At 44.3% G+C, this 521,234-nt stretch overlaps 2 protein-coding genes and 1 long non-coding RNA gene across 6 annotated transcripts; 2 read left to right on the forward strand and 1 right to left on the reverse strand.

Annotated features, from left to right (window-relative positions):
• The first annotated feature begins 23,094 nt into the window (after positions 1-23,094).
• On the forward strand, positions 23,095-210,979 carry F9 (coagulation factor IX). The gene is made up of 8 exons (XM_073543575.1): positions 23,095-23,232; positions 46,068-46,231; positions 98,523-98,547; positions 118,332-118,445; positions 120,895-121,029; positions 121,587-121,813; positions 200,738-200,855; positions 210,030-210,979. The coding sequence occupies exons 1-8, from the start codon at positions 23,166-23,168 to the stop codon at positions 210,578-210,580; spliced, it is 1,401 nt and encodes a 466-aa protein (XP_073399676.1). The 5' UTR covers positions 23,095-23,165; the 3' UTR covers positions 210,581-210,979.
• Positions 30,326-32,040, forward strand: LOC141048214 (uncharacterized). Its single transcript, XR_012219988.1, has 2 exons — positions 30,326-30,925; positions 31,132-32,040. It is a non-coding gene; the product is annotated as an uncharacterized lncRNA (long non-coding RNA).
• Positions 210,980-220,821: 9,842 nt separating the features above from the next.
• MCF2 (MCF.2 cell line derived transforming sequence) lies at positions 220,822-472,584 on the reverse strand. 4 transcript variants are annotated; one of them, XM_073543572.1, is made up of 30 exons: positions 472,016-472,584; positions 398,688-398,756; positions 396,331-396,445; positions 390,128-390,218; positions 337,751-337,870; positions 333,150-333,266; positions 318,154-318,303; positions 314,409-314,533; positions 294,859-294,973; positions 290,366-290,485; positions 289,857-290,048; positions 286,769-286,960; positions 284,477-284,648; positions 275,471-275,559; positions 270,643-270,731; positions 269,911-269,977; positions 268,255-268,370; positions 264,211-264,280; positions 258,913-259,005; positions 257,253-257,345; positions 256,433-256,558; positions 248,294-248,515; positions 248,107-248,199; positions 244,681-244,759; positions 244,524-244,557; positions 243,044-243,147; positions 240,395-240,507; positions 239,999-240,111; positions 235,720-235,820; positions 220,822-221,415 (listed from the first exon to the last, which is right to left on the reverse strand). In XM_073543572.1, the coding sequence occupies exons 1-30, from the start codon at positions 472,116-472,118 to the stop codon at positions 221,375-221,377; spliced, it is 3,324 nt and encodes a 1,107-aa protein (XP_073399673.1). In that variant the 5' UTR covers positions 472,119-472,584; the 3' UTR covers positions 220,822-221,374. The 4 variants fall into 4 exon arrangements, with proteins under 4 accessions (XP_073399673.1, XP_073399672.1, XP_073399675.1 ...); XM_073543571.1 differs by having other exon boundaries at positions 244,524-244,587; positions 472,016-472,583; XM_073543574.1 differs by lacking the exons at positions 390,128-390,218; positions 396,331-396,445; positions 398,688-398,756; positions 472,016-472,584 and adding an exon at positions 371,804-371,889 and having other exon boundaries at positions 244,524-244,587.
• Positions 472,585-521,234: the final 48,650 nt, after the last annotated feature.

Genomic DNA, 521,234 nt, shown 5'->3' on the forward strand with positions numbered 1-521,234 from the left:
CCCCTGCAGCGCCCCTGCCGGTAGCTCCGCCCACCGGCGCATGATGCTGCATGCGCCCTGCGTCCCCTATCTTTATCACAGGGGGCGCAGGCCGTGCGCAGTATGCGTTTGGCGGCGCATGCGTCCTTTTGACGGTGCGCCGACCTGCGCCAAACGCAACCTGCTGCAGTTTGGTTGCGTCGGCGCACCGTCAAAAAGGCGCATGCGCCCGCCAAACGCATACTGCGCATGGCCTGCGCCCCCTGTGACAAAGATAGGGGACGCAGGGCGCATGCAGCGTCATGCGCCGGTGGGCGGAGCTACCGGCGGGGCACGGCAGGGGCGGGGCTTAGCGGTGGCCGTGCGCAGGCCGTCGCTGCGCTCATAAACGCTAGTGTGAAACTAGCCTTACACTCTCCTAATCATGGCATAGCATGGTACAGTGCAGCATCTTCTACTCAGTTTCCCAGCATGCCATCTACATAGTATCACCTGTGCTGGATCTTGCACCATTTTCCCAATGGTTTATAACCCAACAGAATCACTACTATTCCGACATTGTGCAGCTGTCTCCCTGCTGCCTAAATGCAGCGAGTCGTCTGTCAATCTGTATGATGTCAGCAGTCAGGATCCGTCAACAGAGAAGCCTGGAAGAAGAAGAGCTACTCTGTCAACTGTGGAGTTAAACAATTTCTGCGTCCCCTTAAAATAGCTGATCGGTGGGATAGGGTGAGAAGATTCAGGCTTCCACCGATTTAATTTAAATGACCTATTCTTTGAATAGATCATCAATATTCTGATCCTTGAAAATGATAATCTCTTTTAATGATTGACAATGTGTCATACTGAACTACAGGGAGCAAGGGGCATAAGAAGAGGCACATACGGTATCGGACTAGATTGACAAAGGTTCACCACTAAGAGTGTTTCTTGTGCAGCTATATGCAAAAATATAACCTGACCCTAGCAGACAAATTTATTTTTGCAACTATGTAATATTAATTTGGCTTGCTTGATACTTTTTTCTGCACTACTCATTAGCACTAGGGATGGGTGAACCTGAACTGTAAAGTTCTGGACCTGTACCGGTCACAAGGTTCCGAACACAGGTTTCCATGGGAAACCCGTGTTACAATTCGGGTTCAGGGTCTGTAAAAGCATAAACTTAATAAAATTAATAAACATTATAATTATGCTTTCCTGTCCAGCGACGCTTCCTCCCGTCCCGCTGTCTCCCGGCCGCATCTGCTTCGGGGCTGCTCAATAACTTCCAACGGTATTCACTGCACTCGGTAGTCTTCAACTTTTTCCTGCAGTGTTCGTGCGGTGACATCAGGGTTCACCCAACTTTTTCCTGCAGTGTTCATGCGGTAACATCAGGGTTCACCCGCGTTCATGACTCGGGCCATGATCTGGGGTGAACCCTGACATCACCACACGAACACTGCCGATGCCAGCCAAAAATTGCCGAACGCCGAGCAGTGGAGTGAATAACCCAGAAGTTAATGAGCGGCCCCGGAAGTAGATGTGGCCAGGAGACAGCGAGACAGGAGGATGTGTCGCTGGACAGGTAAATATAATCATAATGTTTATTATTAATTTTATGCTTTTACAGTCCCTGGACCCGAACTGTAACACGGTGTAACACTATGTGTTCGGTATGGGTCCAGAACTTAACAGTTCGGGTTAGCTCATCCCTAGTGCTTTTTTTACAGCCCCCCCCCCCCGCCCCATCCCATATCTGTAAAGTCCAAACTCGGGTTTCGGACGCAAATTCGCGTCATCTCAGGGATCGAGCTCGAACTTTACAAAAAATCTTGGGCGAACCCACCAATCCCGAACATCGGGGGGTTCGCCCATCACTAAATGGCGCTTCTTCAGAGACCTATCAGAGGATTCTCCTGTTCTCCTGTGGGCCAGTCCTAGCCTGGACACATATGAAACCTCTCAATTGGGCACCAAGAGAGCTTGGTCACTCTTTGCCTCCAGGTAACAGTTTCTTCTCTTTCAGGGAATAAGGTTTTCTTGCGTTTTAGCTCTACATGCTTTTATGACCAAGATGAATATGCTAATACAATTGCTGGTATGAGTCAACAAAGCTTCTATTAAACCAGGTAAGTCATTTCAAAGACTGTGACTACTTTTTTTTCTGCTATTTACACAGCACTTTGTAGCACACTTGTATTCAACTCACAGCCATTGTTAGTAAGATTACCAATCCTAGGAAGAACGGGCTGCATTTTCTCTTATAATTATGGGAGGACAATCACAGGTCATAAACATGTTTTACGAATACGCCGCCACAAAGAAGGTGCGCACATATTATCATTGATTGCTTTAGAGATAGGGATACGGAGGGCAAAGAAGAATTACTGTTTAAAGTACTTGATAGGAGAAATAAAAAATAAAATGTAGTTTTTATAGCTCGTACATCTTCCATGTCAGCCTTTCAATTGGCAATATATTGTAAATTAAAACATGATAACACAGAAAGGCCAGAATGTGAAAAATTACTTTGACTCATCCTAATAATGTGAAAGTGATTACGAAGCATTAGCCAATGTCTATTTCTTGTAAAAAAACAGAAAGAATCTAGGATTTGGCTGATTGTCCCTGAAGGCTTTTTTTTCCCCTGATGCATCTTACAATAGTGCTGATATGGAAGATAGGCTTTTGTAAAAGTGGAAAATGCAATACAAAGTTCACTGAAATTTAATTTAGAGTTGGTGTTTAATATTATTCTGCAATGTGCATTGTTTCATATTGAAATTGTTAAAGCCTTGTAATTATAGCCCTAAGCCTTTTAACAAACACAACTTATGAAGCACGGGATCTGTATTGCTGAATTAATCTCGCTTTCTTCATTTACCTGTAGTATGGGGTAATGTAGTGACATACATATATAGAAAAAAGATTAAACTAAATTACTAAACATAATATACAAATAAGAATGACCGAAGATAAAGTGGATCGGTCTCGTTTATATTTATTAGAATTAGGAGCCTTATTTTTGTTAATTAATATGTAGTATGTGCCCCATAAAGGTAACAATAAACACAACAACTTGTCATGCAAAAAAAGTGCTTAAAAAGCTACAAGGGTTAAAAAAGAACATTAAAAAAGTACTTTAAATGTGACCACACTAAATCTAATTATTAAAGCTCCACTCCAGCATTGTTTACCCCTTAAGTGATATAACTAATCCATGTTCCTTTCCCCAAGTAAAACATTAAAGTGATCTTGCATATTACAACCAGGGGAAGATGACCGAAGCGGTGCCGACTACAGAAGACTATGCCGCAGCTCCGGTCATCTTCCGCTAGTTGTAACCTGCCAGATCACTCCACTGTTTGCTAGGCGAGCTGGAGGTCACTTCTCAGTGTAAGTGTATGAGAGCCAGAACAAGGCGAGAATGAGTTCATAGACTTACAGTAAGAGATTGTGATGGTTACCTCTGACTTCTGGTCATTCAAAAGCTGTGGTCACAAAATGGCAGTGTGGGATTGGAATGCTGCCAATCAGAGCAAAAGGTGGTGACTGGTATGCATGCTACTGGGAGAAGAAACATGCATTAGTGACACCATTTCAGCAGTGAAATTTGAAAAAAAAGCCGAAGTGGTTCTCTAACAAAAATTGTTTTTAATCATAAAGAACTTTGGGAATTTGATATCGCCATAAATGTAAAAACCCGTGCTAAATACGTTTCCAAATCCACAAAGTGTGAGTGCTCAATTAGTTTATAGTTCTGGATGCAATGAAGACAATTATATAAACTTTAGATAGTTTCGTGGGTTTTTTAAAGACTTTAAGCATTGCACATTAATAGTTTATTTGCATTTAATTGATCTTTTCTTTGGCCAAGAAAGTAAAAATCTTCTACTTCAGGAGCTTCTCTTTATAACCCAGAAAGTGAACCTGTCAGCAGGATTTTGCTAAGTAAACTACAGGCATTGTCAGGTTAGCAGTGTTAAACTGATTAAAATATCACCTGAGGTGAAGAAATCCATCTTGTGGTTCTTGTTTAGTCAATGTTAGTAGTTGTCAGTTAATCATATATCCATGCTCCAGGTTGGGACTGTAGGCAGGGTCTTATCTTACTGCACTAAACCGGAGAAACCAAGGAAAGAAATACACACAGGCCGCCCTGAAGCGCAAACATGTTCCTCATCATAGAGACACACTGTTTGTGTTTCGGGGCGGCCTCTGGGCAGGTCTTTCCTTGGTTCTCTGGCTTAGAGCAGGAAGATGAGACTCTGCCTACAGTCCCACATCAGAGCACATGCATATCATTAACTGAACACTTTTGACAGTGATTACACAAGAGCCACAAGATGGATTTTTTCACCCTAGGTATCATTTTAATCAGTGTAACAGCAGAAACATGATAAACCCTGCAGATTACTTAGCAAAATCCTGCTGACAGGTTCACTTTAATGATCAGCAACAACTTTCATGCTTCCATTTTCTTCCATATCTAACAACTGCAAATTCATCGGTGCATGTTGTTGTATCCAGTGTTTTGGTATTGCCTAGGAATATCAGCATGGAACTCTAAAACAAGAAATGCTATTTATTAAGGCTGGGTTCACATTGTGTTAATGGTGTACGCTTAACGCATCCGTTACATAGCGGCATTAACGCTATGTAATGGATGCGTTAATGCACCCATAGACTTCTATTGACGAGCACATCGCTAACGCATGCCATAATCGGCATGCGTTAGCGATGTGTCGTCATTCTGTGACTGACCCTCGGACGCGGGCTGCAGAGTTCTGGGGTCCGTCACTGCTAGCGCAGATAGGGAAGCTGCGCTAGCGTGATCGCTAAACGCGATAACAATATGACAGTTGCATTAATGCAGCCCGTCAACGCTATGCGTTGAACGGACTGCATTAACGCAATGTGAATCTAGCCTAACTTTTTTATATGCATTTATTTGCAATATTATCGTATCCTTTTTTCATAGTTTATTTATATGCACCTTGAATTTATTGGATTTAATATATAATGTTAGACACAAAAACAAATTTGAAACTTATCTCAGAAGTAGCAATTTCTGAAGGTACAGTAATAGTAAGTGGATTTGTCCTTCACATTAAATCACTGAAAGGTAAATCTCAGGTCTTTACTTTGTCTGGAGCTAATAGATCGATTCTTATTTGTGCACTGAAAAATAGAACAAATGCAAAAAGGGTGATCCACATTAGTGAAGATCCACTGTATCAGATTAAAAGCAAATGATTTATTTCTACATACAAACTGGCATAGGTGAAACAGCATATAAAATTTCATCAGCTTGACTCGTTTCACCTTTTAGCTTTTTCTGGTGCAAACATTTATTGTATTGCATGCATTATTTTTCAGATGAGCTTTATGGGTGTAGATTTATTCGGCTTTGCATCTGTCCTGAATATAGTCTCTAACCTGAAGAAGGATTGCTATAGCCTTGAAAAGTGTAATTTTTGGGGACTTGAAGAAAAAGTTCCTACACTATAACCTTGATTAATGACTTGGTGATCTTTTGTGGTATCCGAGTATCAGCACTTGGAGAGCAAGATATTGGCTGTCATTTATTCCTCCACTTATTCCTTTAGTATTGGATAAATGAAAATGGGTTTTCTGAACAGAGCAGCCCATTTTTAAGATGATCGTACTTTTTCTCCAAACTTTGATAATCAGCAGAAAATGTAATTTGTAGAATTTTTTCTAAGCCTGTATAGACATGCATCATGCTTCTATAGAGTCTGCTACACCATTTCTATGTGTCATAGTTTAAAGCAAGCAATTACAAGTCAATAGAACCGTCTTAAACCTTCAACTGAGACCATGCTGTGACTCTCCTACTGCTTAATATGACTCATATGTACCCGACCAAAATATTTCACGTGAAACTATTCATATAAGATGCCTTCACTCCAAGATAAGTGATTCATCCTGTGCTGAGAGCATGGATTGCTCAGTAGTGTAGGCTGAATGCTTTCGCTATTAAGAATGTTTCTGATGTCACTTTTGTCTCATGATTGCCCATTATTGTAATATGTAGCTTATACTTTCTTGACACATAATATTATATTGAGATTCTGTCAACATACTAATGATTTCCATTCTACCCAGTAATTTGCTAGCATCTGTCAAAAGAATCCACTTTTTCTTGTAACAGTAAGTTGTTTTTCAATGGAGATTGGTCAGTTTCCTTCCCCATTGACAAGGCGTTGCCAAGCTAGGGAGGAAAATATGTCAATAAACATATGCAAAGTTTTAACTCCTTTATGATGGAGCTATTTTCCGTTTTTTCGTTTCTGTTTTTCCTCTCCTTCTTCCAAGAGTCCTCACTCTTTTTTTTTCGATCCCCATAGCCATTTGAGGTTTGTTTTTTGCGAGACAAGATGTATTTTTTATTTTTTTCATTATTTTTTTGAAATTTCTATTTCTATTTATCATGTTCACTATATGGTAAAACTGACCTAGGAATATGATTCTCAAGGTCAGTAAAATTAGGCAAATAACAACCATGTATTTTTATTTTAAGTAAGTGTTGAAAAATTTGGAAAATTGGAAAAAAAAATTTGCTTGTGTCGCCGCTTTCCAAGACCCGCAACATTTTCATTTTTTTGGACATGGGTCTGAGGGCAGGCTAATTTTTTGCATCCTGAACTGACGTTTTTACTAATACCATTTTGGGGTATATGTGATGTTTTGATTGCCTCTTATTGCAATTTTATGGTGGCTGAAAAAAAAAATTCTGACTTTCTGATAACTTTTCTCATTACGCTGTTTGCTGATTAGATAAATTTATTCCACATTTTGATAGTTTGGACTTTTACGAACGCAGCGATGACAAATGTGTGTATTTTTTTGTAATTGTTTCATTTTGAATGGGGCAAAAACAGGGTGATTTGCAGCAACAATAGATTTTTCCTATTGATACCCTATCACAGTGATCAAAATAAAAAAAATATAGTAAATCAAACCCCCCTTTATCACCTTCTTAGTTAGGGAAAAATTATAAAATAAAAAAATATATTTATTTCCATTTTCCCATTAGGGTTACAGTTAGTCTAAAGTGAGTTGTGCTAAGGTTAGGGTTGGGGTTAAAGTTAGAGTTTGAGTTGGGGCTAAAGTTAGGATTTGAGTTGGGGCTAAAGTTAGGGTTAGGGTTGGGGCTAAAGTTAAGGTTAGGGTTGGGGCTAGAGTTGGGGTTAGGGTTTGGATTAGGGTTAGGGTTTTGATTAGGGTTAGGGTTGGGATTAGGATTAAGGTTGGGATTAGGGTTAGGGGTGTATTAGGGTTAGGCTTGTGGTTAGAGTTATGGTTATGGTTGGGATTAGGGGTGTGTTGGGGTTAGGGTTGGAGTTAGAATTGGGGGCTTTCCACTGTTTAGGCACATTAGGGGCTCTCCAAATGCGACATGGCATCCGATCTCAATTCCAGCCAATTCTGCGTTGAAAAAGTCAAACGGTGCTCCTTCCCTTCTGAGCTCTGCTGTGGGCCCAAACAGCGATTTACCCCCACACATGGGGTATTGGCGTACTCAGGACAAATTGGACAACAACTTTTGCAGTCCAATTTCTCCTTTTACCCTTGTGAAAATAAAAAATTGTTGGTAAAAAGATCATTTTTGTGAAAAAAATATGACTTTTTTAATTTTACTGCTCTACGTTATAAACTTCTGTGAAGCACATGGGGGTTTAAAGTGCTCACCACACATCTAGATAAGTTCCTTAGGGGGTCTAGTTTAAAAAATGAGGTCACTTGTGGGGGCTTTCCAGTGTTTAGGCAAATCAGGGGCTCACCAAACGCGACATGGCGTCCAATCTCAATTCCAGCCAATTTTGCATTGGAAACAGCGCTCCTTCCCTTCCGAGCTCTCCCATGCACCCAAACAGTGGTTTTCCTGCATTTAAGGAGTATCCGCATACTCAGAACAAATTGTATAACAACTGTCAGGAACACCGCACTGAACTTGCTCATTGAGCCAGTGCGCGTGTCCTGAGTAAAGCGAACAGTGCTCAAAGATACCTGTGGAGTGGGCAGCAGCGGAGTAGATGCGTACTTCAGAGCCGCAGGACCTGAAGCATGTGACTGCTAGGGGCGTGGCCTAAACTCCACAGAGCTAGGAGCTGCAAGATAACTCCTAGCAGGGTAACTACGAGACAAAGTTACCAGGGGGCATAGACAGGGAGAATAGTCAAGACGTAGCCAATGAGGCACACACAGAGATAGCTGCAAAGGTACAAGAGGGGCGAGCAGAGAGTAGTCAGGTCACAGGCAATGAGTCATACACAGAGATAATAACGCAGTACAAAATCAACAGGCAAACTCACAACGGGAAACAGAACCGGGTCAGAACCATATAAACAAGTTATAGCAACAAACAGGCACACAGGGGTCAGCACACTAGGCCAAAGGCAAAAGTATAACTGGCAGGGATTGAAGCTTCCCAGGGGTTTAAGAAGCTCTCCCAGAACCAGAAAGAGAATATATTAATGAAACCAAGGATGGCACCACCACATATAGATTGGGGATCCTCCTGCAATCAGTAAGAACAAACACTGGAAAAAAGTAGAAAAGCTACTGACCAAAAGAAGCAGGGATCACCAGAAAATATTATAAATTTTTTTGGACAGCCATGAACATCACCATATGAAAACACTTAAAAGTCATACAACATGACAAGGCATACACAAGGCTCACAATAAAGCCTACAAGTGACATCCCCCACATACTGAAAAAAAGAGCTAAACAAATTGATGTAGTGTATAAACTAATGATGGGTAATAGACACAGATTATAAATTCATATGGTACACTAATGAAGGTTCAAAGAACAAAGTGTGGATAATATCACCATCCCCTATCAGTGGCAACAATGATAATAACTGTTTGCCAATAAAGGTAATACATCATGATATTAATACGGTGTAAAAAAGCATCTGGGATATTCACCAAAACGGATAGTTGGCAATGGAAAATAACACACAATTTGAAAAAAATGCCCTAAAGAGTGACCACAGAATTAATTAAAATACTCACAATATAAGGAAATACCCTAAAGTTTAGTCCATAATAGTAAATGAACCATGGCTCTAATAAATGCTGACCATATCAAACAATACAGCAATAGTGCGGAAAGCAATTAAAGACAGGCTGAAGGAATCTTAAATAAATAGAGACCATACCCCGCATCACCTAGAGATAAAGAGATGCAATGAACTCCTGCCTGCACTAACCTAGTGACCTACATATATGGGGGAGCTTGTGGAGTGCTCGACGCGTGTCGCCACCGCTAGGTGTTATCAATGTAGGCTTGTCCATGTTGGATGCTGTAATCTTTCTAAAAAAATGCAAATTCCTGTTGAAACCATTGCCCGATACAATTTACCATTTATGTCCAGGCTCAGACTGGCCCACAGGGGAACAGGTAAATCCTCCAGTGGGCCCCTGTGCAGAAGTAAGCCATTTACTCCCCAACGAGCAGTAGTTGGCCCAATACATCTGATTCACTATGTACAGACAACAGCAGTATCTCATCATTCATTCAACAAACTACTCAGTTTATTAATACATAAGATCATAGCTAAATTTGTGAAAGAGAGTAATGTAATATTTGCAAGTAGTTGAAAAGTGGGTCCCCAATGTTACTGGTGGTCCCTTGCCACCCCAATTCAACAATGTTCATATCTTTTTATTGAGAACTTATTATGTGACTTACTGAAGTTGAAGCTAGATTTCATATTCTTTTACATTGTGCTTATATCATAATTCTGTATTAATGTATATTTAGAAGTTGCCTCTACCATTATCTCTGTATAACTGATTCCTACATATATTAGTGGATAACCTACAATGAATTTGCTTCCTTTGTCACATATTACTTTCTTCTACAGACAGCCATAGCAGAAAGATCTAGTTCTCGATAAAAAAAACTATTGGGGGTCCAGATACCGAAGAAAAGACTACCCTACTTCACTTCAATTTGCCAATCATTTTAAAAAGGCTTGAGGTTTAGTATATAAAATAAGTATATAAAACTATATATATAGCTTCCATTTATTACCAGTGCTATAAACCTCGCCTGGAGGCTGTGCATCGTACTGAAAACCGAACACGCTATAGTTCGGCTTCTTATTGCCAAACCACAGAGGAGGTTATGAACTGCAGCCAATTACATCTTCTGAACAACCAGCCAGCTGCAATTTTACACAGTTGATCTCTATGGCCTTTTACGGTTATAATGTTATAATAAAACAAGAATAAAAAAAAAGCTGTTTGTAGTATTTAGTTTGAGATTTTTACATGGTCAATGTCCTGATTCAATTTTTTTTTCATTTTTTTTTCATTTTATCTGCTACTGTAGTATTGAAGAAAAAGCCTTAACCCACCAGATTTATATTTAGAAATGTATCAGCTATTGGCCTCACAGCTGACACTTGCTATCTCTGGATTCTGTCATCATCTGAATAAAATTCATAGTGAAATACAGTATATTGCTTCTTCAATAACAGAGAACACGGTGGTGATGTTGACATGACATGACATGAAATGAGATTCTAGACATCATCAAGAAGTGAAGTTGGCACTGGCTTTAAAGTCTACTTATTAGAGTTGAGTGGATTGATCCTTGGAGGGCTTCCCCATATTGTTCTGCAGCTATGACATTACGGATTATCATACCTTGTACAGTACTGGTCAGTACCTGGGACATCACAAATCGGCAGTTCCAAGGGGAGCACAGTTTGTCTGACAGAGATGTTTATCATCTCCAGAGTCACTGGGTAAGCCTCTCTCTCTCCTGTAGAGTAAGCTCATATGGTCAGCGTTGTCCTCTCCTGTATAGTGTAAGCTCTTATGGTCAGCGTTGTCCTCTCTCTCCTGTATAGTGTAAGCTCTTATGGTCAGCGTTTTCCTCTCTCTCCTGTATAGTGTAAGCTCTTATGGTAAGCAGGGTCCACTCTCTCTCTCTCCTGTAGAGTGTAAACTGAAGCTCTTATGATCAGTAGGGTTCTCTCTCCCACCTGTAAAGTGTAAGCTCTTATGGTCAGCAGGGTCCTATCTCTCTTCTGTAGAGTGTAAGCTCTTATGGTCAGCAGGGTCCTCTCTCTCTTCTGTAGAGTGTAAGCTCTTACGGTAAGCAGGGTCCACTCTCTCTACTGTAGAGTGTAAGCTCTTATGATCAGCAGGGTCCTCTCTCTCCTGTAGAGTGTATGCTCTTATGGTCAGTGGTGTCCTTTTTCTCCTGTAGAGTATAAGGTCTTATGGCCAGCAGGGTTCTCTCTCTTTCTCGCTCCCTCCTGTTGGGTGTAAGCTGTTATGGTCAGCAGGGATATCTTTCTCTCTCTCCTCTCCCCATATGAGTTTTCAGACCAATTATAAGATTTCCAGTATTGAGATTCATGCAAATTTATTCTTGGCAAATACATATTTTTGGACGGCCGCGTCACTAGACGGGGCAAGGCCTCGTTTAAAACAAGTTTATGGAGAAAGGCTATGCCCACTACATGAGTTCTGCCTGGGATTAAGCATAATGCATACATCACCGTTCTCAGCTCAGAAACCAGCAAATCGCAACAGTTCACTTAGCGTGCACTAGGGGAATCCATAAGTCTGCAGTCACACAGAGTGACTATAGACTTATCAATTTAGACCAAACAACCCATTTAACTCTGTCCCACTGAGACGAGCACTATCGTCCATTCTCTTTTTAGGGGGAAGAAGGAGGCAGTTTTGCCCATGCACTTTTAAGCACAGAGGATGGAAAAAAGTGATCCAGTTTTTGGGAGGCTGCAGTTCGAGCAAACAAAGATTTCTACTTTCTGCTTGTTAGCTTACTGCTGAGTGATATTCAAGAGTATTAGGGTAGAGTGGGTCAATAGATAAAGCACCCAATGAAACCCTATAATAGAGGCTCAATTCATCAGCATTTCTTGCACAACTATGGTCTTGACAAGGGAGCATGCTGGATTCAGACTCTCCTGATTCACGTAGTGGTGGCACTATTGGAGTGAGATTTCAGAATACAGCAAAAATGCCAATAATGATGAGAAAATGACAATTAATTCTCACCCAAATATGTATAATGTATAACAGCAAGTGAGATAAAATATAACTTTTAATGCATAGCTTAAAAATTACCAGACCTAGTGAGATTTCAGGCATAGGGAACACCACAGCTCTTTATAAATTAGACGAGCTACAGTGTCCCACTCCCGCTACACCCCCGTCTTGCCCCAGCTCCGCCCATTTCAGTGGAGCCAAAATTTTGCAACTTCTCAAAGCTTTTATGCAAGAAATCTGAAGTGAAAGCTTTGATGAATCATTTCCACAAAGTCCTAAATCAGAGGTTAAGATGCTAAGCAACATGTTAAATAGCTTGATGAGTAATTTACTGCTATTACTCTTACTGCAGTTAGGTCATTAGTTCATTAGTGATGTGTAAATCAGTAAGAAGCGTAAAGTGGCAAGTCAGGAGAAAACAGTGTTATTCTTGGTACTTTTTGTAACCATCCACCTTATATTACAGGGTTAGCCATTTATATGCATACATCTAAATAAAATGGGAATGGTTGGTGATATCAACTTCCTGTTTGTGTCACATTAGTAAATGGGAGGCGGAAAACTTTTCAAGATGGGTGGTGACTAAAGATGAGCGACTTTTCCTCCGGGAGGGTCGAGTCAGGTTTCGGACCACCTGACTTTACCAAAAGTAGAGTTGAACGAAATCAGCCGACTATCGGAAAAAGTCGGAGTTTCGACCGAAACCCGACCCCAATGCAAGTCAATGGGGAATAAAAGTAGGCAGTGAGTAGAGGATAGTAAACACACCTACAGTGCCCATTTCAATGGCAACAACTTCAATTCTTATTACTTAAGCTTGTCAACCTTAATTTACTTTATAATAATAGTAACGCATTGAAAACTGGGGGTTATTTGGCTAAAGTTGTGGGGGGGTACAGCCCAGTTAGGGAGGTGGAAAAACTGGCATATGTTGAGGTGTAGGCTGGATGTTCAGCAGCTGCAAATGGAGAAATTGGAGAAGTCGGAGGAAGAGGAGGACAAAGCGAGCCATTTTGCTGGCAACCTATGTGTCATCAGGGGAAGGTGGTACAAAATCTTTTGAAACCCAGGCATGGTTCATTTTAATTAAGGTGAGATCACCTACATTTTGGGTTGACAGCTGGATCATTCTTTCTGTCAGGATTGATCCAGCAGCACTGAAGACTCTTTCTGATAGCACACTAGCAGGGCAAGCGAGCTCCGGTAAGGCATACTGTGCCAATTCAGGCCAGGTGTCCAGTTTACCGGCCCAGTTGTCAAAGGGGAATGAACTGTGAGGGAGAACATCGATAGGGGAGGAGAGGTAATTTTGAACCATAGTTGACAACTGCTGTCTCCTGTCTGTTCCAATCGATTCAGTATTACCAGTCGTGTGAGCGGTACTCGAGAAATCAGTCCACAACCTGGTCATGAAACCCCTGTCTCCAATACCACTTTGGCTGTGTGCACCACAAACACCTCTTCCATGTTGCCCTGAATGGCTCGTGGTTAGTGTTGAGCATTCCGATACCGCAAGTATCGGGTATCGGCCGATACTTGCTGTATCGGAATTCCGATACCGACTTCCGATATTTTTTCAATATCGGAAGTCGGCATCGGAATCGGAAGTTCAAAGTTGATTGACAGCCTGACGTCATCATGATGCGCGGTGTGTGCGCATCATGATGCGCCGTCATTTCGGGCCTTCCGGGGGTCTCTGCCGGCCTGCCGGGGGGCTGTGTGGACTGCCCGGGGTCTGTACCGGCCTGCCGGGGGGCTGTGCCGGCCTGCCGGTGGTCTGTGCACCCTGTGGGGGTCTGTACCGGCCTGCCGGGGGGCTGTGCCGGCCTGCCGGTGGTCTGTGCACCCTGTGGGGGTCTGTACCGGCCTGCCGGGGGGCTGTGCCGGCCTGCCGGGGGGCTGTGCTGATGTTCGGGGGTCTGTGCAAGCATCGTCCGATGGGACTACAAGTCCCATCTGGCGATGCCTGCTACCATGACAGTGATTGACACATTAGCCAATGATGGGACAGTAGTAGTCCCATCATCCGGCTAATGTGTTAAATGTTAAAAAAAAAAAAAAATACTACATACATACTACATGCATGCTACATACATACTACATGCTACATACATACTACATACATACCACATACATACTACATACATACCACATACATACCACATATATACATACATACTACATACATACATACTACATATATACTACATGCATGCTACATACATACTACATGCTACATACATACTACATATATACTACATGCATACTACATACATACTACATGCTACATACATACCACATACATACTACATACATACTACATACATACTACATGCATGCTACATACATACTACATGCTACATGCATACTACATATATACTACATGCATGCTACATACATACTACATGCTACATGCATGCTACATACATACTACATGCTACATACATACTACATATATACTACATGCATGCTACATACATACTACATGCTACATACATACTACATATATACTACATACATACTACATACATACTACATGCATGCTACATACATACTACATGCTACATACATACCACATACATACTACATGCTACATACATACTACATATATACTACATGTATGCTACATACATACTGCATGCTACATGCATGCTACATACATACTACATACATACTACATGCTACATACATACCACATATATACTACATACATACTACATACAATACATTCATACAATACATACATAGACATACAGTACATATAACATAGAGTAACATACTTACCAATACTTGTCACATTGTTCCCCGAAGCCATTGTCTTTTACGGAATAAATATTAACATAACAAACCACAAAAATACTCACCCACGATCCGAAGCAGTCCACGAGTGTGTCCCACGACGATCCTGGGTAGAGAACTGCAGCATCAGCTGTTGCTGCCGTTCTCTACGGGCTGCAGGAATCCAATGACGGAAGGTAGGTATCCTTCCGCACTGTATTCCTCCGCCACTTAAAAAAAAAAAGTCCCTAGTCTCACTTTATGCCATTGCTGCGTGGGAAATTCCCACACAGCAATGGCATAAAGTGAGACTAGGGACTTTTTTTTTTTAAGTGGCGGAGGAATACAGTGCGGAAGGATACCTACCTTCCGTCATTGGATTCCTGCAGCCCGTAGAGAACGGCAGCAACAGCTGATGCTGCAGTTCTCTACCCAAGATCGTCATGGGACACACTCGTGGACTGCTTCGGATCGTGGGTGAGTATTTTTGTGGTTTGTTATGTTAATATTTATTCCGTAAAAGACAATGGCTTCGGGGAATAATGTGACAAGTATTGGTAAGTATGTTACTCTATGTTATATGTACTGTATGTCTATGTATGTATTGTATGAATGTATTGTATGTAGTATGTATGTAGTATATATGTGGTATGTATGTAGCATGTAGTATGTATGTAGTATGTATGTAGCATGCATGTAGCATGCAGTATGTATGTAGCATGCATGTAGTATATATGTAGTATGTATGTAGCATGTAGTATGTATGTAGTATGTATGTGGTATGTATGTAGCATGTAGTATGTATGTAGCATGTATGTAGTATATATGTAGTATGTATGTAGCATGTAGTATGTATGTAGCATGCATGTAGTATATATGTAGTATGTATGTAGCATGTAGTATGTATGTAGCATGCATGTAGTATATATGTAGTATGCATGTAGCATGTAGTATGTATGTAGCATGCATGTAGTATATATGTAGTATGCATGTAGCATGCAGTATGTATGTAGTATATATGTAGTATGTATGTAGCATGTAGTATATATGTAGTATGCATGTTGCATGCATGTAGTATATATGTAGTATGCATGTTGCATGCATGTAGTATATATGTAGTATGTATGTTGCATGTAGTATATATGTAGTATGCATGTTGCATGCATGTAGTATATATGTAGTATGTATGTTGCATGTAGTATATATGTAGTATGAATGTAGCATGTATGTAGTATGTAGTATGAATGTAGCATGTATGTAGTATGCATGTTGTATGTATGTAGCATGTATGTAGCATGTAATTTTTTTTTTTTTTACATTCAACACATTAGCCGGATGATGGGACTACTACTGTCCCATCATTGGCTAATGTGTCAATCACTGTCATGGTAGCAGGCATCGCCCGATGGGACTTGTAGTCCCATCGGACGATGCCTGCACAGACCCCCGAAGCCTGCACAGCCCCCCGGCAGGCCGGCACAGCCCCCCGGCAGGCCGGCACAGCCCCCCGGAGCCTGCACAGCCCCCCGGCAGGCCGGCACAGCCCCCCGGCAGGCCGGCACAGCCCACCGGAGCCTGCACAGCCCCCCGGCAGGCCGGCACAGACCACCGGAGCCTGCACAGACCCCCTGGCAGGCCGGCACAGCCCCCCCGAAAGGCCCGTACAGACCCCAGAGAGGCTGTACAAGGGAAAAACAGGATTTTTCTTATTCCGATACCGGAAGTCCCATAGACTTGAATGGGACTTCCGGTATCGGAATCGGCGATACCGATACTTTTTTTTAAGATCGGCCGATCCATTTCGATCCGATACTTTGAAGTATCGGACGGTATCGCTCAACTCTACTCGTGGTAGAACCTACACCGCTGCTGTATGCTGGGTATGACTCTAACAAAGTTTACCAGAGTTGCTTGTTTATTCGCCAATATTAGCTCTAGGTTCTCCTGTGGCATGATGTTGTGTAATTTGCCTTTATAGTGTGGATCGAGGATGCTGGCCAACCAGTAGTCCTCATCCTTCATAATTTTGGCAATGCGGGGGTCCCTTTTTAGGATCTGCAAGAGATAATCACACATGTGGGCCAATGTTCCAGGTGTCAATGATGCACTGGCAGTGGTGGGTGGAGGAGCACTTTCTGCCAAATCCACATCCCTCCAGTCATGCACAAACCCTGTACCTGACCTTGGAAAGTCAACATTTTATCTTGCCCCTGAGAAGCATCCTCCTCCCAAAAATAATCATCCCCCTCATCCTCCTCCTCTTCCTCTTCTTCCTCCACCTCATCCAAGACAGTTCCCTGACCAGACAATGCCTGACTGTCATCAAGCTTCCCTCCTCCTCGGCAGCAGATGCCTGATCCTTAATGTGCGTCAAAGTTTGCATGAGCAGACGCATAAGTGGGATGCTCATGCTTATGATGGCGTCGTCTGTGCTTACCAGCCATGTGCATTCCTCAAAACACCGAAGGACTTTACAGAGGTCTTTCAGCTTTGACCACTGCACACCAGACAACTCGATGTCTGCCCTCAAACTGCCTGCCCGTGTATCCTGACACAAATGCATTACAGCCTGCCTCTGTTCGCACAGTCTCTCAACCATGTGCATGGTGGAGTTCCACCTTGTTGCAATATCTATGATTAGGCGGTGCTTGGGAGCTGGAGCGATCGCTGCAGCCTCTGCATATAATTGGAGTCTACGGGTGAGCGACGGATGTGCGAGCATAGTCTTCGCACATTATGGAGCAGGGCTGGTAACTCCAGATAATTATTTATGAAGCACTGCACCACCAGGTTCAAGGTGTGAGCCAGGCAAGGTATGTGTTTGAGTTTTGCCAAGGCTATGGCCACCACAAAATTACCTCCATTATCACTGACTACCTTGCCTGGCTCAAGATGTAGACTGCCCAGCCATGACTCAGTTTCTCACTGCAAGTAGTCGGCCAGTACCTCCGTGGTGTGTCTGTTGTCGCCCAAAGACATCATCTTTAAAACAGCCTGCTGACGCTTAGCACTAGTTGTTCGACAGTGGGACACCTCGTGTGCAACACTGGCAGCTGTGGATGGAGTGCTCGTGCGACTGCGCTCTGTCAACGTGCTTTCGTTTCTGGAGGAGGAGGAGGCGGAGGATCAAACGTCAACAGCCAACTGTTGCCTATACCATGGGCTAGGCAGCACTGTCTCACCACCGCTATCCCCTGTGGACCCTGCATCCACCACATTCACCCAATGTGCAGTGATGGACACGTAACGGCCCTGGCCATGCCTACTGGCCCATGCATCTGTTGTAAGGTGCACCTTTCCACTCACTGATTGTTTGAGTGCATGGACAATGCGGTCTTTCACATGCAGGTGGAGGGCAGGGATGGCTTTTCTAGAAAAGAAATGCTGACTGGGTAGGTCATAGCGTGGGACAGCATAGGCCATGAGCTCTCGGAAAGCTGCGCTTTCAACCAAACGGAAGGGCATCATCTCTAATGACATCAGTTTGGCAATATAGGCGTTCAAAGCCAGTGTATGCGGATGAGAGGATGAATACTTTCTTGTCCTATTCAGAGTCTCTGCTAGGGTGAGCTGGACTTGAGAGCTGCATATGATGGAACTAGCGGTTGACATGGCGGACTGAGAGGTGGTTGGTGATGGTGGTGGTGATGGCCACGATGCAGTCTTTTGTTAGAAAAACATTGTGATTCCCTGACTGCTTTGGCCTCACGACGACACCTCAGCATTTCTTGCTGGTGGTGTCCTAACCAGTGGGCTTACAGTGGGGGAAGCGATGTAGCGTTACTGACTACCTTCAGTCGGAGCAGGTGCACGTATGCTACGTGAGGTTTTGCAGTCCGTCCACGCTTGCAAGTGCATGGTGTTTACATGTCTAAGCATGCAACTGGTATTCAAATTTCAGAGATTTTTACTTCGGCTAAAGGTCCTTCCGCACTTCTTACAGATAACCTTTGCCTCATCAATAGGGTTTTGGTTAAAAAAGTGCCACACTGCACTCTTCCTACTATGGTAAAAATTTTCAGGCCTTGCACGCTGTGCTAATTTGACCATCTGACCAAGCTGTCCTGCAACTCTTGTTGTTTTTTTAACACGTTTTTGGACTGCTACGGGTCTGCCAGATAACCGCAGCTGCGATGTCGATGCCTGTTGAGGATCCTCCTCCTCTTCTGAGCTATTGCCAGTGGCACCCTCTTCCCCCAATGGATGCCAATCCCGGTCAACAACTGGGTCATCCTTCACCTCCTCTTCAATTTCAGCTGCACCTTCCTCTGTGTCACCGTGTAAGGTGGTATAGTATGCGGGAAGGGGCACCTGAGTTTCATCAGGGTCATAATCTGGCTCAGTAGACTGCAAGGGCAATGCAGTGCTCTGGGTGAATGTACCAGCAGAATCATATAGCACTGGCTGTGCATCAGTGCACTCCATGTCATATTCATCTTTGACTGGGGAATTCAGGATTTCACTTCATAACACAGGCATGGTATGTGAAAAGAACCCCATGGAGTAATCTGAAGTGTGGCCTGCCACATCCTTCACTTTTGGTGGGGGTGAAGGACACAAGGAAAGGTGTTGTTCCTGACCAGGAGCCTGCTCTGACGACTCAGTGCTTTCCAGTTTTTGAAACTTCAGAAGAGGAGGCGATAGAGCTGGAGGCTATTTCAGCAATGTAAGCCAAAAGCTGTTCCTGATGCTCTGGCTTTAAAAGCGGTTTACCTACTCCCAGAAAAGGTAGCCTTCCAGGCCATAACTCAAGCCATGGTCGGGTGCCGGTCGGCAAAACCAGACTTTGGCAAAAGTCGGCGACTTAAAAATCTGGCCAATCTGTTTCGCTCAACTCTAGTGGTGACCATGGCGGCCATTTTGAAGTCGGCCATTTTGGATCCAACTTTATTTTTTTCAATGGGAAGAGGGTCATGTCTCACATCAAACTTATTGAGAATTTCACAAGAAAAACAATGGTGAGCGTGGTTTTAACATAACTTTATTCTTTCATGAGTTATTTATAAGTTTCTCTTTGTTTGCAGCCATTGACATGTCGCAGAGGTTAACATGTGAGGAGCGGATAGAAATTGTGTTGCTGTCTGGTGAACGCAGTACCTGGGTCATTGCAGCAGATTTCAATTCAAGACACCCTATGCAAGAAAATTGTCACCATTCCCATTTTATTTAGGTGTATCCATATAAATGGCCCACCCAAAAAAGTTTGCCTCATCACTGAACATAATGTTCAGTGCAAACTGACGGTCATGTTCCAATTTTTGTTTTGCCCAATCTGCAAATTCAGCGCGCCGATCTGGGTCACCAACCAATCTCATTTTATTTAGGTGTATCCATATAAATGGCCCACCCTGTATACTAATGATGTCACAGAACCATGTCTTTGAATAAATGGACTATCCTGAGTCACGTAGACCATACCATATAAACATACTAGAATTCTCTTTTGTTTGCCCCAGGAAATCTCTGTTAAAAATTAAACATGCCGTCTCTGGGAAAACTCAAATTTTCCATTAACAGAACATCAAACAAGGACAACAAATAAGGAAACATCATTCTATGCAATAATACAATAAATGAACACATATCATAATTTAATATATAGCAAGCCCATTCAGAAGCAGAAGAAAGAATATGCTTAAACATTTTATTTCCTGGACAGTAGATTGGTCAGAAGTATTCTGGAACTTGTCACAGATATCTTAATGGAAGAAGGGTTTCACAAGACTGATCATTAAAGTATAATGTAAGATGAGGTTTTCAGGGACTTGGAAAGCAAAAATAGTTTCAGAATCATGACAAGGTTTGTACAGTGTAAAGGACAACAGTAATTTAAAGTGGAAGTTTAAATAATAAAAGACAGTATAATTACCATACTGATCCTGAGCAGTGAAGAGGAGCAGCAGGAATCCATAAGGTAAGCATACTTTCCTTTATTCAGTTAAAGTAGGAAGATGGTTTAAAAAAATCAGGAGTAGACACCCCCTTTAAGACAATTACCAACACTTGCAATGAGCTTAATGGTGACAGAGTCTTGAACAAGACAAAATGCTTGATGAGTTCAACAGGCTAGAAAATAGCTGAGGTAGGCAACAGCCAGATATAGTGATGGACTGACACTTGTGACAGGTTGCTGTCAATTTCTTCAGCAGCACTTCCTCCACTTTCTCTGTGTCACACTCATGGCAGCTCAGCAAATACACACAGTGCTTGTCAGAGCCCCTCTCTTGTAGCAGCAATGTCCTGTAGTCCCTTGTTTAACAGTTTGCAGTCTTACATCCTACTCAGTCATTGATTCACAGTTCTTCACACTATGACACCAGTCTCCTAGTCTATCTGGTGTGGAAATAGCTCTTCATACGCAGGTTTGCTATCATCCTCAGATATGTCTATCTCCTGGCCCTGTCAACAGACAATTTTCACAACATCTGTCTGCTATCTCTTTTCCTTTTCAATTTGTCACTCCTCACCCACAGAGTTGTAGCTAAACTTCCCTCTACTTCTACTCCCAGTGCAGAGCAGTGACATCAAAACTTCATAACATGGCAATACCTGGAGATACACAAAAAAAATATTATTCTTTGACTGCACCTCTCTGTTGGCACACTCTCTCATGCCTTGTCCTCTTTCTCATGCAGGTAAGCTGGTATTTTCTACCTGGGGCAAGCTGCAACTCGAGCTACAGATTTTGTCATGCTTCTCTGCTGCTCTCTCTAAGTCCTGAAGTAGTGAATCTGAATAGTAAGCGTCACTCACCCTCACTTGATAGCTAGCTGTTTCACAGCTGTTTCTGTTTGCTGCAATTTATTTGGCTGCTTCACATCTACAGTTATCTATTATCAAATCTAACATCCATAGAATTTGATTATCAATAGCAAACCTGGATCCTTTAGCAATGGAAGCAAATTTATAGTATTAAAATAAAACAATTTTAAAACTGTCATTATATCCACACCAGAGCTAAAAGAAAAGCAATGCCCCTTCCATACCAATGCTTGCATTTTTTTTCCAGAATTTTATCCTACGGAATATATTTTGATGCAATGGTTGCATATGTAGCCCACATAGTTCAATATTTTTTCATTTTCTTTTTAGGATTCTCTCCTCATTGGTCCTGTGGGGAACATGAGCTCCAGGAAATTGGCGAGTTTCTTCAGTCATGAAACTTAAAGGGAACCTGTCAGCAGGATTGTGCACAGTAACCTACAGACAGTGTCAATTCTGCACTGTTATACTGATTAAAATGATACCTGGGAGATGAAATCTGTCTTGTGGTTGTTGGGTAATCTTTATTTTCAGTTTTCAGTTAATGATATGCTCGTGCCCCGGGGCGGGCCTGGAGTGAGGTTCTTTACATTGTGCTCTGATTAGGTATTCATAACACAGCCTGCTGATAGGTCACTGACCCCTCATTGACCTGCCCCCTAGTTTACATAAAGAATATATATACATACTGAAAATAATAGAAAAACCTTCTGCAGGCAGGTGCCAGTGCTGCAGCATAATCGCATGTTTACTACGCTGTTAATAAATGTTCTTGAGGTTATCCTGATAGTATGAAAAAAATCAATTTTAAAATGGTGCCTGCCGTGCCTGCGCAGTAGCAGCTTGCAGTGTATATAGAAGTGATCAGATAGCTGCTGTTGCACATGCGCCAGTGGCGCCATCTTGCTAGAGATGAAAAAAAAGTCCTCCTCTAAGATGGCACCGCTCCTGCGCAGTAGCAGAGCACCACATGAAGCCCCCCGCCCAGAGTCCGCCCCGAAACACGAAAATCTCATAACTGAATCTCATAACTCAAAACTGAAAATAAAGATTAAACAACAACCACAAGACAGATTTCATCAACCAAGATATCATTTTAATCAGTATAACTGCACTGACCTGACACTGTGTGTAGGTTACTGTGCACAATCAACATGACAGGTTCCCTTTAATTATATAGCTTTAATAGAGAAACAGATAAAATAAATGCAGAAAGAAGCTTTACTTACACATTTCATATTTGCATGTAAATATTAGTCACACAGTGATATCATATGAAGCAATTTGTAGGATTTTCAATTACAACGAAAAACCCTCTAGTTTCCTTGATATGATGAATAGCAATGTTCTTGTTTGCTATCAAGATGCAATATTTTCGATGTTGCAGATATTTCTAATGAACATTACCTGTCTAATGCTTTCCTAAAAATAAGGAAGGTACAACCAATGTGGTTTTATAAACCTGTTTCACCTTCAAAATTGAAATTTCAGCTGTAAAACTAAGGTAAATAGTGGGAGAGCGTGGACTTCGGAATCATTGATCCTGTGCTGGCTCCAGACTAATTTGCCAGTCAGTTCCTTCAAAGTAACAAGATGGCATCTATTCCAAACCTTCTCATTATTTTTCTCCTGGGTTATCTCTGCAAGGCGGAAAAAGCAGGTTGGTTACTTTTCATTATATCCCAATGTGTCCTTTTTTCCCATGATCAAACATATGCGTTAAAATGATGATATCCGGACAAACTATAATATGATCTATCTTGCAGAGAAGTGAGCATTATGATGATTTAACATGGTCAAAATCTCGTAAATATTTAATTCCCGGAAAAGCATAATTTCCATTTCCACATAATGTTCTGTTCTAAAATAAGCGCAAGTCAATCTAACCTTGCTCCAAGCATCTATTACAGTTCTATACATGTGTGTGACTGAGCAGGTCTGTGTGTGACGGAGAGAGAAGACATAGCAATAGTCAATAATGTGGAACAAGTCTAGTGACAGTTATAACTATATAATGATTGTGAATGACCAAAAAGTAGATTCTTTAACCAATCAGAATAAAGTAAATCATGAAAAATTCCAGTAATAAAAAAAATCATAACCTTGACTAATTGATTGTAAGCAGTGGAGGACCATTGCTCGTCCTGCTGATGTTTAAAGTGTCTTGCATTTCTTCATGTTTCATATTGGTAGTTGTTTTTTATTGTTATATGAACACCATAAAGATGTGTTTGCACAGTGATGACTTTCAGGATCGGCCTTTTGAATAGCCACGGTCAAGAATTTAGTTCCACCTCTATGTCCAGCCAAGGGGTAGAGCCAATAAGGTCATATACGAGGGAGTGGCCCTGATATAAAATAGGGTACTGTTTTTGTGCTACAGAAGTCATGGTGTAAATGACAACAAGTAGACAGTGTGAAGTTTCCTGTAGGAGTTGTCTGCCTATGAATGTTCTAAGGCTAAGAAGCCTTGGTTTCTTGAACAGAAGAACACATATAGGAGATTAGGTCTCCACCCTGCATGAGTCTGTAATAGAGCGGCAAGCTGTGACCAGACCATTCACTCCTAAACTATACATCTGAGGTACATCCCAATAGTTTGATACGCGCTTTTAATATTTTGCACCTGTACTATCATGTTTTAGTACTTTTAAAGAATTATTTATTGACATTATAATCCATAGCTCTTTGAATAAATATAGGTTCCACAATCATAATTTCCACAATTGGATGTGTTATAAATAAAATGTTCCTGTGCTGAGATAATCTTGTAAATGTGCCCCTCCTGTGTACTGTGTAATGGCCATGTCTGAATGTACAGGAACATGGTCTGATCATATCACAGCTCTTGGTCAGGGGAGGAAGCAAAAGAGAGTAGACAGACAGGACAGCATAGGATCGCAAGTGCTTCTTTGTGTGGCATGTGCAGACCATGTTCCTGCACGTTAAGGCACAGACATTACACAGTACACAGCAGGGGCACATTTATAAGATTATCTCTAGGGATGAGCGAGTACTGCAGTATTCGGACTCGATATACTCGTACCGAGTATACCTTAATACTCAGGTATTCAGTACAAATAGCGAGTCCAATGATAGTCAATGGAAAATGTGAGTAATTGTCTGCTCGACCCTACAAAGTGGTCTGGGGGCTGAGGAAAAGGCTAAAAAATGTGTAAGTGTTAAAGAATGTATGCTTTAAACAAATGTATATAACATGGGGGCACCTGGTCAGCGGCTGCACGAGTTGTTTTACACCACTGCTTCACTAGAAATTACAAACACTATTTGAAGTCCTGTGGTTTTTTGACGGAAGAGCGGGACTCGTACGCCACTTACGCAGTGCCAGTGATATATCAGAAGTGCCGTAAGAGCGAGTGATGATGGAGGCAATCTTCTGACAGCTAAGTGTGTAAGTGGTGTAAGGAGAGCAATCTGCCCTAGGGGCTGTGTTATGGTTAACGCAGGAAGAAGCCACCCATCATCATCATTATCACAAGGGATTCACAATTATAAAGCTTGGACTACTGTCCTTTTTGTGCCACTGCCCAATGTGTAGGCATAGATATAGTGTCTTCAAAACATTAGCCCTAGGGGCTGTATCATGGTTGATAAAGGATGCAAGGCAGATCTGAAGGGCCAAACAATTATGATAAAGCCAGGACTACTAGCATAGAGGTGGCAGTGCCCAGGCATAGCCATAATGTCTACAAAAATTAGCCCAAGGTGCTGTATCATAGTTGATGAAGGAAGCAAGACAGGTCTGAAGGACCAAACAATTATGATGAAGCTAGGACTACTAGCTTAGAGGTGGCAGTGCCCAGTGTCCAGGCATTGCCATAGTGTCTCCAAAAATTAGCCCAAGGGGCTCTATCATAGTTGATGAAGGAAACAAGACAGGTCTGAAGGGCCAAACAAGTATGATGAAGCTAGGACTAATAGCATAGAGGTGGCAGTGCCCAGTGTCCAGGCATAGCCATAGTGTCTCCAAAAATTAGCCCAAGGGGCTTGATACCATGGTTGATGAAGGAAGAAGGGTCTCACTCTCATCACAAGTGCCTCCGATGGGAACTATTAATTAACGTAACATTGTTTTTAGCTTATTGACCATGAGGTACATGTGTCTGAAGCAGGTTTTGAAAACATAAGAAGAAGAAAAGGGGCTTGTATGGGAAGGGATGGATGTGATCACCAATTTAAAAAAAAAAAAAAACATGTTGGGTGACTTTAGGTTGGGATACTGTCATCTGGAGAGCTTAAATACTATTGTGAAATCCAGTCCTTGCTAAATTGTATCAGAGTCAGCCTGTCTGCATTCTCTGTTGTCAACCGTGTACGTGTATCTGTGATGATAGCCCCAGCGGCACTGAAAACACGCTCTGACATCACACTAGCAGCAGGGCAGGCCAGCACCTCCAAGGCATAGAAGGAGATGTCGGACCAATTATGCAGCTTGGATACCCAGTAATTAAATGGTACAGAAGCATCAGGAAGGACGCAGGTATGGTCACTTAGATAGTCATAGACCATCTTGTTCAACTTCTCCCTCCTTGACATTGCTACTGTTCCAGCTAGTGCTTGGTGATGAGCTGGTTTATTGAAGATGGCCCAGTTTGTGGACATTTTACCACCACCTCTTTTGGACCTGCTTGGCATATCTCTCCCCATTAATGCATGCTGTTGCACAGAGCTGGTATCTCTGCTAGCAGTGGTGTCTGAGGGTGCTGTTGCCATCAAATGATCGACAAAGGCCTTCTTGAAGGATTCCATTGTGAAACCCCTTGGTGACTGCAACAGTAGCAAAGGAAATTTGTCCTTGTGCCATGGGTCTAGAAAGGTGGTCAATCAGTATAGGTTGCTATTCAAAATGTGGATTACGCGAGGGTCTTGGCACAGACAGTCAGATATGAAGTGTGCCATGTGTGCCAAGCTGCAAAGAAGCAAATGTTCTGTGACCCCTGATGGAGGAACAATACCCATCCTCTCCTCACACTGACCCTCCTCCTCCACCTCCTCCTCTTCAGCCCACCCATGCTGGACAGATATGAAGCTGGGGTTGGGATTACACCCTGTAGCATGAGGTGTCCCCTCGGTACCACTGAAAAAGAAGTCCTCTCTCTCCTCATTTTCATCATAATCTTCATCCCCCAATGTTACCTGATGATATTGGCTGGGCTGGGTATGATCACCCATTGTGAAATCTTGCTCCATACCCAGCTGCTGGGCACGCAAAGATTCCATTTTTTGATTTTGCAGCGATTTTTGCAGCAGACATAGCATAGGGATGATTATGCTAATAATAGCCTGATCACCGCTCACAAGCTTGGTGCAGTACGCAAAGTTATCAAGCACCTCACAAATATCAGTGATACACACCCAGTCGACAGTTGTGATGTGTCTTGGCTGAGTCTCAGTGTAACGTGCATGTTTAAGCTGGTATTCAGAAAATGCCCTCTGCTGCTCACTTACCCTTGCCAACATATGATATGTTGAGTTCCACCGTGTTGGCAGATCGCAAATGAGTCTGTGGTTTGGCAAATTAAATTGCTTTTGAAGCGCTGCAAGACTGGCAACAGCGGTTGAGGAGTGGCGGAAATGGGCGCAAATATGGCGCACCTTCTTAAGTACAGTAGGTACGGCAAGTCAGGGTATGTTTTTATAAATTTCTGCACCACCAGGTTCAGCACGTGAGCCATGCATGGCACGTGTTCCAGCTTCCCGAGCTTTAAAGCCGCTATCAGGTTACGCCCATTGTCGCAGACAACCAGACCAGGTTGGAGTTGCAGTGGGGAGAGCCACTGATCAGTCTGTTTTATTCCTTGCCACAGCTCTGCTGCAGTGTGTGGTGTTTCACCTAAGCAGATCAGCTTCAGCAGAGTGTTTTGCCGCTTTGCCGATGAGCTGATGCACAGCTCCCAACTTGGGAGTGATGTGGAGTGTAATTCAGCATAGGATGACAAGGCGGAGGAGGAGGAAGAGGGAAGACTTGACTTACAGTATATGATGAGGAGGAAACCCTGATTGAGGTTGGGCCCGCTATTCGTGGCGTAGGTAGGATATGTGTTGATGGTCCAGATTGAGACTTTGTCCCACCCTCCACCAGGTTGAGCCAGTGTGCCGTGACAGAGATGTATCGTCCCTGGCCACAAGTACTTGTCCACGTGTCTGTTGTAAGATGGACCTTCCTGGTTATGGCATTGGTGAGAGCACGCTTTAGATTGTTTAAGACGTGCTGGTGTAACGTGTGGACGGCACAGCGGGAAAAATATTGCAGGCTGGGAACCGAGTATCGTGGGGCCGCCACAGCCAAAAGATCACGGAAAAACTGTACTTTCCTGGTACAAACAAGTGGACGAGCTTGTTGTGGCCTGTGTCTGTGCAACCGCAGCTTGTGAGCAAGAGGTATGATGATCACCTGCTTCCTGCCCAGCAGATTGGAAAGGACGTATCACAGGCGACATGGCAGTGGTTTGACACACAGTCGCAGACACTGATTTGGCACCCTGTTGTTCAGCCCACCGACTAGGGTGCTTGGCTGTCAAGTGTTTCCGCATACTGGTGGTGCTTTGGTTGCCTTTGCCCTGGCCTCTTCCCAGCTTCCTATGGCAGATGCTACAGATGACAACATTTGGTTCAGAAGGACTATCGGAAAAAAATTTCCAGACAGCGGCTGAACGCACCCTTGCCTTGACTTAGGGCACAGAGAGATTGCTCTTGGCAACAGTTGACACAGTTTGCACTCTGCTCAAACCAGTAGCCCTTGGTGCCTTTGTTGGTGCTACGTATCCAGCTACATCCTCTGTGCTGCTGTGCTGGCTATGCGTGCCAACGGTCCAGGTTGGATCAGTGGTCTCATCATCGACCACCTTGTCGTCCTTGTCATCCTCCTTCCGTGTTGATATTGGCGACTGGCCAGATGGCAACTGTGTGTCATCACCATCAGCCTCCACCTCTTCACCCGGTATATCACGTGGATGAAAGTGGCTTTCTTCTGGACGTGGGGTTTCAAATATTTTGCCATCTTCAACAGACAATACCCCCTCACGTTCCTCTTCAATGTCGTGCGGTGAGAGGCCAGAGGCAATGCAAGGAAATGGATCAAACAGATCCTCGGAGTGACCAAGGTTGGGGTCAAATGTTTCCTGTCATTCCTGACCGGGTGGTGAACTAGGAACAGGTTGAGAATAGGATGACCCAATGTTATCTGTATGGACAATAGACTATTTTGTCATGGACGATTGGGTGCTGCTAGAACTTTTCGTTGAGGCCTTATCAAACATCCAAGACAGTATCTGCTCTTGTTCTTCTGGCTTCCAGGCTCATTTATGTTCCAGCCCGGGATTTTGGCCAGGAACCTAGATGCATTATCCTTCTTCGATCTCCCAGACTCTGTGCCTTGTTGGGCACCAACGACCCCACGTCCACGTCCCTGTCCCTTCACAACAGCCTTTTTAGGAATTTGGGATTTTTCTGCCATAGTTGCAGATGTTCAGATGCAGATATTGGGGAACAAGGAGCAGTTAGTGCTTTGTGGAAGGTAGCACTACAGCCTAGTACTGCTTTGTGTTTTACAAACAGCACCGCAGCAGCAGAAAAAAATTGCCCTGAGGTTTAAGATGAGATTACGCACCCCAGATACTACACAAGACAGCGGTGCTGGCTGCGTGTCAGTTGTGCATTACTGTGAGTGCGTACTATTCGCTGTGAACACAGCACCGCAGCAGCACAAAAAAACTGCCCTAAGGTTTAAGGCAAGAATACGCAGCCCAGACACCGCACAAGACAGCGGTGCTGGCCGCGTGTCAGTTGTGCAGTACTGTGCGTGCATACTATTCGCTGTGATTCTGTGAACACAGCACCGCAGCAGCACAAAAAAACTGCTCTGGAAGGGTAACTGTGACCTCAAAAAAAGCTGGGAAAACAGTCACTACTCAGTCCCTGACCTTATACTTTCAGCTCTCAAAAGAGCTTTTGGGTTTCACAGAGGATTTCTGGATGATTTGCACCAAAAAACATAACTCTCCCTAGCAGTTGCTCACACTCTCCCTACACTAGCTGTGTTCTGCATGCAATGTGCAGAAAATTGCGGCGGCAGGGATTAGTGCCAGGCTATGATGACTCATAGGATGCTGGGCGACCAGCCATTCATAGTAATGCCGCCCACAACCAAGAAGGGTGCGGCATTACTGTGATTGGCAACTGCTGGGCGGGAGAAACGAATAGTGCGAGGCGAGCAGTGAAATACTCACGATGTACCGAGTACCGCGAGTACCGCATTACTCACCGAGTACCGAATACCCACGAATATGCTCACTCATCCCTAATTATCTCAGCACAGGAAGATTTTTTTAAACTATCCAGTTGTGATTGTGAAACTTATTTTTATTTAGAAATCTATTAATTAAAATGTTCTTACTTTGTGGGAAAATTGCTTTAAAGTGTTGATGTCTGTTGTGATAGAGTGTTTGGTAAACATTGTCTCAGTTAATCCATTGTTTAATTTCAAGCCATTTATAACTCAAACCGTTTTAACAATCGGAATGGGCTCTCATGTGTTTGTTTCCCCTCCACACCTTTTCCATGCACCTTAGAAAAGTTCCTCAATTCTTTTCACAGGTTGTTCCTGCCATAAAGTAATACTGGGGATAACATCAACCAGGACATTGGCTAAGTTCAAATTTGCGCTGTTTTGCGTAGCGTTCCGAGTGCAAATAAAACGCATGCAAAATCCGCTTGTTAACGCTGCGATATTTTGTCACATCAGCGTGCGCATGACGACAAAAAAACACAGCGTTTATATGCCATTGCAAGCGTTTTTCCATGCGTTTACGTTTTTTATGCGCTTGGGTTGTCCTAGGTGTCACATTTCACAGGAGGAAAATCCTTGAAAAATTCTTGCAACAAACTCCACCCATGGGACTTCATTGGGCGTGTGTTATGGGAATTCTTTATATAGACCCTGTTTACAGCCGAATTCTTCACATTTGCTTGCTTTTTCTCTTGTCAACATGGATCTGCGCTGGAAGAATTTTCACTTCAACTTGGATCTGGACATCGTGATGGCTCAGGCTTATGCAGTTGCTTGCCATCAACAAAGGGAGAGAGAGACAGCGAAGACGGCAGCGGGGTTGTTTGTGGATACATCCGATTATTGAACTCCGGGAGAGCCGTGGAGCGTACCACACCCTCCACAGCGAGCTCCAGGCAAGCCCCGAGAAATTTAATGACTATACCCAGATGTCCCAACAAAGCTTCAGGGATTTACTTGATCGTGTTCAACAATCCATACGCAGACAGGACACACAGCTCCATCGTGCGATTCCTCCGGAGGAACAGCTCCTAGTCACATTACGGTACATATTGCAAAACCAATGCCTGCATAATTTTCTTTGTTCTGCCATGTACTATTCCAAAGCTGGCAGAAATATTGTTCTTCCATGTAGTAAACAAAAGGCTGCAGAATTATTTGTATCCCATGTACTAATTTTTATTTTTTATTTTATTGTTTTAAAAAACCATATACATAAATATTAATTTTTGTTCTTTCTCTGTTTCACAGATTCCTGGCTACTGGAGAGAGCCTCTCTTCACTCCACTTCCAGTACCTTATTGGAATATCCACCTTGTCGGGAATTGTTGCGGACACTTGCCGGGCTTTGTGGAACGTTCTCTGACCAGAATTTATGCCCCTGCCCACCACTGAAAAGTGGATGGAAATAGCAGAAAAATTCTGGACAGTCTGCAATTTCCCCAACTGTTTGGGAGCGGTTGATGGGAAACACATCTGGATAATCAAGCCCAAAAGAACTGACTCTGAGTACTATAACTACAAAAAGTACTTTTCTACAGTATTCATGGCCATTGCGGATGCAGACTGTATGTTTGTTGCAGTGGACATTGGGGCATTTGGCCGTAGGAATGACTCCCAGGCTTTTAAGAACTCGGATATGGGCCGGATGTTGTATGGCAACCATTTCAATTTCCCCATGCCATGGCCTCTTCCCCACCCATTTGTAATGGTTGGGGATGAGGCCTTTCCAATGTGCGCCAACCTGCTGAAACGCTACTCCAGCCAGGACTTGGACCACACAAAAAAATCTTTAATTGCAGACTGACCAGGGCCAGAAGAACTGTAGAGTGTGCCTTTGGTATACTTGTCTCCAGATGGCGCATTCTCGGCACAGCCATTAATCTGAAACTGGAAACCATGGAAGAGGTGGTGAAGGCATGTGTGGTTCTTCATAATTTTGTGATGGCTAAAGAGCACCCGACCTTTGAACTCGATGATGCAGCTCCTAACCCATTGCCTGAATTCAATCAGCACCCTCTCCAGTCATCCGTTGAAGTTGTCCAAATGAGGGACCAATTTGCGGCCTACTTCATCTCAGATGTAGGACGGGTGGAATGGCAAGATGAAATGTTGTAAAAAATTTTCCTTGTGTGTATGTTAATAAAAAACCTGTTTTGATACCTGTACCGAGTGCACTCTGTCTTTTTACACTCCAATACAATAATCAACTGGCCAGGTGTACCAGTGAATTCATGATGCTGTGTTTTGTGCATCATGAATTTACTAGTACTCCTGACCAGGTGACTATACATACACACACACAAGTTGTATGACCTTTATCATCTCTACAATTTGTGTTCAATTTACAGCGACGGTGGAGATAATACAACTAATATTTGTGTCACCTGGCCTAATGTTACAAATAGTGATTTGGGGATTCACTAGCACCCGTCACTCTTTATGACACCTGACCATGTGACTATAAATATCATTTGTAGGATCACCACTGTGTTTAGAGCTTTAATGCAGACTGGAGAGATAATAAAGGTTATACAACTTCTACAATCCCCAGGCCTGGTGTCATGCTGAAGTGAGGACACCCAAAATAACGCATCCTAACTTCAGAATATTATCACACATGGGCAGGTGAGTACATATATGAGTTAAACTGCAGCATCGCTCCAGTCTGCATGAAATAGATCATGCAGACTGAAGTGACGCTGCAGGTTAACTTATATGTGTATTCACCTGGCCAGGTGTGATAAATAGTTATGATACGAGGCCAGAGTATTGTAGCTATGATGTGTATTTAACCCATTATCTCCTCAGTTTTTTAACCACACACTGAATAGAGGATGTGGTTAATTACAAGGTATATCTAGAATCCCCTGGCCTTGTGTCACAAATAGTTAAACGATGATAGTAAAAACACACCATCCTCAATTAACTTTTTATGATACCTGGCAAGGTAACAATAGATGTGCCTTGCACTCAACACCATCCTCTATACAGTCTGTGCAATATTAGCAGAATGAAGAGACTGGTGGTGAAAATACAAGTCACATATTTGTGTTTTTGAGTACATATATCTCCAGGACTGACACAAGAAACATGTGTCAGTAATGGAGCTATGTGGTGGCAAAAATGCAAAGTGTATGGCGCAGTGTGTGTACGGCGCAGTGTATGTAGGCGGCGAAAGACACATTAATCAAACAGTATTTTAGGGGAAACCAGATATTCACATTTATTAAAAAAAAAAAAAACACAAGTTTTATTGGGAACGACATTTGAGGGAAGATGGTGGAATTTGGGGGAGTGGAGAGACGAGGAATGGCAGGAAGGCAAGGAGGAGGTTCTAGGGGAAGGGGCAATGAAAGTTGTGGGGGAAGGAAGCTCAGGGATGGAACTGAAGGCAGGTTGAGACACAGTAGGAGGAGATGGGGGAAGGACAGACAAAGTTTTTGTTTTTTTCTTCTTTCTTTGTCCTGGAGTCTCCTGCCTGGACCTTTTGGCACTGTGTGACCTTTTTGACCTTGTTGACCAGCTGAACCGGGTTGAACTTGGATGACTTTGCACAAAGAGGGAATGGGGATCACCCCTCTGCTGCTGATGCTCGGTGGTGATGGGGGTGATGCTTCTACCAGGAGGAGCGCTGGCGGTGCTCCTAGAAGGAGTGGTGGCGGTGCTCCTAGGATGAGTGGTGGTGGTGCTCCAAGGAGGAGGAGCGCTGGTAGTGCTGCTAGCAGGATTGATGTCGGTGCTTCAAGCAGGTGGAGCGGTGGCAGTGGTGGTGCTCCTAGGAGTAGTGTCGGCGGTGCTCCAGCAGGATTGTTGTCTGTGCTCCAAGCAGGTGGAGCAGTGGCGGTGGTGGTGCTCCTAGGAGGAGTGTTGGCAGAGCTCCTAGCAGGAGGTTTGTTGGTGGTGCTCCTAGGAGGATTGTTGTCGGTACTCCAAGCAGGTGAAGCGGTGGTGGTGCTCCTATGTGTGGTGACGGTGCTCCTAGCAGGAGGATTGTTGTCGGTGGTCCAAGCAGGTGGAGCGGTGGTGGTGGTCCAGTCAGGTTGTGCGGTGGCGGTGGTCCAAGCAGGTGGAGCAGGTGGAGCGGTGGTGGTGCTACAAGCAGGTGGAGCAGGTGGAGCGGTGGCGGCGGTGGTGCTCCAGACAGGAGCAGCACTTGCCATGGTGGTGGCGGCGGTGGAGTGTCCAGCAGCACTCGGCATTGGTGTGGTGTAGTGGTGCCCGGCTTGGCTTGGAATGCAGGTGGCCATGTAGTGGTATGCAGCAGAAGTTGGTAGTGTGGTGAAGAGAGTCAGTGGTGGCATATTTGGAAATAACACCACTGACTGCTGCACATACTGATTCTGCTGCATACCCTGCAAGTAAGCAGTGTTGCAGGCCTGCATCACATGCAGCTGTTGTTAGGGCTGGCGGAACGCACCAAATAATAAAGATGGTAATAAGGTGCATTCGCAGCCCGGGGTCCACCGTGCAGGGGTGGTAACCTGCTGCTCAGTAATGGCGGATACTATATGGCGGTATACTATAAGAACACACATGGGTTAACGTCACCCGGTGTGTACAGGGGCAGACTCTGTTGCTTCACAGAGTCGCACTACCGCTGAACAGAAGCGCTGGAGCCTGTTTGTGCTCACAGAGCTCGGCTAAAAGAGCGCACAGTGTACGGCCACAGAACTCTACCCCAAGGACATGTGGTTAGAGTCCTTCTAGGCCCACTGAACGCGCGGCGTCTCTGCCACGAGCGCCGCTATAGACGCTGGCTATGGAGCACCTGCACTGAGGCGTGCTGAGTCCCTGGTGAGGCCTGATGCCTGACTCAACCTCAGACCTACCTACGCCTAAGCCTGGGCGCTAGCAGGTTAGGCTGCACAACACATGCATACCAAGGGTAGGGGTTTCTTAATGAGTCATTCACCAGAGACATTCATACGTGCATACATCACTCACTCCACGTAGTCTGTAAATACAGTCTATCCTAGCGAACTCTGCCCACGGCAGCAAGGATGCCCAGGCGTCCTGCCTGGCCAAGACAAAATGTCAAAGATATGTGATCAGGGTCTGGTTGGCTCTCTCTACCAACCAGTTCGTCTCAGATAGGCCGAGGAGAGATTCAGCTCAATGCTGAGCAGGGAACAAAGCTCTCTCCAAAACCGGGACGCAAACTGAGGACCCCGGTCACTGACAATCTTGTCCGGCATGCCATGCAAGCGGAAAACGTGCTTATTGAACAACACTGCCAGGCCCCGCGCAGAAGGTAACCGGGATTGAGGTACCAAGTGCACCATCTTAGAGAAATGGTCGGTGACAACCCAAATGACCGTGCTGCCTCTGGACTTGGGTAGCCCCACCACAAAGTCCATACCGACCATCTCCCAGGGCCTGTCCGCTACCAGCAGAGGAAAAAGAAGCCCAGCGGGCCGCTGCCGAGAGGACCTATTCTGGGCGCAAGAGACGTACGCCTGAATATAGTCCCTGATGTCACGGGCCATATGCGGCCACCAGTACGTCCTCGCCAAAAGCTCAGAGGTCCGTTTTATCCCGAAATGTCCACCCACCCTGGACGAATGAGCTCAATAGAGGACCTCCGGTCGCAGACGGGCAGGGACAAATGTCTTGCCCGGAGGTACTGACTCAATGGCAACCGTAGCCACAGTCCTCAGGCTCTCAGATGGGAAGATCAACCGAGGCTCCTCCTCTTCCTCCGATGACACCACAGAGCGGGAGAGAGCATCGGCCCGGACGTTCTTCTCCCCGGAGAGAAAATGGAGGGTGAAGTGGAACCGGGAAAAGAGCAAAGACCATCTGGCATGGCGAGAGTTTAGCCACTGGGCTGTTTGCAAATGCACCAAGTTTTTGTGGTCGGTGAACACCTGGAAAGGGTGGTGAGCCCCCTCCAGGAGGTGTCTCCACTCCGAGAAGGCCAACTTCATCGCTAACAACTCCCTGTCCCCGATGGCATAATTCCTCTCCGCCGGTGTGAAGGTCTTGGAGAAAAAGAAGCATGGGTGCTTCCGACCTTGCGTGTCTCTGAAACAGGACCGCTCCAGCACAGACAGAAGAGACATCCACTTCCAGAATGAAGGGCTTATCTACATCGGGGCGATGTAGAATGGGAGCGCTAGCGAAATGGGACTTAATGGAGAAGGCCTTGGAGACCGATTCCGACCACAACTTGGGATTTGCACCCTTCTTGGTGAGGGCTACCAAGGGTGCTACCAAAGTCGAGAAGTGAGGGATGAATTGGCGCTAATAATTTATGAACCCCATAAAGCGCTGCACTGCTTTGAGAGAATGAGGTTCCTGCCAATCCATCACCGCCTGTAGCTTGGCAGGATCCATGGCCAATCCCCGGGTGGAGATGATATAGCCCAGGAAAGGCAAGGACTCCTGCTCAAACACACACTTCTCCAACTTGGCATAGAGGGAGTTTGCCCGCAGGCGATTGAAAACTTTGCAAACATTTCTCCGGTGGGAGCCAATATCTGGAGAGTAGATGAGAATATCATCCAGATAGACTACAACCGAGGTGGTAAGCATATCCCAGAAGATATCATTCACAAAGTCTTGGAAGACGGCCGGGGCATTACAGAGGCCGAAGGGCATCACCAGGTATTCATAGGGCTCATCCCTGGTGTTAAATGCCGTTTTCCATTCGTCCCCATCACGGATGCGCATCAGGTTGCAAGTCCCCCGCAGATCAAGTTTGGAAAACACCCTCGCTCCCTGTAGCCTATCAAACAGCTCTGATATCAGGGGCAGAGGATACTTATTCTTAACGGTGATGGCGTTAAGACCCCTGTAATCAATACAAGGATGTAGTTCTCCACTCTTCTTCTGGACGAAGAAGAATCCCGCCCCCGCTGGTGACACTGACTTCCTAATCAATCCTCTTGCCAGATTCTCCCTGATGTATTGAGAAATGGCCTCTGTCTCCGGGAGAGATAGGGAATAGACTCGACCCCGGGGAGGCTCAGCACCAGGCAAGAGGTCAATAGGACAGTCATAGGGGCGATGCGGTGGAAGGGTCCCCGCCGCCTTTTTGGAGAACACGTCCGCATACTGTTGATAGTGTTTGGGGAGTGAGGAGAGATCAGCGGGAACCTCGGTGGAGGCAACCTGAACGCACTCCCTCAGACATCTACCCTCACATGATTTACTCCACCCAATAATCCTCCCTGAGGACCACTCTATATGGGGGGAGTGGTACCGCAGCTAGGGGACCCCTAGAAGTACCTGGTCAATACCCTCAGGCATGACAAGGAGGGATATCGTCTCCTGATGAGATGGAGCCACTGAGAGTAACAAGGGGACGGTCTGGTGGGTTATCTGTGAGGGTAGAGTGGCGCCGTTCACCACTGTGACGGTGACTGGTGTAGACATCATAACCAGGGGTATAGCGTGCCGTTGAGCGAAGGCTGACGATATAAAATTGCCCTCTGCCTCGGAATCCACGCAAACCTCCACCGACAGAGTGGAAGAATCCAACTCAAGTGTCCCCTTAAAGGACAGCTTGGAGGAAAACGTAGCTGATTCTAGTGCACCGCCTCCTACGGTCACTAGGCGCGAGCGTTCTCCCAGCTGCTGTGGGCACCGGTTGGCAAGGTGACCGGACTGACGGCAAACATGACAGCTCACAGGAGCTCAAGCGGTCCGGGCCTGGATCCCTCACGGGAAGCCCCCTGACGCTCGGACGCCCAATCGGAAGATTCCAGAGGTTTAGCAAAACTAGGTGCCAACCTAAACCTCTGCCTACACTGGTCCCGCTCCAACCTTCGCTCGGCGAAGCGAAGATCTATACGGGTGGAGACAGAGCTAAGCTCCTCCAGTGTAGCTGGAATCTCCCTGGTGGCCAGAGCGTCCTTCACATGGCCAGCCAAACCTCTCCAGAATGCCGGAATGAGGACCTTATCTGGCCACTCTAACTCAGAGGCCAGCATCCGGAACTGGATGGCAAAGTGGCTGACCATGGACGAGCCCTGTGACAATGCCAGCAGCCGGAGCGCGATGTCATGTGTGACTCTTGGTCCCTGGAAGACCTGCTTCAGAGTGTCCAAGAACCGCGAGACACTCTGCACCACATGATCACCACGCTCCCACAGCGGTGTGGCCCACTCCAAAGCCCTGCCCGACAAGAGGGAAATAAAAAATCACACTTTAGCCCGCTCAGAGGGGAATCGTGCGGCCAGCAGCGCCAGTTGTATAAAGCACTGCCTTGCGAAACCCCTACAAGAAGCACTATCTCCCGAGAACTTCTCGGGCAGCGGGAGGCGGGACAAAGTCGGGGCAGGGATGGCTGTGGTCACACAGGAGACAGCCTCTGTGGCTGCCTGAACAGCGACCGCAGTAACATCCGCAGCTGAGGCTGAACACTCGAGAGCCGCCAACCTGCCCTGCAGCTGCCGGATGTACTGCATTAGTCGCTGTTCGTCCGCCATTACTAGCCAGACCCTGGCGCTAGGATAATGTTAGGGCTGGCGAAACGCACCAAATAATAAAGATGGTAATAAGGTGCGTTCGCAGCCCGGGTCCACCGTGCAGGGATCGTAACCCCTGTACGTAGCTGCTCAGTAATGGCGGATGCTATATGGCGGTATACTATAAGAACACACGAGGGTTAACGTCACCCGGTGTGTACAGGGGCGGACTCTGTTGCTTCACAGAACCGCACTACCGCTGAACATAAACGCCGGAGCCTGTTTGTGCTCACAGAGATCGGCTAAAAGAGCGCACAGTGTATGGCCACAGAACTCTACCCCAAGGACACAGGGTTAGAGTCCGTCTAGGCCCACTGAATGCGCGGCGTCGCTGCCGCGAGCACCGCTATAGACGCTGGCTATGGAGCACGTGCACTGAGGCGTGCCGAGTCTCTGGTGAGGCTTGATGCCTGACTCAACCTCAGACCTATCTACGCCTAAGCCTGGGCGCTAGCAGGCTAGGCTGCACAACACATGCGTACCAAGGGTAGGGGTTTCTTAGTGAGTCATTCACCAGAGACATTCATACGTGCATACATCACTCACTCCACATAGTCTGTAAATACAGTCTATCCTAGCGCATGGACGAGTGGCCATGCGAACCTTTTATAGCCACGGGCGTCCGGGACCTTCCTGGCTTCTCGGATGGGCCAATCCGAACATGAGCAGGACCTGAGCACGTAACCCTCGATCTCAAATGGGAGATCACTCCACGGGCATGCTCATGCTCAGGGGCCCGACATGAGGACTTAGTCCCTGGAGAATCTCGCTGCTGAGCAGCATGCATTGTCATAACTGTGCCAGAGGTGGCAGCAGCAGCAAGCAAACCCACAGAGTTGGCCTGGGCAGAGCGCCAGGGCTGACGAATCTGCTGAGCAGGCTCCACTGCGGCTGAAGAAGAATGGGAGACCACTGGGTGCAAGGCTCTGGATTCATGCTGTGCAGTGGCAGGAACCCGACGCCTAACAGCTGTTGATCAGGACTAAGGTGTTCCGCCATGGCCCATTCAATTTTGTTGAAAAAATGGTGCTCTGGTCTGTTGAGATCGGCCTCCAGACGGTCAAGGCGACTGTCGACAGAGTGGAAGCGGTGCTCAATGTGGGTAAAACCATGTTGCATTAGGGCAAAACCGCTTTCCACTCTGTATGACAGCACCATGAGGCTCGTCTGAAAGACCGACCCCAAGTGCATGAACTCGGGCATGACATTCCTGTCCGAGGCCCTCTGCCGCTGGTGGGAAGTGCCCGCATAACCAGTAGCAGAAACCTGGGATAGGGGAACACCTGATTGACTAGTTTCCTGGTCACCAGCTGTCTGTGTTGCTGATCTGCAAGCTGCTTCCTGGCTGTCGGATGGCTGGGACAGGTCTGAGGTCGTTCAATGAAGGACCACTCCAGGGACACGTTGCAGGGTGCTGATCCAGGTGCTGTGGAAAGAAAAGAAAAACATTACTATCATGCATTTACAAGCACCAACTGCTGTGGAATAGAAAAGCACAGATTAAAAAAAAAAGGTAAAAAAAAAAATACTTACGCTCTGGTGGCAAGGACCGGTCTTAGGAATGCCAGCTCCCGATGAGAGTGGTATTTTCTTTTGGTCCTTGCCGCTGATCCACTGGGAACCTGTCCCTCAGCACGAACATCACTGTTGAAGCGGTCCTTCATCGAGCGCCAACGTGTTCGGACTTTGTTCACTGTTGGAAAAAAAAGGAAAAACATTATACAAATCACTGATGGCAAAATCTGTATCATCACACACACACGTGAGTGAACATGGTAAACAGTCAATTCGGCATCACAAAACAATTCAATGGACAATGCACTGATTGTTTGCCATGATAACACAATTGTGTTTCATGCTAGATATGTTATAGCAGGAAACACAACAGTGGACAATAGTCAATGCGGCACAATACAGCAATCCAATACACAATGCAGTCACTGTTGACCATGATAACACTGTTGTGTTTCATGCTAGAATATACAGTTAGGTCCATATATATTTGGACAGAGACAACATTTTTCTAATTTTGGTTCTAGACATTACCACAATGAATTTTAAACAAAACAATTCAGATGCAGTTGAAGTTCAGACTTTCAGCTTTCATTTGAGGGTATCCACATTAAAATTGGATGAAGGGTTTAGGAGTCTTCTTAACATGTGCCACCCTGTTTTTAAAGGGACCAAAAGTAATTGGACAATTGACTCCAAGGCTATTTCATGGACAGGTGTGGGCAATCACTTCGTTATGTCATTCTCAATTAAGCAGATAAAAGGCCTGAAGTTGATTTGAGGTGTGGTGCTTGCATTTGGAAGGTTTTGCTGTGAAGGAAACAAGTGGTCAAAGGAGCTCTCCATGCAGTTCAAACAAGACATCCTTAAGCTGCAAAAACAGAAGAAACTCATCCGAGAAATTGCTACAACATTAGGAGTGGCAAAATCTACAGTTTGGTACATCCTGAGAAAAAAAGAAAGCACTGATGAACTCGTCAATGCAAAAAGACCTGGGCGCCCACGGAAGACAACTGTGGTGGATGATCGCAGAATAATCTCCATAGTGAAGAGAAACCCCTTCACAACAGCCAACCAAGTGAACAACACTCTCCAGAAGGTAGGCGTATCAATATCCAAATCTACCATAAAGAGAAGACAGCATGAAAGTAAATACAGAGGGTTCACTGCACGGTGCAAGCCACTCATAAGCTTCAAGAATAAAATGGCTAGACTGGATTTTGCTAAAAAACATCTAAAAAAGCCAGCACAGTTCTGGAAGAACATTCTTTGGACTGATGAAACCAAAATCAACCTCTACCAGAAAGATGGAAAGAGAAAAGTATGGCGAAGGCGTGGTACAGCTCATGATCCAAAGCATACCACATCATCTGTAAAACACGGCAGTGTGATGGCTTGGGCATGCATGGCTGCCAGTGGCACTGGGTCATTAGTGTTTATTGATGAGGTGACACAGGACAGAAGCAGCTGAATGAATTCTGAAGTATTCAGAGCCATACTGTGTGCTCAGATCCAGACAAATACAGCCAAACTGATTGGTCGTCATTTCATGCTACAGATGGACAATGACCCAAAACATAAAGCCAAAGCAACCCAGGAGTTTATTAAAGCAAAGAAGTGGAATATTCTTGAATGGCCAAGTCAGTCACCTGATCTCAACCCAATTGAGCATACATTTCACTTGTTAAAGACTAAACTTCAGACAGAAAGGCCCACAAACAAACAGCAACTGAAAACCACCGCAGTGAAGGCCTGGCAGAGCATCAAAAAGGAGGAAACACAACGTCTGGTGATGTCCATGAGTTCATGACTTAAGGCAGTCATTGCCAACAAAGGGTTTTCAACCAAGCACTAGAAATGAAGATTTTATTTACAATTATTTAATCTGTCCAATTACTTTTGGTCCCTTTAAAAACAGAGTGGCACATGTTAAGGAGCTGAAACTCCTAAACCCTTCATCCAATTTTAATGTGGATACCCTCAAATGAAAGCTGAAAGTCTGAACTTCGACTGCATCTGAATTGTTTTGTTTAAAATTCATTGTGGTAATGTCTAGAACCAAAATTAGAAAAATGTTGTCTCTGTCCAAGTATATATGGACCTAAGTGTATCTAGCAGGAAACACAACAGTGTCATCAGGGACAATAGTCAATGCGGCACAATATAGCAATACAATACACAATGCAGTCACAGTTGACCATGATAACACTGTTGTGTTTTATATAAAGAGAGCACGGCACTCAGGAATAGTTTGGTTGCTGGTGCTCAAGTCAGGTATCTACTTTGTCCTTCTTTTGGCTACCATTGCAAGGATTTATTTATTTCAGGTATTGGTGTGACTTCTATTCCTAGCTATCTTGGAAGCACTAGATTGCACATGTATGAGATATCGCTATACCTGTATCCTTCAAAGCACAAGGGCGCACCATACTATCACGAGTAATTATCTGTGGTAGTTCCTTCTATGCTCAACAATACTCACTTATAGGCTCCCTCATCCTTAACGACCAGCACAGCACTTTTGGAGTTACCATCGCCTGACTCAGCAAAGCACCCTTGGATAGTACCTCTACTAGCCGACTCTCTCTCCTTTGAATCTTTGATGAAGTTGGAACATATATTATTGTCATGTCTTTTGTTAGTATGTATTTCTGTGATGATGCGGACAGCAATTAACGCCTTGTTTTTGTTCTTCTTTTGTATGTATATTTCAGTAAACAATATTTTTCTGATGAAGGTCCTATGCTGGACAGAAAACGTTTAAACCTTTCTGTCTGGATGCACAAAATAAAAGTGTCTGAATATTTCACATATTGAGTGCCAAGATTTTTGTCATTTTTTTCTGTTGTTTCATGCTAGAATATATTTAGCAGGAAACACAAAAGTGTCATCAGGGACAATAGTCAATGCGGCACAATACAACAATACAATACACAATACAGTCACTGTTGACCAGGATAATACTGTTGTGTTTCCTGCTAGAATATATCTAGCAGGAAACACAACAGTGTCATCAAGGACAATAGTCAATGCGGCACAATACAGCAATACAATACACAATGCAGTCACTGTTGACCATGATAACACTGTTGTGTTTCATGCTAGAATATATCTAGCAGGAAACACAACAGTGTCATCAAAGACAATAGTCAATGCTGCACAATACAGCAATACAATACACAATACAGTCACTGTTGACCATGATAACACTGTTGTGTTTCATGCATATATCTAGCAGGAAACACAACAATGTCATCAAGGACAATAGTCAATGCAGCACAATACAGCAATACAATGAACAATGCAGTCACTGTTGACCATGATAACACTGTTGTGTTTCATGCTAGAATATATCTAGCAGGAAACACAACAGTGTCCTCAAGGACAATAGTCAATGCCGCACAATACAGCAATACAATACACAATGAAGTCACTGTTGACCATGATAACACTGTTGTGTTTCATGCTAGAATATATCTAGCAGGAAACACAACAGTGTCATCAAGGACAATAGTCAATGCAGCAAAATACAGCAATACAGCAATACAATACACAGTGCAGTCACTGTTGAACATGATAACACTGTTGTGTTTCATGCTAGAATATATCAAGCAGGAAATACAACAGTGTCATCAAGGACAATACTCAATGCAGCACAAAACAGAAATCCAATACACAATGCAGACACTGTTGACCATGATAACACTGTTGTGTTTAATGCTAGAATATATATAGCAGGAAAAACAACAGTGTCATTAAGGACAATAGTGACTGCGGCATCACAGAGCATGGAAATACTTACAAAATGCCTTTTTGACACTTGGAGAGGCGCTGTCCCAGACATCCGTCATCGCTGCGGCCACCTCATTCCAGAGCCTCGGGGTCACCGCAATGTCCTTGTGCTGCTGGTCACGGCTGTCCCCCAACGGGACATGCTCCTGGACCAGGTGGATAATGTATAAATACATTATAATCTTGGAAATATTTGTGAGTGAAAAAGATAGAAAAAGCTACAGAAAAGAAGAAAGATAGAAGAAGAAAATCAGGACAGAAAAAAAGGAAGAGAAAAAATAAATTAAAAAAAGGGACATTCAAAGTCAGTCTATACTTACATTATGTCTCCATCCCGGGACTTGGCTTGGCTGCTCCTGCTGTTCTGCCTCTGACACCGTGTCTGATGATGACTGAAAAAGAACAAAAATTATTACACATTTGTAGATGCAGCAGCTATATTTACCCAAAGGCAGGAAGATACTCACCTCACACTCTGCTTGGGCCAATTCTTGCCGGGATGGTGTGTATTCTGATCCAGAAGACATGCTGCAATTAAAAAAAAAACATTAGTACATAATACATTTGAAAGGACAGGCAGACATTAGAAAACTTACCTTCTTGGTGATGCTGCTTTTATCCAAATGGCTTTGTTCTTTTGCAGGCTGACTGGTCTCTTCCAGATGGCTATACAGTAGTGGTCTGACAGTGCAGACACCTTCTTTTATCTACACCTCCCAAACAATGTTTCTTTGTGTAGGGGGTGGTTTAAACAAGTGTCTAGACATTGTTTACTCAAAAATCGCATGCACTCAAAAGCGCAGACGTGCGCACGTCCATGCGCACGCCAGCGACCCCATAGACTGTAATGGGGTTTTTTTGCACGTTCCATGCACACGCGTGTGCATGTGTTTTTTGACGAGGTTGGGCGGAGCAAAAAATGCAACATGTAGCGTCTAGCGCACACCTGGAAAAAGCGCAGCGCACGAAAACACTGATGAACGCGTGCAAGCGCTAGACCATGCGCCTGCCATGTTAAAGATAAGGGAGCATTGCGCATGCGTCTGATAGCGCACGATGCGCAGCGCGATAAAACGCTAATGTGAAACCAGCCTTAACCCCTCATCGCAGCCATATGGTCTTATGTGTGATTTGTCAATGACTATATAGAAATGTCCTTATAAATCCAATTTTTCCAGCCTCGGTTTTTCGGTTGCTAGCTTTTCATGTCAACACTCACTAGTTCAATGTTAGCAAATAAAATATCTGTTGATGTATATGTCTGTAGGGGATGCAGAGGTTGCAATCAGATGCAAGCCTTGGAGTTTAGGGGGACCAAAAATGGTAACTTTGGCTTACTAGTAAAGATCTGTGATAGTTGGGGGTTCTCAGAGATTTTTTACATTGGGGCCTTCAAGCTTCCAGTTAGACAAGATTCCTTTCCTCACTAGCAATGACATATAAAGAGCTCAACCATCACTATAACCATTCCAGTAATCTTCATGGAACTCATAGTAACTGCATAGACACTGTTGTGTTGACAATTCTCTAGCTAGATAGAGTTATGGAGGAATAGTGGCATTTTCCAAACAAGTCTATAGCAGATACAAATATGGGCATCTGAAGCAGAAGTTAGAAAAGGAGAGTTTGTTTGGTTCCTCATAGAGAATTGATTACCCCAATAAAGGTAACAAACGACAGCCATCTGAAAGATAGGCTAGATCTATATTGAGGATTATCACTATACAATGACTTTACATGTAGCCTTCACCATTTAAGAAGTTACAGTTTTTAGAAACTAGTGTTTTAGATTTACTAAACTTTATTAATTAGAGATCATCTGAAGAGACGTGACTTAATTCCAAAATGTTGGAACTAGGGTGCAACAGTTGCAGCTATGGTCACCACCACATTTAAAGTGGACTTTGAAGACCACCATTTTCTGAATTGGTGAGGTTTAGCCCACACCAATGAAGATGTTATCTTGTGGACAGGTAAAGACCTGGAATGCTGGGAGTAGTTACTGAAGGAACTTCTGAAGCTACAAGCTGCAAATTTTTGCATTGAGGTTGTATACTGTGGGTCACACGGACCCATCACACGACCAGAGTTGCTGGCTTTGAGACAAGAATGGATCCTGACAGTCCATGCAAATATAGGACTAAATGTAGATGACTTTCAAGAAAGTCATTTGTCATTAAGTAAGAGTAAATAAAAAATAACCTTCAGGAAACTGAAGAAACTGAAGGAGAAGCTCGGCACGACCATCGGATAAAATAGAGAATTAAGTGCATGGGAATAATGTTAGAACTGACGCATTTCTGCCATATCAAACACTTTTAATCATAGTATAGGTGATGCACATGTTCTGTACAGTTGGAAGAAAAGTCCTCACATCAGATATTTAAATGTCTAATTTTTTCTTAACAGTGTTCCTGTCCAATAAATCTGCAAGCAGTGTTCTGGCGAGACAAAAGAGATATAATACTGGACGCTTGGAAGAATTTATTGCAGGGAATCTTGAGCGAGAATGTATAGAGGAAACGTGCGTTTATGAAGAAGCAAGAGAAGTCTTTGAAAACGATGAGAAAACTGTAAGATATTGGTCATCATTATTGCAACGAATGCACTCTAATTGTAAAGAAATATCAATATGCCCTCTGGGTTTGGTAGTGATTGATGTTGGCTTTTGAGGTAACTGAGGAAATCTTCCTGGTGGTTGAACTGATGGCGTTGTAATCCACGCACTTTAGGCTGGGACTGCACAGTAATGTGGTGCAACAGCAATTCTTAGACAAGTCGCCCAACCAAAAACATTTGTGCAAAATTTCTGCAACTTGCTCTCTTCATGAGACTACTTTAGAGGTGAGATTTTTCTGTAAAATGAAACAGTCGAATTTCAAACAAGTTTTATATAAGTCACAGTCATATTTCTGCATGGTAAAATATTGGGTAGGATGTAGAATAGGAATAATCGAGGAATGCAATCGAGTGAGAAGTACAATTTTCATGTCCTTGTGTATTGCTTCTTGTCATCTGATGTAAGACTATCAACACCCAATGAATGACACCATAATTATAGGAAAAAAGACCATGGACCGCGCATCCATAAATCAGACATTGGTCTAATGCAGCAAGGCAAAATTTTATCAAACCGAACATGAGGTTCTTAGTTTAACATTCTGATCAGACTGCGTGAAAGGAGTGGGGGATAGATAGAGATAGTGAATGGGCTACACACACACACACTTTCACATAAAATAACTTCAATTAGGGAAAGTGATAGGCCGCTCTGAACAAATGTGTTTTGAGAGAGCACCTAAAACTGTGCAAGTTGTGGATGGTCTTAATTTCTTGGGGTAGAGCATTCCAGAGGATTGGCGTAGCGTGGGAGAAGTCTTGGAGTGAGTGGGGGGTACTGATTAGTGCAGAGGTTAGTCAAAAGTCGCTTGCAGAGCTCAGCGATCAGCCAGGCTGATAGACAGAAATGAGGGAGGAGATGTAAGGAGGTGCCACACTGTGTAGAGCTTTGTCGATGAAAACAAGTACTTTGACTTGGATTCTGAAGTGAATGGGCACCCAGTGTAATGACTGCTGAAGAGTGGACACGTCTGAGTACCGATTAACCAGATGGACAACCCTGGCTGCTGAATTAAAGATGGACTGGAGAGGGGAAAGTCGAGTAAGGGGGAGGCCAATTAGTAGAGCGTTACAGTAGTCCAGACGGGAGTGGATTAAGGCGACAGTTAGGGTTTTTGTTGTTTCCATGGTGATAAAGGGGTGGATTCTAGAGATGTTCTTTAGGTGTAAGCGGCAAGAGAGGGCAAGAGATTGTATATGGGAGGTGAAGGAGAGATTGGTGTCAAACGTAACACCCAGACAAGCGCGCCTGCTGCCGTGGTGTTATTATGATGCCACCCACGGAGAGAACAATGTCAGATTTAGGGAGGTTAGTAGATGGCGGGAGCAGGAGAAGTTCCGTTTTGGAGAGGTTGAATTTCAGACAGAGGACGGACATGATGTTGGAGACTGCGGACAGACAGTCACTGGCGTTCTGTAGTACAGCGGGGGTAATGTCAGGGGATGACATGTATATTTGAGTGTCATCAGCATAAAGATGGTACTGAAAGTCAAATCTGCTGATGGTCTGTCCAATTGAGGCCATGTAGAGAGAAAAGAGAAGGGGACGAAGGACTGAGCCCTGAGGTACCCCAACAGTGAGAAGAAGAGGGGATGAAGTGGAGCCAGTGAACAAAACACTGAAGGAGCAGTCAGAAAGATAGGAAGAGAAGCAGGAGAGAGCAGTGTCCTTAATGCCTAGTGACTGGAGCCTAGAGAGTAGGAGATGGTGGTCAACATTGTCGTAAGCTGCAAAAAGGTCAAGAAGAATGAGCAGAGAGTGGTCTCCATTACATTTTGCTGTCAGAAGGTCATTGGTCACTTTGATGAGTGCAGTTTCTGTCAAATGTAGGGGGCAGAAGCTGGACTGTGAAGAGTCTAGGAGAGAAGCAGTGGAGAGGTAATGGGTAAGGCGGGAGTAGACGAGGCACTCCAAGAGTTTAGAGATGAAGGGGAGACTGGTCTGTAGTTGTTTGTGCAGGATGGCTTGAGGGCAGGTTTCTTTAATAATGGAGTAATGATAGCCTGTTTGAAGGAGGATTGGAAAATGCCCAAGGAGAGGGAGAGATTAAAGAATATAGTTAGGTGAGTAGTGGCGACTGGAGAGAGAGACTGGAGGAGATGTGAGGGAATGGAAACTTCTTCTTCTGTAATGGGATCAAATGTGGAGAGTGAGCCAGGGGAAATGCTGGGAGAGATGGGAGTCACTGCACTTGGTGGCTGGGAGCGGATTTCCTGATGGATATTATCTATTTTCTCTATAAAGTGGGAGGCCAGGTCATCGGCATAAATGTCTGTGATAAGGGATTGTACGTTCGGCCTGAGGAGGGAGTGAAAGGTGTCAAAAAGTTTCTTGGGGTTGTTGGATAGTGAGGAGATCAGGGTGGTCTAGTAGGTCTGTTTGGAGAGGTGAAGGACAGAGTTATAGGTTCTTTACATAAATTTGAAGTGGATGAAGTCTTATGGTGTGCAAGTTTTCCTCCATAAGCGTTCAGCACTCCTAGAGCATCGCTTGAGAAATCGAGTTTGTGATGTGAGCCAGGGCTGTTTTATTCTGTGGTTGGAGGTTCTGAGGGTGAGGAGAGCTACTTGGTCAAGTGTGCTTCTGAGAGTACCATTGTAGTAGTGTACAGCCAGACCAGGACAGGAAAAAAGAGATTAGGGACAGTGATGAGTGTAGGGAGTCTGAAAGTGTATGAGGGTTAATGGCATGTAGATTTCTGAATGCGTGGTATGTAGGTGTGTGCTGGGGTGGGTGAGGAATTGTGAGCGTGAAGGATAGAATATTGTGGTCAGAGAGGGGAAGCAGTGAGTTATTTAGGTAGGAGATTGAACAGAGCCAGACAAAGACCAGGTCAAGGGTGTTACCGTCTTTGTGTGTTTCAGAGGTTGAGAGCTGTGAGAGGCCTAGACAACTGGTTTGTGATAGAAGCTGGGATGCAGATGTGGAAGTGGGGCTGTTAATGGGGATGTTGAAGTCTCCCAGGATAAGGGTTGGTAGTTCTGAGGACATGAAATGTGGCAGTTAGGCTGAGAAATGGTCAAGGAATTGGGAGGGTGAGCCTGGGGGCCGATATATGACCACTACTCTGAGGGAGAGGGGACGGACAAGCCTGATGGTGTGGACCTTAAAAGAAGGGTATGAGAGGGATGGAACTGGGGGGATGACCTGGAGGGTGCATTGTGGGGACAGGAGTATGCCGAATCCACCACTAGGTCTGTTTGTGGGTCTCGGGGAATGGGAGAATTGTAAGCCACCATGGGAAATGGCAGCGGGGAGACAGTGTCAGAATCCTGAATCCAGGTTTCAGTGAGGACCAACAGATTAAGAGAGTTGTTCAGAAAGTAGTTGTGCAGGAAAGGAAGTTTGTTACATACAGACCGTGGATTCCAGAGGGCACAATTAAAAGAAGGAGATGAAGGAGTGCAACAAATGTTAATAATGTTAGTAAGATTTCGATGTGAGGTAGGGTAGGAGTAGGAAGATAAAGAGCAAGTAGCTATTCGAATTGTAAGAAGTTTTTTGTGCAATGTTTTTGGGCAAGATGGGCTGAGGTTTTTCAGGAAGGTGAGAGCTGTACATGGGAGAGGGAATTATAGAGGGGCTGATGTGTATGAGTCGTGATGGAGGGGGGATGGGGCGGTGAATGTAGATGGCAAGGGAACACAGGAGGATAGAAATAAAGAACATGGCTAAAAGTGAGAGCAAAGTGTGGGTTACCTGTCTCCTGCCCTGACTAACTGCCATGGATTAACTGCTTTTTCTTGATACTTAGCTTCTGTGATGCTCTTTTTATGGGATGCGTGCACACCACACTGCGTGCACCCCTTAGAATACTTGTAAATTTATAGGCCACAGTACAAGGTTAAGAGAGAGGTATTGTGGGTGCTGGTTTGGGAAATATTAGCAGCATTTGCACTATACACCAGGGCAGGGGCGGACCTACCGCCCGTGCAGCCCGTGCATTGCACAGGGGCCCCTCCAGCCTCCAGCACCACATTGAAGGAGGCAATGATGGAGCCTGGAGGAGAGAGTGTCAGCTGACACTCCCTCTCCTATCATTCCCCACTCTGCTTCTGACACAGTGGGTGTGCGATGATGTCATCGCGCTCTCACTGTGTACCAGGCAGTGCAGGAGAGGAGACAGGAGCAGACAGCAGCGCAGGCACGAGGAGAAGGTGAGGAGTGTGTTGCTTTTTTTTTGTTTAAATCAGTGTGAGCACTGGACTGTGGGACCATGCTAGGGGGGCTATATACCATGCTGGGCTGTATTATACAATGCTTTGGGGGGCTATATACCATGCTGGGCTGTATCATACCATGCTGGGCTGTATTATACCATGCTGGGGGGGCTATATACCATGCTGGGGGGGCTATATACCATGCTGGGCCGTATCATACCATGCTGCGGGGGCTATATACCATGCTTGGCAGTATCATACCATGCTGGGGGGCTATATACCATGCTGGGCTGTATTATACCATGCTGGGGGGCTATATACCATGCTGGGCTGTATCATACCATGCGGGGGGGCTATTTACCATGCTGGGCTGTATCATACCATGCTGGGGGGCTATATACCATGCTGGGCTGTATCATACCATGCTGGTGGGGCTATATACCATGCTGGGCTGTATTATACCATGCTGGAGGAGGGGCTATATACCATGCTGGGCTGTATCATACCATGCTGGGGGGCTATATACCATGCTGGGCTGTATCATACCATGCTGGAGGAGGGGCTATATACCATGCTGGGCTGTATTATACCATGCTGGGGGGGCTATATACCATGCTGGGCTGTATTATGCCATGCTGGGGAGGGATATACCATGCTGGGCTGTATCATACCATGCTGGGGGGGCTATATACCATGCTGGGCAGTATCATACCATGCTGGCGGGGTTTTTTTCCATGCTGGGCTGTATCATACCATGCTGGGGGGCTATATACCATTCTGGGCTGTATTATACCGTGCTGTGCTGTATTATATCATGCTGGGGGGGCTATATACCATGCTGGGCTGTATCATACCATGCTGGGGGGGCTATATACCTTGCTGAGCTGTATTATACCATGCTGGGGGGGCTATATACCATGCTGGGCTGTATCATACCATGCTGGGGGGGCTATATACCATGCTGGGCTGTATTATACCATGCTGGGGGGCTATATACCATGCTGGGCTGTATCATACCATGCTGGGGGGGCTATATACCATGCTGGGCTGTATCACACCATGCTGGGGGGGCTATATACCATGCTGGGCTGTATTATACCATGCTGGGCTGTATTATACCATTCTGGGGGGCTATATACCATGCTGGGCTGTATTATACTATGGTGGGCTATATACCATGGTGGGCTGTATACCATGGTGGGTTGGGCTATATACCATGTGGTGCAGGGCTATATACTATGCAGCTGTGTTATATACCATGGGGGGTACATTTTACATTATATTCTATAAGGGAAGGCTGTGTTATATAATATGGGGGGCTACATTATATTCTATGGGGAGGTGGGCTGTATTATATTCTATTTGGGGCTACATTATATTCTATAGGGGACTGTATTATATTTATTATATTCTATGGGGGCTGCATTATACTATATGAGGAGGGCTACATTGTATTCTATGGAGGGGCTACATTATACTATATAAGGGGCTACATTATATCCTATGAGGAGGTTGCCATATATTCTATGGAGGGGCTGCATTATACATTATGGGGGAACTGCATTATATTCTATGGGGGGTTACATTATATTCTATACAGATATTATATCCAGCGCTGCATAGCCTCAATATTAGATAACAACAAATAACAATTAACTTTGTTGCCCTATGAAGGGGGGGCCGAAAAATTTATTGCGCAGGGGTCCCCTACAGTCTGTGTCCGCCCCTGCACCAGGGTGTTGATAGATGATCAAAGACAATAGTCTTGCCTAGGTCTCTATGCTATGACACCTTTCGCAAGATAGTATCTACAGTGACCCCCATTCTATGGATATACTACAGTAAGTACTGAGTACAATGCTACAGATGAATTATAGCAAATATTCAATAAGCATATTTCATTAGAAAATATCGCAGCAGATGAGGCAGCAAGCAGAAGTGGGGAGTTGTACCTATAGAATATATTGTAGCAGATGAGACAGCAAGCAGAGGTGTGGACTTGTACCATTAGAATATATTGCAGCAGATGAGACAGCAAGCAGAGGTGGGGAGTTGTACCTATAGAATATATTGTAGCAGATGAGACAGCAAGCAGAGGTGGGGAGCTGTACCATTAGAATATATTGCAGCACATGAGACAGCAAGCAGAGGTGGGGAGTTGTACCTATAGAATACATTGTAGCAGATGAGATAGCAAGCAGAGGTGGGGAGTTGTACCATTAGAATATATTGCGGCAGATGAGACAGCAAGCAGAGGTGGAGAGTCGTACCATTAGAATATATTTCAGCAGACGAGACAGCAAGCAGAGGTAGGGAGTTGTACCTTTAGAATATATTGCAGCAGACGAGACAGCAAGCAGAGGTGGGGAGTTGTACCATTAGAATATATTTCAGCAGACGAGACAGCAAGCAGAGGTAGGGAGTTGTACCTTTAGAATATATTGCAGCAGACGAGACAGCAAGCAGAGGTAGGGAGTTGTACCATTAGAATATATTTCAGCAGATGAGACAGCAAACAGAGGTGGGGAGTTGTACCATTAGAATATATTGTAGCAGATGAGACAGCAAGCAGAGGTAGGGAGTTGTACCATTAGAATATATTGCAGCAGATGAGACAGCAAGCAGAGGTGGGGAGTTGTACCTATAGAATATATTGTAGCAGATGAGACAGCAAGCAGAGGTAGGGAGTTGTACCTTTAGAATATATTTCAGCAGACGAGACAACAAGCAGAGGTAGGGAGTTGTACCTTTAGAATATATTGCAGCAGACGAGACAGCAAGCAGAGGTAGGGAATTGTACCATTAGAATATATTTCAGCAGATGAGACAGCAAACAGAGGTGGGGAGTTGTACCATTAGAATATATTGCAGCAGATGAGACAGCAAGCAGAGGTAGGGAGTTGTACCATTAGAATATATTTCAGCAGATGAGACAGCAAGCAGAGGTGGGGAGTTGTACCTATAGAATATATTGTACCAGATGAGACAGCAAGCAGAGGTGGGGAGTTGTACCATTTGAATATATTTCAGCAGATGAGACAGCAAGCAGAGGTAGGGAGTTGTACCTATAGAATATATTTCAACAGATGAGACAGCAAGCAGAGGTGGGGAGTTGTACCTATAGAATATATTGTAGCAGATGAGACAGCAAGCAGAGGTAGGGAGTTGTACCTTTAGAATATATTTCAGCAGACGAGACAGCAAGCAGAGGTAGGGAGTTGTACCTTTAGAATATATTGCAGCAGACGAGACAGCAAGTAGAGGTAGGGAGTTGTACCATTAGAATATATTTCAGCAGATGAGACAGCAAGCAGAGGTGGGGAGTTGTACCATTAGAATATATTGTAGCAGATGAGACAGCAAGCAGAGGTAGGGAGTTGTACCATTAGAATATATTTCAGCAGATGAGACAGCAAGCAGAGGTGGGGAGTTGTACCTATAGAATATATTGTAGCAGATGAGACAGCAAGCAGAGGTGGGGAGTTGTACCTATAGAATATATTGTAGCAGATGAGACAGCAAGCAGAGGTAGGGAGTTGTACCTTTAGAATATATTTCAGCAGATGAGACAGCAAGCAGAGGTAGGGAGTTGTACCTTTAGAATATATTTCAGCAGACGAGACAGCAAGCAGAGGTAGGGAGTTGTACCATTAGAATATATTGCAGCAGACGAGACAGCAAGTAGAGGTAGGGAGTTGTACCATTAGAATATATTTCAGCAGATGAGACTGCAAGCAGAGGTGGGGAGTTGTACCTATAGAATATATTGTAGCAGATGAGACAGCAAGCAGAGGTGGGGAGTTGTGCCATTAGAATATATTGCAGCAGATGAGACAGCAAGCAGAGGTGGGAAGTTGTACCTATAGAATATATTGCAGCAGACGAGACAGCAAGTAGAGGTAGGGAGTTGTACCATTAGAATATATTTCAGCAGATGAGACAGCAAGCAGAGGTGGGGAGTTGTACCATTAGAATATATTGTAGCAGATGAGACAGCAAGCAGAGGTAGGGAGTTGTACCATTAGAATATATTTCAGCAGATGAGACAGCAAGCAGAGGTGGGGAGTTGTACCTATAGAATATATTGTAGCAGATGAGACAGCAAGCAGAGGTGGGGAGTTGTACCATTAGAATATATTTCAGCAGATGAGACAGCAAGCAGAGGTGGGGAGTTTTACCTATAGAATATATTGTAGCAGATGAGACAGCAAGCAGAGGTGGGGAGTTGTACCATTAGAATATATTTCAGCAGACGAGACAGCAAGCAGAGGTAGGGAGTTGTACCATTTGAATATATTTCAGCAGATGAGACAGCAAGCAGAGGTAGGGAGTTGTACCTATAGAATATATTTCAGCAGATGAGACAGCAAGCAGAGGTGGGGAGTTGTACCTATAGAATATATTGTAGCAGATGAGACAGCAAGCAGAGGTAGGGAGTTGTACCTTTAGAATATATTTCAGCAGACGAGACAGCAAGCAGAGGTAGGGAGTTGTACCTTTAGAATATATTGCAGCAGACGAGACAGCAAGTAGAGGTAGGGAGTTGTACCATTAGAATATATTTCAGCAGATGAGACTGCAAGCAGAGGTGGGGAGTTGTACCTATAGAATATATTGTAGCAGATGAGACAGCAAGCAGAGGTGGGGAGTTGTGCCATTAGAATATATTGCAGCAGATGAGACAGCAAGCAGAGGTGGGAAGTTGTACCTATAGAATATATTGCAGCAGACGAGACAGCAAGTAGAGGTAGGGAGTTGTACCATTAGAATATATTTCAGCAGATGAGACAGCAAGCAGAGGTGGGGAGTTGTACCATTAGAATATATTGTAGCAGATGAGACAGCAAGCAGAGGTAGGGAGTTGTACCATTAGAATATATTTCAGCAGATGAGACAGCAAGCAGAGGTGGGGAGTTGTACCTATAGAATATATTGTAGCAGATGAGACAGCAAGCAGAGGTGGGGAGTTGTACCATTAGAATATATTTCAGCAGATGAGACAGCAAGCAGAGGTGGGGAGTTTTACCTATAGAATATATTGTAACAGATGAGACAGCAAGCAGAGGTGGGGAGTTGTACCATTAGAATATATTTCAGCAGACGAGACAGCAAGCAGAGGTAGGGAGTTGTACCATTTGAATATATTTCAGCAGATGAGACAGCAAGCAGAGGTAGGGAGTTGTACCTATAGAATATATTTCAGCAGATGAGACAGCAAGCAGAGGTGGGGAGTTGTACCTATAGAATATATTGTAGCAGATGAGACAGCAAGCAGAGGTAGGGAGTTGTACCTTTAGAATATATTTCAGCAGACGAGACAGCAAGCAGAGGTAGGGAGTTGTACCTTTAGAATATATTGCAGCAGACGAGACAGCAAGTAGAGGTAGGGAGTTGTACCATTAGAATATATTTCAGCAGATGAGACAGCAAGCAGAGGTGGGGAGTTGTACCTATAGAATATATTGTAGCAGATGAGACAGCAAGCAGAAGTAGGGAGTTGTACCTTTAGAATATATTTCAGCAGACGAGACAGCAAGCAGAGGTAGGGAGTTGTACCTTTAGAATATATTTCAGCAGACGAGACAGCAAGCAGAGGTAGGGAGTTGTACCATTAGAATATATTGCAGCAGACGAGACAGCAAGTAGAGGTAGGGAGTTGTACCATTAGAATATATTTCAGCAGATGAGACTGCAAGCAGAGGTGGGGAGTTGTACCTATAAAATATATTGTAGCAGATGAGACAGCAAGCAGAGGTGGGGAGTTGTGCCATTAGAATATATTGCAGCAGATGAGACAGCAAGCAGAGGTGGGAAGTTGCACCTATAGAATATATTGCAGCAGACGAGACAGAAAGTAGAGGTAGGGAGTTGTACCATTAGAATATATTTCAGCAGATGAGACAGCAAGCAGAGGTGGGGAGTTGTACCATTAGAATATATTGTAGCAGATGAGACAGCAAGCAGAGGTAGGGAGTTGTACCATTAGAATATATTTCAGCAGATGAGACAGCAAGCAGAGGTGGGGAGTTGTACCTATAGAATATATTGTAGCAGATGAGACAGCAAGCAGAGGTGGGGAGTTGTACCATTAGAATATATTTCAGCAGATGAGACAGCAAGCAGAGGTGGGGAGTTTTACCTATAGAATATATTGTAGCAGATGAGACAGCAAGCAGAGGTGGGGAGTTGTACCATTTGAATATATTTCAGCAGACGAGACAGCAAGCAGAGGTAGGGAGTTGTACCTTTAGAATATATTGCAGCAGACGAGACAGCAAGCAGAGGTAGGGAGTTGTACCATTAGAATATATTTCACAGATGAGACAGCAAACAGAGGTGAGGAGTTGTACCATTAGAATATATTGCAGCAGATGAGACAGCAAGCAGAGGTGGGGAGTTGTACCATTAGAATATATTGCAGCAGATGAGACAGCAAGCAGAGGTGGGGAGTTGTACCATTAGAATATATTTCACAGATGAGACAGCAAACAGAGGTGAGGAGTTGTACCATTAGAATATATTTCAGCAGATGAGACAGCAAGCAGAGGTGGGGAGTTGTACCTATAGAATATATTGTAGCAGATGAGACAGCAAGCAGAGGTGGGGAGTTGTACCATTAGAATATATTTCAGCAGATGAGACAGCAAGCAGAGGTGGGGAGTTTTACCTATAGAATATATTGTAGCAGATGAGACAGCAAGCAGAGGTGGGGAGTTGTACCATTTGAATATATTTCAGCAGACGAGACAGCAAGCAGAGGTGGGGAGTTGTACCATTTGAATATATTTCAGCAGACGAGACAGCAAGCAGAGGTAGGGAGTTGTACCTTTAGAATATATTGCAGCAGACGAGACAGCAAGCAGAGGTAGGGAGTTGTACCATTAGAATATATTTCACAGATGAGACAGCAAACAGAGGTGAGGAGTTGTACCATTAGAATATATTGCAGCAGATGAGACAGCAAGCAGAGGTGGGGAGTTGTACCATTAGAATATATTGCAGCAGATGAGACAGCAAGCAGAGGTGGGGAGTTGTACCATTAGAATATATTTCACAGATGAGACAGCAAACAGAGGTGAGGAGTTGTACCATTAGAATATATTGCAGCAGATGAGACAGCAAGCAGAGGTGGGGAGTTGTACCATTAGAATATATTTCACAGATGAGACAGCAAACAGAGGTGAGGAGTTGTACCATTAGAATATATTGCAGCAGATGAGACAGCAAGCAGAGGTGGCGAGTTGTACCATTAGAATATATTGCAGCAGATGAGACAGCAAGCAGAGGTGGGGAGTTGTACCATTAGAATATATTGCAGCAGATGAGACAGCAAGCAGAGGTGGGGAGTTGCACGTGTGTGAAGAGAGAAGAGGGATGTTAATTCTTTGCCAAGGATTAACTGCTTTTTCTTGAACCTTAGCTTCTGGGATGCTTTGCTGAGGGGATGTGTGCATGCACCCCACTACTGCACCCACGTTGCAACGCAAAGCCCCCATTAGTCCTAGTCGCATCAATCTTCAGGCACATCACCAACACTAAGTGACTAAATCTAAAGGTCTCACCTTCCACATCACCTTTCTCAGGCTGTGAGCTAAGAGCAAAAATCCTCATTTTTGTCACAAAACCTGAAGGATTTCTATGTACAAGCAAAGTGAATGAGATTCCTGAAGTCTCATGCACACATTGTTGTCTTGCAGATTTTCAGCAGATACAAATCTTCAACATGTCAATTCATTTTTGCTGCAGATTTCACCCATAAAATGAGCGGGGGGAAATCTGCAACAAAAATGCATGTTAAAAAACATAACAAAAACGCACGTATTTTACACAGCTTTTTTTCCTGCCAAGGGTTGCAGAAATGGTGCAGAAATTTCTGCTGCAAATACTTAACATGTGCACAAACCCAAACATTGCTGCTGTTCACATGGACTATTAAAACTTGGATAAACATATTGAAGGTTATTGGTAGAGTTGAGCGACTTTTGGTTTTTTAGGGTCGAGTTTCGTTTCGTGAAACCCGACTTTTCCAAAAGTCGGGTCGAGCAAGATCGTCCGATTATAGGGAAAAGTCGGGGTCGTCCCGAAACACGAAACCCAATGTAAGTCAATGGGGAATAAAAGTCGGCAGTGAGAGGAGGACAGGAAACACACCTACAGTGCCCATTTGAATGCCAAAAGCATCAATTCTTCTTACTTAAGCTTGTCAACCTTAATTAACTTCATAATACAAGTTACGCACTGAAAAATGGGGGTTATTTGGCTAAAGTTGTGGGGGGGGAGGGCTGGCTGCAGGTTTTCATGTGCCCTGGGCGAAAGAGCGCCCCTTTAACACATACCACAACTCATCATGCTCCGATACGGCAGAGAAATAGCGGTATAGTACAATGAAAAATACTTCACTTTTTACATCTCATGACGAGGCCCATCTATTTCTCCACACAGAATCATTGGTCCCATATAATGTTTGAAACAGTATATGATGAGCTCCACATAATGCTACAGTATATGTTGGTCCCCATGGATGAAGCTCCACTGTCTTATGGGCCCAAATAATGCTCCAAACATAATGGGCCCCATTTCTAATGCTCTAGTGTATAATGGGCCCTGTAAATGCTGCTCCAGTGTCTGATGTCCACCTTTGGAATGTTCCAGTGTATGGTGGGCCCCATCTATCATTCTCCAGAGTATAGTGCTCCCCAAAAATTGCTGTCCCAACATTGAAAACAATCAAATAAGTCTCCTTGCTAGGGAATCCCTGTACTAGTCTGGACTCCTCATCGTCCCCATCTTCCATCTCACTGCACAGTATTTCAACCTTGCAAGTGCTGTGATCCTGAGCAAGCAGGGGGGGCCCACTCGTTGGCGACGGCACTGGCACAGGGCCCCTGATAGTACGGTGGTGTGTCTGATGGCGGGTGGGCCGAACCTGCACTTTCATCTGCAGCTTCCTCTTTGTCACCGTGTAAGATGGAACTGTATATGGGAAGGGTAACCTGAGTTTCATCAGGGTCAGATTCAGGCCGTGTAGCGTGCGAGGGGAATGTAGTGGTCTGGGTCAATGTACCAGCAGATTCATCGAGCAGTGGCTGGGCATCAGTGCACTTGTGTCGCCCCCAGGAGTACGGTCGCCACAGTGGCATTTCCTTCCTCCTAGGGAGTGTGATGTCATGCTTGGGAGCAACGAAGGATCTCTCTAGCAGGTTAACTGATTGGGCGGCGTTATTCCCACGAGTCATGACCCTCCAAACAGCGTTCATGAAGGCAAAGTGTTTGTTTTATGTGGGCAGTATGGTTGCAAAGCTGAACCTTAAAGGAATGTCAAGAAGGGCACCACCAGGAGTGGAGCCTACGGTTAAATTCGACTCCACCTGGGAAACCTCAACCATGCCAGCTACAGAAAAGATGCACACATTGCAAGCTTAATTCCGTTAACGAACGAGACTCCGTCATGCCCCGTGGTCCGAGTCCGGCTTACTAGAGGGACACGTGAGGCTCTGGCACATGAGATTGGCCAATAACTGGTGTGTCATGCCCTTACATGTCCGTGGCTGCATGTGCGCTACACTGAAAAGGCCAGCGTTTGTCGCTTACAGGTGCAGATAACCCGCTGAACAACGTTAGTTATGGGGATCACTGATTACAATTATTACCCCCGAACGATGATTTCCCAGTAAGTGCAGGTCAACCGCAGTTCCGGAATTAGGCCTAACCGTCATTCCTGAAAAAATGAAAAACTTACGTGTGCAAACCACAGGTGCTGTAGCTTGCTTAACAGCTCGCCAGCCGTTCTCACGCCCAGTATGGATTACACGTGATTGCACAAAGGTGAGAAAGGGTACCGTATCCCCGGATAACATGTATGGATAGCATACACATTCAAAATATATGTCTCAGGAGGCAGGCTCAGACGGTGTTAGGCCTAGTATGGCTTGCACGTGATTGCACAAAGGTGAGAAAGGGTACCGTATCCCTGGATAACATGTATGGATAGCGTACACATTCAAAATATATGTCTATACATCAGGAGGCAGGCTCAGACGGTGTTAGGCCCAGTATGGATTGCACGTGATTGCACAAAGGTGAGAAAGGGTACCGTATCCCCGGATAACATGTATGGATAGCGTACACATTCGAAATATATGTCTATACATCAGGAGGCAGGCTCAGACGGTGTTAGGCCCAGTATGGATTGCACGTGATTGCACAAAGGTTAGAAAGGGTACCGTATCTCCGGATAACATGTATGGATAGCGTACACATTCAAAATATATGTCAATACATCAGGAGGCAGGCTCAGACGGTGTTAGGCCCAGTATGGATTGCACGTGATTGCACAAAGGTGAGAAAGGGTACCGTATCCCCGGATAACATGTATGGATAGCGTACACATTCAAAATATATGTCTATACATCAGGAAGCAGGCTCAGACGGTGTTAGGCCCAGCATGGATTGCACGTGATTGCACAAAGGTGAGAAAGGGTACCTTATCCCCGGATAACATGTATGGATAGCGTACACATTCAAAATATATGTCTATACATCAGGAGGCAGGCTCAGACGGTGTCAGGCACAATATGGATTTGACGGCCCAGACTACACAGCGGAGGAGCAGGGAGAGGTAAAGATTGCAAATGCTGGGGCCCTGCCCAAGCAAGGGGGGCCCACTCGTGGGCGTCGGTACTGGCACTGGGCCCCTCATAGTACGGCAGTGTGTCTGACGGCGGGTGTGCACCACCACCATCAGAGACACTTGATTGCACTATGAGGGACCCTGTGCCAGTGCCCGCGCCCAAGAGTCGGCCTACCCACCTGTCCAGGGCAACGGCACTCGCACGGTGTCGTGTGCTAGGTGGTGACCCCGGCCATGGGGGGGGGGAGGCAGCACAGTTAGGGAGTTTTAGAAAGTGGCATATGTTGATGTTGGACATTCAGCTGATGCAAAAGGCGAAATAGGTCAAGTCCCAGAAAGAGGTGGACCAAAGCAAGCCATTTTTCTGTCACCCTATGTGTCATCAGGGGAAGGTGGGACAAAATCCTTGGAAACCCATGCATGGTTCATTTTAATGAAGGTTAGATCATCCACATTTTGGGTTGACAGATGGGTCCTTTTTTCTGTCAGGATTGATCCAGCTGCACTGAAGACTCTTTCGATAGCACACTTGCAGCTGGGCAAGCGAGCTCCTGTAAGGCATATTGTGCCAATTCAGGCCAGGTGTCCAGTTTAGCGGCCCAATAGTCAAAGGGGAATGACCTGTGTGGGAGAACATCGATATGGGAGGAAAAGTAGTTTGTAACCATAGTTGACAACTGCTGTCTCCTGTCACTTTCCATCGATGCAGTATTACCAGTTGTGTGAGCGGTACTTGAAAAATCAGTCCACAACATTGTCATGAAACCCCTGTCTCCAACGCCACTTCTGCTGTGTGGACCATGAACACCTCTGCCAAGCTGCCCCCGGCCCGTACGGCTCGTGTGAGAATCATCACCGCTGCTGTGTGCTGGGAATGCCTCAAGCAACCGATTTACCAGAGTTGCTTGTTTATTAGCCAATATTAGGTCAAGGTTCTCCTGTGGCATGATGTTTTGTAATTTGCCTTTATAGCGTGGATCCAGGATGCTGGCCAACCAGTAGTCGTCATCGTTCATCATTTTGGCAATGCGGGGGTCCCTTTTTAGGATCTGCAAGGCATAATCTGACATGTGGGCCAATGTTCCCGGTGTCAATGATGCACTGCGAGTGCTGGTTGGAGGAGCACTTTCTGGCAAATCCACATCCCTCCAGTCACGCACAAACCCTGTACCAGACCTTGCCATGCCAACATTTTCACTTGCCCCACGAGATGCATCCTCCTCCCCTAAGTAATCATCCCCATCATCATCCTCCTCCTCCTCTTCTTCCTCCATCTCGTCCAGGAGAGGTCCCTGAGCAGACAATGGCTGAATGTCATCAAGGATTCCCTCCTGCTTCCTCCTCATCAGCATTGGCTGCAGACGCCTGCTCCTTAAGGTGCGTCAAAGTTTGCATGAGCAGACGCATAAGTGGGATGCTCATGCTTAGGATGGCGTCGTCTGCGCTTACCAGCCGTGTGCATTCCTCAAAACACTGAAGGACTTTACAGAGGTCTTTCAGCTTCGACCACTGCACACCTGTCTACTCCATGTCTGCTCTCAAGGTGCCTGGCCGTGTATCCTCCCACAAATGCATTATGGCCTGCCTCTGCTCGCACAGCCGCTCCACCATGTGCAGGGTGGAGTTCCACCTTGTTGCAATGTCGATAATGAGGCGGTGGTTGGGAAGGTGGAGCAATCGCTGCAGCTTCTGCATACGAACGGAGTGTACAGGCGACCGGCGGATGTGCGCGCACAGTCTTCGCACCTTCTGGAGCAGGGCTGTTAACTCCGGATAATTTTTGAGGAAGCACTGCACCACCAGGTTCAAGGTGTGAGCCAAGCAAGGTATGTGGCTGAGTTTTGAAAGGGCTATGGCTGCCACAAAATTACGGCCGTTATCACTAACTACCTTGCCTGCCTCAAGATGTACACTGCCCAGCCATGACTCAGTTTGTCGCTTCAAGTACTCGGCCAGCACCTCGGCGGTGTGTCTGTTGCCCAAACACATCATCTGCAACACAGCCTGCTGACGCTTTCCACTAGCTGCTCGATAGGGGGACACCTTGTGTGCAACAGTGGCAGCTGCAGATGGAGTGCTCGTACGACTGCACTCTGTGGACGAGCTTTCGCTTCTGGAGAAGGAGGAGGAGGAGGGTCGAACGCCTACAGCCAACTGTTTCCTATACCGTGGGCTAGGCAGCACTGTCCCACCACCGCTGTCCCCTGTGGACCCTGCATCCACCACATTAACCCAGTGCGCAGTGATGGACACGTAACGGCCCTGGCCATGCCGACTGGACCATGCATCAGTTGTGAGGTGCACCTTTCCACTCACTGACTGCTTGAGTGCATGGACAATGCGGTCTTTTACATGATGGTGGAGGGCTGGGATGGCTTTGCGAGAGAAGAAGTGGCGACTGGGTAGGTCATAGCGTGGTACTGCATAGGCCATGAGTTTGCGGAAAGCTGCGCTTTCCACCAACCGATAGGGCATCATCTCAAACGAGATTAGTTTGGCAATGTGGGCGTTCAAACCCAGTGTACGCGGATGAGAGACTGAGTACTTTCTTGACCTACTCATAGTGTCTGGGAGGGTGAGCTGGACTTGAGAGCTGCATATGGTGGAAGTAGCGGTGGACAGGGCGGACTGAGAGAGGGTTGATGATGGTGATGGAGTTGGTGTTCTTTCTGATGGCCTAGATTCAGTATTTCGTTGATATAACAGTGGGATTCCCTGACTGCTGTGGCCTTGCAACGACACCTCAACATTTGCTGCTGTGCTAACCGGTGGGCTTACAGTGGGGGAAACAATGTAGCGTTGCTGACTACCTTCTTTGTGGTCAGTTGCACATGTGGCACTTGAGGTTTGGTGTTGTGTCCACGCTTGCAAGTGCATGGTGGTTAAATGTCTAAGCATGCAACTGGTATTCAAATTTTTCAGATTTTTCCCTCGGCTAAAGGTCTTTGCGCACTTCTTACAGATAACCTTGGCCTGATCATGAGGATTTTGTTCAAAAAAGTGCCACACTGCACTCTTCCTACTTTGGCAGACATTTTGCGGCCTAGCACGCTGTGATCTTTTGACCCTCTGGACAAGCTGTCCAGCAACTCTTTTGATTTTTGGAACCTGTCTTTGGAGTGCTCCGGGCCTGCCAGATAACAGCTGTTGCGATGTCGATGTCTGCTGTGGATGCTCCTCATCTGAGCTATTGGAAGCAGCACCCTCTTAACCCAATGGATGCCAATCTGGGTCAACAACTGGGTCATCCATCACCTCCTCTTCAATGTCATGTGCACCTTCCTCTGTGTCACCGTGTATGGTGGTATAGTGTGCGGGAAGGGGCACCTGAGTCTCATCAGGGTCAGGATCTGGCTCTGTACACTGCGAGGACAATGTAGTGCTCTGAGTGAATGTACCAGCAGAATCATCTATCAGCGGCTGTGCATCAGTGCACTCCATGTCTGATTCATCTTGGCCTGGGTAATTCACCATTTCACTTGATAATCCAGGCATGGTATGTGAAAACAGCTCCATGGAGTAATCAGTAGTATGGCCTGCGTCATCCTTCAATCTTGGTTGGGGTGAAGGACACAAGGAAAGGTGTGGTTCATGAACATGAGCCTCCAATGACGACTCAGTGCTTTTACTTTTTACAACTTCAGAAGAGGAGGCGATAGAGCTGGAGGCTGAGTCAGCAATGTAAGACAAAACTTTTTCCTGATGCTCTGGCTTTAAAAGCGGTTTGCCAACTCCTAGAAAACTAAGCCTTCGAAGCCTTATGGAGCCAGACGATGACGCAGGCTCAACACCTCCTGCATTCGGTCCTATTTTGCTCTTGCCACTACCATCAGATCCACCACCAACACCATCATTACCAGCTGCCAACCCCCGCCCAATTCCACGGCCTCTTCCACCAGCCTTTCTCATTTTTGGTAGAAATGTAGACAAAATCCAACAAACTATATAGTAATGTAAAACAAGGTACAAGGTGTCTATAGGACAGGGGAGATTTTGAATTTCTGCACACACTTGTGGACACTGGACACTTATGGATTGTGTGAGGCCCACTGAATATCACAGCGCTATGTCACAGGCTCGATGGCACAGGTGTGAAAAAAGTGACTACAGGATAAGGGAGATTTTGAATTTCTGCACACACTAGTGGACACTGGACACTTTTGGATTGTGTGAGGCCCACTGAATATCAGAGCGCTATGTCACAGGCTCGATGGCACAGGTGTGAAAAAAGTGACTACAGGATAAGGGAGATTTTGAATTTCTGCACACACTAGTGGACACTGGACACTTTTGGATTGTGTGAGGCCCACTGAATATCAGAGTGCTATGTCACAGGCTCGATGGCACAGGTGTGAAAAAAGTGACTACAGGATAAGGGAGATTTTGAATTTCTGCACACACTAGTGGACACTGGACACTTTTGGATTGTGTGAGGCCCACTGAATATCAGAGCGCTATGTCACAGGCTCGATGGCACAGGTGTGAAAAAAGTGACTACAGGATAAGGGAGATTTTGAATTTCTGCACACACTAGTGGACACTGGACACTTTTGGATTGTGTGAGGCCCACTGAATATCAGAGTGCTATGTCACAGGCTCGATGGCACAGGTGTGAAAAAAGTGACTACAGGATCAGAGAGATTTTGAATTTCTGCACACACTTGTGGACACTGGACACTTATGGATTGTGTGAGGCCCACTGAATATCACAGCGCTATGTCACAGGCTCGATGGCACAGGTGTGAAAAAAGTGACTACAGGATAAGGGAGATTTTGAATTTCTGCACACACTAGTGGACACTGGACACTTTTGGATTGTGTGAGGCCCACTGAATATCAGAGCGCTATGTCACAGGCTCGATGGCACAGGTGTGAAAAAAGTGACTACAGGATCAGAGAGATTTTGAATTTCTGCACACACTAGTGGACACTGGACACTTTTGGATTGTGTGAGGCCCACTGAATATCAGAGCGCTATGTCACAGGCTCGATGGCACAGGTGTGAAAAAAATGACTACAGGATAAGGGAGATTTTGAATTTCTGCACACACTAGTGGACACTGGACACTTTTGGATTGTGTGAGGCCCACTGAATATCAGAGCGCTATGTCACAGGCTCAATGGCACAGGTGTGAAAAAAGTGACTACAGGATAAGGGAGATTTTGAATTTCTGCACACACTAGTGGACACTGGACACTTTTGGATTGTGTGAGGCCCACTGAATATCAGAGCGCTATGTCACAGGCAGAAATTGGCTAGTGTATCACAAACTACAAGGTGTATGTAGAATTGGGCAGAATAGGAATCTCCCTAGAGTGTAGGTCTGTAAGAACGGAACAAGTCCTCCACTTATCCTTCCACAGTGACACACAGATAGCTTCACTGTGGCCTTGATAACAGCCGTTACACGGTACTGAGAGGAGCGTGCACGTACACGGCTGTCCGGTGTACGTAAAATTGTCAAGCTCCGTCTTTTTTAAGTATACGGACTGACACACGCTGTCTCTCTATAGTTTTGAATGTGATCAAACAGCAAATATATTTAACTGTTTGAAAGCTAGACAAAACTAGTAGGTGCAGGTCTGTAAGAACGGAACATGTCCTCGACTTATTCTCACAGAGTGACACACAGATAGCTTCACTGTGGCTGTGATAACAGCCGTTACACGGTACTGTGTGAGGAGCGTACACCGCTGTATGGTGTGAAAAAATGCACGCTCAGTACCTCAGCAGGACAAAAAAAAAATTGTGATTGCTTTTAAAAAAGCAGTTTGCAGAGCAGTGGGTAAACAGCAATGCAGCTGTCAGGAAGCCTTAGAAGGCAGCCTAACAACCAACACCGCTGATCCACCACAATATAGCCTCCCCTTGCACTGCACACACAGTGACTGGTGTGTTGTACAGGCAAAATCGCTAGCAGCAGAAGCAGTTTTTTTTTCTTCTTCCCTGCCTAACGCTCTCCCTACAGAATCAGCAGCAGCAACCTCTCCCTATGCTAAGATCGGCAGAAGTAAGATGGCGGTCGGCGTGCACGCCCTTTTATAACCCCTGTGATGCCCACCAAAGCAAGCCAATCACTTGCATGCCCTTCTGAAAGATGGTGGTGACCCCTGCCTATGTCATCACGTTGCCCACAGTGTCCGTGGATCCTGATTGGCTGAAAAAGAGCGCAAAACAAACTTTTGAAACGCGACTTTGGCGCGTAAGTCGCCGACCTCGTGGCCGACCTCATCCTAGGGTCGGGTTTCGTTTCATGAAACCCGACTTTGCCAAAAGTCGGCGACTTTTGAAATTTTTCGACCCGTTTCGCTCAACTCTAGTTATTGGAGCTCTGCTTTTTTAAATTATTTTTTGGATCTCTATACGGATGGATTCTGGTCATGGCTTGAGGTTTTGCACCCACAGGAATTTAAGAACTAATGCTTCTTTCATTCATCAGTGTGATAGATAATGGATGGACAGAACCCCTTGCCATAAGCCTTTTATGGTTTTTGGACATATGTTACATTGATGGTTACTCATTTGAATGGTCGCTTGTGGTGCTATCCTTTCACTGTAAACGTTGCATGAAAAACCTTGTTTGTCCAGTGGTTTTCCTGTGTGAGATGGCAAGGGTTGTAGTCTTTGCGAGGGGTTGTTGTTCTGGCACACCCTGGCACCCCACAAAGGAATTAAAAAGTCCCAACTGCGGTGTGATGTGCTTGCAGTGCATTTCACTCACTTTTAGGTTAAAATTCTCCTCAGTTTGCTGGGTCTCGTTTCCAGACATCTCGCAGTGATTAGCAGAGTCCAAGTCCTTTTTTATTAAAATAACTTTACTTAACACAGTCCATTCACTGACAGGCATTGCACAGTGATCCTATTTCCTTTCTTCTGTGCTGTCCTTTGCTCCCCTCTCAGGAAAAACCGGTACCCGAGATATCCGTGGCCGTGTGCATACGGAGGTCATCCGTGTGCTATCTGTATGTCCGTGTGTACCATCCGTGTGCTGTCCGTGTGTCCGTGTCCGTGTTTTTGAAAAATTATTTTCAATGTTAACCCTTTGACTTTTAAAAACGCACATGGACAGCACACGGACAGCATCTTTGTGCGGTACATGTTTACACAAACCCATTGACTTGTATGGGTCCGTGTGATCCATACTGTTGCAGAAAAACGGACATGTCAGCGTGTTTTGCACACGGACACACGGTCCGTGAAAACACGCTGACATCTGCATGGACACATTCATGAGAATATTTCATTGTGAAGAGAAAGAAAAAATAGGATGGCACTCACCGTTCATGTGAATCAAATCACTTTATTTCATATACACAAGGCATTGGCATAGGCACGGGAGCAATGGGCTGGAAGACGGACAACAGCACATTGCTCCCGTGCCTATGCCGATGCCTTGTGTATGTGAAATAAAGTGATTTGATTCACATGAACGGTGAGTGCCATCCTATTTTTTCTTTCTCTTCACAATGAAATGTTCTGTTTTTTCAACATGGGATTGAGCACCCGTTCCAAGTGGGATTAAGGTGTTTTTTTATTAATGTGAAAAATATATGTGCAGACATTCAGGGTATTTTTCCACACAACGGTGCCAGATATCTATTTTCTCAAATTGTGGACATTCATGAGAATGTGTCTACTGTACGTGTGTCAGTGTCTCCGGTATGTGAGAAAGCTGTCACTACACGTACCGGAGAAACTGACGTGTGAAACTGCCCTTAGTTTGTATACCATATCCTCCAGTAACCACAGCATCTCGTATAGCTACACTATATCGTGCCTGAGGTTCCCCGCCCGTTTTCCCCTCTGGGGGCAAAATCAAGGATGGTGCTTTCCAGCCTTTACAGACCGTAGCAAATAGTAACTTGGCACTCAACTTGAATGATCCTTTTGGAAAGAAAATTTTATTATGTGCCCACAACAGGCCTTCGTCGGTCTGCTGCTATCAAGGTTGGTGCAGGTGTGCACTGTGCACTCACTTGATACTGTTTGCGTATGGACTGGTAAACTAGCCAGACTCAATATATATTGATTTTGGTGCGGTATCTAACTCCTTGGATTCAATTTAGGATGATGCACATTGTGAGATGCTTGGCCATATAAGACAGGAGTTTGATATGAAAAACTAAGTGCTCTTGAACCATAGGTCCATCCAGGACTGTAGCTGAGAGGGAGCACAAGATAAGCGGTGTAATCAATGTAGTGGTATCCCCTAAAGCTTGTGAAGGTCGGTTTGGGGTGTGTAGATCAAAACGCGGTATCCACCACTTGTATGGAAACCAGTTCTCATCCTAACCTTATCTTATCTTCTAATTTACAGTGCCCCCTACTGTACTAAACCGTATATTACCCGCGACTATTGCTAAACCTTACTCTAATACTCTATTTCCCTATCTCAAACCCTAACCCATAAAGATATATAACTTACACAGTACACAAACATCATTACATTGTTTAACATATTAATACACAATAAAACAGTACCACATAACACATCATTTTACACATAAAACGTACTCACTTTATTAGGAAGGCACGTGAAGGGATGCAGGGCATAACTTAGCCCCCAGCACACCCCTTACACCTGTGTAACATTAGTTGGTCTCCAGGGTTTCTAGAAGCAGGACCCACTTCAATCAGCCAATCGTTGTGCTGTTTTTTATTATTAATAAAAGGGGTTGTATTCATGAGACAGCCCCTTTAAGTATTTGAAGCTGCAGGATACACATATAAATGGATACACAGAAATTAAATCTGACGCTGGATAATCGTATTTACTATAGATGTCAGAAAGGAATGGTCAGTAAAGTCTCACATTTTAGAGGCTCCTATCAGTTTCATTGCTAATAGCTGCACTTTTTCTTCATTTCTATGGTCAATTAAGCCCTGGGTCTAATTCTCTGTAAAGCATATCTAATTAAGACGGCTGCGTCAAACCTAATGAAAATGCTCTTTTACATCTGACACAAAAGCAACACAAGAGAAACACATTAGTACTTAGTATAAATAGTTTACTTATGCAGGGCATTTATTCTCTTACGTAATATACATTTTAATCTACGATACAATTTTCTGCCAGATTCTCCTATTTTTTTTGGTACATGAGTAGTAAAGTTCTTCATTTAAAGGGGGAGTATAAGCATCCTCACCACAACTAAGCAGTGAGGAGTCAACTGGGGGGAATTCGTCACTTCACTTCGCAGCAAAATGTGAGCGAATGGGGTCACATTGGGACCCACAGGGTACCCTAGACAAGCAGATGGATTATTTGAGATTTGCTTGCACATGGTCGTGGTACCTTGCGGGTCACAATACACCCCTGTTTTCTTGCGTTATGTTTCATTGCAGTAGCAGCATAAAGCATTCTTTTGCAATGTGACCTGTGAGAATATATGGTACTCAGAATTAATTTGTGCTTGAAAAATTCACAGTTGTTAATTTCCTCAAACTCATCAGTGTGAACGTAGCCTTGGAAGATTTTTTTTTTTCCCTTAACTGATCTTTGAAGATTTTGAATGGACAGTTCCAGCGTCAGACTGGGTTACCAAGGGTCCACCAGTAACATGATCTCTGGGTTCCAACTGTTTAATTAGTTTACTAACAAATTTTACATTAGTTTCATTCACAAATTTACCTTACTCCTATATAATAAATGAAGAGATACTGTTTTTTTTCTGGACATAGTGAATTAAACGTATTATTAAAACTACTGGTCATTTAGGGAATCTCATCCTGCACAGGGGCACCCTGGGGGAATCACCTGATAACCGTCGAGCCAGTCCAAGCCTTGATAGTGCCTAGTTGGAGAAGTTTCCTTCAGGAATAAAAAAAAACCTCCTCATATGAACGGCAAAGTGGACTTACCGTAGAAATGTTTTGGGAGGATTTTCAAGTGTTTTTAAAGCAGTTTTTGAGGGTGATTTTGGAAAGAATCCAAGAAGATGAAAGAGAAGAAAACTTTATGTGAACATAGTCTTACATTCTTTTCACATCGGTATTAGGAATTCTATTTTCTTTCATAAGAATAGAAAATGCGATTCCATGCAAGGAGATAGATTTGTCACATGATGGACAAAAAGAGTATTTTTATACACTCTTGTGAACCTACTCTTAGAAGACAGTCTGCTGACAATATGAATTAGACACAGATTAGAACGCAGTGCACAGACTGGCCGGCGGCTTTCCTGACCCAAGATTGAGAGCTGAATAGAAATAAATGAAGCCACTACACTCATGTAAGGAGAGCCACCGGCCAGTCCCTTAATGCTGTTTTCTGATCTCGATCTGATTTATATGGCTGACTGTGCCCTTAGGCCCGGATCACACATGCGAGAAATGGACGAGTCTCGCATCTTAATACCCGGCACTGCCGCCGGCACTTGGGAGCGGATTGTGCGGCTGCATAGAAACACATGCAGCCGCATGCTCCGATCCGAGTGCAGGCAGCAGTGTCGGGTATTAATATGCAAGACTTGTTCGAGTTTCTCGCATGTGTGATCCCGGCTTAAGGGTAGAGACAAACTGCCGTATTTCTCGTGCGATAATCGCATCCCACTGCACAGACTGACCTGGCACCTCTCCTGACCTGAGCATGACAACGTGATGGATTACAATGCAGCTGTCAAGCTCAGGTCAGGAGAGCCGACAGCCAGTGTGAGTTTTACGATGCGATTCTCGCACGAGAAATACGGCAGTGTGTCTCTACCCTAAGGGAGAGAATCTAATGGGATACAATTTAGCAAGCACAACCACCGCTAACTTTCATTAGGGACTTGTAAATTTGGACTGTTATTCTACAATTTATCTGAAATTTTGGTTAATTATGTTCATTTTTGTAATTTTTTAGAGAGTCTCTCAAAGTAAAAAGCCTTTTTTATATCACTCTTTGCTTTTATAAGGATCAAGTAAAGTCCAGAGCCAAGATATTAAAATTATCCATTTCACATCAGAATATGCTTTTATAGCATCATTATAGCGCAATTTTCCTGGGGATTTGGCACTTTTTTCTGATGCCTTAAGATAAGATACCTCCCTGTGTCATTGTAGAAGCATAGGTGGCTGGGTGATTAGAGACTGACTCATCCTACATGACATTACCATTATCACAAGATTACAAAGGTTCCTCTTCTAAATGTACTACTGCAAATGTCTGATTACTATGGAAGTAACAGTTAGTAGAAAACCATTTTTGCTAAAAAAAAAAAAAAATCCAAATATATGCTCATTAACCCATTCAGGACTAAGTCATTTTAGTTTTTGTGCTTTGCTTTTTTTTCCTCGCCTTCTTCCAAGAGACATAACTTTTTTTGTATTAATATAGCAATTTGAGTTGAGTTGTTGTTTTGTATGGCACCATGCACTTTCCCACATAATGTGGGAAAGTATGGTTAAAAGGTTAAAAAAAAGCTGCATTTACTTTTTGGATTTCCTTTTTATGATGTTCATTGTCTTGTAAAATTGACCTGGCACCATGATTCTGAACAACACAATGATATGACAATATGTAACATGTATAGGTGTTTGTTTTTTGTAAATTATTATTATTATTATTATTATTATTATTATGCATTTATAAAGCGCCATTTATTCCATGGCGCTTTACATGTGAAAAGGGGAAATATAGACAAGTGTAATATATACAAGAGTAATATACAAGTGTAACACAAGGGACAAGGGACACACAGGTACATAAGGAGAGGGGACCCTGCCCGTGAGGGCTCACAGTCTACAGGGATGGGTGAAGATACAGTAGGAGAGGGTAGAGCAGGTCATGCGGTGGTTCAGTAGACCGAGGATCATTGCAGGCTGTAGGCTTGTCGGAACAGGTGGGTCATCAGGTTCTTCTTGAAGGTTTCCGTTGATGGTGAGAGTCTGATGTGTTGCGGTAGGGAGTTCCAGAGTATGGGGGAAGCATGGGAGAAGTCTTGTATGCGGTTGTGGGAAGAAGAGATAAGAGGGGAGTAGAGAGGCAGTTCTTGGGACGATCGAAGGTTGAGTGCGGGTAGGTACCTAGAGACCATGTCACAGATGTATGGAGGAGACAGGTTGTGGATGGCTTTGTATGTCATGGTTAGGGTTTTGAATTGGATCCTCTGGGCAATAGGAAGCCAGTGAAGGGCCTGGCATAGGGGGGAGGCTGGGGAATAGCGGGGAGACAGGTGGATTAGTCGGGCAGCAGAGTGTAGGATGGACTGGAGCGGTGCTAGAGTGCTAGAGGGGAGACCAGAGAGTAGGAGGTTGCAGTAGTCGAGGCGGGAGATGATAAGAGCGTGCACTAGTGTTTTTGTGTTTTCGTGGTTGAGGAATGAGCGGATTCGGGAAATATTTTTGAGTTTGAGGCGGTAGGAGGAGGTGAGGGCTTGGATATGTGGTTTGAAAGAGAGCGCAGAGTTGAGGATCACCCCAAGGCACTGGGCATGCGGCACTGGGGAAAGAGAGCAGCCGTTGACATTGATGGATAGGTCTGGTGGAGGAGTAGAGTGAGATGGGGGAAAGATGATGAATTCTGTTTTGTCCATGTTCAGTTTGAGAAAGCGAGCAGAGAAGAAGGCTGAGATAGCAGACAGACATTGTGGGATGTCAGATAGTAAGGAGGCGAGGTCGGGTCCAGATAGGTAGATCTGCATGTCATTGGCTTAGAGGTGATACTGAAAACTGTGGGATTCTATGAGCTATCCCAAGCCGAAGGTATAGATGGAGAATAGTAGGGGTCCTAGGACAGAGCTTTAGGGAACACCGACAGACAGGGGGCGAGGTGAGGAGGTGGTGTGTGAGAGGAAGACAGTGAATGTACGGTCCGTTAGGTATGATGAGATCCAGGATAGGGCCAAGTCTGTGATGCCAAGAGATGAGAGAATCTGTATCAGGAGGGAATGGTCTATGGTGTCGAAGGCAGAGAACAGGTCCAGGAGAAGGAGGACAGAGTAGTGTCACTTGCTCTTGGCGGTTAGTAAGTCGCTAGTGACTTTAGTTAGGGCAGTTTCAGTTGAGTGATGCAGTCAGAAGCCAGATTGTAATCTGTCAAAGAGGGAACAGGAGGAGAGGTGGGAGGACAGTTCAAGATATACATGCTGTTCCAGTAGTTTTGAGGCGGAAGGGAGAAGAGATATCAGGCGATAGTTAGACACAGAGGATGGGTCAAGGGAGGGCTTTTTGAGGATGGGTGTGATCGAGGCATGTTTGAAGGATGAGGGAAAGACACCATTTGTACGTGAAAGGTTGAATAGGTGTGTTAGAGATGGGATGAGGACTGTGGCCAAGTTAGGGATGAGGTGGGACGGGAGTGGGTCGAGGGCACAAGTGGTGAGGTGTGATCTTGACAGAAGGGTGGAGAGCTGATCTTCTGTCATGGTGGAGAAGCTGGCTTTTTCAGAACATGGCTGAGCAGTTAAGAGGGGCATTGGGGGCTGCGGGCCAAAGTTTTGTCTGATCGTGTCGATCATCTGCTTAAAGAAGGAGGCAAAGTCTTCAGCAGAGATGAGAGGAGGGGGAAGAGGTGCTGTGGCGTGGAGTAGAGAATTGAAAGTGTTGAAGAGCTGTTTAGGTTTATGAGACAGGGAGGATATGAGAGATGCGAAGTAAATTTGCTTTGCGGCGGACAGCGTGGACTTAAAGCTGGCAAGGGACTGCTTGTATGCGTTGAAGTGCTCAGTAGAATGGGTTCTCTTCCATCTCTGCTCAGCGGCCCTGGAAACCCGTCTCAGTTCTTTTGTCAGGCTGGTCAGCCAGGACTGCCTGTTGATTGTTTGAGTTTTGCTCTGCGTGAGGGGGGCAGCCGAATCAAGTGTTGCTGTTATTGTGGTGTTTTAAAAAGTGGCAGCAGCATCTGTGTCATGAAGGGAAGCTATGTCTGTAAGGGGGAGAAGGGATTCAGAGAGTGATTGTAAATTGAGGTGTTTGAGATTCCTGCGAGCGTGAGCGAGTTTATGGAGCGGGGGTTGCTCAGTGGGAGAGGAGAGGGAAGAGAATGTCAGTAGGTTGTGGTCAGACAGGGGGAGGGGTGAGTTATTGAGATTAGTGAGGGAACAGAGACGGGTGAAGATAAGGTCCAGCGTGTGACCATCTTTGTGAGTGGCCGCAGAGGACCATTGAGTGAGCCCAAGGGAAGCCGTGAGCGATAGAAGTTTAGAGGCAGCCGGGGTGGAAGTATCAATGGGAATGTTGAAGTCACCCATGATGATGGTGGGGATGTCAGCAGAAAGGAAATGGAGTAGCCAGGTGGTGAAGTGGTCGAGAAAGGTGGAGATGGCTAGTTCTGGGGGGCGGTAGATGACAGCCAGCTGGAGGTTGGAGGGGGAGTAGATGCGGACGGAGTGCACCTTAAATGAGCGAAGAGTAGAGGAGGGTGGCAGAGGAATTGGGGTTAAAGAGCAGGAATCAGACAGGAGCAAGCCAACTCCTCCACCACATTTATTGCTGGGGCGAGGGGTGTGAGAGAGATGGAATCCGCCATAGGAAAGTGCAGCTGGAGAGGCTGTGTCAAAGGGAGTGAGCCAGGTTTCAGTGATGGCGAGGAAAGAGATGCTGCTCCAGTGTCTGATGTCCACCTATGGAATGCTCCAGTGTATGGTGGGCCCCATATATCATTCTCCAGAGTATAGTGCTCCCCAAAAATTGCTCCCAACTTTTAAAACAATTAAATAAGTCTCCTCGCTAGGGAATCCCGGTACTAGTCTGGACTCCTCGTCATCCCCATCTTCCATCTCTCTGCACTTGGACTGTTTAGGCAGAGGGCGTACAGACGTGATGTCATCACGCTATCTGACCAGAATGTTACTGTCAGGAAACGCGGCAGACGTCACAGCGGTGGAGCAGGGAGAGGTAAGTATTTCAACTTTGCAAGTGCTGTGATCCTGAGAAAGCAGGGGGGGCCCATTCGTTGGCGACGGCACTGGGACAGGGCCCCTCATAGTATGGCAGTGTGTCTGACGGCAGGTGGGGGTGGCCCCCCGGCCCTTCCCCCTCCCATCGGCAGAGACACCGTCAGAAACACTTCACCCTCCCACCGGCAGAGACACTTTTGCGTACTATGAGGGGCCCTGTGCCAGTGCAGTCGCCCATGAGTATGCCCGCCCACCTGCTCGAGGAACCTGCACTTTCATCTGCACCTTCCTCTTTGTCACTGTGTAAGGTGGTATAGTATGCGGGAAGGGGAACCTGAGTTTCATCAGGGTCAGATTCTGGCTGTGTAGAGTGTGAGGGGAATGTAGTGGTCTGGGTCAATGTACCAGCAGAATCATCTAGCAGTGGCTGGGCATAAGCGCACTTGTGGCGCCCCCAGGAGTATGGTCGCCACAGTGGCATTACCTTCCTCCTAGAGAGTATGATGTCATGCTTGGGAGCAATGAAGGATCTCTCTAGCAGTTAATCCAACACACAACACGGTTCCCACTCCAGGCCAGCAGGGAGAGCTCTGAACCTGACTGCTGAGGAGCTGCTCTCTGTGGTCAGGAGGAGGGAAGTTAGGGCAGTCTGTGAAGGGAAGCGGAAGTGTGTCGACGTGAGAAGGGGAGCTGGAGGATGAGCAGAGTTAAGGCTCACTCCTAGCTGGAGCGCATGGTCGGGATTCCAGTCTCCGAGTTTGTAGGGACACTGAGGGTCCTGCAGCAGAAACCGGAGGAAGTAGCAGCTGTAAATGCTCTGTTCCCAACTAAGGCTCGGAGGCCCCAGCAGCGACTTGTGTGAGCCAGAAGGAAAAGTGTTGTGAGTTCATTTTTCCCTTCATCGTTGAGGTCTGATGAACTCCCTCCTCTGGTGAAGGAAGGTAGTGAGGCTGATTACCAAACACCTGGGCAGCTAGATGATGACTGGGTGGCTGGAATTGAGGACTGGATATAAGGCAGCCGACGCCCTTCTGCCTTGCTGGTGATCCTGTTGGATTCTTGGATACCAGTCTGATTCCTGAGTTTCAAAGCTAAGTTTTTCTGCTCTGCTTTGTACACTTCAGTTTTGTTTTTGTTTTGCCTTGTTTTTTGGGAGTTCTGCCATCCCCGGCCGGGGGTGAGCTGAATTCCATTTTTGTCTCTGATCTGTTGATCTTTTGCTCTGTCTTCAGAATATATCTGAGTGCTGATTTAGTCTTTTGAAGCCTAGCGACTTCAGGGCCTGTTTTTCCTATCAGTCGGTTGGCACATTTTGGATAGGGTTTTTGCGGATGGCAGACAGCAGCTTTCCTATCCTGTCCTATTTTAGTTAGCTTGGGCCCCATCATTTGCTCAACCTATCTTTCTATCTGTGTTAGTGTTTTCATCTTGCTTCACCGTCATTATATGTTGGGGGCTGCCTATTGCTTTGGGGTCTGCTCTTGTGCAGTTTAGTTTTTCCCATTTCTGTCTTTAGGCTATGTAGTTCTCTGGCTGTGATCGAGGGGTCTAGGGCACCGTAGGAACCCCCCACGGCTACTGCTAGTTGTTGTGGATAGGTTCAGGGGTCTGCAATCCGATAGCTGCCAACCTCTCTGGTTTTTCTGGACTTAGCTAGTATTTTGTTTTTTCCTCCTTCGGTGACTCATCATAACAGAATCACCAGCCATACCGCAGATCCTAGGGTACTCAATAGCAGGAGAGAATTGTAAAAAACAAAAAAAGTGTGTCAGAATTTTTTTATTTTTTTTGTGCATATTTTTTCCTCTATATCTCTGAGGCCGTAGGGGGAATTTTTCTCTCAATGGAGATGAAGCAATTGTCTGATCGTGTGGAGCAGCTCGCTGTTGAAGTGCGGGGAATTTTCACCTATCTTGCTCATTCACATGCTGCTGAACCAAAGATTCCTACTCCTGATGTGTTTTTTGGGGATCGGTCTAAATTCTTGAATTTCAAGAATAATTGTAAATTATTTTTTGCCTTGAAGCCTAACTCGTCCGGGAACTCCGCGCAGCAGGCTAAAATTGTCATCTCTTTGCTGCTCGGCGATCTCCAGGATTGGGCGTTTTCTTTGAAACCAGATGATCCTATTCTGAATAATGTGAACGCATTTTTTCAAGCCTTGGGGTTGTTGTATGTTGAACCTAATGCTATTGATCAGGCTGAAAAGACCCTGTTGTACTGTCAAAAATTCTGAAAGTGGGTGGTCCTTACTACCTGGAATGATGGTGCCTTGGCAGCCCTCTTTCGGAAGGGTTTGTCAGAAACTGTAAAGGATACTATGGTGGAATTTCCTGTTCCCTCTGGTCTTGACGATTCTATGTCATTAGCCATTCAGGTGGATCGGCGTTTACGTGAACGCAAAACTACACGAGAGATGTTGCCACCTGTTGAACAAATGTCTGAACCTATGCAATGTGATAGAGTTTTGTCTAGGGCGCAACGTCAGGAGTTCAGAAGGCGTAATGAGCTGTGTTTTTTTTGTGGAAATGCCTCGCATATTATTTCTGTCTGCCCTAAACGAGAGAAACGTGGTGCACACACGTTTTCTGTGGGTGGTGTTCAACCTAAGTTTCTTCTGGCAATTACTCTGATCTGCTCCCTGTCCACATTTTCCGCCAAGGCTTTTGTGGATTCGGGAGCAGCTCTGTACCTGATGGACTTGGATTTTGCTAAACGTTGTGGATTTCCTATGACACCTCTGCGGACGCCTATCCCTTTGAGGGGTATTGATGCTACTCCTTTGGCGAAGAATAAACCTCAGTTTTGGACCCAGGTGGTAATGCGGGTCGCCCCAGACCATCAAGAAAATTGCAGATTTTTGGAGCTGCATACTTTGCATGATACCATTGTTCTGGGGTTTCCCTGGTTGCAAATCCATAATCCAGTTCTGGATAGGAAATCTTTGTCTGTTGTGAGTTGGGGTTGTCGTGTGCCCTTAGTGATGCTCCTGTTTTCTCCACCTCTCCCCAGTCGCATGATGTTCCTGACTATTTGGCTGACTTTTATCATGTATTTAGTGAGAATGAGTCTGCGTCTTTGCCTCCTCATAGGAGTTATGACTGTGCAATTGAGCTGAACCCGGGGTGTAAATTCCCCAAGGGTTGGCTTTTCAATTTATCTGTACCCGAGCACGAGGCTATGCGATTCTATATTAAGGAGTCGTTGGAGAAGGGTCACATTAGACCATCTTCTTCACCCTTAGGTGCTGGGTTTTTTTTCGTGGCTAAAAAGGATGGTTCATTAAGGCCTTGTATTGACTATTGTGCCCTCACCAAAATTACTGTTAAATATCAGTATCCGTTACCCCTGATTTCTGATCTATTCTCCAGAGTTAAAGGTGCTTGCTGGTTTACCAAGCTTGACATCAGGGGGGCGTATAATCTTATTCGCATTAAGCATGGGGATGAATGGAAGACGGCGTTTAATACTCTGGAGGGACATTTTGAATACCTGGTGATGCCTTTTGGGCTCACTAATGCCCCTTCTGTCTTCCACTGCTTCATGAACGATATATTCCGAGACTTTGTGGATACATTTTTCATTATCTATCTGGATGATATTTTGATATTCTCCAAGAATTGGGACTCTCATGTGGAACATGTTCGGACTGTGTTCCGGATTTTGAGGGAGAATTCCCTGTATGTCAAGGAATCGAAATGCCTTTTTGGGATACAGAGGATTTCATTTTTGGGATTTATTTTGTCTCCGTCAACTATTGAAATGGACCCGGCCAAGGTACAGGCCATTTATGATTGGGTTCAGCCCACTTCTTTGAAGGCCCTCCAGAAGTTTTTGGGTTTTGCTAATTTTTATCGGAAATTTATAGCTAATTTTTCTGGTATTGCCAAGCCATTGACTGATTTAACTAGGAAGGGTGCTGATGAGCTGAATTGGTCTCCGGAGGCTGTTTCTTCCTTTCAGGAGCTGAAGCGAAGATTCACTTCTGCTCCGGTTTTGCGGCAACCTGATGTCTCACTCCCGTTTCAGGTGGAGGTGGACGCTTCTGAGATTGGTGCAGGAGCGGTGTTGTACCAAAAAGATCCTGTGACATCTAAAATGAATCCTTGTGCTTTCTTTTCCCGAAAGTTCTCCCCATCCGAACGTAACTATGATGTGGGGAATCGGGAACTGTTGGCCATGAAATGGGCATTTGAGGAGTGGAGACATTGGTTGGAGGGAGCCAAATGCCAAGTCATGGTCCTTACTGACCACAAGAATTTGATTTACCTGGAGTCGGCCAAGCGCTTGAATCCTAGACAGGCTAGGTAGGCCTTGTTTTTCACACGTTTTGATTTTGCGGTCTCTTTTCTTCCGGGCACTAAGAATGTCAAGGCAGACGCCCTCTCTAGGAGTTTCCTTGCTGATTCTCCTGTTGTGACCAAGCCTGCTACCATCTTAGGTGAGGGGGTAGTTCTTTCTGCCTTCTCGCCCGATTTGAGACGTGCTCTGGAAGAGTTTCAGGAGGACAAACCTGAGCGTTGTCCCAGTGGAAAGTTGTATGTTCCTGACCAGTGGAGGAAGAGAGTGATCTCTGAAGTTCATTGCTCTGCATTGGCTGGTCATCCAGGTATTTTTGGTACTAGAGATCTGATGATTCGGTCTTTTTGGTGGCCCGCCTTGTCTCATGATGTCAGGAATTTTGTGCAGTCCTGTGGGACTTGCTCCCGGTCTAAACCTTGCTCTCGCTCTAGTGGCTTGTTGATGCCTTTGCCGGTGCCAAGGAGGCCATGGACCCATATTTCAATGGATTTTATCTCTGATATGCCTGTCTCTCAGAGAATGACTGTTATTTTTGTGATTTGTGATAGATTCTCTAAGATGGTCCATCTTGTACCTCTCCCTAAGTTGCCATCTTCCTCTGAGTTGGTGCCCTTGTTTTTGCAACAGGTGGTTCGCTTGCACGGGATTCCTGAGAACATTGTATCTGACAGAGGAGTTCAGTTTGTGTCTAGAATTTGGAGGACTTTCTGTTCCAAGCTGGGAATTCAGTTGTCCTTCTCCTCTGAGTTTCACCCTCAGACCAATGGGCAGACGGAGAGAACAAACCAGACTTTGGAGTCGTATTTGAGATGTTTTATTTCTGCCGATCAGGATGATTGGGTTTCATTTTTGCCCTTGGCCGAAATTGCTTTAAATAATAGAGCTAGTTCTGCCACTTTGATGTCACCTTTTTTTTGTAACTTTGGGTTTCACCCTCTATTTTCTTCAGGGCAGGTGGAGGCTTCTGCCTGCCCAGGTGTTGACACTGTGGTGGAGAGAATGCACCAGATCTGGGACCAAGTAGTGGATAAGTTGTCTCTCTCCCAGGAAAAGGCCCAGCGGTTTTCCAACCGGCGTAGGACCGTTGGTCCCCAGTTTAAGGTGGGTGATATGGTTTGGTTGTCATCAAAAAATATCGCTATGAAGGTGGCTTCTCCTAAGTTTAAGCCTAGATTTATTGGACCTTACAAGATTTTGGAGATTATTAATCCGGTCTCTTTTCGGTTGGCTCTTCCTGTCACATTTAAAATTCATAATGTGTTTCATAAGTCCTTGTTGAAGAGGTTTGTTGAACCAGTAGTTCCTGTGGTGGCACCTCCTGACCCTGTATTGGTTGAAGGTAACATGGAATATGAGGTAGAGAAGATACTGGATTTCCGTCTGGCTAGACGGAGACTCCAGTATTTGGTTAAGTGGAAGGGTTATGGTCAGGAGGATAATTCCTAGGTCTATGCCTCTGATATTCATGCCGAAAGATTGGTGCGTGCCTTTCATCGGGCTCACCCGGATCGCCCTGTTGGCATGGATGAGGGTTCGGTGACCCCTCCTCAAGGGGGAGGGACTGTTGTGAGTTCATTTTTCCCTTCACCGTTGAGGTCTGATGAACTCCCTCCTCTGGTGAAGGAAGGTAGTGAGGCTGATTACCAAACACCTGGGCAGCTAGATGATGACTGGGTGACTGGAATTGAGGACTGGATATAAGGCAGCTGACGCCCTTCTGCCTTGCTGGTGATCCTGCTGGATTCTTGGAGACCAGTCTGATTCCTGCATCTCAAAGCTAAGTTTTTCTGCTCTGCTTTGTACACTTCAGTTTTGTTTTTGTTTTGCCTTGTTTTTTGGGAGTTCTGCCATCCCCGGCCGGGGGTGAGCTGAATTCCATTTTTGTCTCTGATCTGTTGATCTTTTGTTCTGTCTTCAGAATATACCTGAGTGCTGATTTAGTCTTTTGAAGCCTAGCGACTTCAGGGCCTGTTTTTCCTATCAGTCGGTTGGCACATTTTGGATAGGGTTTTTGCGTGTGGCAGACAGCAGATTTCCTATCCTGTCCTATTTTAGTTAGCTTGGGCCCCATCATTTACTCAACCTATCTTTCTATCTGTGTTAGTGTTTTCATCTTGCTTCACCGTCATTATATGTTAGGGGCTGCCTATTGCTTTGGGGTCTGCTCTATGGCAGTTTAGTTTTTCCCCTTTCTGTCTTTAGGCTATGTAGTTCTCCGGCTGTGATCGAGGGGTCTAGGGCACCGTAGGAACCCCCCACGGCTACTGCTAGTTGTTGTGGATAGGTTCAGGGGTCTGCAATCCGATAGCTGCCAACCTCTCTGGTTTTTCTGGACTTAGCTAGTATTTTGTTTTTTCCTACTTCGGTGACTCATCATAACAGAAAAGGCTACGGCTGCCTACCATATGAGAAAGTTCCAAAAGAGAGTCAACAGGGGGAACTTCAGTGAACTCAGTACTGCGAGTACCTCAGATAAGCGCTAGAACGGAGGTCACACTACCTATCTGCAGAGAGAGAATTCCTAATTTGTTTCCAGGCTGACCAACTCCTCCATCTGTACTCTGGGTCGTGGACGGCACACAAGGAAAGGGGTTCTTCCTGACGAGGAGCCAGCACTTGATGACTCAGTGCTTGCATTTTTTGAAACTTCAGAAGAGGAGGGCATATTAGCTGGAGTCTGTTTCGACAATGTAAGCCAAAACCATTTCCTGATGCTTCGGCTTTAAAAGCGGTTAACCTACTCCCAGAAAAGGTAGCCTTCCAGGCGTTCCGGAGCCAAACCATGACGCAGGCTCAACTCCTCCTGCCTTAGCTGCTATTGTGCTTTTGCCACTACCAGCAGATGCACCACCACCATCAGTACCAGGTGGCCCCCCCATGCCCACGTCCGCGGCCTCTTCCACCATACTTCAAAATTCTGGAGAAAATGTACCCAAAATATCATCAGATATATGGTACTGTATCAGAAGTGTACAGCTCTATACAGTCAAAGGATAATTGTCAATCTCCCTATATATTTCATGAGTCACACAGAGACGCTCACAGGCTCAGTATGGATTAGACAAGAGTATAAAAAGTAGAAAAAGGGTACAGTGTCATCAGATAGCAGGTATATATAGTATAGTTTAAACATTCTAAATCTCCGTATATATTTCAGGAGGCAGACACAGACGCTCTCAGGCTCAGTATGGATTACAACACAATATAAAAAGCCGTAAAACGGTAATGGATCTGAAGCATACAGCTGTACACAGTGTAGGGGTCATTGTCAATCTCAGTATTTATTTACACAGTCAGAAACAGACTCTCACTTGGTCAGTTTGGATTAGATCAGAATATAAAAAGCAGTAAATGGGTAATGTATCACAAGCGTAGAGCTGTATACAGTGTTGGGGTAATTATTAAATCTACATATAAATTGCAGGAGTAACCCACAGACTCTCACACGCTCAGGATGGATCACACCACAATATAAAAAGAAGATCCACAAGAAATAATCACACATGTGGGCCAATGTTCCAGGTGTCAACGATACACTTAGAGTGGTGGGTGGAGGAGGACTTCCTGGCAGAAAGGGTACAGTATCACCAGATACCAGGTATATATAGCATAGTTTAAACATTAAAAAGCTTTGTCGATTCTGTGGGTGGTGGTGCATGGCCGTTTTTAGTTGTGCTAGTGATTTGTCAGCTTAATTCCGTTAACGAACGAGACTCCGGTGTGCCCCCGTGGTCCGCGTCCAGCTTACTAGAGGGACAAGCGAGGCTCTGACACGCGAGATCGAGCAATAACAGGTCTGTTATGCCCTTACATGTCCGGGGCTGCATGAGCGGTACACTGAAAGGACCAGCGTGTGTCGCTTACACGTGCGGATAACCTGCTGAACCCGTTAGTCATGGGGATCTGGGATTCCAATTCTTCCCCGTGAACGAGGATTTCCCAGTAAGTGCAGGTCAACCAGAATTCTGGAATTAGGCCTAACTGGCATTCCAGAAAAAATGTGAAAAAATTAAGTGTCCAAACCACAGGTGCTGTAGCTTGCTTAACAGCTGGGCTCCTCTGCCGAGTAGCACGCAGTTCTTACATAAACAGGCAGTATAGCTTGGTTTACGGGTGGGCAACTCTGCTGAGTAGCAGAAAGTGCTTACATAAACAGGCGGCATAGCTAGGTTCACGGGTGGGCTCCTCTGCTGAGCAGTAGACACAGGTACTAGGCCCAAAGTATTAACTGGGCTAAATGCAGTCAAAAACTGGTTCTTTCATAAACAGGTGGCATAGCTAGGTTCACGGGTGGGCTCCTTTGCTGAGTAGCAGACAGTGCTACAAGGCCCAAAAGGATTTTCTGGACAAGATGCAGTAAAAATTATTAGAAACACACACGGTGTAGCTCCTTAACAGGTGTACTACACCGCTGGCTACCAGACACTGCTACTATGCCATGAAACTGTGTATTAACATTGAAAACCATTATTAATGTGAAAAAAAGTTACGCTTTTGGTGAACGAACCATTCTCGAACGGAACCTCGAACAGCCGAATTTTAAGCAAAGTGTTCAAGTTCGAAGAACAGCTCGAACACCGCCCAAAACAGCTGGAATTTTAACTTGGCGAACAGGTCGACGTGAACACCGCTCATCTCTAATCAGGAGGCAGACTCAGACAGTCTCAGGCCCAGTATGGATTCGACAAGATTGTAGAAAGTTGAGAAAGGGTATAGTATCACCGGTTAACAGGTATATATGTAGCATAGTTTACACATTAAAAATCTATGTCTATATATCAGGAGGCAGACTCAGACGGTCTCAGGCCCAGTATGGATTCTACAAGATTGTAGAAAGTTGCGAAAGGGTACAGTATCACTGGATACCAGGTATATATAGCATAGTTTAAACATTAAAAATCTCCGTGTATATTTCCGGAGTCCGACAAAGACACTCACAGCCTCAGTATGGATTAGACAAGAATCTAAAAAGTAGAAAAAGGGTAATGTATTCGAAGCATACACCAGTATACACTGTTGGGGTGTTTTTCAATCTTCATATATATTTCAGTCTCAGTAAGACAGTCCAGACTCACCGCAAGAGGAAACGAGATGGATACAAGTACAGACGGAAAGTCGAGTGATTGCAGAAATTTTGGAATTACTAATCACAGGAAAAACTCCCGGGAGAGGCGATACTGACCCTCAATTACTTTGTCTGTGGAGACAGGGAAAACAGTTCTTGTGAAGAAAGGTTTGCTGTAATCGCAGTACCGTGGATCCCATCACCGTTACTCATCTCCATCAAATTGTGATCACAGGGAGAGATGTAGACATTGTCCTCACTGCCTATCATGATCTGTCAGGTAACTTTGGAGTGCAAAAGACAGAAGCCTCAGGCCGTAGGCGATTCTATTGGATTGGTATGAGAGGACACATTTAAAAATGTGGGCAGGAATGTCACACGTCTGTGAGTAGGAAAACAGTGAAAGCTGATGATAAATCACCACTGCATCTCATTGTGAGTCGACGTCCATAACAAATGGAAGCCATTGATCATCTGAAGATAGAGCCCAGCACGACAGGGCATAGCTACGTCTTAACCATCATCTATCAGTTCACCAAATTTGTATTGGCAGTCCCAGTGAAGGATTTAACAGCCCATACTACACAGCGGTGGAGCAGGGAGAGGTAAGTATTGCAAGTGCTGGGGCCCTGAGCAAGCAGGGGGGGCCCACTCGTGGACGGCGGTACTGGCACAGGGTCCCTCATAGTACAGCGGTGTGTCTGATGGCGGGTGTGCACCCCCACCATCAGAGACACTTGATTGTACTATGAGGAACCCTGTGCCAGTGCCGTCGGCCAAGATTGGGCCCACCCACCTGTCCAGGGCAACGGCACTCGCACGGTGGAGGAGGCAGCCCAGCTAGGGAGGTTGAAAAAATGGCATATGTTGATGTTGGACATTCAGCAGCTGCAAATGCAGGAACTGGAGAAGTCCGAGGAAGAGGAGGACAAAAGCGACCAATTTTTCTGGCAACCTACGTGTCAGCAGGGGAAGGTGGGACAAAATCCTTTGAAACCCATGCATGGTTCATTTTAATGAAGGTTAGATCATCAACATTTTGGGTCAACAGACGGGTCCTTTTTTCTGTCAGGATTGATCCAGCAGCACTGAAGACTCTTTCGGATAGCACACTAGCAACAGGGCAAGCGAGCTCCTGTAAGGCATATTGTGCCAATTCAGGCCAGGTGTCCAGTTTACAAGCCCAATAGTCAAAGGGGAATGACCTGTGAGGGAGAACATCGATATGGGAGGAGAAGTAGTTTGTAACCATAGTTGACAACTGCTGTCTCCTGTCACTTTCAATCGATGCAGTATTACCAGTCGTATGAGCGCTACTTGAAAGATCAGTCCACAACATGGTCATGAAACCCCTGTGTCCAATGCCACTTCGGCTGTGGGCACCACGAATACCTCTTCCATGTTGCCCCCCTGCGGCTCATGGGAGAACCATCACTGCCGCTGTGTGCTGGGAATGCCTCAAACAAATGGTTTACCAGAGTTGCTTGTTTGTTAGCCAATATTAGCTCTAGGTTCTCCTGTGGCATGATGTTTTGGAATTTGCCTTTATTGCATGGATCCAGGATGCTGGCCAACCAGTAGTCGTCATCGTTCATCATTTTGGCAATGCGGGGGTCCCTTTTTAGGATCTGCAAGGCATAATCACACATGTGGGCCAAAGTTCCAGGTGTCAATGATACACTGCGAGTGCTGGGTGGAGGAGCACTTTCAGGCAAATCAACATCCCTTCAGTCACGCACAAACCCTGTACCTGACCTTGCGATGCCAACATTTTCTCTTGCCCCTGAGAAGCATCCTCCTCCCCTAAATAATCATCCCCATCATCCTCCTTCTCTTCCTCTTCTTCCTCCACCACATCCAGGAGAGTTCCCTGAGCAGACAATGGCTGACTGTCATCAAGGCTTCCCTCCTCCTCTTCCTCCTTGGCTGCAGATGCCTGCTCCTTAATGTGCGTCAAAGTTTGCATGAGCAGACGCATAAGTGGGATGCTCATGCTTATGATGGCGTTGTCTGCGCTTACCAGCCGTGTGCATTCCTCAAAGCACTGAAGGACTGTACAGAGGTCTTTCAGCTTCGACCACTGCACACCAGATAACTCCACGTCTGCCCTCAAACTGTCTGCCCGTGTATCCTCCCACAAATGCATTACAGCCTGCCTCTGTTCGCACAGCCTCTGAACCATGTGCAGGGTGGAGTTCCACCTTGTTGCAACGTTGATAATTAGGCGGTGCTTGGGAAGGTGGAGCAATCGCTGTAGCTTCTGCATACGACTGGAGTGTACGGGCAACCGGCGGATGTGCGAGCACAGTCTTCGCACCTTATAGAGCAGGGCTGTTAACTCCGGATAATTATTGAGGAAGCACTGCACCACCAGGTTCAAGGTGTGAGCCAGGCAAGGTATGTGTCTGAGTTTTGAAAGGGCTATGGCTGCAACAAAATTCTGGCCGTTATCACTAACTACCTTGCCTGCCTCAAGATGTATGTACAAATATACTTGACACTCAAAAATGAAGAAGCAGTATATTCTTTATTTAGCATCCAGACAAAAATAGACTCATATCGTATGAACATTTTCGGTCCAACAACGGACCTTCATCAGAAAGGTTTTTTGGTTTCTTTTGGTAGAAAACTGCAAAAGATACCGATAGGGTAATAGATATCCTTAGGTGGTAGCAAAGTCTATGTGAAGCAAAAAAAGAAGAAATATGCAGCACTCACCAATGTAGCTGAAAAACTGTGAGTCTTTATTTCACATATTTTCCATCAAATGTGTGGACATGCAGGACGTAGAGGAATGCTAGGGGAGGGAGGTGCCGGACAACGGCCGTTTCACGATTACTCGCTTCTATGGGTCCAGGTTTCTGCTGGTAGCAAAGTCTATGCTGCTGGTATTATATAGAGGCTGGAACACGAGTCTATCTGGTTGGAATTAGATAAATGTGACTGGATAAAGCAGGGCTACAGGAATGGGTTAACAGTGCTAGGAGTGCAGGCTCTGCAAACAGATACAGCGCTTAGTGCCTGCAGGAGAAATCCAGGGTGCCGCCGTGTGAGGAGGACGGCGGCACCCTGGATTTCTCCTGCAAGCACTAAGCACTGTATCTGTTTGCAGAGCCTGCACTCCTAGCGCTGTTAACTAGAGTTGAGCATTCCGATACCGCAAGTATCGGGTATCGGCCGATACTTGCTGTATCGGAATTCCGATACCGACATCCGATATTTTTTCAATATCGGGCATCGGAATCGGAAGTTCAAAGTTGATTGACAGCTGAAATGACGTCATCATGATGCGCGGTGTGTGCGCATCATGATGCGCCGTCATTTCGGGCCTTCCGGCGGTCTCTGCTGGCCTGCCGGGGGGCTGTACCGGCCTGCCGGGGGGCTGTGTGGACTGCCCGGGGTCTGTACCGGCCTGCCGGGGGGCTGTGCCGGCCTACCGGTGGTCTGTGCACCCTGTGGAGGTCTGTACCGGCCTGCCGGGGGGCTGTGCCGGCCTGCCGGGGGGCTGTGCTGATGTCCGGGGGTCTGTGCAGGCATCGTCCGATGGGACTACAAGTCCCATCGGGCGATGCCTGCTACCATGACAGTGATTGACACATTAGCCAATGATGGGACAGTAGTAGTCCCATCATCCGGCTAATGTGTTAAATGTTAAAAAAAAAAAAAAAATACTACATACATACTACATACATACTACATGCATGCTACATACATACCACATATATACTACATGCATGCTACATACATACTACATGCTACATACATACTACATACATACTACATGCATGCTACATACATACTACATGCTACATACATACTACATATATACTACATGCATGCTACATACATACTACATGCTACATACATACTACATACATACTACATGCTACATACATACTACATACATACTACATGCATGCTACATACATACTACATGCTACATACATACTACATACATACTACATGCATGCTACATACATACTACATGCTACATACATACCACATATATACTACATGCATGATACATACATACTACATGCTACATGCATGCTACATACATAATACATACATACTACATGCATGCTACATACATACTACATGCTACATACATACTACATATATACTACATGCATGCTACATACATACTACATGCTACATACATACTACATACATACTACATGCTTCATACATACTACATACATACCACATGCATGCTACATACATACTACATGCTACATACATACTACATATATACTACATGCATGCTACATACATACTACATGCTACATGCATGCTACATACATACTACATGCTACATACATACTACATACATACTACATGCATGCTACATACATACTACATGCTACATACATACCACATATATACTACATGCATGCTACATACATACTACATGCTACATGCATGCTACATACATACTACATGCTACATACATACTACATACATACTACATGCATGCTACATACATACTACATGCTACATACATACTACATATATACTACATGCATGCTACATACATACTACATGCTACATACATACTACATGCATGCTACATACATACTACATGCTACATATATACTACATACATACTACATATATACTACATGCATGCTACATACATACTACATGCTACATACATACTACATGCTACATACATACTACATATATACTACATGCATGCTACATACATACTACATGCTACATACATACTACATGCATGCTACATACATACTACATGCTACATACATACCACATATATACTACATACATACTACATGCATGCTACATACATACTACATGCTACATACATACATACTACATATATACTACATACATACTACATGCTACATACATACTACATGCATGATACATGCTACATACATGCTACATACATACTACATACATACTACATGCATGCTACATACAATACATTCATACAATACATACATAGACATACAGTACATATAACATAGAGTAACATACTTACCAATACTTTTCACATTGTTCCCCGAAGCCATTGTCTTCTACGGAATAAATATTAACATAACAAACCACAAAAATACTCACCCATGATCCGAAGCAGTCCACGAGTGTGTCCCATGACGATCTTGGGTAGAGAACTGCAGCATCAGCTGATGCTGCCGCTCTCTACGGGCTGCAGGAATCCAATGACGGAAGGTAGGTATCCTTCCACACTGTATTCCTCCGCCACTTAAAAAAAAAAAGTCCCTAGTCTCACTTTATGGTAAAAGCTGTGTGGGTGGTACTTGAGGTTTGGTAGTCCGTCCACGCTTGCAGTGCATGGTGGTTAAATGTCTAAGCATGCAACTGGTATTCAAATTTCTCAGATTTTTCCCTCGGCTAAAGGTCTTTGCGCACTTCTTACAGATAACCTTTGCCTGATCATTAGGATTTTGTTCAAAAAAGTGCCACACTGCACTCTTCCAACTATGGAAGACATTTTGAGGCCTTGCACGCTGTGCTAATTTGACCATCTGGCCAAGCTTTCCTGCAACTCTTTTGGTTTTTGCAAACCGTTTTTGGACTGCTACGAGCTGCCAGATAACAGCTGTTGCGATGTCGATACCTGCTGCGGATCCTCCTCCTCCTCTTCTGAGCTATTGGCAGCAGCACCCTCTTCCCCCAATGGATGCCAATATGGGTCAACAACTGGGTCATCCATCACCTCCTCTTCAATTTCATGTGCACCTTCCTCTGTGTCACCGTGTAAGGTGGTATAGTATGCGGGAAGGGGCACCTGAGTTTCATCAGGGTCAGATTCTGGCTCAGTACACTGCGAGGACAATGTAGTGCTCTGAGTGAATGTACCAGCAGAAAAATCTAGGAGTGGCTGTGCATCAGTGCACTCCATGTCAGATTCATCTTGGACTGGGGAATTCACGATTTGACTTGATAACCCAGGCATGGTATGTGAAAACAGCTCCATGGAGTAATCTGTAGTGTGGCCTGCCACATCCTTCACTTTTGGTAGGGGTGAAGGACCCAAGGAAAGGTGTTGTTCCTGACCAGGAGCCTCCACTGACGACTCAGTGCTTTTATTTTTTGAAACTTCAGAAGAGGAGGTGATAGAGCTGGAGGCTGTGTCAGCAATGTAAGCTCCGGCCTTAAAAGCAGTTTACCTACTCCCAGAAAAGAGAGTCTTCGAGGCCTTGTGGAGCCAGACGATGACGCAGGCTCAACACCTCCTGCCTTAGGTGCTATTGTGCCTTTGCCACTACCAGCAGATGCACCACCACCATCAGTATCAGCTGGCAACCCCCGCCCACTTCCACGGCCTCTTCCACCATACTTCCTCATTTTTGGAAAAATGTACACAAAATGCCACCAGCTATATGGTACTGTAAAACAAGGTACAAGGTGTATATAGTATTGGGGAGAATTTGAATCTCCCTAGAGATTTTAGGAGGCTGAACTATTATCTCAGGCCCACTATAGATTACACCTCAATTTAACAGGCTGAAATAGGCAGGTGTATAACCAGGCACAAGGTGTGTATATAGTATTGGGGAGAATTGGAAGCTCGCTAGAGATTTTAGGAGGCTGAACTATTATCTCAGGCCTACTATAGATTACACCTCAATTTAACAGGCTGAAATTGGCTGGTGTATGACAAAGTACAAGGTGTATATAGTATTGGGGAGAATTGGAAGCTCCCTAGAGATTTTAGGAGGCTGACAATGATGCTCTCAGTCCAAGTATGGCAGCAGGCAGCCTAATAAGCAGGACTGCTGCACACAAAAGTGTGGAAAAATGAACGCTTGGTAACTGTGCAGAAAAGAGGAAGAAAAGTATTTTTGCTTTTAAAAAAGCAGTTTGGACAGCAGTGTGCAAACAGCAATGCAGCTATCAGGGAGCCTTAAAAGGCAGCCTAATAACCAACAGAGCTGATGCACAAAAATATAGCCTCCCCTGTCACTGCACACAAAGTGTTTTGTTGTAAGTGGAAATCGCTAACAGCAGAAGCAGTTTTTTTTTCTTCTTCCCTGCCTAACGCTCTCCCTTATTCAGTATCAGCAGCAGCAGCAACCTCTCCCTAATGCTAAGATCAGCAAAAGTATGATGGCGGTCGGCGTGTACGCCCTTTTATAGCCCCTGTGACGCCACACAAAGCCAGCCAATCACTTGCATGCCCTTCTCAAAGATGGTGGTAACCGCTGCCCATGTCATCGTGTTGCCCACAGTGTGCGTCCTCCATCATTGGCTGAAAAAGGGCGCTGGAAGCATCATTTGAAACGCGACTTTGGCGCTCTGGTCGCCGACCTCGTGGCCGACCTCACGCTATGGTCGGGTTTCGTTTCTTGAAACCCGACTTCAGCGAAAGTCAGCGACTTATGAATTTGACCGACCCGTTTCACTCAACTCTAATCATTATGTCTTCATCTGCGCTTTTTTTCCAGCTCGGATAAGCTGCGATTGTAAATCGGTATTCAGATCGCATCCCGCATTAGAAGTCAATGTGTGTGAGAAAAGAATTGCACAGCACTTACACCATGCGAGTGCTGTCCGATTTTTACGAACCGGTGTCCTTTGAAAAGCCGGCAATTCATGTGGGGCTACAGTAAAGATAGATAGATAGATAGATAGATAGATAGATAGATAGATAGATAGATAGATAGATAGAAGAAAAGCCGGTAATACATCTGCCTGGTTTACATACAGTAAAGACAAATAGAATAGGTAGATATACGGTATATATATATATATACTGCTCTAAAAAATAAAGGGAACACTTAAACAAAACAATGTAACTCCAAGTCAATCACACTTCATGGTATCTTAATTTTAATTTACAATAATCATTTTTATGTTCTATTGCTCTCAATGCATTACATGTGTAATGAATAAAGATTTGAAACTGGAATATTTCATTCAGTGATATCTAGGATGTGTTCCCTTTATTTTTTTGAGCAGTGTATATACCGTATAGATATATACAGCTCTGGAAAAAATTAAGAGACCATCACATCAAAACCCTGTCATGGGCAGTCCATTCTCCAGACCTGAACCCCATTGAAAACCTCTGGAATGTAATCAAGAGGAAGATGGATAGTCACAAGTCATCAAACAAAGTAGAACTGCTTCAATTTTTGCACCAGAAGCAGTGTAAAAGACTGGTGGAAAGCATGCCAAGACGCATGAAAGCTGTGATTAAAAATCATGCTTATTCCACAATATATTGATTTCTGAACTCTTCCTGAGTTAAAGCAATAGTATTGTTGTTTCTAAATGATTATGAACTTGTTTGCTTAGCATTATTTGAGGTCTGCAAGCACTGCATTTTTTGTTATTTTGACCATTTCCCATTTTCTGAAAATAAATACAAAATTTAGTGCTTGGAAATTCGAAGAAGTTGTCAGTAGTCTATATGATAAAATAATAAGTTCCATTTTACTCAAAAATATACCTATAAAGAGAAAAATCAGACAAAATGAAAATTTTTCAGTGGTCTTTTAATTTTTGCCAGAGCTGTGTATATATATATATATATATATATATATATATATATATATACAGGGGTTGGACAAAATAATGGAAACACCTGGAAACATCAACAAAAGGTAGTTTAATATGGTGTAGGTTCACCTTTTGCAGCGATTACAGCCTCAATTCTCCAAGGTATGGATTCATACAAGGTATGAATTCTTTCCAAAGGAATTTTAGCCCATTCTTCAGTTAAAACACCCTCCAGTTTTTGAGCGACGATGGCGGCGGAAATTGACGTCTAACTTGAATCTCTAAAATCGACCATAAATGCTCAATAATGTTGAGGCCTGGGGATTGTGGGGGCCAGATGAGATGCTCAACTTCATTACAATGTTCCTCGTGCCATGCTTTAATGATTCTAGCTGTATGAATTGGTGCATTATCATCCTGAAAGATGGTGTTCCCTTCCAGGAACAGTGCTCGAACCGTAGGATGCACTTGGTCACCCAAAATGCCTAAATAATCTCAGCTGTTAATTCTTCCATGAAGGGATATTATTGGCCCAGTGGATCTCCACGAAATTGCACCCCAGATCATCACAGAACCTCCGCCATGTTTTATGGTTGGGAGAAGGCAGTCTGGATGGAATGCTTCTTTTGGCTGTCTCCAAACGGACACTCGGCCGGAGGTCAGAAATAGGGTAAACGATGATTCATCTGAGAGTATCACGTTTCCACTGCTCGAGGGACCAATTCTGGAGGTTTCTACACCACTCTAAACGCTTGGAAACATTTGTCATTGAGAGCAGCGGTTTTCTAATTGCAGCTCTTCCATGGAATCCAGGTTTGTGCAGCTCCCGACGAACAGTTTTCATGGAAACTGAGTTCTGTAGGTGTTCATTGAGCTCAGCAGTGATTTTCGGAGCCATGGTCTTGCGATCCTCTCTCACAATTCGCTTTAGAGTCCGACGGTCTCTCTGTCAGCTTCGACTTTCGGCCGGACCTGTGCTTTGCTGCAGACGTTTTTTCTTCTCTTTCAAACGCAGTCATTACTTTGGTACCTTTTGACACGCCAAGCATTCGAGCACTTTCTGTTACACTAGCGCCTGCCATACGAGCACTAACAATTTGGTCTCTTTGAAAATCCGAGAGGTCTGCCATTGGTATCAGGTTCTCATCAATGTTCTTACAATTCTACAAAACAGTTAATTTACATACACATATCACATGCAAATAATCAACTACAAAACATTACCATATGTCACGGTTTGCATGTTTATAACATGTTCGAAGATTAAGATGCCAAAACGTTAGGTGTTTCCATTATTTTGTCCAACCCCTGTATATATACATATATATATATATATATATATACTGTATATACACACATAGATATATATACATACTGTATATAGCAATCAGAAAAAGGAACAGCACAATTACTTATCTTCAGGGGTAAAGCCCCCAGGCAAACTGTCCACTGATTGCCCCAAATACATACAGATTCAAAAACGAAGGTAGCACTCCATATTTTTAGTTGAAAAAGCGTGCAGGATTTATTTAACCCACATGTCTGGGCGATGTTTCAGCTCTGACTGAGCCTTTCTCAAGCAGTGGGTATCATAAAAGAGTGCATAATTATAGGTATCTTAAGTTAACAATCCTTAATTGCAACTAATCACATCATACATTCATAAAAGTGCATTACATCACATTATATTACAAAATCATTAAAGTGCGTTATTGCATAGTTCAATTTCATATAGTTCATACATCACATATAAGTGCATAAGTGCCAAAGTGCTCGGTGCTCATGTAAAAACAATACATTGATTACTTGTTATTACAATCGTTCAGTTACTGTCTAGCCCAGTGTTTCCCAAACTCCAGTCCTCACGGCCCCCAACATGTCACGTTTTTAGGATTTCCTTAGTATTTCACAGGTGATGGAAGTAACATCAAGACATCAGGAATTCTCTCACATGTGTAACACTATGGAAATCCTGAAAACATGACCTGTTGGTGTCTGTGAGGACTGGAGTTTGGGAACCATTGGTCTAGCCCATTAATCAATTTCATATTATATTTTATCTTACTACCCGGGGATCACATGTCTCCTCATGGAGGATGCCATTAACGCTATACAGCGTACCATTACACTCATTGCGCATGCCCAAGCGCATCATCACTGAGTAATAGACTCCTGGCCAATCGCATAACTTGTGTGGCATTTACCGGTCTGCGCATGCGCATTTAGTGCACTATATCGCCATATTGGTTGTGGCATATAAAAAAAATATTTCATAACGGCGATACATCAAATTCTTTAACATATTACAAGCGCTCATTGCACATAGCACATAATACTGCCAAATTATTTGGGATAAATTTTGAATACTCCACATTTTATACCAAATTCCAAGTACTCGCTAGCGTATTTTTAAAGGTCAATTCCATTATCCCTCTTACATCCTGACATTCATATAGAGACTTATTTAGAGATTTTGTGCAATATATTCAATGCCTCCCAAACTTCATAAGTGCTAAAATCTACCCTGATGCACCGGACGACACCTTACTCAGGCTGTCTCCAGGAGTTAAATAATGCCCAAATGTTACAGTTGATCCCTCCGGGTCAAAATGTCACAAATGTAACAACTAAAAGGTAGTTGCACCATTGTACCGGCAATCATATGCACTTCAAAGAAATAAAGGGAAAAAATATCTTTTACTTTTTATTTATTGTTTGTTCCCAAAGTCCCAATTCAATCCAAATATGTTCATTGGCCAACAATCTAGTATTTTAGTGACAAAAAATTAATTATTAAATTCTCAAAAAAATTGATTTTTTTTTAAATAAATTACATAACTAAAGAAAAAATTATATATCATCCATGCTGTTATGTTTTCCTAAGGTGAATATAACTCGTGTCAGATAGTGGCAAGTAGTGGTGCTTCTGGAAAAATAAGAAATATAAAATTAGGGACATCCACAGTCATAAATACCATATCATATCCCAATAAACAATACAAAATCATTACACATCATAAAAAATTATAAAAAATTATAAAACGGTTTGCAGTATCACCTCTATGCCGATGACACGCAGATCTACCTATCTGGACCCAACCTCGCCTCCTTACTGACTGAAATCCCACAATGTCTGTCTGCTATCTCAGCCTTCTTCTCTGCTCGCTTTCTCAAACTGAACATGGACAAAACAGAATTCATCATCTTTCCCCATCTCACTCTACCCCTCCACCAGATCTATCCATCAATGTCAATGGCTGCTTTCTTTACCCAGTCCCGCACGCTCGGTGCCTTGGGGTGATCCTCGACTCTGCGCTCTCTTTCAAACCACATATCCAAGCCCTCGCCTCCTCCTGCTGCCTCAAACTCAAAAATATTTCCCAGATCCGCTCATTCCTCAACCACGAAACCACAAAAACACTAGTGCATGCTCTTATCATCTCCCGCCTCGACTACTGCAACCTCCTACTCTCTGGCCTCCCCTCTAGCACTCTGGCTCCCCTCCAGTCCATCCTACACTCTGCTGCCCGACTAATCCACCTGTCTCCCTGCTATTCCCCAGCCTCCCTCCTATGCCAGGCCCTTCACTGGCTTCCTATTGCCCAGAGGATTCAATTTAAAACCCTAACCATGACATACAAAGCCATCCACAACCTGTCTCCTCCATACATCTGTTACATGGTCTCTAGGTACCTACCCGCACGCAACCTTCGATCATCTCAAGATCTCCTTCTCTACTCCCCCCTCATCTCTTCTTCCCACAACCACATACAAGACTTCTCCCATGCTTTTCCCATACTCTGGAACTCTCTGCCGTAACACATCAGACTCTCACCATCAACGGAAACCTTCAAGAAGAACCTGAAGACCCACCTGTTCCGACAAGCCTATAGCCTGCAATGATCCTCGGTCTACTGAACCACCGCACGACCTGCTCTACCCTCTCCTACTGTATCCTCACCCATCCCTGTAGACTGTGAGCCCTCGCGGGCACGGTCCCCTCTCCTTATGTACTTGTGTGTCCCTTGTCTTACACATGTTTATTATACTTGTCTATATTTCCCCTTTTCACAAGTAAAGCGCCATGGAATAAATGGCGCTATATAAATGCATAATAATAATAATAAAATATTTTTCTGGAGTCCTCAACTGGTTGGATAAGAATTACTAATTTTAAATAACAGTATGAACCTTAAAGTAAACATTTAGACATTTTGATCTGAGGGTGTTTAATATATGCCGCCAATGGAGGAGATGGAGAAATTCATTTCTCCACCTCCTCCGCAGCTGTACTCCCATCCTCTCTGTGTGAGAGGCTCGTAGAAAAGTAGCATGACACTCGGCTCCTGCTTGCATGACATGTTTGTCCAAAATTGTAGGCTGGTGGCCCAGAAGTGGCTTATAGTGTAGAGCAGGGACCCATGAGAGGGAGGTCACCTTGCCGTGGGTGATGGGCATACATGAATTGGCCAATTTGTGCACTAAGAACTTTCATTTTTCATCTATTACTGTAAGTTAAAAAAATTAAAAACATTTTTGAGAAGTTTAATCTAAATTGAGTGTTTTTAATGTTTTGATGTGTTTTCACATGGCCTAGATTCATGCACATGTGCTGCTGTGTTCTTTTTTGTCTATATATGAGTATATATATCTATATCTACTGTATGCATATGGACAAACATGAAAAAGTCCCCCAAGAAAGCAAAATTATATCATAAAATTACACCCAATGACATATTTTCATTAACAGAACATTTTTTTTTCTTCTCCTCAGATCGAATTTTGGAAGCAGTACATTGGTAAGATATATTTCCATTCACATTTACACAGCTTCTTTTATTTCTAGAAATTATAGAACATTACATTGCATTCATATTAATACTGGCTTATTTGTTTAATTATTTCCATGCAGAAAATACTGTAATTAAAATGTATATCTGCAGCAACAGCCCAGCTGCTGTAATGAGATAAAGGTTCTCACACACCACCAGTGAGGCGGACAACATGGCTGCATACTGATGTCTGAACTATCCTAAAAAGTAAATTATTGCATAGAATATATTAACCTCTTTGTAAGTTAATGGAGTTGTCGGGCCCAAAATGACTAATCTGCAGTCACTCTGTGTAACTGCAGACTTATGAATTCCCCCACAGCGCACTCACTGTGCACTGCGAGGATTCACCGGTTTCTGAGCAAAGACCGGTGGGTACGTAGGTGTTATACATAATCCCTGCCAGAACCTGACTAGTGGGTGCGGCCTGGCTCCATACACTTGCATAGAATGAGACCACGCCCATGGTATGACAGAATCACTAGACAGGTATACAAGTGTATGGAGTGAGGCCGCACCCACAGGTTGACCACGCCCATTGGATGACAAAATCACTAGATGGGTATACAAATGTATGGAGTGCGGCCGCACCCACTGGACAGCCATGTCCACAGGATAACAGAGTCACTAGACGGGTCTTCAAGTGTATGGAGTGAGGCCGTGCCCACAAGATGACAGAATCATTAGACGGGTATACAAGTGTATGGAGTGAGGCCGTGCCCACAAGATGACAGAATCACTATATGAGTATACAAGTGTATGGAGTGAGGCCGTGCCCACAGGATGGCCACGCCCACTGGACGACAGAATCACTAGGCAGATATACAAGTGTATGGAGTTAGGCCGCACCCACTGCACAGCCATGCAGTCTTATAATTTCAGACCAGACAGCCCCCTTAAGCACGCAAGCATCTTGTAAGAAACACTTTGGAAACTTCTTGAAATATGAAGGAAAGGAATAGTAAAGTGCTTCATATAGTACCACAGCTGACCTACCGCACTTGCAACATTCTCACTCTTTCCTACTTTTACCAGTCATATGGAGATTTTATAAAAGGTATAAACCCCCAACTTACAGTATTTTAATAATGAATAATACTGTATATACAGTTGTGGCCAAAAGTATTGACACCCCTGCAATTCTGACAGATAATACTCAGTTTCTTCCTGAAAATGATTGCAAACACAAATTCTTTGGTATTATTATCTTCATTTAATTTGTCTTAAATGAAAAAACACAAAAGAGAATGAAGCAAAAACCAAAACATTGATCATTTCACACAAAACTCCAAAAATGGGCCAGACAAAAGTATTGGCACCCTCAGCTTAATACTTGGTTGCACAACCTTTGGTCAAAATAACTGCGACCAACCGCTTCTGGTAACCATCAATGAGTTTCTTACAATGCTCTGCTGGAATTTTAGACCATTCTTCTTTGGCAAACTGCTCCAGGTCCCTGATATTTGAAGGGTGCCTTCTCCAAACTGCCATTTTTAGATCTCTCCACAGGTGTTCTATGGGATTCAGGACTGGACTCATTGCTGGCCTCCTTAGAAGTCTCCAGTGCTTTCTCTCAAACCATTTTCTAGTGCTTTTTGAAGTGTGTTTTGGGTCATTGTCCTGCTGGAAGACCCATGACCTCTGAGGGAGACCCAGCTTTCTCACACTGGGCCCTACATTATGCTGCAAAATTTGTTGGTAGTCTTCAGACTTCATAATGCCATGAACACGGTCAAGCAGTCCAGTGCCAGAGGCAGCAAAGCAACCCCAAAACATCAGGGAACCTCCGCCATGTTTGACTGTAGGGACCGGGTTCTTTTCTTTGAATGCCTCTTTTTTTATCCTGTAAACTCTATGTTGATGCCTTTGCCCAAAAAGCTCTACTTTTGTCTCATCTGACCAGAGATCATTCTTCCAAAACGTTTTAGGCTTTTTCAGGTAAGTTTTGACAAACTCCAGCCTGGCTTTTTTATGTCTCGGGGTAAGAAGTGGGGTCTTCCTGGGTCTCCTACCATACAGTCCCTTTTCATTCAGACGCCGACGGATAGTACGGGTTGACACTGTTGTACCCTCGGACTGCAGGGCAGCTTGAACTTGTTTGGATGTTAGTCAAGGTTCTTTATCCAACATCCGCACAATCTTGCGTTGAAATCTCTTGTCAATTTTTCTTTTCCGTCCACATCTAGGGAGGTTAGCCACAGTGCCATGGGCTTTAAACTTCTTGATGACACTGCGCACGGTAGACACAGGAACATTCAGGTCTTTGGAGATGGACTTGTAGCCTTGAGATTGCTCATGCTTCCTCACAATTTGGTTTCTCAAGTCCTCAGACAGTTCTTTGGTCTTCTTTCTTTTGTCCATGCTCAATGTGGTACACACAAGGACACAAGACAGAGGTTGAGTCAACTTTAATCCATGTCAACTGGCTGCAAGTGTGATTTAGTTATTGCCAACACCTGTTAGGTGCCACAGGTAAGTTACAGGTGCTGTTAATTACACAAATTAGAGAAGCATCACATGATTTTTCGAACAGTGCCAATACTTTTGTCCACCCTGTTTTTTATGTTTGGTGTGGAATTATAACCCATTTGGCTTTAGGACAATTCTTTTTGTGTTTTTTTCATTTAAGACAAATTAAATGAAGATAATAATACCAAAGAATTTGTGTTTGCAATCATTTTCAGGAAGAAACAGAGTATTATCTGACAGAATTGCAGGGGTGTCAATACTTTTGGCCACAACTGTATGACCCTCTTAATCACAGCCCAAATACCACAGAATTCTGTCGATTCAGGCCACACACTAGCCCCTTATAAATTCAGACTACGTTCCAGACCCTAAACCTAAACCAATACATACAAGAAATTTCCAAAATTTATATAAATCACTATTTCATAGTTTTAAGATTGAAATAAGATGCAAATTCATCAAGTTCAGCTTATACCTTAAAGGGAACCTGTTACCTTGTTTTTCAGCTATAAGCTGCGGCCACAGCCTTTCAGGGCTTATCTACAGCATTCTATAATTCTGTAGATAAGCCCCCAATCTAACCTGAAAGATAGGAAAAACAAGTTTTATTATACTCACCCGGTGGGCGGTCCAGTCCGATGGGCGTCGCAGGTCTGGGTCCGGCGCCTCCCATTGTCATGCAATGTTGTTATCTTCCTTGCTTCGTGTCGTGGCTCCTGCGCAGGCGTACTGATCTGCCCTTTTGAGGGTAGAGCCAAGTACTGCAGGGCGCAGGCACCGCGAAAGGTCAGAGAGGCCCAGTGGACCGGACCACCACCGGGTGAGTATAATAAAACTGTTTTTTTCTTATCTTTCAGGTTAGATCGGGGGCTTATCTAGAGCATTATAGAATGCTGTAGATCAGCCAAATACCCTGTTTTTTATCATCTTTTTTACTAGCACCTGCTCTTTACTGTTACTTCTTTACAACAGAGTATTTTTATATGTTTGCTTTACTGTGTTTTTCTGTGTTTCAGTGTCTTGGTGGTGTGAACACTGCACTACAGACTTGTTCACTGTGTGCATGGCCCATGTGTTTGTATTTAATTGTTTTTTTGTTTTTGCAAGATTAGGGAGGTTTTCCACTCCTCCCTTGTGGGCCATGCACACAAGGGCCATCTTCTGCAGCGTGTCCACATTGGACATTACCTGTCTGAATCCTGCTCATATAGGTACTATACACATGATCAGGTTTTTAAATACATCAGTTAGGGACTGCTCTCATATGGGTTACCTTGTCATTTGGTAGAGCAGCTTATTATACATTTTTTGCAAAAAACATATCAACCAAATACCCTTTTTATCATCTTTTTACTAGCACTTGCTGTCTACTGTTAGTTCTTTACAACAGTATTGTTATACCTTTGTTTGACTGTGTTTTTCTGTGTTTCAGCAATCTATAATTCTGTAGACAAGCCCCCTATCTAATCTGAAAGATAAGAAAAACAAGTTTTATTATACTCACGGGGGGGGGGGGGGGGGGGGCTGTCCGGTTCGATGGCTGTCGCAGGTCTGCATCCGACCCCTCCCATCTTCATGCGATGTTGTCATCTTCCTTGCTTTGTCTCATGGCTCCTGCACAGGTGTACTGATCTGCCCTTTTGAGGGCAGAGCCAAGTACTGCAGTGCACAGGCATCGGGAAAGGTCAGAGAGGCCCAGTGAACCGGACCTCCCCCGGGTGAGTATAATAAAACTTGTTTTTTCTTATCTTTCAATGCTGTAGATAAGCCCCGAAAGGCAGCGGCCGCAGCTTATAGCTGAAAAATGTAGTGACAGGTTCCCTTTAATGTGTTGATCCAGGGAAACATAAAAATCCCAAGAGTCAGATTCTAATTACCACTTCTTAAAGGGCGTCTGTTAGCTATTTAACCTGAGATCAGCATAAATGTAAGGGCAAAGACCTTGATTCTAGAGATGTGTCACTTACTGGACTGCTTGTTGTAGTTTGAATAAAATCAGTGTTTTATCAGCAGGAGATTATTAATACAGGACTAGTTGTTTTGTGCCGTGTAGTCAGCGCTGTGGGTGGGGTTATACAGAGCTCAGCATTCAGAGCACTGCCAAACCTGTAGCAGAGAAAACAGTGATTGTATCAAAACTGCATGTAGCAGACCAGTAAGTGACACATTGCTGGAATTGGGGTCTCTTTCCCTACAGCATGCTGCTCTTAGATTACACAGCTGCAATCCAGTGGCAGATTCCTTTTTGACTCCATATGTGGCAATCAGACTAGTTCCCTGGATCAACTCCCCATTTCCAGAATCTAATACTTAAAACCTATAAGCTTACATTTTTCAAGATTGACATCCACGCCAACATTGAACACCAGACCCTCTAATTAAATAAACCACACATAAGAACCCCCATAAATATTGATCCCATCTTTATAAATCCCATCATACAGAATCCAGTTATACAGACCTTAGACCAAGTCACACCCCAGACCCTATATAAGATTACCCCTTTATACAGATCTCAGAACAGGATACCTTAACTTTCTTCACAGTAGTCTCAACATCCGGGTATAGCCTGCAGGTGATGTTGTGGAGTCACAATGTAAAGGTACCGGAAGTGAAGTTCGTTGGATGCAGAGAAGGGGTTAACAAAGTTTACTTTGAACAGGTTATTAAGGTACAAGGGATACTCCACACAGGGAGATGAAATCAACAACAAAATGGCCCAGGAACACTGAGCGCAACAACAGAATTTGCACAAAAACACAATATTTGGGGGAAAGAGGGAATGTATGAAAGAGATAACTTATAGCTTGAGGTTCTTGTTGGAGTGAGGCTGGAATATCTCCTGCCGGCGTTATAAGTCGTGGACAATGTCTCTGGCTCTGTTGCGTAGGAATGAAATGCACTGTCTCCCGACCGTGCCGATGTATCCGGCCTTGCTTGGCTTGGGTGCGTTGGTAGGTAGAAACAGTCTCTTTTGCTGGTTCCTCTGGGATGTCACAGAACACAAGCAGCATACAGGCTCGCTGGCCATGGCAGCGTGCGAACCTGTAACGGGCTCTCTATGATCAGAGCGAGTAAAATTATTTTTCACTGCGAGCGATAATGAACGGACCAGTATGGATATGTCCAGGGGCAGCTCAGTCAGGACGGGCTCCAATGGTAGGTCAGTCTGCAGGGAAATAGCGCATGCGGCTTTCGCAGTCGGAGCAGTGGGGAAGGAGTCAACCTTCTCCTTGAACTCATGTTGCCTTCCCACGCTCCATTCTATTTATGTACGCAACGCCCCCAACTGTCCAGTGCAAAGGTCCACCCCACTCAGATAAATCGTACCCTGGCAACAGTGGTGGCAGTCCCAATAGTTCCGGCCCCAAAGTTCATAGAGAACCGAGGACTCTGTTCTGGCTCATCTTCTTACTCTCCCCTTCTCTTTTCACTCACCATTCCACGGGAAAGGCATCTTGAGAAACACTAGACCATTTCTTGTTTCTATTAGCAACTTGTTGCCAAATGAACTGATCCTGATTGTAACGATTGGGGGGTTGTCCAGCCATTGTGCGTTTGGAGCGATGCAGATCGGAAGGAATAGTGGAGTCTTCTCATATGACCACACCAGGTTGTCCTAGTGGAGGCAAAGTGGGGTCTCTTCCCGCCGTAGTGGTTTCTTCTGGGGTCTCAGGGCCCTGACTGGTGTATCCTCAGGCTGTTGCTCTGGACTTTCTTCCTTTTCATCTTCCTCTGTCATGGGAGGCACCACCTCAGAAATTTCAGGTGTTTCTTCCTCTTCTATGGGGTATTCTGAGAGGCATGGACAGAGCATACTTCGGTGTACTACCCAAGTGGAAGCATTCTCTTCTCCTTCTGGATAAATCTCATATACGGGTCCTTCTGTACCTACCTGACGCTTCACTCTGTAGGGCCTACTTTCCCACCGATTCTCCAGCTTGTCACATGGACATTTCTCAAGCACCAACACTCATTCACCAACCTGAAGATCTGTCCCCTGTAGCGGGAGCTTCTCAGGGTGCTCCAACTTCTGGAGCCGAGTCTGTACTAGACGATGTTAGGTCTGCAAATGGTGACAATGTTCTCGGACCCAGGTAGACCCCCCTGTTCGTGGGTAGTCCTCCCCCGGATCCAACTCTAGTTCCGTGACTTCTTTCCCTGTTTGGCCGAACAACAAGGAGTCGGGCGTGTAACTGGTGGTTTGGTGGACTCGATTATTGTAGATCCACACAAGCTTAGACACATACTCGGGGCACCGAGCCTTCCGATCCTCTTCCAAGGTCCTTAACATCTGGATCAGAGTACAGTTAAATCGTTCACAGGCTCCGTTTCCCTGAGGGTGGTACGGTGTGGTATGAGACCTGTCAAACTGATAGATCTGTTGTAGCTCATCCATTACTCTTCCCAAGAAACAGGCTCCTTGATCAGAATGGATCCGCAGAGGGCATCCATAGACCTGGATGAAATTTTTACAGATGGCATGTGCAGGAGACTCAGCCGTTCGATCCCATGTGGGCGATGCAACACCGAACTTCGTGAAATGATCTACCATCACTAGACAGTGGTCGTATCCTTGATGTGCCGGCCCGATGGTGAAGTAGTCAATGGTCAGTAATTCCAGGTGGGCTGATGTCACTATGGTTTGTGTAGGAGCCCTTTGTTCTGGGGATTTGGCCAACTCACATGCCCGACAGAGTCTACAAGCCTCTTCAGCCGCTGTTCTTAACCGAGGGAGGTAGACCATCCGCTATAGCCATTGGAATATTTTATTCAAGACCGAAGTTAGCCCCTTTTTCATGAGCCTCAGTGGCTACAGTAGATAGCACCATCTCCAGAATCACCGCCTGCCGTGAGGCTCCCAACTCTTTTTGCAGATGGACCTTCCGATATAAAAGCCCATTTCTCATCTGGAGGTGCTCCCCCTGCCGGAGTATATTCAGCGCTTCTAGAGTCAGAGTACTCCTCTGTGCTTGACTGGGCAGTTTCTTCAGTGTCACCCATTGTCTAAATAGAGCAAGTTCATGGTCTTCCTGCTGAAACCGTACCCACTCATCCCGAGACCTTCCCAACACTCCTTCATGGTGGGGGGTCCATATCTGGTCAGGTGTAACCACCACCATCCCAGCGGTCTTCCAGAATCAGGGAATCTCCTCCTCCAGAATCTCATTTTTACTCTTTCCCGGTGACGCATGTCTTGCTCTGGACAAGGCGCAGGCATGGGTATTCTCCGTCTCCCTCCTGTAGGCGATTCTATACCAAAACTTTGCCCTCTGGGCCACCCAGTGTTATTCCACGGCCCCTAACGTAGCGTTCTGCAGATACGCTAATGGATTGTTATCTGTGCGCACCAATACTTCCGAGCCAGACAGGTATTCTGTGAATTTCTCAGTCATAGCCCACACCAACGCCAGAAATTCCAACTTGAAGTAACTGTAGTTGTCCGTGTTGCGCTCATAATCGTGAAAGGACTGACTAGCATAAGCAATCACACACTCTTTCTTGTCCTGCACCTGTGACAACACAGCCCCAAGTCCGTGCAAGCTTCCGTCAGTGTGGAGAATGAACGGTATAGAGAAGTCCGCATAGGCCAGCATCAGGGCTTCGGTCAACGCCTTCTTCAAGTTACGAAAAGCTTTCTCCTGCCTCTCCTCCCAATGGATGGACCGGGCTTTTGCATTTGGGGGTACTCCTTTCAGAAGCTCGAGCAAAGGTTTCACCACACGGGCAAAGTTTTTCACGAAGCGACGATAGTAACCCATCAGTCCCAGGAACGCTCAGACATCTTTTACGGTCTCAGGAGTCAGCCAATCCTGAATCACTGTGATTTTTTCCCGTGACAGCTTCACTTCTTCAGCTGAAACAACATGGCCCAGATACTCGATCTGGGTCCGAAACAAGTGGCACTTCTGGGGTTTCACCTTCAGTCCATATTTCTGTAAACAGTTCAGCACTTGCTCTATTCTCTGCAGGTGATCTTCAAACGAGGCAGCATATACTATGATGTCTTCCAGGTAAATGAGTGTGGCCTCAAAGTTCAAATCACCTAAGCACCTCTCCATCAATCATTGGAACATACCTGGGGCATTGGCCAGGCTAAATGGCATCCTATTGAATTCAAGAGGCCCATAGGTAGTATAAAAGCCGTCTTCACCCGGTCCTTCTCCAACATAAGCACTTGCCAGTAGCCACTGGCAAGATCCAGCGTCGAGAAGAATTTGGCTTTCCCCAATGCAGACAAGGATTCTTCCATCCAGGGCAGAGGGTATGAGTCCCTCACAGTGCAGGCATTGAGTTTACGGTGCTCTACACAGACCCTCATTGTTCCGTCCATCTTTCGCACCAGCACAATGGGGGCTGCTCACGGACTTTGGCTCTCCTTCATGACGCCCACCTGTAGCAGCTGTCCATGCATCTCTCTTACTTCCTGATATAACTGAGGGGGAATTTGCCGATAACGTTCTGGAATGGGTGCTGTATCTCCCATTAGTATTTCATGAGTAATAGCCGTAGTACAGCCAAAGTCATCCTCATGATTCGCAAACACGGACTTGAATATCCACAGTAACGCTCCCATCTGTTGTACTTGGCCGGGCGTGAGTTCAGATAGTTCGACGTACATCTGAACTAGTATGCGTCGCCCCTAATGGATGTATTGAGGTTCTGTTGTCAGAGAAGTGGGGACCTCTACTGACCATGGGTCTTTTGGATTAACTTCCAACTGTATGGCCTGGGGCGGTATGATTTCTTCGGACATGCCAAGTATCCATGCCACTTCGCCCCTGTGTGGGACCACAACTTCCTGATCTGTCAAATTAGCCAAGCGTATGAGCACCATCCCTTCACGTACAACGGCCAGTGTCTGTGCCACCAAGAGTCCCGCAGGCAATTGTTCAGTTAAAGAGGGTTCCAGCTGTACTTCTACTCTCTCCAGCGAGGCATGTGCTTGAACTGGCAGTGTCAGTACGGTCTGTCTCGGTGGTAGGGTGAGCTTAGTGAAGGCACAACCACTTTGGCCAACATTTCCCCTTGGCTAGAGGCCTCCTGGACTCGAGCTGTATGAATTAGCAGTTGATACACTTGTAGCTGGGGGTATGTGGACTCCACTGATTCAGGGACAAATGAGAAGGTTCATTGATGAGCAGTTTTCCAAACTCTTTCAGGATGTTCATCCCCAGGGTGACAGTATGACCATGTCCAGCTTGCCCCAAGGTCAGCACTACACCCTTCCGTCTGACGTCTTTCCCGCACAGGGAGACCTGCATCCACACTACCCCTGCGACCGGGATGGGCTGTCAGCTTTACTACCAGGCTCCACTCAGGCCGCAGAGTCTCTGGGAAGTGTCGACGGAAATAAGCTTCAGGCATCGTGGTCACTTGGAACCCAGTATCCACCAGGCAACGCATGGCCCTGCCATCAAACTCAGCCCAAACCAGCGAGCACATAGACACCAGATTTGCGAGACTTTCACTACTTCTTCCTTTCCATCCTGGCTCCAGGCGACGTCCCCCAGGCTCGGAGCCCTCTAGTTTAGCGGACGACACGGCCGGGGCCCGTTCCGCCAAGGACATTCACTAGCCATATGGCCTATTTCCTCGCAGCTATAGCAAGCGAAGGGTCTCTGTCGGCGGAACCTTCTGGCATCGTTATGGGCATCTGCATCACTTTGGCCACCTGATGCGTACTGACTGGTTTCAACTTTCTCCTATCTGAGCCAATTCCCCTTGAATATTCACCAGCTCCTTTCTCATCTCTTCAACCCATTGTGGTTCAGCAACTGTCTCAACTGCTGCTTCACCACTCTGGACCTTCCCTACCGGGACCATCACCCTCTGCTCCTGTCCACGTAAGCGGGCCTTTTCCTATGTCAGCAAAAGTGATGCAAGGGTCCGCCTGCACCTGCTCTCTCAGGGTTTGCTTTGTCAGGGAGTCCCGCAGGTCAGTCACCAACAAGTCTCGCAACATGACATCTGCCAGTCCTATCCACAGTCCTTTCTAGCAATGGTGGTGTGTAACTCTTGCAGTGCATTCATATACTGCATAACCGTCTCCCCCTCCCTTTGCATGTAGCTAAACAGGCAAGTCATAAGTTCCCCTACGTCAGTGGGGTCCCCATGGGTCACCTCTAAGATCTGGAGTACTTTGGTAAAAGTATCATGGTCTCGGGGGGGTACGCAGCATCACTGAGTCTCTGACCTCTCTATCCAAAGCCATAATGGCCACCTCAGCCTCTAGCACGGGAGTCATAGGGTGTATTCTCATCATGCCCCTTATGCGCTCCGTCCAGTTTCACAGCATAGTGTTGAACCCAGTAAATTTAGGCAAGTTATTTAACATGGCCCCCAGGAAGATACTGGTTCTGGGCCCAGCTGCCTGTTCAGCCGCTTCCATGCTGTTATACTGCATCCTGCCGACTACGCCAAAATGTAAAGGTACCAGAAGTAAAGTTCGTTGGATGCAGTGAAGAGCAGGAGGCAGAGAAGGGGATGACAAAGTTTACTTTGAACAGGTTATTAAGGTACAAGGGATACGCCGCACAAGGAGATTAATTCAGCAACAAAGTGGCACAGGAACACTGAGTGCAACAACAGAATTTGTACAAAAACACAATATTTGGGGGGAAGAGGGAATGTACGAAAGAGGTAACTTATCGCTTGAAGTTCTTGTTGGGGTGAGGCTGGAATATCTCCCGCCGGTGTCGTAAGTCGTTGACAATGTCTCTGACTCTGTTGCGAAGGAATGAAATGCACTGTATCCCGACCGTGCCGATGTATCCGGGTTTGCTTGGCTTGGGTGCGTTGGTAGGTAGAAACAGTCTCTTTTGCTGGTTCCTCTGGGATAACGCAGAGCACGAGCAACATACAGGCTCGCAGGCCAAGGCAGCGTGCAAACCTCTAACGGGCTCTCTATGATCAGAGCGAGTAAAATTATCTTTCACTGCGAGCAATAATGAACGATCCGGTACTGGTACATCCAGGGGCAGCTCAGTCAGGATGGGCTCTGATGGTAAGTCAGTCTCCAGGGAAATAGTGCATGCGGCTTTCGAAGTTGGAGCAGTGGGGATGGAGTCAACCTTCTCCTTGTACTCGTGTCGCCTTCTCACTAAATCCACCCTGTTCCCACGCTCCGTCCTTTTTATCTCCCCCACGCCCCCTACTGTCCAGTGCAAAGGTCCACCCCACTCAGATAAATCATCCCCCAGCAACAGTGGTGACAGTCCTGATAGTTCTTGCTAGAGGCTGGCGGAACCCACCAAATAATAAAGATGGTATTTAGGTGCGTTTGCAGCCCGGGGTCCACCGTGCAGAGGTGTTAACTGCTGCTCGGTAATGGCGGATGTGATATGGTGGTATAATAAATGGACAAACGGGGTTAACCTCACCCAGTGTGTACAGAGGCGGACTCTGTTACCTCACAGAGCCGTACAACTGCCAAATAATAAATGCCGTAGCCTGTTTGTACTCACAGAGCTCGGCAGTGTGAGCGCTAACGTATAGTCACAGGACTCTGCCCCTGAGACACTGGGTTAGAGTTCCTCTAGACACGCTAGTGCTTGGCACCACGGCTGCGGTGCCAGCAGGACAATAGCTGGAGAAAACGTGAACTCAGTGTAGACTGCACCGCTCTGGCGGACGCCACTATCCTCCCTGACTAGGGCATGGAAAGCGCATGACTTGCACACGGCGCCGCACTGGCAGTTGCAGCTACTTACTGTGGTACTGTACTGAGTTGCCTTGTCCTGAAGGGCACAATATGGCGCTAAGAAGAGTGCTGTGACTTGGAGCACAGTGGCGTGAGCACAGCCACCTTTTGGCACTGACTCTAACTCCGAATCCCTAACAACAAGCACAACCAAGGGTAGGGGTTTCCAATGAGTCAGTCAGCAGATACATGCATCCATCATCATACACACCTTGAGTATTAGAGTCTATACTAGCGCATTGCCGTGCGGCCATGCGGCTCTTTTATAGCAGCGTCCTTCCGGGACCTTCCTGACCTTCCTGATGGTCCAGTCCAAGCTGGAGAAGGACCTGAGCATGTGACCTCTGATCTCCAATGAGAGATCATCCCAAGAGCATGCTCAATGGGCCGAAAGGAGGACTTAGTCCCTAGAGTAGCTTGCTGCTGACCAGCATGCGTTGCTATAGCTGGACCAGAGGTGGCAGCAGCAACCAAACCTACAGAGCTGGTCTGAGGAGAGCGCCTGGATCGACGAGTCTGCTGAGCAGCCTCCTCTGCGGCTGGAGAGGAATGGGAGACTGTCGAATGCAAGGCTCGGGATTTCTGCTTTGCAGCTACAGAAACCCGACGCCTAACAGTTCCGGCCCCAAGTGCATAGAGAACCGCGGACTCTGTTCTGGCTCATCTTCTTACAAAAACATGCAGAAAGTAACCATAATTTAATTATGCAGTGCCCATGGAATTTGCATGCTCTTTTGGAAATCCAAGAGATCTGTTCTTTTCCTATGAATCTACATTACAAATTACATTAGATTGGATTGTACTGGAACATAATGAATTGTAACTGTAGTGATCCATAAGAAATACACATGTTGCTAGTTTTCTTAAAAAGGTTGTCTTCCTAAATTATATATTTTAGGATCTAACCCTTTTGACAACCATAAATGCTAAGAAAAAGAGGCAGCGCTAGAAAAAGTACTTTATTGTCCAGTTTGGTAGTCCATTTGACCAACTGATGGTCCCAGCTCACAGACTCCCAGTTGTAAGAATTTGGTTAAAACGTACCTGTGATTTTATGTGAAATTTCAAAGCAAGCTGTCCTGTGTGTACATTAGGAATAACACCATTTATGGCTATTATATGACTTTTGTCCTGCATTAATAATAATCAATTTCTCCATCTGAAAGCTCTATCTTTAATATTCAGTTCTCTCTGTGCTTGTGGGTAGAGAATAGTTGGTATAATATCTCACATACAAAGTGTAGAAAAACTAAAAATGGTCAGAATGTGCACATAGGGTGTTATCCAGAAACAAGAGAACTATTTTTTTTCTGTGGTTCTCCTGAAAAAAAAAAGACAGTACACCTTTGAAACGTGTTGAGAATACGTGGTGTATTCTCAACACGTTTCAAAGGTGTACTGTCTTTTTTTTACACTATCTACACTTCAAAGGATCTAGGAATTCTTTATACCAACAGCATTTCCTATCCTGTTTCACATATAAAGTACACAGAGATATGAGTGATTCCTGCTTTCTGTATCTCTGTAGCCCATTTTCAAACGCACCAACAACATGGAGGACATTATATGGAAGCACTGAGAAGTGTAGTTGTGAATCTAGCTCTAAGGCTGGCTAAAACACTAGAAAGCTGCAGCACAATCTGTCATTCTGACTTTACCGCTCTGCTTCACCTTTTCTTAACTTTTTTCTACAGTAGATAAGCACACTACCCAAACCCATTTCGCTTACCAAGGGATGGGCCACACTTTAAATATCAATGAAACATACTGATCTTTGTAGACAATACGCTACATCTAGATAAAAAAAAAGTGTGATAGAAACACTCATTAAATAAAATTCCAATTTTTATTTCAACATATAAAATAAAAGTGCCTCATACCATACAAAAGATCAAAATTTAGCGAATACAAAAGTTCAAGGAACATGAAAGATAGACATATATTGTAAGCTGCATATCAAAATTGTGCATGTAATATTTTCTGCAATGTCAGTGGAATTATCTTAGAAAATATAAGACAAAACATATCATTGAAAACACACCATATAATTATTATACAGAGATAAATTATCCCCTTAAATTTAGTTTTATATTTCTCAGTAAAATCTAACTTTTTTCATAGATATTGCAACAAACCGCATGGCCTAATTGGTAGTAAATCATATGAAATAAATTCAAATTAACGTTTCACCACTAACAAAGTAGAATAGTGAAAACCGCATCAATTTGTAAATTGTGTGCTCCGCATATATGGAGATACTTCTCTTATACTCTAGAAAGAGTGCCACCAAAGTTTGACAACCTTCTATTTTATTTATATATTCATTGGAGAAATTCCTTATAGCGTATTCAATCTGCACAAAAAAGACAAAAGGCACACTAAGGCAGTTCCCGATACTGCTATGTGCTTTGCACAATGCAAAGTCCCATTAGAAATGCAGACTGAAGCAAATAGTTACAGCTACAGATACTGCCATTGCATTGCACATAACACTACATTATATCACGGCTCACAACCAGACGTATCAATCATACTATAAATGTCTCATAAATACATATTACCTGTTCCCAGCTCTTGCCACATAAAAGCCAAATGGCCCGCTAAAGATCCTTAAACCCCGACTCGCGTTTCGCTGTCAATGCTTCCTCCAGGGGGTGTGTGATTTATTTTATATGTTGAAATAAAAATTGGAATTTTATTTAATGAGTGTTTCTATCACACTTTTTTTGATCTAGATGTAGCGTATTGTCTACAAAGATTAGTATGTTTCTTTTTTATACAGTAGTCTAGGGATTTGTACTCACTCAGCTGTTCTTGAGGTAGGCACAGGAGATGGTTTTCCATGCAATAGTCCAGGCAAGTTTATTTTACTTCATAGACCGCTCCAGGAGGCAAAACAAAACAGAACCTTTCAGGCACTAAGTGAATACAAAACAGAAAACAAATAGTCCATATGGTATTGCGGGTCCTCCCGCTCAGATCAGTGCCTTTTGCAACACACACTGAAGGTAAACCCGAACTGCAGGTTAGTAGTCCATATAGCTCTGCGGGTACGCCCGCTCAGGTCAGTGTCTTTAGCAACACAAACATTGAAGGTCTCCACACCTCTAGCCACAGACACTGAATGAGAGACTCAGCCTCTATTTTATCTGCCAAACCTTGCCCCTGGGGTTGGGATATGTGAGCGGTCATTCCCAACCATCACTTATGACTGCTCGTAAAACCCAGCCCTGAAATGGCCCAAACAACTCTCTCAGCACTATAGGTGCTGGAGCATATATCCAAGCTCACATCACCACAGCTAACAGCCGTGATGGCACATATCTCCCCTCAAGGACTTGTCTGGCAGTCATCTTACAATAATCTTGAATAGGCTGCTGTAATTTGATCCTTTAGTGAGTGAGCAGTTTGTCTATTTGTCTTGTTTTGTCCAAAATGGTATTTATCTGTTTTTCATAGGAATGATAATATCAGGAGGCAATCGGGAGGAAGGAGAAGCAGATTTCTCAGATAAGAAATATGACATTTCTTCTATTTGCTCATACTTTTGATTTATGCAAAGTTTGCGGAAAGGACTGTAGCGCATCCTAATGGTGCACAGCTCCACCCATAATATTGGTCCTCAAATTGAATGAAAGGCTTCTTGATATTTGCCCATTCACTGCATAAGACTGTATGGACAGGGAACACATTTTATTATTGGAGAAGAATTATCCGTTCCGGCTTGCCCAGGAGACTGTCTAATCATTTAATTCATCACTGATAGGTTTTGCATACACAGAGGATTTGCCTACCGTCTTAGCATATACAGGCTATGCAGATGCACATGTGCTTCCTACTGGGAAACTAATACAAAAATCTCATATCACAAGAGGTCAGAGAGTTATTGCTTTGTTCACAAAAAGAACACACTCTATGCAATAAATCATTCTGATAGAAACATGAATTCCTGAAATAAGTACTCCACATGCAAAGCAGCCTCTAGAATAATTGAATTGCAAAGAGATAAAGAGCATTTGATTGAGATATCTGTGCAGAATGAAGAGTTTTGATCATGTAATTAACTGCAATTTGGCAAAGTCTGCCTTTATTATGATTATCAATGAATCCAGTCTCAGCGACACTGATTGCCCACTATAAATGTCCATGTGTATTAAAAGTTGGGTTGTATTATAAATAACTACAGATGAGAAACTTTTCAAATTGGAATTCTCTGAATTTTTACAAAAACGTCAAATCATGCCAAACTGATTACCTTCAAATCACAAATATGCCAAGTGCCCGGCAAAAACGTGTATGACACTCTGAGAACTATATCTGACCCGTTTCAAGTTCTTAAAGGAGTTGTCCAGCACTATTTATTATTTTTACAAGACGTAATAGGTAGATATTTGCTAACTACCTGCCTGTTCTGCCCAGTGCCGATATCTGCCGGTGATTCAGCAGCATTGGCTGACGCCATGTTAACAGTACAGTTCCTTCTCTTCCGCTCTGCTCTGTTGATGACAAAACCACAACAAACCTAAGTGTGCAGTGAAATAAAAAGCCTGCAACATTGTAATGAAACAAATTTACAAAAATATATCTAGCACCATCCAAACACATGCATTTTAGTTATGGACAAAACTAGTTTCAATTTTTTGTGACTTGCTTGTCATAGTACCTTGAAGGTCACAATGCGATTCCATTTACCCCATTCGACATTACAATGGTGCAATATAAAGCAATTTGGTTGTGCGACCTGTTTTGTTTCCTAAGTTGGAGTGTAGCCTCAGACTTAATTTAGCTTAGAAGAGATCAGAAAAAAAAGTGAAGAACTCTCTCATTAGATCATCAGAGTGAGATCACATAGTTTATTCTGCTGCTAGCAACATAAAATGGGAAGGTTGGAGGCTATAGAAGGCAAATGGTGCAAAATGCTAAATTTTAAATGAAACACCAATGAAAAAAAATGTTTTTTGAGCTCCAAGTGCATGAAATTAAGAAATAAAAAATGGTTCCCAAAGGTGGACAAATAAGATTTGTGTTTTTGTAATGGCAAAGTTAGAGTCCTAACCTGTTCCTTATTGAGATGCTTGTGGCATGACCTGAAGAGAGCAACGACCTCAAGAAATTCCAGAAATATTCAAAATCTGCAATGATTTTGCAAGAAGGAATGGTCCAAAATTTGTAGCCACAGGAAATTTTTTGCTCAAAGCGATTGCTGCTAAGGAATGATCTACAGGATATTAAATTCAAGGGTTTACTTACCTATGTGATAATTTAAAAAAATTGTTGAGTGACGACATACAGTAGCATTTAATCTTAATTATCCAGATGTCTATTTTCAGTAAGTCGGGAGGCATAGACTGTTATCCTAATGTTGACTTTTGAATTTATGTGTTTGTTCTTTGGCTGGTCAAGAAACACAGATTAATGTTGGTATGAACCTTTAACGTTGACGTTTGTTGTAACTTATGTCTGCTATCTTTACAAAGCAGGGATGCAGGGTCATTGAACACTCAGTGTTTGATAATATGTTGATTGACCATTGTGTGGGACCTGTGGCTTGTTGACTTGTAAAACAGATGAGAAAAAATCTATGCAGACTGATTAAGTACTCAATGTGAGTTAATCTCATCACACCTTCCTCTTGACCTCTGGATGATGGCTTGAAGGACAGTTGTGATTTATATAAAGTGGATATGCCTCTGTAACAAGACATTGAGAGATCCAAAGAATCAGAGACTCTTTAAAAAAACCACAGCCAGTAACACGCTACAAGAGAGCAGCCAGGACATCATGTCTACATCACGAAGGCCTCAGATTTGACTTTCTATAGGATGCCAACTTACGGGACCATGACCCCGACTGAAAGAATACAGATCTGCTCCACTGACCATCACTAAACCCATGGATACATTTAGGAAAGTCAAGGTTTGGGCCCACAGGTCACCTGAGCCCCATGGATATGTTTGGGAAAGCCAGGATAGGGATCCACCGCTCAGGTGACTGCAAGGAGATGTTTGGAGAAACCTGGCTGTGACCCTCTGGTCACCTGGCCTCATACCTCAATGGACTTTTAGCTTCCTAATATTGTTATTACTGTCTCTCTGTGCGTGCAGTAGGTGGGCTAAGTTGGCCCAGGAAGTCGCAGCTGCTTTAATCCAGGCAAGTCAGCAGAAGGGTGAGACTCTGTAATTTTGCACCATCTTGAGTATTTTGCTGGGACTGTTCTATGTGCTATTGTATGGTTTGCGGTTCAATAAATTTTTCTGTCTCAACCTGCACTGTCTGAGTAGTATTATGTCCATGGTAAAAGGAGAACAGGCATTCAGTGGGAAGAGCCCTGGTTCATGCGGTCTCGGGCCAGTGGACTAGAGCACCTGCTAACCCCCCATGTCTCCATAGATGTATTATTTAATTTATGCATTTTTGGTTGGTGTTATTTTGCATGATATTTGTTAGTCAGTCTTTGTCTAGAATGATACAAGTTTAACAGTCAGATCACATTTTGTTAGTAATCTGTGCAAAAATGTAAGCATTTCCAAAGGGTTCACTTACTTTCAACCAAAGTCTGTCTAGCATAGTAATTCAACCATATTTTTTTTCAAAATGCTATATACGGTAATCTTTCATTCTGCAATGACTAAGCTTTCTTTACATGAACCTGGAAGACTTGATGGAAATCATAAGTACTTGCACTAGAAATGAGTGAATATCTTCGAGTGGGATGAAATTCAAATCGAATTTGACAAAAATCCGCGTTTGCCAAAATGCAGATTTTTTGTAATTCGCTTCCGCTCAGATTCAGCAAACTGAAGGAAATAAAATGAAAAAATTTTTGTACTTACCTCACCACTCACCTCTCTGGATCCTCACCATCACCCAGCTAGTCCTCGCGCATCTTCTGATCAACGCCGCTTGCACTGAAATTTTGCGTCTGCATGCGCACAGAACTCTCCCAGGCTTCATCAGAGCCGAAAGTCCCAGCCTAGCGTGAGAATCAAGAAAATTCAATGCAAACGACGGTGATCAGAAGATGCTGTGAGGAGAGGACAAGTGACAGCGACTAGCGGAGGGTCTGGAGAGGTAAGCGGAAAGGTGAGTATAAGGATTTTTTTTTACATGTTATGTTTATCATGCTCTGATCCCAGAACATAATAGGGGACATAAACTTCTCTGAAATCAAATTTAATTAGAAAATCCGCATGAACAGGTGAGTTCAAATTTTGCATGATTCACTCATCTCTATCTAGCACCTAACAGTGGTGCTGGTGTCTACTAGAGATGAGCGAATTTGTTTGGATTTTGGCCCCGAATCTGATTATGACATAATCGGGCCATATTCGAACACTATTCGTGCCGAATGTATGTCTTATGATCGGTTCCAAGCATATTCGGAAATTTCAACTCCCGTTGACTCTAATGACGTTCAGCTGTATTCGACAAATATTGCAAAAACAAATTTCGATTCAAATTGTATTCGGAACTGAATCTGAACAAATTCGCTCATCTCTAGTGTCTATGAACATACATAATTTTGTGCAGGTCTGGACTTTCCCATTTTATTTCATCTACTTATTTCTTTTTTTCCTAGATGGAGATCAATGCGTATCCAACCCTTGTTTGCATGGAGGTGAATGTAAGGATGATGTGAGCTCCTACGTATGCTGGTGTCAGCACGGATACCGGGGAAAGAACTGTGAACTTGGTTTGTATCAGCCACCTGTGTTTACACGCAATTGCTGTCATTACCATAATGCAAATTGTGTAATTGAATTGACTTTCTAAGCGCTTTGCACAAAGAGAGGTACAAACACTGGAAAGAAGCTGAACTTGTGTAGATGACTAGAGGTTATGCACTGGTGAAGCCAGCAGGTTCGGCTGACGACCATCTCATGTGGATGGATCTCATTACAATATCCACAAACGTATTCAGTAGTTTATCAGGTCAATTTCATTATGATTTCTTTACAAAAGAATCGATTGCAAGTCATTCTAATGATTTTAATATTCTATTTATAACCACTTTGTCAATAAGGGAATGTGTCCAGATGGCAATGCTCATTACCCGCATGCATTATGGTATTTGACTGCTCATACAATCTCCCATCATTTCATCCATAGTGGATATCTACTTCTGGCCGAACAGCTGCAGTTACACTATATGAGTTTACATAGTCTGGTAATTACTGTTTGATGAGATGCTTGTTACTACCATGTCTGAGTAAGCAGCGATATGAGGGGTGATGGCACTGTTGCTTCTATAGTTCTATTATCCTAAATTGCACAAAGTCTATAACATACTGATAGTTGCTGTATAAAGGTGGCTTTAATATCTTCGGGTCCCAAAGTTATCTGAACAACCATAACTATAGGATGATGATGCCGTGACTTCTGCCGAAAACATAATTTTTCAATATGGAGCTACCATACAGATGAATATATTTAATAATGTGTGTAGTTTCTATGTAACATGTGATGTAAAGGGAACCTGTCATGTCCCCAAAGGCTATTAATCTGCTGGTTAACAGGGTACAACACTATCAGGCTGCTCTACTGAAACTGCGGTTACCGGGAGAAATTAAACTTTATTTTTCCTTGGGGTCGCCAGCTTTCAGTCAGAGATGCATGCCCGAAATGGTGACAGTCACCGCTCAGTACACAGAGTGAGGAGGCTGTAAGCACACCACAGAACTTAGCTTGACAGCTCTCTCCCCAGAGCAAATTGTGCAGAGCAAGTTGTCAATCAAAGTGCCCGAGCATGCTTACATCCGCTGCTAACTGTGTACCTAGCAATGACTGAAGCCACTCCGGGCACACCTCTGTGACTGAAAGCCGATGGCTCCCAGGAGGAATAACATTGATTAAGCAGATATCTGCACGTTAATATCACTTGAGGATATGACAGGTTCTCTTTAAGCGATGAGTTTAGGTGGAACTTTTGCACAATACTTTTATATAGTAAATTTTATATCGAGAGGATGTTTCAGTTTTAAAGGAGTGGATCAGGATGGAAATAAGCATACTTTTGTTTTTCAGATACATTGTCACTAGTTATGAGCGAGTATACTCATTGCTCGGGTTTTCCTGAGCATGCTCGGGTGATCCCCGAGTATTTTGGCGAACTCGGAGATTTCGTGTTTGTCGACGCAGCTGCATGATTTGCAGCTGCTAGACAGGCTGAATACATGTGTGAAATTACTAACAAACAGGCAATCCACAAATGTATTCAGCCTGTCTAGCAGCCGCAAATCATGGAGCTACGGCAACAGAAACTAAATCTCCGAGCACATCCAAATGTGAAAACCCATGCAACGAGTATACTCACTCATCACTAATCAATTCTGTCCATGGGATGTGTTTGGCACTGCAATTCATCATCTTCAAGTACACTATAATATTATCATAAAATGTATCACCTATTGCAGGACTTTATGGCGAGTGACAGACAGAGGGTTTCTCCCTCTCTAGTTTTGTGGTCCCCTGTTTCCTGCATCACTTCTATTCATAACTTGAAAAAAAAACTTTGCAAAATTAGTTAAACAAGTCCTTTAAGCAAAAGCTTCATATAGAGAACAGACAGACAGCAGATAGTTTGGTGATGTAGAATTTTCCATCTCGCTTTGTTACACGTCTTTCTACAAGACTGGTGAAACCGGGTGTATGTGTCCAAATCTGCGCTGCTGATAAAGAAGGATGGCAGACGATATTCTTCAAAGCTTTATTTAAAAACAGGTTACATAGTCAACGCGTTTCAAGGTCATGCAGGACCTCTTCCTCAGGACAAAACCTGGTAAAGTAAAGTAAGGTTTTATCCTGAGGAAGAGGTCCTGCATGACCTCGAAACGCGTTGACTATGTAACCTGTTTTTAAATAAAGCTTTGAAGAATATCGTCTGCCATTCATCTTTATCAGCAGCACAGATTTGGACACATACACCCGGTTTCACCATTATCCTCGGTCTCTGGACCCGTGTCCTGCAGCAGTTGATCCATGCTTTTTACATGTTGCTTAGTTGCAACAAAACAAGGCGAGCGTACCTCTCCCTGGTGCACCCCATGATTTTAACCAGTTAAGACCCTATTTGCAATTTTTTTCTCTCGAGATTTTCTACTTCTTTTCCACAAGATTGTTTGTAAACCTTTTTCCTCTTTCAGTGCTGCCTATCACTTGCACCATTAACAATGGCGCATGCCAACAAATGTGCAAGGAAGATTCAAGTAAAAGAGTTATCTGTTCCTGCGCCAGTGGATACAAGTTGGGAGAAGATGGCAAGTCATGCAAGGAAGCAGGTAATCAGATTTTAATATTTCTCATACCAATTGCACAGGATATATATCGTGGTAGATGAAAATTATTAGAATTGGAGCAATATCTCTAATATGATGTAATAAATGATCCGCCTTCAGATATTGAAAGGAAAAAATTGGGATTCTGTCTAATATAGGGCTCAACCCAACTTTTGCACAAAATAAACTGCTGGAACAGGGTCCACATCTATGGCCAGGTACTCACTGGCGGACACAGACAGTAAAGGCCCCCCGGGGAAAGAACAATATATGGGCCTTTTTCAGCCCAAGAGCTCCTAAAAATGCAATATTGCACTTGCTTTGAAGGTAGAAATGGGCCCACTTGCGTCTTGGGCCTCTGTGCGGCCGTACAGGTGGCACCTATGATTTGTCCGTCCTTGCAGGTACTGTAAGTGCATTCACTATATGCAGAAGATAATGTTGTTTAGGAAATTCAAGAACCTAGGTCCAAGATCTAAAAAACAGAAGGTGTGAGGAAGAATTAAACCTCTATCTACTGTACTTCATTTACTTTGAATTATCTTGGTTTGTTTGTACAGTACAATATCCATGTGGAAAGGTTTCTGCACCTGAAGCTTTACCAAAAGACGTTACCCGGTCAATCCTCGATTTCGATGACTATAATTTCACCTCTGTTATTAATCACAACTCGACAGAAAATCTCCAACCTGATGAAGGTTCAGATAACATTGTGCCAGTAACAGTCAATCCAAACGTGAGAATTGTTGGTGGGACAGACAGCTTGATTGGAGAATTTCCATGGCAGGTATGGTAATATATAATTAAAATGTGATTTTCTCTCTGTCCTTCAATAGGGTTTTACGGAGAGAAGCATATACTTACATGTATGTACAGTATATGGTATAATAGACATTGTTACTTTCCTGTCTCGTGTATGTCACCTGCAATACTATCACACTGAAAACTGAGAAAGGACACCCAGAGGCAGATGTTTTCTGATGCACTTGACTAGGTGGCACAGAACCTAGCGAGTCAAATGCATGCTAATGGATAGTAGCTAATTAAGGCCTAAGTGTTAAATTATCATTAGAAATATCTCTGTAGTGTCACCTCATAGTTGTACATTGTAATAAGATCACCTGTAAATCTTTGTTTTTTCCAAACTGAATAACCCCAAGTTACATAGTTAAGTAGGCTGTAAAAAGACCCCGGTCCATGAAGTTCAACATTTCTTCACCAAGTATACATTTTTTATCTAAATTAACTATAACCCACAATGTTATGTGTATTGAGGAAATCATCCAACCCTTTATTAAAAGCTGCTATAGTGTCTGCCATTACTACCTCTTGTGGTCGGCATTCCACAGCCTGACTGAATCGTCTTTCTTCCACCAGTAATGAGTGTCCCCTGGTCCTCAGTATGGTCGAGGAGTTGGGGCACAACAGGCCCTGAGGGAGTCCTTTGATGAGGTAACCCCTGTAGAAACAGCAGGGTTCCGCTAGTTAGCGAGTTCAATCAGACTCCAGTCCCCAAGCGGGGTTGTGTCGCATTTACCAGGAGTGGCAGTTGGCAGGCCACGTGCACGGCCTGGGCAAAGAGTTTCTCCGTAGGCAAGGAGTAGGCCCCAACTGCCAACTGCAGCGGGGTGATGTCAGCTGTGGGCGATGATGAACAGGCCGCAGCCGTAGGCTGAAGCGGGGCAGCAGCGGGCAGGCCACAGCCGCGGGCTGGAGTGAAGCGGCAGTGGCCGCGAGAGGTGGCGAACAGACCGCAACGGGCTGGAGCACAGCGGCAATGGCTGCAGACGACCGTGGGCAGGTCGGGACCCCGGATTGGAGTGAAGCGGCAGACTCTTGTCGGTAAGTTCGGCGCTTCCTCTCCGCAGGCCACTGTAAATCTCTCCTCTGCTGCTGGTCTTCTTTCTGGTCACCGTCTGTCACTCTTGCCCTCTCAAACTCCCACAGTCTCTTGCTTGGTGTCTGCCGTTCCGCCAACTGACTCCCCTGCGCGCTCCCTGTCCCTTTTATACTCTCCCCTCCCCTTGCTGTCCTGTCACTCCCAGCAGTCCACTCTCCTCCTCCGTTCCCCGGGTACAGTTCCCTTAGGAACCTAGATGGCGGTCCCTTTGGTTCCGTCCTGAACACTCTGCGGGGGCCCTCCTCCATACATAGGCACCGAGGCACAAGCGGTGCTTGATGTCCTCTGTCTCTGGGGTCCTAGGTATAGTCCAACTGGCTTATTGGGGGTTAACGTGGGAGCCCAAGGGGTATGCGGATGGCGGTATCCCCCTGTACTCAAGGTCCTTCCCTCTGCTGCGGCAGCAGCGTTCTCTCACCATGGTCAGGGGCTCTGCCTGAGATAGACTCTCTTGGCAGGTCAGTCTCACGTTACGGTACGTCCCTTTGTCACAGGGAAGCGTCTCAGGGTAAGGCAGGGTCTCACTGCAGGGGAGCGTCTTGTCAAGGTGCGCGGTCTGTCGGTGTGACAAAGTCTCTACCAGGAGGGGAGCGACCAGCCCTCCAAGCAGTGCAGTGACAGGCTTCTCGTACTCAGTCTCATGCTCAGTGCTCACCGCCTGTGTCTGCGGTACCTCAGTGTTCAGTCGCTGCACCTGTCTCCTCTCCCCTCCTGTGTCAGCGTCCTCTCTGCTCCCGTCCCTGCGCGGCTCTGCTGAAAGCTTGCGCAATTCTCCCGCTCCCAGTCCTGTCCTCTTCCTGTTCCTGGTTCTAGTTCAGTTCCCTAAAGCATCCCCCGGCGAACCTAATGCCCTGCTCTATGGTTCCGGGCACGGAGCTAGGAAGGCAACTCCCCCTCGGCTCCTTCGGTGCTTCACCCCCTTACATCCACGCTAATAACTTCTAAAGACGCAAAGCTATGTTCTTTTCATGAGCATCTATGCCTCTTTTAGTGCATCCCATGATTTATTTTGCCTTGGCAGCAGCTGCCTGACACTGGACACTAAAGTGGAGTTTGTTGTACATGTACACCCATACACCCAAGTCTTTTTCAGTGACAGTTTTACCCAGTGTGTTACCATTTTTACTACAAAATTGTACTTTTTATTTCCGAGGCCTAAGTGCATAAGCTTACATTTATCTACATTAAACTTCAATTGCTATTTCTCGCCCAAGCCTCCAGCCTCCTATTCCCTCTCTAATATTAAATTATCCTCCTTTGTGTTGATTACTCTGTAGTTTAGTATCATCTGACATAGATCCAATATCATACTGCTCCTGGCTGTGCCAGCTCTCTGAACTGTCCTCTCACCTTCTCTCGGGGCTCATTCAGACAATCGTGTTAGCAATACTTATGCGCTGTGTGTTCCAAATGGAGAGCAGACAACAAATAGGCCTAAGTAAATGAATGAACTAGTTCACAAGGACATTTGGACAAATAGATCGATAGTGTAAAGACAGGATAAACTATTCTGATCCTTCAGATTCAAGTTCAAAACTCAGTGGGTTAATTGAAAAATGGATACAACATCCATATAGCATCCAGATTTAACTGATCCATTGCAGTGATTACGTAGCAAACTGTATTTGGTCTTTTATTGTTTTTAAATTATGGATAAGATGTCAAAAACTGACATGTGAATGACAGACAGACATGAAAAATGACACAGGGATCACCATATGGATGAAAAATTATTCGTCTTTTTTCAGGATGAAAAATGGACATTTTTTTATACCACTCGTAGGCCAAATTCAATCATTAAGGGTTTTTTTTAACACAAAATTTGTCAAGTTTTCAACAGTGAGGTGGATCCTGTTATAATCTGTTTTTTTTTTTTCTGCGCATCCATTCATTGTATCCATTGAAAAACGAAATGGAGGGCACCATTCACAGATAATAATAAAGTATGAGGGATCTGCCTATAGCAAATAAATAGCAGGATACAACAAATGGCCGGTAAATCTAACTGTAGGCCTATTTAACTTCTTCAGACTAATGACATGGCACATCAGCTTTTCAGGCTCCTATATTTATTTACTGACTAGCTGAAGAGCCCGGCGTTGCCTGGGCATAGTAACCAACTGTGGTTAGTTATAACAAATTATAATGATTATATTGCACATAAAAACCGTGCATCTAATACTATCCTGTGTGATACTGACTGCTGAGCCGTGTATCTAATCCTATCCTGTGTGATACTGACTGCTGAGCCGTGTATCTAATCCTATTCTGTGTGATACTGTCTGCTGAGCCATGTATCTAATCCTATCCTGTGTGATACTGTGTGCTGAGCTGCGTATCTAATCCTATCCTGTGTGATATTGTCTGCTGAGCTGTGTATCTAATCCTATCCTGTGTGATACTGACTGCTGAGCCATGTATGTAATACTATTCTGTGTGATACTGTCTGCTGAGCCATGTATCTAATCCTATCCTGTGTGATACTGACTGCTGAGCCGTGTATCTAATCCTATTCTGTGTGATACTGTGTGCTGAGCCATGTATGTAATACTATTCTGTGTGATACTGTCTGCTGAGCCATGTATCTAATCCTATCCTGTGTGATACTGTCTGCTGAGCCATGTATCTAATCCTATCCTGTGTGATACTGTCTGCTCAGCTGTGTATCTAATCCTATCCTGTGTGATACTGTCTGCTCAGCTGTGTATCTAATCCTATTCTATGTGATACTGTCTGCTGAGTTGTGAATCTAATCCTATCCTGTGTGGTACTGACTGCTGAGCTGTGTATCTAATCCTATCCTGTGTGTTACTGACTGCTGAGCCGTGTATCTAATCCTATCCTGTGTGATACTGTCTTCTCAGCTGTGTATCTAATCCTATTCTATGTGATACTGTCTGCTGAGTTGTGTATCTAATCCTATCTTGTGTGATACTGTCTGCTGAGCTGTGTATCTAATCCTATCCTGTGTGATACTGACTGCTGAACCGTGTATCTATTCCTATCCTGTGTGGTACTGTCTGCTGAACCGTGTATCTAATTCTATTCTGTGTGACACTGACTGCTGATCTAACCCTATCCTGTGTGATACTGACTGCTGAGCTGTGTATCTAATCCTATCCTGTGTGATATCGTCTGCTGAGCTGTGTATCTAATCCTATCCTGTGTGATACTGTCTGCTGAGCCGTGTATCTAATCCTATCCTGTGTGATACTGACTGCTGAGCCATGTATCTAATCCTATCCTGTGTGATACTGCCTGCTAAGCCGTGTATCTAATCCTCTCCTGTGTGATACTGACTGCTGAGCTGTGAATCTATTCCTGTCCTGTGTGATACAGCAATGGCCGGAGCTGAGCCTCCCCCTCCCTCACAGAAGAGGCGTGGGCGGAGGCCAACATGACGGGGGGTTGGAAGGAGAGGGTGTGGGGAGCGTTTTGGGAAATGGGGGCGTTGCACATATAAAAAGGGGTGCAGTGGGCCTTCCTCCCTCTCTGTTCCCGCTCTTACCGGCAGCTTGTCACAAGCCTTCATGTTTGCTGTGGATCGGGCATTGGAATGCCTCCGGGCGGCGTCCTTGTCGCAGCCGCCGGGCTGGTTAGCGGCGCAGCTGGCCTCCATCACGCCGGGGACCACTGAGCAGGCGGCTCAGCCGGGGACGAGGGAGCGACGGACCAGAAGGGTGAGGCCTCTTGAGCGGCTCTCCCCTGAATCGGCTCCCCGGGCCTCGCAACGGCGCAGGAGCTCCTCCCGGGACCCTCCAAGCCGGGCGCCGCGCACTCCCCGTAATAGCGGGCCCCGGCTTGGGAGGAATCCGCAAGCCCGGCGAGGCCCTGCGGCGGTGTTCAGCCCGACGTCTCGCTCTCTTCAGGGGGGGGGGCTGACACGCGCCGGGCGGCGCAGCTCCACACAGGCATCGGGGGGCTGTGCTGACGGTGCTCTAGCTGCACAGCCTGCTTCCTGCTCCGGTTCACGGTCAGGCAGATCCAGGACAGCGGCCCAGCACTTCACCCCTCACCGGGAGGGGGACTTCGGGTGGGTCGGGGGCCTGCGGCGGGGGGGTTCCCGCACCGTAGTCTGCCTCTCACGCCGGGCGGTATGACAGGAGGTCCTGCAGCAGGGATCCAGCGGCCTGCAGAGCGGCAGGGCCTGTGGCTTCCACCCCCACGGACGGCGGCAGTGGGCGCGCTTCGGGGGCTCGTGCTTCATCACCGGGGGCCGTTTCAGCGGGGTCGGATGGTGGGGGATCCAGGGCCCACAACACGGCGACCCAGGCAGCGTGGTCGCCAGGAGATCAGCTAGCGGGATCCACCCTGGGTTTCGGGTCCTGCACCCCGGATCCTCAGGGAGAGAGTCATCAGTGTCAGCGTCAGTCCAGCGGTGCCAGCTTCACTACAAGAACAGGTGGACCTTCATCCGTGGATCCTGGTCGTTCGGCTGGAGGGCCCACAGCCCCCTCGCAGCCCGGTGAGTATGCCTCTGTGTCTACTGTTTTGTCTTCCTCTTCGGCGGGTGTGGGCTCCCCGGCGGATGGTACTGGGGTGGGTGGGGGCATAGTCGACATGTTAGGGGACGTGCGGAATTTGTTGTCGCGCTTAGAACAGGGTTTTCTTGCGTCATCTCTATTGGGGGCTTGAGTGGGGTCACAGGCCGGGGGGGCAGGTGTGGCCGAGCGGGTCGGAGTCGACCGGGCGTGTACGAGATCCGGTGTCGGTGTCTGTGCAGACGGAGAAGGAGCAGGAGTGTCGGGTGCACTTGGATGACAGGGCTCATGGGGAAGTATACGTTTGTCTTGAAGGCCCTCTGGGGGCTCATTTAAAGAAGGAGGTAAAGGAGCGTATTTGGAAGGACGAATACGTGGAAATTTTTTCATTATTACCTCTTGAGAAATTTAATTTGGACAAGGGTAAGAAAGAGGACAGCAAGAAGGAGGAGGAGGAGAAGCGTAGGTGGCGACTCATTCCCCAGACGTTCGTGAATTGGCAGCAGGAGTTTGCCATTTTTGCAAGCGTCATCGGAGAAAAGGCCCCAGACAATTGATCGGCATTGTTTTGTTACCTGGATGCGATCGGGGAAGCTTACAGAGTTTATGGGGGTCAGGCCTGGCTTCGGTATGATGAGCAATTTCGGCAGAGGAAGGCCGTTCGGCCAGCCATTCGTTGGGATCAGAAGGATATTGGGTTGTGGATGCGGGTCATAGCGCAAAACAAGTTTGGGAGCTCCTTTCATGGGGGGGCTGGCAGCACCAGCCAGAGTAGCGGAAACGCCAGTGCCACGAGCGGAAGCGGGCAGGGGCAGTCCGGAAATCACAAGGTGGGGGTTTGCTGGCAGTTCAACGACGGGTAGTGCAAGTTTGGGGCGAACTGCAAATTCAAACATCTCTGCTCCACCTGCAACGGGGCCTCACATGGAGCATCTAAGTGTTTTAAGAAAGGGAAGGGGGGAGCTGGGGGCGGTAATTCCAAAGGGGGTGACTCCGGTGAATCTGGAAAAGATGGTCCATTATCTAAATAGATACACGGACAGAGAGAAAGCGGCATTGTTACATGCAGGCTTTAAGGACGGGTTCATTATTCCTCAGCCCCCTTTCGTTATTCCGCTAGTTCTAAAAAATTTGCGTTCTGCGCTGGTTCATGCTTCAGTTGTTTCGGAAAAAATTGAAAAAGAGGTTTCTTTGGGCTGCATGGCGGGCCCTTTCGAGGCTCCCCCGTTTCCGGATTTGGTGGTTTCTCCTCTGGGTGTGGTTCCGAAGAAGGAGCCAAATAAATTCCGGCTTATTCAGCACTTGTCGTTTCCTCGAGGGAGGTCGGTCAACAATGGGATTGATCCGGAGATTTGTTCAGTGGTTTACTCGTCGTTTGATGAGGCTGCTCGGTGGGTGCGGAGCTGTGGTTGGGGGGCACTCCTGGCTAAGACCGACATTGAAGCTGCGTTTTGCTTATTACCGGTTCATCCAGACAGCATGAGGCTGCTGGGTTGTTTTTGGGACGGCAAGTTTTTCGTGGACAGGTGCTTACCAATGGGTTGCTCATTGTCCTGTGCGTATTTTGAGGCATTTAGTTCTTTCCTGGAGTGGGTCGTTCGGGAGGTTTCCGGTTGGGATTCAGTTATCCATTACTTGGATGATTTTTTTGTGCATCGGTCCTGCAGATTCGTTGCGTTTCGGAGAATTCTCCAGGCTATTGAATGGGTTTCTGAGCGATTTGGCGTGCCGTTGGCGCCCGGTAAAACGGAGGGCCCCAGTACGTGTCTGCGTTTTCTGGGGATTGTAATTGATACGGTTGCTTGGGAGTTCAGGCTACCTGAGGATAAGTTGGTGGATTTGCGGGCGGAAGTGGTTCGGGCGCGTCGTTTGAAGAAGATATCGTTGCGTGACCTCCAGTCAGTGTTGGGGAAGTTGAATTTTGCGTGTCGGGTGATGCCGATGGGGCGAGTCTTTTCACGTAGGCTGGCCAGCGCTACTGCAGGGATTCAGGCCCCCCATCACTTCATCAGATTGTCGTCGGATCTCAGGGCGGATTTGGTGGTTTGGGAGTCTTTTTTAGATGGCTACAATGGCCGCTCTTTGGTGATGTCGGACGTCATTGGCAATGATGTCTTGGAATTGTTCACGGATGCTGCTGGCGGTATAGGCTTCGGTGCTTATTTCAGAGGACAGTGGTGCACGTCTCGTTGGCCTGATGAGTGGATCGCAATCGGTTTGGTGCGTAACGTTACGTTGCTGGAGATTTTTCCGATCCTCGTGGCTGTCCATTTGTGGGGATCTGAGTTTCGGGACCGGCGTGTTCGTTTCAATTGTGACAGCATGGGCGTTGTGGGCGCGATTAACGGGCTTACCATGTCGTCCCCTCCAGTCGTTCGAGTGTTGCAACAGTTGGTTTTGCTATGTTTGTCCTTGAATGTACATGTGACTGCGTCTCATGTTCCCGGAGTCAAGAACGACATAGCTGACTCTCTCTCTCGTTTGCAGTGGGATCGTTTCCGCTCGTTGGTGCCAGAAGCGGAGGACGAGGGTTTAGCTTGTCCGGAGGAACTGTGGAACCTGGCCTACGGGCCGCAGAGTCGCTGATTGAAGCTTCCTTGGCTCCTAAGACTTGGGAGACTTACCGGGCAGTGTGGCAGATGTGGGAGGAAGTTGTTACAGCTGGCCTGGTCGATGGTTTTGGGCAGGATCAGGAAGGGATGTTGTTGGCCTGGTTGGGGCGCGGCTCCGTTGAGGGTTGGTCGTGTGCAAAAGTTTCTCGTATTTTGGCCGGCTTGTCCTTTGGCTTTCGCTTGCGTGGCAGTCGGGATTTGACAAAGTCGTTTCTAGTAAAACAAGCGGCGAAGGGTTTTCGTCGGTGCCGAAGCAAGGGGGATTTGAGGAGGCCGGTATCCTTTAATTTATTGGAGCAATTGGGCCTTACACTGGAGTCTGTGTGTTCTACGCGTTACGAGGTTTTGTTGTTTCCTTTGGCTTTCTCGTTCGCATTTTTTGGGGCTTTACGGGTTGGGGAACTTGTTTCTTCCAATAAAAGATTGGCTGGGGGGTTATTGGCCAGAGATGTTGCATTGACTTTGGGCGGGGTTGAATTTTGGTTGCGACGTTCCAAGACGGATCAGTCGGGAAGAGGTCGCCGGGTGGTGTTGGGCAAGGTGCCTGGTTCTGCATTGTGCCCTGCTCAGTGCTTGAGGAATTTTTGGGACTTGCATCCTAGCTTGACTGGGTCGCTGTTGTGTCATTTTGACGGCGGTAGTTTGTCCAGATATCAGTTTGGTGCCGTTTTTAAGAAGTCTGTTCGGTTGCTGGGCCTGGATGACTCTCGCTTTGCTCCTCATTCTTTCAGGATAGGGGCGGCGACGGAAGCGGCAGTGGGGGGTTTGGATCCGGCTTCTATATGGCACATTGGTGGTTGGAAGTCTAACCGATATCGGAGTTATGTTAGGCCTTAGTCGTTTATTTGTGATGTTAGCACTCATCCTTTTTGTTGCAGGTGTCGACCCTTTGCTGGTTTGGATTTTTGGGCACTCCTTCATTTATTGGGGAGCCTTGAGGGCCGATGTCCGACATGAAGGCAGACAACTGGGCTTCCCCAGGAACACGGTGGTGGTGCGGTGGCTCGGCTTCAGGGGTATGGAATGGCGGAGGGTTTTACAGGAAATTCATGTGTGTGCCCAGTTGGATCGCGCACCGGACATTCTTGTTCTTCACGTGGGGGGCAATGATTTGGTGGTCAGGCCTTTTCGGGAACTTATAAAGGACATCAAGCAGGATTGTTTGCGGTTATGGTTGTTGTATCGGGGGGTCACCATTGTTCCACGCAGGCGGTGGCATTCCATGCGGTCCCTGGTGAAGGTTAACAAGGCCAGGATTGAAGTTAACAGGGCGGTGTCTTCCTTTGTGGTAAGGAACGGGGCGTGGCTGTGCGTCATTTTGATCTGGAAAAGGGCGAAGGCGATTTTTGGTTGGCAGATGGGGTCCATTTGAACGGGGTTGGCTTCGATATTTGGACTCTCGGTCTTCAGGAAGGCATTGAGAAGGCCATTGCATGGCGTGTTCGGGGGGTCTCGGGCCCTTGAGGTGTTCAAGGTCCCTCGTTGTGGCGGTTTGGAAGGGGGGGGGAGTCCTTGGAGTCGGTTGGAAATTGGTTTTGGAGATTCACTGTATAGGGTCTCCGTTTATAAGTTGGTGGTGGTGATCTGGTGAAAGGTGGATGGGGAGTTTCCGTAAAGAGTGCGGATCCCCTAGTTGCATAGTGGACAGATGTGTCAGTGGTTGGTGCTCCCGAGCCTGTGGGGTAACGGCTGGGAGTAATATGTTGGGTTCTGTCCACAGCATTTTGGGGTCAATTCACCTAGATCTTGTGGCTTCAAGGACTCCTCCTCCGGGTTCAAGTTACTGTATTTATGTTATTTATAATGCTTTATTATTATTGTTGTTTTGTTGTTTTAATAAAAGGCTGCTGTGGCCTTATAAATTCCAAAAGAAACCTTTGGTCCTTGGTTTTATGATGCGGCGTATGGGGGTTAATATGAGTTGGGGGGTGCGGGTATTTGGGATGGTCCCGTCTCCCCTGCTCAGAGCAACTTGACAATACCAACATCAAGCAATGGCCGGAGCTAAGCCTCCCCCTCCCTCACAGAAGAGGCGTGGGTGGAGGCCAACATGACGGGGGGTTGGAAGGAGAGGGTGGGGGAGCGTTTTGGGAAATGGGGGCGTTGCACATATAAAAAGGGGTGCAGTGGGCCTTCCTCCCTCTCTGTTCCCGCTCTTACCGGCAGCTTGTCCCGCCCTCCCTCCCTTTAGCTGGTGGATAGTAGCGTTGGTGTCTACTTGGGTCATGGCGGTTTGGAAGGGGGGAGTCCTTGGAGACGGTTGGAAATTGGTTTTGGAGATTCACTGTATAGGGTCTCCTCCGTTTATAAGTTGGTGGTGGTGATCTGGTGAAAGGTGGATGGGGAGTTTCCGTAAAGAGTGCGGATCCCCTAGTTGCATAGTGGACAGATGTGTCGGTGGTTGGTGCTCCCGAGCCTGTGGGGTAACGGCTGGGAGTAATAGGTTGGGTTCTGTCCACAGCATTTTGGGGTCAATTCACCTAGATCTTGTGGCTTCAAGGACTCCTCCTCCGGGTTCAAGTTACTGTATTTATGTTATTTATAATGCTTTATTATTATTGTTGTTTTGTTGTTTTAATAAAAGGCTGCTGTGGCCATATAAATTCCAAAAGAAACCTTTGGTCCTTGGTTTTATGATGCGGCGTATGGGGGTTAATACGAGTTGGGGGGGTGCGGGTATTTGGGATGGTCCCGTCTCCCCTGCTCGGAGCAACTTGACAATACCAATGTCAAGCAATGGCCGGAGCTGAGCCTCCCCCTCCCTCACAGAAGAGGCGTGGGCGGAGGCCAACATGACGGGGGGGTTGGAAGGAGAGGGTGGGGAGAGCGTTTTGGGAAATGGGGGCGTTGCACATATAAAAAGGGGTGCAGTGGGCCTTCCTCCCTCTCTGTTCCCGCTCTTACCGGCAGCTTGTCCCACCCTCCCTCCCTTTAGCTGGTGGATAGTAGCGTTGGTGTCTACTTGGGTCATGGCGGTTTGGAAGGGGGGGAGTCTTTGGAGTCGGTTGGAAATTGGTTTTGGAGATTCACTGTATAGGGTCTCCTCCGTTTATAAGTTGGTGGTGGTGATCTGGTGAAAGGTGGATGGGGAGTTTCCGTAAAGAGTGCGGATCCCCTAGTTGCATAGTGGACAGATGTGTCGGTGGTTGGTGCTCCCGAGCCTGTGGGGTAACGGCTGGGAGTAATATGTTGGGTTCTGTCCACAGCATTTTGGGGTCAATTCACCTAGATCTTGTGGCTTCAAGGACTCCTCCTCTGGTTTCAAGTTACTGTATTTATGTTATTTATAATGCTTTATTATTATTGTTGTTTTGTTGTTTTAATAAAAGGCTGCTGTGGCCTTATAAATTCCAAAAGAAACCTTTGGTCCTTGGTTTTATGATGCGGCGTATGGAGGTTAATATGAGTTGGGGGGGTGCGGGTATTTGGGATGGTCCCGTCTCCCCTGCTCGGAGCAACTTGACAATACCAACGTCAAGCAATGGCCGGAGCTGAGCCTCCCCCTCCCTCACAGAAGAGGCATGGGCGGAGGCCAACATGACGGGGGGTTGGAAGGAGAGGGTGGGGGGAGCGTTTTGGGAAATGGGGACGTTGCACATATAAAAAGGGGTGCAGTGGGCCTTCCTCCCTCTCTGTTCCCGCTCTTACCGGCAGCTTGTCCCGCCCTCCCTCCCTTTAGCTGGTGGATAGTAGCGTTGGTGTCAACTTGGGTCATGGCGGTTTGGAAGGGGGGGAGTCCTTGGAGACGGTTGGAAATAGGTTTTGGAGATTCACTGTATAGGGTCTCCTCCGTTTATAAGTTGGTGGTGGTGATCTGGTAAAAGGTGGATGGGGAGTTTCCGTAAAGAGTGCGGATCCCCTAGTTGCATAGTGGACAGATGTGTCGGTGGTTGGTGCTCCCGAGCCTGTGGGGTAACGGCTGGGAGTAATATGTTGGGTTCTGTCCACAGCATTTTGGGGTCAATTCACCTAGATCTTGTGGCTTCAAGGCCTCCTCCTCCGGGTTCAAGTTAATGTATTTATGTTATTTATAATGCTTTATTATTGTTGTTGTTTTGTTGTTTTAATAAAAGGCTGCTGTGGCCATATAAATTCCAAAAGAAACCTTTGGTCCTTGGTTTTATGATGCGGCGTATGGGGGTTAATACGAGTTGGGGGGGGTGTGGGTATTTGGGATGGTCCCGTCTCCCCTGCTCGGAGCAACTTGACAATACCAACGTCATGACTGCTGAGCCGTGTATCTAATCCTATCCTGTGTGATACTGACTGCTGAGCTGTGTATCTAATCCTATCCTGTGTGATACTGACTGCTGAGCCGTGTATCTAATCCTCTCCTGTGTGATACTGTCTGCTGATTTGTGTATCTAATCCTATCTTGTGTGATACTGTCTGCTGAGCTGTGTATCTAATCCTATCCTGTGTGATACTGACTGCTAAGCTGTGTATCTAATCCTCTCCTGTGTGATACTGACTGCTGAGCTGTGTATCTAATCCTCTCCTGTGTGATACTGACTGCTGAGCTGTGTATCTAATCCTATCCTGTGTGATACTGACTGCTGAGCCGTGTATCTAATCCTATCCTGTGTGATACTGACTGCTGAGCCATGTATCTAATCCTATCCTGTGTGATACTGGGCTCCCCCTGCAGTCTGTGTCAGAGGGTGGTCTGTGTTGGCACGGTAATAAATTGTGTTATTTCCAGCTTTACAGAAGGACGATAACACCATAGAAATGATAAGAATAATAGGCCTCAGTTACCACAACTGTCTACAAAGAAAACTGTTGCTAATAGCAACCAATCACAGCTCATTTTTCATCTTTTAAACAGCTCTGGTACAGCGTGGCGAGTTTTGAGTGGCGACTTTTGTGTTTGGACTTTTATGTGGTGAGGTTGGTGTATGAGTGGTGAAATGTGTGCTGAGGGTGAAATATGTGTTGAAGCACGTGGTAGAGTGTGTGGCGCATTTTGTGTGTGTGTTCATATCCCCGTGTGTGGCGAGTATCCCATGTCAGGGCCCCACCTTGGCAACTGTACGGTATATACTCTTTGGCGCCATCGCTCTCATTCTTTAAGTCCCCCTTGTTCACATCTGGCAGCTGTCAATTTGCCTCCAACACTTTTCCTTTCACTTTTCCCCATTATGTAGATAGGGGCAAAATTGTTTGGTGAATTGGAACGCGCGTGGTTAAAATTTCGCCTCGCAACATAGCCTATGATGCTCTCGGGGTCCAGATGTGTGACTGTGCCAAATTTTGTGGCTGTAGCTGCGACGGTGCGGATGCCAATCTCGGACATACATATATACATACCGTACATACACACCCACATTAAGCTTTATATATTAGATAGTTCTATTTCTGTAATACGCTCGGATGGCTGCCTGATTGCAGCTCAATCTTTGCTGGTTAAATACCTGTTTTTTTTACTTTCTTATTTTTCATCAAGGGTCTTGTGGGGAGGCTCTCCTTTATACCCACCGTGAGGTTATTTTATCTGGCCTTTTATACATAGGGACTCAAACTATATAAGGACACAGCATTCAGCCTTTCAGGCACCTATATCTATCCACCAACACTGTCATCTTTTGTATGATACTCGGATGGCTGCCTGATTGCAGCTTAATCTTTAATGACTAATATACATGTAACATAGTAACATAGTTATTAAGGTTGAAGGGAGACTTTAAGTCCATCTAGTTCAACCCATATCCTATCCTAACTTGCCCTAACATGTTGATCCAGAGGAAGGCAAAAAAAACCCATGTGGCAAACAGTAAGCTTCACATTAGGGAAAAAAATTCCTTCCCGACTCCACATACAGCAATCAGACTAGCTCCCTGGATCAACGCAATATTAAGGCGACTAGTGTATATACCCTGTAATATTATACTTTTCAAGAAAGGCATCCAGTCCCTTCTTAAATTTTAGTAGGGAATCACTCATTACAACATCATATGGCAGAGAGTTCCATAGTCTCACTGCTCTTACAGTAAAGAATCCGCGTCTGTGAGTATGCTTAAACCTTCTTTCCTCCAGACGTAGAGGATGCCCCCTTGTCCCCATCACAGGTCTAAGAGTAAAAAGATCATTAGAAAGGTCTTGGTATTGTCCCCACATATATTTATACATTGTAATAAGATCACCGCTAAGCCTTCGATTCTCCAAACTAAATAACCCCAAGTGTAATAACCTGTCTTGGTATTGCAGACCCCCCAGTTCCCTAATAACCTTGGTCGCTCTTCTCTGCACCCGCTCCAGTTCAGCTATGTCTTTCTTATACACCGGAGACCAGAACTGTACACAGTATTCTAAGTGTGGTCGCACTAGTGACTTATATAGAGGTAAAATTATGTTCTCCTCATGAGCATCTAGGACTCTTTTAATGCATCCCATTATTTTATTTGCCTTTGCAGCAGCTGCCTGACACTGGCCGCTAAATGTGAGTTTGTCGTCCACCCATACACCCAGGTCTTTTTCAGTGACTGTGTTACCAGTGTTTTACAATTAAGCACATAATTATACATCTTGTTCGTTCTACCCAAGTGCATGACCTTACATTTATCCCCATTAAAGCTCATTTGCCATTTATCAGCCCAAGCTTCTAATTTACATAAATCCTCCTGTAATATAAAATTGTCCTCCTCTGTACTGATTACCCTGCAGAGTTTAGTGTCATCTGCAAATATTGAAATTCTACTCTCTATGCCCCCTACAAGGTCATTAATAAATATGTTAAAAAGAAGCGGGCCCAAAACTGACCCCTGTGGTACCCCACTGCTAACCGTGACCCAGTCCGAGTGTGCTCCATTAATAACCACTCTTTGTTTCCTATCCCTGAGCCAGCTCTTAACCCACCTACACATATTTTCCCTTATCCCCATTGTTCTCATTTTATGTATCAACCTTTTGTGTGGCACCGTGTCAAAAGCTTTTGAAAAGTCCATGTACACCACGTCCACTGCATTCCCTTGGTCCAGTCTGGAACTTACCTCTTCATAAAAGCTTATCGGATTAGTCTGACAGGAACGGTTCCTCGTAAACCCATGTTGATATTGGGTCATGAGGTTATTCTTCTCCAGATACTCCAGTATCTCTTAGAAAACCCTCCAGGATTTTAACCACAGTTGAAGTTAAACTTACTGGCCTATAATTTCTGAGTTCAGATTTTGTCCCCTTTTTGAATATTGGCACCACATTTGCTATACGCCAGTCCTGTGGTACAGACCCTGTTATTATGGAATCTTTAAAGATTAAAAATAATGGTCTATCTATGACTGTGCTTAATTCCTGCAGTACTCGGGGATGTATCCCATCCGGGCCCGGGGATTTGTCAATTTTAGTGATTTTTAGACGCCGCCGTACTTCCTGCTGGGTTAAGCAGGTGACATTTAATGGAGAATTTTTATCCCTGATCATGTTATCCGTCATGGGATTTTCTTGTGTAAATACTGATGAAAAAAAGTCATTTAGCTTATTGGCTTTTTCCTCATCCTCATCCACCATTTCACCCAGACTATTTTTAAGGGGGCCAACACTATAATTTCTTAGTTTCTTACTATTTATGTAGTTAAAGAATATTTTGGGATTATTTTTACTTTCTCTGGCAATGAGTCTCTCTGTCTCAATCTTTGCTGTCTTGATTTGCTTTTTACAGAATTTATTTAATCTTCTGTATTTATTTAATGCCTCATCACTACCTACTTGCTTTAATTCTTTAAATGCTTTATTTTTATCTCTTATTGCACCCCTTACAGCTCTATTTAGCCATAGTGGTTTCCTCCTATTTCTCGCATGTTTATTCCCATACGGTATATATTGTGCACAGGTCCTATTCAGGATGCTAATAAACGTCTCCCATTTTCTTTGTGTATTTTTATGTCTCAGGATATCGTCCCAGTTAATTGCACCAAGATCATCTCTCATCCGTTGGAAATTTGCCTTCCTGAAGTTTAGTGTCCTTGTAACCCCTCTTCTACACATCTTATTAAAGGATACATGAAAACTTATTAATTTGTGATCACTATTACCCAAGTGACCCTCAACCCTTATATTTGATATGTGGTCTGGCCTGTTGGTTAATATTAGGTCTAGCAGTGCCCCCCCTCTTGTTGGGTCCTGAACCAGTTGCGAAAGGATATTGTCTCTCATAGTAGTCAAAAACCTATTACCTTTGCTGGAACTGCAGGTTTCGGTTCCCCAATGTATTTCAGGGTAGTTGAAGTCCCCCATCATAATGACTTCTCCTTGAGTCGCTGCTTCATCTATTTGCTTTATGAGGATATTCTCTGTTGCTTCCATTATTTTTGGAGACTTATAACAAACCCCTATCAGTAATTTATTATTTTTCCCCCCTCCCCTTATCTCTACCCACAGGGACTCTACATTTTCATTAGATTCATTTATATTATCACGAAGGATGGGTTTTAAGGATGATTTTACATATAAACACACACCTCCCCCTCGTTTATTAGTACGGTCATTTCTGAACAGACTATAGCCCTGTAAATTAACCACCCAGTCGTGGCTCTCATCCAGCCATATCTCAGATATCCCCACCATGTTATACTTATGTTCCAATAACATTAACTCCAATTCCTCCATTTTGTTGGCAAGGCTTCTGGTATTACTATACATGCACTTTATGTACTGTATCTCTCTGTACCTCTATTCTTTCTTAAATTATTAACTGTTCTAAACCCACCCCCCATGCCACCCCCACCACCAATTTCATTATTTGTGCCCAAGTCTCTATCTGCACTGTCTTCCCCTCCTATAAAAGGAATACCCTCCCCCCCGTCCCTAGTTTAAACACTCCTCCAACCTTCTAGCCATTTTCTCCCCCAGCACAGCTGCACCCTCCCCATTGAGGTGCAGCCCATCCCTAGCGTAGAACCTGTAGCCAACTGAGAAGTCGGCCCAGTTCTGCAGGAACCCAAACCCCTCCTTCCTACATCAATTCCTGAGCCACTTATTAACCTCCCTAATCTCCCGTTGCCTCTCTGGCATGGCACGTGGTACAGGAAGTATTTCCGAAAATACCAACTTGGAGGTCCTTGCTTTAAGCTTGCAGCCTAATTCCCTGAAATCATCTTTAAGGACCTTCCACCTACCTCTAACTTTGTCATTTGTGCCAATGTGCACCATGACCGCTGGATCCTCTCCAGCCCCTCCCAGTAATCTGTCAACCCAATCAGCGATGTGTCGGACTCGAGCGCCAGGTAGGCAGCACACCGTTCGACGATCCCTGTCTTTGTGACAGATTGCCCTATCTGTTCCCCTAATAATTGAGTCTCCCACTACCAGAACCTGTCTGACCTGCCCTGCTCTCCTATTTCCCCCCTTACTGGAGCAGACACTCCTCCGGCTTTCAGAGGACATGCCTTCCTGCAGCAGTGCTACTCCTGCACTAATACTCCCCTCATCTCCCAACTTAGCAAACTTATTGGGGTGTGCCAGATCAGGACTAGCCTCCCTGGTGCTCTTCCCTCTACCCTGCCTTCTGTCATCCAGCTAGCTGCTTCATTGTCCTGCAGCTCCAACCTAGCATCCCCCCCTCATCTATCCCATTGAGCGTCTGCTCAGTGAGCAGAAGACTCCTTTCCATATTGTCTATGGATCACAGTGTTGCCAGCTGCACATTTAGATCCAGTATCTGGGCTTCCAAATGCACAACGTGCTCACATCTTGCACAGCAGTATGCACCCTCGACCGGCTGTTCAAGGATTTCATACATGCGGCAAGACGTGCACTGGATGGCATTGGCAATAGTGGAGCACATCCTAATGGGGATTGCACCAGACAATAAGATAAGCAAAAAAAAAAAATATTAATATAATGTAACAGCAATTCAGTAATACCTCCCTTGGAAACTCCCTGAATCCAAAGTCACTGAATCTCAAGTCACACACTTACCACAGTTCGCACTTACACTCAGGTCACACTCAGCTCGTTCACACTCGCTCAGGCAGAAGATTTAAAAGAGTTTTTTTTTTCCCCTTTTACCAGCACACCACCTTGCTGCTCAATGCACTTCCAAAAGGGAAGTTTTTTTTTCTTTTTTTGATTTCTTATTTAGGTTTTTTTGGGGAGACTCTCCTACATATTCGTTTTACGGTCATTGTATTTAACCACCCTTCAGTAGAGATAAGGGCTCAAATCATGTAAGGACATAACACTCTGTCTTTTGGATTCTTATACACCTTTTTTATTTTCAGGTGTTGTGTATTTGTATATACCACGTGGGAGAAATTTATATACTCGTTGATGTGTCTATGCCTTCAAGTTAGTTAGTATGCACCTATGCACACTATGTTGTATTGTCCTATGTGCGGTCATAGAATGGGAGACAATACGTTACGGTCACCCCTGCAAATGGACTATGGGGCATTTATCACTCGTCCAGTCTGAGCCTTGATGCGTGCTGGCCTCCATATTTGTGTATTGTGGGCGACGATCATAAGCTTGTGCAGCCTCACTGTTGCCAAATTATATCTATATAATAAGGCTCGCCTTGCTCTGTGTTTTTTCTTTCCTCGCACTCCACGGCAGCTGACATTGATATCTTGATTATAGGTGGTGTAATATCCACACGTTATGACGAATTCAAGGTATTAAACTTTAGATATGTTTTATTCTTCGTCCTCCAGCACACAGCATAACAGTTGCATTCCCATGCTACACAGAAGTGAAAACTGAAACTTCCCTTCTCATCCCTCTTGTCTCCACCCCCCAAGTCCCATAAGTCTGGCTTGCTTAAAGAGACAGATCTAATTATTATACATTACATCATCCCCTTTTTTTTTTTTTTTTACTATAAATAACCCATATTACTGATAAATGCAACAACATGAAAAATGTCCAAAGAAAATCATATGTCCGTTTTGTCTTATTTGTTCAATTCCAAAACCAGAGAAACAAACAAAAAAAAAACAAACAAAACTGTAGTTACACTTCTTCAATAAGCCTCGATGGAGCTCTTCTCTCTCGTGTAGGATAACGTCTGGGCTCATTGAGAGGGTTCATTATAGATGGACCAGCTACCTCTTGTTGGTCCTCTCCACCATCGGATACCAAATCTTCCACCAAAGAGAGTTCATTGTCATCATTCTGCGGTATGACTTTAAAATATGAAGAATTTTGCGTTATGGAGTGTCCATCTCGTTCAGCTGTGATCATGCTGCCTTTCCTTTTAGTAACATAATATTTTGCAGGACCATATACAGTCATGGCCAAAGGTTTTGAGAATGACACAAATATTATATTTTCACATGATCTGCTGCCCTCTGGTTTTTATGTGTGTTTGTCAGATGTTTTTATCACATACAGAAATATAATTGCAATCATATTATGAGTAACAAAAGGTTATATTGACAGTTAGAATGAGTTAATGCAGCAAGTCAATATTTGCAGTGTTGACCCTTCTTCTTCAGGACCTCAGCAATTCTCCCTGGCATGCTCTCAATCAACTTCTGGATCAAATCCTGACTGATAGCAGTCCATTCTTGCAAAATCAATGCTTTTATTTTGTCTGAATTTGAAGGTTTTTATTTGTCCACCCATCTCTTGATGATTGACCACAAGTTCTCAATGGGATTAAGATCTGGGGAGTTTCCAGGCCATGGTCCCAAAATCTCTATGTTTTGTTCCCTGAGCCATTTAGTTATCACCTTTGCTTTAAGGCAAGGTGCTCCATCATGTTGAAAAAGGCATTGTTGATCGCCAAACTGCTCTTGGACGGTTGGGAGAAGTTGCTCTTGGAGGACATTCTGGTACCATTCTTTATTCATGGCTGTGTTTTTAGGCAAGACTGAAAGAGAGCCCATTCCCTTGGCTGAGAAGCAACCCCACACATGAATGGCTTCAGGACAAGACTGGTGGTAGCGCTCACCTGGTCTCCAAATAAGCTGTTTTCCAGATGTCCCAAACAATCCTAAAGGGGATTCATCAGAGAAAATCACTTTACCCCAGTCCTCAGCAGTCCACTCCCTGTACCTCTTGCAGAATATCAGTCTATCCATGATGTTTTTTCTGGAGAGAAGTGGCTTCTTTGCTGCCCTCCTTGAGACCAGGCCTTGCTCCAAGAGTCTCCGCCTCACAGTGCGTGCAGATGCACTCACACCTGCCTGCTGCCATTCCTGAGCAAGCTCTGCACTGCTGGTAGCCCGATCCCACAGCTGAAACACTTAAGAGATGGTCCTGGCGCTTGCTGGTCTTTCTTGGGCGCCCTGGAGCCTTTTTGGCAACAAGGGAACCTCTCTCCTTGAAGTTTTTGATGATGCGATAGATTGTTGACTGAGGTGCAATCTTTCTAGCTGCAATACTCTTCCCTGTTAGGCCATTTTTGTGCAGTGCAATGATGACTGCACGTGTTTCTTTAGAGATAACCATGGTTAACAGAAGAGAAACAATGATGCCAAGCACCAGCCTCCTTTTAAAGTGTTCAGTGGTGTCATTCTTACTTAATCATGACAGATTGATCTCCAGCCCTGTCCTCATCAACACCCACACCTGTGTTAATGGAGCAATCACTGAAACGATGTTAGCTGGTCCTTTTAAGGCAGGGCTGCAATGATGTTGAAATGTGTTTTGGGGGATAGAGTTAATTTTCTAGGCAAATATTGACTTTGCAAGTAATTGCTGTTAAGCTGATCACTCTTGATAACATTCTGGAGTATATGCAAATTGCCATTAGAAAAAATGAAGCAGTAGACTTTGTAAAAATTAATATTTGTGTCATTCTCAAAACTTTTGGCCATGACTGTACAGGTGAGGTCTTATTGGTTGGTCTTTGACGTACCACCACGACATCCCCTCTTTCGATGGCACTTGACTGTGTCCTTCGCCTTCTGTCTGCATAACGTTTCATGGCTTGTTTGTTGGAGAAATCTGTGGATCTCACTGAGGAGTCACTCGGTCGGGGATGGCTGGTCACATCTGGGAGACGTATACGCAGGGTTCTGCTGAACATTAAATGAGCTGGAGCAGCATTAGTAGTGGAGTGTGGCATATTGTGGTAATTACACATGAATTTGTATAATGACTGTTTCAGTGGGATGTGCTCCAGACTCGCTGCCTTGATACGCTTCCTCATAGTGCGCATAAAACGTTCCACAATTCCATTGGCTTGCGGCCAGCAAGGTGTGATTTTCCTGTGATTGAATCCCAAGTATTCAGAAAATTGTGTAAACACATGTCCATTGAATGGAGGTCCATTGTCTGTATTGACCACTCTTGGAATACCATATGCCGAGAAAATGTCGTCCAGCTCTGGTATGACATTATTAGCAGATGTTGAAGAGATAAATGAAATGACAGGGTATCGAGAATATTCATCAATTGTTACGAGAATGTATTGGCCATTTGGCAATGGTCCATATATATCGACTGCCACTTCCTCCCAGACAGCAGTGGGTAACGGAGACATTTGTAATGGCTCTAAGTTTGATGATGGAGTGATTAATTGACAAGTAGAACAGCGTCTAATCTTTTCTTCCACCAAGTGATCCATATTTGGGAACCACACTTTTTCTCTGAGTAACTTCTTTGTGCCAACAATTCCTAAATGACCTTCATGTGCTATCTGTATGACTAAGTTACGCAAAGTCTTAGGTACAACTAGTTTGGTACCTCGAAGAATGAGGTGCTCTTCAGTGACTGATAATTCCTCACGTACGTTTGAGAATAGTTTCAACTCTTTCAGATCAATCTCAGAATCAGGAAATTTTTCCTTTTGAATTTCATGCCACCTTCGATTTTGGATGATTTGTATTAGGGCACAGAGTGTCTTGTCTTTTGTTGTTTCATTTATAAATTGATCAAGAGAAAGTGCTTTTGGCACGGCATGATCTGTAACAAAACGTAGGTATTCTTCAATGGAGGAATGCACAGGTATATCATCATTAGTAGGATGTCTTGAAAGATAATCAGCCGGATTGCTGTATTTTCCAGGTTTGTGAACAATTTTATAGTTGTAGTCCTGTAGACGTAGGCCCCATCGTTCAATTCGTGCAGGCATTTTAGCTCTGGGATTTCCAAAAATTGTAAGAAGTGCTTGATGATCTGTGACAATGGTGAAGGGAGCTCCATAGAGAAATAAGTGAAAGTGTTCACATCCCCAGACAACTGCCAAGCTTTCTTTTTCAGGTTGAGAATATTTTCTTTCAGTGTTTGTTAGGCTCTTACTTGCATAAGAAATGATGTGAGGATTTTGATTGTTATCCTTGTACTGCACTAGAATAGCACCCAGTCCCACGGGACTGGCGTCCACAATCAGTTCAGTTCGAAGAGCTGGATCAAAATAAGCCATAGTGGTTGTCGAGCAGAGTTCATTTTTAATTGTTTCAAAAGAGGCCTGACAGTCTTGAGACCATTGAAAAATACAACTTTGTTTTGTAAGTTCCCGTAGTGGATTGCTGATTGTTGAAAAATTCGGAATATATCTAGCACAGTAACTTGCCATTCCAAGGAAAGAACGCACTTCACTGGCATCCTGTGGAATTGAGGCTGTTCTGATAGCTTCCACTTTCTTGGGGTCTGGTTGTACTCCTTTTGCCGAGAAGATGTGACCATAGAATTCTAATGAACCCTTGTCAAACTCGCACTTCTCTTTGTTTAAAGTGAGTCCAGCAGAAAGCAGACATTCGAAGATAGCATATAGAGCACGATTATGCTCAGCTTGAGTTTTACCAAAAACCAATATGTCATCACTGTAATTAAAGGCATTTGGGATGTGTTGAATGACACTCCTTATTGCATCCTGAAAAATTTCTGCTGCTGAGCAGACTCCAAAAGTCAATCTTTTGTATCTTCTGAGGCCCACATGGGTGGAAAATGTGGTCAAGTATCGGGACTCTGGACTCAGTTCTAATTGATGATATCCCTTATTGAGGTCGAGCTTTGAGAAGACGGTGGCTCCATTTAATAAATGAATAATGTCATCAATCGTAGGTGAGATATGTCTTTCCCTCTGTATAGCGGTGTTGGGCAGGCGCATGTCAACACACAGTCTCACTTGATCAGGAGTCTTTGGTTTTGGAACTACCACAAGTGGAGAGACCCACGGAGTGGGACCAGTAACAGTTTCAATAACGTCCTCATCCATGAGCAATTGGAGTTCTTTTTCTACCTTCTGTCTCAGGTGAAATAGAATACGCCTGTGAGGCTGGGCTACTGGACGAACATTGTCATCCACATGAAGGTGTACTTGAGAGTCCTTTAGTTTTCCCAAACCACTAAATAGGGAGGGAAAGCTGTTCACCATAGTTTGTACATCCATATCCGCAGGGTCAGTTATGGTATGAATAATCTGGATGAGCCCTAGCTCCAAGGCAGTGTGATAGCTGAGAAGACAGCCTCCCAATCCTTGCAATGTGTGGAAAGTGGTTGTCTGCCTGTTTTCTTTATATCTAATTTCAGCATCAAATTGTCCCATTATAGCTAGAGGTGTTTTAGATCCATAAGGAAAGATTTTAGTCTGCACTTGTTGTAAGACTGGCCTTGTTTTCAATTGTTCATATGTAGTGCCATCTATGATATCCACTGAAGCTCCTGTATCTGTTGTAAAGGTAATGTCAGTGTTGCAGATTGAGAGTGTAACACAGGGAGACTGTACTGAACCAGTGACAGAGGTAGTGAACACATAGTTCTCAGTCGCAGACATGTCTTCTGTGTCCTGATTTATCACTTTTACATCTGCAGATTTTGTCATAGGCAGCGGAGGCTTGTAGTGCGCTGATTTGCAAACAGCTGCAAAATGATTCCCTTTTCCACATTTACTGCAGGTTTGTCCCATAGCTGGACATTTGTTCTGGAGGTGAGGGAAATCCTGTCCACATCTATAACATTTCTTCTGTTTCTGGGCTTGTTTGTCTGGTAAATTTTTCTGTTTGAGATTATGCACATGTAATTTATCCCCATTCTCCATTACGGTAGCATGATGATCTGCTATTTCTATAGCACGGGCCATTTTGAGCAAATCATGTAGAGAGATATCCTGCTGCAGAGCCTTACGCCTTAGGTTATTAGACGAGCAGGTGACAATTATTTGAGTTAGGATTTCATCATCTACATCTGTAAAGGCACATCCATGTGCTAACTCTTTCAGCCGTGTGACATAAGTGTCTATGGACTCTTCTGGAAGCTGCTTGGCAATCCTGAATTTATATCTTTCATATCTGATGTTCTGTTTGGGGTTGAAGTAGCCAGTGAGAGCTTTAGTGCAGTTGCTGTATGTGCCTGTTTCTGCTGCAGGTAACGTACTGTATATGTCATAGACTCCTGTGCCTGCACAATGCAGGAGCAAAGCTCTCTTTCTTTTCTCCTCCTTTATGTCCATGGCTTCTAGGAAATTCTCAAATCTGTTTAGCCATTTTCTCCAGTTATGGGAGAGATTAATGACATCAGTCATATCAAACTGTGGGAATGTGTGCAAGTAGTCAGCCATGATAGAGTCTCTCAGTGGTGCTGGCGTGTGAAGTGGTAAAATAGAGTCCGTACTCACAGCAGTAGGTGATTATATCCCATCCTCGTCGCCAGTTGTAATATCCACACGTTATGACGAATTCAATGTATTAAACTTTAGATATGTTTTATTCTTCGTCCTCCAGCACACAGCATAACACTTGCATTCCCATGCTACCAGAAGTGAAACTGAAACTTCCCTTCTCATCCCTCTTGTCTCCACCCCCCAAGTCCCATAAGTCTGGCTTGCTTAAAGAGACAGATCTAATTATTATACATTACAGGTGGGTCTATTTAACAGCAGGAACAAGCAGTCTCATTAATATTTGCCCCTGATGAAGCGACCTTGTGTGGCGACACGCGTTAGGCTCTTTATGCTTCATTTGGCAGTCCTCCTGGTCGTTCTCAAGGGATGCTGTGGAAGCCTTTCCCACTAGGATCATTTCCATTTGTGGCATCTAACTGCTGCTCATTTTCATTATTTCTTTGCGTCTCTTCATATGTACCCCCTTAATTGTTTGTGGGGCTGCTTTGGCAAGGACTTATTGTAATTCTGCCAGTCCACCTTTGCACTATTTAAAGCACTTAGTGACCTTCTTTGAATTGTTTTATGCCTTTCGGCTGCGATTGTCTAGCATTATGCACTGTATTTTTCTATTTAGGCTTTGCTACATCTAGCAAATAATTATTTCAGTACTTTGCTGTCCAGAAAATCGTTATTTGTATTGACTGTGATACTTTTCTTGGGTCTGTGGGGCTAAAACCCATGTCTTTTTTCTGGGCATTTGGTTTTTAATTGTTTTTAATGGATTTTTTTGTGTGTTTTCTGCTTTTGCCAACTAAAATTTGCATTTTGTACTATATATTTTACTTACATTTTTTCAGGTTAATCGACATTATAGCATGTCTTTTCTCTTTGTTGTATCCCTTTAATTATATCCATGTATCATCTGTTTTTTCTACACAAAAAAATTGATGGCTATTTACAAAGCTTCACCTTGCAGCAATCCAGTGAAGTTTTTTTTCAGACTATTTATTCCCCCCCAGAAAAAAATGAATTTGTGAAAGGAACCATAGATCATGTGTTTATGTGCTACTTACTATGGAAATGTAGAGTGCACATATGTGAAGACCTGAATACTTAATGGGCCCTTAGAGTCATCAGTAGAGAGGAGGAGAAGTAAGGAAGTGGCCACAGAAGCTCATCTTATTCTGTAGCTCTGACAGGTTCTCCTCCTCCTCTTCTTAGGGCAGCTTTCTATTGGGGAAGACTTTTGGATATAGCTGATCAAATGCTCTCCACCAGCAGCCATTGTATGGACCGGACAGCTGTGGATTCTGTGGGGAAGGAGGAGGAGGAGGAGAACCTGCCATATCTGTATGTCCCCACCACATCTTGGAATTCCCATTCTGCAGCCAGCAATATACAGTGTAATACAGCGGCTATATTAGGCAAATGGTGCAAAAGTTTTAATAAAACACCATTGCAAAAATGATTTTTAACCTTAATCGTATGCATTTAAGCAAAAAAAAAAAAAATTGTCCCCAAATGTGGACAACCCCTTTAACTCTAAGGCTAGATTCACACATCTGTATGAGTGTTACCATCCAAAATAAACAGCAATCTATTTCTTATTAATAATAATAATAATAATAATAATAATAATAATAATAATAATAAGAATTATTATTATTTTGATTTATATAGTGCTAACACATTCCAAATTTATAACTAAGCATCAGCCTGAGAGACCCGGATGCAAAATAGAAGCTTTACAGCAAAAGACAGCAAGGATAATGTGGATGCAGGCTCCAAGTTCATGAACCCAAATGAAGAAAAATATCCATAGAAAAGAAAGAGAGCAGCATTCAATCCGGGTGAAAAATCGTATCAAAGATTTATTCTGCCAGAAAGATACATTTCGGCCATATTGGGGCCTTTTTCAAGTATACTTGAAAAAGGCCCCAATATGGCTGAAATGTTATATCTTTCACTGGCAGAATAAGTCTTTGATACAATTTTTCACCCAGATTGAATGCTGCGCTCTTTCTTTTCTATGCAAAATAGAAGCTTATCATGAGCCTTCCGATTTGCACCCGTCTCCTTAGACTTGAACGGCCGAGCCTGATCTGCGATTCATATCAGAGTATCTCCTGTTCTGAGTCGCACGGATCTCACTTTTGGATACAGAATTTTAATAAATGTGTGATCACATCCATTCTAGTCTACGGGTCCACGTCCTGTCTGAGAAAAAAAAATCGGATGGCGCACGGACATGTCACACAAATGTGTGAATGCAGCCAAAAACTTGTTGGTGATATTATTTTTCTGTGAAGCTGGTATTTTTGTGAAGTTGTCACGATAAAGCTTTAATAATAATGGGAAACAAAATGTGCAATGATGAAAGAAAAGGGAAGAAAGGTCAGTCCGTCCTGAAAAAACCCCATCATGATCCATCTTGCTCAGGATGTTGAAAAAGAGGAACGAGTTCTGCCTTTTGTTGACACATTAAAGTACACAAAGCCGAGGATCTTGTTCGCAACGGTGTTTAAATAGGAAACTTGTACTGCCCTCTTCTGTATGAATGCCTGCACTACACAAACAGCAGTTTTACAATTGTCCTTTAAACTTTATACGACTTTTACCTAAATATGGGTTCCTCTCTTTATCCATCTGTTACTCATTCCTCCCATTATAGATTTAACAAGCAATGATGAAAAATATATCAATAATGTAACAATGATCTTCAAGTATATCCTAAGGCTACTTTCACACATCAGTTTTTTGCCGTCAGGCAGGATCCGGCTATTTTTAGAAAAAACGGATCCTGCATAAATTTTGGAGAACTGTAGAAACGGATCCGTTTTTCTGCCGGATCTGTCTAGCAGGTTATATCTGTTTCTTTGGGGCTGGCCAATTGGATCTGAGCATGCGCAGACTTAAAAAAACGGATCCGGTGGCTGGATCCGTCTTTTTCTGGATCCGGCGCATTCCAGCGCCCATAGACTTTCATTGTTGCAAAAAGCCAGAAGCGTCGGATCCGGCGCTTCCGGCTTTTTCGCCGGAGACAAAAAATGTTACAGTAGCCGTTTTTTCCAGACGCCGGAATGAGACAAGTAGCCGGATCCGGCAAAAAACGCATGAAACACGATGCCATCCGGCGCGATCCGGCGCTAATGCAAGTCAATGGGGAAAAACTGGATCCGGCATTGCATTTCGCCGGATCCGGTTTTACAAAAAAAAGCCGGATCGCGCCTGACGGTGAAAAACTGATGTGTGAAAGAGGCCTAAATGAACTTTCTACTAATAACTGAGATACAAATGTAAAAATAATGTTCTCTTATGCTTGTGTGCCTTGTCCTTTTTGGAGAGACTCCCTGAAGGGTTCGGCTGCTGTGTGCCGCAAGATAAACTACTATAAATAGGGGAACTATGTGTAGTCATAATGTCATGTAACTATAAGGGGGTGCACATTGTTTGCTGGCGATGCTAATAGCCCATTGAGAGTGACGCAAAACACAAACTTTAGTTTTTTTTAACTAAAAGATGGATTCAAACTGAATTATATTGGTACCAATTGAGAGTTAAAGTTTAAGCCATGGGGTCCATTATAGTAACATTTTTCATGTTGAACTGGACAAAGGATGTAATACTGGCTGCAGAGTAGAATAAAACATGTTTTTTTCTTTTTATTTCGCTTCTATATTGCATGGATATTAGCAATCAAAGAATTTGGCACTTAATGAGTTAACTTTAAGTCCAAGTGGGTGTTCCCAGACAGACTTCTCTAGGGGCGAGAACTTTTTCCCCATGTATGACACTGACCAATAATAAGCAGGCAGGATCACTGGAAAAAAAAACACACCCCCACCATACTTTACAGCAGGTTTCTCAGTGTTTGAAATGTAATGATACAGTTCTAATCTTCTGGTCTAACCTCCTGCGTGAGTCAGTGTGCAGCTGAGTATTGCTGTGTCACATTACATACGCTTCTATCAGCTCTTCTCTCCTAGCACTGTCAGCTCTGCCGTACTGACCCTTCACCCACATTGCTTGTCTTCAGATGAGTGCACCAAGTGTCTATTGTGCGTAACTTGTAATCAATTTGCCATGAGATTAGAGCAGGCCCATTACATCTCACACAGGAGTAATCCAGAACAGACATAATACTCCTGTGTGAGATGTAATGACAGCCCTGATCTCACTGCGGAGCGGTTACAAGTTGTATGAGCACAGCACACATAAGTGTGATTACTGGCACACTCCATAATCAGGAAAGCTGATAGAATGCTATGTACTATGACACAACCAAACTCGGCTGCACTGCCCCTCCCCCTCTTCTCCCTGCCAGGAACTTTTGCAGTGACTTATGACTCCTAGAGAGAAAATAGATCTTTTGTTTCAATTTAGAACTTAGAAGGATTCAGCTAATCAGTTATTAATCATGTGATTTCATAGACCTAATGGAAAAGAGAATAATTATCTGGGTAGAAAGGTAAAATGAGCAATTGTAGGTAGTGGTATATAATATGATGACTGCAATATATTAAAAGAATAAAATCTATTATGGAAGTGCTTATTTAAGAAGCGCATGCCTTTTAATGAATTTGGAGCGTCTGACAAGTGATGTGCACCTCCATACGCCTCACAAACAATCTTTCTCAAGTCCCTGCTGGAGTAATATTTCTGGCGTAGCCACTGCCGCTGCTCATTATGAATTTGACAAGTAGTGGTCATCATGTCTCCAATCACTTTGTCGCAGTTGAGCGAAAATGTCATGAAAACGCCAAAAGTCTGAACATTTTAGCACAGCTTTTACTTGTGCCAAAACTTTGTGACTTTTCAAACCTTTTTACACCAGAATTCTGGCGTAAAAGCTTTGGTTAATTGGGCCCCATGTATTCTAGTTTGATTAAATGCGATTTAGTTGATTGTTTCAGGTTAAATGTAGACTTAGTCACTTGGTAGCAAAATTTTTAAGAAAAATTTGCATTTTAATAAATATCATGTTCGTCCTAATCTTATACATGTAGGTAAACTTTCTTTGTATTTGCTCTACTAATATCCACAATCTGGCAGCAGTTTCCGAGCAGTACACATGACACATTGCAGCAGCTGGCACCGTTTCTGCTTCCTACATTTCAATATTTGGATTCAATCTTTGATTCATTTATTTCCCAAAATTCCTGAGAGGAAACCTTTCCTGCAGGAAGTTATCCTATCTGGGACATTTATTAAATATTTACAGGATGTTAATATTTATTTTTGGGACTCTGGGATTATGAAATCAAGGACTCAATGGTTAGGAATCCTTCCAAACAATATCACAGGCAATTAACCTCGGCACTTGAGTTACATATTAGGTTTTGCTTTGGAGATCAATAGTCCAGAGGATACAGTGTGCTGATACATTATGTAGCCAAAGAAAAGGAAACATAACCCTTGAGGCGATGTTTCACCCTCCTGGACCTTTGTCAGGATTCGAACCCAGCGGCTCCTGTGCATCAGTCGGCAGCTCTTCCTTCTGAGCTATCCAGCTCGCTGGACAGCTCCTTGCTTATCCAAATACTTGTACCTATGTTATTGACTACGATTCTTGCTTAGGCCGCGGTCACACTAGAGAGGAATACGGACGAGTGAGAGCACACGGACAAATGATTCTCTATGGGGCAGCTCCCAACAGCCGTATAATTCTTGCCCGTATTCTACGGTCCGTGCTAATCGCAGCATGCTGCGATTGTCAGCGTACTACGCCCGTAGTACGCCAATGCAAGTCTATGGGTGCGCAAAAAATACGGATTACACATGGACCACACGTTTGACTTGCGAGAAATACGCAGGTCTTTTGGCAGGTGACAGGAAATGGGCCAATCCATCATCAGGAAGCTTAGACATGCAAATGAGCTCAAAAAGCGTTCCAGACATCCAGGAAGTACACCTCCACTGTCCTGCAGCGTCATGGCGCCATATTTTCTCAATGTGGAGATGCTGATTGCCTTAGTGCAGGAACGGCCAGAAATCTGGGACCAACGTGATGCCCATTATGCCAACCGGGCAAGAAAGGAGGTGTCATGGAGGCACATATGTCGCCAGATGTTCCACGATTTTGGTGATCGGCCACGTGAGGAGGAGCAGCAGCAACTGAGTAAGTACAACCCAAAAACTGTTTAAAATTACCTAACTTCAAAAAATGCATATAGAATCAGCCCTCCCCCCCCCCTTCCTGTGCTTGTACTTTTTGCCTCATGAGGCTGGTAGATTTTGATGTGACCCATGGTTTTACACTGCCATAATTTGGCCCAGCCCACAAGCTCCTCATCCTCCTAGCCAACCAAGTTATTAAGTGTAGTTACTTGATACATGAACTATTGTGCCCCTGTGTATCTGGCCTGGATGCCCCAATTATATATGCCACCCTGGGTAGAAAGCACACCCCAGAAGGCCACATGCCTAGGCTACTGGTAGCAAATTTGACCTATCAAATATGTGAAACTGAGAATATTTCCTGTCACTTTGCAGTGGAAGATGTGATGAGACGCTGGCGCAGCATCCGCGACCAATACAGGCGGGAACGTCAGCAGCGGTCCAGGAGTGGTGATGCGGGCCACATAAAGAGGAAATACATCTATTATGACCGCCTCTCCTTCCTCGCTCCTATTCTGGATCTGAGACCGTAAGTAGATACCTAACACCACATTACACAGATACTTTACAGGGCCAAAAAAAATTGATTTATTTTTGGCTCTGTTCTATTTCATAACAGAACTCAGTCCAACCTTACGGAGAGGGGAACTGGCTCAGATACCGAGCCCATCATAGATCCTGGGTCTGTAGGGGATGAGGCGGCTGGCCCATCTTCTCCCCCTCCAAGAAGCATGGGTGAAGATTCCTCTCAGGAAAACCCAGTGCATGCGCCACAAACCCCACCACCAGGACCACATCCACAAGCAGGACCATCTGCTGCACCATCAGCCACACAGGAGGAGCAAGGCAACATGAGCAGCAGCCCAACTGGCCAGATCCGGGCTCCCCACAGCCTGCTGGAACATCCCGACGAGGAAGAAGAAGGCGCCATATCCCTGCCCAAGATACCCGTGCCAATGTGGACACAGGGGTACTGAACTATCTGGCTAGAGTCAATAATGATGATGGTGAGGAGGCATACTCACGCAGCCTTGCCCTTTATCTTCGTGCCCTTTCCCGTGAGGTGAGGCTCCGTTTTCGAGGATGTTTTCAGATCCTGCTTGATGCAAGCACACACCTCAATACCCCATATGAGTTATTTGAATATCTGGAGAGATGTGGCAGCTTTCACCAAGAAATCTAATGCGCCTTAGACACCGCACACACATGCTTGCTCAAGCAGGCTCTGAGGATCCTCAAATACTTGGGCCTACACCTCACCCCCTTCCTCCCCCTACCCAACCTTTCCAACAGCAGCCACATATGTCTGGCTCTAGCCAACCTCACCAATATGGCCACTTGTTCCCACCCAGTGTTGGAGGCTGGTCCCAACCTGGTTGGGGACGACATGGCTATATTGGTGGGTATGAGACACGGGCCTACCAGACCCAACAAGAGGCCCCTCTCCAGTATCACTCTGGTCAGTAACAAGCACAATCCCAGGAGGAAGTACACTACCCACATCATGGGCAACCGTATGCCCCCACACAGGGCATTGGGCAAAGTAGCCAGCAGCAAACACAGGCTGGTCTTCCGCCTTCTCCTTCCCCGACGTACCAAAATTTATAATATTGCCATTTTGTTATTGCCTAATGGTATTTTGCTTGTTTATATGTCCGAAAATGTTAATTGTACCCAATTTTCACATCTGCACAAAGGCCAATTTGGCCCATTGCCACATTTCTCATATGGCAATAATATGTTTTGCTTCAAAAAAAAAAAAAAGGCAAAAGTAAACACTTGTCTACTACATTTTACGTCTCTGTCTCAATTCAAAAAAACGGTGTCAGCATACTAACATACACTTACAATGCAATTAAACAGACATAGAATCATAAGGGGTTTAAATATATATATTTAGACAGACATAAACCAAAAAATTATAACATAGACACAGCATGCTCTTGCCAAGAAGTTTCCCCCTCTGTGACATAAAGTAATTTGTGTAAATATCACGCACTTTGAACCCAGAGAGCAGTCTACGTTGAGGGTTGATAGGTGGTCTCACCCTACGCACATTGTCCGACTCACGCACAACACCAGCAGAGGAGGAACAATCATGTATCCTGGTGAAGTTATGAAGAACCACACAGGCTTTAACTACTTCATTAACATTTTGTTCACTCAGCTGAATGGCAAACTGGAGTACCCGCCATTTGGCACAAAGAACGCCAAAGGAACACTTCACCAGTCGCCGAGCACACGATAGGCGCAAGTTAAAAATTCTGCGCCGGTGGTCCAGGTTGCACCGGGGATATGGCCTCATGACATTGTGCATTAACTGAAACGCCTCATCTGTCACAAGGACATAAGGGACTGATTCTTGAGTGGAGCCTGGTAGCTGGCGTGGTGGTGGTAGATCCAACTGGTTGATGCGTAGCCGCCGACCCATAATGGAAGTATTGATGACTCTAGAATCTCCCGTCCTTCCATAGGCCCCAATGTCAACAATTATAAACTTGTAATGAGGGTCTGCCAGAGCCAACAATACAACAGAAAAGTATTATTTATAATTGGAGAATTGGAAGCCAGAGTTTGGCGGCTTACGCACCCGGATATGTTTGCCATCAAGGGCTCTTGACCATATTTCACTACATGTCGACCTGACTATGCCAGAAATGGTAGATCTTCCAATGAGAAACTCATGGTGGAGGGCGGCATAAGACAGGCCAGTGGCCAGGAAGCTGAAGAACAACAGAAATGTAACATTTTAGAATGTACAAATTAACTAAAAACCAGGTACATACATACCAAACTTGTTAATAATTCAGATCTACTAACACACATATATTTGGTCGCACAATGAATAAGTGATATTCAGTACATATTACACATAACATTTTGGTCTGTAAGTTTAAATATATCTGGAATAAGATGAGGGCATTAAACTTAGTCCAAGAAGCAAAAAATACATACTTTGGGCAACACATCATGAACATATAGAATGTGGTTGTGCAGTACATACCGTAATGTGAGTAGAAGTCGCTCCTCTGCAGATATAGCTTTGCACATCCTTGTGTCCTGAAAGGTTATCCCAGGGCGCACTGTTTCCAAGAGTAGATCAAATGTTGCAAGGCTCATCCGGCAGTATTGGTAGAATTTTTCTGGATGCTCCCGCAGAGAAGAATAGAGGCGGTGAAAATTACCTCTTGTGAGTGGTTGCCTCAAAAGTGAATGGACCCACATGCGTCTCCTCCTCCGCGGATCCACTATCACTGGGTATGGTTGACCAAAGCACCATGACAAAAGCCAGTTGAAGAGAACCTGCTCAGTTGTGTTGAAACTCAGACTGTCTGCCATGTTGCACATACAACAGCAACACACCTAGTCAAGGCAAGGTCACAAATGGACAGAATGGAGGCAGCCACCTGTTACTGAGAAAACAAATAGGGTGCAGGCTAATGATTTAAATAGTTTGCAGGCCTCAAAACCGTTAAATGTCCATTTTGCAAGCCAGCGAGAAAATCTCGCCATACGGATGCGATACGGATTACATACGGATTACATACGGATGCTGACATGCGCAAAATACGCGACCACACCTTGCTTACGGATGGCATATGGAGCACTATTTAGGGGTCATTCATCCGTATTACGCATGTAAACTACAGACCGTATTTTGCGTCGGTTAGTGTGACCCAGCCTTATTCCTTCAAACAAAACTGCTGCTCCTGGTAAACGACCCCTGGCTTCCTTGAATACGATTTCTGCTTATTCCTTCAAACTACATTGCCGTTCCTGTGTATTGACTCCTTGGCTATTCCAGACTACAGTACACTACCTGCCCGGTGCTGCCCCTAGTGGTTGTTCACAAACAAATTCTGATTCACAGCGAAGCACAAAAGGACCCAAGACAAGTGATGTGATTAATTGCAAGTGATTTAAACAAACTATGCCATGGATATCTGATAGGTACATTGGACCATATTAGACCATATTAATTTCTAGAAAGTAGTCTCATTGCAGGTGTCATGAATGGAGAAATGTAAAATTGTCAGTTCTTGAGATAGATGCAGGTTCCCGTGTTTGTCCAACATTTATACATCATGGTAATATGATAGAAATGTCCCATATGGGACCGCTCCTCCAAAGGGAGCCTGCCAGCACATCAAAAAATATTGGGGTAGTTGTATGGCTGTGTAGGCACTTGACCTCCAATAAAAATAAAACCATTTTTTTGTAGAGATCTGCTGTGCCAGTCATGAGAACTCAGCATATTATAGTAGGAACTTGAATGAGATTTTACTAAATCTGATTTACGCATGTATTAAATCCATGCAGAATCCGTACTGAAACTGACATGTGAATAGGATGTTAGAACTTCAGTATGTGCATTTATGATGCAGATTTTTCTACAAATATCACCTTCTACAATGCATACGGTTAAATCAGCCACAAATGATCCACATGTGGGTCTGTGACTCATGCAACATTTACCTCAATTTTATTGCTGACTTTGCAGTGATTTTTGTACTGAAACTATGTCTCATGTGGACATAATCTTAGTCTCCCTCTTTCTCTTTCTCTAAGGCTGATTTCCTCATTTATTTCTTTAAATCAAAAATGTCTAAGTTATTTGTAAGAATTTGCACTTTTTTCTGTGATAGACAAATAGATAGATATAGTTGAAACCAGAAGTTTCCTTACACTATATAAAAAGACAAACATGCATGTTTGACTCAATATCTGACATGAAATCAGAATAATCCTTTCCCATTTTAGGTCATTAAGGATTACCATAATTATTAATATTTGTCAAATGCCAGAATAATGAGAGAGAGAGTGAGAGAGAATGTTTTAAGGCATTTTTATTACTTACTGCAAAGTCAAAAGTTTACATACACTAAGATAACTGTGCCTTTAAACAATTCTGAACGGCCCATATGATGATGTCATGTGTTTGGAAACTTTGGATAGGTTTTTTTTGGCAATATCTGAGTTAATTAGAGACACCCATGTAGATGTATTTTAATGCACACCTGAAGCACACTGTGTCTTCAAGAAATCAGCCAAGATATCATGAAGAGTATTGTGGACTTGCACAAGTCTGGCTCATCCTTGGGTACAATTTCAAGATACCTGAAGGTGCCTCGTTCATCTGTACAAACAATTATGCGCAAGTACAAACAAGATAGGAATGTCCAGCCATCATACCACTCAGGAAGGAGACGGGTTCTGTGTCTCAGAGATGAGCATGCTTTGGTCTGACATGTGCATATCAACCCAAGGATTAAAGGAAAAGACCTTGTGAAGATGATGGCAGAAGCTGGTAAGATTGTGCTAATATTCACAGTGAAACGAGTACTGTATCAAAATGGGCTGAAAGGCCACTCTGCCAGGAAGAAGCCATTACTCCAAAGGAATCATAAAAAAGCAAGATTCATGTTTGCAAATGCACACAGTAACACAGACATGTGTGGTCTGATTAAACTAAAATTGAACTTTTTGGGCATTATTATTATTATTCATTATTATTATAGCACCATTTATTCCATGATGCTTCACATGTGAGGAGGGGTATACATAATAAAAACAAGAACAGTAATCTTAAACAATACAAGTCACAACGGGTACAGGAGGCAGGGCCGGCGTTAGGGGCAGGCAGACCAGGCAGCTGCCTAGGGTGCCCGCTTCTCCAGGGGCCCCCAGCCAGCGGCACATCACACAGCCTCTTTGAGGCCCCTGTGAGGCAGGGGGGCCCACCTGCCCCCAGCGCCGACTCCACTGCCGCCGCATTGAAGGAGGCAGTGATGGAGGAGAGAGCATCAGCTGACGCTCCCTCTTCCATCATTCCCCGCTCTGCCTCTGACAAAATGGTGGCGCAATGACGTCATTGTGCTCTCACTGTGTGACAAACAGAGCAGGAGGAGACAGGAGCCGCCAGCAGTGCAGGCATGAGGAGAAGGTGAGGAGTGTTTTTTTTTTTAAATCAGCGTGAGTACTGGACTGTGGGGCCACTCTGGGGGGACTATATACCATGCTCGGCTGTATCATACCATGCTGGGGGGGCTATATACCATGCTGGGCCGTATTATACCATTCTGGGGGGCTATATACCATGCTAGGCTGTATTATACCATACTGGGCTGTATTATTCCATTCTGGGGGGCTATATACCTTGCTGGGCTGTATTATACCATTCTGGGGGGGCTATATACCATGCTGGGCTGTATTATACCATGCTGGGCTGTATTATACTATTCTGGGGGGGCTATATACCATGCTGGGCTGTATTATACCATGCTGGGCTGTATTATACCATGCTGGGCTGTATACCATGCTGGGCTGTATTATACCATGCTGGATTGTATAATACCATGGTGGGCTATATAAAATGGTGAGCTGGGCTGTATACCATGGTGGGCTGGGCTGTATACCATGTGGTGCTGGGGTATATACCATGTGGTGCTGGGCTATATACCATGTGGTGCTGGGCTATATACTCTGCGGCTGAGTTATATACCATGGGGGGTACATTTTACATTATATTCTATATGGGGAGGCTGTTATATTTATTATATTCGATGGGGGCTGCATTATACTATATGAGGAGGGCTACATTGTATTCTATGGACGGGCTACATTATACTATATAAGGGGCTGCATTATATCCTATGAGGGGGTTGCCATATATTCTATGGAGGGGCTGCATTATACTATATGAGGGGTGGGGCTGCATTATATTCTATGGGGTTACATTATACTCTGGGGTAGCTGCATTATTCTCTAAGGGGTGGCTGTATTATACTATAAGGGGGGCTGCATTATATTCTATGGGGGTTACATTATATTGTATGGTGGGGCTGCATTATACTTTGTGGGGTGGCTGCATTATGCTCTATGGGGTGGCTGCATTATACTATATGTGGGCTGCATTATACTGTATGGAGGACTATGGGGAATACATTATATGAAGAACTAAGGGGTGCATTATGCTTTGGGAAGTGAATTGTACTACATGGGTGACTATGGCGGTGCATTATACTATATGGAGAACTATGTGGAGTGTATTATACTATATGGAGGACTGAGCAGTGTATTTTAATATATGGAGGGCTATGAGGAGTGTATTATACTATATGGAGGACTGAGGAGTGTATTACACTATATGGAGGACTATGGAGCAGATTATATTATTTTGAGGACTATGGGGTGTAAACTGTAGATGTGCTGCTGATGACATGATACTGTATGGTGATTTGTTAGGGTGTGTGCACACGTTGCGGATTAGTCTGCGGCTTTTTCTGCAGAGAATCCATATCTCTTGACAGAAACCACAGGGTAAAACACATGCATTTTTCCTGCGGATTCCTAGCATGTGTACAGCGGATTTGATGCAGGTTCTAGTGCACTTTGGCAGTGCGGATGAGAGAGAAATATTGATTGATTTGTAAGTCCAGGAACGTACACTGCAGCTGCGGTTCCGCAAAAAAGAAGTAACATGCTGCGGAAAATAAACCACAGCAAATCTGCGCAGAATTTCCCGCAGCATGTGCACGGCGGATTTGGTTTTCCATAGGTTTACATGGTACTGTAAACCGCATGGAAACTGCGGCGGATCCGCAGGACCAAATCCGCTGCGGATCCACAGCAAAAACCGCAACGTGTGCACACACCCTTAGTGATCCATTAGTGATCGTTCTGTTCCCATCATTCTTTCTCAGATGGTGGAAAGAGGCCGGGAAACAAGTGTTGAACGACTTCTTCAATATTGTTGATCACACTCATTTAGCGGCCTGAACTCAGTGCATGTAAATACAATCGAAATGCTTCTGTGTGATGTGCAATATGTTAGCATTTGAGTCCCCATTTTAAACTTTGCTTTGCCTAGGGCCCCACTTTGCCTAAAACTGGCCCTGACAGGAGGAGAGAGGACACTGCCCATGAGGGCTCTCAATCTACAAGCATAATGTCCATCATTACATTTGGAGGAAAATGGAGAAGCTTGGAAGCCTAAGAACACCATCCCAACTGTGAAACACTGGGGTGGCAGCATCATGTTGTTGGGTTGTTTTGCTGCAGCAGGGACAGGTGCACTTCACAAAATAGATGGCATCATGAGAAAAGAAGATTATGTGGCAATACTGAAGCAACATCTCAAGATATCAGCCAGGAAGTTAACCGCTTTCTGCCATTAGACGTCCTATTCCGTTCATGTGCCCTGGGACTTAATTTCCATGGACGGGATAGTACATCATGAGCGATCAGCCGCGCTCACTGGGGGGAGCGTGGCTGATCGCGGCCGGATGTCAGCTAATTCTCACAGCTGACACCCGACACTAAGTGCCAGACCTCTCCCGGCACTTTAATCCCCGGAATACTGCGATCAAACGAGATTGCAGCGTTCCGGAGCCTTTGGATCGGAGACCCCACAGCATGACACGGGGCCCTTAACGCTGCCATGGAGACCCGATGTCATCATGATGACATCCGGGTTTCCAGAACTGAGAGACTTCCTGTCATGCGCAGTGATATAAATATAAAAAATAATAATAATAAATATGTATTTGATCATATAAATATTTGAATGAAAAAAATCTAAACAATAAAAGTACACATATTTGTTATCGCCGCGTCCGTAATGACCCCACTTATAAAACTGTCCCACTAGTTAACCGCTTTAGTGAACCCCATAAAAAAAGAGAAGGCAAAAAACAATGCTTTATCATCATACTACCGAACAAAAAGTGTAATAACATGCAATCAAAAAGACAGATATAAATAAACATAGTACCGCTGAAAACATCATCTTGTCCCGCAAAAAAAGCCGCCATACAGCATCATCAGCGAAAAACTAAAAAAGTTATAGCTGTCAGAATAAAGCGATGCAAAAACAATTATTTTTTCAATAAAATAGTTTTTATTATATAAAAGCATCAAAGCATAAAAAAAGATATACTGTATTTTTCGCTTTGTAAGACACACTATTTTTCCCCAAAATTTGGGTGAGAAATGGGGGTGCGTCTTACAATGCGGATATACCGGTAACCGCTTAGGCCTCTTTCACACTTCAGTCTTTCGACGTCCGTTCCAAACCATCAAAGTGTAAAAAAAAGCCGGATCCGTTGCAGATTGGCAAAAAACTGATGCACCAGATCCGTTTTCTGATGGATCCGTCGCAGCAGCCAGTGTATGAAATTTAAAGGAACAGAACTCTGGAAAAGGAGAGAGAGGTTTTTCTGTGCCAGAACGGCTTTTGGGGTTAAATTAAATGAACGGAAATTTTTCAGGGCATGCTCAGTTTAAAAAAACGGAATCAGTCACCGACAGATCCGCCGCCCATAGGAGGCCATTATAGCAGACAACGGACGGCGGACGTCACTATCCACCTTTTCAATGCAGACAAAAAAGTTACTATGTCCGTTGTATCCAGACGACGGACGCTGAAATTCTGACGGATCCGTCAAATGACGGATGCAATGGACAGCCATTAGTCGCAATCCATCACTAATGCAAGTCTATGAGAAAAAAACAGATTCCGGCTAAAAAAAATGGATCCGTTTTTTTCTAAAAACGGCGGATTTCGACTGACGTCAAAAGACTGAAGTGTGAAAGAGGCCTTACCGATTCCATTGCTGCAGGCCAGAATGAGGGGGTATCCGCTGCTGCCGCGCTGCTGCCCAACTCCGCTGCCTGGGATGTCCGCTGCTGCTGCCCAGGGTGTCCGCGTCTGCTGCCGCTGCCCGGGATGTCCGCCGCTGCGGGGGGGGCTCTGCTGACATTTCGTGAAAGGCCATTTCAGCGCTAAGATCTCATCTTCTGGAGTCCACTGCACAGGAGGAAACCAAGGAATTGCTGGGGGGCTCTGGCCTTTCACAAAAGGTCGGCAGAGCCCCCTGCAGCGGTGGACACCCTGGGCAGTGGCGGTGGGCAGCAGCAGTGGACACCCTGGGGGCAGCAGCGGCCACGGACACCCTGGGCAGCAGTGGCAGGCAGCAGCTGCGGACACCCCAGGCAGCAGCAGCAGATACCCCGGGCAGCAGCACCACCAGGGACAACGGCAGCACCAGACACCAACAGCGACGCACTGCACATTGGACATCCCCTCATCTCATCCTGCGGCCTGCAACATCACCCCACTCCTGCCTCCTCCAGAAGTGACCCTGGGACCCCACTTCACCCCAGCCACCACCCTTGGTAAACAATAAGAAGACACATGGATTATAAGAAGCACCATCATTTTATTAAAAAAAGTTTCCTTTTTTTCTCCTCAAAATTTGGGCTGGGTCTTATAATCTGGAACATATTATAATCCGAAAAACACGGTAAATGAAGTATCGCTGTAATTGTACTGACCCGAAGAATAAAACTGTCCTATCAATTTTACAACACGCGGAAAGGTGTAAACGCCCCCCAAAAAAAGAAATTCATGAATCACTTGTTTTTGCTCGTTCTGTCTCCCAAAAATTGAAATAAAAAGTGATCAAAATTGTCACATTCCCGAAAATGGTACCAATAAAAACGTCATCTTGGCCTGCAAAAAAACAAGACCTCAAATGACTCTGGGACAGAATATGGAAAAATTACAGCTCTCAAGATGTGGTGATGCAAAAACTATTTTTTGCAATAAAAAGTGTCTTTTAGTGTGACAGCTGCCAAACGTAGAAACCCGCTATAATAGTCCGATATAAATAGTAAGTCAAACCCCCCTTTATCACCCCATTAGTTAGGGAAAAATTATAAAATAAAAAAAGTACTTATTTCAATTTTCGCATTAGGGTTAGGGTTGGGGCTAAAGTTAGGATTACGGTTACAGTTGGGATTAGGGTTAGGGTTGGGATTAGGGTTTGGATTAGAGTTAGGGTTTGGATTAGGGTTAGCGTTGGGATTAGGGTTATGGGTGTGTTAGGGTTATGGTTGGGTTGGGATTACAGTTAGGGGTGTGTTGTGGTTAGGTTTGGAGTTAGAATTGGGGGGTTTTCATTGTTTAGGCACATCACGAGCTCTCCAAATGCAATATGGTGTCTGATCTCAATTTCAGCCAATTCTGCGTTGAAAAAGTCAAACGGTCATATTGGGTATCAGCGTACTCAGAACAAATTGCACAACAAATTTTGGGGTCTAATTTCTCCTGTTACCCTTGGGAAAATAAAAAAACTGGGGCAAAAAGATTGTTTTTGTGGAAAAAATATGATTTTTTATTTTCACGGCTCTACATTATAAACTTCTGTGAAGCACTTGGGGGTTCAAAGTGCTCACCACACTTCTAGATAAGTTCCTTAGGGGGTCTAGTTTCCAAAATGGTGTCAATTGTGGGGGGTTTCCACTGTTTAGGCACATCAGGGGCTCTCCAAATGCGACATGTTGTACGATCTCAATTCCAGCCAATTTTGCATTGAAAAGTCAAACGGCGCTCCTTCGCTTCCGAGCTCTGCCATGCTCACAAACAGTGGTTTACCTGCATATATGGGGTATCAGCATGCTCAGGACAAACTGTACAACAAATTTTGGGGTCCAATTTCTTCTGTTACCCTTGGTAAAATAAAACAAATTGGATCTGAAGTAATTTTTTTGTGAAAAAAAAGTTAAATGTTCATTTTTTTTAAACATTCCAAACATTCCTGTGAAGCACCTGAAGGCTTAATAAACTTCTTGAATGTGGTTTTGAGCACCTTGAGGGGTGAAGTTTTTAGAATGGTGTCACTTTTGCATGTTTTCTCTCAAATAGAACCCTCAAAGTGACTTCTAATGTGATGTGGTCCCTTAAAAAATGGTGTTGTAAAAATAAGAAATCACTGGTCAGCTTTTAACCCTTATAACTTCCTAACAAAAAAAAATTTGGTGCCCACATTGTGCTGATGTAAAGTAGACATGTGGGAAATGTTACTTATTATTTGTGTGACATATCTCTGTGATTTAAGGGCATGAAAATTCAAAGTTGGAAAATTGCGAAATTTTCACCAAATTTCCATTTTTTTTCACAAATAAACGCAAGTCATATCAAACAAATGTTACCACTGTCATGAAGTTCAATATGTCACGAGAAAACAATGTCAGAATCACCGGGATCCATAGAAGCATTCCAGAGTTATTACCTTATAAAGGGATAGTGGTCAGAATTGTAAAAATTGTCCTGGTCATTAACATGCAAACCACCCTTGGGGGTAAACGGGTAAAAGCTTGGATGGAGATGGGGCTTCCAAATGGACAATGACCCAAAGCATACTGCCAAAATGGTAACACAGTGGCTTAAAGATAAAGTGAATGATTTGGAGCGGTCATCACAAAGCCCTAGAATCATAGAATGGCATCTGGTCCAACCCCCTGATCAAAGCTGGATTCACTAAATCATCCCAGACAGATGTCTGTCCACCCTCTGTTTGAAGACTTTTATTGAAGAAAAACTCACCACCTCTCATGGCAGCCTGTTCCACTCATTGATAACCCTGTTAAAAACTTTTTTCTAATATCTAATCTGTGTCTCCTCCCATTCAGTTTCATCTCATTGCTTCTAGTCTTTCCTTGGGCAAATGAGAATAAAGATGATCCTTCTACAATGTGACAGCCCATGAGATATTTGTAGACAGCTATTAAGTCTCCTTCCAGTCTTCTCTTTTGCAAGCTAAACATTCCCAAATCCTGCAACCTTTCCTCATAGGACATGGTTTGCAGACCGGTCACCATTCTGGTCGCTCTTCTCTGAACTTGCTTCAGTTTGAAGATGTCTTTTTTAAAATGTGGTGCCCAAAACTGGACACAGTATTCCAGATGAGGTCTGACCAAAGAGGAGTAGAGGGCAATAATGACTTCACGTGATCTAGACTGTATGCTTCTGTTAATACATCCTAGAATTGCATTTGCCTTTTTTGCTGCTGCATCACACTGTTGACTCATGTTCAGTCTGTGATCTATTAGTATACTCGAGTCTTTTTCACATGTGCTGTTGCTTAGCCCTATTCCTCCCATTCTGTATATGCTTTTTTCATTGCCCAGATGTAGTACTTTGCATTTTTCCTTGTTAAAAACCATTCTGTTAGTTGCTGCCCACTGCTCCAGTTTATTTATATCTTTTTGAATCATATCTCTTTTCTCTAGTATTAGCTATCCCTCCTAGCTTTGTGTCATCAGCAAATTTAATCAGTTTATCTTCAATACCTTCATCTAAATCATTGATAAAGATGTTGAACAATACAGAGCCCAGGACAGAACCCTGTGTTACCCCACTTCAGACATTCTTCCGACTGGATGCACAGCCATTTATGACCACCCTTTGAGTCCAATCACTAAGCCAGTTATGAATCCACCTAGCAGTTGCCTTGTCCATTCCATGCTTAATCATTTTTTCAATAAGGATTGTGTGAGATACTTTGTCAAATGCTTTGCTGAAGTCAAGATATACTATATCTACAGCTTTCCCCTGATCCACCCAGTCAGTGATTCTGTCATATAAGGAAATTAAGTTAGTCTGACATGACTTATTAGTTACAAACCCATGCTGACTCTGTTTAATCACTTCATTCTTATCCAGGTACTTACATACATGCTGTTTAATAATTTGTTCAAAGATCTTTCCTGGTGTAGAAGTCAGACTCACTGGCCTATAGCTCCCTGGGTCCACTTTCTTCCCCTTTTTGAAGATTGCTCTTCTCCAGTCTTCTGGGAATTCTCCTATTCTCCAAGAATTTTCAAAGATTATGGAGAGTGGTTCAAATATTTCTTCTGCTATCTCCTTTAGTACTCTGGCATGCAATTCATCTGGACCTGGAGACTTGAATTCATTTAGGTTAGCTAAGTGTTTCCTCACTATCTTTCTGTTTATTGATATCCTGGATTCTTCTATTCCCTTAATAGGAAAGGGAAGATCAGTTGATGTTACATTTCCTTTCTGAGAGAAAACAGATGAAAAATAGGAATTTAAAAGTTTGGCCTTCTCAATAACCTGTCTTAGCATTTCATCATTTTCATCCTGTAAAAATCCTATAGACAGCTATGACTTTTCTTTTACTTTTTACATATCCCCAAAATCCTTTGTTATTGCTTTTGATGTCTCTTGCACGCCTTAATTCATTGTAAACTTCAATAATCTGATTTGTGCCCTGCAAGTTCTGCAGACAGCATAATATTCTTCTTTAGATATGCCTCCCTCTTTCCATTTGATAAACATTTCTTTTTCCTTTTTAGCATGTGTTTAAGTTCTGTGTTCATCCATCCTGGTTTCCTTACATGCATCCTATTCTTCCCTCTTTTTGGAATTGTTAACAATTGTGCTTTGAGAATCTCATTTCAAGATTTCCCATCCTTCCTAGACACTTTTGTCCTTAAGGATATCCAGCCATTGGATCCCTCCAATTCTCTTTCTGAGTCCCTTAAAATCTGCCTTTCTGAAACTTAACCTTCACAGGTCTTCCTCCTCTAGTTATCCAAAATTCTAAAATAGCATGGTCGATACCTCTTAGGGTCCCAGCCACTCTTACCTCCTCAACCATTTCCTCACTGTTTATAAGGATTAGATCCAAGGTAGCAGATCCCCTTGGTTTCTCCCTAATTTTTGGAAGATTAAGTTGTCAGCAAGAGAGGATAAGAATTTCCTTGATCTATTAGTTTTTCCTGAGAGAGATTCCCAACAAATATCTGGATAGTTGAAATCTCCCATGACAACTATGTCATATTTTTTGGAGAACTTGGCCATTTGATGCATAAAGAGTTCATCCATATCTTCAGCTTGAACAGGCAGTCCCCCCTGAGGAACCGACGATACAGCACGCGAAATGCACGTCGGAGAACGTGGTCACAGCACGGGCAGTTACCACAAACATTTATGGGTAATTAGCTCCTTTATTTTCTTTATTTATATAGCAGACTTTGCGTGTTTACTATTGATGTCTTGATGGTGCTTACTACTGAGGGACATTCATTCAGTTTATCATTATAGAGCCAGTTATGTGAGCCATTTATATTCAAATGGTCAGCTGTCTGATGTTTACTTTGAATTAACTATTTTGTCACCAATACCTTGAAATGATTAATCTATGCTCTGTCCTGCTAGTTTGTGTTGCTTATAGTCTGTGGCCACTTATCTTGTGGATCATTTATATCCATACATATTGATTGTGATATATACAACATTTTCATACATTTTAGTAATTATGTAATTGAGGAATTTTTTGTACTAATAAATACGTACTTTTCATGGTATATGGTAAACTCATTTTTCTCCGTTTTTTTGCTTTGAACAGGCAGCCTGTAGTAAATGCCTACAATGGTGTCCTTTCCGTTGTTCTCTCCTTGTATTCTTACCCAGTTTCCACAGAACTCCCAGTCTTTGAAGCTTCAATCTCTGTGCAGATATACACGTTTCTAACATACAATGGGACACCTCCTCCACGTTTATCAAGTCTATTTCTTGCAAATAAGTTGTATCCTTCTAGCCTTGTATTCCAATCATGAGCCTAAGCTCATAGGTTTTTAGTTCCATAGTATTTATCAGAGTCAAGCAGGTTTACAGATAAGACACAGCAGGGTAAAAGCAGACAAAGATAATAACACATGTGTATCATCCCACCAAGTTTCAGTGATTCCAATGACATCATGTTTCTTCTCCTGTGTTATTAGTTCCAATTCTCCTTGGTTGTTGCCCATGCTTTGTGCATTAATATAGAAACTTTTTAGTTTGTGAATGGTTTCTTTTTCTCCAATATTTTTATTATTTAGATTTTTTTGTCTTTGCTCTTTCCTTCTACTTCTAATAGCAGGATTCTCAATAGCTTTTGCCAGGTGTATGGCTTTTTCTGGCCTTTTGCTTCCCTTCCCACATTGTTTTAGTTTAAAGCTCTTCTTATAAGTGTAGCAAGGCGACTTCCAAATACATGTTTTCCAGTCTTCGTAAGGTGCACCCCATCTCTAGCAAGGAGTCCATCGTATAGGTAATTTACTCCATGATCCAGAAATCCAAATCCTTGCTGACGGCACCATCGACGTAGCCAGGTGTTCACCTGCAGAATGTTATTCCACCTCCTTGTTCCATGGCCATCCACTGGAAGGATGGAAGAGAAGACCACCTGCGCTGCCAGTTCTTTCACTTTCTTACCTAAGTTTTAAAAGTCTCTGCAGATGGTTTCCAGGTCATTTCTTGCTGTGTCATTTGTCCCCACATGTAGTAGCAGGAATGGGTAGTCATCTGTAGGTCTGAAGAGTCCTGATATCCTGTCAGATACATCTTTAATTTTTGCACCTGGAAGACAGCACATTTCTCTTGAGGTTACATCCGGTCTGCAGATAGCGGCCTCTGTTACTCTCAACAGGGAATCCCCCATGACGATAACTCTCCGTTTCTTCTTCACAACATTTTTCTTTCTCCATCCAGGACGACTCTGAAGGCATATACGGTTGTTGTTTGTGGACAAAGTCTTATCTTCTCCTGCATAAGAGCCTGGTACTGGTTCCTGAGCAGTATGGGCGCTGACTGCCTCTTGATCCTCCTGCGTCTCTGGGTCACATGTTTCCATTCCTCTGTTTCTTCAGGTGCACTTCAAATTTCTTCTCTTTCTGTAACATGAAGAGATAATTCTCCTCTGTCTAAGAATTCTTCACCTTCCTTAATTATTTTCAGTGTAGCTAACCTCTCTTCGAGATTTTGCAACTTTTCCTCCAACAGGGACACAAGCTTGCATTTCTGGCACGTGAAGTTTGGCTTTTCCACTGGTAAGTCTGTGAACATGTAGCAAGAAATGCAGCTCACTAAATGGATCCTGGCCTCTTCCATGTTCTTATTGTTAAAGAGACATCAAAGCGCTAAAAATTGTGCCAAAATTTGCACGCCTACCGGCATGCGGTTTATCATTGTCCTCCTTTCAGCTGCAATGGCCAAAATCCAGTGTTTTTTTGAGCTTGCGGAGACTCTTCACTTATCCCAGAAGGCACTGGGAATATTCAAATTCTCTCCTCAGAACTCTTCTCCTGGTTTACCAATATCCTCCTTTCAGCCAAAATCCAGTGTTCTTTGAGCTTGCAGAGACTCTTCACTTATCCCAGAAGGTACTGGGAATATGCAAATTCTCTCCTTATGACTCTTCCCTCTTCCTTAAATGGAACCTCTTATGTCCCCAAATGCTATTAACCTGCAGATATAAGATTAATCTGCAGGTTAACAGCATTCTAAAGCTGTGAGGCCGCCGCCCAGCTAGTGGGAGGAAATGTACTTTATCCCTTCCTTCAGCCCTGGCTTTCAGTCATAATGGTGTGGCGTCAGTCACCTCTCAGTACACAAGAAGTGATGGCTGTAAGCACTCCCTGGAATTTCGATTGACAACTTGCTTTCAGTTGATGTGCGAGGGAGTGAATACAGCCCTTGCTCACTGTGTACTGAAAAGTGACTAAAGCCTCGCCTCCATTACTGAAAGCATGGATAAGGTTTGTATTCTACTGGTATCCGAGCTTTTAGTGCGGCGGCTGCCCGGCTTTAGAACGCTATTAACTTGCATATTAATCCTATATCTGCAGGTTAATAGCATTACAGATTCCTTTTATGGGGTTTTCCACCCTAGGGCAAATATCCCAAACTGGCTAGGAAAGCCAAAACCTAACAAGGTGTATTTTGCACACTGATTCAATCAGTAAGTTGCACTGCTTTTTGAAAATTTTCCCTGGGATGGAAAGCCCCTTTAGCAATTGAGTTGGTGTGTGATTTTGTTGCAGTTATGAGTATTAAACTATTTTCACAAGACTAACATTCATGGTCTGAGTGTGGTCCCAGATGTCCAGACTGTCCTCGGGTGTCCTGATGGCCTAATACAGGCCGCTGAGTCTGCTGAGTTGAGATCAGGAGACCCAGGACCCTGCATCCTTCTGATAAATCAAAGATAAAGTGGATAACTCCTGGCTCCGGAGCCTAAAAGAGTCCTAATGTTACCCATCATTTAGATCTAACTCATTACTGTCATGGTCTGACAGTTTTAAATTGGACAAAGTGAATTTTTTTTACTTTGTCAAGTGCAATGTGTGACGTGATTGCCCCCCGTGGCCATTGGAATTATCACACGTGGTGTTTTTCATTCATAGTTGCCCGGTGGTGGGGAGTGGTATCGCACCTTAGTGGTAGGTTTAATTGTAATTATAAATCAGGTGTGGGGCTCTATAAATGAGTCTCAGGGTATTCAATCATTGTTGGTGATAGTTGTTCATTTGCAACCAACCTTGGTGGTGGAAGGAGCTGGAGAGATTGCTCAGCTCAATCTGAGTTCTGATGTGGAAGGAGTCACCGAAGGGAGTTCTTTGCAGTGCTTACTGAACTTGGTGGCAGCTATTCAGGAGGAAGGCTGCAGTCGGTTGCTGGACTCTGTGCTGGAGCATTTGCACAGAGAGAGCTAAGTTTTCTATTTCCCCTGTTTGTGACTTTCCTTATGTGTGATCTAGTGCAGTGGTGGGATTAGTTTCCGCACCGGCCAATGCTCTAGCGAGGGACTAGGTTCAGGGCGAGTCAGGGCATAAGGTTTGCGTGCGGCGACAGGTGCGGAGCCTGTTTAGGGAACGTAAGGAGTGCAGGGACGCTTCCTCAGGGGAGCTTAGGAGGTCTCCACTTCCCTATTTCCTATTACAGGGCCCACCACTGTAATTGTTCCTGTGTTTCCCCTTATTATTTAAATTCGCCAGCTGGAGGCGGGGTATCCAGTTTTACGTGTACTTTTTAAATTCGCCAGCTGGAGGCGGTGTATCCGGCTGCACGTTCCGGTATTATTTAAATTCGCCCCGCTGGAGGCGCTGTATCCAGGGTCACGTGTGTCATAAATTCGCCCTGCTGGAGGCGCTGTATCCAGGGTCACGTGTGTCATAAATTCGCCCTGCTGGAGGCGCTGTGTCCAGTCACACGTTGATCATTACAATTACATCAGAGTTAGGTTTTTTCCTTTAATATGATTAATCCTTTTTAAGACCCATCATTTCTTTCACTTTCAGCCTTGTTCATTAGCTGAGATTATCCTCTGCTTTTCTGTTCTTGCCGTGTTGCTATTTTAATGCATATTGATCTTTTTGGTATAGCACATTGCCTTCATTTTCCACTCGACCAATTATACTGGTTTTGTTTTATTATCTTGTTGATAATGGCGCATTTTTCTCTGATGGCACTAAGTGGATAAGACAGAAAATCTCATAATATTTCCCATCATTTCAACCATGACTATGGTTTAGCATTATCCTTTTTAGCATAAAGATTTTTTTCAGTCATTATATCCACTGTCCCAGACATGTTTTTACGTACAGTGTCCCAGCATGATTGCTTTCATTTGCTTTCTATAGAGGGTGACATGATAATTACCTCGGCAGAAATAGCCAGGAGTCTGTACATTACTAGCCTTAATGACTAGGCCATTCATACACATTGTATAGAAGTCAGCCAAATGTTGTTGGCAAGCAGATATCACTCCTGACCACCATACACATGTACAATCAGTTCAGATGAGCATGTAGGCTTTCTGTATTGGAAAAGGGGGAAAAAGCATTGCCAGATACTTTGTACAGAGGCTTATGTCTCATTCTACTAGTATTGGGCTAGTTCAAAGCCAACTAGCCCATCCTTATCTTTCCCGACATCTTCCATTGGGAGAAAGTTGGGAGACGTTTAACACAACATCAACAATGATTTTGATGTCCTATCTTTAGGAAACGTTATCAAGATACCCAATAGACGGAAACAGTGACCATCCATGACCATCCACTCCATCACACTGTTTAGTGGCTGCTCCCGATAACACAGATCTGGTGAAATGACTGTAATACTGACAAAAATTATCTGATTTGCCAATTATATGGCACCTGGATTATGAATGGGAGGACATTTCTCAGTATTCCCCTCAATATCAATAAGCCAAAGTGGAGAGACACTAAGTATCACCAGCTTCCTGTCTGACATATCAATAACTATGTGTATGACCCAGACGATTATTTTCTATGTAGTATTTCATTTACTCTGCTGACTTTCAGAGCCAATCTACATTTTTCATTTCACGAAGCTGTACATTGTCCAGACATTGCGCCTACTCCTTCTTATTTAGTCTCCTATATTTATTGTTACTATCAGCTTATTTGGCTTTATAGAAAAGACGCATGAATAACAGTGACCAGTCTGAATGTATTTTGAAATCAAGTCCAACATCCTAGTCCTGCGAAATTCAGGTTGTGTCATCCAGTGTTATAAGATGTCAGGGAGACAAGTCCGAAAATGAGAACAAGAACATCCATCTAATATATAAAGCTCAATGTGGGTGTGTATGTCCGAGATTGGCATCCGCACCGTCGCAGCTACAGCTACAAGATTTGGCACAGTCACACGTCTGGACCCCGAGAGCGTCATAGGCTATGTTGTGAGACAAAATCTTAACCCCGCACGTTCCAATTCACCAAACAATTTTCCCCCTATCTACATAATGGGGAAAAAGTGTATGTATTGGCATCTGCACCGTCGTAGCTACAGCCACAAAATTTTGCACAGTCACACGTCTGGACCCCGAGAGAGTCATAGGCTATGCTGTGAGGTGAAATTTTAACCCCGCGCCTTCCAATTCACCAAACAATTTTGCCCCTATCTACATAATGGGGAAAAAGTGAAAGGAAAAGTGTTGGAGGCAAATTGACAGCTGTCAGATGTGAACAAGGGGGACTTAAAGAATGAGATGGTGCCAAACAGTATATACCGTACAGTTGCTAAGGTGGGGCCCTGACATGGGATACTCATCACACACGGGGATATGAACACACACACAACATGCGCCACACACTACCACGTGCTTCAGCACATATACCACCCTCAGCACACATTTCACCACACATACACCAACCTCGCCACATAAAAGTCCAAACACAAAGTCGCCACTCAAAACTCGCCACGCTGTCCCAGAGCTGTTTAAAAGATGAAAAATGAGCTGTGATTGGTTGCTATTAGCAACAGTTTTCTTTATAGACAGTTGTGGTAACTGAGGCCTATTATTCTTATCATTTCTATGGTGTTATTGTCTATTAGATACATGGCTCAGCAGTCAGTATCACACAGGATAGGATTAGATACACGGCTCAGCAGTCAGTATCACACAGGATAGGAGTAGATACACGGCTCAGCAGTCAGTATCACACAGGATAGGAATAGATACATGGCTCAGCAGACAGTATCACACAGAATAAGATTAGATACACCGTTCAGCAGACAGTATCACACAGGATAGGAATAGATACATGGCTCAGCAGTCAGTATCGCACATGATAGGATTAGATACATGGCTCAGCAGTCAGTATCACACAGGATAGGATTAGATACACAGCTCAGCAGACAGTATCACACAGGATAGGATTAGATGCAGAGCTCAGCAGACAGTATCACACAGAATAGGAATAGATACACGGCTCAGCAGTCAGTAATAGACATGATAGGATTAGATACACGGCTCAGCAGTCAGTATCACACAGGATAGGAATAGACACATGGCTCAGCAGTCAGTATCACAGGATAGGATTAGATACACGGCTCAGCAGTCAGTATCACACAGGATAGGATTAGATACACGGTTCAGCAGTCAGTATCACACAGGATAGGATTAGATACACGGCTCAGCAGTCAGTATCACACAGGATAGTATTAGATACACAGCTCAGCAGTCAGTATCACACAGGATAGGATTAGATACACGGCTCAGCAGACGGTATCACACAGGATAGGATTAGATACATGGCTCAGCAGTCAGTATCACACAGGATAGGATTAGATACACGACTGAGCAGTCATTAATGCACAATAGGATTAGATACACAGCTCAGCAGAAAGTATCACATGTGGATACTTGGGTAATCGTTTAGTTAATTTGTGTTGCAAATCTGCAGTGTTGAATATATGATGTGAAATGTTTCTATGTGCAATATAATCATTATAATTTGCTATAACTAACCACAGTTGGTTACTATGCCCAGGCAACGCCGGGCTCTTCAGCTAGTAGTCTATATACAGTATGTAGATATATGCACATTTGGTGTAAGTGTGTATGTTTGTGTGTTATGTGTGTGGTGTGTGTTGCAGGAGTTTACACAAACAGTCCAATAGTGCATGATAATAAACATCTCCACATGCTTTAAAGGTAAAAGTGTAAAATAGTGGGTAAAATAATGGTGAAAATAGTCCCCTTTATCATTTACCAATGGTATTGTCACAGGTGTGTCAGATGGAACAGATAGTTGCTCTGCATCTGGTTGCAGAAGATCTCTGTATTTGGCATTGCAGATGCCTTCTTAATCCTTCAGACTTTTGGTCCCAGTGGCAACCTCCCTATGGCTTTAATTTACACACCTGGACCTGGGTGTTTATAAACTCTCAGTCTGCTTCAGGGAGTTGCTGGTGATACTCACATTTTCCCTTGTGAAGGCTTGGAGCTATAGCAGTTGGCTTACTTCCTCTCTGGGACTCTTGGGGGACATTTGGTGTTATCTTTTTGGAGTCTGCTCAAGTTAAATTTCTCATTCCTTGTTGTTCTCCCCTTTTGTCTTTAGTTTAATAATAAATAATAATAACAATAAATTTTATTTCTATAGCGCCGACGTATTCCGCAGCACTTTACATTTAGTTGGGGATTTGTACAGACAATAGACATTACAGCATAACAATAATCACATAGATTATATCACATATATTATATTATATTATAGATTATATCACATATATTATTATTATTAACAACAAGCCGTGGTTTACAAATAAAGTCAGGTTGATCCGTAAGAGAAAAGAGGAGGCTTATAAAGCAGGCGATATTACTGAATTCAAGAAACTTAGGAACTCGCTATCTAAAGAGATCAAGTTAGCCAAACACGAGTATGCAAAGATTCTGGAGGAAAGGTTCTCATCAAAAGATACTAGATCTGCATGGAGAGGATTAAGAGAGGTCACCAATTATAAAAGCCACCCCACTATAGTGAACCCCAGCAGAAGTCTGGCAGCAGAGTTAAATGAATTCTACTGCAGATTTGAGGCAAGCTCTACACACAGTGGCTATTCATCTCTAAGCTCCTCAGTCTGTTCATATAAAGATCAATCATTGTGCAACACCCAAGTAGTGATCTCTGAGGCAGAGGTGATACGCATCCTGAAGGGACTTAAGGTCAAAAAGGCACCTGGCCCTGATGGTGTATCTCCAATGTGTCTGAAAGTATGTGCTACCCAGCTTGCCCCTATACTGACAAATATATACAATGTGTCACTGAAAGAGTGCGTTGTACCTCAGTGTTGGAAAAATTCCACAATTATCCCTGTCACCAAGAAAGTGGGATCCTCTGTTTTCTCTCTATACGAATGATTGCATCTCTTCAGCAGACTCAGTAAAAATCTTGAAATTTGCCGATGATATGACACTGATTGGTCTCATCAGGGGAAATGCTGAAGACTTGTATCGGCGTGAGGTGGAAAGAATATGTGACTGGTGTAAAGCCAATAATCTTGTACTCAACACTAAAAAAACTGCTGAGATGGTTGTGGATTTTAGGAAAGATCAACATGAGATACTTCCAATCTACATCCATGACGAAGTGGTTCTTAGGGTCACAGAGACCAAATTCCTTGGTGTTAGCATCTCTCATGATCTTAAATGGGGGAAAAACATGGATGCTGTTATAAGAAAAGCACAACAGAGGATGTTCTTCCTGCATCAGCTGAAAAGATATGGTTTGTCTAAGAATCTGCTGATCTTATTCTTTAATGCTGTCATCAGATCTGTGATTTGTTCCTCTCTGATAGTCTGGTATGGGGGAGCCACTGCGCATGACAAACTCCGCTTACAAAGGACTTTCAGAACAGCAGAGAGAATTATAGGTTCCCCCTGCCTAAAATCCAGGATCTTTATGATAAGAGTATTCGATCCCACGCATTGAAAATTTCATCCAATCCCTCTCACCCGGGACACTCCTCATTCCAACTACTCCCTTCAGGACGTCGCTTTAGAGTCCCCAAATGCAGCACCAACCGCCATATGAACAGCTTCTATCCACTCTCTGTTCAACAATTAAATCGTCATGTGTAGACTATATACTGTATCTGTCTTGTTAGATGTTACTTGTTGTATCTGTTGTTATATATTATGTTGCCTCTTTGCCACAAAGAATTCCTTGTATATATGTAATATGTACTTGGCGATAATAAATTTGATTGATTAATTGATTGATTGATTATAACAAATACCAAGAGGAATGAGGGCCCTGCTCACAAACTTACAATCTATGAGGGAAAAAAAAAGGGAGACACGAAAGGTGGGTGGTAACATTCAAAAATAACCACAAAAAAGGGGTAAAGCTTACCAATTACAAGGTGGAAGGGACCCTAGGCCAGGTGAATTAACCCCGATGCATGTTTCGTGTGACTGATGCACCGCTTTCTCAAGGGGAGTATTGAGGCTATGTGCACATGCTGCGGTTTTTACAGTTTACAGTGGAGACTGACCAGTGCTCATCCCCCTCCCTATTCAAGGCCTAGCTCTAGTTATATACAGGGCTTAGGTTTCCTGCTCGGCGATTGGTGTGAAACCAATATTGGGATGATGCAGTAGGCAAGATGCTACTAGATCTGCCTAGGGGTCTCCACTGCCCCATTCATAAGTGTTTTGGCTTTCTTCTCCTCATCTCTTTGTGTTGCACTTAATCTTTCCCATACTGTGCGTGCCAGGTATGGCCTCATCTGGTGTGTTTTGTGTGGTCTGTATTGTCTCTGGTATGCATGTGTATGTTTGTGTTTTGTGTATTGTGTGTGTGTGGGTGTTTTTTGTGTGCTGTGTACAGATTGTGGTGTGTGTTGTGTTTTTCGTATGTGTGTATTATGTGTGGTGTGTGTGTGTGTGGTATGTATAGCGGTTTGTGTTTGTGGTGTTATTATTATTTATTTATATAGCACCACTGATTCCAATAAGTGTTGATTAGAGATGAGCAAATTTGTTCAGATTTTGGCCCCAAATTTGATTTTGACATATTCGGGCCATATTCGAAAACTATTTGTACTGAATGTATGTCTTATGATTGGTTTCAAACATATTTGGTAATTTCTACTCCCATTGACACTAATGACTTTCGGCTGTGTTCGACGAATATTGCAAAAACAATATTCGATTCTGATCGTATTCGGAACTGAATCCGAACAAATTCGCTCATCTCTAGTCTTGAGTACTTTTTTTTTTATTAAACTCCACTATAACATAATTTAGCTGTGGTGAAGGGTAAGGCTTGGTTAGTCTAAACTTTTCTTGTAATCCCTCGCCTCCTGTACTAGATAGTTTGTAGTGATCACATTTTACAAAAGTAATTCCCACTCAGAGGGTCCCTTAGAGATATAAGCAGATTTTTGACAGGGTTATACTGAAAACATGTGCCCCGATTCATCTAGATCAGCAATTTTCTCACCATTTTTAATGGGAGTGCAACGTGTAGTCAAATGCTCCTGATTGATGAAGAGGTGAAAGTCACTTCATGAACCTGGATGTCAGATGAGTGGCGTGCGCCATGCTAGAAATCTTGCTCCACTCTATAACTGGAGTGAGATTTCTGGGGTAAGAAATGCCATAGCTCGTCATGAATTAAACAAGCTGTGACATTACATCCCCGCTATATCTCCGTCCCACCTCAGCTCTGCCAATTTTTTCGGAACTGTGAGAAATTGGCATGAAAACGACAAAAGTTACACAATTTTTGTGAAAATTTGCAGCTGCGCCAAAATTTTGAGACTTTTCAAAGTTATTTACACCAGAGTTCTGGCTAAATTGCTTTGATGTATCAGGATCATGGTGTGTCTTAGTGTGTTCCATAGATCACCTTTGTTCAGTTTGGACTCCAGTATTATCATTGATGAGTGAGAATGTGGCAAATCTTTGGCCGCTTCATTTTTTTTTTTATACAAAAACATTATCATCTTCTAAAGTATAAAATTATTTGAGATGGATCTAAAGTTCCCCAAGTTAATTTAGCAATAAAACCCTGTAGGTAAATTTACTGTATTAAGGAAGACTCCCTTGGTTTAATCAATATCCAGTCTCTTAGGGAATCAACTCAAAACTAAAATCCACAGTAATTTTCACTCTACGAAAAGCTTAAATGAAATAGAAAAAAAATAGTGTAATTGCTTACTTCACTGTTTTTGCATGCACTCGAGTATTGTAAATCTGGCACTGCAATAGAAAGTCAATCAGGAATGATATTGTACTGCTTTACAAGAAGATATATAATATGCCAGAACCATAGATAAAAGTGAGGACCATAGTCTGTGGGGGAAGCTCCCAGTGGAATATGGATAATGTCAGAGAACAAAAATAGAGCCGAAAAGGTATAAATTTTGTTAGGCATATTAAAAGAGTTGACAAAAAATCAAACAAAATAAATACAATGCAAAATAGTACAAGTATCAGGAGAATGGTGACGACATAATGTGTGACAGTGCGCACAGGCAATCAACACTTCATGGTAATATACAGGCGCATATACAAGTGCTTCTCACTAAATTAGAATATCATCAAAAAGTTAATTTTTTTCAGTTCTTCAATACAAAAAGTGAAACTCATATATTATATAGAGTCATTACAAACAGAGTGATCTATTTCAAGTGTTTATTTCTGTTAATGTTGATGATTATGGTTTACAGCCAATGAAAACTCAAAGTCATTATCTCAGTAAATTAGAATACTTTATAACACCAGCTTGAAAAATGATTTTAATGTCTGAAATGTTGGCCTACTGAAATGTATGTTCAGTGAATGCACTCAATACTTGGTCGGAGCTCCTTTTGCATCAATTACTGCATCAGTGCAGCGTGGCATGGAGGCAATCAGCCTGTGGTACGGAAGAGGTGTTATGGAAGCCCAGGTTGCTTTGTTAAAAGCCTTCAGCTCGTCTGCATTGTTGGATCTGGTGTCTCTCATCTTCCTCTTGACCAATACCTCATAGATTCAGGAAAGTTCGCTGACCAAACAGGCAGAGTGATACTGTTGTTTTTAAACTAGGTATTGGTACTTTTGGCAGTGTGAACAGGTGCCAAGTCCTGCTGGAGAATGACATTTCCATCTCCAAAAAGCTTGTCGGCAGAGGGAAGCATGTGCTCTAAAATTTCCTGGTAGATGGCTGTGCTGACTTTGGTCTTGATAAAACACAGTGAACCTACACCAGCAGATGACATGGCTTCCCAAACCATCACTGATTGTGGAAACTTCACACTAGAACACAAGCAGTCTCTTCCTCCAGACTCTGGGACCTTGGTTTCCAAATGAAATACAAAATTTATATTCATCTGAAAACAGCACCTTGGACCACTGAGCAACAGTCCAGTTCTTTTTCTCCTTGGCCCAGGTAAGACGCATCTGGCGTTGTCTATTCGTCATGAGTGGCTTGACACAAGGAATGCAACACATGTAGCCCATGTCCTGGATATGTCTGTGTGTGGTGGCTCTTGAAGTAATGACTCCAGCAGCAGTCCACTCCTTGTGAATCTCCCCCAAATTTTTGATTGGCCTTTTCTTAACAATCATTTTAAGACTGCTGTTATCCCGGTTGCTTGTGCGCCTTTTTCTACTACACTTTTTCCTTCCACTCACCTTTCCATTAATATGCTTGGATACAGCACTCGGAACAGCCGGCATCTTTAGCAATGACCTTTTGTGGCTTACTCTTCTTTGGAGTGTGTCAATGACAGCATTCTGGACATCTGTCAAGTCAGCAGTCTTCCCCATGATTGTGGAGCCTACTGAAACATACTAAGGGACCTTTTTAAATGCTTAGGAAGCCTTTGCAGGTGTCTTTTGTTAATTGTTCTAATTTACAGAGATAATGACTTTTGCGTTTTCATTGGCTGTAAGCCATAATTAGTGTTGAGCGATACCATCCGATATTGAAAGATATCGGATCGGATTGGATCGGCCGATATCCAAAAAGTATCGGGCATCGCCGATTCCGATCCCGGAAGTCCCATTCAAGTCAATGGGACAGACATATCGGAATTAAAAAAGACCCTTTCTTTCCTTGTAGGTTAATTCTACATGAAGAAAAACAACTAATAATAATGTAGAATGTATTGTGGGAGGTGTAGGAGACATTAAAACCATAGAGGTTTAGCCCAATCAAATGGAATAGCAGGAATTATTTATTTTTTTTAAAGACGTTCAGAGTTACAAAGATATTGACTATGTTAACCTCTTTTACAGTATATTTTGTCAGATATGTATGTTTCACTACTTCCATGCTCTTCACCTTCTTTTTTACTTCTCCTACACTTTCTCCTTCATCATCCTCACCAGCAGCATCTTTTTCATAAACTTCTTCTTCACCTTATTCATCTTCTTCTTCTTCTTCTTCACCTTCTTCCTATTATTCTTTTTTTTTTACATTCTTCATATTCTTTTTATTCAACTATTCTTCTTCTTCATATTCTACTTCTTCATCTTCTTCCTATTCTTCTTCATCATCATATTCTTATTTGTGACAGGCATTCCTGTAGTTGTTATCTATAAAAGTTTGAAGATTACACCTTCCGTTCTGCCTGTCACAAAAGATTTACAACAGGATTTGTCCGCATTCAGTTTGGCCTGCAGCAGCAGGCATTTTCCAGGGGCACCACGAGGAGGAACGGACTCACCCCCATACACTGCTTAGTCTTCTTCTGCTTATAATTTAGATAATATCATTTGCTCTGATTTTTAGTCTTATGCTTAATGTTCTTCTGCTTTTGGTTTTTCTGCTTCTTGGTCTTCTGTCTCTTGTTGTTCTGCATCTTGGTGGTTGTCTTCATGTTCTTTGTCCTCTGGGTCATCTTCTTCAGGGTCATCTTTTTGGTCTTCTTCGGTGTGGTCTTCAGGGTCGTCGTCTTCAGGGTCACAGTCAGGGAGATCCAGAGTGAGAACCAAAAACCATTTCCACAAGCTCGAACTTGAAAAAGTAGCAGAAGGTACAAGAAGGCTGAGGAACTGCTGAGAACCAGCTGACGGTACTGGAACCCGGATGGTTAGCAGAAGGAACAAGAGCAAATGGAACTAACGAGGACCAGCTGACGGTGCTGGAACCCGGAGGGGCAGCATAAGGAACAAGAGCCAATGGCACAACCGTGGACCAGCTGACGTGCTGGAACACGGTTACTAAGCAGGAGGTACCTATGCTACAAAGCACTACCAAGGACCAGCAGACGTTGCTGGAACTCGGATACCGAGAAGGAGGCACCTAGGCCAAAGGCACTGCCGAGAACCAGCTGACGGTGCTGGAACCCGGATGTGTAGCAGAAGCTGCAAGAGCCAATGGAACTAGCGAGGACCAGCTGACGGTGCTGGAACCCGGAGGGGCAGCAGAAGGAACAAGAGCAAATGGCACAACCGTGGACCAGATGACGGTGCTGGAACATGGTTACTAAGCAGGAGGTACCAAGGACCAGCAGACGTTGCTGGAACTCGGATACCGAGAAGGAGGCACCTTGGCCAAAGGCACTACCGAGAAGCAGCTGTTGGTGCTGGAACCCGGAGGGGCAGCAGAAGGAACAAGAGCCAATGGCACAACCGTGGACCAGCTGATGGTGCTGGAACACGGTTACTAAGCAGGAGGTACCTGTGCTACAAAGCACTACAAAGGACCAGCAGACGTTGCTGGAACTCGGATACCGAGAAGGAGGCACCTCGTCCAAAGGCATTGCTGAGAACCAGCTGATGGTGCTGGAACCCGGATGAGTAGCAGAAGGTACCCATAATAAACAAAGTTGCAATGCCGCAAGCAGGCCGCAGTTACCGAAACCCACAGTCCTACAGGGAGTGCTTGTCCTATTGGCACTACAGAATCAGCCTTTATTACCAGAACCCGCAGCCCACATAGGAAGCACCTAAACTGCAGGCATCATAGACTCGGCTAACCCAACCGCAGCATGACCGGACAACGAGTCGGTGGCAGAGTGACGTTGACACTACCCGGAAACAGCAGGCGTGCTGGAACCAGGATGGGCATGAGGGAGTACCCGTGCCAAAGACACTTCTGAGAACCAGCTGACGGTGCTGGAACCCGGATGGGTAGCAGAAGCTACAAGAGTCAATGGAACTACTGAGAACCAGCTGACGGTGCAGGAACCCAGAGTGGCAGCTGAAGGAACAAGAGCCAATGGCACAACCGTGGACCAGCTGACGGTGCTGGAACACGGTTTCTAAGCACGAGGTACCTGTGCTACAAAGCACTGCCAAGGACCAGCAGATGTTGCTGGAACTCGGATACTGAAAAGGAGGCACCTCGGCCAAAGGCACTGCAGAGAACCAGCTGACGGTACTGGAATCCCGTATGGGTACCAGAAGGTGCCCATGAAAAAGACAAAGTTGCAAGGCCGCGAGCCGGCCGCAGTTACCGAAACCCACAGTCCTACAGGGGGTGCTTGTCCTATTGGCACTACGGAACCAGCCTTTATTACCAGAACCCGCAGCCCACATAGGAAGCACCTAAACTGCAGGCACCATAGACTCTGCTAACCCGACCGCAGCACGACCGGACAACGAGTCGGTGGCAGAGTGACGTTGACACTACCCGGAAACAGCAGGCGTGCTGGAACCAGGATGGGCAGGAGGGAGTACCCGTGCCAAAGACACTGCCGAGAACCAGCTGATGGTGCTGGAACCCAGATGGGTAGCAGAAGCTGCAAGAGCCAATGGAACTAGCGAGGAACAGCTGACGGTGCTGGAACCCGGAGGGGCAGCAGAAGGAACAAGAGCCAATGGCACAACCGTGGACCAGCTGACGGTGCTGGAACACGGTTACTAAGCAGGAGGTACCTGTGCTACAAAGCACTACCAAGAACCAGCAGACGTTGCTGGAATCCGGTTGGGTAGCAGAAGGTACCCATGATAAACAAAGTTGCAAGGCCACGAGCAGGCCGCAGTTACCGAAACCCACAGTCCTACAGGGGGTGCTTGTCCTATTGGCACTACGGAACCAGCCTTTATTACCAGAACCCGCAGCCCACATAGGAAGCACCTAAACTGCAGTCATCATAGACTCGGCTAACCCGACCGCAACACGACAGGACAACGTATTGGTGGCAAAGTGACGTTGACACTCCCCGGAAACAGCAGGCGTGCTGGAAGCAGGATGGGCAGGAGGGAGTACCCGTGCCAAAGACACTGCCGAGAACCAGCTGACGGTGCTAGAACCCGGATGGGTAGCAAAAGCTACAAGAGTCAATGGAACTACCGAGAACCAGCTGATGGTGCTGGAACCCAGAGTGGCAGCTGAAGGCACAAGAGCCAATGGCACAACTGTGGACCAGCTGACGGTGCTGGAACACGGATTCTAAGCAGGTGGTACCTGTGCTACAAAGCACTACCAAGAACCAGCAGACGTTGCTGGAACTCGGATACTGAAAAGGAGGCACCTCGGCCAAAGGCACTGCCGAGAACCAGCTGATGGTGCTGGAACCCAGATGGGTAGCAGAAGGTACGCATGATAAACAAAGTTGCAAGGCCGCGAGCAGATCGCAGTTACCGAAACTCACAGTCCTACAGGGGGTGCTTGTCCTATTGGCACTACGGAACCAGCCTTTATTACCAGAACCCGCAGCCCACATAGGAAGCACCTAAACTGCAGGCACCATAGACTCGGCTAACCCGACCGCAGCACGACCGGACAACGAGTCAGTGGCAAAGTGACGTTGACACTCCCCGGAAACAGCATGCGTGCTGGAACCAGGATGGGCAGGAGGGAGTACCCGTGCCAAAGACACCTCTGAGCAGCAACTGGCGATGTTGGAGCCCAGGGTCAATCAGGGTGTAGGCTGAGGCCTAATTTCATCAAGTTAAATATCTGTTGTAGACTACTACTGATTTTAAACGTGCTCCAACTAGGCCTCTGGCTCCACTCTGTCTCTAGTATTATCCCTGGCCTCCATCCTCGCCAGTTGCTGCTCAGAAGTGGCGTCTGCACAATCAACAGGGGAAATACTAGAGACAGAGTGGAGCCAGAGGCCTAGTTGGAGCACGTTTAAAATCAGTAGTAGTGTGAATGTGGAGGCAGCAGGAGATATTGCCGTCCACACAGCAGGGGAGCAGCTGGCATTACTGAACCCCACTAACACTGGAGCATGTGTTTCTCTCTGTGCAGACGGCACTTCCAAGCAACAACTGGCTGTGTTGAAGCCCAGGATCAGTCATGGAGCAGGCTGAGGCCTAATTGCAGCAAGTTTTATAGGTGATGTAGTTTGAATGTGGAGGCAGCAGGAGATATTGCCGTCCACACAGCAGGGGAGCAGCTGACGTTACTGAACCCCACTAACACAGGAGCTAGTGTTTTTCTCTGGGCGGACGGCACTTCCGAGCGACAACAGGCTGTGTTGAAGCCCAGCAACAATCATGCAGCAGGCAGAGGCCTACTTGCAAGCAAGTTTTATATAGGTTGTAGACTACTACTGATTGTAACCGTGCTCCACTTAGGCCTCTGGCTCCACTGTCTCTAGTATTTCCCCCATCCTCCAACCCCGCCAGTTTCTGCTCAGAAGTGGTGTCTGCACAATCCACACTTGTTCCTGTGTTACTGGGTCTCAGTCACGTCAGTTGATCCCCTGATGTGTGTCCGGCAATGTCTCCTGCTCTGTCCACATTCCCGCTACTAGTAATGGGAATGTGGACAGAGCAGGAGACATTGCCGGACACACATCAGGGGATCAACTGACATGACTGAGCCCCAGTAACACAGGAACAAGTGTGGATTGTGCAGATGCCACTTCAGAGCAGCAACTGGCGGGGTTGGAGGCCAGGGGAAATACTAGAGACAGTGGAGCCAGAGGCCTAAGTGGAGCATGGTTAAAAATCAGCAGTAGTTTGATTGTGGAGGGAGCAGGAGACTTTGCCGTCCGCACAGCAGGGGAGCAGCTGGCGTTACTGAACCCCACTAACACAGGAGCTAGTGTTTTTCTCTGTGCGGACAGCACTTCCGAGCGACAACTGGCTGTGTTGAAGCCCAGGATCAATCATGCAGCAGGCTGAGGCCTACTTGGAACAAGTAGAAAATCGGATGTTGTGTCAATGTGGAGGGAGCAGGAGACTTTGCCGTCCACACAGCAGGGGAGCAGCTGGCGTTACTGAACCCCACTAACACAGGAGCTAGTGTTTTTCTCTGTGCGGACAGCACTTCCAAGCGACAACTGGCTGTGTTGAAGCCCAGGATCAATCATGCAGCAGGCGGAGGCCAACTTGCAGCAAGTTTTATATAGGCTGTAGACTACTACTGATTGTAACCGTGCTCCACTTAGGCCTCTGGCTCCACTGTCTCTAGTATTTCTCCTGGCCTCCAACCCTGCCAATTTCTGCTCAGAAGTGGCGTCTGCACAATCCACACTTGTTCCTGTGTTACTGGGTCTCAGTCACGTCAGTTGATCCCCTGATGTGTGTCCGGCAATGTCTCCTGCTCTGTCCACATTCCCGCTACTAGTAATGGGAATGTGGACAGAGCAGGAGACATTGCCGGACACACATCAGGGGATCAACTGACATGACTGAGCCCCAGTAACACAGGAACAAGTGTGGATTGTGCAGATGCCACTTCAGAGCAGCAACTGGCGGGGTTGGAGGCCAGGGGAAATACTAGAGACAGTGGAGCCAGAGGCCTAAGTGGAGCATGGTTAAAAATCAGTAGTAGTTTGATTGTGGAGGGAGCAGGAGACTTTGCCGTCCGCACAGCAGGGGAGCAGCTGGCGTTACTGAACCCCACTAACACAGGAGGTAGTGTTTTTCTCTGTGCGGACAGCACTTCCGAGCGACAACTGGCTGTGTTGAAGCCCAGGGATTACAGTTCAGGTGGTAGAAACATGAACACAACAGGAGACCTGGATACTGTTGCTAACCAATTATTTATTCTGGAAGAGGACTGGCAAATTCTGGCGAGATCCAGGCCTTGTTCATTTTTAGAAAAGTGAGCCGATCAACGTTATTGGAGGATAATCGCGTGCGACGGTCTGTTAGTACGCCACCTGCGGCACTAAAGACGCATTCCGATAATACACTGGCAGCAGGGCAAGGCAGCACCTCCAATGCATACTGGCTAAGCTCTGGCCATGTATCCAGCTTAGAGACCCAAAACTTGAAGGGGGAAGAGCCGTCTGGGAGTACACTGAGAGGGCAAGACATGTAGTCTGTCACCATCTGACGGAAACGTTGCCTCCTGCTGACTGGAGCCATCTGTGATGGTGTAGACATTTGTGGCGGACACACAAAACTTTGCCACATTTGGGCCATACTGGTCTTGCCTTGTGCTGAGGCGCTGCCTCTGCTCCCTCTTTGTGCAGAGCTTCCTCCACTGCCTCGACGCACAGAGCTGCTTTGTAAAGCACTAGCAGCACTGCTGTTGGATGGAATGGAGAGCATGATGGACTGTACCAGTGTGTCTTGGTACTCCTGCATTTTACGCTCTCGGTTCAACGGTGGTATGAGGCTTTGTAAGTTGTCCCGGTAGCGAGGATCTTGGAGGGTGTACACCCAATAATCAGCCGTGTTGAGAATGTGAGCAATGCGGCGGTCGTTTCTCAGGCACTGCAGCATGAAATCAACCATGTGCTGCAGACTCCCAACTGCCAAAGAAACACTGTCCCCTGCTTGAGGCATCATCTCTGCCTGCTCTGCATCACCCCACCCTCGCTCTACATACTGACTAGAGCATTGTGTACCTCCCTCCTCTGGAGAGATGTCTTCCTCCATTGACTTCTCCTCATCCTCCTCACAAAGTGTCCCCTGCCTAGGCCTTTGTGAGGAACCACGTAGCGCAAACTGTCCAGAAGCAGATGGCATTTGTGACTCCTCATCCTCCACCTCTTCCAAAACCTCCTCCCTTAGTGCTTGCAGTGTTTTTTGAAGCAGGCAGATAAGGGGGACAGTCATGCTGACTAGTGCATCATCTGCACTCGCCATCCGCGTGGAATCATCGAAGGCACGCAAAACGAGGCAGATGTCCTTCATAGAGGCCCACTCAGTGGTGCTGAAGTGTGACCGGCGCACAGTGCGACTTGTTTGCGCCTGATGCAGCTGGTACTCCATTACTGCTGCCTGCTGCTCACACAACCGCTCCAACATATGTAACATTGAATTCCACCTGGTGGGTAGGTCACATATGATGCGATGTTCCGGAAGGCGTAATCGACGCTGCAGAGCAGCAAGGCACGATCTTGCCATACTGGAATGCCGCAAGTGAGCGCACTCTATGCGGACCTTGTGCAGCAGTGCATCAAGATCTGGATAGTCCCTCAGAAATCTCTGAATGACCAAGTTCAGCACATGTACCAGACATGGGATGTGAGTGAGGTTGCCTACGCCCAGAGCTGCCACCAGAATTCGGCCATTGTCACACACTACCAAGCCTGGCTGGAGATTCGCTGGCAGAAACCACACGTCGCTCTCCTGCTTGATGGCATTCCAGAGCTCCTGCGCTGTGTGGCTTTGATTCCCCAAAGAAATTAATTTCAGTACAGCCTGTTGACGTTTGGCCACGGCTGTGCTCATATCGGTCGTAACAGGCTCCTGCAGCGCTGTTTCTGAGGAACTTGAGTAGGAGGAGGAGTCAGTGTGTACAGACTGGATTCTTGCAATCCGTGGAGTTGGCAGCACACGTTCAGTGCCACTCTCCAGATCTGTACCCGGCTCCACAACATTGACCTAATGGGCAGTGAGGAAAAGGTATCGTCCCTGTCCATGGTTACTGGTCCACGCATCGGTGGTCAGGTGGACCTTGTTACTGACGGCGTTTAGTAGCACATGTTTTATTTTTCCCTCCACATGCTTTTGCAGGGCAGGGACGGCTTGCCTGCTGAAATAAAAGCGGCTGGGCACGGTGTATTGTGGGACTGCCAATGCCATGAAGTTCCGGAAGGTGTCAGTCTCCACCAGCCTGAATGAGAGCATTTCAAGGGCCAGTAGTTTGGCAATGCCAGCATTCAGAGCCTGTGCTCGGGAATGCTTTACCGAGTAAGCCGCCTTTTATCCCATGCCTGTGCTACCGATGGCTGTAGAGTGGCCTGGAAGTGTGAGCATGACTGGGAACGTGGTGCTGTGGGTGGAATGTCACTGGGTCTCCGGACAACAGTGCCAGAGGTTCTTCCTTGGCGATCCTGTGAGGAAGCCGAACCAGCTGTGTGTGAGCTGGAGGAAGAGGCCCCAACACGAGCTGAAGAGGTGGTAGGTGGTGCTGTACATTGGCCTACGTCTTCAGTGTGTCTGTGTAACTCCAGCTTGTGCTTGGTCCGCACATGTTTCCACATATTTGTGGTATTGAGGTTGCTGACATTTTTCCCTCTTTTGACTTTCTGATGACACAGATTGCATTTGACAAAGCAAATGTCATCTGCAACTGTGTCAAGAAAGGACCACGCACTGCAAGTCTTGGGAGCGCCCGTTTTGGCTTTTGGAAGAGGAATGCTCCTAACGGGTGCCGAAGTGGAGGCTACAGGCAACCAATTCTGCCCCCTCCCTCTCCCTCCTGTTTTGGCCGTTCGGGGAATCTCCTCCTCAGAGCTGCTCCCACCACCTTCCTGTTCCTCAAGGACCTCATCATCTACACTCCCCTCTTCAAACACCTGCTTCTCCTGGGTTGTCTCGCCAGCACCGTACGCACCAGAAAGTGGCACCTGAGTCTCGTCATCATTTGATACGTATTGAGGTGTGCTGACATAGGCACTGGCCCACCCGCCTCTTCAGATTCAGAGGCACAAAGAAGTTGCGCATCACTGCATATTCCCTCTTCTTCACATTCTTGAATGCTGCTTGGCTGGCCCCCTCTTTCCAAGCCAACAGATTCAGAGAACAGAAGTAGAGACTGTGATGGCTCCTGTCCAGGGCTCTCTGACTGCCTGGGCACTTTGGCAGGTGGTGAAGAGACAGATGGTTGCTCTTCAGTGCTCTGGCCCTGAGAGGACGTGGAAGTCATTGAAGTCGATGTGTTAGCTGCCATACATCCGACAACGGCTTCAATTTGTTCCTCCCGCAGCAGTGGGGTACGGCAAGGTCCTACAAAGCTGCGCATAAAGGACTGTTGCCTGCTAAAACTGGGGGATGCTGACTCACTGGTGCCTGCAGCAGGCACAGAATCCCCACGTCCTCTCCCTGCAGACTCCCCACGTCCTCTCCCTGTGGAATCCCCACGTCCTCTCCCTGCTGAAACTCCACGCCCATGCCCATGTGCCTTACTCCCTGCCTTCTTCATCTTGGTAGACTGATAAAGTTAGGCAGAAAAGTACAAAGGGGGGGCTTAGTGTGCTTATTCCTGAACAGCTGGTAACAGGTATAAGAAACACAAATTTTATGAAGTGTGTGTATGGACTACACTTTAATATGAGCTAATGTGGCCTACACAACTGTCAAATGGAGTGTTTGGTGAACTTTATTTTGTTTTGTTTTTTCAAAAAAAACTAAAAGGATGTGACCAAAGATTTGAAAGCGATAGTATCACAAACTTTTTGGAGCTATTACAACGCAGGAAGGTAACCTACAATGCAAAAGATGAGGCTCCAAAAAATAGGGTAATATAAATCTGGCTGCAGCTGAAGGGCACAAGCCAGAAAAAAGGCTCCTCTATCTACTCCTATATAGTGTTTGCAACCAACCAATGTAGATGGATACGGATGGATGCACACTAATAGGAGAATGAAAAATGAGCTGCAATAAAAGAAAAATATGTGTGAGGCAGTGACGCACGCTGAGCGGCCTACAACCAGACGTAGCTGTAGGACACACTACAGCGTGAGCTGCACTCACACACAGAGACCTCTCAGACAGCCATGAACAGCGCAGATAAGTGGGCACTAGCACTGAAAGGCTGCAGAGAGGCTCCGCTGTCTACACCTATAGTGTTTGCAACCACCGTATATGGATACGGATGATGCACACTAATAGGAGAATGAAAAATGAAGAAAAGAAAAATATGTATGAGGCAGTGACACACGCTGAGCGGCCTACAACCAGACGTGGCTGCAGGACACACTACTCAGCGTGAACTGCACTCACACAGACCTTGCAGACAGCTGTGAACACTGCTGCAAGGCAAAAGAAAGCTACAGTGGTGGATTATGTAGCCTGGGTAAAGCACACTATGATTGTGAAAATCGCTATCTCTAACTGTCCCTCACAGTCTTCAACAGCAGCCTGTCCCTAACTGAATTCACAGCAGAGTGAACCAGAAATGGCGGCGGTGGCGGCTTTTATAGTGCATCATGACATCATTTCAGCAGTCAATCACAGCCATGCCATTAGTTAACATGCCTACATGCCTAACAGGATGTGCGCACACTTCTGAGGATTGTCATTGGCTGAATCAAATCAAAATGGCTCATAGCATTATGGGAACTTCCGATTCCGATATTCGATATGCTAAAAGTATCGGAACTCAGTATCGGAATTCCGATACAGTGAATATCGGCCGATACCCGATACTTGCAGTATCGGAATGCTCAATTAACATTAATAGAAATAAACACTTGAAATAGACTACTCTGTTTGTAATGACTCTATATATGAGTTTCACTTTTTGTACTGAAGAACTGAAATAAATTAACTTTTTGATGATATTCTAATTTAGTGAGAAGCACTTGTACAGTATATAACCATAATTGTTTAGTAGAAATCACAATGGAGTGACAACATGCAAATTTATAAGGGAGGGTGCTGACAGGGCACTATACATTGCTCCAGTGTGAGATCCAGGAAATCTGAATAAGTAATACTGGACAAAAGAGTAAAGTGTAAAAATATCTCATATGTAATGAGGAGTAAATGTACATTAACAATGAACAGCACCTAGCCTATGGAGAAATACTGTGAAAAATAAAAAGTGTCAGCACAATGAATGCTTGATTACTCACCCATGAAGTGTGGACTGCCCACTGATGAGCCCCAACACGTGTTTCGCGCTGGCTTGTTCAGGGAGCTTATATGTTCTAAGTGTGATGTGGTATTTATATGTGTACACGTTTGTGCAGGGATCACACACATCTCAGCTATAGCGCATACATGAACTCCACTTCCGGTGGGCGCATGCCAGAGGGGCTCCCGCTGTTACCTCCGTCAGATCCGGCCAATCATGGTAGCAGTGTGTGTCAGGAAGAATGCTTCCGGTGACATCAATGACATGCACTGCTCCATCCAGATGCCTTTTGTGACGGGAGCAGTGAGGAGAAGCCGAGTATATGCACACACAGTGGCGGTCATGTGAGAGGGACTAGGGGTATGTGTTTATCGCAGTGCCTGGCAAAAGAGGTTGATCAAAGTCGATCAAGAAGACCAAATACTAAATAAAAATAAATAGTAATAATAATAATAAATACACACATAATTCATAACAAATACAATTAAAAATGATACCCTAGAGGTGTAGTAGCTAATGAAGAATATATGTATATATGAAGGGATAGGTTACCCAATAGGAGATGGAAATGTAATAGGGGATGATGAATTTGTTACAAAAATGTTGAAAAACTTAATTTCTCATTAAGTCCCAATGGACTCATGGTGCCCAGCTTGACTATCCATCGGCATGCAAGCTGCACCAACATTCGCCTTAAATCTAGTTCTCTAGTGCCACCATGGGCATGATCAATGCCGTTGATTTTTAGGCCATCTGGGTTGCAATTGTGGCACAGTCTGAAATGCCAAAGGATAGTTTTAAGTGATGATATGTTGTCAACACTTGACACTGCCCTGGTGTCCCTAATGTGTTCTCTTGTATGTACTCGTAATCCACAGGTCGTAAGACCAACATATACCAAGCCACAGGGGCATGGTCATTAAGGCCTTGGTCACCTTTGTTTGAGCCATATGTATGTCATCTGGATGTTTCTTACTTGGCATTCTCATTTTGTTATTGCTCCTGATTGTTTATTGTATTCACTAGTGTTGAGCATTCCGATACTGCAAATATCGAGTATCGGCCGATATTCCCCGTATCGGAATTCCGATACCGAATACCGATATTTTTACAATATCGGATACCGTAATCGGAAGTTCCCATAATGCAATGAGCCAGTGTTGTGGCTGTGATTGGCTGCTGAAATGATGCACGGTCTGTGCGCATCATGATGCGCGGTTGTCATGTCGGACGCTGTTCACACCACAGCGTCCGGCAGGCAGCGGTAGTTCCATCTCCGTCCACTATAGCCTCAGTGGCGCCGGCTTGATTTTACTCAGGTTATCTGGGGTTAATCTAGCTGGAAATCAGGTGGGATGTTTGGTCACGCCCACGGTCTTTAAATAGTCGTGCTGGCCTGTGGGCGTCGCCGATTATAGCTTGTGTTTTGTGCCAAGTGGTTCCGGTCTGGAGAGGAGGTGTTGGAGAGAGAAATTCATATCTGGTGTCGTATGATCCGTTGTTACCTTTTCGCCTTCCTATATTTGTGCTTTGTTTTGCCCTGTTCACATTATAGTATTGTCCTGTGTGGTTGCGGCGCGGTGTGGTTTGAGTTCTCCCTGTCTGTCATTACTGTGTGGGCTTTGGTGGTTTTACAACTCACTGGGTGGAGGGTGGAGGGTTCAGCTTAGGGCTGAGCAGGAGATAAGGAGAGGCTGGAGGCTCAGGCATTTGCACCTTTAGCAAAAACCCTGGGTTGAGGGTCAGACAGGGTTTTCCCTAGTTTGAGGGACTCCGCAGGGGCCCGGGTTTGTCAGCCTCCTTTGACCTAAGCCCCTCATAACATTATAATCGGCCAAACATTTTCCCATGGATTCCATGACTTCCATAAACCGCCAGTTGGCGGCGCTGTCCGTACAGGTCACCGAGTTGAAGTGGGCAGTTCAGCAGCAGGGCCTGGTTGTAGCTAATGTGCAAGCGGCTTCTGCATGTGCAGGTGCAGAGCCTAAGATTCCGCTGCCTGAACGATTTTCTGGGAAACGCAGCAAATTTGTCATCTTTCGGGAGGCCTGCAAGTTATACTTTCGCATGCGCCCGGTCTCCTCAGGTAATGAGGCTCAGCGGGTGGGTCTGGTGTTATCTTTACTGAGTGGGGACCCCCAAGCATGGGCGTTTTCCTTACCAGCCGACTCTGCTACGTTTCATTCGGTTGAGAATGTTTTTTCAGCACTCGGGCTCATTTATGATGACCCCGACAGATTGGCTTTGGCGGAATCTAAAATCTGCGCCCTCCGTCAGGGGGAACGTATGGCGGAAGACTATTGTTCAGAATTTCGCCGTTGAGCAGTAGACACACAGTGGAACGACCCAGCGCTGCGGAGTCAGTTTATTCATGGGGTCTCAGAAAGAGTTAAACAGGCCCTCCTGATGTATGAGACTCCTGCATTGTTAGAATCTGCCATGAGTTTGGTTATTCGTATTGATCGCCGTTTGCGTCAAGGGGCGCAGGAGACGCTGCCTCTGGGGGAAAGCAGGGGCGCCAGTGTGGTTGCTGCAGGTGAGCCCACGGAACCTATGCAAATCGCTGGGGTATCGCATGTGCAGCGTCGCGTTCCTGGGTTCAGGAAGCATGGAGCATGTTTTTACTGTGGTAAAAGAGATCATTATGTAAATGCTTGTCCTGTGCTACCAAAGAAAGTCGCACCGGCGGAAAACTGGTAAGCTCAGAGGGTATGGAGGAGGCCCAACTGAGCGTATGCATATCCTCCATGATGGTATCTCAATGTATGCTCCCTGCCAGGGTTATTATTGCGGGCAGAGAGCTACCAATATCAGTGTTTGTGGATAGCGGTTCAGCCACCAATCTCATGGATGAGGAGTTTGCACGAATGGCAGGTTTCAAGATCGAAAAACTCCCTCATCCTATTCGCGTGGTTACCATTAATGCCGCTCCCCTCCCACAGGGGGAGATTACTGAGTTTGTAGCTGAGGTTAAACTCCACATTGGAGTCCTACATTCTGAGTGGGTTACATGTAAGGTACTCAATAATCTCCCAGCACAAATAGTCCTGGGTTTCCCATGGTTGTCTAAGCACAACCCGGTGATTGACTGGAGAACCCAGGACATAGTCCAGTGGAGCAGTTTCTGCCAGGAAAATTGCTTGGCCACATGTGTGTCCGCCGTGAAGTCCAGCCTTCCGGAGGCATTGCTGGATTTTGCGGACGTATTCTCTGAGAGGGGTTGCTCAGAACTACCTCCACATCGAGCCTATGACTGTCAGATTAGGTTAAAACCCGGGGCTAAATTGCCAAAGGCGAGGATGTTTAGTATTTCTGGTCCGGAGAGACAAGCTCTTAAGGACTACATTGCAGAGAGTTTAAGTAAAGGGCACATCCGGCCTTCATCCTCACCTGTAGCAGCGGGGTTTTTCTTCATTAAGAAAAGAGATGGGGGGTTACGCCCGTGTCTGGATTTCCGGGAGTTAAACCAGATTACGGTCCGTGATCCCTACCCGATGCCACTGATCCCTGATTTGTTCAACCAGGTGGCTGGTGCGAAGTGGTTTTCCAAACTTGACCTCAGGGGGGCATATAACCTCATAAGGGTCCGTCAGGGGGATGAGTGGAAGAAGGCATTTAATACCCCTGAGGGTCATTTTGAAAGCCTAGTTATGCCATTTGGGTTGACAACCGCGCCGGCTGTGTTCCAACATTTCATAAATGATGTATTTGCTCATGTGCTGGGGAAATTTGTGATTGTGTACCTGGATGATATCCTCATTTATTCGAGCGACCAGGACACTCATTTAGAGCATGTCAGGCAGGTGTTACAGCTGCTCCGTGAGAATAAGCTCTATGCTAAGCTTGAAAAATGCGTGTTTTTTGTTCAAGAGTTGCCTTTTTTGGGATATATTGTGTCCGCCTCAGGGTTTAAAATGGATGCTGCGAAGGTGCAAGCGGTGCTGTGATGGGAACGGCCTGGTAATCTAAAAGCGCTCCAGCGGTTCCTTGGGTTTGCTAACTATTATAGGAAGTTTATTAAGAATTTCTCTACTATAGCCAAACCGCTCACGGACATGACGAAAAAAGGTACCAATCTCACTATCATCGGTCTGGAGGAGTGTGAAACAGCGATTGCTGAGCATGAGTGCAAGATACAAACGTGTGGCTGACTCTAGACGCGTGCCAGGTCCGGACCTGTGTGTGGGTGATTGGGTGTGGTTAGCTACTAAAAACATAAAACTCAAAATTCCATCATTGAAATTGGGTCCAAGATTTATTGGCCCTTTTAAGATTGCTGCCATCATTAACCCGGTTGCTTATCGGTTGGAACTTCCTGCGGTATACAAGATACACAACGTGTTTCACAGGTCTTTATTGAAAAAGGTGGTAGGCTCTGTGGACACGACGCCGATGCCACCTCCAGTCATGGTGGATGGAGATTTAGAGTTTGAAGTCTCCAAGGTGGTGGACTCTCGAGTACTGCGCCGTTCTCTCCAGTATTTGGTGCACTGGCGGGGGTATGGTCCGGAGGAGAGGTCTTGGGTACCAGCCTCGGACATACATGCGGATCGGCAGGTCAGTTCCTTTCACCGCCGTCATCCGGACAAGCCGGGTCCTATGAGTCTTGAGGGCCCTGGGGCCCCTCGTAGAAGACTGGGTACTGTCATGTCGGACGCTGTTCACACCACAGCGTCCGGCAGGCAGCGGTAGTTCCATCTCCGTCCACTATAGCCTCAGTGGCGCCGGCTTGATTTTACTCAGGTTATCTGGGGTTAATCTAGCTGGAAATCAGGTGGGATGTTTGGTCACGCCCACGGTCTTTAAATAGTCGTGCTGGCCTGTGGGCGTCGCCGATTATAGCTTGTGTTTTGTGCCAAGTGGTTCCGGTCTGGAGAGGAGGTGTTGGAGAGAGAAATTCATATCTGGTGTCGTATGATCCGTTGTTACCTTTTCGCCTTCCTATATTTGTGCTTTGTTTTGCCCTGTTCACATTATAGTATTGTCCTGTGTGGTTGCGGCGCGGTGTGGTTTGAGTTCTCCCTGTCTGTAATTACTGTGTGGGCTTTGGTGGTTTTACAACTCACTGGGTGGAGGGTGGAGGGTTCAGCTTAGGGCTGAGCAGGAGATAAGGAGAGGCTGGAGGCTCAGGCATTTGCACATTTAGCAAAAACCCTGGGTTGAGGGTCAGACAGGGTTTTCCCTAGTTTGAGGGACTCCGCAGGGGCCTGGGTTTGTCAGCCTCCTTTGACCTAAGCCCCGCATAACAGCGGTCTGTGCGGGCCTGCCGGGGGTCTGTGCGGGCCTGCCAGGGGTCTGTGCGGGCCTGCCGGGGGTCTGTGCGGGGCTGCCGGGGGTCTGTGCGGGGCTGCCGGGGGTCTGTGCGGGGCTGCCGGGGGTCTGTGCGGGGCTGCCGGGGGTCTGTGCGGGGCTGCCGGGGGTCTGTGCGGGCCTGCCGGGGGTCTGTGCGGGCTGCCGGGGGTCTGTGCGGGCCTGCCGGGGGTTGTGTGTGTGTGTGCAGGCATCGTCCGATGGGACTACAAGTCCCATCGGGCTATTCCTGCTTCAATGACAGTGATTGACACATTAGCCAATGATGGGACAGTAGTAGTCCCATCATCCGGCTAATGTGTTGAATGTAAAAAAAGAAAAAACATACATACATACTACATATATACAACATTCATACAACATACACACATACATACATACATACTACATTCATACAACATACATACATACATACTATATATATACTACATTCATACAACATACATACATACTACATATATACTACATTCATACAACATACATACATACTACATATATACTACATTCATACAACATACATACATACTACATACAATACATTCATACAATACATACATATAGACATACAGTACATATAACATAGATTACATACTCATCGTCACTTGTCACTTTGATCCCCGAAGCCAGTGTCATCTCACTGTAAAAAATATTAATATAACAAACAACCGATATACTCCCTGATCCGCAGAAATCTACGAGTTCCCCACGACGATCTCCTGCAGTGCATCACTGAGAGGTTACTATAGTTCACTGGTCTCACTTTATGGCAAAAGCTGCGTGGGAACTTTCTCACACAGCAATGCCAAAAGTGAGACTAGGGACTATTTTTTTACAGTGGTGGAGGAATACAGTGCGGAAGGATACCTACCTCCCGTCATTGTATTCCTGGGGCCCCTAGAGAGCGGTGGCATCAGCTGATGCTGCTGTTCTCCACGGGAGATCGTCGTGGGACACTCGTGGATTTCTGCGGATCAGGGAGTATATTGCTTGTTTGTTATTTTAATATTTTTTAAAGATGACACTAGCTTCGGGGATCAAAGTGACAAGTGATGGTGAGTATGTACTCTATGTTATATGTACTGTATGTCTGTATGAATGTATTGTATGTAGTATGTATGTAGTATGCATGTTGTATGTCTGTAGTATGTTGTATGTATGCAGTATGTATTATGTATGTATGTTGTATGAATGTAGTATGTATGTTGCATGTATGTTGTATGAATGTAGTATATATGTAGTATGTATGTAGTATGAATGTAGTATATATGAAGTATGTATGTAGTATGTATGTATGTTGTATGAATGTAGTATATATGAATTATGTATGTAGTATGTATGTTGCATGAATGTAGTATATATGAAGTATGTATGTAGTATGTAGTATGTATGTTGTATGAATGTAGTATATATGAAGTATGTATGTAGTATGTATGTATGTTGTATGAATGTAGTATATATTAGAATGTATGTAATATGTATGTATGTTGTATGAATGTAGTATATATGAAGAATGTATGTAGTATGTACTATGTATGTTGTATGAATGTAGTATGTATGTAGTATGTATGTTTTTTTGTTTTTTTTTACATTCAACACATTAGCCGGATTTTGGGACTACTACTGTCCCATCATTGGCTAATGTGTCAATCACTGTCATTGTAGCAGGCATAGCCCGATGGGACTTGTAGTCCCATCGGACGATGCCTGCACACACACAACCCCCGGCAGGCCCGCACAGACCCCCGGCAGGCCCGCACAGACCCCCGGCAGGCCCGCACAGACCCCCGAGAGGCCCGTACAGACCCCGCCCGCACACACAGACACGCACAGTGTCCGCCAACGCACCGCCCACACTCTTCCCCCCTCCCGAACTGGATATGCAAGGGGTTTTTTAATTCCGATATTTCTGCCCCATTGACTTGAATGGGGTTTCCGGTATCGGAATCGGCGATACCCGATACTTTTTGGGTATCGGTCTGATCCAATCCGGTCCGATATTTCTCAATATCGGAAAGTATCGCTCAATACTAGTAGTCACACGTGTTTATATGTTGCCCTGTTTCATACATCATTCAGGGGTGTCCAATGGTTATTATGTAACATGGATGTTTTTAGATGTTTTTGCTGGTCTGGTTTTGCATGTCCTTTGTTAGGGTTGCGGATCTCACTAAATATAAAATATGAGAAAATGTGATCGCAACTCGGGGTCCACCGTGCAGAGGTGGTATGCTGCTGCTAGGTAATGACGGACGCTATATGGCGGTATAAAGGAAGAACACATGCAGGTTAACGTCACCCGGTGTGTACAGGGTGAACTCTGTTACCTCACAGAGCCGCACTACCACAGAACATAAATGCCGGAGCCTGTTAGCTCACAGAGCTCGGCAACGGAGCACACAGAATGCGGTCACAGAACTCTGCTCCAAGGACATGGGGTCAGAGTCCCTCTAGACCTTCTGAGCACGCGGCGTTGCACCTGCAGACGCCACTATTGACGCTGACTATGGTGGAGTGTCGAGCACGTGCACCGTGGCGTGCAGAGCCACTAGTGGACACTGATGCAAGTCTTAGACTCTGCCTCTACCTACACCTAAGCCTGGGCGCTTAACAGGCTAGGCTGTACAACACATGCATACCAAGGGTAGGGGTTATTTAATGAGTCATTCACCAGACACATTCATACATGCATACAACACTCACTCCTCATAGTCTCGTAATACAGTCTATACTAGCACATGGCCGAGCGACCCTTTTATAGCAGCGTCCTTTCGGTACCTTTCTGATGGTCCAATCCAAGCTGGAGAAGGACCTGAGCATGTGACCTCCGATCTCCAATGGGAGATTGTCCCACGGGCAATCTCAGTGGGTCCAATGTAGGACTTAGTCCCTGGAGTAGCTCGCTGCTGACCAGCATGCGTTGCTATTGCTGTACCAGAGGTGGCAGCAACAGCAACCAAGCCCACAGAGCTAGTCTGGGCAAAGCGCTGGGACCGACGAGTCTGCTGAGCAGCCTCCTCTACAGCTGAAGAGGAATGGGAGACCGCCGGAAGCAAGGCTCCAGATTACTGCTGTGCAGTGACAGGAACCTGACGCCTAACATCCTTGGTATCTAATAAAGGTATACTTTTTTCATTTCATCAGGTGTGCACACCATTTTTTACATTGATCTTTTCTCCCTTGCATGCACTTCTATTCCCATACAAGGTGTGGCACTCTGATATCTATAGATTCTTTTCCTATTATATACTGGAGGTGCACCCTACGTCATTAGTCTTTAACTACTTGATATGTCTACGTGAATATCCACATATTGTATATATGAGAAAACAAAAAGCAAAAAACACAAATATCCTGAACTAAAAGTAAAAAATAAACTGCAAATAATGCATAAAGGTAATAATAATAATAAGGGTATTTAGTAAACATAATTTTGATCAAAATAATGTACAAGCCATCCTGCCACGTCACGGCAACCCTTGTGGGACAGTTCCTACTCTAGTATTTAAAACCTTTTCACTTGCCAAGTGACATGAATGTGAACAAGGATTGAGCGACTGAACCACTAGTAAAAGCTTAGGCCAGACAGGATGGTTTTCCCAGCTCAGAAAGAGGGCAGTCACACCCTTATATGCACAGAATGCACAATAAAAAGAATAAAAAACTGGAGTCTGAACTGAGAAGGTAAGTTAATGTGTATGCACAATGTAAGTGCATATTAACACATGACCATTAACCAGAGAAAACAAAAACCATGAATATAGCATATTTATCCAAATCATGTAGGCTAGTTTATGGGCTCCTGTATTTTTTATAACATTTATTTCATGGTTAAAGCAAGGTAAGTCTTATGGGATCATTTCTGGATTGCTGGACTCTTTCTTGGCTCAGTATTGAAATATCTTTGACTCCAGGCAGATATACGTGCAAGCTGTGAGTCCGAATTGGTGAGCCGATTATTTGTTCATGTTCAATTTTTTTTTTAAAGGTTCACATTGTCAACAAGGCCGGTGAAGGCTTCTGTGGTGGATCCATTGTGAACGAAAAATGGATAGTAACAGCAGCCCATTGCTTCCTCATACGTGGTGAATACAGTGTAGTTGCAGGTAAACTCCAATTTCTGTAATTAAAGAGGTTGTATAGAAAAATAAACACATGTATTTGCTTCCAAAAGCAGCCCCACACCTCTGGTTGTGTATATTATTGCATCTCAGCCTTGTTCACTTTCATGGAGCTAAGATACAATACTAGATAAATCTTGTGGACAGATGGAGGGCTGCTTTTGAAACACATCAGTCATGTTTTGATTACTATTATCAATCCCTTTAAGGACCTTTTAACAAATTTGTAATTTCATTTTATTATATAGAGCAGAATAAAACTTGTTTTTGTTTTTTTTTTTTGTCATTTGCTTCTGTTGCTGAGATGTTAGCAATCAAAGTATTGGACTTTAAAAGTAAACTCATTCGGTGTCAAAGTGGGAATTGACGGACACTTTTCACTTGGGAGGTGTGTCCTTCTTCTCTCTATATAATGCTGACCAATGATAAGCAGGCAGCAGCACAAGAGAAAAAGAACACACCCCCACAATCAGCATCAGGAGACTTTTCCTGGAAGGTCTGCTTTCTGGGAAGTTTTAGGGAGAATATGGTGAAGTCCGGGAGTTCTGTTAACTTTTGTATGTGCCAGAGGACCATTTAGACTTTAGAGTTCAGATTTTTTTTTTGCTACCTCTACACGCCTGTTTATCCAAGATAAAATGCTAGGGAGAAAGTAGCGCAAATAGGACCTTATCCAAACAAACATTATAAGTATTTTTACCAGATTTGGGTAGCCTGATCTGTAGTATTATGCATTTTAAGTTGATATTCAGCTGCTGTGGATCCATGGGTTGTCAAAACTGATGATATCAGGATCTGTAGAATTTGTGAATACCTCCCGTGTTGTCGATTATTGAAGATGTCAATTCCAAGAAATGTATTAACTTGTGGTTTTTATTCAAAGCGTTTCAAAGCAACTGGCACTTCTTCTTCAGGAAACAACCAAATACAAACATTAGCTTACAGGATGCTTTTTAAAGGCTTCACTTTTGAATAAAGGCGCCAAATCAACACATGACTGTGTGAGTTGTGTCATAGTTCAGTAAAATGGCACATAATTACATCAGGTAGTAATAAAATTGAAAACATTTCAGTTATGCATAGAAATTAAAGGAATTTCTATGTAGAATTATGATGTACAATACAAAATAATATTGTGGTACCGTGTTAGCCAGAAAAATAGATGTAAATACTTATGTCCCCCCAAAAAATTGAGAAAAGTATTCAAGGAGTGATACCTTTATTGGCTAACCCGAGAAATTATATTTGCAAGCTTTCAGGGCTCAGAAGGCCCCTTCATCAGGCTAGATTACAAGTGATTCACTTGTAATCTTGCCTGATGAAGGGGCCTTCTGAGCCCTGAAAGCTTGCTTGCAAATATAATTTCTCTGGTTAGCCAATAAAGGTATCACTCCTTGAATACTTTTCTCAATTTTTTGGGGGATGTAAGTGTGGCGCCCCTGAGGGTTCAGTTGCCACAGAGGTACTGCACCTCCTCCTGAGGTGTGGTACCCCACCATTCAGGTAAGGTGGAGACACCTGACCACACTCCAACACCTGCATCCCACACAACATAGTAGTCCTTTGGTGGCTCCCTGCTTGGAACACGAAGCGTGCTGGGAGTTGGGTGGAGCTTAGTTGGCACCAAAAGAGCGGGAAGAGTTTAGGATTTAGTCAGTCTGACAGAGTCAGTGGAAAAGTGAAGATCCCCTGAGTGGGATGGATGAAGGAAGTGCTGCAGCCGACCTCAGTGACCCGGGTCCGCTAGCACAGGAGAGGAACATTGATGGAAAGCCTGACTCTCTCCAAAAGAAGGAAGGATTAGTACGGAACATTAGGAGAGGAGGACTAAGGATTAGGGTTAGAGCAGAACCCTTCCCAAGTTCACAGCGCAAGGCCGGGGTCTGGTCCCCGAGGTTGTATGGATACTAATGGTCCTGCAGCAGACACCGGAGGAATAGAAGTTGTCAATACTTTATTCCCACACCAGACTTGGGGGCACAACAGCAACGAGAGTGAGCCGGGACTTAAGAGCGAGGAGTCCCCGAAACAGGCTACAGCTATCTGCCGTACAAGTAGAGTTCATAGGAACATCTGACAGGAGGAACTCCAGTGTAATTCAGTACTGAGAGTACTTCACAATAGGCGCAAAAGGGAGACGTTCAGAAAAGGCACATATGTTGGCGGAGTGTTGGAAGGGAGTACTTCATCTTGCCTGGAAGTTGGCTGAGCCCCTGACCTGGAGGACACGGCACAGATGCGGGCACCTGTATGCTCAACAGACTGTGAGTAAAGCTTTGGAACTAGATGCCCTGGTGTCCTCCGCTTATTCCTGCGCCAACCCACTCAGCACTGCTACATCTCTGTGCTTAACACTGCACCATTACGCTCTCCTCACTAGCTCGTCATCTACTCTGCCCTGGGACTACAGCCCTACCTGTGGAGGGCCACACCATCATTGCTGCACTACACCATCTGGCTTAACATCTCCAATGCCGAACACCACAGGTGGCATCACAAATCATTCATTCATAAACTTTATTCCATCACACTCTACCCCTTTTACATTGACCGCCTGAGGCCACGGACCGGGTCATTGCCACTGTGACATCTCCCATTGTAATCAACGGGCCCGGCACCGAGTACCCCACGGCCTCTGGGGGCGAGTCAATTTTTGGCGTCACGAACAGGATGGCGAAGCCCGGTGCCACCGGGTTCTGTGTGTCTGAGTTGTATTGGACTTAAACCTTGCTGAAAGTGCAGAATAGCCAAATTAATAGACTGTAAAATGGACTCTCAAAATGGCCGCCGGCGTGGTGAGGAAGGGCGTGACAACATGGGTGGTCCTAAGAGAAGACCGAGAACTGCCCTGGACCTCCCCTGCCTGAACTTCTATGCAACTGCAACATGGCCCACCCCCCGTGGGGTTCGGATACTGGCCTGGTATGGAGGAGTAGGAAGAGATGCCGCCCCCAGAAGGAGGAGCGAGAGCCGGTGGCGGGAAAAGAGCCCAAGAAGGAGGAAGAACGCCAGAACGCCATGATGGAAGAAGGAGGGAGGCCCCAACAGCGCAAGGAGGTTGAGCTGAACCTCCCCGGCGCATCGGCTGAAGGCTCCGATCCGACTTCCACAATGAACCGCCAGAAGCTGGAGGACGAAATTGCTCAGCTGACCCACCGTCTGCGGTTGAGACAGGAGGCGCTCTGGATCATGAACTGGCAGCATGCCCGGGAGGGGCCTGAACCATCGGTACCTCCATCACCGGTACCCTCACCATCGGTACCCGCCGCCGCTGCTATATTACCAGTACCTTCACCCGCGGTACCCGTCGCTGCTGCACAAGATCTCCCCCACAGCACCTGTGGAACCCACGGCCGCTGCCCTATCATCGGCGCGCCTGTCTCCATCTCCACGCTGCAATCATCGCAGAGCGCAGTTTGTCATGAGGAGTTCTCTGGAGGCCTGGAGGCTGAAGCGGAGGAAGTTAAACTCCTGCCTGGACCTGACGCGGTTGCGCAGGTCCCACCGGAGACCCCTGCGGACCCGGAGCCGCCATCTGCTCTGCTGCCACCTCCAACAGGTGACTGGACTATTCCGGTGGATGTTCCAGCTATTGACTGCCGTCCCAAACCTGCACCGGAGCCAGAGCATCGCCAAGAGCCCCTAGGTACGTCTGCTGCCCCTGCACCTGGGAAGGCTTCAGGGTGTACAGCTGCTGCAGCGTCAGGACAGGTCGTGCTGGACCTAGTCTGGGACCAGGATTCTAAACCCTGGGGGGAAACATCAGAGCCCCTGGCAGTAGTGCCCCTGTCCATGGTGGGTAGTGGGTCGGTCCCAAGAGGTGGAGGAGGAAGAGGAATCCTATTGCCAGCAGACCCTTCCCCAGCTGGCAGTGGAGCAGAGAGAACAAGAGCAGAGGAGACTGGCAGTGCTAGGCCGTGGTATGGACCGGAAGGAGAAGGTCCGTGCCGGTCACTACGGCCCCCGGGACTCGGCATGATGGGGTCGGGTCCTGAATGTCAACCAGGAACGGGGGTTTGGTTTCATCTCAGACCCCCAGAGGATCTCTGACCTCATCTTTAGCAGGAGGGATGTTGAATCTCACCTCTGGAGGGGACACCCTGCTCGAGACTTGCAACCGGCAGAGTATGTTACTTTCACCCGACATGAGGGGCTACGTGGTTGGTACACCATGAATGTGCGCCGCATACCAGAAGATTTTATTGAGGCCTACAAAAAGGAACATGCCTACGTTCCCCCGGCAGGAATACCTCCCACGGTAGTGATTACATCTGCCAAGGCCAGGCAGATAACATCTACCCCATTCCCACACCCTATGGTACAAGTTGCTAAACCCGCTGTACCTCAGGCAGCAATCCCACCAACTGCCACCACCTCTTATGTAAATCCACAAGCAAGACGAGGATGCCCTTCAGTTCTCCCCTGGAAGCAGCCCAAGCGACCCGCTTCCACCACCCCAGGAGAGGACCAGCATTAATAATAACTAACTAACTGTTTCCCAGGAGGGTATTGGCACCGTTGTGCCTTCTCATTTATCATGTTTTTTTTCCTTTGGTTTTTCAGTTTTGCCTAGTTTTTGGCATCAGTGTTATGAAAATTTGAACTGCAGAGATCATGGACAATGAGTGATCCACAAACTGTGTTTGCAAATAGTTGCACCTCTTTAGGTGCCCTTTCTTGGTTTTACATAGGTTTTCAATAAAGAACTTCCTCAAGTGGAGCATAGCTCCAACCCAAGGACACTGCAAGAAATCCCGACGGGGAGCGGTGTCCAGCACGTGCAAGAATTATTGATGTTTTAATGTGAAGTATTGTATGATGTGTCTTATAAAAAAAAAAAAAAATGTTGATAATAATATGACAGATTTTATATAGGGCTTACCTGATAGTAGTATTTAGGCATTTGATTAGGACTTTAATAAAGATGTAAAATTTTGAATAAAGATTTGAATGCAGGTGACGAACCAGGCATCAGCTGTTGTGACCCATGGTCTAGCAGACAGTGAAAATGTGAAAGACAAAGAGAAGAAAAATGTGTTGATCGAACTGGTAGTGAGTTTACTTCCATAGCACTTTAAGTTAGGTAATATAACTTTAAAATTAGGTAGTATGTTAAGAAATAGATAGTCTGTTAAAATGTTCAAGAGTCAGTGCCTCCCACATTGGGAAGTTTAGATAAGGACTGTTCATTAAGCATTCAAAAAACGTTTGTATGTTCCTTGCGATTTTTGCCTGTCTTTGTTTCACTTGCAGCCCGCAGACGTGCTGTGTTTAACGGGGGGTATGTGGCGCCCCTGAGGGTTCAGTCGCCACAGAGATACTGCACCTCCTCCTGAGGGGTGGTACCCCACCATTCAGGTAAGGTGGAGACACCTGACCACACTCCAACACCTGCATCCCACACAACATAGTAGTGTAGCAAAGCACCCTTTGGTGGCTTCCTGCTTGGAACACGAAGCATTCTGGGAGGCGGGTGGAGTTTAGTCGGCACCAAAAGAACGGGAAGAGTTTAGGATTTAGTCAGTCTGACAGAGTCAGTGGAAGAGTGAAGATCCCCTGAGTGGGATGGATGAAGGAAGTGCTGCAGCCGACCTCAGTGACCTGGGTCTGCTGGCACAGGAGAGGAACATTGATGGAAAGCCTGACTCTCCATAAGAAGGAAGGATTAGTACAGAACGTTAGGAGAGGAGGACTAAGGATTAGGGTTAGAGAAGAACCCTTCCCAAGTTCACAGCGCAAGGCCGGGGTCTGGTCCCCGAGGTTGTATGGATACTAATGGTCCTGCAGCAGACACCGGAGGAATAGAAGTTGTCACCACTTTATTCCCACACCAGACTTGGGGGCGCAACAGCAACGAGAGTGAGCCGGGACTAAAGAGCGAGGAGTCCCCGAAACAGGCTACAGCTGTCTGCCGTACAAGTAGAGTTCATAGGAGCATCTGACAGGAGGAACTCCAGTGTAATTCAGTACTGAGAGCACTTCACTATAGGCGCAAAAGGGAGACGTTCAGAAAAGGCACATATGTTGGCGGAGTGTTGGAAGGGAGTACTTCATCTTGCCTGGAAGTTGGCTGAGCCCCTGACCTGGAGGACACGGCACGGATGCGGGCACCTGTATGCTCAACAGACTGTGAGTAAAGCTTTGGAACTAGATGCCCTGGTGTCCTCCGCTTATTCCTGCGCCAACCCACTCAGCACTGCTACATCTCTGTGCTTAACACTGCACCATTACGCTCTCCTCACTAGCTCTTCATCTACACTGCCCTGGGACTGCAGCCCTACCTGTGGAGGGCCACACCATCATTGCTGAACTACACCATCTGTCCCAGAGGATCTGCTTGCAGCGTCGGCTTAACATCTCCATTGCCGAACACCACAGGTGGCGTCACGAATCATTCATTCATAAACTTTATTCCATCACACTCTACCTCTTTTACATTGACCGCCTGAGGCCACGGACCGGGTCATTGCCACTGTGACATCTCCCATTGTAATCAAAGGGCCCGGCACCGAGTACCCCACGTCCTCTGGGGGCAAGTCATAAGTATTTACATCTATGTATAATTAAAATGTATTCAATTTCCTTACTACCCGTAATAATAATAATGTAATAATGTGCCAATTAAGTGAACAATGACACAACTCACACAGTCATGTGTTGATTTGGCGCCTTTATTCAAAAATAAAGCCTTTAAAAACCTTCCTGTATGCTAATGCTTGCATGTGGCTGTTTCCTGAAGAAGACATGCTGGTCACTTTGAAACGCTTTGAAAAAAAAAGCGCAAGTTAATACATTTCTTTGAACTGACGTCTTCAATAACCGGCAGCGCGGGAGGTATCCTCCTATATTTATAGCACTGGTTCCAAAAGTTCCACAACCCATTTTTATCAGAAATAAATTGTGCAGATGAAACTTTGTAATATATCTCATTAAAGAAATCCATTTTTCTCCTCCTGGATTGATCATCAATTCTCGAAATTCACAATCCATGAGTATATTCTGTATTCAATGATTACAGATATTCACATTGTTAAGATACAGTGGGTATGGAAAGTATTCAGACCCCTTTAAATTTTTCATTCTTTGTTACATTGCAGCCAATTGGCAAATTCAAAAGAGTTCTTTTTTTTTTATTAATGTACACTCTGCACACAATTTTGACTGAAAAAAACAGAAATGTAGAAATTTTTGCAAATTTATAAAAAAACAAAAACTGAAATATCACATGGTCATAAGTATTCAGACCCTTTGCTCATTATTGAGTAGAAGCTTCCTTTAGAGCTAGTACAGCCATGAGTCGTCTTGGTAATGTTGCAACAAGTTTTTCACATCTGGATTTGGGGATCCTCTACCATTCTTCCTTGTAGATCCTCTCCTCTTCCGTCAGGTTGGATGGTGAACATTGGTGGACAGCCATTTTCAGGTCTCTCCAGAAATGCTCAATTGGGTTTAAGTCAGGGCTCTGGCTGGGCCAGTCAAGAATGGTCACAGAGTTGTTCTGAAGCCACTCCTTTGTTATTTTAGCTGTGTGCTTAGGGTCATTGTCTTGTTGGAAGGTGAACCTTCGGACAAGTCTGTGGTCTAGAGCTCTGTGGAAGGTTTTCATCCAGGATATCTCTGTACTTGGCTGCATTTATGTTTCTTTCAATTGCAGCCAGTCGTCCTGTTCCTGCAGCTGAAAAACACCCCCATAGCATGATGCTGCCACCACCATGTTTCACTGTTGGGATTGTATTGGGCAGGTGATGAATAGTGTTTGGTTTTCTCCACACATGCCGCATAGAATTATCACCAAAAAGTTCTATCTTCATCTCATCAGACAAAACAGTCTGGGAGTCCTTCATGTGTTTTCTAGAAAACTCTAAGCTGGCTTTCATATGTCTTGTACTGAGGACAGGCTTCTGTTGGGCCACTCTGCCATAAAGGCCCGACTGGTGGAGGGCTGCAGTGATAGTTGACATCGTGGAACTTTCTCCCATCTCCCTACTGCATCTGTGGAGCTCAGCCACAGTGATCTTGGGGTTCTTCTTTACCTCTCTCACCAAGGCTCTTCCCACAATTGCTCAGCTTGGCTGGACGGCCAGGTCTAGGAAGACTTCTGATGGTCCCAAACTTCTTCCATTTAAGGATTATGGAGGCCGCAGTGGTCTTAGGAACCTTGAGTACAGCAAAAATTCTTTTGTAACCTTGTCCAGATCTGTGCCTTGCCACAATTCTGTCTCTGAGCTCCTTGGCCAGTTCCTCTGACCTCATGATTCGCATTTGGTCTGACATGCACTGTGAGCTGTGAGGTCCTATATAGATAGGTTTGTGCCTTTACAAATCAAGTCCTATCAGTTTAATTAAATACAGCTGGACTCCAATGAAGTAGAACCATCTCAACGAGAATCACAAGGAAATGGACAGCATGTGACTTAAATATGAGTGTCTGAGAAAAAGGGTCTGAATACTTATGACCATGTGATATTTCAGTTTTTCCTTTTTAATACATTTGCAAAAATTTTTACTTTTTTGGGGTTTTTTTCAGCCAAGATGGGGTGCAGAGTGTACAAGGACGAGAAAAAAAATTAACTTTTTTGAATTTACCAAATGGCTGCAATGAAGCAAAGTGTGAATAATTTAAAGGGGTCTGAATACTTTCTGTACCCATTGTAGAAGATAGCAGTTGGTGTCCTTAAAGCTCTGTGGAAAACTCTAACTGTTGTTTCAAAGAATTTGCAGCAGAATGTCTGTCTCTGCCTCCAGCTCCTCCTCTTTACCTTCTCCATTGAACTTTATGAGCACCAACTGACATCTCCTATCTAAGTAAGTGGAAAATCTTTCTTCACTAAATACAGATTTTACTCACAAAATGAGAGTGAATTAAAATTAAAACCATGGTTACACTTTAAGTAAAACTACAAAGACAATAACAGTCTATTGGGTAATCAAGACATGAGGTACAGCTGGCAACTCAAAGTAATACCTTGGGTGTATCATTATATGATTCCATTACAAGATATAGATGTGCCATTGAAAATTGTCAAACTGCAAATAACTTATTATATTTGATCTCCTCTGGATTATATCAAATTTTACTTTTTTCCAAAGGTTCTTTTAGTATAGTGAAGACATAAATGGTAATCAATAACTTCAATCATCATTTTCTACTTTGAACAGGAGAATATAACACAGAAGTTCAGGAGGGGACTGAGCAATATGTGAAAATAGCACGAGTTATCACACATTCAACCTACAATGCAACCAAGAATAAGTACAATAATGACATAGCACTTGTAGAGTTGGCCAACCCCATAAAACTGAATGACTACGCCAGACCTATCTGCATCGGGAACAGAGAGTTCACAGACCAACTAGTGAGAACAGTGTCATACAGTTGGGTGACCGGCTGGGGGAATGTAAGATTTTTAGGAAGACAAGCCATAAAACTTCAGAAACTCGCAGTGCCCTTCATTGACCGAGCTACATGCAAGAAGTCAAGTCGATTCTTTGTGTCCACAAATATGTTCTGTGCCGGCTTTTCTGATGAAGAAAAAGATTCATGTCAGGGGGACAGTGGTGGTCCGCATTCGTCTGAGTTTAGAGGTATTTGGTTTTTGACCGGAATTACAAGCTGGGGTGATAAATGTGCAGAGAAAGACAAATATGGAGTCTACACTCGAATTTCCAGATTCACTGACTGGATACTGAGTACTACTAAGATTTCCTAATCAAGGCTGGGATATTTTTTTATGACTTCAGCCCTCATGGAAACACGCAGTGTATAAACTGGTATGATTCATCATGAAATGTTTAATTTTAGCCAAGAAAATGTAAAAGAGTTGCTTGGATTATGGGATAAATATTTTGCTATAGGTAATCTCTCCTAAGCCGTGGCTACAGAACGAAATGTTAGCTGAGAGCTGCAAGCTTTGTTCTGTTTGATGAGAGAAATGTCATGGAATAACGAGAAATTGTTCTGAGTAAGACTTTACATCGGATATTAAAAGTACAGTAAAAGTGACAGTAATGTGAGGTCAACGTTAACTTTAGGAGAATTTGTATTCGGATGAATTTTTTTAATGTAAGTTTAAATATGATAAATGCAATGAGAAAAGCCTTAAACTATATCTGACCCTTGTCGGTTTAGCATCATTTTACAACATTGGAGCAGGAATGATGTCTGAATACTTACCTAGAAACAGCTTTTTTTGTAGGTGGATCTGTCATCAGATCTCACAAGAAAACCTAAATGGATCTCATCAATTCTATTGCAACATTATTGCGGTAGGGTGTTTTAAAAATGTTCATCAGTTTGGCTTCTACAGCCTCTATAAATCACAGTACATAGCTGGATGCAGTATAAGTTAAAGGGGCTAGCCAGGACTTTTTTTTTTTTCCCATGGGGCTAAGCCCTTATTGGTACGTAATTGCTAACTAATTGCCCTGATCTCTGGCTCAGAGTCATAACAGAACTGCTCCCACTTCCTGTGACATCACTTTGACAGAGCAGAGGTCATGCAATCAAGCAACCAGGCTCCATATCATGTTTCCTGTGGTGTTGGACAGCATGAATTGCCTGACAGTTTCCATTTAAGCATAGCTTCCATGCAATTATTGTATTTTTCTAGGTGGTTTGCATAATGATCAGTACTCTATGAAGTTTTCTAAGATGGTACACCACGTCTAGCATCATGTCCATTGAATGCATCATCCATGAATAGTCCATTCAGAAGATTGTTTTCACATATGAGAAAATTGAACGACGTTTCATCAGTAATTTTGTTCAGTTTCATTGGATTTTCATTCTTGTCATTAGACTTTCATCTGAGTTTGGTTTGAACTTTTGTTGGATGAGGTTTCTCCACCTTCTATCTAGCAGTCTGTGAACACCAGAAAGTACAACAATGGCATCCTTGTGCTGACCAGCCCCACAGACTTGCATTGCCTATTTTGATCCAACATTCAGATCAATATTGGACACATCTCTCTGATTTTGCACTGACCAATCGGTCAGCAAACAAATGTGTGCATGTGAACAGCCCCATAGAATTCGTACCAAGTATAGTCTAAGGCCGGGATCACACATGCGAGAAACTTGGACGAGTCTTGCATGTTAATACCCGGCACGCCGCCCGTACTCGGACAGGAGCGTGCGGCCGCATAGCAATACATGCAGCCATACGCTCCGCTCCTGAGTGCCGGCGGCAGTGTCGGGTATTAACATGCGAGACTCGTCCGAGTTTCTCGCATGTGTGATCCCAGCCTAACAGTGAAAAACGCAGATAGAATTTGTATGTGAAATAGCGGACGTCTGAATGAGCCCTGGTTTAACTTTTCTGAAGGTCCTGAACGTGTAATAATCTAAATTACTGTAACACCTAAATGAAACAAAATGGGTTTCATCTTTCCATATGCTTTAATTAATTTAAACGAGAGGGGGAGGAAAGAGTATAAAATCTTGTTTATATAATATTGTATGTGATACATATTTACATCCTACAAGGCTCCAAAATAATCGCTGAAAAATGAGTTTGTCATGTCACTGATCAAAACAGGCCATTTTCTATTTTCTATCAAGTCTGATTGTTAGAACCGTTAACTTTCATTTTTCAAGAAATTGCATAAATCCGTGGTCTATCATTGAACACGGCGTACTTTAGAGTTGTTACATAAAATTCTATATCGACCTATTCAGATGATTTTCTAGAACAGTATCATAGATAATACAACTTACATTTGACTATGTTTCGTCTTTTTCACGCAATGCCTCTAAGGAAATAACTGATATTTCCATGTATTTGTTCACAATGAGATAAAACTCAAGAAGATTATGTTCCCAGTTTGACAAAATACAACCTCTATATATTAGTGACCATGTCATCTATTCTTATGCTGCTTAAATAAATTACAGAAATATAGTCTTCTTAAAACTGAATTTGAGCCTATTGAAGGAACGGCTGCTGATCTGATTTATGAGGTTTATACTCCAAATTTAAAAAATGTGCTAAATAGGAAATAAACCAAAATATATCCAGAGTAGTTTTGTCAATCCCATAAATGGCCACATATAATTGTAGAAGGGCACAACCAATAATTAGCGCTTTTAATTACAATCATTGCAACTGTGACATGTAATTACCGATCTGATACATTGTAATCAATAATTCATTGTGTAACACAACATATCGATCCTAAATCTTTAGTAGATTATCAAATTGGTTAGAGTATTTCACCATTGCCAGAGTTTTATATATGTACTTATAAGCAGTTTATTATCATCTGCTTTCTACTATATACAGTACTACATCCATTGCCAGGTTTAGGAGCTGCCTATGTTCCTATGTTAGAAAATTCAATTTTAAATACTATTTTAGGGAATTCTAAGTTCATTTATAGGGATCACTGATCCAGGATACTCATCTATTATCAAAGTGGACAATGTCTCTCTTGTTGGAGGACCCCACACACCCTTGTGTTACATGGGCAGCAATATGATCTCAGTAGTGGCTGTGAATTTCCTCATTTCTCCTGTTGAGGCATTGCAAGAAAACAGCTTTCCCACAGATTGCAGCAGATCACTAGGTCCCAGCAGTAGGCCAAAATTATTGGTAGAGGACTGATCTAGCAAAAAGGATTTTTTGGTACCTTTTTGTCATGCTGGGTAAAGGATAAGTATGTGCACAACAATGGGAAGAGGGAAGGGGGAGCTCATACACTAGGTAAGAGAGGAGTAGAGACAGTTAGGCAGATCTAAAATCACCCTGTCTGCCCTAAACATCCCTTTATAGGTTCTGCACCTATCGCCGAGCAGGAGCCTAATCCCTGCCTGACCCTAGCGATAGGTCTTACATAGGGAGCGGCCAGAAGGAGCACTAGTCAGTCCCCGCTAAAACTAAACACAGAGAGGGAAAACGAATGGGGGGAAAACACTTAGCTTGAGAAGACAACTAAGATGTCAAGCCAGCAATCCTACAAGGATTCTCAGGGAAAGACACTAACTGACTACTATAACTTCCAACAACACTGAGGCAAGTATGAGCTAACACCCGCATCATGCTGCAGCAATTGAATGTATTTAAACTTTCAGCACAGGTGTATGATCAGCAGCAGAATGTGGAGGTAACTATTGGGTCCTAGAGAGAGGATATCGCTCCATAACAGAGATGCAAAAATCAAGAAGTTGCTTGAGTTAAATGCAAATACCTTCTACAGCCAGATCCAGGATGATTGTCTGTCACACCTGACACACCCGTGACACCTTTACAAAGTAAAGTTCAAAGACTTCTACTCGCCTTGTTATATTAACTCATTTACCTGTTGCCCTTTCCCTCAGCTCCTAAAGCCACGTGCACACATTGAGTATTTGGTCAGTATATCACCTCAATATTTGTAAGTCAAAACCAGGAGCGGGACAGTCAGAGGAAAATTATAATAGAAACACGTCACCGCTTCTGCATTTTTCATCCACTCCTGGTTTTGGATTACAGATACTGAGATAAAAAATAACATGTCCACGTGGCCTTATAATCATAAATAAGTTAATAATAACTACATCATATGGTGGCTCAGTGGTTAGCACTGCAGCCTTGCAGTGCTGGGGGTCCTGGGTTCAAGTCCCACCAAGGGCAACATCTGAACGGAGTTTGTAGGTTCTTCGGGTGTTTGTATTGGTTTCCTCTGGGTTCTCCAGTTTCCTCCAAAAACATACTGATAGGGAACTTAGATTATGAACCCCAAAGGGGACAGCGATGGTGTCTGTTAAGTGCTGCAGAATATGATGGCACTGTATAAGCGAAGCGTAAATAATAAAATAGATATATTAAACCTCAGATCACACATTGCTTGCTGCCCCCATAACATCTGGGCTCTATAAAGCGCTGAGCTCACATAATAGCTGTAGACCAAATAAACAAATTTTCCTACCCCGCCCCCCTCCTTTCTTGGCCAAGGGTTCACATGTTTCAATCGGGAGATGGTAGTTGCTTTCATAAATTGTAGGAGATGGTTTATCTTTCCTGAGATCAAAACGCTCAGGTGTTGAAATTCAACCTGTCTGATCCTCCTTTCCCTCATCGTCTGTTGGACACATAACATAACCATCATGTTGGACTTTACTCTCATGTATGGGAAACTTTAGGGTATGTGCACTTGGTGTCTTTTAGACACTGGAGTACTCGCATCATTTTTTAAACAGAAGACAGAAAATGCCGGCAGTGTTTCTTCTGAAGTGTCTGCTTTCAAGCCATTCTGCACCATTCTTGATATGGCTTTGCTGCTGCTTTTATTTGTCACATTTCATATAGAATGACTGGACAGGTTATTCATGGGTTTTGAAGCCAGAAACAGTTAAAATAAGTGAGAAAAGACAAACGTGCACAGCAAGTTATTTTGACATTGCTGTACATAGTCATTCTCTTTGGCGCTTATTTTCACACTTTTTCAGGTGTGTTCTAGGCAGAATCCAGCTGAAAAATACATTGTATGCACATACCCAGGCCTAAGGAGTTCATGCGTGGCCTTTTTTAACTTTTCTTTAACTGCTATGGGCTTGGAAACCGTGAAACAGCTAAGTGACCAGACCTTTCTTTAGGCAGCAGACACTTGGAAGCCGCCAATATCTTATATATGTGAAAAATGAGGATGAATGAACTCATGGAGATCAACATCCAACACTGGGGAAACACCATCACGTTTCTCAACGCAGTGATTCTAGAGCAATGCACCCATCCCTTATGGGAAATATGTAAAAACATGCAAAACACAAGCCGCAGAGACACCATCACATGTTTCTGAACGCAAGCAATGACTAGCCAGGTCTTTCCCCGGGAAGGAACAACCACGGGAAGGGCAGTCTCCAATGAAGGAAACCACCTATGCCAAAACATGGTATCCATCCACAGGCAGCTGTTTCGGGGTATTGCCCCTCATCAGTGTGGAGTAGGAAACTGACCAGTAGGAGCAATGCCTAGTAGAAGACTGTGAAAAATGAGGATATCTTATATATGGACTTGCTACTAAAACAATGCAAAAACTGAATGAATAAATAAATATGAACGGACACCCCTGCACTTAATTTTGGGGGGGGATACAATGCTGCAGAAAGTATCGCACACACCTGTCAACCGTGTGCCGAGTTTTGAGAAATGGATACACCGTAAAAAGGCATATACCTTTGCGCTATGAATGTCCTCTGCACAAGTACACTGCATGTAAATAAGAGGCTGAAAAGATGCATATAAGTATATTGCTGAAAATCTGTTCCCTGGCTGCAATACCATCATCAACCATCTTTCCTGAACCCCAATTACTCCTGTATCTGTCTGCTATCAATGGTATGTCCCCTGGCTGCAAAACCATCATCACCCATCTTTCCTGAACCCCAATCACCCCTGTATCTGTCTGCTATCAATGGTATGTCCCCTGGCTGCAATACCATCATCACCCATCTTTCCTGAACCCCAATCATCCCTGTATCTGTCTGCTACCAATGCTTTATCTGTCCTTTTGGATCTGGTTGTTTGTTTGTTTTTTCTCCTTCCTGACTTCTAATTAATCCCCTCCTGTGTGTGTGACCAGTCTCCCTGCTGCCCCTCCCTCCTGATCACACCTGGCTTGATTGATATGCATTTGAGCTGTTATAAATTCAGAGACATTGGTCTGTCTATTTTAAGGATGTCTTTTTAAGGATAACAATAGAAATATGCCAGAAATGAGCCAGAAGTGAACAGAAGGTACGACAAACCTCTGTGTTTCAATAAACTAAATTTCTTTCTCTTAGCTCCACACTTACTCTTACCATGCTGACATATGCTCTAATTGTTTGGCCTCCATTACTCCTGACTCTCCTTCACTATCCACAGACCCCAGCACCCTCTAACCAAGTAATAATCTCTCCTTCCCTCTTGCCCCCCCACCTGACCTCCTCCACTGACCTGCTCCTCAACCTCAGATCGCTCCTAATAACACACAAAACAAATCGCCCACTCTCCTTCTCTTCCCTGCTCTGCCTCTCTCTGCTTCTCACTGCTGGCAACATATCTCCCAATCCTGGACCCCCACAGCTCACACCTTCCATTATTACCCCCTCCTATCGCTCACAACCCAATATAAAGACCCAAAATCTTTCCATCCTCAAATCCTTACCCTTGATGCCCACCACCCTGCTCCCTCTCTCTCGATCACTCTGGAATGCCCGCTCCGCATGCAATAAACTCCATGTGATTCACGACCTCTATACCTCTCGCAATTTTCCTTCCTTGGCCTCACTGAAACATGGCTGACACCGCCTCCCCTGCTGCATTATGCTATGGTGGCCTCCACTTTACCCACACTCCTCACCCTGGCAACAGACATGGTGCAGGAGTGGGCTTTCTCCTTTCTTCCAACTGCACCTTCAACCCAATCCCACCTCTTCCCCCCCTTGTCCTCCCCTCTTTTGAAGTCCACTCTGTCCGCATTTACTATCCCTACAACCTCCAAATGGCTGTCATATACCGACCTCCAGGCCCAACCACTGCATTCATCGACCAATTCTCTGCCTGGCTCCATTACTTTCTCTCTGCTGACATTCCCACCATCATCATGGGTGACTTCAACATCCCCATTGACAACCACCAGTCGGCAGCTGCCAAACTCCTGTCCCTTACTTCATCCTTTGGACTTACTCAGTGGTCCTCCTCAGCCACTCACAGATGGACACACACTAGACCTGGTCTTCACTCCCTATCTAACTTCACAACCCCCCCTCTATCTGACCACCATCTACTCTCTTTCTAATCCCTGTCCTCCTCACCTGTCACCCATGTCTAGCAACACGCACACTCCCGCAGAAACCTTGCACATCTAGACACTCACACACTCTCTGACTCTATCCTACCACTGCCCTCCATATCTTCACTCCACGACACAGACACTGCCACTAGTTTCTACAGTGCCACTCTTGCATCAGCGATCGACTCGGTCGCCCCTGTCATGCATAACAGAGTGCAATGAATCGATAGACAACCCTGGCACAATAACACCACTAAAAAGCTTCGGCAAGCATCCAGAATTGCTGAAAGGTGCTGGAAGAAAATGCATTCACAAGACGACTTCACTGCACTCAAACAAGCAACACTTGCATTCAAATCAGCTCTCACCTCTGCTAAACAGGCCTTCTTTACATCCCTTGTATCTTCCTTATTCCACAACCCTAAACAGTTGTTCAATACTTTTAACTCCCTCCTCCGCCCACCACTGCCCCCTCCAACTTCCCTAATCTCTGCTGAGGATTTCGTCACACACTTCAAAAACAAGATAGACCAAACAAGGCAAGTCTTTATTATTCAACCACCACAACCCCTTTGTATACCAGACCAATGCCCAAACTCTATAACCTCCTTATCCAACATCACTGAAGGGGAACTCATCTTCTTTCCAAATCACACCTCACCACTTGTGCACTCGACCCCATCCCATCTCCTCCCCTACCTCGCCAACACTTTTATCCCATCTCTAACCCACCTCTTCAAACTATCACTAACTTCCTGTACCTTCCCTTCTGCTTTCAAACATGCCACAATCACGCCTATCCTCAAAAAGCCAACCCTCAACCCAACCGCTATGTCCAGCTATTGCCCAATATCACTGCTCCCATTCGCTTCCAAACTCCTGGAGCAGCACGTCCACGCTGAACTTTCCTCCCATCTCTCATCTAACCTGCTCTTTGACAATCTACAATCTGATTTCCGCCTCCATCACTCCACTGAGACAGCCTTGACCAAAATTACTAGCAACCTACTTACAGCCAAAGCGAACGGACAATACTCTATACTCCTGCTCCTAGACCTGTCCTCTGCCTTCGACACAGTTGACCACTGCCTCCTACTGCAGATCCTCTCCTCCTTTGGCATCAAAGACCTTGCCCTATCCTTGATCTCCTCATACCTCTCCAATCGCACATTCAGCGTCTCCCACTCCCATACTACCTCCTCATCCCACCCTATCTCTGTTGGAGTGCCCCAAGGCTCTATTCTATGACCCCTACTCTTCTCAATCTATACACTTGGCCTGGAGCAACTCATAAAGTCCCTCGGATTCCAGTACCACCTTTATGCCGATGATTCTCAGATCTACCTCTCTGGTCCAGACGTCACTTCTCTGCTCTCCAAAATCCCGGAGTGTCTATCAGCCATATCCTCCTTCTCCTCCCGCTTCCTCAAACTGAATGTGGACAAATCTGAACTGATCATCTTTCCCCCATCTCACAGATCTTCCTTACCTGACCTATCTATAACAATTGACGACATCACGTTTTCGCCCGTACCAGAGGTCCGCTGCCTTGGAGTAACCCTTGACTCTGACCTGTACTTCAAACTGCACATCCAAACTCTCTCCACCTCCTGCCGCCTCCAACTCAAAAATGTTTCCAGAATCCGTCCCTTCCTCAACCCTCACTCTACTAAAATGCTTGTGCATGCCCTCATCATCTCCCGTCTCAACTACTGCAACAGCCTTTTTTGTGGCCTCCCTGCTAACACCCTTGCACCTCTCCAGTTCATCCTTAACTCTGCTGCCCGACTAATAAAGCTCCCACTCCCTCAGCGTATCCAATTCAAATTATTAATACTGACCTATAAGGCCATCTATAACCTGTCTCCTCCATATATCTCTGAACTGATCTCCCGATATCTTCCCTCACGTAATCTCCGAACCTCCCAAGACCTCCTTCTCTCCTCCAGACTTATTCGCTCCTCACCCAACCGCCTCCAAGACTTCTCCCAAATAGCCCCCATCCTCTGGAATTCTTTGCCCCAACACGTCCGGCTATCAACCACACCCGTATCCATCAGACGGAACCTAAAAACTCATCTCTTCAGGAAAGCCTACAGCCTGCATTGATCCCCGCTGCCTCCTCACCACTACGGGAGCTACCACCTCACCATCACTGGAGCTGCTGCAACCCCCCAACCTACTGTCTCCTTCCCCACCATCCTGTATAATGTAAGCCCGCAAGGGCAGGGTCCTCTCTCACCTCTGTATCAGTATGTGATTGTAAGTTTGTTTACTGTAAGTGATATCTGTAATTTGTATGTAACCCCTTCTCATGTACAGCACCATGGAATCAACAGTGCTATATAAATAATAATAATAGACCAAAAGAGAAAAAAAAAAGATTAGTTGTTGTGTAATGCGCACAATGTAATTTCCCCAATCTGAAAAAAAAATTAAAAAGCCAAAAAACAAAAAAGGAACAACAGTGAATGAAAATATAAACTGATATTAGATCCAAAATTAGAGGATGTTCAGTTTGTGGAATGAGTATAATATAGAACTGTGATAATGGTAGAGCAAATGGAATAAATTCAATATCTAATATAGGGTGTGTGCAAAAAGGATGGAAGCAAAAAACGAACAGCCTGATCGCAATCAGGTGCATGACTTTTTACCGGGCATCCATTTCTCACAATGCAAAAACTGTCAAAGAAGAAAAAAATCTTCTGCTTCAAAAATGATGCGGGTACCTTGGCATGTAAACCATGCCATGTGCACATATCCTAAAGGTTTCCATAGACATGAGTAAAATCAGATCAGTTCACCTGATAACTATTTCATGTGTATGGGGACTTCCTTCAACAGATGATCGTGTGGAAAGAAGGATTGGGCATCTTTATTTGTGAATGGTCTCGCTACTATGTTAGGAGTACTATGGCCTGGTTGTCCTCCAGAAAAACACAAGAAGAATTTCAGCACCCTTAAGAAAGTTGAACATATATGCCTCAATGCAATCAGAGCACCAGGATAATACTGAGATCAATAGTTTAAGTGTCACTTAATCTGTAAAAGAAAGCGTTAAATGGAAAAATTGTTAAATATTGTGAGAATGACCAGAATACTTTCTCCTCCATTTGGTGGATGATGTTCTTAACAGCAAGAGCCGTATGACATTCTATCAATTCTCCGCATACAGAACCAAGCGATTACTGCTTCATTTGTTTTTTGTTAGGGAAGAACAAGATTCTTTATTGCAGTTTGTCACATTACACCATAAAGCAGGTAGTGGCAACAATGTCAAATGTTCAAGATCAACCAGTCCAGTCCATAGAAAGAAGGCCAACTTCAAGCTGCAGCCTCCATGAGAAGCCTCATCAAGACACGTAAAGCCAAGGTGAATAAAGTGCAGACGTTTTACTCGAAAACGGTAAAACATGTATAAAGCTTGGAATGGATTTTCTACAAATGTCAGCAATTCCATATTTACATTAAGTTAAAAACATTTCATTAGCCACGATGAAAAATAAGGTAATGATGATACTAAGGAGCATGGTAAAAATGGAATTTTCCAATGTACAACAACCTTTTACAAAATGAGGTTCTTAAAAGTGTCCTTTGCACGTGAAAAAAGGTGTCTGAGCTGTAGAGGATGGTCACAGACAATGTTGCAGGATAAGATTGGATGCGATATTAACATGTAACAGTGCATCTGACAACATTGCTCCAGCAACATCCATGAGTCAAAGCTGTAGTCTTAGTCGCCGGGTGCTTCACGGTGAGCTCAACTTCCTTGTGCTACACAAAGCAGCGTCTGGAAAAAAAAGGATCAAAGGTGAAAGGTGCGTACTGGTTAGTCTACCATTACAATCTTCATCACTTGACCCACTGATCTGCCCATAGTGATATTATCTACTTTAGGCCTCTTTCACACATCAGGTTTTCGCCGTCAGGCGCGATCCGGCGCTTTTGACAGAAACCGGATCCGGCGAAATGCAATGCCGGATCCGGTTTCCCCCCCATTGACTTGCATTTGCGCCGGATCGCGCCGGATGGCCATGCGTTTCATCCGGTTTTCGCCGGATCCGGCAATGTGTCGCGATCTGGCGTCTGGAAAAAACGGCTACTGTAACGTTTTTTGTCTCCGGCAAAAAAGCCGGACACGCCGGATCCAGCGCGTCCGGCTTTTTCACACAATGAAAGCCTATGAGCGCCGCAATGCGCCTGATCCGGCGAAAGCCGGATCCGTTTTTTTTGGTCTGAGCATGCTCAGTAGCTCTGCCCACAAGACATATATAAAAGCAAGACAGTGGGACCCACAGCCACACCCAACATGCCACCCAAGAAAGCAACCAAGCGCAGCAGGAGAAGGCAGGAGACCACTGCAGCACCATCAGCACCACCACCACCCCAAATGGAGCAGCAAATGGAACATGCTGAGGAGGGGAGGCCAGCAGCAGATGAGAGACGGTAATTATCAAATCCCCCATTCCTCCAAACTAGGGCTATTGAATATCAAGATATTCATTGGCCCTTTGTTTCTCTTTATTCAACAGCCGCCCAATAGATGCAGCAGCAGCAGCAATGGCAGCAGCTGGAACACCACCCACAGGCATGGAGTGTGGCCACCAGGAAGACAGCACATCATCTTCTGGGAGCCCTCCCTCGCATCGTCAGCGTTTGACGGTAAGTTTTTATTTCCAAAATCCATCATCTCTGTAATATATGTCTATTCATTGCCTTTTATTTCAAAACAGGATTCACAAGATGAAGAGGAGCTCCCAGAAGAAGGAAGGGGTGGACAGACACTTGGAGTGGGCTCACAATTGGTAAGTTTTTTGCATCAAACGCAGAAACACAACATCACACTACACACAACACATAGAAAATGTTCTGCAGACCACACACAGCAAACAAATGCCTACATCCAAAGACATAACATTTTTTGTTTTCTTCTCTAGTCTTCCCAATCTGGTGCTCGGCCAAGAGGTCCTCGCAGTGCCTCCCAGGGTCGTCGGCGACAGCAACGCGGCGGTCACCAGCGTGTAAGTATAAATATTTTTGCTTTGTTTTTTTGCACTTTTTATTTCATTTCTTTTGTGGAGGCTAATTATGTTATTTTTGTCTTTTTCTTTAACAGCCTTCACAGCCTGCTCCCGACTCTGACGGTGAGGATGGAGGACTCGATGTGGACCACCTCATCGATCTTGTCAGAGAAAGGGAGCCGCTCTGGAATATGGCTGACCGCCGCCACGCTGACCTTATCGTTACCCGACGACTCTGGGAGGAAATCTGTTCGCTCCTTGTGGGCCGCTGGGAGGACCTCGATGTTCGGGCCAAGATTAAAGAGCGTAAGTATATACAATACCGGTTGCTTGATGTAAACCAGTGTTTCCCGAACTCCAGTCCTTGTGGTCCCCACGGACCATGTGTTCAGGATTTCTATTTACTATGGAAATCCTGAAAACATGACCCCTGGGGACCATGAGGACTGGAGTTTGTGAAACACTGATGTTGTATACTAACCACTCCTTTCTCGTTTCAGGGAACAGAATTGTGAATCGGTGGCGGTCTGTGAGGGATCGTTTCAAGAAGGAGTTCAATAAAGAGATGCGGGCCCCGAGTGGATCTGGAGGACGCAGGAGCAAGTACAAGTACGCACAAGCCCTGTCGTTCCTCCGGGAAACAATGGTCACTAGAAGGTAAATATTACACACCACATGTTAAAAAAAATGTTAGATGTAACTTTTTTTTTTCAGCCAGGGCCATACCATGTCAGTATTTTAATTGTTTTTTTTTCTCTTTATTCCACAGCACAGTGAGCAGCACTCGGGAGCCTGCACGATTGGACCCTTCTGAGGCGATCCCTGAGGAGACCGGCACCGAGGGACACTTCGACCGCCCCGGTACATCTGCACCTTCCCAGCCTTCCCACACATTCGACCCATCTGTCCCATCCACCAGCACAGGAGCATCGTGGCCGCCGACATTACATGAAGCTGCTGGTGAGGAGATCGCTTTCCCTTTACCCCACCCTTCTGCCCCTGCCACCTCTAGTACACCTGCGGGTACTGGGCGGCAGCGGCAGAGGGGTCAGGAAAAGAGTTATGCGCCAGAGTTCTTGCATCTGAATGCATCTTTCCAGAACTGTCTAAAAGTCTTGTCAGAGCAAATCTCCGCAGGCTTTCAGCAGATCAACTCCAGCATTCTGGAGGTGAAGACACTTCTGCAAACCATGCATTCAGAAGCAAGATCTTCGCCAAACCACACCTTTTTCAGGTCTGTTGTGGAGCGCATGGCAACACTATCTCCTACCCAGCAGATGCATGTAATGCATTCGTGCCACGGTGCTCTACAGCAGGTTACCTCCCAACCTCCACCTCCCACCACTGTAGTTCCTCCACCTGCACCCCCTCCAGCCACTTTCCATCCTCCCCCTCCTATTACATCTGCACCCCCTCCAGCCACTTTCCATCCTCCCCCTCCTATTACATCTGCACCCCCTCCAGCCACTTTCCATCCTCCCCCTCCTATTACATACCAGCAACCTCACCAGTACCAGCAACCTCCCCAGTACCAGACATCTCCCCACTTCCAGCAACCTGCCCCGTACCAAACTCCTTCCCCATACCAAACTCCTTCCCCGTACCAAACTCCTTCCCCATACAACTTTCCATCAACATCATCTGCTCCTACAGTCCCTGCCCAACCCTCCACTCCACCGCCCACCACCTCTTCTGCCTCCCACATGTCCACCCATTCTGTAGCTTTTTCCACACCATCACCTCTAACTGTTCCTTCCCCACCACGATCCCAGTCCTCTCTCCACACTCCCATTGTCGAAGTGTCCCGCAGCCCCTCCAGCAGTATTTCCACCCCACACTACACAGATTTATGATGTGTTTTGTAATAAAAATGCCCTGTTGGTTTCAAACCTTTATTAAAAAAGGTTTTTTAACTTTAAAAACAGTTTACAAAAAAAAAATATTTTAAATAAAAGTTAAATTATTGTTTACACTGGTTGTCTGTCATTTCTTTCTGCGGCGAAATATGTTTAAAAAAAAGGTTAAATACAGGGTATTTAAAAGGTAAAAAGGTATTCAAAACCAGGTATATAACTGTGGGTAAATTTTAGCTTTTTGCCACAGTTGTGTTCCTGGTTGTGTTTGAAGCAAAGTATTTCACCTGAAAAGTTGTGTTTATTGTTGGTGATTTCCTAACAATGTACACAACTTTTGTTAAAAGGTGAAATACTTTGCATAAAACACAACCAGGTACACACCTGTGGCCTAAAGCTAAAAATAGTAAGACCATGACAAGATAGCCAACTTTGGTTGGCAAAGGTATATACTGTTGGTCCAGAAGGTACACAAGTTTGGTTAGGGCACAAATCTTTCACACTCTGTCATCCTGCCAGTGTACTCTGCCTTGAGGTGACATAAAGTATAGTGCAAAATTGTCCCTCATTACTGAAACCGTCACAGAACTTCTAGTGGTAATATTTCCAATGACAACATCCATCTTCGCCAGTAACTTGCTCTTCTCTCCAACCTGCACTTTCTCCTCTACAACCTGTCAAAGAAGGGCTGTAGGAACATGCTATATATAGTTTTCCAGTAGCCAATCCCGTTCGGAAGGCCACAAGGGTCAATTTTAAAAACCAGATCCGGCGTAATCCGTCGAAAAACGGATAGAAAAACGGATGAACCGGATGAGACGGATCCGGTTTTGTCTGTCAAGAACAAGACGGATCCGGCAGAAAACCGGATCCGGCACATCAGGTTTTACAAAACATTTGCCGGATCCGGCATTCCGGCACGACGCCGGATCGCGCCTGACGCCGAAAACCTGATGTGTGAAAGTAGCCCAACAGTTGTGGCCAAAAGTATTGACACCCCTGCAAATCTGTCAGATAATACTCAGCTTCTTCCTGAAAATGATTGCAAACACAAATTCTTTGGTATTATTATCTTCATTTAATTTGTCTTATGTCTCCATGCTCAATGTGGTACACACAAGGACGCAGGACAGAGGTTGAGTCAACTTTAATCCATGTCAACTGGCTGCAAGTGTGATTTAGTTATTGCCAACACCTGTTAGGTGCCACAGGTAAGTTACAGGTGCTGTTAATTACACAAATTAGAGAAGCATCACATGATTTTTCAAACAGTGCCAATACTTTTGTCCACCCTCTTTGTTATGTTTGGTGTGGAGTTATATCCAATTTGGCTTTAGGACAATGCTTTTTGTGTTTTTTCATTTAAGACAAATTAAATGAAGATGATAATACCAAAGAATTTGTGTTTGCAATCATTTTTAGGAAGAAACTGAGTATTATCTGACAGAATTGCAGGGGTGTCAATACTTTTGGCCACAACTGCATATATAGACCTTAGAACCATTAGAAATGTTATACTCAACTGTAATGTGCTACATATCCCACTCGCCGACTAGAACTGAGGCACTGAGTATATCGCTTATATTTGAGGAACCAAATACTCTAAATCAAACCCATGCAGCCGTTTGCCTGTTCTGGTGCCGGTGTCCTGTAACACGCAGCCGCCCTCCACCTAGCTTCTCTCTTTCAAGGGTATCTGCATCCCTTTTCACCATTGAGACTCTGAGAGTGCGGCAAGTGCAATGACGTCACTACATTGCGCCAGCTGTGCTGCACTACACAGCGCGGAATAGAGCAGAGGCGGAACAGGGTTAGGTGAGTAACTTTATTCAATTTTTTTTAATTGACAGTACTTTTTGGGAAAATGTAGTAACATAATACTGTGCAAGAGAGCTGTTTAGGAACACAATCCTGTGCAAGGGAGCTGTGTGGGGACCTAATACTGTGTAAGAGGGCTTCATAGAGACATAATACTTTGCAAGGGGGCCTTGTGGGATCATAATACTGTGCAAGGGGGCTGTTTAGGGACCAAATACTGTGCAAGAGCGCTGTACAGAGACATAATACTTTGCAAGGGGGCTGTGAGGAAACCTAATACTGTAAAAGAGCACTGTATAGAGACATAATACACTGCTCAAAAAATAAAGGGAACACTTAAACAACAGAATATAACTCCATAATTTCCATCTGTTGACTATTCCATTTGCACAACAGCATGTGAAATTAATTGTCAATCAGTGTTGCTTCCTAAGTGGACAGTTTGATTTCACAGAAGTTTGATTTACTTGGAGTTATATTCTGTTGTTTAAGTGTTCTCTTTATTTTTTTGAGCAGTGTACTTTGCAAGGGGGCTGTGTGGGGTCATAATATTGTGCAATAGGGCTGTGTGAAGACATAATATTCTGCAAGGCGTCTGAATGTGGACAAAATATTGTGCAAGAGGGCTGTATGGGGACATCATATTTTGCAAGGGGCTGTGTAGAGACATAATACTGTGCAAAAGGGTTGTGTGGGTCGCTTGTGCTGGTGGATAGTCCGGCACTCACAAAGTTATCAGGACATTACTGTGCATGCACCGCCCAGGAATGAAGATGCCTGCGTGAGAAGACGGGTGGGGGATGCAAATCACCAAGAAGAGTGACCAGTTAATCGCTGGCGGGAACAACTGGAACTGGAAGGAAAAATAGGTCCTAGAGCTGTTAGTCCAGACCAAGCGCCTGCACTTGGGAGCTCATTTGCATAAAACTATAGATTACAAGACAAGTGAAAGGAGGATTTGTAATTTAAAGGAATAACCATTACAGGTACTTTTTTGTGATTATCTTACATTGGGGACTAAAAATCTGCTGGCAGATTCCCTTTAAATGTCACTGCACATACAGTGTGAATAGACCATTATATACTGAAACGAAGGAGGGCTATTGAATATAGAAGCTATGCAGACATGGAGACCTGATCAGAAGCTCCTAACAGCTGACTCAGTTATGCTTTATAATAAAGGCCTCAAGGTCAAGGGCTTAATCTGTTGCGTAACACAAGTCCGTGCCGTTGGCTTCTAATCAGGATACAAGGTTTCCCCTTAGGCTACGTGCACACGCTGCGGAATGGGGTGTGAATTTGGCCGCACGGATTTTGTAAAATCCGCAGGTAAATCCGCAGGTCAAAAGACCTGCGGTTTATCTGCGGATTAGCCTGCGGTTTGGCCCTGCGGTTTCACAATCTCCACAATGGTGGAGATAGGAATCCGCAGAAAGAATTGACATGTCAATTCTTTCTGCGGTTTCAAAACCGCAGGAAAACTGTGTGGAAAAATCCGCACCGTCTGCACTGCGGTTTTGTATTCCCATAGTGAATAATGGTACTGTACACTGCAGCAAAAACTGCTGCGGATCCGCAGCGGCCAAAACCGCTGCGGAACCGCAGCAGAAACCGCAGCATGTGCACACACCTTCAAAGCGGAGAAGCACAGAAACTAAAACTGCACCCAGACTAAACTCCAAGAGACCGATACTGTGTATAATGTGTGTAATCTTAGCTTAGAGGGAGGAGAGTCTGGATGTAATAACTAAGCTCTTAGGAGTGATATATGATTCTGCCAGCTAGTACATATATGCCATTTTATATTGAAATAACCCTCTGGTGAAAGCGACATTTTGTATGGAGAGGTTTTCCAGCCATGACCATACAGTACTGTATACATACTGTCGTAGTACATGTATACACTAAAAAAATGCATAAACAAATATACACTGTAACACACATATATACGCAATATGATACATATACACAAATATATACACTGCGACACAAACACATATACACACTATGACACACATAAACACTTTGATATACACATACAGGGTATACACTTGGACACATACACATGTACACACAGTTGAACATCTATATATATATAAACGCCTTATCATGTATGTCTGTAACCGAAATCGCGGGCCGTCAATCGGTCGCGGCCGTCAGGCCACCGCCAGGCCACAACCAATCAGCGACAGGCGCAGCTGTTTGAAACGGTAAGCTGCGCCTACCGTGGCCGCGACCAATCAGCGGCATGCGCAGTCGGGCGCAGCGCTCAATCGGGCAGGCCTTAATCTGTAAAAAAGAGAATTAAAATTTAAAAAAAGGTTATTCTCACCTTCCGACGGCCTCCTGTCTTCTTTCCACGCGCCCGGCCTCGCGTTCCCAGTAATGCTTTGCGGCTTAGACCGCTGATGACGTCACTCTCGCAAGAGCGAGAGAGAAGACCAACGTCACTCTCGCGAGAGCGAGAAAGAAGACCGACGTCACTCTCGCGAGAGCGAGAAAGAAGACCATCAGCGGTCTAAGCAGCAAAGCATTACTGGGAACTCGAGGCCGGGCGCGTGGAAAGAAGACAGGAGGCCGTCGGAAGGTGAGAATAACTTTTTTTAAAAATTTTTAATATGATTTTTTTTACATGCTAGAGGGCCGCGGCAGTGATTGGTCGCAGCTACAGGACCGCGTTGCTGATTGGTCGCGGACAGAGGGCCGCGACGCTGATTGGTCGCTGCTACACGGAAAGGGGGGTGAGGGGACCATGCATACCAGGAAAGGGGGTGAGGGGACCATGCATACCAGGAAAGGGGGTGAGGGGACCATGCATACCAGGATTGAGGGGTGAGAGGACCATGCATACCAGGATTGGGGGGTGAGGGGACCATGCATACCAGGAAAAGGGGGTGAGGGGACCATGCATATCAGGAATGGGGGGTGAGGGGACCATGCATACCAGGATTGGGGGGTGAGGGGACCATGCATATCAGGAATGGGGGGTGAGGGGACCATGCATACCAGGATTGGGGGGTGAGGGGACCATGCATACCAGGAAAGGGGGGTGAGATGACCATGCATATCAGGAATGGGGGGTGAGGGGACCATGCATACCAGGATTGGGGGGTGAGGGGACCATGCATACTAGGATTGGGGGGTGAGAGGACCATGCATACCAGGAAAGGGGGGTGATGGTGAGCATACATACCAGCAAAGGGGGGTGAGGGGACCATGCATACCAGGATAGGGGGGTGAGGGGACCATGCATACCAGGATTGGGGGGTGAGAGGACCATGCATACCAGGATTGGATTGAGGGGACCATGCATACCCCGAAAGGGGGGTAAGAGGACCATGCATACCAGGAAAGAGGGGTGAGAGGATCATGCATACCAGGATTGGAGGGTGAGAGGACCATACATTCCAGGATTGGGGGGTGAGGGGACTATGCATACCCCGAAAGGGGAGTAAGAGGACCATGCATACCAGGAAAGAGAGGCGAGAAGACCATGAATACCAGGATTGGGGGGTGAGGGGACCATGCATACTAGGATTGGGGGTGAGGGGACCATGCATACCAGGATTGGGGGTGAGGGGACCATGCATACCAGGAAAGGGGGGTGAGATGACCATGCATATCAGGAATGGGGGGTGAGGGGACCATGCATACCAGGATTGGGGGGTGAGGGGACCATGCATACTAGGATTGGGGGGTGAGGGGACCATGCATACCAGGATTGGGGGGTGAGAGGACCATGCATACCAGGAAAGGGGGGTGATGGTGAGCATACATACCAGCAAAGGGGGGTGAGGGGACCATGCATACCAGGATAGGGGGTGAGGGGACCATGCATACCAGGATTGGGGGGTGAGAGGACCATGCATACCAGGATTGGATTGAGGGGACCATGCATACCCCGAAAGGGGGGTAAGAGGACCATGCATACCAGGAAAGAGGGGTGAGAGGATCATGCATACTAGGATTGGAGGGTGAGAGGACCATACATTCCAGGATTGGGGGGTGAGGGGACTATGCATACCCCGAAAGGGGAGTAAGAGGACCATGCATACCAGGAAAGAGAGGCGAGAGGACCATGCATACCAGGATTGGGGGGTGAGAGGACCATGCATTCCAGGATTGGGGGGTCAGGGGACCATGCATACCAGGATAGGGGGTTGAGGGGTAGCATGCATATCAGGATTGGGGGGTGAGGGGACCATGCATACTAGGATTGGGGGGTGAGGGGACCATGCATACCAGGATTGGGGGGGTGAGGGGACCATGCATACCAGGATTGGGGGGTGCATTATTGCATTATTATTAAATCTTCAAAAATAAACTGCATACATATTCTAGAATACCCAATGTGTTAGAATCGGGCCACCATCTAGTGTATGTGTGTGTGTGTATATATATATATATATATATATAATATATAAAGCTCAATGTAGGTGTGTATGTATGTATGTATGTATGTCGGGGATTGGCATCCGCACCGTTGTAGCCACAGCCACAAAATTTGGCACAGTCGCACGTCTGGACCCCGAGAGTGTCATAGGCTATGTTGTGAGGTGAAATTTTAACCCCGCGCATTCCAATTCACCAAACAATTTTACCCCATCTACATAATGGGGAAAAAATGTATGTATTGGCATCTGCACCGTCGCAGCTACAGCCACAAAATTTTGCACAGTCACACGTCTGGACCCTGAGAGCGTCATAGGCTATGTTGTGAGGCAAAATTTTTACCTCGCGCGTTCCAATTCACAAAACAATTTTGCCCCTATCTACATAATGGGGAAAAAATGAAAGGAAAAGTGTTGGAGGCAAAATGACAGCTGCCAGATGTGAACAAGGGGGACTTAAAGAATGAGAGCGATGGCGCCAAACAGTATATACCGTACAGTTGCTAAGGTGGGGTCCTGACATGGGATACTCACCACACACGGGGATATGAACACACACACAAAATGTGCCACACACTACCACGTGCTTCAACACATATACCACCCTCAGCACACATTTCACCACACATACACCAACCTCGCCACATAAAAGTCCAAACACAAAGTCGCCACTCAAAACTCGCCACGCTGTCCCAGAGCTGTTTAAAAGATGAAAAATGAGCTGTGATTGGTTGCTATCAGCAACAGTTTTCTTTGTAGACAGTTGTGGTAACTGAGGTCTATTATTCTTATCAATTCTATGGTGTTATCGTCTATTAGATACGCGGCTCAGCAGACAGTATCACACAGAATAGGATTAGATACACGGCTCAGCAGTCAGTATCACACGGGATAAGATTAGATACACGGCTCAGCAGTCAGTATCACACAGGAGAGGATTAGATACACAGATCAGCAGTCAGTATCACACAGGAGAGGATTAGATACAGTCATATGTAAAAGTTTGGGCACCCCTATTAATGTTAACCTTTTTTCTTTATAACAATTTTGGTTTTTGCAACAGCTATTTCAGTTTCATATATCTAATAACTGATGGACTCAGTTATATTTCTGGATTCAAATGAGGTTTATTGTACTAACAGAAAATGTGCAATCTGCATTTAAACAAAATTTGACCAGTGCAAAAGTATGGGCACCCTTATCATTTTCTTGATTTGAATACTCCCAACTATTTTTTACTGACTTCCTGAAGCACTAAATTGGTTTTGTAACCTCATTGAGCTTTGAACTTCATAGCCAGGTGTATCAAATCATGAGAAAAGGTATTTCAAGTGGCCACTTGCAAGTAGTTCTCCTATTTGATTCTCCTATGAAGAGTGGCATCATGGGCTCCTCAAAACAACTCTCAAATGATCTGAAAACAAAGATTATTCAACATAGCTTTTCAGGGGAAGGATACAAAAAGTTGTCTCAGAGATTTAACCAGTCAGTTTCCACTGTGAGGAACATAGTAAGGAAATGGAAGAACACAGGTACAGTTCTTGTTAAGCCCAGAAGCGGCAGGCCAAGAAAAATATCAGAAAGGCAGAGAAGAAGAATGGTGAGAACAGTGAAAGACAATCCACAGACCACCTCCAAAGACCTGCAGCATCATCTTGCTGCAGATGGTGTCACTGTGCATCAGTCAACAATACATAACGCCTTTTTGTATGACCAAACAACTCAATCTTTGTTTCATCAGTCCACAGGACCTTCTTCCAAAATGTAACTGGCTTGTCCAAATGTGCTTTTGCATACCTCAGGCGACTCTGTTTGTGGCGTGCTTGCAGAAACGGCTTCTTTCGCATCACTCTCCCATACAGCTTCTCCTTGTGCAAAGTGCGCTGTATTGTTGACCGATGCACAGTGACACCATCTGCAGCAAGATGATGCTGCAGGTCTTTGGAGGTGGTCTGTGGATTGTCCTTGACTGTTTCCACCATTCTTCTTCTCTGTCTTTCTGATATTTTTCTTGGCCTGCCACTTCTGGGCTTAACAAGAACTGTACCTGTGTTCTTCCATTTCCTTACTATGTTCCTCACAGTGGAAACTGACTGGTTAAATCTCTGAGACAACTTTTTGTATCCTTCCCCTGAAAAGCTATGTTGTTTTCAGATCATTTGAGAGTTGTTTTGAGGAGCCCATGATGCCACTCTTCATAGGAGAATCAAATAGGAGAACTACTTGCAAGTGGCCACTTGAAATACCTTTTCTCATGATTTGATACACCTGGCTATGAAGTTCAAAGCTCAATGAGGTTACAAAACCAATTTAGTGCTTCAGGAAGTCAGTAAAAAGTAGTTAGGAGTGTTCAAATCAAGAAAATGATAAGGGTGCCCATACTTTTGCACTGGTCAAATTTTGTTTAAATGCAGATTGCACATTTTCTGTTAGTACAATAAACCTCATTTGAATCCAGAAATATAACTGAGTCCATCAGTTATTAGATATATGAAACTGAAATAGCTGTTGCAAAAACAAAAATTGTTATAAAGAAAAAAGGTTAACATTAATAGGGGTGCCCAAACTTTTACATATGACTGTACATGGCTCAGCAGTCAGTATCACACAGGAGAGGATTAGATACACAGATCAGCAGTCAGTATCACACAGGAGAGGATTAGATACATGGCTCAGCAGTCAGTATCACACAGGAGAGGATTAGATACATGGCTCAGCAGTCAGTATCACACCGGAGAGGATTAGATACACAGATCAGCAGTCAGTATCACACAGGAGAGGATTAGATACATGGCTCAGCAGTCAGTATCACACAGGAGAGGATTAGATACACAGATCAGCAGTCAGTATCACACAGGAGAGGATTAGATACACAGCTCAGCAGTCAGTATCACACAGGATAGGATTAGATACACAGCTCAGCAGTCAGTATCACACATGATAGGAATAGATACACAGCTCAGAAGTCAGTATCACACAGGATAGGAATAGATACACAGCTCAGAAGTCAGTATCACACATGATAGGATTAGATACATGGCTCAGCAGTCAGTATCACACAGGAGAGGATTAGATACACAGCTGAGCAGTCAGTATCACACAGGATAGGATTAGATACACGGCTGACGAGTCAGTAACACACGATAGGATTAGACACACAGCCCAGCAGTCAGTATCACACAGGAGAGGATTAGATACATGGCTCAGCAGTCAGTATCACACAGGAGAGGATTAGATACACGGCTGAGCAGTCAGTAACACACGATAGGATTAGATACACTGCTCAGCAGTCAGTATCACACAGGATAAGAGTAAATACACGGCTGAGCAGTCAGTAACACACGATAGGATTAGATACATGGCTCAGCAGTCAGTATCACACAGGAGAGGATTAGATACACGGCTGAGCAGTCAGTAACACACGATAGGATCAGATACACTGCTCAGCAGTCAGTATCACACAGGAGAGGAATAGGTACACGGCTCAGCAGACAGTATCACACAGGAGAGGATTAGATACACAGCTCAGCAGTCAGTATCACACAGGAGAGGATACTTGGGTAATCGTTTAGTTAATTTGTGTTGCAAATCTGTAGTGCTGAATATATGATGTGAAATGTTTTATGTGCAATATAATCATTATAATTTGTTATAACTAACCACAGTTGGTTACTATGCCCAGGCAACGCCGGGCTCTTCAGCTAGTATATATATATATATATATATATATATATACACTGCTACACATGCACACACATACATACAGACTGTGATACAAACACATATATACACTGTGACACATATACACACACACATACATACTCTTAACTAGATTTCTCTAACAGAGTAGATGGGTGACAAACAATATGAACTGGTGCTGACAAGTGAGATTGTCCGCAGGCTGCAGAACCGAATGCACAAAGTGAATGTCTCCTTTAGCTTTACACCTGTGCCCTGCTGCCCCCATGTCCACTCCTGCCCTGCAGCCACAGAGGGAGCCCTGTAAGTTCAGAAGAGGAGCTCATCCCAACTCCATGCAGAATCTTATACAGTACATGTTCTCAATCTATTATCAATGTATGGGTGGACTTGTTACAGAAAAGAGAACCTGGCACCTGGAAGCTCACAGATCTCTAAAAATATTTATGGTACCTGGCACCAAGACAATAGCAGCAGCAGATCCTTTAATGGAGTTTTGGGGAGGAGGGTAAAAAAAAGCTTACATGGATACTCTACTAAAAGAAAAGAATCTAGAAAAATAACACTCTTTCTTCTGGGTTGAGGGGGTGGGGAAGTCACATAACCACTGCAGCCAATCACTATACCGGTTTCCCCTTCCTTGCCTGTCTGACCGTTGTCTGTATGTAAAGTCAGACTCATCAGTCATTTGCTTGTGAAAAGTTTTCCATGTAATGCTCAACATTCACCAGCAGGTGGTAGACAGCACAGCATACAGACTGTAAACCAGCTGGAGAAGGAGCGCAGCAGTCAGGAGTCAGGGTGCATGGGAAGATTTTAACTCTATAAAGATCCCCTCCTTTTCTTTGAACTAACCAATACATCCTGATAAAAGTGTAAAAGGCTGTTTTGTGAAAACACACTACAACCAGGCTGACTACGAAGATAACTGCAATGAAAACGACCCTGACCTGGGCAGAAAGCAGTCATCTTTTCGATAAATCCTTTTAATGTCATCCTCAGAATCTCCCAACCTTAACTACTAGCCACATATGAGACTATAGGTTCAGGTCGGGAGTCCCACATTCAGTATATGGAACGTGAAATATGCTTGTGTGAACATGACCTTAGAAGTGTGTGCCCATGAGTATCCACCCAAGCGCCCACTAGGCACTATAAGTAGCAATCGCATCTATTCATTATGTTACTGACACACAAGAATGAAAGTCGAATATTGATAATTATGAGGTCCCAATATTCCCATAAATCTGAAACGACAGGTAAAGATGTAGGATGTGCACATACAGATGACTCGTGTCCTTTCGTGCGTTACCTGTTATTTTGGATGCCCGCATCCTACATTCACCAATGATGAATTGTAAGTTATTTCCATGAATCCATCCTTCTTTTTTTCTGTTCAGATTCTTCACCAGCCTGTAGATGAAAGAAGCAAAATGCAACATTTCAAATTGCACTTCAGCACAGTTTACAATCACAAAGTATCACAATTAGCAAATGGTTTTACAAAATCCCAAAATTTTGGCAAGTGATATATATATATATATATATATATATATATATATATATATATATATATATATAATGGCGAGTCCAATCCCTGGAAAAGTCTTGATTGGTAATAAAAACTGCTGTGAAGCTTGTGTCACAGCTGCCAGCAGTGCAGGGCTCGTGTATGAGCGTGGGCACATAGCGAAACTCATAGCACATGGCCCGCCGCCTGCTAAGCAGTGCAATTTAGAACACTTATTTTGAGTGATATTTGGGGGTCTCAGGACTCAGACCCCCAGCAATCTGCAAGACATATAATAATGGGAAATAATAATAAAAAAAACACACAAGTACTCTTTAAATGATGCATTTTTTCCGCACAATATTCCTAAATTTTGAAAACAATTAAGGCACAACAACAGGTGTAAACCCATCCTTAAAAAAAGTTAGATTTACTTTTGTGCAATGTCTTGAGAAGGACATGACTCCCAGTCTGCAGAAAGAGAACAGTCTGTACCAAGGCACGCGGAAGCCACCCTCATAAACCATGAGGAATGGTATGGACTATGTGTTGCAATTAGTTATGAGCACAAGTGCTTGTTACTCGAGTTTGCTGAGGCTGCTCTAAGTTTGCCGAGTTTGCACTAAGTATTGCTGGTTTTCAAGTAAGATATTTGGGTCCCCAAGCCTCATGTTTCATTCCTGTTAGACAGCCACAGAACATGCAGGGATTGCCTGACAAACACGGGCCCATGAAACATGAGGCCACCGGGACACAAACATCTCACTCGAGCATTCGCAATACTTAGTGCAAACCCGAGCACCATCAGCAAACTCGAGTAACGAGTACTTGTGCTCATCACTAGTTGTGATGTCTTCTTTGGTGCTCGGTAGTAGGCTTGGATGTCAGTATTAGTGTGACAGGGTTGCCAACCATCCAGAAATTCCCAGACAGTCCATAAAAATAAGGCAATTTTGTTCCCTGTCCGTAAAAAAAATTCTGTTCATGATTTTTTTTAAGGTTGTAGAAATTTGGAGAGATTATTATAACTGTGATTATCATCACTTTAAAGTTCACATTGAATTCCTTCCGCGGACCTCTCTACTATCATCATGGGCGACTTCAACATCCCCATTGACACTTCCCTCTCAGCTGCCACTAAACTTCTATCTCTCTCTTCCTCCTTCGGCCTCACTCAATGGTCTTCTACAGCCACCCACAAAGATGGCCACACACTGGACCTCATCTTCACCCGCCTCTGCTCCCTATCTAACCTCTCTAACTCACCTCTTCCTCTCTCTGACCACAACCATCTCACATTCTCTTCCCTCTCCACTCCATGTCTACAATCCCCACCCCATAAACTTTCACACCCTCGCAGAAATCTTAAACACCTTGACCTACACTCATTCTCTGAATCCCTCTCACAGATATAAGTTCCTTACACAATGCGGATGACGCTGCTGCTCTATATAACACCATAATAGCTGTAGCTTTGGAATCTGCTGCCCCACTTACACATACCAAAGCTCGCAAAATCAACAGACAGCCCTGGCACACCAGCCTGACCAAAGAACTGAGGCGTGTTTCCTGAGCTGCTGAGCGAAGATGGAAAAGATCCCACTCCAACGAGCACTTCATCGCATTCAAACAGTCCCTCACTACTTTCAAGACCACACTCGCCACAGCTAAACAAACCTACTTCTCATCTCTCATATCCTCCCTGTCTCACAACCCTAAACAGTTATTCAACACCTTCAATTCTCTCCTCCGTCCCCAGCACCTCCTCCCTCCCCACTCATCTCAGCTAAAGACTTTGCCTCATTTTTCAAGCAGAAGATTGATAACATCAGAGACAGTTTTAGTCAACAACCCCCAGAGCCCTTCCTCCCGACTTCCCAGCCCTCCACCTCCAAAACCAACTTCTCCACCATTACAGAAGATCGACTCTCCACTCTACTCTCAAGATCACATCTCACCACCTGTGCACTTGACCCGATCCCATCCCACTTCATCCCAAACCTCACCACAGTCTTCATCCCAACCCTAGCCCATCTCTTCAACCTATCACTAACAGCTGGTATTTTCCCCTCAAGCTTTAAACATGCCTCCATCACACCTATCCTCAAAAAGCCCTCTCTTGACCCATCCTCTGTATCTAGCTATCGCCCTATATCACTTCTCCCCTATGCCTCCAAGCTACTGGAACAACACGTCTACCTTGAATTGTCCTCCCATCTCTCTTCTTGCTCCCTCTTCGACCGCTTACAATCTGGCTTCCGGTCACACCACTGCACCGAAACTGCCCTTAGTAAGGTCACCAATGACCTCTTAACCGCCAAGAGCAAGTGACACTACTCTGTCCTCCTCCTCCTGGACCTGTCGGCTGCCTTTGACACAGTGGACCATTCCCTATTATTACAGACCCTCTCATCCCTTGGCATCACAGACTTGGCCCTATCCTGGATCTCATCATACCTAACAGACTGGACATTCAGCGTCTCCCACTCACACACCACCTCCTCACCTCGCCCCCTATCTGTCGGAGTCCCACAAGGTTCAGTCCTAGGACCCCTGCTCTTCTCCATTTACACCTTTGGCCTGGGACAGCTCATAGAATCTCATGGCTTTCAGTATCATCTCTATGCTGATGACTCACAGATCTACATCTCTGGGCCAGATATCACCTCCCTACTAACCAGAATCCCTCAATGTCTGTCCACTATTTCATCCTTCTTCTCTGCTAGATTTCTGAAACTTAACATGGACAAAACAGAATTCATCATCTTTCCCCCATCTCACGTGACCCCCCCAACGAACCTATCCATTACAGTAAATTGCTGCCCAATCTCCCCAGTCCCACAAGCTTGCTGCCTTGGGGTAATCCTTGACGCTGATCTCTCCTTCAAACCACATATCCAAGCCCTTTCCACTTCCTGCCGACTTCAACTCAAAAATATTTCACGAATCCGTTCATTCCTCAACCAAAAATCTGCAAAAACCCTAGTTCATGCCCTCATCATCTCTCGCCTTGACTACTGCAACCTCCTGCTCTGTGGCCTCTCCTCGAACACTCTTGCACCCCTCCAATCTATCCTAAACTCTGCTGCCCGACTAATCCACCTGTCCCCCCGCTATTCCCCAGCTTCTCCCCTCTGTCAATCCCTTCACTGGCTCCCCATCTCCCAGAGACTCCAGTACAAAACCCTAACCATGACATACAAAGCCATCCACAACCTGTCTCCTCCATACATCTGTGACCTCGTCTCCCGGTACTTTCCTGCACGCAACCTCCGATCCTCACAAGATCTCCTTCTCTACTCCCCTCTTATCTCCTCTTCCCACAATCGCATACAAGATTTCTCTCGCGCATCACCCCTACTTTGGAACTCTCTACCACAACATATCAGACTCTCACCTACCATCGAAACCTTCAAAAAGAGCCTGAAGACCCACCTCTTACGACAAGCCTATAACCTGCAGTAACCACCGATCGACCAAACCGCTGCATGACCAGCTCTACCCTCGCCTACTGTATTCTCACCCATCCCTTGTAGATTGTGAGCCTTCGCGAGCAGGGTCCTCTCTCCTCCTGTACCAGTTATGACTTGCATTGTTTAACATTATTGTACTTGTTTTTATTATGTATACCCCTCCTTACATGTAAAGCGCCATGGAATAAATGGCGCTATAACAATAAATAATAATAATAATAATAATAATAATGAAGCAGTCATATCAGAATTACAGGCAGTAGACATATGGTTTTCAGATATGTCCATAAAAATGTTCGATGTCTGTGATTTTTAGGTACATTATCCAGAAAAAAATAGAAAAATAGAAAAAACAAATTGGCAACCTTGTAGTGAAGGGCACAGAAAAAGTTTAGTTTGTGACCAAATGGTAAAGGATTGATTCTTGTACTATGATGTACTTATTTTGGGGTGTATAAACATAATAAAGATGGTTGTGGCCAGTTTTAAATCAATATTTTACATATGATGACTTATCATGTCTATGATTAATATTTTACACATGATAACCTATCATGTCTGTGTTTAAATTCTAGAATAATACTGTGTATGAAGAATGAGGGTCGTACCACTGTCCCTCAGCGTCTTCCTGTAATAATTGGATAACGTCTCCATTTTTCACCAGTACGTCGTCAGAGCCTCTCTTCTTGCAGTCAGCCAGTGCCTTGTATTTTCCAGGAGACTATGATATAGCACATAATTCAGTTACAACACATATTGGAGACCATGATTTAAAATCGATAGGGATGTAGTCAGAGGTGATAAGACATATCAATCCCATCCAGTGCACTACAAGTTGTTTTACTACTATGCGTTCAGACAAATATGGGGCCTAAATGACCATCCACCAGATACTCTCTAGTGAAGCTCAAAACTTTTACTTGGTGAAAACCCAACATGGGTTTCATTTCATATAAGTGTAAACCATGGGTTCAGATAAAGTAGTGATAAGAGAGAATACCAACCAACTGCACCGTGTCCTCATCTTCTGTGTCCGAACAAGGACATGTACAGTGATGACTTGACCATCCTTCGAGACCTTCACAGATTTCTAAGGACTGTGACATCCCATGCCAACCTGAAGTAACAAGTCAATACAAATCAATGACATGAAACTACAGACACAATTTATTCTGTAGGTGACAGTTCTGTGCATTATTTTATGTAAAGACATAGAGAATGACTGTCCTGAAAAACTACATCCTCAGTTCAAGTTGTGTGTAAGTCAATAGAAAAATGTCAATTTTAGGTTAAGGTCCTACGATGAGTTTTGGGTAGTTTTTGACATTGCATATTTTCACTTAGCAAAAATCGCAGCACCTTATAGTTCCAAAAAAGTGAATGGGGTTAATAGAAATCTCATGCCCACAGAGCTTTTTATTATGCATCATAAACTGACCTGCTGTGCGTGTTTCAAATCTGCAACATGTCAGTTTGTGGGTACACTGAGTTTTATATGCAGATTTTCCCCAAAGACTTGAAATAGATGGAGGAAGTTTGCAGGTCAAATATGCATGCTACTCGTACATGACTGTATCAATAAAGTTTTGTCAAAACCAAATACCGGGAAGTATCAAAAACAAAACAGCTTTATATAAAACATGACACACCAAAAAGAGACATAAGACACAGAGTTAAAAATGTGATAAAAAAGTATGTAATAAAAGCAATGAAAATACAAGGAAAAAAACGTAATTATAGGTTAATTACGTTTTTTCATTGTATTTTCATTGCTTTTATTACATACTGGTTTATCACATTTTTACCTGATAGGTGCATAAAATGTGCAACATCAAAAATTCACTAACTACTCAAGGAGATAATGTAGCCTCAGTTATCACTTAAATGGGTTATGCAAGACTAAATTATTTTTTTATTATGAGCCAAAAAACAAACAGGTAGGTAGTTGCTAACTGTTCTTCCTGGTGCCAGGTCAATTTCAGCAATTGAGCTTCCCACATCATCAGAGCAGCTCTTCTTCTGCGCTGCTCTGTCGACAGGGCGTAAATGCCAACATCATGCTTATGGGTAGCCAGCTTCCTGCATTTAGGCAGGGTGGAGCTGTTTGTTGATCAGCATGATACTGGAAGTCATGCACCATCAACATAGCAGATTGGATGAGAAGCCGCTGCTCTATCAATGTGACATCAGCGGAAGCCACAAAATCGCCAGCAGGGGCTGTCAGTGACCACTCTGTGCTAGCAGAGATCTGTGCTGGGTAGAACAGACAGGTGGTTACTTGCCTGTTAGTTCTTAGGCCAACTGTTAAAAATCAGTATAGTCTTGGATAAGCCCTTTAAACCTCTTTAAACCTAAATCTTCCAACACAAGGTTTATTTGTTCTAATGTTGCTTTCTTATTCACAATGTAGCAAAGATAATTGTATTATATGCTCATTGAATTTGTATGAAAAATGCAACATAAATTTGCTATCCACAATGTGATCTGATTAACCAGTTTTGTGGCATCCCGGTACCTGTTCTACTGCTGCTGAATGAGGCAGTTGTCATGTAGCAGTAGATTTGTTCCAGTGTGTCAGAATTAGTTTGGGCACTGTGAGTTAGGAGATGTAATACATTGTATTGTATACCGACGACTCATAAATGTGCTTTGCTGCCATCTGGCCAATGTGTATATGAAAGTCAAGTGATTATTCTCCTCACAACAAGCTGCCATAAAAATGGCTGGGAGGAGCCTCCCAGCACAGGGCTCACACAGACTTCCTGAGGTAACTTCCTGTTCTGGGCAGTTCAAGCTGCCTGAGGAAGCAGACACTACTGCTCCCTGCATAGTTTCCATGCCAGTCCACACTGGGGGGACATCTTTCTCCACATTATCTCCTCCACAAAGGAGTGAAGCCTCATCCAGTCAGGAGAGACAAGCTGTACGTGTGCTCTCCTGCAAGCTGGTTATCCTGTTTGCTTCTAGCCAGGACCAGATCCATGTGGCTGCCACGCCACCAACTTTGTTTAACCTACCCCATGTGAAAGGGAACGGTAGGCTCAAAACTGTGAGTATTTCCACTTTTTAGTGTGTTTCCACGGAGAGCCAATCTGTGAAGGTCCCTCCATCAGTGTAATATTTCTTGGACTGCACATAGCATTCCCTCTAATAGCAAGTGAAGAGATCTCTGCTCCAGCCACCCTGAGAGGCCATAACCTTGCTTGTCTCATGAGGAGAGAATCATTACTTTCATATGCACAATACACTGTGAACTTTGCCTTTAATAGAGAAACCGTACCCCCATTATCTCTTTCAGTAAAATTGTTATGTTTACAAGTTCACCTGCATGTCTGGCTGCTTGAGATTGCACAAACACCATGGGCGTCCCAAAACCTGCACCCAGACACCACCGCTACATGAGTGCCCCTGCGGGGTCCTATACCATCCACAAGTGCCACCTCCCACTATTGACAATTGTTGTGGAAACAAGGAAAGTGTTGAGGGGTCCAGCAACCCACTTCAGCTACCGTGGCATCATTATCTGCTGCCAGTGGGACTACATGGTCCAAGTTGGTCCTTCTGAAACATCTAGCGCCTCCCCAGTGGCCCTCCACAATTCTATTTCTCGCTTTTACATTTCTATAGATATAATTTCTTAATGTTTTGTATACCTCTGTGTGGTTTATGATGAGGGGAGGTGTTTAAACTTTCTAGCATAGGACTGGAGTTTTCAGAGTCGTTGTCTTCTGAGCTCACAGAAGCCCTCTGTAATTTTCTTTAAAATGAAAGAAGAAAAGGTATTAAAACTACTACAAATCCATAAGTATTGACATGATAATATTGAGTGATATGTAGCTGGCATCTGCCTGCAACAGAGGCAATTGAGCGGCACTTGCCGCAAATGCTGATGTTTTCCTATTTAAATTCCACTGTCAATCAGTGAAATAGTGCAATTGCAGATGTGCGCACACACCGGCGCCCACTAGTTCCGTGAGATGCAATTGTGGGGGTCCAATGTGTTACCATGGCACATTGGTCCTCTGAAGGTCAGCCATAGGCTGAGTTTCAACAAAGACCACAATTTATAATATAAACTGCAATATTGTGGTATTGAATTATACCATTTAAATGATCAAACAATTGCAGGTTATCATGCTCTAGGGAGAATAAAAAAGAATTTAAGAAAGTTTACAAAAATTAAAAATATATAAAAGTTTAAATAAACCCTCATTTCCCAGTTTTAAAATAAAATAAATTGCCGTGTCCGTACAATTCCGGTCTATCAAAACATTAAAGTGTTTAAAACATTCATCGAACAACAAAAGAAAAAATTAAAACAGTACATTTACAAATGTTTCAAACCCTGCAGATCCCGCCAAAAATGGGATAACAAGTAATCAATATAAAATCCAATAATGGCATACGGTAATTAAAATCAGCACTACAGTGTTAAAAAAAACTATACAAGTATGATATTACCATAATCGTACTGACCTGACAATTGTTTGCCGTAAAATGAAAACCCAAATTACCACATTAGAATTTCAGTTTATCTCACATTTTCACCCTTTTGGAATTTTTTTCTGTTTTTCTGTACATGATATGGTAAAATGATTTGTGTCATTCAAAACTACAACTCATCTGACAAAAACAAGCTTTCATATGGCTATATGGACAGGAAATTTTGAAAAAGTTATGGCTCCTGAAAGAAGAGGAGGAAAAAATGAACGCAAAAACAAAAAATTGGCAGCTCCGAAAGGGGTTAAACAAACATTTTAGCGGTAATCCATTTTTTTTTAAAGGGTGCGCACATTGCTAAGATGTGTCATCCCTTTATGGTCAATGAGAAGCCAGATGCCAGGAATGTCACTGACCCTGAGAAAGTAAGACCACTGTGCTCACACTCCATACATAGCTGGGGCCTGGGAGTGCTGCTTTGAGTGGGACCCTAACTTAAGGATTGGAAGCATTTAAATTCAAGCTCCTCAGTCCTGGTAGAACGACCTCTGCAATCTTTTACTGATGGCATATTATAGCTAAAACGGCATAAAATATTTACTGTTCTGATGTGATTGTTATTAATATTGTTCTGATATTTGGCTTTTTTTTTTTACAAAGAAAGGACTCAATGCTGAGTAAATGATCACTTACCCCTCATTCATTTGTGGTGACAGAACAACCTGGTCTGAAAAGGAATTTTGCTTCAGTTTCTCTACTGTAACCAGAAACGAACAGTATATCTAATAAATAGCTTATCTGTATACTGTATGTGCATAGGACAATACACACATTGTGAAAATATCAATACCTTTTATAAGTTCTCGCTGTCTGGTCAAAATCTTCCGGATTTCACTCAGCCATGCTGCTTTCTGATCTGAGGTCTGGGCCTAGAATGCAGAAATTTGCTTTTCTTATAAGTATTTTTATGAAGACAAGTGTTACCCAATTTAGCTGTGCGCCATTTGGCACAAATCATGTGTTTCTGGGCATTTCTAAAGCCACCTAAAGTCTTTATGAATTAAACAGGATACAATGTAGCAAGTCCTCCTGAATAGAACACATTGTCAGGCTAATTATTGATTTTTTTTCAATCAAAATAATCTTTGTAAAGCCTCATTCGCACATCCGATTTTCACATACAAGTGCTACCCATGTTTTTCACAAATACAACTTGTATCTCTGGGGCCATCCATACTGTATGTCCATGATTTTTCATGGACCGAGAGGTCTGCAGAAAACTGCGAAGACATGTGCGATTTTGTTTCCAAGGACAAACAAAAATCAGCAAAGCAAGTTAAAAGGTCTGTGAAAAAAATGAGATCACGCTCAGATGACAATGGAGTGCGGTCTGACAGAATGGAGAAAGTGGCAAAACTTTTTTCTTATTTCTCCACATACGAGAAAATTGGAAGACACATGGACCAAACTCTGTTCAAACTCAGATCAAAGTCTGACCAGAATAATTTCTCCGTTTTTCTTGTACTTGGAAAAATTGGATATGTGAATGAGCCCTAAGACTTTTTGGATGCCATAGATAGGAGAACTGAATGGGTAGTGTAGCACTCGTAGAACATCACTCACCTTTACCTGAAATATTTTGGCTTATTAGTCAAAGGGGCCCATGTGGTCTCATCTCAGACTCCTTTATGCCTTAGGGGCTGTTAATATGGTCACATGGTCCATCTCAGCCATAAACCCATTAGCTGGATGTTTGGTGAAATTGTTGTCCCGTGAAAACAAGTGATCACCTATCTGCAGTGATGGTGGTTGTCACACCGCCCAAACCTGTACTGATTGGCATATCACGGAATTTTTATCCCCAGCAGGAAGCTTTTAGGCAATTTACAAAATGTCGTAGCAGATTGGACCCTCGACCACTGCTCCATTCACTCTTTTTAGAGCTGCTGGAAAAAAAGACTAGCTTTGTGCTCAGCATAGGGAGTGAATGGAGCACAGGTCCCACAGTTCAGTCACCAACCGATCAACAAGTTATTACCTGTTCAGTGGAAAGGTGATAACTTGTTTTCAATGGACAATTGCTTTAAAGAGTAGCAATTATTCCAAAAAAAGGTTACGTGAAATGTTGAAACAAAGGAGCCCAGCAGTGCTCTTCTCCTAGACACAAGATGGGCTCAGTAGATGATCTTTGAGCCTGTCTTCAGTCTGAGACAACAGCAGCGCTCCGTTGGATGCTGTGGCTTCTTCTGATCCAAACTTCTAACATGTTACTATGACTGATTACTCATTATATCCAGAAAGATAGAACTCTGCAGTAAGCTGTTATTACGTGTAATATCTATATCTCCACTGTGGTAAGTGTTGGTCTATTTGTAGGTCGTCAGAGGTTGGTTGTCCACACTGGCAGCAATTCTACTCTGCCAATTACTTAATATAATTCACTAACAGGCACTGGACTATACAATGTGGCATGTTGGGTTGTTGGATGTGTTTTATCCTCAGAACCCATTATATATTTGACATATTCGGACCTATCGAGAAAATATACAACATCACTACAGCTGCGAAATAGCAGCAGGAGTCATTACTGGGCAATAGTACATTTCTTCTGAAGTTGACATAGTGGAATTTATTCTTTCTCCCTAATGGTCTTTTCTGGAAATCCTAGAAATAATGTATCATCATCGTATGTAACCAAAGCAGTATGTCAATGCAGATCAGCAAGGCGCTGGCCACATTAAATTGACCTTCAGGATATTCTCATGCCCCATTTCTCATCTTAAACGGAAATATTGGAGAGCAGATATGCTTGGGGGTGGTGGGCTCTTCAATGTCTAAATCAATCTTTCTTTTTCAAGTGCTGTTTTGAGGATGGTTTGATAAAAAGTCTGAGAAGACAAGTAGAGTATCCATTGAAAGGAAAATTGTTAGCGAAGCTGATAGGAGACCTGGAAAGGTTTTCATTCATAATTTTCTGTAGGGTGTTAGTAGCAGTAGAATTGAGAAAGTGGCGTTTCAAATCCAGTGGGCGCCACCACTGCTGGTGCTCAACAGATGTTTTCTAATGGGCTTACTTCTCAACAATATTCACTTAAGAGCTGACTACCACTGCCCCCAACCAGAAGCCTCCACAGTTTAAAGGGAATCTGTCAGCAGGTTTCTGCTATTTAACCTGAAAGCACCATATATAGGGCATAAGAGCCTGATTACAGGGATGTGTCACTTATTAGGCTGTGTGCTGTAGTTTCAATACAATCAGTATGTTATCAGCAGGAGATTATCACTACTGGGCTACATCTCTTGTGCACACTAGTTAGGCTAATCTGTATGATCATGCCCCCATCACTGATTGGCAGCTTGTACAGTGTGGCCAGATTTTGTTTTTATTTTATTCCCGCTGCTCCCCTAAGTACGGTACTCATTTTTTTTTATTTTTTAAAAATCCACCATACAGTTCCAGAGATATGGGCCTTTTTATTTAGTCCAATCAATGTGCTACTATTTATGGTCTTTACAAAGGGCGCGTTGCTCACAGGATTCTTTGGGGGGGCGTATTTTCAGGCCACTTTAATAATTACCTTTCATGCATTGCTCCCTTGATAAAGAATATTTGCATATTGTCAATACAACACATAAAAAATTGCATATGACACGCACTATATAAACAGGCCGTATGGCGGCTCAAGAGAGCAGTGAGAATAAAATTAAAGCAAAAACTGACACTTTTGAACTGATGACAGGTTCTCTCTCAGATTAGAGCTGAGGGATTGTTTAGCATTTTATACATAGAGCTGATGCCACTTCAGCATTAGCGAATGGTACACTAGTACACAATAGATCCTTTAAAGTGAACAATCCCGTCTTAAATACTGTAAAATAAAAAACCTTACACTCACCTCCCACACTGACACCATTCCAGCGATGTCTACTCCGGGTCCAGGGCTCACGTGACATAGTTATGCCAAGTGAGTACTGAAGTCAATCAGTGGTCACCAATGGGCTGCTTCATTCACACTTCCTTAGATATCTGAACAAAATGTGAGAAGTGCAGCCCCCTTTAGTGGAAACGGATTGGCTGCAATGCTTTCGTGACATACTGTAACTATGTTATGCGAGCACTGGGAGACCCGGTGGCGACATTGCTGGAAAAGGGCCGGTGCGGGAGGTGAGTATAAAGACTTTATCCTACATTGGGGAATAAAATATTTAATATTTAAGCAACTATCCAAGTAGTGTTGTTTTGTGATTAACCCTTTAATTAAAGAAAAACACAAACCTGTACAACATAAACCTCTTCTCGGCCGCTGTACCAGATTTCAAACTTGCGATTATCGCCTTTGACATTTTCAGTGATTCCAACAGCATTCATCTAAAAGGACACGAGAAGAAGACGACATCTGTGCTTTGCACCATCCCAGTCCTAAGTGTACAGCATGATGGCTATATAGCAGATATGCACTAACCTTCAAGAAGTGCTTGAAACTGTATGATGGGGTTTTGTCATGTCCATCTCCATGCTCTTCCCTCCTTTTGCAGAAAACTATTGCTCTTTCATAGAGGAATAGATGTCGCTGCATTGGTTTAAAGCGGGCAAGTTCCTTCATCTTTGTAGGCCCCTTTTTATGAGTGATCCACACGCTAAAAGAACCTTGCATTAATATCCGGCCCAGATCATTTATATCTCCCTAAGTGGCAAAAAAATGATTTTAATAAAGAATAGAATGTGTAAAAATACCTATATTCACAATTGCTTATTTTGTAATTTTATATGGTCACTGTATATTAAGACAACTTTACAGGCAATGTAATATATAGACAATCTGCAAATCACAGGAATTAAAAATTATGTTATATTAACCCTAAAGAATCTCTCCAAAAGTGATTCATCATTGCCTTTGTGTTTGTTTTTTGTCTTGTTTTATGTGTTTTACACCTTTTTTTTTATTTGCACCCAATTGAATATTCTACTAGCATCTTTTTTTAAAGTCTATTTTATATATGCTCGTCTTTTATTTCCCCATTGGCGAAATCTAGTAATTACAAATGTTTTTGCCTGGTTCATCAATTGCGTTTTTTAAAAAAGTAGCAAAATTTGAAGCAATTTCATTCCAGTCCCCCCCTGGTGTATTTTCGAGTACACCAGCATTTTGGAGCATTTGTTTGCGCCATAAATCGCAAAAGTCTTCAAGACAGGAAAAAAAAACTTTTATTTTACTTCGTACCAAATTTATGAATCACATTTGCCAATTTTGTTAAATACAGCAACTATTAACGCAAGACAAAAAAGGAAGATGCTTGCTGTCCACTGCCTGTTGTCAAGTGTAATCCTTCACCAGGAGCATAGATGCCAATGATAGATTACAGAGAGTGTGGATCAATCTTTGTCTCTCTCCTCCTGCTCTCCTGATTGTCATATTGCAATCAGGCATACCACAGAACTAGACTTTCATTTCAGGATCGGTAACCAATGAGAAGTGAGGAAACAAAGTCCCAGCACTTACAATGCTGGCAGAGTGCAGATGGAAGATAAACAACCTTTAAACACTATTTAAAAAAAGTGAACGAAGGAGCATAACAACTGCATTAGTGTTTTATGTTATTGTTAAGGAGGAGGACAACAAGACCACTTTTTTAAGGTTTTGAGGAAAAGGTGGTACACTTTAAACAATACAGGTGTGGTGATTGTGGCCATTTACAGATAAGGTATAAGGACTGGCTCTAAAACACCTTTTCTCAAGAATCATTCATATATATGGATTTATTTTATAATCAAACATTTGTATTAAACATATAAAGAACATAAAAAACTCTGAGCAGATATGTCTGTGGTCAGATTCAAACACAGTTCCCGACCCATGCTAACCACTGAGCCAGTTATTTAGACATAGCATCAGCCCTGTATACCCACAATGTAAATTCCTCCTGAAATGGACATGGACACACTTGATCAGCATTTATAGGAAGCCAATCTGTTATTATGTTTTTCATGAGGGATGCAAAACAAAAGAACAGAGAGGAAACATGTAAAAGATTGGGCACTCAGGTCAAAATTAATGCTATTGTGAACAGTTAAGCAGGTTGAAGAAGAAATGATCGCTAAAAGGTCTTTTTATTTTATGCAAAATATATATATATATACACATACACAGACCGTATAAACTCGTGTATAAGCCGACCAGTGTATAAGCCGACCCCCTTAATTTTGTCACAGAAAACTTATTGACTTGCGTATAAGCCTAGGGTGCACAGTGAGTGGCCCCAGTTATGCTGCACAGTGAGTGGCCCCAGATAATGCTGCACAGTGAGTGGCCCCAGTTATGCTGCACAGTGAGTGGCCCCAGATAATGCTGCACAGTGAGTGGTCCCAGATAATGAGGACAGTGAGTGGTCCCAGATAATGCTGCACAGTGAGTGGCCCCAGATAATTCTGCACAGTGAGTGGCCCCAGATAATGCTGCACAGTGAGTGGCCCCAGTTAATGCTGCACAGTGAGTGGTCCCAGATAATGCTGCACAGTGAGTGGTCCCAGATAATGAGGACAGTGAGTGGTCCCAGATAATGCTGCACAGTGAGTGGCCCCAGTTATGCTGCACAGTGAGTGGCCCCAGATAATGCTGCACAGTGAGTGGCCCCAGTTAATGCTGCACAGTGAGTGGCCCCAGATAATGCTGCACAGTGAGTGGCCCCAGATAATGCTGCACAGTGAGTGGCCCCAGATAATGCTGCACAGTGTGTGGCCCCAGATAATTCTGCACAGTGAGTGGCCCCAGATAATGCTGCACAGTGAGTGGCCCCAGATAATTCTGCACAGTGAGTGGCCCCAGATAATTCTGCACAGTGAGTGGCCCCAGATAATGCTGCACAGTGAGTGGCCCCAGATAATGCTGCACAGTGAGTGGCCCCAGATAATGCTGCACAGTGAGTGGCCCCAGATAATTCTGCACAGTGAGTGGCCCCAGATAATGCTGCACAGTGAGTGGCCCCAGATAATGCTGCACAGTGAGTGGCCCCAGATAATGCTGCACAGTGAGTGGCCCCAGATAATGCTGCACAGTGAGTGGCCCCAGATAATGCTGCACAGTGTGTGGCCCCAGATAATTCTGCACAGTGAGTGGCCCCAGATAATGCTGCACAGTGAGTGGCCCCAGAAAATTCTGCACAGTGAGTGGCCCCAGATAATGCTGCACAGTGAGTGGCCCCAGATAATGCTGCACAGTGAGTGGCCCCAGATAATTCTGCACAGTGAGTGGCCCCAGATAATTCTGCACAGTGAGTGGCCCCAGATAATGCTGCACAGTGAGTGGCCCCAGATAATGCTGCACAGTGAGTGGCCCCAGATAATTCTGCACAGTGAGTGGTCCCAGATAATGCTGCACAGTGAGTGGCCCCAGATAATGCTGCACAGTGAGTGGCCCCAGATAATGCTGCACAGTGTGTGGCCCCAGATAATGCTGCACAGTGAGTGGTCCCAGATAATGCTGCACAGTGAGTGGCCCCAGATAATGCTGCACAGTGAGTGTCCCCAGATAATGCTGCACAGTGAGTGTCCCCAGATAATGCTGCACAGTGAGTGGCCCCAGTTATGCTGCACAGTGAGTGGCCCCAGTTATGCTGCACAGTGAGTGGCCCCAGTTATGCTGCACAGTGAGTGGCCCCAGTTATGCTGAACAGTGAGTGGCCCAGTTATGCTGCACAGTGAGTGGCCCCAGTTATGCTGCACAGTGAGTGGCCCCAGTTATGCTGCACAGTGAGTGGCCCCAGTTATGCTGCACAGCGAGTGGCCCCAGTTATGCTGCACAGTGAGTTGCTCCAGTTATGCTGCACAGTGAGTGGCCCCAGTTATGCTGCACAGTGAGTGGCCCCAGTTATGCTGCACAGTGAGTGGCCCCAGTTATGCTGCACAGTGAGTGGCCCCAGTTATGCTTCACAGTGAGTGGCCCCAGTTATGCTGCACAGTGAGTGGCCGCAGTTTTGCTGCACAGTGAGTGGCCCCAGTTTTGCTGCACATTGTGTGCCCCCATCATGCTGCTGCTGCTGCCACTGCCTCCGTTGCCAAAAAAAAAAAACTGTATACTCACCTCCGTCGCTGCCCCCGGCTCATCAGCGTTGCGGGCTCTGCAGTGACTGTTCAGGCAGAGGGCGCGATCGCACCCTCTGACCAGAATGTCTCTGCAGAGGACGCAAGACAGCAGAGTGACGCGCAGGGACAGGTGAATATGCCTCCCCCGTTCATACTCACCCCTGTCCTGGTGCTTGGTTCTGCAGCGCAGCCCCCCTGCTTGTTTCATGTTCTCGGCGCTGCTCTTCCTGCTTCAGCAGTCACATGGTACCGCTCATTAAACTCATGCATATGCGCATATCCATGAGTTTAATGAGTGGTACCACGTGACCGCTGAAGCAGGAAGAACAGGGGCCACTGAGAACATGGAACATGGAACAAGCAGGGGGGCTGCAGAGAAGGGTGAGTATGATCTCTGACACCCCCACTCCCCCGCCGATCCCCCCCAGTATATGACTCGTGTATAAGCCGAGAGGGGGACTTTCAGCCCCAAAAAATGGGCTGAAAATTTTGGCTTATTCACGAGTATATATGGTATATATCTTCATCTTTTACATCTTAACAGTTACAAAAACAAAAATGGGCAAAGGTTTGACCATCCTACATGGTTAGTACCAAGTAGCACCCCCTTTTGAAAGTATCACAGCTTGTAAATGCTTTTTGTAGTAGCCAATAGTCTTACAATTCTTGTTTGAGGGATTTTCATCCATTCTTCCTTGGAAAATTCTTCCTGTCCTGTGATATCCCTGGGTCGTATTGCATGCACTGCTTTTTGAGGTCTAGCCACAGATTTAAAATGATGTTCAGATCAGAGGACTATGAGAGCCATTGTGAAACCTTAAGCTTGTGCCTTTTGAGGTTGTCTATTGTGGATCTTGATGTGTGTTTAGGATCATTATCGATTTGTAGAAGCCATCCTCTTTTCAACTTCAGCTTTTTTCAGATGGTGTTATGTTTGCATCAAGAATTTGTTAAAATTTCATTGAATTCATTCTTCTCTCTACCCCTGAAATGTTCCACGTGCAATTGGCTGCAACACAACCCCAAAGTATGATTGATCCACCCTCATGCTTAATGGTTGAAGAGATGTTCCTTTCCTGAAATTCTGTGCATTTTTTTCTCCACAGATATTTTTGATCATTGTGGACAAAGAAATCTATTTAAACCTCATCGTTCCGAAGGACTTGTTTCGAAAATACATCAGGCTTGTTTAGATGATGTTCTTTTGCATACTTCTGACCCTGAATTTTATGGTGAGGACTTAGGAGAGGTTTTCTTCTGATGACTCTCCCAAGAAGGTCATATTTGTGCAGGTGTCTCTGACCAGTAGCACAATGTACAACAACTCCAGCGTCTGCTAAATCTTTCTGAAGTATAATACACTACAGGAACAGAAAAGCGCAATAGGGTCTTATCCAGGTTAGTGTTGAAATAATAAAAGAAATCCACTTAACTATTTTAGGAGAGATCGGGCATATATGATCAGTGTCAGCTGCTGCACGTCTAATGGTCATACAAGTAACCGCTGCTATATCAACTCTTACGGAATTAATTTATGGACTTTCTGTGCGCTGCTCGACTAAATGCATGATTCCAATCAGGATTAAAGATTATTTATTCCCAACGCGTTTCGAAGTGCACACCACTTCTTCCTCAGGGGATGACAAATATGTGCAGACAGCGTAATCTCAGGACTATATACACTCAAACTTTAAAAAAAAATTTTGGCGCCAATAGTCACATGTTCTTTTTCTAGAAGTCAAAGTTCAAACACATAAAATGACATAATCATTAATCTTTGCATCATAAAACAATAATTTTGGCACCAAAACGTTTCTTTTTCTTTTTTTTCTCTCTCTTTTTTTCTTTCTTTTCTTTTTTTCCTTTTTTCTCTCAGTTTTTTCTTCTTTTTCTTCTTTTTTAAGTTTTTTGTATAATAGAATAAAGAGACATTATTGTTTTATGATGCAAAGATTAATGATTATGTCATTTTATGTGTTTGAATTTCGACTTCTAGAAAAAGAATATGTGACTATTGGCGCCAAAATTTTTTTTAAAAGTTTGAGTGTATATAGTCCTGAGATTACGCCGTCTGCACATATTTGTCATCCCCTGAGGAAGAAGTGGTGTTCACTTCGAAACGCGTTGAGAATAAATAATCTTTAATCCTGATTGGAATCGTGTATTTTGTCGAGCAGCGCACAGAAAGTCCAAAAATTAATTCCGTAAGAGTTGAAACCTTTCTGAAGATCATTTGCAGTCAAGCGGGGGTTCTGATTTGCCTCTATAGCAATCCTATGAGCAGCTGTCACTGAAATTTTGTTTGTTCAGATCTTATCATGACCTTCAGTGTTCCTGTTAACTGCTATTTCTTAATTACATTTCTAACTGAGGAAAGGGCGACTTGAAAACATTTTGCTATCTTCTTATAGCTTCTCCTCCCTTGTGTGCCTTCACCATTTTCATTTTCAGAGTGCTTGGCAGCTGCTGAGAAGATCCCATGGCTGCTGTTTTTTGGCACAAGGTTAGAGGAGGCTGGGTTTTTACAAACCTGGGAAATTTGATAGTGAGCAAGCCATAACCCTAACAGGCTAATTAAGGTCTGAAACTTTGGTCAATCTGAGAACACAAATCTCCAAGGATGTCCAAAATTTTGCATCATCTCAATTTCCTTTTTGTAATTTTTAAAATGTAAAAGATGAAATATGTTTTTTTGCTTAAAATACAAAGGAAATGTGTCATCTTTAACTTTAGGCCTTTTAGGGATCATTTCATCTTCAACTTGCTTAACTGTTCATAATAACAATAATTATATATTTCATATATATATATATATATATACAGTGCCTGCAAGTAGTATTCAACCCCCTGCAGATTTAGCAGGTTTACACATTCGGCATTAACTTGGCATTGTGACATTTGGACTGTAGATCAGCCTGGAAGTGTGAAATGCACTGCAGCAAAAAAGAATGTTATTTCTTTGTTTAATTTTTTTTAAAATTGTGAAAAGTTTATTCAGAGGGTCATTTATTATTCAACCCCTCAAACCACCAGAATTCTGTTTGGTTCCCCTAAAGTATTAAGAAGTATTTCAGGCACAAAGAACAATGAGCTTCACATGTTTGGATTAATTATCTCTTTTTCCAACCTTTTCTGACTATTTAAGACCCTCCCCAAACTTGTGAACAGCACTCATACATGGTCAACATGGGAAAGACAAAGGAGCATTCCAAGGCCATCAGAGACAAGATCGTGGAGGGTCACAAGGCTGGCAAGGGGTACAAAACCCTTTCCAAGGAGTTGGGCCTACCTGTCTCCACTGTTGGGAGCATCATCCGGAAGTGGAAGGCTTATGGAACTACTGTTAGCCTTCCACGGCATGGACAGCCTTTGAAAGTTTCCTCCCGTGCCGAGGCCAGGCTTGTCCGAAGAGTCAAGGCTAACCCAAGGACAACAAGGAAGGAGCTACGGGAAGATCTCATGGCAGTGGGGACATTGGTTTCAGTCAATACCATAAGTAACATACTCCACCGCAATGGTCTCCGTTCCAGACGAGCCTGTAAGGTACCTTTACTTTCAAAGCTTCATGTCAAGGCTCGTCTACAGTTTGCTCATGATCACTTGGAGGACTCTGAGACAGACTGGTTCAAGGTTCTCTGGTCTGATGAGACCAAGATCGAGATCTTTGGTGCCAACCACACACGTGACGTTTGGAGACTGGATGGCACTGCATACGACCCCAAGAATACCATCCCTACAGTCAAGCATGGTGGTGGCAGCATCATGCTGTGGGGCTGTTTCTCAGCCAAGGGGCCTGGCCATCTGGTCCGCATCCATGGGAAGATGGATAGCACGGCCTACCTGGAGATTTTGGCCAAGAACCTCCGCTCCTCCATCAAGGATCTTAAGATGGGTCGTCATTTCATCTTCAACAAGACAACGACCCAAAGCACACAGCCAACAAAACCAAGGCCTGGTTCAAGAGGCAAAAAATCAAGGTGTTGGAGTGGCCTAGTCAGTCTCCTGACCTTAACCCAATTGAAAACTTGTGGAAGGAGCTCAAGATTAAAGTCCACATGAGACACCCAAAGAACCTAGATAACTTGGAGAAGATCTGCATGGAGGAGTGGGCCAAGATAACTCCAGAGACCTGTGCCGGCCTGATCAGGTCTTATAAAAGACGATTATTAGCTGTAATTGCAAACAAGGGTTATTCCACAAAATATTAAACCTAGGGGTTGAATAATAATTGACCCACACTTGTATGTTTAAAATTTATTAAAATTTAACTGAGCAACATAACTTTTTGGTTTGTAAGATTTATGCATCTGTTAATCCTGCTCTTGTGTGAAGTTTGAAGGCTCTAACTTATTTGCATCTTATCAAACCTGCTAAATCTGCAGGGGGTTGAATACTACTTGTAGGCACTGTATATATATATATATATATATATATATATATATATATATATATATACATACACATTTCAAATACAAATAACAGCTTTATTCTACAGCCGGAGTCACTTCACATCCATACTTACATTATACCCTGTTATAGCTATCTGATGCATGGAGTCGTTGACTGATTTTAACAAGTCCAGCATAGAAACCAGAGCTTCTTGTAATTCTTGGAAGCCTTCTGAATTAATACTATACTTCAGTAGTTCCTGCCAATACATAATATTGTCAGAAAAGCAAGTTTTAGTGCGTAATATCAGAAATTATCTTGCGTTACCAAGAAACTTTAGTTTTAATTTTTCCCGCTAGGTGATTTTATTTTAGATTTAACATATTTGTGGAATTCTGGAGGTTAACAAGTGTATACAAATGAAGTGTTTGCACAGTATATTGATCATAACTGTCACCATTTCTAGAAATATTATTATAACACACGACGCAACCCTATAAATCTACTTCCTCGTGTAACCTGTGCAGCTGCACAAGGGCCCTAGAGGTACAGGGGGGGTCCAGGTCCCCACCCTCAGAGCAGGTGGAATTGTGCAAGTCAGGAAGTGCTCCTGAATACTGACTTATGTGCCGTATGAACATTACATATGTGACGTGGCCATATACTAACAGTACAATATAATGTAATCATGCCCAGCCTTCTATACACATAAATCCTTCACATTCACAAAGAAAATAGATCTTATACATTGTAATCTACAGTATATTACAGTACATTTAGGCTTCATGGTAAATCATAGGTAGGGAGGTCACTGTCTCTGAATACTTGTTTGTAATGCATTCACAAAAAGTAAGTACTTATCACCCTACAATATGTCTAGTTCAATGTTATGGTACTATTTGTTGGTCATGAATAAATATATTTTTGTTCCTGACGACATCGCTGACCATTACCTTCAATAGCAGCTGGTATTTTGTAAGACGTTGTATTGGTTTCAAAAGATAAGAGTCCAGTGCAAGCTTGTGCTCCAATTTCTTCTGGCATTCCTGGATCAATTAATAACAATGGTCAATTAATAACAAAACTTCCAGGATGAAGCATTTACTGAGAAACGTGCGTCGGATGTGGTGGGACTTCAACCTCTACCTTGCTTTTGTGTATTTTTTGTGGCTGTTTGCCATACAGCATAGATATTAATATAGGTGTCTTTTTGGGAGTCTTACTTTTGACAACTATGTTTACTTGCCCTACACTCTAATTTACTGACCTTCCTTTCTATCTATTGCCATATAACAGATAACTGTTTTTTTGTAGCATGTACACCCTTTTTTGTTTCATATATCATCTACCTAGCAAGGTTTCCACTATGATTTAATTTTTGCTACTTTGATGTTCCCCTCTTATTTCCATTACCTGTTGTGTCCCATTCCTCTTTTTGTCTATAATAGTATTTAAATTTAATTATATATTAATAATACAAATCTTATTGTGATTTTATTGGCTTACATTTTTTCTAGTTTTGGTATAGCTGAATTCAGTGGTGGAACCAGGGGCTGACAGCTTCCTGTTCCACCATTCAGCCTGTACTTTAGCGTTTCAGTGCAGCAGGTATGAGATTGTGCCTGCTCTGTGATTCCTCCATTCATGCAATACACAGAGAGGAACATTGCATCAGGGGAACGGAGCTAGGGGAGTAGTTTTACGTTTTACATTTTGTTAGTCAGTACTGTGGGAGGAAACTGTGGAGCCATCATAATGTGTAGGGGGAACTGTGGGAGTAATCATATATTTGAAAGGTCTGTGGGGAAAAACATAATGTGTGTTGGGGGCAGGCTTGGTTGGTATTGTCCAATGTAAGGAGACTGTGGTGGTATCATAATGTGTGAATATGTAAGGACATTATATTGTGTGTAAGGGGCTATGAAGGTCTTGCGGGTGGAGTTATGGGGGCCATCATACTTTGTGTGGGGGGTTGTGGGGTCAAGCATACCATGTGGGGTGGCCATGGCAGCATCAAAGTGTGTCGGGGGTATCATTGTTTGCGGGGGGTAGCTGTGGAGGAATTATACTGTGTTCATCATACTGTTTGAGGCATTATGGAAGGATGATACTTTGCAGGGGGCACTTTGGGGTCATCATATTGCACTTGTGGTGGGTGCTGTGGGGACAAAGTGTGGGAGCCGTGAAAAGGGTATTATAGTGGGTAGAACATTATGGGGCTTCAGTAGGGGCACAATTTCTGTGTTTTTGTCTTAATATATATCCCTCTGACTGTCTTGAAAAGTTAGACTGCGCCGTGACCCTGCTTACTTCACTGGGGATGGGAGGCAATTAGGAATTTTGATATGGAAATTCATGAATTCTTTGTAACCTCTTGCTATAAGGAAAAAGAAGATCTAACAAAAGTATGCATTAATTCACTTAAGAGTTTTAGTCATAAAAGTTTTAGTGATTTAATACTATTTCAGGATGCTTTTCCATGTTCAACTCTACCCTGTGCGTATGAAACCAGCATGTACAAAATTATCTGTAAATTGGTAACCTGCATAAAAATGACTAGTATAATATACATTATGTGAAAAGAGATCTGGACAAAAATCCAGTCTTAGATACCTGAAAGAAAGCACTGTCGGAAAACTGCCGCCAGAGAGAGTCTGACCGGGGCTTATTCTGACAATACTTTTCATACATCTGGAAATCTTCTCTCTTCATGGAAAAAAAGTTATTAGCATTAGATACAAATTTTAATCAACCATGCTTTCTTAACATTCACACAAAGACAATGTAAAATCACTTTAAATGTTGTTTTCTCTTCTTTTTGGCTTGTCTATACATGAGTGGGTGTTTACAGGAAATGAATGAATTGATTCAAAGTAAACTGAATTTGTTTTAAATTGTACAAAAAAACCTTAGAAATTTGATTTGCTAAATTTAGCAAAAATCTTTCAAAGGCTTAGAAGGGCTTAATATATATATATATATATATATATATATATATATATACATATATATACATATATATTCACAGTATTTGCGTTGTCTCTCACCTATACAGCTATGGCAGCTCCATACATGGTCCTGCACTGGCAACCTCTCTCTGACTCTGTACGTCTCTTCCTGTGTGCCTCTGGTGCTGAGAAGGCCTGACGTCAAGATGCGCGTCTGCCCAGAAGTCATGATGTCCTGGGGTAATTCTGCATCACATGAGGCCTAGGGAGCACCAGAGACCCTGACAAGTGAAGACTGCAGCTGAAGAGAGCTGCTCTCATGTAAGAGGCATGGTGAGTATAATATTGTTTTATTTTTTATTTTTACCGTTTTTTTTCTTAAGTTCTTGGGTCTGGAGAGACCTTGGAGCATAATAAATGTCTTTTATTGACAATCGGAACACACTCCATAATGCATCAATAGATTTTATGCAAATCGAATTTCCACAAAATTTTTTAGCAAATTTAGGTGTTTGCAACATATAATAATACATTTCCTCCAGAAGGAGAGCTAAGAAAGTCTAAATGTTGTTGGAATGTTGTTCTTTGATCTTTGGTTGTATTTTGTATTTATATTAAGATATACTGTAGGTAGGTCAATATTATGCTTCTCCACTCCATGGCCAAATTCTTTCAGGGCATTTTCACAAAATAAGGAGTCAGTACAAAACTGTAGTTCAAGTCGTTCCTTTATTCACTTACATAAACTCCTTTCTTTATTAAAAAAAATGGAAAAAGGTCTATGTGTGTATCTGAACTCTATGTTTGTGCAGCCTGCGTTGACTTTGTTAACTACTTGGCAGGTTGCTTTGCCTTAAAGGGCCTGTCACACTAAGCGATATCGCTAGCAATATCGCTATAACTTGTGATGTTATAGCGATATTGCTAGCGATATCGCTGTGTCTGATACTTACCTACGGCCGGCTCCCCCGCTGGTAATCGCTGATCGCGCGAGAACGTCCTGGACTGTTTCTCGTCGTCAGCTTCCTGCGGCGCTTCCTGTGGAGAGACGAGCTACGAGCGTGGAGCCGGGCGGGAGGACGCAGGATCGCCTTGTCTGACAGGTAAGTAGCGACCCCCGTCCCCAGCGATGTCGCTGGTGAGATCTGCCTGTGTGGCAGCTCACTAGTGACCACTTAGCGATGTACCAGCGATCCTGACCGCGTCATATCGCTGGTCGGGATCGCTGGTGCATCGCTAAGTGTGACAGTACCTTAACACTTCTCTCTCCAATTGTTTTAATGTTAAAACTGACTTACAACTAGAAAACAGTATTCCCAGAGAAATCACCGATATTACGTTATCCTTTAACCCCTTTACCCCCGAGGGTGATTTGCACGTTAAAGACCGGGCCAATTTTTACAAATCTGACCACTGTTCCTTTATGAGGTAATAACTCTGGAACGCTTCAATGGATCTTAACGATTCTCTGAATGTTTTTTCATGACATATTGTACTTCATGATAGTGGTAAAATTTCTTTGATATAACTTGCATTTATTTGTGTAAAAAATGGAAATTTGGCAAAAATGTAGAAAGTTTTGCAACTTTCAAACTTTGAATTTTTATGCCCTTAAAACAGAGAAATTTGTCACACAAAATAGTTAATAAATAACATTTCCCACATGTCTACTTTACATCAGCACAATTTTAGAAACAAATTTTCTCATTTTTCAACAAAATTTACAAAACCATTTTTTTGGGACCACGTCACATTTGAAGTCACTTTGAGAGGTGGCGCAAAGGTGGGTAAAAAAGAAAAGTGAAAAACAGCGAGCACGAGTGTTGATCGGTGAACTGCGTCACAAATCAATTCTTGGCAGCTGCTAAATGTGCTCATGGAGGGGCGCAAAGGGGGGTGGAGGGGGTAAAAAGAGGGGGAAGGGAAGGGGGAAGGGGGATGTGAGGGATTCAGGTGGATGAAGAGAGATCAGGGATCAATACACTTACAGTTGTTATCTCTCTTCTTTCTTCTGTCTTGTCACCTTTCTTCTTTGTTCTTTGAAAAACGGGATTGTGGTGTCACAGGCTTCTATGGCATCACAAGGCCCTGCACAGCAGGAAATTCTGAAGTATGACTGCTCTGCAGGAATCGTCATCTAGTGTGAGGCCCTACAGTGCGGTCACAGACAGGTGACAGACAGGTCACAGAGCAGTCATACCACTGCTCTGACCTGTCATTGGTGTGATCGATGATGACACCAGAGCTGGCCCTGGTGGCACCGTTGTTACTAGGCACCGGCCTAAGATCGGAGCTCACAGCTCCGATCTTAGGCAGGTCACTAGCAGGGCACAGCGCGGTCATACGATTGGCATGATCGGTGTGACCGGCGATCGCGCCAATCGGGTCCTCAATCCTACACTGGGACCTCAGTGTTTCAGGCACTTTGACTGAAACACTGAGAAATGCTGCGATAGGCTGTTCAGAATTGAACAGCCAATCACAGCGATCGTGGTTGCGGGCGAGGCGGCAACACCCCCCCAGGATGACGGGACCATCTACCCACAGGTAAGATGGCGCCGGAATTTTAATGTGATCACAGCGACTTCAGTCGTAGTGTTGCATTAAACATATGACGTAATCATCCATCCATAGTCAGCCCGGCCCAGATCACATGGACGGAATATTACGTCAGATGTCAGAAATGGGTTAAAGAGACACTGGCAATGTTCACCTTACTATCGTGTGCATCTAAAATGGCGAAAAAGTATATTTTTAGGATATCGACTTGCACATAAAGTTAAAAAAGAGAGTGAGAAAAAGAGAGTGGAAGAATGAGGCTGAGATAATGTGTCCGTAAAGTCATGGTGCACTTTTGACCAGTCACAGGAAAGCAACAAAAGATGATAGAAATGTGAAGTCTGCACCAAATAGGAGGAAAACACTCCCAGTTTTCAGTTTATCAGAATCCGTGACCAAAGTGCTACGTGAATATTGGTGCATTTATAACGAAGCACCACCACATAGGAATTACATTACTCGGTGGGATAAGCAGTTGAAAGAAACCGGCAGTTTGGAGGTGGAACCCCGTTCTGGTAGGCCATCAGTCAGTGACAAGTCTGTAGAGGCTATATGAGATAGCTATCTAAGGAGCCCTAAAAAATCTGTGCGTGTGTGTGCTTGACAATTACACCTAAGCAAGACTACAGTTCATAAGGTGTTAAAGAAATGTTTCTGTTTTACGGGGTACAAATTGCGGCTGTTGCACGCTATCAAACTGGCGGATAGACCCAAGTGATGCGCGTTTGCTGCAGATATGCTTCATGAGATCGACAGTGATGCAAGATTTTGCAGAAGATTGTATTTGGCGATGAGGTGACCTTCCATATCTGTGGACATGTTCATCACCATAACGTCCGAATAAGGGCTGCTGAACATCTCCATGCCTACGTTGTGTACGAACGTAACACCCCTAAAGTGAATGTGTGGTGTGGCCTGTTGCATGATAAGGTGATAGCCCATTTTTTTTCACGGAGCAGTCTGTGACGGCAAACACGTATCTTGAAATGTTGCAATTGTATACAGTGCCACAATTTCCAGAAGGTGTCATCTTTCAACAGGACAGCGCTCCTCTACACTACGTCAACATTGTTTGTGAGTTTCTGGATAGAACATTCCCCCAGCGGTGGATAGGCAAGGGTTCTGTCAAGCCATGGCCACCACTGTTCTGCCCATTCATGTACAGCAAGACATTTCTTAAGTGTTGTTCCAGCTATGGCCATTAGATGTCATAGTTGTCCTCTTTTCCCAATTCTTGGAGATAGTAGCTCCTTTCCCTTTAATTGTTGTTCTGTTCAGAACCGCCCCTTCATCTTCCCGGGTTTTAGCATGTAGCCATTTTCCCTCGGATCCCTGAGCGAGTCACACGTGTTCAGTTCCCTGCAGAATCATTGCTTCTACCAAGCGGATTCTGGTGAGGGTTTAATGCAGTTATATGTTGTGCTTGTATCTGTGTTAGCTGGCCATGAGGCAGCCCATGATATTGCAATGTATTTTCTGCTCCTTGTAATGCTTTTACACTGCATGTTAGACAGATGCACCCCTGTTCAGTTAGTACAATGCTAGCAGCCTAAGTTTGTTTGGATCTCTTTTCACTGTATTGTGTGTTGTATTGCTCAGCCTCTGTGGTGATGCCTGCTGCTGATGTTGCAGCACTCTGTAATAATGCCTGCTACTGTTGTAAGAGCACCCTGTATCATTGCCTTTACCTATGTAATAACATCCTGTATTATTGCTGTGTTATTATCTTCCAGTACTGATGTATTGTACAGTCTGTTTCTTTATAGTTTTTACCTGATCTCATCCACAATTGTGTTCACCAATATCATCTGCTATATCATCCATTATCATCTACCATTGTTGTTCAGGTCATCCTAATAAATATAGACTTAAGCACCCATACAGTCTTTTTACTGGGAGTGGATGAAGGGTTTAGCCGTATGCTGGAATCCACACAGCGTCACACATGGAAGAAGGCAGAACAACCACAATCCCTGGATCATCTGACACCCCTAGACTTTTACTTTTTGGGTTATGAGAAGCAACATGTGTATATTGAACTTATCAACGACATTAATCACTTAAAACAGAGAATCACAGACGTTATTCACTCTGTTACACCAGACATCCTTACCCGTGTGTGGCAAGAACTTCACTATCATTTTTATGTGTTTAGGGCAACAAATGGAGCCCCCATCAAACTGCACTGAATAGGTATGAGACTGGGAGAGTTTTTCTTTTCTTTGGAGCAGATTTCACATTGCTATTGTCTTTTGTTGCTTTCCAGTGACTGGTCAAAAGTGCACCATGACTTTACGGACACACTGTATATATAGTCATTCTAGTTTATTTGCTATGAGGGCTGAAAGTAAATGAATAAATCTTGATGCACTTATATTATTTCCTTAATAAATTCTTTACTTACCCTTTCTAAAAAACAATAACCAACTCTTTCCGGCGCTCCGATGCAGCTCTCAAGGTTGAGAAGAAAAACTCTGTTTAAAATCAAACAAAAAATGGATATTAAATGAGGAGATTTTAATGAGCTATCCAATTCTAAGCTTGTTGTCTGTTGCATCATGGCTGCTTTCTTGTATTTGGCAATCCAGCTTGGTTTACATAAGTCATTCCTCAGAACAAAGGATTGGTTAGCAGAACAAATTGCTGTTATATTTTACTTGTTGGACATCACATAAAAATGTTGCTGCTTTTTCCCAGGCAATCAATACTTTTCCCAAAATGTTACATTCCTGATCCCTGAATATCATTAACTTTTTTACTATAATTATTTTATATGTCCTATATTTGGACAGCTCCTAAAGCCACGCCATCCTATAAGCCAAGTCTTCCATATGACTCACCGAGCAACTGGTCTGATTCTGTTCAAGGAGGTAGGGAAAAAGCATGCCAGAAACAATGGGCTAACTGAAAAAGAAACCTTAAAACATAACTTTTATTGGGTAAGTATAAAATCACTCACCAAAAAAAATGAAGGTGCTATAGTGCATAAATGGGAATTAAATTGCTAGAGGAGTAGACACACAAATGGTAGGGAATCTGATTATCCACCTTCACTATTTGGCACTGGGATGACCAGTAAATAGACACAGAGCCTCAAAAATCCTAATAGTTAAAAAATAATGGACTGTCGAAAAAATCCTATTAGGCCAACTCCTCACAAAAATTACATAACTACTCAAAAAAAAAGCATTCAAATCAAGGTATAATGACCTTGAAAAGTATTGGCAAGATACTAAAAAGTGATTCCTATGATTGTGCTATATACACTTTCATACAAAAACCAACAATGTGTTGATATAAATGCACTGTCCCTTGCTGTTAACCTGTCTGACAGCCTACCTATTTGCGGAGGTTAGCACCCTAAGATGACGAGAAGTGGCGCCCCCGCTCGTCCGACGGCTGTCCCTATGCTCCTATTGATACCCTGACAAGATGCACAAAGAGAAACAGAAAGCCAGATTGACATGTATTCAGACTCTTGCTGTTAACACAAATCAGGAACGTAATGAATGAACCTTTTTCTACTGAAAATGTACTCCTTCTGGTGACATGCACTATTTCAATGATATGTCAAAAGATACCAAAAATAAAATAAATAGGAAGGAGCTAATAGTGAAAAAGAGACAGTGTAAACAGGTACACAGTGGAATCATACATACACCATAAGGAAATGCAAATAAATGGGCTCAAATGAGTCCCAGATATGCCAAGGACAAAATAACTGACAGGTTGAAGGTTTTAAGTGCTGTACATCCAATAGATACCCAGAAAACAGTGAGATGCTAAACTTTTGATAAAGTATTAACAAGCATCTCATGATAACTCCACATATATCAAATACACTGTCAGATGTTAATAAACTTATAATCATGCCAAATATAGCTATCAAACGATTCATCACATTGGTAAGCAACAGTGTTTGAGCACCCCATGCCCAAGATAATAATAATAATACATTTTATTTCTATCGCGCCGACATATTCCACAGCACTTTACATTTCGGAGGGGATTTGTACAGACAATAGACATTACAGCATAACAATAATCACATAGATTATAACAAATACCAAGAGGAATGAGGGCCCTATTCGCAAGCTTACAATCTATGAGGAAAAAAAAGGGAGACACACGAAAGGTGGGTGGTAACAGTTGCCCTGATTGTATGGACCAGTCATAATGTTAAGTGTGTATCAGTACAGACACAGAGGGCTAATGGATGCAAAAAGCATGTGGGAACATGATGCGGGGAACCTGGTTATGGTAAAACTTTTGGCTGTGCCACACAGGGATAGATTAGGTTAATATGTTGAGGTGATAGGCCAGTCTGAATAAATGCGTTTTCAGGGCACGCTTAAAATTGTGGGGATTGGGGACTAATCGTATTGACCTGGGAAGTGCATTCCAAAGAATTGGCGCAGCATGTGTAAAGTCTTGGAGACGGGAGTGGGAGTTCCTGATTATTGAGGATGCTAACCTCAGGTCATCAGCAGAACGGAGGGCGCAGGTAGGGTGGTATACTGAAACAAGGGAGGAGATGTAGGGTGGTGCTGAGCCATGGAGGGCTTTGTGGGTGAGGGTAATAAGTTTATACTGAATTCTGGAGTGGATGGGTAGCCAGTGTAATGATTGGTGAGGAATATGATCCTGGCTGCAGCATTCAAGACAGATTGGAGAGGGGAGAGTTTGGTAAGAGGGAGACCGATTAGAAGAGAGTTACAATAGTCGAGACGAGAATGAATAAGAGAATCAGTAAGTTTTTGCAGACTCAAAAGTAAGAAAAGGTCGAATTCTAGAAATGTTTTTGAGGTGCAGATGACAAGAGCGAGCCAGTGATCGAATGTGGGGGGCAAAGAAAAACTCGAAATCAAGTATGACCCCAAGACAGCGGGCATGTTGCTGGGGAGTAATAGTGGAGCCACACACAGAAATGGCAATGTCGGGTATAGGTACATTAGTAGAGGGAGGAAACACAAGGAGTTCAGTCTTTGACAGGTTCAGTTTCAGATATAGTGAGGACATGATGTTAGACACAGCGTTTAGACAATCGCCAGTGTTTTCTAGAAAGGCTGGCGTGATGTCAGGAGAAGAAGCATATAATTGGGTGTCATCAGCATAGAGATGGTACTGGAAACCAAATCTACTGATTGTTTGACCAATAGGGGCAGTGTACAAGGAGAAGAGGAGGGGGCCTAGGACTGATCCTTGAGGAACCCCAACAGTAAGGGGAAGGTGAGAGGAGGAGGAACCGGCAAAAGATACAGTAAAGGAGCGGTCAGAGAGATAGGAGAAGAACCAGGAGAGAACGGTGTCCTTGAGGCCAATGGAACGGAGCATAGTGAGGAGGAGCTGATGATCCACAGTGTCGAATGCTGCAGAGAGATCCAAGAGAATTAGCATGTAGTAATGACCATTAGATTTCGCTGTTAGTAGATCATTAGAGACTTTAGTGAGGGCAGTTTCAGTAGAGTGTAAGGAGCGGAAGTCGGATTGGAGAGGGTCGAGAAGAGCGTTATCAGAGAGATAGCAGATAAGACGGGAGTGGACCAGGCGTTCCAGGAGTTTAGAGATGAAGGGAAGATTAGAGACAGGTCACAGTTTTGGTCGAGGGATGGTTTTTTAAGTAGTGGATGTATGATGGCATGCTTAAATGAGGAGGGAAAGATGCCAGAAGAGAGAGAGAGGTTAAATATTTTAGTTAGGTGAGTGGTGACAGCAGGGGAAAGGGACTGGAGGAGATGTGACGGAAATGGGTCACTGATGCAAGTGGTTGGGCGAGAAGATGCAAGGAGCCTGCTTACTTCTTCTTCTGTGACTGGTTCAAAATCAGAGAGTGAGCTAGATGCAGTGGGGGAGGGAGGACAGTGCATGGTATGAGGTGATTGGGAGATAATTTCCTGTCGGATCTGGTCAATTTTTTATTTGAAGTAATTGGTCAGATCGTCAGCTCGGAGCTCCGTGGTTGGGGCCTGTACTCTTGGGTTGAGTAGAGAATAAAAAGTGTCAAAGAGACGTTTCGGGTTATTGGACAGTGAGGTGATGAGGGTGTTGAAATAGGTTTGTATGGAGAGGTGAAGGGCAGTGTTGTATGTTCGAAGCATAAACTTATAATGGATGAAATGTAGATTGGATTTTCTTCACAGACGTTCGGCGCACCTGGAGCACCGCTGCAGGAAACGTGTTTGCAGGGTGTGCCAGGGTTGTCGCCGTCTATGTTGTACAAGATACACAAAAGCAAGCAGATGCCACAATGATGTCTAATACCCAACCTGATAATTAGTCCTCCTGATAAGCAATTCATTATTAAAATACTTTCTGTTAAAGTATGAACCAGATGTGATAAATATGGAAAGATTATTTTTTTAAAGTCTAACCAAGAAAACAAAGGCAAGATCAAAATATGCAGTCATGAAGAATATTGTTAAATATATAATGATCCAAACAACCTTACTTGTTATGGAAATCATATATCTCTGGCATATTTCCAAATAGAATATTCTTTGTGTTTATCAAAGTTAATGGCAAAAAATGGAACATTTCTGGGTTTTCCATCGCAGATCTATATCCCTTGAGGAAGAAACAGAATATTTTATATTTAATATAGCAAAAAAAAAAAATACATTTCTACAATCTACTACTTAGTTCCTCCTTGTCAATGTTAAGAAACCCTGGATGGAAAAGGTTAAGAGTAGAGCTGGGTTGATCATTTGAAACTGGAATTTACCAGCATTGCCTAATTTTGTACAAAAAAATATGATTTATTGATTTACAGCAATTAAATCTGCAACAAATCTCAATACTGAAAAGCATGTAATTGACCAGAAAATATGTGTATAACACTCCTGACTGTGAATTGAACCCATTTTGAGCTATTTAATGAAAACACAACTTTATTAATGTCTAAGTGCCTTCAGCTTTATCTGGTTAAGGGAAAATGGATGGTAACTTGTATCAACGGCGGTATTTTTGTGGTGTGTATGGTTTAATATTGAACTTTTACATCAGAGAAGTGTGTGATAACACACACTTTATGAGGTAGATAGTGTTCTTTAAATGTCTGGATTATAGAGATTTTTGATTTTGCTGAAAAAAAGACTTGGTTCCAGGATTTTGGTTTAGTAGCAAAATGAGAACTAAAAGGTTTAATATTGTTCTCCTTGTTTGCAGTGTGTGAAGAATAAAAAAAGGCTCTTATTAACGTGCTTGTTACTGCAGTGTATCCAGATCAATTAATTCACAATCACTCTAAGTGACTATGCAGGTACAGCACTTCCCTACATCACTTGAATCTTTGGATTATCATTCACAGACAGAGTACCGCTCCCATTTTGAATCTGTTTCAGCACTGAAGTGGCACACCATAATCTATCTCTATGTAGCATGAACTGTATGCGCTGACCTCCTTCCTCTACTCTGGAAAAGCCTAAAAAGACGCTGCCTCCATATTTTAATCTTGTAGAAATATTCCACCTTGATTGGCTCTGCTAGACCATGTGATGTGATATAGCTGCAGGGCATGATGAGGAAGCTGCTTGGCTATGCCTGATGTCATTAGCCCACTCACTAAATATTCAGCAGTGTGTGAAATGGTGCCAAGCATTATCTTTTTATGATCCTGCAGTGATCAAATTTGCGTGGACCTACAGATTCAAGGAAATTTGACTCAAACCAATCCTTTGTGGATCAATCCACTTATTTATAGTTAAGAGTACTCCTAGGCAACCATTGGGTGCCTGGATTGACAACAGATCCAAAATGACAATGCAATTCATCAAGGTGCCATTTTCCAAGACCTTCTAGATGGTACTGGATGTTAACCAAACTAAAAGTTCTGCTTTATCCCAATGTGGTCTTCAAAGCTAGTGCAACAATCTGAACTATAATAAATAGGAAATAACGGGGAGACTATGCATCTCCCAATCTGCACTACTGCATTTTTTTAAATGTTCATTTTACAAATATCACAGTGACACATAACTGTATGAGCCACTTTGGCCTCATAAAATTACCACTTACAGTGCAATTTAACAGTACAATTCCACCTCATACCAATCCAAGGCAACCACATGGCCCCTAAAACAGCACCAGAAAGTCAATAGTTACATACCAATAAAATAGTGTAAAGCTCTTCCACATAAATCCTCTCAGTTTCTACTAGCTCATGGATGACGTGTCTGAAACAAAGCAAAATCAGTTAGCATCTATTAATTTTGTATACAATCTGGAAATAACACATTTCCAGTACAAAGAAGTGTAGAACAAAGGTGGGAAAGTAAAAGTTTCTTTGATACATTTCATAAAGTACATATTCTATTCCAGTACAATAGATATGGTCTGACTTTTTCTTTTTTTTCCCCTTATTTTAGATAAATATCCGTAATATACTTTCATTGTTTGTACTTAAAATTTGGAAGAATAAGGAAATTGCAAAAATCTAAATTCTTTCATGCTTGATTTTGCAGAGGTGACCTTGCCATAAATATACAGTAAATTAGGGACAAGCTGTATAAGTCATCCTAGATCTTTACTTCTTAAAATTCTTCAGAAGTAAAGTAGATAATGACTGAATATTACATCCTTACAAATAATTCTTAATTAGAAATTAACAAAATATGGCAGAAGTGTGCCTAACTTCATTTTCTCACTTTAGCAATGAATACTTCATCTTGGTCAATGTTGACCAAACTATGAGCAAATTCCTTTTTCATCCTCACTCGTGTTCTTCCACTCAGTCTTCACTTTTGCTCAATACTGATCCAAATTTTTTAGTATAACTGGGTTGAAGTTGGTTGATTGTTAGATTGTTAAATTCTTTGTAGAAAAAGGATGCAGCAATTACCCTTTTAGTATATCCAAACTATCCTCGCTTTCTGATATAAAGAATTGCAACGAGTTTCTTTTCTCTTGATAGTCATGCATCACTTCGATCTGAAATGACAGAGTTAAAAAAAATGATACGAAAAATAGAACATTGTTCACATTTACTATATCAATGTATCCAAAACCATACAAAAAATACAGTTACAATCCACATTTGACAATAACTTAATTTTGGCTCTATTTTGATATGTTCTAGAATATGTGACATATTACAGAAACTCTTACAAAATAAATTTTGCCTCCTAAATAGCATGGTTAAAGTAGCTGACAGACTCTGTATAAGATTGTTTTCCCATTGGATCATAAAAAAATGAGACACTGTTTTGCCATAAGGTTGTAAAAGATCATGAAAAATAAAGATCTATCAAATGAGCTGTCAAGGACTGGCAATGCGTATACCATGAAGTATGTTACCAACCACCATGGTTGGAAGTTCAACACATCACTAGCCAACAAAATCATTACTGAAGAAGATAACGTACAATGTCATCCAGTAGAGAAAAGGTTGTATTCACACTGGGAACAAACAGGAGTGCATGGATAGTAGGTGAATGAAGTCAACAACTATTTTTTTCTCAAGCTCTCAATTTAGAGTTTTGGGTAGGATGGAACAATTAGTAAAACGTGAACAGTGACCTCAAGGTCCACTTAGACTGGAAGATTCCTTTGATTTCACGATAATCTTGCAATCTAATCAAGTTGCCAATCACCCGAAGAATGAGCGAAGTGCTAGTCTATTGGGTGGAATTATCTTTTTGTGCTGCACAAAACATCATCGTTCTTAGCATCGCATCATACACAAGACTGTGTACACAAGACTTGTGCTGCCAAAAACAATGGCGGCCTATGAGAGCTTAACAAACTATTAAAGATCATTCAGTGTGGATCAGTGGCGCAGTCTACCTTTAGCAACAGGCCATTAAACGACCGCTGATTGGTAAATAACAAACAATTGGTGATTGTTTAATGTTGGAAAATCAAGTGTTAACACACCCTAAAAAAGTAGTTTGAAGTCATAATCAACCAATCCTCTGAGGGTTTTTGGTCACTTAACCACTTCCCTAACTTCTCAACCATGCAACTTGGCTGCTACCATCCTGATACGCAATGTACATGGAACATATACAGTGGGGCAAAAAAGTATTTAGTCAGTCAGCAATAGTGCAAGTTCCACCACTTAAAAAGATGCGAGGCGTCTGTAATTTACATCATAGGTAGACCTCAACTATGGGAGACAAACGGAGAAAAAAAAATCCAGAAAATCACATTGTCTGTTTTTTTTTCATTTTATTTGCATATTATGGTGGAAAATAAGTATTTGGTCAGAAACAAAATTTCATCTCAATACTTTGTGATATATCCTTTGTTGGCAATGACAGAGGTCAAACGTTTTCTGTAAGTCTTCACAAGGTTGCCACACACTGTTGTTGGTATATTGGCCCATTCCTCCATGCAGATCTCCTCTAGAGCAGTGATGTTTTTGGCTTTTCGCTTGGTAACACGGACTTTCAACTCCCTCCAAAGGTTTTCTATAGGGTTGAGTTCTGGAGACTGGCTAGGCCACTCCAGGACCTTGAAATGCTTCTTACGAAGCCACTCCTTCGTTGCCCTGGCGGTGTGCTTTGGATCATTGTCATGTTGAAAGACCCAGCCACGTTTCATCTTCAATGCCCTTGCTGATGGAAGGAGGTTTGCCCTCAAAATCTCACGATACATGGCCCCATTCATTCTTTCATGTACCCGGATCAGTCGTCCTGGCCCCTTTGCAGAGAAACAGCCCCAAAGCATGGTGTTTCCACCACCATGCTTTACAGTAGGTATGGTGTTTGATGGATGCAACTCAGTATTCTTTTTCCTCCAAACACGACAAGTTGTGTTTCTACCAAACAGTTCCAGTTTGGTTTCATCAGACCATAGGACATTCTCCCAAAACTCCTCTGGATCATCCAAATGCTCTCTAGCAAACTTCAGACAGGCCCGGACATGTACAGGCTTAAGCAGTGGGACACGTCTGGCACTGCAGGATCTGAGTCCATGGTGGCGTAGTGTGTTACTTATGGTAGGCCTTGTTACATTGGACCCAGCTCTCTGCAGTTCATTCACTAGGTCCCCCCCGCGTGGTTCTGGGATTTTTGCTCACCGTTCTTGTGATCATTCTGACCCCACGGGGTGGGATTTTGCGTGGAGCACCAGATCGAGGGAGATTATCAGTGGTCTTGTATGTCTTCCATTTTCTAATTATTGCTCCCACAGTTGATTTCTTCACTCCAAGCTGGTTGGCTATTGCAGATTCAGTCTTCCCAGCCTGGTGCAGGGCTACAATTTTGTTTCTGGTGTCCTTTGACAGCTCTTTGGTCTTCACCATAGTGGAGTTTGGAGTCAGACTGTTTGAGGGTGTGCACAGGTGTCTTTTTATACTGATAACAAGTTTAAACAGGTGCCATTACTACAGGTAATGAGTGGAGGAAAGAGGAGACTCTTAAAGAAGAAGTTACAGGTCTGTGAGAGCCAGAAATCTTGATTGCTTGTTTCTGACCAAATACTTATTTTCCACCATAATATGCAAATAAAATGAAAAAAAAAACAGACAATGTGATTTTCTGGATTTTTTTTTCTCAGTTTGTCTCCCATAGTTGAGGTCTACCTATGATGTAAATTACAGACGCCTCTCATCTTTTTAAGTGGTGGAACTTGCACTATTGCTGACTGACTAAATACTTTTTTGCCCCACTGTATTTCTTTAGAAAAAAAATGATTTCCTGGTAATAGCACTGGAGTGTATGTTTTCCTGAGAGTTCTATTCCCCCACGTCATCAATCTCCCTTATGTAATCCAGATAATATGGAAAGTTACATAATTATATCTACTGTGGGTGAAAACTGCTTGTCATAGACTAGCAGCTTCTGTACAAAATCCTTGTTTTTAACTATGTATATTTGGTATCTGTGTGAAGATTTTATACTTACCTCTTAAAAATCTACAAACATTCAGTTGTTGACAATTAAATTATTTATTAGTATTATTATTATTATTATTATTAAAGAGGTTGTCCACTACTTTTGCATTGCTGATCTATCCGTAGGATAGGTCATAAATGTTTGTTCGGCTTATCAGCTGTACTCGATGACGGCGGCGGTGGCCGGAACTGCTCGACTGTGGAGCTGCTCAATGAAAAAAATAGTGGACAACCTCTTTAATTCCTTGTAGCTAGAACATTCTCTGGAGTTTAATATCTTTTTATAAGATCCTGTTGGAAATATCTGCACTAAACAGGGACTGGACTGTGATGTGTTATTCCAATTGTGATTGGACTCTCAGAAACTTTCATACACAGTCTCAATTCTAGAAAACTAAAACAAGTTTTACAATGTTTGTGTAGCTGGGGATATTAATCTGCAGGAGGTTTATCGGACTATGTTCAAATGTTGCGGTTTTGCCACATTTTTTTTATTCTGCAAGCAAAACCTGCATGAAGCTGCTACAAAAAAGTCGGTTTTGCTGCTTTTTTGCTGTCATTTGTGCATGCTGATAAAGTTTAGTGCCTCCCAAAAAATCATGATGACAACTTCCTTAAGGTTTCCGCACCAAAAACGCAGCAAAACCTGACAACTGCTGAAGTGTTATTAATATTTGGGGAAAATATTACACAAGAAATGTTTTAAAAAAACAAAATAATTGAATAATAAATAATTTCATGAATGATCTATTAAATGTGTTTGATAGGTACAAAGTTTGTACGGTTTAGAGCAGAAGAGGCAAAACTTTCTTTATATTAATTTACATTTTATGGAGCCCTAGTTAAGATGAAATAGCAGGGAATCGGAAACATACATATGTGCTGAGCAGAGGACTTTGCTGCAGATTTTTAGCCCATGTAACAGACATGGGCTCATAATAGAGGTATCACCTGCATTTAAGGGAGACTTCTCAAGTTATCCTCTATCCTCAGAACAGAGGATATCTTTCTAATTGATGTGCCTCTGACTGCCATGGCCTCCACCGATCCTAGGACTTTGAAGAGCTCTGGTTGAATGCTGAATGTGTCGGCGGTTAACCATTACCGCTCCATTCATTCTTAATGGGAGTGCCGGAGATTGCCAAGAGCAGCGCTCGGCTGATTTTCAGCGCTCCGATCAGAATGAATAGAGAGGCGATGCACATGATCGATCTCTGCTCCGTGCAGCCAGGACTTTTCAGAGTCCGGTTCTCGGGATTGTTTGGGGCCACTTTGGTCAGACCTCAGCAATAAGAAACTTATCCCCTATCCTTTGAATAGGAGATAATTTTCAAACTTGAGTACACCCCTATAAGACCCAAATGCATATCAGATTAATGAGGGTGGAACTTGCCAGTTTTGGTTGGATTGACCAACTATATTAGGTGTATGGCCCCAAAATGCCCAATCATTTTGTTCTCCAGGTAGATCTACTGCTAGAGATATCTGGCAGGAGCTTGCTCCACTGTCCCCATAGAGAACATATGAACCCTCTGCAGTGTGTGGGGAAATCGGGAAACATAGCTGTTAGCCAAACAAGCCTACAGCCTTCTCACAGGTGCTTGTAGTGACTGACTACACTTGAACCACAGCCATGATGTCTTTATACATGACCATGCTACGCCTCCCCTCCACCCTTGTCTGTGCTCTGATAAACCAGTAGATCAAGATTAACTACAACATTGTATTCCACAGGACTAGGAAAAAGTTTGGGCACTTTGCAAAACTATTTGAAGTTTTTCTCCAGGATTTCTTTGTTTTAAATAGATTCTTGATGTGTGAATTTTGTTACCTTGCGAGAAGTTTGCATTTTTCTTGTGGTCCTTTTTCCAGGCAATGTTATGTCAAATGAAAACTTCAGACTTGAATTGAAATCCATACCTTTATTTCAAAATAAAGTAAACTTTATTACAATTGTCTGGTGATTAGAAGCAGCAAAAAAATACAGCCTACCCAATATAAGAATGCAGAATCAAAATATGGGAACGAGCAAAAAAGTACAGTTTATGTTTATTCATCTTTACATACATGTTATGTGATGTAAAATTATATAAAGGTTTCAATTACTTTTCCCAATGAATATGAGCAAATTAAACTAAGTAATGGCATTTCAGCATTCATGATTCAAAATATAAACATTTTGGAGCAGTCATTGGGTGGAATTTGTTAAGATCTGCATTATTTATTCCGGTATTACTAAAAATCATGCTTGAGTGATATGTGTTACTGTCTAGTTGTGCTTGCTGTTCCTGAATCAGTAAATTAGATATACGCCAGCCTGAATCTGCACAATATAGCAACTTTGTAAGACTGTATGTTCCTCCCTCTCCCTATCAACTATTAAAGATGACCGGTCACCAAATTTTTTCATGTTGAACTGGACACATGATGTAATAATTTCTGCAGAGTGGAATAAAACATTTTTGTTTTTTTTCTTATTTCAACTCTCCTTTGCAAAGATATTAGCAATCAAGTACTTGCCACCTAATGAGTTAAGTCCATGTGGGTGTTATCAGATAGCTTTCACTGGGGGTGTGTACTTCTGCCTCCTTTATGATGCTGACCAATCATGAGCAGAAAGCAATGTAGAAGTGCAGAAAGGCTTGTGATGATGTCATCAGTGTCACATGACCTGAGTCCAGAGGTTCTACCAGCCAGAGAGTGTAGCCTAAATAAGCACTTGAAATATATTACACAACTCAGAAGTAATGGAAATATTAACTGGAATTAATAGCACCACACATCTGTGTTTGTAATATATCTTCAGTGCTTATTTGGGCTGCACATTCTGACTTGCTGAACCTGTATACTCAGGTCATGTGACCCTGATGACATTATCACCTGTCCTTCTGCACTTTTACCTTGCTGCGTGCTCATTATTGGTCAGCATCAGCAACAGAAAGGAAGCAGAATTACACGCACCCAGTGAAAATATCTAATTACACCCACTTGCACTTAACTAAAGTTAACTCATTAGAGGTCAAATATTTGATTGTTAATATCTCCGCAACTGAGAGGTGAAATTTAAAAAAAAAGTTTTGTTCAGCTCTGCAGCTACAATTACATGGTGTGTCTGTGATAGAAATATATATTTCATATAGATCTCACTTGCATTCTATAGGCTATATGCTATATACTCATCTACTCATATATACTCTATATACATAAGTTTCTTCTGGCAATTACTCTGATCTGCTCCCTGTCCACATTTTCCGCTAAGGCTTTTGTGGATTCAGGAGCGGCTCTGAACCTGATGGACTTGGATTTTGCTAAACGTTGTGGGTTTCCTATGACACCTTTACGGACGCCTATCCCCTTGAGGGGTATTGATGCTACTCCTTTGGCGAAGAATAAACCTCAGTTTTGGACCCAGATGGTAATGCGGGTCGCCCAAGACCATCAAGAAAATTGCAGATTTTTGGTGTTGCATAATTTGCATGATACCATTGTTCTGGGATTTCCCTGGTTGCAAATCCATAATCCAGTTTTGGATTGGAAATCTGTGTCTGTGGTGAGTTGGGGTTGTCGGTGTGCTCTTAGTGACGCTCCTGTTTTCTCCACCTCTCCCCAGTCGCATGATGTTCCTGACTATTTCGCTGATTTTTATGATGTATTTAGTGAGAATAAGTCTGCGTCTTTGCCTCCTCATAGGAGTTAAGACTGTGCAATTGAGTTGAGCCCTGGGTGTAAATTTCCCTAGGGTCGACTTTTCAATTTATCTGTACCCGAACACGAGGCTATGCGATCTTATATTAAGGAGTCGTTGGAGAAGGGTCATATTAGACCATCCTCTTCACCCTTGGGTGCTGTTTTTTTTTTTGCGGCCAAGAAAGATGGTTCATTTAGGCCTTGTATTGACTATCGTTCCCTCAACAAAATTACTGTTAAATATCAGAATCTGTTACCCCTGATTTCTGATCTATTCTCCAGAGTTAAAGGTGGTTGCTGGTTTACCAAGCTTGACCTCAGGGGGGCGTATAATCTTATTCGCATTAAGCATGGGGATGAATGGAAGACGGCGTTTAATACTCCGGAGGGACATTTTGAGTACCTGGTGATGCCTTTTGGGCTCACTAATGCCCCTTCTGTCTTCCAGTGCTTCATGAACGATATTTTCTGGGACTTTGTGGATACATTTTTGATCATCTATCTGGATGATATTTTGATCTTTTCCAGGGATTGGGACTCTCATGTGGAACATGTTCGGACTGTGTTCCGGATTTTGAGGGAGAATTCCCTGTATGTTAAGGGATCGAAATGCCTTTTTGGTGTACAGAGGATTTCATTTTTGGGATTTATTTTGTCTCCGTCAACTATTGAAATGGACCCGCCCAAGGTACAGGCCATTTATGATTGGGTTCAGCCCACTTCGTTGAAGGCCCTCCAGAAGTTTTTGGGTTTTGCTAATTTTTATCGTAAATTTATAGCTAATTTTTCTGGTATTGCCAAACCATTGACTGATTTGACTAAGAAGGGTGCTGATGTGCTGAATTGGTCTCCAGAGGCTGTTTCTTCCTTTCAGGAGCTGAAGCAGAGGTTCACTTCTGCTCCGGTTTTGCGGCAACCTGATGTCTCACTCCCGTTTCAGGTGGAGGTGAACGCTTCTGAGATTGGTGCAGGAGCTGTTTTGTCCCAAAAAGATCCGGTAACATCTAAAATGAATCCCTGTGCTTTCTTTTCCTAAAAGTTCTCCCCATCCGAACGCAACTATGATGTGGGGAATCGGGAACTGTTAGCCATGAAATGGGCATTTGAGGAGTGGAGACATTGGTTTGAGGGAGCTAGACATCAAGTCGTGGTCCTCACTGACCACAAGAATTTGATTTACCTTGAGTCCGCCAAACGCTTCAATCCTAGACAGGCTAGGTGGGCCATGTTTTTCACACGTCTTGATTTTGTGGTCTCTTTTCTTCCGGGCACTAAGAATGTCAAGGCAGACGCCCTCTCTAGGAGTTTCTTTGCTGATTCTCCTATTGTGACCAAGCCTGCTACCATCTTAGGTGAGGGGGTAGTTCTTTCTGCCATCTCGCCCGATTTGAGACGTACTCTGGAAGAGTTTCAGGAGGACAAACCTGAGCGTTGTCCCATTGGAAAATTGTATGTTCCTGACCAGTGGAGGAAGAGAGTAATGTCTGAAGTTCATTGCTCCGCATTGGCTGGTCATCCAGGTATTTTTGGTACTAGAGATTTGGTGAGTCTGTCTTTTTGGTGGCCTGCCTTATCTTGTGATATCAGGAATTTTGTGCAGTCCTGTGGGACTTGCTCCCGGTCTAAACCTTGTTCTCGCTCTAGTGGGTTGTTGATGCCTTTGCCGGTGCCCAGGAGGCCATGGACCCATATTTCAATGGATTTTATTTCTGATATGCCTGTCTCTCAGAGAATGACTGTTTTCTGGGTGATTTGTGATAGATTCTCTAAGATGGTCCATCTTGTACCACTCCCTAAGTTGCCATCTTCCTCAGAGTTGGTGCCCTTGTTTTTGCAACAGGTGGTTCACTTGCATGGAATTCCTGAGAACATTGTATCTGACAGAGGAGTTCAGTTTGTTTCTAGATTTTGGAGGACTTTTTGTTCCAAGCTGGGAATTCAGTTGTCCTTCTCCTATGCGTTTCACCCTCAGACCAATGGGCAGACGGAGAGAGCAAACCAGACTTTGGAGTCTTATTTGAGATGTTTTATCTCTGCTGATCATGATGATTGTGTCTCATTTTTGCCCTTGGCTGAATTTGCTTTAAATAATAGAGCTAGTTCTGCCACTTTGATGTCACCTTTTTTTGTAACTTTGGGTTTCATCCTCGATTCTCTTCAAGGCAGGTGGAGTCTTCTGCCTGCCCAGGTGTTGACACTGTGGTGGAGAGAATGCACCAGATTTCGGACCAAGTGGTGGATAAGTTGTCTCTCTCCCAGGAAAAGGCCCAGCTGTTTTCTAACCGGCATAGGACCATTGGTCCCTGGTTTCAGGTGGGTGATATGGTTTGGTTGTCATCAAAGAATATCTCTATGAAGGTGGCTTCTCCAAAGTTCAAACCTAGATTTATTGGACCTTACAAGATTTTGGAGATTCTTAATCCGGTCTCTTTTCGATTGGCTCTTCCTGTTACATTTAAGATCCATAACGTGTTTCATAAGTCTCTGTTGAAGAGGTTTGTTGAGCCAGTAGTTCCTGTGGTGGCACCTCCTGACCCTGTATTGGTTGAAGGTAATGTGGAATATGAGGTTGAGAAGATACTGGATTCTCGTCTGGCTAGACGGAGACTCCAGTATTTGGTTAAGTGGAAGGGTTATGGCCAGGAGGATAATTCTTGGGTCTCTGCATCCGATATTCATGCTGAAAGATTGGTTTGTGCTTTTCAACGGGCCCATCCTGATCGGCCTGGTGGCGTGAATGAGGGTTCGGTGACCCCTCCTCAAGGGGGAGGTACTGTTATGAGCTCATTTTCTCGTTCACCTTTGATGTCCGATGAACTCCCTCTGCTGGTGAAAGGAGGTGGTGAAACTGATTTGGATGGGAGAAACCTGTCACCTGAACAGGTGGATTGCGATTGGACATCCGGAATCTCTGAGTGGATATAAGGCAGCCGACGCCCTGTAGGGTTGCTGGTGATTTCTCTGCTCTGAGCTCTGGCCTCCAGTTCAGTTCCTGTCTTCTAAAGTTTTTGCTCTGGTATTGTTCCATGAGATTTTGTCTGATTTGCTTAGTTTAGTGTTCAGCCAGCCCCGGCTGGGGCTTTGCTGAATTTCCTTTTTTGTCCCTGATCGGTTAATTCTCTTTTGCTCTGTCTTCAGAATATATCGGAGTGCTGATATAGGGATTTTGAAGTCTAGTGACTTCAGGGCTGTTTTTCCTATCAGACGTGGTGGGACATTTTTGGTAGGATTTTTGCGGATTGCAGCCAGAATCTTTTCTGTCCTTTCCTATCTAGTTAGTTGGGCCCCATTGTTTGCTCTGCCTGTCTTTCTGTCTGTGTTTGTGCTTTCATCTGTTTTCACCGTCAATACATGTTGGGGGCTGTCTATTGCTTTGGGGTCTGCTCTGGGGCAGTTTAGATTTCCCCTTTCTTTCTTTAGGCTTATTTAGCTCTCCGGCTGTGACGACGTGTCTAGGACCACCGTAGGAATGCTCCACGGCTACTGTTAGTTGTTGTGAATAGGATCAGGGGTATGCAATCCGCTAGCTGCCAACCTCTCCGGTTTTCTGGACTTAGCTTGTATTTTTGTTTTTTCCTCCTCCGGTGAATCATTCATAACAGGCGGCCCTACAAGAGCCTCACACAATCGGTGCAAGCCCACCCAAGGAGGTGCTGGACATAGCACCCAGAAGCCTATGGTCCAAGGTAGACTTCAAGTTGCGCCAGTGCGGGTGTCACTCAAGTCTAGAGCCCCGGACGCTCACAAGGCCCAGCATCCCGTGCCCACCACCCAGAGTCAAACTGTCCACCAACTGACCAACTGGAGGTGTAAGTGGAACTGCTGTTCAAGAAATGGCCTAAGAACTTTGGCATGGGCCAGGAAACTCTCAACCCAGAGGGACCATACCCGCTTTGTGAAATGGCTGCACTGCTTCTGGCTCCAGCGCCAGAGGATCATCTTGGACAAGATTCGGAAGGTGCTCCCTGAAGTTTATCCAGGCCCTGGACCAGAAGACAGCCACTCAGCTCCTCAAACTGGTTAACAAATGCTGACCTGAGTTCAAGCTGGGTGAAAGGTACGACTGCTGGCTGCTAAAGGAGAAGTCCCAGCAAAAAGACCCCCTGTGAGAGCAAGAAAGCTCAGCTGGACTTCATCTCTGCTGAAGAGGACCCCAGTAAATGGCTTGTTTCCCTGCCAGCCCTGTGCCAGAAGATGGGAGTCCCTCACGACATTGTGAAGAGCAAGGCCAGAGTGAGTCACCTCATCCATGGGAATCATCGTGCAGTCCCAGTTTTTCCTGATCAGGAGGAAGACTGTGAAAGGAGAACTCTGTACGATTGCATCAATGCAACCCCGTTTCTCCTGTTTGCAGCCTTCATCTCGTACAGGAAACTGAAAGACTCCATAGTCTCTGCGCTAGCTCTAGGCCTCCCTGACTAAGAGAAGCCATCCCGTCTTTGCCGAACGGAAAAAGAAGGACAAAGGTGGAGGAGGTCATGCTACTGGCGTCTTAAAACAGACCCACGGAGGAAAACCAGAGGCCTCTAGACTACCTCTTAGCTGGCCTGGATCCAGTTGCAAGGGGGGGGCCCTCCTGCATGAAAACAATATTTGCAGCACACGCCCTCCTGACAAGGCTGCTGATGTCATTCTTGGACAACCACTGGAAATCCGCTCTCCACCACTCTTCAGTGCTCTCAGCTGTTACCTGTCTCTACTCCCACTCCCAAGGGGGGATGCGGATACGGACTCTTCCGAGAAAAATGGCTCCAGTTTTGCAGATGATGAAGGAAGTGCAGTGACCAGCAATCAAGACATCCTATGGTCCAGAAGTTTGTCAGCCCAAGAAGCGGAACTGATAGGAGCTGACGAAAGGCCTGCCAGATTGCGAAGGACAAAACTGCAAACGTCTATACCGATTCCAGGTAATCGCATGGCATAGCACATGACTTCGGACCTATCTGAGCTGCAAGAGACTTCATCACAGCAAGCGGGTCAATCGTGAAGAATCATGAAGCCATCAGGGACATGCTGGACGCTCTTCAACTACTAAAACTGGTGGCAGTGTTAAAGGTCAAGGCACACGGAAAACTGAACACAGTAGAGACACGGGGGTATCAACATGGCAGAAGTGGCAGCCAAAGAAGCAGCCAGAGGAAGACAATATTGAAAAATGGGAGACATCGTAGAGCCGGACGGCTACTATATGACGACTGAAGACGAGGAAACCTGACAAAATGACTTCCTGGAACCTGTACAAGAAGTAGCAGGACCAGACTCGAAAGGAGGAGAAGGAAAGCTGGATGCTGAAGGGCCAAAGCACTGGGCTCCAAAAAACATGTCTACCTCAAATGTCTACCTCAAACGGCTACCTCAAACGGCTACCTCAAACAGCTACCTCAAACAGCTACCTCAAACAGCTACCTCAAACAGCTACCTCAAGACAGACCCAGTCTACCTCAAAGTATGTACCCTACGGTGGTTCAATGGACACATGGCCCCCGCACAGAATTGAAGACACAGATGAATGACCTGATTGGACTGGACTCCCACCTTAACAGCCAAATTTCCAGCAGCTGTCAGGCCTCTGACAAATGCAACATCGGACAAGTGGGAAAAGTTCCCCTACATCATCTGGCCTGAAGATTTCCCAGTAAGAAACCAGTTGGTGTAGACTACTGCAAAGAAGCTACTCTCAAAAATAGTGTGCAGATATGGGGGTTCCAGAAGTGATAGCAAGTGATCAGGGACCCACATTCACAGCAAACCTGACACAAGAGATCTGATCAGCAGTAGGGTCAGACTTAGGCCTACACACTTCCTGCCATCCCGCACCATAGACTAAGTGGGACACTTAAGAGCAGCATGCTAAAAAATTGCCAAAAAGACAGACAAACCATGGCATTAAACACTCGCATAGGCTCAGAAAAAGCTGTCACCAATATGAAATTTTATTTGGGTCTAAACCCAGGTTAGGGGTATTTTTCCCTCAGTAGTTGACTATGCAATGTGATACTTTGTCTGCATGCGTAATTGAATTTATCAAGAATTTTGCTAATGTCTATTCTCGAGTTTTTTCCTTCATTGCCAGGTCCAGATTTGGTGCCTGGTATGCACGCCCTGAAGTCAGGAGACTGAGTGTTGGTGGAAAAAGTTCATAAGGAGAGCACTCGATCCCAGATTTTATGGTCCTTCTCCAAGTGCTGACGCCACCAACCTGGATCCACGCGTCACATTGCAGGAAAGCCCTCATATCAGAAGATACACCTAAGCTGGAATGATGCTGTGGATGCCCTACCTGACTGAATAAATTATCTACAAGACAGAGAATACACATCACTGGCTGCATAGACTGCTAACTAAGAGACTTTGATTACAACATAATGAACCCCCGTTAGGGACAGATCTCCTGACCGCCCATTTGCGGAAGTCTGTACGGTGGGGAGCGTATGCGCTAGGCATGCGTCAACCCACTGGCAGCATAAAAGAGTTGCAGCGCTTTGGGACAGAAGCAGGATTTTAGTGCAAGTGATATCTAAGGGGGGATTTTGATAGAAATATATATATATTACTACTAATAGATAAAGACAAGGTTCTGTTTATGAGGAGAAGACATTTAAGTTGGGGTTACACAATGACTTTGGCAGTGACACTTGTCACATGACCAAAGTTCGCTAGGTGTCGCTACTACATAGCAAAATGCAAGAGAATGGGGTCACATTGCTACCCTGAGCGTACTTTGACAAGCAAGTTGTGGCTGCAGTATTCTCAGGGTTTCAATGTGACACCATTCACTTGTATTGTGCTGCGATGTAGCAGCAGCACCTAGCGAACTTTGGTAATGCGAAATGTGTCACAGCCAAAAGATGTCATGTATCCCCAGCCTAATTATCAACCTACAGAAAGGTAATTAGCCTAATCGCCTTATCGCCTTATCAAAGAGATATCAGAGACGTCAGTAACAAGTTGGGTGCATGAACAGTGAGTACTACAAATACATTTGGGGGAATAGACATTGTGTCTATCTGGATGGAGCTAGAAATCTGCTGTTAATATACTAATTGATATTCTGTTTGTGCATACACATTATATATTGGAAACCTCTTCAGAACGCACAGATCCAGGATCTAATTCTATACGAAGTTCAGACATTATATAAACAATTTACCATGCTTTGGAGAAAAAAGAGGTGATTTAGCTCTAGGGGGAGTCTCAGGGCGAGGAGCTACTAACTGGACTGGCCGCACTTGCTTATCAGCCAACTTCTTGAGACAATTTTGACGGTTTTCAAAGAGTTCTCTGACGTTCTCAATCTTGGCTTGGACAGCTTGAATTTGAGCCTAATAAATCAGAGAAATACAATCATTTGTGGAGGCTCCTAAATTGCCAATAATTAAAATGAAGTACTGTCAATAAATTGTTAAAAGCAACAATCATAACTAAGTAAAATTCTGTAAGGCATTCCAGGAAGCTGGAAATAGACTAGATCAGACTATTCTTCATTGAAACAGTCTTTCTGGAAGGTAAAATATTTATTCCTTAAGTCAAAATTATTAAAAAAAAAAATAATAATAATATTAAAAATATGGAATACTGTGTCCAGTTCTGGGCACCACATTTTAAAAGACATGAACAAAGTGGAGCAAGCTCAAAGAAGAGAGACCAGAATGGTGACAGGTCTGCAAACAATGTCCTATGAGGAACGGTTAAAGGATTTGGGAATGTTTAGCTTGAAAAAGAGAAAAAACTTTTTGACAGTGAGGGTGATAAATGAATGTAACTGGCTGCCATGAGGGTTCTCCTTCAATGGAAGTCTTCAAACAGAAGCTGGACAGACATCTGTCTGGGATGATTTAGTGAATACTGCATTGAGCAGGGAGTTGGATACGATGACCCAGGAGGTCGTCCCTTCCAACTCTACCATTCTGTGATTAAGATTGATCCCTATGAATTTGGGAATCGGAAAGAGAAAGCGTGAATGTGAATGAGCAGAGATCCAAGAGAAGATTCTATGGGCACTAAAATAATCATAAGCATTTCATATCGCAAATTCAATTGCTACAGTGGGTAATCATAGCTGAGACGGAGGTCATTTCAGGTTTTGCTATATAAATATATATATGACTACTTGTTAACTTCCATGTATGGTGGATTTGTACAGAATGCATTTATTTGGTGCTCAAGAGAAGTGATAGGATTTTGCTAAAGCAGAGGATAAATCTTGAGGGTTACAAGAATGAAATGCCATGGTTTTTAGTTATAGTGCAGAAAAAAAGAGTCAGAGCAGCCAGCATTAACATTATTCAGTTACAGCTTAAAAATATTATTATTATTGTTACCAAATATTTAGCTATGAAACTTTTAAAATGAATTGAATGGAAATCTTTTGTAAAACTCCAAAGTTGCATTGATGTCTTCCCAATCAGTTCTCTACTTATTTATTCATCTTAAAAGGAGCCCATCACCCTTGGCGCGGCCGAGAAGTTTAGTGCACCTTCCCGTCTACTTGTTTTCCAAATATTTATGCCCTTCTCTGACTGCTTAAAGCCAAAACTGTCACTCTAGGAAAATATGTCAAGATAGATTGAAAACAAGTAGTCGGGAAGGTGCACTGAACTGCTTGCCATGCCTAGGGTGCATCCAACACCTATGCTTGGCTTTTTCTTTTTCTGTTGACAGATTCCCTTTAACCCCTTCACGACATAGCCCTTTTTCGTTTTTGCATTTCTGTTTTTCGCTCCCCTTCTTCCCAAAGCCATAACTTTTATTTTTCCGTCAATATGGCCATGTGAAGGCTTGTTTTATGCGGGACAAGTTATACTTTTGAATGACAGCATTGGTTTTACCATATTGTGTACTCGAAAATGGGAAAAAAATTTAAAGTGCGATGAAATTGCAAAAAAAGGACAATTCCACAGCTGTTTTTTGGAATTATTTTTACCATGTTCACCAAATGTTAAAATTAACCTGCCATTATGATTCTCCAGGTCATTACAAGTTCATAGACACCAAACATGTATTTTTTGTTTTTTATTTAAATGGTGAAAAAAAATCAAAAGTTTGTTAAAAAAAAATTTGCATCATTTTTTGAGACCTGTAGTGACTCCATTTTTCGTGATCTGGGGTTGGGTGAAGGCTTATTTGTTGCGTGACATTTTTAATGAACCTATTTTGGTGCAGATACGATCTTTTGATCGCCTGTTATTGCATTTTAATGCAATCTTGCGGTGACCAAAGAAAACATAATTCTGGCGTTTTTCCTTTTGTTTTTGCTACGCTATTTGCCAATCGGATAAATTCTTTTTACATATTGATAGATCGGGCCATTTTGAATGCAGTGAAACCAAATATGAGTATTTTTTTAATTGTTTTATGTTGAATGGGGGTGATTTGAACTTTTATTTTTTAAACATTCAAAAACATAATAACATAATACAACATAACAAATGATAACTGCTACCTTCAACTCATCCGTCAGAATTGACTCAAAATCATATTGTAAGGACTGTGGATCAAAAGTTAAATCCAGCTCAGAGCTGTCTAGAAACTTCTCAACATCTTGTAACGCTCTCTGAGCCCCTTCTCTTGACTGGCACTTGTCCATTTGCTGGTTAGCTAGAAAGTATGCACCTTTATCACAGCTTTCAAGAGCCTGGAATAAAACAGCATATATGAACTTTTTAAGGTTAAAAAAAAGCTTGAAAAAGCTTCTACTGACAGATATTGAAAACTTCATCGAGAACATTTAGTAAGTATAAAACTAGTCCTAAACAAAGAGGAGACCTCCGACCAAGTACAAGGGCTTAAGGACACTAGGACAATGCCTTCCAGCAGTGCTTCTTTAGTATGGGGCTGTGGAGTCCATCAGATATTCTCCTCTAGAAGCAAGCACCATGCGTTGGAGATAATCTACACTCATATACATTGGTATAATCGAGTTTTCTATGTAACTGTAGAGCACCAAATGTTGTATGCATCGGTACGAAATCAGAAATATACACGCATCTTTATGGGAGACCTTAGCACGACATATACAGTGGGGCAAAAAAGTATTTAGTCAGTCAGCAATAGTGCAAGTTCCACCACTTAAAAAGATGAGAGGCGTCTGTAATTTACATCATAGGTAGACCTCAACTATGGAAGACAAACTGAGAAAAAAAAATCCAGAAAATCACATTGTCTGTTTTTTTTTCATTTTATTTGCATATTATGGTGGAAAATAAGTATTTGGTCAGAAACAAGCAATCAAGATTTCTGGCTCTCACAGACCTGTAACTTCTTCTTTAAGAGTCTCCTCTTTCCTCCACTCATTACCTGTAGTAATGGCACCTGTTTAAACTTGTTATCAGTATAAAAAGACACCTGTGCACACCCTCAAACAGTCTGACTCCAAACTCCACTATGGTGAAGACCAAAGAGCTGTCAAAGGACACCAGAAACAAAATTGTAGCCCTGCACCAGGCTGGGAAGACTGAATCTGCAATAGCCAACCAGCTTGGAATGAAGAAATCAACTGTGGGAGCAATAATTAGAAAATGGAAGACATACAAGACCACTGATAATCTCCCTCGATCTGGTGCTCCACGCAAAATCCCACCCCGTGGGGTCAGAATGATCACAAGAACGGTGAGCAAAAATCCCAGAACCACGCGGGGGGACCTAGTGAATGAACTGCAGAGAGCTGGGACCAATGTAACAAGGCCTACCATAAGTAACACACTACGCCACCATGGACTCAGATCCTGCAGTGCCAGACGTGTCCCACTGCTTAAGCCTGTACATGTCCGGGCCCGTCTGAAGTTTGCTAGAGAGCATTTGGATGATCCAGAGGAGTTTTGGGAGAATGTCCTATGGTCTGATGAAACCAAACTGGAACTGTTTGGTAGAAACACAACTTGTCGTGTTTGGAGGAAAAAGAATACTGAGTTGCATCCATCAAACACCATACCTACTGTAAAGCATGGTGGTGGAAACATCATGCTTTGGGGCTGTTTCTCTGCAAAGGGGCCAGGACGACTGATCCGGGTACATGAAAGAATGAATGGGGCCATGTATCGTGAGATTTTGAGTGCAAACTTCCTTCCATCAGCAAGGGCATTGATGATGAAACATGGCTGGGTCTTTCAACATGACAATGATCCAAAGCACACCGCCAGGGCAACGAAGGAGTGGCTTCGTAAAAAGCATTTCAAGGTCCTGGAGTGGCCTAGCCAGTCTCCAGATCTCAACCCTATAGAAAACCTTTGGAGGGAGTTGAAAGTCCGTGTTGCCAAGCGAAAAGCCAAAAACATCACTGCTCTAGAGGAGATCTGCATGGAGGAATGGGCCAACATACCAACAACAGTGTGTGGCAACCTTGTGAAGACTTACAGAAAACGTTTGACCTCTGTCATTGCCAACAAAGGATATATCACAAAGTATTGAGATGAAATTTTGTTTCTGACCAAATACTTATTTTCCACCATAATATGCAAATAAAATGAAAAAAAAACAGACAATGTGATTTTCTGGATTTTTTTTTCTCAGTTTGTCTCCCATAGTTGAGGTCTACCTATGATGTAAATTACAGACGCCTCTCATCTTTTTAAGTGGTGGAACTTGCACTATTGCTGACTGACTAAATACTTTTTTGCCCCACTGTATAGGAGAACAATGAACATAAAATCAGCTCAACATGGCAACTAATTGAAAGTGTTTGCATACCTTGCTCAATCCACCATTGTCCCTACCAAATAAGTAAATCTAACAATAGCTAAGAAAAATAATATTTCTACAGAACCTACATTTTTTAATTATTACTCAACAGAAATTACCATAATTAAAAAGAAATCCACCTAAAATTATGTTATGAAGACATGTTAAAGGATGAGCCGGGACAGTCTCTAGAATTAGAAGTTCTTGGTGTAGCACTTTTCACTTAGAGGTATTTTTTCTCATGGGAAATTCCTGATATTTTTTTTTAATTGGTATTAGACCAGTGCTGAATTACATCCCTAAAAATAAAAATCTCAAAATAGAGAATAGTGTTGAGTCAGACATTTCCCACCCTCCGAAATCTATTCTACCTGGAGTAATACTGTACATGGATAGAATTCCCAAGAGATGCTGCATAAAGTGGTGTCATAAATTGACATGTTGCTTGTATAAATATGGCCTTTTATAGATTCTCTGTTATCTCTCAGCATGAATACTTATGTATACAGGTGAGAGAGAGAGAGACTGCTCATGGTACCACTAAATGCAGGCAATGAGGAAGGACTGTGCCTTAAAAAAATGTCCTATATAAAGTCCGCCCCACTCCAGAAATACCTACAAGACTTTTGTAAGAATAACTGCAGGAAAAAGTATTTTATAGAGGTGATAATTTTTATAGGTGAAAAAATGCACAGGTGATTATTTCTAAAGGTGAGTAAATCCACAGGTGTTTTTTTTTTATAGGTGAACACTTTCTACATGGCATTATTTAGGTGAGTACTTTCTACAGGTGAATCAGAGTACTTTTGACATCACTATACATGACATTGAAATATCGGAGGATTCACTGTTACCTGCTGCAGTCGAACATGTAGTTCATGTGTGGCAGATAGATGAGCCAGCTTTCTTCTTATCTCCTCAGATAAGATGTCTGATGCATGCCTTAGCTCATTGCATTGCTGGCAGATTAGGTTTAGTGCATAATGATGATTTGCTGCCAGCTGGTGTCCATGTAAAATCACCATTTGTGACCTTCCCATTAATTCCTGTGAGATAACAATGGGTTACATTCAAAGTATTGACCAAACTTATATAAAAAAAAAGCAGTTAAATAAGATATAACTTTCTAATTCTTGACTATTTAAAAAATCTTTTGAGTAGGGTACAACCAAGGCACATGCCACAGGAATTGGGTGCCTCAGGAGTTGGTCAACACAATCAATGTTGTCTGATCCAGGTATTTAAATACAGGATGAGGGTTGTGAACTGAATTTTAGGTCCAAGAGAAGTAAACCATAGCCATGGTATAGAAGATTATTATGAAAAGCTTTATAGAAGACATGGTATAGATGAGCAGTCATACCTTTGACCTTTCTTCAATGTTACCCAATTCTACTATTCTCTGCTTGACCTCAGATATATTCTCTCCTGTATCAGGAACACTGGTTTGTTGTGTCATCAAAAAGTCAGTAGCATTCTTCAGCTATAATAATAACATAGTATGTAGTTAACTATCTTATACAGTATATTACATGCACGGAATATGAGATCATAATATTTATTTTATGCTCTTTTTATTATTATCTTTCAGTATCACTTTTCATATGTTCTATTTGTATCAGTCCTTTATCAGCTACATGGCATATTCCCTATGCACTTGTTAGATGAGTGTGCACCAATAAATATCTAGCAAAATACTAATAGAAAATATACTTATGTTAAATATATATCTACTCTAGTGCATAAGTATAATAAAGAAGAACAATATAACCACCAAGACAATACAAGAATAAAACCCTTAAAACCACCTTCTGAAAGATATTCATTGCACGTTGGGGTGCCTTCACAGGGATACCACAGGGTACAGCAGATCGTATGCTTAGCTGAACTCCTGAACTGGTTAGAACTGTGTCAACATCTTATTAATCAGTGCAGGTATTTTTTTTGCTGGCAGTGCAAGTGTTAATCAGTTCAGTTGACAACCTAGATTGTCTCAGCTGTTCAGTGTTGACCACTCCTCTCTGTTATACATGCTCATCACTTGCACTTGGGAATTGCTAAGTGATGGTTCTTACTGCCTAGTTAGGAGTTGAAGGGGAAGTTCATGTTTGGAGTAGGAAATTGGAGAGTTGGTCAAGTGATAGTTGCTTGGGTTTTTTTGTGTGAACATCCTCATCCTCTCCTATTTGGTTTCTCTTTCCTGTATCTCCACCGTGTTGCACTCTGTTGTTTAGCGAGTGTGTTTTGCATGATTGTAATTTTTATTTTTCCCGGTCTGTCTTCCATTGTTTGTCTGGTTAGTGTTATCCTATACACTTTAGTCTCAAACCTCTCTAGGAGAGGGACAGGACAGATAAGGGTTAATGCAGGAGCAAAGCAAGGCATGTGAACCCAGCGTCTCTACCTTCAGGAGTAATCTGGGGGACAGGGATAGACAAGGGCGCCACTAGTTCAAGGGATTGGGTAGGCGCCCACAGTCCCTAGTCACTCCGTGACAGGTGCTTTGTATGAATAGCCCTATAGTTGTCTCACCATGTCTACAGGTAAACATTAAGTTAAGTACTCTTTGGGATATGTCTTTTTTACTGAATTTTTGAGTGATTTTGAATTGTGATGCTGCTTATCCTGTATTGAGTGATGTAATAATTTTATCCTGTGGATGTCATTATAGATTATACATAATATATTGCAGGCAGGGTCGGACTGGCCAAATGGAGGACTGGAGGATTTTCCGATGGGCCTAGGCACTGACACCTGATGGCACAGTGAACATAAGACATGTGTGCCAGTGATGTCTATACCGACCACCCTCCTGAGTTGCCTAACTCTTCCCTGCATTGTACAAGCAGGGAGATTAGGTGCTGCCACTGATAAAGCTAACACTGATTGGCTGCAAAGCAGTCAATCAGTACAAGCATTGTTTGTCTCCTCTCCTCCCAACACATCATCACAGGCACAGAGTAGGGGGTAGAAGGAGACAGACGGCTTCCTGCTACAGCAGCAATAACTAACGGAGCCTAACAGTGAGTATGTGCAAATTGGGGGGGCTTTTAGTCAGGAGTGATAGAGGGGGATGGGGCTAATTCATGAATGTATGAATGAGGGCCCCATTCCCCCATTTCCCCTTTCACCCCTGACTGACTGGGCCCCATTCTCTTATCACTCCTGACTGATCTTCCCAATATCCCCCCTGACTGAGCCCCATCCACCTGTATCACTCCTTACTGCACCCTCTCCCCTATATCACCCCTAACTGAGCCCCATTTACCTCAATCACCCCGATTGTACCCTCTTCTCATATCAACCCTGACTGAGCCCCTTCCCCTGTATTACCCTTGACTGTGCCCCCTCTCCTGTATCACACCTGACTGAGCCCCTTTCCCTTATATCCTCAATGATTGAATCCCCTCTCCTATATCACCCCTTACTGAACCCCTTACCTCTATCAACCCTGACTGAGCTCCTTCCCCTGTATTACCCCTGACTGCACACTCTCCACTGTACCACCCTGGATTTAGCCCCTTCCCCATATTACCCCTGACTGACCCTCTTCCCTCTATATCATCCCTGTCTGTACCTCCAGGCCAGTATCTTCCCTGACTGAACCCCTTTCCCCTATATCACCCCCGACTGACCACACCTACTCCCCCTGCATCACCCCTGACTGACTGCACCCCCTTCCCTTGTATCACCTCTGACTGGCTGAACCCCATTTCCCCATGTCACCCTGACTAAGCCCCCTCTCCTCCTGCATCACCCTAACTGCACCCCCTACCCCTGTATTACCCCTGACTGCACCTCCTCCCCCTATATCACCTGTGAGTGTGACCCCTCCTCCTGCATCATCCCTGTCTGCAAGCTCTCCCTCTTTATTAACCCTGATTGACTGTGCCCCGCTTCCTGCATTACCCCTGACTGTGCCCCCTCCCCTTTATCAACCCCAATTGACTGTGCCTCCTGCCCCTGTATCACTCCTGAATGAGCCCTCTATCCCCATATCACCCCTGACTGATTGAGCATTCGCTGAGCGCCCCTGACTGACCAAAGTTTTCTTCCTCCAATACTAACAAAATGAGGACCTTCATTAAAAGTTAGGACCTTATAGGTGGCAGAAAGATTTCCATAAAAAGTGTATGGAGGAATATGAGGAAAAGCCCTTTGGTATCACTCCAGTGTCATACATAAGTGATTTAGGACCCCCGATGCTATTAGTGGGTAAAGTCACAGAATGTATTTGTTGCAAAATTTCGACAATGCAAGTCCCACAGCAACTTAACAGCGAAAATATCCACACAGATATTGTACAAATATTGCTGCCTTTACTACTATGTAATGATGCACCTTTACCACTGACCTGATCCTCTGTTTTGCAAAGGATGAAATTGGTGGTGAATATCCGCAGCATGAATTAACACATTGTTCATGTCAAATCTACATCGGTCAATTCACACCGAGGATTTTCTCAGCGTACAGATGAGATGTCATAAAATCGCATCTACCACACTGGTGCTATAAACATTGGTTTAGTGGTTAATACACATGAGGGGACATTTATCATTGAGTTTGCATCAAAATGTGTCACCAGCTCTTTCTATAACATTAAGAAGTGTACTACTTTATATCATACCCTGATATTGGCGTGTTATATCGCACAGTTGGTGGTCTTGTATTTATGCCTATGTAGCTACATAGTGAGTCCCAAGAATAATTTTCTCTGGTGGGCCCAAGGTGCTCCAGTTGTGCAGGAGGGGGGCTTCCTGCTGTTTTTGAGGCATTTCATTCTTTTACTGTCTTGGGGGGTTATTGCTCGTATTTATCACGTTTATTCACTAGTATATACAGTATATGTGAATAAATAGTGTATATTTTTTATTGGAAATGTGTTTGATATTTATTGAGGATAATGTGTCAGTTACAACTTTGACGATGTTTGTTGGCTCCAACTGTAGCTGGTGGTTGATAGGTTATTATAAGTATTTTAGGTAAGTGAGTGTAAGAAATGATACAGGAAAGATACATCTTTGCACCGTGTTAGCCAGTGGATAGAAGAATATTCAGAATTGAGATTCCTTAGTAGTTGATACTTTTTAATGGCTAACTGAAAAGATGGTAACACATTGCAAGCTTTCCAGACTACTCAGGTCTCTTCATCAGGCTAGACTAATATAAAATCTGAAGAGTCACATATTTATAAACAAGACAGCACATAAATAACGCAATAGATAAGACAAGTGATGTGAAGGAGAACTGTCATTATGGGAGAGGGATAAACTTAAATATTGGAACAGTTCATAGATAAGGAGCGTGAAAGTTTTATTGTCACAACAAAACACAGAACCAGACCCTAATCAGAGGACAATAAAACTTTCACACTCCTTATCTATGAACTGTTCCAATATTTATTACAACTGTCTATCTCTCTCCCATAATGATAGTTCTGCTTCACATCACTTGTCTTATCTATTGCATTATTTCTGTGCTCTCTTGTGCATAAATATGTGACTTCAGATTTTTTATTAGTCTATGTCTGATGAAGAGACCTGAGTAGTCTCGAAAGCTTGCAATGTATTACCATCTTTTCAGTTAGCCATTAAAAGGTATCAACTACTGAGGACTGTCAATTGTAAGAAATGAATCTCTTTTTGGTGGTCTACTGTGAAATAAACTACAGAAGGAAAATAATGGACTAAGTATGGAGAGGTGAGTATACAACTGGGTGACTCTGAGATGTCAAACTAAGGTGGCTTGGATTTGAAAATTAGGTTTCAGCGGGGTAAAACCTTATTCCAATAATAATACGATATGTGACATTTCATTGAGTAATCCGATAACGTATTATGGTCACTTATACTGTACCTCTTGGAAATGCTGTTCAAATTTGAGCAGTTCTAAATATTGCTCCATTTTTAGCTGGTGTTTCTCCCAAAAGCCATCGAAAGCGCTTTCCATTTCATGTAACTGTGCCAGCAACCTTTAAAACAGAGACTTGTGACTAGTTCATAGCTCCCAGAGCAGCGTATTGGATGCCACCACAAGACCTTTCCAATATCACATAGTATATTCTCATAGTAGAAACGCGAGTGCAATATTTAAAGTGAATGCTCACTTGTTATAGTTGCATCCACACATCTCTGCTAAATAAGATAGTAAAGGCAGTATGTATGTAAGACCAAACTGACCGTAATCTCCAAGTACAGAGCTTTGTAGCACGTATTGTTCCTATGACATTCACACCTTTAGGGCTCGCTCACACCGCCATATACATCGGACGAGCGTTATCTGAATTTCTATCACTGATATTCAGTGGGACACTGTTGATGACCAATTTTTGGAATGACAGAATCTGTCCGTAAAAAGAAAAATTGCAGCATGCTGCGATTTCAGTTTCAAATTGGATGCCACTCACCCATTCAAATGCACAAAAAGAAGTCTAGGGGAGCATGGAAAACATCGGACTGCACTTCGATGACATCTGAGTGCAATCCGATATCCAGGAACTCACAGAATGGAGAGGATGGAGAAATTTTGTTCTCCATTTTCAACTCACCTGTGCTATTGTTCTCTCATCCGAGAGAATTGGATCATGCTATGCTAACACTCTGAGCACACTTGGATCAGAGTTTGATCAGAGTGTCATTAGCATAATTGACCCTATTCTCTCAGAAGAGAGAATCTACAGTCGTGTGACCCTGGCTTTATTATTCTGCAGAAACTGAAGATTAATCAAAGAAGCTGAATAGGGGACTCAGTGCACCCCTGGTGTGGCCAAGAGGCTCCATGCACCGTTCCACCCACTGCTTTTGCATGGACGCCCCTCACTGTGGATTGACAGTATGCTTGTCTTATGTTTCCCTGCAGGCAGTGTTTGCCCTAGAGAAGCCATTGCGGTCAATCACTAATGAGGGAGGCGGGGAAATACAGAAATAGTGGGCAAAATGGTTCCGTAAGTCTCTTGGCCACACCCAGGACTTACCAGGCAGCATAATTAGAATATCTGATTTTTCAGAATAAAGGCTTTAGAACGATATAGGTGGGATTTTTATAAGGGGCTTGATCTCCTACAAGTGAGTATGCTTGGTTTATACTGTCAGTTTGGACTGACAGACGCCAGACTCCTTTTGCTTTATCCTTTTTGTGCCAGTGCTCTTTTCTTCTAAAATAAAGCACCAAATCCACTGTGTATATACTATATATATATATATATATATATATATATATATATATATATGAAAGATAATATTCTGCCAACCTGCAATGGCCCTTAGAGGGCTGTTCATCTCACAGGAAGTGTTGACAACCCATCCATTCAGTCACCTGACCCTGTAGGAAGTCAGTGGTCAGAAAACTGAAAGGACACAATGTCATTACTTCCAGCCCCAATGGAAACCAATGAAGCGGCATTGCTGGAGCATGGCGGATTCAGAGTCGTAAGTAACACTTTTTTATTTAAAAACAATCCCTCCATCAGCTGTTAAAAAAGAAGTAGAATATCTTTCTTTATGCACAACTTGTACAAATAAGGAAATTCATTTTTTGACCACTGTACAGTAAATAGGATTCATTTTACTTTTGTGGGTTTTTTTAAATGGCATTTTATTTTACAGTTTTTGCCAATACTGAAATAAAGAAGTAAGTATAAAAGCACTGTGGCCGCTGTGTAGTAAGATATTTAAAGTGGTTTTCTAGGCTCAGGAGATAATTTATGCAGTGACTCTAAGTCAGGGTTCCCCAACTCCAGTCCTCAAGGCCCACCAACAGATCATGCTTTCAGGATTTCCTTTGTATTGCACAGGCGAAGCAATTATTACCTGAGCAATACAAAGGAAATCCTGAAAACATGATCTGTTGGTGGGCCTTGAGGACTGGAGTTGGACTTTTGAGGACTGCTCTAAAAGTGATTGCAGTTTGCAGAATCGTGACAGTGTGCAATGTGCACACGGTCAGGATTCCCCTGTATTTCCAGTATACTTGGACAACCAAGTGAAGACAAGTGTACAGTGGGTACGGAAAGTATTTAGACCCTTTTACATTTTTCTCTCTTTGTTTCAATGCAGCCATTTGGTAAATTCAAAAAAGTTGAATTTTTCTCATTAACCCCTTCACCCCCAAGGGTGGTTTGCACGTTCATGACCGGGCCAATTTTTACAATTCTGACCACTGTACCTTTATGAGGTCATAACTCTGGAACGCTTCCATTGATCCCGGTGATTCTGACATTGTTTTCTCGTGACATATTGTACTTCATGTTAGTGGTAAAATTTAATTCAAATAACTTGCGTTTATTTGTGAAAAAAATGGAAATTTGGCAAAAATTTTGAAAATTTCGCAATTTTCCAACTTTGAATTTTTATGCCCTTAAATCACAGAGATACGGCACACAAAAAACTTGATAAGTAACATTTCCCACATGTTTACTTTACATCAGCACAATTTTGGAACCAAAATTTTTTTTGTTAGGAAGTTATAAGGGTTAAAAGTTGACCAGCGATTTCTCATTTTTACAACACCATTTTATTTTTAGGACCACATCACATTTGAAGCCACTTTGAGGGGTCTATATGATAGAAAATACCCAAAAGTGACACCATTCTAAAAACTGAACCCCTTAAGGTGCTCAAAACCACATTCAAGAAGTTTATTAACCCATTAGGTGCGTCACAGGAATTTTTTTGAATATTTAAAAAGAAATGAACATCTAACTTTTTTTCACAAAAAAAATACTTCAGGTTCAATTTTTTTTATTTTACCAAGGGTAACAGGAGAAATTGAACTGCAAAAGTTATTGTGCAATTTGTCCTGAGTACGCTGATACCTGATTTGTGGGGGGGAACGACTGTTTCGGCACATGGCAGAGCTCAGAATGGAAGGAGCGCCGTTTGACTTTTTCAATGCAAAATTGGCTGGAATTCAGATCGGACGCCATGTCACGTTTGGAGAGTCCCTGATGTACCTAAACAGTGGAAACCCCCTACAAGTGACCCCATTTTGGAAACTAGACCCCCCAAGGAACTTATCTAGATATGTGGTGAGAACTTTGAACCCACAAGGGCTTTACAGAAGTTTATAACGTACAGCGGTACAATTAAAAAATCATATTTTTTCCACAAAAATGATCTTTTCACCCCAATTTTTATTTTCCCATGGGTAACAGGACCCTAAAAGTTATTGTGCAATTTGTCCTGAGTACATTGATACCCTACATGTGGGGGTAAACCACTATTTGGGCGCATGGCAGAGCTCGGAAGGGAAGCAGTGCCATTTGACGTTTTTGGCTGGAATTGAGATCGGACACCATGTCGCGTTTGGAAAACCCCTGATGTACCAAAACAGTGGAAACCCCCCACAAATGACACCATTTTGGAAACTAGACCCCCTAAGGAACTTATCTAGATGTGTGGTGAGAACTTTGAACCCCCATGGGCTTCACAGAAGTTTATAACATAAAGCCATACAATTAAAAAATCATATTTTTTCCACAAAAATGATCTTTTCACCCTCAATTCTTATTTTTCCAAGGGTAACAAGACCCTAAAAGTTATTGTGCAATTTGTCCTGAGTACGCTGATACCCCACATGTGGGGGTAAACCACTATTTGGGCGCATGGCAGAGCTCGGAAGGGAAGCAGCGCCATTTGACGTTTTTGGCTGGAATTGAGATCGGACACCATGTCGCGTTTGGAAAACCCCTGATGTACCAAAACAGTGGAAACCCCCCACAAATGACACCATTTTGGAAACTAGACCCCCTAAGGAACTTATCTAGATGTGTGGTGAGAACTTTGAACCCCCATGGGCTTCACAGAAGTTTATAACATAAGGCCATACAATTAAAAAATCATATTTTTTCCACAAAAATGATCTTTTCACCCTCAATTCTTATTTTTCCAAGGATAACAGGACCGTAAAAGTTATTGTGCAATTTGTTCTGAGTACGCTGATACCCCACATGTGGGGGTAAACCACTATTTGGGCGCATGGCAGAGCTCGGAAGGGAAGCAGCGCCATTTGACGTTTTTGGCTGGAATTGAGATCGGACACCATGTCGCGTTTGGAAAACTCCTGATGTACCAAAACAGTGGAAACCCCCCACAAATGACACCATTTTGGAAACTAGACCCCCTAAGGAACTTATCTAGATGTGTGGTGAGCACTTTGACCCCCCCCAGTTCTTCACAGAAGTTTACCAAGGGTACCAGGAGAAATTGGACCCCAAAAGTTGTTGTCCAATTTGTCCTGAGTATGCTGATACCCCATATGTGGGAGAAAACTACTGTATGGGCACACGTCGGGGCTCGGAAGGGAAGTAGTGACGTTTTGGAATGCAGACTTTGATGGAATGGTCTGCGGGTGTCATGTTGCCTTTGGAGAGCCCCTAATGTACCTAAACAGTGGAAACCCCCCACAAATGACCCCATTTAGAAAACTAGACCCACTAAGGAACTTATCTAGATGTGAGGTGAGCACTTTGAACCCCCAAGGGCTTCACTGAAGTTTATAATGCCAGGGCATGAAAATAAAAAAAATCGTATTTTTTCCAGAAACATGATCAATTAGTCCCCAATTTTTTCATTTTCCCAAGGGTAACAGGAGAAATTGAACCCCCAAAAGTTGTTGTCCAATTTGGCCTGAGTACGCTGACACCCCATATGTGGGAGAAAACTACTGTATGGACACACGTCGGGGCTCGGAAGGGAAGCAGTGACGTTTTGGAATGCAGACTTTGATGGAATGGTCTGCGGGTGTCATGTGCGTTTGGAGAGCCCCTGATGTACATAAACTATTGAAACTCCCCACAAGTGACCCCATTTTGGACACTAGACCCCCCACGGAACTTATCTAGATGTGTGGTGAGCACTTTGAACCCCCAAGGGCTTCACTGAAGTTTATAATGCCAGGGCATGAAAATAAAAAAATCGTATTTTTTCCAGAAACATGATCAATTAGTCCCCAATTTTTTCATTTTCCCAAGGGTAACAGGAGAAATTGGACCCCCAAAAGTTGTTGTCCAATTTGTTTTCAAACCAATTTTATTGAGAGTTTTACAATAGTGAGGAAGGTCTCAGGGGGAGGGTGGGAGGAATGGGGAGGGAAGGGAAGAAAGGGGGGAAGGACCAGTTGGTCCGAACAGGTTTTTATTAATATAACAATATTTGTGAGATATAATTGACTAGGTTATTTTATAACCATAACCATGCTATAATAATATGTTTAATACAAGCCAGATTGTCTCTGGAGCAAAGAACAAACAACAAAATATCAGTGCAGCAATTGCTATAAAATTAGCTTGTAGGAAATAATGTAATCCATCTGTGCCATTTATGAGTGAAGAGTAGTGTTGAGCATTCCGATACCGCAAGTATCGGGTATCGGCCGATACTTGCTGTATCGGAATTCCGATACCGACTTCCGATATTTTTTCAATATCGGAATTCGGCATCGGAATCGGAAGTTCAGTTGATTGACGGCCTGACGTCATCATGATGCGCGGTGTGTGCGCATCATGATGCGCCGTCATTTCGGGCCTTCCGGGGGTCTCTGCCGGCCTGCCGGGGGGGCTGTGCCGGCCTGCCGGGGGGCTGTGTGGACTGCCCGGGGTCTGTACCGGCCTGCCGGGGGGCTGTGCCGGCCTGCCGGTGGTCTGTGCACCCTGTGGGGGTCTGTACCGGCCTGCCGGGGGGCTGTGCCGGCCTGCCGGGGGGCTGTGCTGATGTCCGGGGGTCTGTGCAAGCATCGTCCGATGGGACTACAAGTCCCATCGGGCGATGCCTGCTACCATGACAGTGATTGACACATTAGCCAATGATGGGACAGTAGTAGTCCCATCATCCGGCTAATGTGTTAAATGTTAAAAAAAAAAAAAAAAAATACTACATACATACTACATGCATGCTACATACATACTACATGCTACATACATACTACATATATACTACATACATACTACATACATGCTACATACATACTACATATATACTACATACATGCTACATACATACTACATATATACTACATACATACTACATACATACTGCATGCTACATACATACTACATACATACTACATACATACTACATATATACTACATGCATGCTACATACATACTACATGCTACATACATACCACATACATACTACATATATACTACATGCATGCTACATACATACTACATGCTACATACATACCACATATATACTACATACATACTACATATATACTGCATGCTACATACATACTACATATATACTACATGCATGCTACATACATACTACATGCTACATACATACCACATACATACTACATGCTACATACATACTACATATATACTACATGCATGCTACATACATACTACATGCTACATACATACCACATATATACTACATACATACTACATATATACTGCATGCTACATACATACTACATGCTACATACATACTACATGCTACATACATACTACATGCTACATACATACCACATACATACTACATGCTACATACATACTACATATATACTACATGCATGCTACATACATACTACATGCTACATACATACCACATATATACTACATACATACTACATATATACTGCATGCTACATACATACTACATATATACTACATGCATGCTACATACATACTACATGCTACATGCATGCTACATACATACTACATACATACTACATGCTACATACATACCACATATATACTACATACATACAATACATTCATACAATACATACATAGACATACAGTACATATAACATAGAGTAACATACTTACCAATACTTGTCACATTGTTCCCCGAAGCCATTGTCGTCTACGGAATAAATATTAACATAACAAACCACAAAAATACTCACCCACGATCCGAAGCAGTCCACGAGTGTGTCCCACGACGATCTTGGGTAGAGAACTGCAGCATCAGATGATGCTGCCGTTCTCTACGGGCTGCAGGAATCCAATGACGGAAGGTAGGTATCCTTCCGCACTGTATTCCTCCGCCACTTAAAAAAAAAAAGTCCCTAGTCTCACTTTATGCCATTGCTGTGTGGGAATTTCCCACACAGCAATGGCATAAAGTGAGACTAGGGACTTTTTTTTTTTAAGTGGCGGAGGAATACAGTGCGGAAGGATACCTACCTTCCGTCATTGGATTCCTGCAGCCCGTAGAGAACGGCAGCATCATCTGATGCTGCAGTTCTCTACCCAAGATCGTCGTGGGACACACTCGTGGACTGCTTCGGATCGTGGGTGAGTATTTTTGTGGTTTGTTATGTTAATATTTATTCCGTAGACGACAATGGCTTCGGGGAACAATGTGACAAGTATTGGTAAGTATGTTACTCTATGTTATATGTACTGTATGTCTATGTATGTATTGTATGAATGTATTGTATGTATGTAGTATATATGTGGTATGTATGTAGCATGTAGTATGTATGTAGTATGTATGTAGCATGCATGTAGTATGTATGTAGCATGCATGTAGTATATATGTAGTATGTATGTAGCATGAATGTAGTATATATGTAGTATGTATGTAGCATGAATGTAGTATATATGTAGTATGTATGTAGCATGTAGTATGTATGTAGTATGTATGTAGTATGTATGTAGTATGTATGTGGTATGTATGTAGCATGTAGTATGTATGTAGCATGCATGTAGTATATATGTAGTATGTATGTAGCATGCAGTATATATGTAGTATGTATGTAGTATATATGTGGTATGTATGTAGCATGTAGTATGTATGTAGCATGCATGTAGTATATATGTAGTATGTATGTGGTATGTATGTAGCATGTAGTATGTATGTAGCATGCATGTAGTATATATGTAGTATGTATGTAGTATGTATGTGGTATGTATGTAGCATGCATGTAGTATATATGTAGTATGTATGTAGCATGTATGTAGTATGTAGTATGAATGTAGCATGTATGTAGTATGCACGTTGTATGTATGTAGCATGTAATTTTTTTTTTTTTTTTTTTTTTTACATTTAACACATTAGCCGGATGATGGGACTACTACTGTCCCATCATTGGCTAATGTGTCAATCACTGTCATGGTAGCAGGCATCGCCCGATGGGACTTGTAGTGCCATCGGACGATGCCTGCACAGACCCCCGGAGCCTGCACAGCCCCCCGGCAGGCCGGCACAGCCCCCCGGCAGGCCGGCACAGCCCCCCGGAGCCGGCACAGCCCCCCGGCAGGCCGGCACAGCCCCCCGGAGCCTGCACAGACCACCGGCAGGCCGGCACAGACCACCGGAGCCTGCACAGACCCCCTGGCAGGCCGGCACAGCCCCCCGAAAGGCCCGTACAGACCCCAGAGAGGCTGTACAAGGGCAGGAAAGGGTTTTTCTTATTCCGATACCGGAAGTCCCATAGACTTGAATGGGACTTCCGGTATCGGAATCGGCGATACCGATACTTTTTTTAAAGATCGGCCGATACCATCCGATACGATACTTTGAAGTATCGGACGGTATCGCTCAACTCTAGTGAAGAGGCTAATATTATCATTAATAGTGGCTAGTTTTAGTTCGAAAGATTTGTGTAAGGAGATTTTTTCCTTTATATCTTCAATTGTTGGAATATCCTGTCTTTTCCAATTAAAAGCTATGGAGCTTTTGGTAATAAGGAGGATGAGAATTATTAGAGGTGAAAGTGTTTGGAGTGATTCTTGTGAGGTAATAGAAAACAAGGCCAATTGGGGAGAGAGGGTGATGGGTTTTTGAAGAAGGGAGTTTATTAGGAGAGAAATATTTCTCCAGAGAGGTTTGATCACTGGGCAGTGCCAAAATATGTGAAAAAGATTCCCGTGATGTCCACATCCTCTCCAGCACAATGGGGAGATCTCAGGGTATATCTTGGCTAGTCTGGCTGGTGTGTAGTACCAACGTGAAATAATTTTCTGGTGGGTTTCCAAGAGAGACATGGATAACGTGGCGGACATGGAGGAGGAGCATGCCTGTTCCCAGTCCTCTATTCCTGGATTTATCCCAAGTTCCGTCTCCCACTTGATTATATTATTTGTTTTGGTAAATTCGTGGCACTTATTGAGCCACATATAAATATATGAAATCTTCCAGAGAAGGCAGTGGTTTATGTTATTAATGAGATTGGAGAAAGGCTCAGAGGGTTTTGCGTCTTTCTTTTTAAGTTTGGTTGCTATTTCTTTTAGTTGAATATAGTCAAGAAATGATGATGATGGGATATTGAACTTATTTTTCAAATCGCTAAAGGGATAGATGTAGTTGTGTCCGTAAATGTCTCTGAATTTTTTGATACCGTGGTCAGACCAGATTGAGGGTAGATCTGACTCAAAAAGAGACGCTATAACAACGAGAGATAGAGACCCTAATGGGGCAGTATTCTTGACGCTATTTTTTTGTTTAGCTAGGAGTCTCCAAGCTTCCAGGGTAGCTTGAAAGATTGGATGAGTAGTGGAGAGAACCTTTTTAAGAAGGATGGATTCCAGAACGAGAAAAGAAGGAGATCTGTTGTTGTTTAGAGCCTTTTTAATGTCGGCCCATGCCGGAGGATCCACGGTTGACCACCAGTGGAGACTGTTTTTGACGAGGAATGCGGAGTAGTAGGCCGAAATATTTGGAAGGCCAGCTCCTCCAAATCTCCTGTTGCCATATAAAACATTTTTCGCAATTCTGGCTTTTTTTCCGTTCCAAACGAAATTGTTGGTCATGAGTTGAAGATTGGTAAGGGCAGAGGTGGAAATGGGTAGAGGGAGAGATCTAAAGAAATAGATTATTTTGGGGAGGATATAGGCTTTAAAAATTATAATTTTACCCCACCAGGAGAGGTTTTTCTCCCCGTATGTGTTTAGGTCTTTAGAGATGGACTCTGTGAGGGATTTTAAATTTAGAGGTATGAGGGAAGGGACTTTATTTGTGAATTTGATTCCCAAATATGTGATGTAATCTGTAGTCCAGCTCCATGGGCATGAGCAACTAATAGAGTTGGTTAGAGTGTTGTCCAGATTAAATGCTAGCATTTTGGATTTTGTTATGTTGATTTTGAAATGGGAGATGTCCGAAAACTTCTGCAGAAGTTCTTGGACTCTAACAATTGATTTAATTGGGTTTGATAAAGTGAGAATAATGTCGTCAGCGAAAAGGCAAATTTTATATTCTTTATCCCCTACTTTGATGCCTTGGATATCTGGGTTGTCTCTAATAGATTGAGCTAGGGGTTCAATTGCTAGGGCAAAGAGAAGAGGGGAAAGTGGGCATCCTTGTCTGGTGCCGTTGGATATTTGGAAAACTTTTGAAAGGTGGTTATTAACATATATTTTGGCCGTTGGGTCGGTGTATAATGCTCTAATGCTCGTAATTAGTTCATGGTGAAAGCCAAATTTATGTAGGGTGGCGAAGAGGTAATCCCAATTTAATCTGTCGAAAGCCTTTTCGGCGTCAAGAGAAGCTATGACGGATTTGGTTTTGTGTGTATTGATGAGTTTTATAAGATTGATCAATCTTCTGGTGCCGTCTGTAGATTGTCTATTGATTATGAACCCGATTTGATCTTTATTGATCAGTTTGGGGAGTATGGAATTCAGTCTGTTTGATAGTAGTTTTGCATAAAGTTTGATATCTGTGTTTATTAGCGAAATTGGCCTAAAATTTTTCATAAGAGTGGTATCTGAATTGGGTTTGGGAATAAGGATTAGGGTGGCCTCAAGCATTTCCTTAGGGAAGTAACCCACAGTAGAGGCTGTGTTAAAGATTTTCGTCAAGTGAGGAGTGAGGATTTCGGCAAAAGTTTTATAGCAATTATTCGTAAATCCGTCGGGGCCAGGGGCCTTGAAGGATTTGAGGTGTTTTATGGCTTCTAGAGTTTCTTTTTCGGAAAAGGGGGATGACAGAAAAGATCTGTCATCCTCATCTAGTTTCGGGAGGTTAATTTTGGCCAGAAAAGAAATGATATCTAGAGGATTAGGATGGGGGAGGGGTGAGTTTTGATTGATATTGTAGAGATTTTCGTAAAATGTGGCAAAGGAGTTAGCAATATCTTGTGGGTGGGACAGAGGGATAGCTTTAGGGGAAAGAATGGTGTCGATTCTGTTTTTCCGTCTATGGTTTTTCAAGATGTTAGTCATGTAACGCGATGGACGATTTAGATTTTGATATAGTCTAAAGCGGTTGTTTTTAACTGCTGAGTCATGGAACGAGAATATCAGGGCTTTAAGCTCTTGTCGTAATTTGAGGAGTTCCGAACGTACAACTGAACCCGAATTTGTGTTGTCAGTTATCATTGATTCTTTAGTTTTGATTTGATTCTGGAGATCTGTTATTTTCTCTCTATTTGCCCTTTTGTGTCTCGAGGATATTCTAATTAGGATGCCTCTTAGAACAGCTTTGTGGGCATTCCACAGGGTAAAAGAGTTAGAAAGTTCAGTATTGTTCTCTTTGAAGTAATTTAGGAGGGCTGTAGTAATCTCTGCATTATAATGTGGGATATTAATTAAAGAAGAGTTACACTTCCATAAAAATTGTTGGTTGGTAGCAGGGCCGAGGGTGAATGTAGCTACTACTGGAGCGTGATCAGAGATCGTTTTAGGGCGGATAGAAATGGAAGTAAATTTGGGGAGTGAAAAGACATCGGTTAAAATTAGGTCAATACGAGAAGCAGTGTGATGGACATCTGAAAAGTAAGTGTACTCAATTGAAGTCGTGTTTATGGAACGAAATGTGTCGAAGAATTCATTGTGATATATCCAGTTGTTTAGTGATTCTGCCTTGTGTCTATTGGGGGCTGAGGAATCCAGTTTTCCGTTTGGGACCATGTTAAAATCTCCCGCGAATATTAAAGGACCCTTTTTTATTAGGTTGATTTTCTTTAGAAGTTTGTTTAAGAATCTGGTTTGACCTGTGGTGGGGACATAGACGTTCACAATAGTGACAGTTGAGTTATTGATATTGCAAACTAGAATGTGGTAATGGCCTTTCTCATCTCTTAGTTCTTCTATGAATTTAAAGTTGATGGAATTTTTTATCATAGTAAGAACTCCTGCCTTTTTTTTAACTCCCGAAGATTCATATATGTGGGGAAAGTTTTTGTGGGAAAAGTTGGGGTGGGCCTCTCTTTTAAATTTCGTTTCCTGAAGACATACAACATCGGAGCCCAGCCTGTTGGCCTCGTAATGTATTACATGGCGCTTCCTAGGGCTGTTCAAACCCCTGACGTTGTACGTGGCCAGGTTTATTTTCATTGTCAGAGTGGTGTTTTGTGGTTGTGAAGGTACCTGTGATGCTGTTAAACTCGGTTGGGTTGTGGCTGACGAAGAAGTTTAGGCACGGATGGATAAAGTTGAGGTTGAATTGGCTGCAACTGAAACACAATATAATGGAAAAAACAAGACAAATTAGACAAATTTGTAGCAAATTTGGTCAGAATTATCTTATATGGACCAACAGGAGCAGATTTCTGCGACGAACTCTGCTCAACTCAGGGGGGGACCACCAGGAGAAGGTTGCCTAGGCAAACTCTTCTCTAACTCTGTGGAAAGTCCATGGGAGAAAATCCCGAAAACAACCTTTAAAAGGAATAAACCAACATCCCAGCCAAGTAGGGCACTTGACAGGAAAAAAGAATCTGCAGTCCATCTTTGCAATTTAAATGATGATGACAAAATTAGTGGCCCAAAAGGTAAATACTGTGTGGCCTACTAAATAAGAGGAAGAAAGAAAAAAGTCTTGTGGTGGTTAAGACCGCTCGGGTGATCAGGTCGGAGTCTTGAAGTCTTGGGATGAAGCTGGTCTGTTCCTGGGCTTGATGTTCATTGATTTCAAAAATCTGTGGCCTTCTTCTATGGAGGAAAGGACTGTGGTTTTGCCATTGTGGAGGACCAGGAGTTTAAGGGGGAAGCCCCATTTGTATTGAATATTATTGTCTCTCAAGGGAATGGTGATATCTTGAAAAGCTTTTCTTCCTTCTATGGTGTGCTTTGAGAGGTCTGTGAAGATCTTGAGATGGGAATATGGGTCTGGGAAGCCTCCATTATCTCTGATGTTATTTTGGATTCGTTCTTTGGTGTGGAAAAAATGGATTCGAAGGATTGTGTCTCTTGGGGTGTCTTTAGGTAGGTGAGCCGGTTTTGGTAGTCTGTGTATTCTGTCAATGATAGTATCATGGGTTGAGAGAGTCGGTTCGATTTTTTTGAAGACTTTTTGGACATAGTCTTCTAGTTTGGAAGAGGTAACGGATTCTGGAATCCCTCTTATTTTTATATTGTTTCTTCTGCTGCGATCTTCTAGGTCTGCCAGCTTGTGTTTCAATTGGGTGATCTCTGTTCTGATTTGGTGACTCTCGTTAGTTGACTCCTCGGATTTCTTTTCTACTGTGACAATCCTGGATTCGAGGGTTTCTAATTTTTTGTTAAAAGATTCAAATGTAGATTGGAAGATTTTCATTTGAGATTCGAGGGTGGCTTCCAGGGTAATTTTGAGATTATTATTTATTTTTTCAGCCAAGGAGGTCATATATAGCTCAATAGAGTCAAGGTTTGCTTTGTCAAGGGAGTCCAGTTTTGGTTTGGATTTTGCTGGGCTGGAATTCGGAGATGAGGCCCATGAATCATTATCGGAGTCTTCTTTATGGTCGATTAGAGGTGCGAATCTCTCGTTTCGGGCTCCTGGGTTCCTTCTTTTTGTGGAGACAGAAGTGTCCATATTGGGAGCGATTTTATGTGGGGTCCTGGATCTAGTGGGGCTGATCGTGTTGACTTTGTCCGAGGCCGGATGAGATTTGCCCCCCTTGTCTCCACCCCCTTTAGGGGATAAGGAGGCCGAGGGGGCCGGAATTTTGGTTTGTTTAACATTATTTGATTTATTCTGGCTCATTTTTTTTTTTTTTTTTTTTTTTTCCTAAGCTACGTTTTTTGCGCAGCCGGGTAACGTAAGCTACGCAATTGGCGTAAGGAGTGTGCGCGCCTGTGCACTGAGGTATCTCTTAGTCAGCGGTGAACTCCGCTCTGATGTCGGGACACTGGAGGCTGCAGACAACCCGGGTGGCTCTCCACTGATGTCCAGCGAGGAGGGAAGGATCCCCCGGGATCTGAAGGAGTTGGGAGCGGTAATGTTTTAGCCTCCTTTTTATTACAATTACCCGCGGCAGACGGGGATGACAGGTGGGGTTGTGGCTAATGCGCCTGTGCGCTGGCTTGTATAATTAGCCTCCTAGCCGTGGCAGCAGATTCTCCTTATTTCCTCCTCACTCCCGATGGTCAGTGGGGGGTCCCGGTTAGTAGGAGGAAATGTTTTTGAGTGCGGGTAGGGGCCACGGGGTTTTTCGAAGTCAGCGGAGGTTGTGGAGGAATTAATAACAGTACTCCGGTTGCCGCTATTGTCCCTGTCGCCTTGGAGTTATCAGCCCGGGTGTGGGGCTGTTGCACATGCGCAGTAGGAAGGAAACTCGTTTGGCTGAGGCGGCAATGTAATAAAAGAAACGGCCGCAGCGGTTCTTACCGGGGATAGTAGTAGGAGTAAATTTGAGTACCGGCACCTTCTCAGGAAGCACCGGGGCCCCTCTTTCTCTGTTCTTTGCTGCGACGTAACTTGAAGGAGCCGCGGTGCGGGCCGGAGAGGTGGGCCGACAGGAACAGGGAGACAGGGGCTATAATAGTTTTTCCTGGGCTAGATGAGCCCTTCTGTGAAAGGCACCCGTCAGGGAATTCTGTGGGGATAGATTAGTCCACGGATAATCTTGGAGGGGACAGTCTTGGTAGAGATAGGACCGGTAGGCCTAGTAGGCCTCAGTAGGCCTCAGAAATGAGGTCAGGCCTTGCAGTTCTAATTTCTCCTGAATTACAATCAATGGGGGTTTCAAAGTAGGTCTGTGATAGCCGTTGAGTATTCTTTCAATGTAGAATTGGTCAGGATGGGTCTTTCCTGGTTGATGGATGTTGATTTAGAAAGGCTGTATCAGGAGCTCTCGGGCTGCACCTCTTACTCCATTGCAGTCCAGGCCACGCCCCCCGTTGTTGTCCAATTTGGCCTGAGTACGCTGACACCCCATATGTGGGAGAAAACTACTGTATGGACACACGTCGGTGCTCGGAAGGGAAGCAGTGACGTTTTGTAATGCAGACTTTGATGGAATGGTCTGCGGGTGTCATGTGCGTTTGGAGAGCCCCTGATGTACCTAAACTATTGAAACTCCCCACAAGTGACCCCATTTTGGACACTAGACCCCCCACGGAACTTATCTAGATGTGTGGTGAGCACTTTGAACCCCCAAGTGCTTCACAGAAGTTTATAACACTTGGACGTGAAAATAAAAAAATCATTTTTTTCCACAAAAATGATATTTTTGCCCCCAATTTTTTATTTTCCTAAGGGTAACAGGAGAAATTGGACCCCAAAAATTGTTTTGCAATTTGTCCTGAGTAGGCTGATACCCTACATGTGGGGGTAAAACACTGTTTGGGCGCATGGCAGAGATTGGAAGGGAAGGAGCACCATTTGACTTTTTCAACTCAGAATTGGCTGGAATTGAGATCAGACGCCATGTTGCATTTGGAGAGCCCCTGATGTGCCCAAACAGTGGAAACCCCCAATTATAACTCCAACCCTAACCCCAACACACCCCTAACCCTAATCTGAGCCCTAACCCTAGCCCTAACCCTAGCCCTAACCCTAGCCCTAACCCTAACCCTAGCCCTAACCGTAGCCCTAACCCTAGCCCTAACCCTAAGGCTGTGTGCACACGCTGCGGATTTTGCAGCGGTTCCGCAGCGGTTTTGGCTGCTGCGGACCCGCAGCAGTTTCTGCTGCGGTGTACAGTACCATGATTCCCTATGGGAATCAAAAACCGCAGTGCAGACGGTGCTAAATTTTCCGCGCGGATTATCTGCGGTTTTCAATCCGCAGAAAGAATTGACATGTCAATTCTTTCTGCGGATTCTCCTGCGGTTTGCCATCTCCTCTATTGAGGAGATGAAAAACCGCAGGACAAAACCGCAGAGCAATCCGCAGGTAAAACCACAGGTCTTTTGACCTGCGGTTTAACCTGCGGATTTTACAAAATCCGCGCGGATGAATCCGCACCTAATCCGCAGCGTGTGCACACAGCCTTACCCTAACGGGAAAATGGAGATAAATACTTTTTTTTAGTTCTATTATTTTTCCCTAACTAAGGGGGTGATAACGGGGGGTTTGACTTACTATTTATAGCGGTTTTTATGTTTGGCGGCTGTCACACGCTAAAAGACGCTTTTTATTGTAAAATAGTTTTTGCATCACCACATTTTGAGAGCTATAATTTTTCCGTATTTTGACCCACTGAGTCATGTGAGGTCTTATTTTTTGTGGGACGAGTTGACGTTTTTATTGGTACCATTTTCGGGCACGTGACATTTTTTGATCGCTTTTTATTCCTATTTTTGGGACGCAGAATGAACAAAAACCAGCGTTTCATGAATTTCTTTTGGGGGGGTGCGTTTACACCGTTCCGCGTGCGGTAAAATTGATAAAGCGGTTTTATTCTTCGGGTCAGTACGGTTACAGCGATACCTTATTTAGGTCGTTTTTTTATGTTTTTGTCGGTTTTATGCAATGAAAACTATTTTATATAAAAAATAATTATTTTTGCATCGCTTTATTCTGTGAGCTATAACTTTTTTATTTTTTTGCTGATGATGCTGTGTGGCGGCTCGTTTTTTGCGGGACAAGATGATGTTTTCAGCGGTACCATGGATATTTATATGCGTCTTTTTGATCGCGCGTTATTACACTTTTTGTTTGGCAGTATGATAATAAATCATTATTTTTTGCTTCGTTTTTTATTTTTATTTTTTAAGGGGTTCGCTAAAAGGGTTAACTAATGGGACAGTTTTATAGGGCGGGTCATTATGGACGCGGCGATACCTAATATGTGTACTTTTATTGTTTTTTTTTATTATTTCCAAAAAATGGATTTATTGAGGGAATATTTTTTTTTTTTTTCTAATTTATTTGGCGATTTTTTTTAATTTATTTTTACATTTTTTTTTTATTTTTTTTTTACTTTACTACATAGTCCCAGGTGGGACATCACTGTCCTGTGACAGATAGCTGATCTGTCACATCACAGATCACTGTGACAGATCAGCAATCTGTCACAGGCATTGAAGAAGACTTCCTCTTGCCTGCGCTTTGCAGGCACTGAGGAAGCCAGCTTCCTCAGGTCCCCGAAGGCCCCCGTCGCCATCTTGGATTCGGGGGCCTGGAGGATAGGAGCCCCCAGCAGCAGCGCTGCACATTGCGCTGCCGTGGGGGGCTCAGGGAAGCACGGAGGGAGCCCCCTCCCTGCCGATGCTTCCCTTTAACTCCCGGTACAAGGGGTTAACGTGTCGGGGGCGGTCCGTGACCGCCCCTGACACATAGTGCCGGGTGTCAGCTGTGATAATCAGCTGACACCCGGCCACGATCAGCGGCGCTCACCACGTGGGAGCCGCTGATCGCGGTAGACGTACTATCCCGTCCACGGTCGTACGGGCCCGGGTACCGTGGACGGGATAGTACGTCGGATGTCAGGAAGGGGTTAATGTGCACTCTGCACCCCTACTTGACTGAAAAAACAGAAATGTAGAAATTTTTGCAAATTTATTAAAAAAGAAAAACTGAAATATCACATGGTCATAAGTATTCAGACCCTTTGCTCAAACACTCATATTTAAGTCACATGCTGTCCATTTATTTGTGATGGTTTTACTCCTTCATTGGAGTCCAGCTGTGTTTATTTAAACTGATAGGTCTTGATTTGTAAAGGCACACACCTGTCTATATAAGACCTCACAGCTCACAGTGCATGTCAGACCAAATACGAATCATGAGGTCAAAGGAACTGGCCAAGGAGCTCAGAGACTGTACTGTGGCAAGACACAGATCCAGCCAAGGTTACAAAATAATTTTTGCAGTAGTCAAGGTTCCTAAGAGCACAGTGGCCTCCATAATCCTTAAATGGAAGAAGTTTGGGAACACCAGAATTCTTCCAAGACCTGGTCATCCAGCCAAATTGAGCAATCGTGGGGGAAGAGCCTTGGTGAGAGAGGTAAAGAAGAACCCCAAGATCACTGTGGCTGAGCTCCACAGATGTAGTAGTGAGATGGGAGAAAGTTCTACAAAGTCAACTATCACTGCAGACCTCCACCAGTCGGGCCTTTATGGTAGAGTGACCCAAAGGAAGCCTCTCCTCAGTGCAAGACATATGAAAGCCCGCATAGAGTTTGCTAAAAAACACATGAAGGACTCCCAGACTATGAGAAATAAGATTCTCTGGTCTGATGAGATGAAGATAGAACTTTTTGGTGATAATTCTAAGCGGTATGTGTGGTGAAAACCATTCACTGCTTATCACCTGCCCACTACAATCCCAACAGTGAAACATGGTGGTGGCAGCATCATGCTATGGGATGTTTTTCAGCTGCAGAGACAGGACAACTGGTTGCAATTGAAGGAAACATGAATGCAACCTAGTACAGAGATATCCTGGATGAAAACCTCTTCCAGAGTGCTCTGGACCTCAAACTTGGCCAAAGGTTCACCTTCCAACAAGACAATGACCCTAAGCACACAGCTAAAATAACAAAGGAGTGGCTTCAGAACAACTCTGTGACCATTCTTGACTGGCCCAGTCAAAGTCCTGCACTAAACCCAATTGAGCATCTATGGAGAGACCTGAAAATGGCTGTCCACCAACGTTCACCATCCAACCTGACGGAAGTGGAGAGAATCTGCAAGGGAGAATGGCAGAAGATCCCCAAATCCAGGTGTGAAAAACTTATTGCATCATTCCCAAGAAGACTCATGGCTGTACTAGCTCAAAAGGGTGCTTCTAGTCAATACTGAGCAAAGGGTCTGAATACATATGACCATGTGATATTTCAGTTTTTCTTTTTTAATAAGTTTGCACAAAATTCGACATTTCTGTTTTTCTTTCAGGCAAGATGGGGTGCAGAGTGCACATTAATGAGAAAAAAAATGAACTTTTTTGAATTTACCAAATGGCTGCAATGAAGCAAAGAGTGAAAATTTTAAAAGGGTTTGAATACTTTCCGTACCCACTGTATATCTGCATACTTAAGATCATGTGTCAACTAAACTCTAATCTGCTTTTCTGAATAGAAGGAAAAGAGAGGGGAATCTTGACAGTGTGCAGATTAGACGCTGTCATTATTCGGCAATCTGCAGTCACATAGGCACTTAGACTTATGTGTATTAAGTTTATGAAAATAGAAAATTAGGTCTTATAGACAGGACCATATTGATATTCAGTCCAAATACAGACCAATATAACACTCTCTGTATTTTTCAGTCTCTGTAGTCTTCAAAAGTGGGGAAAATGGCCAAGTTATATTGCTCCAATAAAAAACATATGTGTGTTACCATAAACTGTATGCTTTCTACCTGTTCACCGTTTCCCAATCTCCATGTTTTTCACAGGTTTCCTGCTCCGTAACTAAACTTGTGCTTGGTTTTTCAAAACTGTTGAGAAGTAAACCTCCTTCTTGTGTTACTGAAGTAATGTCCTTCTGAAAATAGAAGTGATACATTTATTGTACTTTGTGCTATGTGGGAATATGGTAATAAAATGTGCAGAATTAAATAAATAATTGGGTGGTTAGTATGAAGAAATAGAGGACATTTTGAATTTTATACAGTTTACTGAACATGAGTGATACATTTCCTACATGGTCACTTGACACTTACCTTAGTAACTTCCTCTAAGGAGTCATGGACCATATGAAAGGGCATCATGAAAGTATGATGTTTTTGGTATGACTAGTGTTTAAAGAGTTACTCTCATCTGTTCTTTTTGAGGGTGCATTGCTCCTCTGCCTCCTGGCTTCCTGTTTGAGTAGGGGGCGGTGCGTTCCTAAAGGTTGGAAGTTTGGACCAGATGTATGCAAGCTCTGCTGGTATGAAAGGTGCCCTCCTCCAGTGCTGCAACTTTAGATGATGGCAGGAACATTAACGTTGTCCACACCGTGCACTCTGGCAATCTAGCCAGCGTTAGATCAGTGCTCACAGTGCTCTATCGAAAAAAGTTTGTAAGTGCTGCACATGCTCGGCCATGCTGCAGTATTGGCTGTTAACCTAGACAGCGAATATTAACCCCTTTACCCCCAAGGGTGATCTGCACGATAATGATCGGGCCAATTTTTACAATTCTGACCACTGTCCCTTTATGAGGTAATAACTCTGAAACGCTTCCATGGATCCCGGTGATTCTGACAATGTTTTCTCGTGACATATTGTACTTCATGATAGTGGTAAAATTTCATTGATATAACTTGAGTTTATTTGTGAAAAAAAAGAGGAAATTTGGCGAAAATTTTGAAAATTTTGCAATTTTCCAACTTTGAATTTTTATGCCCTTTAATCACAGAGATATGGCACACGAAAAACTTAAAAAGTAACATTTCCCACATGTTTACTTTACATCAGCACAATTTTAGAACCCAAATTTTTTTTGTTAGGAAGATATAAGGGTTAAAAGTTGACGAGCAATTTCTCATTTTTACATGAGGAGTCTATATGATAGAAAATACCCAAAACTGACACCATTCTAAAAACTGCATCTCTGAATGTTTAAAAAATGAACATTTAACTTTTTCACAAAAAAAAATACTTCAGGTTCAATTTTTTTTATTTTACCAAGGGTAACAGGAGAAATTGGACTGCAAACGTTATTGTGCAATTTGTCCTGAGTACACTGATACCTGATATGTGGGGGAGAACCACTGTTTCGGCGCATGGCAGAGCTCAGAAAGGAAGGAGCGCCGTTTGACTTTTTCAATGCAAAATTGGCTGGAATTGAGATCGGACGCCATGTCGCATTTGGAGAGCCCCTGATGTGCCTAAACAATGGAAACCCCCCACAAGTGACCCCATTTTGGAAATTATACCCCCCATGGAACTTATCTAGATGTGTGGTGAGAACTTTGAACCCCCAAGTGTTTCACAGACGTTTATAACGTACAGCCATACAATTAAAAATCATATTTTTTTCTACAAAAATGATCTTTTCACCCCCAATTTTTATTCTCCCAAGGGAAACAGGACCCCAAAAGTTATTCTGCAATTTGTCCTGAGTACGCCGATTCCCCATATGTGGGGGTAAACCACTGTTTGGGGCATGGCAGAGCTCAGAAGGGAATGAGCGCCATTTGACTTTTTCAATGCAGAATTGGCTTGACGCCATATCGCATTTGGAGAGTCCCTGATGTGCCTAAACAGTGGAAAGCCCCCCACAAATGACACCATTTTGGAAACTAGACCCCCCAAGGAACTTATCTAGATGTGTGGTGAGAACTTTGAACCCACAAGGGCTTCACATAAGTTTATAACGAACAGCCGTAAAATTAAAAAATCATATTTTTTCCACAAAAATTATCTTTTCACCCTCAATTTTTATTTTCCCAAGGGAAACAGGAGGCAAAAAGTTATTGTGCAATTTGTCCTGAGTACGTTGATACCCCCATATCTGGGGTTAAACCACTGTTTGGGAGCATGGCAGAGCTCAGAAGGGAAGGAGCGCCGTTTGACTTTTTCAATGCAAAATTGGCTAGAATTGAGATCGGGCGCCATGTCGCATTTTAGAGAGCCCCTGTTGTGCCTATACAGTGGACACCCCCCACAAGTGACCCCATTTTGGAAACTAGACCCCCAAGGAACTTATCTAGATGTGTGGTGAGCACTTTGAACCCCCGAGTGCTTCACAGAAGTTTATAACGCCCGGATGTGAATATAAAAAATCATACTCTTTCCACAAACATGATCTTTTAGTCCCCAATTTTTTTTATTTTCCCAAGGGTATCAGGAGAAATTGGATGCCAAAAGTTGTTGTCCAATTTGTCCTGAGTATGATGATACCCCAAATGTGGGAGAATACTACTGTATGGGCACATGTTGGGGCTCGGAAGGGATGTAGTGACATTTTGGAATGCAGACTTTCATGGAATGGTCTGTGGGTGTCCCCCCATGGAACTTATCTAGATGTGAGGTGAGCATTTTGAACCCCCAAGTGCTTCACAGAAGTTTATAACGTAGAGCCATAAAAATAAAAAAATCATTTTTTTTTCCACAAAAATGATTTTTGCCCCTAAGTTTTTATTTTCCCAAGGGTAATAGGAGAAATTGGACCCCAAAAGTTGTTCTACAACTTGTCCTGAGTATACTGATACCCCATATGTGGGGGTAAACCACTGTTTTGGCGCATGGCAGAGCTTGGAAAGGAAGGAGCACCGTTTGACTTTTTCAACGCAGAATTGGCTGGAATTGAGATCGAGTTCGGAGAGCCCCTGATGTGCCTGAACTGTGGAAACCCCCCAAATCTAACTGCAACCCTAACCCCAACACACCCCTAACCCTAATCTCAACCCTAACCCTAGCCCTAACCCTAGCCCATCCATGGGCATACGGGCCCAGGGCACCCAGACGGGGTAGTACGTCAGATGTCAGAAAGGGGTTAAACAATACAATTGAATATCCCTTCATTCTTCTGTGTGGAGAGGATTTTTAATAGGTATAAAATTGCAAAGTATCTTGTTTTTAAGTGTTTTATAATTTATTATTGATGATTATTGTTGATTTAACCATAACCATTCTAGGATGGATGCTAGTGATGTTTCATAATACATGTGTTCACATGTGAGCGGTATGGCTGAAGATAAGAAGATAAACTTCTTCCATAGACATCCCCTTCTCCACAGTCACATGAACATTTTATCCTTAAAGAGGTATTCCCATCTCCAAAATCCTATCTCAATATGTATTAGGTGTAATAATAATATAATAATAATATTAGCAAATATCTCCAATTAGAAAAGTAGTGTTGTTTTTCTGATTCACTATGTCTCTTTTCTCATGAGCAGGCATTGCAGAACCTTAGATATTCATGGTTATGACCACTGATATAGTGACACCTAGTTGCTATAGTTGATATAGTGACAAGTCTGAAATGTTATCCGTGATCACCAAATAGATGCGCTAACAATCATAGAAAAACACTGGAAATGCAGAAATGGACGTTACAGTCCCTTGACCCTTAGCTTTCGTATTTTCTAGCACGGCATAAGTGGTAAAAGTAAAAGTGCTGCTCCTTCAAGTCTTGCAGCAATCTGTCTTCATGAAATCCAATTAAACGTACCTTCAGCTGGCAGTACTTTTCAGTGCGATTTGCTAGAATATGCTCAATTGAATACACATCGCTTGGTAATTCTGTCTCAGCCAATTCGGTACCAAAGGCCTGCAGCATCTGAGCAATTTCCTTCACTGTCAAGGCAAAACCCTCGATGGCCTGGTTGTGGAATAGAGGAATGACATGAAAACAGAGCAAATATTACACTAAGGTTTTACAACACTAAGTTGTTTATTCAACTCTTCCTGCTATGACAAAAGAAAGTCAATGTCATTTTCTCATGGAAACCCAGATGTGTTCTATTGTGTTAGAAATGTTCTATCATCGCACTTACTAATATACTGTATTATAGAGATTTGCTATAATATCACAATTTCATCTCCCACATCGCTTCACCTTGAGTGGTCTCAGCTGGATTGGGAAGTGATAACTTACCATTTGTCAGTCAGTTGACCCCGCCGCAAAGCGATGGGTGACCAAACAACGAGACATCATCACTTTTAGTCCAAGTTGAGACTATGTACCGGCTGTTCTCGAGAACCATATAGGGAATAGAACAGAAGCATTTAGCTCCATCTATTATTTTATAACATTATCTGCTTTTGGGCAAATTTAATTTTAAGTTGTAAAACCCCTCTCATGTTTTGCTAATTAGTTTCTGACCTTGAAAGGTCATTTAACCTGCAGTTCATTCATATTTATGAACTATGGAAGAAGCTAGGAGCTTCTGTGATTAGTATAGAATTATTGCATCTGTAATAATGGAGTTGTCTCAAAATTTGGTTACAGCATGTGAAGAAGCCAGAGTATATCTTAATTGCCCAGACGGCTATGTTTTTGCAGGCCTGGAGGAATTGACATTTTGTTTGTATATTTGGCTTGTGGATTTAAGTGTGGATTCTGGTGGGTCAAGAAGACTCATTTGCACAATGATATACCATGTAACGTAGTGTGTGCTTATCTGATGTTTGTTTATATTCTAGAAGCAGTTTGTTGACTTTGAATGTAGATAGGGAGAGGCTGTGAGGGTGTACTGAAGGACACTGGGTAATTCTAAAAATAGCTTACCTGCCTCGGGTATAAAAAACCCTGAGACAGATAGACGGGGTCTCATCTCATCACATAGAGCTACTAGCCGGACATTCTGCTAAACACCCAATGGACATGAAACGCTTCAGGATCCCAGATGAGGGTATGTCAGACCCAGCTGAAAGAACACAGGACTGCTCTCGGTTATCTCCCTACACTTGTCGTGACCTCCTCTCTGTGTGTTATCACAAGTGGAATAGCGACCCTGGGAACTCTGACATAACATCTACTAGCATCCCGGTGAGTCAGCGGAGGGGAGAGACCTTGTAATGTACCCCATCTTGGGGAAATTGCTGGAATTGTTCTGTTTGCTAGTGGGTATTGTGGTTCAATAAAGCTTGGCCACACTGTTTTACCCTAGCACTGTGTTCTGTGTTGTGTGTAGTGTTCTGCCCACAAGGAGATAGAGAGGGCTGTTATGAATGGGCACCGAGGAGGATAGCAGGCCCAAGTTAAGCCACAGAAAACCAGAGAGGTTGGTAACTAAGCAGATGCAGACCCCTGATCCTGTCCACACAACTAGCAGTAGCCGTGGAGCGTGCCTACGATGATCCTAGACACCTCGGCACAGCCGTAGAGCTAACTAAGCCTCAAGCAAGATAGGGGAAATCTAAACTGCCCTGAAGCAGACCCCCAAAGGAATAGATAGCCCCCAAACTTATATTGTCAGTGAGACAAGATGAAAACACAAACGCAGGCAGAAAAATAGACTGAGCAAACGATGGGGCACACACTGACTAGACAGGACAGGAAAGGAAAGACACTGTCTGCAATCACGCAAAAAACCCTGCAAAAAGTCCAACACGTCTGATGCACAAAAACACTGAAGTCGCACGACTTCGCCCCCACTATATCAGCACTCTGGTATATTCTGAAAGCAAAGCAAAAAGAGACCAATATAACAGGGGACAAAGCAAACTGTCTGTCATGGTTAGGACATGGTTAATGTCCTTTTCTCACAGGGTTAACTTTTGGCGGCCTCTCGTTGGATCTGGGAGGGGTATTTATACTCACTCCAGACTAGGATTCCCTGTCAGCTATACTGTTATTCTGGCTGTGTGTCTGACCCCCTGGTGTGTGTGGATACTGCATTGCTTGATTGATTCCCGTGTATGACCAGGTCTGTCCCCTCACTCAGTTCTCTGTCTCTCGTTTTGGTATTATTGTCTTCTCTGGTTCTGACCTCCTGGCTTGGCTATTGTTACTCTGTTACAGTTTGTCCCTATTGTACCGTCCATTGCCCGTTCTGGTTTTCTGATCTATTGCTATGTCCTGACTATTCCCTCTGTCTAACCCTTTGGTACTGTCCTGCTATCTCGCATTTTGACCCGGCTTGATCTGTTTTACGTCTCTGTCTATGCCCCTTGGTAACTTGTCCTGTAGTTACTTTTCTAGGAGTTTCCCTGCAGCTCCTAACTCTGTGGAGCTTAGGCCACGCCCCCAGCAGTCACGTGCTTCAGGTCCTGATAGTCTGAAGCACGCATCGTTACCGTTGCTGCCCTGCTCCACAGGTATCTTTGAGGACTGTTTTTGTACTCAGGACACGTGCACTGGCTCAGTGAGCAAGTGCAGTGCGGTGTTCCTGACACTGGCACATGCAGTAACATATGGGCGGTGATTCAGCACAGCTTCAGCCGGAGATGGCTGACCCGCACAAAGCAGAGATAAACAAAACCAGATCAAATGCAAACAGAATAACAAATAAACCACTTGGCTGAACACGCAGGGAAAGAGCAGGAGACATCAGACCTCAGAAGGCACAGGAAGAAAATCACCAGCAGGGATAGAGGGAGTCAGCTGTCTTAAATCCCAATCAGAAACCCCAGATCTCCAATCGTCTTTCTCATTATCAGGTGGCAAGCCTCTGTCAATCAGCTCCACTACCTCCAGTAACCACCAGAGGGAGTCCAGATAGAGAACTCGCAACCCCTCTGTCAATCTGACCAGCTTCACTACCTTTAGTAGTAGTAGTAGTCACGTTAGGCATATTCTCCTGGTTTTTCACATGCCTAACGGGAGTTTGGTTGGTCACTATTAATTTACCCGGCTTGGTCAGGCGGGTCTCCAGGGCATTGTTCACACTTGGGATATATAGTGAGTATGTGATTTCTACTTTACATCTCATTGGCCCTGTTGGTCACTAGGCTTTTTTTCTGTTGGTCAGGGCCTGGTGCAGATTCGGGCAGTGGACATGATTCCAGTCCACCTGTGGATTTAACATTTGCATTTTCTGCCCACAGTTTATTGTGATAGATTCATATTGCCTGTGGTGATATGATATTGGCATGGGGGGCTTTTATACCTATTCAGGCTATATGTGGTATTTACATGCAGGGGTGTTATTGGGACATTTTTTGTCCTTTTTAATTGGTTTTAATTGTGTGTCCTGTTTTTCCAAATAAAGTATTCTTTCACATATTGATTTCTCATATACTTATTTGGTGCATGCCATTTTTTGCTTGGTCTGTTCTCTCTCGATTTTCATGGATTATTCCATGCAAGGTTTTTGCACCCTTTGATATGTTTATATTAGAAATTGACATTATGGTGCACCCTATATCCTTTCATTTATTCCATCATTCGCCTTCATCACCTTCCAGGATCCACAGGAGGCGGAAAATGCAGTGAGTGGATACAAGTTTTATTCTTGTTGTTTACATGTGGAGTTTCCCAGGTCACGCAGGAGACTAGGGGGAGGTTATGGAGGGCTCTGCTGGAGGAACGAGTTACTTTCTCAGCGAACTGAATACAGAGTCCTCGTCTCAGAGCTTCCCCCCTCAGGAAGTTGGCAGGATCTAAAAGATCATATGTGAAAATCTGGAGATGTCTGCTATGCTGATGTGCACAAGGATGGCACAGGGATTGTGGAATTTGTTCGCAAGGACGACATGGAATATGCTTTGAGGAAACTGGATGATACAAAGTTTTGTTCTCATAAAGGTGAAACCTCTTACATTCGTGTATCTGTTTAAAGACATGCTAATGGACTGTCCCGACAAGTAGAGATGGATGACAGGAAGCTTATCACATCTGGTTAATTAAGATGGGGGAGCAATGTGAAGAAACCAGAGTATATCTTAATTGCCCAGACGGCTATGTTTTTGCAGGCCTGAAGGAAATGACATTTTGTCTGTATATTTGGCTTGTGGATTTAAGTGTGGATTCTGGTGGGTCAAGAAGACTCATTTGCACAATGATATACCATGTAACGTAGTGTGTGCTTATCTGATGTTTGTTTATATTCTGGAAGCAGTTTGTTGACTTTGAATGTAGATAGGGAAAGGCTGTGAGGGTGTACTGAAGGACACTGGGTAATTATAAAAATAGCTTACCTGCCTCAGGTACAAAAGACCCTGCGACAGAGAGATGGGGTCTCATCACATCATATAGAGCTACTAGACGGACATTGTGCTAAACACCCAATGGACAAGAAACTCTTCAGGATCCCAGCTGAGGGTATGTCAGACCCAGCTAAAAGGACACAGGACTGCTCTCGGTTATCACCCTACGCTTGTCGTGACCTCCTCTCTGTGTGTTATCACAAGTGGAATAGCGACCCTGGGAGCTCTGCAATAGCATCCACTAGCATCCCGGTGAGTCAGCGGAGGGGAGAGACCTTGCAATGTGCACTGTCTTGGGGAAATTGCTGGAATTGTTCTGATTGATAGTGGGTGTTGTAGTTCAATAAAGCTTGGCCACACTGTTTTACCCTAGCCCTGTGTTATCTGTGTAGTGTTCTACCCACAAGGAGATAGAGAGGGCGTTCAGTGGTATTAGTCCTGGTCCATGCAGTCTTGCTAAAGACAGCCGGGTCAGCAGACGAGAGCACCCACTAACCCCTTTTCTCCACACAGCATTATAGTAACTATATCGATCCATAACTCTTTCTTATAGCATGAAATTGCTCGCTGGTACCAAATGCTGATAACAGCAATTTTTTACACAAAGAGAAATGAGAATAGGGCTCCACACTCCAGCATAGACATCTTGGTTTTTTCCGACAAATTTGATTTCCATGAACAGTGATTTTCTTGGATACAGCTCTTATTGAATGTGCCTAATAATGTATTGCCATTGGAACAAGTACGATCAGCATTTGTAGTCATGACGGCCTTTATTATCCATGCTGTAGAGGCAGCGTATAATAAATTAGACCACGTTATGTAGACCAGCTGACCGGGAAGACGACTTTTTACATAGGAAAGTAAAAGAGGAGGTAGAAATGGAGGATGTGACCATAAGGATCTAAAATGTCTGAGCATTACAAAGTTGGGCTAATGTTTTTAAATTTGCTACAGAAAAAGAGAATTTATTCAATTTGTTTCCTCCACAAAACGCAGATGATCACTAAAGGACCAAATGCTCAGAGAATTAATGAACCTACCTCTGAAATTTAAGACCACCCTGATCCTGAGATGACTTTGAAGCCAATTGCTTGCCAATAAGATCTATTTCTGAGTTTATTCACATAAAACTCGTTAGATCTTAAAGAAATTTTCCCAAAATCACAAGGTATCCCCTATTGGTTGGACCATCAGCAATATTGAGACTGGGGCTCTGGAAAGGAGCTGTGCCCAGACTCTGCTCCATTCATCGTCAACTGGACAGAAATAACCAGCAGTACAATTTACTTATTGTTACTGTTTTTTAGGCGCCTCCTCAATCCCAACCCTTGGCACATGGAACATATCAAGAGTACATCGTGGTAACCTAGAAGCAGGTTCCGGCATATGAAGTCATCTTATATGGACAATATGGACTTTTATTTTGATTTGCAACCTGACACCTGGCTGTATTTGGCCGCGTGGACCATTTATTAAATTTCTCTTCAGTGTTGGTATTCCTGCCTCATTGGAAACCATCTGTGCTTCAAATCACTGTATATCAAGTCTTTAGGAAATTTGTGTTCTCTGAGTTTTCATGTGTTGATATGTATATGTTTTTGTTTTTATTTTCCCTTTTTGTGCATAATTATATTCCCCTTTTTTCTTTTTATCATTACATCTTCCCTTCTTTTCCATTCCCTTAAGTGATCTTTCTTGACCTCGTTCGACCTTTGTCCATTATCATCAGAGCACTTATGGGTTGCCATACAGTGATTTTTTTCTAGGCTCTGTATGCCTCTGCTTTTAACAATATCACCATTGAATGTTAAAAACTATATCAATACTGCAGATGAACTAGTTTCTATCTGCTAAAAAACCTTGTTTTTTTATTTTTTTGTATGTTTTCCTACATTTATAATTTTTTTTGCAAATATTTTCTATTGTCTGATGGTTATTGATCCCCTTTTTCTCTTTGCTCCAGGGCCTGTTGTGCTCGCCCTTAAATCTTTGTGGCTCTGAAATATGCATGCGTATGTTTTCTTCTTTTTATGGCCGCAGTATTGTGGGCATGCTGTCCGGCGCGTCTGTGTCGGCTCTTACCAAGTTTTTTTTTTCTCTATATATTCCAAGTCCGCTTTTTCAGCTACTGCTCATGCGCTGAACGGCGCACTGGCAGTGTGTTATTTTTCAGCCATTTTGGTACACCCTCTGGGTGATTCCATCGCCTCCCTCTGAGCCTGCGCAATTGAATGCGTCTAGCCACTTCAGGTTTCGTCACACGCCGGCCTCAGTACTCGTGTTCCTGCACACCCATAGCTCCCAGCTGTTTCCTGGCTATTACAATTTTGTTAAGGTATTTATAACACCCCTATTCACACTATGGCCACTGTCCCTGATGAAGCTAGGTCTCCTAGCGACACGCGTCGGGCACTTTTGTGCCCCTGCCTGCTCCACTCCTTCATTCCATACTGTAATAGCGCCTTACATGGACCAGGTCTGACGCAGGTCTTTACTTCTCTGGTTCAGGTTGTATGGGGTGCTCTGCTCTTTCCCTCCATTTTGGGGCTAATCTGCATTTTCTTTAAGTAGCAGAGTATACCCTGGCCTGTTTTGCCATTCTGCTTTTGCGATGTAGGATTTTTTTTACTTTGACAGTGTGCATGCTATATGCTCTATATTTATAACTGGGTAGTTCACATAGCACTATATACGCATTTGTCTATTTGTGGAACACTTTGTCTATGTGGGGTCCTGGCAGGGGTTTAACCCTATAATGGGTTTTTGTACTGTTATGACTGCATCTTTGCGGTTTTAAATGCTTTTAATGTTTTTCTAGTGTGTTGGTGTTATAATAAAGCATTTTTGTTACTACTACTTGGTGATCCCTGATATATACATGGTCCCTTTTTCTTCTTTTCATGATCCTATAGTGTTTAGCATGTAACAGGTGATCCCGTGCAGTGGTGCCCTCCAGTCTCGTATTTCCTGCCTTACAAATGTAACAGGATATTCCGCAAAGAACAAGAAATCAATAGAATATCCTAATTTTCCTTCAGCCATAAGACCAGTGCCACACGATGAAGGTCTTCATGTTCCAAAGCCGCCCAAAGAATGGACAATGGAGGACAATGAAGATGAACTAACAATGTCAGTGGAAAATGAAACTGCTGCAGATCCAGACTTTGAGCCTTCTACATCTAATCCACATCTGTTCAGTCAAGCTGATCTGAGTGACTTAGTCAGAGATTTGAAACTGTCAAAGAGGCAGTCAGAATTATTGGGATCAAGGCTACAGGAATGGAATCTCTTATTACCAGGAACAAGAGTTTCTGTTTTTCAAAGTCGTCAAGAAGACCTTAATCAATTTTTCAACCGTGTCGACAGTTTAACCTTTTGCAACGACATCTTGGGGTTGTTTGGTGCTCATGGATGCGAACATGACCCGAAGGAATGGCGACTGTTCATTGACTCGTCAGTTTTAAGTCTGAAGGCTGTTTTACTACACAATGGAAATATCTATCCTTCTACACCTATTGGACATGCCGTACACATGAAAGAAATGTATGAGAATATGGAGTTACTGTTGACCCAAATTAATAGAAATTATAACTGGAACATATGTAGTGATCTAAAAGTTGTTGCACTTCTTCTTGGAATGCAGCTTGGATATACCAAGTATTGTTATTTTATTTGTGAATGGGACAGTCGTGCACGAGAAATGCTCTATTTCAGAACAGAAAAACCGCAAAATCCTGGTTGCTGGACAGAAGAATGTTAAACATAATCCTCTCATTGATCCAGCAAAGATATTCCTCTCTCCTTTGCATATTAAACTTGGGCTTATGAAGAATTTTGTCAAAGCAATGAACAAAGAATCGGAAGCCTTTTCTTACTTGTGACAGAAATTTCTAAGAATTAGTGATGCAAAGTTTAAAAAAGGTATTTTTATTGGCACTCAGATCAGAGATATACTTTAACCCCTTCACCCCCAAGGGTGGTTTGCATGTTCATGACCGGGCCAATTTTTACAATTCTGACCACTGTACCTTTATGAGGTCATAACTCTGGAACGCTTCCATGGATCCCGGTGATTCTGACATTGTTTTCTCGTGACATATTGTACTTCATGTTAGTGGTAAAATTCATTCAAATAACTTGCATTTATTTGTGAGAAAAACGGAAATTTGGCGAAAATTTTGAAAATTTCGCAAATTTCCAACTTTGAATTTTTATGCCCTTAAATCACAGAGATACGGCACACAAAAAACTTGATAACTAACATTTCCCACATGTTTACTTTACATCAGCACAATTTTGGAACCAAAATTTTTTTTTGTTAGGAAGTTATAAGGGTTAAAAGTTGACCAGCGATTTCTCATTTTTACAACACCATTTTATTTTTAGGACCACATCACATTTGAAGCCACTTTGAGGGGTCTATATGATAGAAAATACCCAAAAGTGACACCATTCTAAAAACTGCACCCCTTAAGGTGCTCAACACCACATTCAAGAAGTTTATTAACCCTTTAGGTGCGTCACAGGAATTTTTTTGAATATTTAAAAAAAAATGAACATCTAACTTTTTTTCATAAAAAAAATAATTCAGGTTCAATTTTTTTTATTTTACCAAGGGTAACAGGAGAAATTGGACTGCAAAAGTTATTGTGCAATTTGTCCTGAGTACGCAGATACCTGATATGTGGGGGGGAACGACTGTTTCGGCGCATGGTAGAGCTCAGAATGGAAGGAGCGCCGTTTGACTTTTTCAATGCAAAATTGGCTGGAAATCAGATTGGACGCCATTTCAAGTTTGGAGAGTCCCTGATGTACCTAAACAGTGGAAACCCCCTACAAGTGACCCCATTTTGGAAACTAGACCCCCAAGGAACTTATCTAGATATGTGGTGAGAACTTTGAACCCACAAGGGCTTTACAAAAGTTTATAACGTACAGCGGTACAATTAAAAAATCATATTTTTTCCACAAAAATGATCTTTTCACCCCAATTTTTATTTTCCCAAGGGTAACAGGACCCTAAAAGTTATTGTGCAATTTGTCCTGAGTACGCTGATACCCCACATGTGGGGGTAAACCACTATTTGGGCGCATGGCAGAGCTCGGAAGGGAAGCAGCGCCATTTGACGTTTTTGGCTGGAATTGAGATCGGACACCATGTCGCGTTTGGAAAACCCCTGATGTACCAAAACAGTGGAAACCCCCCACAAATGACACCATTTTGGAAACTAGACCCCCTAAGGAACTTATCTAGATGTGTGGTGAGAACTTTGAACCCCCATGGGCTTCACAGAAGTTTATAACATAAGGCCATGCAATTAAAAAATCATATTTTTTCCACAAAAATGATCTTTTCACCCTCAATTCTTATTTTTCCAAGGGTAACAGGACCGTAAAAGTTATTGTGCAATTTGTCCTGAGTACGTTGATACCCCACATGTGGGGGTAAACCACTATTTGGGCGCATGGCAGAGCTCGGAAGGGAAGCAGCGCCATTTGACGTTTTTGGCTGGAATTGAGATCGGACACCATGTCGCGTTTGGAAAACCCCTGATGTACCAAAACAGTGGAAACCCCCCACAAATGACACCATTTTGGAAACTAGACCCCCTAAGGAACTTATCTAGATGTGTGGTGAGCACTTTGACCCCCCCAGTGCTTCACAGAAGTTTATAACGCCCGGGCGTGAAAATAAAAAATTCATATTTTTTCCACAAACATGATCTTTTAGTCACCATTTTTTTATTTTCCCAAGGGTACCAGGAGAAATTGGACCCCAAAAGTTGTTGTCCAATTTGTCCTGAGTATGCTGATACCCCATATGTGGGAGAAAACTACTGTATGGGCACATGTCGGGGCTCGGAAGGGAAGTAGTGACGTTTTGGAATGCAGACTTTGATGGAATGGTCTGCGGGTGTCATGTTGCCTTTGGAGAGCCCCTAATGTACCTAAACAGTGGAAACCCCCCACAAATGACACCATTTTGTAAACTAGACCCCCCAAGGAACTTATCTAGATGTGTGGTGAGCACTTTGAACCCCCCCAGTGCTTCACAGAAGTTTATAACGCGCGGGCGTGAAAATAAAAAATTTGTATTTTTTCCACAAACATGATCTTTTAGTCACCATTTTTTTATTTTCCCAAGGGTACCAGGAGAAAATGGACCTTAAAAGTTGTTGTCCAATTTGTCCTGAGTATGCTGATACCCCATATGTGGGAGAAAACTACTGTATGGGCACACGTCGGGGCTCGGAAGGGAAGTAGTGACGTTTTGGAATGCAGACTTTGATGGAATGGTCTGCGGGTGTCATGTTGCCTTTGGAGAGCCCCTAATGTACCTAAACAGTGGAAACCCCCCACAAATGACACCATTTTGTAAACTAGACCCCCAAAGGAACTTATCTAGATGTGTGTTGAGCACTTTGAACCCCCCAGTGCTTCACAGAAGTTTATAACGCCCGGGCGTGAAAATAAAAAATTCGTATTTTTTCCACAAACATGATCTTTTAGTCACCATTTTTTTATTTTCCCAAGGGTACCAGGAGAAATTGGACCTTAAAAGTTGTTGTCCAATTTGTCCTGAGTATGCTGATACCCCATATGTGGGAGAAAACTACTGTATGGGCACACATCGGGGCTCGGAAAGGAAGTAGTGACGTTTTGGAATGCAGACTTTGATGGAATGGTCTGCGGGTGTCATGTGCGTTTGGAGAGCCCCTGATGTACCTAAACTATTGAAACTCCCCACAAGTGACCCCATTTTGGACACTAGACCCCCCACGGAACTTATCTAGATGTGTGGTGAGCACTTTGAACCCCCAAGTGCTTCACAGAAGTTTATAACACTCGGACGTGAAAATAAAAAAATCATTTTTTTCCACAAAAATGATATTTTTGCCCCCAATTTTTTATTTTCCTAAGGGTAACAGGAGAAATTGGACCCCAAAAATTGTTTTGCAATTTGTCCTGAGTAGGCTGATACCCTACATGTGGGGGTAAAACACTGTTTGGGCGCATGGCAGAGCTTGGAAGGAAAGGAGCACCATTTGACTTTTTCAACTCAGAATTGGCTGGAATTGAGATCAGATGCCATGTTGCATTTGGAGAGCCCCTGATGTGCCCAAACAGTGGAAACCCCCAATTCTAACTCCAACCCGAACCCCAACATGCCCCTAGCCCTAACCCTAACCCTAGCCCTAACCCTAGCCCTAACCCTAACCCTAGCCCTAACCCTACCCTAGCCCTAACCCTAGCCCTAACCCTACCCCAACACACCCCTAGCCCTAACCCTAGCCCTAACCCTAATGGAAAAATGGAAATAAATACATTTTTTTTATTTTATTATTTTTCCCTAACTAAGGGGGTGATAACGGGGGGTTTGATTTACTATTTATGGCGGTTTTTATGTTTGGCAGCTGTCGCACGCTAAAAGACGCTTTTTATTGTAAAAATAGTTTTTGCATCACCACATATTGAGAGCTATAATTTTTCCGTATTTTAACCCACCGGGTCATGTGAGGTCTTATTTTTTGCGGGACGAGTTGACGTTTTTATTGGTACCATTTTCGGGCACGTGAAATTTTTTGATCGCTTTTTATTCCGATTTTTGGGACGCAGAATGAAGAAAAACCAGCGTTTCATGAATTTCTTTTGGGGGGGTGCGTTTACACCGTTCCGCGTGCGGTAAAATTGATAAAGCAGTTTTATTCTTCGGGTCAGTACGGTTACAGCGATACCTCATTTAGGTCGTTTTTTTATGTTTTTGTCGGTTTTATGCAATGAAAACTATTTTATATAAAAAATAATTATTTTTGCATCGCTTTATTCTGCGAGCTATAACTTTTTTATTTTTTCGCTGATGATGCTGTGTGGTGGCTCGTTTTTTTGCGGGACAAGATGATGTTTTCAGCGGTACCATGGATATTTATGTGCGTCTTTTTGATCGCGCGTTATTACACTTTTTGTTTGGCAGTATGATAATAAATCATTATTTTTTGCTTCGTTTTTTATTTTTATTTTTTAAGGGGTTCGCTAAAGGGGTTAACTAATGGGACAGTTTTATAGGGCGGGTCGTTACGGACGCGGCAATACCTAATATGTGTACTTTTATTGTTTTTTTTTTTTATTATTTCCAAAAAATGGATTTATTGGGGGAATATTTTTTTTTTTTCTTCTAATTTATTTGGCGATTTTTTTTTAATTATTTTTACACTTTTTTTTATTTTTTTTTTTACTTTATTAAATAGTCCCAGGTGGGACATCACTGTCCTGTGACAGATCGCTGATCTGTCACATCACAGATCACTGTGACAGATCAGCGATCTGACACAGGCACTGCAGAAGGTTTCCTCATGCCTGCGCTTTGCAGGCACTGAGGAAGCCAGCTTCCTCAGGCCCCCGAAGGCCCCCGTCGCCATCTTGGATTCAGGGGCCTGGAGGAAAGGAGTCCCCCGCAGCAGCGCTGCACATTGCGCTGCCGTGGGGGGCTCAGGGAAGCACGGAGGGAGCCCCCTCCCTGCCGATGCTTCCCTTTAACTCCCGGTACACCGCGATCATGTTTGATCGCGGAGTGCAAGGGGTTAACGTGTCGGGGGCGGTCCGTGACCGCCCCTGACACATTGTGCCGGGTGTCAGCTGTGATAATCAGCTGACACCCGGCCGCGATCAGCGGCGCTCACCACGTGGGCGCCGCTGATCGCGCCCGACGTACTATCCCGTCCATGGGCATAGGGGCCCAGGTCCCATGGACGGGATATACCATCGGATGTCGGGATGGGGTTAATGAATGACAGTAGATTTGATGATCTTTTGCAAGGTGCTGAACAAGTGGCATGGAGAGCTTTAAAGATGTGACCTTCAACTTCCTTGGCAACAGCAGGGCACCGAACTTTGAGCAACTCGTGGACAACATGCTCACAGTATATCATTTGATGAAATGCAATATGTCACTTAAAATGCATTTTCAACATTCTCACTTGGACTTTTTTCCAGCCAGTCTTGGTGCTGTGAGCGATGAACACTGTGAAGATTTCACCAAGACATTGCGCTGATGGAGAAAAGGTACCAGGAAAAGTGGAGTACGTCAATGCTGGCTGACTATAGCTGGAATCTTATTCAAGAAACCTCTTACACGGGTTATAAATGAAAGTCGTCTGCAAAATACTTTTGAACATTGCTTTTGCTACTGACATCGATGCACATGTATGTAGTGTCTCGGACGTCATACTGTAGATTATAAACTGTTGTTTCTTAACTCCTTACTGCCAGCTGATGGAATAGTACGGTGGTGAACCCACCTCAAAGCCGCAACATGTCAGCTGTTTTTAACAGCTAACATGTGCCCGCAATAGGCGCAAGCAGAATCGCGATCCGCCCGCACCTATTAAGTAGTTAAATGCCGCTGTCAAACTCTGAGTATCACCTCTATGTAGCAGAGGCAATCGCGCTATGGCAGCTTCTATTGAAGCATGCCAAAAGTTAAAAAAAAGTGTTTACAAATATAAAAAAAATAAAAAACATAAAAGTTCAAATCACACCCCTTTCCCCCCAAACAAAATAAAACAATAAAAAAAACAAACCTACACATATTTGGTATCACTGCATTCAGAATCACCTTATCTATCAATAAAAAAAGAATTAACCTGATCGCTAAACAGGGGAGTGATAAAAAATAATCAAAACGCCAGAATTACGTTTTTTTGGTCGCCGTGACATTGCATTAAAATGCAATAACGAGCAATCAAAAGAACATATCTGCACAAAAGTGGTATCAATAAAAACATCAGCTCGGCACACAAAAAATAAGCCTGCACCCAACTCTACATCACGAAAAATGGAGACGCTACGGGTCTCGGAAATTTACACAATTTTTTTTTTTTTTTAACAAACTTTGACATTTTTTCACCACTTAGATAAAAGAGAACCTGTACATGTTTGGTGTCTGTGAACTCATAATGACCTGGAAAATCATAATGACAGGTCATTTTTAGCATTTAGTGAACATAGCAAAAAAGCCAAACTAAAAACAAGTGTGGGATTGCACTTTTTTTTGCAGTTTCACCGAACTTGGAATTTTTTTCCCGTTTTCGAGTACACGACATGGTAAAACCAATGATGTCATTCAAAAGTACAACTCGTCCCGCAAAAAAACAGCTCTCACATGGCCATATTGACAGAAAAATAAAAAAGTTATGGCTCTGTAAAGAAGGGGATCGAAAAATGAAAACGAAAAATCGAAAAAAGCTCCAATCATGAAGGGGTTAAAATCCTTACGTCATACAGACTTTTGGAGCGCATATTCGTGTTCAGCATATCAAAATCTATAAGATACAATAAAATTTTCTCAGGGGTCAAGAACTTCTCTGAAATTTGTTGCACAGTGTTTGTGATGCAATAAACCTTCCAAGGGATCTTGAGAAGGAAGAATGCAGGATAGTAAAGGCCAAGTCATGTGCGCAAGACCAGAAGCAGGATACCTGTGGGCATCTCACCTACAGATACGCACCCCCAGAAACATTTGTCAGGTTAAACAGGGTTACGTTTTTTCTTTTAAGTGTAAAAAATATAACATACTGTTCTGAAGACGACCCAGTCCCGGTGGCGATATTCCAGCGTGCCTCCAAATTCTGCTGTCAGTTGCTTTTCATCTATGTATTTAAGTAAATCTGATGCAGAACTGAGCATAACCACCTAGAGACATGAAGCATTACTTACATTACCTGATACATCTCTAACCGCCATTCCATACATATTTTAAAAAGTTTTTTACTCAACACATAAGGATGCTCAATAAGTTGTCAGACTTATAATCAGATGGGTAGAGCAGTCAAAGTTTAGGAAAGATACGGTACTTGTTAAAAAAGTTTTCTGCCAAACTGACAATAAGAAGTTCAGCCATATCGGTGAAAGCTTTAAAATGAGCTTCCCAGCAGATGACAGCAGTCTATTATTTTGTCAGCATGGTTAAAAGGGTTGTCTTAGCATGTGATATTGTTGGCCTATCCACAGGATTGCTTCTCAATATCATCAGTGGGGTCCAACATCGAATCATCTGTAATTAGCCCCAGTGCCAGCGAGATGTGAACACTGACCACTGCATGGCTACAACCTTATGCTACAGATCAACTCATATTTTCTGAAATGTGATGTGAGCTGCAGTACACGGCAGCAGCTGCTACACATTGAACAAAACTCTTTATTCCTGTCCAAAGTTTTCATCCAGCAGCCACCGGAGCTAATAACAGCTGATTAGGAGTTGAACCCCCACTTATGTGATACCGATGCCCTATCCACAGATAAGTCATCAATATAATAGGCCCAGGCAACTCATTAGTCAATAACAATAGATATACTGTAAGTGACAGTTTTATTGTTAAATGAAGAGAAGCTCTATAAAAAATGAGACTGCACAACTTATTAGTTTTGCAAAAATGGCTGCCACAACAAAAACATAAAAATGCTAATATCTTTTTAAGGCCTCATTCACATCATCTTATCTTCTATGTTTAGATTGTATATATAAAGGTCCCATTCACATATTCAGCATTTGGTCAGTATTTCACCTCAGTATTTATAAGCCAAAACCAGGAGTGGGTGATAAATCCAGAAGTGGTGACGGGTTTCTATTATACTTTTCCCCTGATTGTTCCACTCCTGAGTTTGGCTTACAAATGCTGAGGTAAAATACTGACCAAATACTGAACGTGTGACTGTGGCCCAAGTGTAAGCAGTAGCAGATGCCTAAGGCCTGTTTCACACTTCAGTCAAAATCCGCCAAAATAGCGGAAAACGGATCCACAGGCGGACTGACAGAAACGGGGGTGAGCGGATTGGCGGATGTACGGATGTGCCGAAGGTAAAAATTTAAAGGAACCGCGCCTGGGGGAGGAGAGAGAGAGAGAAAATTTTCTTCCAGCAGCCAGAAAAGATTCAGGGTTAAAAAGGGAAAATGGGAAAAACGGATCCAACGGATGGCCATCCGTCAAGATCCGCCGGTAATGCAACTCAATGGGGAAAAAAACGGATCCGCCAAACAAAATGGCGGATCCGTTTTTTTTTGCAAAACGGCGGATTTTGACTGATGGTGTAAAACGGAGGTGTGAAACAGGCCTAACAGTGTCACCCATAGACTAAAATCTCAACCATTTAACATGCTATATATGTAAATGACTGCTCCATGACATATCCATAAATAGGTGCCATAGCCCTCCCATCACACCTTCCATTTAATGTATACAGCAGAAGCTATTTCTGTAGCACACATTTACTTTAAACAAAAAAACTGAGAAGTGAGTTAAATGTAATGTGAACGCAACTTTGGAGAGATAACAACCATTTTTAGCATTACTCATAGGCTATTATGGCATTCAATTAATATATATATATATATATATATATAGGATTGTTCAAAAGTTTTAGGCAGGTGCAGAAAAAATACTGCAAATTAAGAATACTCTCAGAAATAGAAGTGCTAATAGAATATTTTTTATTAATTAACAGAATTCAAATTGAATGAACAGGAGAGAAATCTAAAAGAAATCAATATTTTGTTATTGCCCTTTGCCTTCAAAACATCATAAATTCATCTGGTTAAATTACACAGATTCTTGAAGGAACTCAACAGAGAGGTTGTTCCAAATATCTTGGAGAACTAACCACAGATCTTTTGTGGATGTGGACTTGTTTAAATCCTTCTGTAATGGGCTAATTACAGTCCAATAGCTTTTCATAATGCAAAGTTTCACCTGCTTTGGAAGTGGAAATTGCCTCCCTTACCTCTTTTGTCCTTGCACCAGTAATATGTCCGCCACTGTTTCTGTCTCTTTGTATAATCCCAGGCTAATTTGATGAGATCGGGGATCTGTGGGGCCTCACTTTCAAGTTCACTCACGGGGGACCACCATTTCCTGTTCTTCTTTACACTAAACTTAATTCCTAATAACATTGGAAACATTTTTAGAGTCGCTGTTCTGCTGCACAATAAATTAAGAAATTTGGAGCCAGTAAGGCGCCTCCCTGATGGAATTGCATGATAGATAAATATCTGCCTGTATTTCTCAGCAGTAAGGACACCAAGAAATGGGCAACTTTGAGGACCTGAAGCGCAATGGTCAACCAAGGAAACTAAGTGCAGAAGAAAGACCTCTTACTTCCTTTGGAAATCTGAACCTGTCCAGCAGGGCCACCAGGTCAGAATGGGCAGCAACCATTGGGACCCAGCTACTGTTGGTCTAGTCTGTCCACAATTGATTTTCCTGGAAGAATTGTGACCAATATCTTTGACATGAAAACAATCCAGAGAGACTCAAATATACACAAAAACATAGGAACTGAAGTGCAAAAAAAAATCACAGCAGTTGTTCTGAATTGATGAGTCAAAATGTGAAATACATGGTTGTTACAGTAAAGATTAATGGTGTCCTCAGTGCTGAGAAATGTAGACAGATACTGTAAGGGGGTGAGATAGAGGAAGGGAAGCAAGGAGGTAATTCTATGTGTTCTTCATGTGTTGATGTTTACATATGCTAATGTTGGTAATGTCTATGATTAATATTTGCTGTACTGCTACATAGTAATATGTATTATCACTCACATTTACGGTACTGCCACATTCATACATGTGTTACCATTCTTTGTAGAACTATAATATATTATGTTGTGTTTCTCTAGTGTAATACTGTATATAATATAATGTGTTGATGTGTACTAATGCTCATGTACAGTTTAGGGAAAGTAAAGTGCATCCTTTGGGACATTAGAGGAGGGCACCTTAGTACTATAATTCTTATAGATAAGGGTAGGTGTAGTTCCTTTGTGGGCCACTAGATGGGAGCATACTAGTGTGCACTGTAGGTATAGTTTATAGTGTGGTAATAGGGGGCTAAGTGTAGGAGGGGCTGCCGGGTGGTAAGACAGGAGTTTCTAGGAAGATTCGTCACCTGGGAGGAAGCCTTTAGGGCAGGAGTCGGTTGGACTGAGGAGATGAAGGAAGCTGGAGCTTCGACGAGAATGGTACAGACGGGCCGGATGCTTTACCAGAGGCAACCAAACTGATGATTTCGAGTCTGGGGTGAAACCGGCAGAAGGAATTGTCATCATGGCGAGGCTAGGCCAGGAAGCAACTGGGAAGCAGTCTAGGACAGTTCGGTCTAGGCGTGTACTGCACAGAAGTGACAGCCAGAAAGGGAGAGATAAGGAAACAAGTGAATATCATGATGTGTCAACTGTGGATGTAACGTGTGAAGTATTAAGTATAGAGAATGTTCAAGTTATCCTGGACTGTGTCTCCATTATTGGGGGTCACCTGGAAGAGGGACCGTTGCCGCCGGGGAAGTGCCCGGGGGGGACCTGAAACTGGAAATGCAGGAACGCTGAAAAGTGGAATACAGTTTTCTATAGGGGAAGGTCAGGACACAGACGCTTCAGTGTCTCTGGTCACAACTAAAGTCCTGACCTCCCCTTGCAATACCATCATCCAATATCATCAGAGAGGCATCTGATGGGCTCAAAATGTATTCTGAAGCAGGATAACAACCCCAAACATACAGTCAATGTAATTAAAAATTATTTGCAGCATTAAGAACAATGGATCCTGGAAGTGATGATATGCCCCCCACAAAGCCCTGATCTCAATGTCATCGGATCTGTCTGAGATTACAAGAAGAGACAGAAGGATTTACACAAACCTACATCCACAGATTAGTGGTCTGTTTTCCAAGATGTTTGGAAAAACCTCTGCGCCAAGTTCCTTCAAAACCTGTGTGTAAGTGTATCTAGAAGAATTGATTCTGTCTTGAAGGCCAAGGGCGGTCAACAAGTAATGATTTGATTTAGATTTCTGCCCTGTTCATTCACTTTGTATTTTGTGAACTGATAAAAATGAACTTTTCACGCGCGTATTTCTGAAAGCTTTATTACTTTCCAGCATTTTTTCCATCCCCACCAAAAAGGTCTTAGGAAGCCTATAACAACCAATCACATCACTGCTTAAAAGTGGCCTACTTAGAAAGAAGCCCTCATTTTCCAGACTGGATTTACACTGGTAATGCCTTCAAAAACTTTACTGTAGGAACATGACTCTCACAAAACATTATTAATACAACTTTTATTTACTGAACCAACAAACACAAACAATAAGATTTCAGATGTGAATTTTGAATACTGTAAAATATTACCGGAAGCTTCAGTATAAAGTCCTCCTGGCTGAAGCGAAATCCAATGTCCGTGAAGGTCCGCTGAAAAAATCCTGTAGGTCTTAAGACCAAAACTAGATGCAGGTTCCCAGGAAATGAGTGCTAAAGACAAGTACAACAGCTGGTTAATGGCTGCATACAAGAACACAACATTACAACATCTATATATATATATATATAATTGTCTAATTCTGTCTGTCTGTCTGTAATGGAAACCCCGCCTCGCTGATTGGTCACGGCAATCAGCGACAGTTGCTTAGTCATCGCGGCAACACGGCCGCATTGCTTATTGTACAGGCACATTACAGTCGTTAAAGGCATCACTGCTGCGTCACTCATTACGTGAGGTCGGGCGCGTGGAAAGAAGATCGGAGGCCGTCGAAAGGTGAGTATAACCTTTTTTTTATTTTTTAATATTATGGGTATAACAGGAGTACATTAGGTAAGAACAGAATAATGACTGCAGCTCTGGGTGTAACTGGAGTACAATACATTAGGTAACAGCAGAACAGTGACTGCAGCTCTGGGTGTAACTGGAGTACAATACCTTAGGTAACAGCAGAACAGTGACTGCAGCTCTGGGTGTATCTGGAGTACATTACATTAGGTAAGAGCAGAACCTTTTCTGCAGCTCTGGTGTAACTGGAGCACAATACATTAGGTAACAGCAGAACACTGACAGCAGCTCTGGGTGTAACTGGAGTTTCACTACATTACGTAACAGTAGAACAGTGACTGCAGATCTGGGTGTAACTGGAGTACAATACATTAGGTAACAGCAGAACAGTGACTGCAGCTCTGGGTGTAACTGGAGTACAATACATTAGGTAACAGCAGAACAGTGACTGCAGCTCTGGGTGTAACTGGAGTACACTACATTAGGTAATAGCAGATCAGTGACAGCAGATCTGAGTGTAACTGGAGTACAATACCTTAGGTAACAGCATAACAGTGACTGCAGCTCTGGGTGTAACTGGAGTACAATACCTTAGGTAACAGCAGAACAGTGACTGCAGCTCTGGGTGTATCTGGAGTACATTACATTAGGTAAGAGCAGAACCTTTTCTGCAGCTCTGGGTGTAACTGGAGTACAATACCTTAGGTAACAGCAAAACAGTGACTGCAGCTCTGGGTGTAACTGGAGTACACTACATTAGGTAATAGCAGATCAGTGACAGCAGATCTGGGTGTAACTGGAGTACACTACATTAGATAAAAGCAGAACAGTGACTGCAGGTGTGGGTGTAACTTGAGTACAATACATTTGGTATGATCTGAACAGTGACTGCAGCTCTGGCTGTAACAGGAGTATAATACATTAGGTAAGAGCAGAACGGTGACTACAGCTCTGGGTGTAACTGGACTACAATACATTAGGTAAAAGCAGAACAGTGACTGCAGTTCTGGGTGTAACTGGAGTACAATACATTAGATAACAGCACAACAGTGACAGCAGCTCTGGGTGTAACTTGAGTACAATACATTAGGTAACAGCAGAACAGTTACTGCAGCTCTGGCTGTAACTGGAGTACAATACATTAGGTAACAGCAGAACAGTGACAGCAGCTCCAGGTGTAACAGGAGTATAATACACTAGATGGTGGCCCGATTCTATCGCATCGGGTATTTTAGAGTCTCTGTTAAAATAAAAAATAGTGATATACTCACCTTCCGAAGGCCCCCCGGACTCTGTCCCTCCTCTCACCACGCGCCCGGCATCTTCCGGTCCCAGTAATGCTAAGCGAGAAGGGCCGGAGATGATGTCACTCTCGTGAGAGCGTGACGACATCAGCGGTGTTTCACGCAAAGAATTACTGGGACCGGAAGATGCCGGGCGCGTGTTGAGAGGAGGGACAGGGTCCAGGGGCTGTCGGAAGGTGAGTATATCATTATTTTTCATTTTATCAGAGACTCTAGAATACCCGATACGATAGAATCGGGCCACCATCTAGTCTACTATATAATTGTCTAATTCTGTCTTTCTGTCTGTAACGGAAATTGCGCCTCGCTGATTGGTCGCAGCCGTTAGGCCACAACCAATCAGCAACAGTAGCTTAGTGTCGCGGCAACACGGCTGCATCGCTTATTGTACAGGCACATTACAGCCGTTAAAGGCATCACTGCTGCGTCGCTCATTACACAGGCACAGTCCTGTACATATTCTAGAAGACAGTGAAGGCTTTGTGACTGACACATGGACCTGAAAGTATCGGACATTACTAATATCTACGTATGCCTGAATAGGTGCTGTAAACCCCCTTCTAGATTTGGCTAATATATTTAACTTTTTGTAATACTTTTTCTAATCTCAATCTCATGTAGTAGAAAAGGAAACAATCCAATAAGTAGTATATCGCTAATATGTTATAGTGTTAAGTCTAACAGTAACCTAATAAGTAACTCATTTTATTTATTTTTTATTTTCCCATGAAAATGTGAAACTTTATAATGTATCTTTTCAGAGAAATCAGCATTTTTCGCCTCTGGGACTGATCTTTCATTCTCAATTTTTTAAATGTGGAGGTAAAAATCAGTGAAAAAAGACGCTTTCATTACTGAAATAGGAATTGATAGTTGGTGCTCATAAAGTTCCATGGAGAGAGAATTTTGCAGTTGGTGCTCATAAAGTTCTATGGTGAAAGCAGGATGGAGGAGGAGAGAGGAGCTAGAGGCAGTCACAGACATTCAAGTCTGCTAAGAGGACAACAAAAGTACAAAAAGTTTAGAAACAATAAAACAACCCCTCCAAAAAATAGTTTGTAATTTGTTAAAGCGCCACTACAGTTGTTTACTTTTTATTTTACAGCTTAAGTGGTATCATTAATCTATACAGCCAATGAAAACCCAAAAGTCATTATCTCAGTAAATTAGAATACTTTATAACACCAGCTTGAAAATTATTTTAAAATCTGAAATGTTGGCCTACTGAAATGTATGTTCAGTAAATGCACTCAATACTTGGTTGTGGCTCCTTTTGCATCAATTACTGCATCAATGCGGCGTGGCATGGAGGTGATCAGCCTGTGGCACTGCTGAGGTGTTATGGAAGCCCAGGTTGTTTGATAGCAGCCTTCGGCTCGTCTGCATTGTTGGTTTGGTGTCTCTCGTCTTCCTCTTGACAATACCCCATAGATTCTCTTTGGGGTTTAGGTCAGGCGAGTTTGCTGGCCAACAAAGCACAGTGATACTGTTGTTTGTAAACCAAGAATTGGTACTTTTGGCAGTGTGGACAAGTGCCAAGTCCTGCTGGAGAATAACATTTCCATCTCCAAAAAGCTTGTCGGCAGAGGGAAGCATGAAGTGCTCTAAAATTTCCTGGTAGACGGCTGCACTGACTTTGGTCTTGATAAAAAACAGTGGACCTACACCAGCAGATGACATGGCTCCCCAAACCATCAGTGATTGTGGAAACTTCACACTAGACCTCAAGCAGCTTGGATTGTGGCCTCTCCACTCTTCATCCAGACTCTGGGACCTTGATTTCCAAATGAAATCCAAAATTTACTTTCATCTGAAAACAACACCTTGGAGTAACAGTCCAGTTCTTTTTGTCATTGGCCCAGGTAAGATGCTTATGGCATTGTCTATTGGTCATGAGTTGTTTGACACAAGGAATGCAACACTTGTAGCCCATGTCCTGGATACGTCTGTGTGTGGTGGCTATTGAAGCAATGACTCCAGCAGCAGTCCACTCCTTGTGAATCTCCCTCAAATTTTTGATTGGCCTTTTCTTAACAATCATTTGAAAGCTGCGGTTATACCGGTTGCTTGTGCACCTTTTCCTACCAAACTTTTTCCTTCCACTCAACTTTCCATTAATATGCTTGGATACAGCACTCTGTGAACAGCTAGCTTCTTTAGCAATGACTTTTTGTGGCTTACCCTCCTTGTGGAGTATGTCAGTGACTGCCTTCTGGACATCTGCCAAGTCAGCAGTCTTCCCCATGATTGTGGATCCTACTGAAACAGACTAAGGAACCTTTTTAAACGCTTAGGAAGACTTTACAGATGTTTTTTGGTAATTATTCTAATTTACTGAGATAATGACTTTTGGGTTTTCATTGGCTGTAAGCCGTAATCATCAACATTAACAGAAATAAACACTTGAAATAGATCCATCTGTTTGTAATGAATTTATATAATATATGAGTTTCACTTTTTGTATTGAATAACTGAAATAAATTAACTTTTAGATGATATTCTAATTTTGTGAGAAGCACCTGTATATTGACAGTAAAATTATAAAGAAAAAAAAAGTTATGAATCCTGAAATACGACAATGAACAACTAAATGAACTGTCAAGTAGAGATGAGCAGATCTTGTAAAATTGGAATTCACCGGCTTTGCTGAATTTTCCCAAAAATGTAATTTGCGGTGAATTGATTTGTGCAGATCTCACTACTGGAAAGAGAAAAAGGAAAGAAAAGAAAGAGGGATAAAGAGAGAGAGAGACAGAGAGGGATCGTCCGTGCCGTATAACATTTGCCTGCTCCCTGATGCTGAGGGAGATTGTGCTACGCAATTAATTTTTTTATGCAAATTGAATCTCAAAGTGTTTTTACAGTTGAAATTCAACTCAAACTCGATTCTCTGCGAATAGTTCCGACCATTTCTTCTGCCAAGGTTTGAAACATGCGGTGTATTAAGGAGTTCAATGACCCAATACTAGTGAATTACTTCGGATGAAGTTCCCTATTAATTTAAAGGTGACACATTAGTATCAAATTATGTGAGATCAAGAGAAAAGAGGTCATACATCACAATGTCCTGTGTCACTTGAACACTCCAAGGTCACTGTGAAATCTAATATTCAGTCAAGAAGTCCTATAAGACACTTTGAGACGGTAACCCGAGTTTTCGGGATACAAATATAATCAGAAACTATAAAGATTTCCTACAAAGTAATGAATGACCTTGTCTGGAGACTTTAGTGGAGCAGTCAATAAGCTCCAGCACACATAGCATGGCCGCATATCACTTCAGCACCTTGGACAGCAGAGATAGTGAGAATCCTAGGAATGAGCCTGTGGGATGTTAGGACAGCGGTGTATGACAAGAGATCGTGCATGCCAACCAGAATGGCTCCAAACAGCTAGGCACAAATTCTTCCTACATGTTTTGTCATTTCCAAGCACAACATTTAGCAGTTCTAATACTTAAAGGGTATGTTTTTATTGCAAAAGTAATACAAATGCTTTCTGGGGTATACAGCTCTTATGCAGACCTAGGTGTCTCCATGAATAGAGGAGTAGCCCGGCCTTGTGATACAAGTCTGTGGCATCTGTGCACTGTCAGGATTGTTTGGTGCCTGGAGTAGGCGGTCATGTGACCACAAGTATGTGATTTGCATACTTCCAGCCTCAATCAGACTAGACTTGTCTGGTCTCACACAATACACATGAATTGTGTAAGGCCACACACGTCTAGTTGTCAGGTGACCGCATCTATGCAAAACACATACGCTGCTCCCAGTGATGGCACAGGAGAATTACCACAAGTCTGCAGTCAGACAGAGTGACTGCAGACTTGTACCCTATGGCCGGTTTAAAGACTACAAGAAACCACTGCTTACAGCTTGAACGATCTTCCATCTTCTACCAGAGATAATCACAGCATGATTTGAATGCATACAAAAGTTTGTTCATAGTAGTAACTATGGGAACACATTGGTCTGCATAGGAGCTGTGTACACATCACAGCAGGTTATTTTTTAGTTTAGACAACACAACATAAAGAATAGTTTACATACTACAAAACGATCATACTACCTCTAATATATACCTCGACTTCTCTCTCTATCAATTGTGTCATTTAGTTACTTTACTCTTGTTTAGTAAAGCTATACCCACCGAAGAACTACAAGCCCCAGTATGTCCTTCCTCACTAAGTGATGAAAACCACAATCAATACTATTGGTGTCAGGATGAACAGACTAGTTAGTTTTGTTTGTGAACTCTTAGGACGTGGATGTCACAAGCAAATTCTTTCTGGTTAATAAAGTTATACAAGAATGGAAATAAAGTTTTAAAACTAAATAAAATAGTTGTTATGTATGCTGACATTGTCCCTGCAGTAGAACTACCGGTCCCAGATTGTGCTGATATTTTATTTTTACTCGAATATTGCAAGTCTAAACATTCAGTTATATGGTTTCGTTTATTTTATTGATTCAGATTATTTCATCTCTAAAGTAAAGCAGATGTGCAAAGATATCAGAGCCGAGCTTATCATCTGTAGATAACTCAAATATTATTATCGGAGTTCAGAGACTTAGCACTGACATATCTGACAAACTTAGCTCTGCTGCATCTGTATTGAATTTTATACCTAAGCAAAAAATATATATATATATATTTACAGTATGTGTATATATATATATATATATATATATATATACATATAGTGACATGTTATATACATGATGATCCAATATCAGAAAGTCTTTCGCAAAATGTCAGATATCCCAATGCAGAGTAGTGTAACTTGGCTGTCAGCTCCTAGCTATATGAACTCAATTGCTTGTGTAGCATTAAGAGTTAACTTTTTTGCGCCTTGATATCTTTCTTGTGAGTTAGTTTAAGAAAGGCTCCATCTGAAGATGAATAAGTGCTGAATTTCTATTTGTAAACACAAGATCCCAGGTCTAGGCCAAGTGTAGCCAGTGCCGGCCCCCAGATGCCAGGCAGCATGCTTTTGGACGTGAATGCAGCCAGCGGTGACCTGAAGTGCTCTGGATGTGTAATGACCAAAGAAACTTGGCTATGTGTCTGCAGAGTGGGATCTGCATTATGTATGTCATGTTCATCAGCAGTTTGTGCGAGAGCCCAGAAGCGGCTCTTTGCTGCAGTACTGAAGCCTCTGAACTTGGGATGTGCTGCACAGACTGCAGTCAGAGCCCTTACCGCATTCCGTCGGAACCTCATCATTCCTCTCGGGGGGTTTCCTTCCGCCATGTCCTCCGATGATTATTCTCCTTGTGCTATAGCATTGATGATATATGATCTGGCTGCTGGTGAGTGCTTAGGAATGGCTAAGTGACTGCAGCCGATGATGAGCTGAAGCCGTGCTGCTGCTGCGGCTGCAGACGTTTCCATTAGCCCAGCACTGCGAAAACTACACAACTGCTCAGAGCGTTGAATTGATTCGCCAGCATTCATGTTAATCTCCGGTAGACACTCATTTACTGGCTCTCATTGACTGCGCACACAGCCCTTACCAGCCAGCACACCTGTCCCCTGCATGTGACGGGATGGCAAGGGGGGTAGTTAACCTCTAACATGCCAGATGGGATGCACAGAGACGATTCCACTATGTCTCTGCAGTCAGCGTGAAAAATCAAGTCATAGCAAGTAGAGGAGTCTTATGCAGTCTTGAGCCAAAACCAGGAGTGGATCACAGTGGGATGAGAAGTAAAGGAAGGTTGGGGTTTTTTTTAGGGATCCAAGCCAAAATTCTGGGTCTGAACAGATGGACCACTCTTTTATCACAATAGGATAGAGGTGAGCTACTAAAATTTCCGCACTAGGGTACACTAGGGAAGTAGCAGTAAAGTTCTCTGCATCTGTACCGTGTTATGGACTGCGTCGACGATAATTTCTACTGTAACACAAAGGACCCAATTCATCCTTTGCATAGTTTCTAAATCACTTTTCTTGTGTCTTGCGACGCTCTTTGACATGTTTACTGCCAAATTATTCAAAATGGCTCAAGCGGTTCATACATTTTTCGCAGCTTAAAAAATGCACAGCGTCTTTTGTCTTCAACCTGATTTGCATCTTATTAGGGCAAATAAAGTAGAACATTCTGCTAAATAGTACAAAAAATGACGCAAAAAATATTTAGGAGTACATAAAAACATTATCAGAGGGGGACTGGAGTACAATCGCACAAAAATTGCAAGACTTTTCAGACTGTCGTGATTGATGAATTAGAGGAAAGCACTGGAACCAAACGTCACCCACAAATGTAACCATAAAACAAAATAAAACAGGAAAACACATATGAAATAGACTAAAAAAGGTGCAAATAAAGAAGAATAAGCCGCAAATGAAAAACAGGTGAAAAATGCCAAAACTAGACAAAAAGAAGGTGCAAGTGCAATAATGAATCGGACGCAAAGAATTATTTAGCCTAATTCAAGAAACAAAACACTCCTCCTCCAATCAAAGTTTTTATCCTCTTAATATATTTCAACCATCATATTATATAGCACTGTGCACTTACAATTGCCCATTTTGCCCTTCCACCAAGCTAATTCTTACAAAGGTGACTTAATCCCCAAGGCACCTTTGTCAGGTCTGGGAGGCCTTAAAACCACCCCAACCTGTCTGACTACCCCTGGATATAAGGAGGGGGCTGGGGAGGACAGGAGCTGTACAAGTCAGATGCTGTGTGGTGATGATCGTGTGAAGACAGCACGTCAGAGAGAAGGGGAAGCATATGGACCCATTTCCTCTGTCTGCTGAATTATTGGACTCTCATCTCCTTGGACATTCATCCTGTTACTGAACTGCATTTGTGTTCTGGACTATTGTATCCTCAGTGTGGTGGATTGTTTATGGACCTTTTAGTTTTGCCTATAATAAAGGTCTTGGGATTGTTCACACTTCCCTCGCTCTGCTGATTGTGTGGTATCAGGGAAGGACCCCGTGACAACTGGTGGCAGCAGCGGGATCAACAGAGTGCAACCCAATGGAGAACCACCCACAGAGTGAGTACAGAAATTGGACTGTATCCAGTTTACAGGAGAGAGCCAGAGACCTGGGCCTGAACTACCAGGGACTGACTAAAGAAGCCTTAATTGACCTACTGGTGAGTGCAAGCCCGGCCACTTCCTCCGAGATGTCTGAAGGACAAGAACTGGAGACAGGGATCCAAAAAGTCAGTGGTTGGTGTGGTACGAAGAAGAGATGGCGGTGTAACATCGGCGGCCGTGCCCTTGGCCGCGTCTTCTGCAGCGGTACCTGCCGTCGCCTCCCCTTACCGGCTCCTCCGCCGCAGCACGCACTCCCGTCCTGCCTCCAGCGCTGCGGCGTCCCTGCACCCCTTCCTTAAGCCGCGGGCGCATGCCAGCGCTTCCTCTTCTGCTGGCGGTGGGCGGCATTGAGGGCGGCGCGTGTCCTCCTCCTTCCGGTCCTTAAGGTATTTCAGGCGTCCTCTCTGTTGAGAGGACGCCTGAGGATTTTTGTGCTAAACCCACGTCTTTCCTTGCTGCCCTTGCCTCTATAGTTACTCCTGTTATTCCTCCTACTTCCTCCGGTCAGCTCCCGTGTTGTCCTTCCTTCCTCCCTCGCTCTCCTGCTCCCCTGTTTCCCTCTTCTCCAGCCTATCGCCACCCTTTCCTCCCCTGGCGTCTCCCTCGTTTGCATACCCCCTGCTCCCGTGGCTATTCCTGCTCTCCCTACTAGCATCAGCCGCCTGGGTGTTCCCCGTTTCCTATAGCCCTGCTCGGGCACTCCTGTCTCTGTCCTGTGACCTAGCCACCTTCTGGTTCCTTGTCCTTGAGCCGTCCCTCCTGGTACCGGCTGTCGCGGTTCTGTCCTCTGCGGTTTTGACCCTAACGATCCCTGTATAGGGGTCGGTCTTCACTTGGCGCGCTCGACCCAGGGGCTCCAGACCCGCGACCCAGAGGGTCCTCTCTCGGACGTGGTCCATTCCCGGAACGTTACAGTATCCTCAGGCCATGGACCCTGCCGGTGCCGCGGCCACCACGCAGAAGGAACTACTGTTCCTGCGTGAAAATCAGACCCGGATAATGTCCTTCATGAAGTCCATGGACACCCGGTTATCCGCGCTGCAGTCCTCCGACCCAGGGCACGCTCCCCTCCTAGTTAGTCTTCAGCAGGAGCTTGCGCAGCAGCGCGATGCCCAGTCTCACATTTTGGGTTACATGGCGTCCGTTGATGATCGACTGCTTGCCTTGCAGTCTGCTGCGGCCACTCTTACCCCACCCCGGGACGCAGTCTCGTCTCCGCCACCCCGCCAGGGAAAGCCTCCCCGGGATGGCGGAGATCCTAAGCTATGCCGGGGTTTCCTAAACCAGTGCAGACTGCACTTTGAGCTTTTGCCCCAACAATATCCTACAGATCGCGCCAAAGTGGCGTTCATTGTATCCCATCTTGAGGGAGAAGCTCTGGCCTGGATGAATCCTTTATGGGAAAGGGATGATCCTGTCGTGTCTAGTATCCAGATCTTTCTGGAGACGTTCCGTAGAGTGTTTGATGAACCCAGACGCTTAGCGTCTACTACAGAGGCCCTCTTTAACCTCCGCCAGGGTTCCCTTACTGTGGGACAGTACGCCATCCGCTTTCGGACATTGTCGTCGGAACTTGGATGGAATAATGAGGCACTTGTAGGGGCCTCCTGGAGAGGCCTCTCGGGTAAAATTAAGGACGAGCTTGCCGGACGAGATACCCCGACCATTCTGGAGGATCTCATATCCCTGGCCACTCGCATAGACTTGCGGTTTTTGGAGCGCGCTCGGGAGTCGGTTAGGGAGCGCAGACCCTTCAGGCTGTATCAAGCGCCCATTCCGCGCTCCTCGGCTTCTGCTACTAGCGTCACCCCCGGGCCCATGCAGGTAGATTGGATCAGGTTGACCGAGCAGCGACGCAGGGAGAGGATGACGAACGGGCTCTGCCTGTACTGCGGGGGAGCCAATCACTTTGTGCGCACCTGTCCTGAGAGACCGGGAAACGCCTCCACCTAGGTCAGGTAAGAGAGGCCTCCCTAGGTGATCATGATTCCTCTCGGCCCCTTACCCAGTCAGCTTTAATTATTGCAGGTCGGGAGCGCAGATCTGTGGAGGCGTATGTGGACTCGGGTGCGGCTGGGAATTTCATCCAGCAAGAAGAGGTGGATAAACTCCGGATTCCGGTGGTCATCTTAAAAGACCCGCATGCCATCGCCTCCGTTGACGGAAAGCCTCTTCCTGAGCTCGTCACCATGGTTACGGCCGAAGTCGACCTACAAATTGGAGCACTTCATCATGAAAAAATAGCCTTCTACGTCCTGCCTAAATTGTCCCACGCTGTCCTCCTAGGATTACCCTGGCTTAGGCTGCATGAGCCAGTTGTCGACTGGCGCTTGGGGGAGATTCTACGCTGGGGTCATTTCTGCCACGCACGTTGCCTGTAGTCCGTCCTCCATCCCCGTTCCCTGCCTATGCCGGCCGATCTTCCGGGCCTTCCCGCACCGTACTACGCGTACGCAGACGTCTTTAGCAAGAAAGAAGCAGATTCTCTGCCTCCGCATTGGGCCTACGACTGTCCTGTCGACTTAATTCCTGGAGCCACCCCTCCCAGAGGGAGAACATACCCCTTGTCCCCAGCAGAGACCACTGCTATGACTGAATACATACAGGAGAACTTGGCCAAGGGGTTCATTCGGAAATCCTCGTCCCCTGCTGGCGCAGGCTTTTTCTTCGTTCGGAAGAAAGACGGATCCCTTCGACCATGTATCGACTACCGGGGCCTGAACAATATCACGGTTAAGAATCGATACCCGCTTCCGCTTATTCCGGAACTCTTCGATCGGCTGAGAGGGGCTCGGATCTTCACGAAGCTGGACCTATGGGGAGCCTACAATTTGATCCGGATCCACGCAGGGGACGAGTGGAAGACGGCCTTCAATACCCGTGACGGTCATTATGAGTATTTAGTAGAGTTGAGCGAAACGGGTCGAAAAAATTCAAAAGTCCCCGACTTTTGGCAAAGTCGGGTTTCATGAAACGAAACCCGACCCTAGGATGAGGTCGGCCACGAGGTCGGCGACTTACGCGCCAAAGTCGCGTTTCAAAAGTTTGTTTTGCGCTCTTTTTCAGCCAATCAGGATCCACGGACACTGTGGGCAACGTGATGACATAGGCACGGGTCACCACCATCTTTCAGAAGGGAATGCAAGTGATTGGCTTGCTTTGGTGGGCGTCACAGGGGGTATAAAAGGGCGTGCACGCCGACCGCCATCTTACTTCTGCCGATCTCAGTATAGGGAGAGGTTGCTGCTGATTCTGTAGGGAGAGCGTTAGGCAGGGAAGAAGACCAAAAAACTGCTTCTGCTGCTAGCGATTTGGCCTGCACAACACACCAGTCACTGTGTGTGCAGTGCAAGGGGAGGCTATATAGTGGTGTATCAGTGGTGTTGGTTGTTGGGCTGCCTTCTAAGGCTTCCTGACAGGCTGGCATTGCTGTTTACCCACTGCTCCGCAAACTGCTTTTTTAAAAGCAATCCAATCTCCCTTATCCTCTAGTCACTTAGGTCACAGCTGTGCCATCGAGCTTGTCACATAGCGCTCAGATATTCATTGGGCCTCACACAATCCAAAAGTGTCCAGTGTCCAAAAGTGTGTGCAGAGATTCAAACTCTCACTTATCCTCTAGTCACTTAGGTCACAGCTGTGCCATCGAGCTTGTCACATAGCGCTCAGATATTCATTGGGCCTCACACAATCCAAAAGTGTCCAGTGTCCAAAAGTGTGTGCAGAGATTCAAAATCTCACTTATTCTCTAGTCACTTAGGTCACAGCTGTGCCATCGAGCCTGTCACATAGCGCTCAGATATTCATTGGGCCTCACACAATCCAAAAGTGTCCAGTGTCCAAAAGTGTGTGCAGAGATTCAAAATCTCACTTATTCTCTAGTCACTTAGGTCACAGCTGTGCCATCGAGCTTGTCACATAGCGCTCAGATATTCATTGGGCCTCACACAATCCAAAAGTGTCCAGTGTCCAAAAGTGTGTGCAGAGATTCAAACTCTCACTTATCCTCTAGTCACTTAGGTCACAGCTGTGCCATCGAGCTTGTCACATAGCGCTCAGATATTCATTGGGCCTCACACAATCCAAAAGTGTCCAGTGTCCAAAAGTGTGTGCAGAGATTCAAAATCTCACTTATTCTCTAGTCACTTAGGTCACAGCTGTGCCATCGAGCTTGTCACATAGCGCTCAGATATTCATTGGGCCTCACACAATCCAAAAGTGTCCAGTGTCCAAAAGTGTGTGCAGAGATTCAAAATCTCACTTATTCTCTAGTCACTTAGGTCACAGCTGTGCCATCGAGCCTGTCACATAGCGCTCAGATATTCATTGGGCCTCACACAATCCAAAAGTGTCCAGTGTCCAAAAGTGTGTGCAGAGATTCAAAATCTCACTTATTCTCTAGTCACTTAGGTCACAGCTGTGCCATCGAGCTTGTCACATAGCGCTCAGATATTCATTGGGCCTCACACAATCCAAAAGTGTCCAGTGTCCAAAAGTGTGTGCAGAGATTCAAACTCTCACTTATCCTCTAGTCACTTAGGTCACAGCTGTGCCATCGAGCTTGTCACATAGCGCTCAGATATTCATTGGGCCTCACACAATCCAAAAGTGTCCAGTGTCCAAAAGTGTGTGCAGAGATTCAAACTCTCACTTATCCTCTAGTCACTTAGGTCACAGCTGTGCCATCGAGCTTGTCACTATAGCGCTCAGATATTCATTGGGCCTCACACAATCCAAAAGTGTCCAGTGTCCAAAAGTGTGTGCAGAGATTCAAACTCTCACTTATCCTCTAGTCACTTAGGTCACAGCTGTGCCATCGAGCTTGTCACATAGCGCTCAGATATTCATTGGGCCTCACACAATCCAAAAGTGTCCAGTGTCCAAAAGTGTGTGCAGAGATTCAAACTCTCACTTATCCTCTAGTCACTTAGGTCACAGCTGTGCCATCGAGCTTGTCACATAGCGCTCAGATATTCATTGGGCCTCACACAATCCAAAAGTGTCCAGTGTCCAAAAGTGTGTGCAGAGATTCAAAATCTCACTTATCCTCTAGTCACTTAGGTCACAGCTGTGCCATCGAGCTTGTCACATAGCGCTCAGATATTCATTGGGCCTCACACAATCCAAAAGTGTCCAGTGTCCAAAAGTGTGTGCAGAGATTCAAAATCTCACTTATTCTCTAGTCACTTAGGTCACAGCTGTGCCATCGAGCTTGTCACATAGCGCTCAGATATTCATTGGGCCTCACACAATCCAAAAGTGTCCAGTGTCCAAAAGTGTGTGAAGAGATTCAAACTCTCACTTATCCTCTAGTCACTTAGGTCACAGCTGTGCCATCGAGGTTGTCACATAGCGCTCAGATATTCATTGGGCCTCACACAATCCAAAAGTGTCCAGTGTCCAAAAGTGTGCAGAGATTCAAACTCTCACTTATCCTCTAGTCACTTTGGTCACAGCTGTGCCATCGAGCTTGTCACATAGCGCTCAGATATTCATTGGGCCTCACACAATCCAAAAGTGTCCAGTGTCCAAAAGTGTGTGCAGAGATTCAAACTCTCACTTATCCTCTAGTCACTTAGGTCACAGCTGTGCCATCGAGCTTGTCACTATAGCGCTCAGATATTCATTGGGCCTCACACAATCCAAAAGTGTCCAGTGTCCAAAAGTGTGTGCAGAGATTCAAACTCTCACTTATCCTCTAGTCACTTAGGTCACAGCTGTGCCATCGAGCTTGTCACATAGCGCTCAGATATTCATTGGGCCTCACACAATCCAAAAGTGTCCAGTGTCCAAAAGTGTGTGCAGAGATTCAAAATCTCACTTATTCTCTAGTCACTTAGGTCACAGCTGTGCCATCGAGCTTGTCACATAGCGCTCAGATATTCATTGGGCCTCACACAATCCAAAAGTGTCCAGTGTCCAAAAGTGTGTGCAGAGATTCAAACTCTCACTTATCCTCTAGTCAATTAGGTCACAGCTGTGCCATCGAGCTTGTCACATAGCGCTCAGATATTCATTGGGCCTCACACAATCCAAAAGTGTCCAGTGTCCAAAAGTGTGTGCAGAGATTCAAACTCTCACTTATCCTCTAGTCACTTAGGTCACAGCTGTGCCATCGAGCTTGTCACATAGCGCTCAGATATTCATTGGACCTCACACAATCCAAAAGTGTCCAGTGTCCAAAAGTGTGTGCAGAGATTCAAACTCTCACTTATCCTCTAGTCACTTAGGTCACAGCTGTGCCATCGAGCTTGTCACATAGCGCTCAGATATTCATTGGGCCTCACACAATCCAAAAGTGTCCAGTGTCCAAAAGTGTGTGCAGAGATTCAAAATCTCACTTATTCTCTAGTCACTTAGGTCACAGCTGTGCCATCGAGCTTGTCACATAGCGCTCAGATATTCATTGGGCCTCACACAATCCAAAAGTGTCCAGTGTCCAAAAGTGTGTGCAGAGATTCAAACTCTCACTTATCCTCTAGTCACTTAGGTCACAGCTGTGCCATTGAGCTTGTCACATAGCGCTCAGATATTCATTGGGCCTCACACAATCCAAAAGTGTCCAGTGTCCAAAAGTGTGTGCAGAGATTCAAACTCTCACTTATCCTCTAGTCACTTAGGTCACAGCTGTGCCATCGAGCCTGTCACATAGCGCTCAGATATCAGTGGGCCTCACACAATCCAAAAGTGTCCAGTGTCCAAAAGTGTGTGCAGAAATTCAAAATCTCCCCTGTCCTATAGACACCTTGTTTTACATACTATATAGTTTGTTGGATTTTGTCTACATTTCTACCAAAAATGAGGAAGGCTGGTGGAAGAGGCCGTGGAATTGGGCGGGGGTTGGCAGCTGGTAATGATGGTGTTGGTGGTGGATCTGATGGTAGTGGCAAGAGCAAAATAGGACCGAATGCAGGAGGTGTTGAGCCTGCGTCATCGTCTGGCTACATAAGGCCTCGAACGCTTAGTTTTCTAGGAGTTGGCAAACCGCTTTTAAAGCCAGAGCATCAGGAAAAAGTTTTGTCTTACATTGCTGACTCAGCCTCCAGCTCTATCGCCTCCTCTTCTTCAGTTGTAAAAAGTAAAAGCACTGAGTCGTCATTGGAGGCTCATGTTCATGAACCACACCTTTCCTTGTGTCCTTCACCCCAACCAAGATTGAAGGATGACGCAGGCCATACTACTGATTACTCCATGGAGCTGTCTTCACATACCATGCCTGGATTATCAAGTGAAATGGTGAATTACCCAGGCCAAGATGAATCTGACATGGAGTGCACTGATGCACAGCCACTGATGGATGATTCTGCTGGTACATTCACTCAGAGCACTACATTGTCCTCGCAGTGTACAGAGCCAGATTCTGACCCTGATGAGACTCAGGTGCCCCTTCCCGCACACTATACCACCATACACGGTGACACAGAGGAAGGTGCACATGACATAGAAGAGGAGGTGATGGATGACCCAGTTGTTGACCCAGATTGGCATCCATTGGGGGAAGAGGGTGCTGCTTCCAATAGCTCAGATGAGGAGCATCCACAGCAGACATCGACATTGCAACAGCTGTTATCTGGCAGGCCCGGAGCACTCCAAAGACAGGTTCCAAACATCAAAAGAGTTGCTGGACAGCTTGTCCAGAGGGTCAAAAGATCACAGCGTGCTAGGCCGCAAAATGTCTGCCAAAGTAGGAAGAGTGCAGTGTGGCACTTTTTTGAACAAAATCCTCATGATCAGGCCAAGGTTATCTGTAAGAAGTGCGCAAAGACCTTTAGCCGAGGGAAAAATCTGAAAAATTTGAATACCAGTTGCATGCTTAGACATTTAACCAGCATGCACTTGCAAGCGTGGACACAACACCAAACCTCAAGTGCCACATGTGCAACTGATCACAACGAAGGTAGTCAGCAACGCTACATTGTTTCCCCCACTGTAAGCCCACCGGTTAGCACAGCAGGAAATGTTGAGGTGTCGTTGCAAGGCCACAGCAGTCAGGGAATCCCACTGTTACATCAACGAAAGACTGATTCTAGGTCATCAGAAAGAACTCCAACTCCATCACCATAATCAACCCTCTCTCAGTCCGCCCTGTCCACCGCTACTTCCACCATATGCAGCTCTCAAGTCCAGCTCACCCTCCCAGACACTATGAGTAGGTCAAGAAAGTACTCAGTCTCTCATCCGCGTACACTGGGTTTGAACGCCCACATTGCCAAACTAATCTCGTTTGAGATGATGCCCTTTCGGTTGGTGGAAAGCACAGCTTTCCGCGAACTCATGGCCTATGCAGTACCACGCTATGACCTACCCAGTCGCCACTTCTTCTCTCGCAAAGCCATCCCAGCCCTCCACCATCATGTGAAAGACCGCATTGTCCATGCACTCAAGCAGTCAGTGAGCGGAAAGGTGCACCTCACAACTGATGCATGGTCCAGTCGGCATGGCCAGGGCCGTTACGTGTCCATCACTGCGCACTGGGTTAATGTGGTGGATGCAGGGTCCACAGGGGACAGCGGTGGTGGGACAGTGCTGCCTAGCCCACGGTATAGGAAACAGTTGGCTGTAGGCGGTCGACCCTCCTCCTCCTCCACCTCCTCCAGAAGCGAAAGCTCGTCCACAGAGCGCAGTCGTACGAGCACTCCATCTGCAGCTGCCACTGTTGCACACGATGTGTCCCCCTATCGAGCAGCTAGTGGAAAGCGTCAGCAGGCTGTGTTGCAGATGATGTGTTTGGGCGACAGACACACCGCCGAGGTGCTGGCCGAGTACTTGAAGCGACAAACTGAGTCATGGCTGGGCAGTGTACATCTTGAGGCAGGCAAGGTAGTTAGTGATAACGGCCGTAATTTTGTGGCAGCCATAGCCCTTTCAAAACTCAGCCACATACCTTGCTTGGCTCACACCTTGAACCTGGTGGTGCAGTGCTTCCTCAAAAATTATCCGGAGTTAACAGCCCTGCTCCAGAAGGTGCGAAGACTGTGCGCGCACATCCGCCGGTCGCCTGTACACTCCATTCGTATGCAGAAGCTGCAGCGATTGCTCCACCTTCCCAACCACCACCTCATTATCGACATTGCAACAAGGTGGAACTCCACCCTGCACATGGTGGAGCGGCTGTGCAAGCAGAGGCAGGCCATAATGCATTTGTGGGAGGATACACGGCCAGGCACTTTGAGAGCAGACATGGAGTTGACAGGTGTGCAGTGGTCGAAGCTGAAAGACCTTTGTAAAGTCCTTCAGTGTTTTGAGGAATGCACACAGCTGGTAAGCGCAGACGACGCCATCCTAAGCATGAGCATCCCACTTATGCGTCTGCTCATGCAAACTTTGACGCACCTTAAGGAGCAGGCATCTGCAGCCAATGTTGATGAGGAGGAAGAGGAGGAGGGAATCCTTGATGACATTCAGCCATTGTCTGCTCAGGGACCTCTCCTGGACGAGGTGGAGGAAGAAGAGGAGGAGGAGGAGGATGATGGGGATGATTACTTAGGGGAGGAGGATGCATCTCGTGGGGCAAGTGAAAATGTTGGCGTGGCAAGGTCTGGTACAGGGTTTGTGCGTGACTGGAGGGATGTGGATTTGCCAGAAAGTGCTCCTCCACCCAGCACTCGCAGTGCATCATTGACACCGGGAACATTGGCCCACATGTCAGATTATGCCTTGCAGATCCTAAAAAGGGACCCCCGCATTGCCAAAATGATGAACGATGACGACTACTGGTTGGCCAGCATCCTGGATCCACGCTATAAAGGCAAATTACAAAACATCATGCCACAGGAGAACCTTGACCTAATATTGGCTAATAAACAAGCAACTCTGGTAAATCGGTTGCTTGAGGCATTCCCAGCACACAGCAGCGGTGATGGTTCTCACACGAGCCGTACGGGCCGGGGGCAGCTTGGCAGAGGTGTTCGTGGTGCACACAACAGAAGTGGCGTTGGAGACAGGGGTTTCATGACAATGTTGTGGACTGATTTTTCAAATACCGCTCACACAACTGGTAATACTGCATCGATGGAAAGTGACAGGAGACAGCAGTTGTCAACTATGGTAACAAACTACTTTTCCTCCCATATCGATGTTCTCCCACACAGGTCATTCCCCTTTGACTATTGGGCCGCTAAACTGGACACCTGGCCTGAATTGGCCCAATATGCCTTACAGGAGCTCGCTTGCCCAGCTGCAAGTGTGCTATCGGAAAGAGTCTTCAGTGCAGCTGGATCAATCCTGACAGAAAAAAGGACCCGTCTGTCAACCCAAAATGTGGATGATCTAACCTTCATTAAAATGAACCACGCATGGGTTTCCAAGGATTTTGTCCCACCTTCCCCTGATGACACATAGGGTGACAGAAAAATGGCTTGCTTTGGTCCACCTCTTCCTGGTACTTCACCTATTTCGCCTTTTGCATCAGCTGAATGTCCAACATCAACATATGCCACTTTCTAAAACTCCCTAACTGTGCTGCCTCCCCCCTCATGGCCGGGGTCACCACCTACCGCACGACAGCGTGCGAGTGCCGTTGCCCTGGACAGGTGGTAGGCCGACTCTTGGGCGCGGGCACTGGCACAGGGTCCCTCATAGTGCAATCAAGTGTCTCTGACGGTGGTGGTGCACACCCGCCGTCAGACACACCGCTGTACTATGAGGGGCCCAGTGCCAGTACCGACGCCCACGAGTGGGCCCCCCTTGCTTGGGCAGGGCCCCAGCATTTGCAATCTTTACCTGTCCCTGCTCCTCCGCTGTGTAGTCTGGGCCGTAAAATCCATACTGTGCCTGACACCGTTTGAGCCTGCCTCCTGATGTATAGACATATATTTTGAATGTGTACGCTATCCATACATGTTATCTGGGGATACGGTACCCTTTCTAACCTTTGTGCAATCACGTGCAATCCATACTGGGCCTAACACCGTCTGAGCCTGCCTCCTGATGTATAGACATATATTTTGAATGTGTACGCTATCCATACATGTTATCTGGGGATACGGTGCCCTTTCTAACCTTTGTGCAATCACGTGCAATCCATACTGGGCCTAACACCGTCTGAGCCTGCCTCCTGATGTATAGACATATATTTTGAATGTGTACGCTATCCATACATGTTATCTGGGGATACGGTACCCTTTCTAACCTTTGTGCAATCACGTGCAAACCATACTGGGCCTAACACCATCTGAGCCTGCCTCCTGATGTATAGACATATATTTTGAATGTGTACGCTATCCATACATGTTATCTGGGGATACGGTACCCTTTCTAACCTTTGTGCAATCACGTGCAATCCATACTGGGCCTAACACCGTCTGAGCCTGCCTCATGCTGTATAGACATATATTTTGAATGTGTACGCTATCCATACATGTTATCCAGGGATACGGTACCCTTTCTAACCTTTGTGCAATCACGTGCAATCCATACTGGGCCTAACACCGTCTGAGCCTGACTCCTGAGACATATATTTTGAATGTGTACGCTATCCATACATGTTATCCAGGGATACGGTACCCTTTCTAACCTTTGTGCAATCACGTGCAATCCATACTGGGCCTAACACCGTCTGAGCCTGCCTCCTGAGACATATATTTTGAATGTGTACGCTATCCATACTTGTTATCCAGGGATACGGTACCCTTTCTAACCTTTGTGCAATCACGTGCGATCCATACTGGGCCTAACACCGTCTGAGCCTGCCTCCTGAGACATATATTTTGAATGTGTACGCTATCCATACATGTTATCCAGGGATACGGTACCCTTTCTAACCTTTGTGCAATCACGTGCAATCCATACTGGGCCTAACACCGTCTGAGCCTGCCTCATGCTGTATAGACATATATTTTGAATGTGTACGCTATCCATACATGTTATCCAGGGATATGGTACCCTTTCTAACCTTTGTGCAATCACGTGCAATCCATACTGGGCCTAACACCGTCTGAGCCTGCCTCATGCTGTATAGACATATATTTTGAATGTGTACGCTATCCATACATGTTATCCGGGGATACGGTACCCTTTCTAACCTTTGTGCAATCACGTGCAATCCATACTGGGCCTAACACCGTCTGAGCCTGCCTCCTGAGACATATATTTTGAATGTGTACGCTATCCATACATGTTATCCAGGGATACGGTACCCTTTCTAACCTTTGTGCAATCACATGCAATCCATACTGGGCCTAACACCGTCTGAGCCTGCCTCATGCTGTATAGACATATATTTTGAATGTGTACGCTATCCATACATGTTATCCAGGGATACGGTACCCTTTCTAACCTTTGTGCAATCACGTGCAATCCATACTGGGCCTAACACCGTCTGAACCTGCCTCATGCTGTATAGACATATATTTTGAATGTGTACGCTATCCATACATGTTATCCAGGGATACGGTACCCTTTCTAACCTTTGTGCAATCACGTGCAATCCATACTGGGCCTAACATCGTCTGAGCCTGCCTCCTGAGACATATATTTTGAATGTGTACGCTATCCATACATGTTATCCAGGGATACGGTACCCTTTCTAACCTTTGTGCAATCACGTGCAATCCATACTGGGCCTAACACCGTCTGAGCCTGCCTCCTGAGACATATATTTTGAATGTGTACGCTATCCATACTTGTTATCCAGGGATACGGTACCCTTTCTAACCTTTGTGCAATCACGTGCGATCCATACTGGGCCTAACACCGTCTGAGCCTGCCTCCTGAGACATATATTTTGAATGTGTACGCTATCCATACATGTTATCCAGAGATACAGTACCCTTTCTAACCTTTGTGCAATCACGTGCAATCCATACTGGGCCTAACACCGTCTGAGCCTGCCTCATGCTGTATAGACATATATTTTGAATGTGTACGCTATCCATACATGTTATCCAGGGATACGGTACCCTTTCTAACCTTTGTGCAATCACGTGCAATCCATACTGGGCCTAACACCGTCTGAGCCTGCCTCATGCTGTATAGACATATATTTTGAATGTGTACGCTATCCATACATGTTATCCGGGGATGCGGTACCCTTTCTAACCTTTGTGCAATCACGTGCAATCCATACTGGGCCTAACACCATCTGAGCCTGCCTCCTGAGACATATATTTTGAATGTGTACGCTATCCATACATGTTATCCAGGGATACGGTACCCTTTCTAACCTTTGTGCAATCACGTGCAATCCATACTGGGCCTAACACCGTCTGAGCCTGCCTCATGCTGTATAGACATATATTTTGAATGTGTACGCTATCCATACATGTTATCCAGGGATACGGTACCCTTTCTAACCTTTGTGCAATCACGTGCAATCCATACTGGGCCTAACACCGTCTGAGCCTGCCTCATGCTGTATAGACATATATTTTGAATGTGTACGCTATCCATACATGTTATCCGGGGATACGGTACCCTTTCTAACCTTTGTGCAATCACGTGCAATCCATACTGGGCCTAACACCGTCTGAGCCTGCCTCATGCTGTATAGACATATATTTTGAATGTGTACGCTATCCATACATGTTATCCGGGGATACGGTACCCTTTCTAACCTTTGTGCAATCACGTGCAATCCATACTGGACCTAACACCGTCTGAGCCTGCCTCCTGATGTATAGACATATATTTTGAATGTGTACGCTATCCATACATGTTATCTGGGGATACGGTACCCTTTCTCACCTTTGTGCAATCACGTGTAATCCATACTGGGCGTGAGAACGGCTGGCGAGCTGTTAAGCAAGCTACAGCACCTGTCCAGACAAGTACAGGGATTCCCTAGCGAGGAGACTTATTTGATTGTTTTCAATGTTGGGACAGCAATTTTTGAGGAGCACTATACTCTGGAGAATGATAGATGGGGCCCACCATACACTGGAACATTCCAAAGGTGGACATCAGACACTGGAGCAGCATTTACAGGGCCCATTATACACTAGAGCATTAGAAATGGGGCCCATTATGTTTGGAGCATTATTTGGGCCCATAAGACAGTGGAGCTTCATCCATGAGGACCAACATATACTGTAGCATTATGTGGAGCTCATCATATACTGTTTCAAACATTATATGGGACCAATGATTCTGTATGGAGAAATAGATGGGCCTCGTCATGAGATGTAAAAAGTGAGGTATTTTTCATTGTACTATACCGCTATTTCTCTGCCGTATCGGAGCATGATGAGTTGTGGTATGTGTTAAAGGGGCGCTCTTTCGCCCAGGGCACATGAAAACCTGGAGCCAGCCCTCCCCCCCCACAGTTTGTAGCCAAATAACCCCCATTTTTCAGTGCGTAACTTGTATTATGAAGTTAATTAAGGTTGACAAGCTTAAGAAAGAAGAATTGATGCTTTTGGCATTCAAATGGGCACTGTAGGTGTGTTTCCTGTCCTCCTCTCACTGCCGACTTTTATTCCCCATTGACTTACATTGGGTTTCGTGTTTCGGGACGACCCCGACTTTTCCCTATAATCGGACGATCTTGCTCGACCCGACTTTTGGAAAAGTCGGGTTTCACGAAACGAAACGCGACCCTAAAAAACCAAAAGTCGCTCAACTCTAGTATTTAGTCATGCTGTTTGGTCTCTACAATGCTCCAGCTGTATTCCAGGAATTTGTGAATGAGGTGTTTAGGGACCTTCTGTACTCATGCGTAGTAGTGTACTTAGATGATATTCTCATCTTTTCGCCAGACCTATCCTCTCATCGGAGAAGTGTACGCATGGTCTTGCATCGCCTTCGGGAGAATCACTTCTACGCCAAGATTGAGAAGTGTCTTTTTGAGCAGACCTCGCTACCCTTCTTGGGTTATATAATCACAGATTCCGGTCTGAAGATGGATCCCGAGAAACTCTCTGCGGTACTCAAGTGGCCTGTCCTGTCGGTATAAAAGCCATCCAGCGTTTTCTCGGATTCGCGAACTACTACCGACAGTTTGTGCCGCATTTTTCCACAGTGACCAAGCCCATCACGGCCCTGACCCATAAAGGAACTAAGTCTAACAGCTGGTCCTCCGAGGCTGAAGACGCCTTTTTGGCGCTGAAACGTGCCTTTGCTTCTGCACCGGTCCTACATCGGCCGGTTGCCAGTAGGCCTTTTGTTCTAGAAGTGGACGCCTCTTCCACCGGAGCTGGGGCAGTCCTTTCCCAGCAGGCTCCCTCAGGACGACTGGTCCCCTGTTGGTTCTTTTCCAAGTCCTTTTCGCCTGCAGAGTGCAATTATTCCATCGGAGATCGGGAGTTGCTGGCCATCAAGATGGCTCTAGAGGAATGGCGGTACTTGCTCGAAGGGGCTGTGCATCCCTTTACTATCTTCACGGATCACAAAAATCTGGCCTATCTGCAGTTCACCCAGAGACTCAATTCCAGACAGGCCAGGTGGGCCTTGTATTTTTCTCGGTTTGATTTCAAGCTTCACTTCCGGCCCGGTGATAGAAACATAAAAGCGGACGCACTCTCCCGGTCTTTACAGTCGCCTGAGGAGAACGAGGGTCCATCAAATATTATCGAGCCCACCAAGGTGATCCCCGTGGCTCCTGTAAACTTTTCTACTCCTCCACCAGGCAAGACCTTCGTTCCTCAAGACAAACGTCCAGAGGTGTTGCGCTGGGGGCACTCCTCCAAGGTTGCTGGGCACGTGGGGACCAAGAAGACCCTCTCGCTTCTCTCCCGTTATTACTGGTGGGCCACCCTTCACCAAGACGTGGTGGATTTCGTCGCTTCTTGCACAACCTGTGCTCAAAACAAAGTCCCAAGGACCCTGCCCTCTGGCCTTCTCCATCCGTTACCTGTTCCGGAGGCTCCGTGGCAGCACATTGCAATGGATTTCGTAACCGACTTGCCCCGCTCAGCTGGTTGCACCACCATCCTAGTCGTAGCAGATCGCTTCTCTAAGATGGCTCATTTTATCCCCTTGCCCGGACTGCCGTCAGCCCCGAAGTTGGCCGAGATCTTCATTCACCAGATCTTCAGGCTACATGGTCTCCCGCTGCGTATTGTGTCTGATCGTGGGGTCCAATTTACTTCTCGCTTTTGGAGGGCCCTCTGCCGGCTTATGGGTACATCTCTCGACTTCTCCTCCGCGTATCATCCACAGACCAATGGACAAGTGGAGCGGATTAATCAGGGCCTGACAACCTACCTACGTCACTTTTCCAACGCCCATCAGGATAATTGGGTCTCGCTTCAACCGTGGGTTGAGTTCGCTCATAATAACCATCCCAACGAATCGACCACCTACTCGCCATTCTTTGTGGTCTTTGGTCAGAATCCTGGTGTTCCGCTGCCCATTACTGCATCATCAGGAGTTCCCGCAGCAGATGCTCTCGCCGTAGAATTTTCGGAGTTTTGGAAGGAGACCAGACAGGCACTCGAGAAGGCCAGTGCCCGAATCAAGAAGCATGTGGACAAGAGACGGAGGGATCTTCCTCCATATCATCCCGGCGACAAGGTCTGGCTCTCGACCAAACACATCCGCTTGAAAGTTCCATCCTATAAGTTGAGTCCTCGTTTCATTGGTCCCTTCGAAGTACTGAGACGCATCAACGAGGTGGCTTATAAACAGATTGCCGGCTTCACTTTGGGTCCCTAACGCCTTCCATGTCTCGCTTCTGAAACCTGTAGTTCTGAATCAGTTCCAATCTGTCTCCGCGGTCCCTCCGTTACCTATTGGGTCGGGTGACATCTTTGAAATAAAAGATATTTTGGCCATGAAAAGAGTCAGGGGGAGGACTCTCTTTCTTATTGATTGGAAGGGATTTGGTCCTGAAGAGAAGTCCTGGGAGCCTCGAGAGAATGTTAACGCCCCCCTAATATTGAAAAGATTTCTGGCCAACCTCAGAAAGGGGGGGATGTAAGGAGGGGGGTACTGTAACATCGGTGGCCGTGCCCTGGGCCGCGTCTTCTGCAGCGGCACCCGCCGCCGCCTTCCCTTACCGGCTCCTCCGCCGCAGCATGCACTCCCGTCCTGCCTCCAGCGCTGCGGCGTCCCTGCGCCCCTTCCTTAGGCCGTGGGTGTGCGCCAGCGCTTCCTCTTCGCCTATCGGAAGGTTCCCCAAGAGTCCACAGGGTTCTCTCCCTTCGAACTACTGTTTAGCCGGAAGGTCCGTGGGCCTCTCACTCTTCTGAAAGAACATTTGGAGGGAGACGTCTCAGATACCGGAATGCCCATCATTCCCTATGTTCTAGAGTTCAGAGACCATCTCGCCCAGCTAGCTACCTTGGCTAAAGAACATCAGCGAATGGCCCAGTCCAGACGAAAAACCTGGTATGACCGTAATGCCAGGGCCCGGGAATTTATGGAAGGACAGCAATTGCTCATGATTACTGCTTCCCCTGCCAACAAGCTTTTCAAGCAGTGTGGGAAGGCCCTTATCAGGTTGTCAAGAAAATCAATGACACTAACTACATTATTGCTCTGGACTCTAGTGGTCGACGACAGAAAACCGTCCACATTAACATGCTGAAAGAATACCACGACTGATCTCTGCCTGTTCTAGCCATCTGCCACCCTCCTAGTGATACCGCCGATGACGAGTGTCTCCCCGATCTTCTCCAGGTCACCCAAGCGGGAGGATCACTGGAACAAGTGCCCCTGGGCTCCCATTTATCGAATATATAAAATGACGATATTTTCGCCGTACTAAGGCCGAGGGCTGCTGCTTTCTCCTCAAAGCCGGGGAAGACTGTTATGAATGAGTCACCGAAGGAGGAAAAAACAAAAATACAAGCTAAGTCCAGAAAACCGGAGAGGTTGGTAGCTATCGGATTGCAGACCCCTGATCCTATCCACAACAACTAACAGTAGCCGTGGGGGGTTCCTACGATGCTCTAGACCCCTCGATCACAGCGGGAGAACTAAATAGGCCTAAAGAAAGAAAGGGGAAATCTAAACTGCCCCCGAGCAGACCCCGAAGCAATAGGCAGCCCCCAACATATAATGACGGTGAAGCAAGATGAAAACACTAACACAGGTAGAAAGATAGGTTGAGCAAACGATGGGGCCCAAGCTTACTAAAAAGGACAGGATAGAAAAACTGCTGCCTGCAATCCGTAAAAAACCCTACCAAAAAATGTCCCAACCGTCTGATAGGAAAAACAGGCCCTGAAGTCGCTAGGACTTCAAAAAGACTATATCAGCAGTCAGGTAAATTCTGAAGACAGAGCAAAGAGACAAACTGATCAGAGACAAAAATGGAACTCAGCACACCCCTGACTGGGGATGGCTGAACTCCAAAAAACAAGGTAAACAAAACAAAACTAATACGTTCAATAGCAGAGCAAAAACTTATCTTTGGGAAGCAGGAATCAGACTGGTCTCCAAGAATCCAGCAGAGAAATCACAGCGATTCAGAAGGGCGTCGGCTGCCTTATATCCAGTCAACAGTCCTGTTACCCAGTCATCATCTACCAGATCAGGTGTTTGGTAATCAGCCTCACTACCTTCCTTCACCAGAAGAGGGAGTTCATCAGACATCGACGGTGTAGGGGAAAATGAACTCACAACAGAAGACTCTCATCAGCCAACATGTGGAAACCCCCGGACAACACCCCATCCAGCAGGCTGCCTACTGGGTTCCAGAGGCTGTTCAAGGAATAATAAAGGACGAACTGGAGGAGATGAAATGACTGGGAGTTATTCAGCCATCTCACAGTTCTTGGGTCTCTCCCGTTGTCCTGGTCCCCAAGAAGGATGGTACAACACGATTCTGCGTTGATTACAGATGATTAAATGATGCCACCAAGAGTCATGCTTACCCATGCCCAGGATTGCTGATCTATTGGATCGTCTGGCCAGTGCCCAATTTGAGACCACGCTAGACTTGAGCAAGGGGTACTGACAGATACCCCTAACGGAGGAAGCTCGGGAGCGCTCGGCCTTCATTACTCCATTTGGGCTTTTTGAGTTCCTGGGAATGCCCTTTGGGATGAAAACTGCCCCCGCTACTTTCCAGAGACTCGTAGATCGACTGTTAGAAAAATGTCAGGACTTTGCCTGTGCTTACTTGGAGGACATTGCCATTTTTAGCACAACCTTGGATGAATATCTTAAACACTTGGGCATAGTGCTAGACTGTATCCTTACTGCAGGACTGACCATTAGCCCTGATAAGTGCCAAATAGGGAAGGCTGAGGTGCAGTTCCTCAGGCATAGAGTAGGGGGTGGGACCCTAAGGCCTGAACCTGCCAAGGTGGAAGCCATTAGCAACTGGTGTAGACCTCAGACTAAAAAGCAGGTACTTGCATTTTTAGGAACTGCTGGTTATTATCAAAAATTTGTTTCTAATTTCAGCACCTTGACCCTACAGCTTCTCCATCCAATACAATCGGGGAAGCCAGCACCAGAACGCCGATGGACAGTCTCGACAAGAAGAACCATAGGCTCCCCAGGCCGACCTACCGTTGCCACTGTACAAGGAACTATAAACGATTGAGCAATGTGAACTAAAGTGAGCAGGCCAGAGGTCTGTGTAGACCTCATGGCGTGCTCACTTATTATGAGGGGGTAGAGGTTATGATGGTGTGATATGTTATGTGGGTATCATTTTGTATCTATTTATATTTTACGGATTTCCCTTGTGTTTTCTTGTTGCCCTGTATCATTCCGTGTATTCCTCATATTGTCTAGAGTTTCAATTACCTTCCAAAAGTCTGATAATTGATTTAGCTCACTTACTGTCTGCAGCCTGACTGTATCTATGCCTCTTGATGAAACCCCTGTAGTGCCTAAATCCCCAAGGCACCTTTGTCAGGTCTGGGAGGCCTTAAAACCGCCCCAACCTGTCTTACTACCCCTGGACATAAGGAGGGGGCTGGGGAGGACAGGAGCTGTACATGTCAGATGCTGTGTGGTGACGATCGTGTGAAGACAGCACGTCAGAGAGAAGGGGAAGCATATGACCCATTTTTATCCTCTGTCTGCTGAACTATTGTACTCTTATCTTCTTGGACATTCATCCTGTTACTGAACTGCATTCATGTTCTGGACTATTGTATCCTCAGTGTGGTGGATTGTTTGTGGACCTTTCTGTTTTGCCTATAATAAAGATCTTGGGAAGGTTCACACTTCCTTCGCTCTGTTGATTGTGTGGTATTGGAGAAGGACCCCGTGACACACATGAATTAGGATAAGAAGTAAAACTAGAAATTCCATTTGCAAACTTGCACTTCAGGGTGTTTTCCCCTCATTAGTGCAAAGCAGTATAACTGCTTTGGCTACATAAGAGTGCTCTGACTGGTGGTCTAAGATGTAAAGCTACTCTTTGTAGAGAATGCCAAGTTGGCGTAGGGAGACTTATAGGCCTTGCAATGCTCCTCTTGGAATTTTAATAGGCAAGTATCCTCTTCACATATATAATTGCAGATGTAAATTCAAAGGGGAGCATTCCATGGCTTGTATGTCTCCTTAAGCTGACTTGCAACTCTCCACAAGAAAAGTTTTGAACCGTTATAGCCACTTTCACTAGCCTCTCACGCATCTGAATCAGCTCTCCTGCTTTGCACTGATGAGGGGCATCTGTTAGAAGTAGCTATCTCAAAAATTAACATCGATCCCAAAACACTTGTCTGCAAATGGAATTTCTGGTGCGACTTCTTAGTCTATGTGATGTGGACTAAAGCCCTTTAAAGTGTCGCTATTGACTTTTAGGATTGCTGCCTCCAATAGGTGGCCCTAGGGTATCTGTTATTTTCCTCTCTGGAAAGACTGCTTGCATAGATAGTTTCAGCGGTTTCACACTTAGACAGATCTGTGACTATGCCTTTAGGTACTTGCCTCCATATTGACTGTCCCTGAAATAGAAAGGGTTCTATGTACTTTTTACCAATTGGAAAGAAGAGTTGAGTTGTTTCATTGTGAGTTGGAGTTGTGGTTTAGGCCTTTTCATCATTCTCCGCCAGTTTAGCACATTTAGATAAGGCATTTGCTAGCACAACTCAACGAGTCAAGTTATTCCGCCTCGCAGAAAAGTATCATAATGCCAAAAACCTGAACTAAACACTTAACACCACAAAAGCCATTGAACATGGTAAGTTGGGTGTTGAATTACAATTTTCTGCACCACGTGGTGCAACGTGTCACAATTAATTTTGGGATTTGTGGCAGCTCTGATTCTGCTATAATTTAAATGTAGCTTTTTCCTTTTTGGCCAGCTAGGGTTAATCTTGGTCTCCTTTGCTGGCAGCTGTTTTGTAGCTAGTCAGCTGATGATTGGGGGGTGACCACTTCCACCATCCTTTAAAAAGTCACATGATCCATCAGCTGACTGTCGTTGATAGATTATTCTATGTTGACCAAGCCTGTAGTAAAGAGCTCTCTGGTTGCAGCAGTGAGTCCACTGTTTTTGTGGAGATTGTGGTCCTGGTGCCTTACCCTCTGCTGTGTGGTGCTTTGCAGTAGAGACAGTTGTCAAGTATAAGTTCCTCTCTATCTGTGTGTCTTGTGTTTTGTCACTCTCCCTGTGTTACTTATTATCTGCAGTGGTGATGCTAGTGTCCTTGCTGGCCAGTGCACTAGCCAGGGATTAGTAAGGTGACAATCAGGGACTAGGCACGTGACGATGGCGGGGGGGGAAGGATCCGCTTAGGTCATTAGGGGAGTTTAGGGACAGGCTCAGGTACATCTATACTATATACAGCATCTCATTTCTTTATTATTGTATTAAACAGGATTCAGTATCCAAGTAGGAAATATAATGGACACATAACAGTACAACGTGAATGCTCAGCACAACTTGTTCTTCTCAAGTGGAAGAATCTGCAAGCAGCATCAGTGCTCTGTCCCAGGTTCAATCATTCCTGTCACAGCTCAAGGTTACAAGCAATGAGACCAAACCTCCCATGTGCAATTGTCATTATTCTGGTCATGTCAATTTCTGCAGAAAAAGCACACTCGTGTTTTAGGCCAGTCACATCTTACAGTTTTTTTTTTGCTTTTTAGAACCTCCGGGTCAGTAAAATGCACCGATATTATAATATTGTACATCAGGATTATACACCTCTATATTATTCTGATTTCATGCACCTGCATGATATTGTGCCTCCCCAAGACGGCATATGTACTCCAGTGTCCACCCGTACAGGCAATTTCTGAAAAATTTCAACAGGAAGTGCAGATATATTTGTTTTAAAAAAAGGTTACATGTTTCTATTATTTAGCTGTAATATACATAAACAGAGCGGAAAATAAGTATTTGATACACTGCTGATTTTGCAACTTTTCCCACATACAAAGAATGGAGAGGTCTGTAGTTTTTATTGTAGGCACACTTCAACTGTGAGAGACAGAATCTTAAAATAATCCAGAAAATCATATTGTATGACTTTTACATAATTAATTTGCATTTAATTGCATTAAATTTGTATTTGATACAATAGAAAAACAGAACTCAATATTTGGTACAGAAACCTTTGTTTGCAATAACAGAGGTCAGACGTTTTCTGTTGTTTTTGACCAGGTTTGCACACACTGTAGCAGGGATTTTAGCCCACTCCTCCATACAGATCTTCTCTGAATCCTTCAGGTTTCCGCATTGGACAACACTGAGTTTCAGCTCCCTCCAAAGATTTTCTATTGGGTTCAGGTCTGGAGACTGGCTTGGCCACTCCAGGACCTTGAAATGCTTCTAACAGAGCCACTCCTTAGTTGCCCCAGCTGTGTGTTTCAGGTGTGTTTCGGGTCATTGTCATGCTGGAATACTCAGCCACGACCCATCTTCAGTGGTCTTACTGAGTGATGGAGGTTGTTCGCCAAAAGCTTGCAATAAATGACCCCATTCATCCTCCTTTCAATATAGTGCAGTTGTCCAGTCCCCTTTGCAGAAAAGCACCCCCAAATTATGATGTTTCCCTCACCATGCTTCATGGGTGGGACGATGTTCTTGAGGTTGGACTCATCCTTCTTCCTCCAAACACGGCGAGTAGAGTTGATACAAAAAAGTTCCATTTTGGTCTCATCTAACCATATAACCTTCTCCCAGGCCTCCTCTGGATCATCCAGATGGTCATTGGTGAACTTCAAAAGGGCCTGGACATTTGCTGGCATGAGCAGGGTGACCTTGCAGGATTTTAATCCATGACGGCGTAGTGTATTGCTTACAGTAATGTTTGAGACTTTGGTCCCAACTCCCTTCAAGTCATTGACCAGGTCCTCACTTGTAGTTTTGGGCTGATTCCTGACCTTTCTCAGAATCATCCTTACCCCACGAGGCGAAATCTTGCACTGAGCCCAAAACAGAGGAAGATTGACAGTCATCTTGTGTTTCTTTCCTTTTCTAATAATTGTACCAACAGTTGTTGCCTTCTCACCGAGCTGCTTGCCTATTGTGCTGTAGCCCATCCCAGCCTTTTGCAAGTCTACAATTTTGTACCTAGTGTTCTTAGTCAGCTATTTGGTCTTGGCAATGGTGGAGAGATTGGGGTGTCATTGAGTATGTAGACTGGTGGCTTTTGTACAGGTAACGAGTTCAAACAGGTGCAATTAATAGAGGTAATGAGTGCAGAGTAGGAGGGTTTCTGAAAAAAAAACTAACAGGCCTGTGAGAGCCAGAATGCTTGCTGGTTGGCAGGTGATCAAATACTTTTTTCTTGCAATAAAATGTTAATTAATTATGTAAAAATCATACAATATGATTTTCTGTTTTTTATTTTTAGATTCTGTCTCTCACAGTTGAAGTGTACCTACAAAAAAATTACAGACCTCTCCATTCTTTGTAGGGTGGGAAAACTTGCAAAATCAGCAGTATATCAAATATGTATTTTCCGCACTGCATGTATGCTTATGCAACTGTGTTCATTGCTTTTTCTTCATTTTTTTGTCTGTATGTAAATCAAAGCAGACATTTATGTCTGCAATAATAAGTACTGCCATAAGATGCGTCTGTAGTACCATAGACCATGGAAGGTTACATAAAGAGCTGTTAGGAGTAAATCAAACAGTGTGTGGCTGAATCCACATGAGAGAAATAGATGAGCTGTGTTTCCAAAGGGGAATCATTTTGGAGAGGGAAAGTATGTAAAGGAAGGAGAAGTGTGAGAGGGGATAGTGTGAGCAGGGGGCATAGTATGGAGAGGGGGGAGGTTTAGTGGGATAGTGTGGAGGGGCAGTATGGAGTGGAGTCAGCATGATAAAGGAAGTATGGAGGGGATGCATTGTGGAGAGGCAGTGTGTAGATAGGGATAGATGAGGAGGATAGTATGAAGATCGAGTAGCATAGGGGGAGTACAGAATGGGGAGATAGTATGACATCTTGATACTATGGGCTGATGCAATGAGAGGGCACAGTGTGAAGTAGGAGCAGTATGGAAATAATAAGGGCAAGAAGAGAAACAGGAAAAGGGACAATGTAAAAAAAAAAGATGGTGTGGAGGTCATAGTAAATAATGGATGACAGTGTAGCAGCTAAAGTTCATAAGGGAGGACAGTGTGGCAGTTTTAGTTCATAAAGGAGGACAGTGTGGTAATCATGTTCATAAGGGAGGACAATGTGGTGGTTATAGTTCTTAAGAACAGATAGTGTAGTCATTATGATTCATAAGAGGCAACACGGTGGCTCAGTGGTTAGCTTTGCAGCACTGAAGCCCTGGGTTCAAATCCCACCAAGAACAACATCTGCAAGGAGTTTGAATGTTCTCTCTGTGTTTGCGTGGGTTTCCTCTAGGTACTCCAGTTACCTCCCACACTCCAAATACATACTGACAGGGAATTTAGATTGTGAGCCCCATCGGGGACATTGATGATAATGTGTGCAAACTGCAAAGCGCTGCGGAATATGTTAGCGCTATATAAAAATAAAGATTATTATTATTATAAGAGCAGACTGTGTGGCTGTTACAGTTCATGGGGGAAATTCTAGTGGTTTTAGTTAATACGGGCACGTACAGTACAGTGTTTTGGTTAATAAAGATAGAAAGTATGGAGTCAAAATTTTATAGCAGAGGACAGTGTTGGAGGCAATGTACACATATGTTCAAAATTGTTGGTACCCCTCGTTTATTGACAGAAAAACCCACAATGGTCACATAAATAACTTGAATCTGACAAAAGTAATAAATAAAACAATCTATGAAAATGAACAAATGAAAGTCAGACATTGCTTTTCAACCATGCTTCCACAGAATTTAAAAAAAAAAATAAAACTCATGAAATGGGCCTGGACAGAAATGATGGTACCCCTGAAAATAATGTGACAAAAGGGACATGTTAAATCAAGGTGTGTCCACTAATTAGTATCACAGGTGTCTACAATCTTGGAATCAATGAGTGAGCCTGTACAGATACTCACTGTGCTGTTTGGTGACATGGTGTGTATCACCCTCAACATGGACCAGAGGAAGCGAAGAGAAGAGTTGTCTCAGAAGATTAGAAATAAAATTATAGAAAAACATGTTAAAGGTAAAAGTTATAAGACCATCTCCAAGCAGCTAGATGTTCCTGTGACTACAGTTGCACATATTATTCAGAAATTTAAGCTCCATGGGACTGTAGTCAACCTCCTTGGACGTGGCTGGAGGAAGAAAATTGGTGACAAATCAAAGAGACAGATTATATGAATTGTAACAAAAGAGCCCGGAAAAACTTCTAAACAGATTAAAGGTGAGCTTCAAGCTCAAGGAACATCAGTGCTAGATCGCACTATCCGTCGTTGTATGATCCAAGGTGGACTTCATGGGAGACTACCAAGGAGGACACCATTGTTGAAAAAAATCATAAAAAAGCCAGACTGGAATTTGCCAAACTACATGTTGACAAGCCACAAAGCTTCTGGGAGAATGTCCTATGCACAGATGAGACAAAAATGGAACTTTTTGGCAAGGCACATCAGCTCTGTCATGCTCGCGCTTTGGCTGAATGGCGTGAGCCGGGGGGTTGTGGCCCCACTGTGCCACAAACCAGACTACCCTGGAAGGGGCGTGACTATGACAGCTACCTCGGTCTTCGCTGGAGCCTCTGATGGTGAGGTCAGGCTTGTGCAGCAGGTAGATGCTGGGTGCCACACCAGGGTGGTGTCTGGCTGTGGCTGCTGATCCCACTTGGGGACAAGTCACTTGGACAGGTTCAACAGACAAGCAGGCAGGTAGGCACGGCAGACATGGCTGGTACCCAGGCAGGCACAGCTGAGACACAGGGCTAATGGGCATGGCTGAGACACAGGGCAAGTGGGTACGGCTTGGAGACACAGGGCAAGCGGGCACGGCTTGAAGACACAGGGCAAGCGGGCACGGCTTGGAGACACAGGGCAAGCGGGCACAGCTTGGAGACACAGGGCAAGCGGGCATGGCTTGGAGACACAGGGCAAGTGGGCATGGCTTGGAGACACAGGGCAAGCAGGCACGGCTTGGAGACACAGGGCAAGCAGGCACGGCTTGGAGACACAGGGCAAGCGGGCACGGCTGGAGACACAGGGCAAGCGGGCATGGCAGGAGACACAGGGCAAGCGGGCACAGCTGGAGACAGGGCAAGCAGGCACAGCTGGAGACACAGGGCAAGCGGGCACAGCTTGGAGACACAGGGCAAGCGGGCACGGCTTGGAGACAAAGGGCAAGCGGGCACGGCTTGAGACACAGGGCAAGCGGGCACGGCTTGAGACACAGGGCAAGCGGGCACGGCTTGAGACACAGGGCAAGCGGGCACGGCTTGAGACACAGGGCAAGCGGGCACGGCTTGAGACACAGGGCAAGCGGGCACGGCTTCAGACACAGGGCAAGCGGGCACGGCTTGAGACACTGGGCAAGCGGGCACGGCTTGAGACACAGAGCAGGCAGGCACGGCTAGAGACACAGAGCAGGCGGGCACAGCTAGAGACACGGGGCAGGTGGGCACAGCTTGGAACACACAACAGGATGGCACAGGAGAGACACAGGGCAGGCAGGAGTGGTATATAAAGAAATAGGTAGAGATCTGTTCACACAGCGGGTTCCGGTACTGATACAGGCAGGAAGGAGTGGAATATGAAGGAACAGGTTTGGACCTGTCCACACAGCGAGTGCAAGTACAGATACAGGCAGGAAGGAGTGGAATATGAAGGAACAGGTTTTGGACCTGTTCACACAGGAGGTGCAGGTATGGATACAGGCAGGAAGGAGTGGAATATGAAGGAACAGGTTTTGGACCTGTTCACACAGGAGGTGCAGGTATGGTACAGGCAGGAGTGCAGAGTAGGCGGAGCTGCAGAAGTGCGGAGTAGGCGGAGCCGCAGGAGTGTGGAGTAAAGCTGAACCACAAGGTCTGCGGAGAGAAGCTGCAGCAAGAGGTTCTGCAGCGGCAGCAGGAGCAGAGGAAAGCTGAACCACAAGGTCTGTGGAGAGAAGCTGCAGCAAGAGGTTCTGCAGCAGCAGAGTAAAGCTGATCCACAAGGTCTGTGGAAAGAAGCTGCAGCAAGAGGTTCTGCAGTAGCAGAGCAAGCTGAATCACAAGGTCTGTGGAAAGAAGCTGCAGCAAGAGGTTCTGCAGCAGCAGGAGCTGAGCAGGCAGAGCTGCAAGGGTGCAGAGCTGCAAGGGTGCAGAGCAGGCAGAGCTGCAAGGGTGCAGAGCAGACAGAGCTGCAAGGGTGCAGAGCAGACAGAGCTGCAAGGGTGCAGAGCTGCAAGGGTGCAGAGCAAGGACGGGGAGGACACAGGGAAAGGCACAGCAGGGAAGGAAGCCAAAGACAAGGTGGCATGGGAAGGACAGAGTTCAGACAAGGTACATTAACAAAGACTCAAGGACCAGGATATTCTGCCTTCTGGCAGGCAGACAAAGGTACTAGGAAAGACAAGGAGTATTCCTCCAGAGAAGGAGGAGATACACAGGAGAAGACCTGGCAGGCTCAGTAGCAAGATACTAACTGAGTCTAGACATTGCACAGGCAATGTTCCAGTGGATGGGGCAGGCCTAAATAGTCGAGGGCTCTAGGTAATTGGTCAAGGACAGATTAGACAGGTGCACCATGACTACATAAGAAGCAGAGAGTTCAGGCACCACCCCCCTATACACACAGTCAAGAAACATGAACACAGCAGACAGGAGATTAGAGGGACAGAGCATGGAGCTGGCAGTATACAGAAATCACAGCAAGGCTAGGAGTAGTGAGCAAGTTGGTGAGTGGGGAATGGGATGCCATGCAGCGATGCCAGCAGGGTTGTTACAAGCTCTATGTTCACAGATGGAAAAATGAAGCATATCAAGAAAAGAACACCGTCCCTACTGTGAAACTTGGAGAAGGCTCTGTTATGTTCTGGGGCTGCTTTGCTGCATATGGCAATGGCTAAGAGGAAAACATTGGGCTATTCTGAAGTGGCCTTTTATGAGCCCTGACCTAGATCCTATTGAACATCTCTGGAAAGAGCAGAAACATGCCATCTGGAAAAGTTAACCTTCAAACACGAGACAACTGGAACAGTTTGCTATTGAGGAATGGGCCAAAATACCTGTCAAGAGGTGCAGAAGTCTCATTGACAGTTACAGGAATCGTTCAATTGCAGTGATTGCCTCAAAAGGTTGTGCAACAAAATATTAAGTTAAGGGTACCATCATTTCTGTCCAGGCCTATTTCACGAGTTTTATTTTTTTTTTAATTCTGTGGAAGCATGGTTGAAAAGCAATGTCTGACTCTCATTTGTTCATTTTCAAAGATTTTTGATTTATTAGTACTTAGTCAGATTCAAGTTATTTCTGTGAAAATTGTGGGTTTTTCATTCATTAAATGAGGGGTACCAAAAATTTTGACCACGTGTGTACCTTAAGAGGGACAAAGTATAGACATATTTTGTGCATATAGGCTAATTATTTATGGGAAGATATTTCTATTCTGGGGGGCATTATAATGAAATTGCTATTTTTAAGGCCATAGTGTCAGCTATAAGATACCTGAGTGTTTATTTGGAATACTGACTGTGAATAATCAGTACTATGGTTCCTGTATAATCAATAGTTGGATGATGACTGGTAATAACTCCCAGTATCTCCTTATTCATGTTCTAACTGGGGTCTAGTGATATGTTCATGCACTGATGGTGGTTCTAGTGCTGTATTCATATGCTGATATTGGTTTTGGTGCGGTATTCCAGAACTAATGGGGGTTCTGGTGATGTATTTATGTACTGATTATGGTTCTGGTGCTGTATTTCTGTAACGATATTAATTCTAATCCTGTACACATGTAGCATTTCATAACTTGTTATCTATGATAATATGTAGTGTGCCATCTGAAAAGTTAAGGATTACTACATCTCATCTGTAGTTATGTTTTGAGAAGTAAACATTTGTATTTGAAGCCCCCCTCTTTCTTTCTCGTTAAAATTTAAGAAATTAAAAATATAAATGTATTTGTTATTGTGGTATCTGTAAAAATCCAGGAGATCAAACATTTCAGCAAATAAACTTAATTAATCTGTGTGGTAGTGAAAAAAAATCGAAACACCAGAATTGCACTTTTTGTGGCATCTCACCTGCATAAAAAATACATCAAAGTCTTCTATTCACCCCAAATTTGTATGAATAGCTCAGCATGCAGAAAAAAGCCCTTAAGCACTATGATAGGAATAATAAAAATGTTACAGGTCTAAAAAAATTGCATCACAATGCAAAATACCTTTTTTTATGTTTTGGTATTGCCATAATCGCATTGACCTTTCTTACTATACAATAAATACCATAAAAACAAAACCCCAAAAAAATATGGAATTGCGTTTCTTCACTGTAGGTTTACTGTATATTGCACTGCAAGTCGGGGCACCATTTGAATTTCCGTGTCAGGCAGCAGGAAAGTTAGAATTGGCCCTGTGCTGAGAGTAAAATCAGTTTTGAGAGGTCTCTGTGAACTGAAAGTACCTTCAGATGCGAGAGGTCAAGTTGGAGGTTTGATGTGAGAGGTCAAGTTGAAGGTTTGCGGGAACAGGGGGAGTGGGAATGGTTTTATAAGTTCACCCATATATGGAAGTACCCAGGATCAAAACTAGGGGGGGCAAGCCATGGTCATTCAGGTTGTAAAATTTTAGAATGAAAAAGGTGAATGAAACTGCTCCATACAGTATAATGAGCTCCATACCTGTATATACATCATCACCAGCCCCAGCCCACAAAGCCCAGCACCTGAATATACATCATCACCAGCCCCAGCCAACTGAGCCCAGCACCTGTATATACATCATCTCCAGCCCCAGCCCACTGAGCTCAGCACCTGTATATACATCATCACCAGCCCAAGCCAACTGAGCCCAGCACCTGTACATACATCATCACCAGCCTCAGCCCACTCAGCCCAGTACCTGTATATACATCATCATCAGCCCCAGCCCACTAAGCCCAGTATTTGTATGTACATCATCACCATTCCCAACCCACTGAAGCCAGGACCTGTATATATCATTACCAGCCCCAGCCCACTGAGCCCAGCACCACCTGTATATATCATCACAAGCCCACTGAGCCCAGCACCACCTGTATATACATCATCACAAGATCCAGCCCCCAGCCCACTGAGCCCAGCACCACCTGAATATACATCATCACCAGGTCCAGCCCCAGCCCACTGAGCCCTGCACCACCTGTATATATATCAGCCCAGCCACAGCCAGCCTCTGTATATACATCAGCCCAGCCACAGCCAGCCCCCAGCCTCTGTATATACATCAGCCCAGCCAACACTCACTCACCCAGACCCGGCGTGATGTCACTGACTGAAAAGAATAACAGCGATCACCTCAGGAGCGCGCGGGTACTAGGAGCTCCTTCGGATACCTGACCTGATACATTCACTGGAGCGCTGCAGCCAGGGGCGGGAGACGGGGAGAGCAGAGCGCTCTCCCGCCCACAAAGAACGTCCTGACGTTCAACGTCAGGCGTTCTTAACCCCTATGTGCAGGGCACCTACCAATGACTCACTGATGTTTGCGCGAGCGCGCGCACCTGTAAAGCCATAGTGCCTGAAGATTTAAAGGGCCAGCAGCAGGAAAAACAGGTGGCCTCATCATGATAGGTGCGCGCTCCATGGTGGGTACGCCAATGCACCCATATGTAAAGCCAACCTCAAGAGCGCAAGTGGGCTGTGTGAGACCTTTGCCCTAAAGGGGATTATAGCTGGTGGTACATATCGATGTAGATGATGGTCTTTTGCCTCCAGTTCTATATGTCCTAAATGTCTGCCAGTTACAGGTTAATGAGAGAATTTTTTAGTTAATAGAAACACTTTTAAATGTCCTGATCTGAGGTTGAAAGAGGGTGAGAAAAAAAGACTACATATTCTGAACTCTTGAGTGAGAAGGATGCTTGGCCTTCCATTTTTTACCACAGATATATCTGGGTAGACTAATTGTTTGCAATATTAAATTGTTTGCGATATTATAAATATATAAATAAACATCTTATATACTCATTGTACATACAGTCACAAGAAGAACTAAGTACACGTTCTTTGAATTCTATGAATTTACACATCAGGACAAAATAAAATAAAAATTGGTCCTTAGAATGTCTTAATGTATTAATAGGAGAAGTAGCAGCCATGTGATGCTAATAATATGGATTTAAAGGGAACCTTTAAGGTCGGATAATGCTATTAGTCTGCAAATATAGCATTTATGTGCAGGTTAATAGCATTATGAATTTGCCCGGCCACAGTACTGAAAGTGCAGCACCCAGAAGAAAATTACTTTATTTCACCTGGGAGCCGCCGGCTTTCAGTAATATAGGCATACTCAGAGCAACTACAGTTACCACTCACAGCACTAAGAGTATGTGTCATGGGGTCCTTCTCTGGTATCACACAATCAACAGAGCAAGCGAAGAGTGAACAATTCCAAGACCTTTATTCAGGCAAAAATACGAAAAGGTCCATATTCAGTCCACCACACAAAGGATAAGATAGTCCAGAATAAGAATGCAGTCCAGTATCAGGATAAAATGTCCAGGGAAACGAGATTCCAAAATACTCTAGCACCAGAGGATAAAAATGGGTCCTTGTCTCTGAAATGCAGCCTTTTCACCATCTTGTCTCTACCGGAACTGACTTGTCCAGCTGCCGTTCTTCCCCCCACCCCCTTCCTTGTCCAGGGGTAGTCAAACAAGTTGCCTCCCAGAGGAGAACAAAAGGCCTTAGGGATTAATGCACTACAGGGGGTCATCTAGAGACAGATACAGTAAGGCTGAAGACTTACATTGTAATAAGAAAAACACTATGAAAATAACTGGAATTGTTAAAAATAGGAATATACAAAATAAGTGAGCACGCCATGAGGTCTACACAGACCTCTGGCCTGCTCACTTTAGTCCACATTGCTCAGTTATTTATAGTTCTTTGTACAGTGGCAGGGGTAGGTCGGCCCGGGGAGCCTATGGTTCTTCTTGTCGAGACAGTCCATCGGAGATCTGGTGTTGGCTTCCTCGCTTGTATTGAATAGAGAAGCTGTACGGTTGTAAGGACAAGCTCCACCGCAGCAATCTTCCATTGTCCCCTGATACGCGATTCAGCCATGTGAGGGGGTTGTGGTCTGTAACAATTGTAAAGTCTCTGCCATACAAGTAGGGCTGCAATTTTTTTAGCGCCCATACGATGGCAAGGCACTCCTTTTAAATAGTGGCATAGGCAACTTCCCGATCCAGTAGTTTCCGACTGGCAAAAGCAACAGGATGTTCTTCTCAAGTGGAGTTCACTTGGCTAAGTACTGCCCCAATCCCAAAGGTGGATGCATCTGTCTGCACGAGGAACCTGCATTTATAATCCGGGGCAGCCAAGACAGGAGCAGTGACGAGGGCAGTCTTTAACGCTGAAAAGGCATCCTCGCATGCCGGCGTCCACGTCACATTCCTAGGCATGTTCTTGCGGGTCAGGTCGGTTAGGGGCTTGGCCAAGGTGCTGAAATTAGAAACAAATTTGCGATAGTAACCAGCAGTTCCTAAAAACGCAAGTACCTGCTTTTTAGTCTGGGGTCTACACCAGTTGCTAATGGCTTCCACCTTGGCAGGCTCAGGCCTTAGTGTCCCACCCCCTACTCTATGCCCGAGGTACTGCACCTCAGCCATCCCTATTTGGCACTTATCAGGGTGAATGGTCAGTCCTGCAGTAAGGATACAGTCCAGCACTATGCCCAAGTGTTTAAGATGTTCCTCCCAGGTTGTGCTAAAAATGGCGATGTCGTCTAAGTAAGCACAGGCAAAGTCCTGACATTGTTGTAACAGTCGATCCACCAGTCTCTGGGAAGTAGCGGGGGCAGTTTTCATCCAAAAGGGCATTCCCAGGAACTCATAAAGCCCAAATGGAGTAATGAAGGCTGAGCGCTCCCGAGCGTCTTCCGTTAGGGGTATCTGCCAGTACCCTTTGCTCAAGTCTAACGTGGTCACAAATTGGGCACTGGCCAGACGATCCAATAGATCATCAATCCTGGGCATGGGATAAGCATCACTCTTGGTGGCATCATTTAGTCGTCTGTAATCAATGCAGAATCGTGTTGTACCATCCTTCTTGGGGACCAGGACGACAGGAGAGGCCCAAGAACTGTGAGATGGCTGAATAACTCCCAGTTGTTTCATCTCCTCCAGTTCGTTTTTATCATGCCTTGAACAGCCTCTGGAACCCGGTAGGCAGCCTGCTGGATGGTGCGTTGTCCGGGGGTTTCCACATGGTGACTGGTGAGAGTAGTCTTCCCCGGCTTTGAGGAGAAAGCAGCAGCCCTCGGCCTTAGTACAGCAACAATATCGTCCTTTTGTATATCCGATAAATGGGAGCCCAGGGGCACTTGTTCCAGTGATCCTCCCGCTTGGGCAACCTGGAGGAGATCTGGGAGATACTCGTCGGCGGCGGTATCACTAGGGGGGTGGCAGACAGCTAGAACAGGCAGAGATCGGTCGTGGTAGTCTTTCAGAATGTTAATGTGGACGGTTTTCTGTCGTCGACCACTAGAGTCCAGGGCAATAACATAGTTAGTGTCATTAATTTTCTTGACAACCTGATAGGGGCCTTCCCACACTGCTTGAAGCTTGTTGGCAGGGGAAGCAGTCATCATGAGCACTTGCTGTTCTTCCATAAATTCCCGGTTCCTGGCATTACGGTCATACCAGGTTTTTTTTGTCTGGACTGGGCCATTCGCTGATGTTCTTTAGCGAAGGTAGCTAGCTGGGCGAGACGGTCTCTGAGCTCTAGAACATAGGGAACGATGGGCATTCCGGTATCTGAGATGTCTCCCTCCAAATGTTCTTTCAGAAGAGTGAGAGGCCCATGGACCTTCCAGCTAAACAGTAGTTCGAAGGGAGAGAACCCTGTGGACTCTTGGGGAACCTCCCGATAGGCGAAGAGGAGATGTGGCAGGTACTTTTCCCAGTCTTTTTCAACGTCAACAAAAGCCCTCAGCATATTTTTTAGGGCTCCATTAAAGCGTTCACATAGTCCGTTGGTCTGCGGGTGGTATGGGGTGGTGCGAATGGCTCGAACACCACAGGTATGCCATAGGGACTGGACCAGATCTGACATGAACTGAGTGCCTTGATCCGACAATATTTCACTAGGAAACCCTACCCAGGTAAAGATGGTAACAAGGGCCTCGGCTACCTTTACTGCTGTAATACTGGACAGGGCCACAGCTTCAGGATACCTAGTGGCATAATCCACCACGGTCAGGATATATTTTTTCCCTGACCTGCTGGTGTGGGCCAGAGGACCTATGATGTCGACGGCTACACGTTGAAATGGTTCCTCAATTATGGGCAGGGATTGCAGGGGTACCTTATGTCGAGCTCCTGGATGCCGCATTCGCTGGCACACATCACAGGTGCGGCAATAATGGGCTACCGACTGCGAGACGCCCGGCCAGTAAAAACTTTGGGTGAGTCTCTTTCAGTCCTTTTTCTCCCTTGATGTCCAGCCAAGGGGATGTCATGGGCCAGTTGAAGTAGCTGTGCCCTGTACTTCTGAGGAACAATGAGTTGCCTGGTCGTTGCGTCAGGGTTGCCCTGGTCACTGCCCTTTGTTACATGATAATACAGTCCGTTTTCTCGAGGGAAGCCATCCCCATTATCTCCCATGTGCCCAGTTTCTGCCTTTCGCCTAAGGGCTGCTAAGGTAGTGTCACCCTCTATTTCTCTCCTAAACTCCTCTCTGTCCCAAGACTCTCCCAATGTAGTAGCAGCGAAAGTATTGCTTACCGACTCTGATGCGGTTCGTGGTGGTTGCTCCCCGGTGGGGTCCGGATGACGTAGTGCTTGAAGGGCCTGTAGTCGGGTGACTGCTCCCACAAATTGGCACTGTAACTCCCCAATGTCGTTCCCAAGGAGGATATCTGCAGGAAGTCCTCCCCAACACAGTTTTTCTCCACAACCATAATCCAAATGCACAGAAGCTCGCTGTATATATTTGCGGGCACCGCCCGCCAGGACAATGGGAATTCCCGGAACCTGGTTAATTGCTTCGGGTCGAACCACACGGGGGTCAGTGATAGTCAAGAATGCCCCCTTGTCTCTAAATCCTGACACTTTGTATCCATCAATAAACACATCCTGCAGGTGGCGTTGCCGTTGCTCTGAGTAGCTAAAGGACAGAGGCCGGAGTCCGTACACTCCATGAGGGGTATCTATGGTGCCGTGGTGGGTGGTCCACTCTGGTGGGGGTGGTGGTAGCTCTTCCTCAGGTGTGGTGGAATGTACAAGATGCACTGGACGAGGTGGGGCTGCGTGGGGCTCCCTCCGGATCCTGGAGGGACAGCCAGACTGCAAATGTCCAGGTTGCCCACACCCATAACACCTCCTCTCTGTGATACCCCCAGGTCGTGGTCGGAACTGTTGGGGCCTAGGATTGTGAGGCGTGATTGTCATCGGCTTGCGACTAGGTGGAAGGGCAGATATAATTGGAGGGGGATGGGGTGCGGGAGCAGGCCGTGGTTCATTGTCTAGAAGCCTCCTCCATTGCATCCGGATAGTAAGGGCTTCATCGGCCAGGGCTGCATCTATCCATGGTACACGGTGTGCGCTCCCGGACCCATTCCCGTACCTCTGCAGGGCACTTGGCAAGAAATTGTTCTATAAGGAACGCCTGTATAACATCTTCCACAGTAAAGGCGTTTTCTGCTTCCAGCCATCTCCGACATGCCTCGGACATCTTATGTGCATACATCCTAAACGATCCCCCTCGTGGTGCATGGGAGGTCTCGGAACTTGGCCCTATATGAGTCTGGGGTGATAGCATGGTAATCCAGGATAGTCCGCTTTACAATGTTATAATCCCGATTCCGCAGAGCATCAATGGTTCAGTAAGCCTCCGCCAAGCTTCCGTTCAGGAGCCCCACTAACAAACGCATCCAGCTAGAGTGGGGCACCTCCATCACAGCACACTGCTGCTCAAAGTCTTTGAAGAACCCCTCCACATCTCCAGAAGCCTCATCAAATGGCTTAAACTCTGTCCGGGTGATCCGTACAGGTTCCCGGATTGTTGGGGTTACACTCCACATTGTGTTACTCCCTTTTTCAAGCTCCATTGCTTCCTGTCTCCGCTGTGCCCGGCGGGCAGCCTCCTCCTTGTACTCCTGAGAGACGCCGGGGCCCAGAACCGCCATCTCTTCTTCATACCACACCAACCACTGGCTTTTCTGGATGGGGATCCCTGTCTCCAGTGGTCGTCCTTCAGACATCTGGGAGGAGGTGGCCGGGCTAGCGCCCACCAGTAGATCGATTAAGGCCTCTTTAGTCAGGCCCTGGTAGTTCAGGCCCAGGTCTCTGGCTCTATCCTGTAAACTGCATACAGTCCAATTTCTGGACTCACTCTGTGGGTGGTTCTCCATTGGGTGACGCTCTGTTGATCCCACCGCTGCCACCAGTTGTCACGGGGTCCTTCTCTGGTATCACACAATCAACAGAGCAAGCGAAGAGTGAACAATTCCAAGACCTTTATTCAGGCAAAAATACGAAAAGGTCCATATTCAGTCCACCACACAAAGGATAAGATAGTCCAGAATAAGAATGCAGTCCAGTATCAGGATAAAATGTCCAGGGAAACGAGATTCCAAAACACTCTAGCACCAGAGGAAAAAAAATGGGTCCTTCTCTCTGAAATGCAGCCTTTTCACCATCTTGTCTCTACCGGAACTGACTTGTCCAGCTGCCGTTCTTCCCCCCACCCCCTTCCTTGTCCAGGGGTAGTCAAACAAGTTGCCTCCCAGAGGAGAACAAAAGGCCTTAGGGATTAATGCACTACAGGGGGTCATCTAGAGACAGATACAGTAAGGCTGAAGACTTACATTGTAATAAGAAAAACACTATGAAAATAACTGGAATTGTTAAAAATAGGAATATACAAAAAATGACACCCACATAACATATCACACCATCACAGCATGGGTTGTTTGCCCACCCCAGCCGTGACTAACAGCTGGCTATACAGTGCCCAGTTCAGTACTGGCTGTCAGTCAGTGCCATGGTATTTTCACAGTGCCAGTTCTCAGTGCTCTAAATGGTGACTGTACTTGCTCCAGGCATGCCAGCATGACGGAAAGCTGGCGGCTTCTGTTGAAAATAAATTATAAATAAATAAATTATAGTTACAATAAGTTACATTTTGTTTTTTTTTGTTTCAATCTGTGACTACTCCTGGAGTGGACCCTCTGGGTTGCGATACCAACCCACCCAGGGCGTGCTGAGCTAGTGAGGACCACCCCTATACAGGGAGTGTCAGGGGCAGACACAGGGGGGTAAAGTACCACGACTACTGGAACCAGGTGGCTGGCTCACAGAAGACGAAAGAGAGAGTGTCTAGCAAGGTGCAGAAGGAGACACGCAGGATACAAGAGTGCGTAAAGCATGGACACAGGGGCACGCTGGGTATAGGATAGTGCAGGGCATGTACACGGGGGTACACAGGGTTCAGGACAGTACAGGGCATGTACACAGGGGCATGCTGGGTACTGGATAGTGCACTGAGAAGCACGCCCGGGTACAAGGCAAAGCAGAGCGCATGCAAGGAAGCACGCCTGAGTACAAGGCAAGGCAGAGCGCATGCTGGGAAGTACGTCTGGGTGCAAGGCAAAGCAGAGGGTATGCTAAGAAGCACAACAGACCACAAGGCAGGAACAGAGCATGTGCTAAGAAGCACGAAAGGGCACAGGGCGGGAGCAGAGCATATGCTAAGAAGCACGACAGAGTACAGGGCAGGAGCAGAGTGTGTGCTAAGAAGCACGATGGAGCACAGGGCAGGAGCAGAGCGAGTGCTAAGAAGCACAACAGAGCACAGGGCAGGAGCAGAGCGTGTGCTAAGAAGCACGGCAGAGCACAGGGCAATGGGACCTGAATGCAGAGAGCGGCCAGCAGGCCTAGCAAGGAAGCACAACAATAATCAGGTGCCGCCTACAGGAAGAGGCAGTCTGATATAGGACCATAGAGAGGTCAGAGATGGTGCGGCCGCAGTAAGGGTAGTGGGGTGAGGGCATGCACGCCTGACAAAGCCCTGGGGCCATGTATGCAGCCATGGAGTCAAGTGCAGGAAGTGCGCGTGCACACCCGACGGGACCCCCAGCCGCGATACTGGAAGTGATGACATCAGGCGCTGAGTCCCATCCCGGGGGAATGCGGTGAGAGCAGCAGGACACAATCCATGGTACTAACCAACACGCATACCAGTCTGTTAACAAATATTTCATCTATCTTTGCAGATTTGGACATTTTATTAAAATAGCTGATAACAAATGCTATTGCCGATGCTGTGGAGGCTGATTACATTATCTCGTCATCACGTAAGGAGAATAACGCAACAACAGCAACTCAGCATGAAGAGACAAGGCGGACAGCTCATCTCACTATACAGTACAATGCTGAACAAGCGATTTAAGTTTGGGGCGGCACTGTGGCTCAGTGGTTGCCGCGCTAGGGTCCTGGGTTCAAATCCCACCAAGTACAACATTTACAAGGATTTTGTATGTTATCCCCGTGTTTGCTTGGGTTTCCTTTGGGTTCTCCGCTTTCCTCCCACACTACAAAGACATACTGATAGGGAATCTAGATTGTTATCAATAATATGGAATATGATGCCTCTGTATTAGCAAATAAAAAATAAAACAGTTTCTGGATGAAGTATTAAACAACCCGATTCATTGCTTTCTCACCCATTACATGAAAATTAGAGCTCATCAGTTCCAGATAACAGAGGAGAGAAGAAAGTTTATCACTTACAAATAGTCATTTACTGTAAATTCCCCAGCTTCAGATGACTACAAATTTCCGTTGTCATCAGAGGTTTCATCCCAAATATTCCAGAACCAATACTTAGGTCTGCCTCATACCTCCATGTAACATGCTTCAAATACTCTAGGATGTCCACTAGACAAGACCTGACATTAACTATTAAGTGTCCGGTTATCATATCACTACTACTCGGAGATCAGCTTTGGTGGAAACTGGTCAAAAAACACTCGGCTATTGCACAACTCCGAGAACAGCCAAGACAGAGACTCTCTCAACACTCAACACACAGTTCAACCACCATCTACTAGCAATTTGACAACTCAGCTTAAATACAAAACAGGCAGCAACATATATTTTGCTGTAACCCAAGATATACTGTAGAACTCCCACTCAAACAATGCTGAAGATTGAATAAACCATCTTTGCATTTTAGCATAATTAATAATAATAATAATAATAATAAATTTTATTTCTATAGCGCCGACATATTCCGCAGCACTATAATTAAAAATACTCCCTTGCCCACACAATCTACCCTTCAACCTGTTTTTGGCAATACCTTGGTATTGTGAACCAGTCCACCATCAAAGGCAAGCGAAACAACAAAAGATCTGAGAATTTTCTGAAAATCTATTTTAACCCCTTTCAGACATCAGACGTACTATCCTGTCCATGGTACCCGGGCCCGTATGACTGAAGATGGGATAGTACATCTAAGCGATCAGCGGCGCTCCCTGGGGGGAGAAGCGCCGCTGATCGTGGCCGGGTGTCAGCTGATTATCACAGCTGACACCCGTCGCTGTGTCAGGGGCGGTCAAGAACCGCTCTCTGCACGTTAACCCCTGGCACACTGCGATCAAACATGATCGAAGTGTACCGGGGAATTTGGGAAGCATCAGCAGGGAGGGGCTCCCTCCGTGCTTCACTGAGACCCTCAGAGCAGCGCGATGTGCTGCGATGCTCTGAGGGCCTCCTTCCCTGCAGAGAGCAAGCACGGAGGAAGCCTGTGCAGCGCCTGTCAGATCGCTGATCTGACACAGCGCTGTTCTAAATGTCAGATCAGCGATCTGACACTAGACAATGATGTTCCCCCTGGGACAATAAAATTAAGTAAAAAAAAAATGTGTAAAAATAATTAATAAAAAAATCCCTAAATAAATTAAAAAAAATATTCCCTAATAAATTGATTTTTTGTAAATAAAAAAATAAAATAAAAGTACACATATTTAGTATCGCCGCGTCCATAACGACCCGCCCTATAAAACTGTCCCACTAGTTAACCCCTTTAGTGAACCATTTAAAAAATAAAAATAAAAAGCAAAGCAAAAAACAATGCTTTATCATCATACCGCCGAACAAAAAGTGCAATAACACGCAATCAAAAATATGGATATAAATAACCATGGTACCGCTGAAAACATAATCTTGTCCCACAAAAAATGAGCCACCACACAGTATCATCAGCGAAAAAATAAAAGTTATAACTCACAGAATAAAGCAATGCAAAAATAATTATTATTTATATAAAATTGTTTTCATTGCATAAAAGTGCCAAAACATAAAAAAAAGACATAAATGAGGTATCACTGTAATCGGACTGACCCGAAGAATAAAACCGCTTTATCAATTTTACCACACGTGGAACAGTGTAAACGCACCCCCCAAATAAAATTCATGAAATGCTGGTTTTTGTTCATTCTGTGCCCAAAAATGGTATCAATAAAAATGTCAACTTGTCCAGCAAAAAATAAGACCTCACATGACTCGGTGGGTCAAAATATGGAAAAATTATAGCTCTCAAATTGTGGTGATGCAAAAACTATTTTTACAATAAAAAGCATCTTTTAGAGTATGACAGCTGCCAAACATAAAAACCCGCTAAAAATAGTAAATCAAACCTCCTTTTATCACCTCCTTAGTTAGGGAAAAATAATAAAATTAAAAAAAAAATGTATTTATTTCCATTTTCCCATTAGGGTTAGGGCTAGGGCTAGGGTTAGAGTTAGGGCTAGGGTTAGGGCTAGGGATAGGGCTGAGATTAGGGTTAGGGGGTGTGTTGGGGTTAGGGTTGGAGTTAGAATTGGGGGGTTTCCACTGTTTAGGCACATGAGGTGCTCTCCAAGCGCAATGACGTCTGATCTCAATTCCAGCCAATTCTGCGTTCAAAAAGTCAAATGGTGCTCCTTCCCTTCCAAGCTCTGCCATGCGCCCAAACAGTGGTTTACCCTCACATATGGAGTATCAGCCTACTCAGGACAAATTGCACAACAACTTTAAGGGGTCCAATTTCTCCTGTTACCCTTGGGAAAATAAAAAATTGGGGGCAAAAATATCATTCTTGTGGAAAAAAATATGATTTTTTTATTTTTATGGCTCTACGCTATAAGCTTCTGTGAAGCACTTGGGGGTTCAAAGTGCTCACCACACATCTAGATAAGTTCCTAGGGGGGTCTATTTTCCAAAATAAGGTCACTTGTGGGGGGATTGAACAGTTTAGGCACATCAGAGGCTCTCCATATGCAACATGATACCCGCAGACCATTCCATCAAAGTCTGCATTCCAAAACGTCACTACTTCCCTTCCAAGTCCCGACGTGTGCCCATACAGTAGTTTTCTCCCACATATGGGGTATCAGAGTACTTAGGACAAATTGGACAACTTTTGGTGTCCAATTTCTCCTGTTACCCTTGGGAGAATAAAAAAAATTGGGGACTAAAAGCTCATGTTTGTGGAAAAAATATGATTTTTTTATTTTCACGCCACTTCTGTGAAGCCCTTGGGGGCTCAAAGTTCTCACCACATATCTAAATAAGTTCCTTGGGGGGTCCAGTTTCCAAAATGGGGTGACTTGTGGGGGGTTTCCAATATTTAGGCACATCAAGGGCTCTCCAAACGTGACATGGCGTCCGATCTCAATTCCAGCCAATTTTGCATTGAAAAAGTCAAACGGCGCTCCTTCCCTTCTGAGCTCTGCCATGTGCTGAAACAGTTTTTTTCCCCCCCACATATCAGGTATCAGCGTACTCAGGACAAATTGCACAATAACTTTTGCAGTCCAATTTCTCCTGTTACCCTTGGTAAAATAAAAAAAATTGGACCTGAAGTATTTTTTTTGTTAAAAAAAAGTTAAATGTTCATTTTTCTTTAAGCATTCAAAAAATTCCTGTGAAGCACCTGAAGTGTTAATAAACTTTTTGAATGTGGCTTTGAGCACCTTGAGGGGAGCAGTTTTTTTTTGTCAAATTTCCGTTTTTTTCACAAATAAACGCAAGCTATATCCATGAAATTTTACCACTATCATGAAGTACAATATGTCACGAGAAAACATATTGGGATCCATGGAAGCATTCCAGAGTTATTACCTCATAAAGGGACAATGGTCAGAATTGTAAAAATTTGCCCGGTCATGAACATGCAAACCACCCTTCTGGGTAAAGGGGTTAAGGGGAAAGCTAACAGACTTTGGAGAACAATAATCTACATCCCATTTGTCGTTATCAAAACTGAACTCATCTCTAACCTTCCAGAGTTTAGCAATCTGTGGCCACCGCTATGCAGGAGACACCGCAAAGCTCTGCCTTCCACAGCTCAATCAGTTTTCCCTATTCCAGCTGACTAATGAAGGTAGACAAAAATATCTCTTTATTGTCTAGAAAATATTACAAATAAAATTTCATCTATATTGATTACAAATCGAATTCCAAGTTTTTCATATACCTGTATATGAGATTGGATTCTACTTGTGCACCATCCACGAAAAGTGCAGTGTCTACTTTCTGTTAATATCCAACCAAGGATAACATCTGCAAGGAGTATGTTCTCCCCATGTTTTGTGGGTTTCCTCTGGGTTCTCGGATTTCCTCCCACACTCCAAAGACTTGCTGAAAAGGAGTTTAGATTGTAAGTCCCAATTGGGTCAGGGACGACTAGTGTGTTGTGGTATATGGTGGCACTATATAAGCAAGAGTAATAAATAATTAATGATCCATCTTTTCCTTTTTGTCTTGATTTTTTCATACTTTGCAGAATACAGCAGTTTTATATTGTGGCATAAAATAAACTAAACAGGCTGTGATATGAGCTTTTATAACCCGACTCATAAAATGTATTTATTTATCTCATTTATATAGCACCATTAATTCCACAGCGCTTTACAGTTTGCACACATTATCATCGCTGTCCCCAATGGGGTTCACAATCTAAATTCCCTATCAGTATGTCTTTGGAATGTGGGAGGAAATCAAAGTACCCGGAGGAAACCCACGTGAGCAAGGGGAGAAGATACAAACTCCTTGCAGATGTTGTCGTCCTTGGTGGGATTTGAACCTAGGACCCAAGTCCAAGTATTTGCAAGGCTGCAGTGCTAACCACTGAACCACCATACCACCCAAAATGTTGCCTATAATTGGAAATTTTGAATAAACTGTCCCATATTTTATGTCTGTCGAAGTCAAGATTATGGATGTGACTTACTGATAATTTCTGAAGTGTTAATTTTACAGACGTCCATGTATCCAATCTTCTGTCCAATATAACAATGAATTTAATGTCATCCTCTTCTCTACTGAAAGACGTAAGGGAAAAAAACACATTACTAAAATAATTTTCAATACATTTTACCATATTCAGGGCTTATTTGTACCTCTGAGGCTGTCTATGTACTTTAAGTAGAGGAAATGAGAAAACAATAAAGGAATGGTTGAACTAGCCCAGCACACAAAATGGTTTTTATACACTTAGGATGAGGTTCTAAGACCATTTTTTTTCCTCTCCACAGATTTCACATCAACAAACACATTTATTAGCAAGTGGATTAGGATGTTTATTTTGTACCCAAGAAATTTATCCCAAAAATGTCAATGCACAGATCCTTTCATTTAGAATTCACAATGTCAAAATTCAGTGTATCAGAAGTTTACATACAACAAGTTGACCATTTTGCATCAGCACTGGCAGTGGAAGGCTGGGGGCACTGAAAACGGTTTCCATGGATGGGTATGGCACTAGCCACTCCAACTAGCAGGTCCTGGGCCTTCACCACTTTACACCTAATCAGTGATCTGGAACTATGCTGGGGCATCCCTGGGTTGAGTTAATCGAGTGGCTGCTGGCCTATGAAGCAGGGTGGCAGAGAATGGTTATAAAGTTAGGTTAATACCAAGAAATCAGGATAGAACCAGAACAAAATTGGCAAGCAGTAGAAATGTCAAAACATGAGCCAAGCTCAGTAATGGGAAACAAACTAGCTGGGCATGAGCAGAAATAGCAGGAGTGAACTAGGGTAAGTAGAACTTGTAACTGGCACGGAAGCAAAGAACAAGGAATTTACCTAATGTAGAGCTCTACCCAAGACTGAGCATGGAATTAAAGAGAGAAGAATGTGAGGAAAAAACCCTTTGGCTATGTGGCCACGTATGCAGAAAATTTCTGCATGAAAACCGGACTCCTTCCCAGAAAATGCACGTTTTTTGCACGTTTTCTGTGCATTTTTTGCACAAAAACCGCGCGTTTTCTATGCGTTTTTTCCGCGCATCCCCAGTCTCATAGAAAATAGCTAGAAATGCGGATTTTTCAGCAAAATTAATGAGCATGCTGCGTTATTACCACGATGCGGTTTTTTTTCGCAGAAAAAACATCAATAGGCACAAAAAGTGCAGAATTCATTAAAATGAATGGGATGCTTCTTGTAAGCATTTTTTAAGCATTTTTGCTGGTAAAAAAAACACGAAAAAAATGCCTATGTGTGCACACAGCCTCATGGTCTCTGCCTGGTCAATACCACAAGACCAAGAATGGTAAACAGAACTACCGTATTGTTGCACTGTGTCGTCCACAATAAAGATGCCCCACCACCCACTGACAATAGCAGAAAGAGCAAGTACCGATATAGATACTGTACTTTTGAAGCTGCAAATATGCTAATTGACATCATTTGAGGCAATTGGGGTGTACACGTGGCAGTAGTGTATAGTCTACCTTCAAGGCCTTCTTGACTGTTTGTTTGACATCATGGGAAAATCAAAACAAGTTAGTCAAGACACCAGAAAAATAATTGTGGATCTCCATAATGTTGCAATATCTTTGGGAGCAATTTCTTAATGCCTGAAGGCCTCATGTTCATCTGATCAAAAAATAAACTGCAAGTTTACACACCATGGGACACTGCAGCCATCATACAATTCAGGAAGGAGACAGCTATGGTCGCCTAGAGATAAACTTTGATGCAAAAAATACAAATCAATCCATGAAAAGCTAAGAAGATGTGAACATGCTGAAAGAAATAGAGAAGAATAGATATCAAAAGTAAAACTTGTCATATATCAACTTGGTCTGAAAGTAGGAAGCACCTGATCCAAACTGCAATAAAGAAAAGCAATGGGATGGATTGCAACTGAACATGGGGGTAAAGGTCTTACTCTTTGAAAAAATGTAAAACCATCTGATTAATGAAAAATGGAACTGTTCAGCCACAATGGGGAGCCTTGCAGCAGCATGTTGAAGGGTGTATTTTAGGAGCAGGGGAAATTATTTGGAGATAATAAAGCACCAACTCGTCATTAGCCAAAAAGGCCATGGCGTAACTTGAAGCTTGTTGGCTGCTATATGAAACCTTCAACAAGTCCCTAACTATCACATGTCTGTAATGGTAATAGTTTTATCTGATGACAGATTATCGTTAAGGACAGAAAAAAGAAAATAATGGAGTGGCCATTACAGTCCTGACCTCAATTTCCCCCCCAAAAATGTGTGGTCATAACTTTAAAAATAGAGTGTGAGCAAGTAGGCCTACAAAGCAGACCTAGTTACACCAGTTCTGTCAGGAGTGGGCCAAAACTAGACAATTTAGAGACCAAACACTAACCACGTGTATGTGAACGCATGAGGCACTGAGAATAGGATTAAATAGATAAAAGCCGAAATAAATCATTAGGCCTCATACTCACTGGCGATTAAATTGGATGATTGCAGTCCGATTTTTAATCGACTTGCACTCTGACCCATGTTAGTGAATGGGTGACATCTCACTTGCGATTTTTTTCTCAGCCAAAATCGGTCTGAGAAAGAAATCGCAGCATGCTGCGATTTGCAGCGATTTTCCACAATAGAAGTAGATGGGTGCGATTAAAAAAAACGGACCAAAAACGGACCATCCGTTTTCCATCCATTTTTAACGGATACATCACCATTATGTGGTATAGAACACTGTAAATGGTCCTGTAAATGACTGTAGAAAAAGAGTGGCTGGGGAAAAAAACGGATGGAAAACGGATGAAAAACGGATGGAAAAATAAAAAAATGCATAGAAATCGCATGACACTGGCATAACACTCCACCCTTTTTTCCAGTCCAGAAATCGGACCGTTTTTTTAATCGCCAATGGGTATGAGGCCTTATAATGATATTTGGCATCTGGGAACATAGTAGTGAGCTTAAGTAGCCTAAGAAAGGGAATGTGTTCAGAAAATGTGAAAAACTGAGGTTTAATGAGGGTAGCCAAGGTGTGTAAACTTATGACTTCACCTATATGTAAAGGGTTTGATAAGAAAAGACACTATGTTCATGTTTATTATTTTCTTTTTCACCAGGACACCAATGGTTGTACCTGATATCACAGCTAAGCCCTAAGGTTGCAGTCACACTAGAAAAGTATTGGGATTGCGCATTCCTAGGAATGTTTCATTCCCGTTAATCGGTCATTGCAAAAAAAAAAAAAAAGCTGCAATTTAATTAAAAATGATCGTTCTCGGCAGCACAAGGTCCTGTGTAAACAGGACATGTGCTGCCGAGTACTATGTTCACTGAACAATTGTTCTGTAAAAGTGGAAATGCAATTCGACTGTCTAAAAAGGCTGATCTGCCTCTAGGTTGGTAAACGGTGACTATTTAAGATCTGTGGTTTGGTCACTGCAAATGCACAGTAATAAAAGGTGTTGTGTAAAAAAACAGACCTGTATTTCTAATTACATGCAACCCTTTTAATTGTCCGTGCAATGGTGATGATAGCACCAGAGTAGTTTGACCCAAACAGTAATGTCACCCCTTTACCTAACTGCGGCAAAATCTAAATAAATGCAAATATTTATGACATAGACATCAAACATAGCAATAATAATTAATATTACCAATACTCACATATAACAATACCACCAATGGCCACTAGATGGTGATTGAGACCGGGATTAATATTTATTGTAATAGTAACATTTTTAGGTGGTAGTATAAGATATCAAATATTTTAGGGTTTTTATTTTATGACATCCCTTGCTTTTGGAAAGATTTTGGAAAATTCCTTTAAATAGACGCAATTACGGTAAATTACATACAGCCTTTCAGCTTATAAGGCAAGACAACAGCATACAAATACAGTATTTGAGTTTGCAAAGGCTTATATTTGACTATGTCTGCATTTTGAAATCATAAACTCTTTCCAGTGAATTTATAAGAATAGTGATCTACATATTTTACTCAATTCCGTAACTTCAGGAAGCGACATTCTGCCCGTCTGGGGTGCAGATGATAAAATAGATCATATTAGGTGTTAGTTGGGTTGATGCCAGTTTTGCCCAATGGATGAAGCATATAACGTAGATCATTACAGTTAATATTATATAAAAGGAAAATTTTAGTTAACATAGGTTCAATATTCTTTGCTGTTCATTCTCAGGAGTCAGAGGTCCAAGTACCCACTGTACAGTACAGAAAAAAATTCAATTGTCACAATTGACTAAGATATTTGGAACAATACAACAGAAAAACTGAGTATTCAGCTTTAAAAAAGGACGTGTAATTTGCTAAAAAAAAAATTACTTCATACTTTGTAAAAGTTCCTGAGTCTCCCTGACTCTACCTCTTGCGTCCTTTTTGTAATGCATCACTCCATTGTAGAAACATTCATATTTGCTGCTTGAGTTTTCTCTGGGGGCGTGTGCTTTCACTCCTCTCTCCCAGACACTGCCAATCATAGATCGGCTGCCTCAGAGACTGGTACTCTGCTAGATCAGCTGCCAAGCTGTGATTGGCCACATCTGGCAGGGCGGGGTAAAAGCAAGCTCCCCAAGAGAAGACTCTGAAGAAATGCTCAGTTGAACTGCAGCAGAGATTTCACATACTGCACTCCAGAAGCAACTAATGTGAATATCTCTACACTGGAGTGATGTAGTGCACAACAGAATAAAATTTCATCATCAAGGGAGCTTAGGGATTTTTACAAAGTATTAACTAAAAATTTTTGAGAAAGTAACACGTCCTTTTTTAAAGGGGTTGCAAATTACAATTATATTCCTCGCTTATCTTTAGTATAGTTCATCAGTAGGGATCCAACATACTGTACCACCATCAACTGTGTTAATGGCTTTTTCCAGGTCATTTAGGCCAGCTTCTATTCTCTTCAATAGGAGCCGCAATGCCCGGAAGCCGCCACTATACAGTGTATAATGCTTTTCAGCTCCGCTCCATACACTGTTTAAACTCGATTGGGACCAGAGCTGATAACAGCTGACAGGAAGGGTGGCAGACTGCCGGTACTAAAGGCCTCCATACACATTAAACTAATACTGGCCTAACCCATCAATATAGACGCTTTCAGCCGAAGATCTAATGTGTATGGGGACACCGATTGACTTATGGTCAGGAGAGATGCCAATCGCACATATCCGATTTCGGGCTGATGTTCACATTGTTTCCCTTAGATAAGCCGTTGTCAGTCCTCAACTTTCTCATAGAGAACACAGGAGCACTCTGCCAAAAAAGCGCTCCTATGCATGGGAAAATTGGCTGTGGGCCGAATGATCGGCCGAAGCATCGGTGGGTCAATAGCCATCTAATGTGTGTGGCCAGCTTTAGACTATTTCTATTACAGGTAGAAGTTATCATTAGAAAAATAGTTTACAGCCCCTTTAAATATACATTATTATAGCAGCTGTTCCACAATTTCACATAATTACCCAGTGCAAGTAAGGCTGTCCACTTTTAGGGACACTTTTAGATTTTTACTTAAATGCATTTAGTTTGGTGTAAAAATGATTTTTGCAATTGGGCCTCATTAAAAAAGTTGCACCGCTCTCCTAAAGTCACAATCCATAGCTGGCTGCAGAATGAGTTAACTGAGAATCTGTCCAAGTCATGCAAAGAGTGGGTAACATTTTGAATTGTCTGAAACAATAAAAGCTAAATGGTTCAAATTTTTTAATGAAACCCAAATGCAAAAATAATTTTTACACCAAAATACATGCATTAAAGTGAAAAATACAAATAACTGCCCTAGAAGTTTTTATAAATGAATATTCATGTTAATGGGCGGATATGTCCTAGATATTCACTCAGGCCATAATTCACATGAAAGTCATAAATACACGAATAGCAGCTAAATAAAGTGAAATATAATGGAGATATATTATATTAGTCTTTGGACTTTTGATTTCTATGTAGCTAATGTAAATTACAGGTGGGGTTGTCCCATAAGTGCAGGTAAATATCACATTATCCCTTCTCTTGTGTAAACCAGGAGACACTGTCATGGATGGATCTATCAAGCCGCGGTGTCTAAACATTTACTTATGAGAGATGATGAATATCTTTTCACTGATTGACCTTTCAAAGTAACTTTACACCCCCCTTAAAGCTAAAAAATTGTGTTTACAAAATGGCTTATGTCAGATCCATGTCTAGAGCCGTACCCTGGAACGGAGGTTAAATATGTCAGCACGGTCCTGAGCACGTCCTCCGGGACTTCATGGAATGTGGCGTTTTCGGGAAGTGTGATGATCCAGCCGTTATCCTTCCCCCGACCACCTGCGGAAAGTAAGTGACATTTCACATATATATCGGGAAAGCTGGGACATCTAGAAATACTTACAGGTAAGGAAGTGTTAAATCCTACAAAAAATGTTACAAGTTATTGTGAAGTTTCATTATAGAAAAATATTGGAGTGCTGTAGCTCATCCTTTCTTGTTACCCTAGAAAAAGCGCCACCTTTGTCCATGTCCAGGACTGAAGTTTAGCTCGATACATTGTGGTAGGGTGGCTCACTCGGCTGGACACAGAGGTATAAGCGGAACACTGTCTCTTTAAGAAAATGCTTGGTTTATTGAAGAAAGCATAAACCAAGCTTTAGAGCATAAACATGGCCCTCCTGCAAAAGAGTAAAACAAAGAAACAAAAATATACAGTCCTTTTTCCTAGCGGGGATCAACCCGCTTACAGGGAGCAAGGTCCATGGTTCAGATCAGCACACACTTTCCTGGAGTCCTCTCTCCTGGCACCTCCTGAACACTGAAGGCTTTGGCAGTCAGCCATTTAAGCCCAGACCTTGTGATCCCGACATTATGTGACTGATCACATGATCCTGACATAATACAGGTCCTGTAAGGACACTGCAAGTGGAGATATGTGGATCTTCTCCCACCCACTCTATAGAGGTCCACTAAAACCAGCCTATCATATAACTTTATATAAACTGTCCCAACACTCAGTGTGCTGGAGGAAACTATTCGTTTTACATAACTGACGCCATCATGTGCAGTGACACGTATTCCCCTCCATCACTTCACCAGTGACTCTGTCACAATATATAAATAGTGCTGGACAGTAATAACACGCAAGGCCCCTGTACAGAGGGTGGCACTGTTTCATCTCCTCGAATATTTTCTGCATAGTCAGATGGTCACAGTCATTTCAACAAACTATGCATAAATCAACAGTATAAACAAATATAAGAAACTTTGTAAGGTATATTAAAAGGTTATTCCCATCTTCTTGTCGGATAGAGCTTGTAAAAACAAACCCTTTTGCATTTTACTGCTTATTAAAATTTGAAGCCTTTCTTGAGATAATAACACTTTTCTTTTGTTTACATCTCATTGCCTAGGAGACCGACCAGTTATACTGTCTAGTTTGTAAGCACTACGCTGAATCTGGCCAAGATTAGGAGGTAACAGCGCTTTCCAGAGATCTTAGCCACTTTCAAAATAGCGCTTACAAGCTCAACATAAAAGCATTTGCAAGCACTGTGCATGTTCTGCTGTCTAGCAGTGGTGGTCGATCTCCAAGGAAATGAAAAGAAACCAAAGGGACAAAATGTTAACATCTGAAGAACAAAAGAGAATTTTAATAAGCAGCAAATTGCAAAATTTCTTGTATTTACAAGAACTATCCCCAACATTATACATTTATGAAGATTGGAATAAACCTTTAATAGAGAAAAATGTTTACTTCTCCAGTTATGAGCCAATTCCTACCCTCAACCCTGCCTCCTGGGGAATGTCAAGTTACATGTCCTATTATGCTTAATGGAGAGGGAATGAGGAGAGAGAGGTACTTGCACAGGCAGAGAATCAAATCCTGATGAAGCTTCTCTAGCAAATGATTTCTCTCACTACCATTGCTGGATTCACAGCTACACTGCTCAGTACAACTGTATGATGTCCTATAAACTGCTGCTCCTGTTTTGTCACGCAGAGATAGAAAAGCAGAACTCTCTCTCTCTCGAAGTGATGTCTACAGGAGTCCCTGTACAGAACCATATTAAAGGGGTTGTCCCATCTGGTACATAAATGTCTGGAAGATGAGGGTCTCAATGCTGGGAATTTCATCTATTTGAAGAATAAGGCAACACTACATGCTGCAGGGAATGAATGAAGAGGTAACCCACATTCTCAAGTCTGGATGCTAAATCACAACACTTTGTAGTCCCAACATATCCAACCTTTACGTTGCAGATCCAGTACAGCTAGAGGCCATGATGTCAGTGTGATCAGGTACTAGTGACACACAGTTGTCTAGCTGAATTTCTACACTTATATAGAGGAATATATTTACAAGAGCTGCGGTAACAAATGGTCTTTGACTTCATTATCTCCCCAAAGTAACCTTATATGTTCTAAATTCCCATAATGTTTTATTAAGTACACCTGCGTGGCATTACAGACTACAGGATAAAGCGCAGGGTATCACTTTGCCAAACAGTCCGCAAGTTCATGCCGAGGATTTAATTACAAGATCGCACAGAGGGACAGAGAGGAGCGCTCCGCTTACCTGAGAGAAAGGCAAATTCTTTCATCAACTGATCAGCGATGTCCTTTGCACAGATGGGAGCTGCCGTCTCTGTAAAACACAAGTTAAAAACACACACTTAACAGATCAGGTCAAACTATGTGAACACTATGACTCTAATTTCCTTTTCATATAGAGCAGGTGCCATGAAAACGTTACAGAGTTCTGATTCTTATCTATTGTGAATGCAGATTTGGACTATACGATTATAATACAGGCAGTAATTCAGGATTATTAAATAAATTGCAAATATCCTAATAATATCCTATTATTGAATGGATGGCGTTCCAGTATAGAATTCTCACCTATAGACCAAAGCAGGGGGCAACTAGAAAAAGCGTCTCTCTCTCAGGAGAAACCAGCACGTATTATGCATTATATGGATAGAACTTCATTTAAAAGGGAGTGCAATGATAATTTCCTATGATGGTGCTACAAGGAGAGAGAAAATGTATTGCGGTGTTCTCCCACGCTATATATTGATATTCTTATCATCAGAGATTCATTCTAAAGCCCCCAACAATAGAACAAAGTCAGTCAAACTTGGTGATTAGGTCAGGACTGGCCACTAATATATATGAGTATGACGTCAGGTCACAGAAGTATCAGGCATATTAGTTTCGACATGCCTGATCACTTCATGTCAGGGGAAATAGGCTACCGAGCCACAGAAGACTGTCTCCAGTGGAGGGACATTTGCCCACTTGGTAAGGGATGAATGCAATGTGCAGTAGGGAAGGATGGTGGCTCAGTGGTTAGCACTGTTGCTTTGCGTGCAGCGCTGGGGCTCTGGGTTCAAATCCCACCAAGGACAACATCTGCAAGGAGTTTGTATGTTCTCCCCGTGTTTGCATGGGTTTCCTCCAGGTTCTCTAGTTTCCTCTCACAATTCAAAGACATACTGATAGGGAATTTAAATTGTGAGACAGTGATAATAATGACGGTAAAGCACTGTGGAATATGATAGCACTATATATAGGCAACGCATAATAAATAAATAATAAAGTAGAAGAACTGCCCCTAAAGCTGTCCATAGCCGGAGAAGTATAGATTCACTGTGTGACATAGAGAAATAGTACATAGAAAGAAGCTATACCCCAACATAGAGAAAAGGGGACAGCAAACAGTGTGTCTCCTGTGCAATGGTGTACGCAACCAAAGTAAAGGGCATAAGGCGGATTACCCAAGGTATAATGTTTCCAGACAGTGAGGAGAATTGCCATCACGGATGGGGTGAACAATGGCTAGAATTTTATTGACCTAAAGGTAGGATAGTTAGCAGTGGTCACCTTTGTCAGAATTGTATTGAAACAGGCCTGACATATGCCGTGGATACTTGGGACTGTAGAAAGTTTAATGTTGTAAAATTCATTCAAAAACTCTGGGCGTTGAGTGGACTGGCTACCCCTTAATGTCCTCCAGCTATCACATCACATGGTCTAGCACAGCCAATCGGGGGGGACTATCACAGCCTCTGTAAAATATAACGTCTCAAGCAACGCCTTTTTTTATTTAAAGTCAAGTGATAGGTGTCCCGACATTATAGCTCATTCCACATAGAGAGAAAAAAAGGCCTAAATTTGACTGCGGCGTACTACTGCAGATCTGAATCACACTGAAAGTGGGAGTGGTAGTCTCAGTCTGTGAATAATAATCAAAAGATCCAAGTGATATATAGAAAATTGCTGTATCTGTATGGTCACTCAGTGTGACTGTGAAGTGATGTATCTGTATAGTCACTCAGTGTGACTGTGAAGTGCTGTAACTGTATAGTCACTCAGTGTGACAGTGAAGTGCTGTATCTGTATAGTCACTCAGTGTGACTGTGAAGTGATGTATCTGTATAGTCACTCAGTGTGACTGTGAAGTGCTGTAACTGTATAGTCACTCAGTGTGACTGTGAAGTGCTGTAACTGTATAGTCACTCAGTGTGACTGTGAAGTGCTGTATCTGTATGGTCACTCAGTGTGACAGTGAGGTGATTGTTCTATTCTGCAGTAAATGTTCCTTAATTCTGCAAACAAGGAGGGCAGATTAATACTCTTCTGTGCTAATTTTGTTTCTGAAGAAAAATTCTGAAACTAAGACTTGTGTGTCACATACAGTGTCCATTCGCCATTAAGAGACGGGTGTTCTTTCTTCACATAAAGCTAATTGAGATGTAGATGACTGATAAGGCGCTGTGAGATTTTTCCTATCGCTGTGTCCAATTTGAAAAGCAAATAGGACCAGTGCAGACTCAGCATCCGTAGACTTGAATGTAGAACCAGAGCGTGGGTACAATTCAAGTCTTAGTTTATTTAAACCTGGATACAGAAATAATACTTGAAATGTAAAGTGCTGCGGAATATGTCGGCGCTATAGAAATAAAATGTATTATTATTTATTATTATTACTTGTCGGTACAATACTGTAACTTTCCCTGAAGCAGCTGACATCGGTTGCTGCTGGCCAGAGATTAGTAACTTCACAAGCCGAGCACAATTAGTCACCTTCCTCAAAGCAACTCAGTCTATAAATTGGCTGCTTAGAGCAAGTGACCCATTAACTGCCGTGTGAAGCCACGACCAGTTTGAACCAACTTAAATGGAACAAACAATAGGCAAACAATTAATGACCAGCAGACGGCGGTGTAGCGAGATAATACATTTAGCAGAAAACAAATAGATGCAGACATTATTTTCTAAGATCTGCAAACTGAGCAGCTGAATAGTAATTATATCTGGGGGAGCAGTATAACGGACAAGTCCTAATTTTTTTTTACGCAAAAATAAGTTAAACATACCTGTCTACCTCACACAGTGTGCATATTGCAAGAATAAAATATTTTATTTTTTCCAGCACTTCCTTGATGTAATAGGCCAAAATTAGTCCCATAAATGCCCCAGAAAAGCATCTGTCTCCCCCTTGCCATACAGGTTGAGGTCACTTGGACATTAATAAGGGGTTCAATACAGCCTTCGGAGGCCTCTAATGTTTGGGGGAATTTGGTGAAACACGGAAATTTGAATTTCAAAAGATCCACCCAACTGTAACTGTCTCATCTGAAGCAAAACTCCTCTGCTGCCTGCAGTGCCTAGTTTGTCCTTCTGGATAACTCCAAGCTGAGAAACCCCCGTAACGGCGGTCCTGCCAAAACATTTTGTTGATTGCCTACCTTACACACAACTGTCAGATCTCTTACAAGTTCGGTATCCAAGACCGAATGGAAAGCAACAAAAATTGTGTTGTGATACAAGGAATGTCAGGAGGTGTGAGGACCACACACTATTATCTTATAAAGAGTTCAGGCTTGCATCAGGGGTTAAATCTTGCTACATTGCGGAAAGGATATGATGTTAGAAAAGTGTTAAAATCCATTACTCTGACTTTGTCGCTGAGATTTATTGAAATTCTTTCCACAGAAAACTAATTTGTAGATTCATCAAAGTAAAGTGTTATTCATCCTATGACCAGTCTGTTATTACTGTCAAATTCACATTTTTAGACATTTTGTTGGCCAAGGCTCTAAGTCTATGCAAAGTTCCATCAGCTGGGACTTACAGTATTTGGTTCGGTTCCCAGGAAACACAGACATACTAACAATTTTCTTATTCCCTGCAGAAACAAGAATTTAGAAAAGATAGAAAACTGCAGAGTAAGGCCGCATTCAGACATCAGTGATTTATCTTGTGGGTAAAAAAAGGAACAATTTTCAGCAGCGTTTTGTCATTTTTTACCATCAGTTTTATCAGTGATTTTCTCATAGTAAACTTACAAACCTTCTACCCATCACAATGATAGTCACAGACAGCACATAGATTGCACTGGTCCCATCGCAGACAAATAAACTTGTACTTTTAATTTTGATCAAAATCAGACGTGTGATTGAGATGGTCTAATAGAAAATTAATTCTAGACAAAAGAGTATTCCCATTCTTTGAAAGATTAGTGTTGTATGTTCAGACTTCACGGCACGGCACACTATACATATACAGTTGTGGCCAAAAGTATTGACACCCCTGCAATTCTGTCAGATAATACTCAGTTTCTTCCTGAAAATGATTACAAACACAAATTCTTTGGTATTATTATCTTCATTTAATTTGTCTTAAATGAAAAAACACAAAAGAGAATGAAGCAAAAAGCAAAACATTGATCATTTCACACAAAACTCCAAAAATGGGCCAGACAAAAGTATTGGCACCCTCAGCCTAATACTTGGTTGCACAACCTTTGGCAAAAATAACTGCGACCAACCGCTTCCAGTAACCATCAATGAGTTTCTTACAATGCTCTGCTGCAATTTTAGACCATTCTTCTTTGGCAAACTGCTCCAGGTCCCTGATACTAGAAGGGTGCCTTCTCCAAACTGCCATTTTTAGATCTCTCCACAGGTGTTCTATGGGATTCAGGTCTGGACTCATTGCTTGCCACCTTAGAAGTCTCCAGTGCTTTCTCTCAAACCATTTTCTAGTGCTTTTTGAAGTGTGTTTTGGGTCATTGTCCTGCTGGAAGACCCATTACCTCTGAGGGAGACCCAGCTTTCTCACACTGGGCCCTACATTGTGCTGCAAAATTTGTTGGTAGTCTTCAGACTTCATAATGCCATGCACACGGTCAAGCAGTCCAGTGCCAGAGGCAACAAAGCAACCCCAAAACATCAGGGAACCTCCACCATGTTTGACTGTAGGGACTGTGTTCTTTTCTTTGAATGCCTCTTTTTTTCTCCTGTAATCTCTATGTTGATGCCTTTGCCCAAAAAGCTCTACTTTTGTCTCATCTGACCAGAGAACATTCTTCCAAAACATTTTAGGCTTTTTCAGGTAAGTTTTGGCAAACTCCAGCCTGGCTTTTTTATGTCTCGGGGTAAGAAGTGGGGTCTTCCTGGGTCTCCTACCATACAGTCCCTTTTCATTCAGACGCCGACGGACAGTACGGGTTGACACTGTTGTACCCTCGGACTGCAGGGGAGCTTGAACTTGTTTGGATGTTAGTCGAGGTTCTTTATCCAACATCCGCACAATCTTGCATTGAAATCTCTTGTCAATTTTTCTATTCCATCCATATCTAGGGAGGTTAGCCACAGTGCCATGGGCTTTAAACTTCTTGATGACACTGCACACGGTAGACACAGGAACATTCAGGTCTTTGGAGATGGACTTGTAGCCTTGAGATTGCTCATGCTTCCTCACAATTTGGTTTCTCAAGTCCTCAGACAGTTCTTTGGTCTTCTTTCTTTTCCCAATGCTCAATGTGGTACACACAAGGACACAGGACAGAGGTTGAGTCAACTTTAATCCATGTCAACTGGCTGCAAGTGTGATCTAGTTATTGCCAACACCTGTTAGGTGCCACAGGTAAGTTACAGGTGCTGTTAATTACACAAATTAGAGAAGAATCACATGATTTTTCGAACAGTGCCAATACTTTTGTCCACCCTCTTTTTTATGTTTGGTGTGGAATTATATCCAATTTGGCTTTAGGACAATTCTTTTTGTGTTTTTTCATTTATGACAAATTAAATGAAGATAATAATAACAAAGAATTAGTGTTTGCAATCATTTTCAGGAAGAAACTGAGTATTATCTGACAGAATTGCAGGGGTGTCAATACTTTTGGCCACAACTGTATGTGATATGACTGATTGAAAGGGTTTCACTCAAAAACAATATAGATTGAACCAGGCTTGGAGAGCACTCTACACATCTCAAATTCACAAACAGTTCTTGAAATATGTTTAATTAGAATCTTAAGTCATGTACTCTACATTTCTTTCAATCACAGAACATGTGTTTGATGAACTTAACTGTTTACTCCTTATTATGTGAGTTAGGCCTCATTCAGAAGTTTCATCATTGTGTTCTTCTACCCATTGCAGCGTTAAAACGGTCAACAATGAGTGACGATGGATGATGTGATTTTCAAAGACATATGCCCTGATTTTGTAAGACCAGCGATTTTCTCGCCAGTTTTGAAAGGGGAGTGTGATGAAGTCAGAGGCTCCTGATTTATTAAGGTGCACCACACCATAAAAGGCCACACAATAGATTGTCATGAATTAGACAAGCTATGGCATCGTATCTCTGTCGGACCACCCATTTTGATGGTGAAAATGGCATGTAAACACCAAAAGTCACAAAATGTTGACGTACTTTCAATTTGCACCAAAATATTTCAACTTTTAAAATCTTCTACTCTGCTTTTTTGTTAATGCTTTTATGAATAGGGTGATTTTGATTTGGACATCTAAATGAAGCCTTAGGGCTGTATGTAAAGTAATCAAGAAGTGAATAAAAATAGACACAATCGGATCATGAAATTGCCCACTGCAGCAGAGGATCGGAGTCATGAATTTGTGGGAAGCAGTGACCTGTGGTGATATTGATGAGGACTTGTCCACATTTGACAAGAACCAAATCATGATGAGAATAAAAACATGATGACAAATGGAAGCTTAGAGGCATTAAAGAGTATTATAGGAAATAAGTATTCTTTATTGTTTGGCAGGCGATGACTGACCAACAGTGGCATAACTAGAGTCTGATGGACCCTGGTGCAAAATGAGGATGATGAGAGGGCTTGTGAAATATGGGAAAATAATATCATTTTGATTTCTGATGGAATTCCACATCAAGATAAAGTTTGGCTCAAAAATACTTGCTTCAGACCACTCAGTCCCCTTCCCTTGGCATGCATTCCCCAAGGCTGTAAAAGCAATGCAATGTTTTTGTTTACTTAAAAACTCTAGGAACAATCTCTTTGAAGCTCAGTGACCACCAATTATCACAAGGGTGTGAGTTCTAGTGCAGGCACAACCAAACTAATCTCCTTTTGTGTAACTCAGGCACTACAAGTCACAGCAAGGCTCTGCAGTATTGAATCTGGAAAATAACCTATTATAACAGAATGCAATATCTCTGAGACTAGCCGAGCACATAATCAGAATCGGCATTTCTTCCCCCACACGCCCGTGCCTGGCAGCCACCTGTAGCACTCTGCATTATTGAGTTATAAAACATTGCTACCAGGAATTACAGACGGTAGGCATATTTAGTCTATATGCCAGATAAAATCCAGCAGAATCCAGTGGCACTGCTGCCATTCCATTCAGAGCTTCGGCGGAAAGTTATGAGCCCTCACGGTTCTGGACAGAAAATCATACTCTCAGAGATGGCAGAGAGGCTGCACAAGGGGGTGGGCACAAAGTGTGGGAGGGAACAGCCTAGGATATAAGAGACAGCTGCTCCTTTTGGACTTAGTTTTTTCTACTGGCAGGATGATCCGTTGACTGACGCAGCCAGGAAAACCACATAACTTAGATTTTGACATCTGATCTATCAGCACCTCCCTGTGGTCACATGCTACATAATACGGTAATTGCAACCCTTCTATACCCTGTCCTTGTACTACACTCTTGACTGTATACCTGTATATTATTCTTGTAAATATATATATAGTAGCTGTATATTTCTAGTGTGCTTTTTTAAATATAAAATTAATCTTGGGCTGCTCTTTTATCTTGATACATGAATCCCCACGTCTGCATGCTCCGTTGGTTATATTTTATGCTACCCGGGTTGGTTTCTGACCTGATATAAGCCTGTTGTCAGACAGGGCTTATGTCAAACGAAGAACTGGTGGTGGCATACGGTAATGTGTTAGTAAGGAGCCCAGACAGTGCCGGCTGGGAGGTACATATATCCCCAGCCTGGACTGGTGATGTACATCTCTCCTCACTGAGAGCACCTCAATAACTTGTACCTATAAGGGAAGCCTTTCCGCCTTTCCGGCGACTATTTGCCCTTGGTGCAGTTCCCTGACAGACCTGGGGCAAATGTTGGCATCAGAGAGCAGATCCCTGCTGGGTTCTTCTCTCCCCTCCCCCGAGGTGAGTGAAGTCAACACCCCCTTCCCCTGTGCAATCGGTCACAGGGATGTCAATTAGTGCCAGGGAGGTTGTTCTGCCCTCTGATATAGGGCAGTCTGTTTTGTATTATGTGCTGGGTTAATTATAGCACCATCTAGTGGTGGCTGAATTTATAGCAGTGTTTTTGATAGCATTATATAGTCTGTGCCTTTAACAGAAGCAAAGCTCTTTGGGATTGAAGCAGTGCTTCGTGGGAAGGAAGCAATGTATTCTGGGATGAAGAAGGGCCATTTTGCTTCTGTGTATATCATAGGATGCACGTGTTTACCTGTCCTCCATCTTAATTCTCCAACTTGAATTCGTTATCTGGTTAAAGCTTATCTGGTAAGCTCAATCTTTCTTACAATGCAGTGTGTGTGCAGAGAGTTTATTAGCTGCATTCAGTAGATGTAATTAGACACCTGTGTTTTTTCTATGTAGATTGCATCACACTAAATGCTTCCTGTATCTGTGTTAACTGTGTGATCATCTACCCAATACTTATGCATGTTATTTGTATTCCTTGTAGTTTTACCGCGCATGTTCTATACTCTTCACAAATAAACAAATTAGACTACAGAGAACAGTCTGCTTATTTTGGAAAAACATGCAAAACACAAGCCGCGGAGACACCATCACATGTTTCTCAACGCAAGCAATGACTAGCCAGGTCTTTCCCCGGGAAGGAACAACCACGGGAAGGGCAGTCTCCAATGAAGGAAACCACCTATGCCAAAACATGGTATCCATCCACAGACAGCTGTTTCGGGGTATTGCCCCTCATCAGTGTTAAGTAGGAAACTCCAAAATATTTCCCATAAGGGATGGGGGCATTGCTCTAGAATCACTGCGTTGAGAAACATGTGATGGTGTCTCCGCAGTGTTGGATGCTTATTTTGGAAGACAGAGCTGTGGTTTATGCTGTATGCTGGATTGCACATCATGTCAGCGTGCCTGAAGGCAGAATAGTAAAACAGATCGCCATACGCCTGCGACAGTGAATTCAAGCTGTAAGGGACCGCTATCACCCAGACTGCGCCGCACACGGGTACTACAGCAGCCGCCATACAGCAGCAGGAGACAAGCCCAGGGCTCAGTAAAGGACCGCCGGTCGCATGCGGTGATTGCATAGACTGTACGGGACCGCTAACACCCATACTGCTCCGCATACGGGTATCATAGCAGCCACCATACAGCCGCAGAATGCTACTGCAACCCGCCAAGAAGTGCTACATCTTTCCCGCCACGCGGAAGCTGCCATACATAGACTGTTTCCCAGGAATATACTAAGCAGCACTCAGCTAATGGCACAATGTCTCGGAAAAGGTCACTAGCAAGATCCAGCAGGTCGTCCTTAGCAGAGCTAGCTGCTGTCGCTCGCGCCAAGGCCGAAGCAGCCAAAGTGAGATCCTCCTTCGCCAAACGAGAGATGCATCTAAAGCTGAGACAAGCAGATCAAGAAGCCGAAACTGTACATTTGCAGGCAGAGAGAAGCCGAAACCGCCCGTTTGCAGGCAGTGAGAGAGACGGAAGCCGCATGTCTGCAGGCAGAAAGAGCGGCAGAAGCTGCACGTTTGCAAGCAGAGCTAGAAAGACTTGCGGCAGACAAAGAGACAGCAGCTGCAATAGCTAAAGCAGAGTATTTGGAAGCTATGAAAGATCCTGATTCTGAGAGACACAGCAGCATTCTCGGACCAGATCTAGAGCAGCAAGATCCAGCGCAACGCTTCGCAGAGCACGTCCGTCAACATTCCGGTGTAGATGACAGCCCTGGCGCATCATATCGATCAGCCCATGCCGATTACCAGTGATCCAACCCCGAGCTTCACTACCATAGGCAAAGAGACGTCCAGCACAGAGATGTCGACTACAGCTACCGTTCCATTGAAAAGAAGGTACAGCTCCCATCCCGCCTTAAAGAGACACCTTCTTCAACAACAAGGTACCGCACAGACTATCCAGAGTCACAAGCATCTTACAGGTATGGTGATGTACCACACACTAGACATGACTATCACACACTGGCTCGTGCCAGCACTGACGGAGAAATCAAGGACCTTGCAAAGTTCCTTGCCCGCCAAGAACTGGTTACAAAGGGACTTGTAAAGCTCACTGACAAACCCGAGAACTATCGTTCATGGCGAGCCTCGTTCCGGAACGCCATTCATGGTCTGGACCTTTCTTGTGGTGAGGAGTTAGATTTCCTCGTAAAGTGGCTTGGAAGTGAGTCAGTCGAGCTTGTCAAAAGACTGAGAGACATTAATGTAAAGCATCCTCGCACAGCCCTACATAAGGTGTGGGAAAGACTCAATGAATGCTATGGGGCAGTAGAAGTCATAGAGAATGCTTTATATAAAAGAATTGAGGATTTTCCTAAGATAGGACCTAAAGGTTATCTAAAGCTTAGAGAAGTGAGAGATTTGTTGAACGAGTTTCAGGTTGCTCAGCAGGAAGGAGACTTGCCCGGATTGGCATTCTTAGATACCGCTAGGGGTGTCAATCTGATAATACAGAAACTTCCTTACAACCTACAACAAAAGTGGATTACATGTGGATCAGAGTATAAACACAATCATAATGTATCATTTCCTCCTTTCAATGTATTTGTTGAGTTTGTCACCAAACAATCTAGGATTAGAAATGACCCTAGTTTTGATTTTACTCTGTCGTGTTCCACTGCCACTGGTGTCAAACCCGGTAAGACACTCGTGGCAGTCCACAAAACTAGCATTGATTCCGCAGGCCCTCCTCACAAGGTGAATAAAACCCCTCCAGACTAGAGCAAACCTCAGGATGTCAGTAAATATTGTTCTCTACACAAGAAACCACATCCTCTACTAAAATGCAGAGCCTTCAGGGAGAAGTCTTTAGAGGATCGTAAAGGTTTCCTCAAGGAGAACAACATCTGCTTCAAATGTTGTGCCGCAACCTCTCACTTCGCCAGGAACTGTGAAGCTAGCGTGAAATGTGCAGAATGCAGCAGCATGGATCACAATATAGCCTTGCACCCTGGATCACCTCCACAAGTGTTGTCGCAAGCAGAGGAGCATGATGGAAAGCAGAAGGACACTGATGAAGACACCCCAGGTGTCAGCTCTAAATGTACTCACAGGAGGAAGGTCCTGTTCAAAAATCTACCTTGTCCGAGTTTATCCCGCAGGCCGCAAGGACAAAGCCTTCAAGATTTATGGAATCCTGGATGACCAAAGTAACAGGTCTCTAGCCAGGTCCATCTTCTTTGACAACTTCAGCATTGTAGGCCCTGGTTCTCCCTACACCCTGAGAACATGTTCAGGTACCGTTGAGACGGCAGGGAGAAAAGCAACCGGATACAAAGTGGAGTCCATAGATGGCCAGACCTGCCTACCACTACCGACCATCCTGGAGTGCAACCAGATTCGTGACAACAGGTCAGAAATACCTTCACGGGAGGTGGCGACATATCACCCCCAGCTAAAGCGTATAGTCCACCTGATACCTGAACTAGATCCAGGAACCCCAATAGCTCCACTTCTGGGAATAGATATACTACAAGTCCACAAGACTAGAGAATGTATAAATGGCTCCAGGAATGCTCCGTACGCACAGAGGCACGACCTCGGATGGGTCATCATAGGGGACGTCTGCCTAGGAGGAGCACACAAGCCGGCCTTAGTTGACAGCATGCTTACCAATACTCTTGAAAATGGACATCCGTCTCTCTTCCAGCCAGGTAAGAGTAGCTTCCTGGTAAAAGAGTTGCCACACAATGCTCCTCTACCTTGTCCATTAGCTGATCCTTCCTGTGAAGACCACTCATGTGACGGCGACCAAGATCACATAGGGTGCACAGTTTTCCACAGAACAAGAGAGGACAACAAGGTAGCAATATCCATAGAAGACAGACTGTTTTTGGACATCATGGATCGGGAGATGGTAAGAGATGAGTCAAAGAGTTGGATGGCCCCTCAACCATTTAAACCCCAGAGGCAACGCTTACCCAACAACAGAGAACCTGTCTACGGTCAATTTGTCTCCCTCAAACGCAAATTTCAGAAGGAACCTGAAATGACAGAGCATTTCTTTGCCTTCATGGAGAAAATACTTCAGAATGGCCATGCAGAAATTGCACCTGTGCTTCAAGATGCCGAGGAATGTTGGTATCTACCCATTTTTGGCGTGTATCATCCTAAGAAACCTGGTCAGATTCGAGTAGTATTTGACTCAAGCGCCAGATATGAAGGTGTCTCACTAAATAATGTCTTTTTGTCTTGCCCAGACCTCAACAACAGACTGCTAGGAGTACTTCTTCGCTTCCGTAAAGACGCAGTGGCATTCATGGCTGACATGCAACAGATGTTTCATTGTTTCCTTGTCAAAAAAGAACATAGAAACTATTTGAGGTTTTTCTGGTACCGCGGTAATGACCCCTACAAAGACATCGTGGAGTATCGGATGAGAGTACACATCTTCAGGAACGGCCCTTCCCCTGCTGTCGCAATCTACGGTCTTAGACATTCAGCCAGAGAGGGCGAAGCAAAGTACGGGTCGGATGTTAGATCGTTTTTAGAGAAGGACTTCTACGTGGACGACTGCTTGAAATCCACACCCACAGATGAATCGGCAGTCAGTCTCCTAAAGAGCACACAAGAAATGCTTGCTTTGTCCAACTTGAGGCTGCACAAAATTGCTTCCAACAGCCCAGGAATGATGGCAGCTTTTCCCTCTCAAGATTACTCAACTGATCTAAAAGACCTGGATTTGGATACGGACTCCCTTCCCATGCAACGGAGCCTTGGTTTGCGCTGGGATTTGAAGAGAGATGCATTTACCTTTCGGATCAACGAAGAGGAAAAACCTTTCACACGTAGAGGCATCCTATCCGCTATAAACAGCCTGTACAATCCTCTAGGATTTGTAACCCCTGTAACTATCCAAGGTAAAATGATGTTGAGAGACTTCATCTAAGAGATGTCTGAATGGGATGATCCGCGTCCCATGGAGAAGAGAGATCTGTGGGTAAGATGTAAGAAATCTTTAGAAGCCTTGTCAGATCTTTATGTGGCGCGACCATACGCTTCAGTGCCCTCAACAGAAGTCAAGACTCGAAAGCTCTGTATCTTCTGCGATGCCTCAATGAAAGCAATTGCAGCAGTAGCATATCTAAAAACTACTGACATCAGGGAAAAATGCCATGTAAGACTTGTTATGAGCTGGACAAAACTATCATCAGTCCAGGAGCACACAATACCCAGACTGGAACTCTGTGCAGCTGTGCTAGCAGTAGAGTTAGCTGAACTTATCTCGACAGAAATTGACCTGGATATCAAGGACGGTGAGTTCTACTCAGACAGCAAGGTAGTGCTTGGGTACATTTGCAACGAAACGCAACACTTTTATGTTTACATCAGCAATCGGGTGCTAAGGATCAGGAGATCCACTTGCCCTAAACAGTGGCACTATGTGTCCACACACCACAACCCTGCGGACCACGCAACTAGACCTGTTGAATCTGGACACCTTAAGGACACAGCCTGGTTTATGGGCCCTGCATTCTTATGCCATTCAATGCCTCACAGTGACGAATCAGACACCTTTGAACTGGTAGAACCAGATGCAGATGAAGAAATCCGCCCTCAGGTATCCACTCTAAGTATGGTGACTTCAGACAATCACCTCAAATCCCACCGTTTCAGCAGGTTTTCAACCTGGACCTCACTTGTTCGTGCAATTGCTTGTTTAATTCATGTGGCTCAGTCTTACAAGTCAACATCACCCACCAGTCAGAAGTCTTGTAAGGGTTGGCACCATTGCAAACACGCATTTACCGCTCCGACCCTGGAAAATGCCAAAAACACGACAATTCGTACCATACAAAGCGAGTGTTACGCCAAAGAAATAGACAACCTCAACAAAGGTTAACCATTTCTAGAGACAGCATCTTGAAAAAGCTTGATCCAATAATTGACCAAAACGAGCTGATACGAATTGGAGGTCGTCTTCAGGAAGCCAAGGTGGAATTCGTGGAAAATCACCCTGTAATAATTCCTGGCCATCATCATGTGACTACTCTGCTCGTACAGCACCATCATGTTTTGGCAAAACATCAGGGCCGATTGTTTACCAAAGGGAAACTACGAACTGCTGGACTATGGATAGTCGGAGCAAAGAGATGTGTGAGTAAACTCATATTCAACTGTGTGACTTATCGCAATCTCCGCGGCGCGACTCAAAGCCCAAAGATGGCCAATCTCCCATCAGACAGACTTAGTATGGATCCTCCCTTTACCAATGTTGGACTGGATGTATTCGGGCTGTGGTCTGTGGTTGCACGGCAAACTAGAAGAGTCCAAGCCAACGCAAAACGCAGGGCAGTTATGTTTACCTGCATGTCCATCAGAGCGGTCCACATAGAAGTGATTGAATCCATGGACACATCAAGTTTCATAAATGCACTCCGATGCTTCATTGCCATCAGAGGCACCATGAAACACATTCGCTGACAGAGGCACAAATTTCATAGGAACAGTGAAAGAACTCCAAATTCCTTCCAAACTAGACATTACCAGTGTGGAAAGATACCTGAGTGAACAGGGGTGTACGTAGACCTTCAATTTACCACACTCTTCTCACATGGGAGGTGCTTGGGAGAGGATGATAGGAATAGCACGCAGAATCTTAGACTCTATCTTCTTGCAAGAAGGTAGCACAAGACACACACGAAGGTTTGACTACATTCTTGGCAGAAGTTTTGGCCATCATAAATGCCAGACCATTGACTGCACTCTCCAGTGATGCTGAAGATCCAATCATTCTCAATCCCGCCATGTTACTCACTCAGAAAACCGACACTCCTAGCGCTCCACTGGGAGAATTCAGCAACAAGGACCTCTACAGACGTCAATGGAGACAAGTTCAAAGTCTCTCCAATACTTTCTGGGACAGATGGAGAAAGCAATACCTCTCCACCTTACAGCCTAGGAAGAAGTGGCAGATCGACAAACCCGGTGATATTGTGCTCATGATGGACAGTCAATCACATCGAAATGAGTGGCCTCTGGGCCTCATCACCAAGGTGTTCCCAAGCAAAGATGAGAAGGTGCGCAAGGTCGAGGTCAAAGTGTGGAAAGCTGGGGAGAATAAACTATTCCTCAGACCAGTTGCGGAGCTAATTCTATTGCTTTCGCCTAAAGAGCCTGTAAGTGGCATCAGTTGATGTCAAGCGGGGAGTGTTCTGCCCTCTGATATAGTATATATTGTATTATGTGCTGGGTTAATTATAGCACCATCTAGTGGTGGCTGAATTTATAGCAGTGTTTTTGATAGCATTATATAGTCTGTGCCTTTAACAGAAGCAATGCACATGGGATTGAAGCAGTGCTTTGTGGGAAAGAAGCAATGTATTCTGGGATGAAGAAGGGCCATTTTGCTTCTGTGTATATCATAGGATGCACGTGTTTACCTGTCCTCCATCTTAATTCTCCAACTTGAATTCGTTATCCGGTTAAAGCTTATCTGGTAAGCTCAATCTTTCTTACAATGCAGTGTGTGTGCAGAGAGTTTATTAGCTGCATTCAGTAGATGTAATTAGACACCTGTGTTTTTGCTATGTAGATTGCATCACACTAAATGCTTTCTGTATCTGTGTTAACTTCTGTGATCATCTACCCAATACTTATGCATGTTATTTGTATTCCTTGTAGTTTTACCGCGCATGTTCTATACTCTTCACAAATAAACAAGTTAGACTACAGAGAACAGTCTGCTTATTTTGGAAGGCAGAGCTGTGGTTTATGCTGTATGCTGAATTGCACATCGTGTCAGCGTGCCTGAAGGCAGAGTAGACGTGATTACAGCCGTCGCTCACTTTACAAAGAGCGGTGACTGAAACCGCGCCAGTGCTGCCCCCATGATTGAAAGAGCGAGCCTGCCGGAAGGATTAAAGTTCATTTTCCTCCTGGCAGTGGCACTCTCAGTGCAGCAGCTGCAATGTCAGGACACTATTGTCATTCAGATTACGGTAAACCTATATCTTATATTTTACATGAAAACTTCCCTTTAATTAAATTGTGGGAAGGACCACAGCAGCAGGAGATGGCTGTACCGATTTTAGAGGAAGCAGTGACAAAACCATTAGAGTGGTTACATTGAAAAGGTCATGACTTTGCATAAATGGTTTTGTGCAATGAATACAATGGACATGACCCATCTTGTAGCCACTTAACTAACAGAAATGGTCACAGGAGAAAGTGTAAAGCCCAACCAGGAACAGAATGAACATTACATATCCAGAGATCTAAATTCAGCAACGAAAATAATATTTTACCCATAACACAGGCAGTCAGAGACTGCATTATAATTATTCCTTGCTTCCCCACCTAGGTACATGTTTACACTGCAAATCAAAGTTGGAACTATCAGTCATGTGAAGCAGACAGGTGTGCACTGCAGTTGGTGTTTGCTAATGGTGGAAACCACAAAACCTTACATGGGAAGGAAAACTATAGTAAGAGCAAAATACTCTAAATCACAAGAAACATCCACGTGCACACAATCTACACTACGTAGGTTGTGCTGAGAACTATTTTTTTTTTTTTTTTAAGAGGCAAAAAATGTAAGGCATCTTTTAGACTGTAAAAATGACTGTGGTAAATGATAATATCAAGTAGCCAACATTTTACACGACAATTTTGTAAAAATAGATCAAGATACCTTCACACAGCAATTTTTAGAATTTTATTTGCTGTAATTTTCTCGGTGCTTTTGGTAGTGTTGTCTTAGCCAAAATAAATGATGTGGCTAGATGTTGGCTGTAGGTCAATAGAGAAATTTTAAAGGATTTTTCTCTGCATCGATAATAGATAAAATTGTAAAGTTCTTATAAAAACCATCAACTTTTGTGATTTTGATTTTATCAAAAATGTTCTCTGTTAAAGAAGACCTGTCACCTCCTGGTCAAAAGTGACCAGGTTTTACTCTAATTTTCTTCTCTTTGCTCTCCTGAGCATTCTGGGTGTCACGACTCATTTTTGAAGTCGTGAAAGCTCTGGTTCTGCTTTAATTGATATGTGGTTTTTACTTTTGGGCCAGCAAAGGTTACTGTCAGTTTCCTTGCTGGCAGCTGCTGTGTTGCTGGTCAGCTGATGTGGGTGGTGACCAGGCTCGGTCTGGCCTGGCGGGGTACCGGGAAAATGCCCGGTGGGCCCCGAGGTCACGGGGCGCCCACATAAATTTAATGCCCCTTTAAATGTTTGGCGGCCGCCGGGTCCTTTAAGAGCACGCGCGTGCACATGCCGGCAATTACTTGGCTTTGCAAGCGCCGCGCGCGGTCAGGCGGCCCCCTGGCTGGCTCCGGCGGTGGCTCCTGAAGGTCTGGCTGGTGATGATGAGTCACGTGATGTCTCCTCTCCTGGCCGCCGCGTGACCTTGCTGCTGCGCTGCAGTGGTTCGCGTGGCGCCTGTTCTTGATGAGCGGTGAGTCCCCGCCCCGTGTTTCTGTCCTCTACTGTAGCTGGCTGCTGCCTGGCTAATAGCAGCACCAACACAGAGAACAGAGGACGTCATCCTGCTGCTCCTGCTCCTCCTGTTACATACAGTGTCAACCGCAGCCCTGAGCCCTTCGGTCCGCGGTTCCAGTGAGTCACACAGACACAATGTATAAAATAGCAGGGGGAAGGAAGGGGTCCAGCAGGGGACACTAGGGGAGACAGACAGCCTGTCACACAGACTAGTGAGTGACAGTCCAATGTCCTCGGCTGATGGCTGTGTGGTGGTGGGTGGTGGACTCTCTGCCGGCTGTGTGGTGGTGAGTGGTGGTGGTGGACTCTCTGCTGGGCTCCCTGACTCCTGCAGCCCTGCGGCCTGCCCAGTGCCACGTCCAGTGTCCTCCTCGTCCTCGGTCAGGCATACTGCTCTGCCAGCTCCCGACTACCACTGTCATGCAGTGCCGGACAGTGCCGGCCCGGCTGTGTGGTGGTGGTGTTGTGTGCTCTCTGCCGGGCTCCCTGTCTGACTTCTGCAGCCCTGCAGCCTGCTCAGTGCGTCCAGTGTCCTCCTCCTCGGTCATACAGCTCTGCCGGCTCCTGACTACCGCTGTCCTGCAGTGCCGGCCCGGCTGTGTGGTGGTGTTGTGTGCTCTCTGCCAGGCTCCCTGTCTGACTCCTGCAGCCCTGCAGCCTGCCCAGTGCCACGTCCAGTGTCCTCCTCCACGGTCATGCAGCTCTGCCGGCTCCCGACTACCGCTGTCCTGCAGTGCCGGCCAGGCTGTGTGGTGGTGGTGGTGTTGTGTGCTCTCTTCTGGTCTCCCTGCTCAGTGTGTCCAGTGTCCTCCTTCTCGGTCATGCAGCTCTGACGGCTCCTGACTACTGCTGTCCTGCAGTGCCAGACAGTGCCGGCCCTGCTGTGTGGTGGTGGTGGTGGCGTTGTGTGCTCTCTGTCGGGCTCCCTGTCTGACTCCTGCAGCCCTGTGGCCTGCCCAGTGCCACGTCCAGTGTCCTCCCCCTCGGTCATGCAGCTCGACCGGCTCCCAACTACCGCTGTCCTGCAGTGCCGGCCTGGCTGTGTGGTGGTGTTGTGTGCTCTCTGCCGGGCTCCCTGTCTTACTCCAGCAGTCCTGTGGCCTGCTCAGTGCGTCCAGTGTCCTCCTCCTCGGTCATGCAGCTCTGCCAGCTCCCGACTACCGCTGTCCTGCAGTGCTGGCCTGGCTGTGTGGTGGTGTTGTGTGCTCTCTGCCGGGCTCCCTGTCTGACTCCTGCAGCACTGCGGCCTGCCCAGTGCATCCAGTGTCCTCCTCCTCGGAGTCAGGCAGCTCAGGTAGCCGGCACAGCTTCCAGGTAGGGTGGTGAAATATACTATTACACTGCGTAGGTGACCACTGTGGGGGCCCCCACAGTGGTCGCCAACACAGTGTGTAATAGTATATATAATCTCAGCACCCTCCCTGGAAGCTGTGCCGGCTAACTGATGGGGCCACAATGAGAGGAAAAATAGGTTTCTGGGGGCCCCACAGTTGTCGCCCACGCAGTTTAATAGTATATCATTCTCGTCACCATGCTCTCTGGAGGCTGTGCCGGAGCAGAGGAGGCCATAGTATGCTGCATGGAGGAGCAGGGGGGCCATAATGTGCTGCATGGATGAGCAGCGGGGCCATAATGTGTTGCATGGTGGAGCAGGGTAGGCCATAATGTGCTGCATGGAGGAACAGGGGGCCTAATGTGCTGCATGGAGGAGCAGGGGGGCCATAATGTGCTGCAATGAGGAGCAGGGGGGCCATAATGTGCTTCATGGAGGAGCAGGGGGCCCATAATACTGTATGAAGAAGCAGGTGCCCCATAATACTGTATGGAGGAGCATTATATGGGGCCCATAATACTGTATGGCGGACTATGAGGTGCCCATAATACTGAATGGCGGACAATGTGGTTGCCCATAATACTGTATGGAGGACTATGTGGTTGCCCATAATACTGTATGGAGGACTATGTGGTTGCCCATAATACTGTATGGCGGACTATGAGGTGCCCATAATACTGTATGGCGAACTATGTGGGTGCTCATAATACTGTATGGAAGATTATGTGGTTTCCCATAATACTGTATGGCGGACAATGTGGATGCTCATGATACTGTATGGAGGACTATGTGGTGCCCATAATACTGTATGCCGGACTATGAGGTGCCCATAATACTGTATAGCGAACTATGTGGGTGCTCATAATACTGTATGGCGGACTATGTGGGTGCTCAAAATACTATATGGTGGACTATGTGGTTTCCCATAATACTGTATGGTGGACAATGTGGTTGCCCATAATACTGTATGGCGGACTATGTGGTGCCCATAATACTGTATGCCAGACTATGAGGTGCACATAATACTGTATGGCGAGCTACAGTTGTGGCCAAAAGTATTGACACCCCTGCAATTCTGTCAGATAATACTCAGTTTCTTCCTGAAAATGATTGCAAACACAAATTCTTTGGTATTATTATCTTCATTTAATTTGTCTTAAATGAAAAAACACAAAAGAGAATGAAGCAAAAAGCAAAACATTGATCATTTCACACAAAACTCCAAAAATGGGCCAGACAAAAGTATTGGCACCCTCAGCCTAATACTTGGTTGCACAACCTTTGGCCAAAATAACTGCGACCAACCGCTTCCAGTAACCATTAATGAGTTTCTTACAATGCTCTGCTGCAATTTTAGACCATTCTTCTTTGGCAAACTGCTCCAGGTCCCTGATACTAGAAGGGTGCCTTCTCCAAACTGCCATTTTTAGATCTCTCCACAGGTGTTCTATGGGATTCAGGTCTGGACTCATTGCTGGCCACCTTAGAAGTCTCCAGTGCTTTCTCTCAAACCATTTTCTAGTGCTTTTTGAAGTGTGTTTTGGGTCATTGTCCTGCTGGAAGACCCATTACCTCTGAGGGAGACCCAGCTTTCTCACACTGGGCCCTACATTATGCTGCAAAATTTGTTGGTAGTCTTCAGACTTCATAATGCCATGCACATGGTCAAGCAGTCCAGTGCCAGAGGCAGCAAAGCAACCCCAAAACATCAGGGAAGCTCCGCCATGTTTGACTGTAGGGACCGTGTTACTTTCTTTGAATGCCTCTTTTTTTCTCCTGTAAACTCTATGTTGATGCCTTTGCCCAAAAAGCTCTACTTTTGTCTCATCTGACCAGAGAACATTCTTCCAAAACGTTTTAGGCTTTTTCAGGTAAGTTTTGGCAAACTCCAGGCTGGCTTTTTTATGTCTCGGGGTAAGAAGTGGGGTCTTCCTGGGTCTCCTACCATACAGTCCCTTTTCATTCAGACGCCGACGGATAGTACGGGTTGACACTGGTGTACCCTCGGCTTGCAGGGCAGCTTGAACTTGTTTGGATGTTAGTCGAGGTTCTTTATCCAACATCCGCACAATCCTGCGTTGAAATCTCTTGTCAATTTTTCTTTTCCGTCCACATCTAAGGAGGTTAGCCACAGTGCCATGGGCTTTAAACTTCTTGATGACACTGCGCACGGTAGACACGGGAACATTCAGGTCTTTGGAGATGGACTTGTAGCCTTGAGATTGCTCATGCTTCCTCACAATTTGGTTTCTCAAGTCCTCAGACAGTTCTTTGGTCTTCTTTCTTTTCTCCATGCTCAATGTGGTACACACAAGGACACAGGACAGAGGTTGAGTCAACTTTAATCCATGTCAAATGGCTGCAAGTGTGATTTAGCTATTGCCAACACCTGTTAGATGCCACAGGTAAGTTACAGGTGCTGTTAATTACACAAATTAGAGACGCATCACATGATTTTTCGAACAGTGCCAATACTTTTGTCCACCCTCTTTTTTATGTTTGGTGTGGAATTATATCCAATTTGGCTTTTAGGACAATTCTTTTTGTGTTTTTTCATTTAAGACAAATTAAATGAAGATAATAATACCAAAGAATTTGTGTTTGCAATCATTTTCAGGAAGAAACTGAGCATTATCTGACAGAATTGCAGGGGTGTCAATACTTTTGGCCACAACTGTATGTGGGTGCTCATAATACTGTATGGCGGACTATGTGGGTGCTCAAAATACTATATGGCGGACTATGTGGTTTCCCATAATATAGTATGGTGGACTATGTGGGTGCTCATAATACTGTATGGCGGACTATGTGGTTGCCCATAATACTGTATGGCGGACTATGTGGACCCAATCGACAGAATGTGGAGCTTTTATCCCCATTAGACTGGAGTGCATGTCTGACTTGATCACTGATCCATTCATTCCCTCTGTGGCTGCACTTGTTTTTTTATAGAAGCCCCAAAGAGAATGAATGGAGCTGCGGTCAGATATCCCACCTGCTGTTCCATTTTAAAATGGGGATAAGTGTGCTATCAGGGATAAAACTTCCTCATTCTTCCAATCGGTGCAGTTTCTAATGGTCGGACCTAAGCGATCACCTATCCGGTGGAGCCCATGGATCGGTGATAACTTGTTTTACCCAAAGAACCCCATTAATGTAAGCTACTGTAATTATACATCCAGTTATGGGGGCGCACAGTAGATGTTCAGGAGCCGCCTGTGTTTTACAGCCGATGCTCCACTATAATGGGGATAACGACTGACAGATATTTGCATATAACCGTAGGGTGGGCCCCTAGAGTCCATTCCCCTGGTGGGCCCCAGACACCCCAGTCAGACCCTGGTGGTGACCACTCCCACCATCCTTTAAATCAGGGTTCCACCAACTCCAGTCCTCAAGGCCCACCAACCGATCATGTTTTCAGGATTTCCTTTGTATTGCACAGGTGAAGCAATTATCACCTGAGCAATACTAAGGAAATCCTGAAAACATGATCTGTTGGTGGGCCTTGAGGACTGGAGTTGGGGAACCCTGCTTTAAATAGTCACATGACACAATAGCTGACTGTTGGTAATGGAGTTTGTCTCTGAAGACCAGCCTAGGAGTTGGGAGTGCTCTGGTGCCAGCGTGTATCAGCTGCTTGAGGTCATGGTTCCGTATCCTCTGCTGTATGGAGCTTGCAGCAGAAGCTTGAATGTTAAATTTTTGTTGTTCCTTTCATTGTCTGTCTCATGCTTGTCACTACCCCCTGTGTGGATACCATCTGCAGTGGTGATTCTAGGGTCCTTGCCAGTCAGTGCACTATCCAGGGTATAGTGAGGTGACAGCTAGGGACTAGGCACGTTATGACGGCTGGGAGAAGGACCCGCATAGGGCATTATGGGAGCTTAGGGAAAGTCACAGGTTGTTGTTTAGGAGGTGCCCCATCCCTTGTTCCCTATTGTTAGGGCCTTTCTCTCCCTTTTTCCATCCCATTTTGTGTGTTGTGCCGTCCGCTGGGCCGACGCCTGTTGGGTCATGACACTGGGGGATTTTTTTTGTTTGTTTTTTTAAATCCACTATACAGTTCAGTGCTCATTTTTATAGTCTTCACTTCATATAATCTACTGAAAAATGGTAAAAAATTTCCAAGTGTGATAAAATGAAGCTAAAAAAACATAAATTTTGCTAATGTTTTCTAGGTTTAGTTTTTACAGAATTCATTATGTGGTAAAAATGACCTGGCTATATACAGTGAGGAAAATAAGTATTTGATACACTGCCAATGTTGCAAGTTTTCCCACCTACAAAGAATGGAGAGGTCTGTAATTTTTACTGTAAGTACACTTCATCTGTGAAAGACAGAAATTAAAAATAAAAAAACACAGAAAATCACATTGTATGATTTTTAAATAATAAAAATTGCATTTTATTGCATCAAATAATTATTTGTTCACCTACCAACCAGCTAGAATTCTGGCTCTCACAGACCTGTTAGTTTTTCTTTAAGAAGCCCTTCTACTCTGCACTCAATACTTGTATTAATTGAAACTGTTTGAACTTGTTACCTGTGTAAAAACACCTGTCCACACACTCACTCAATCACACTCCAACCTCTCCACCATGGCCAAAGAGCTGTTTAAGGACATCAGGGACAAAATTTTGGACCTGCACAAATCTGGGATGGGCTACAGGACAATAGCAATTAGTCTCGTGGAAGGAAACAACTGTTCATAAAATTATAAGAAAATGGAAGAAACACAAGATGACTGTCAATTTTCCTTGGTCTGGAGCTCCTTGCAAAATCTCACCTCGTGGGGTAAGGATGATTCTGAGAAAGGTCAGGAATTAGCCCTGACCTGGTCAATGACCTAAAGAGAGTTGGGGCTACGGTCTCAAGCATTCCTGTTAGTAACACACTACGCTGTCATAGATTAAAATCCTGCAGGGCACGCAAGATTCCCCTGCTCATGCCAGCACATGTCCAGGCCCATTTGAAGTTGACCATAAGGATGACCCAGAGGAGACATGGGAGAAGGTCATGTGGTCAGATGAAACCAAAATATGGCTGAAGACTGTAAACCTTTTTTTTAAACCTGGATCCCTGCTGTCCAGTTTAAGGCATGCTTCTCCAGCATTATGTCACACTAAATGTGTACAGAAGAACCTATTGCTCTGCGTGTTGAGGAAATCGAGGGTCCCCCACCTCACTGCAAATTATCCGTTATTTACTTCAAGTATATTTCTGCACATACCGTGACCAGCTGAGAAAATGAATACGGGATTTCAGGTCTGTACATTTTGCCATATATTCCCTCTTCTGCCTTTATGCCACCAAGAGACTTTGAACTCTCTTATAATTACCTGCAAGTACTGCTCCTAACTAATACAGGTTCTTAAAGCTCCAGAACCTTAATTCTGTGTCAGAATCCAATCCTCAACTGTAATGGCCATGGATTTCCCACGGGAACTGTTACCATTACTCCATGTTATATCTCCCCGTTCTGATGAAGTAAAGCAGCTGTTATCCCCGAGACCTGCTGTCTGTGTTTATTCAATCGGCCGTGGACACTGCGTGGGGGTGAATAACAGTGAACGGAATAGCCCCATACCAGGTCTATTGCATTCATTTCCAGACCTGAACCCCCCAAAAAAAATCTTTGGAGGGAGATGAAACTCAATGTTGACCAGCACCAACCTCGAAACCTAAAATATCTGAGAAGATCTGTATGGAAGAGCGGGCCAAAATCCCTGCAGCAGTGTGTGCAAACTTGGTCAGGAATTACAGGAAACATCTGACCTCTGTAATTGCAAACAAAGATCTGTTTTTCTACTGTATTGTATCAAATACTTTTTTCATGCAATAAAATACAAATTAATTGTGTAAAAATGATACAATATGATTTTCTGTTTTTTGTTTAAGATTGTGTCTCTCACAGTTGAAGTGTACCTATGATAAAAATTACAGACCTCTATATTCTTTGTACGTGGGAAAACTTGCAAAATCGACGGTGCATCAAATACTTATTTTCCTAACTTATTTCCCCCGGCTGTGTAACACACTGGATATCTGCCTAGTATTGTGTGGGCGCAGTTCTTGACCCCAATCCATACACCTACATGACATAAATTTAAGTCAATAAGAGGGGCAAAGGGGTTTACAGTAAAATCAGAGACAGTCCCATTAAAAGATGCGTTCACATGTTGTGACTGCGTTTTTGCAATATTGGCCGTAGAACTGCAACGATTTTGTCACAATTCTGGAAAATCTGAAATTGCGGCAAAAAGCACAATGTAAAATAGAATTCATTGCATTACTTAAAAAAAACGCTTATTAGGTATCCACAGGACCATAATAAACTGGAGAGATAAATTAAAACGTGTTTCAGCAGGAAATATAAACTGCGTGAAAAATTTAACCAAAAAAAAGTAGTCCTTTTGCACCCTCCAACAGAATTTGAAAAAAATATATTTGCTTGGCATAAAAGAAGGTTTCCTACAGTCACATCAGTGAAAAAAAAAATAAAATTAAAAAAATATGGATGCTCAAATGCAAAGAGGCGAAAAAGAAAAAAATCAGCTGGTTATTGAAGTACTTTCAGGTCTGGTCATTAAGTGGTTAATTTATTTGCAATCTGTCATTGTTCAGACATCCCAGGTCTCTGCATCTGACAGGCATCATTAGTATAGTAAATAAAATGTCTATAAATTTGCCATTAGAACAAGATCCTTTCTGCGCTCTCTGTGGTGACACTGTGCCCTTGTAATAAAATTATCCCTGTGATGTCTAATAATATCTTTCCTAATGGTGGGTGATAAATTTACCATATAATATATATTTCATAAACATCATTTAATATTGATGTTGTCACAAAATTGACAACCACACAAATACCGTATATCTAACTACAACTTGCAAAGTTCTTCTGAATATATTGTATGTATGTCTAATGTTTGTACAGAGGTCAGACTATGCCTATGACTCAGCTTCTTGACTCATAGCAAAGTGTTAATAAAAAATTATAAATCCCTCAAAGAAATCAATACATTTTATTTAATAGGCTACTCAAACACTGGAGGAGGTATTTGGGGTCACTTCCTAATGAATACTATTCTTACTGCACTACAAATCCCTCTACAGTGGCTATAGGAGGCAGTGTAGTACAAGGAGTGCAAAGAGTGCTCCTCGGGGGTGGAGTCGGCTGCTGAAGAGGAAAAGAGCTGCAGCCCATTGGGAAAATGACCAATTTGACAATTAAAATACTAGACGACCAGTCCGGTCCTAGTCCAAACCCATTTTACTTTATGTTTCGAGCAAAATAAAGCAGTTTGCAGTTTCCAATTACTAGATAACAAGAGCTTAGATGTCTCAAAATGGGGTGGAGTTTATCTGCTTTTTTTCAAAGTCAACCAGCACCACTAGGAAAGTAAACACTGTTTATGTCTGGAGAAAAGGATTTATTAAAGGTATTTAACTTTTTTCCATAAGATGAAACTTTGTAATTTTTTTACCATTTTGCATCTATAGTTTCTTTGCATATGTCTCTCTGTCTTTACAGTTATGGAAGAAGGGTAAATATGCCTTGAGTATTCAACTGCAGGATATTCTAGCATACAGTTGTGGCCAAAAGTATTGACACCCCTGCAATTTTGTCAGATAATACTCAGTTTCTTCCTGAAAATGATTGCAAACACAAATTCTTTGGTATTATTATCTTCATTTAATTTGCCTTAAATGAAAAAACACAAAAAGAATTGTCCTAAAGCCAAATTGGATATAATTCCACACCAAACATAAAAAAGAGGGTGGACAAAAGTATTGGCACTGTTCGAAAAATCATGTGATGCTTCTCTAATTTGTGTAATTAACAACACCTGTAACTTACCTGTGGCACCTAACAGGTGTTGGCAATAACTAAATCACACTTGCAGCCAGTTGACATGGATTAAAGTTGACTCAACCTCTGTCCTGTGTCCTTGTGTGTACCACATTGAGCATGGAGAAAAGAAAGAAGACCAAAGAACTGTCTGAGGACTTGAGAAACCAAACTGTGAGGAAGCATGAGCAATCTCAAGGCTACAAGTCCATCTCCAAAGACCTGAATGTTCCTGTGTCTACCGTGCGCAGTGTCATCAAGAAGTTTAAAGCCCACGGCACTGCGGCTAACCTCCCTAGATGTGGATGGAAAAGAAAAATTGACAAGAGATTTCAGCGCAGGATGGTGCGGATGTTGGATAAAGAACCTCGACTAACATCCAAACAAGTTCAAGCTGCCCTGCAGTCCGAGGGTACAACAGTGTCAACCCGTACTATTCGTCGGCATCTGAATGAAAAGGGACTGTATGATAGGAGACCCAGGAAGACCCCACTTCTTACCCCGAGACATAAAAAAGCCAGGCTGGAGTTTGCCAAAACTTACCTGAAAAAAGCCTAAAACGTTTTGGAAGAATGTTCTCTGGTCATATGAGACAAAAGTAGAGTTTTTTGGGCAAAGGCATCAACATAGAGTTTACAGGAGAAAAAAAGAGGCATTCAAATAAAAGAACACGGTCCCTACAGTCAAACATGGTGGAGGTTCCCTGATGTTTTGGGGTTGCTTTCCTGCCTCTGGCACTGGACTGCTTGACCGTGTGCATGGTATTATGAAGTCTGAAGACTACCAACAAATTTTGCAGCATAATGTAGGGCCCAGTGTGAGAAAGCTGGGTCTCCCTCAGAGGTAATGGGTCTTCCAGCAGGACAATGACCCAAAACACACTTCAAAAAGCACTAGAAAATGGTTTGAGAGAAAGTACTGGAGACTTCTAAGGTGGCCAGCAATGAGTCCAGACCTGAATCCCATAGAACACCTGTGGAGAGATCTAAAAATGGCAGTTTGGAGAAGGCACCCTTCTAATATCACGGACCTGGAGCAGTTTGCCAAAGAAGAATGGTCTAAAATTCCAGCAGAGCATTGTAAGAAACTCATTGATGATTACCGGAAGCGGTTGGTCGCAGTTATTTTGGCCAAAGGTTGTGCAACCAAGTATTAGGCTGAGGGTGCCAAAACTTTTGTCTGGCCCATTTTTGGAGTTTTGTGTGAAATGATCAATGTTTTGCTTTTTGCTTCATTCTCTTTTGTGTTTTTTCATTTAAGACAAATTAAATGAAGATAATAATACCAAAGAATTTGTGTTTGCAATCATTTTCAGGAAGAAACTGAGTATTATCTGACAAAATTGCAGGGGTGTCAATACTTTTGGCCACAACTGTATGTAAAACCAGTGTTATGTTGTACTATATGTGAGTGTTCTGTTTTTACAGTCTTTCTTTCTAGTTGCATATATGTGAGGGTGTGAATATATAGCTGGATGGCATATTTGTCAGATCATATTGAGCATGCCCAGACAGCATGCAGAGGTCACTTAGGAAACATTTAAGGGATCCAACTAGTGTTGAGCGAGTATACTCGTTGCTCGGGTTTTCCCGAGCATGCTCGGGTGTCCTCCGAGTATTTTGGCGTGCTTGGAGATTTAGTTTGTGTTCTGCCTTCAGGCACGCTGACACGTTGTGCAATCCAGCATACAGCATAAACCACAGCTCTGCCTTCCAAAATAAGCAGACTGTTCTCTGTAGTCTAACTTGCTTATTGGTGAAGAGTATAGAACATGCGGTAAAACTGTAAAGAATGCAACGACATGCATAAGTATTGGGCAGCACTGACTGCTATACAGCTAATAAACTCTCTGCACACACTGCATTGTAAGAAAGACTGAGCTTACCAGATATGCTTTACCTGGATAACGAACTCAAATTGGAGAGTTAACACAGGAGCAAAATGACCCTTCTTTGTCCCAGAATACATTGCTCCCCACTAAGCATTGCTTCAATCCCATAGTGCATTGCTTCTGTAAAGTCACAGACTGTAAATTCTATCAAAGACACTGCTATAAATTCAGCAACCACTAGATGGTGCTATAACTATCCCAGCATGTAATACAAACATTCTTTGCCCTATTCAGAGGGCAGAACAGTTTGTGTCGACGTAGTTGCATGATTTGTAGCTGCTGGAGAGCCTGAATACATGTGGGGGTTGCCTGTTTGTTAGGGAATTACCACATGTATTCAGCCTGTCCAGCAGCCGCGATTCATGCAGCTGCGTCGACACAAACGGAATCTCCGAGCATGCCAAAACACTCAGAGGTCACCCGAGCATGCACGGGAAAACCCAAGCAACGAGAATACTCGCTCACCACTAGATCCAACATCACTGACTCGATTTATAATGAGCTCAGAGGGCTGGAGATTAGGCAAAAAATTTTGTTCCTGTGATAAAACAGGCAGGGAAATGTGTTACTTGTGAAAGTAACAACTGTTAGTAACTGTTGCTTTTTCTGTATGCTCACTTACCATAAGGGACTTATGCATCCATAGATTGTAAGTTTGGGAGCAAGGCCCTCACTCCTCTTGGTATCTGTTGATTTATATTATTATTGTTATTATATAATGTCTTTTATTGTCTGTACAAGTCGCATCTAAAATCTGAAGTGCTGTGGAATGTGTTGGGGCTATAGAAATAATATTATTAATATGCTTCCTCCCCTGGCCAGGAGTTGGGGTACGTGCCGACCATTAACTGGAGCAGATCTAGATGGCCGGACACAACAAGTAAAAGTACATAGCAGGAGCATTTATCTCAGCACATGAAAATTTACTTTAAAACATCCAATTGTGGAACTTATTAGTATTCAAACATCTATTGCTAAATGTACTTTGTCCATAGGACAACCACTTTCATGACATTTTGTGGGCACACACATTTTTAAAGCATTGTAAAGCCTAACAGAAATGAAGAGACTTAATAATTTACATCTATCACATCCAAAAATTATAAATGGTACAGGTCTCTGAAAATAGCGACACATGAGAATTTATTTATTTTTTGTATGAATTTCCAATTTTTTTTCACCACTTAAATAAAAAAAATTATGCGTGTTTAGTATCACCGTAATTATACCAGTTATTGATAATGAGATCACCAGTTCATTTTTACTATACAACAAAAAATGTAGAAACAAAACCCAAAAATATTGAACAATCATTTTTTTTGTAATTTTGCAGCACTTAGAATTTTTTTCCACTTTCCAGTACATCACATGATAAAATGATTAGAGTCATTTAAAAGTACACCTTGACCCGCAAAAACAGGCCCTCATACGGCTATGTCGACAGAAAAATACAAACTTACACATAAAGAACATCTCTAGAATCTGCCCGTTTCTCACCATGAAAACAACAAAAGCCCTCACTGTAGCATTGATCCACTCCTGCCTGGATTACTGCAACGTTCTATTAATTGGCCTCCACGTTACTCGACTATCCCCCCTCCAGTCCATACTTAATGCAGCGGCCAGAATCGTCCATCTGGCTAATCGGTACTCTGACACGTCCGCTCTTCGCCAGTCCTTATATTGGCTGCCCATTCATTATAGGATCCAATTCAAAGTACTTGTTCTCACCCACAAAGCTCTTCACAGTGCAGCACCCCCCTACATCTCCTCCATCATTTCTGTCTATCCGCCTAACCAACCGTTGCACTCTGCAAATGACTTTTAACTAACCTCTGCACTATTCCGCACCTCCCACTCCCGACTCCAAGACTTCTCCCACGCTGCGTCAATCCTCTGGAATGCTCTACCCCAAGAAATTAGGACTATCCACAATTTGCATAGTTTCAGGCACTCCCTCAAAACACATTTGTTCAGAGCAGCCTATCACATTCACTAATCACAGTCATTTTATGTGTAAGTGTGCATGTGTAGCCCATTCACTATCTCCATCCATCCCTCACTACCACAAGATGGCTGGACCATCATTGTAAATACAACATTGTAAATACACACTTTTACTTTGTATCTTCCCCACCTCATTGTAGATTGTAAGCTCTCAAGAGCAGGGTCGTCTTATTTTGCTTTAATTATTGTATTGTTAACGTTGTTACTTATTACTTATGTTTGGAACTGTAAAACTGTAAAGCGCTGCGGAATATGTTGGCGCTATATAAATAAAGATTATTATTATTATTATTATTAAAAGGATATGGTTTTTGGACGAAGAGGAGTAAAAAAAACAAGCGAGAAAAAATGGAAAATCTCTATGTCTGGAAAGGTTAAGATTATTAAACTACTATCCTGATAATTTCCACACCAAGGACAATTTATGTAAGACGTTTTGAAAAAATAACTAGAACTAATTTCATTCTTTATGGAATGTGACATAACTATATTGTAACTATAGAAGAAGAATAATCTCAAAAATATGACATGAACATTGGGCTTTCAACTAATCAGAAAACTAAAGCTGTACAAGATTCTTGTGCAAAGCAAAGAATTCGGTTCTAGAGTCTGTGTCATTATCCTATGATCACTAATTACTTAATGTAAACCTTCTGTCCCCATGTGGGATAAAAATTACAGTCTGGTAACATAGTGCAGAAATTATCAGCTGCAGGAGTGTAGATATGTAGCTTTGAGGCCCTAGTAAGGTAACTTTCATCTTCACCTCTGCTATTCTTAATAAGGCTCCATAGTGTTAGACATTAAAGCCTTTGTGGGTAATATTAATGTCACGGTTCCCGTGCCTCCAGGTGCGCACCTCCCCAGGCCTCCCGTCGCGCGCGCTCATACTCACCTCGCGCCACAGCCTCACTCGCTCCAGCCTCGGCGTCCTCCTCTGACCGGCCCGTGGCCCGTGACGTCATTACAGGCCCTGCGCAGGCGCAGTAGGCCGCGCCCTGCTCTCCGTCTCTGATATCATCTCTGGCTGTGCCCTGACTCGGTAACACCGCCGGACCAATAAGGGTACAGCTACGGCTATATCAGGCCGCCCTCCCATAATGGAGGCGCCTGATTGTTGTTGTAGTAACAGCATTCTAGGTCCTGCGGTCTTGCCTTGCATTAGGCTGCCTGCCACTTATTGCTTTGCGTTTCCTTGTAGGTCTGCTGTTTGCTTCCAGTCCTGCCTTCCTGTGTCCACACCTGCTATCTGTCTCCAGGCCTGCCTACCCGTGTCCGTACTAGCTGTCTGACTCCAGTCCTGCCTTCCTGTGTCCGCACCTGCTGTCTGACTCCAGTCCTGCCTTCCCGTGTCTGCACCTGCTATCTGACTCCAGCCCTGCCTTACCGTGTCCGTACCTGCTGCCTGACTCCAGTCCTGCCTTCCTGTGTCCGCACCTGCTGTCTGACTCCAGCCCTGCTTACCCGTGTCTGTTCCAGCTGTCTGACTCCAGTCCTGTCTCCCGGGTCCGCACCTGCTATCTGACTCCAGTCTTGCTTACCTGTGTCTGCTCCGGCAGTCCTACTTTCCTGTGTTCATCTCTGTACTCCATTCCGAGCCGCCCCTCTTGGTTCCGGCAGCCGTGGCATTCGAACCCCTGGAACTGCTCCTAATAGTCCCTGTATAGGGGTCGGGTCCACCTGGTTGCTCGTCCAGGGCCCCTCAGTGCCACGGTCCAGAGGGTCCACTCCAGGAATCCTGCCTTGCCTAGTGTTTTGCCTACAGTACGATCAGGCTATGGTTCCCGCCGGTATTTCCACTCCCGGCCAAAAAGAGTTGCTCTTTTTGCGGGAGAACCAGGGGCGCATCATGTCAGTAATGAAATCCATGGAGTCACGTCTGTCTGCTCTTCAGGCTGCCGACCCCGGGAATGCTGCCCAGCTGGCCAGCCTCCAGCAGGAACTGGGCCAGCAGCGTGACGCCCAGTCCCATATTCTGTCATATATGGCTTCGGTAGACAATCGTTTGGGGGACCTCCAGTCCGCCGCAGCAGCCTCGGCCGCCATCCCCGGTCCCGCTTCATTTCCCTCTCCTCGCCTTGCCAAACCACCCTGGTACAGTGGTGACCCCAAACAGTGTAGAGGGTTCTTAAACCAGTGTAGCCTGCATTTCGAGCTCCAGCCTCACCAGTATCCCTCCGATAGGGCCAAGGTAGCTTTTATCATGTCCCACATGGAGGGGGAGGCCTTATCCTGGCTAAATCCTCTCTGGGAGAGGGATGATCCCATGGTCTCTAACATTCTTGTTTTGTTGGACACCTTTCGTAAGGTGTTTGATGAGCCTGGACGGGTAGCCTCTCTGACTGAGTCACTTTTCAACCTTCATCAGGGCACCCTGACAATTGGTCAATACGCCATCCAGTTCCGCACCATGTCTTCCAAATTGGGTTGGTATAATGCAGCATTGGTCGGAGCCTTTTGGCGTGGCTTGTCGGGCAGGATAAAGGATGAATTGGCGGGTCGGGATACTCCCACCACTCTCGAGGACCTCATCTCCCTGGCCACTCGAATAGACCTTCGGTTCCAGGAACGTGCCCGGGAGTCAGCTAGAGACAGGAGACCCATCAGGCCAGTCCCGACCGTTAATCGGTCCTTTAGTCCGCGACCAGTTGGTTCTGTTCACACTCTGCCTCCCGAGCCCATGCAGGTAGACCGGGTCCGGATGGCAGAGAGACGTCAGAGAGAAAGATGGGAGCAGGGTCTCTGTCTTTATTGTGGAGGAGTAGAGTTGAGCGACTTTTGGTTTTTTAGGGTCGAGTATCGTTTCGTGAAACCCGACTTTTCCAAAAGTCGGGTCGAGCAAGATCGGCCGATTATAGGGAAAAGTCGGGGTCGTCCCGAAACACGAAACCCAATGTAAGTCAATGGGGAATAAAAGTCGGCAGTGAGAGGAGGACAGGAAACACACCTACAGTGCTCATTTGAATGCCAAAAGCATCAATTCTTCTTACTTAAGCTGGTCAACCTTAATTAACTTCATAATACAAATTACGCACTGAAAAATGGGGGTTATTTGGCTAAAGTTGTGGGGGGGTAGGGCTGGCTCCAGGTTTTCATGTGCCCTGGGCGAAAGAGCGCCCCTTTAACACATACCACAACTCATCATGCTCCGATACGGCAGAGAAATAGCGGTATAGTACAATGAAAAATACTTCACTTTTTACATCTCATGACGAGGCCCATCTATTTCTCCATACAGAATCATTGGTCCCATATAATGTTTGAAACAGTATATGATGAGCTCCACATAATGCTACAGTATATGTTGGTCCCCATGGATGAAGCTCCACTGTCTTATGGGCCCAAATAATGCTCCAAACATAATGGGCCCCATTTGTAATGCTCTAGTGTATAATGGGCCCTGTAAATGCTGCTCCAGTGTCTGATGTCCACCTTTGGAATGTTCCAGTGTATGGTGGGCCCCATCTATCATTCTCCAGAGTATAGTGCTCCCCAAAAATTGCTGTGCCAACATTGAAAACAATCAAATAAGTCTCCTCGCTAGGGAATCCCTGTACTAGTCTGGACTCCTCGTCATCCCCATCTTCCATCTCACTGCACAGTATTTCAACCTTGCAAGTGCTGTGATCCTGAGCAAGCAGGGGGGGCCCACTCGTTGGCGACGGCACTGGCACAGGGCCCCTGATAGTACGGTGGTGTGTCTGATGGCGGGTGGGCCGAACCTGCACTTTCATCTGCAGCTTCCTCTTTGTCACCGTGTAAGATGGAACTGTATATGGGAAGGGTAACCTGAGTTTCATCAGGGTCAGATTCAGGCCGTGTAGCGTGCGAGGGGAATGTAGTGGTCTGGGTCAATGTACCAGCAGATTCATCCAGCAGTGGCTGGGCATCAGTGCACTTGTGTCGCCCCCAGGAGTACGGTCGCCACAGTGGCATTACCTTCCTCCTAGGGAGTGTGATGTCATGCTTGGGAGCAACGAAGGATCTCTCTAGCAGGTTAACTGATTAGGCGGCGTTATTCCCACGAGTCATGACCCTCCAAACAGCGTTCATGAAGGCAAAGTGTTTGTTTTACATGGGCAGTATGGTTGCAAAGCTGAACCTTAAAGGAATGTCCAGAAGGGCACCACCAGGAGTGGAGCCTACGGTTAAATTCGACTCCACCTGGGAAACCTCAACCATGCCAGCTACAGAACAGATGCACACATTGCAAGCTTAATTCCGTTAACGAACGAGACTCCGTCATGCCCCGCGGTCCGAGTCCGGCTTACTAGAGGGACACGTGAGGCTCTGGCACATGAGATTGGCCAATAACTGGTGTGTCATGCCCTTACATGTCCGTGGCTGCATGTGCGCTACACTGAAAAGGCCAGCGTTTGTCGCTTACAGGTGCAGATAACCCGCTGAACAACGTTAGTGATGGGGATCACTGATTACAATTATTACCCGCGAACGATGATTTCCCAGTAAGTGCAGGTCAACCGCAGTTCCGGAATTAGGCCTAACCGTCATTCCTGAAAAAATGAAAAACTTACGTGTGCAAACCACAGGTGCTGTAGCTTGCTTAACAGCTCGCTAGCCATTCTCACGCCCAGTATGGATTACACGTGATTGCACAAAGGTGAGAAAGGGTACCGTATCCCCGGATAACATGTATGGATAGCGTACACATTCAAAAGATATGTCTATACATCAGGAGGCAGGCTCAGACGGTGTTAGGCCCAGTATGGCTTGCACGTGATTGCACAAAGGTGAGAAAGGGTACCGTATCCCAGGATAACATGTATGGATAGCGTACACATTCAAAATATATGTCTATACATCAGGAGGCAGGCTCAGACGGTGTTAGGCCCAGTATGGCTTGCACGTGATTGCACAAAGGTGAGAAAGGGTACCGTATCCCCGGATAACATGTATGGATAGCGTACACATTCAAAATATATGTCTATACATCAGGAGGCAGGCTCAGACGGTGTCAGGCACAGTCATCGTTCATCATTTTGGCAATGCGGGGGTCCCTTTTTAGGATCCGCAAGGCATAATCTGACATGTGGGCCAATGTTCCCGGTGTCAATGATGCACTGCGAGTGCTGGTTGGAGGAGCACTTTCTGGCAAATCCACATCACTCCAGTCACGCACAAACTCTGTACCAGACCTTGCCACGCCAACATTTTCACTTGCCCCACGAGATGCATCCTCCTCCCCTAAGTAATCATCCCCATCATCATCCTCCTCCTCCTCTTCTTCCTCCAACTCGTCCAGGAGAGGTCCCTGAGCAGACAATGGCTGAATGTCATCAAGGATTCCCTCCACCTCTTCCTCCTCGTCAACATTGGCTGCAGACGCCTGCTCCTTAAGGTGCGTCAAAGTTTGCATGAGCAGACGTATAAGTGGGATGCTCATGCTTAGGATGGTGTCATCTGCGCTTACCAGCCGTGTGCATTCCTCAAAACACTGAAGGACTTTACAGAGGTCTTTCAGCTTCGACCACTGCACACCTGTCAACTCCATGTCTGCTCTCAAAGTGCCTGGCCGTGTATCCTCCCACAAATGCATTATGGCCTGCCTCTGCTCGCACAGCCGCTCCACCATGTGCAGGGTGGAGTTCCACCTTGTTGCAATGTCGATAATGAGGCGGTGGTTGGGAAGGTGGAGCAATCGCTGCAGCTTCTGCATACGAACGGACTGTACAGGCGACCGGCGGATGTACGCGCGCACAGTCTTCGCACCTTCTGGAGCAGGGCTGTTAACTCCGGATAATTTTTGAGGAAGCACTGCACCACCAGGTTCAAGGTGTGAGCCAAGCAAGGTATGTGGCTGAGTTTTGAAAGGGCTATGGCTGCCACAAAATTACGGCCGTTATCACTAACTACCTTGCCTGCCTCAAGATGTACACTGCCCAGCCATGACTCAGTTTGTCGCTTCAAGTACTCGGCCAGCACCTCGGCGGTGTGTCTGTCGCCCAAACACATCATCTGCAACACAGCCTGCTGACGCTTTCCACTAGCTGCTCGATAGGGGGACACCTCGTGTGCAACAGTGGCAGCTGCAGATGGAGTGCTCGTACGACTGCGCTCTGTGGACGAGCTTTCGCTTCTGGAGGAGGAGGAGGGTGGAACGCCTACAGCCAACTGTTTCCTATACCGTGGGCTAGGCAGCACTGTCCCACCACCGCTGTCCCCTGTGGACCCTGCATCCACCACATTAACCCAGTGCGCAGTGATGGACACGTAACGGCCCTGGCCATGCCGACTGGACCATGCATCAGTTGTGAGGTGCACCTTTCCACTCACTGACTGCTTGAGTGCATGGACAATGCGGTCTTTCACATGATGGTGGAGGGCTGGGATGGCTTTGCGAGAGAAGAAGTGGCGACTGGGTAGGTCATAGCGTGGTACTGCATAGGCCATGAGTTCGCGGAAAGCTGCGCTTTCCACCAACCGATAGGGCATCATCTCAAACGAGATTAGTTTGACAATGTGGGCGTTCAAACCCAGTGTACGCGGATGAGAGACTGAGTACTTTCTTGACCTACTCATAGTGTCTGGGAGGGTGAGCTGGACTTGAGAGCTGCATATGGTGGAAGTAGCGGTGGACAGGGCGGACTGAGAGAGGGTTGATGATGGTGATGGAGTTGGTGTTCTTTCTGATGGCCTAGATTCAGTATTTCGTTGATATAACAGTGGGATTCCCTGACTGCTGTGGCTTTGCAACGACACCTCAACATTTGCTGCTGTGCTAACCGGTGGGCTTACAGTGGGGGAAACAATGTAGCGTTGCTGACTACCTTCTTTGTGATCAGTTGCACATGTGGAACTTGAGGTTTGGTGTTGTGTCCACGCTTGCAAGTGCATGCTGGTTAAATGTCTAAGCATGCAACTGGTATTCAAATTTTTCAGATTTTTCCCTCGGCTAAAGGTCTTTGCGCACTTCTTACAGATAACCTTGGCCTGATTATGAGGATTTTGTTCAAAAAAGTGCCACACTGCACTCTTCCTACTTTGGCAGACATTTTGCGGCCTAGCACGCTGTGATGTTTTGACCCTCTGGACAAGCTGTCCAGCAACTCTTTTGATTTTTGGAACCTGTCTTTGGAGTGCTCCGGGCCTGCCAGATAACAGCTGTTGCGATGTCGATGTCTGCTGTGGATGCTCCTCATCTGAGCTATTGGAAGCAGCACCCTCTTCCCCCAATGGATGCCAATCTGGGTCAACAACTGGGTCATCCATCACCTCCTCTTCAATGTCATGTGCACCTTCCTCTGTGTCACCGTGTATGGTGGTATAGTGTGCGGGAAGGGGCACCTGAGTCTCATCAGGGTCAGAATCTGGCTCTGTACACTGCGAGGACAATGTAGTGCTCTGAGTGAATGTACCAGCAGAATTATCTATCAGCGGCTGTGCATCAGTGCACTCCATGTCAGATTCATCTTGGCCTGGGTAATTCACCATTTCACTTGATAATCCAGGCATGGTATGTGAAAACAGCTCCATGGAGTAATCAGTAGTATGGCCTGCGTCATCCTTCAATCCTGGTTGGGGTGAAGGACACAAGGAAAGGTGTGGTTCATGAACATGAGCCTCCAATGACGACTCAGTGCTTTTACTTTTTACAACTTCAGAAGAGGAGGCGATAGAGCTGGAGGCTGAGTCAGCAATGTAAGACAAAACTTTTTCCTGATGCTCTGGCGTTAAAAGCGGTTTGCCAACTCCTAGAAAACTAAGCCTTCGAAGCCTTATGGAGCCAGACGATGACACAGGCTCAACACCTCCTGCATTCGGTCCTATTTTGCTTTTGCCACTACCATCAGATCCACCACCAACACCATCATTACCAGTTGCCAACCCCCGCCCAATTCCACGGCCTCTTCCACCAGCCTTCCTCATTTTTGGTAGAAATGTAGACAAAATCCAACAAACTATATAGTAAAGTAAAACAAGGTACAAGGTGTCTATAGGACAGGGGAGATTTAGATTTTCTGCAGACACTTGTGGACACTGGACACTTGGATTGTGTGAGGCCCACTGAATATCAGAGCGCTATGTCACAGGCTCGATGCAACAGGTGTGAAAAAAGTGACTACAGGATAAGGGAGATTTTGAATTTCTGCAGACACTTGTGGACACTGGACACTTGGATTGTGTGAGGCCCACTGAATATCAGAGCGCTATGTCACAGGCTCGATGGCACAGGTGTGAAAAAAGTGACTACAGGATAAGGGAGATTTTGAATTTCTGCAGACACTTGTGGACACTGGACACTTATATTGTGTGAGGCCCACTGAATATCAGAGCGCTATGTCACAGGCTCGATGCAGCAGGTGTGAAAAAAGTGACTACAGGATAAGGGAGATTTTGAATTTCTGCAGACACTTGTGGGCACTGGACACTTGGATTGTGTGAGGCCCACTGAATATCAGAGCGCTATGTCACAGGCTCGATGCAGCAGGTGTGAAAAAAGTGACTACAGGATAAGGGAGATTTTGAATTTCTGCAGACACTTGTGGACACTGGACACTTTTGGATTGTGTGAGGCCCACTGAATATCAGAGCGCTATGTCACAGGCTCGATGGCACAGGTGTGAAAAAAGTGACTACAGGATAAAGGAGATTTTGAATTTCTGCAGACACTTGTGGACACTGGACACTTTTGGATTGTGTGAGGCCCACTGAATATCAGAGCGCTATGTCACAGGCTCGATGGCACAGGTGTGAAAAAAGTGAGTACAGGATAAGGGAGATTTTGAATTTCTGCAGACACTTGTGGACACTGGACACTTTTGGATTGTGTGAGGCCCACTGAATATCAGAGCGCTATGTCACAGGCTCGATGGCACAGGTGTGAAAAAAGTGACTACAGGATAAGGGAGATTTTGAATTTCTGCAGACACTTGTGGACACTGGACACTTTTGGATTGTGTGAGGCCCACTGAATATCAGAGCGCTATGTCACAGGCTCGATGGCACAGGTGTGAAAAAAGTGACTACAGGATAAGGGAGATTTTGAATTTCTGCAGACACTTGTGGACACTGGACACTTTTGGATTGTGTGAGGCCCACTGAATATCAGAGCGCTATGTCACAGGCAGAAATTGGCTAGTGTATCACAAACTACAAGATGTATGTAGAATTGGGCAGAATAGGAATCTCCCTAGAGTGTAGGTCTGTAAGAACGGAACAAGTCCTCCACTTATCCTTCCACAGTGACACACAGATAGCTTCACTGTGGCTGTGATAACAGCCGTTACACGGTACTGTGTGAGGAGCGTACACCGCTGTATGGTGTGAATAAATGCACGCTCAGTACCTCAGCAAGACAAAAAAAAAATTGGGATTGCTTTTAAAAAAGCAGTTTGCAGAGCAGTGGGGAAACAGCAATGCAGCTGTCAGGAAGCCTTAGAAGGCAGCCTAACAACCAACACCGCTGATCCACCACAATATAGCCTCCCCTTGCACTGCACACACAGTGACTGGTGTGTTGCACAGGGAAAATCGCTAGCAGCAGAAGCAGTTTTTTTTTCTTCTTCCCTGCCTAACGCTCTCCCTACAGAATCAGCAACCTCTCCCTATGCTAAGATCGGCAGAAGTAAGATGGCGGTCGGCGTGCACGCCCTTTTATAACCCCTGTGACGCCCACCAAAGCAAGCCAATCACTTGCATGCCCTTCTGAAAGATGGTGGTGACCCCTGCCTATGTCATCACGTTGCCCACAGTGTCCGTGGATCCTGATTGGCTGAAAAAGAGCGCAAAACAAACTTTTGAAACGCGACTTTGGCGCGTAAGTCGCCGACCTCGTGGCCGACCTCATCCTAGAGTCGGGTTTCGTTTCATGAAACCCGACTTTGCCAAAAGTCGGCGACTTTTGAAATTTTTCGACCCGTTTCGCTCAACTCTATGGAGGAGCATCTCACTTCATCCGCTCTTGTCCCGAGAGACCGGGAAACTCTTCCACCTAGATCAGGTAAGAGAGGCCTCCCTAGGTTATAATGACTCCTCTCAAGCTCTCACGTTATCTGTTCTTTTACTTTCAGGGGAGAGACCTGGGTCCGAGGTGGCCTACGTGGATTCGGGCTCAGCAGGTAATTTCATTCGGCATGAAGTGGTGGACAAGTATCGGATTCCAGTGGTTACCCTGAAGAATCCTAGTGTGATTGCTTCCGTTGACGGCAGTCCACTACAGGATCCCATCACCGCGGTCACAGGGGAGGTTGTTTTGCAAGTCGGCGCTCTCCATCGAGAGAAAGTGGCCTTCTACGTGCTGTCCGATCTGTCTCACGCCATTCTACTTGGTCTTGCGTCGCTTCGGACCCATCAGCCGGTACTCAACTGGTCGTCTGGAGAGGTTTTGCGCTGGGGAGACCCGTGTCAAGGTCGGTGACTGAATCCTATCCGTCCGGTTGTTCCCGCACGCCCACCTCGGGAACTCTCGGGGCTTCCTTCTGCCTATTGGTCCTATGCAGACATCTTTGATAAGAAGGAAGCGGAGGTTCTTCCGCCACACCGGTCCTTCGATTGTCCAATCGAGTTAATCCCTGGTTCCGTTCCTCCTAGGGGTAGGATCTATCCTCTGTCTTCCGCAGAAACTGCAGCCATGTCTGAGTACGTCAAGGAGAACCTTGCCAAGGGATTTATTCGGAAGTCTTCCTCTCCCGCAGGAGCCTGTTTTTTCTTCGTTAAAAAGGACGGTTCGCTGCGCCCATGCATCGACTATAGAGGTTTAAACATCATCACCATCAAGAACTGGTACCCACTCCCACTCATTCCGGAGTTGTTTGACCGTCTCAGAGGGGCATGGATTTTCTCCAAATTGGACCTCAGAGGGGCATACAATCTCATCCGCATCCATGCCGGCGATGAATGGAAGACCGCCTTTAACACCCGTGACGGTCACTATGAGTACCTGGTGATGCCATTCGGTCTGTGCAACGCTCCGGCTGTGTTCCAGGAGTTCGTCAATGAGATCTTCCGAGATCTCCTGTACTCCTGTGTGGTAGTGTACTTGGATGACATCCTTGTCTTCTCCTCAGATCTCCCATCCCATAGGAGAACTGTGCGCCTGGTTCTTCAGCGTCTTCGGGAGAATCGTTTGTATGCCAACATGGAGAAATGCCTGTTAGAGCAAACCTCACTACCATTTCTGGGCTACATCGTCTCTGACACCGGACTGCAGATGGATCCCGAGAAACTGTCAGCTATTCACAAGTGGCCCCGCCCCGTCGGCCTAAAAGCCATCCAACATTTTCTCAGATTCGCAAACTACTACAGGCAGTTTATTCTGCACTTTTCCTCACTCTCCAAGCCAATCTCCGTCCTTACCCGTAAGGAGGCCTTCCTGTCGCTAAAACGGGCTTTTTCCACGGCTCCTGTGTTGTCCCATCCTGAGAGCAGCAAGCCTTTTGTGCTGGAGGTGGAAGCTTCCTCAACAGGTGCTGGGGCTGTCTAATCCCAGAAGACCTCTTCGGGTCGCCTACGCCCCTGTGGATTCTTCTCCAAAGCCTTCTCCTCTTCCGAGTGCAATTACTCGATTGGCGACCGCGAGCTTTTGGCCATCAAATTGGCATTGGAGGAGTGGCATCATCTTCTGGAGGGAGCTGTCCATCCGTCTGTTATTTACTCGGACCACAAGAATCTAGCCTACCTCCAGTCCACCCAGAGACTTAATCCTCGACAGGCTAGATGGTCCTTATTTTTTGCTTGCTTTGATTTTGAGCTTCACTTTCGCCCTGGGGACAGGAACACCAAAGCTGACGCTCTATCCAGAGTCTTTCAACCGACTGAGGTTGGGGAGGAACCTTCCCACATCACCGAGCCCATGAGGATTATCACTGTGGCACCATTGACTCTGCTTTCTCCACCTCCAGGCAAGACACTCGTGCCAGAGAATGCCAAGAGGAGAGTTCTGCTATGGGGCATTCCTCCAAATTGGCTGGTCATGCCGGAATTAGGAAGACCCTTGCTCTCATATCTCGGTATTATTGGTGGCCCACTCTCCGCCAAGATGTGGCCAACTTCGTTGCCTCCTGTTCCTCCTGTGCTAGGAATAAGACACCACGTCGGCCCCCGTCTGGTCTGCTGCTTCCTTTGCCGGCGCCTACGTCACCTTGGGAGAATATTGCCATGGACTTTATCACTGATCTGCCCCGCTCTTCTGGCTGTACGGTGATTCTAGTGGTTGTGGACCGCTTTTCCAAAATGGCACATTTCATTCCTTTGAGCAGCCTTCCTTCTGCACCCGGATTAGCCAAGATTTTCATCCATCAGATTTTCAGGCTTCACGGCCTGCCTCGATGGATTGTATCCGATCGTGGAGTCTAGTTCACGTCTAAGTTTTGAAGAGCGCTTTGCAAACTTTTGGATATATCCCTGGATTTTTCATCTGCCTATCATCCGCAGACCAATGGGCAAGTAGAGCGAACTAACCAGACGTTGACGGCATACCTTCAGCATTTCTCCAGTGCTCATCAGAATGCCTGGGTGGATCTACTTCCTTGGGCGGAGTTCGCCTATAACAATCATGTTGGCGAATCCTCAACAAGTCGCCTTTTTTCGTGGTGTTCAGCAAACATCCTAATATACCTCTTCCTGAAGCCCCGACCTCCGAGGTACCGACAGCCAACTCCTTGTCCCAAGAATTCTCTGAAATCTGGTCCGAGACCAACACGGCACTCAAGAGGGCCAGCGAGCGAATGAAGAATCACGCAGACAAGAGGAGGTTAGATGCTCCACCGTTTCACATCGGGGATAAGGTCTGGCTCTCGTCCAAGTACATCCGACTAAAATTGCCCTCCTACAAGCTGGGTCCCCGGTACATTGGCCCTTTTGAGATCCTGGAACAGGTCAATGAAGTCGCATTCAAGTTGAGGTTGCCTGCTTCGCTCCGCATTCCGAACACCTTCCACATCTCTCTCCCGAAACCTGTGGTGCTAAATCAGTTCCATCCCTCACCTTGTTCTGTTCCTCGGCCGGTGGGCTCAGACAACACCTTCGAGGTAAGAGATATTCTCGCCATGAGGAAAGTTAGAGGGAGGACCTTTTTCCTTATTGACTGGAAAGGTTTTGGTCCTGAGGAGAGGTCCTGGGAAACCCGGGAGAACATCAACGCTCCTCACATTTTCAGGAGATTTTTTGCCAATCGCAGCAGGGGGCGGCTTAAGGGGGGGTACTCTCACGGTTCTCATGCCTCCAGACGAGCACGTCCCCAGGCCTCCCGTTGCGCGCGCTCACACTCACCTCGCGCCGCAGCCTCACTCCCTCCAGCCCCGGCGTCCTCCTCTGACCAGCCCGCGGCCGGTGACGTCATTACAGGCCCTGCGCAAGCGCAGTAGGCCGCGCCCGGCTCTCCGTCTCTGATATCATCTCCGGCGGTGTCCTGACTCGGTAGCACCGCCGGACCAATAGGGGCACAGCTACGGGTATATCAGGCCGCCCTCCCATAATGGAGGCGCCTGATCGTTGTTGTAGTAACAGCATTCTAGGTCCTGCGGTCTTGCCTTGCATTAGGCTGCCTGCCACTTATTGCTTTGCGTTTCCTTGTAGGTCTGCTGTTTGCTTCCAGTCCTGCCTTCCTGTGTCTGCACCTGCTATCTGTCTCCAGGCCTGCCTACCCGTGTCCGTACCAGCTGTCTGACTCCAGTCCTGCCTTCCCGTGTCCGCACCTGCTATCTGACTCCAGCCCTGCCTACCCATGTCCGTACCAGCTGTCTGACTCCAGTCCTGTCTTCCCGGGTCCGCACCTGCGTTTCCTTGTAGGTCTGCTGTTTGCTTCCAGTCCTGCCTTCCTGTGTCCGCACCTGCTATCTGTCTCCAGGCCTGCCTACCCGTGTCCGTACCAGCTGTCTGACTCCAGTCCTGCCTTCCTGTGTCCGCACCTGCTGTCTGACTCCAGTCCTGCCTTCCCGTGTCCGCACCTGCTATCTGACTCCAGCCCTGCCTACCCGTGTCCGCACCTGCTATCTGACTCCAGTCCTGCTTACCCGTGTCTGCTCCGGCAGTCCTACTTTCCTGTGTTCATCTCTGTACTCCATTCCGAGCCGCCCCTCTTGGTTCCGGCAGCTGTGGCATTCTAACCCCTGGACCTGCTCCTAACGGTCCCTGTATAGGGGTCGGGTCCACCTGGTTGCTCGTCCAGGGCCCCTTGGTTCCACGGTCCAGAGGGTCCACTCCGGGAATCCCGCCTTGCCTAGTGTTTTGCTTACAATTAATATTGGTGCTTCATATTTCAGTCTTAAACAGAAGCCACTGCTGATTTATGTGAAGCAGAGTCTGGCTTTGTCATTCCAGCCAAGCGGTTTAGCCTTGAAAAAGCAACTGAAGATGTGAAACAGCCGTAGGCAGAGTGCTGCATGTTTTCCCTGTTTTTATCCTGTTTGTCAACTGAATTCAATAAAATAAGAAGTTTTAATTATTTGGCGATTGCCATGATTTCTTTTCCATCCCTGTTGTGATGACACAACAATTAATCTTATTTATCCAGACATCCGTTTTCAGTTGGTCAAAAACTATAGACTGTTGTGATATGAATCTTAAAAGTTGATTCTTGATGTTTTTGAATGGCTGCTGTTTTATCAGATCCTACAGCTTATTGTCTTCTATCTTTGCAAGGTAGAGACGCAGGGTCATTGAACAATGGATGTTTGCAAATTATGTTGACCATAGTGTGGGTCCTGTGGCTTGTTGACCTGCAAAACAGAGAAGGTCCTCTCTCTCTTGTAAAGTGTTAGCTCTTATGGTCAGCAAGGTCCTCTTTCTCTCCTGTAGAGTGTAAGCTCTTATGGTCAGCAAGGTCCACTCTCTTCTGTAGAGTGTAAGTTCTTATGGCCAGAAAGGTCCTTTCTCTTCTGTAGAGTGTAAGCTCTTATGGCCAGCAAGGTCCTCTCTCTATTGTAGAGTGTAATTTCTTAAGGACAGCGGCGTCCTCTCTCTTTTGCTGACTTTAAGCTCTTATGGTCAGCAGGGTCCTCTCTCTCCTGCAGAGTGTAAAAGCTCTTATAGCCAGAAAGGTCCTCTCTCACCTGTAGAGTGTAAGTTCTTATGGCCAGCAGGGTCCTCTCTCTCCTGTAGAGTGTAAGCTCTTATGGTGAGCAGGGTCCTCTCTCTCCTGTAGAGTATAAGCTCTTATGGCCAGAAAGGTCCTCTCTCTCACCTGTAGAGTGTAAGTTCTTATGGCCAGCAGGGTCCTCTCTCTCCTGTAGAGTGTAAGCTCTTATGGTGAGCAGGGTCCTCTCTCCTGTAGAGTATAAGCTCTAATTGCCAGAAAGGTCCTCTCTCTTCTGTAGAGTGTAAGCTCTTATGTTTAGTAGGGTTCCCTCTCGCTCTCTCCCCTGTAGGGTGTAAGCTCTTAGGGTCAGTGAGGTTCTTTCTCTCTCCTCTTCCACATATGTATTTTCTGAGCAATTACAAGCTTTCCAGTATTTTCCACAGATAATATGCACTGTAGTATCTGGTATATAGGTAAGAATTACAGAATAATGTTTTGTTCATTCTGCTTATTTTAATAGAAAAAAATCCTGCTTATAAATTAAATATCCTAAATTAGTTCCTGGGACCAACGCATTCTAAAAATGTTTATATAAGGGAACCAGCTCCTATGGTACAGTGAGACCAGGGTATTGCTTTTTTAATGGCCATCAAAAATGCTATGACAAGTGTTGATGTTCCAGTGGAAATACTTTCCAGAGCCATTACGCTACTAGCTTAGATGGGGAGGTCTCTGTATTTAATCATTTTATGCTGACAAAGAACCAGGTGTTGTTTTTTGTCCAACTATGGCTGACAGATGTTTCCACAAGCTTTTCAAAAGAGAGTCAAACCCCAAGTAGAGTATTTGTCTTCCCCGTACCTGTTTATCCAGTCAACAGTTCACATCTCATCTTAAATTATTACAGACATTAACTTTAATGAGTTTTACAAGAGGACAAAAGACAAAATAAAATATTGATGAGAGAGTCCCATTGTTCGGGAATTCTGGGAACTATACTTATATGTAATCATGGGCTTGTGACTTATTTTTTTCATCGGAGAATATGCCCCTTCATTTAGGAGGACCTTAGTATTGCCTTCAGGATAGCATGGCGTGTAAGGTGCTAGATGGACACATACACAGGGTGGTCAATAAAAACATCACATTTATGTTTACACTTGTACTCTTCTTTCTATATTTTGCTTTGGGCCTTGTTTTGTCCATTGCGGAGGTGTCTGGATGCTTAAGCCAACATTATGACAGCAGTAATTCCTGGTTGTGAGATGCCAAGTTAGAGTTGCACATTATTAAACCCATAGTGCTTAGAACTTGGGTATGTCAATCTGATGCCTGACTCAAGTGTCTTAGAGAGGGACACCCATGCAAGTGAGTAGCATGGTGCAGCAGTGTAACCAAGAACTAGGAAAGGTTGTTGATGGGCATGAAATTGCCTGGGCACTAAGTTAGCCAGTTGGGAGGGACCATTAATCAGTTTGCAGTAATTTTAGTCTGGCATTTTTGGGGTCCCAAATTAGACCTACCCTTGTTGGTAGTCTTAGAACCAGACTGTGCCCTGTAAGAGCTGGATGAAGAAGTGGGCATAGTATATCTCTGTGGAACTCGATAAAGATGCACGCTCCTTAAGTATTGCTCATGCATCCTACAAATCTTGGCAGACTTCTGAGCTATACCTCAAGAAGGTGCTGGCTGACTATGCATATCCCACCTTGGTGGGAAAGTTGTTGCTAGTGCAAAAAAATCAAGTAAATTATTCTCAAAATGTAATTGTTTCTCGGAAAGAGTAAATATTCCCCTCAGAGGGTGACCATGCAGCTGCTATGAGATTCCGGTAGAGCAATGGGTCAAGACCAGGTCGCCTATTTCCTTTATTTTATTGAATGTGGAGAACCTGTGCAGGCAGGATCTACAGTGTTAGCAAACAATAATGAGGAAAACAAACCCAAATAATTAGGGGCAAACAAGCATCATCTCAAGTGGTTAAAATTTCTAGGCGGCCCAATTCTCATTTTTGGTATGGTAGCCCACTCACCTTAAATTTTCATCTGTGCATCCTTAAATTGAAATCTGCAAGATGCAAGTGGAGCAACAGCTACAGGGAGAAAATGAAGTTATAGCCTCCCTGCAGCCACTTCCAGTCATCAGCGCAGTCAGCGAACGGGTATAGTCACCACTTAACAGTGCGCATGGTGTAATCACTCCCCAGCACTCTGATTGACAGCTTGCTCTGCAGCGTATGTGTGCAGCATGTGTGTGTCGAGCCGGTTGTCAGTCACTGTGCAGGGACAGATTACAGCATGATCATTGTCTAGTGAGCGGTGACTGTAACCGCTCTGTACAAACCCAATGACTGGAAGCGAGTGGCTTCAGGGAAGATATAAGTTCATTTTCTCCCTGTATCTGCTGCTTCAGGTAGGCGACCAAACATTATTTAAATGCTATATACCTGCAGATTAACCCTATATCTGCATGTAAATAGCGTTTTTTAAAGTGACAGCGTCATTTTAAAGGCAAAAAACATGAAAAAGAATGTTTCAGGGATCTCTTTCCTGTTCTACTGTATGAAGAACATGTCATGACAGCCTTTGAATACTGGGGCAGGGTAAGGAAATTTTATTTTTGGTTCATGGTCAGTGAACTTTGTGGCTCAGAATGTGAATATTATCATGAACACTCTGTACTCCGAATTAGAAAACACATTGTGAAAGAGTCCACATAAACACTGATAAATGGAAAGTCTGATGATATTGTGAAGATGATGACTGTTTCATGCACACAAAAATTATTAGTTTGAGGACAGACAATCAATTATATAAAGCAAATGCCTAATTATATGTACAAGGCGACTCATTCCTAGGAGTTAGGTATCAGGCTGACGTTCTGCGCTGCCTGTACACATTTCATATTGTAGTTTTCAAAACATTATATAGACAAAAGTATTTTAATAACTACACATCATATCTATAGGAGATTTTCCGACATCCCATACTAAATCTGTAGTCAATAATACGGAGTGTAGCCCCTCTCTGCAGCTATAACAGCTTCCAGTCTTCTAGGAAGGAGGTGTCTGAGTTTTTACCCCGTCATTGAGAGGAGCATTTGTGAGGTCAGACACATATGTTGGAGGAGAGGCCGGGCTCACAGTCTCTGTTATAGGTGTTGGATGGGGTTGAGGCCCGGGGGATCTGTGCAGCCGGTCATGGTCTTCCACACCAAACTCCACCAACCGTGTCTTTATGAACCTTTCTTGTGCAATAATGACCAGTCATGGGGTACAGAAAAGGGCCTTCTCCAAACTGTTCCAACAGAGTTGGAAGTAGACAAATGCTCCAAATGCTGAACCCTAATAAAAATCCTACAGTATTTTCCCTCTTTCCCCAAACTTCACAGTTGGCGCAATGCAGTCAGGAGGTAATGTTCTCTGGGTAATTGCCAAACCCAAACTCGTCCATTAGATGCCAAATAAAGAAGTGTGATCTGTCACTGCACAGAACACGTTTTCAGTGCTCCAGAGTCTAGTGGTGGCTGCATTATACTACTAAATCCAACACTTGCCATTGTGCTTGGTGATGTAGAGCTTACAAGCAACTGCTTGGTCATATAATCCAATGCCATGAAGCTCCTGGAACATTTTTTATTCTGAGGTAAATGTCAGAAGAAGATTGGAAAGTTGCAATTATTGAGTCAGGAGAGCGTTGGTCACTTGAACCTCGGCACTTGGCTGCCTCGCTCTGTAACTTTACGTGGTCTGTTACTATGTGAGTGAGTTGCTAAACACTTCGACTTCCATTCACCAGTGATGGCGAAATATTTAGAAGAAAGGAAATGTCATAAACTAACTTGTTACGCTGGGGGGGGGCAATTACAGTACATTACTGGCATCAGTGAGCATTTTAGGGTGAGTCAATCTCTAACAGGCAGTGCAGCCTCACAAGGGCCCAGGAGGTAAGGGTGTCCACAACCACCTCAGAAGCGGTGGAATAGTGCATTATAATGAGCTACTGGACTGCAAAGCACCCATATATTGCTCTTACACAGGGGCCTCTTTTGTCTGTGTCCACCATGGTGCAGGGATTGATTTTATACCGTACACCCATGGCAATGGCGTCGTATGAAAAGTCAGAATTTTGTGATTAAGATGTATATTAGTAAATTGATTATTAAGCTTATGGTTATTATGAAAAATGTAAAAACATCCTTAAGCCCTGCTGTGGTAGAGAGCTGTGTCACCGACTGCTGAACCTGACCTTTCTTGGATGCAGTAAGAAGCCCATTAGTCACGCTTACTCTGTATGAGAGGAAATGTGACTAATTAGATGGTCACAACATAGAGAACTGATCTTGACAAAGACCATGCTGTGAGGTCAAAACATTGCACCACTTGGCGCTGGATTAAAGTCCACAATTTTTCCTTGAACTGGAGTTTCGCCTGATTTTTTTCCATCCATAGTGAAGAATGGAAAGATTTGCAAGACTCTAGTCCAGTGTCCAGGTCAGCAGCTCCTGGCAGGTAGATGAGAGGTCAACAAATTTCTTACCTTCCAGAGGAGTACCCATTGTGGCTTTTGATTCGCAAGGTCTGGCGCGATGTCATCTATTATAGCTGTCATGTGCCATTGACTGTGACGCTGGACAGGAATCGATCTACTCATCACTAATATACATTATATTTATATTGTGAGGTAGCGCTGTCATCTAAGTAGGGGATACTCGATCAGCAGCCACAAAATCTGATCTGGCACAGGTTTTCCATAAAACCAAAACAGTCCATGTAGTTTATTCAGCAGCATAAACCCATAACAGCAACATAAAGTTCATTTCACAGCATAGCGTCCATGACAGAGTTCAGCTCTGTTACTCTGTAGTTCTACAGGTTATGCATACACAGGCTTTCTAGCCTCGGTTATCTCACCCACATCAGGGTTCTCTCACGGCTCCTTTATCATACTGCAGACGTCCATTCCCTCCTAGGAACTAACAGGCACACGTCGCCATTACTCCCAGCCACTTCACAGGCTGATAGCCAGGAAGCCCCATCTCAGCAGGACCTTCCACACTGGACCAATTGGGTCCCAGCATTCACCCCATGTGACCTACCCTGGCCACATTATATGGTCCATAGCCACGTCCACCGGGTCACATGACTGACCTCATCACAGGTCCTTCAAGCATTTACACACTCTTTACAACAGTGTTCTTTAAACACACCCCCTGGGTGGGTTTGTAGGTAACTGGCCCGCACATCTCCCTAGTTTCCTGGAGACTTCTCACTCACATTAAAGCAGCACCTCTGCAGTATCACTGCTGATCAACACATAACTCTCCATCTCAAAGCCACCCACTTTGAGATACATAATGGCCATTCAGTATTCTGCCATTCATCCTTTCTCCTGGGACATCCACACAGCACCCCCTAGCGGACTCAGTGGTTACTACACCACGATATATATATATATATATATACACTGTATATAAATCTAATATATAAAGCTCAATGTGTGTGTGTATGTTTGTATGTATGTGTGTATGTTCGAGATTGGCATCTGCACCGTCGCAGCTACAGTCACAAAATTTTGCACAGTCACACGCCTGGACCTCGAGAGCGTCATAGGCTATGTTGTGAGGCAAAACATTAACCCCGCGCGTTCCAATCCACCAAACAATTTTGCCCCTAGGTACATAATGGGGAAAAAGTGTATGTATGTATGTGTGGATATCCGGGATTGGCATGCGCACCGTCGCAGCTACGGCCACAAAATTTTACACAGTCACACGTCTGGACCCCGAGAGCGTCATAGTCTATGTTGTGAGGCAAAATTTTTATCCTGCGCATTCCAATTCACCAAACAATTTTGCCTATTATTCTTATCATTTCTATGGTGTTATCGTCCTTCTGTAAAGCTGGAAATAACACCCGGCCGGGTGTCAGCTAATTATCACAGCTGACACCCGGCACTATGTGTCAGGGGCAGTCACGGACCACCACTGGCACATTAACCCCTGGCACACTGTGATCAAACATGATCGCAGTGTACCGGGGGATCCCTCCATGCTTCCCTGAGAGCCCCAGCACAGCGCAATGTGCTGTGCTGCTCTGGGGGCCTCCTTCCCTGCAGGCCCCCAGATCCAATATGGCCATGGGGCCCTTTGGAGGGCATGCAGGGAGGCGGCTTCCTCAGTGCCTGCCGAGAGCAGGCAAGGAGGAAGCCTTGTGCAGCGCCTGTCAGATTGCTGATCTGACGGAGTGCTGTCCAAACTGTCAAATCAGCAATCTGACATATTCCAGTGATGTCCCCCCCGGGACAATATAATAAAGTAAAAAAAAAAAAATTTAAAAAAAGTTTAAAAATAATTTATAAAAAAAAAATCGCTAAATAAATTAAAAAAAATATATATTCCCTAATAAATACATTTTTTGGAAATAAAAAAAACAATAAAAGTACACATATTTGGTAAAACTGTCCCACTAGTTAACCCCTTTAGTGAACCCCTTAAAAAATAAAAATAAAAAACAAAGCAAAAAACAATGCTTTATCATACTGCCGAACAAAAAGTGCAATAACGCGCGATAAAAAGATGCATATAAATAACCATGTTGGCACTGAAAACCTCATCTTGTCCCACAAAAAACGAGCTGCCACACAGCATCATCAGCGAAAAAATAAAAAAGTTATAGCTTGCAGAATAAAGCGATGCAAAAATAATTATTTTTTAGATAAAACTGTTTTCATTGCATAGAAGCACCAAAACATTAAAAAAAGGCATAAATGAGGTATCAACGTAATCGTACTGACCCGAAGAATAAAACCGCTTTATCAATTTTACCACACGCAGAACGGTGTAAACACACCCCCCAAAAGAAATTCATGAAATGCTGGTTTTTGTTCATTCTGCGTCCCAAAAATCGGAATAAAAAGCGATCAAAAAAGTCACGTGCTCGAAAATGGTAACAATAAAAACGTCAACTCGTCCCGCAAAAAATAAGACCTCACATGACTCGGTGGGTCAAAATATGGAAAAATAGCTCTCAAAATGTGGTGATGCAAAAACTATTTTTACAATAAAAAGCGTCTTTTAGCGTATGACAGCTGCCAAACATAAAAACCCGCTATAAATAGTAAATCAAACCCCCTGTTATCACCCCCTTAGTTAGGGAAAAATAATAAAATAAAAATTTATTTCCATTTTCCCATTAGAATTAGGGTTAGGGCTAGGGTTAGGGCTAGGGCTGAGATTAGGGTTAGGGATGTGTGGGGGCTAGGGTTGGAGTTAGAATTGGGGATTTCCACTGTTTAGGCACATCAGGTGCTCTCCAAATGCAACATGGCATCTGATCTCAATTCCAGCCAATTCTGTGTTGAAAAAGTCAAACGGTGCTCCTTCCCTTCCAAGCTCTGCCATGCGCCCAAACAGTGGTTTAGCCCCACATATGGGGTATCAGTCTACTCAAGACAAATTGCACAACAACTTTTGGGGTCCAATTTCTCCTGTTACCCTTGAGAAAATAAACAAATGGGGGCAAAAATATCATTTTTTTTTAAAAAAAAATGATTTTTTTATTTTTATGGCTCTACGTTATAAACTTCTTTGAAGCACTTGGGGGTTCAAAGTGCTCACAACACATCTAGATACGTTGTTTGGGGGGTCTAGTTTCCAAAACAGGGTCACTTGTGGTGTGTTTCAACAGTTTAGGCACATCAGAGGCTCTCCAAACGCACATGACACCCGCAGACCATTCCATCAAAGTCTGCATTCCAAAACATCACTACTTCCCTTCCAAGCCCCGACGTGTGCCCATAAAGTAGTTTTCTCCCACATATGGGGTATCAGCGTACTCAGGACAAACTGGAGAACAACTTTTGGGGTCCAATTTCTCCAGTTACCCTTGGGAAAATAAAAAATTGGGGACTAAAAGATCATGTTTATGCAAAAAATATGATTTTCTTATTTTCATGCCCGCGAGTTATAAACTTCTGTGAAGCACTTGGGGGTTCAAAGTGCTAATCACACATCATCATTTGTGGGGGGTTTCCACTGTTTTTGCACATCATGGGCTTTCCAAACGTGACATGGCATCCGAACTCAAGTCCAGCAACAAAAAGTCAAATGGCGCTGCTTCCCTTCCGTGCTCTGCCATACGCCCAAATAGTTATTTACCCCCACATATGGGGTATCAGCGTACTCAGGACAAATTGTACAATAACTTTTGGGGTCCTGTTACCCTTGGGAAAATAAAAATTGGGGGGGTGAAAAGATCATTTTTGTGGAAAAAATATGATTTCTGTACATTATAAATTTCTGCGAAGCCCTTGGGGGTTCAAATTTCTCACCACATATCTAGATAAGTTCCTTGGGGGGGTCTAGTTTCCAAAAAGGTGATATTTGTGGGGTTTTCCACTGTTTAGGCACATCAGGGGCTCTCGAAACGTGACATGGTGTTCCAATCTGAATTCCAGCCAATTTTGCATTGAAAAAGTCAAACGGCGTGCCTTCCTTTCTGAGCTCTGCCATGCGCCAAAACAGTGGTTCCCCCCACATATCAGGTGTCAGCGTACTCAGTACAAATTGCACAATAACTTTTGCAGTCCAGTTTCTCCTATTACCCTTGGTAAAATAAAAAAAATTGGACCTTAAGTAATTTTTTTGTGAAAAAAAGTTAAATGTTCATTTTTTTTAAACATTCAAAAAATTCCTATGAAGCACCTGAAGGGTTATTAAACTTCTTGAATGTGATTTTAAGCACATTGAGGGGTGCAGTTTTTAGAATGGTGTCACTTTTGGGTATTTTCTATCATATAGACCCCTCAAAGTGACTTCAAATGTGATGTGGTCCCTAAAAATAAAATGGTGTTGTAAAAATGAGAAATCGCTGGTCAAATTTTAACCCTTATAACTTCCTAACAAAAAAAATTTTGGTTCTAAAATTGTGCTTATGTAAAGTAAACATGTGGGAAATGTTACTTATTAAGTTTTTTGAGTGCCATATCTCTGTGATTTAAGGGCATAAAAATTCAAAGTTGGAAAATTGCGATATTTTCAAAATTTTCACCAAATTTCCATTTTTTTCACAAATAAACACAAGTTATATGAATTAAATTTTACCACTAACATGAAGTACTATATGTCACGAGAAATTAATGTCAGAATCACCGGGATTTATGGAAGAGTTACAAAGTTATGACCTCATAAAGGGACAGTGGTCAGAATTGCAAAAATTGGCCCGGTCATGAACGTGCAAACCACCCTTGGGGGTAAAGGGATTAAACCTCCTAAAAGGCTAACAGAATAAATTAGCATTTTAAAAAAGATTCTGATGTAAGGCAGACATGTGGGAAATGTTATTTATTAATGTTTTTGTGAGGTATGAACATCTGGATTAAAGGGATAATCTCATTCAAAGTTTGAAAATTGCAATTTTGTTTACATTTTTGTCAAATTTCTGATATTTTTTATAAATAAGCACAAAACATATCCACCTAAATTGACCATTATCATAAATTATAATGTGCCACAAAAACCAATCTCAAAATCAATGGGATTTGTTGAAGTGTTCCAGAGTTATTACTACATAAAGTGATATTGGTCAGAATTTAAAAAATTGGCCCCGTCACTAAGGGGTTAATAAGGTACAGTTGTGCTCAAAAGTTTTCATACCCTGGCAGAATTTTTGCTTTCTTGGCCTTTTTTTTAAGAGAATATGAATGATAACATAAAACCTTTTTCTCCACTCATGGTTAGTGGTTGGGTGAAGCCATTTATGGTCAAACTACTGTTTTTTCTTTTTAAATCATAATGACCACCCAAAACATCCAAATGACCCTGATTGAAAGTTCACATACCCTGGTGGTTTTGGCCTGATAACATACACCGAAGTTGACACATGAGTTTGAATAGCAACTAAAGGTAACATCCTCACCTGTGAAAACTGCTAGGAAAATTGTTGTGGATGCAAAGAAAAACCCACAAATAACATCAGTTAACTTTTGAGCACAACTGTATTATACAGTCATTGTGAAATGGATTTTCAAAGTAAGCATGCCAGCCTCATCAGGTCCAAGAGATCCATTTTGTACAGCATGCAGTTTTTATTGTGAAATCTGGTGACAAATCATCTATAAGAAATTAATTAGTACAAAAAGTGGTACCTAACATTTTGATGATAAATTATGAACATTAATTTTAGCAATATAAATCACAGTATAATGCAAGCAAACTGGGAGAACATATACCCAAGCCAGGAAGCTATGCAAGAATACAACTGCTAAGCTTGTAAAAGTAAAATACAATGTAGTTTTTATGTTCTGTCAACATTATAATTATAGATGTGAAGTAGTAACTCAGGTCTACGCCCAACGAGATGATCTACAGACCCAGACTTGTCATATATATAGATGCAGCAGAAGTAGACCCCGAAAACACTCTGATACTGCAGGAATACTTTTATTTGCCCCCTACTTTTTCGTAACGTACTTTGGCCTAGTTAAGTAAGAGATAGATGCCGATATGACTACAGTTGCCATGAAGACTCAGTGGTTTGCATTGGAGCTGTAGACATAAAATGATAGATGATATTTAATTAGATTAGAGGGTTATTCCCATTCATGCATATTCTAGCGAAAACTGGAATAAATGCCTTAAAAGGGTATTCCTATCTCCACGACCCTATCCCAATATGTAGCAGGTGTAATACTAATATTATCAAACACCTCCAATAAGAAATGTAGTATAGTTCTTCTGATTAGATATGTCTCTTACCCCATGTGCAGGGCATTGCAGTAGCTTAATTATCCATGGCATGGTTACAACCACTGATATAGTGACAGCTAGTTATTAGGGATTTTATATGTAAGAGTCACCATTTTAGTGGTCATAACCATGGATACCTAAGCTACTGCAATGCCCTGCACAAGGGTAAAATACATAACTAATCAGAAGAACTATACTACATTTCTATTTGGAGGTATTTGCTATTATTATTACTACAGCTACTACATATTGGGATGGGATCTTGGAGATGGGAATACCCCTTGTTACGCAGTAGGCAGCGAGTACCAAGAGTGGACCCACTGAACCGTGATACTGAAACTACCCTGAGCGAGCACAACAGATTTGACCAACCCCTATACAGGGATCATTAGGGAGCAAGCTCAGGGACCTCTAGTACCACGGATGCCAGGACCAGGGGTCGGCTCAGGGAAAAACGTAAAAACAGAGAAGAGACTGTGAGGTGGTGAGAGGGTAAAAACTGAGCAGGGAAGGAGCAGGAGAGGTACGGAGGAGGTAAAGCATGAGATGGAGAGGTTATAGGGCAGTGGGAAGCGGAGGTGGAGACGGTTGCTGACTGAGGAGAGCAGAGGTGGAGATGGTAACCAGGACTGAGGAGAGCGGAGGTGTAGATGGGCAGCAGGCACCAGGAAGACACAGGGCAGGTGCGGACTCTGGAAGAGAAGGAGGGAAAACAAAGGGTTTAGACGCAAGCTATGCAGGTCCAAAGCTAGTGGCAGCAAGACGGGCCTAAATATGGAAGTAACTCAATTATCAGGCGCCTCCACTAAGGGAGGGCGGCCTGAAATACCCGGCACCTGTCCTCCATTGGACAGACAGCGCTGCCGGGTCAGGTTACTCAGGGGAATATGACCGGCAGGTGCACACGCGGTCGTGCCCTAAGGTGCATGAATGAGTAGCCCCCCTCTGGGGCCAAATCTTGACTTATAATCCCACATCCAAGACCCCAGGAAAGGCCCAAAACACCCACATTTGTTGTAAATTAGCATCAACTATGCCCCTTTAGCGATCAGGGATATGAATTGTCCTTCAGATATCTGCACCGAGGTGCCAAGACGCCACAATGGCTGGGGCAGGGTCATTAGATACCGAGCTACGGCAGCAGACTCTACCCTCTGGGAAGGAAAGCTAAACTTTGACTGCATCTAACCCATGCTATGATTTTCCTGCGTTCAGCACAACGGTAGTAGATTTATTCTTTGTATGTACATTCCTCAATTTACAAAATCAAGTCAAGACAAAAACTGCTGGAGCATAAGTGCTGAAAGTGGTGGTGTCATTACTGTGACAGACACCCGCTAACCTCCTTTTAGCCCTGGCTTAGATCAGGCATGATCACAACCTTACATGCCGGGTCATGCCAAGCACAGATGTGAGTCAGACGTCCTCTAATTGGCAGCGCCTCATTATCTGTGAGGTCATGATTTCTGTATATGCCAATTTACATCTAATTTACGGAAATACTTACTGTTACATATGTATAATGTTCTCGTCATTTGTTTTGGTTATAACTATTGGAATTATACCAGTTTAGGTCTCATTCACACTTCTGAGAATATGAAAGGCAGCACTCACCAGTCTCTTCTGTGAATTAAAAGCCCTTTATTTCAAAAATAATCCAGACATCCATCTAGCGGTAGTGCGGCGTGCAGGGGGAGACATGCAGGAGAACAGGTGGGCGACGGCCGTTTCGCGCTCACATAGCGCTTCTTCAGGTCCAATCTACTCACAGGTGGCTCGATAAATATAATTTAGTAGGAAACTTGAAATTTGGAAATTGCTCTTTTTGTAATTTACACATTACAGGAAAATCCATACAAGTGGGTCCCAAACACCATAATGTAAAAGAATTTATTTCATGTCGCACGAAATATGTGGTGTATATTATTTTTTGTCCCTGACATTTTTTTATATAGGGAAAACTATTTGTCCACTATTTATCAGGTTCAGAGAACACTTTAATTCTATTTCTTCAGGCAAAGGATCACCTAGATTGATTAGACACACGCAGCAACATCATAATGCCAATTCTCTTTTATTGCGATTTGCAGGTCTAGAAAACGTCAAGTACCCTATTCAAGGAGGAGACCATAACCACCTATTATTAATCAGAGAGGGAAAATGGATTTTAAATGCTGAGGCACAGGGCCCTGTTGATTTAAATAAAAAAATAGGCATGTCCATTTATCTATAAATTGCATTCGTGTTGTTAAATATATAAATATATGTTAATGTTGGTGTTTCCACCTCCTATAAGAGGAAGTGATTGCACCCGTGTGTAGATTGGACCTGAAGAAGCGCTATGTGAGCGTGAAATGGCCGTCGTCCACCTGTTCCCCTGCACGTCGCACTACCACTGGCCACTAGATTATTTTTTAAATAAAGGGATTTTAATTCAGAGAAGACACTGGTAAGTGCTACCTTTCATATTCTCTTTTCTGGATACTTACTGCATTGTTGGCTATTGCATCACCATAAAGAAATACTTCAGCAACTGTCAGACTCTGTGTAAGGGGGTGAAGAGGAAGAAGAGCCTAAAAGGGATTACCTCTCCTGCTCCGTGTCCAGAACCACCCGGTCAGGGTTGCCAGGGGGAAGACTTTCTGGCCAGGACCGACTGAACCATGTGACAGTGGGGGGCAGTGACCAAAGGAAAGGGGCAGTGGACAGGAAGCTGTGCAGGGTGAGGGCGTGAAAGCAGAGCGCGCCAGAGAGCAGAGCGCGTGGGACAGAGAGCAGGCCGCAGCACTGCGCTCCAAAAGAGAGAACACCCCGTCAAATGACTGAGATTGAAGGATGAGGCGCTGAGAGCGCCGTATGTGAGTACGTGGACTCAGTGGCCTCCGTGACTAGAGGAGACTTCCCCCCACAGTGCAGACAGTGACACGAGCGCGCAGTCCCGGGGACCACAGTTACAAGCTAGAGCCCCTGAGTAGTAAAGAGACTTCACAGTGGGCGTAGCATCGTTCCTGCAGAGAGACAGGCGGGGTATCATATAGAGACTCAGAGCAGGGGAGACTCAGGTTCACATCATCGCCCTGCTTCTTGCTTTAACCCCTGGAGGCCCCAACTTCATTCATAGTAGAGACTTTAGAGACTGCAAGTGCCTTCTGCTCCTCCCTGCGTGGAGAGAAAATCCCTGTAAGTAAACCTTTAACTCTTGGTCTGTCTCGGATCCGTGGCGACATCCTCAGTACCTGCAGTTTATTACATCTGCATGTATAAGACTGTTGCAACACTGGTGCCTACCCATATCCTCACCTCTGTGTGCTCATTCACACTTCTGTGCTTAAACACGTATGTGAGAAAATAGTGCCGGTGTCAGCAGTGTCTTCCATCAGTGTGTCATCAGTGCTTTTCACAATGGATGAATAAATAAATGGGCAGGGTGGCTAAGTGGTTAGCACTGAAGCCTGGTAGTGGAGTGCCCTGCAGGGCCAGGGGTTACTCGGTACCGGGCTCGTTAGGCTCTTTTAAAGGGGATGTCACGGTGGCAGTGACCCGGTCCGTGGCCCTGGGGTCCAGTAATTAATTAGAGGATAGTTATGTGGTGTTTAATTGTGACGCCACCCGTGGTGTTCGGCAATGGGTGGCCGACGCTGCGGTTTTGGTCCTCTGGGGCTGATGGTGACGCAGCAAAGATGGTTCAGCTCCCCACGAGTAGAGCAGGGCCCCAGGGCAAATATATTTGATTGTTCAGATGGTGGTGAACGTTGGGGTGCAGAGAATAAGTGAAGTACACAGAGAGGTGCAGTTTTCTTTACCTTTTTACTTGAAAGTAGTTGCATTCTGGGGTACCACATACAGATGATGGATTGAGTCCGGCCTGCCTGGAGGCAATCAGGGGATCCACCCTGCCAGGTGGGGTGGGGACCTTCCTACTGCACTCTGATTTCAGGTCCCTGCTGCTTGTAGATAAGCTGCGTCCCTCTCCTCAGTGATGATCTCTAACCTGTATGACTGACAGCGTGAGCCTATATCACGGGTACTGTCCTTCTCACTGTCAGCCCCGGACTCTTGGTCTGCTGCCATGCCTTCAGGTATTCAGTGTGTCCAAGGAACTTGCAGTCCCCTGTACTCCAGATTCGGCTGACAGGACGTACAGCTCCTGCCCAGCCAAGGACTCCGGCGTCCCTTTTTATATTAGCGCTTCACTCTGGGGTCAGCTATACCCCATTTTAGTTCCCCCGAGCCCTTGTCTCTGCTCCTGTCCCTTCCCTCTCCACAGACCAACTCCAACTGACTGTCTTGTCATGAGCTCCAGCTGCTCCCGTTTCCATGACAGCTCCCTTGTTTACTCTCTCAGCTGACTACTTACTGACTCACTAACCCCACCTGCTGGCCAGAATTTATAAGTACGCTCCCCTTTCTGACCCGCAGCAGGAATTGTCATGTAACCTGTGTTACCTGGCATGGGGACCCCCCTCCTGCCTCCAGGTATGACATCACCCCTTAGAGGGAAGCAATGTCTATTGGGGAAGCTTTGCAATTTCTTACTTTCTCCATCTGTGAAAAACACTGATGACACTGATGGTAAAAGTGAACACAATGTTGTCATACCTCTGGGGTCCTGCGAAGTCGAGCGTCACAAGTGTCTGTGAACTCTGATGGCGTGGGAAGCCAGCTCTTCAGACATTTTTACACACACATGTAATGACTCCCGCTGTATATAGCACTACCTGCACTAAAACTTCTCCCCTCAGCCTGGACCTCGGCATCCATGGGGGGTCCGTGGGCAAAACATGCTGACATGTCTGTTTTTTGCCGTCAGCTCGGATGGCAAAACGTCCCGCACACATGCACACGGAGAACACACATTGATGTCCTCCGTGTGACACACATCAGCACCGGGGAAGAAGCGCTACAGTAAGAGCTGTTCCCCAGTGGCAGGTGCTGAAGCCGGCTGTCATAATTCTCCCCTGCTCTGCCAGTGACCAGAGGAGAATGGTGAGCGTTATATTAAAGTCTGAATGACAGCAGGTGGGGACTGTGGAATACCCTGATCATCCGAACCTAATGTCACTGTTATTAGCTGCAGCAGGTGTCGGATAATGGGGGTAAGAGTCCTAAAAGCCCCCACCTGCTGTCGTTCGGACTTTAATATAAAGCTCATCATTCTCCTCTGCTCGCTGGCATGTGGTACTGATGCGGCACACGGGTGACACACGATTGCCACACATGTGCCACATGTAGTACACACACGGAAACACAGACACGGATATCTCTGGTACTGGTTTTTCCGGTACCAGAAAAAAACGGATGTGTGAAAGAGGCCTAAGAGAGTCCATCATCACATCATGACTGTTAAAACCAGGCACAGGAGCTATTTTCAACCTTGGCGAGGCCAAACAGTTCAGCACACCTCCCCACCTAATTGTTTTCCATTTTTTCCATTATGAAGTTCGAGTTAGTCTGTTATCAATTTTCAACATACACAGTGTATAAATTATTAACCCCATCCCACACATTACTGTTCATGTATGACAGACTATGGGTGCAGGGATCCGCCAACGGCGGGACTTTATTTCAGTTGAATGTGCATCCTTGGTGTTTTGATCACCCGTTTTTGCATTTTAATGCAATGTTGCAACTACCAAAAAAACGTAATTCTGGTGTTTTGAAGTTTTTTATCGTTACGTCGTTTACTGATCAGATTAGTTATTTTTATGTATTGATAGATTCTGAACGCAGCGATACAAAATATTTGTATTTTTTATTTCTTTTTTTTAGCTGTTTTATTTTGAATGGGGAGAATGTAGGGTGATTTCAAACTTTTGTATTTTTTTGCTTTTTTTAATATTTTTTTTTTACTTTACACTTGCTTCAATAATCTCTATGGGAGACCAGAAGCTGCGATCATCCGACAGCTTGTGCTACACAGAGCAGGGCTTCAGACCTGCTTTGTGTAATTAAAATGATCACTTGCTATGTCCATCGACCGATGGACGGCACTCATAGCTATCCGGCCATGACAACCACAGGCATCTCCTGCAAACCCCGGGTTGTCTTGCGAACCCATTGGCGACCTGCGGTCATGTGACACAGGTGCCAATGGGCGAGGTTCGTGATGCGCTTTCAGCGCGTGCATGTTAAATGCCGCTGTCAGAGAGTGACAGCTACATTTAACATGTTAACACCCGCGGGTGGATCGCAATTCCACCCGCGGCTGTTAGGGGCACATGTCAGGTGATGAAATCACCTGACATATGTCATAAAAGATTCAGGATCATTGCCGAAGCCCACATCAAAGGGGGGAGACCTGACATGCGCCATATATGCCCTGCACATGTCATGAAGGGGTTAACATGCACAATTTTGTAGTGTAACGTACAGACACTTAGAGGGGCTGGGGAACCACAGACAGGGAGAAGAAAACTCAGTGCACAGTTCGGCCCCTGTGCACTGACATATAATATAATTAGCAGAAAACTTCAAATGATTATAGAAAAACAACAAAGCGAGTTTCTTTACCAAAGATATCAATGTAATCAGCATTACAGCACCATTATAGCCATGACTTTTCTTTACTTTACAAAATGTTGCTGACATGTTCTCTTTTATTCATTAGATCCTAGGGGGGCTATAAAAATGTGAACAAAACAAGTTAAAAAAGTTTAACAAAATATTTAAAAAATGTAAAAGAAAATAAATGTTCAAATCACTCCCCTTTTACTATTTCGATAAAATAAAAGCATATTCAGTTTTGCTGCATCTGTAAATGTTGTAAAGGGAAGCGAAAAGAAATGTGTGGTTTTTTTGGTCATCATTCCTACTGAATAATTAATTCATAAAAATAGATCAAGACAAGACTTCATACAACTCCACAGAGAGAAAAACAGAATAAATGTAGGTCTTAAAATATGGCGACACAAACCAATTTTTTTTTTCACAAACTTATGAATTTTTAAAAGCAATAAAAAAGAATAACTTTGTCATCATTGGAATCCCACTGACCTAGATGATGTAACCTCAATATTGCCAAGTTATTTTTTGCTACATAATAAATTGAGTAAAAAGCAAGACCTCAAAAAAAATGCAGATTTGTAAGACATTTTTACCATTTCACCCCATCTGGAATTTTTTCACATTTTTCAGTATTTTATATGTATATGCTAAAGTGAATTGTCTAGTTTAAAACTACAACTTGTCTTGCCAAAAAAGTCTTCATATTCTGATGGAAGTCACGAGAGGAAGAAATAAAAGTGCTAAAATGAATACCGTATGTTACAGTTTCAGGAAAAAAATAAAGATGTACCTGAAAGTGGACCCTCTGGGTCACGGCTCCAGAGCCCCCGGGGGAGAGTGCCCAGGTGAGGACCACCCCCTATACAGGGAGTGTTCGGGACAGGCCACCAGGGGATAGAGCAACAACAGCCGGAACCAAAGGGACGACTGAAGCAAATAGAAAGAAGGCACTGACGTGGACAATAAGCAAGGCACTGGGCAAGGCAGGGACCCAGTGGGGTACAGGACTGGAGAGCCAGGGGAGCACAGGACTGGAGGCTGAAAGGTAAAGGAGCACAGTGATGAATAAGGAGTAGGACGGCAGGTAACCGAAAAGGAGGGGAGAAAGCAGGGAGCAGGACAGAGGGAAGAAAGCCTCAGGGAGACTGGGAGGGCAGAGCACTGGAAAGGCAGACCTGGAAAAGGCAGGCAGCGAACAAGGAAGAGCAAAGGCACTAACAAGCACGGACAGAGAACGAGAGGGGGCCTGAGGACAGTGAGCACCGCAGCAGACAGCGTCACCGCATAAGATAATCAGGTGTCTTACCTGAGCCGGCACCGGGCATATGTAGCGGTGGGCGCCGCCATATTGGGGGCGGAGCTAGCGCCGGACCGAGCGCGCAGCAAGATAAGCAGGAGCAGGGACTGGCGCCGTGACAGTACCCCCCTCTTTACGCCCCCTCCTCCTAATGTTGGAGAGGAACCGTTTCATGATGCGGGGAGCATCAATGTTCTCTTGAGGTTCCCATGATCTCTCCTCGGGACCGAAGCCCTTCCAATCAACCAAAAACAGAGTCTTTCCTCTCACAGTCTTCCTAGCCAGAATATCTCGCACCTCAAAGGTGTTATCCGAACTACATGGTTGGGAAGTTTTAGAAGGTGCAGAATGAAAGTGGTTAAATACGGCTGGTTTAAGGAGAGACACATGGAAGGTGTTGGGAATCCTTAACGAGGCGGGTAACCTCAACTTGTAAGCTACGTTGTTGACCCGACTTAAGACCTCAAAGGGACCAATGTAACGTGGACCTAACTTGTAGGAAGGGATCTTCAACCTGATATATCGGGAAGCTAACCAAACCTTATCCCCAGGGCGATACGGGGAAACGTCTAGCCGTCTCTTGTCGGCATACCGTTTCATTCTGAGGCTGGCACTCTCAAGAGCCACTTTGGTCTCCCTCCAAATCTGAGAGAAGTCTAAGGACAAGGAATCTGCTGCCGGCACACCCGAGGTGGGGGACACAGGAAGAGGAATGCCGGGGTGTTGACCAAAAACCACAAAAGAGGGAGATTTGGAGGAGGCTTCACGAGGATGATTGTTGTAGGCGAATTTTGCCCAAGGAAGGAGAGAGACCCAGTCGTCTTGATGAGCATTGGAAAAATGTCGAAGGTAAGATGTTATGGCTTGATTGACTCGCTCGACTTGACCATTCAACTGAGGGTGATAGGCTGAGGAGAAATCCAATGTTATCTTCAGTAATCCGCAGAGAGCTCGCCAAAAACGGGAGGTAAACTGGACTCCTCGATCCGAGACAATATGTTGAGGAAAACCATGAAGGCGAAAAATGTGAAGCAAAAAGATCTTTGCCAACTCGGGAGCGGTAGGTAGACCAGGCAGAGCGATGAAGTGGGCCATTTTGGAAAAACGATCCACGACCACCAATATCACCGTACATCTAGACGAAGGAGGCAAGTCAGTGATGAAATCCATGGCAATATGAGTCCATGGGTTTGCAGGTACTGGTAACGCATGCAAGAGGCCCGCAGGAGCATGCCGGGGAACTTTGTTCCGGGCGCAAGAAGGACAGGAAGCAATGAAGTCTTGAACATCCTTGTGAAGCGAAGGCCACCGGTAATGGCAGGAGACAAGTGAGAGAGTCTTATTAATTCTGGCATGTCCAGAGAATCTTGAAGAGTGACTCCAGCGTAGAACCTTTAATCTTTCTTCACTCCGAACAAAGGTCTTACCAGATGGTGGGGAGACCAGGCCTACTGGAGCCACGGTAGGGATCTTGGCAGGGTCAATGAGATGGTTTGGACCCTCCTCCTTGTCAACAGACATGAAGGACCGTGAAAGAGCATCCGCCTTGATGTTCTTCTCCCCGGGTCGGAAGTGGAGTTCAAAGTCAAATCTTTCAAAAACAGTGACCATCTGGCCTGTCGAGGGTTGAACCTCTGGGCGGACTGAAGATAGGCCAAATTCTTGTGATATGTAAAAATGATGAACGGATGGAGAGCACCCCCGAGAAGATGGCGCCATTCTTCAAGAGCCATCTTTATGGCCAAGAGTTCCCTATCTCCCACGGCATAGTTACGTTCAGGAGCGAAGAACACCTTAGAAAAGAATCCGCAGGTAAGAGTGCGGCCCGAGAAGGACTTCTGCAGGAGAACTGCTCCAGCTCCCACCGAGGATGCGTCCACCTCGAGGATAAATGGCCTGCTGGCATCCGGGCGATGAAGTACTGGAGACTTAGCAAATTCTTGTTTCAGAGCCACGAAAGCAGCCTCTGCTGCAGAGGGCCAACGATTGGGTTCGGCCCCTTTGCGGACAAGAGCTGAGATGGGTTTCGACAAAGACGAGAAATGAGGGATAAATTGCCTATAATAATTGGCAAAGCCCAAAAACCGCTGGATTGCCTTGACTCCGGAGGGACGTGGCCAATTGAGGACTGCCGAGACTTTCTCAGGATCCATCTCTAGTCCCGAGTTCGAAACGATGAAACCAAGAAAAGGTAATGACGTTTGCTCAAAGAGGCATTTCTCCAATTTGGCAAAGAGATGGTTCTCTCTGAGTCGTAGAAGGACTTGGCGAACATCTCGGCAATGTGTGGCCAGATCAGGAGAGAAGACCAAGATGTCGTCTAGGTAGACTACGACACAGGAGTAGAGGAGATCCCGAAAGACATCATTGATGAGTTCTTGGAATACGGCCGGTGCGTTGCAAAGCCCAAAGGGCATAACCAAATACTCGTAGTGTCCATCACGCGTGTTAAACGCAGTCTTCCACTCGTCCCCGGAGCGTATGCGAACCAAGTTATAGGCCCCTCGAAGATCAGGCTTGGTGAATACTCGCGCCCCCTTCAAGCGATCAAAAAGTTTAGAGATGAGTGGCAATGGATACTTATTCTTCACCGTGATCCGATTCAAGCCACGATAATCGATGCACGGGCGCAGGGACCCATCTTTCTTCTTTACAAAAAAGAAGCCTGCTCCTGCAGGGGATAAAGACTTCCGAATGAAGCCTCTGGCCAAGTTGTCCTGGATGTATTCAGACATGGCTTGGGTCTCTGCCGGAGAGAGGGGATAAATCCTACCACGAGGTGGAATGGTACCAGGAACGAGCTCGATGGGGCAGTCGTAGGGACGGTGTGGAGGAAGAGTCTCAGCCTCTTTCTTGTCAAAAACATCCAAAAAATCATGGTACACCGGCGGCAATCCATGGGGAACAAGGGAAGGACGAGGATCACCAATGGGACGCACCGACAGCAGACACCGAGCCCGACAAGACTCCCCCCAGCGCAGAATGTTGCCATAATGCCAATCTAAGGTGGGCTCGTGGAGCCGCAGCCAAGGAAGATCAAGCAGAATAGGGTGAGAAATACCTGCTAGGACGTAAAACGTAATCCTCTCCTTGTGCAGCGCCACTACCTGCAACTCTACTTCATGAGTAACTAGAGTAACCGTCTCCAGCAGGGGCCAACCGTCTATGGAGGCGAGAACTTGCGGTATTTCCAAGGCCCTCACGGGAACAGAAAGCTTATTAACCTCCTCTAGCCTAATAAAATTCCCGGCGGCAGCCGAGTCCACATAGGCCACCAGAGAAGCCCGCTTCCCACCAACATGCAAGAGGACAGACAAAATGAGGGGGAGAGAGGTATCATCTACACCTATTGAGGCCTCTCTTACCTGGCCTAGGCGAGAAGTTTTCCGGACGTTCTGGACAAGTTCGGATGAGATGGGAACCGCTACCACAGTAGAAACACTGACCGTGGAGGCTCCTCTCCCTACGATGCTGGTCTGAGAGCTTCAGGCGATCCACCTGCATCGGTTCGGGCGTCGGAGGTGAAGGGAGACTCCTGGGTCAAGAACTGGGTGGCTTGCGGGCAGAAGAAAAAGGACGAGAAACCCTTCTCTCCCTAGCGGGTTCTTGAAAGCGGAGGTAAATTTGCACAGCTAAGGAGATCAAATCCTCAAGAGCTGTTGGGGTGTCACGACCTGCGAGCTCGTCCTTTATACGACTAGAGAGGCCTTGCCAGAAAGCACCCACCAAGGCCTCATTATTCCAACCTAAGTCTGAAGAAAGAGTCCTAAACTGGATAGCATACTGGCCTACAGTTAAAGAACCTTGACATAGGTTAAATAAAGCCTCAGTGGTGGAGGCTAAACGGCCCGGTGCGTCAAAAACTCGACGAAATGTATCCAGAAAAACGGAAAGCTGCGTAACTACTGTATCATCTCGTTCCCAGAGCGGATTGACTCAAGCCAAAGCGTCCCCCTCAAGATGAGAAATGATGAAGGCCACTTTGGCAGTAATTAAAAATGGAGGCGGCACTGATTTAAAAACCCCCGGCATAACTTAGCGTCTCCGCTATATAGGGGTGGTTTGGCCAACCGGGGAGGAGGATGGGAACCTGCGGCTGGGGGAGCAGATGCGGCCGAGTGCAAAGCGAGCAACCGACCGTCCACCGAAGCCATGTAGCTGAGGATATGCGACTGGGTGTCTCGCTGCTGCGCCAATTCCTGTTGCAAGCCAGCCAACTGGGGGCGTTGCCGGGGTCAGAGGACTGGAGGGCGGAATGACGTGAGTCCATAGTTTTCATGAAGGACATCATGCGTGTCTGATTCTCCCGAAGGAAGAATAACTCCTTCTGAGCGGCCGTGGCTCCAGCGGGGTCCAGGGCCTGATTATGCTGTTACGGTTTGAGGAAAAATAAAGATGTACCTGAAAGTGGACCCTCTGGGTCACGGCTCCAGAGCCCCCGTGGGCAAGTGCCCAGGTGAGGACCACCCCCTATACAGGGAGTGTTAGGGACAGGCCACCAGGGGATAGAGCCGCAACAACCGGAACCAAAGGGACGACTGAGGCAAATAGAAAGAAGGCACTGACGTGGACAATAAGCAAGGCACCGGGCAAGGCAGGGACCCAGTGGGGTACAGGACTGGAGAGCCAGGGGAGCACAGGACTGGAGGCTGAAAGGTAAAGGAGCACAGTGATGAATAAGGAGTAGGATGGCAGATAACCGAAACGGAGGGGAGAAAGCAGGGAGCAGGACAGAGGGAAGAAAGCCTCAGGGAGACTGGGAGGGCAGAGCACTGGAAAGGCAGACCTGGAAAAGGCAGGCAGCAAACAAGGAAGAGCAAAGGCACTAACAAGCACGAACAGACAACGAGAGGGGGGGCCTGAGGACAGTGAGCACCGCAACAGACAGCGTCACCGCATAAGATAATCAGGCGTCTTACCTGAGCCGGCGCCGGGCATATGTAGCGGTGGGCGCCGCCATATTGGGGGTGGAGCTAGTGCGTCACATGATCCAGGAGGCCGCACGCTGTGTGCTGGTACACGTCGCCGAGGGAGCCGGAGGCCAGGCGCGGGGGCGCGCTGAGGAGCAGGAGCGCGCCGGACCAAGCGTGCAGCAAGGTAAGCAGGAGCAGGGACTGGCGCCGTGACACCGTATTTGCCATGCGGTTAAAAGGTTAAATAGTTATCTTAAACTTGATGAGGCTGGTTTATGCAATTTTAAATTTTAAGTCAGAGTGACTGTATTATCCTTTATAAAAGTTGTACTCAATCCTCGTTTACCTAGCCTGATTGACAGCTCCTCAGTGTCCCACCTACCTGCTGAGCTCTCACACTGCTCAGTACAAGCTGCAGTAAGGCTGGAGGCTAAATGCACTTGGACTCATGAGTTCTCATAGAAACACATGCAGCCGCACACTTTAAATACCTCTGTAGGGGATGGACTGACCTATGGACCTGTCTGATAAAGAGGGAAATGCAAAGAGATGATGTATACAATGCTTTATTCTGACTTGTATGTATATTGTGTGGGACAACAGCTAGAATTAGTGAAAGATGGTGTAGTACCGGCTTTTGGCCACAAGATGGAGACAGAGAGCAGTGAGAAAAGGACTCAACAGCAAGCCTTAGGCTAAGGAAACCGCATAGACATGGTGGGCGGAGTTACGGGACTGAGAAGGGGATTTCCAGAAAGAGGAGATATAAGGAAGGAGAGTCCCAGGGGAAGGGCAGACACCCAGGAGGAAGAGAGAAGCCAGAAGAGCTCATGAGAGGACAGAGGAAGGAGAAGCTCAGGAAAGACAGAAGAGAAAGAGATGGTGACTAGGAGAAGGGGGTTGCCCTGAGAGGAGAGCTGCAGGATGGGACGGCAGTGACTAACGGAGGTCTGGGGTACAGGACGGCTGGACACCGAAGAGTGAGTAGGTCTTGCAGCAGACAGACTCAAACGGGGGAAACGCTGTGACAGTGGGCCTAACGGCAGCCACAGTGAAGGAACCCAGAGGTCTTCTCAAACAGAAGCTGAAGGAAGGTGACATATACCCAGGCCAGGGAACAGAAGCTGTTGTGTCTGCTGTGGATGTCAGGAAGACACCCAATAAAGTTTGGACCTGATTGAACGGATTTCTGCGTCTGTCTCCCGTCTGTTCCGCAGCCGAAAGGGACCACCCCCCCCCCCAGTTGGCACATGTACTAAACCTCCATTCAGTATTCTCGCATCAATCACTCACACGGCACTGTTGCATCCAGCTTCAAGCACCTCCTCTGACAGTTAACATCATCCAGTTTCCAGCTTGCCATACTTAAATTATCTCCAAACCCCCAAAGCCAGAATATCCATATTCAGATCTGCTCTTCTGTGCAGAGCCACTCAAAAATTCATCATCTTGAGACCTGCTGTATTATTGTCAGTCAATAATTGTTAAATGGAAATTAACTAAACTTTAACGCAATGACATTGACTTTCTTGAGGGATAAGTCTAAGGTTTGCTTCGGCCAAAAGCCTGTCACAGCAGAATAATGACACGTCAACCTATAATCCAGCTCTGGGCCCATCCGCTCTATAGCATTAGTATTGATAGGCACTTCCTGTAAGCAAATGGCAGCTCATCACTTAACTGGCAAAGTGTTTTTCAAGGAAACGTCAGGATGAAAAGTGAAGAACAGAAATGACTGTTGCGATATGTACAATCTGCAAGGGGATATAATTGTGAAATAGCAATAAAGCGGCAACATTTCATTCATAGGCAGAGAATTCCATTCCAATGGTCTGCCTTGGACAATTACATTTTTATTAGACCAGTCCCCCTCGTCCTTAAGCTGCCACGGAGACTTTCACACCCAGTTATTAATTTTAATCACTGAAAGAAAGTGTTCACTGCCCCTATGGTGCAAGAATTGCACAGTCTTCTTTTCAAGCAAATCGGTGGCCTGTCAATGTCATTCATGGACATGCAGGGTCACCACAGTTGGTGACTACACGGCTGGTGTCTATTTTATCTAATACATAAGAGTCTTGACTTCTGAACCCCCTATGTTACACGATTATCAGTATTTTTTCTTCTAGAGCGCACTTTGCTTCCTGCTTGCTTTGGGGGGAGGCTGGGCTTCTGCTTGAATGACAGCTCAGGCCATAGCATAGTCCCGCTGCTGACCCAAACAGTGTGCTCCTGAAGCTCCTACATGAGGCAGCTTTGTTACCAGAGCATCAGCCGTGCAATGGGACTGAAGCTGGACAAGATCAAGAGCGAACAGTGACCTCCTGCGATTCTGGCCGGCTGACCTACTACCAGCACAGGCCAGCCGTGTACATGCAGAATTACTTCCTATGACATACATTTTGCTTCTAATATGGGCATTTCAGCACACAGAAGTATAGAGAGAGAAACTGTGAAAAGGAATGCAACAAATCCCCCCCCCCCCCCCCCAAGTCAGAATTCAATAAAACTAAACTCTTCAAAATGTTCAGTAAAGAGAGGATCTTACATGACCCTCAGTAGGAGCTATCCAAGTATTTAAGGAGAGATCCTTAAAGCGCTCCACTGGCTCTAATAGAGTAATGATATTTCTGCTTAGATTACAGGCTAACTGATATTTAATGCTTACAGGGTACTTGGCTATATATGTATATATAAATGTACATGTCTACCTTGCTTCACCATGTGCACAGATCATGGGCTTATGAACTTTACATTGAGCCCGACACTGGTCTGTGCTGAGCTCCTATCCTGAGACCCCCAATGATTGTTTAAAAAAAAAATAACACTCACCGGTCAGACGTAGTGAGCTTCTGTATGAGCGCCTCGCTCCTGCCTGCAACGCAGCGCACTTCAAAGTGTTTTTTTTTTTTTAATTATCAGTGTGGGGTCTTAGCAAAAACCCCCAACGTTCTGCATTATATGTTGGTTTGAGAAAAAATGTTTAAAAAAGAGACAGGTAGTTTGCATACCCTTGAATGACTATTCTTATGCTCTTAGATGGAGGAATTTTCAAAATTGCTTGTAAAATTGGAGTCTGGAACTACTGGAGAGTGCTATTAGCTCCCGATCCTGGGCAACTACAGTGATACTGCTCTTCCGGTGCTGCAGAGGCAAAGCTAGCAACGCACAGTATTGACCAGCGGCGCAACAATGATGCTTGTCCGAACTGTCAATCAGGCAGGAAAGCTCTCCCTCCAAAGAAGCAGGATGTCTGGAGGCAGGGGAGCTGTGTGCTACTGAACTGACAAGATGGGAATAAACCTTTAGGCTAGGGTCACACAACAGTATACCAAAATTGGTCTGATTTTCATCCAGATTTTTTTTCTCACTAATCAGTTATATACAATCTGATTTTTTTTCCTGCAGCAGCTATTGATCACTTACAGGACCATTTACAGTTTCCCATGTTACAGAATTGCAATAGATCTAAAAAAAAAAAATCAGTTGCTATACTGTGGCTCCATATGGAATTCAATTTTTTTTCTCGTTCCCATAGACATAAATGGGTGAATCTCATCCAATTTTCAGAGGAAAATCGAGCATTTTTTTTCATGTGCAGATTCAGTCAGCCAAAAAAATCATTCATCTGTACTATCTCATTGAATAACAGTGAGTGATAGCCATTTTTTAATAGACACCACTCTGGCCAAATATCGTGTGAAGAAGCCCTTAAAGAAAGTCATATGAATAATGCCTATTAAACAAAGTACTGCTCCAGATATGGGACTTTCAGACATTTTCATGGGGCAGTCTGGGTAACGTAGATTAGGAGCCATACCGGGGACAGGGACTGATGTGAATGGTGACACTCTCTGTACAATGCTGTGAAATATGGAACCAAAGGTGCTACAATAAAGACTTATTAAAGGGTGACCCCAATCGCTCCATTCAAACTTCTCAAACCCAGTGGTCTGTTCTAACCAATCGAGTCATTCTTCACTTTGGAGTGAATCACTGATCATTTTTTTTTGGCTGGTATATCTCTTTAAGGCCATGATCACATGGTCAGTATTTGGTCAGTCTTTTACATCAGTATTTATAAGCCAAAACCAGGAGTGGGTGATAAATGCAGAAGTGGTGACGTGTTTCTATTATACTTTTCCTCTGATTGTTCTTACAAACACTGATGTAAAATACTGAGCAAATATTGAAGGTGTGAACGTGGCCTTAGTCTGGGCTTCTCCTGATGTCCCATCTATGAGCTCTCACTCCAGTGATACAAGTTTTCACTGCTGACAAGGAGGATCTAGCGCAGCACTGCAGTTACACTATGGAAGCTCAGATACAGGATGCTATATGCTGTATCTAGACTGCAAGAGGATGGTAACTATTACGGAAGGAGGTCAGAGGTGTACTTACTTTCCAGCAATGTGTACAGAAGAGAGGCCGCCTGCTGAAGACTGTAATACTTTTCCATTTCCACCTCTGTTATCCGGACTGTCTCCAGGGGTGCCATATCCATCCTAGGTCAATGAGGCTGGGCAGGGTCAGCACAGATGTGCCCCCATGTCATTCCACTATGTCTCATGGATGGGCCCCTTAAGTAATGTGCAATGACTGTGATTTGTGGTAGAGATCCTAGTCCAACTTTCCAGGGATGCCACTTGTAGTACCTGTCCCCAAATTAAAAATCAACTGAGCTTTAGCAAGGGCCACACATCAGTGCTGGGCATCCAATAAGCCAGCTCTCGGTGCATCACATCCACTAAGGTGCAGTGAGACTGCAGATCTGTCAGTGCCTGATAAAAAAAAAAATAGGAATCCACAGTGCCAACCAGACGTTCTCCCGCCACCAAAAAAACCCCAGTGTTCAAAGATCCTACACGTCCGCCTGATCCCAAGCCTCTCTGGCAAAGAACGTGACAGCAGCAGCTATTTGAGTCCAAGCAAGTTGATCACATCTGTGTTAGTGATAGCTGTGAGCAGCCAGAGCTCAAGTTCACTCCTCCCTCCCTGTAGTTTTTCCTGCCCAGAACCTACTATAATTGCTGCTAACTTCCCTGTCACATCCAATCAGCTGGGCCCCCGGCCCTATAAACAGGAATAATGCCCACACCACAGGGCTGCGTTACATAGAAAGTGAGGAATGTCACCGACCGGCGTTCTGCATCGTACATACACACCGGGGTTCAGATGTACATTTATTCTTAAAGCGATAAGCATTCTATATTTTTTATCCAGGAAAGATGCATCTTTGTACCGTGTTAGCCAGTAGATAGAAAAATATTCAGAATTGAGAGTCCTCAGTGGTTGATACCATCTTTTGAGTTAGCAATTAAAAGGTATCAACCACTGACGACACTCAATTCTGAATATTTTTTATCAGCAGCCAACAAATGGATAAACGTGATGATAGAGCTAAGATCGCAAAAACAATCATCCGAAATCAGGCGATTTTTCATCTGCGTCCTCATCCTTTTTTCTTGCACATCGGTTAATAACATTTACAAAGCCAAATGCCGCGTCTTATGCTAAGAATTGCAATTTATCCTTAGACAAATAGATGCAAAATGGATGATCCGTACGTGATCTAATTTTTTTTGAATGGGTGGGTGTCATCCAAAATACGGAAGAGATTGGTGCATGCGGAGATATTATTTCACGAGGATACTCTGTCTGGTCATCTGAACGGACCAATTGAATAATGCTTTCTGGGCCCATTGAAAATCCGGAAACCGGCCTGCATTCGAGATAAAGTTAACTTCCTTTAATCTGGCATCAGATAATTCGGAAAATTAAATGAAGCCAAGAAAAAAGATGGAGCAGAGAGAAGCCGTGGATTAAGAAAATGATGCAGTCGTTTTGTGTTAATATCTCGCTGTCCTACATCTGCCCGTGCCGACGTAAATGTACAGGAGTAGCTCTATATTCCACCTGCGTCCATCACATGGCTGCCAGTATAGGTGGCTTCTAGTGAATGAATGCAAGCAGAGATCTTAACAGATGTGAAGAATAAAATATACCAGCAAACGTGTAACTTCTCATTAAACCAAGGAAATTTGTAAACTGAGAGCAGAATAACTCTTTGTTAACCTTCTACCATCATCTAATAATCCAGAAATCTGAGAATCTAGAACAGGTGGCATTCATGACAGATTTAAAGAATTCTATCAGGACACAGTTAGACGGCGGTGTAAATCAGACCGAGATCAGAAAGCAGTGCACGGAATGGCCGGCGGCTCTCCCAACCTATAAGTGACTGCTTCGTGTATTCCAATGCAGCTGTCATGCTCAGGTCAGGAGAGCCGCCCGCCAGTCCAAGTGCTGCGTTCCGATCTCGGTCCGATTTATGCGTCCATCTGACTGCACCTTATTATTATTGATTGGTCTCTCCTGAACGATTTACACTGAAGATCACATTATTCAGATTGGCTCCTAGTGGGAGGGAGCCCTTCACTCATAGCACAAAGCTATAGCATTTGTCAGCAGCCACCACTAGGGGGAGCAAGACAATTTAAACAGCTTCTGTCATTTCCACAAACACTACACAAATTAATAGTACATGTGAATGAAAGGACAAAAGAAACTTTGTAATACAACTTATGTGAAAAAATCTACTTCTTTCTCCACTTATGAGCCACTTCTACTTCTCACTCGTCTCTTGAACTTACCATCCTGTATGAAAAGAAGATGAAATCCATCAGGATCAATTCAAGAAGGATTGTCAGCAGTGTTAGGTGTTATCTTACACCTCCTATTATACTCTGTGTATCAGGGAGGAGGACAAATGAGGACCATGGACAGACAAGAAAATAGATCTGTGCCTGATCTTCTCTAGCAACTTATTATCACATCCACAGTGCTGGATTCACACTGCACAGTATTACTGTATAATGTCCTCCATGCTACTGCTTCTGCCTATGTGTTGTTACAAAGGAGTCGGAAACCATCTCTGTGTGTCCTATGCATGACAGACATCATAGCAGCCACTCACCAGCTTAGAGACAACTGAAAATTGGCAGTACAAATGGTGAAATCTATGTCTCCGGGGCTCCTCATTCACAATGATATTTGCAGTGGTAAATTTTGTTTCGCAGCTATCACTGTGGCTTCTCGTCTACATGAGGTGAGGTTCACAGTGGAGATGCTATGTGGGAATGTAACCCTATAAGGGCTTATATATGCAAAAAAAAGTCTTAATTATAGGTCACGTTATATTATTTAAAAAAAAATAAGCAAATTAGTAATGATCACCTTCTATTTTTCTCCAGGCAGGACTGTTTTTTAATTTTTCAGACTTGAGCCATAGATGGTATTAGTTATTATTGTGCAGCGGGAGTTAGAAGTAGCCTAAAACCTACCTACTTATTTAATAAGAGGTTTAGATTTACAGATCACTCTCTCAAAAATACTTTACACTGCAGATCATCTTCTAGAGGGAGGGATCACACAGTTGTAGCATTTGTCCGCATCCACCACTAGAGGGAGCAACAAGACTTATACAGCTCCTCTTGAGGTTAACCATGAGTGCATGTGAAACTGCCTTAGGGTGAGATGAGCCAATCTGAACTGTAAAATTTTGGGGTTCGTACCGGAACCAAACTTTTAGGCCTCATTTTACTTTTATGAGGTTCAGGTTCTGTTTAAAGTTTGGGTAGAGTTCTTGTACCCGAACCGAACTCTGGACTAAAGTTTGGTCGAACTCGACGAACCTGAACTTCCGTGGGTCAGCTCATCCCTAGGTGCCACTCCTCCCATGGGCCTGCTGTTTATGAAAAATAAAAGGACTGGATCTGCCAGATGGATAGGGCCATGGAATATAATTCTTTAATGCTTGACTGTTCTTCCACTTTGCACTGCTGAACACCATGTTTAAAGCTGATCTCAGCTAACCTTGAATTGCTCTACATGTAATACAATTGGGTGATTGCCTGGATGTTGATTGCTGCCTTGAGACAGTGCCGGTGGATTATTTACTTTATGTATCCATTGAGTGCTTGATTCACCCACACAACAACGGGCAGCATGATTTAGAGCCGGGCTGCACGATTGAGAGTATAACAAACCAGGCTATATTCGTACAGCCCGGCGACGGATTCATGCTGCCAGTTGTTAGGGAGGCATGGATCAAGTGAAAGAATCCATTTAATTTAGTGTTGTGTTGTAATTTGTGTTAGAAATCCATTTGCAATTAGCGCCTCCTATTGGTGGTTGAAAGTGAACAACATTTTATAAGGAGTAAGGAAGACTTACTGGAGAACTAGGAATGTCGACTATCAAGGGAGTCAGTCAGACCAAATTTGCACTTCAAGCTAACAACATAGGCTCAGGGATGGAGCAGTGACAGTCATTCTTTCAGTTTTCAAATCCGTTCCTAAATTGCCAGAATAAAGACATATATTGACATTGGAAAAATAGCTTGCTGCCTCCTCCTTTTATGTTGATAGCTAACACAAGTTTGCTCAAAGCTAGTGCTGAGTGAAGATAAAATAAACCTCAGGCATGTGTGCCCTGTCCCTGTATAGGGAGCACACACATCACTCTCTCATCTCTGCTGACATTGCTTAGTACACAGCTATACTTCAAAATAGTTTTGAGGTAAGCAATGTCAGAGGAGAGGAGAGTGTAATGTGTGCGCTTGCTTCTGCACTGAAGTGATAGCAGAAAGGACAAGTGACACCAGCAGAATGATGTCTGTGCTCACTTATGAACTGAAGTGATAGCAAAAAACACGAGCGATGCCAGCAGAGTGGAGAGAGTGATTTGCTTGTTTGCTCCTGCACTGAAGTGATAGCAGAGAAGATGAGCGATGCCAGCAGAGTGCAGAAAGCAATGTGTGTGCTTGCTCATGCACAGAAGTGATAGCAGAGAAGATGAGCAATGCCAGTGTAAGGAGAAAGACCGGGCTGCGGGTACCTGTGCAATTCCGGGACCGGAACTGCCGATGCTGCGTCCAGTGTTGCAGGGGAGAAGGAAATGGGAGCCGGACAGGACCCATAACTTGGAGAGAAGGGGCGTGGTAAGCAGGGGGATGAGAGAAAGAGTAGCACGGGAAAAGCCAGAGCGTTCCCACTGGAGGAAGGAGAAGGCAGGGGCTGACTGTGCTCTGCGAAGTAAGGTGAAGCGTGGAGCAGAGACTCTGGAGGGGTTCAGTCAGGGCTCCGTCAGGGCTCCCGAGTACCAGTGAGCATGCAGAGGGATGGGCGCTGAGTGAAGCAGCACAGCTCGGGTGCACTGAGGAACGAGCACCAGGACAGCATTGTGGGGTGTGTATCCAGCTATCAGCGGGTGTGCAGGAAAGCACATGCCGAGTAGAGACTTGTGCAAAGCTCCACACTTCGACTCTGCAAATTGATGGACTAGGGGCTCAAAGGGCAGAACCGGTGACCGCCCGTTGCCGCCAGAAGTGGAACCGTGTGTAGGGCAGGGAAGCCTGAAGATACAGTGTCAGCATTCCATCATCTATTGGACCACACATGACTAAAGGACAGCGGAGTCATGAGTTGACTTTGATAGCAATACTGTTGCGTTGTATCACATTAACACTGTTTTCACTTGCTTGTCCCCTTCCTGTGATCTCCCTGTTATTCCCGTTATCTCCCTGCGAGGAGTTTATTGCTGTAAATTAAACCGCACTCTTGCTAACCCTTGCTCCGCATCCCTGCATTACTGCATCCGCTTACCTGCTTACACAAGCAGAGTGGAGAGAGACATGTGTGTGCTTGCTTCTGCACTGAAGTGATAGCAGACGAGATGAGCAATATCAGCAGAGTGGAGAGAGATGTGTGTGCTTGCTTCTGCACTGAAGTGATAGCAGACGAGATGAGCAATGTCAGCAGAGTGGAGAGAGATGTGTGTGCTCGCTTCTGCACTGAAGTGATAGCAGAGGAGATGAGCAATGCCAGCAGAGTGGAGAGAATGATATGTGTGCTCACTCCTGCACTGAAGTGATAGCAGAGGAGATGAGCAATGTCAGCAGTGAGGAGAGAGATGTGAGTGCTCACTCCTGCACTGAAGTGATAGCAGAGGAGATAAGCAATGCCAGCAGAGTGGAGAGAGTGATGTGTGTGCTCACTCCTGCACTGAAGTGATAGCAGAGGAGATGGAGATGAGCAATGTCAGCAGAGTGGAGAGAGAGATGTGTGCGCTGCTCCTGCACTGAAGTAATAACACAAGAGATGACTGTTGCAAGCAATGAGGAGAGAGTGATGTGTGTGCTCGCGCCTGCACTGAAGTGATAGCAGATGAGATGAGCAATGCCAGCAGAGTGGAGAGAGTGAGGTGTGTGCTCACTCCTGCACTGAAGTGATAGCAGAGGAGATGATCAATGCCAACAGACTGGAGAGAATGATGTGTGTGCTGGCTCCTGCACTAAAGTGATAGCAGAGGAGATGATCAATGCCAGCAAACTGGAGAGAATGATGTGTGTGCTGGCTCCTGCACTGAAGTGATAACAGAGGAGATAAGCAATGTCAGCAGAGTGGAGAGAGATGTGTGTGCTGGCTCCTGCATTAAAGTGATAGCAGAGGAGATGGAGATGAGCAATGTCGGCAGAGTGGAGAGAGAGATGTGTGTGCTGCTTCTGCATTGAAGTAATAACACAAGAGATGACTGATGCAAGCAATGAGGAGAGAGTGATGTGTGTGCTCACTCCTGCACTGAAGTGATAGCAGAGATGAGAAATGCCAGCAGAGTGGAGAGAGTGATGTGTGTGCTTGCTCCTGCACTGAAGTGATAGCAGAGGAGATGAGCAATGTCAGCAGAGTAGAGAGAGATGTGTGTGCTCGCTCCTACACTGAATAGCAGAGGAGATGATCAATGCCAGCAGACTGGAGAGAATGATGTGTGTGCTGGCTCCTGCACTGAAGTGATAGCAGAGGAGATGAGCAATGTCAGCAGAGTGGAGAGAGAGTGCTCGCTCCTACACTGAAGTAATAACACAAGAGATGACTGATGCAAGCAATGAGGAGAGTGTGATGTATCTTCTTGCGCCTGCACTGAAGAGATTAAACTTATAATGGAACAAAAATTCATGGACTTAAGTGCGCTGCTGAACAAATATCGAATCCAGATTAGATAAAAGGATTAACCTTTTATTTCCCAACGTGTTTCGAAGTAGATAATACTTCTTCCTCAGCGGATGACAGATATATATCATGCCCTGAGGAAGAAGTATTATCTACTTCGAAACGCGTTGGGAAATAAATGGTTAATCCTTTTATCTAATCTGGAATCAATATTTGTTCAGCAGCGCACTTAAGTCCATGAATTTTTGTTCCATTATAAGCTTAATGTTATGGCGGTCACTGAGTGGACCTTTGGACGTGCAGCAAGCTGATAACTGATCTTATGTGTTTAAATCTCTCCTGGAAAGGGTGAGTGTATTTCTTTTATTTCTTTCAAACATCAACTCGGATAAGACCCTATTGCGCTCTTTTTATTCCTATAGTTTTTATATATATTGCACTGAAGAGATAGCAGAAGAGATGAGTATTGTCAGCAGAGAGGAGAGAGTGATGTGTCTTCTCTCTCCAGCATAGCACTAGTGGGCACATAATGTAGTATACTTCTCAGATGGCACTGAAGCTTGGCAAACCAGTGCTGTCAATCAACATTCAAGGAGGAGGCAACATGTTAAATAAGTGGGTGGAATTGTGCACCAAGGTGTTTAGCTACGCCAAGGGCAACTAAAAATGACAATTTTCATATTGCAACAATGTTCTCTTTTGTGACAAAGAAGGAACGGATTTGAAAACTAAAATAATTTTTATTATTGCGCCATGCCGTACAGGTGATGGGGTTAATTTGATGTGTAAATTTAAGCAAAGTAAATGTGTAAAATATGGACTTGAATAATGGTTTGTAGGAAACACCATAAAGCCATTGAAAACACAGGAGGATCCAGTTTGTACACGATGCTGTCACGCTTAATAACAAAGTCCCACTGTCACAATTACATCTAACTGTATTCTCTGCATAAAAGTGGTAAAAATAAGTCTGTCTCTTTGTAATAACCTGACATAAGGAGCTAAGTGCTCTATAGGCACGTACATAATAAGGATGCAAATTGAATTCAGTCACTGTAAGTACTTTGATTTTGACAGGTGTAGACTATAACACCTCATTCTCCATCTAGTATTACTGACTGTCTACAAGCTCATAGTATTTATTTTTAGCAGATTTATCCCTGAAGATTGCCATCATGCATCACCTCCACCCAGATATAAGTGTACTTCATCTGACTCACAAGTAGCTTAGCACAGCGCATAAGACAAGCCCAAGGATCGACGGCCATGATACAGTAAAGACTCATTAACATCATTCCCCCCTGTGCTACCTGATGAGATCTGGAGAATATAGTGGGGTACTCACTCTGTAGTGCTGACCCGTCCTTTTATCTGCCTGTGATGTAAAAGTAACACTGTGGCCTCTGGAAATTCATTTTTTTGCCATAATAAATGAAGTAGAGGATAAAAAACATTATCTTGTAAAGATGATCTGTAAATGGAATATTTAATTTAAAGGAATGGTGAAAAATTATTTCTATCCATTATAGACAATGAGGCCATTTAATTATAATTCAGAAATAGGATTGCTAAGATTTCCAATATTTGGGGACTAATGTAAATCTGTTTGGCCTGTTTCACACTTCAGTTTTTTGCAATCAGTCAAAATCCGCCAAAATTTGAAAATGGCGGATCCGCTAAAAATGTGTAAAAATGGATGCCAGCTGATGATACGGATCCGTTTATTTACGGATCCGCTATACGGATTTTTGTACGGATCCGTCAAAAAGCAGATCCGTTCCATCCGTTTTTCCCATCCGTTTTCTTGCGGAACCGTTTTTCCACACCTCCAAAATGGGATGCTCCCAAATATGATTGGCTCTTGGAGAATGCTCCCAAATGTGATTGGATACTGGAAACTAGGGAAAACTATTTCTAAGGTGTAGTAATTCAATTTCTTTGAAAGGTTTTAGAGCTAGTGGCAGCGATGGAAGGAGTTATTGCGAGTATTGACAGCTTCTGTGTGGAATTTGATCTTCACTGCAATCGGTTGGCAATTATTGCTCTCCAGAGGGAGAAAAGAAGACTGCGAATCCTGCGTCTGAAGAGACAACGGCAGTGGACTCATCCGATTAATGCGCAGAGGTTTAGTCGTGGCGTGTTTTCTACACTATACCTGGAATTGAAGGATAACCCAGAAAAGTTCTTCAACTATGTGCGCATGAGGGTGGAATTGTTCGATATTGGTGGAGCGTGTTGGAGAACAAATCCGGAGAAGGGACACCTACATGCGGTTTTCTATATCACCGGCAGAGCGTTTGATGGTGACCCTTCGGTAAGTTATCTACTTTTTAAAATGTTTCTGATTCTGCAGGCTTTTATTGTTATGTTATGGCTTGTATTTTGTATTAATTTTACTTTTTTCCCTTTTTTTACCAGATTCCTTCACTTCCCTCCATTACCAGTTCCGCCTTGGGATTTCAACTATTTCTGGAATTATCCAACAGACCTGCCGGGCATTGTGGGATTGTCTACACGAGGAATACATCCCACAGCCAACACAGGAGAGGTGGCTGGAGATTGCGGAGAACTTTCAACAAATCTGCCAGTTTCCAAATTGCATTGGTGCCGTGGATGGCAAGCATATTCGGATTGTGAAACCCATTGGATCTGGTTCACAGTTTTACAACTATAAGAAATACTTTGTCTATTGTCCTTATGGCCATTGCGGATGCAAACTGCAAATTCATTGACGTGGACATTGGTGCATACGGTCGTTCAAATGACTCTCAGGTCTTCAAGATGTCCACCATGGGCCGTCGTTTGTTAGGAGACAATTTTGACTTCCCACCTCCAAGACCACTGCCTGGAACAACAGGCCCACCAATGCCATTTGTGTGCGTTGGGGACGACGCTTTTCAGCTTTCCAAACACCTACTCAAGCCATATGGTAGTCGTGGATTGACACACCGCAAAAAAATATATAACTATCGATTGAACAGAGCGCGAAGAGTGGTGGAGTGTGCTTTTGGCATTTTAACTGCCAAATGGAGAGTCCTGTTAACGGCCATAAAAATGAAAACTGAGACTGTGGATGAGGTGGTGAAGGCGTGTGTCATCCTACACAACTTTGTACTTGCAAAGGAACCTGTTTCCATAGAAGAAAATCTGTCTGAAACCACCTTGTGGGATTATCAGCAGCCAACTTTTCAGAGTACTGGGTCAGTGGCAAGAATAAGGGACACCTTTGCAGATTATTTTCTGACACCAGAGGGACAACTTGACTGGCAAGATGACATGGTATAATTTTTTTTTTAATATACCAATTGTGGGTAATAAGTGTTGTGTTTTTTTTTACCTTTTACACCACTGGTGTACTGTGAAATGTTACCAAGTGTTGGGTTACCAAGCCGTTGTGTTAAAGTGTTGTGTTACCAAGTGTTGTTTTTTTTTTGCCTTTTACACCACTGGTGTACTGTGAAATGTTACCAAGCGTTGTGTTACCAAGTAGTGTTTTTTTTTTTTTTTTAACTTTTACACAGTGAAATGTCACCAAGTGTTGGGTTAGCAAGCGTTGTGTTACCAAGTGTTGGGGTTTTTTTTACCTTTTATACCACCGATGTACTGTGAAATGTTACCAAGTGTTGGGTTACCAAGCGTTGTGTTACCAAGTGTTGGTTGTTTTTTTTTTTTTAACTTTTACACTGTGAAATGTTACCAAGTGTTGTTTTTTTTTTTTAATTTTACACTGTGAAATGTTACCAAGCGTTGTGTTACCAAGTGTTGTGTTTTGTTTACCTTTTACACCACCGGTGTACTTTGAACCTTTACCAAGAAATAAAGAACAAAAAAGAAACCACACAATAAAATTCTTTGAAAAATAAAAACATTGTTTATTAGTGGAATTTTTCAAAGTTATTTATTTTAAACCTTTTTTTTTGGTATATATGTAACTTTTTTTTTTTGTTAAATTTTTGAAAACTTTTTTTTGGTATATATTTTACACCTTTTTTTGGTATATTTTTTTTTTGAATTTTTTGGTAGAATTTTTTTTTTTTAACAAACCAAAATTAACATTACAAATGCTGATACTGTTGGGTGGAGATACTATTGGAGGGGTTAACAGGGTTGACCACATCGAGGGGGGGTGGAGGACTGGGAAGGGAGTTGGGTGAGGATCAGAAGTGGAAGGGGGGTTGAAAACATGAGGTTGGGACGTGAGTGGATGGACAGACGAGGTTTGTGGGTACATTGAAGGTGTATGTGGGGGTGGGTATGGTGAGGGCATTGGGGTATAATGCAATGGGGAAGGAAGGTACTGGGAAGAATGGAATGGGGAACTAGAGAAAGGAGAGGGAGTGGTAGGAGGAGGGATGGTTGTATGATGGATGGTGGTGGAAGGATGGACGGGGGAAGGATGGACGGTGGAAGGATAGACAGAGGGAGGATGGACAGAGGGAGGATGGACAGGGGGAGGATGGACAGGGGGAGGATGGGATGCTTCTGACAATACTTCCACTAGAGCATTGTGACAGGCTTGCATCACATGCATCTGTTGGTGAGTACTTAAACCTTCCATTTGCCGGACAACGGATTGAAAAAAAATATGTCTCGGCGTCTGGTTTGTCTCTAAATTCATCTGTTCCATGTATTTTTTGAGTTCCATGATACTTTGATTGATCATGGTCAACCCAGAAGATAACTGTTGTCCATAAGTGTGGAAACCATGCTGGACAGATGAGTTCAGACTCAAACAGTCAGACAAGGTCATCCTTTCCTGACTCCTCAGACGCTGCCGGCCAGAACCAAAAGTTGGTCGAGATGTTGCGGCAGTGTCTGAGGGGTGGGGAACAGGGTGCAAGTCATCACCAGCAGCTTCATGTGATGAAGTCTGCCCTGCTGCTCCAGTGCTGGTGGAGGGGATAGAGGGACGAGACAAGAGGGAAGGTAGAGAGGGGTCGGATACCTCGATGTGGTCACCGGGGGTGCTCTCACAAGGGATCACTCCAGAGGGAGGCAACTCAGATGCAGGCTCCCGAGTGCTGCAGATGGTGCAAAAAAAAAAAGAAAAAAATCTATATATTAAAGATATTGATATTTAATTTTACTGTGCTGAAAAAAATATGGTTAAACATGTAAACATTTGTACTACAGAAATGGTTTGTGGAATATTTACCTTCTGGACACCATCGTCGACCGGAGGAACCCTAGGGCTCTGTAGTTTTTATACTGGGTTCCCCGGCGTCCTCCCGATCCACTCGGGGCCTGTATCTCCTTGTTGAAGTCCCTCTTGAAGCGATCCCTGAGCGACCGCCACCGTGTGATAACCCTGTCACCTGTGAAGAAAAAAAACAAAGTGTTTAGTATTCAACACTTCACATGCTGGAATATAAGTTACTGAAATTGTAATACTTACACACTAAATCCCTGGCCCTCGCATTGAGCTCCTCCCAGTTCTCTACAACTGCGGAACACACCTCATCCCAGAGCCGTCGGGTGGTCGATTGGTCGGCATGCAAACGGTTTCCCATATTCCACAGAGGCTCCCGTGTTTCAACCTCATGGATGAGGTCGTCCGTGTCTATTTGGAGACCCTCCTCGATTGGTCTCCGGGGAGCACGCTGTGAAACCTGTGAAGAAAAAAAATAGCAAAAAAAAAAAAACTTACATTCTATTCAAACACATGATGTTCATTATTCAATTATCCAAATAGGGTTACTTACTGTTTGCCGACCACCAGAGGCATCACCTAGACGATGCTGGGATGTCCTGGGAGTCGCTCTAGTGCGGGCACCAGATTGTGAAGACTGTAAAAAAAAAAAAAAAAATTTTGGTTTGGATGGATGTGTAGTTATTGTGTGTGCGCTGTGATGAATGTTTGTGTTGGGTGTAGCATTATGTATGTATGTCTGTATGTGCTAAACTTACACTCTGCGCGTCCCCTCCTTGCGTCTCTCTACCCTGCATGTCTTCTCCTGCCAGCTCCTCAGCTTCAGCTTCCAGAGAAAACATAATACATGCATATAGGGTTAAAAAAAAGGAAAAATATGCTTAAACCAAAATTAAGATTTAAAAAAACAAACAAACATTATTTACCTCAGTTCACTGATGATGTGAGGGGGAGCTGTTAGAAGAAGACATTCCTGCGGCCTGTCTTGCGGGTCTGCTGCGGCCTTCCTGGCTGGATCTGCAAGTATAAAGACACTTGTTAAGCTACTATACAAAGGATAAAATAAGCTTTCAGGCCTTTATACTTACTGGGAAAACTGAAGTCTTTTCCTAGGCGGTTATATGCTGCGGCCTTCCTGGCTGGATCTGCTGCTGCGGCCTTCCTGGCTGGATCGGCTGCGGTATTTCTGGCTGGATCGGCTGTGATATTTCTGGCTGGATCGGCTGCTGCGGCCTTCCTGGCTGGATCTGCAAGTATAAAGACACTTGTTAAGCTACTATACAAAGGATAAAATAAGCTTTCAGGCCTTTATACTTACTGGGAAAACTGAAGTCTTTTCCTTGGCGGTTATGCTGCGATCTGTAGGGTTTGCTGCGGTGTGTGGCTGCTGCGGCTCTGTAGTCCTTTCTCAACTGATCTGCAAGTATAAAAGAAAATTTTAATAACATAAAAAAAATCTTCATTGCTATTTATGTGTGTAATTCCCTGAAACTGAGTATACCCACACTTTTAAGTGTTTGCATGTGTGTAAATTCCCTGAGAATCTCTCACTATACTGTATTCCCCAACTCTCACCAACATTATAACCAAGTGTTTTCATGTGTAAATTCCCCAACTCTCACCGAGAGTATAACCTAATGTTTTCATGCGTAAATTCCCCAACTCTCACAGAGAGTATAACCTAATGTTTTCATGCGTAAATTCCCCAACTCTCACCGAGAGTATAACCTAATGTTTTCATGCGTAAATTCCCCAACTCTCACCGAGAGTATAACCTAATGTTTTCATGCGTAAATTCCCCAACTCTCACCGAGAGTATAACCTAATGTTTTCATGCGTAAATTCCCCAACTCTCACCGAGAGTATAACCTAATGTTTTCATGTGTAAATTCCCCAACTCTCACAGAGAGTATAACCTAATGTTTTCATGCGTAAATTCCCCAGCTCTCACCGAGGGTATAACCTAATGTTTTCATGCGTAAATTCCCCAACTCTCACCGAGAGTATAACCTAATGTTTTCATGTGTAAATTCCCCAACTCTCACCGAGAGTATAACCTAATGTTTTCATGCGTAAATTCCCCAACTCTCACCGAGAGTATAAAGTGTTTTCATGCGTAAATTCCCCAACTCTCACCGAGAGTATAACCACACTTGTATACCAAAAACCAACACTGTATGTACCTTTTTTGTACATATACCCATACTTAATTTTACCTGTTTTTAAAATACTACGGACAGTTTTTAAAAAAGTTTTTATTACATTTTTTTTTGGTTATTTTTTTTTCTACACAAGTAGGAGCTACTCTGCTCTTTATTTGAAATACCACAATAAATGAAAAATAAAAAAACAGTGATATACAAGATAAACACCACATACAACACACAACACAATCACACCACAATTGCAAATATGAAAATGCAATTCAGTACACATGCAACAGAAAAAAGATTAAAATATGACAAAAAAGCATAATAAAAATACACACACACACAGACAACACTAGGAGGCCACGAACATACATGCAGATACTCAGTCACACAGGCCACACACACACAGACATGCCCCACACAAATAGTTTAGCACAATTGCAAATATTTAAATAAAATTACAGTAGTATGACAATAAAATTCAGTGAACATGCAACATAAAAACAAGTATGAAAAAAAAACATGATAAAAATACACATACACACACATACCACACACACAGGCAGACAAGCCACAGACATGCCCCACAAAAATAGTTATACTCACAAATGCAGGCTTTGGCTTTCTAGCAGGCCTCTCTGTCCTGTCTTGGTGCTTTGCAGGTGATGTCAAGCAGGCTGGTGCAGGGGTCTTGCTCTCCAGGGATCTTGCTATCCAGGGGTCTTTCAGCTGGGTAGGCAGGTTTTATAGCTTGCTTGCTTGCTGGCTCTGTCTCCTTCCTTCAGTCTGGCTGGTGCCAGATGTCTGGGCCCAATGATAATTAGCCCACCTTATATAGTTTTGGGACTGTCTGGAAAAGTATCTTTTTTTCTGAGCATGCTCAGTGCGATTTAGCAGATTCCGCCGGCGGATTCCGCAAAATAGCGGATCCCGGCAGATCCGCCGCCCATAGGCGCCCATTCTACCGCATGGCGGACGACGGCGGATCCACCGTCATCCGCCATTTTGACAGCACAAAAAAAGTTGCAAGCTCGGTCCACCTCAGACAGAATCCGCCAGGAATTTGGCGGATCCGCCAAAGAGCGGACGCAACGAATGACCATCCGCCAAAATCCGCCACTAATGTATCCCAATGGGAAAAAATGGCGAATCCGCCACAAGAAAAGCGGATCCGCCATTTTCAAATTTTGGCGGATTTTGAAAGTGTGAAACAGGCCTTATAGAGTAATTTACAAACATTGGTCAAAACGCTGTAAATTCTAAGGTCTGGATTCATCCCTGTTTTTGCACCTTTTTTCTGGAGTAAAAATGGTTCTAAAAGTGACTTTAACGTTTGCACTTTATTCATTATTTCATTTGTGTGATTTTTTTTAAAGGGGTTGTCCACTACACAGGCAACCACTTCTTAAATACTATAGTCTACCTTGTAAAAAAAAATCCAACTTTATACTCACCTCCTAAACTGATGCCAGGTTCCCCGAGGCTTGCATAACATTATTATGTCATGTGAGCCCTGCAGCTAGTAAGTGGCTGCTGTTGTGGCTGCTACGCTTTCACTTCCTTTGGATGAACCTTAAACGTCTGAAGGGGGTATGAGCCCTAAAGCCCTTTAGAAGCAGCTGATGGGCTGCAGTGCTCTCATGGCATAGTAATGTCATGCGAGACTCAGGGGATGAGGCACTGACATCACCGGCACAAAGCTGGTACAGGAGGTGAATATTTTATTTTACAAGTATTTAAGCAGTGTCTGAGTAGTGGACAACCCCTTTAAGTTAACTTCACTTGGTTTTGTTTTGTGTTTTATTTTTCTTGTTTAATAGGTGGATGGGATTTTCCTTATTCAGTTCTAGCATCATCTGCAACTTTTTCAAATGTAGCAAAATTTTTGCAGAATTTTTCTCCAGTACCCTAACAGAGTACAACATCTGTCTAATTTTATTTTTCCACAATTAAAAAGGCAAAAGACAAAATAAAAGAACATCTTTGATTCTGCGCAAAATTCAGCAAGCTGCGTGCGACATTTTGAAGAATACGGTGCAGAAAATAGCAACAAATGCCACAAGACAAAAGAAGAAAAATCACTGAAAAAAACACCCATAAACTTATAGATACAAGACCTTTTAATGGATAATTGGGGAATAAAGTTTATTTTCTCGGGCACCTTTCTAATGCTATTAACCTGCACTGCAGATTACCCATAAATCTGCTGGTTAATAGCGTTTTCCCATATGACAAATTTCCTTTAAGAAGTCAGCAGCAATCAGAGGCGGATGCTGGCTGTGCTGCACGGATGACATCATCTGGATATGGTGCGGACTCAGCTTTTGAGCCTGCACCATATGCTGGCAACTGACATAGGACTAGTACATCCTAAACTCCATGCAGACGTTGCCTTGACTGAACTAAAGACCTGAGCGCTGCAACAAAGACGCAGACCAATGAGTTCAGTTCATACATTTTCAGAGACGACAATCCTGTAAGTATTAAACGGAGATACAGGAAACATTACTGTACTTTGTAAATCCTTACTACATATAATCCTTAGAGAAACCAAAAATAGTTGACATTTTTTATGTCTGGTGATTCTAAGCTGATTATATGATGCATCAAAGATGGAGAACATTTGGCCGCGCCACTTTAATTAAGCAGCGCCGTGAATAGAATCAATTAATTCAATGTGACACTGAAAGTGTATACATTTATCTAATTCAATAATCACTTAAGTAGGTTTTCCTCCAATTCTGGAGATAGTTCAAAGACAGTAAACGAGTCCAGGAGTAATTTGGAGCGAGTCACAAATGAAAGACGTTAAGAAGCTGGCGTGGTGTTACGTTTTTCTTAAAAAAGACATGAATGTTTTAATGATTTCTTTGCTGCTATATATTTGGTTTTACTGAACATAAGCAATTGTCTACTCATATAAATAATATTGTCTCCTTTTTACCAATAGCAGAGTATATTATTTATTTAGTCTGGAATAATATTTATTCCTCGGGAGGAGAGATGTTCCCTCTATTTGGATACATTTAGTTCCTACTACTGATTTTTAATTAGGGCAGACACTTGACAATATAAATGATCAGTTTTCAGAAATGTAGGATTCACTAAACCATCTCAGACAGATGTCTGTCCAGCCTTTGCTTGAAGACTTCCATTGAAGGAGAACACACCACCTCAAGTGGCAGTCAGTTCCGCTCATTGATCACCCTCACTGCCAAAAGGTTTTTTCTAATATCTAATCTGTATGTTCTCCCTTTCAGTTTCATTCCATTGCTTCTCGTGTTTCCATGTGCAAATGAGAATAAGGATGATCCTTCTACACAACGCTCGATGACTATAATTATCCAGGAAACATCAACATTTTTTTTCTGTAATTTCAATGTGTTCTGTGGTTCGTCCTAATAGCTGGACAAAGACCAATATATATGTAAATTTGCAAATTAAAGTGGACATTTATTCTGCGCTGCCAGAAAGCGTATGTATAACTGCAAAGTCTCACGCTTGCTTTTTTGTTCTATTATCATTATTTCCTGCTATACTGTCCTCATACACGTTAGCAGGGTGTGCAATGAGACATGAAAAAAGAGGCTGTAAAATTGTAACCTTCTTTTATTGATTGCAGATGTGACAGGAAAGGGTGAAACTATAGGATGCAATATCAGGAGCATTTCAAAATATATAAAGTAACTGCACAGATTCCGAAGATGGCAGATCTTCCATATGACCGATTTAGCACAAATCCACCTTTCACCAACATCGGTCTAGATGTGTTTGGTCCTTGGTCTGTGGTTGTCCGACAAACTAGAAGAGGCCACGCAAATGGGAAACGATGGGCGATTATGTTCACTTGTCTATACATTAGAGCCGTCCACATAGAGGTAATTGAATCTAAGGACACTTCATGTCCTTAGATGTTCATAGGAAGGATCTGCAAGACTGACACACGAAAGCTTGACAACATTCATGGCCGAAGTGTCAGCCATCATAAACGCCAGACCGTTGGCTCCAATTTCCAGTGATCCTGATGACCCAACTGTTCTCACTCCAGCCCTGCTGCTTACGCAGAAGACCGACCCTAATTGCTCTCCACCTGGAGAATTTAATGTTAAAGACCGTTACAGGAGTCGATGGAGACAAGTACAGTCTCTCCAATGCCTTTTAGGACAAGTGGAAAAAACAGTACCTGCCTACTCTGCAACAAAGGAGAAAGTGTCTTAGGAGAAACTACACCATTCGTGTTCTTCATGCTTCTTAAACAGCCTGCTGTAAGCATAGTTGGTAAGCACTATCTAGGTGTTATAATCCTGTGTTTATAACGTTTGTTGTATTAAATAGGTAATCATCAGCTATGTATTACCTCATGGTACCTATGTATTACCTCATGTTACCTATGTATTACCTCATGGTACCTATTTATTACCTCATGTTACTGTGTATTGCAGACTATCTGTATTTTATGCTCTTTGCAGCTATATATTCTGAAATGCTCCTGTTTTTGCATCCTATAGTTTCACCCTTTCCTGTCACATCTGCAATCAATAAAAGAAGGTTACAATTTTACAGCCTCTTTTCTTAAAGAAGACAGGGGGTTTAGCTACATGTCTCATTGCACACCCTGCTAACGTGTATGAGGACAGTATAGTGAAACAACTGCTGAGAACAAGCTCAGAAGATCTGACGTTACAGAGCCCGCCATTATCCAAGCATACGGTTATTGCATACGGATATTGCAGCAACCTCCTAACGGTCGGACCGAATAATCGGACCTTATGGAGCCCGCCATTATCCACGCAGAGCCGACAAAGGGATATCACAGCAGTCACCTAACTGTTGAATCATGTCTCAAGGACGAGCATCCTCTTTCAAGATGAGTTCACGAGTTGGTTCCTCCAAGACATCATCCGTCAGCAATGCCGCTGCTATTGCTCGCGCAAAAGCTGAAGCGGCAAAAGCAAGAAGCACCTTTGCTGAGCAAGAGATAGAATTGAAACTACAACAAGCATCCCTGGATGCAGTAAAAGCACGCCAACAAGCATGCCTGAATGAAGAGAAAGCGTGCTTTGAAGCAACATTACAGAAACTTGCTATTGAAAAAGAAACAGCAGCTGCCATAGCAGAAGCCTTAGAAGCTGCCGTATATTCTGACGACAAACACAGTAGACGCAGCAGTGTGCTAGGCCTACAGCAAGTTACTCACGATCCATTGCAGCGTACTGCAGAGTCCAAATCAAATGACGATCCAGACCCACAGGCGAAGACAGAGCATTTTGTCAACAAGTCAAGCCAACCAGATAATTCGGACCCCCAGAAAGCCAACTATCAGTCTCCTTACCAAAAGCAAGGAAATACACATTGGGATGATACTAACTACAATAATCTTTCTCCAGAACAGAAGATCCGGAATCTGTCCCGGCTTAAAGAGAATCCCTTCGCTTCAGAAAGGTACTACAGCAGTTGGACCAAACCAGAGACATCTAATAGGTATGATCACACAGCACACATGTACTCTGACAACACTCCATCAGCTGGCATCAGTGCCAATCAAGCCACAATGGACTTTGCCAAGTTCCTTGCTCGACGTGAGTTGGTCACTAAGGGACTTGTAAAGTAAAGCGATCGCGCTGAAAACTACAGAGTTTGGCGAGCCTCCTTCAAAAATACCATAAGAGACATAGGTCTATCATGTAGTGAAAAAGTGGATCTCTTGGTAAAATGGCTAGGAAGCGAGTCTGCCGAACACGCAAAGAGAATCAGAGACATTAATGTAAATTATCCAGATGTTGGTCTCAAAAGAATTTCGAATAGACTTGATGAATGCTATGGCTCAGTAGAGGTTATAGAAAGTGCCTTGTTTAAAAGAATAGAGGACTTTCCTAGAATAGCGAACAAGGATTATTCAAAGCTCAGAGAATTAACTGACTTGTTAATGGAGTTGTGTGTAGCAAAAGCAGAAGGAGATCTTGTGGGGTTGACATATCTCGATACTGCCCATAGTTCAAGAACTCCCATATAACCTGCAAGACATATGGTTCTAGGTATAAACAGACTTACAATGTACCATTTCCTCCATTCAATGTGTTTGTAGATTTTGTCTCAGAACAAGCAAAAATTAGAAATGATCCTAGCTTTGATTTCATGCTGTCATGTGCCACCAACTCTGTTTGTAAGCCTCGTAGAAAAACTAGAGGTCCACAAAACTAACATTTCTTCCACAGGTTCAGTTCGCAAAGAGTTCAGCTGCGGTCAAAGAGAAGACAAATCCAAGGACCCAAGCAGGCAGTGTCCCTTGCACAAGAAGCCGCATTCCTTAAATGCAGAGCTTTCAGAGAAAAGTCATTGGAAGAAAGGAAGGCCTTCCGTAAGGAGAACCGAATCTGCTACAAATGCTGCTCTTCAACATCCCACTTCGCCAGGGACTGTGAGGTTAGTGCAAGGTGTACCGAATGTGACAGCATCGGACATAACTCAGTTCTACACCCTGGACCACCATCGGATGCTTTGCCCCAAGAGCATAGCAGGGAGCTGAATGACTCAAATACTGACACTCCAGCCATCACTTCTAAGTGTACAGAAGTTTGTGGAAATCTCATAGGAGGCAAGTCCTGCTCTAAAATTTCCCTAGTGAGAGTCTACCCGGCAGATCAAAGTATACGCGATTTTAGATGATCAGAGTAACCGGTCATTAGCCAAGTCTGCCTTCTTTGACGTCAGAGAGAGGACCCAGTGCCCCCTACTCTTTGAAAACTTGTGCCGGTATAGTAGAGACAGCTGGTAGGAGAGCAACAGGCTACATAGTCGAGTCTATAGATAGCCAAATGCGTCTGCCCTTACCAAACTTATTGGAATGTAACCAGATTCCTGACAACAGGTCAGAGATACCTACGCCTAAAGTGGCATCGTATCATCCTCATCTGAAGCGTATAGAATGCCTGATTCCGAACTTTGACCCAGAGGCTCAAATAGTCTTGCTCCTTGGGAGAGAGATTCTGGGAGTCCACAAGGTTAGGCAGCATATCAATGGCTCTCACAACGCTCCATATGCCCAGAGACTTGACCTTGGGTGGGTCATTGTAGGAGAGGACTGTTTAGGAGAAGCACATAAACCGACAGTGGTTAACAACATGCTTACCAGTACGCTTGACCTCTCCTTCAACCATGTGAAAATCACTGCTTCATAAAGGAGTTGCTACACAGCACTTCAGCACCAAGTATCTTAGCAAGTCGTGAAAATGATTGCATTGAGAATTGCTACCAAGATCACTTTGGGTGTACGGTCTTCCACAAGACAAAAGAAGATAATCGTAAAGCAATGTCATTTGAAGATAGACTGTTTCTAGAGATGATGGAGCAAGGAATGGTGCAGGACAAAACGAAGAGCTGGATTGCACCTCTACCCTTCAAGCCTCAAAGACAACGCTTGCCTAACAATAGAGAACAAGTTTACAAACAATAATCTTTATTTTTTTTTATAATAATCTTTATTTTTATATAGCGCTAACATATTCCTCAGCGCTTTACAGTTTGCACATATTATCATCACTGTCCCCGATGGGGCTCACAATCTAAATTCCCTATCAGTATGTCTTTAGAATGTGGGAGGAAACCGGAGTACCCGGAGGAAACCCATGCAAACACGGGGAGAACATACAAACTCCTTGCAGATGTTGTCCTTGGTGGGATTCGAACCCAGGACCTCAGCGCTGCAAGGCTGCAGCGCTAACCACTGAGCCACCGTGCCGCCCCACTGAGCCACCGTGCCACCCAACAAACAACGATTCTCCCTCAGGCACAGCTTCCATAATAAACCAGAGATGAAAGACCATTTCTTAACCTTCATGGAGAAGATATGTAAGAACGGTCATGCAGAGTTAGCACCTACACTTCAAGACTTTGAGGACCACTGGCACCATGGTAAACACGTCCACACAGCTCTACAGCTAGAGCAAAGAATATAATTATCCGAGCTGTACAATGGGAAAACTACGCCAAAGAAATCGACTGTGTAACCAATCAAAGACCAATACCAAAAGATAGTGTTCTGAGGAAACTCGACCCAATCATGGATGGAGACTGTCTCTTAGGAGGACGCCTTAAAGAGGCAAAAATAGGTTCTGCAGAGAAACATCCCGTGATAATTCCTGGACAACATCACATAGCTATTCTGCTTGTTCAACATCACGAGCGGACAAAACACCAAGGTCTTATGTTCACAGAGGGAGACCTTAAGAACATCTGGTCTGTGGATAGTTGGAGCTAAGAGATGTGTGTGCAGATTCATCTTTAACTGTGTTACTTGCAAGAAACTTTGTGGTATGTCACAGATTCCGAAGATGGCAGATCTTCCATATGACCGATTTAGCACAAATCCACCTTTCACCAACATCGGTCTAGATGTGTTTGGTCCTTGGTCTGTGGTTGTCCGACAAACTAGAAGAGGCCACGCAAATGGGAAACGATGGGCGATTATGTTCACTTGTCTATACATTAGAGCCGTCCACATAGAGGTAATTGAATCTAAGGACACTTCATGCTTCATAAATGCTCTCCAGCGTTTCATTGCCATCAGAGGACCCGTCAAACATATTAGTTCAGAATGAGGCAGGAACTTTGTCGGAGCAGCAAGAGAACTGCAACTGTCTTCCAACTTGGATATGAAGGACGTAGAAAAATACCTAAGTGTACATGGGTGTACTTGGACTTTTAACCCACCACATTCTTCACACATGGAAGGTGTATGGGAGAGAATGATAGGTGTCGCAAGCAGAATCCTCGATTCAATCTTCTTATAGGAAGGATCTGCAAGACTGACACACGAAAGCTTGACAACATTCATGGCCGAAGTGTCAGCCATCATAAACGCCAGACCGTTGGCTCCAATTTCCAGTGATCCTGATGACCCAACTGTTCTCACTCCAGCCCTGCTGCTTACGCAGAAGACCGACCCTAATTGCTCTCCACCTGGAGAATTTAATGTTAAAGACCGTTACAGGAGTCGATGGAGACAAGTACAGTCTCTCCAATGCCTTTTAGGACAAGTGGAAAAAACAGTACCTGCCTACTCTGCAACAAAGGAGAAAGTGTCTTAGGAGAAACTACACCATTCGTGTTCTTCATGCTTCTTAAACAGCCTGCTGTAAGCATAGTTGGTAAGCACTATCTAGGTGTTATAATCCTGTGTTTATAACGTTTGTTGTATTAAATAGGTAATCATCAGCTATGTATTACCTCATGGTACCTATGTATTACCTCATGTTACCTATGTATTACCTCATGGTACCTATTTATTACCTCATGTTACTGTGTATTGCAGACTATCTGTATTTTAGGAAGGATCATAGGACAGGTGGAGGAATAAAGGCTGCTGTTCCCCTCACAGTGTCATAAACAAGACTATGATGTAACAGGAACAATCCCACAATACATTGCAAATTAAACTAGAATCTATGCATTAAACGGCCAGCAGGTGGTGCTGTTACCTTACAGTATGAAATATATGAAGGATTAATACACACAAAAATGACTTTCTAGACCAGTGTTTCTCAACTCCAGGCCTCAAGACCCACCAACAGGTCAAGTTTTCAGGATTTACTTAGTATTGCACAGGTGATAATTTCATCACCTGCTCAAGCATTAACAGCATCATCTGTGCAATACTAAGGAAATCCTGAAAACATGACCTGTTGGTGGGTCTTGAGGACTGGAGATGAGAAACACTGTTCTAGACAGCAATTATATGGCTGGACAGAACACCTGCGTTGCTGCTTATGTGAAAATTCCCAAAGTATAGCTCTGAATTATTCTACGGTATACACAGAGAGTCCTTAAGGCCCTGCATGGGGTCTATAGGGCCCTATGGAAACATTCACAGATGCATGCTGAGTAAAAGCAATAGGTGAGCAATGCCTTATTTAATCAACTGGCAATATTATTTTCCACTTTTCCAAGTTTTCCTATTTTGGTTAGTAGCAGATATAAAAGAAGCTAAACAAAAAAGTACTTGGTGTTAGTAGGTGACAAAGACAGAGAGAAGATGTAGAGAGATAGTTATCCACAAAGGGTGGGGAAAAAACTATTACAGGTACTGATGATGATTGCACAGCTCCTGTCACTTACACAGTAACATAGTTAGTAAGGCTGAAAAAAGACAATACTCCATCCAGTTCAGCCTATAAAATTCTGTCAGAATAAATCCCCAGATCTGCGTCCTTCTAAAGAACCTAACAATAACTGTAAGATACAATATTGTTACGCTCCAGGAAGACATCCAGGCCTCTCTTGAACCCTTCGACTGAGTTCATCGCCACCTCTTCAGGCAGGGAATTCCAGATTCTCACTGCTCTAACTGTAAAGAATCCTCTTCTATAATGGTGGAAAAACCTTTTCTCCTCCAGACGCAGAGAATGCCCCCTTGTGACCGTCACCTTTCCTTGGTATAAACAGATCCTCGGAGAGATATTTGTATTGTCCCCTTATATACTTATACATGGTTATTAGATTGCCCCTCAGTCGTCTTTTTCTAGACTAAATAATCCTAATTTTGCTAATCTCTCTGGGTATTGTAGTTCCCCCATCCCCTTAATTAATTTTGTTGCCCTCCTTTGTACCCGCTCTAGTTCCATTATATCCTTCCTGAGCACCGGAGCCCAAAACTGTACACAGTACTCCATGTGCGGTCTAACCAGGGATTTGTACAAAGACAGTATAATGCTCTCATCATGTGTTTCCAGGCCTCTTTTAATGTACCCCATGATCCTGTTTGCCTTGGCAGCCGCTGCCTGGCACTGGCTGCTCCTGGTAAGTTTATCATTAACTAGGATCCCCAAGTCCTTCTCCATGTCAGATTTACCCAGTGGTTTACCATTCAGTGTGTAATGGTGATATTGATTCCTTCTTCCCATGTGTATTGGTTATAATGATGATAGCAATTCAGCCTCCTTGATAGTATACTTATATTGCAGGTTATATAGAAGAAAGAATAATGCATAGGTCGGGGATACCGAATGCTTCTTTAAGAACTTGGTAATGTGGCTGCTTTATTTAGCTTGTTTCATGAAAATTTCAGAAAAACAAAATTTCAGGAAGAACAACTTCTGTCCATATTTTTATCAAAAAGCAAGATCAAGAACTCACTCCAATCCCAACTTTGTGCTCTACTGTTTGTGAATCATTAGGCCACATCTAAGCATTACTCTTCCAGAAGATCAGAAAGACATAGGTACTTTCTTTAAAAACAGTGCCTCGTTTGTCCACAGGCCTTGTGCGGTACTGCACCTTAGTCCAATTCAATTAACCGGAGCCTTGTTTTAAACATCAGACAACTTAAGAACACGTATGACTTTTTTGGAAGAAAGATGTAATGTTTTTGACTTCGACACGACTCGAAAACTTTTTAGAATTTTGTAAAATTATTTATTTTTAATACAACAGTATATGAGGTCTCACTGACTAATTATAATTCTGAGGAAATCCCTTCCACCAGTTGCCAGGACTAAAGACAACATATAGTAACACATGGAATGTACATCCCACATAACAAAAAAGGTTTGGTATTTGCTAAAAAGGAGAAGAGGTGAGGAGCAACTTGAGATGGGCTGTAATTTTAGGAGGAAAAAAAGACAAAAGCAGGAAAATATGAACTTTGTATTTTTATTGCAATGAACATCAATATAAAATAGCTTGCAAGAAGATGAGAGGTTTAAACCCAAACATTACAAAATAGTAAATTTACATCCAATACGTTCAGGTTTTAATATAAAAACAGGCAACTCTTAAAATTGAGATTTTCATAAGCCTTTAGGAACAAAGATATCATTGGTCATTACTTTTTTAAATTAGGGTATGTTCACACAGTAACATCCATGCAGATTTCTCATATCAAAGCTGATGAGATATAAATACATGATATTTATGAGCACATGCGGGGGAAAACACTGGATTTCCAACTCTGTATTCTCAGTATGTAGGCTCTGCATAATGTCAGCAAATAGTTGTATTCAGGATCTTAGGTGAGTTTGGTGGATTTAAAAGGGTTATTAACACCAGTAAAATTGTTGGATAATTTTATCGTTTACTGTAGTTGGGCCCCCATGTCCCGTCCATTCAAGCAATGCAAATCCCTACACAAAGGCAGTCCTGTTGAAAGGAAGCCAATGCTATAGTCACTCTGCGGACTTAAATTCAGACTTGGATGTGGGCTCTAGCAATTGGACCCCAAAAGGGCCGAAAGTGATAGCTTACCTTAGCCTTATGTGACATCCCCTCACCACTACACCCTCCTAAAAAAAAAAAACTTGAGTCCCAAGCCTCCTAAAAAATGGACCAGAAAATGGACTCAAAGTAAGTCTTAAAATGATCACATTGAGTGGAATATTTTGGCCCCGAGAGGAGGGTCAAGCAATGTATGGGGAATACAATGGAGAAGGTTAAGAAATTGTGTGAGGTTACGGCTGTTTTCATAAGAAACTAGTGGTCTGGAAACACTTCTATAAAAGCATTGGGAAGACCTTTACCGTGCAGAACAATCTTTTACAAAGCAAGGTTTCTGTGTAATACTGTTTTTTCCACTGACTTACTCAGTTTTATATGGTCAACAGACTCTTGTTCGTTTAGTAAACACATTGGTTCAAGCAATAGGATTGTTGTGTCCATTAAACTGCATTAGTGATCCCACCTTGGTTGTTTGGAGGGGAAATCCACCTATTAGAGCTTTATCTGTTACTTGCATCTAGCCCCCAAATCAAAACAACCCCCCACCCTCCAAAAAAAGACAACTTCCGAGGCAAAACTGCAAGACCCCTATATGATACTGCTTGGTAACAGCAAACTCTACTCCGTAGCTCAGATACATTAGTAGGCTGGTGGCTCAGGTGCCAAATGCATGCTGTGAGCCGTATATGTGGCTGATAACAACCCAGTCATATAACAAACATTTGGAGAGAAAGCCTCAAATTTGTGATACTATCCTAGAATGGCGCATTGTTGCTACCCATTCTGAGCTATTTCTTCAATGATGGACACAGGAAGTGACTAGGATGGCTAATATATTGCTGCTTGCTCATCATTGTAACTGCTTGCTACTGTTAGGGAAGCGTAGAGTGGAATTTGTAAGTATACACTATTAGGCCTGTTTCACACTTCAGTTTTTTGACGCGAGTCCAAATCCGCCAGAGTGTGAAAAAACGGATCCGTTTCTGTTTTGCCACAAACGGATGTCACAGGATCAGTTTTTTGACGGATCCGTTTTTGGAGGCAAGGTGATGAAATTTAAAGGGAAATGACTCAGAGAGAGATTTTCTGCCGCCAGAACGGAATTTGGGGTTAAATTTCTGGCAAGGAAATCATTCCGGGCATGCTCAGTGTAAAAGAGCAGATCCGTTCTCGGATTCCGTCAATTAACGGTTGGCAACGGATCCGCCGCCCATAGGCGACCATTATAACGAATGGCGGATAGCGGTGGATCCGTTGCTATCCGCTATTTTGACGCAGACAAAAAACGTTTCATTGTCCGTCCACTCAAGTCAGTGGATGCCAAAATTTTGGCGGATCTGTCAAAAACGGATCCAACAGATGACCATCCGTCAAAATCTGCCGCTAATGCAAATCAATGGGAAAAAAACACTACTATAAGGGCTCTGACTGGCACATTTGTGTGTCGCTAGTATTCTGTGTCACACTACTATAAGGGCTCTGACTGGCACATTTGTGTGTCGCTAGTATTCTGTGTCACACTACTATAAGGGCTCTGACTGGCACATTTGTGTGTCGCTAGTATTCTGTCACACTACTATAAGGGCTCTGACTGGCACATTTGTGTGTCGCTAGTATTCTGTGTCACACTACTATAAGGGCTCTGACTGGCACATTTGTGTGTCGCTAGTATTCTGTGTCACACTACTATAAGGGCTCTGACTGGCACATTTGTGTGTCGCTAGTATTCTGTCACGCTACTAGAAGGGCTCTGACTGGCACATTTGTGTGTCGCTAGTATTCTGTCACGCTACTAGAAGGGCTCTGACTGGCACATTTGTGTGTCGCTAGTATTCTGTGTCACACTACTATAAGGGCTCTGACTGGCACATTTGTGTGTCGCTAGTATTCTGTCACGCTACTAGAAGGGCTCTGACTGGCACATTTGTGTGTCACGCTACTAGAAGGGCTCTGACTGGCACATGTGTGTCGCTAGTATTCTGTCACGCTACTAAAAGGGCTCTGACTGGCATATTTGTGTGTCACACTACTATAAGGGCTCTGACTGGCACATTTGTGTGTCGCTAGTATTCTGTGTCACACTACTAGAAGGGCTCTGACTGGCACATTTGTGTGTCGCTAGTATTCTGTGTCACACTACAAGGGCTCTGACTGGCACATTTGTGTGTCGCTAGTATTCTGTGTCATACTACTATAAGGGCTCTGACTGGCACATTTGTGTGTCGCTAGTATTCTGTGTCACACTACTATAAGGGCTCTCACTGGCACATTTGTGTGTCGCTAGTATTCTGTGACACATTACTATAAGGGCTCTGACTGGCACATTTGTGTGTCGCTAGTATTCTGTGTCACACTACTATAAGGGCTCTGACTGGCACATTTGTGTGAGACTTGTATTCTGTGTCACACCACTATAAGGGCTCTGACTGGCACATTTGTGTGTCGCTAGTATTCTGTGTCACACTACTATAAGGGCTCTGACTGGCACATTTGTGTGTCGCTAGTATTCTGTGTCACACTACTATAAGGGCTCTGACTGGCACATTTGTGTGTCGCTAGAATTCTGTGTCACACTACTATAAGGGCTCTGACTGGCACATTTGTGTCGCTAGTATTCTGTGTCACACTACTATAAGGGCTCTGACTGGCACATTTGTGTGTCGCTAGTGTGTCACACTACTATAAGGGCTCTGACTGGCACATTTGTGTCGCTAGTATTCTGTGTCACACTACTATAAGGGCTCTGACTGGCACATTTGTGTGTCGCTAGTGTGTCACACTACTATAAGGGCTCTGACTGGCACATTTGTGTGTCGCTAGTATTCTGTGTCACACTACTATAAGGGCTCTGACTGGCACATTTGTGTGTCGCTAGTATTCTGTCACGCTACTAGAAGGGCTCTGACTGGCACATTTGTGTGTCACGCTACTAGAAGGGCTCTGACTGGCACATTTGTGTGTCGCTAGTATTCTGTCACACTACTATAAGGGCTCTGACTGGCACATTTGTGTGTCGCTAGTATTCTGTGTCACACTACTATAAGGGCTCTGACTGGCACATTTGTGTGTCGCTAGTATTCTGTGTCACACTACTATAAGGGCTCTGACTGGCACATTTGTGTGTCGCTAGTATTCTGTGTCACACAACTATAAGGGCTCTGACTGGCACATTTGTGTGTCGCTAGTATTCTGTCACGCTACTAGAAGGGCTCTGACTGGCACATTTGTGTGTCGCTAGTATTCTGTCACGCTACTAGAAGGGCTCTGACTGGCACATTTGTGTGTCGCTAGTATTCTGTGTCACACTACTATAAGGGCTCTGACTGGCACATTTGTGTGTCGCTAGTATTCTGTCACGCTACTAGAAGGGCTCTGACTGGCACATTTGTGTGTCACGCTACTAGAAGGGCTCTGACTGGCACATTTGTGTGTCGCTAGTATTCTGTCACGCTACTAAAAGGGCTCTGACTGGCATATTTGTGTGTCACACTACTATAAGGGCTCTGACTGGCACATTTGTGTGTCGCTAGTATTCTGTGTCACACTACTAGAAGGGCTCTGACTGGCACATTTGTGTGTCGCTAGTATTCTGTGTCACACTACAAGGGCTCTGACTGGCACATTTGTGTGTCGCTAGTATTCTGTGTCACACTACTATAAGGGCTCTCACTGGCACATTTGTGTGTCGCTAGTATTCTGTGACACATTACTATAAGGGCTCTGACTGGCACATTTGTGTGTCGCTAGTATTCTGTGTCACACTACTATAAGGGCTCTGACTGGCACATTTGTGTGAGACTTGTATTCTGTGTCACACCACTATAAGGGCTCTGACTGGCACATTTGTGTGTCGCTAGTATTCTGTGTCACACTACTATAAGGGCTCTGACTGGCACATTTTTGTGTCGCTAGTATTCTGTGTCACACTACTATAAGGGCTCTGACTGGCACATTTGTGTGTCGCTAGAATTCTGTGTCACACTACTATAAGGGCTCTGACTGGCACATTTGTGTGTCGCTAGAATTCTGTGTCACACTACTATAAGGGCTCTGACTGGCACATTTGTGTGTCGCTAGTATTCTGTGTCACACTACTATAAGGGCTCTCACTGGCACATTTGTGTGTCGCTAGTATTCTGTGTCATACTACTATAAGGGCTATGACTGGAACATTTGCATGAGACTTGTATTCTGTTACACTATTATAAAGGCTCTGAATGGCACATTTGTGTGTCGCTAGTATTCTGTCACGCTACTAGAAGGGCTCTGACTGGCACATTTGTGTGTCGCTAGTATTGTGTGTCACACTACTATAAGGGCTCTGACTGGCACATTTGTGTGTCGCTAGTATTCTGTGTCACACTACTATAAGGGCTCTCACTGGCACATTTGTGTGTCGCTAGTATTCTGTGTCACACTACTATAAGGGCTCTGACTGGCACATTTGTGTGTCGCTAGTATTCTGTGTCACACTACTATAAGGGCTCTCACTGGCACATTTGTGTGTCGCTAGTATTCTGTGTCACACTACTATAAGGGCTCTGACTGGCACATTTGTGTGTCGCTAGTATTCTGTCACGCTACTATAAGGGCTCTGACTGGCACATTTGTGTGTCGCTAGTATTCTGTCACGCTACTAGAAGGGCTCTGACTGGCACATTTGTGTGTCGCTAGTATTGTGTGTCACACTACTATAAGGGCTCTGACTGGAACATTTGTGTGAGACTTGTATTCTGTTACACTATTATAAAGGCTCTGACTGGCACACTTGTGTGTCCCTAGTATTCTGTGTCACACTATTAATAGGGCTCTGACTGGCACATTTGTGTGAGACTTGTATTCTGTGTCACACTATTAATAGGGCTCTCACTGGCACATTTGTGTCGCTAGCATTCTGTGTCACACTACTATAAGGGCTCTGACTGGCACATTTGTGTGTCTCTAGTATTCTGTGTCACACTACTATAAGGGCTCTCACTGGCACATTTGTCTGTCGCTAGTATTCTGTGTCACACTACTATAAGGGCTCTCACTGGCACATTTGTGTGTCGCTAGTATTCTGTGTCACACTACTATAAGGGCTCTGACTGGAACATTTGTGTGTCGCTAGTATTCTGTCACGCTACTAGAAGGGCTCTGACTGGCACATTTGTGTGTCGCTAGTATTCTGTGTCACACTACTATAAGGGCTCTGACTGGCACATTTGTGTGTCGCTAGTATTCTGTAACGCTACTAGAAGGGCTCTGACTGGCACATTTGTGTATCGCTAGTATTCTGTGTCACACTATTATAAGGGCTCTCACTGGCACATTTGTGTGTCGCTAGTATTCTGTGTCACACTACTATAAGGGCTCTCACTGGCACATTTGTGTGTCGCTAGTATTCTGTGACACATTACTATAAGGGCTCTGACTGGCACATTTGTGTGTCGCTAGTATTCTGTGTCACACTACTATAAGGGCTCTGACTGGCACATTTGTGTGTCGCTAGTATTCTGTCACGCTACTAGAAGGGCTCTGACTGGCACATTTGTGTGTCACGCTACTAGAAGGGCTCTGACTGGCACATTTGTGTGTCGCTAGTATTCTGTCACACTACTATAAGGGCTCTGACTGGCACATTTGTGTGTCGCTAGTATTCTGTGTCACACTACTATAAGGGCTCTGACTGGCACATTTGTGTGTCGCTAGTATTCTGTGTCACACTACTATAAGGGCTCTGACTGGCACATTTGTGTGTCGCTAGTATTCTGTGTCACACAACTATAAGGGCTCTGACTGGCACATTTGTGTGTCGCTAGTATTCTGTCACGCTACTAGAAGGGCTCTGACTGGCACATTTGTGTGTCGCTAGTATTCTGTCACGCTAATAGAAGGGCTCTGACTGGCACATTTGTGTGTCGCTAGTATTCTGTGTCACACTACTATAAGGGCTCTGACTGGCACATTTGTGTGTCGCTAGTATTCTGTCACGCTACTAGAAGGGCTCTGACTGGCACATTTGTGTGTCACGCTACTAGAAGGGCTCTGACTGGCACATTTGTGTGTCGCTAGTATTCTGTCACGCTACTAAAAGGGCTCTGACTGGCATATTTGTGTGTCACACTACTATAAGGGCTCTGACTGGCACATTTGTGTGTCGCTAGTATTCTGTGTCACACTACTAGAAGGGCTCTGACTGGCACATTTGTGTGTCGCTAGTATTCTGTGTCACACTACAAGGGCTCTGACTGGCACATTTGTGTGTCGCTAGTATTCTGTGTCACACTACTATAAGGGCTCTCACTGGCACATTTGTGTGTCGCTAGTATTCTGTGACACATTACTATAAGGGCTCTGACTGGCACATTTGTGTGTCGCTAGTATTCTGTGTCACACTACTATAAGGGCTCTGACTGGCACATTTGTGTGAGACTTGTATTCTGTGTCACACCACTATAAGGGCTCTGACTGGCACATTTGTGTGTCGCTAGTATTCTGTGTCACACTACTATAAGGGCTCTGACTGGCACATTTTTGTGTCGCTAGTATTCTGTGTCACACTACTATAAGGGCTCTGACTGGCACATTTGTGTGTCGCTAGAATTCTGTGTCACACTACTATAAGGGCTCTGACTGGCACATTTGTGTGTCGCTAGAATTCTGTGTCACACTACTATAAGGGCTCTGACTGGCACATTTGTGTGTCGCTAGTATTCTGTGTCACACTACTATAAGGGCTCTCACTGGCACATTTGTGTGTCGCTAGTATTCTGTGTCATACTACTATAAGGGCTATGACTGGAACATTTGCATGAGACTTGTATTCTGTTACACTATTATAAAGGCTCTGAATGGCACATTTGTGTGTCGCTAGTATTCTGTCACGCTACTAGAAGGGCTCTGACTGGCACATTTGTGTGTCGCTAGTATTGTGTGTCACACTACTATAAGGGCTCTGACTGGCACATTTGTGTGTCGCTAGTATTCTGTGTCACACTACTATAAGGGCTCTCACTGGCACATTTGTGTGTCGCTAGTATTCTGTGTCACACTACTATAAGGGCTCTGACTGGCACATTTGTGTGTCGCTAGTATTCTGTGTCACACTACTATAAGGGCTCTCACTGGCACATTTGTGTGTCGCTAGTATTCTGTGTCACACTACTATAAGGGCTCTGACTGGCACATTTGTGTGTCGCTAGTATTCTGTCACGCTACTATAAGGGCTCTGACTGGCACATTTGTGTGTCGCTAGTATTCTGTCACGCTACTAGAAGGGCTCTGACTGGCACATTTGTGTGTCGCTAGTATTGTGTGTCACACTACTATAAGGGCTCTGACTGGAACATTTGTGTGAGACTTGTATTCTGTTACACTATTATAAAGGCTCTGACTGGCACACTTGTGTGTCCCTAGTATTCTGTGTCACACTATTAATAGGGCTCTGACTGGCACATTTGTGTGAGACTTGTATTCTGTGTCACACTATTAATAGGGCTCTCACTGGCACATTTGTGTCGCTAGCATTCTGTGTCACACTACTATAAGGGCTCTGACTGGCACATTTGTGTGTCTCTAGTATTCTGTGTCACACTACTATAAGGGCTCTCACTGGCACATTTGTCTGTCGCTAGTATTCTGTGTCACACTACTATAAGGGCTCTCACTGGCACATTTGTGTGTCGCTAGTATTCTGTGTCACACTACTATAAGGGCTCTGACTGGAACATTTGTGTGTCGCTAGTATTCTGTCACGCTACTAGAAGGGCTCTGACTGGCACATTTGTGTGTCGCTAGTATTCTGTGTCACACTACTATAAGGGCTCTGACTGGCACATTTGTGTGTCGCTAGTATTCTGTAACGCTACTAGAAGGGCTCTGACTGGCACATTTGTGTATCGCTAGTATTCTGTGTCACACTATTATAAGGGCTCTCACTGGCACATTTGTGTGTCGCTAGTATTCTGTGTCACACTACTATAAGGGCTCTCACTGGCACATTTGTGTGTCGCTAGTATTCTGTGACACATTACTATAAGGGCTCTGACTGGCACATTTGTGTGTCGCTAGTATTCTGTGACATTACTAAAAGGGCTCTGACTGGAACATTTGTGTGTCGCTAGTATTCTGTCACGCTACTAGAAGGGCTCTGACTGGCACATTTGTGTGTCGCTAGTATTCTGTCACGCTACTAGAAGGGCTCTGACTGGCACATTTGTGTGTCGCTAGTATTGTGTGTCACACTACTATAAGGGCTCTGACTGGAACATGTGTGTCCCTAGTATTCTGTTACACTATTATAAAAGCTCTGACTGGCACATTTGTTTGTCCCTAGTATTCTGTGTCACACCATTAATAGGGCTCTGACTGGCACATTTGTGTGAGACTTGTATTCTGTGTCACACTATTAATAGGGCACTGACTGGCACATTTGTGTGTCGCTAGTATTCTGTGTCACACTATTATAAGGGACATGTGTGAGGCTAGTTATTCTGCGACTAGAACCACTAGGTGGCACCTGATTAGCAATCAGGAATAAATGGAAGGTGGCCATACCATGTAGGTTGCATATGGCTGAAGTGTAGAAACATCTAGACCGAATGCTATATGAAACAAATCAGGGACGTCACTTACTCTGATTGAGAGAACAAGATTATTAGAAACTAAGGTTGGTGGTGGTTTTGGAGGCTTTGGGTGCTTGGAATAACAGTGATGACTCATATGTGAAACGCTTGCTGTAACATATACTACAGGTAGCCTGCCATCCCGAGCTATAGCAAATTTATGCTTGATTTTATAATATTTTACTTTTGTGGTATCAATGATTGATTTTCCATATTTAGTAAGGTAGTATGCTCAATACAATGTGATTTTGGCCAAACTTGACAAACTAAACAAATGCGTACTATGACACAAAAGGCATATCCGTACATCTCAGCAAGAAAAAAACAAAACGTAACACCTGGTTAATAAATCCGATCGTGGTATAAAGCAAAACATTCATATCCATATACCCATGCAAATTGATTAGGCCAGAGAACAATCTCAGTTAGTGGAAAGAATACATGCTTTGTCAAAGTCTGTATACCACTGCTGCACGACTCTAGGTATGAGAAGAAATGGAATCAGAACTTGGATAACATACTTTGTTTTAATAAGAGTCATTCACGGAGGAGAACAGAGTTGCAAACACTTCTTGTATAAAGGACATAGACATACATACGACGACATGCAAACATAGACACAGTCACCATCAGGTCTCTGATTATTGTCTATTATCTACAATTTCAGAACAACATTCTAGTGTTTATTTCCAGCAGACAGAAGTAGCATTAGCAGAATGTAAGAACAAAAAATACTAATATATGATTCTGTTTTGAGGTGTTGTTAGTTTACACCAGAAAGTCTTAATGGGGCTGTCCAGTTAATAAAAAAGATAAAAAATATTTTGTGTGTATAAAATAGTAAATCATATTATGTTACTATTATGTTTTCATTTTCTTGCTTATATAGCACCATCATATTCCACAGCGCTTTACGGACATGATTATCTCTGTCCCCATTGGGGCTCACAATACAGATTCCTTATAAGTATGTCTTTGAAGTGTGGGAGGAAATCAAGGACATACGAGGGGAGTATATAAATCCTGGCAGATGTCTTTGGTGGGATTTTAATCCAGTACCCCAGCAATGCAAGGCTGCAGTGCTAACCACTGAGCCATCATTCTGCCCAGTGTTCAGCCACTTTCTTCAGTCCCAGGTTCAAACTCTAAATTCTGGCTTTATGCTACGCTAAGCACAGGGAGGACATTTTTTGCATCACCTGATCACTGATCCGAGATTGATGGTCTGCTGCTCATTTCAATGGCTAAGCCAGCCCCCTTCTTCTCTGTCATGATAGATAAGGGGATTGGCTTAGCTGTTGAAAAGAGCAGACAGCCATCCCCTTTCACACACAGCACTAATCATGTGCTGAAAGTAAAATTGTTCTACTTTGTTGAGTCCAGAGCTGGAGAGGATTGCTGGAGATTGGAGCACCTACGACAATAAGTATATTAGGGAGTTGAGTCACTTACTATTTTATGCACATTTAAGTATAATTTTGCCACACTGGACAAACCCTTTATTATCCCTGCTTGGACTCACCAGCCTTTTTTTACCTTTAAAATTTCAGAAAAGAATTTATTTTTCACTTGACGATCTGTAGGTCATTAGTGAAGGAAATTACAGCAATAAGAACCTATGAAAATACATAAGAATATGAAGAGATCAATACCATATTACATAGTACGGTAGTTTTCAAGTGAAGTCAATGAGACCACGATTAAGACTTTTTTCTTTTACTTACAGAGTCCAAAGCCAGAATTGTTAGGTATACTCCCAATAGGAACCAGTCAATAGAACAAGCTCCCATCACGGAACCAGTATGAAAAACCCTATCAATGTCCAAATTGTGGGCTTTTGTTCCTGTTCCTTCGGAATAAGGCTATGCTCACACAAGAGTTTTGCTGCTTTTTTTTTTGCTGCAGCCAATAGTTTTGTCAGTAAAACTGCTGCACTCAAAAACACTTTTTTTGGATGGGTATTCCAACTTTGGCTGTTTACGATACGTTTAATAGTAAAACCAGACAAGCCTAATACATCTGCACTCACACATTTGGGTGAGACTTGTACGCGGTGTTACACTGTTATAAGGGCTCTGACTGGCACATTTGTGTGAGACTTGTACGTGGTGTTACACTGTCATAAGGGCTCTGACTGGCACATTTGGGTGAGACTTGTACGCGGTGTTACACTGTTATAAGGGCTCTGACTGGAATATGTGTGTGAGACTTGTACGTGGTGTTACACTGTCATAAGGGCTCTGACTGGCACATTTGTGTGAGACTTGTACGTGGTGTTACACTGTCATAAGGGCTCTGACTGGCACATTTGTGTGAGACTTGTACGCGGTGTTACACTGTCATAATGGCTCTGACTGGCACATTTGTGTGAGACTTGTACGCGGTGTTACACTGTTATAAGGGCTCTGACTGGCACATTTGTGTGAGACTTGTACGCGGTGTTACACTGTTATAAGGGATCTGACTGGCACATTTGTGTGAGACTTGTACGCAGTGTTACACTGTTATAAGGGCTCTGACTGGCACATTTGTGTGAGACTTGTACGCGGTGTTACACTGTCATAAGGGGTCTGACTGGAACATGTGTGCGAGACTGGTACGCGGTGTTACACTGTCATAAGGGCTCTGACTGGCACATTTATGCGAGACTTGTACGCGGTGTTACACTGTCATAAGGGCTCTGACTGGAACATGTGTGCGAGACATGTATGCGGTGTTAGTGTCATAAGGGCTCTGACTGGCACATTTGTGCGAGACTTGCATGCGGTGTTACACTGTTATAAGGGCTCTGACTGGCACATTTGTGCGAGACTTGTATGCGGTGTTACACTGTCATAAGGGCTCTGACTGGCACATTTCTGTGAGACTTGTACGTGGTGTTACACTGTCATAAGGGCTCTGACTGGCACATTTGTGCGAGACTTGCATGCGGTGTTACACTGTCATAAGGGCTCTGACTGGCACATTTGTGTGAGACTTGTATGCGGTGTTACACTGTCATAAGGGCTCTGACTGGCACATTTGTGCGAGACTTGTATGTGGTGTTACACTGTCATAAGGGCTCTGACTGGCACATTTGTGTGAGACTTGTACGCGGTGTTACACTGTCATAAGGGCTCTGACTGGCACATTTGTGTGAGACTTGTACGCGGTGTTACACTGTTATAAGGGCTCTGACTGGCACATTTGTGTGAGACTTGTACGTGGTGTTACACTGTCATAAGGGCTCTGACTGGCACATTTGTGTGAGACTTGTACGCGGTGTTACACTGTTATAAGGGCTCTGACTGGCACATTTGTGTGAGACTTGTACGTGGTGTTACACTGTCATAAGGGCTCTGACTGGCACATTTGTGCGAGACTTGTATGCGGTGTTACACTGTTATAAGGGCTCTGACTGGAACATTTGTGTGAGACTTGTACGCGGTGTAACACTGTTATAAGGGCTGACTGGCACATTTGTGTGAGACTTGTACGTGGTGTTACACTGTCATAAGGGCTCTGACTGGCACATTTGTGCGAGACTTGTATGCGGTGTTACACTGTTATAAGGGCTCTGACTGGAATATGTGTGTGAGACTTGTACGTGGTGTTACACTGTCATAAGGGCTCTGTCTGGAACATGTGTGCGAGACTGGTACGCGGTGTTACACTGTCATAAGGGCTCTGACTGGCACATTTGTGTGTCACGCTACTAGAAGGGCTCTGACTGGCACATTTGTGTGTCGCTAGTATTCTGTGTCACACTACTATAAGGGCTCTGACTGGCACATTTGTGTGTCGCTAGTATTCTGTGTCACACTACTATAAGGGCTCTGACTGGCACATTTGTGTGAGACTTGTACGCGGTGTTACACTGTCATAAGGGCTCTGACTGGAATATGTGTGTGAGACTTGTACGTGGTGTTACACTGTCATAAGGGCTCTGACTGGCACATTTGTGTGAGACTTGTACGTGGTGTTACACTGTCATAAGGGCTCTGACTGGCACATTTGTGTGAGACTTGTACGCGGTGTTACACTGTCATAATGGCTCTGACTGGCACATTTGTGTGAGACTTGTACGCGGTGTTACACTGTTATAAGGGCTCTGACTGGCACATTTGTGTGAGACTTGTACGCGGTGTTACACTGTTATAAGGGATCTGACTGGCACATTTGTGTGAGACTTGTACGCGGTGTTACACTGTCATAAGGGCTCTGACTGGCACATTTGTGTGAGACTTGTACGCGGTGTTACACTGTTATAAGGGCTCTGACTGGCACATTTGTGTGAGACTTGTACGCGGTGTTACACTGTTATAAGGGCTCTGACTGGCACATTTGTGTGAGACTTGTACGCGGTGTTACACTGTTATAAGGGCTCTGACTGGCACATTTGTGTGAGACTTGTACGCAGTGTTACACTGTTATAAGGGCTCTGACTGGCACATTTGTGTGAGACTTGTACGCGATGTTACACTGTTATAAGGGCTCTGACTGGCACATTTGTGTGAGACTTGTACGCGGTGTTACACTGTCATAAGGGCTCTGACTGGAACATGTGTGCGAGACTGGTACGCGGTGTTACACTGTCATAAGGGCTCTGACTGGCACATTTATGCGAGACTTGTACGCGGTGTTACACTGTCATAAGGGCTCTGACTGGAACATGTGTGCGAGACATGTATGCGGTGTTAGTGTCATAAGGGCTCTGACTGGCACATTTGTGTGAGACTTGTACGTGGTGTTACACTGTCATAAGGGCTCTGACTGGCACATTTGTGCGAGACTTGCATGCGGTGTTACACTGTTATAAGGGCTCTGACTGGCACATTTGTGCGAGACTTGTATGCGGTGTTACACTGTCATAAGGGCTCTGACTGGCACATTTCTGTGAGACTTGTACGTGGTGTTACACTGTCATAAGGGCTCTGACTGGCACATTTGTGCGAGACTTGCATGCGGTGTTACACTGTCATAAGGGCTCTGACTGGCACATTTGTGTGAGACTTGTATGCGGTGTTACACTGTTATAAGGGCTCTGACTGGCACATTTGTGCGAGACTTGTATGCGGTGTTACACTGTCATAAGGGCTCTGACTGGCACATTTGTGTGAGACTTGTACGCGGTGTTACACTGTCATAAGGGCTCTGACTGGCACATTTGTGTGAGACTTGTACGCGGTGTTACACTGTTATAAGGGATCTGACTGGCACATTTGTGTGAGACTTGTACGCGGTGTTACACTGTTATAAGGGCTCTGACTGGCACATTTGTGTGAGACTTGTACGTGGTGTTACACTGTCATAAGGGCTCTGACTGGCACATTTGTGTGAGACTTGTACGCGGTGTTACACTGTCATAAGGGCTCTGACTGGCACATTTGTGTGAGACTTGTACGCGGTGTTACACTGTTATAAGGGATCTGACTGGCACATTTGTGTGAGACTTGTACGCGGTGTTACACTGTTATAAGGGCTCTGACTGGCACATTTGTGTGAGACTTGTACGTGGTGTTACACTGTCATAAGGGCTCTGAATGGCACATTTGTGCGAGACTTGTATGCGGTGTTACACTGTTATAAGGGCTCTGACTGGAACATTTGTGTGAGACTTGTACGCGGTGTAACACTGTTATAAGGGCTGACTGGCACATTTGTGTGAGACTTGTACGTGGTGTTACACTGTCATAAGGGCTCTGACTGGCACATTTGTGCGAGACTTGTATGCGGTGTTACACTGTTATAAGGGCTCTGACTGGAATATGTGTGTGAGACTTGTACGTGGTGTTACACTGTCATAAGGGCTCTGTCTGGAACATGTGTGCGAGACTGGTACGCGGTGTTACACTGTCATAAGGGCTCTGACTGGCACATTTGTGCGAGACTTGTACGTGGTGTTACACTGCTATAAGGGCTCTGACTGGCACATGTGTGCGAGACTGGTATGCGGTGTTACACTGTTATAAGGGCTCTGACTGGCACATGTGTGCGAGACTTGTATGCGGTGTTACACTGTTATAAGGGCTCTGACTGGCACATTTGTGCGAGACTTGTACGCGGTGTTACACTGTTATAAGGGATCTGACTGGAACATTTGTGTGAGACTTGTACGCGGTGTTACACTGTCATAAGGGCTCTGACTGGCACATTTGTGTGAGACTTGTACGCGGTGTTACACTGTTATAAGGGCTCTGACTGGCACATTTGTGTGAGACTTGTACGCAGTGTTACACTGTTATAAGGGCTCTGACTGGCACATTTGTGTGAGACTTGTACGCGGTGTTACACTGTTATAAGGGCTCTGACTGGCACATGTGTGCGAGACTTGTATGCGGTGTTACACTGTTATAAGGGCTCTGACTGGCACATTTGTGCGAGACTTGTACGTGGTGTTACACTGTCATAAGGGCTCTGACTGGAACATGTGTGCGAGACATGTATGCGGTGTTAGTGTCATAAGGGCTCTGACTGGCACATTTGTGCGAGACTTGTACGCAGTGTTACACTGTCATAAGGGCTCTGACTGGCACATTTGTGCGAGACTTGTACGCGGTGTTACACTGTCATAAGGGCTCTGACTGGCACATTTGTGCGAGACTTGTATGCAGTGTTACACTGTCATAAGGGCTCTGACTGGAATATGTGTGTGAGACTTGTACGTGGTGTTACACTGTCATAAGGGCTCTGACTGGCACATTTGTGCGAGACTTGTACGTGGTGTTACACTGTCATAAGGGCTCTGACTGGAATATGTGTGTGAGACTTGTATGTGGTGTTACACTGTCATAAGGGCTCTGACTGGCACATTTGTGTGAGAATTGTATGCGGTGTTACACTGTTATAAGGGCTCTGACTGGAATATGTGTGTGAGACTTGTATGTGGTGTTACACTGTCATAAGGGCTCTCACTGGAACATATGTGCGAGACTGGTACGTTGTGTTACACTGCTATAAGGGCTCTGACTGGCACATGTGTGCGAGACTGGTGCGCGGTTTTACACTGTTATAAGGGCTCTGACTGGCACATTTGTGCGAGACTTGTATGTGGTGTTACACTGTCATAAGGGCTCTGACTGGAACATGTGTGCGAGACATGTACGCGGTGTTACACTGTCATAAAGGCTCTGACTGGCACATTTGTGAGAGACTTGTACGCGGTGTTACACTGTCATAAGGGCTCTGACTGGCACATTTGTGTGAGACTTGTACGCGGTGTTACACTGTTATAAGGGCTCTGACTGGCACATTTGTGTGAGAATTGTATGCGGTGTTACACTACTATAAGGGCTCTGACAGGAACATGTGTGCGAGACTTGTACGCAGTGTTACACTGTCATAAGGGCTCTGACTGGCACATTTGTGCGAGACTTGTAAGCGGTGTTACAGTGTCATAAGGGCTTTGACTGGCACATTTGTGTGAGACTTGTACGCGGTGTTACACTGTTATAAGGGCTCTGACTGGAATATGTGTGTGAGACTTGTACGTGGTGTTACACTGTCATAAGGGCTCTGACTGGCACATTTGTGCGAGACTTGTACGTGGTGTTACACTGTTATAAGGGCTCTGACTGGCACATTTGTGAGAGACTTGTACGCGGTGTTACACTGTTATAAGGGCTCTGACTGGCACATTTGTGTGAGAATTGTATGCGGTGTTACACTGTTATAAGGGCTCTGACTGGAATATGTGTGTGAGACTTGTATGTGGTGTTACACTGTCATAAGGGCTCTCACTGGAACATGTGTGCGAGACTGGTACGTTGTGTTACACTGCTATAAGGGCTCTGACTGGCACATGTGTGCGATACTGATGCGCGGTGTTACACTGTTATAAGGGCTCTGACTGGCACATTTGTGCGAGACTTGTACGTGGTGTTACACTGTTATAAGGGCTCTGACTGGCACATTTGTGCGAGACTTGTACGCGGTGTTACACTGTTATAAGGGCTCTGACTGGCACATTTGTGCGAAACTTGCACGTGGTGTTACACTACTATAAGGGCTCTGACTGGAACATGTGTGCGAGACTTGTACGCAGTGTTACACTGTCATAAGGGCTCTGACTGGCACATTTGTGCGAGACTTGTAAGCGGTGTTACACTGTCATAAGGGCTCTGACTGGACCATGTGTGCGAGACATGTATGCGGTGTTACAGTGTCATAAGGGCTCTGACTGGCACATTTGTGCGAGACTTGTACGCGGTGTTACACTCTCATAAGGGCTCTGACTGGCACATTTGTGCGAGACTTGTACGCGGTGTTACACTGTCATAAGGGCTCTGACTGGCACATTTGTGCGAGACATGTATGCGGTGTTACAGTGTCATAAGGGCTTTGACTGGCACATTTGTGCGAGACTTGTACGCGGTGTTACACTCTCATAAGGGCTCTGACTGGCACATTTGTGCGAGACTTGTACGCGGTGTTACACTCTCATAAGGGCTCTGACTGGCACATTTGTGCGAGACTTGTACGCGGTGTTACACTCTCATAAGGGCTCTGACTGGCACATTTGTGCGAGACTTGTACGCGGTGTTACACTGTTAAAAGGGCTCTGACTGGCACATTTGTGCGAGACTTGTACGCGGTGTTACACTGTTATAAGGGCTCTGACTGGCAGATTTGTGCGAGACTTGTACGCTGTGTTACACTCTCATAAGGGCTCTGACTGGCACATTTGTGCGAGACTTGTACGCGGTGTTACACTGTCATAAGGGCTGTGACTGGAATATGTGTGTGAGACTTGTACGTGGTGTTACACTGTCATAAGGGCTCTGACTGGCACATTTGTGTGAGACTTGTATGCGGTGTTACACTCTTATAAGGGCTCTGACTGGAACATGTGTGCGAGACTGGTACGCGGTGTTACACTGTCATAAGGGCTATGACTGGCACATGTGTGCGAGACTTGTACGCGATGTTACACTGTCATAAGGGCTCTGACTGGCACATTTGTGCGAGACTTGTACGCGGTGTTACACTGTCATAAGGGCTCTGACTGGCACATTTGTGCGAGACTGGTACGCGGTGTTACACTGTCATAAGGGCTCTGACTGGCACATGTGTGCGAGACTTGTACGTGATGTTACACTGTCATAAGGGCTCTGACTGGCACATTTGTGTGAGACTTGTACGCGGTGTTACACTGTTATAAGGGCTCTGACTGGCACATTTGTGTGAGACTTGTACGTGGTGTTACACTGTCATAAGGGCTCTGACTGGCACATTTGTGCGAGACTTGTATGCGGTGTTACACTGTTATAAGGGCTCTGACTGGAATATGTGTGTGAGACTTGTATGCGGTGTTGCACTGTTATAAGGGCTCTGACTGGAACATGTGTGCGAGACTGGTACGCGGTGTTACACTGTAATAAGGGCTCTGACTGGCACATTTGTGCGAGATTTGTACGTGGTGTTACACTGCTATAAGGGCTCTGACTGGCACATGTGTGCGAGACTGGTACGCGGTGTTACACTGTTATAATGGCTCTGACTGGCACATGTGTGCGAGACTTGTATGCGGTGTTACACTGTTATAAGGGCTCTGACTGGAACATGTGTGCGAGACTTGTACGCGGTGTTACACTGTCATAAGGGCTCTGACTGGAACATGTGTGCGAGACTGGTACGCGGTGTTACACTGTCATAAGGGCTCTGACTGGCACATTTATGCGAGACTTGTACGCGGTGTTACACTGTCATAAGGGCTCTGACTGGAACATGTGTGCGAGACTTGTACGCGGTGTTACACTGTCATAAGGGCTCTGACTGGCACATTTGTGTGAGACTTGTACGTGGTGTTACACTGTCATAAGGGCTCTGACTGGCACATTTGTGTGAGACTTGTACGTGGTGTTACACTGTTATAAGGGATCTGACTGGCACATTTGTTTGAGACTTGTACGTGGTGTTACACTGTTATAAGGGCTCTGACTGGCACATTTGTGTGAGACTTGTACGTGGTGTTACACTGTCATAAGGGCTCTGAATGGCACATTTGTGCGAGACTTGTATGCGGTGTTACACTGTTATAAGGGCTCTGACTGGAACATTTGTGTGAGACTTGTACGCGGTGTAACACTGTTATAAGGGCTGACTGGCACATTTGTGTGAGACTTGTACGTGGTGTTACACTGTCATAAGGGCTCTGACTGGCACATTTGTGCGAGACTTGTATGCGGTGTTACACTGTTATAAGGGCTCTGACTGGAATATGTGTGTGAGACTTGTACGTGGTGTTACACTGTCATAAGGGCTCTGACTGGCACATTTGTGCGAGACTTGTACGCGGTGTTACACTGTTATAAGGGCTCTGACTGGCACATTTGTGCGAGACTTGTACGTGGTGTTACACTACTATAAGGGCTCTGACTGGAACATGTGTGCGAGACTTGTACGCAGTGTTACACTGTCATAAGGGCTCTGACTGGCACATTTGTGCGAGACTTGTAAGCGGTGTTACACTGTCATAAGGGCTCTGACTGGACCATGTGTGCGAGACATGTATGCGGTGTTACAGTGTCATAAGGGATCTGACTGGCACATTTGTTCGAGACTTGTACGCGGTGTTACACTGTCATAAGGGCTCTGACTGGAACATGTGTGCGAGACATGTATGCGGTGTTACAGTGTCATAAGGGCTCTGACTGGAACATGTGTGCGAGACATGTATGCGGTGTTACAGTGTCATAAGGGCTCTGACTGGCACATTTGTGCGAGACTTGTACGCGGTGTTACACTCTCATAAGGGCTCTGACTGGAATATGTGTGTGAGACTTGTACGTGGTGTTACACTGTCATAAGGGCTCTGACTGGCACATTTGTTTGAGACTTGTATGCGGTGTTACACTCTTATAAGGGCTCTGACTGGAACATGTGTGCGAGACTGGTACGCGGTGTTACACTGTCATAAGGGCTCTGACTGGCACATGTGTGTGAGACTTGTACGCGATGTTACACTGTCATAAGGGCTCTGACTGGCACATTTGTGCGAGACTTGTACGCGGTGTTACACTGTCATAAGGGCTCTGACTGGCACATTTGTGCGAGACTGGTACGCGGTGTTACACTGTCATAAGGGCTCTGACTGGCACATTTGTGCGAGACTTGTATGCGGTGTTACACTGTCATAAGGGCTCTGACTGGAACATGTGTGCGAGACTTGTACGCGATGTTACACTGTCATAAGGGCTCTGACTGGCACATTTGTGCGAGACTTGTACGCGGTGTTACACTGTCATAAGGGCTCTGACTGGCACATTTGTGCGAGACTTGTACGCGGTGTTGCACTGTCATAAGGGCTCTGACTGGCACATTTATGCGAGACTTGTACGCGGTGTTACACTGTCATAAGGGCTCTGACTGGAACATGTGTGCGAGACATGGATGCGGTGTTACAGTGTCATAAGGGCTTTGACTGGAACATGTGTGCGAGACATGTATGCGGTGTTACAGTGTCATAAGGGCTCTGACTGGCACATTTCTGCGAGACTTTTACGCGGTGTTACATTGTCATAAGGGCTTTGACTGGCACATTTGTGCGAGACTTGTACGCGGTGTTACACTGTCATAAGGGCTCTGACTGGCACATTTGTGCGAGACTGGTACGCGGTGTTACACTGTCATAAGGGCTCTGACTGGAACATGTGTGCGAGACTTGTATGCGGTGTTACACTGTCATATGGGCTCTGACTGGAACATGTGTGCGAGTCTTGTACGTGGTGTTACACTGTTATAAGGGCTCTGACTGGAACATTTGTGCAAGACTTTTATGCGGTGTTACACTTTCATAAGGGCTCTGACTGGCACATGTGTGCGAGACTTGTACGCGGTGTTACACTGTCATAAGGGCTCTGACTGGAACATTTGTGTGAGACTTGTACGCGGTGTTACACTGTCATAAGGGCTCTGACTGGAACTTGTGTGCGAGACTTGTACGCGGTGTTACACTGTCATAAGGGCTCTGACTGGCACATTTGGGCGAGACTTGTACGCGGTGTTACACTGTCATAAGGGCTCTGACTGGCACATTTGTGTGAGACTGGTACGCGGTGTTACACTGTCATAAGGGCTCTGACTGGCACATTTGGGCGAGACTTGTATGCGGTGTTACACTGTCATAAGGGCTCTGACTGGAACGTGTGGGAGACTTGTATGCGGTGTTACACGGTCATAAGGGCTCTGACTGGCACATTTGTGCTAGACTTGTACGTGGTGTTACACTGTCATAAGGGCTCTGACTGGCACATTTGTGCAAGACTTGTACGCGGTGTTACACTGTCATAAGGGCTCTGACTGGCACATTTGTGCGAGACTTGTACGCGGTGTTACACTGTCATAAGGGCTCTGACTGGCACATTTGTGCAAGACTGGTACGCGGTGTTACACTGTCATAAGGGCTCTGACTGGAACATGTGTGCGAGACTTGTATGCGGTGTTACACTGTCATAAGGGCTCTGACTAGCACATGTGTGCGAGACTTGTACGCGATGTTACACTGTCATAAGGGCTCTGACTGGCACATTTGTGCAAGACTTGTACGCGGTGTTACACTGTCATAAGGGCTCTGACTGGCACATTTATGCGAGACTTGTACACGGTGTTACACTGTCATAAGGGCTCTGACTGGAACATGTGTGCGAGACATGTATGCGGTGTTACAGTGTCATAAGGGCTCTGACTGGCACATTTATGCGAGACTTGTACGCGGTGTTACAGTGTCATAAGGGCTCTGACTGTAACATGTGTGCGAGACATGTATGCGGTGTTACAGTGTCATAAGGGCTCTGACTGGCACATTTCTGCGAGACTTGTACGCGGTGTTACACTGTTATAAGGGCTCTGACTGGCACATTTATGCGAGACTTGTACGCGGTGTTACACTGTCATAAGGGCTCTGACTGGAACATGTGTGCGAGACATGTATGCGGTGTAACAGTGTCATAAGGGCTCTGACTGGCACATTTCTGCGAGACTTGTACGTGGTGTTACACTGTCATAAGGGCTCTGAATGGCACATTTGTGCGAGACTTGTACGCGGTGTTACACTGTCATAAGGGCTCTGACTGGCACATTTGTGCGAGACTGGTACGCGGTGTTACACGGTCATAAGGGCTCTGACTGGCACATGTGTGCGAGACTTGTATGCGGTGTTACACTGTCATATGGGCTCTGACTGGAACATGTGTGCGAGTCTTGTATGCGGTGTTACACTGTCATAAGGGCTCTGACTGGAACATGTGTGCGAGACTTGTACGCGGTGTTACACTGTCATAAGGGCTCTGACTGGCACATTTGTTTGAGACTTGTATGCGGTGTTACACTGTCATAAGGGCTCTGACTGGAACATGTGTGCGAGACTTGTACGCGGTGTTACACTGTCATAAGGGCTCTGACTGGCACATTTGTGCGAGACTGGTACGCGGTGTTACACTGTCATAAGGGCTCTGACTGGCACATTTGTGCGAGACTTGTATGCGGTGTTACACTGTCATAAGGGCTCTGACTGGCACATGTGTGCGAGACTGGTACGCGGTGTTACACTGTCATAAGGGCTCTGACTGGAACATGTGTGCGAGACTTGTATGCGGTGTTACACTGTCATAAGGGCTCTGACTGGCACATGTGTGCGAGACTTGTACGCGATGTTACACTGTCATAAGGGCTCTGACTGGCACATTTGTGCGAGACTTGTACGCGGTGTTACACTGTCATAAGGGCTCTGACTGGCACATTTGTGCGAGACTTGTACGCGGTGTTGCACTGTCATAAGGGCTCTGACTGGCACATTTATGCGAGACTTGTACGCGGTGTTACACTGTCATAAGGGCTCTGACTGGAACATGTGTGCGAGACATGGATGCGGTGTTACAGTGTCATAAGGGCTTTGACTGGAACATGTGTGCGAGACATGTATGCGGTGTTACAGTGTCATAAGGGCTCTGACTGGCACATTTCTGCGAGACTTTTACGCGGTGTTACACTGTCATAAGGGCTCTGACTGGCACATTTGTGCGAGACTTGTACGCGGTGTTACACTGTCATAAGGGCTCTGACTGGCACATTTGTGCGAGACTGGTACGCGGTGTTACACTGTCATAAGGGCTCTGACTGGAACATGTGTGCGAGACTTGTATGCGGTGTTACACTGTCATATGGGCTCTGACTGGAACATGTGTGCGAGTCTTGTACGTGGTGTTACACTGTTATAAGGGCTCTGACTGGAACATTTGTGCAAGACTTTTATGCGGTGTTACACTTTCATAAGGGCTCTGACTGGCACATGTGTGCGAGACTTGTACGCGGTGTTACACTGTCATAAGGGCTCTGACTGGAACATTTGTGTGAGACTTGTACGCGGTGTAACACTGTCATAAGGGCTCTGACTGGCACATTTGGGCGAGACTTGTACGCGGTGTTACACTGTCATAAGGGCTCTGACTGGCACATTTGTGTGAGACTGGTACGCGGTGTTACACTGTCATAAGGGCTCTGACTGGCACATTTGGGCGAGAC

The sequence above is a fragment of the Dendrobates tinctorius genome, unplaced genomic scaffold (assembly GCF_039654945.1).
Source record: "Dendrobates tinctorius isolate UK_male_01 unplaced genomic scaffold, ASM3965494v1 ptg000133l, whole genome shotgun sequence".
Classification (NCBI taxonomy): domain Eukaryota; kingdom Metazoa; phylum Chordata; class Amphibia; order Anura; family Dendrobatidae; genus Dendrobates; species Dendrobates tinctorius.

What these genes read in the sequence shown, in the direction of transcription:
- F9 (XM_073543575.1), top strand. Translation starts at nt 23,166, where the DNA reads ATGGCATCTATTCCAAACCTTCTCATTATTTTTCTCCTGGGTTATCTC. An exon ending in CTGCAAGGCGGAAAAAGCAG is followed by an intron (nt 23,233 to 46,067) that starts GTTGGTTACTTT and finishes TTTTCTTAACAG; the next exon opens with TGTTCCTGTCCAATAAATCT. An exon ending in TTGGAGAATTTCCATGGCAG is followed by an intron (nt 121,814 to 200,737) that starts GTATGGTAATAT and finishes TTTTTTTTAAAG; the next exon opens with GTTCACATTGTCAACAAGGC.
- MCF2 (XM_073543571.1), bottom strand. Translation starts at nt 472,118, where the DNA reads ATGGATATGGCACCCCTGGAGACAGTCCGGATAACAGAGGTGGAAATG. An exon ending in AATACCAGCTGCTATTGAAG is followed by an intron (nt 256,559 to 257,252) that starts GTAATGGTCAGC and finishes ATGTATTGGCAG; the next exon opens with GAACTACTGAAGTATAGTAT. An exon ending in AAGAGGTTTATGTTGTACAG is followed by an intron (nt 244,760 to 248,106) that starts GTTTGTGTTTTT and finishes TCTGCATTCTAG; the next exon opens with GCCCAGACCTCAGATCAGAA.